The sequence below is a fragment of the Dromaius novaehollandiae genome, chromosome 12, assembly GCF_036370855.1.
Source record: "Dromaius novaehollandiae isolate bDroNov1 chromosome 12, bDroNov1.hap1, whole genome shotgun sequence".
Classification (NCBI taxonomy): domain Eukaryota; kingdom Metazoa; phylum Chordata; class Aves; order Casuariiformes; family Dromaiidae; genus Dromaius; species Dromaius novaehollandiae.
In genome coordinates, this window is record NC_088109.1 from 25,186,968 (window position 1) to 25,763,683 (window position 576,716).

Below are 576,716 nucleotides of genomic sequence, written 5' to 3' on the forward strand. Positions count from 1 at the left end.
GCCTGAATACCCCTATTAGACATCTCGAGATGAACAAGAGCCTTGAAGGAAACACTGGCAGGTTATGCAAGCTTTTCCCAAAACAGAGCTGGCTACGCTGAAGAAATAAAATGAGCTACATTGAAAGAATTGGGAATGCGGCCTTTGATCCCCTCTGTCAGTTAAATCCATATGAGGACCAGGGCAACTTTCACTGTAGCAATTTTCTTTATGTTGTTTAGTAGACAGTGTTTATTGCCCCTTCTAAATGGAACTGATGCAGGTGCAAAATCAGCTTGTGGCTCCTAAGGAGGAATTTCTGTACTGTTTTCCCAATCTCTTTCAGAGCTTTTGTGGTTCTGGTTACTCAGCCAGGTTTTCACAGGTTATTTTGGTGACAGCTGCTACTTCAGAGAAGGAAACGAGCCTCTGTCAGCTGGTAGAGTCAACTCTGACTGTTGTTGCAAGGCATTCTGCTGCTTACTCAGATTGCTCCTCTCAGGTGATGGTATTTTGGACCTTTGAGAATTTTAAAGAGAATAGCTCTTAGAAGGAGCTATGTAAGAATATTGAAGAAAAACAGGAAAGTGTGATACCTTCCTGCATATCTGCCCAGATGCAATGCACTTCAGTTCCTTCCATCTCGGGACTGCAGATGAGTAGAGATTACATTCGGTGGGAAGGAAGAGAGAAAAAAATGCAATTTGTTGTGTTTAACCAGTCCTATGCTTTAAGAAGCTGACTTTAGAGTTGGACCTCTGTCCTTTTAATTGACCGGTTTTCTTTAGTATCGCAAGTGTAAATGAGAGCACTAGAAAACACTCAAGTAGCCTAAGCCAAATCTAATTGAATGTTGAGTGGGAGAAATGAGAGGAGGGAGACAGGAGAGCAGGATATGGCATAGAAATGCATGATCTCACAAAAATAAATGGACTTTCATTATTATTGTTATTATTTTTACTATTTTTACTACTCTTGATAAACAGGGTAGACTTACTCATTTTCCTGAAGCAAAGAGTTTAAGGCTGTTTGGGATACCAAAAATTCTCTTGCCTTGCTTTGTAAATATCTTGGATTTTTTCCTTGTTTGAGAACTTGCTGCCCAAACAACACATGAGCTTTCATTGCAATGAATTCACTCCTTGTAGAAGTGAAAATCTGCAGGTTTTGGATTTGCAAAGATGTCTGGTTGTGGTTTTGTTAGATGAAAACTGAAAATAACTTTATTTAGATTATGCTGCTGCATGATGCACATTTTTGTTGGTGTGAAGTAGTATTCTGGCCTGTGACTCAGCCTGCCCAGCAGCTGTGCTATACCTCATTTGCTAGAAACTGCATCATCCGTATATGTATTTAGTGACACACTGCATGGTAATTTTTCCGCTTAAAATATCTGTTGTCTAATTGCAGTTAATAGTGATTCTTAATCTTGCTAATCACTGTAAATCATGCTCTGCCAACCAGCCTTTCTTTCAATGGCAATAAGGCTTTTTTTCTCCTTGCAAGGTGCATGCAGTTTATTATAATAGAAATGTCTCAAGTATTAAGATTTATTAGTGTGGGCTATAGAAGTTCATGTGGCTGTAGATGAAAGCAACATGCTGGGTGGTTTAAAAAAAATCTGAACAGAAAAGTCATAGAGCCTGTAAAACACTTTATTAATGCTAATGGTAGTCAGTAGAACTTTAATTTTATGCCTAAACTAAGGTGGCTAAACATAAGACCTTTAATTAAAACTACTAGAAGCCTGTAATGTTGCTGACATACTGTCTGACAGGTGCAATTTCACCTCTAAGCAATTAGCATTTCAAGCACAGCATTTTGGCATCTATGCAGTCCTCCTGTAGATGTCTAATCTTTTAAGACTTTTCATATCAAATGCTTTTGATTTCATGGCTAATCAGTTGGTCAGATCATCAGATTCTATTACTGTCTAAATTTGGTTAAATTAGGTTTACAAGTTTGCATTAAATATAGGTATATTTAAGGATCTCCAGATTATTCTAATCAAAATACTAAGCCACTATCAAATTCTTACAGGATTTAGAATTTGAATGCTATCTATCTGCCTGAATATTTTTTACTTGTGTATAAGTATTGGTACTGTAGTTGGTTTTGAGGTTTCAGCTTAATTCCCATGAAGTAGAAAACCTTTTTGTTTAAAGGAAATAGTTAATTTGCACACTTTGCAGAATGCAAATTTACTGCTTAGCCTTAGGAAGATGATTAGAAAGAATTAAAAGTCACCAAAAATAGATTCTTTGAGGCCATGATGATAAATGCTAACAAGTATTGGGACTTATAAAAAGAAGGCTAAAGCTTATTTTTGATGATTACAAATGCAGCATTTTATGTATGTATTTAGTGTGCATCATGGATATTGCAGATTATTGGTTGAGGAAAAAATCTGTAAATGCTGCATTCTCACTCTTTGTACTAATACATAGCACACTAGACTTCAGTTACTGTGTTTCCAATCTTGTTGTGTGTTCTTCCAGCCAGCCATGTTAACAGATATCTGCTGATACTGGTTACGTCGCCAGCTCAGACGTGACTGCCTCCTCAGCATCATACTGTGCCATTATGTCCCTGTCTTTTCATCCTGTTGTCTGTAAGTAGCTGCTAACTACAACCTGCTTTCATTCCCTTATGTTCCTCTTTCACACTTGTTAAATAACAACTGCATGTTGAAACCAAGTAATCATGAAAAACTATATTAGTCTCTCCATCCGACATGTCACTGTAGAAGGAAATTTGTAATAAAGAATTAACATCTAATTTTAAGTCTTCTACACTGTAATTTGCATATATAATTGTGTTATTAACTACTTAGCGTAGTAGTGAAAGAGACATATCGGCGTATTTCACAGGTTGTTATCTAACTGTGCAGCATCATTTAAAAGATTAGAATGATGTCGCTTATAACAAGTGGTGTTATTCGTGGCAGCTCATTGTTAGCATGCCTAGAGGTAGTCCACGGAAGTCCTCCAGTATTATGTGCATACTGTATTATCCAGGGTTATCAGCTGGCATCAGGGACCTGTGGTATGGGACAGTGTAGAGTCATATAGCAATAGAAAGTCCCAGTTAATCTAAAGTGACTTGGCAGACAGAGTACTCTTCCTGTGATGAAAAGGAGCAATGAGGCACCTGTTTTCCTGTTACAGAACCTGCTGAATGCACCCGAGGCAAAATTTATTGTCTATGAAGTCTTTGTCATGGATCATGCTTGAAAAACCCGTGAGAACACCCTTATTTGCATCTTGCGGGGACCCAAGAGACATCCCACCAGCTTATTAAAGCTGTTGCAGGATCCTTAAGGCTATATGTGGATTTTTATGGAGAAGCCCCTGCCTGGAGCACTTTGAGTTCACCAGATAGTGTTCCATAAGGCTATATGGCAAGGTCCCATATCACTGTGTTAAATATTTCATGTGTCTAATGTACCTCTTCAAAACCTCTGTGGCATGTTGGTACTCTGTGAGCAGCCTAGCCCAGAGCGGTCAGGGATGTGGACATGTGAGGACGCTGGTTTGACATGCCTTCGATGGCATAGTTCTTGGTAGTATCTTTAAAAGCAATGTGAAGTACCACAGAAAGCTTATGGTTCCCATATCCTCTCCCACCTTGAAGACAGACTGTACTTCCTGCAAACTGATTCTCTAAGGAGCAAGGAAATAAATGTGTGTTTCTGGGGTCCCAGATCAACTCGTTAATTTAACCCAGTGAAGGGGAGAACGGGGAGCTCACATTTGTGAGCTTGAATGTTGCTGTTATGGTCAGCCCCCCAAAAAAATATAATCACGAAGATGTTTCTGAAACATGTAGGAAAAGTGAATAAACTGGTAAAATCACAGTTGTCTTCTGCATGTCTGAAAAGTAGAAAAAGGTTAGATTTTATATTGCGAGCTACTGTTTTCCTTGCTATAAGGAGGCGATTCTGGTTCCTTCAGACAAGAGCTGCATTCCAACCCATCCCTTTACCTTTCTGTGAGTTTGTTTTACTCTTTTCTACTCTTTGGATTTGCTTGTTCCTGCACACTCCTGCTTGTGTACCCAAATACGTTCTTCTTTAGTCTGGTTTGCTTTTGGCAAATGTTTTTGTTCGCTGCATAAATAACCAGAGATACGGAAACTTACTGTGAATCTTACGTTGGAGATGCGATTGCCCTGCCTAGGGGAGGTAATAAGGATTGACAGGGGCACTGACATTTTGGTTAATTTGTCTTCAGGAGCCTCAGTCATTACAAACTTGACCTGTGTTAAATACGATTTTTCATGATTCATGAAGAGGTTGGGGAGAGGGAGATGCTGATACAGGAAAGTTTCCAGAAGGTTAGCAGCTGACAGCCCTTTCCATTGAACATTGACTTAATCTATCGACTAGTCTGTCGATGACTGCTGAAACTTTGACTTCCCTAGTATTTGAAATGTGGGATGAATGGATTGTATTACCAAAACTGAGAGTTTTCAAAGACCGTATGCAAGAAGATACGATCTGAGTTGTGAAGGACTATCACTGCTTAGAAGATGAGTGTATAGGACTGAAAGACTTTGTTCTCTATTTTTGGCTTGTAATTAGTGGTTCTGTTTTGGAGTTTTTCTCTGGCGTCCTTATAGTCTTGTCACTTCATCTTCAGGCACATTTCTGTTGACTTCAGTCAGCCTGAGTATCTGCTCTTGAAACTCGCATTAATATGTGAATGCACAGTTATAAAGTCTGTCCCCCCTCACTATTTCCCTCTTTTTTTGTCACCTCAACATGCGGAGAACAGATTTTAAAGATGTATAAACCTTGAAAAGTCGATGTGAATGCTTTCGGAGCAAAACCTTCACTTTTTCATCTTTGTATTTAATTTCTTCCTAAATTTGTAGTTTTTTTCCTCTTAGTTTCTTTATTCTACTTTTTTCACACCTTCAAATATAAGTAGGATAAGATATATTTTGGGGTGAGTTGCTACTGCATTTAGATGTTATAAACATCTTTGTGTTCATTATCACCTTTTTAGTTTATGATAAATTTCTCAATCCTTGAAAACTAAGAGAAAAAGAAGTCTTGAGGGATCTTTCAGAGTAGGCTTTTTATGTGTTTTCAGCTATTTACAGAATTTCTAGATGTCCAGTTAAAGAAAACAGCTGTATATTTTAAACACTGTCACTGAAGTATGCTCTTTAAGATCAGATGTGAATTTTGAGAGCTTTTGAAGGAAAGGGACGTCCAGTTCCATTGTATTTAAATTCTGACATAGATTTTTACAGTCTTTTCCTGGAAATGAAGTACAAGTGATCAAATGTATTTGGAGATTGACTGCTTTACAAGATAGACCTAAAGATTCCTGTATAGTGGGTAAAATTCTGTTCCTCTGATGAAATAAGCTGCCCTGTTTAGCTAAAGATTTTTCTCAGTTCCAAATGTCCACTTACTATTCACTCAAACCACCTAGTCAGTCCTTTTATTTGAATGGACAAAAATCAATACAAATGAATGCTAATTTTTTAAAATATGCTAGTCAGTAGTTTGCACCAACTTATTCTTGACTTAAATTACAAATCTTTCTACTAAATTTTCAGAAGCATACAATTGTCTTTTAAAATAGTTTTTAATTTGGAACTGCCCATATTTTTATCCAATTTTGAATACATCAGTTAGGCAGTCAGACAACATCACTATGTTTTATTAAATGTTCTGGCTTCAAATGGTGCTTCCCTGGAAAACCAAATCGGTAAGTCAGAACAGATGACACACTGTCACCCGCCATCACTATAACAGTGATTGCACTGGTCCAAAACCCAGGGGCAAGAGGGAGTGTAATCTCAGACTCTAATTGCAGTAAGAAGAGGTGCAAATGAATTGCACCCTTCTTAGGTGATCTGAAACTTCAGTTAGTACAGTAGAGTATTTCTCTTTGGAGAAGAATCCCTCCCTCCCTCCCCCCCACCCCCAACAGAACGAAACAAAAACTTGCAACTGAGGTAGAGATTGTGTGGGTTTTCTGGGAAAAAAGTCAGATATGCTGATAGTCCACTGCAGGAGTTCTGAATCAGGTTTTCATCAGTACTTAGAAATACTGCACGATAATTAACTTCTTATGTACAGGTTCCAAGTCACAAGACCAGACATTTCATAAATAAGATAAAGGCATGACAATTTGTTTTTCAAATTTAACTCTATTTTTATAGGATTTACACGTGCCCAAGCGAATACTTAAAAATGTAGCTTAAGATATCAAGTTCCTAATTTTTAGAAAATGTCTCTATGTACTTTCCTAATTTTAATTCGTTATTTCAGTAAATGCTGTTTCATATTACTTATTTCCCCTGTGGGAAGAATCCTCAGAAGGTAATCTTAAATGTTACTTTGCACCTCTGGGAGTGGTCTTGTTTTTCTGCTGGGAAGTGTTAAAGCCATTCCATTTGTGTCAGTGCAATTTTTTTCTGCAAATTACATGATTTATAATTCATGATAATTCTGATCCTTTGAAGGTGTGAATAAATGAAGAATTAATCAAAAGTGTAATTGTTAACATTCTGGTCCATAGCAAAACTCCTGCTTGACTCGGAGGAGGTCAGAATGCTTTAGTATATCATTAATAGACTAGTTGTATAACAAATTGCAAATACTGACATGCCATGTCTCTGGGAAACAGTCAGAAATTTATGGGTATCCATTTGATGCTTAGATTTACTCAGTCCAGTTGGAAATGGCAGAAAGTAGCCTGGCAATATATTTGTGACAATGTATTTGTCTCCAGCTCAGAAAAAGCGTTTGAGATTCACAAAATTGAATCATTGATTTTACTTAATTGTAACAGCTAAGAATAGCAATGATGTGCTTTAGCTACATCATTGTACAGCGGTTATTTTTAATAGCGCATCTTTGAAAACTCCCAGGTGGGGGGAATTATGGATATCAAGGCTGAGTGTTTTTATTTGGGAGGGGAGTGTCTAAATGACTGCTATACTCATGACAGATTCTGTTTGTTTTTAAGAGTAAGGTGATGACCTGAATCTCAAGATTTGTAGTCATTGTTACTTTAATGAGGTATTAGTACCTTCCAGATGAAGGAATGGATTAGAAATGAGTTAACTAACTCTTAGACATGATTTCTTTGTCTGTACTAGATACAGATTTCATGTCTTCACCAGCCTATTTAATTTGCTTTCAGTAGTAGTTATTTATTTATTATTTCCTTGGAGAATTTCTCCATTAATGAGCAAATTAAGATTTCTAGCTTCATACTGTTAAGAGCCTCTGACTTCGTGTGAACTGGCTTGTGAACATGTTTAGCCCTGATGTCTCTTTAGTTGGGTGTGTGGTTTCTGTTTACGTACCTTTTACTGGGAGGGGGAAAAAAAAAGCAACATACTTTAAGAATTTAATTTTATTAGATATGTAAATAGTTTTGCAAGTTCATTCTCTCCTTCAACATCCATTTTTATACTGCATAGAGGTACATATGATGTCCATTTTGGGATGCTTAAGCTGACATACCTTATGTTTGTCACAGGTACAACAACTCACTTGGTGAGTTACAGAAATACATTGAGAACTGTAGAAGAGATGTGAGGAAATGTCTGTCTAGGCTGATTTGGTGAGGAGAGGGAAGGGATGTTTGGAAAAATGAGGATGAGTCTATGAAGGCAAATTGAACAGTTCCTGTATCTATACTTGATCTGCCAGTGATGGCCTCCTCTTTGTTTTTCCTTTTTCTTCCCTGTATGTTTTTTGAAATGCTTACTGTTGCTTGTCAAGCTGATCCCGGCAAGTCCAACCCCTTGGACCACTTCACACCATGTTGCATCAGCCAGCCATACAGTGGTGCTGAGGTTGATCACTATTACCATGTGACTCGCTGGAGTGCAGCGTATGTCAGCTGGGAAACAAAAAGGGAAATCTGTTTAAGTGCAGAGAAGACAAGCCTGTGTCTGCTTCTAAAATTAAGAAGAATGAGTTAAAGCTATATCAAATGTGGATGCATGAAAGGAGTTAAGTTGGGGAGACTTCTGCAAAGAAAGATGTACTCCTTTTATTTTTGGAAGTACCTTGGAGCTCTTACAAGGCTGATGGCGGTAAATTTCTTGGGATCAAATGTAATTTGTTTTAAAGGCTTAAAACCAATTATGGTTTTGTTTGAGCAAGGTGTACAGAGTTAGAGACACTGAATATTCTTCCATTGGCTCTATTAGGAACAGAACTGGGTAGATGCTGAGCACTTTGGAAATCCTTTCTGTAGTCCATCTTGATATTTGGAAATGCAGGGCTTTTTTATTCATCTTGTGATTCTGTTTTATTAGCCTTTAATAAGGCTCTTTAATAACTTCTCTGACACTGCAAAATAAATTTTGTAAGTTAGATCTGTTAAAGAGATCTGTTGAAGTGTTTTCAATTATACATTGCACAGATCCTAATGGTTCATTGTTCTATTCCTCTGCATGCTTACATCTTCTAATAAATCATGAGAGCTGACGTGTCCTGATTCAGATACTGTGTTATTTCTAAGGATGGATAATGCAGAAGGGTTACTAAAAAGGGAATAGTATAGATTTTATCTTTAGCCAGCGTGCCATTAAAAGAGTGTGGATCTGACCATTCTGAAAAATCCAAATCACTTTAGTATGTAGTGCTGAAATTCTTTAATGTATCTTCTGTAATGCAGAACAATCTAGTTTCAGAGTAACAGGCCTTGAAAAACAGAGCTGTTTCTTATATTCATCTAACTTAAATTTGACTCTGAAATGTTTTTGGAAAGGATTGTAATTGTCAGATACTAGATGAATCCTACATGTCTTCTTACCATGTTTTTCTTTTAGATCCTCGAGTATCATTTACAGAATTGCACTATTTAGTCCCCAAATATATTAATTCCTACTAGCAGTAAAAAAAAAAAAATCATAATGAACTCATGCTCTGTTTTATCAGAGCTATCAGTTTATAGTTTTATCAGAGCTATCAGTTTATAGGAATTCCTGAAAGGCAAGAAATTAGAAGCCTCTCTTAAAAATCAGGATGGATGTATGTAGCCCCAGTCTGAATAGCAGCGGGTGGGGAAAGAGTGGCCACTTGGGCTGCATCAACAAAACATATATAAGTGTATGCTGAGCAGGCTGGTATTAATGTGGCAGTGAAGCCTTTTTGTAGTCTACCTCTATGCTAAATCTGTGCCTGGAATGCAGGGGTATTTTTGTGTTTGAAATACATTCTCTTAATGTTTTTCTTTTATATATATTTTTAAAGATAAGTTCTTTTGACTCCTCTCCATTACAGATGGGAATAATTCACTAGTAGTCCTTAGGTTTCAATATTTGACATGCAAATAGACATGATTATTTGTAAAGCACTTCTGTTCTTCAGTCCAATAACTCCTGTAGCATTTGCTGCAAAGCCTGCAGAAATAAGTTAAACACTTAACACTGTCAAAATTAAAATTTTATATGCATATTCTGTTAAGAATAAACGTTCAGCAAACTGACAAACCTACGAGACAGCCCGAAGCTTGATCCTGTTAAGATACAAACTGAGGACAGGGCTTGAAGTGAGAAGAAAACAAATATATAAGGCAGCTTTCTTAGAAAATTGAAACAGGTAGTGGACAAAAGGGTTAAAGATGCTGAGGAAAAAGACATGCAGGGATGCAAGAGGAAAAAACCAAAAAAAATGGACTAAATTTATGATGGATATTTATGAAGGATATTTTCTACTATGTGAGGATAGCCTTCAAGGGACCAAAAAAGAAAAAAGTTGAATCTGTCAAAGAAGTTATTCACTGCAAATTATTCACTCAGATTTAATGGATAAAGATTTTTTTTATATATATTAAGTAGAAAGTATATTACTTTAGCTTTTAAAAGTATCTCTCTCTTATGGAAATTAATACAGAAATAAGTTCTGAATGGAAAATAGTTATGTTTCAAGAAAATTATGTTATGAGAGTAATGGTAATGCCAATAAATCTTCTAGTTGGTTTGCATCAATCTGGCTGCAGTTTAGCTAATAGGCAAAGTTCCTATTGGCCTAACGTCAGGGGTGAGAAAGAGAAATGAACTGGCATTTTACTTGAGAAAATGTCAGAGAACTACCTTGACTGCAAACCACCCAAGAAGAATTAATTTTGCCTTACTTAAGATAGTGTTTTCATGTTCAATTAGCTTCTGTAAGATTAAGATAATTCTATAGTACTGATTGAGATGAAGGGTCTGGCACAGAGTTAGTGTTCTTCTGGCATGGAACCAGCGTTCATGTGGAGGTTTGCATCTGCAGGTGCTCCAAAACCCTCCATGAAACTGCCTTGAGTTTAGGTAAATTATGTATGACTTTCTGCCCTGATAGTTTAATTCCCTATTTTGGAAGGTGGGGGCAGGAATAGCATTTACATTTTGACTTTAAATGTCTATTTTTTTTCTCATGTTTATTTTTGATTTCCATGTAATGTCCATGTAGGTACCAATGGCACACATTTCACATGATAGTATCACACCAGTTTTTCACATAATAGTAATATTTTATTCTTCTTTATTTATTCACTGTATTGCATACCGAAAAGTTTAAGAAAAATTGCCTAATTACCATGAAAGTCTAATTTCCTCCCAGTATTTCCTCTTCAAGGACGCTTTTTGATTCTGTCTCTTTGGAAAGCAGCACAGTGTGGAAAGCAGCACAGCGAAACAGTAGCAAGTCTGTAGAGACATGCAGTGATGCTGTGGACCTGACATCCACCCCATGTGCTTTGGACTAGCTCCTGCCTGGCCCTGTGGAACGAATGCCTATTGGCAGGAACTCATCAGATGTGCTCCTAGTGTCCGTCTTCCAGTTTAGCTTCATCCAGTGGCAACCTGCTTCGTGCACTGAGACTGCTCCATGGTGTGAGTCAAAGTGTGGTAAACAGGGATGGTCAGGAAATTGTCTTCAAAAGTAACTGCTGAGCTGAACTAAAATACTAATGCAGATACACCCACTGTTCTGCATGTACTTTCTTTATTTTTATTCCTTTTTTCATTTGTATGTCCTCCCTGGGCCCTGTCTCTTTTCCTACACATCAATACCCCCCAGGCAAACAAAAATTAAGAAACTGATCACTTCTGTGATATTGCTGATTTTACGCTGTGTGTTTTTAATGCTTAGATTTATGGATTAGTCATTTCGCTCCTCGTTATCACAGAATCATAGAGTAATTCAGGTTGGAAGGGCCGACAGGATGTCATCTAGTCCAGCCTCCTGCTCGGAGGAAGGTTGACACTGAATTCAATCCAGGTTGCTTAGGGCGTGGTCCAGTAGGGTCTAAACCTCCAAGGATGGAGACTTTGTAACCACACTGGGTAACATGTTCCAGTGCTTAATGATCCCCATAATGAGCATTGTTTGTTTTGTTTTTGCTTTTGTATATGCAGTTGGAACCTCCATTGTTTCAATTTACAGCCATTGTCTCTTTTTATCCCTTTGTAGCACCTCAGTAAAAAGCTTAGCTGTGTCATGACTTCCTCTTAGGTAGTGGAAGACAGTATTAGGTCCACCGCCAACCCCTTCTCTTCTCCAGATTAAGCAAGCCCAGTTCCCTCAGCCTCAGGTGCGCCAGACCCCCTGTGTTGGTGGCCTTCCAGACTTGAACAGGTTTATCAACAATTTTCTTGCACTGGGGATCCCATAGCTGGACAGAGTGTTCCTGATGTGGTCTAATGGGTATTAAATAAGGGGAATTATACTTCCTATCATGTACTGGATACACTCTTGTAATATGCAGCTCAGGATGCTGTTTGCTTTGGCTGCTGCTTGGACATGTGCTGACTCATGTTATGTTTCTGGAAGCCTATGGCACACTTTGTATACCATGACAAGGGCTTTATGGAGTCTGATCTTCCTACTGTATAACTTTTGGAAGGACTAGGATACATTTTTTAGAGGGATCCTTTCTATAAATAATGTTGGAATTGTTCGTGTTGAGTGGTTGGAAAATGTACGTGCATACATTCCTCACCTACTTCTACTGTAAAAAGAAGCAAGCTAAAGTAGGACAGCGCTCCCATTTGCGTGACAAAGACAATCCAACAGAAAATGACTTAATCTCCTCTCAAGACACTGACAGCAAATGAGAGTGCAAAATGTTGCAAATGGAACTTCTTCTCACTACAAACTTGGCTTTGATTTTCTGTAATTCTCCCTGGAAGATGTAAGCATTGTCTTTGTGAGGGCGTCTGGACTCCTGGGTTAGTCTGTCAGTTTCAAAAGGCGAGCGATACATGTCTCTTATTCCTCTCTATTTGTAGGCCAAATGTACCATGCTACCGTTTCCTGATTTATCATAATGTGGATTGATTTTCTGCCCCCCCCATCCCCTTTGTCTTTTTTTCCCCCCTAATCTGGAAATTACTGCAAAGCTATTTGTCATCTGCTGGTCCCTTTAGCTGAGAGACACTGGCAGTAAATCTCATTCCTCATTCTTACTTCTGCAGGTAAGTGCTGCCGCTAGCCTGCTGCCACAAATGGCCAACTGGGCTTGCTTAGGCACTTTGTTAAATGTAATTGACAGGCTTTTTGTGTGTGTCTTTTCTGCCAAATAAAGCTTTCCCTGAGTGTTCCATATGCTTCAAAACAGAGTCAAACCTCAGTTTAGGATTTGGTATGGTCTGCATGTCAGAGTTCTGTGATCATATGTTATTAAAGCAATAGATTCCTTTAAGAGCTTAATGTAGCCCTTCATAGTTTGCAGTTTTTTTTGGGTCACTTTCTATTCTTTGAGTGATGATGTGCAGGAAATGTTTATCCAGCTGTTTTCTAGCTCCATGTGCTCATGTTCTGTGCCTTGGATGTGTGTTGTGTATGACTAAAATTACTGCCAGCTGTCCTCTTTCCTGCTAGTTGTTTATGCAGTCCTATGGGGCTTATGTGTCACAAAACACCGACAACTGTAAGCAGTTGTGTGTGTTCCCTGAGACGCCTGATGGAGCATCCCATAGGGCTGCAGAAGTGTTGATGGGAGAACACAAACCTGATCCATAGCTCATTGGAGTCAGGGGAAATAGTCCTATTGATTGTGCAGAAGTGGAAACCCTCCTGAGTGAGTAATTTGATGTGTAATTGCATGCTCTATTAGAGAAGGCATGTCATACAAAATCTGTTAACTTCTTTCATTTGTTTATGTAGGTTTATATGCATTTGCTTCCCAACACAAGTTTTTTGCTTGTGGATGGTGCATTTGGACAGTTAAAAAGAAAAAACAAAATAAAACCAGCAAGAGTTTGAAAACATGATAGTACACTTCCTCCTTCCCCCATGTTCTGGAGGAGAAAAGAGGTGTTTTACTCCTGAAGGTTCAGATGGTTTCAAAGCAGAAAATGTTCCTGAAAGCTACAGGGCCTGCACAGAGAACTGGTGGCACTGGCATGCCACCACCCCGCACGTCTTAGTCATAGGGAGGGACTGAGTGATAAAGGCAGTCGTATTCGCACTGCGTAAGGAATTAGCTGAACATTTCTAAGGCGGAAATGTGGGCAATCAGTATAAACCTGTGGAAGGTGGATCTTTGCATCCATATAACTCTCCTTACCAAGCTGGTAGTACACTTCATGTCAGCTGTCGTTTCTAAATGACACTTGAATGTAATTTCACATAACACTCTGCAGCAGTCTATGCTGGTTAGGTCAGAGATAGGAATCACACCAAAGTCTTTCGTCAGAAGGACGAATTGCAACCACTTGTACATCTGTCAGGTGTAACAAGCCTGCTTTTCTGCACCAGCGGATCTTGCACTGGCGCTGCTGAGTTCCATCAGGTCCTTCGGGTACGAATGCAGTAACGGTGCAAGATCTGCTGGTGCAGACAAGCAGGCTTGTTACACCTGACAGATGTGTACCCTCAGTTAAAGGTATCTAGATGCTTTGTGGCACTCAGACTCTCGCTGAACTTTGGCTTCATGCAGATCGCTTGATTGCCTGATCCACTAAGTAAGTTGCCCTTCAGTAAGCTCACGTGCCCCTTGGTTCTGTGGTTTTATAGCTCAGATATGAGAGTAGATCTGATGCACAGATGATGCTTTCCAGAATGCATTTATCCAGATAAACAGTTGGGGAGTAAAATACCAAATTTACTCAAATACTTTAAGCATGATTAGGTCATATTGCTAGGAAACTTACTCTAGGACAGCTGATGGCAATAATTTGTTCAACAGTTTTTCGTATTGCTGCATTGTTCTTTGACTACAAGGCTATATGTTTAGAGAAGCATGATCAACATCAGGATGGTTTGCTTTCTGTCTTAATCTGTGTAGTAGGAGAAACTCTTCAGTCAGAGTTGCTCCCGGGAAACTAGGCACTGATGAAATACTTGTGTTACGTAGTCCCATCATAAACATGTAAGGAAGCCATGACTTAAGACTCAGACTTCTCATCAGTGAATTCTGCTGCACTGGGAAGCTTTGAGTATCATTTTTCATTTGCAAACTCTATATCTCCATTAGTGGGTCATTCAGCACACAGGAGATGGCACGTAGATTAAAGCAATTGGAGTCTATATCTACACTATATGCAGAATAGGGCTTTCTTCAGACTAAATTCAGTGTGTTCCCAGGGCCAAACTGTGCATGTCCTTCAAAGCTGTCTGAAGGACCAACAGGTGGTTGGGATCGTATGTACTTGGAGCTTATATATTGCATATGGTCCAAACCAATCTCCCCACCCCACCACTACCACCACTTTTGGACACTAAAGTAGATTCAACCTCTACAGGTGACATTGGGATGCAACTGTCAAAAGAGGAAGCAGCAGAATACTGTAAGGGCTGTTGGAGTGATAGGTTGGGATTTCCTATGGACAGATTAAAATCCTAGTTTTTAATATGACAGCTCACAGTATTAATAAGATGTATGGGAGGAATTCACCTGTATATCTTAACTAAGAGAGATACTGAAAAGCGTTTTTCCACACACAGGTTATGTGGCAATACCAATTTGCACATTGTGTGGGCTTTTGCCAACCTACTACTTATTGTGCACATGTGGAACTTTTGTGATCAGCCCTTGGGGATTTTCAGCCACATGTAAGATAGGGGCTCATAAAAAGATAGTATGAGGGAATTGGGTCTTCAGCTAATGTTCTGTAAGCGTATTTTCATGCTGTTATCCCACATCCAGGTTCTTTGTTCCATTTTTGTTGTTGTTGTTGTGACCTTAGAGTGTTGGTGGCATGGAGACTTGCTGCAGTGCATACTTAATCAGCACTGGAATGGTCCTGAATAATCCCACTCTTCATATGGGATTTAAGGTTTGGTGATGCGATGGTTATAAGGACATTGGCATAGTGATTCTTATGATAATTATCACTAGCCTGGTTCTCATATGTAAGTAATATCCAAGTCTGTGCTTATTTTAAGTCTTCATTTTCTCATATCTTGATGAGAACTCTGGCTCACTAAGCCAGGTTTCTCTCTTACGGTCTACTAACGTAGTGACTTGTGCTTTGAATCCTAGAGGACTGATTTGTGTTCCATCTGCAGCCTCCTGGTGTAGAGACACCATGCCTTGCTAATCACCAGAATTAAATACTGATACAGGGCTGAGTCTGCCAATATGCTATCACTTCATATTTCTCTCTTAATTTTAGACTAGAAGTGGATATATATCATCTCCCAAAATTGAATTATTCAGCAGCACAGCTCATGAATCTTAGCAGTGTGCACAATATCGTGCACGCTCTATGCTACCATCTAAGAAATGTCTTAGCATTGTGTAATAGGCAATTTAGGAAAATATACTTTGATCAGATATCTTTATGTTGCTGAGCAGAGAGTGAATACAGAAGAAAAATGCTTTTTTACCACAAGAATTGGGTATCTTTCAAGAAGCATTTAAATGATTCATGGGAATTTTCTGCAGATTTCTAATTAAAACTAATTAGAATCATTCTATTTTATCACACGTGATTTACCTCTCAACAGTCTCATTCTTTATAAGAAGACATTTTTGTATGGATATTTTTGCCCTGTAATTAATGTAGATTTAAAAAAATATTTGTTTTAACTTTCTGTGGGTGAGGTTAAAAAAAAGTGCTTTTCCCCCTCCACAGTGATTTAGGACTCTATTTCCAGAAAAGCATTCAACTTGGTTAAAGGTTAGAATCTTTAAAGCTTTTCATATGAATCACTGGGGTATCCCTGTATTCCTCAAGGTATCTATTTTTATATTTGCCTCTTGTGACATTATTTTTGTTAAAACTAGGTTGAGCTAATAACCTCCCTAAAGCAAGCTAATTTGCTGTGCAGTACACTTTGACACGTTTTTATTAGTAAAAGCTACACTTCAGGTTTATTTGTGCATATATTTTTGTCCTATTTCAAATACAGGTTTGCATGCTTGGTTGCCACTTCAGTGGTTGAGTTATTTTCTGAATCTATTTGGATATGTAATCCTGGCATGGAGGCTATGTTTGGAACTTGGGAAAATGTGGAAAAGATGGTTCTGTCTGTCAGCAGAGCAGTTGCCTGATGGACAGGGCTGTTGTCCCTGCCTCGTGTTTTGTTTTCCCTGTGTTAGAAGATCTGCAGACTGTGTGTGTGTGTGGGGGGGGTTAAGTGCTGAGATCCTGCAGTTCCTCTTCATAGGAAGACCTAGCCGCTCTGGAGGTCTCTGCAGAAATGTTGGAGGCTGGCAGCCCAGAGTTTGTCCCAGAGCTGTGGACTGCCAAGGGGGTCTGGAGGCCTTTGGGGACCGCGTGGCTCTGAGCTGCCTTGCTTGTCCCCTCTGAGTCCTGGCAGCCCCAGAGCGAATGGACTGAGCTCTGTTGTAGCAGTCCAGAGATGCGTGCGCAGCAGTCAGCCGCATGCAGTCTGTGTTCAGGGCTTCTAGGAAGGCACAGTTAGTACTTTCCCAACCCAGATGCCAACCTGACTTATTTTTTGAACAAAATGAGAATCAGAACAATAAAAAAACAGGAAAGCAGTGGAAAAAAATGTATTTGCCCTGCCTCAAGAATGCTAGAGATGCAATTAGGTTAAACTGAGTTAAACTCTTCGTATAGTTTAACTCATGTTCTTGCCAGTTAAACCCTGCTGTCCCAGACTCTTCACTCTAGTTTCTAGGGGGAACTGTACTAGTCCTTTTCGTTCCTGTGTTATTGTGTCCACTTTTATGTAGTGGTGTCTCAATCAGGACTTGACTGCATTTCAGGGACTGAGACAGATGAAAAGTAGGTTAAACTGAGTTAAACTCTTCGTATAGTTTAACTCATGTTCTTGCCAGTTAAACCCTGCTGTCCCAGACTCTTCACTCTAGTTTCTAGGGGGAACTGTACTAGTCATTTTCGTTCCTGTGTTAGTGTGTCCACTTTTATGTAGTGGTGTCTCAATCAGGACTTGACTGCATTTCAGGGACTGAGACAGATGAAAAGTAGGTTGTAATTTTTCAGTATAAAAACCTATGTCTTAGCTATTGTGATTTTTTTTTTTAATATAACTATAATATTATCACGGATTAAATTTCTTTTTTAAAGATGCAGCTTATTTTCTTTACTCCTGGAGCTTAATATTTGCAATTTTTTTCTCTTTGTGAGTGTTTCACAAACATTATTAATCTCCTCAAGTAATTAGTTCATAATTATATGTGATATTTTCAATAACTGTTTGCAAATTAGGTGCTAGCATAGCATTCTTCCGTCCAGTCTTCTCAGAATACTAAAGAAAAAAAAATTATGAAAAGCTATAAAAAGAAAGGGAAAAGTTTCTTCTTTATATACAGCACTTTGACTAGTAAATCTAGGACTGCCTATTAAAGAAATAATTTCACTGTTCAATTAAAAGATGTTTTAATTGCTTTTTTCTTTAATGAAGGTATATGGTTATTGCATCCCTTAAATTGCACTCAGTAAATATGTATTTCTTCGTAGTGTGTATGACCCTGAATGAAATAAGTACTTCAACATGTTGAAGTAAGGGAACGATCTTAGTGGTATAGCGAGCTATTACAGAAGCTGTCTTCTGAGAGTGTTCTTTGGTGCCACATCAAGGGGGCAATTGCCTGATGAAGAAAGCACTGTATAGAAAATAAAAACAAATGTGCCATGGCGTTCTCACCAAGATAACTCTCTAGGCATCTGCAGGCGGAGGGGTCACCTGTAGGAGGATTGGGCAGCATTCCAGCACTAGCTCTTCAAAGCACTGGTTTGTTGGGATTGGCTTAAATCAAATACAGGCAAGGGCAGCTAAATTGCCAGAGGAAGCGATAAGCAATTAACTCCAAGGGCACTAATAGCTGTAGTTGAACTACTCCACAGGCACCAGTCAACGGACAGTTTTGGTGTTACTGTTTTTAATTGGTAAATACTCTCTAGGAGTTTAGTAGTAGCCTGAATCCTTAAGCTTGCTTAACTTCTGCTAAACTCTCATAAATCCATTTAATTCATTTATTTGTACCATACTCTTCTTGGTAATATATGGGGAGTTGCAGTAGTTTAGGTCTGTCTTGTGCTTATAAAATAATGGTTGCTCAGTCAAAGATAGAAAATCATGTTGCATGTGACTTGCATCTCAGATCAAAGAGCAAATTATAAATACTGTTCCCGAACAATTGGTGAGCTGGCCCTGATTGTTCATTTAAAAAGACAGAGCTTTCTATTAAAATTGTATAGATCCATTTTATTATGTGTATTGTAATCTTAATGAGTTAACTCGAGTTAAGTTTGGGTTAAGGTTTACGATGATCTCCTGCATGCTTGCATGCAACTGTCGTAACTGTTACCGGTCTTTGTACTGGGCTGGTCAGCCATATACCTACATAGGATGGGACAGTGTTTACAGTGCCAAGATGGTATGTGAGTGCCCTGTGTTAGTGCAGAATGTTAGGGGATAGAGAAGATTTTATCTGTAGATGAATGAAGGTGCATTGAAGTCAGTTATGCTGTAGGGTTTTGAATTCCTGTTGAGAATGACTTAGCAAGGTAGGAAACCTCACCTTGGGCTTGACTTATCAGGAGTAGATAGAAGGAGCTTTGTCACTTTTCAGATATTAGGAGCAAGCTAATCAGCTCAGTGAATGGAGCTGCAAGTATCATAGCCGGCAGGCACCTCAGCAAGCTGTATATGGACAGCAGTCACACAAAGGGCAGTGAACAAGGGAATTAAGGCGAGGAACACATAGTGAGAGCAAGCAGGCCTCAGATTTTGTACCAGTGCCTGCCCACAGCAGGAGAGCAGCTGGCAGAGAAGCTGGCCAAGGAAGAGCCCGGTAGGCTTTCACACCTGAACAAGCCAAGCTGGCTGAGTGCCTGGCTGGTAGGAAGGTGGCCAGTTTCCTAGCAGTAGTGCAGACCTTGAATCTGGGGTCAGCAAACTTGGCAGAGGGAGCAAGGAAGGGTATGCAGTAGTCCTCATGATCAGTAACATCCATAGGCAAACTTGTGTATTTTTAATTGTAGGAAGGGTTTGAAAAATTCAAATGTAATACTACTTCTTATTGTTATTTGAATTGCAGAATATTTTATCTGTGAGAGCCTAATGGTTGCAAATACAGCTGCTTGAAAGATTTTTCTAGGATGTTTTACATATGCATGCACACTTTCTCATGTAAATATGTCATTGCCCAGCATGCTAATTCACTGCCAAGCATTCTTTCAAGGCTTCTTGGGTTAACCGCATTTGAGAGAATCTGAATACTCTGTGTAGAGCCAAGCAACGTTGCTGGAGTTCCTCAAAGCCTGAAAAAACAGTCTGCAGAATGATAGCTTACGTGACTATTTAACCTTTTACTGGAGAAAGGAGGTTTTCTGGGTATGGCAGGAATGTTTTAAGTTTTTTTTTTTTATTAGCATATAAAATGTGTCAGAAATACACTAAAAGTTAAGCTTTGTATCAAAATACTAAGATTTACAGTATAGTTCATTTTATAGAGAATCCTCACTTCACAAAGTCAAGTTCTGTACAGATGCTGTGAGCAACGTCAACAATACCAACAGCAGCCTGGAAGCTGACGTACTTTTATTTTGAGAAGCATGCATGTAAACTCTTCTAATCTAATACAGTGAGCCAAACTCTCAGTAAAACTTGTGAAACTAGTCTATACTGTTTTTTCCCCCTAATTTTGTGTTTTTTAATTGTTAAGATACAATGTGATAGATAATTTCACCACTTGTAAAGGTTGGTTTCATTTTTAGCTTGTTTCTTTCTTACTTTTTAAATGCAAAGTTTAACGCCACCAAACAAGGAAGTGTTTTGAAATAGGATCTTCAAATTGATAGTTGCCTTGAGGATATAGGGTTGAATTCTGTAAGGGTTCCTTCAACTGCATTGTACTTCTGAGGGGTTTTGGTAATTTTTTTCCATCACATTCATCAGTTATCTAGACATCAGCATGTTCTTCTACAAACAGTTGCAAGTGCGAAATAACAGAATTAAAAGCTAATTTTTAAATTCATCTCATGACATAAAAATCGTTATGTTCCAGATTTTTCAGCTTTTCTCTTGTTTTAGATTTTTATCAGTGTGTTTAATTTGTTTAGAACTGTTATAAAACTGAAAGGATGGGAAGCAAAAAAGGAGGGAACAATAAAAGAAGGGAAGGTTCTTAGGGACTTCATTGCAGGTTGAGCCTGAACTTTGCTTTTTTTCTGCAGTATTCCAGTGATACTTTCATTTTATTTCTGAAAACAATGGCATTTCCAAAAGCTTTTGAAAGAAGATCTGCTTCTTGTATTGTATGTCTATGCTGATTGTACAGCAAGACAACTTAGCATTTAAGGGTACAGGGATCTGAGACAGAATGGGAATACTTATGTTGAGTAGAAAGACATTACGCTTCTCATAGGGGATTAGGCAAATAGGATATTACCTTTACTGAAAGTGGGTAAAAGTATCAAAATTTAGCCGTGTTGCCCCTTTTCATTGCTATCTCTGTACAGTAGGAGAGATGCATACCTGAGTCTCCCCTTTTGTAATAAGTACTTCCCGTAGAGAATAAAATGCACTTCACATACAGCACATCCTGCATTTAATGTCATGTTGAATACTGTGCTTTCTGGGACAAAAGTGGAATTTCACAAATATGTGTTTTTCCCAATGTAAGAACCATAAAGACCAATCCCACTGAACTGACCAACAGTTATCTAGTTTCATTGCTAGCAATGAAGTTGTTTGATTATTAAGATTATTCAAGAGTAATAACTGCTATTGATAAGTTAAAAAAAAATTCTTTGCAGAAAGTCAAATAGAACAAAACTGAGCAATGTTGTGAGTTTCTTGCAAACTGTAAACTCTGCTTTTTTTCATGATCAACTTATCAGTTGTACAGTTGAGCAGTTGAGCTAAAAATTAAAAAGGCTAGATCCAGAACATCGTTATATATTTTTATTAAGATCAGATGGGTGGAAAATTCCCTTGAGCACTATATTAACTGCCTGCCATTCATGAGATGGCAGTTGATAATGTTCTTGATGGACTTTTCTATCCATCTGTTAGTCCATCTATCCAATATTCCCTGGTTTAGGGAACATTTTAAACTTCAAACAGCATAGTTAAGTGCCAGAAATATTTTGTAATATTTATAGATTATACTAGATCACATTTGAGAACATTTCCTGTGATTCATCAAGACTTATCTTGATTTGTATCATTTATTAAGAATGTATCTTAATGCGTTATATGTATCTTACGTAGCTGTACTGTTTGATGCTCAATGTTCTGATGAGACAATTTGAAATAAAACTATGATATATTTCATTACTGACTGATTATCACACACAAATTCATGAACATCTTAAAGTACAGATTTTACTTCAGCATATTGCATTACTGTGGGAAGAAATGATTTTGGTGTTTTCAGACAAGGAAAATGAAGAGAAAGCTTCAGCAATTAGCCTGCCTCTTCACTAGCTTGTATTTGGCTTTGGGTGACCAGGGATTCTGCATGCTCAGAGGAAAAGCTATTAATCTGGTTGACAAGTAAAACAGCCATCCCACTAAAGAGAGAACACTTAATGGATTTGGGGGATGTGATCTTTATTTTTCCCTTATTTCCTGTTGTCTTATCTATACTTGATTGGGAAAAGTGCCTTGAAAAAATAGAGCTTCATAACTTAGATTGGATTGCTCTTGGCTCCAGCACAGTTAAGACGTGCATCCTTTAGGAAAGAATGTGTTTTGCAACTCCCCTGTGTATTAAACAAATAAATATAAAAGGATTAACACCAGCTTATATAGTTACCAAGGAGTTAAAGCGTTACTTACAGCACTAAAAGGGATGTGGAGATTTAGTGCTGCTGTGCAATACACTAAATAATACCTAATTAACTCATAAAACATGTTGAGACTTGGTACACCAGCCATTCCGTCTGTGTAGAGCTGCCCCCTGTTAGCAGTACTGTAATTCTACCTACTGTGCTTGTGATAAGGCTTTGTAGGCACTTTCAGAGAAAATGCTCAGTGGTGCAGCATACTTTATGAAGATACTTACCTAAACCAGAGCTGGACTAATTTTAAAGCATGTTATAAGGTCATAAATAAGAATGATTATAAATCCAAGTGTCTGTTCTCCATGAAAAGGCTCTTAAACAAGGAATGGGAGTGGATGAGGGAGAGAGCGGTAAACAACTCAGTTGCTAGTGTCCACTTGAGATTTGCAATATAAATTAATTTATTTGGGGATTATTTAGACAGCACAGTGACATTTGCTGTGGCTATTCCTAAGAAAGCTGTTTAAGATGTTTGGAAATTTTTGATGGTCTTCTAAAATATTTTCATGATTTGGACAACATCACAGCAAATTGACGACTTCCCCTGACTTAGTAACATCTGTCTGCAGTTACTGTAGTAACTGCAGAAAGTATTTCATTGGAAAGTTTATGTAGCTACTTTGACTGTGTTTATTAGCTATTTTTAGTGAGACAGCAGGATAAGGGACCTGTATTTTAGTCTATTTATTACCCCCAGTGATGTGTCTCCTTTTCCTTCCTGCTATGCCACTAATCTTCTCTTGGCTTCTCATTTGCTCACAGGCTTTGCCATGCGACAGTTTGGTGCATCGTTCTTGGTTCATGTGCCTCTCCACAGGTTACTTTTACCCTTCTTTCTAGTACGTATGTTCCTTTTTCCAAGGACCTGAGCTGCCGTATTTTGCTAGTCTTGCCGGTGGTCTAGAAAAAGGTTTTGTTTTCTTTCTGCTAAGTAACCTTAGCCATCAGTTGAAGTGGTTGTATAGACTCCTTTTCTCTTTTTCCTGCTGCATCTACAAGCACCTTGACATCTTGGCAATGAAAAGTTTGGAGAATGTATCATTTCTTGGAAAAGTGCAGGTTAGATGACAGTCTGCACTCTGCAAGCAAACAGGAAGTACTAAACACTCATGTTTCACAGGTTTTACTTTACGAAACTCCACTTAGATGGAAAAAAAGTGCTTGAATTATTTGGATGTAATTTTGAAATCGTAGATGAGTACACTTGGCCTCCATTTGAATGTGTCATGCAAACAATATGGTCTGCTCTGCAGAATAAAATAATGATGGAGGGTGTTTTAGCTTCAGATAAGAGAAGCTGATTAATCACAGTAATAAAGGGATTAATTACCTAACTGGAGGTTGTTTTGTTCAGTCAGCTGTGACCGCTGGTATGAACTCATTATTCTTTTGTGCATAAATGTAAATACTCTCTTGTTGTCAGATAATCCTAAAATGTTATTTGTGATGGCAAATTTTACTTAGGGCCTGCGAAAAGTTTCACAGAAGTGTTGAGTTCATGGCTTTCAAAGTATTACGCACGTTTGTTGTTGAGTAGAAGTTGTGAAAATTTGTTTTTTAGTGTAGAATTTCAAGATGGTTTATTCCCTGTCTGAGTACAGGGTAGATGGTCCGGGCAACCCCCTGATATTCCTTTAAGCCCTGTATTTCTATGATTCTATAAACTTATCTCCACTTAAAGAAAAGGAAAAAATCCTCTATGGGAGCAATGTGTGAAGCTGTGGGGGGAGATCCCAGCTTTAGAGGTACTCGCAGGGAGGGGCAGTCAGACTTTCTCGGGAGTCCACGGTTTGCTCAAGACTTCATGACTCTGTGAAGTTCTGCATTGTGCCTATTTTTCTCTATGGGGTTTCTGATCTTGTTAATGTGGTATCTAAGCGTATCATTAAGAAAGTAATTTACTAATGTACCTGCAGTATCGTAGCTATCCTTACAGTACCCTTGCAAGTTACAGGAAAAGTTAACTTCATTCTACTGTTGGGAAAGCTATAAAGGGCAGATCAAAAAAGGATTTTTGCCACTGGGAAATATCTGAGTTTCCATTCGTTATGTGAAAGTCTTGGTGTCCAGAATAAGTTCCAGTTCCTATTCTAGATATGTGGAAGTTACTGCTACACTAGCTAGGACCTATTTTGTAGTCCTACAAGACTAAGAACATGTAAAAGTGTGTTGTTGGCCGTGCTAGTTGCTGGGCAATCTTTGTTCCCTCCTTGTTTCGAGAGAAAGGAGGCTCTATATAAAGGAATCATACTGCACTCACATAGTGTAGTTTTACAGTTTTGGAAAACAATGGAAATACTATCAGTGTATTAAATTATTTTGTGGTCACACCATCATAGGAAATAGGATTGTCAGGACCCTTTAGAAATTATCTAGTTTATTTAATCCTGTGTTTTATGGACCTCTGGTACTTCCCAGGCATTGGTCTTGAAAAATTAGTAAGCTGACTAGGAACAGATCCACATATACAGTTGTTAATTCTGTATGTTGACTTTGGGGCCATTAAAGTTAGAAGCTGGCACTAGATAGCTACTGCAGCCTAATTAAAATGTTTGTAACTGAAACAGTAGAAGTGCAGTTAGATAAAATAGATTATTTCACAAATGTATTTAATTATGCCTCTCTCCCCCAATCATTAAGCTGTGGCTTTTCTTCCTCCCCTCCCTCCCCCCCCCCAAACAATAGGCAGGTGAATTCATTAAAAACTTATTCTAATATACCTTCTTGCTCTGATTACACTGATAAATATTCCTGAGTAATGATTGTATAGCTTGTTCTTACACACCTGCACTCCTCCAGTGATGGACTTTAACCCTTGCTAAACAGTCTCTTTTGGAGCTTGAATCTTCGTACTGCTGTAATACTCTCCACGGTGCGTAGTCTGTGGATGCGGAGAGCTGTGTATGCACTTGAGTTTTCCTGCAGCCTTTTACTACGTGACACCTACAAAACACGTGGCTGGAGGCTGTTCGGAGATGTTTTAGCCACAGCATTGGTGATGACCACAGAACTTTGAATTCAGGGTTTGAACTGGGTTTGGGTTTGCAGTTACAGATTTGGCCTCTAGATCTGAAGTTGCCAGTTTGAACTTCTACCAGTATCATGGGCATTTTCATGGTGAGACTAGGTGCATAAAACTTCAGCTGTCAAAGCCACAGACAGGTTAAATGATTGCAAACAAATTTCAAAATACTGAAAAGGAGTAAATGGCAGATTTAGCATGACCTCAGATGGAGCAGCTGAAAAGTTTGAATCCTTTTTTCTTTCAGAGAATAAAAACTTGGTGAAATTGCCCAAAACAAATAATAATGAAGATGTATATAGTGGAACTCTTTTCTAAACATGAATTTTAAAAAAGGTGATACCTAAACCTTTGAAATAGATGTCTCAATTCCTTTTTTCACAATTTTGTTCATATGATTAAAATAGTATGAAAGTAGTCTGAATTATGGCAGATAAGCATCTCATTTGAAAATCTTTCAAAGTTATATTATAGGAAGCATACAGATAATTTTAAAATGAAAAAAATATATTTTTCTTGAAGAGACTCTTATGTCTATATGTAATTGTATAGCTTCCTGTTACTGACTTCTTGATCGCTCAGTAGCTCGGTTTTGAGACTTCTTTGGTATGTTTAGTGCATTTGCTGTGCTATTAAGGCATTCTTCAGTCAAATTAACCCGCTGTTTTCCAGTTTAACCATCTGGTTTATTATTAAGTGTGGGAGTGGGAACATATCCCCATTTCACTTGTTTATGTATATATTCTTAAGCAAACCAAAGCAGAGAGGAGGTAGTACATTTTTATTATATCAGGAAAAAGCAGAAGAGGTGGGTGCCTTGCCTAACAAAACACTGCCATTTCCTGCAAACTTCGTCTTTCCATAACTTTGGACTATCACAGCCCCAAGAGCGCAACTGCTGCATAAGTTTTTGTGTTCTTGTACAATATCAAGTTAGTTACTAAAGAAACTCAGGTTGTTATGGAATTCTGTTTTCTCTTAAAAATATATACTGCTTTCATTTGCAGGTTTCTCTTTACTTCCAAAACAGATGTTGTATAGCTGAGTCATCAGTGGAAAGAAAGGCTAGAGAGTGGGAGAGGAGCTGTAGCTTTCTTTACCTGCAGGAGAAGATAAAACATGTTTGTTTATCCTTCATACTTTGTGGACATAATGGACCAATTCTTCTTATACTTGGCATTTTGCATTAGCTGATTTAGTGAAGATTCTGTCCTGAGTTTTCTGGTACAAGGTGGGACACTGGACTAGTGGTTTGATTTTTAGAAGATGATGGCTACGAATATTTAAACTCCTTTTCTACTGTTTTTCCAGTCCCTGTGGAGTGTCTTAATTTTAAGTGGCAATAACCCGTTTCTTTCAGTGTGGCATGGAGGTGCCTGTTCATCTGTGACAGGGTCCGCTGCCGCTGTCTGGCCCTTCTTTACTTGCTCACATAAAATGCTTTTCAAAAGAAAAAGGAAATGTAGTTCCTTGCAAATTATTTCCTGAACAGTTGATTATTGATCATCAGAGATGACCAATCTGCAAGAGATTTCATTTTGAAATTTTTGAGTATTGTATTTGAGTATACTTTAAGTTAATTTATTTTGAAAGGCACCTAGAGGTATTAGTAGTTATAACACTACATGAGAACTGGAATTAATAAAGAGTAATGGAAAAATCCATGTAGAGGTTAAGGAAGATCAGGTTTTTAAAAAAAAAAATCCTGTGTGGATTCATTGAAAAGAAGCCTAGAACTGATATCAAAAATCTTTGCTGGTTCAGGCAGCATTGAATTGAAAAATTAGTCTCTGTATTTAAGGAAAACTAAAAGTTGAAATTAAATGGACTAAAATGCCTCAGTTGTTTAAAGTTATTCCCTGCCTGACTGTGTGCAAAGTCGTAACAGGAAAATGGGCTTTAATTCAAAATGAAGCCAAAAAAACAGCAAAGCAACTGAAGATGACTGTAAAATTATGAGGTGGTTGGAGGCATGGATTAATCTGGCAGCAGAAAAAATAATCATGTTAGCACAAGGGGCAGCTAAATATAGTGCAGAATTTGAGGCTGCCCTCCAATTGGTTAGCTTATTGAACGAATTTCAAATCTATTCCATTTTCAGGAATTACTCCAAGTAGATAAAAGAGTTTATGGATTGTGGATTTACAAGTAGCCTAATGCAGAATTATTACCATGGATGAGAGTTCGCTGGCCATTCCTTATGGTGCACAACACCGGGTTGTCTTTGGATAGAAGCATGCATATGGCTGTAGAAGCAAAGTCAAGGGCATTGCTGTGCAGAAATGACGTCTAGTGGTTTTTCCCACTCCAGTAGGGCAATTATCTAGTAAATTTTAAAGTGGCCCAAGTTCTGATCAGTTAAAATCATCTACTTTGAAATTGAATGAAAAAGGAACAAACCATTTAAAAATTGAAGCTATTTATCTATGACATTTAATTAGTGTAAAGGGATTTCTCTTGATCCATGAAAACTCCAGTTCAGCATAAATGTAGTTAAACCTCATCAACGATAAGGACATCCATCGGCTTACATAGCTTTGTTTGTATTATTGCAAGGTTATCCTCAGATATAACAAAGGCTATTCATAAATTCCTTTTAAAAGCTTCTTTTTTTGAGAGAGAGAGAGAGAGGATATTATATAATTCCAAGCTCAAAATCGGGGTATGATAACAACTCTGTATCTCACATACCAAGCTTTCAATCATTTTATCACAGATACAGATGTCAATAAACTAAAAATAAGAATAGCTTTTCCCCAGAAACAATATAGATAAGTGAGGGTGACTGAGAAGGTGTTAAGAGTAATTTAGAGAGGAAAGCAGATCTGGTAGATGTTTTCAGTTTTGTTATCCTTTATAGGAAAAAGCACATGAGAAACCATATGTTAAAAATAATTTTGAATAATTCAGTAAGCTGATTCTTCTAGCTCTTATTTGTCTGCCTCAGAGAAGAAGTCGAATACTTTGTCAGTCACATGGGAGCTTGTATTAAAGAGCTCCTGTAAGTGTCTGAGAAACCTGCTACTGAGAAAGCAGAAGTTCAGTTCAGCTCCTATTAAAGAGAATGCAAAGGTTTTTTTCTTCAGTGATAGATTACAGCTATTTCTGAGCAATATTTCTGTATGCTGGATTTGTATGCCATGCATTTTCTTTCATTAAGAAGTATTTATTGTCCCTGAGCTCTGTGTAGGTCCTGGGGTTCTCCACTCTGATATAAGCATCATTTCTCATTTGACTGTTGATTCTAAGTATCTCTGTACAGGCTTAGTCTTTCTGAGCACACCATGCTTATCAAAGGCCTGCAGCAGTTTCATAAGTTTCTCAAGCACTAGTTTTGGTAGTAGTTTCTCTCACCTCTTTTTTCTTTTTTTTTTCTCCTCCTCCTTTCTTTTGCTCACTGACATACTAAAAAAGATAATTTCCTTAACTTTATCCCTCATAGCCTTCTCTTGGTATAAACTCAACTGTTGCTTTACAGCTAGAACCTGGCTCTCTGTTAGGGAGATAAAATTATTCCCAATGATCCCAGTTGATTTGTGAGGCCAGGTAGTTGTATGTATAGGTGCCATTTTGTTTCCCTGTAAACCAGAGTCTCTCCTGTGGTCAGATTTGCCAGAATGATGTTTTCTCTGCCATTTCCTAGGTAGTGACCTGGGAAGGCTCCATGTTTCTGAAACCAGGCTGGCATGCTGTTTACCTGGGGCAGGCATCGCGGTGGGGCAGCCCTGGGTTTCTCTGTGCTTTGTGTGTGTTGCTACTTGGACCTGGTTTTGTCAGAGTCTCTCTTTGAGGTTTTAAAATGCCTGTATTAATGCTGTATGTTAAAGAAAGGCCTGTTTTTATTTAACTGTAATTGTATTTCTCCTATGTTGCCTGTTACGCTTCCTTTGTTTTCTAATAGTCAGTTCCAGTGCAGAGAGTTCTGGTTAGTGCTGGAAACCATGTTACTCACTTGTTTACTTTTTGGGTTTTTTTGGTATATTTTATCATCTCTATTTCTTCTTTACTTGTGCGACAGATTCTGCTTGTATTTGGCATATGCGTGGAGAATAATAGTAACTGGATACTGGACTGAGCAACATCATCATGTTTTCAAGATGCAAATTTTTAAAATTATGCTTTTTGTGAAGTAGGTTAAATGCAAGTCTCAATGAATTTAGTGCTCTGCTTGTATGCTGCACAGTGCAGGAAAATACAGCTAATTATGTTTTCATTATGCGAACTAGACTTTTTAGGAGGCTAAACTGTTTGACTTGGAAGAGACAAGCTCTTGTCTCATCAGGCCATACTATGAGATACTGAGTTGTTACCTCTTTCGGGGGGGGGGGGAGGGAAATGGTACTCGCAAAATGTGATACATAGTTTAAGCAAACTCAGTGACATTTGCAAAGGTTTTCATTAGCCCATGACCTGTTTTCTTATTGACATCTGTGCCTTTCAGGCTTGGTTATTCAGTGAAACTTTCTGCTTTTTTTTTTTCTTTTCTTTTTAAATAGTAAAAAGCTTTGTTTACATGCTTGAGCTTTTATTACATGATTGATCATTTCGCAGGAAGAAGAAACTTTTTTGGACCTCTACCAATTTATGTTATATTTAAATTTGATCTTGTAAGGCACTTTTCTTCTGAAATTCTGTCTACTTGAATTCAAACAACCACTCTGGAAATAGTCTATATTACCAAAAAGTGAATCCAAACACTATTTTTATGTTTGTTTATTGGAGCCTGAGGACTAGCTAGTTGTAGCTACTGTATCTTAAAATTGCAATATGATAAGTTTGATGTCTAATAGTCATAGAATAAATATAAATTTTGGAAATGCATGAATTCTGACATAGGAGGAAATAAACTTCAATTGTACTTTTACTGCGGTGATACAAATTGAAATATTGCTGGATTTTGAAGTAGTATTGGTAAGTGAGATACAACTGATGTGAAAACAAGCCCTCAAATTTCTTTAATGGGCCACAGGAATTATTATAGACATGGCAGAAAATGAGGGCAAAAGGACATCAACATGCAGGTTTCAGTGGTGGCAGTTGTGACTCAAGAAGCGGGCTTCACTATGCATTTGTATTCAGAACAGGTTGGTCAGCTAAAGAGAAGAAAAAGTTGTTCTACAAACCAATGTATATTACTCAGTACTCTAGTTTTCCAGGTCCACTGAAACTTTGCTAATGAGGAATTAAGAACTAAGCAGCCCGTGGAACTAGGGAAATTTTGATTTATGCCTGAGGAGGAGTGGGTCAAAAATCTCAGTCTGAATGTAAGGTTGAAATGTGAAACATCACATTTAGTGTCCATCACTGCAGACCCTTGATAATTCTTCAGGAAGATGCCTGTTAATACTTTCACTGTTCCTTGGAATTCATTAGTAAGAAAGGAGAAATTATAAATCCTTTGGGGGGAAAACAAAAACAAAATAGGTTTCATGGCCTGAATCAATGAGCAGCATTACTAGATTAGTGTTTCAAGAATGAGATTATCTTATGGCTAATGTTAATTTGCACAAAATGACATTAAAGTGCATTTTGGGACAAGTGGAACTTCAGTATAATTTAACCAAGCAAGTTTCCTTGGATTTTAATAGGAATTATATAAGGCCTCGGGCACTTTTGTATTCATACATGATTTAAGAATTGTTAAGATAGATTACCACACTTACACACACTGGTAATAAAGGTGTAGAAGCACCCAACTGAAGAGAGTAATCTTCTGTTACACACAGACTTCTGCAATTGATTTCTGGTTATAGATCATACTAGAATTCTGTTTATGCAGTAGCTGCAGATGTTAGAGGATAATATCTTATATTCATGGATAATTATTACCAAAACTAAATATTATAATCTGTTTAAAAACAGGTATGTTCCATAAAGCAGAAACTTAATGCTTGATGGAATTTAGAGGGAAAAAAAAAGAATATTTTTAGAGGAAATTTAGAGGAAAAAAAAGAATATTTTGGGGAGACTTGAATAGAGTCCTCTCTTGATCATGCAGAGGTCAGACCCATCGGATACTGCCTTAGCATTACTTCAGAAAGATGCAGCAAAGTGCTCTTGGCAAGAGAGCGAGCTGGAGCCGGAGCTGGGTGTCAGCACTTCCAGGCCAATGTTTTGGAATATTCGTTTGCTCTGGGCATTACTGTATGCCTAGTCCATCTTGATACTTTAGTATAGCTGCAGAATGACACTCTAATGATGCTCTTTTTCATATTGGATTATTTTTTAAAGGCAGATACTGTGCATTCATCTGACCTTATGGCAAAACGGAGGGGTGGCCTGGGGCTCTTGTAGGATAGGCGGTCCTGGCCGACGGCCTGGCCCCTTGCAGCACTGCATACCTTCTCCCCTGCATTTCTGGGTGTCTTTTAAAAAATAGCAACAGGGGAAGGAATTTTCCTCTACTGTATCCTGTGGTTGGTGGGGAGGTGTTTGCTTCATGGCTGCCTGCTCAGGAGGTGTTACAGAACAGAGGGCTTCTACCTGCTCTATTTCAGGAATGAAGGGAAAAAGGGATTGGGGTGTGTGTGTGTATTTACCTGTATCCGTTTGCAGTAATAATAGCAAAACTCCGCATAACAGCTGCACAAGTTCTTATGTAAGCTTGTGTAGAAACCTGGAATAGTTACTGTAGTCAGTTCCTTTCAATGTTGCTGTGGTAGCAAATGTTTTTTTTTCTTCAAAAGCAATAATCTATGGCAGCTGAAAATGGATAAAGAGTTAACAGGCAAATCTGTGCTCCTATACCAAGAATTTATTATTATTTTAATTTCCTTTATATAGTGACCTAACAATGGCAATTCAGAAGCAATTGATCAATGATTCTAGTATACTTGCTTTTGAAATGTAGCCAAGATAAAGGCTGCAGTGCCCTGTTGTGACAACAAAAAGTAATTTAGGTCAGGGCAACTCTGTTAATATGGTTCAGTTTATTTACATTGCTCTGATTCTCTTGCTGCAGATGACTACTGAAATAGTAGCAACTGTTTTTAGAAATGCTCAGTGTGGAAGCATTTTCACAAATCTGACAATGCATTATAAACAGGAGCTCAAAATGTTCTTGCAGCATTTCTCATTGCCACATACCAACTGTATGTAGTATGTCAACTGGATTGTTCCTCCAGCACTGCCTTCTGCTCCCAGTCCTTCAGAAACCAACAGGACTCCATGCGCAAATTGCAATAGAAAAGCTAGGGTGAGCTGAAGAAGTATGGGAGTGATAAAGTTATACCTATATTTCTGAATATACTTGCAAAAGATTGGCCTTTCCTTCTACAGCAAACAGATCCTGTTAGCTGGCTGAGTGGCTAATAATATACTCCTGTTTATAAAAAATAGCATACTCTGTGTATCTGTCTGTCCCTAAGTGGTTGCTGAAAATCAGATCATAGAATCATCTTGTTAGAATTTCATTCTCGACCATTTTTGCTTTGTTTTATGTGAATCTGCATTTCTTTAGATGGCACAATACAGAGAAAAATGACTTTTTTTTTTAGTTCTACCTCTGTAAAATCAGTAATATTTGAAACTATTTTTCTTATTTTTACTTTACATTTGCTTAAGTAGGCACTGATAATAATAAGACTGTATTTCATTATTTCTATTCAAAATCCTAATGTTTGAATATGTTCATAATGAAAAAATACGTTTTTCCTGAAAGAACATGTAAAGTACTACATTATTATATTTGTATTTCAAAGCAAAATATTTTCTTGAAATACATCACTTCATGTTGTTAATCTGCCTGGCTCAATTCTGCTTGCTGTGGGCTCTTGTTTCCCATATTGCGCGAAGACTAGGAATCAGCATGTTGTGAAGCAGCAGTGTGAAAGAACCTTAGTAGCCTAAATGACACTACTTCAAACATCCACGGCTTTGGATGATTGCACTAGCTGAATCACCATATTTCTTCAGGTTTCCCAGCTTGATATGGTACTGGCTTGCAAATACTTACTAATGTGAGTAATTTTGTGTGCGACTTCAATGTGTGTATGTGCATTTCTTTTACATACTTAAATATTTAGTAAAAGCTTAATTGTTTAAATGAATCAAATCCTGCAGATGTTTTAGTTGCTTTGGAAAGATGCATCGCACCATGCTTATAGGTAATGCTGCTGAGGAAGAAGCTGAATCGTGTGTATGATATACATTAATCAGGTTTCAACAGTGTTGTTATAGTCTGGAGGTTTTGTGTGTCAGTAGGTGTCAGCATTCAGTTACTGTGTAATTGAACAGCGTGATTGAATACTCATGGCAACACGCCTATAGAATTAATGCCAAGTACTCTACAGACTGTGCTTTAGGATGTGGTTATTCCACCAGAAGTTTCTGGATACACAAAGGGGAAAGAAATACTTAAAACTCTATTCACTCTCCAAAAATCTAATTTTCATCACTAAATAACACTATGCTACTTCACACTTATTTGATAGCACATAATACAAACATAAGCACTTATCTATGCAAACTCTTGTGCTGACATCAGTACGGTTGCTCTCTCCACAACGCGAGGCTTTGGCTGTCGTGTCTAAAGATCTGATTATCTAGATCTATTGCTCCTTTCCCTTGAAAAGCAGGGGATAAATCTTTGTTTGCACCTCCTTTCTGACCATGTTACAACCCTAGTTTGCTTTGCAGGTCTGTGAATATTGTTTAGCGTTTGATTAACTGAATAGGTTAAGTGTGATGTCTGCCATTGTGGCTGCCTGGCTTTGGGGATATTGCAATCTAAGTAGCTGCAGGGTAGTAAGACTGTTTTAGAGGGGCTTTTGGAGGGTTTTTTTGACCGTAGGGAAGCACACATGTTAGCTGGCAAAGTGGAGTGGTAGGACCATCATTCTTCTTAATGGCTGCAACTTATTTTCAGGAAAGGTGTTCTGAGGAAGAGGAACTGATTGGCTTTTCCTTAATGCATGGCTTCAGTTTTGGCCCGTTCTTATAAGGAAATCATATGATGACATAATATACCTAAAAATGACTCATAGATTGTAATTGGAGTACCACTGAAAAATAAAATTAGGTGTAGAAGGAAGCTCTTTTGTATAAAAAAACCATACAATGTGATTTGGGGTTTTAAAAAGTATGATGGTTGTTAATACTCTTAAATGAATGTCCTGATTCTGTGTGTGGGTGTGTAACTGTAGGCGACCAGTCACTGGTAAATGATCCGTTGTGAACCACGGCCGCCTCTCCATGTGGATCACAGTTCATTGGACCTGATTAACTTGCTATGTGTAATTGGCTTTGTGAAGAACTAAGATCCAGTTTGCTTTCTGTATGGTTATTTTTATATATCTGTGGTAATACTGTTTACTCCAGTAAAAGCAGAAACTTAAGTTGAAATAAAAAGGCTCAGATATGCTTACGTCTTCTGTTTCTTCCCTGCTGGTATCTCTCTTTTCCTATCCATAGCAACTGCTGACAGAGTTGAAACAGGAAGAAGTAATATTTCTTTTTTCACAGACCTAATGTGCAAATGTCATTGGATTTGTAAACCTGAAGGGGGCTTGCTTGCCTCACCAGACTTGCAATTTTAGGAGACATTTTGTCTCAGCTGCAAAATGCAACTGTAAGAAAAATGTGTTATATTCTCGGAGTCCAACTCCAAAGAGCCCAGAAGACGACGGACAGTGGTGGCTTGGTTCTGTGTTGGTATTAGGAGCAGATTAATTCTTGCATCAGGTAGCAGCTATGCCTGAGGCAATGTCTCTCAGGCTTTATAGTTTAGCATTTCAGTCAATTACAGATCTTTCTGTATCTTGTCGCAGAGAAGGTTCCTGGATTGGGAATCATGCCTCATTGGGAATTATGCCTCATTTTGAGTGGTAAAGTGGCCTCACAGGCTGAGAAATCCCAGCCTTGAGGGATTATCCAAAGTCTATGAGTGACCCTTGCTAATGCAGCCCCTTTTCTGCTGGGCTTGGGGAGGTGGGCACTGGAGCCATCTTTGCTTTCTCTGCAGCTGTTGAGGGCTGCCCTTGGCACTGTACAGCTGGGCTCTGCTCTTTCATCCTGCTTCTTAAAACATCACTGTCTGGTAGTGTGCCTCCTTTTTTGACCGTACCTTTGATGTTGGGAATGTGGTATGTCCTAGTATGCGATGTGCTGCATCGATACAAGAATGCCAGGTGTCCCTTGCTGCATTGCTTCATCTCTGTCAGCCTCGGTTTCTCCACCTGTAATTGAGAGGTCATATAATTCCTTTGAAAGGTTGTTTACATCTAAAGGGGAAAAGCATTGTTAATCATGCAGTAGTGGTGATGATGCTATAGGAATTTTTATTATTTTTACTGTTTTAAAATATGAAGGAAAAAATAATTACCAATTATTCATCAGGTGTTCCTTTTAACCATCATACTGCAAGAATATAGCTAACACTGGCATCTAATCTCCTTGTAGGCTTTTGTGAAAAATGCAGGATTATTTCCTTCCTTTTACCCATTCGCTTGCTACTAGCTCATTTTACCTTGCTGTTTCTCTAAAGAAAGCCAGTTCAGCTTCATGACTCCGTCCTGGCCGAGACATTCATTCCTCCTCAGGAGTCTCTGTTCTGTGTTCCTCAGTAGCTCAGTATTATATTCTAACTCCAAAATAATGATTTCATTTAAAACACTAAGACTTTCTCATCCTACAGCTTTAAAATATGCTACATTTTGCTTTGCTGCTGTCTGCATTCAGCAGCCTAATGCAAGCAGAACTGAATCAGAAACATTCATATTACAAAGTGTTGTGTTTTAATGGAATCATTATTCTTAGGATGGAACATAATAGTGTAATATCTTGTAGCATCCGGTCTGTTCAATTGAATTCTCTCTCATTCTTAAATACTCGCAGAGGAAGAGGAGAGCATCTTTTTGTCAGTGTAGAAATGGAAATGGTACAAGATACTGACATTTGTCAAATTCAAGATGCTTTATGTTACAGTTTAGGTAAGTACAGCTGTGAAACGCTTATAATGAGTGTGATGGAATCATTTAGTAATTTCCTCTCCTAGCACTCAGCTGTTTGTGCCATGATATGGTTGCAAATAATGACAAACACATCTTCAGAACCGCTCATGAATATGTAAACCTAGGCAAAGGCAATAACATGAGGATGCGTTGAAGACCACTGGCCATATGGCCACGATTCAAAGAAAAAAACCCATAATCCAAAAGTGTGGGTAGAGAAAAAGTGATCAAAAAGTGTTTGAAGATGTTTTTTGTTTTGGGATCCACTAGTAGTTGGGAGAAAATCTACTGTATTCTGAGCATTTGGGCTTTTCCTCTGCAGAAGTCTCATAGGGTAGAAAGGAGCGTGTGGCCAGAGCATTGACCTCAAGGATAGCTTTGTTCCTAATAAAGTTCTGATGCCGCTACTCTTAGTTTTTAGGTTGGGGCAGCTGGTAAGGCCAGCAAGGCAACTATGTGAAGTGTGAGGTGTCCTGTGGATTCAGTCGGAGGCTGGTTTGGTTTCTGCATCAGCATGTCGATCTTTCTGTGCTTCTAAGGGGGAGTGAAAGATTTTCCTGGGAGGCTCTTCAGCCGTGTCTTCTGAGGAAGTGATGTATTTAGCTACCATTAATTCTTTACTAATTCTTAGTAAAAAGCTACCTATCTGCAGATTTGGCAAATGCTTTGTGATAGATTGTCTAGTCTAAAACAAATGTAAAAAATCATATGAACATTAAAAATCAGAATCTTTGAAAGAAATTGCATTTTAGCTTTTGGATTATAAAATATTTTCAGTCCCGAACGAAGTTGTTATATTTATGCATTTGTTTTGGAATTACAACTGAAAAAGCATTTTTTTCCCTTCATCCTCCATTTTCCTACTGTGAGAATTATGAAAGGTGCAAGGTTATGTACAGGCTGTGTGCTTCTTGCAAAGTAATACTTAATTGGATTTATCTTCCCTTACAGTGGCGGATTACATTTTTGAGAATGATAATTGCTAATTTTCAAGTTACTAGCAAATGAAAGTATGTACTACCTATCATCATCTTCATAGAACTAGATAGAAAAGTTAGTGCATATTCTGGAGATAATTTGTAACCCAAGAAGCATTACAGAAGTATCTCCTAGTGACATTACTCTGGTGGCATTGCAGTTCTTCACCTAACATACTTTTAAAATGTATCACTTCTATAATATGCTAGCAGGGTCCAAAGAAAAACAAACTGAGAACCTGCATTTGACCCAGAGCTGACATGAATTCTCCTGCACCATAGTATGTTGGCTCTATTGATACATGTTCTCTTTGCTTCCTTCCTCCTGTGTTTTGTTGATGTGCATTTTTGTGCCTGTGGTAATCTGGCATAAATTGTGATGGTCACTAAGGCCAGTACTTCTACATTGTTACTTAATTCTCTTTTCCTCCTTTACATATGCAGTTTACCAACATATACTGATTTGTTTTCCTGGCACCCCACTTACACTTCACTTTTCTTTATCAGATGATTTACTGCTTCCAGACAGAAGATGAATAGTTTGCACTTTGTACTTTTAAATCAAAACAGAATGGAAAAGACTGGTTTAATCATATTTTATTCCAACCCCACTTATCTCTATCACCTATTGCTTAGCCCTGTCAGGAGTGATATGTCTGCAGTATCCTATCTTTGGTGTTTGCTTGCCACAGGATCACAGGTTTTGCTTATTCACTATTCCAGCTTTGTTTTACGACAAAAAATTGCTCTCTGAGCTCTTAAAAGAGCTCTCTGAGCGGTTCATCTATGATTCTGATGACTTAAACCATGGGATAGAGTTTAATCAGGAAAAGCAGTTAAATAATAGCTTATATTTCCATTTAAGCCTGGTCATATTTTGAACCTGAGTTATAATCACTATTAGGTCTCAGTTCAACAGGGTGTTTATACATACTCTTAACATTAAACATATATGTAGCAGGAAGGCTTGAAATATATTTTACCTGAAGGAGATGGTATATTTGGACTAACATTTATTTTGGTGTATGATCATATACCTTGTTCAATCTGGGTCTGAATGCAAAGAGCAGCATATGTGCATGCGTGTGCATATATATATACATACACACACACACACACACACACACACAAACATACATACTGGACTTTGAATTTCATGGTTGCAGCTTCATGAATAAATCCACCCTAATGTTTTGGCTCATACATCTGGTAACAAGTGATCTGTTACTTTCATGGTCAAAAATACAACATTAAAACTATCGCAGTGTAGCTTGACAATACAAAATATTTTAGAACTATCTTCAAAATTCTTCAGGGTGAAAAAAATGGATTTCAAATTGAAATCTAATGAGTAAATTTCTCATCACCATTATTACTATATTTGTGCTTCTTGTGAAGAAATCAAAATAGCAATATTCTCATTCACTTGTGGAATTAAATGGAGAGAAATAGACATTTATTTTATTTCAGTAAAGCCTTTAGTCTTGCAGACCAAAAATACTCAAAAGAAAATAAGCTGCAGCCATGATATTCAAATGTATACAAAAATAAGGAAAACCAATAAAACAGTGTTTTTATGATAGTTGTATAAGAGTTTCATACTTCAAGTTCAGACTATACTGGATAAAGTACTTTTTCTGTGGGTTTTTTTTAATTATTATTATCATATAAACTGAGAAGGAAAAAACACATGGGATTTCAAAAGTAATCCTTGTCAGCAAAAGCTTTGACTGCTCTAGTTTGTGTCCTATAGATGCGAGGTTGCATCTTCTTCCTTCAGAACCAAGCGCGCGACACGTCGGGCGTGGCAGGGCTGAGCAGGGGGCTGCAGGACGCTGAATCGCGGCAAGTTTTCTCCAGGTAGCTATGTCACAAGCCTACTTGGGAAGTACACGTTTGGGCTCGCTTTAAGCCAGTGTTTAAAAATGTGTGTATATACATGGTGCTTCAATTCACTCTTCACCAAAAGAAAATCTCTGGCAGGCGGACTGCAACACAATGTTTCTTCGTTCCCTCTTTCTTGAGCTGTATTTGAAGTGACATGATGTGGGTAGAAGAGCTGACCTTTAAATGGAGTTTTGTTTTCAACCTAAAAGCATACTGGAACTTTTTGCTCTGCTATACTGAGCTACTTTTAGTGATAAAGCAATTAAAGATATCCTTTATTTGATAAGCTGGAGAGCGCCATTAATGTAATTTTCATTCTACTGTTTGCCTTTTGCCAGAAGACATAATGAGTTAATAGTGGCCTGAGCAGTACTGTTTATGGCTGTGTACAGTTTCTTCAGTTTCTTTCACTGCAGTGTAGCCCTAAAGTAGTTCTATGGGTTTGTGATTTGTTTGCTATTTTATTGCTTGTGAATCAAACAATAAAATAGGTTATGTGTTCAGGTTCTATGTTATCATTTAATCCTGTGGTTCCCCCTTAGTGGACTATGCTCAATTGAATTACAGCTTTTACAGGCGACAGTTAAAACCAGGCTGTAGCAAGGCTTTTCAAAGTTATGTGATGTACTATTTTTTTCACTTTAATAATAATATTTTAATAGCTTTCTCCACAATCCAGTTAAAAAATCACTTTTTTATTTTGACCACTCATCATGTTATTATGTAGCACTTCCTTTGCAGCAGTCAAAGGAAATTATTTAGTTCAAAATACTGTATTATTGAGATAAAATGCAACTTTGAATTCAGTCAGGCTAATTGAATTATTGGCCACCTCAGACTGTGAGCTATTGTGTCGATCAGCATGGAAGTGATTCATGCTGAACAGTCACAGGATAGCTGGAGAGACTGGCTGAAGGATGTATATCCTTTGACCAGCTAAAACTAATTTTAACCAATAAGAGTAAAAATGCATTTGTTTTAAAAGTCTTGGCTTGCCCAATCAATAAATCCCACACGCACCTCCTTTTTTCCCCCCCACTGTTAAGCAGTATTTAATTGAAACTTGTTTTTCATGTCATGGTGATCACTCAAGCCCTAACCTGATGTTCTGGTCACATGTGGCATTACTTTCTTATGCTTCACTACTCATAAATGTAATTAGTGAAATCTCAAGCTTTTCCTTCTACAAAAATAAGTCAAAATGTTGTAATATGTCTCTAGCAATCCATTGTAACGTTTGTGAAAAGTGCCATGGGATATTTAGAGACAGCGGCTCCCAATCCTCGTTTGTAAGCAGGTGCTTGTAGTAAGAAGCAGTCCGGAGGTTCAGCTGTCAAAAGCTCAAGCCTCTTTCCTCAGGAGAAAGAAGCAGCTGAGATTGACACTTTTGGTTCAGGAGATGCTGAGGCTGTCTTGTGGTTGTCTTTGTCATACAGCAAATCGTAGGATTCATTGTTGTTTTGTGCTTAGTGTCTTTGGAAATAATAGAAGAATTATGGGAATATTAGTTATGAAATGATAGTTCTGAGTATAACTCCAGTTTCTTCTAGAACATACTTACGGAATATATGGAAATCATTTTTGGTTTTAAGGCCCAAATTGTCTTATTAGATTGTTGCTTTTGAGTGAAGGAATGGATTGACATTGATCTTTTTTTCCTTTTCCTTCATTGATATCCAAGCTTTTTGTGTCAGTTTGATCTGATAGAAAATGAGATTAATCTTTATCATTTTTAGACCACTTGACAGTTCAGTGTCTTTGACATGTAGGGAAAAATTTCACACACTCCCCCTGTTTCTACCCTGTTTAACATTTTCTTTTTCCCGCATTTATCCTAAATGCAATACAAACTTGACTCCAAAGTGAGCAAGTCCTGATTAAGGTGTGTAAAGCTTTAATAAATATAGTAATTAAATTACCCGTGTTGGATTTCTAGTTGAGGCAACATGTATGTGACTTCCAGCTAGCTCATACTTGTCTTACGAGAAAAGTTCACATCACTATTAAATGCTGTTCTGAGAATTTCTACTAGAATAGCTGCTCCCAGGTGTTCTCAGGACTATTTGAAAGCGTGGTGCCTAACGCTGTTAACTTCTGGTGCCCAGCAGCTATACCTTTTTGATGGCAAAAGGGGAAGAAAAAAATCTGAGCTCCTCAGAACAGATGTCTTTCACACAGGCAGTGAGTGAGTACCAGATGGGAAATGTGTGAAGGGCCTCACATTTAGAGTTTTTAGTAGATCCAAAATTTTCTGTTTTGAATCCCTCACTGCCAATAGTGAGAGGATAGTTACACTACAGACTTTTTAAGTTCATTGTATTCTGGCTATTTTAAAGTCACTGGGTTTCCTGGTGAAAAATGGCCTCTAAGCACTCTTGTTACATTTGTTTTTATGAGCTTCAGAGGACCAGATTGAAGGTTATGCCCACTTGCTGAATGCTGACTCGCTTCTCCTTGCTACTTGCTTCATTCCAAAACACTTGGAAAGGGTCAAGACAAGCCTACGTAGGCATGTAGGTGTGAGAGAGACAGGGAAAAGTAAAACCTTTCTCTGTGTCCAAACCTCTGTGTTGCCTTTTAACCATTAATAAGAACACATGGTTCCAAAATAGGAATAAACTCAAGCTGAAGTTGTACATGTGATTGTACTTTGATAACTCTGCAACAGGGTATGCAGGATCAGTCACTATTTCCCGTCACTGAGTAATGAACCAATTGCCAAATTTGAAACTGATCCTGGATATTAAATGCCACCAAATATTTGAGATTCACTTGTTCAAATCCAGAGGACAGTTGTTCAGATCCAGAAGATTGATTCAATCTCTAATGCGTAGCAGTATATGTGCTCTGTAATGCACTAGAGATTAAAGCAATGACAGTGTTGCCATTGATTTCACAGGGCTGAGATTTCATCTTACACACTTCTTAATGGAAAATGGCATGGTCCTTAGATTTCAAATGCATAGGGAAGTGATTTGGGAACAAAATTTTCCTTTGCTTGTTTGTAAAAGTGATTTGTAAGTAGCACTGATGAATACGACCAGGAAATATTTTGCAGTCTGAAAATGATGTAATTATTCCATTTTCTGCTATCTATGAATGAACATGTCAAATGTAGGCAGCAATATACAGATATACCCTCAGTCTGTTATTGTCCAATAACATTCAGTACGTTGCCCCTGAAATTTAAATATGTTCAGACTGGTCTTACATCTCCAGTGAAGTTATTCTGTAATGTATATGCGATTTACTACTATCTGTATTACTACTTTTACCTACATTATTAAGACTCTGCTACCTGTAATATTTTCATTGCCTGTCTTTCTCTCTTTAATATGAATGTATTCCATCTTGAATTTCTCCCTGTGAATTTAGAAGTAGAAGTGAAGTCTAAATGTAAATCTGGGAGCATTCCTGTATATGAAGAAAACCTCTAATAATTACCCATGTGAAAAATATGTGTTGGAAACCAAAGGGTTACTTACACGCGTGCACAGTGAGAGAGCGTGTGGGCGTGCGAGCATGCAGGCTGGAGTGGGTGTGCAAGCATGGGAAGTGTGTGTTGAGCCAAACTTGTGAGGTCTAACCCGTTTCGCTGTTGGATGCTTCTCTTGGTACAAGTCAATTGTGTTGTAACATGTCATGGCAGTATGCTGGCTAGTAATTGCTTTATGACTAGCGTAAGTAAATCAGACTGGGTGTCTGTAGTGAGGAGAAAAAAGCAGAAATAAATTCTAGTAATAACTTTACTGAGGATCCAGTAGTGAATAATTTACAGATTAATGATCGTAGATAGTCTTTGAAAGTAGCAGTTTTAAAGGAGTGTGTATACCCTTCAAATACCCCGCTTTTTATTCCATGGCTATTTTTCCCATAAAAATATTCTCTAGTCTGTCCCTGTCATTGGTTCACGGCTATTTGCAAATCACATTTGAAAACTTACTTCTTCAGTGGTTGTATCTTCTAATTTCTTTTTTCCTCTGCCATTATTTTAACTTTATAACTGTATTATATAACTTTGTAAATCATTCTGGGAAATAAATTCTGTGAATTACATTATGTAGAACAAAGGTATATTGTGCTGAATTGTATAAGTAATTTATCTATAAATTCTTGGTACAACACTCCTCAAGCAGGTCAGGTACCAGGCAAGAGCAAATGTTGAGTAAAACCATTCCTCAGTGGAAAACGGACTCGACCAGAGTGGCCGTTTGGCTCTATCTGGATCAGATGGATTATTCTGGCTGTCATGGAACGTGAGTAAAGCTTTTGTCTTCAGAATGACAAACCAGTGTATGCTGTACACCAGGTCTCTGAACTGAGGGCTGACAGTGTTTAATCAAAGTGATAAACAAGGGTGATAGTATCTTTTCAAGAGCACATAGTGGCTGCAGTGTGCAGTAGAGGTAAATTTTAGGCAATATTTACTGCCAGTTGTAAATGAGCTCTCATTTGAGCTTGTTCATAGTCTTTTCTGTACTGTATGATCTGTGAGTACTTTGGAAATTAGGCCTTGTTTGTATGCCGTGTTCACAGAAAACTGCACATCACGCAGTTAGCATAGCCTGCTATACGTTGAGTCATATGGTATTTGGGTTAGTTCCTGTTGAATGATTTATTAATCAGTGCTATGTAAATTTCCAGTACTGCAGCTGAATGTGCAAATACTGTTCTGTTTGGGGGTTTTGGGGGGGGTAAATGTAAACACATGAATTTGACAAGTTACCATTGACATGCATTTACTTAAATTGCAAGGCCAATTATATGTTTAATCTGATTGATAATGTCTTTGTAATTACAGTAGGGAAGAGTTATTGATTGAAAAAGTTCATAGCAATACTTTCCTAATCATTTTATGGGTAGTTTGGAAAATGAAAAAAATTAAATAATCACTTCTATACGTTTTTTCTTTCAGAACTTAGTCATTAAGACTATCGTTCAAGAAAGTACTATTAATTTAAATGAGCATGGTCTATATATTTTTGAGAAATGGCCTCTCTTCATCTTAACGTAACTAAATACTCCTTAATTTCTGGCAGTCAGTGTACTGCTAACTCAGAGCCGAGGGGGAGGATGGAAAAGGCCTGTTTAGAGCCTGACCCAGGTAGTGCTGTGCCAGAGGATTGACTTTGCTTATGTTAAAAGTATTCATGTTTAAACTTTCTCAAAATGCTGTTGTTCCTTTCTGTCTTATTATTCTTTTTGCTTGGCTTTCACAGCATTACTGTTAAGCTCAGGTCATTAAGTGTTATAAATACTTAGGAATACTAATGTATTTGAGGCTTACTCATGTCATAAGATATTGAAACTTTTTCTCCAGTGTTTTTTTTTTTTCCTCATAATTTCTCTCTTTTCCAAAAATTTAAGTTTAAATACTTTAGATTTTTTTTTTCTGGCTAGTATGTTATTCTAAATTAGATAAAGCACCTGAGAGGCTTTTGTTTACTATGCGAGCAATTTCTCCATTTCACTTTGTCACAATTAGCATTCTTACTGGGCAGTTCAGCTGCGAATTGCAAAGTCTGTGAGTGGGGGAAGATGCTTGTACAAAGCAGCGTAGGTTGGCTGAGGATGTGAGCAGAGGTCCGCTTCCCTCCCTCCTCCTAGGCCCCTGCCCTGGGTGCGGAGGCATGGAGCGGGCAAAGGGGTCTGCACGAGCTCCATGCAGCTGCGTGGGAGAAGAAGCTATGTTTCTCCTAGGAAAATTGTTCCTAATAGAAAACTGAATTCAAGTGATTTCTTCTGTGGTGTTCATTGGAAACGCAAATGCAACTTTTTCACCTTGTTGTTTTTTTGTTGTTGTTGTTGAACCCCAAGCCATTACAACTCTTTTAATCAGAAATTAAAGCTTTCCATTAAAAATGCTAGACTTTCTGACCATCGCACATATCTTGGGTGTATGGATACGTGTAGTTAGGTTTGTCTCTTTGAAAAAGCATGTGACACTTTTGAGTGTATTTTGTATGTTGATAGAAAAATATCTATGCTAGCCCCTTTAATTATGAAGGCAGAGGGAAGGAACTTACAGATGACTGTATGCTTGCCTGCCAAGCAGGCTGCTTTATGTGGGAAAAATTAACTACATTCAGCACTTACGACGATGCAGTCATTCCAGAATTTCATCCTGATATCTCACTGACAAGTAAGAAATTGCTACAGAAAACTGAGTACTATACGTTGGCTCAACTAAATAATGTTTACAATTTTTCTCAGTTTGGCTTGGCTTTTATGGGTTCGATATTGGTCCATTTGAACAGGAGAAAGGAGATAAGTCTATTCGTAAGAAGATACAGATGAAGGCTGCATGGGTTTAATAAAAACATGGCCACACTGAACTGGACCAAAGGCCTATTTTGCTCATTAGTCTGTCTCTAGCAATGACTGCTGTATAGCGATAGGCTTTTCCAAGCTGCAGCAATTTGCAGCTCTGGGATTTCCCAGTCCTTCAACCTTCCTTTTAATGTTCGGTTAGTTACAGAACAAACCATTTTTATTTCCCCTATTCGTGCACCTTGATCTTGACCTAGAAAGACAATTATTTAAAATTCCGAGGACCAGTTAATCTTTGACTTCTTCATGGGAGACAGAACAAATCGGATGTTCTCGTAACGTAGATGTCTATCTTGTAGAAAATGGTCTGAGATCAGAAGGTTACAGGTGAATGAGGAGCCAATAAAGGTTTATGGAACTATTTCTGCAGTCGTGAGGTATCTGTTGAACGGAGGTCGATTTCTTGGAAAACGGCTTTGGAGATTTCATTTGTGTTGTGGCTTCTTCTCAGTCTTCATTATGGACCATCTTACATGCAAATTTGAGTCAGCCTTGTGGGTGAACGTGAGTTTACATCTGGACTTGATGTTAATCTGTGTCATAAAGCATTGCATGTGGAAGGATTTTTTTTTCCCTTTTGTGATAGTCTGGTTCTGTGCTAGTCTGTGATGACACCAGTGAATTACAGAAGAAATTTTCAGTGGATTAGTTCTTCTTTGATGGATGAGTGCTCTTTTTTTTTCCATCATAGACCAGACTGAAGGATGTATTTGATCACCAGGAATTAATTACCAAAGACGGAAAGGTAGATTCATTTTAAAAGCAGATGGTTCTTAACATTCACAGCAAACTGGCAGCAAGTCAGTTTGCCTCAAACTGTGTGGACTTCTATCAATACCAGCTGAGTAACAAATGAAAATAAATAATGGAAAGAAAATTACATTAATTGTTTTTCCGAGAGAATAAAATGGCTTTGTCTTACCAGTCGTCAAAGGAAAGAAGACAAAGAGGGTAAAGTTTTGGGATTTATTCCTGGGTCTGCATGGTTTTCTGATTTACATGCTACGTTGCATCTGTTCATCAAATCAAAGTCATTTCTGTAGGGAATAATGAAAGCTAGTAGACTATAGAGCAGAATTTACCAACAGCCATTGTTTCTGTCCAAGGCAAAAACATTTAGATCAACAAAACGTATATGAGATGGGACATTAGAGAATATAATGATCTAATACTTGGGTGGTTATGGAAATCATATTCAGTCTAAAATAATGCCAGGCATTTAATAAGTGTGCTACTTACTCTCTGCTCTAAGGGCTTATGTTGATATGCTTTGATAGGTGTTGGATAAAACCCTGAGCGCACTGCATTCAAACATAAGTTTGAGTCTTTCAGGGCTTTCACTTAAAAATTCATTAAGAAATAACCATTCTAGGCAGAGCTCTGACCACCTGGTGAGTTGGCTATCAACCCTTTCAGAAATAGGATTTAAAGGCTTTCATGTGTTTGCAAACCAACCACTCTTGAAATGTGTGAACTCTCCTTCTCTCCCCCTTCCATCCCACCTTATGCATAGAAATACCAGAGGGTTAATCCTAGAAAATACTCATAGGTTTTGAATAGTTGCTTCATAACTATTTTTACTGTAAAAAGCAGCCTAATGGATTAATGCACCTGATTTATAATGTGATACATATAAAATATTTACAGAAAGCTGCTTGTGAATATCATAGGAAACAGAGAAATCTAAACTTCAGTGTTTTTTATAGGTGTGTAAGATGATGGGTCATTCTTTTGAAATCATCCTCAAAACATAGATAAGTTATAATACTATTAAATTCATTTCAGAATGAAATAATCTTCCGTATAACCTTTTGATAATTAACTTAAATGCAGTACTGCTTCGCAGAAGAAATAAAGCTGCTTTGAAACATAGCAGCAGCAGCATCTGGTGTTACTGTGTGCATTATTTTGAATCATGCACAATTATAAATTATACAACCACATGGAGAAGCATGTTGATGGATCCCAGCATGTTAAACTGGTTTCTGCTATGAAATGTGTCCATTACAGTATTAAAGCAAGTTCTAAATGAACTTAAATGTGCTAAATGAACTTAAATGTACTATCATTGCTATTATTAAATGTTATTACTCCTGATAACTGCACTGAATTGGCTGTTGAAATTGGTGCCACGTTTCTCAGTTTGACTTCTGCTAGGTAGGCTGCAGCGTGGTGGCGCAACTTCCAGGAATATTCCCTGACAGAGTTTGTTCACATTGATGGACATCTTTAGCACAATTATTAATTCATAAGCTACATTAGTGACACAGTTCCTGAAAATCTAGCTTGGTGGCTTCCCTTAAATTCTGTATTATTCTTTTATTAATATAAAAGGCTTTGTTTCATTTTGGTTTGATTTTTAATCTGCCCATATCTGTATAAGGTTTTGTGTGCTCATGGACATGTTTGACTGTACAGTCTCTTTTGGCCTTGATCTTCAGATTACATTGAAGTCTCTGAAATATCTACCTATAAAAATGGAAGGCCACAATTGGTATTAGTCACTTCCAGATGAGTTCTGTACCTTTTCCACGTCCGTAATACCCTTTTACTGTGGGAATTTAATTCCGAATCTCAGTCAGCATCCGGTCAAAACTCTGCCTGTCCTTTTCCCAATTCATGTACTAAATTTCTGGCTATGACTAATGTTTTCTGGTTTCTGTTCATGGTCACTTCATCTCAAAATACTTGCTATAGGCAGGAGGGTAGTTTTTGTTTTAGGGTGCAGTTCTTCCTAATTGGTAAAATGTCGGCTTTTGTTGAATTAAGTCCCAGTCTTTCTGCAGATACAACAGAGGTAAAAATCCTGTCTGGGCTGAATGCCAGTTAGGTGCTACGCTTAAGTAATAAACACTGTTATGTTGCTAATAAACACAACTCATGTTCACAGATATACAGAATGCTTAAATGTTAAGTGGAATTAATTAAAATCTGGAAGAGGTTCTGTCACATGCAAAGATACAATAATGTATAATTGCATGTGCTTTCAGTACTGTAATTATTTCACTTTCTTTCAGAATTTGGTATTTACCTTAACTCACCATAGGGAAAATACTGTTAAAGCTGCGACAGTTTTGCATAAGCAAATATTTTCCCCTTAAAATAATACCAATTGAACCAAATAATATGATATATAGAGCCATACTGTTAGTATAGAAGTTTTCTTTATATAAAGTATATAGAAAAGATGGTGATGTTGACTGATAATCATGTATGCTGCTGGAGGGTTTTTTGTTGGTTGGTTTTTTTACATATCCAGTTGGTGTATATTTAGATTCACATTAAATTTGTAGTTTAAAATTCTGTATCCTGTTCTTCACAGTGGATCCCTAATATGATTTTATGCATGTTTCTCGCTCTCAAATTCTGATTATTCTAATGGCTGTTTCCTGACTTACCTTCATTTTCTCAACATGGTTTATAAAATACAGGTAAGACTTGACTTAAGTCTTACTAACACACTATACATGAAGGAGTATTTATACTCATTCTTAAGTATTCTTAACCCTCTCTTGTCTTTCCTTCTGTCAGTATAGTTCGTATCAATCCTCTGAGCCATAGCATCACTGAACATTTCAAGATGAGTTGCTCATCAGGTATGATCCCAAAAGGTCCTCTACAAGTACAGAAAAGTATTATTTATCCTTAACGACATGGAGACAGAGCTAATGTTTGGTTCAGGTACCTAAATTGGCTACAAACATACTGCAAACTGCAGGCTTTAAAAATGCTTTACTGTGTCATCTCTGTCGTATACCAGTGTCACAGAGGTTTCAAAGGGAGGAGAAGAGGGCAAGACTTACCTTTTTATGTTTCCTTGCCTTTTCGACTGTCGAGTGTGTGCGTTCCATTTCTGTCAAGCATCCTGACAGGTGTTCTTGCTGCAGTCTTTCACAGATAGTTTTGAACACCTGTGCAGCGTTGGCCTGCTAGTGTTTTCCTTTTAAGCTGTAGACTTAATTGGGATCCGTGTAGACATTTGTTTAGTTTGTTGTATTGCACAGCAGCAGAACAGAGTATTCCCTCCCATGGATGTAGACTCAGGAGAGGACTTCAGGGCGGAAAGCTCTGTGAAGACCTTGCCAATCACAAAGTCTCTCCCCCTCCTTTTTTGAGGGCAGAGGAGAGTTTCATGGAATCATTGTCATCTGTATGCTTCTACACTGGCATTAATCAAGCTTTTCTGCCAGGTAACTCCTCCCCATGGTCCCCTCTTAAAGAGAATTTTCTAGTTCAGAGGCTCTGCAGAATTCTAATGCATCTCAACTATCTCGTCCTGTGAGACCCCTGAGCCTGCAAGGAGTTTATTGCTGAAAGTCCCTGGATCTGTAATTATAGTGAAGCTCTGCGTGATGTGGGTATCTGTCCTGGTGGAATTCCTTGCAAGGATTGGAAGGGAGTGAATGTCTGTCTGTCTGTCTGTCTGTGTCTCTCTCCTTTTTTTTTTTTTTTTTTTTTTTTTTTTTTTTTTTTTTTTTTAAACTTCATCTGCCCTATAGATTAAACCCCTCATGCACAAGCAAAGATGTGTGCTTTCTTTTCTCTTTTTTTCCTTCCTCCTTTCTCTAGCTAGTATTTTAATGAAGAGCCTTTCATTCTTCAGGACTAGTAATTTTGGTCAAGATGCAATTTACTGGAATAGCCATATATCTCACAGCAGGTGCTTTTTGGAGAGCTTTCCCAAAGTGCTATTAACACACACAGGCCTGAATATCTACTTACTCCAAGGTCCTGGTCGTCTTGTCAGAAAAGGTGACTCACTTGAAATTTAGATGGACAGATGGACTTGCTTGTATTTAGAAATGCAGTCATGGCTTTCTATTGGAGATGATTATTAAGAAAAAAAAGAATGTATAAAAATGCAAATTTTGGAATAGATCATTTTTCTGTACAGCGTAGAAAACTGCTAATAAGAAAGTAATTGGACAGCATAGAGTTAACAAATGCTGAAGCAGCGAAATAGAGGGCTGAAGATAGAGAATAACAGTGCAAATCTGAGGAAACAAGACAGAAAAAAGGGAAAAATTAATACAAACCTGGCTTTCTGTAGAAGAGATAAGAGGAGGCCATTCTTCATGTCTGCCTGTAGTACAGAGAAAATAGCATGTGAAAACTGAGAAGTGCGTACAGTCTACCAGCATATACGTGAACAGACGTCCAAAGGGAAAGGCCTGTTTGAGCAGGGATTCCAGCAGTAATCGTTCCTGCTCTTGGGGAAGAATGGATGTGGCAGTTTTGCAAGTAAGCTGTGTTAGGAAAAAGTGCAGTTGCATACAGATGCCTGTGCATGTAAGTACCAGATCTGAACAGGAATTAATCTTGCTGTCTCCGAAATATTGCCCAACCCATAGTGCAGATAAGATATGCATAGAATTTACTAGAAGAAGTTAATTTTTTTTTCCTGAAAGAGATGATTCCATGTGGACCCATCCGAACATCCTGTGGCTCCTATGGGAATTACCAAGGTTGTCTAAACTGATGAGATACGCTGGGGCTGTTTGCTGCATGAGAGCATAAAGCACTGGTGCGCTGTTTAGAAAATGACGTACGCTGTAGGTAACGCTGTCTCCTAAAATCCTTGGTAGCCCTTCCATTTGTGAATGGTTGAAGCCTATAAGGAGGGCTTTGAGATGATGACACAGAGGCCATGTGATATGATTTCCCTGCCCCTGCTAGTTCTTATTACTTGTAAATGTGCCATCCTCTGTCTTCCTTTGTTTTAGCAGTACTTTTTGCAGTCTAGTTTAAACTAATTTGCAGGAAATATTTTAATTCTCTTCTATAAGTTAAATTTTTCTGCTTAAAATTTTGAAAGCTTGACTATAGTTGTTAGTCTTATTGTTTATTTCTAACTGATGAAACAAAGATGTTCCAAACAAGCGCCTGTGAAACAGAAGGTTTAATTTTGGGTGATCTATTTTACTCAACAAAAGCTTAACAAGTAGCTTTAAGAATCAAGTAGCTTTGAAGATCATGTTATCAGATAACTATTTTGTTAGAACTAGAACGTAGAATTGTTTAATTAACATATTCTGTATGTTCAGCACCTTAGGATGTTTTCCTTTTCCAGCTCAAGAAATCAGCACACCTCTAGGCAGGCTATAAATTATAAAATATCACCATCAGCGCTGAGTATCTCAACATCTTGAGTGGGTATTTACTCAAAAAAAGAAAAAGAAAAGAAAAAAGGATGACGACAAATAAGAATTTGCTTTACCGCTTTCTTAGAATTTGCTTTCTTCAAAGGCAGCTAATTTATTGGGATGAATATTTGTAGACACAGCAAACAATGAAGAATATCTATGGAAAGTGAATTTTAAACTCAAACATGAATAGTAATGCTGGAAAACTGAATCTATGAGTTTTCTTATCCATGAAAATACCACAAATACTGCAATGCAACTTAAACATCCGTAGGTCCAGCAAAATCGAACCCCTCTGTGAAATGGGATAATGAGTATTGGCATTTAACTGCTCATAAACTGTCAATGCCATTTTATGTAGATGAGTAATTATGTGCAGGTAGTTGCTGGCAAATCATATATTTAATAACTTTTAGATGACCTGAAAATTTGAAGAGGGGAAAAGATTGCTCATGTTACTGAATGGTAATCGAATTCATTATTTGTTATTATTTCACTCAAATAGTAACTAGTTTGTTATTATTTCACTCACAGCTTCTATGGCTGGCCGTATTTATCCCACCTAACTGTGCTAATTTAAAATAATTGTTTTGACCTAGTAGGAATAGATTTCCTGCTCATGTGGTAGCTTCTTCTAAACTGTACAAAGAAATAAGCTGTTGAAATGTCATAGATGCTGTTGGACCAGAAAAAGAGCACAGTCTGAAAAGGTGGCTAGAGAGGGGAGAGTTGGTGTGTGAGTTGGAGAGTGTGTTAGATTTGAGTGAAGAAAGGGAAAATGGATTGGTAACAGCTAAAGCAGCTGTTATTGGAAGTGTGTTTTTTTTGTTTTTTTTTTTTTTTGAAACTACCAGATGCCTTTGGGAGTTAGAATGAGGTTACAGGGATGATAAAATGGATGCATTTGGTCAGAGAAAATGTAATGCCTGTCTCCATCCACCTTGGCCCCTGCCACTGACAAACAATTTAGCTCCCAGAAAGAGATTTTTTTTCCTGACAACTTTGAGGATTTGTCTGTCTGATTTTTTTGACAAAGTCAGGATCAATGTTCCACCAGACTTGCTTATGTCTTATAGCCTTCTCAGGGGACTTGTGTTGCATCTATCAAGGTGGATGAATTCTTTTTGTAGATAAGCAACCAAAACTTTAGACAACATTTTTTCCTTAGCAAAAATAACTGCATCAGAGCCTTCTGTTCCAGTAGGGCTGGCTAGAATTCAAAAGCTTGTCATAGATTATCCAATATTTTGAATAGTTCTTGGTAAATAGAAAGTCTCTTAAAATTTTATTGACCTCTACAGAAGTAATGAGTGTCTTCTGTTAATTTAATTTCTCTTTCTGTCGCCTACTATAAAGTGTTGAGTCTTGGTTATTAGTTCTGTGACCTTCTTTATTATGGTTAGAGTGAAGTCATCTGTTTTGTCTCTGATGTATTACCCAGACCTCTTCATTTCTTTCTTCTTTTTTTGTAGGATGGCTTTTATTTAGAGTCATGGAATAACAGGGTGGGAGGGCCTTGTGGAGGTCATCTGGTCCAAGCCTCTGCTCGGAGCAGGGCCAGCTTTGACGTTGGATGTGCTGGGTTAGGTTAGGTTTCTTACGGCCTTATGCGTTTGGGTTGTGAGTACCTCCAAGACTGCGCTGCCTCTTCCAGGGTTTGACTGTCTTCACTTTAAAAATTCAACAGATCACAAAATTCCCACTCTCAGAATATCCTGGCTCTCTGCTAGGTGCTGTTTTAGGGATGGCAGCTCCTGAATCCCAGCCCTCAAACCCCACGAATACAATTAAAAAGCATGTATTTTTAGTCTTTCCATTTTGTCCAAGCATTATGAGTTTGAAAGACAACTATTTTCAGAATTTATGAACTCTGTTTGTAATTCAGAGCTGTTCATTTAATTATATCTGCCTGGCTTTGTAGGAGCTAGGAGCTTAAAGACATCTGTTTCCTTGATGTGATACCATCACCTTCCCCCAGGATGCTTTACCTGGTAATAGGATTTTATTCCATTTCTCTCGTGTGACCCGCTGCTTAAAGTGTGTAGAGACTTCAGTAAATGAGTGATGCATGTCATAACTCCCCAGATTGTTTTAAATTCTAGTTGCTTATCCTGCAGTAATGCCAGAAGGCCAAGAAGTGGTGTGTGAGTTCTCTTGCACGAAGAACGCTGTGTGTACAGTGGTGCAAGCTGCTTAGCTTGCACTGGGATTGAAGCATGCAAAGAAAGGCAGTGGAAGGACTGGAGGAGTGAACAATGAGTATACACTCACACTGGCTTGCAGAGCACTTATACATTGTTGATACGTTGTTACTGCTATATTGTTTTTATAATTTAAATAAGTACAGATAAATACTTACGATTCTCATTTGTAGTTTTATTCTAGGAATTGTTATATTGAACTAGCACCTTTGCATATGTGGTCTTCAGAAGGGCTTTGAATAAAAGACTGCAGCAGCTTTCCGAACTGATCCAGGAACTTATTGCTGTAATTCCCCATTCATATGCTTGAAGGATCAATATCATTATTGTTAATGGGAGTTGTGTGCATGACTCAGGACGAAAGCAGCTGCCTGTTGCTGAATCACATTCAGTCACAACTGTTTCATTACTGTATTCTTACAGCATATTCTCAGCTAAGTGTGGGTATACAGGGCACAGGCATGTTATATGAATTATGAATGACACATAATATGAATTATGGTGACATATGCTACATTTAAGTGTCAGGCTGTTTCCACAAACTCTATTTAGAATTCCACTTTATTTTTAGTATGGGAAACAATGCAGCCAAAGGTCAGTGAAAAAATCCTTTTATACAGTTGTATGTGTTTCTCACTTTTTTAATATAATTTATTTTTTAGGATATTCAAAGGTATTTAGATGCCCAAAAGTATAGATGAATGTGTCCTGAGATTCAGGCTTGCAGCCTTATGTTTTGTATCTTTGTATATTTTATATGTTTTGAAATACATACCAATATTTTGACAGTCTGGCTCTTAAACATAATATTGCAATTTAAAACATGTGGTCTGACTTTAATAGATGTACAGTGTAGGTAAAGATGTATTTACCTTGTAAATGCATTTCCACTTGTTGGATATACATGGTGATCTTGGTTCACCAGAGTGCCTAAAAGAAAACTGTAATAATCAGCTGTGTAAAAGTGATTTTATAGTACAAATTGGCTTGCTGGGACTGAGAGAGCATTTTGATTGTTGTTTTCTCAGTGGAATAGATTGATGTGACATCTGAAATGACAGTCAGGAATAGATTCTGAACTGCCACCTTCATCTCTTAATTAGAGTAGGTAATTCTTCCGAACAAAATATGGTTATCATCGAGTTTACTCTGTCCCACTGAGATTAAAGAGTGCTTGAATTTCACTTTTTTTGGTCCCAAGAGTGGGATAATCCCTATAATTACATCATATTATCCATTGTTACTCATATATCATCTCTAGTGATACTGGGATCTTCTGCAGATCACTTTGAATATATTAAAGAGCCTTGCCAATACACTTCTCATTCAACAGCTGAAGGTTACTCTAGTGGAAGTTACTTTGTGTGATACAAAGTTCCTGTCATGGTAGTAGCGTAATCCTACTGTACTACTGGAAGGCAAGTACGTGGTCCATTTGTTGCTCATCAACTGAATGGCCGCGGACCTGGCACGTGAAGTTCACAGAGATGCGTGACACCTCCATGTGTCGTGTGACATCTCAGAACAGTGGGGCAATAAAAATAATGTGTCCATGTCAAAAGAGAGCAGCTATCACTAGGGTTGTCCTTGTGCACACAACTTAAATGTCATCTGCATATGTGGAGAATAATACGGGCGAGAGGGTTAAAAATGGTATGCCTGGACAGGAGGACAAATAGGAAGTCAGCTGTGTTGTATGTGTATGGGAGGCTTGCTCAAGGCTGGTTGTGTATTGTACGACTTGTATGGTTCTGGAAAGAGCTCTACCAAAGAAAAGGTAGAGCAAGGCTCTTGAGGACTGATACTAACAAGTGTGCCCCTTAAAAACAATTAAAATAAATTTAAATTTTTTGATGGCTTCTTTTTCACACTGCAGTCTTGAGCTCTATATACCTTGGGATAAAATGTAAATTGATTTCTATTTTATTAAATCTGTAAGTCATCAGAAAACACATGTGATTGCAGTTTTTGGCCCCCTCTGCCATTCTTCTGAAATGTATTACTCAAAAGGCTTTATTTCAGTCATACATAGAGTTGACTGCTTGTTTTAAAACAGTGATGATTCTTGGACTTAGCAATGTGGTTATTCTCCTTACTCCTCCTGCAGTCTATAAGGCGCTAATGTAGTCTTACATCTGTGTCTTCCTGTATGTTTGGCATCTATTATAAAGTCTTACTGATGATTAAATAAATTGCAAAATGTGGATTTATTGGCCACCAAGTTTAAGTGATTAGGGACAGATCTTCGGCTGGTGTCATTCCAGCAAATGTGACTCTTTTCCAGCCTGCACCAAGCTGAAGATCCATTCTGGAATTTCGTAGTTTAAGTGTTTGTATTTTGGCTGGTTCAACAGTGAATGCTGCTTTTTTTGCACACATCAGAGGACCAAGAGGGTGGGGATAAATGGATTTTAGTTATTACAGGAAAACCAGGGAGAGGATGATTAAAAACAAGCTTTAAAGCTCTGTTTTATTTCCGCTAACAGACTTCTATATGGTTTTCGGAGTGAAGACTAGAATGTGTCGTTTCTGTTAGGAATTTCTGAGGAGTAGTATTCCCTACCAAAATCAGCAAGTTCTTGTCACAAATGGCATCCCAGTGGCTTACGTGAATTTCCCACGATTGACTGAAAATATTAAACCCATTATATGCTAGTGAATTGATAACAGGTTAAAAAAAATCAATTATCTTCATTGCCACTATGAAAACAATAGGAGATAGAGAGGTTGAATGACTTTCGAAAGGTTCAGAGGTACATTTTGGGTTGGAAGTGGCAGAATGGGAACAGCTCCGAATTTGTCTCCAGGTTCCATCCCGATGTCCCAGATCGCAGGGTTCCTCCAGCCAGTCCTCCATCGTGCATTCAGTCTGTACATCCATTAGCATCTAGGGAGTAGGTGTCAACCAGCTTGTCCTGGGCAGCTGTCACCAAAGTGTGTAGGCATTTACTTTGGCTTTGTGTTGTAAACTTGCTTTCTTTCAAGGATGTCGGTATGCATCTTCCTAAGCCTGGAGAGGAATCGCTCTTCACAGAGTGATGACAATGTATGAAAAGCACACTCTGATAGTAAATCTACTCCCTACAACTATGTCTTTGCACAGTGAAATTGGACTTCACTTGTAATTTATTCTGTATATGCATTAAAAATCCTCTTCTGACATCTGATTTAAATGTTACTAGTAAGTGGGAAAATTGCTGGAAGAATGAACGTTACAGAAATTAGCGCAAGGGCTTCGGAGCAGAACAGAAAGATGCAGAAAGCAGAGTGGAGGGGACTTGTCCACGATCCTAGTGTTTTTTCTAGTGGTATCATGAAGGACGTATACGTATAGCGTCAATGTGCATAGCATATAGAATTATTTTTCAAGTACTTTCAAGTACTGGTATCTTTTACAGGGCAGGTTAGGAGATTAAATGTGAATCCTCTTTAGCCACCCTGAGGATCATAGCTTTGAGGGGAATTCTTTAGTTTCGCTAAACCTATTATCAAATGCCAAATAAATGAGCTAGAAAGTTGTCAGAAAAGACTGTGATGACCATTTAGGAGGGTGGTTTTCAGGGTAACATAAAGAAGCTTTGTGATGTATCCTGCTTAAAGGGAGAGGCCATAGCATGCCATTCTCCACAAAACTGTCAGAAAATCTACTTCTGAGAATGTAACAATTGAAACAAATGATGTACTGGGATTGAAATGATCTCCACTCAGTTCTCAGTGTGTGGAAAAATGCCTGCTGCTCCTCGCAATGCCTTCCTGGCTGTTACGATCAAACAGGTAGAGCAAATCTGCTGCACGAGAACTGCTGGGGAAGCCACAGCTGCTGCAGCTGTGCTGCCCGCTCTCTGCCATTTTACAGGGTTGAGGTACTGAGTGTTCGTACCTGCTGCAGGATGGTTGCAAATGAAACAGTCTGACTGCTACAGAAAGGGAAAAATTAGCACTTTATGCCTGGTTGTCTGCAGAGCTTATCTGCGTCCATTGATAATACGCACACTGGTTTGGGTGAAACTTACCGTTCACAGAGGAAAGAGAAGGTAACGTTAGAAAAAAGTTTGATCTGTGCTAGCAAATAAGCAAGACTCTGGGCTAGAAGTTTGGCAGTAGATGTGCAGCCTCCAAATGCAGTCTTTAAGTAAGCTAAACCTATTAAAATAAACGGGATACAAGTCTGTTACTATAACATGTGTTTGAGGATCCCATGTAGCTCTTACGCAGGTACAGCTTTCATACTGTTCGTTCTTCAGCAGTGTCTTGTCATAGTCACCCCTCCCCGAGCTGCCCTGGATTCAGTCCTGTTGTCACGTATGCCATTAACATTAATGGGGTCTGGGGCCAGAAACGAACTTCATCCTTGGTCTGCAGTTCTTTTGTGCTGGTTTAATTTTCAAACTAAGCATTGTTGCAGAAAGCCTTTGTAAGCATTCCCAGTGCAAGGAGAATGCCAGAGATGAAACAAAAACTGGGAGACGGGTTAGTTACGGGAGGAAGGGGTTTTGAATGCTTTGCGGTTATTCTGCAGCGGCATAGCAACCCCTGGAAATGTCACAGCCAAGATGCTGCTGAAAGCATTGCAAGGGTTGCGCTCAGCTGCGTTCAGGAGTAAACTGACCCATCTGGGGTGGAGTGGACACAAATCATCTACAGCAGGAAGGATAGTTATGGTGTAGGAACCTGAATTTCAGAGAGCTAGTGTGTTTTATTAATCATCCTTATATTAGAAGGAAGATACAGATACCACAGATTACTATAATTAAGAAAATGTTAAAATAACCAGTTACTCCTTCTGGAATTAGGCTTGCTGCTTTTGAAACCTCATTAGATAAGAATCTAAGTCACAGGGAGTATATACATAGTCTCAGCTACATAGTTCAAAGAGTTCTGTCAAAAATGGGAGGCCCAAAAATTTGACCTACCTTTCTTTCCGTTTCAAATTTCCAGGGAGTTATTAAAATTTAAAGATACCTCTAAGGAGCTTTCCAGAAAACTGTTAAAATGTAGGACATACTGTACCAGCAGGTTACAAACTGAAACAACTTTCATGCAATATATTGTGCTGCAAAGCAATTTTGTTCTAAGTATTTTAAGCATTTCGGTTAAGAAAAATACTGATAATAATAATCAGCATTTTGGTAGGAAGGGATTAGATTATCTCTATAGTTACTAGTGCTAGAGCTGCAACTAGAATTAAAGTTTTAAAGTACATATTACATACCAGATTTTTAATAATAGTATACTAATGGCCCATTTTTTCATACACCAAAAACCTTTTTTTAAGGATAGGCTATAGAAGAGCTTGCAAGCTGTGAAGAAGCTTTCTGTATTTAAAGCTCCTTGTGTACTTCACTGTTTTGGCACCTAACTCAGTGCAGGTTTTGGCTATTCTAGGTTTAGATTTTAAACCAAGCAAGTTGAAATAGCACAGGGTCATCAAGCAGAGACAAAATACTGCTGTCGTGTTTTGTGTTTTTTTTTTTTTTTTTTTCTTTTTGAGGTAAGCGCCACACAATAAACAGATAAGAGGAGTGTATTTTGCTACCCTACCAAACTTTTACATTAGGGGCTGGAGGATGGGGTTTGGTCTTGTGCATTTTTTGGGGGAGGGTGTTTTTTAACCAACCGATCTCAGAGCATCGCTGGGGTGGTTTCATTATCCCCATTTTGCAGATGGTTCAGGAAACAAGGAGCTTTGCTCAATGTTACTCAGCAGTTTGATAACACAGCTAGAAAGTAGGCCCAGGTAAAATGAATATCCTACTCTGGGATTATTTGATAAGAGCGCTAATAATTACTGGGTAAATGGCTCTTGCAAGATTTTGAGGAAGCTACTGTATGTCAGTGTCTCTCCTAAAAAGTACTTTTTGTCTACCTTAATAAAATCGTATGAAGCATAAAGGGGGTGAATGCTTAAATATGGGTGAGTTGCTTCAGTATTCTGATGATAGCAGAAAGTATCTTTTTCAAAGCTACAATCTTTATTTCCTTCTTATGTTCTCATGAAGCAAAATTGTAGTAACTGTTATTGAATAATAATTGAATAGTATTTGAATCATGTTAACAGTAAATTGTTGTATGTTTTCTAGGATTTGAGTAAAGAAGCGATGGCAATGACTGTGCTTAAAAGTTTAATATGACCTTAAAAAAAAAAAAAAAAAGGAGGATATGGGAGAAGAACAAAAATAGGTAAAATATTTGAAAAGTATTAAGGATTTCATTTTAACAACATTCCTATTCTTTCCCTCTCCCCATCTGTAGAATTTTTAATAAGAACCACCATCTATGTAATTTTAAAAATAATAAAAGCTGTCTTTTTTTGTGAAGAAAGAAAATCAGCTGAAATAGGGAGGTTGCTCTTACAGCTAAACAAGCATGGACAAAAGGTGTGAAAAAGAGCACCAAAGGAACATTTCCCTTTGATGCTGGGCTTGTAGCATCCAGGTACGTCTCTGTGATTTCTGGGGCTGGTCTGAGGCAGTGCAGAGCACTGCTTCCGCTTGGTCTCTGCTTTTGTGGTTGTAAGGGCATTGCTGAAACTCCATCTTCATCAGCAGAGATAGCTTTTGCCCTGTACAAAGGCAGGAAAGATACTGTACAGAAATAGAAAAATGAAAATAAAAGAATAAAATACGAGGGAAGAAAGTAGGAGCCCATGTCTTCCACTCAGGCCCTCTTCAGTACTTAAAGTTAGTAAAGGTGATGATGCAAGGACATTAAATAAAGCTCAGTTTCTTATTTATTTTATATTAAAAGCTTGTGTTTGATAGTATTTGTTTTAATTTTTCTGTTTGGATAGGGGTTTAAACCTGATGTTGACTGAACTAGCCTTGCCTTAAAATCTGGTAGACTCTACTAGCGTTTGGATAGTTGTTTGCTGAGCTTTTGCTACCCTCTCAAACCAGCAAGATTACATTACGTTGCATGTGCTCCAACACTTTATCTGCAGGAAATAACCACAAATTGTTTTTGTCATTATGGCATTTCATGTTCAAATTCACTTAATTACAATATGGGTTTGTTTTTACTGAGGTGATGGAGATTATGCCTTTTTTCCCCACAATTAAAAATTAAAAATGTTTCCTTGTAATTAGCATGACTGATTCGTAACTTAATTGTACCAGGCGCCTTTTGATTACCGTGGTTTGGCCAGATGTTTCATGAGGCATAATGAGATATCCTTTCTCTACGATTAGATTATTTTACTACGTTGGAACTTAATACTAATTCGATATTTAGTAAAATATTAGCCATGGAAAGCCATCAGCTTCTGGAGTGCAAGGAAATGGGAAAGGGAGGCAGATGCAGCATGCCAGGCGCCGTGCTGGGCTCTGCGCAGGCTGCAGGCAATTAATGGCAGCGTTTGGAGCTGCTGCTTTGCTGGGGAGCTCCAATGTGAAAGCTGGCGTACCACACCTAAGGCTAGGGGAAGCCTGGTGTCCTGTGATTTCTTTTATACTCTGCCCCTAAGAGTCTCCAGGAGGTGACTGAATAGCTGATGTGGCGCAGCGTTAGGCAGAAAGGGGTGGGAATTGTTCTGCAGGTTTTCCGTGGGACAGCTCAGTTAATCTTGCCTGGTGGGGTTGCAAAGAGGCTAGTTGCCACTGAATTGGTGTACTTGTTTGTATTTTGAGAGTTTGCTGGTTGTGGTTCCTCAGATTTGTTAGGAAAATTCAGTTAATGTTCCTCTTTCTCTCTTGTCTTGCTGTGAAAATTATTTGGGAAAAAATTTCCCCCCCATTTCTGTCAAACTAAAGCATAGTAAAAGAAATAATAATGAAAAAAAGGATTATAACATGATCTTTTGAAGTTTTAGGTAAGACATATAAAAGTGATAGTCTTTGCCTTACTGTACTAGCCACATTTTCTAGACTGTACTTTCTACACTGTGTTTGAATAGAAAACAAAAAATAGTGTCATCATCTGCACGCAGTTCTATTACTAAATTGTCAGAACATCGTCGCGTTTCTGGCAGCAGTGATTCAACTCCATTTCCACCTCCGCATGGATCAGCAGTGACCTTGACATCCTTGGTCAGTGCTCACGGAGAGATTGCTTGGCAGGCGCAGGTGCCAAGCTGTGGAATATAATTTTCTGACAATGTATGGTATCTGGGTGTGTAATTGGCTTCCTGACTGTCCCTGCACAGCTATAGGGGCTTTTCCAAAGTCTCTCAGCTAGTAGTTTTTAATGACCAGGAAACCACAAACCATCTGTTTGTAGAAAATTGTGGAACTGTACAACTGGTGCTGCTTTTATACATTTATATACTCCTCTCAAAAATGTTTTAAGCAAGAGCCATTATCTAATTTTTAAAATAGACTGTCATGCAAAGAGGAGCTTTTTAATTAGTGGCAAAGGTGGAATCATTAACATGCAAGAGAACCCTAAAAGCCAAAATTGCGTAAGCCAAGTTTAAAAGTAAAATCTCTAGCCCCCACAGGCATTTCAAGCTAAATCATGTCCCTGGAGATGAAATGATGCAGGAAAGTAATGGATTTTAAAGATCTGCTCTGCTCTCCTTTGCACTTGCTGCTTTGTCCATTACTGCCTGGGCAGCTGCCCATTTGGCCATTACCGCCTTGCCCCCGTGTAGGTGTGCAGGAAGGCATTATGTGTGTAGGTAGAGCTTTGGCTCGGTTTCCTAAATACGCTATCCAGCACAGCTGTGGCAGCACAGAGAGCAAAATAGGATGCAGCTGAAAATGTCCTGGAGCAAGTGTGGTGACTCATCCTCAGGAAGGAACTGCGAGGGCAGCACAGGCACATGCCTTTTCCGCAGAGAGTGTTGAGACTCACCGTTTTGTCGTCAGAGATCAGGCCTTCAAGTGCAGTAGGTAAGTAGTTACTATTTTCAAGAAGGAAAAGAGTAAGAGGCAAAAAGTAGCCTGACACAAAATCACGCTGCTGCTCTAGGGAGTGTTCACCAGGATGGCTGCTGGGACCAGTTAGGTATCTGCCTAAACCCTGTTTCTGTTGAAAGTGTGGCCTGCTCTGGAGAAAACTTGCTTCTCCAAAGGAGAAACTCTTGTAATTAAAGATGGTTCAGGATGTACGTGCCAGAAGTGTGAATGGCCTGTGACAATTGCTGCAGCCTCTGGCTAGCCTGTGTGTCTCTGTGGAGATGCTGTGAGCAGAAAAGAAATTTGGAGTGAGTCTTTTCTGGGAAAGGTGGGATCTTTCCCTGGAGAATGAGGTGGCTCCTGCAGGCAGCAGGAGATGGAGCTGGATGCTGCCTGTCTGCAAGGGGCAGCATGGGTGCCCGGTGCCGCCTTTGGGGACATCCACGCTGCGGCAAGTGTAGCATGGATCCAGATGGATCCAAACCCAGCAGCTCAGCATTTTTATCTGCCTCTGCAAATTCAGTCCGTCTTTCTACTGTTTCACTTCTCCTTCCCTAGCATGGAGTAATGAGCAGGGCCTTGCATTTTTCTCTGACCTTCTAACCGCTTAAGCCAGCCTTTGTCCCCCAACCCAGTTTAGGAACTAGGGGGTGTGTGGGGGGGAACAAAACCCAGCATAGTTCTTAAAGAAATCCTCAGTTTTCACTGTGGAGGGAAGGCAGTAGTGGAACATACTCATATTCAGCAGAAATATATTCACAAGCTGTTGAAAAGGAAGTGAATGGTGAAATGTAATAGTCTTCTGAAGACAGTAAGTTATGCAGAGGAGTAAAGCTGATAATGAACCTGGATCCGGAGTACTGTGCTGTTCTGCTACACACCCATCTCAAAAAGCTTGTAATATAACTGGAAAAGGTTCCGGGGTGGGGAAAGCTTGACTGTGACTTGCTCTGTGCTTTTCACTCTCTCCAGCATCCTTGTTGACTACCATTTTAAACAAGATCATGGGCTAGCTGACCTGACCCAATATGGCCATTTTTATGTTAAAATTAATTTTAGGGCATGTTTCTGGTAGGTGGGGAGGGCTTGATGTTACTCGCTGCTTTTGCGTAGGACCTTGCACAGTCGGGCTCTTACGGTTGGCTTTGCCTGTTGTTCAGCTGCTTGTGCGTAAGCGTCTCGCTTGCCGCTTCGATGCACGCCTGCTTGTCTTGGGGGGGTTTGGACTGCATGGGAGACGTGCCCGTCTTTTATTACTCCAGTTTAGTGAGGTCAGAAATGCATGAGTCACAGAACTGGATAAAACTTAATGCTGAATGAAATTTATGTCTGTCAGTACATGGAACTCTCCTTTGCTAATGTTTTATTAATTATAGAAGGTTTTCAAAAGATATTTTGAAGTCTTGTAGTTGATATATAGGACAAGTTGAGAACAGAGAACGTTACACTGATAATGTCTCTTCACAGAGGTATTTAATGATAAGATAATAATGAATGTTGCAGATTTTGCTGTTCTTTCCTCTTCAAGCAGAGTGTAATATTCTTCACTTTTTTTTATTTTGAAGTTTTAATAGTTTATTTCCCTCAAATCATGAATTATGATCAGCAAAATACTGATCATAATTGCAATTTTGGACTCTAGGCAATAGGAAGGCTTAATACTCTGCAAGATCTTTTGTGTAATATTTTCAATAGCAACAGTGGGGTTTTGATAATAAATCAAGGCTTGGTATAATATTCATTAGAATCTGTAAAACAACAAAATGAAACAAATGCAGAGTGCTTATTGAGCAGAGCTGGAGCATCTTCTGTCTTGTTTTGGCAGTTATTTTCTCATATTCAAACTTAAAATGTGAGCTCCTGTTATCTCATTGAATAACAGACATGGTTAAATAAAAAAAAAATGGTTACAGTTTCAAAGACATTAATGAGAAATATTCCTATCTGCTTCTCGTTGCCAGTGACAGTCTTAAAAGGGTGGAATATTGATGAATACTAGTGAGTGTATACATTAATTTAGCAGCAAATTAAGTCTGGAACATGCAAACAATGGTTTATTTCTAAGTTTCATACATTTTGAACGGTTAGTAATTAGTTTTCTTAATCAAGGACCTGCAGTAATACAGTTACATGCTCAAAATCTGTATCCTGTTTGTTTTTTTTTTTTTTTTTGTCAGTAGCAACATGTGGAGGTCCAGACCGCTCCTGAGGACTGAAACTAGTACCTAATGAGGAAACTGGCATTTTATTGTTTGATGGTTTTCTTGTTGTTCTGGAACTAATTCTTAATCTTTCATGATCGTTTTATAGGTTAAATCGTGCAGTAGTGCTTGCTTCATTTTTAGGATAATCTGTAAATGAAAATAAACTCTGGCTCCAGCTACTAAGGCTTGATTATGTGAGCAGTCAATGAATTTGTACCTAATCCAATAGGCATTGGTGCTGTATACACTTTTTTTCTCTGTCACACTGTGCAAGTTACGTGTGGAAATATTAATCTGTTTATGAATTCCTTTAACCAGCGGGGGCAGCAGGGGTGTCCAGTGTCTCGAGGACACCCTGCAGGTGCCCCAGGCTCCAGTTTTTTGAGCTATGGACTCTCGGGGGTTGCCTATAACAGTAGCATCGGTTTTCTGCTGTACACTTCTCACTGAAGATGTCTGCCCATTGCAGATCAACAGATAAAAATGTAGTGAGACAAGGCAGATACATTTTTAAGTATGGTTGTTATTTTAGGTACAGGAAAATTCATCGTAAAAAGGTGCAGCTGTATCTGTACGGCTGTGTTCAGTGGTCCACGTCTGAAATGAAGTCATGGTAATGTTCTTTCTCTTCAGGGCTAGCAGTTACGCAAACTCAAGTTTTACCTGAGTAGGGGCTAGGATTTTGTGTTTAGCTCAAACCATTTAATGGAAAGTGCTGTATTTTGATGGGAAGAAGAAGAAAAGCAAAAACAAGAAAGCTTTCATCCCAAGCATCTTATTTCAGTGCTGTATCTTTTCATACATACTAAAAGTCATTTTATTCCTGCCAATCTTGTTTTGTTTAAAACCTGTTTATGTTTAGAATCCAGTGAAAAAAAGAAAAATCAGATTCAATAATTGCTTATACTTTTAGTAGTTCTTCTTTACTTGCCAGAGAGCCAGAGCTGACAGATTAACCAATTGCACAAAACTGAAGGCAACACTACAGTCATTGTAGAGCTGGATTAGTTTGGAGTATCCTTGTTGTGTTTTGTACAGTGAATAACTAGTGTTCAGCAAACCTGTTGCGGATTCTTTCTCCTTTTCCTTCTCTTCTTTTTCTTTCTGGCGGTAAAAGGAACACACTTAGACATTTATTTACCTGTCAAAACAGAGGAAATCCTTCTAAAAGAAAAATTATGTCCTCCTAAACTATTCCAGGACGTGAAAGAAGATGCCCTGGATTCCCTGTTTGCCTGGCACTCTTGAGGCCTTTTGGGTAGCCAAATTCCTGGTGTGGAGGGCAGAAGGCTCCTTGCGGCTGGGGCCATTGCAGTCTAGTAATTTTTTTTCCAAAGGGTAAAACTAAAATATACTTGGTGAATTGCTAAATACTATTAGTGAATTATAACTAATAGCTGATTTTAGTATTAAGCTTAGAATTTCTGAAGGCTATTATGGGAAAATACAGTGCATTAAAGCTGGCAGTTACAGCTTTCTGGCATTTGTTTTTATACAGCGAACTGTAGAGACAGACTACTCTCTCGTATGTGTAGATACACACATTCTAAGTATCTTCTTGTATTCAAAGGATGTTGTAGGACAAAAGATATTCTGGCCTTGATCCTGTGGAAATCAGTGCCCAAGGAGAGAAAAAACAAAACAAAACAGTACTGAGCGGTTAGTAAAGGTAGCAGATTACGTTCTTTGTGGAAAAGTTAAGTATAACTGTGCATTACATAACTGCGCAGCTTCCAGGTCACACTGGGTTGCAGTTGGATGGTTCATACTGTGAGAACAGCAAGCCTGTATGTCTTGAATTCCTCTGAAAAAAATACTCCTCCCTACCTCCTCCTTTCCTCCCAGGATACAGATAAGATGAGAATAAGTTCATGGTACTTTACTCTACAGAAAAATAGTCATATTCTAGCCCAACAGCAGGCAATTTAATAATTAAGAAGTATTTATGGCACAGTCATGAGTAAGTAAGAGCATGTACAGGTCATGTGGAAGGCATGCTGAAAGCTACATTTAAATTCATTTGATCTGATACTGGTCTCTGCAGGCCATTCCTCTTGTGCCATGAGATACAGCTGGAAGGATGTTCTGATTTATGGCAAGTCTGAGTGGACACGAAGGCCTGAACTCACACCTAATGACTGATACAGAGGGATGGCAACTTGCCCACACCTACTTGCATGTAATAATAGTGTTTTTTTCAACCGCTTGCTTCAGTGGAGATTGAGTTAATTGAAGTTGTTTTTTTGCGTGCTACTAAAGGATCATTTCGATCTTTGATCTGAATTTTTTTAAACTGTAACTTGTATTCTATGGTTCCATTAATATGCCAGGTCTTTGAGACTGGCACTTAACTTGGCAATGTGCTAATGGAATTTGCCACTGACACAACATCTGGGGAGGTATTGCCAGTACAGAGGAGGTTTGGTTTATAGAAAGAATTAGATAGAAGAAATAGGCTGGGAGGACTGCAATAATGAAAGTAAGATCAATAATAATACAAAACACAAGATTATGCACTTTGGGATGTAGAAATAAAACAAATTCTGCCATAACGGGAAAATGACAGTTGGAGATGGTGGAGGAGGAGATGGATTTGGGTATACCAGTTGTTTGTTGCTTATAAATCAGAATATATTTGTGCAGTTCTGCAAATGATTGCATGTAGAATGCTGTTTCCAATTCTGGTGACGATTCTTCAAGATAAATTTTAGTTGGGGCAGGTATAGAGAGAGGCTACAGGTACCAGTCAGAGGACTGGCAAACCGATCTCTGAGGAGGATCCTAAAAGGAGGCAGTTAAAGTAGCCTAGCAAATCAAAGCTTGAGAACGTGTTGGTTTGTTGTCTACAGATGGATTGGGATGAAATACAGAAGGCAACAACAAAATGAAGCATGCAGTCAGATTAACATAAATTTGTCTTGAGTGAGTTAAGATCAAAATGCATTGAAGGAGTGAGGATCTGGAAGCACTGTTTTGTGGGAACAGGCCATACAACAAACCTCACCAGTGTGCACGTGGAGACAACCAGCCGACAAATGAAATCATGTGTTGTGGTTGCCTGCGATAACGATGGGTTCAGTGAATCAGGCAAGAGGCTGCTTTCAGTCATATGCTCTATATCAGTTTTCAAGCTAGGTTGTACTTCTGAAAGGGCTGTCATGCAGTTTTTGAGGTTAACAGTGTTGCAGACCTTCCATCTGTCTACCTGTCTCTTCCCTTTGTTAGCAGAGTAGGTGGTTCACCAATTAGGGGAGGTGTGATTTGTTCTCTCCAAAATGAATAAAAAGCAGATAAGAGAAGATTTAATAAAAAACCTTAAGAAAGTGTCTTTAGGAGCTGCGGAGCTGCAGGGGGAAGGCAATGTACTGATAATTTGGTTTGTCTATTTATCTGTATGATGCATTTACACTAGCAATGTAGCCAAGTCCCTAGTGAGAACTTCAGACAGCCTCTGAGCGCTGTTTTGAGGTTGTGAGAGCTGTCATGTTCCCAGAGCTCCGAGGAAATCAAGAAGGCGCTGACCGATAATAGCTTGGTGAATGAGAAGAAATTTTTAAAAATTCCCTTCTGAATCTTTATAAGATTAGAGCTACCCCTAAAGTGATCCATACCTACAACTAAATCTTCAATTTTCTTTTCAGCATGTAATTTCAGAGCAGTCTGATTGCTTTTCCACAGCATTTTGAGCATGCTGTACAAGAAAGAAGAAAATTATTGACAATTAGCTGAACGCTCCAGTCTTTGCTCAAGTAGAACCCCACTGCCTTCGCTGGGAACATTTCCCACAATTGATTCAAATTTTTGTTCCATTCATTTTTTTGGAAAAGAGCTGTATTAAGCCCACTATGGGGCATTAATACAATGCCAGAGAAAAAGATCTTTGTACGTTTGTTATTGGATGCACTCGGGAAATATTTCTAGAGAATATGGTGTTTTGATAAGAATATATGTCACATCTGTGAATACATGTGATTAAAGCAGGACTTACTACCAGTAATGATCTGGAGAGTCAGAGATAAGAAAAATGTCCTATAGATAATTGAGAAGACCATCTCATTTGAAGGATTTAGCTTTTACAGTGCTGTGGTTTTGGGTTTGTTTTTTTGGAGTAAATTTCAATGTATGATGCAAATAAAACACTGAATGAACCAGCACTTCTCATTCTAACCAAGAATATTATGAAGTGAAGGAGTAATGAAATACACCTGGATAAAATGATGGGTCTTTTCTTTATTAGTGCATGGCAAGACCCACAAGGAATACCTTGGCATACTGATGTATAAGTACTAGAGGAACATTTCCTCTGAGTGATAGCTTCTCAGATCCTGACGTACAACTTGTTTCTTGGATGCCTTCCTCCCACCCCCACCATCCGAGGATTTCAGTAGGTTAGAGAAGTCCCTTTGCTGATAACCTAAAGACTGAGGAAATATCTAACCCCCACAGGAAAGGTGTAGATGATCCTTTACAGGTGTCTAATAAGAAGCAGCTTTGGCGTCCTACATGTTGGACATGGCTAGGAGGGCTTGGAGGGGGGCTCCTACGTGTCTGGAGTAGGGTTTGTTCGTCTTGGGAATTGTCTCTAAGGTTGTACCCTACCTAGGTAAATGAAACATGCTTCATTTTTCAGCATTGGCCCATACTTTGTCCTGCCCACAACGTCCGTCTTGGGAAGGAGGCTCTGCCTACCTGCTGCAAAAAAGCCAACGCTAGACAAAGGCAGAAGTGAGTTTTGGTGCCGCAGTGACCAAGGGCTGAGAGGCGGTCAGTGAGGTGACATCGGCCATGTAAGAGGAGGCCGGAGGGCTGGCCGAGAGCCAGTTACACGCTCCCACTCCTGTTGTGGGCAGAGGGCGGCAGCCGAGGCCCTTTGGGCTGGCTGCCCCTTTCCTGCCGGCTGCCTCTCCCAGCTCCTCCTGCTGTGGCTGGGGTGCCTGCTGGGTGGAGCGGGCAGGGAGGCCGGCCAGGGCTTTCTTGCTGCCCCAGTGCTGAGCGGCCTCGGCTGCTACTGACATTCCTCTGCTGACTGCCAGCCCTGAGAGAGAGACAGGAAAATGGACGTGTTCGTGTTTTTCCCTGCCCCGCTCTGTAGAGCAGTCAGGTTGAATGAGGTCCTGCGTGAGCCCCTGAGGCAGGTAACTCAACCCCATCATTATATAACAGAGTATCAACCAGCAGGGTAGGTGTTATTTAAATTACTTTGGCTGTGGATATATTTGTGTGAGCTGTTAATGTGGGAGATAAAGAATTGGAGGAAAGTTTTGGGGAGGTAAATCACATATTGATTCATTCTTGATGCTTTGATAATCTGTCAGCTGCTGTGTGAGTTCCTGTGAAAACTAGAGACAGAAACATCTGTGTTTTCAAAGCTAATGGCACTGGCCAAGACAGATGTTTGGGTTTTTTGGAATGACACCCAGCAGTCTCTGACAGTTGTGCCATAGCAGAGATTTCGCTCCCACGTCAGTTGGCACGGATTGTGAATACGTTGATGCTGAACCTGTTCTTAGGCGTGCCTGATTAATTCTGTTGCTCTCTGCCGTTGGACAGTAGCACTTTTCTTTGTTCTTGCGCTTTATTACCATTCCTCATCCCTCCAGGCATTTCTCCACAGTATATTTTTCATGACTCTTACAGCAGAATGTCATTTTTCTCTTCCACCTGCCTCTCCTTGTGCCGTGACGCCAAGTTTCACCCTGCCGTGGTGGCCGTGCTGTGCTGCTGCAGAGCAGGGTGCTCCTCTCTTTGCTCTGGGATCAGAGCAGCGGTAGGGGACAGAATTGTAATGTGTTGCATGAGTAAAGCTCACCTGCGTGAACTGGTCGTTGGCTGAGGCCTTCGGGAACAAGCATGTCCTTAGGACGACTTTTCTTCTCCACGAAAGAGGATTCAAGTGCTCACAGGCTGGGGTGCCATAACACATAGGTTTGGTGATACTGTAGGGGCAGCAGCAAAGCTATTTGTGGTACCTAAATGTCAGAAAAGATATATTCTAAACACAATCTCTAGTTAAGAATGGTTTATTACAGTAGAAACTTCAATGTTTTTGAGTAAATCTGGGCCAAAAAAAATGCAAGTTCTTGGTTCTGACTTGTCTTTCTGCCTGACAATAGAAGAATGAACTATTTTCTTTGTCTTTGACATTCCTGCAAGACTGTTGGCTTGTTCCTGCTAGTTAAAATACATTTGCCTTTTTATTAGCTCAAACTAAGAGGAACAAATTCTTTCTCTGATGCAAAGAGCTACTTGCAGACAGACATCAGGATTTAGATACTAATGTTTTGGCGCAGCTCTAAGGCCCATGTTCTTTTCTCTCTTTACTTTGACATGAATGACAGGAAGGTTGACATGGCCGTGGCTTAAAGATCGGGACCACGAATTTGACAAATGTTGCAGCCTCACATGATTTTACTTCCATGAATAATCTTGTTCAACAGTACCCGCCCTGAGGAGGAGGAGGCTGACCTGCAGAGCTCTTCTAAAAGACACTCTGATAACTCATGTTTTTTCACTTTAGCAGTACTATTTGTTTGTGTGCTTGACATTTGTCCTATAGTTTTGTGCCACCTACTGCAGCTCCTTCTGATGGAATCACTGCTTCCATTATTATTTCTCTGTTCCCTGACTTCTTCCTGTGAACTGGAAATTCTCTTCGTTCTTGTTTGTTATTGATGAGATCGTCCGTAGGTCTGAACTGGTATGACATACCTGAAACTGCAGTTTGATGTATTGGAAGACAAATACATATAAGGGGGTAGTTTAAGGGTTTTTTTTCCCCTGTACTTACACAGTGTTGTAATATCTGTAATACATTCTTGATGCATTACAGTTCATTGTAATTGCATTACAGTACATGGACATCTCTCATGGAAATGTGTTAGAGTAAAGTAAAGCAAATAATAAGTCCTTTTGAAAATACTCAGCTGTGCTCCCCCCCCCAAAAACCCTCCGTTGTAGATGCAATAACTTTCTTTTCAATTAATATCTCAACATTTCCAAAAGTTTGAAAACTTTTTTCTTATTTAAATTCTTCTTGAGAAGGGAAGCAGGCATTTTTCAGATCTAGTGAATGAAAATGCGTGCTTGTCAGTGAAGGAATTCCTTTCGCTGCTGCCTGCCTTGAATGCTTTCATTTGGGAAGCTGGGTAGCAAGGGAAGGAACCTCCCTGGGCTTGGAAGCCATTCTCCAGAAGCATCAGGTGATGTTCTCTTCTTAGGATGATTACACTACATGGGCTTCCCCCCCCCCCCCCCCCCCCCCCCGCAATGTGATAGGAAAATTAGGTATCAGCTAATTTAGTAGCTGTTAAATCACCATTCCCTATATTTTTTCAAGTCCTTTTTCCTCATTGTGTACTGCAGCTGTTAACTGCATTATGGATCATTTTCCTTCAAGGACCAAACAAGAGACCTGATGAATACAGAAAATGGCAATGAGAAGTGCCTGAACTATTATTTCCGTGAAACACTGTGATGTTTCAGGCTTCAATTTTTCTTTTTTTTCTTTCTTCCTTCCTCTGTGGAAATTTAAAACTTTGGATATTAAACAAACATACAGTTAACTATAGCCCTGTGCAAGGGTCCTGGTTGTCTTCTCTTTTACATCTATATATTCTGGGAAAAAAGCTATGGAAATAACAGCCTACAACAGCAAAATAATAATTACATGACTGTTGTGTGGATAGGAGTGTCTTTGAACACAATTATGCCTGTGTGGTTCACATCTTTTTTGAGAAGGGCATGACAGTTTTAAGGAATAAGAATGCTCCCAGTTAGGACTTCAGTTAAGTAGAGGTAAAATATATTTGTTTAAAAAACCTTAAATAGCAGTGCCGAATTTGGTCATTAGAGGAGGTGAGTAGAGTTACCTCCAGCTGTATCTTACTCAAGAGCTTTTTGAGGGCATTAAATGCTTTTGAAGATAGGCTTCTACTGGACACATGACAAAATTGTTCTTTTGAAGCCTGTAAACAGATTGTTACTGCCTGTGTATTTTTGTGGCCGGCTTATTGAAAATAGATCTTCATTCTTAGAATTAAGTGGTTAGATGCAGCACTGTCACAAAAGAGGAATACGCTCCCCAGCACATTTCATGGTGCTTGTAAACAGAATTAAATAACAGTATCTCTGATGTTTTTACCTTTATGGCAAATACATTTTCTCCTTAAGATACAATAGGAAAGCTTATGGAAACTTTTATGCGACTCCTGGTATCTTATAATTGGTTGGATTTAGGTTATCTAGTGAGTTTCAGCTGTATTTTTCATACTTTGTTAGCTCTGAATTTTGCTGTGGAACTTCCAAGCTGCGTACCTGCAGAGAGAGAAGGGCCGACATCGCAGCTGTTCCAGGCTTTCCTCAAAACTGAAGTCCATGCAGTTTTGAAGGTGAGGTTGGGTGCATTTGCATGGAGGTTGAGGAAAGCTGGGAAGCTTTTGTTCCTGTCCAGCTGGCCATCTTCCCTGTTCAGCGGAGGCTCCCTCAGGAGCTTCTCTGAAGACTTCTGAAGCATCCGTGTGCTTTCGGGTAAGAGGGAGCAGCTGGAGTAGCTTGACCTTAGAGTCTTGACTGTTGATTAATACAGCTGTCCAAGCAAACTAATCTCAGATTTATTTCTTTGTCTGAGGGAATACGAATGGGAGGGTCAGTTCATAACTGCTTCCAACTTCCCATGCAGCTTTACCTAGGACAAAAATACTTCTTTTTGCTTACACCATTGTTATCACTCTGATAATTTCAAAGATACGGAATTATAAAACTGATTGCTTCCATGATTTAGCCGCATTTCTACTGAATGATTTATAAACCTGTGTGACAATGAGACCCTTCTCAAGTAAAGGGGTTTTCCAAATGAATTTTCCTCAGTTGCATAGGTCATAGTCCTCAGTTCGCCTCTTTTGTCTGCCATTTGCTATGGCTGTTAAACATCTTTAAAATTAAAGTGTGATTGTTCAGAGACCACTTCATAGAACATTATATGCCATTTGCCACTGTTTTTTCCTTTATGTGTCACACTAGGCAAGAGAAACTGCTGAGTTTGACCTAGCAATGGAAAATTCATTATGAATAATTGTTGATTAGATAGGAAAGTGAATTACATAAAAGATCGGAAGCATCTAATTGTCTTCACCATGGACATGGGACGAGTGTGCAGCTCGCAGTGTCACTGATGGCACTGAGATCACTTATAGATCTCTTGCTAATACAGATAAACAAATATGGGATACATTGTAGAATATTTCACTGTTATTAAGATGCATATTTCCTCTGTTCAGCATTTAGAAGAGGAATGAATTAATGACAAGCTATAACTGTAAATAGGAAATGTAGTTGTGGTAATTAAGGATTGGTGTTTTGCTGCGGAGGAAGATGGGACTTTGACTATGTGGAGAAGCAGTTTTAGATCACTTACCTGATATTTTCCTTTTTCAAGTTGATCACTGATGTTACTGGTGTAATGGCTGATGTCTTATTCGCAGTTCAGGTAAAGCACAAAGGCAAGATAGGCACTGGAGCGTATTTCCCCAAAGGGGGTCAGTTTGTGCTGAAATACTTGTTTGTACCGGGTGTTTGTACCTTCTCAGGGACTGAGAGATGGGAATGATAGGAAACTGTAGTTGCCAGTGTCCCTTTTTCTTACAGTAATGAAACACCAAAATAATATCACTAGCCTCAGCTGTTTCATTAGCAGTATTATCAAGTACAGATGTTGGGCTTGCTTTGATCACACTAACGTATATACAGGATGGTGTTACGCTATTTGAGGGAAGTGAAACCATGAGAAAGTAGCAATGTGGGAAATGATTTTGTTATTTAGAGAAGGAAGAAGAAATGAAAAAGAAGAAAAATAAATTGATTTTCTATGCCCTTAGGTAGCTTTTCTACCAAAATCAACCATTCAGGAAGTAATGATGAGAGATACTATGACCTGGAAGAGAGGCCATGGCCTCTTAGGGTAACTAGTGCTTGAAAATGGGGAAAAAAGGACAATCAGTAAAAGAGTCGAAATGTCAAGAAAATAAAGATACCTTTTAAAGTATGGGCACTTTAGAGTTAATAGAAAAGACAGAATGTTCTGCTGAAGCTACTGTGCAAGGTTAAACCTGTACATATTTCTCTCCCCCCAAAGTGTGCTTTCTCCAAGCCCCATTAACCATTTTGCTGAACATTACAATCATTACTCTTCTGCCAGGTTATATCACATTTTTCAACCTTTTAGGTACAGGCCTTAGAATTATTGATCCAATGAATCATACTGACTTTGGTGCTGGCTGCTGCTGAGACACTTCTGTGGAAACCAGAAAGTTGGCTAAGTATCAGACACATTTTTCTGAATATTCCTTAAGAGCAGAAGGATCCAAAGAAGTAAGCCAATAATAGGGATTTTTCCACATGGAAGCAGCAGCAGCAGCACATCTCTTTGAAACTTCTGTGATGCTGTATGATGTTTAAGGCACCTAATGGCAATGATGCACACTTTAAAAAAAAAAAAAAAAAAAAAAAAGGGGGGGGTGTAGACAGGTGTTGGTGCCCCCCCCCCCCCCGCCAAAGCTTGGGAGTACCAGAAGGCCAAGCTATTTGTGTGGACAAGTGATTTTGATTGAGCTACAGAAAAACGTATTCCTCAGTATAATACTGCCATAACTGGTAGTGGCCACATGTGTAACTCCATTTGGGGTTTTAAATTTTTGTCTTGTGATCAGCATTATGGTACTTTAGAGAATGGGCCAAGAGTTTATCCACCACACAAATTATTAGTAAAATTTGCAATCTAGAATAAACATGCAGCCAGATATGATGTTCTCTCAGATCATGTCGATATTTACTGAACATGGCCAGTAAAGAACTGAAATTAGGTCTTTCAGAAGAAACACTGCAAAATCACTGAAGCAATCAGAAGGGATTGGAGTTATATATATAAAAAGAAAAATCCTTCCTGATATTTGTAAGCTAATTATACAGAGTTTTTTATAAACTTTGGGTTCAGTAAGAGGCATGACAATATTGTAAGTATAAATGAAGTAATCTGAAGATAATAAAGATTACCAAGTCTGTGCTAAGTCTTTGAGGTGAAATTTAGGAATGAATAGTTTAATCCTGGAAAACTCAGCTCTGATGCACTCAGCTCAAATTGCACCTAGATGTATATAGGAAAAAATTGCCTAGGAATTTTGTTCAGGGGCAGGTCTAAGAATGGAATCTATTTATTAGGTAGGGACTAAAAAGAGAACTTGAATCCTATTTTTGCAGCCAAGTATTGTTTTTATTTTCATTGTTTCAGTGTCTGTAGGAGCCTGTAGAGGTTACAGCCCTATAGTATCCATGCTTTGTAAGGGCAGTAAAAAACACTTAGTGCTCAGAAAAAGCTAAAAATTAAGTAGCAAGTAGGAAAAAGCACAGATGCTACCTTCATTGCTCATATTTCAAGGGAGTGCAGGCAACTTTTAACAGAGTTAGGAACTGGATGTCCTGAGGCTCAGGCTGATGCTTGAACACTGAGGTTTCTTTTTCCTCTGTCTTGAGTAGCTCACATTTGGCTTTTTGTTGTACTTAGACTCCTTAAAACGGCCAGAGGAATCCTGTGCTTCCTCCCAGGCTCCCAAATGTTACATTATATCAGCCCTAAACAGGAATATGGGAATATTCCCCAAATAATATGAATGAGATACAATAGTTTTATTAGGTGAATTATAATGATCTTTAAAAAAACACCAAATAAACTCATTAATTTTATGCATTTTTTTCTTCTGCGTTTACAGAATTAAATGCATAATTCATGTGCTTAGCAGCTCCCATCATTAAACTCAGATTACAAAACTGTGTAGGGGCATCAAATTTACTACAAAATACATTGTCAATGAACTTAAAGATGACATTGTAACATATCTGAGCTGCTTTCTGTAGAGTTCAAAAGGAATGGGCTGTATGATTTATTTTGTGGAAAAATATTTGGATAGAATATTTAACAATATTTGTCAACTGTTTTGTTTTTAGGAATAAAGAGGTTGAAATAGTGGAGTTTGGCATGAAACTAACTTTTCTTTAGCAAACCAAATAAAAAGAAGAATGCTGTGATAATTCTGCTGCAGCGTTCCAGAATAATTAGACCGTAATGACTGCTGGAGAGATTTCTCTGTCATTTCAAACACTGGTTGGAACAATGGAAAGCTACAAGTTTTTCTTGTGAATTTATTATCTAGAAGGAAATGACTAATACATTTGCAGAAATTTAAATATATAAAATACATAGCACTAATAGGTAACAATTAATTAGTTTTTTAGCTGAGGCCAGGCTAAACTATAATTCGGATTTAAGTCTGTTGTGGAGTATGAGCAGGTCTGGCAGACCTCGGGGGTGGTAACCTCCAGCAAAAGAGGGTTTTACCCACGTCCACTGACACAAGTGCTGTTGATTTTCTGTCTGTAAGTGCAGTGCTACCGTAGAAGTAGTAGACCACTGATGAAATCCAGATCTCGATCTATACCAGCTGAATCAGTCAGTGCTCTCCCTAGTTCTGCCTGGATCCCGCGGCACAGGGGATCGAGTCTGGGCTCTCCGCTGTGTGGCAGGGTGGCAGTCGGACCTGACTGCGTGCTGCCGGGAATTCTTGTTACAGAATTGATCTTTTCCTGGCGGTGAGGTGGATGCCACAACCAGTGCACATGCAGGCCTCAGTTTATAAAACCGATTCTCCCGTATTACTGTTGTTTTTTTTAGGCAGGTAAGTGAAGAAATGCTAGATGCTGTGATCTTCCTGTTTTTTGGAAGTAAGGATGCTTCTAAAGAAGTAGGGAGTCCTTTCCTTTGCTGCCCAAAGACTGATTGCTGCTGCGGAGCTGAGGGGAGGGAGCTGCCGCCTCTTGGGTCCGTGCGGGTTGGTGTCGCGGGGCCGTAGGTCTGTCCGGGACTGCTCTGAGCGTCCCCTGCCCGGTGCCTGTAACGAGGCTGGCAGGAAGGCGACTGGGGGAGCCCCATCCCCTGTGGGACTGGGGGGCACGGAATTGCCTGGGCTTGTGCTCTTACCGAGCCTTTTTTTACTTACAGTATCTTCTTGTCTGAGGGTAAACTTGCTACCAGTGTTTCTGATTTATTTCATTATAATATCTGTTTATAGCACATGAGCTTCATTGTATAGTAACGACAAGGATAAATTTTGGCCCCTTATTTTTCATAACCACTTGCTAGCTGTATATCATCAGTTTTCTTCTCATTTAGATACTTGCCTCTACTTGGGGAAAAATAAAAATATCCCAGTTGTCTAGGTAATAAAGCTGCTAACCCAAATCCTGAAGTATGTTTTACAGTGGAATTCGATTGTGTTAATTTTTCATGTGTTAAGAGAGAACATGCTTGCTCTCCCTGGGAAATGTTTGCTTTTATGTTTTGCTGGCTTTTTTTAAACATCCACAACTTCTGGACATATGGTAGATCGCCATTTTTCACAAGGAGACAGCAACATCCTAGCATTTCCCAGCCACGTTCGCTCGAAAATTATACAGTATAATTTAGTAGGACTTGAAGCTGTACAGCTAACACTTGAAACAGATTTCAGGCAGTGTGAATCAGAATTTTAACAGATCAGATATATGCATACGTCATTGCAAGCCTGGTGTGAATACTTGGAAAAAGAATGGGGAACACCGGATATATTTAGAGTGATGCGAATGAGAGAAGCTCCTGCAGTGAGTTTTGGGAAGCCTCAGTTAAGAGGGTGTTTGCGTGCGGAGTGCGAGCGAGCAGCGGCGCGGGTACCACGGGCCTCGGGCTGTGCCGTGTCAGCCAGGGACGGCGCTGGCGGCAGCGGGCTGGAGAGCACATTTCCGGCAGTGGCGGCAGCGCGTGTTTGGTTGCAGGTGGTGCGGCACTGGGGCCGTTTCTGGTGGTCATCGCTGGCCCTGGTAAGGGCCGTTATGAGCTGGGGGTGCCCCAGCAGCGGGGGCGAGCTGCTCCTGTCCCATCACTGCGAGTGGCCTGGCTCGCGGTGCTCCTGCGTCCTGCAGGGGTGTCGCAGAGGGGACCTTCAGCGCTCATGTTTTGAAAACAAGCCCTGCACGTTTTCACACAGATTTCGGGTACCTTGCGCTGCAGAAATTTGAGCTGCATAAATGCTCTCACCGATATCCACGTGCAGTCTCTTTTCTGGTTTGTTAAACTGCGTTTTCTGTTAGCCGTGGTTGGCCAAAGCATGCCATGGGGATCAGCTCTGACCTCTCTTCCTCACTTTCCAAATTTTGGCTGCCCAGTGAAATAATGGATTTTGCTATGCTGTTTCAGTTGCAAAAACTATAAATATGTATCTTGGATCTCACCAGTTCCCACATTTCCTGAAATTCTCTTGGCCCTTTGGGAACAAAGTGTGAGGGATCAGTGAAATGGTCGTCGTGGATACCCCTGCAGAAAATAGTGTTGCTCCAGGCAACACGAATTTTCCCTTCTCCTCACCTCCCCATGCCTTTCCTTTCCCAGTAAGCATACATAAATTGACTGACTAAATATAAATAATAAAAATAAACAAAATTAAGAACACGGAAATTGAAGAGAGATTCAGATAAGTTTGAAATTATCCTGTTGCACAAGAATGAGAAATTATCCACTCAGTTCTTCTGTGACATTGTTCTTCAGCTGCAGTTGTTGGGAGATAGCAGCACTTGTTAACATACAAACAAAGGGAGACTAATGAAAGTGTTTTAATCTGTCAGTCAGCTATTCAGAGTGGAAGCCCCATGTGGGGATGGTCATGCTAGGTGTCTTTGGAGACTGGAAATTAGTGAAGCAGTGGTGTAATCAGAATATTCGTATTTATTTACATGTCTTTGCAACTTACTGTGTGCATAATTTTGTAGGATGTTGATTTGGTTTCAGGTTTTGTTTGCTGTGCCTTGGACAGTTTAAAGAACTTTAGGACTATTTACATGGCCTAACTTGATAGATATCTAAATTAGGCGGCTCCACTCCTTAAGCTGCCTGTATAGTTCAGATTCAAAAGATCTACTGGAAAGTTATTCAAGGAACCTTATTTAGGGTCCTGTTCTGCTAATCTGAAATCCTTTCTGACAATGCAAACTTCTGTTTTCATGTGATGTGACTTCTGATGAGAATCCAGCTCTTACAGCTTTCAAACTGTGGCAGATATTTGTGGTAACTGGGCAGCTCCACTTAGTTTTCTATTAGGACAGAACCATAAGGACAAAATCTCCTTTGGAAACTGTAAAGTTGATAGGGCATCCTTCACACTGTGAGTATTGTAATCAGATAACAAGAATCTTTTAGCTGGGTAGCAGACAATAAACATTTTATTAGGATTTGACAGGTGGAATGAGATTTGTCTCAGGTCTCATAGGTAATGAGATCTCTGATACATGGAGTCACCTCAGCAACATCCTACCACGTGCTGTCGTTCATAGAGTCACATAAAATCGTTCTGCAGTAGAGCTGGGCCTTCCTGTCCCTTGCTGTCGCATGCGCACGTTGCAGAATACCTGCCTGCAGTTGGCCGGACAGGGGAGATGCATCTTAACTCGCTGAAATAAACTTGCCTGAAGACCAAAGTAAAAAGAAAGGCTAGAGGTGAGCAGGATGGCTCTGTACCTGCCTGTTGAATAGTCTGTATTTGTACCATGGAAACTGGTTAGGTGGGTTGTTCATGTGACAACTCTGCAGTCTAGGTATTTCTGAAAGTATATTCTTTTTAATGTGGGAAGAAATGTTGCCTCTCGTTTGCTGTAAACACGGCAAGAGGAAAGATGGGAAGAAGATATGGACGACTAAAGAGCTTTAAAGCAAAGGTGTGATTCTAGATTGGAGACAATTTTCGGCTGTAAAAATTGACAGTCAGTGGAGTTTGTTAGGTGAGAGAAGTTATTCTCACCCATGTGCTCGTAACAGAGAAAAAGGGTTCATGGAGGAAGACAAAAATTAGGTTACATCAATTGTATTTAGGTTCTGCAATAGTGTTTAGAAAGATGAAATACCTTTCACTACATTTATTTTCCTGTCTAACCATTTTACCAAAAAATACACCAACTGTCCCAAATACCCACATGGCTGTAAATAAATTGGTGATAGAAGGAGTCTCTGGATAAAACTTTGGATAACACCTCTGACACATGTGGAGAGAAAGAATTGGCTGAAACTATTGAAAATACACAGCACAGTAAAGGTTTCTTACCAAAAGAAAAGACCAGCTAGCAGTCCTATTATTGATAGACCATGCCTGTGAAATAACACTATATTAATTTCAAGTAGTTGTATGTCAGACTTTGTACTTGATGTCAGAGGAACCAACAGTAATCGCTTTTTCATTGCTATGATTTCCTATACGCATAACGATATAGCACGTAGTATAGAACTTTTAATTAAGAAAAGCTAACTTTTGTAAGCACTTCTTATTCCTATCAGTCTTGTTCCTTTATCATTTGTCCTTTTGTGTTGCCCAAAAAAATCTTAAATTGTGGCATCAAAAGGCCAAATAATAACATTTTACCCAGAGGAACATGCTGTACTTACATAAAGGAAGATATTTTTCTTTTACTGAAATGAATCCTTAAAAAACATGTTCTGAAATAGGTGGAGGAAAAAAGGACAAAAAATAGAAGAAAATGTCCATACTAAGAATATAGATTTTATTCATGCTTTGTCTATACAGCACCTGAAGTCCTTGTGCTGCTTGTGCTACTGCTTGTAGTAAATTATGTATCACCTCTTTTCTGGCTCTTTCTATTATCATTTTCTCTGTTATCTATTCTCCCCCACACACCTTCCTTCCTCTTCATAAAATGTTACAAAAGAGAAAATTACTGAGTTTGAGGATCAGATGAGAAGAAAATTATGCACTTCCTATCCATATGACCAGGCTTTGCTTGAGGTAGTGTCTATTGTGGGTGAGTGGAATAACTATGGAGCCTCTAATAGATTCAGCTCAGTGAATTGTTTTGGATGAATAGTAAATACTGTGCCAGTCATTCTGAGCTTATTTGCAGATATTGGGTCAATTAATCTGAATGGTTCTGGATATAAGAGAAAATTTCCAGGAAAAGATCCCACAAAACTACAGGGGAATTGGTTGTCTGTGTTAATGTCTATCGGAAAAGTTTGAATTCGGGAGAGCGCTGTAAGCATTCAGCTGTTCATCAGTCTGATAAAGTCTGCTTGGGGCCTCTCTTCTTGGGAAGAGACTGGGAAATTCTTCTCTATCTAGGTAGTATTCCCTTAAAACACTGCTGTTCCCTCAGCTCTTCTCTTAGCGTGTATATAGGTAAATGTAGAAGCATAGTCATTCATACCCACATAAATTGTTCATGCAATTGTCAGCAATTAAAAAATTGCACCAGCAAATTTTCAAATGGTGTCTAAGGCCCTCTGAGGAATCGAGCCCATAGTATGATATGTTAGCTGCCTGACACCTTCCCCCCTCCTTCCCAGATGGAGTGGTGAAGCACTTCTGAAAGATGAAACCTCAATTATTAATCAAAAGACAAGCTATATAGAGGCAGGCACACAAGCAGCACTTTATCACATGCATTTTTTTTTTGGTAAATGCTACTGCACATTGGTGATGCTCACCCCCACCCATCCCAAAGCCTTTCAGGAATCATCAGTGAAAGTTTGTTGTCTGAACACTTGCTCAAACACACAGTAGTATAAATACTACGCTAAAAAAATACACGGTTCTTAACTTTCACTTCAAGTCCCATGCTAAAATAAAAATGAAAAGGTGAAGAAAGCAACTGGAAGAAATGCCAAGAAGTAGGATGTTATTGCAGCCATTTGTGGGGATTATACTGATTAACTCCATAAGGTCGCCGGCATTGGACCTCCTCATTTATTTTCATGATCCTTTGCTGTTTCACAAGGTGGTCTTGGAGTCTTTCTCTCTTCTCTGCGTGTGTGCGTGTACATTTTACATCTAAGAAATGAAAAGAAGCATGTAATTATTTCCTGTTCTTTATAGAGAAACAATAAATGTTGTGCAGGAGTTTCAGTCTGAATTGACACTTTGGTGAAGCGGTTAGGGAGGCAGGCAGCCTCGCGGAGCTGGGGAGCTCGTGCTCCGAGCTTCGTGCCTGCGGTGAGATGCCGCAGAGCCATCAGGGAGAGCGACTGTCATGCTGCTCCCTGAGTCAAGAAACTTGCATAGCATTTCAAATACATTCATTAAAATGCATATAATGGTGATAGAGCTAGGGTGCGTTTCAGTCTGTCCCCCCCCCCCGTGGTAAAATAAAGGAGGGTTATTGTTTCTGACCCTGCTGTGTGCTAGTGTAGTGTGAAAACCCCATTTATTGAGAAATAGGTTGCCTGGTGAGTTCTAGGGCTTGAATTTACTCTCAAATAGCACGAAGCACACTATGGATTTCCTACAGGATTTAGAACTAGAAGGGTTAAGAGCGAATTATGTTGTTTTAATGAAATGCTACCTTCAGATTATGTAACTTCATTGACAAGTCTTAGAATGTACTTTACATTCAGTTTTTGCCCTTGGTAGCAGTCTGGGCTGTATCTCGTTAGAAGTGGAACTGAAAAAACCCCCTGTATCCTCAGTGGAAACACCCACCTTAGTGCAGCATAATCATATTGCGGTTTATGTAGGTATGTGTTGCCTACAGTCTGTCTCCAAGGCAGAAGAGACCTTAGTATGGTTCAGCCAGGAAATGCGTGGTTATCTGTGTAGGGAATAGGTCCGCTTGCAGTGGTATGGATCCCAAAGCCACCTGGAAATTTCCTTTCACAGAAAATTTCATACACATCTTGTTTTCAAATTAGAACAGCTCTTGTGTGGGAAGAAGCAATAATGTTATTATGTATTAACTATTGTTATTTCCTTTTAAAAGAAAAACCCAGCGATACATACAAATTACTTTCAGCTGCTAGTGACTTTTTTGCTTGACCGATGTTTGTGGTCAGCTCTGACAAAGTAGATTGTTGGTATCATTAAAGCCTAAATGACAAGGCTCAAGGGAAGCAAGATTAATAAAAGTCACTTTACAGAGAATTCACCTCCCCAGATGAGCAATTTTATTTTCACAAATGTCTTGAAAGAACCCAATATTTCGGTTAGACTTGCGCAAGGAAAGTTTGGTTATAAAGCCCTGCTGTTTGGTTAAAAAACCCAAGCACTAGTCCAGCATTGGATTAGTTGGATTGTAGCCCACCAAGGGGTGGCATTGGGAGGGCAGCCTGGCCCGGCATGTGCCACGTGTGCTCTGCAGGGCCGCCCCGCCGTGCTGTGCCAAGCTGAGCCGAAGCCAGGCGGATGCTCGCCGCCTGCACAGAAGGCGCTTGGGAGGCCCTGTTTAATAGTGCCACCTGCCGACGCCTACCTTGACAGTGCTCCAAAAGCCGCTTTCGAAAACCTCCAAATCTTAGCCCAAATACTTCACCCTGGGAAGGAGGGGAAGGAGACCGCTGGCCAGCTGTGTGCAGGATGTCTGTTCAGAGGAGCCGCGTGCCGGAACTGGGCTTGTGCTGCGGTTAGGAGACCTCGGAGGACTTCTCCCTTGGGTGCAGCCTTCACGTACCGTGTGAGCGAGAAGGCGATTGCCCTCTTCATGGTCTCCATGGAGTTATTAGGATATGGGCTGTGCAGGTACTTCTTCACAGGCTATGTGTTGAAGTAAAGTTAACTTTCCTGGGAGATTTTCTTTGCAACTGCAGTTGAGAGGAAAAGTATGTGAGAGCAAACATGGTTTATAGAAAAACTACTGATTATGAAGTCAGAAAGAAGATTGGTTGATCTGTGCTTTTACTTGCAGCTTTCTACAGATGGCTTTGTTCCATGCGCTTCTTGTTCAGTGCCCTGTATCTTTCCTCACTTTTAATATTGCAATGTCCCTGATATCGCATGAAGGCAAGATCTCGGTAACACTGATCTAGAAGACAGATTTTTTTCTTTTTCTTAATCGAGAGTGCTTTTGTTCATGTTCCGAAGGGATGTTTCACAAGCAGCAGACACTCGGGTTATTTCCATTAGTGGTACGTGGCTGTAGATTCTGGTTCTGGGTGGCATCCCTATGATTTTCACTTCAGACATGCAAGCAGGAGTGCTGTCAGCTTTGGTCATCTCCTCTTTCACCACCATTTGCAGTAGTTGGTGAGTATTTCTGATGATACAGTGTGATCGTGGCCACAACACTGCACAGTCCTCCTACTTAGGTCTGTGTCTTCCCTGCTTAACTTCAGTGTTTGGGGTACTGCAGACTTTATTTCCTTCTTGGGAGTATTCAAAGAATGAAGAGAGGCAACCTCTCCATCAAGAAGAGAAGCTATTATAAAAAAGGGAGGGGGGAGAAAACATTCTGGAAATCTGCTTTTACTATCAAAACAAAGCATCTTGCATTGTGTAATGGGATTTATCTTCTGAAACGGGAAAAATATTTTGTGTTGTAAAGAAACAGCCATTTTCTCGTAAACTCTGTGAGATGCGAATTTGTGTGTGTGTCAAAATAGGTTGTCTTGCTGGAGTTCCCTGCCGGCGTGCGCTGCGTGGCACTGCGGCCAGCCACCTGCTCTTGCGTCCAGGTTAGTTCTTGGTTCGCATGGAATTCTAGTGCTTTTTCCTAACTCAAGATAGGAAAAGTATTTGCATGTTGTCAAAAACAATGCACAGAAGTCTTCCTGAGAGTCGCACTGTTTACTGCACCATTTAGGGAGGAGGGGAAAGAAGGAAGGTGCATCACGAGCTACTGGTGGAACACATAAGGGGCTCTATTTGTTATTTCTACAGACTATTTTAGTAGAGGCAGAATACTTCCAGAAACACTGGGGAATGAGTATTGGGGGGAATAAGGCAGGTATTTGCCAGGAGCTGTTAGTATTCCCGTGAAACAGGTACACAGTGTCATTGCAGCTGCTCCAGGCTAATCCGCCGAGTCTCTTGGAGCACAACTGGAACTTCAAGAAAGCAGCGGTGCGGGGGCACTTGGTCCACGCTGAAGGGATTGCTTGCTGCGGGCTGCTCTAATATGCTGGAGAAAAGAGACAGGAGTACATAGCCGTCAGAACAAGAGTAAATTATTTCTTGTTGCTGTTAGCGCCGGCAGCGTTGCATTAAACATGACTCCTCACTGAGCAGAGCCACAGCAGAATGAAGATCCTTTGCCTCGTTCAGGTCTATTCTTCTTGTCAGCGCGATACCGCCTGATAGCAACCTCTGCTTTTCTCGGGAGAGCGGTAGTCTTCTGCCCTTCGCGTCAATGTTCGCTAACTGGTACTAGCGTTATGAATATGCACAGGAAATAAGGACTCGCTGTTGCATTGTGGCGTGGAGAGTCTTAAACCCTGGGATTTTGACCTCATTTTTGTTGGTGTGTGCGTGTATTTGACAGGATGCATGTAACTGCCATACTGCATCTGGAGGTGCTGCTTAAAATGATCTAGCTGGACCTGTTAGATAAGTCTGCGGGGTTGCACTGTTCTTGGATTGGTAGTTTGTGGTTCATGTGTACGCTTCTCTACGTTTCATGTTCTCAGCCAAAGAGAAAATGCACGCGACTTGGTTTTATTGTGTGTTCACATTCCCTATATTTTCTTAGGTAACTGAAAAATTTCTGAAGTCTTTTTTACATAAGATTAAGTACTCCAGAACTGTAGGAGGCAAATTAGTGGATGACACTAAACATATCATTTCCAATAAGTTCAGTTTCTAAGCCTCACATTATGTTTTTCTGGTTTGAAATAGGTGCAGTTTGGAGTTCAGAGGCTAATGGAGGACAAGAGGTGGTGTAGCGTAATTGTCACACTTTTGTTCTATTACGGTGGAATTTTAAACAACTCGCCCACACATGTAAAGTTTGCTGAGCTTTTTCATGTTTTATGTCTTGAGTTCAGCACCAGTCAGGCTGGATGGAAAATAATACAGAGAGCTGACTTCGTTACTTGCACCTTGGAAGCAACTTGACAGTATTTAGAAAAATGCTTAACATTCACCAATTTCCCTGGTTCCTCCTTTCCCTTAGGAGTACACTGAAGCCGGATCTATTTGTCTCGCTCCTATCGAGCAGTGCAGTGTACCCAGCAGTGGCTTGGGGCCGCAGCACTTCGCGGCAGCGTGATTCATGGGATCGATAATTCTAGGGCTGTACCTGAAAGGATGGGGAAATGCGATGTGACCTACTAGATGAGTAATGGCTGTTGTGTGTGGCATAATGACTCGGGTACGTTTTGTGTCAACAGATAAAACCTCCTGAGCACAACCAAATTACAAAGATCCTTTTATTTATTTATTTCTTTATTTTTTTATCTGTGCTTTAAAGTTGACCTTCTTCTCAGTGCTCTCTAGTAAATACAGTCTGGCTCTACAGGAACAAATTGGAGAGTGTGTTTAAGCTATGATTTATTTAGGTATTATCTTGCCTCCTTCAGACAGAAGTTTGTATTGATTGGTTCATTAACTTATTCAAAAGCTTCTATCATTTTCATTTTGACTTGGATCCCTCAAAATATCTGTCCATGGGTAACCTTAAATTCAGAGTGGTCTTGTTGACTTCCTGCCTTTGCCTACAAATGGCACTCAGCTCAGTGGTTTTCCTAGGCTCACACAATAAATCAGCATCTTGCTGAACTAGCTTTCTAGCTGAGGTGCAGATTTGATGGAACTGATTAACACTTCTTGGTTTTTGTTGTTTTTTTTATTTTGTTTTTTTGCCCTGAAGGGGCGCAGAACTGACAGTTTTATGCATTTTAAGTGTACTTTCAATGATGCAGAAGGAGATCACATGAATGGAAGAAGACTATATACTGAATGCTTTACCCCTTTCACGTTAGCACTAGACTGGACCGCTTTGTGTCTTGTGCCCTGGGTGGGATGCAAAACTGAGAACTTGGCCTCTGAGTTTGTGCGATGCCTGGCAAGACCAGCGCGCGGAACGGCATCGCTCGGAAAGCTGCCCGTGGCTGGGGCGGCAGGGACCCGTCGCACGGGTGGGCTAGCAGCTCCCGGGCTCGCTGGTGCTCTCGCTGGCCCTGTCAGTCTTACTGCATTTTGCACATCTTCAACAGAAGTTGAAGGTACTCTCTTGTAAGGGTAAGAAAAATAGAGAACAGCAAGTTAGCGCTGTTTTTTTGAAACCCGTAACTTGGCGGGGTTTTGGAGAGGCTGTTGGTTGGTTGAGTCTCTTATAGAGCCGTGGGTTTCCTCAAAAAAATCTTGGACCCTGCTCGTCAGGCAAGTCGTGCCCTGGGACTCTGGGAGCCTCATGAAGTGGAGCCTGGCACTCCACTTTCCGTGTGCAGGATTATAACAGGACATTGATTTCTCAGGCCCCCTGCTCCTGCTGTACTTCCTGGCCACACAGTTTTCAGGATCAGACCCTAAATCTGACACTGGAGAACCCTGACCTGCTTTATGTCCCTAAATAACAGAATTCCTTTTATATAACGGAAAATGTAATATTTGTAATATTACAATTTATTATATATTATGAAAGAGCAACTGTTGGCCTTTTACTATGACAGATTTTTGTTTTATTTACTAAATTTGTTGCTGGATTAAGCTGGCACTTGCCTCTCAAATCATTCTGAGGGTTTCTTTTTTGGCATGGTGTGCATTAACATGTGTGTATTCTTTGTGGCTACAGTTCGAACAAATGTTTTGAAATGATGACAGAGAAAATTACTTTTCTTGCCTACATTAACAAGTAGGTGTCATGTATTTTAATTACTGTGACCAAGTTACAGTTACAGCTGATAAACATATGGGGATTAAACTGCAAAAGGAGTGGAACGTTTACATTTTCTAAAGGAAATGCCACGAAGATGAATAGAAAAGGCGGGGGACAAAACGATGCATAACTTATTCATTATTAATAACCGCAATACTTTGCGTTTACTGTATAGCACATTCCGTGATCTCAAAGAACTTTAGAAAGCTCTACTCTATAAATAAGTTATGTCCTTGTGATGAACAGCCATGTCCTAAGATCAACATAAGCACCAAGATACTAAGGACTACATGTACAAGTGCACATATAAAATGTGCCCACAATGACCTGTATAAGAGCTTGACTTAATACGCACGTGTGCCTCTGTCGTCAGGAATAGTATCATATCCACGTACTGCAGGATCACAACACCATTATAATTGTCTTATCTGGTGACAAGCATAACTGTATAATTGAAACAAAACAGGTGTTTTAGAAAAGTGTCTCTTTTTTCTTAAAAAAAAAAAAAAAGAAAAGAAAAAAAAGGAAAAAAAAAGGAAAAAAGAAAACAAGAACAACTCTGAGCTCTATGGGACTTCCCAGAAAAACTTGGGAAGCTTGTATAGATCCCTCTTACCGGCCCAAAATTGCTGCTGCCAGTCGCTACCAGAAATGGTAATTGTTTCTCCCGAGATGATGCATGCAGTCTTCATGTTTGCAGACTCATTCGGAGGAAGGTTTTCTGTCTTACTTGAACAAGGCTTGATGGAACAGTTGCCTTGCTATGAACATGTAACCAAAGAAGAATACATTGAAGCCAAATATTGAGCAGTTTCCCAGTGGCTTTTAAAATTTGCATATATTGATGAATTTATACTATCCTTTAAAATCTGCCAAGAGCTGTGCTTCTGCATCTTTATTGCATTACTGCCGAAGTTTGTTTTGGTATGGAGACGTGGATGTCCAGCAGTGCATTGCAACTGGGAAAAGAGAAATTCTGTGACCAGCTGCAAAGACAGGTCAGTTATGTTTCAGTCCTGTGAACGGTGGGCTAACGTATTGATCCAGAGGGACAACGTTTGCCATATCATTGGTGCTGGAGTTTTTTGCCTGAAGAAACAAGAGTTGGCCCCAGACCAAAACTCTATGATTAAATTCGCCTTGATCTTTGAGGAGATTCTTAGCTTGCTTTAGCAACTTCTGCTCCTTGGAGGTTAAAATAGAAGAGGGTAGGCTTACCGGTTGGCATTGGTTGCCATAATCTGTAGCAATCTCAGCGGTTTTATGGCACCTTATAAAAGCTGAGGATCTAACTGCCTGAAATACTCACTGTTTGTCATAAGAAGTCTGTGATCCCTCTGAGGTATTTCTCATATGCTAGCGTGAATATCACCTGGTGGAGATGTACCCTAATTTTTCTTCATAATGTAATGCTCTTGTAAGAGAATGTCAAAACAGTATTTGTTTAGAGATTTCTCTTAGTTACTGCAGTATTAAAATGTGTCTTTTTAAGAGCATATCCCATTTCACAGTTCTAATAGAAAAACAGCAATATCAATTTGCATGGTGATACAGAGTTCTGTATCTTTAAGGACTTTTTTTAGCCAGGCAATCTTGAAAATTTGCTGCCCATCATTGAAGGACTTTCAAAATTGGGAGTAGATTGGTCACATGGAGATTTTTACAATTTTATGTACTTCCCGTACTTTTGAAAGGCTTTGGCTTTGGCCGCAGATAGTTCTGCAGTGCTTCACAGGTGAGATTTAGTGACTTGAGGCTGGCCATCAGGCTTGCGGACTGCCCACACCTCCTCTTCCACAGTGGTTTTGCTCTGTTCAGTATGCTTTAAGGACCTGAACAGAATATTGATAGATTGCATTTTTTCCTGGAATTTGTCTCACTGTAATGTTGTCTCAAGCAGTACTTTGATATAGTGCAGGTCACTGACATTTTATTTACATTTCAGTCCTGTTTTTTAAAAAAAAAATTATGGATTCTAGTGTTATCAGTAATGGTGGATATTCTGCAAGCAAAACTTTGTGTGCGTTGTTAAAGTTGTGGTCGCATGTGCTTGATCCTAATAGAAAAACAGTAGCACAGTGAAGTCAGCACTTGTTAAATGAGCTTTAACCAATTAAGTTATTGTGCCTGAATTTTGTCATTTGTAAAATGGGGAAAAAACCAGCTTCCTCTGTTGGCCATTTAAATAAATCTATACATGTCAAACACTGGTTCACATAGGATAGCTGCGGTTTGAAAGTTGGAGGTAGGCTGGCACTTGGCTTTCGTGTGTATCCACAGGACTTCGGCTGACCTCCAAACTCAGGAGGCAAACTGGCAGCTCAGAGTGGTGCTGACTTCTGGTCTCTTCTGCATTGTGTCTGTGTGTACTTAGAAAAGACAAAATTAAGGTATTATTAAGATCTTAAAGATTGGCATTTTTTTGCAGCTTGTAACTTTTGTGAGTGGTGTTTTATCTGACAAGAAAATCAACAGCATACCAGTTACTTTCTTAGGCACACTCAGTATCAAGGGAAAAGTTCACTGCAGATACCAAAGATTTTCTTTCTCAGTAATAAACACAGAACCTTCCAGCCATGCCTTTTTGCTGTTAACACGAATAAAGGTTAATTGTCACAATTTTATGTTTCCCTTTGTAATTAAGAGTTGAGCCTTCAGTGCTTTTTGCTGCAGTTGCTGACAATCGAAGTTAGTCTCTTTAATCATTGCAAAAAAAAAAAAAAAAAGTATGCACTCTAGAAGAGATTGCATTTTAAATACATTGGTTTTCTGTATTTGGAAGTTTGTCTACACCTATTTGGAGAATATTTTAAGGAATATAGATTTTAAGATTAGCAGTTTGAATTTTGGTTTAACTGAGAGTTGGCCCTGCCTTATTCATGCATAGAAAACTCAGTCAAGGCTACATTAATGGAGTAAATGAGGGCTACATTAATGAAATAAATAGGACTTTTCTCGAAATATCACAGCTGGTCACTGTAATAGGAGAAAAGATGGGAGTGGGTCTGGGGAAAATTACACCACTTCAGATGGTGTGGGTTAGTTAGCAGAGTAAGCAAGAAATTTTCACAAAATAGCAAGTGGTCTTACGCCTTGGTTGTTGGGCATCTTGCTCTGCGTCTGCTCTCTGAAACTTATGTGAATCTTTCAGGCAGTTGCTTCACTGCCCGTACCGAGGCACGGGGCTCTTCTGCCCCGCGCACGGCACGCCGCGCTTCTCCTCCCTGGGCCTCCTGAGGTTTCTGCTGGCCCCGGCCACATGGTCAGGACCAGGAAAGGCCCTTCCAGGCATGGTGGATTGCAAGATCTCTCCAAGTACCGCAGAATCTTATTTTGGGTTTTGGAGATGCCTACGTAAATCCCTCTGGCTGGCCATAGGTGTAGCACTTCTTTTGACCTGCAGCATTTTAACCAAAATAGCCCGAATAGTGTCAGTAGGAGTGTCCAAGCAGGCGCCCCGGGTGTGCCGGCATAGCAGTGCACACTGCGGCAGGAGACATAATGTGCCCAGACAGCTTCATGTTGGACGTACGGTTGAAAAAATGTGTGCAATTACGTCATTTGTGTGTAATGCACCTGTTGCTCGACTATATGAGAAATGAACTAGTGTAGTAAGAAGTACCGGAGTGCTTTCTTCTAAGAGTTGAAGAGAACTAGCGAAATAGGTGGATGAGTCTCAAGATTTTCTCTCTGAACACGTTGTCCATCTCATCTTCTAGGTGTAATCTGGAACGTACTCTCAAAACAGGCTTGTAATTCAGAATTAATTATATTAACCACTGTGACAAACAGTCATTAATGAAGACCGGTTTGCAGCCAGGGAGGGAGAGGGCAGCCGTACTGTGGGGCAGGGAGTCGTCCCCAGCGTGGCCGCTCGAATACCACCGCTGGGGCAAGGGTCTCGGACGTATCCACAAGCAGGCAGCTGCTGAACTGTTTACCATACAGCGACACTTTCCGTTCTAGCACTGAAGGTATTTTTACTGGAAAAACAGTAAAAATAGACTTTTAGTCTCATTTGTCTACTCTATGTTTAGGCATTTTCTATTTTTTTGCTGCATTTTTTTCATTTTATTTTTGCTTTATTTTCTTCAATAGAGAACACTTAGAAGTCCCAGCAGGCTCTGGCAAGCTTTTGTGGCAATTTGCACATCTTATGTAGAAAGAGGAATTTTGTGCTCCTACAAAAGTATTCAGGTAATACTGGTTTTCAGTACTGGCTGCCCTTAAGATAGTTTTCAGTTGGCTTTACAACGATACAATATTGCCGTAGTATTCCCATCTTTACCACACTGTTCCTACCGTAAATAACACTTCCATCATCATCTGGTTTCCAACAGCAAAATTGAGTTTCAAATGTAACCACAATATTAAAGTTTTGCCTATTCTAATAGGTCTATAACACACCGTGTACATCAGTGGGAATTTGAGGTACAGTTACGAAAGGAAACATTTAGATTACATTTCTAGGCAAAAAGAGTGTACAAATAGCAAGATTTATCTGCCCACCCAAGAGCGTGCCCCGGAGAGCGGTCAGCAGCCCGGACGCTTCTCCCGCTGGGAATGTTCTGCAGCTCAGCCGAAGGAAACCTGTCAGGGAGCAGCCCTGAACCGACAGCTGACTAGCTTCAATTCAGTACATTCCTTTTAATTTCTAGATTTGTTTACTCCTGCCTTCTTTTGACAATGGAAGAGTTTAATACTAGATGTATTCCTAAAGTGATTCTTCTCTAAATGTTATTCAAGTAATCTGTAGTCTAAGGAATGCAACAGATATGAATTGTGGTTCCTAGCATTAGAATACCAGAACAAATTATTAGCATATAAAAACTGATTTGATCTATTCAGATAAGTTACTGTGAAAGATGATACCCAACACAGTGCACCTATCTTGAATCATAAAACTTGTCAAAGATACCAAAACTTCATTACTTTAGAAGATTCATGTAGCAACACTGCAACACTTGATTTAGGTCTGAACAGCCTTTTATAATTCTTGCAGGCATACAAGCTTTGCAGAAAATTTATTTAAATACAGAAAAAATAATTTAAGAAGCCAAAACAGCCTTTTTTGCTAATCAGATTAGATAGAAATTCTGTCAAACCACTCTAAGGATTGACTTTTTCATTTTTCTTCCTGTAATTGTAAACGACAACAAATCTTTCCACAGATGAGTTAATTCCTTAAACATAACAGTTATTTATTAACAAAGCGAAGCATGTTTTCTTGATGTCAAATTTTAACCCCCCCCACCCAAAGCCACTGAGCACTTCATGATTGCCTCCTCCTTACCTCTGCCGTCTTAGGGATTCCTGTGCAGCCTGTACCTTTCATAGCTCTTTCTTTCACCCGAGTTAGGGCTTGGAGAAAGGGTTGCTGGGTAGGTGACAGGCTGATTTCATAGGTTTCTCCAGCCACCCTGGGAACCTAACACAGCTTGTGACCCTCTTAGAGATGAATAGTGAAAATGTTCAGAAGAGCCCATTGAAATATTGGCAACGCTTCACTGCATTTGTGTTTTTTTTTTAACCTTTGCCAGGTTACCATAACCGCCATGCATTAGTGCAGCTAGCGGTGATGGTAACGTGAATGAGAACCGCGGCTCCTCCGCGCTCTCCGGTGACTTGTTTCTCTTTTTCTGTACTATTTCAGGGGTTTCTGTAGTACATTGTTCTCATTTTTCATGCAAGGGGAATAAAAGTCACACACTTCCATCCTCCTGGCCTGTTGCTAGGTAGCTGAGAGCACAACAGAAAAATGGGGAAAAGATCATTCATCTGGATGGACAGAAACAAACACCGTGTATTTTATCTCTGACGAAAAATGACCTTCCAAATGATGCAGCAATAAGTCCAGTATTGACCTTCATTTAAAAGTTTAACATCTGCTGATATCTTCCAATAGTAATGAAGAACTGTTGAGATCCATCCCAACTGATAGCATTCGATACCGCTCGCTCGCCACAGCGAGCTGCGCCTTTCGCTCGGGGCCCATGTTGCTCTTGGGAGCCATCAAAGGCCATCGACAGCGATCGCTCTCCAAAGTGAGTGGCATCGATGCCTGTCCACTTCCAGGCCTATCGATAGGGGTATCGATGCCTATCAGCAGGGATGGATCTCGACAGTTCCTGATACTGTTGGCCCCTGGTGCGATGGATCCCTGTGAGTAGGTCTGGCAATGCACGGGGCTGGCGGCCGCTGGAGTTGGAGAGGGATCGCTGCGTAGTGAGAGGGATGGATGGGTGTGGATGTGGTGCCCTGGCGAGAGGTCGGGACGTGGATCCTCGTGACGGCGCGCTGGCCTGAAAAACGGTCAGTGTCGATAGTCGGCGTCGCCTCCCGAGAGCAACAAAGGCCCCTAGAGCGAAAGCTATGCGTGCCTGCGGAGAAGGAGCGGTTTGGGGACCTATCGATAGGGTTCGCTATCGATATATCGATAGCGAACCCTATCGATAGGCCTGGAATTGGACAGGCATCGATGCCGCTCGCTTTGGAGAGCGATCGCTGTCGATGGGCTTTGATGGCTCCCAAGAGCAACATGGGCCCCCCAGCAAAAGGCGCAGCTGGGTGTCGCGAGCGAGAGGTATCGAAGGCTATCGGCAGGGATGGATCTCGACAGTTCCTGATACTGTTGGCCCCTGGTGCGATGGATCCCTGTGAGTAGGTCTGGCAATGCACAGGGCTGGCGGCCGCTGGAGTTGGAGAGGGATCCCTGCGTAGTGAGAGGGATGGATGGGTGTGGATGTGGTGCCCTGGCGAGAGGTCGGGACGTGGATCCTCGTGACGGCGCGCTGGGCTGAAAAACGGTCAGTGTCGATAGTCGGCGTCGCCTCCCGAGAGCAACAAAGGCCCCTAGAGCGAAAGCTATGCGTGCCTGCGGAGAAGGAGCGGTTTGGGGACCTATCGATAGGGTTCGCTATCGATATATCGATAGCGAACCCTATCGATAGGCCTGGAATTGGACAGGCATCGATGCCGCTGACTTTGGAGAGCGATCGCTGTTGATGGGCTTTGATGGCTCCCAAGAGCAAGAGCAGCCCCCGAGTGAAAGGTGCAGCTGGGTGTCGCGAGCGAGAGGTGTCGAAGGCTATCGGCAGGGATGGATCTCGACAGTTCCTGATACTGTTGGCCCCTGGTGCGATGGATCCCTGTGAGTAGGTCTGGCAATGCACGGGGCTGGCGGCCGCTGGAGAACGGAGAGGGATCCCTGCGTAGTGAGAGGGATGGATGGGTGTGGATGTGGTGCCCTGGCGAGAGGTCGGGACGTGGATCCTCGTGACGGCCCGCTGGGCTGAAAAACGGTCAGTGTCGATAGTCGGCGTCGCCTCCCGAGAGCAACAAAGGCCCCTAGAGCGAAAGCTATGCGTGCCTGCGGAGAAGGAGCGGTTTGGGGACCTATCGATAGGGTTCGCTATCGATATATCGATAGCGAACCCTATCGATAGGCCTGGAATTGGACAGGCATTGATGCCGCTCGCTTTGGAGAGCGATCGATGTCGATGGGCTTTGATGGCTCCCAAGAGCAACATGGGCCCCCCAGCAAAAGGCGCAGCTGGGTGTCGCGAGCGAGAGGTATCGAAGGCTATCGGCAGGGATGGATCTCGACAGTTCCTGACACCTGTTGGCCCCTGGTGCGATGGATCCCTGTGAGTAGGTCTGGCAATGCACGGGGCTGGCGGCCGCTGGAGTTGGAGAGGGATCCCTGCGTAGTGAGAGGGATGGATGGGTGTGGATGTGGTGCCCTGGCGAGAGGTCGGGACGTGGATCCTCGTGACGGCCCGCTGGGCTGAAAAACGGTCAGTGTCGATAGTCGGCGTCGCCTCCCGAGAGCAACAAAGGCCCCTAGAGCGAAAGCTATGCGTGCCTGCGGAGAAGGAGCGGTTTGGGGACCTATCGATAGGGTTTGCTATCGATATATCGATAGCGAACCCTATCGATAGGCCTGGAATTGGACAGGCATCGATGCCGCTCGCTTTGGAGAGCGATCGCTGTCGTTGGGCTTTGATGGCTCCCAAGAGCAACATGGGCCCCAGAGCGAAAGCTATGCGTGCCTGCGGAGATGGAGCGGTTTGGGGACCTATCGATAGGGTTCGCTATCGATATATCGATAGCGAACCCTATCGATAGGCCTGGAATTGGACAGGCATCGATCCCGCTCACTTTGGAGAGCGATCGCTGTCGATGGGCTTTGATGGCTCCCAAGAGCAACATGGGCCCCCCAGCAAAAGGCGCAGCTGGGTGTCGCGAGCGAGAGGTATCGAAGGCTATCGGCAGGGATGGATCTCGACAGTTCCTGACACCTGTTGGCCCCTGGTGCGATGGATCCCTGTGAGTAGGTCTGGCAATGCACAGGGCTGGCGGCCTCTCGAGATGGAGAGGGATCCCTGCGTAGTGAGAGGGATGGATGGGTGTGGATGTGGTGCCCTGGCGAGAGGTCGGGACGTGGATCCTCGTGACGGCGCGCTGGCCTGAAAAACGGTCAGTGTCGATAGTCGGCGTCGCCTCCCGAGAGCAACAAAGGCCCCTAGAGCGAAAGCTATGCGTGCCTGCGGAGAAGGAGCGGTTTGGGGACCTATCGATAGGGTTCGCTATCGATATATCGATAGCGAACCCTATCGATAGGCCTGGAATTGGACAGGCATCGATGCCGCTCGCTTTGGAGAGCGATCGCTGTCGATGGGCTTTGATGGCTCCCAAGAGCAACATGGGCCCCCCAGCAAAAGGCGCAGCTGGGTGTCGCGAGCGAGAGGTATCGAAGGCTATCGGCAGGGATGGATCTCGACAGTTCCTGACACCTGTTGGCCCCTGGTGCGATGGATCCCTGTGAGTAGGTCTGGCAATGCACAGGGCTGGCGGCCTCTCGAGATGGAGAGGGATCGCTGCGTAGTGAGAGGGATGGATGGGTGTGGATGTGGTGCCCTGGCGAGAGGTCGGGACGTGGATCCTCGTGACGGCCCGCTGGGCTGAAAAACGGTCAGTGTCGATAGTCGGCGTCGCCTCCCGAGAGCAACAAAGGCCCCTAGAGCGAAAGCTATGCGTGCCTGCGGAGAAGGAGCGGTTTGGGGACCTATCGATAGGGTTTGCTATCGATATATCGATAGCGAACCCTATCGATAGGCCTGGAATTGGACAGGCATTGATGCCGCTCGCTTTGGAGAGCGATCGCTGTCGATGGGCTTTGATGGCTCCCAAGAGCAACATGGGCCCCCCAGCAAAAGGCGCAACTGGGTGTCGCGAGCGAGAGGTATCGAAGGCTATCGGCAGGGATGGATCTCGACAGTTCCTGACACCTGTTGGCCCCTGGTGCGATGGATCCCTGTGAGTAGGTCTGGCAATGCACGGGGCTGGCGGCCGCTGGAGTTGGAGAGGGATCCCTGCGTAGTGAGAGGGATGGATGGGTGTGGATGTGGTGCCCTGGCGAGAGGTCGGGACGTGGATCCTCGTGACGGCCCGCTGGGCTGAAAAACGGTCAGTGTCGATAGTCGGCGTCGCCTCCCGAGAGCAACAAAGGCCCCTAGAGCGAAAGCTATGCGTGCCTGCGGAGAAGGAGCGGTTTGGGGACCTATCGATAGGGTTTGCTATCGATATATCGATAGCGAACCCTATCGATAGGCCTGGAATTGGACAGGCATTGATGCCGCTCGCTTTGGAGAGCGATCGCTGTCGTTGGGCTTTGATGGCTCCCAAGAGCAACATGGGCCCCAGAGCGAAAGCTATGCGTGCCTGCGGAGATGGAGCGGTTTGGGGACCTATCGATAGGGTTCGCTATCGATATATCGATAGCGAACCCTATCGATAGGCCTGGAATTGGACAGGCATCGATCCCGCTCACTTTGGAGAGCGATCGCTGTCGATGGGCTTTGATGGCTCCCAAGAGCAACATGGGCCCCCCAGCAAAAGGCGCAGCTGGGTGTCGCGAGCGAGAGGTATCGAAGGCTATCGGCAGGGATGGATCTCGACAGTTCCTGACACCTGTTGGCCCCTGGTGCGATGGATCCCTGTGAGTAGGTCTGGCAATGCACAGGGCTGGCGGCCTCTCGAGATGGAGAGGGATCGCTGCGTAGTGAGAGGGATGGATGGGTGTGGATGTGGTGCCCTGGCGAGAGGTCGGGACGTGGATCCTCGTGACGGCCCGCTGGGCTGAAAAACGGTCAGTGTCGATAGTCGGCGTCGCCTCCCGAGAGCAACAAAGGCCCCTAGAGCGAAAGCTATGCGTGCCTGCGGAGAAGGAGCGGTTTGGGGACCTATCGATAGGGTTTGCTATCGATATATCGATAGCGAACCCTATCGATAGGCCTGGAATTGGACAGGCATCGATGCCGCTCACTTTGGAGAGCGATCGCTGTTGATGGGCTTTGATGGCTCCCAAGAGCAAGAGCAGCCCCCGAGTGAAAGGCGCAGCTGGGTGTCGCGAGCGAGAGGTATCGAAGGCTATCGGCAGGGATGGATCTCGACAGTTCCTGACACCTGTTGGCCCCTGGTGCGATGGATCCCTGTGAGTAGGTCTGGCAATGCACGGGGCTGGTGGCCGCTGGAGAATGGAGAGGGATCCCTGCGTAGTGAGAGGGATGGATGGGTGTGGATGTGGTGCCCTGGCGAGAGGTCGGGACGTGGATCCTCGTGACGGCCCGCTGGGCTGAAAAACGGTCAGTGTCGATAGTCGGCGTCACCTATCCAGGTCAATAGTGAAAGTATTCACCGGGGGGAATTGGGTAGGCCAGCATCTATTTCCAGATGAGTTTGTAATTGATTTAATGTCTGTATAAAAGTGTATTCATGGCTGTACCCAAACACCTTATTCTTTTCACAACTATTAGCTCAGAAAAACATTGTGTAAAGGAAGCAAATATTATCAGGAAGATCAGTTTTCTTTCTGAGTAAGTGTATTCATGTAGCTCTTCTCTGGAGATAAATTGCTATGGATATAGTCTTGCAGTACATTGATGGCATCAGATGGCTAACACGTGCTTCTCTGCTGTGTGGAATACAAAGGGGTTCTTTCCTGATCACGCTGCCTGTTTGCACTGTTTTGTTGCAGTTGTTGCAACACTGAGTAGGTTTTTTCTTCACCAATTTCTGTTTCCATGATGACGGGAATGCAGAGGGGACTTTTTCCCCTCTCGTAGCCTTTCTTTTCAGAAAGCTGCTAGCCTTTAGGATCACAGATGAGCAGTGGAAGATAGGAGTTGCAAGGTTAAATGTAAAAAATAAAACGAAGGTTGAATGTAAAAAATAAAAGGAAAATGAACTTGAAAATCTAATGACTTTTAAGTGAATGTCATCGTTTTATATTCCTGATCGAGACTGAATTCTTTGAATCGGCTGAAACGCATGCACTTGGCTGGAAGTACAGTCAGACTGCCAGAGCGCTGGAGGGCTCGAGCGCAGTGTTTCTTCCCATGGACTTGATTTCTCTCCCTCTCTGCTGGGCAGGCCTGTCGGTGATGGTCCTTAGGGGTCTCCAGGGCTCCTCTGGAGCAGTCCGTCCCCAGCTGGAGACCGTGCCTGTTCTCCCCTGGATGACAGGATTTTTGAGTCTAACCCTTTGTTTTATGGGTATGTGAAACAGAGCTTTCTGTTTTGGCTGAGAAGTTACGGTGATTGTGGGATAATTTATTTAAGCTTATCTAAGCATCACTACTTGTACTTTGAAATGAAGCATCCCTCATCTTTTAAACAAATAATACACCACCCACTACTGTATGACTAGGCGAAAGGGACAGATGTTATATTACAGTGCAAATCGGACAGGGTTTAAGTAGTGCAATACAAAGGGCAACAGCAGCATAAGGATGCATCAGCAGTTATGAAGAGTGTGTTTATTGTAGCTGTAAAAACATGAAGAATTACTTATTTCATACCTTCTGAGGATATTAAAGGATGCCAGAAGACTGATAATTTTATTAGGAATTAATTCTCTTAGCCCCTCAGTATGTTGAGTTGCCCCTTTTTGCAGAAAGGACACAAAAATGAAAGAGTAGGGACCTTTCCCTTTCCCAAGCCTGTTTGGGGAATCAGAAAAAAGTGTGTGAGAGATCCTGGCTGCTTCTCGTCAAACAGCAAACCATTGCTGCATTTCTGAAAAAGAATGATTGAAGCAGAAATTAAGGATTGCAAATGGATTAGAAATAGTGAAAGATTGCATTTTAGAAAGTGTGAAACTGTTTAAAAAAGGGGGGGGGGGTTCAAGGTGGGATTTTTTTTGCTCTCCTGCAAAATTACTGAAGGTTAAGATAACTTCCAGAAATTCAGGGAAAACTGAGAATGTGCCTAAAAATACGTGAAAGCGTGGAGATACTGGAAGCAACTCATTTTGTTCCTAATTCACAGTTATTTAGCTTTTGACAATGATGTGTCAGTGTACAAGCTTAGGGAATCTCCGAAGAGTGCATTTCATATCAAGTGCAAAGGATGCTCTAAGGTTTGGCATCCCCCTTTTTGGGGCTGCCTTGAAGTTTTATGGTTTACGTGGCAGAGAATTTGTCTTGTAGTTACTCGTGCTTTTGGGCAAGTGTTGCAGTTCCACACTTAAGGCAAGCCATGCAATACAGTAAATTGGTTTTTGGTTTGCTCTACCTCAATAATTGCAACTAATAGAAGCAAATAGCTAATATTTTCTGGTGGGATGACCTTGGGAGCAGGAGACCAGCTAGTTGTGTCTTCCTCCAGGAAAGGAAGCTAGAGGAATTACTGCCTAGTAGTAATAATACAACAACAACACCAGCTGTAATTCCCCACTCTTACTTCAGTGACACCTTAACACTAGCACGAAGAAGACAAGTCATTTATCAAGTATAATTTCTTAGAATCAGTGTGTGTGTAGAGCAAAGTAGGGAAAAAATGAGCAGATAGATTTGTCTTTCCGGGCATACAGAACTTTTTCTCATCCTAACCATTAAGGAACTAACATACAATTTTCCCATTTTGGTAACTTGTGCTTGCTTAGGTCAAATCTGGATTTGGGCTAATACGATTTGCTGCATGTTCCCGTTTTGATCTTTAAGGCCCTCTGAGGTGCGAGTTTTTGTGCAGCTGCCTACACTTTCTAAGGAGGGAATTGAATCCATGAATTTCTGCGGCTCTGAGGTTCTTGTGCATCCCCAAACTACCTTCTCTGGATTTGAGTTTGACCTGGTTTTCTGGGAAAGGAAGGTTCGTGTGGTACCCTTAGACACACTGAGCTTTTCCATCTATTTCAATCAGTATAAAATCAGCTAGATTTTTACAGGGGGAGAGAAATCTCAGAGATAACTAAGTAGTAAAACACTTAGAAAAAAGAAGTTGGTTAAAGGAGAGAGATGTCGTAAAGAGAAGCAGGCAGAATTTGTGCGTTTGGAAACCAGCATAGCCCAGAAACCAACGTGCGAATAATCCTGGGTGTCAGATAGTGGCTTTTGCCATGTGGGAGCATCAGAAAGCACTTAAGACCTGAACTCTCATGTGCAATTAGGTTTTGTTAATCCTGGTATTTATGGAACAACTTGTTATAGCCTTGATTCTGTAGAAAAAACAAGCAGTGGAGGAAGACCAATGATGGGAAGATATGGACATATATGCTATAAGAAATAGCACATGAGAAAGAAGTGAGAGTTACTGGCTGACTTCTGAGTGACAAAAGGAGGTAATTGTTGATAAAAGAGTAATTCTGGCCAAAAATGAAATGAACTTGGTGACTGTGTGTCCAACAAAGGAGAATATGAGCCAAATGACAGAAACGTACGTTGATTTGCCTGGAGAGGAAAGCAATGAAAAGCTGGCAGCAGCGAGAGCGGTGCCGGAATGGGCCGGGCAGGCACTGCAGCGCCTGGAGAGCGGCACGGCGGCAAGGCCAGGACAAGCAGTCTGCGGATACTAAACACAGCTGTAATAAAGATCAGTGGGTAACCTTTAGCAGTTATATGTAAAAAATCTTGACAAACAGAATGAAAAGCTGGTGTGACACAGTGACATCCAAAAGAAAGGTTTGCATGGTCCAGAAAGCTGCAGGTCTGCAAGCTACACTTTCACTGTAGTAAAAGTACTTAAATAGGTATTGGGAAAACAAGGTATGGAGAGAAGAGATAATAAGGAAAGAATAGCCATAAAAAGTATAGGAGGAAAGTTTAGCCTTAAAAAAAAAATTCTGTGATTATAACCTCTCAGAGGATCCCACTGCAGGCTGGGATTTTTGCTGAGTCCTGCTGGGCTGAACGTAGCAAAAGGGAATAAGTATGACATGAGATCTGTGCTCTTGCTTTCCAGGATTTTTCCTCAGGGACTCACTGTAGATCCAAACCATATCCGTTCGTATCCTGCAGCATGTGCGGCAGCCTGCTCTTCCTCCTTGGCTGCCCTGGGCTCTTTCTCTTTCTTACGCTTGCATAAAGCCCTTTCTGTGCAGAAGGCAGGAGAACACTGAAGGGCTACTGACAGGACCTCCTGGTTATCCCTGGTGATGTGAGAAAAGTATGACCTTAGGTGGTAGAAATACTGAAAGGGAAAATGATAAAACGGAGGAATGAAGGAAAATGAGAACATCCTGACTCACTCTGGGCTTGTGTTCCATAGTATTAATCTAAATGATAATGTGAAGTAGCAAAGGAGTGAAGGAAGGTGTTTTTGTGGACTTGGACTTGATCCCAGGCTTGTATGTGATGGGCACTAGGGAGCTGCTCTTATTCAGGAGGGAAGGATTAACATAAAAGGCATGAAAGTAAGAAAAAAACCCTGTGTAAACAAATGACTTTTGCTGCAGAGTAATTAGATAAGAGGTTCACAACATATATATTGCAGAGGTTTAGTTACCTAATTGCTCGGTAGATATGTGTATGTATATATTTATATGTGCAAGTTATGGATGTTGCTGCATGTGGTTGTCTTTTAGTATGCAGTATATCTTTGAAATGGCTGATAAGACTGTAAGATGACTGTCACTAGTTAGAAATGCCTTTGAAATAGTGGTCTTGCTGTTTAATGGAGCATTTCACAAACAAATAGAAGTTAGTCAAAACCTTAGAGGGCAGAATAATCTGACCTTTCCGAATCTGAAGACAACTGTAAGTGCTGGAGAGAAAACCAGGACTGGTAAATGCATTTTTTCCTTTAAATCTTGATCTTCTTAAAGCCGATCCATCAAAGAAAGCCGTGGTCATGTGGTCCAAAGTGATCAAGTTACCGAGGCTGTATGAGTGACTCTGCATCGCCTAAGTTGCAGTGCGTAGCTACACTTGTATCCGTTGCCTGTTCCAGTTGTGAAGTGCCTTAGTTTAAATCACCGTGAAGACAAGTTTGGCTTTCAGTAAGTCATTTTATCTTTCTTTATAATGCTTTGAAGGAGGAAATTTTGCTTCTTATGTAACTCCTGAGAGCTGTTATTTACAGCAGCCAGCAGCCTAACGCATGAATGCGGTACTGAAGGACACTGCTTACAAGATGTACCTTTTGTGGAATCGTAAACATGCTAGCTGTCTCTGCTGAGCAGCCTGGGCTTTCAGAGGAGCCGAGGAAATCAGTCACCCAGCTTTCCACAGAAAGTAAATGAACAGTGGGCATCAGAAAGATCATTTTCCCACGGCTGAATAAGTCTTGGCCTATGGGGAGGTGTCGTCATTGCATGCTGTGACCACCGCCTGAAAAGAAGGACCTTCTCCTCCTTCATGGAGTTTACAACAGTTTTACTCTGAAGCTGAAGTAGCTACGTGTCACACTTTTCCTTTCTAGTTTGAAGTGTAAATCTCTTAGGATCCTATGAGGCCTCTTGATGTTCTACTTGAGACACTGTTACCGCTGGGATATTTTTGGCCTTCAGAATCTCATATAAAATCTGCAGAGCGGACGGGCTGGACCAGTGGGTGGGGAAGGCAGTACGTTGTTTCGGGACTCCTTGTTCGTTCATCGTTAGGTACGAAGCACAGACGGGTCTGCGGTGGAAGTGGCCTGACCCACTCCTAGGCAGAGAGCTAATCTCACTTGAAGAGGGTCAAACTAAACTTGCAAAAGATATAAACTAACCTTTAATTGGCTAATCAGAAGTTTCTCCTCTGGGTGTGCTGTTCTGCAGTGATTCATCCTGGGGTTTCTGGGTTTGGCCACTTTCCAAGTTAAGCAAATGGAATAAATTCATTTAGCAGTAGTTGTGCAGGTAACTCGGTTCTGGCGCTGAACAGCATGCTGTTTGTCACCTCTTCTCTCTTTCTCCCTGAAGAAACACAAGATTTTCACCTTCACCAAATTCTGTCTATTAAAATCTGAAGGTGGATGATCACATGAGTGAATTCAGGTCCTACAACTAAAAAATAAATGTCTCGTGCTATGTGGAAGCCAGTTGATGACCTTGCACACCCAGGTTCCCTGGTGATTCACAGGTTTTATTTTTTGCTAAGTACAAAAGCATGTTCTCTGGCAAATGCTGCTTTACTAAAGGTGAAAACGAATAAAACAAGCCCACAGAACACTGAGGGGAGGGTTAGGTCTTTTCGCAGTTACCGCTATTTATAACATAAAGCAGCTGAAGTGTGGTGAGCTCTGTGGAGAAATGCATGTGTTTCCCCATGCTGTACTGAGCTAAATTTTTCTGAGTTAACTTCTCTGTGTTAACAACTGTACTTTAGCCTGTATTTTCAGGAGGGAAATTTTCCATAGCCCTGCATATCAGTATGGTCTCTTTAAATGATTGGCCTCCCAGGGAGGACATTTGGCTCCATAAAAAATTCACTGAGAATTGATATATTGCATTTTTTATTTGAAAATTTGTGATGAGATTGCAAAGTTTGAATATTCATATGAGAGTAATGACTTTTCAGCATTCATTAATCTGAGTCAATAATGAACCGCAATTAAAACTGAGTGATAATTTGAAACAAGTAACAAGTAATTTGTTTGATTATTTATCTCATCCTCTCTTTTATTAAATATCCATGAACAGTTTAATTGACCTTCCTGAATTTTTCATTTACTACTCAAAGATTTTTTTGGTACCTGGCTTGCAGGCACTTCATGTTTGATACCAGAAATGTGTCGGGTTTGACCGGCCCTGCGGGTCAGCGAGCCGTGGGGCAAGGCGAGCCTGCCGGAGGCCTGGGGCAGCCTGCTCGCCGTCCTCCTGTCCCTCCTGCCTGCTGGCAGGCTTTCCCGGGCTTTAACCCGCGTTTTCCTTGCTGCAGTTTCTGTGTATTTCATGGCTGATAGGCCAAAAACCCAAAGAGCAGATTATTCCTTTCCTCGTCACTGCCGTCTTTTGTGTATTTCAAGTCTGTAAGTTCTTTTCTCAATCATTTTTGTTTTCCAGCTTAACTCCCTAGCTTTGCACAATCCTTCCTGTTGGTGATGTTTTCTAGACCTGGGATCTCTCCTCTTGTCCCCTTTAGACTACCTCCATTTAGTCCAAACCTTTCCTAACGTACAGTGTGTAAAACAGAACGTATTTCTCCAGTGAGACCTTATTAGGACTGAATGCAGTGGAAGGATTATTTCACGTTCCTGGACAGCCACACTTCGGTTTATCCGTTCCAGCGTGATGTCTATCTTTTCTCGAGCAGTTGTCCCCAGCTCCCTGTCCCAGACCTGTTGTGTCACCTAGGCGGTTGTGCCCGGCCTGTAATTACGCGGCTGGTTGTTTCTGCCTGAGTGTAGTATCTTGTACTGTCTCTCCTGAATAACATTTTTCTGAAGATTATTTCTGCAATTTGTCAAGACCTTTTTGAATTTTCATTTCAATATTACTCTCTTGTGCTTGCAGTCCCTCCCTGCGCAGTGTTATCAGGAAATTTAACAAGCGTGCTCCTTCTTTCATCACTGAAGTCATTAATGAAAAATTAATAATACTGAGCTCAAGACAGGTCTCTCTGAAACTCTGCGTGATTCATGCTTTTGTTTTAAATAGACCCGTTTTCTGACTGTGAGGGTTTGCTAGCAAGCTTGGTAGCCTGCGAATGCTTCACCCAATGCAACGTTAATAGCTAAGACTTAAGCCAAGCCGTATCTGCTTTATGTGCCGTAGAAGGAAATGGATTTGGCATGGTACAACTTGACAAATGCTGCTGCTCACGCCTTTGGTGTCTTGGTGTTGTGACAGGAGACTGCTTGAGTACTTCTGTGTGAAGGGATGCTGGTGACCTGGGCCAGGGACACTGGTGACCTGGACCATGGAGCACCAGCTGCTTCTCCGTGAGGCTGGGCCACGCAGTCACTTTGTTTCCTTATCTTTCCTCCTTTTGTGTTCTCAGGTGATGGTCACAATTCTGATACTGCTTCAGACGGTCCCTTAAGTATGCTCTAAAATAAAGCTCTGACTTAGCTAGGGACAGTCTTCCCTCTTTGTTACAGTGTTGTGCCGACCATCTGCTCTCAGTTGGCCTTTTCGTGAAGACTGAAGCAAAGAAACCTCACTAAACGCTCAGCTTCCTTGGTTTGCAACTTTTCCATTCCTTGTCTGGTCTTCCTTTAGTGCTAACGTACTTACAGCATGGTGTCTCGTTAACTGCACCGTCCGTTGTCCCCTGACCCCTCTGATTTCACTGTAGCATTGCTCAGGACTCTTGTGTGATGAGACAGTTTCTGACTTTAAAGGCTGGAGCTCAGACCGTGCACTGGGATTCCTGCACTTTCTGGCTTCCACGTTAAATCAGCGTAGAACATAAAATCAGTTTTCACGTTTCAGTGATGCCCCTCATTGAAAATTGAGCATGGTACCGGCCCCTGCACCGCTGACCACAAGTTGAGCTCACAGGGAGTTGCAATCAATGAACAGAAGATAAAAAGCAGTACGTGGAAGTGTTGAGACTGTGCATTTTTTTCCGTCTAATAATATGCAATTTGTTTAAATTACATATTTTTGAAGTTCCCCTCTCCTGACTTGCTCTATTCTTAGTACATTGCCTAGATTATTTCTTCGTCTTTAGAGTTCTCTATGGATTTCCTTTTATTGTCCCAGGTCTACGTGTAATTGTTCTCTGTCCTTGATCCTTTTAAAATAGCTACTGCAGCAAGTTTCACCTTTACAAGTATGCGACCTCAAAGGCATGTGAAAAATCCTTTTCGGTTATATTAGACAGCTTGTAAACAGATTTCCAAATTATTCCAGCTATATGTAAACACACAAGGGTCTGAAAAAAAGTAGCTGTAGTCGTAGAGATATTGATCGATAGAGAGTTCTGATTTGAATTCACTGGTCGTATGGCAATTTATGTAATAAGGGTGGAGAACATTATATCAATGTTGCAAATTCCAGTGTTGCTACTTCATTTTTGCTCTCACACTAGAGATCCAAGAAATAAAGAAAACTCAGATTAACAATGCTAAATAAAATCAACACCAGGAGGAACTTGATTGGGCATGCTGACTTTTTTTTCAGTTTTCTAGCAGCTTGAAACCAAATCCTATTCTGAACTGGCCATTGATATTGTTTTCTTATTATCGTGTGCTAACCTGTGATTTACTGTAGCGGGCAAGCTGTTCTTTGCTGATGTAATAAATCCCAACCTTCCTCATTTTCTCCTGAAGCATCTAAAATTTGATAAGCTTTACCAGATCCTAGTATTTTTAGCCTGCGTAAGATACTAGAAGAAAATAAATGCATACTCTGTTGGTTCTGTGATGCAAAATGGCTGAACTTCAGCAGAAGTCTTGAAGTTGGAATTTATTTAAATTCTCGGAAACCAAAGAGCAGAAACCTTTGCTGCAGAATACAGCTTTTTTGTTACCGTTGTTGTTACATGGAAGTGTGAGCTGCTGGGGCTGTGTAAAGCCAGCCCTTCAGGTAACGGATCCCTGCAAGCATTTCTGGGTTGTACTGAGCAAGTGCAGTGCATCATAATTTGCTTTCCGTGTCCAACTGGAGAAACCAGTTTCTTGCAGGAAGCCAAGATGGAGCAGTCAGATATTCCTTGCAGTGTTCCTGCAGTGTGAGCTTTTGTATTGGCTTGTTGCAAGAAAAATGCAGAGTGAACAGAACAGGCAAAGACCAACATTGTTCATACTGGTTTTACTAAATTAAGTGGAGAAAACTGACAACTGCTGTCATTTCCCTTGCATGAGGCAACTCCTGGTAGTACTTACATATGTGCATTTTAATATATCCATATGCTGGATGGCAGGGAAGACCGAGCTGAGGGTAAGCAGCGCTCGGTCGGATGCTCAGCGCTCTCCTGTCCGGGAGTCGCTGTGGCTGCTGCCTGCCCTTCCCCCTCCGTGGTGGCCTCTGCGTGTTCCTCCTCAGCAGAAAACGTTCCCGATCTTCCAGTCCAAAGAGTGCTGGAGCAGGATGACTGGAAAAGATGAGGAACGGGAGCCTGAAGTTTTATTTTTAAACTGAAGTTTCTGCAAGAGGTCTTTGCTTTTAGGAATGCAGGTTTCCAGCCAGTTGCAGCTTTTTCTAGCTCTCTCTTTGCACCTCTTCTGTTGAAGACAAAGACCCCCAAGACTTGGTCAGGGATCTCTGACCCCTGCGGGCAGGTTGCTACAGGCAGACCACTGTTCAAGATGACTGGATTTTCCTGAGATGCTTGTTTTGACTGTAAAATCAGGCCTGGAGTTTTCATAACTGCAACTGGTGGACTACAAACTTCTGCAAAAAGTAAGCAGCCTTTAAGAGGTTGGCAGAGGGAGGAATCCACAGAGAAAACAGATTGTGCTTTTTAAGCAAGCCTATTTTTTGACAAGAGAACTGAAATATAAAGCCAATTAAAATGCCAAGCAATTTAAAAAACATAGTCTTAACAGAGAAAATATGCCTTTAAAACAAAATGGTGCAAGTAAGAAAATCTTGATAGTTGACAACAGCTAACAGCAGCCTATAAATAAGGTGGGGATTTTTCTTCTTCCTATCCATTGCTTCAAGCAGTCACTCAAAAAATTTAACTTCCAGTTCAGCAAGTAAAGAGTTTAAGGTCTGTCTTTGGTGGTGAGGACAAACTCTGCAGTGCAAGCGTGCATGCATCAATACATCCTATTTTCTGATACTTAAACTGAGAAGTGAAAAAAGAGGATGGTCTAAAGGTGAGTATGATAAAATTGTAGAAGCTGCTGATTCCATTCAAAGTTTATGATCCAAAGATGAATTTTTTTAATTGGCAAGATTTCCGATAACAGTTGTATTGAGCTTTCAGAGAGCTGGAAGCCCCTCCGGATTGCACCCTGGCCTGCGTGGTGGGGTTGGTTCACGGCTGCCTTGCATCTCTTGAGAAGTCAGTAATCTGTGACTGGTTTTGAGGGAACTCATTTGGGGTCAGGAGGAAAAATCAGTTTTCCTCCTCTTCCTTGTTGCAGTCTTTGGGAGACGCATAAGGGTAATGTGGAGCTTTCTGTCTTCCTTGCAGCAGCCCCGGAAGGTGCGGCGGTGAGTATCGAACCCGTGCTGGGAGGCGAGGCGCATTTTAGTGCTGGACAAACATTACGGTGTCCCCACAGCGGGAGTGCTTCTGTTTTGTCACCTGCCCTTCTCACCTGAGAAAAATCAAGACCCGTGAGCATTTTTACTTACTGAATTGGAAACTTAAATTGTGTTGAGCCATTGCTTGAAGTAGTGGTAAAAATCATTGAAAAAGTAGTTTCCTTAATTCACACAAGCTGGAATGGCTCATTCTCTGCTACCCTCAACGGTGATCGTCTGTCAGGATGTTTTTTCTCCTGAAGGTCAATTAAAAAACTCACCTTTTTTGATTTTAATTTTCTACGATATTGGAAAAGCTAAATAGTATTTTAGCTCCAAAATCGTATTTAAAATCTTTTGGCAGGCATGTAAAGCTTCCTTATATACCGTTGTTACAGGGCCTGGTTTTTATCATGTTTATGCGGTTGGAGTGCTTCCATTTAAAGGCATATTCTTCAGGTTCATGTGCTATAAGGAAAAACAGAATGAGATTTGTTTGCTTGTTTCCTTCACTGAAAATGTTTTTACTGAACTGTTCAACTACACTTGTTGGGTTTTACCTTGACACTTCAATTTGGAGGCAATTTAAGATGTTCTGACTGAAATTTTTGAAATAAAACTCCTAGTGTGTAGCAGAAACAAGGCATAGATTTTTCTCTTCTCATTCTTGACCCATTATCAGAGTGTTTTTTTTTTTTTTTAATCTGCCACTTCGGAAACCTTGTGTTGTTTCCCTCTGTAGATATTTTAACAGCTCATTTTGGTCTTACTGGCTTTGCTGTGTCACGGTTCATGTCTTTTTTGACATGAAGCTATCAAGTTCTTCCATTTACTGTTCACATTTTACCCTTGCTTACAAATGAGGTTTAGAGAAGCTAAAACCTTTCTACATCAGAGGTCTTAGTCATTTGAATAGCGTTGCCTTTTGCATTTTCTAATTGCTGATGCATGGTTTCAGTCGAAAGACTATATATATCTTTGTAAAATGCTTTCAAGAATGACAACTTTAAATGGATACTCTAAAACAAAATTTGCAACAAATACATCAGTTTGGATTTCACAGAATTAAAATTTCTGTGTAAGGAAAATACTCTGAAATACTTGTGTTTCTCTTCTCCCCAATATTTTCTGTCTTAAAACTTATGGCACTGGTGCCAGCCCGTGTGTGGTGTTTGTGTACTCTTTGTGTCCAAGGTCTGCGTCTCCGTGCCTTAGGTTAACTGCATCCACGCGAAATACCAGCCCAGGGTTAGCGACAAAAATACCTGCTTGTCTCTTCCTCTTTTAAACCAGCCAAGGTTTGAACAGGGGAGGAAACGAGGTGTCTCAGGATGATCCTGCCAGCTCAGTTATGTCCTCAGGACAGCACAGAGAAACCTGAGGTGTCACTGTCTGCATCAATATCTCTGCAGGTGTGTGCGCAGTTACCTGGTACTTTCCATCAAATTCTCATAGGCTTGATTTTAAAATGTGACAGGAGCATGTTTTCTCTGTCTTTGCACAAATAAATATAGCTGGAAGGGATACGTGGAGAAGAATTGCGCTCCCTCTCTGAGCGATGCGCTGTGACATGGGGTTCGAGGAAATTTAACACGTTGTCACTTCAGTAGTTGACAAAGTGAGTCATGGAGCAGAGGTCCCAGGTGCCCTTGTTCGCGTGGGCTGTGGGTGCCCTTCGCAGGCGTGGAAGCGTTTGGTAAGCGCCCTGCCATGGCGTGCTGGCGAGGAGTGCAGCTTACGGGGAATATTTTGCCTAAGCAATTTAGCACGATGCTCTGCATCAGTAAACACCATCTTTATTTTTGAACGAGGCCAGGTCTGTGTTAGTTTGGAGGAAAACAACTCACAGGAGGAGGTTGTGGTTGTGAATGGTGCCCTGAACTGTACGTGTGCATTAGAAACCCGCACGGCTGAGCCGGCGCTCTGCTCCGGTTCACGTTGGCCACGAGAGTTTGTTTGGCGCGTGCAGAGCTCAGCCGCGGATGTGGGTACATAAGGCAAACTCTGAAGGAAGCACATCTAGTATTTACAACTTGAAGAGGTTGAGGTTCCTATTTCATATTTGAAAATGAAGGACGGACATTTGTTTGTTTTTTTTTATCTTTGAATTTTAAGCCTCTTTCCGCACAGAAAAGTGAGGGAGAAGAATAAGAGACAAAAATGTTTGAAATACAAGCTATTCTTTGAAGCTTTTACAATATTTTGAAGCTTTTCCCTACAGCTGTGTATTCCATGCACTTAATGTCTGTTTTATGCTTTGATATATTTTGTAATTATTTTTCATCCTTAATTTGATTTTCTTTTTATAACATTTTTCAGAAAAATAGTGGATGACAAAGACGACGAGCGTGCATCAGATAATCCCTATCTGACTAAGATGAGTTGTTTTAATTACGTACACGTACATACCGTGCCATAAATCTGCTTAAAGGTTTTATGGATTTCGGAGGCAATACTATGGAAAAATAACTTTCCAAAGGATTCCAAGTGTTAGTTCAAATAGGCTTGCTTTTTGCACAGCGTATACTTTATGTTTTTCCCTGTCCAAGTGAACAGTTTGCCATTCAGTTAAGTGGTGCAGTATCAAGCCACCGTATGGGAAGGAGCTCAGGAAGCTGCAGGGATTGTGGTTGTCCCTGAGGTGTTTCCCGTAAAATCCCGGCTGCAACACATTTACTTGGAGCAGGATAGGAGAGGTCAGGCCCGATGGTGAGTGTTTGCTTTCGCCTGGCCCTCCCGGCACCACCGCCAGCCGGGGGCAGGAGTCCCGCGCTGCCGGCCTCCCCGCAGCACGGCCTTCCCAGCCGATCCCTCGCCCTCCGGCTCCGGCACCGTTCTCACTCACTGCCCGCGGCCGTGCAAGGAGCCGCGCTCTCCCATTAGGGGGGAAATAATTCTCTTACCCTGAATTGTGGGTATTATGGGCATAGCCTCTTTCCCATTTCTTCTTGCGCTACGGTTACGTGAAGAGGCTGTTTTCTGGCAGGTTGTTGTATTTGATTATCGTGTTTGTGTATGGCTGGCTGTTATTTCACTACTGATAAGTTTTTGCTGAGCAGTAGATGCTGCTGGGTGTGCAGGCACTGCTCTGCTCCGGCAGTCCTGCAGCAGGACGGGTGTGCAGTGGCGTTTCTCAGTGTTCTCTAGTATAACTTACTTATATGGTACCTGGCTGTGGGTAATATATTTCTTTTATTCCCTGGCAATTCTGAATTGCTAAGGGAAAAAATAAAGCTTTGTTTAAACCAAAAATGATGGAATATTTTCATTCCCTCTCAGACTCTATGAAATACTCAATTTGACCCCAAATTAGATATTCCATTTTAGTTGCTAAGTAATTTACTGCTGTTTTTTAGCATAAAATAGCATGTCAAAATGAAATATTCAAAACAAAATATTTTGATGAAAAGGAAATGTTATTTAAGCACTTTTGAAAATAAAAACAATTAAGACAGCTTGGTGAAATGGAGGAATCCTTGTGCAGCATTTTGACCAGCCTGAACCTGCGCTTTGCACAGGGAAAAGGTACGTCCCAGGTAACTGCCAGGGGTGTATTTATTGTGTTGGCCTGTGGGGAGAGCCAGCTGGGGAGAGTTAGCCCCAGTTCGTTCTTCATTTATCGTCACATATTCCTGTCTTTCCCCTCTTAGGGTGAGCTTGCTGGCTTCCTCTCTGCGTGCTAGTTTTGATCCTTATTTTCCGACTTTTCAGCAGAAACTTCTCCCCTTTGTGATGGGAGTGAATACATTTGTGCTACTTCATTTATTACAGGGACTCTGGCATCGTCTCCCAGCTGCTCCAAATTAAAACAACCCTTTTTTGTTGGCTATGGATCTTTATGCAGCTGACTAATAAGGACTGCTGTGGGCATGGGAAGCCCAATTTTGTCAATGCAATTTTTTGAAGGCACAGTCATTAAAATTGCATCAACTTCTGCTTTTGCTGGTAGTTGAGAGCTAGGACAGGGAGGAGGCTGGAGTAAGAGAAGATATTCCCACAGGCCCAAGGTGCCATTTAAATAATCCATTTTATCCCTGCGCTGCTGTCCACCAACACACCAGATGCAAAACAGAATAAAAAATAGGACTGCTTATATATTTAGTTCAGTATGATCATTAACTGGTATATTAATATTTGTCATGCTCTAACATGTCACTATGTAGTCTACATATTTTAGACCAATTGATGGCCTTTAAAAGGAGTTAATAATCTTATTTTTCAGTGGGATAGGTATTTTAATCTTTTCTTTATATGTCCTTTTAGAACTATTTTTATTATTTAAAGCTCAACTCTGTGTGCTTTAGTGTGAGAATCTCATTCAATCTCATTTTTATATCTGTGATATAAATCTTTGATCTTTATTTTAGCTTTGTCCGTAAAGGAACCACTAAGGCAAACGCTAAAGATGTCTCTGATTTTCAGTTGTTAAAGCTGAGATCGGATGTTTCATGCTATTCAGTGTGAGGTAGTGTTTCTCCAGCCTAATTTTCACATTTTAAGAATGAAACCCAACAAAATGCCGCTATGGATTTGTTTGGTGCCGTGAACGGCGCTGCGATGGTTCCCCACCGCTGAAGGAGCGAGCACCCTTCGCCCCCGCCCGCACGGGTCCTCACGGGGATGCTTTCTGCTGACCACGTTTTCAGGCACAGATTGCTTCTCATTTTGCTTCGTTATTTTATTCTGGGAAGTGTAATCAGTCCCGAGAGAGAGAGAGAGAACTGCAGGAGAAGAGTGGAGAACCGGCCGGGGCCGTGGAGCGCGTGGCCCGTCCCCGGCACGTGGGGAGGGCAGCCGGTGGCCTGAGGAGCGCAGGGTCCTTTCAAAGGCCAACAGGGTTTTAACTGAGCTAAGGGCCTCCGAGAAGAAATAAATTTGGCAGTGAAAGCATAGTACTTAGGTTATTCTCAAGTACTCTTGAGATATAAAAACGTTCCTGTGGGAGTTCTTGGCTCAGAGGAGAGGCTGGGAGAGAAGAGCTCAGCAGCTTTTAATGTAGCGTCCTGCTGCTTTATTTTGTGTGCAGTGCTGGTGATGGCTCGAAGAGGAAGGGTTGGCCTAAATTTGTGTCTAACCGTTTAATTATGCTTTCATGCAAGGACCAGAGACAGGTTTTCTTGTGGGTTGGTCCGTTTTGACCAAAGGCTGGTAAGGTAGTTTGGGAGCTTGTACAGCGTGTAAGATGCAAAAAAAAGCCTTAAATGCAAAGAAAACTGGGAAGGTGCATCATGGAGCAGTGTGCATTACACAGAAGGAGGTTGTCCTTTCAGTCCTGTTGAGGCTTTTGCGTTGCTCCGGAGATGCAGAGCTGCTGAAAACCTCCAAGCACCCATTGGAACGGCCCAGGCAGGCGCTGGGCCCTGTGCTGCCCCGGGCCTGGTGGCCCGCGCGGTCCCTGCCCGCCCTCCGGCCCGGCGCTTAGCTTGGAAATGCCAGGTTTTTAAATTTCCTTCTTTCTTTCATTCTTTTTTTCTAAGATGGGTAAGTTAGATCAGCCAGACTTGAGGAAAGGATTTGCAGGTGTGAGTTTTGAGTCGTAAGCAGTGTTTCCTTCGGGGATTTGGCTGTGAGGGGAGACGAAGTTTGCCTTTCCTCCAGCTGCTCGCGCCTGAGCCGCCGCCGTCGCGTGGGCTGGGCGGGTGAAGCTGTGTCTGGGGCTGGGCCGTAACCCCCGTCACTTGCGGGCTCCGACCGCGGGGGGATACAGTAAAACGCCTTGGCCAGCATTTGTGGATTTTGCTCAGAAAAGACGTTTTTAGAGAGAGATTGTTATTTTCCTCTTTGTAGCCTCCTAAGTAGCAGCTGTCCAGTGTAAGCCTTTGAAATAAACTAAGTATATTTTGCATGTGTGTTTTTTCTATCCTTGAAAAAACAAATAAAGTTAAGGACTACTGTTTGTTTTGGTTCAATTTCCTACAGGCCGTCCCGAAAGAAATGAAAACCCATCACAAAGAAGAGAAAGATGATGAAAGCCTCCGGATCCTTCTTCCAAAGTGGCATGGATGAAGTTGTCTTCACTTCTGATACCTGCAGAAGACCAACCTCCAGAAGAATCTGAAGTGCCAAGCTTCGTCTGTGTGTTGGTGTCAGTGCAGGTAAGTGTCACGCTTTTTTAAAGAATAGTGTTTGCTATTTTTAAAGAGAAGGCAAAGGTGTATGGGGGGGCACTAGGGCTTGGAAGAGATCTTAATAGAAACTTAATGCTGGTCTGTTATCCCTTTAGGGTGAGGAACAAGTACAAATTGTTATCTCATGCCATAAATGGGTATAAATATGCTGACAGGATAATTGCATTAAGATTTATAAAACGGTATCTCATCTCTGCAGGTAAAAATTACAAATTTACTCTGGCCACCTCACTAAGAAACAGCACAGTACAAGAGGTCTATAGATACGTGAAGGTGATCCCGTTATTATAGGCTTGTTTCGTATTTTCTGTTTTCTCAGCTGAAGTTACAGATGTGTGAGTACAGGCGTGCGATTGCTCCCCGAGTGCAGAGGCCAGGAACTGCTGAACTTTTGGCCGTATCTTTCACAGAAGCCAAAAGTCAGGCCTCCAGGGTAAAGGAGGGGAAACATGTTTGATTTCAGCATAAATGTAGATTTATAGGAGGTGGCAATTTCATAACGTTTATGCAAATTTCACCAAGATAGAAAATCTGTTGGAAAATGGACGCTTTGGCGTCAGCTCAAAAGGGATGTTAACGTATAGATCCTTAGTGCACTGCACTGTTTGCCAACAAAGGCAAATCTAGGAGAGATTCATTTTCTGTCAAGCTTGCAGTGTTATAGTAATGCTGACACAAAATGCTAGTGTGATAGTAATGCTGATTTTATCCTGTTGCAAGGAAACAAGTCATTTAGTTGGAGACATGTTAATCCTTCTGGCTTTCTTTTGCACTGCTAATGATCCTATGGTTACATTTTCTTTCCTTTTTTTTTTTTTAGCTGTATATTTATTTCAAACTATATATAATATATAGAAGAAGTAAGAATTATGTAAACCATTACACAGATGTCAGTATATATGCTATAGTATAAGCATGTTGAAATAAGTCAGTGTGTAGTTAGTATGAGGTAATGCCAGTTTTCTCTATTAGATAATGAAGTTACTGGGTATATGCTTGTGTGGAAAACATGAAATTCAAGATAGAGTTTATATAGACAGAGAAGCTAGGACTGGGCGATTTGGTGTCATGGTAACACAGAAAGGCATGCTGTATATAAATATCTGAACATCACAGTATTCACTTTCTTCCAGGATATGCTGCTTACAACTTTGTAATGACCTCAGTCCAAAACTAGGCTGGATGCCAACATTTCTCTTCGCAGAAAGGACATTCTATCTGGCAGCTAACATTTGTAAAATGAGTTAATGGTAGAGCTTTGTTCGTTAAAGAGGAGAGGTAAAAAAATGAATGTAGAGAATTGCTTCTAATTTACGATTATCTGCTATCTTCTATTAACTTTCATCACCATCATCAAATATTTAGGAACACCTAAGTCAGATCTTGCTAATGGTGGGTAATTATATTTTGTGCGTGCTGTGGTAGGTCACAGGATGCTTCTGCTTAGCCTCAGTTTTTGCTGTGGGAGGAAGGGGAGCAGCTGGGGCACCGGCTCCCGGGGCTTCGGCAAGTCCCTCTGCGGTGACGGGGCTCCCTGGGACGGTGGCCGCCAGCCCGGCCTCAGCTGCGCCCACGATTCACAGTGAGAAAGGGTGAACGTAAAAAATTTCTGCGTCGAGGAGTGGTGGTGGTGAGGGTTGTGTTGGCATGTCTTGTGGGACGAATCCTGATTTTTGAAGGGGAAAATGTGACCCATGTGGGGCCGGATGGCTGCGGGACGGCACCCCACAGCAGGTGGCTTGCAGGGGTCGTCCCTCTGCCTTGTGGGCAAACACTTCTCAAAAAATTCAGTGAAAATGGAATTTCTTTTAACTGTTAGATTTCATACCTCACTGCTGTTTTCTTCCTTCGTTACTGTTGACAGCTGCTAGCTAAATAATACTATTAGGTACTAGTTTAAAACCTGATTTATGAACGCTTTTGTGAACAAAATCATTGTGATTCAAATTCTTTAGTCATTTTACTGGCATATGTTTAGACAGTTTGGACATGAAAACATTTTTAGCAGTAATGATTTTTAAATCAAAAACAATATTGAAATACTTGAATGTTATTGTCATTATTTTATATACATAGTTTTTCCTCTGATCTTACATTCCACCAACAAAAGGTATTAAGTATATATATTTTTTCTTTTTTTGAAGAAACATAAGTGTTTTGTGGAAGAAAGACTCTTACGTGTATACTGTAGGTGAATTGAGACCCATGTGGCTAAATGTCAGTACTTAGGAGATTACAGGGAGAAAAATAACAATGCCATTCACTCTAACAAAGCTCTACCATGTTTTTAGCTGTAAACTTAATGCAGTGATAGAATATGTTTAGATTTTATGTTAGACCTTTAAAAAATGGTTGAATAGTGAGTCTTACCAAATGCATAAAGTCATCTGGAATTGATCCTCCAAAGATTTAATCCTTTGGTCTGGCACGCTATCAAGGCCAATGAAGTCGTGGCCTGTTCTTACTCTGTTTTCAAAACTCCTCCAGGTTAGAGTTGAAGGCAGTGATATAAGCAAGAATAGATCGTCTCAAAAGTAGTGGGTTTTCTTGTTTCCAGATTCTGCAAAATTTATTTTAAAAGTTTTAAAAATTGTTTAGCTTGAAATTATTTGCCAGAAAGTGGTGATTTTTTAGGAATCTGTTGTAGACATTGAATGCAAGCTTTTTTTGAATTCAGATTTTACATCTATTTTGTATTTTACTTCGATCAGCACTCACTAAGTTTCTCTGTGGCATCCTAAAAGATGTCTTACCTTCTGCTTGGTCCTTGTTGCAAGGCTTAGATTTTCTTGTCTGTATTCATATTGTGAATGAACTGATGGAAAGAGCCTGTATATTTTAATTGCTTAAATAGAATCAATATGAGGCTTATTAGGAGATGTTTAGCACTAGTTGTCTCCTACAAGGTTCATAGATCATTTTCATTTGATAGATGTTTCTATTGCTCAGTAAAAAAAAAAAAAAAAAAAATGTTTGAGACATAACTATGCAGAAGTGTGAAGAACTAATTCCTACTGTGATAAAATAGTTATGTAAATGAGATAGGAATGATTTATCTGAAAGATTACTGAGGAACAGCATCATTTGACAGTATCAGATAATGAATCCATATTCCTTCATCACCAATATGGTGCCGTGGCCCCCAATATTTGAATACGGAGAATGGGATTTACTGGTTCCTATAGGGATTTTACATCTACTATAAATAGATGTCACAGATATTATTTTGCAGTTAGATTTGCCATTGTGCAGTATGAGCAAATTTCTGGCTTTCCTAGCAAAGCTCACCGATTTGAGACTTAAAGGTCAGTACAAAAAAAAAAGTCAGAAATGCTATACTTAATATAAATATAATCAGTTTATAAATGTAACATAATATACTCAAAATAGCTAAATTAATTTGAGAGTTAATTTATGTGAATTTGTATATACACACTGAAGAATGTGAGTATATTTAGTAAAAATGTTGTATTTGGAGTATTTAAAAGCACATGCTTCAGACCTCAGGAAAAGATTTTGAGTGAAGTGGCCCATTCCTACAGTTTGACTGTTTTCTGTGATCCCTCCTTTATTTCTCTCGCCGCCTTTTCTCATGGATGTATTTTGCTCTTCCCGAAGCTGCAGTATTCAGAGCAGCAGCAGCCGGTCCGTTCCTCGCTGTGCCTGGTCGTATCTGGGAATCTTTCTCTCATCTGTCTGCCCATCACGGGAGATTTTACTCTTGTTCTCTAAATGTTACCTGGACTCATATAAATTACTCTATAGAATCTGCTTCCTTCTGGGGTTTTGTAACATGGAAAGCGAGATGAGGAGCTAGCGGACGTGCTCCTTCTGAGCTTTTCAGGGCTCCGGTTCTTCCGTTACCGCTACCCCGAGGAGTTCAGCCGTGGGCACGACCTCCTCTGTACAACGACAGGATACGATAGTACGTAAACGTTCTTCAGCAGTGTTTTTATGAGATGTCAGTAGAAACAAAATGTAATGCCCAGCTGTCATTAGTCTATATTGAAGAATATTTATTCTCTAAGTATATTCAGTGTATGTGTGGCTGTGACTGAAGACTGTGGGGAAAAAGAGAAACAATAAAGCCCTGAAAGCTGTCAGAGGAGGTAATCACATAAACGCACTGCTGTGCTAATCCTGCTCCATTTAAAAGCTAGAGAGGACCTCAGTGAAGGTTAAAATCTAAAATTACAGTTGGAGAATACAGTGTTTCTGTACTTCAGGATGAGAAGCAAGTGCTAACCTCTGTCTCAGGGGCAGTCTTCCAAATCACTCAGACCTGGAGTTGCATCCTAATACACATAAATTGGTGATGAATGGAGGAAGGGCTTGTTGCAATGTAGTCCGCATGCCGACACTCTAGGAAGCCTATGTTAGCTTCGGAGATGGGGCGGCATGCCCTTACTTTAAGATTATTTCCCAGCCCCCTGCTATGATATCTCAGAAACTCCATAGCAAGTCTACGAGATGGTAGTTCACCCACTGTTGTGCCTCATTTCTGTGCCATGATGCGGCTGGGGGAAGCATCCGAGACGCGGAGCGAGTTCACAGCACGCACAGGCACAAAACCTTTGCTAACCGGTGGTTTGGTAGCAGCAGCGTAGGAGCAGGTAGCAGGACCTTTATGGCAACTGTGAGTACACAAGAAGGGACTGTCTTGGGAAATCGGGGAAGCAGGATTAAAATTCAGGTTGGCAATGCAATCTGAAAGCCTAACTTAAATGAACGGTGCATTTCCAGCAAGTGATGTCCTTTCTTGAGTATTCGGGGAATACAGAAGCTGCCTTCCTTTTTATGGCTCTGATATTTAGCAAGCGTTCTTTCAAGGGAAGAGTTTTCAGTAATAGTTACCTAGCAATAATTTGCAAACAGAGAAGCCTGTATATTTATATACAGTGATTTGAAACTGAACCTTGATCATAGGTGAAACTTATTTCACAATTCAAGTGTAATATTTTTGGCTCTCCTGTGAGAGCAAAAGCAGTGCTATTGTTATGTTCTCAGCTGCAATCGTTAAGAAATTTGTAGTTTTTCAGCTGGCTTTTAATTTTAATTGTAGCACAGGCAACAGCTGCTTACAAGTACAGAAACCTTTGTTTAAGCAAAGGGGACAGGTATACAGATAAAGTCCTGTAGTCATTATTTGTGTAGCCAACAATAAACTAATATGAAAATCAGTAAGGAAGCGTATATGACTGAAAGAGAAGCTCATCTAAAAGATTCAAGGAAACTTTGGTGTCTAACGTTTGCCCTGTGACATTGCCTATTTTGCAGGATCACTTGTCCCAGCCAAGTGTTCATGTCCCTTTAGACTTCCACATCTTGCTGAACAAAAATGGAATGGAAAAGGCCTTGAGTTTGACCTTCTTTCCCTTTGGCCCATCCGTCTTTTCCCGAAAGATGAAGCAATGCTCACTTTGTTCCTTCCGGATAAGGACAGGAGTCCCGAGTGCCGACGCTGGCGAGGAGCAGCAAACGGTCCTTGGGATGGGGAGGGCCCGGTGCCCTCCCCTGCTCTGTCGTTAGTGGTGTTCTCGTTGCTGCGCTGATACCGGAGCTAATGCTGTGCGAGGAAGCGGCAGTCTGGTGAAAGGACAGCCAGATGGCAGCAGCAGCAATGTCTAAGGCTGGAAAGATGTGTAATCTTTTCGGAGCGTATCCCCGCAGGCTGCAGTGGTGATCCTGGCACGCGGCCTCCATTCCAAAACCCACAGAATCGGGTAAAACTTCCCTGCCTGCTCAGGCTATTAGGAAGCATGTTAATGCAGGTGAAGCATTTGACTACCACATGTATAAACATCGAAGGACAGGTAATAAATCACAACTAGATTTGTAAATAAATAGAATAGGCAATAAAGACACAGCCAACGCATGTCGTATCTTATTCAGTAATTCATTAAACATCAGCCCTGGAGTGGCACTGGCGTGTATCCCGCAGGCAGACTCAAAGGGAAGATTAGATTAGGCTGCAGCTTTCTATTTGGAGTTTCTTAAGGAAAACTTAATTTCAGATATTATAGTAAAATAATTGGTTTAATTAGTTAAAACTTTCCAACTGTATAGGAAAGGAAATTGCATGATTTTTCATTTTGTACTCGCAGCGTTCCTAAGATAGTCTGAGAGAGCTGAGAAGATAGTCCTTAGAGATTTTCTTTCTTTTTTTTTTTTTTTCTTTTTTAGATTTTAATGCAAAAATACTTTTTTCTGTCAAAAATTACCTAATAAAGAACAAGTCTCCATAGTAAGTATGTGCCGGCTCTGATTTACTTTGCAGACTGCTTTTTATGTGAAACAAGGTGGATGGAATAAATTGGAAGTAATAGGATAGAGTGTGGAATGAAAAAAAAAGTACTTTGGACTAAGTATTTAGCGCCTTCAGCCTGCTAGGCTCATGAGCTTGTGTCGTGCATCTTCTGCAGAGTTATCAGCTGGCTCTTGGCTGGGAGAATTGTTGCAATGATCATGCAATAAAAGGCACAGAAATACTTGACCTTTAAGGCCCTATGATACATTGTAGCACAGCTAACAAGAGGGCTAAAAAAATGTTCCTTTCTTCACTTCTAGGCTGTGAGAATTTGTCCTGAGATCTGAGATGTTTGCATTGGAAGCCTACAATAGCCTTTTTTTTCCACTATGTAAATAGAGTCTAAGATAAAACTGTTAGTTTTATAAGCAGATTTGCATTCTTTTTCAGTTGGTTTTTTCTTTTTCTTTTTTTTTTTTAAGGTGGATGAAGTTTAATGTTTGATGTTTTAGGTATCTTGCAAAATTCAGAATTTATTTCTAGAGCAAAATTGTTACTGTCTCTCTGGTTAAAAAAAGAGAACTTCTGTTACCTGAACACTGGAAATGTCTGTGAATCCTCCACATCAGATGACCCAACCTCCTCAACCTGCATCAGTAATTTCCCCTTTTTCTTTGTCTTCCCTTCTCGCTCAGCACAGCGACGCGGTTTCTGTTCCGCGGCTGAGGTCTCTCTGCCGTGGTCTCACCTCGTGTTGCGGCGTCGCTCTGCATGTTCCCCTTCAGCCGGCGGTGCTGGCCGCGCTGGTCCTGCGCCGGGGCATCCGCCTGTGCTGTAACACCAGACACAGGTGTTGCTGCGGTGGTCTCTGGTGCCTGCCTGGGAAAGCTGTGGTTTCCAGGTGCTGTTTCCTGACCTTGTGCTTAGGTACCGACGTTCCTGCAGAGGCAATCGGCCCTAGACTGTGCCAGCAGAAGGCAGATGGACGGACCCAGACCAGGTGTTTGGAATTCTGACTTAGGGCTAATTTAAATAAAATCCTTGGGACTCGACTAGAGAGCGAGAGAGTTCTTCTCTTTAGAAAGCTTAACAGGCAATAATTTAGTAAAGCTCTCCTCATTTATGTAATGTTAAAGTATGTGGAATATTCCCCACCAGGGTCTCAGAAAAAGTCATTTCCAGTGATGTTGCTCATCAAGCGTCGTCGGAGAGAAAGGAGAGAAATACAGTCTTCCAGAGTAGTTTCCCAGGATTCCTGTAGTGAGATAAAAAAGTGTGCATAATGATGATTTTTTCTCAATAAATAAATAAATAAAGCTAAAAAGGAGATACCATTTTGAAAGGGCCTTCAGGCTAAACTTCTGTGAAAGGGGGACTGGGTGGCGGTGTTCCCCGAGTGATCGGAGGGCGCGGGCAGTGCTTCTCCTCGCAGCCCTGCCGGCTCCGGCAGCGTGGCGCTCCAGGGAGCCGGCCCGCGCTGAGCTCCCTCGTTGCCCCATCGGAGCATCTAGCGTGTGCGCGTTTGGCTTTTTAAATGTCCGCTGTTGTTAATGGGTAGATTATCCCATGTGGCTTCAGAGGTGCCGTGCGTTTTAGAGTGCTGCTGATCTGTGTGAATATTTGGTAAAGCACTTACATACTTCTTCTGAAAGTGCTTTTGGGAGGAGGCATATAGTCTGAATGCATGTGGACTGTCTCTTTGCAAGGAATTCTGTTGCGTTTGTTTCCATAATCTTTCTTCTTATTATTATTTTATATGCTTTGAGGTCAAAATACATTTTCCTGACTTGCATCTATATCTGTTTGCTAGGGAATGAAGGGATTTCACATAGCAAGATTTGATTTCATGAAGCAATTGACCATCCAAAATGCAAAACCTGTATCACTGTAAAGCATTGTATTTATATAAAGCTTTTGATGCTCCATCTGGTTCACACACAGCACACTTCCTGGGCAAGCAGGCATTTTGTATATATTTTATAGGCAAGAAAAATGACTGAGAGAAGGTGAGAGCTGTGCAGATGGCCATCAAGAAAATCAATGGCAGAGTCATGATTAAAAGCCAAAGTCAATCGACCCGCTCCGTCCAACCACTGCTGCTGTACTCCGCTGACTGCCTAATCTTAATCAGAACATCTTGCTCTCTTATTGTGTAAGCAATGTAAATATGTCTTACAGCTTTTAGGCATATAGGGCTTACTGATATCTTCTATTCTTCAATTTTGTTATTTACTGCAAATAGTGCACTCTGCTGTAAAAACAAACATAAAAACAAAGGCAGTATGTGCTCAGCTTAAGATGTTTTGCAAATATATATGAGGTAAGAAAACCCATAAAAGCTTTTGAGGCCAGTGGATTTTTCCCCTTCCCATCCATCTGTCATAAAATCTCCTAGCAGATAGGATATGCTGCAAACTCGGAGGTAAAGATAATGTACTCTTTGTTGCTGTTTGTGAACTCTCTTGCATACCAACAGTAACACAAGTGTTGTGGACATCGTGGAAGAAGTGAGCTTTTTAGCAGCTTGTGTGTTGTATGTAGTGTTTGATAAATAGCTACCTCCTGTTTCTAGTGATACAGAAAGTACTACCAATGGTTAGGTGCTGTACTTGAGGGGATGAGTAACCAAAATAGCTTGTGTTTTAGAAGAAAGATTCTATCAAAAGCAAAGTAGAGGAGTCACTTGCTGCTGGTGTTTATCTCAAGGCAAATATAAGTTGAAATCAAACTGGCAGAACCATGTCATGTAGATAGTTTTTTCAGAAAGTCCACAGCCTGATAACTGTGAAAGCAGAAAATCTATTTTTCTTGTATTTAAATGTTAATGGAACCTATTGAGCTGCTCGTAAGAGGTCTCTGTCAAGTGATGGATGCGGTATGATCTCGGTCCCACACTGAATTACATGATGTAAACAGCGATGCAGTATTGTTTTTCTTCCAAATTGTCGTGTGGTTATTTTGTTCTTTCCTACTCTTGTTTTTTTTTTAAGCAAGACCTCAATGATTATGCAACATATTTGAAACTCTGGGAAGTGTTTTAAGAAACTAAATATGTTTGAAACATAATTTCATAAGACCAAAGGTCTTGTCCCACTTTGATAAACCTCGTAGCAATAAGAAAATTTATTTTACCTGCAGATGCTGCTGTTCTTATTCAGAAGTGCCACAGGAATTGATTTTCTGGGGGTGGGGGAGGTGTTTAAAAATTCCCAAATCCCACATGCGGTGCATACAGATAGAAAAAGGGAGAAAGAGTAGTTATAAAAGCACTCCTTAAGACTCAATACTGAAGTTTAGGAGAATGTCGCAAAGGTTTGCAGAGCGTCTTAATATGATCAGTTACACTGCAGAGGTACTGGATACAAAAAGTGAGAGAGTATTTTAAATGTTCACTGTAGAAAACTAGTGCTTTGACTATAGAAGGGGAGAAAGTTCAGCTAAACATTCAGTAGTTTAATTTCACAATAATTATAGCATTCAATGTGACGACTATGGTTAACTTCTGAGAACAGGCACTCACTGCTAACAGTCACTGTGCCATCTTCTCTCAGATCTCAGGATGATACTGCAGAGCTTTCTCTGGACCTGGACAAGTTCTTTCAAGCTCAGAGGCGCTGGGCCTCAGAACAAATAAGTGCTAGTTTGTGAGCGTTGGGAATCAGGACCCTATGGTGACGTTACGTTTAAAGCATAGTGTTAATAAGTCCGATTGGAAATAGTTTGGTTATAGCATGGAGAAAAATCCCATCAGAATCATTAGTTGCTGTGGTCTTCAGATCTCTTATCTACGTAGACTTTCCATTTGTGTCATTGTGGCAGATGCAACAGTAGTCCTGCCGTACAGTCTGCTTTGCTTTTAAGCCTGACAGCCTTTATATTGAAGATACAGATCTTGAAAGGGGCTTCAATTATCCCTCTTGCACAAAAGAAAGAGGAGAAGACCCACAGCAAGACAGATGCTTTCCTGCCTCCTGAAGCAGGGGAATAGCACAACCTTAACTCAGTTCTCTGCTAGTCCTGGTTCTGGTTTTCCGCTTAGGAAGGGATCAAAGGACAATGCAGTCCACTGTCTTTATATATCTCAGAACAAGTCAGAAATGTATTTCATTGCTCTGTTGGCAGGTGGCCACGTTTTGACAGCCTTAGGCATCCTCTCGGCGTGGAGGCAGCAGCCTAGCGACTGCCCCCGTGGCAGCTGGGGAAGAAGTCCTTTCGTAAAAGCCCAGGAGGTGCAAGTTTGTGCTTCTGCAGTTTGGGTTCCCGTGCCGGGGAGATGTCACATCTGTGCAGCTAAACAGGTGGCTCCGTGTCTTTGCGTCTGCCCGAGGATTAGCCACAGTCACTATTCAGAAAGATGCTAGATTGCAGCTTAACTTCAGTATTATTATAACTAGCTTTTATACAGAATTTCTGTTTTTGAGAATTAGCAACAGGAGTTGTTGTTTTAAGATACATTTCATTCTTTTTTTGTGAGAAATTGAAAAGAACTAATAATTTCAAACTAATAATTTCAAACCCATGGCTCTTTTAGGTAATGCGCCTTGGAATGCAGTGCCTGACGTTAAAGGGCCTCTTAGTCTGCGCTAACAGCGTTCTTTGAATTATCGCGTAACAATAGGAAGTATAAATTGGATGATAAATAGTGATTCATTCTCAATAAATTTCATAGGGCCTTTCTTTTCTTAATTCGACTCTTGGAATTTTCATTTAATACATAAATTCTATGGTCTGATCAGTCTCCAATTTGTACTTTCTTATCTAGCAGATTTTATTATGTGGAAGTAAAATTGCAATACTTCTAGTTGCTTTTTTTTATTGAGATGATGGAGGACAGCTCAGCATGAAGAAAATTAACCTGTTTCACATGATTTCAGTTTTGCTTTTTTGGTTCATCTTGTATTTATTACATAAATTCTAGAAAAGAGCTGAAACAATATGGAAAGAGAGAAAGATTAAAGTAAACATTGATTTTTATAGTATAATAATTTATCGTACCAGACTAGTAAGTGGCATCACATGAGAACTTCACCATCCATTTATCATGTGTTGATAGCCTGATACCTGAATTTTAACAATACTGCTCACTTTCATATAATAAAAGAGCAACATTCCATTAAAAACAATGGATTTTAGGAGTTTGTTTCGACTGTAAATATCAATACTTGTAGTCTGTGAATTAATATGCTAAGTAGCAATCTATGAATGACTTATTCTAGCAGCTATAAAAAAAAATTAAACACTGACATTTTTCAACTTTAAAATGACATCTTCCTCTTTCCAGAAGACAAGGTTTATGAATACTTTTAATTATGTCCACCATAAAAAGTTTACATACTAAGAGACAGTTCCTGAACTAAAATAAATCAGTTTAACTCCACAGATGGCAATAAGGAGATAGCAATTTACGCTAAAAGGTGCTGATGAGAGTTGTCTTGAACTGTAGTTTGCTGGCATAATAGCTTCAGGCTAATCGCATACACTTCCAGTAGTTAAAATGTGGTTATTGCCAGGGAAATGAATGTGTAAAAACAGCCTTTAAGCTTCCATGTTTGTTGTCAACTGTCCCATCTCCAGGACGTCCCAGTTCATTTTGGTCAGCTTATAGGTCCCATCTGAGTCTGGCGACGGCACCTCTTCCAGCTGGACTTCACGTAACGTCGAGTCGAATCCTCTCTGCTTCTCATCTCAACTTTATCTGGTTTAGGAAGTGCTATGAAGCAGAATAAAAAATGTAACGTTGCCTAGCTGTCTGACTTCACCGTGCTGCCTGTAATAAAACCTGGTTTGTCAGTGAAATAAATAAGTATGTTTCAAATATGCAAAGCATACTTATGGTTTACACTTACAGTTCTACATATTGTTTAGTGAAATCCACTTTAAATAAGGTGAATGCCAAGAATTTGCAGCCTGTGGGTGTTTTGGGTAGTAAGGTTTTGAACGCCTGGACTTTGGCAGAGCGTTGTTGGGACGTGCGTGCCTGCGGGTTCGGTGCTCGGTGTGAGGTGCTGAGCTCGAGCCATCGCGGGCTGCCTTGCTGCTGTGTTTCGCGGTGGGGATGTTTGCTTGGAGTGGGGCTGTTTTGTTTTTGTTTCATTTTTAATCTGTAGACATAACGCTGAAAGGAAGCACATCACAATATTGTAGGTCTTTAAGTCCTATAAGGAATTCTTTCCCTTGATCGTTTTGGTCACTTGCTTTCACAGAAAGTCTCCTAAGTTGCAGCAGCATTGAAACAGCCTTTCCCAGGAGCAGCTCCTGCATAAGTGCTTATACTTCTAAATAAAAAGTAACGCACAAAAAAAAGTGGTTGCTCCAAATCCGCTGTTATGTTTCCGGCACCTGAAGTACTCCCTAAATGTATTCAGTTGTTTCAGCAGCAGTAAACAATAGTCTTAAGCTATTGAGTTAGTTCTAATGAAAATACTGACCGGAGAAAATATACTCATGGTTTCCACAGACAGCCTATAGCAGAGTCATTAATGATGCACAGTAAAACCAGATGAAAGTCGCTCACAGCAGCAGCTCCGCGTCGGCTGATGGCCTCGTTGCGCTCCTGGTAGTCGGAGCCCGAATAAGGAGGAGCGTGGGCAGGTACGGGGCAGCACAGGGCCCCCTGCAAAGCATGCAGCACTGGATGTTTCCGAGGTCAGGCTTTATAGTGTTTACTAAGGGGGGGGAAAAAGTGATACTAAATGGCCATTTAATAGACTAGTTTGGAGTGCGGTCTGGGTCTAAAATGCTTTTTAACTTGTTAGCCTGAATCCTAAGTCCTTCCTGCTCTTCTCTCTGCAACATACATAGAGGCCTCTGATGACTGAAGACTCTGAAAAGGCTTCGTCTTCTGGTTTTGCAGCTTCAAGGCCCCATACAAAGAGGGACATGGAAAGTATAAATTGTGGATAATGGGACAATAATGGAAAATAAGTTAACTGTTGGGGTGAATTCTGTTTATATTCACAATTTCAATGGAATTGCAATACAAGCAATGATTTTGCTTTTGCTGTGTGGGTTTTTTTTTTGTTCATTTTATGCTAGGTTACAGGGATTTGATGGTAAGCCTTTAAACATTTTTGTTGTAAAGTTTGATCTCTGTGTTTGTACTTCTATTATCACAGATCATTTAGAACTGAGAAGGGGAACTGAAATTTAAAAACAAATTGCAGTTTGTTTTTTCAGTGACTGGAACATTTAACGGCTCCATTTTTAGTAAGAAATAATGACTTGCTTTATTAAGAGACTATTTAAAATGCTCTTAAGGTAGCTCTTGAGTGTCTTGACACAACTGATAAATCAGCAGCCTCAGAAATGAGTCTCACCCGGTGATGTATTACAATATGTTCTGTATTGCAGTGCGTGTTAGATGTTGCTTGTACACTTGTGCGTTAGATGTGGAGGAAGAGACAGAATCTGTTTTCAAAGCTGTTTCTAACATACGATCATCATTACCCCCTGAAAACCTGCCAGGGTTTGTCTTTGAAGTGCAAGGTTGGTTTGTGTGGCTGTAGATGGTCTCTGATAGGTTGCAGCTAGTTTTTATGGCATTTTTCTCTTTTGGTGCTGTAAATGAATTATGTATACATCCAAAAGTAATTAGCAGAGAGGTGGTTGTTCAGCTGAATTTTAAACTAATTAAACTGACCTAATTCCTGTCAAAAATAATTAGGATAAGAACTGTACTCCCTCAGCAGCTCTTTCAAGATGGAAAGCTGGGCACTGGAGTTGCCGATGCCGAGGGGGCTCTGCGCGGGCAGCGGGGAGCTGTGGTTCGCTGTCCCTCTGCAGCCTGCCTGACCGACTGCTACCTAAACCGTGTGTGCTCTGCGAGTCCAGAATCAGAAAGCTCGTTTTTTTGTTAAGTAAAAGATGCATTTTTAGTCCTATGCATTAACTTCATGCCTTCAGAACGTAGCCAGATCCCTGCTGTAATTAATGGGAGTCTTTCCAGTGCAACAAGAATTTGCTTTAATACATTCATGCCCATTAAACGTCGACTCTGCTTTCATCTCCTCAAAGCGGGCGGCTGCTGCGTGCCCCGGCGTCGGGAGCGCTGGTGCGGGTTTTACGAGGGCACGCGGCGGAGGGGGCGCGAGGAGCCGGTGCTGGAGCCGGGCTTGCTGGGGGGCCGCGGCCTCTGGTCGCCTGCGTGTTTTCCGTGACCCCTCCTGGGATTCGTCCCCCCAGGGAAAGCCCTTCCCCGTCTTTGTAAGAAGAGCAGTTTGATTAGGGGCTTTCCCAATAGACCTAACTATGAGTTTTCGCTAAAGCTCTGCCCAAGACAGTGTTTGACAAAAAGCTGTGTCTTGCTTCAGAACATAGTTTTGAGCTGAAATTAGTAAACTCATCTGATTTTTTGATCAGACCTATAGGACTAGCTCAAGCTAGTCCGCTTCATGAGAAATACACAAGCACTTCACTGCTTTTGCCTTTAGAGAACCGATTCACCCTAGTTAAGTTATTTTTAAAAAAAGAAAAAAGAAACAGAAGTGCAGAAATGGCTGGTCTGTCCCAGGCACGATGCCGCACGCCGGCGTGCCAGTCTCTTCTGCTCGCAGCAACCGTGAGCGTTACGTAATGCTGTACCTCCGTTGCCCGTGGACCTTGTTATTCAGAATATCAAAGGAGCATTTTGAGTGATTTTGTTAGAGATACATCAGACTGTCTAACAGTTTGGTGGCATCAATAATTCCCTATTAAGCCCTCTACACCCATTAAGGTTTGTGCTGTTACTTTTTTCTCTAAGTTAGTTTCTAGGCAACCAGTAAGGACTGAATCGCATTAAGCTATTAATTCAGGCCTGCAAGGCAGCCCGAGCTGCTTCAGCACGCTCGCTCCTCTCGTGCAAGTTTCCTTGTGAAACCCTCTTACTGGTTTAATGTGCACTGGTGCCCAGTCCAGGGAACGGATTTTAAAATTGCAGTGCCCGTACTTGATTTTTGTTTTTCCTTTGTTTTTTAATGCTTGCTGGTATGGTTGCTTTTTGATTTAATTAAGTAAAGGTCTGTGAGGAGTGGCTTTGCTGTTAGTCGCCATAAATGTGTACTAATATCTGCCACTGTTCTTCAACATTACATAATATATCGGCACATATTAAAATCTGAACTGGGACAACTCTTGTGATTTCCTCATGGGACACAGGTTACAAAATGGGTTATGAAGAAAATTGATCTTGTAGGATGTGTCTGCCTTTCTGCAGCGGGAAGGTGCGCTCTCCCTCCTCGGCCGTCACCGTGGCCTCTCCAAATTTTGCTGTAGAATCATCTCAGTCTCCTTGATGAGAGCAGTTTTCCATCGTGGCGTCTGGGCGCAGCATGAAGGTATTTTTACCAGCTGGTAAAAATAAATAGCTGGATATTTATGACTTTCTTATTTTCTAGTATAGTATGGTATCGCCATTTGAAGATCTGCAAATGAAATTAGAGGTCCCCAAAAGAAAATATCCCGATTATTTGAAAGTTAAGAAGGATACCTTTGCATGTGAGGGAAAAAAGAATTTAAAGATCAATAGAAGAGTTTTTACTACTCTGAACTTTGACATGAACTATCTATCATGTGGTGTCAACGTACCAGTACTAATCTTGGTATATATGCTGGCCAAAGAAAAATTCCTTCTGGCAATAGTACTTTGCAAAGAAAATTATGAAATATTAAGTTATATAAGTATTAGTCTTAAAAAAAAGTCAAAATCCTTTTTAACGACAGAAAGCTTTATATCAGAACAAGAAAATTATTTTTGTAATTTGAGTACAAACAGGCAGACATTAGGTCAAAGATTCTTTTTAAGGGAACATATGTATTGTGAATGCAGTTTATTAATACCTGTATGGAAGGTGGATGTACATTAATAATGCCAAAATAGAGAAGCAGTAATGAGATGTAACCACCCTGAGCGTGACGTGACGATCATTTGCAGATATTAAAAAGGAGTTATTTCTGTGTTATGCTCCATCGCTAAAAGAATTTAGCGTTGGCGAATGCAGCGAGACTGGCAGCTCGGTAATAAACTTCTCTGTTTATTCCCAGAAGAAGGTCAGCGAGGCTGGGCTTGCCATCTTTCCTCCATGACTTAGTTGAAAAGAGATACCTAAAAGAAGGATAGATATTTTGGAATGAAATTGCAGTAATGTCTAATGAGTGTAATTTGTGAGTTAAGAAACCCAACCTGCATGCGGCGTGAAGTAGCATATCCTTAATCCAAAGGCCATTATCCTGTGCACAGCCCGTACTCGTTGCGGCCAGGCTCGGATCCGGCTGCAGTCCGTGAGAGGCCGTGTGTTGGCATCGGTGAGCTGGGGAGGTCCGTGATGCTTGGGGAAGCTGCGCTGGTGATTTCTCGTAAGGCTGGTCCTGGAATTAGAATAATCAGTCTCAAACAGAAGAATTTGCCCTTATACACTGCAAAAAACCCTGTAATAAGTATAACATTGTATGAGACTGAAAACAAAACACAAAGACAAATGCCATTTCAGGTAAAGATCCCTTGGCTTTTACAGAATAGTTTTGCTCAGATGGGATTTTGAAAATTATGATTTTTTTTTAATTTAAAAATAAGCTATGGTTTTGAGCTGTTTTCAGTTTCTGTTTTTTAGAGATCTGTAATGAGTCTGAATCATAGAGGTGACAAACTCAGATCACCAAACATAATCGTGTCTTCATAAAGCTTCACTTGAAAACCAAAATAATTAAAAGGTCTGCTGTTTGAGAGGGGTGCATATAATATATGCTGTTCCCTGTTGTAAGAAGCCCTGAGAGCTTCTATAGCTAAATAGGATTTCTGTACCTCATTGGTTGCTCGGATGTCTAGGAACAGTTATAATCACCCTGCTAAATGTCCCCCCCACACACATTTATCACTGGAGCGATAAGTTTGTTCTCATCCTGAGGGTCTGTGGTTCTATCAGTATATCCAAAAAAGATTATGGCCAACATGTTGAATTTAATCATGTTCTCTGTTTCTGGGACATATTTTATTAAACATTTTCATCACTTTCAACTGCACATTCATACCTCAGCAGATTTATATCTGTAATTAAGGGAATTGTTATTTACCAGCAGAAAAAAGGCTGGTAAAAAGACACCTTTCAGCAACGTAATTCAAACGCCATGAATTATTACCAAGATCAGATTAATAGTATAGTTATTTCTTTTGCTACAGGTTAAGAATGTGTTTCATGTCAAAAACCTTTGGAAATTGTTCAGAACTACCGGGCAATAACTATTTGTGATTGTCCAGTTAAATAAAAGCAGATGTATATGGGAAGAAAGCGATCCAAGACCTGCATTCAGTAATGAGATATTTTTATTTAACAAAGTCTCTAGCAGATGGTGTTTCTAAATTTTGACTATTAGACCTGTTTTTGCAAGAGGCCTCCACACAGTGTGATGTATTGCAGCTGAAATTTTGCATTTAAGCTATCGCGAGGAGCTGAATTGCATTGCCGCTCCTGATTGCACTAAGACAGCAGCTGCCGTTGGTGACCTGCCGAGCAGGTGTTTGCGTGACGGCCCTCGTGTCTGCAGCTCCTGCCACCCGAATTACCTGTCCTGCGCAGGTGGCTCCTCTAAAAGTCATGTCTGTTACTGATATCTGGAAGGTGTGGGTTGTTTGAAAAAATTAGCTATTTATTGTGTATATTTTGTAAAATGAATCTTCTTGTATCATCCCAGTTCAGTGTCTTAGTCAGCGTCATATGAAACTATCTTACAGTTACAGGAAAATCTGTTCTCAGCACCACCACCTTCATCAGCCCGTTTTGTAATCTCACGAAAGGAAAGGTCAGTAGTTTAGAAGGATGTGTTTTCCATAAATCCATGTTGGCTTGGCGTTAAGCAGCAGACAGTGGTGATGCCATTCATTAATCAAGTCTTTGTCAACAATCTTCTTCTTCCCTGGGGACAATGGACTGGAAGAGACACCCGGAGTCACCAAATCCAGTAGCTCAGGTGCCAGCGTAGCACAAAGTTTATCAAACTTCTCTCTTCTTTTTTTACCTAGTTGTCTCTTCCTCCATTGCTCTGGTAGGAAGGCTGGGTCATCTGGTGGTTAGAAACTTTCCATCCTCTCACCTCAATTAGGCAAAGCTGATTTATACTCATTTGTTTAGTGGTGACATTGTCCTTTATTTTGCATGTTACCTCTTCTCTGTGGTCGCTTTTGTTGAACTATTCCAACTCTTTGGTCCGCCTTTGTAGCAGACTCTATTTTCTGTGATAAATAGTGGCAAGATGTTTCCTTTGTTCCATTCCTGCAGACCTTTTTCAGTATGAGACGTGTTCCTCGCCTTCAGTTGTTTTATGAATACATATGTGGACTACTTTTGTAGTTTAATCAGTTTTCTCTGTAAGCAAAGTGAGGTGGGGTTTATGTGAGGTGCAGTGCAAGTGTCTAGATTGAGGGTGCCTGCGTACATGCAGTTCAAGAGAGTAACTTTGGGGAAACGTCAGCTGGGGTTAACGGAAGAAGAGAAATTTGAATTCAGTTGTGTTTTAGTAACTTCAGATTGGTTTTGAATCGTATTTACATGCTTTTCCATTTCTCATATGTTTGCAGGTTTTATTGCTATAGTTCTAAGTGTCTTGGAGATTAGTGAATTAGCGGGTATGTTATTGCTGTACAGAAGATGAACTGCGTTAGAAAGAAATGAGGCTGTTCCCCAGAGTCCTGCACAGGAAATCTGCGGAAAGCCTGGAACTGCCACCGGGGCTCAGGAGGCCCAGAATAACGCGGTAAAGTATGGCATTACTGGCCAGGAACTGGCAACACGAATCTCAGCTGGAGTTTTAAAACTCAATTAGCATGAAGTGTGCTGACTGCAATAGGTACATTTTAGGCAGAGTGCTCCCTGCTTCTCGTGGAGACCCAGGGGCTTTGCAGCTCTCTCCGTGTTGCTTCCAGTGGCTGCTAGATGTGAGAGTTTTGTGCAGTTTCAGATTGACAATGAAAGCGAGAAATCATTTAACACAGAGATAACGACAGCATCAGCAAGAGCTGGATTGATGGAAATGCTCAAAGCTGGCGGTGGTTTTAGAGTAATTGTTTTTGTTGAGGGTTGTATCCTTTCTATGAATGCTTTTTGAAGTATGCGTTTCAGGGCAAGGCAAGGGTTCTTGCAGGGTACACTGGATAAGAAATTGCATGGGAACTGTACCCTTAAACTGAAAGTAGGATGTGAAGCAGTAAAAATAGGACTGTTGTCCTAAAGTCTTTAGATCTGAAATTAAAGGTTTGCCTTTGTGAGTAATCATAAAATGATTTTATCATAGCAGTTTCATTTGAGTATGTTTTTACTTCTAAGTTCACCACAGCGGAGGTTAAATGATAGCCACTCGTTGTCCATTAAATAACCTTGAATAACGCAGCTGCCACACTTCTTGTTGTGGCTGTTGGCTTTCCAGCATTTGTCTTTCTGCAGGGCAAAGGTTGAGGTAAAACAGGTCTTTCCCCCTAAGGATTGTACCATTGGCCATTTTATTCTTCTCCTGATTTTTAGACTGTGTTCGTTAGACATAAAAAATATCTTATTGATATAGAAATGGAAGATGAACTCCAGAATACCTTGGTCTAGTGAATTCGAGCCTGGTTCTAGTAGGAATTAAGCAGGAGAAGTTTCAAGTAATTTATGTTGGAAACGCCTTCATAACTTTCACTTCATAAAAACAGGGGGAGATATAAAATGATAATAAAAATACGTATTTTGGAAATGGACATTCTCTCTCCTGGCAATAAAAAGCAAAGGTAATTTTCTCTGTTTCAAAAAGATTGTTAATAGCTACTGTGATTTCAAACGATGCCGCTTTAAGGCTCAACACGTCTTAATCTTGTCAACGGTAAAACATCCCTTTGATCCCAAGTTGATGCTCCACAGGTTTGGTCAGAACTCGTGTTTAGAGTTAACGTCTCTTGGTGAAAAGGAGCTCAGGCAAACTGCTGCGGTTTCCCCCAAAGGAGAGGCGTTTCCCGTGGGTCCCTGCCCCGTGCGCGTCCGTCGCTGGGGCTGCAGCATGTTCCTAGTGCTGGACGGCTCAAGCCGTATGCAGACTGCAAGCTTTCTGCTGGCTTCGTGAAGCAGAGTCGTCCCCGAGGTTGAAGCTTTGGCCTGTTGAAATCAATGACGCCAGCTGGCTGCCTGTGTTGCTATGGGGCTTCCTTATGTAATATGCTTGCGATTGAAATACTGGCATGAAAATGTAGTAGTTGAGAAGGAAATACAAGAAGAAACACAAGAGTTTTCCTCCCTTCCCCTTCCCATTTGTAAGGAAAATGGGCACAAGGGGTTGTCAGCCCAAGCTAATGGAGGTTGACTTTGGTGAGTTTTGGATCATACCTTTTGTGGACATTAAGCCGCACGCTTCCCATTAGCACTAGGGAAGTGGCACATTTCATTCCTCACCTCTATTTTTGAGAAAGTGCGTTTTAAACTAAGCTTAGCTCCACTAACGCATGAGGAAATCAGTTTGCATCAAAAGGGAACTATTAAACTTGCTCCATGGGTAAAATAGTGTGATTCCAACTACCCCAGGGTATTTTTTTCTTACTAATCTACCTACAAATGTGAGTATCCCTTAGTGCTGGTGTCACCTCTTCTGTCAGTTCCCCTCTGTTTTTGATGGAGATAGTGTCTATGCAATCTTTACTGACCTCCTGAACAACCTGGTAACATCAGAAGTTGCCAAGAGGGAGAAAACAGCTCTAAAACCTTTTGGAAACCTTTTCTGACTCAGGAGAGGGTCAGAAGTAGTAGTAGTAGTGTACTGTGCAACATTTTAAACACTGTCAAATGTAAACCTATTTTAAAACTACTTTGCTTTATAAGTTTTCTCCTATTTTTTCCCCTGTCTGTCTTCTACTCGCTCCTTTTTTTTCTCCCAAACCCTATTTTTTCTGTTTATTCCAGAAAGAGAATGAGAAGTAAAGTGACTGGACAAGAAAAATTGAATACCCAAGTATGAGAAGACTTTTTTTTTTTGTTTAGGGCACTAGTTTTTCTTCACTTTTGTGGCAGAGCTAGAAATTGAGTCCACATTGTTAGTCTCTAGATAGTGCTCTTTAACACTCATCAGCTGTCCTTGCAATTAAATTAACTGTCTGAAATTAGCATACGTTCCAGCATCGTTCTTTTAATTTCATCTCCTGTTCTCTAAGCTGAATTGCCTTTAATAAATCCTATTTTTATAAAGCTTTTATTCTTGTCTGCTAATGCCAATCTTGAGCCACCATTTATATGTGTTCTAAAATTGTCAATTTAATTTACCCGGACTTATACCCTAAGTTAATGGAGAAAACAGACAAGGAATACAAGAAAACTTCTGAACGTTGCAGATAATGCAGGAGCAGTGTCAGTGAAGGTAATTAAAGAGAAAGAAGAAAAACTCTCCTATTTTAATTCAAGAATAAATGATGGGGAAACTAGTACTTCTGCATGAAGAATATTTTATTTTCCAATAGTAAAAGCTTGTTTGTATCTGGGTCAAGAGGAAAAAAAGTTCCAAAAATTAAGCAACACTTTGAGGTTTGGATTTGTACATGTGAGTGAGGCCCAGTAAGAAATACTGAATTGGCATATGGTGCAAATGTTGTTGGTTTTATTTTTTTTTAATGGAGTGGTGAGTTTGTATTTGATTTTTTTTCTTTCTTTTTCCCCCCAAATACTTGCGAGCACCTTGTGTTCTCGTCACCTTGTAACCTTACAAGAACCTGGTGTTGTGGTTCTTGAAATACCTACCTCAGTTCTTCATCTTTTATTAGCAGGATTAATATGCATAAATATTTGCTGAAGGGAATTTATGACCTACAGGTTATATATACAAAGAGATTTGAGAGGCATCCTGTCTTTCAAAGGGAGCACAGTAATATGCTGTAATAAAGCGCAGAAGAAATCGTGCAGACCCAAAGAAGAGGAGTAGGGGAAGCTCTTACCTCCACGTTGGATACGTCTGGTGGAATGCTGAGCTCTGTAGTTCTAGATCCTTTTATTAGGAATTAATTAGTTTTCATAAAGTCAGTCACATTGGAATTATATTTTGCACCCGAGGAAATAAGAATCTAGCAGTTCCTTACAGAATTTTTTGTTTAAAATCAAAAAGTCATTTTATTAGCTTTAAGAATTTGGGGATTTGAAATACCATTATGGGTGGAAAAATAAGAAGGAAAGTTTAAAAAGGACTGAAGTGTTTTCCTCTGTACACGGGTATTAGAGGTATGACTGCAGCAAAGGCTGATGTGAGGAGAAGCGAGCCTGGAGTCCCTGCTCTGAGGTTTGCAATCGCCCATTGCTCCCGTACCTTACGTTTTTTCTGGGGTTTCTTAAACGTCCAGTCCCTGGCAGCCTGCGAGTCCAGCGGACTCAGGGTGGAGACATCCGTTTCCCAGCTCACGGGAGATTCGCAGTCCTCCGGCGCTGCCGCCGGGTGCCGCGTGCCCGGGAAGATGCTTTGAGTTTAACACGTCCTTATCTTCTGGCCAAAACCCTCGTCTACAAATTCCACTAGGAAGCTGAGCTCCCCTGCATGTGGGTCGGAAGAAGTGCTCGTACTCAAACTGCAGAAAGTGGAAGATCTAGATCGTGTGTTTCTAATAATACCAAATGACTGGAAAAAACCTGTTTTTAATGGACCTTCTGGAGAAATAGAGCAGATGTCTGCACAAATGATATTCTTTTCAATATGGGTAAAATGTCTCAAAGTGTCTCCTGCTCCTGCGTGTCTGACACTGTCTTCCAAACTGACGTGTGCCTTGTTTCGCCTGCTATCAGCCTTTGCTGCAGTGGTAACTTGCTTGTGTGAGGGGTCTTGGTCTGTGTTGCTAGCAGGGTCTGATGCTGTCTCCCGTGGTGGGATTGCTTGGCTTTATGTTTGTAATTTTGCAGCTATGGAAGTTTGGGAACGGCTCTTAATTTTTGGAAGAACTTACTTAAGTAACCGTTTAAACAGATGACGATACACTGCAACAGCATGACTTCCTATGGTGTTGTATGTGCATGTGGTAGAAATTACTTACCTGAAGAATTCAAAATCCCCAAAGAAAATCTGCACCTTAATTTTGATTGAGTTTGGTTGGCGTATGAGACAAAGATCATGTGATTAGTCCATAGATTGTATTTTTCAAAGGTCCAGCTTTTTAAAGATACTCAGTGTTTCCCACCTGATGGTAAGGAGTATGGGTAAGGTACAGGGATTTTTGAAAGCACCTACATGTCCTCATTCCACTGTTTTGGAATGGATCTGTGTGCGTTATTAATCCAATCCAGTGCTTAGCTGCATGCATTAACCTCTTTCAGAGCTCCCAGCGAAGCCTTCCTGCCTTCCCACCCAGAGCTGTAAGATCAGATCTTCAGTCTAACACCGATCACACACTTTCCTATTGTTCCCCATTTTTTATTTTTTTAAAATCCTTCTCCTGTTTGGTTATTGCATATCATGCAGCCCCTCTCAGTTCCTCGGGAGCGTCTCAGCTCGGCTTCTCGCCGGGCCTTAGCTGGACGCTGTGCAGCGGAAGGGCTCTGGGGTGACCTGTTGTCACCAATGACCAGTCTCCTGTCTCGCCTCCGGTGCGGAGAGGGGCAGCTCCAGCCCCGGCCCTTGCTCTCGAGACGGCCTCGGCTTGGCACCTTCGGGCTACTCTGCTCTCCCACGCAAGCTGCCTTTTTCACTCTGGTATCACATCCTATTAAATGATCCGTCCTCAAAGTGCTTGCAAGAGATCTATACTGTGAATAAGAACCCGAATTTCACTCAGCTCCTTGCAATCTCTGCCTGGAAACCCAGCCCTTTAATGCGCCACTGCCATTGTCATTTTAAAGGAGAGGTTGGGAGGGAAACGGCTTAAGATGTTTCAAAAATACCAGTAATACCAGTCTGAGATTTCATCCCATTTTGTACTCTCCGTGCTTGTGTGGAGGCTCTTAAAAAACTCAGCTCCAATTTTTTTCCATTCATGAAGCTGTCTTGTGAATATAAAAGCTGATACTGTTCCTTTATTTTTCTTCTCCCCATTTTCTGAATTTATTTTATGTCATCTCCTTTAGAGGAAAAAAAATGCAACTTCTCTCACTTAGCATCCTTTGGGACAGCCACTGTAGATGAAGAGCAAGCAATCAACATGTCAGGATAAAATTAGATTGCCACAGAGTACAAGGTTTGATCCAATATTTATATTAGATTTGTTTTTCAGCTGTGCACGTCACAAAATAATACTTTTTTAAGTTGTTCAGCATGAAACAGTTCTAAGCATGCAAAGCTTTATGTGTGTATAGAGGTTGGGAAAACGAGTTTTACGAGTATATAGGTATTTTGCACTATTATCTCAACATTTATTTATATGTAGAAGTAAGCAGTTGAAACAAGAGCTGACATTTTTGCTGTGTTTTCACGCCTCACAGTCGTGTCGTATGCATGTTGGGTATTTAGCGGGGTCTGAGCTAAGAGCGCGTGTGCCTGCGGCAGTGTTTCCATTGGGAGCAGGAGTACATTCCTTCACACGTCTCCCAGCTGTCTCCACTCACCGTGCTTTGGTTTACGTTGCAGAGGCGCTTTGGGGTGAACAGAGTGGATTCATTCTGGTTGAATAACATGGGTGATGGACGGGCTGCAGGGGCAAGTCTAACACATCTGTGCTGGCGTTTGGTCCAGGTTGTAGCTAGCCCAAAGTAAAATCTGAATCATGTACAACGTGGTTGTTGGGTCCTCAAGCAGGATCTTCACTCTACAGACAGGTCTCCTTGTACCACGCTACCCGCTGTCGCAGGCAAAGCCGGTGGAGGGAGCTCCAGCGAGCGCGGTGGCTGCCCAGCAGCTGTGTTGCAGTTTGCACATAACACATCTACGTTTTGCCTTTTTTTCCCCAACAAAATGCTGTAATAATTTAAAGAAATAATAATAATGTCTTCCTTTTTATTGTAAAAATAGTAAAAAATATTTAAAATTTTCAAAAAGTTGTGCTTTGGGTCACAAGAATTTTTTTGTTAACCTGAAGCACCTTAAAAAAAAAAAAAAAACTGCATTGGAATTTGGAAAATGACGGTTATGTGCAGACAGCACAGAGTCTGTGCATGCCGTAGGAAATAAATCAGCAGCCTTTTCGGATTGTTTGTACATCCGATTCTGCTGGGCTTCGAGTGAATGGTGGCTGTCGCGTGGGAGGAGTCCCCGGCACCGCCGAGCCGTGCGGGTCGTCAGAGGGGGGCCGACCCCACGCTGTGCTGTGGGCGCGCTGGGGCCAGCGGGCTGGGGCCGAGTCAGACCTTCAACCGGCCAAGCTTGGTTTAGCCGCACTGATGGTGGCAAAGGCACGGATTTGAACTAGCTGAGAAGAAAATCCCTTTTCTCTTGGGTGTAAAAATACTGCTAAACACATTTTAACGCACAAGTCTGTACACGCATGTGCGCGCTCGCTCATTCGCTCACTCCGTCTCCTTTTGTAGCACTTGTGGCTCGGTTCATTTTCTGTTTAAGGGATTTTGGTTCTGGTTTTACTTGGATTCAGGATTCAGACTATGAGACTGTGCAAGAACGGCCTCTGTCCTTGCATTATTTAATTCGTCAGACCTACTCTCAGTGCTCTGTCAATAGCTCTCAAATTAATGGTGCAAACTTTTAAATTAATGAGTTTTCATCGACTTCAGTGGAAGTAGATCAGCTTCTAGATTGTCAGCCCATCCAGCCATCCAAATCAGCAGTTAATACAAAAGTAGTTCACCTACTTTTATGCACCAGTCTAGCACCTTGGAGTGCGTAGTTTGAAGCCGTGTCATCCTGATCTCATTAAATTAGCTGTATCTGTCCTGTTGCTCCTGATAGAAAGATTTTTAATAATGGAAGTTTTGGGTTTGTTCTGCAGTAACGGCAAGTTATTTTAGGTTCCTTTCTATACCAATCTGGCTGAAGCAGCCTGTCCAAAAAGCTTTTATTAGCCTAGGATTTCCTGAGACACGAAATTTAGCGCCTGTGTTTTCCCAGTTGTCAAGTGAGATTTGAAAAATCTCATTTCAGTAATCAAGGTAACGAAGCATCCCAAACAAAAATAAAACACTGGAACAAATCGTAGGTGATGAAAACCTTTCAAGTTACCGTAAGAAATTTTTTCTATAGAAAATGCAGTAAGTCTTGGAGATGGCATGGTCTGAAACAGCTCGGCTTTCACTCGTGATGTGGGAAGCTCAATATTTGAGGCTCCGTTACGAGCAGGGCCTGAAGCACATCTTGGTTTTTGAAAGGTGCTTTCCAGCGGCTGTCGTAGCTGGTTGCCGGGCCCTAGGAGAGGCAGAGAGCAGGGACGGGGAAGGAGGCTTTTCTCCTGCGGTGGATCTCTGCAGCGTCACAGCAATGAAAATTGCCTTGGGAACGGATCTCCCTGGCTTTTCCTTTTTGTCTTCCTGACCCGGACCAAAACCCTGCATCTTCAGACCAAATCTGTGGTATGAGCAAGCGCCGTGGGGAGGCTTCGCCTTCCACTCGTTTGCTCGTTGGCAGAGGAGCTGTTACAGCCAGTTTCTTCATCCTTCCAACCCTGTGCAGCGATATTACACCAATCTAAATATACTTTAAAGTACCTACAGGGCATAACTCCCTCTCTGCCGAAGCAAATTTAGGTTGGGGGCTTTCGGCGATTTAGCATGCTGAGGAGTGACCCAGATGCTAACTTCTGTTGAGATTAACGTCAGGATTTAGTGACCCACGGGGTGAGTATTGACAGGGGTGAGGCGAAGGAGAAGATTCACTTCCAAGGGGAGCAAAATAGGACATAAAATAGTTATGATTAAGTGTCCTAAAAGGAAAAAAACATCATAAATGTCTGATACTAGATCTATCAAAGTAAATGCATAAAAACGAAGGTCTGTAACTTCAAGCCATGTTAGTAGAAATGAATCTGCTGTCGTTAGCTGAAGAGGCCATAGCATCAATCGTAACATCGTATTTTGCCTGAGTTTCCTTATCGTTGGATACAGAGATGAAATGTTGCGTAGGTAGATTGTCCTACAGAAGGAAACAGGAGCAAAATTAAGAGGTAAATAAAATGGATGGGGAAAAAGTCTGCATTCTTATAAAAAGTGCACAGCCTTGGAGAGCTTCCCCTCCCTCAGAAAAGTGATTTCTGAAGAACACTCCCGATTTGTGTTAGAAAACATTCCCCAAAATCCTGCGGCTCCCTTTCCGTAGCCCCTGAAGGTGGGAGCAGTTGACAGCGTCACGTAAGACTCCTGCCATTTGATTCGTTTTATGCTTAACCTGTGTTCTCAGCAGTTTGTGATCAAGGTTTGTTAGGACTCGTTAGCAGGCGTGCCAGCCGTGACGGTGTTGGACGTCCCGGCACCTTGGTTCGAGGGAATTCAGCTGAAATAACTCGTTGCACAGAACTGGTTAAGAGCGTCTGGGAAGGTAGTGGCTCGCTGCTGACTCTGGTCCGGTGTGTTACGGAGGTGGGTCTGTTCCACGGGCCCCAGGGATGAGCTGCTTGTTCCTATGAAATAGAGGCTTTTGCAACTATTTAAAGAAAAAAGAAATTATTAAATAACATGCATGACTTCCTTTTTTTGCTAAGCCACTTTTTAATTAAATAAAAATAAGTGAATACCAAAAAAGAGACAGTTTTAAGTTCAGGGGGGTATGAGAGTGAAAATGGTGCGTTTGGTTGTGACTCTGTTCGTGAGGTTTTCATTCCGACGCGAGCGGCCTGGTGGGCTTAGAGACGCCGGGAAGGAGTTTACAAATAAAACCCTTCCGACCCTTATTTTATAAAGTCATCCGTGATCTAATCCGTGTGCAGTTATGTACATCCTGTTATCAAAAAAAAGTAATTAATTTCTGGGCAACAACTACAAAACTATCTAGCATTCATTTCACTTGAAGATTATTTTTCTTGACCTCTAGCCAATATAATCTTATTCACTTCTGGGTGGAAGGAAGAGACGCTGATTATATAAATTCGTGTCTTCATTACATGTGTGAAAACTGCAAAATGGCTCGCTCACCCCCGGGGGCTTCTGCAGGCTGCCAGCTGCCGCGGGCCCGGCCCCTGTGCGGCTGGGGCTTCCTGCGCCCGGCTCTGCCAGCTGCAGCGCGGCACGTGCGGGAGCTGCGCTTTGCACGGGCTGAGGGCTGTGGAGAGTCTTCAAATCCTTAAAAATAAGATTATGGAAAGTAAAAAAAAAAAAAAAAAAAAAAAAAATTCTCAAAGTGGGCACCTAAGATCTATGGTGCCCTTACGTTAGTGATGCGCAGCCTGGTGACCAGTGGCCTCCTGCAAACAGGGACGATAACGCCACTTTGCCTGTGGAAATGAATTACCACTTTGAAGCGCTCAGACACTGTAGTGATGATTAAGACAGAAGAACCCAGGAAAAAGTTATTAATTCTGACTCAGAGCGTGCGTGGAGTGCTGCGGGGTGGGAATCTTGGGGACACACGCTGGAGGCTGAGGATAAAGCAGCGTATTGAATAACCGCTGATTAAGTGAGCGCTGTCTATTCTACGGGGTGAATGAGGTAGGGGCTCTGCAGAAAATAAAATAATGTTTGATCATTTAATTAGAGACTACGTCATAACATATGTGCAGGATGGGCTGAAAAAGCAATCATGATTCTGGCATTTTGAATGGCTGATTTTGCATGCTTAATGTTTCTTTTTAAGTAGGCGTTGTGTATTTTTAAGGGAAATACTAAAACAGAAGGCTGGAAGGAGGAGGAGGATGTCTGCAACTTCAACGCAAGGAATATGCAAGGAAAATGCTCTCTCGTCTTCTCTCCTCTTTCGGTACGTCTCTGCCTCCTGTTTTGACCCCTGTCCTGTGGATAATTTTCTGTTCTTCCAACCTCCATTACAGACTTTGTCCCTCCAGTCTTGCACTTCGCCTTCCCTCTGTTTCAGCCCGTCTTGGGGCTGCTCTGCCATCGGTCTCAGCAGTCCCCTGCAGCAGTGCAGGAGCGGAGCGTGGTTCCCACCGTGGTTTGTGCCGGCGGGTCTGCCCCGCACCGTCGGGCTCCCGCGGGCACCAGGGCAGGTCTTGTGCTCATGCTTCTCACTGGTGCTGCGGGTCCCGGTGCTCTGATCTGCGCTGGGGATGCGGCGTTCACTGAGAATGGTGGAGACTTGGAAGCTTTACGTGCAGGTCTCTTCTGAAGGAGACCACATGTATTTTAATTAGGGAGTCAGTATAAATTTCACCATTAGAGGTATTTTTTCAGAGCTACTCTTCTCAGAAATAGGTGAAATGTTTTTTGCCCAAACTCTTTTGAAAAATTCAGTCAAATACTCTCAAAGTATTTTTGCCTGCTTGCTCGAGGTTTGGCCAAGTTGAAACGGGGTTCTGATGATTGGGAAGAAGAAACCTCTGAGCGTCGTCGGGAGCTATTCTGTCACCCTAGCCCATAATTTTAATGCTACCGTGTCCCTTAGAAGACGCGAAGTGCTGCAGACAGCTGGGGAGGAAGGGTCCTGTCTGTCCCTGGGTGGATCCGTTTATCGTCTGACATTACAAACTGTTATTGTTTAGAGAAAAAAATCTTATTCAATTATGGTGAATGTACAATTCCTTCATTTTCCTTCAGCAGTTGAGGAGATTTTTCAAGCACTAAATGAATCAAAATTTCCTTAGCAAATCACAAACCAAGATAATAGTTTTGAAAAAAAAAGTTATTGTTCTCTGTCGATGGCAGTGATTTTAAAGATTTGGCTCCAGTGCCCATCTAATATATCTGCCTATCTGAGATACTTGTATCTCAGAGGAACAGTTTTAAAGCGTCTCCTGTATAATTGATTGATTTATTCCTCTGAAATGCTTGGATGGCTTTCAAAGCAACGGGACGTGTATTGATGTGATGGGGGGGGCAGGGTGGGGGAAGTGTTTCACGTCGTCTGGGGGAAAAACGCCTCCGGTCTTCTCCTGCGGTGGAGAGCTGCCTGGATGCGTGGACTAGAGAGGTCCTGTGTAGAAAGTGTGACTTGTTCGGAGTGGACCCCAAACTCATCCTCAGGAGTCGCAACGCCTTCTTCCCCCCCCCCCCCCCCACCTTTTTGTAGATCATGGTTTTGATTTAAACAGGAAATTTGATCTAGAAAGGCGCAGATGCCAAAAGTGAAAGAAGACAAAAAATGTATTCATTTCAAAAAGTCATTAATTTCAGTCACTTGGCACTATGAAGGATTGTATCCAGTTCTTGCCTTGTGCCTCCTTCTTTTAGACATGTGCTATATGGATGGGATCATTTTATAACATTCTGTTTTCCCCAAAAAATTTTGTTTGGCTGTAAAACCGAGTGCCTGTATTTAGAAAAATTTTGATTTAATTTTAGTTGTTTCTGAAACTGTCTTCTGAGCGGATGCAGTTGTGGTTTGAAAAACCAAAGAAATCTAAATAAAGAGCCTGAGACTTTAAGTTTTTGAAAATGCTTTGCCCGGTTGTCCTGCAGGTTCTCTATATCAGCCTGGTGGTGCTTTAGGTAAGTGGCCCATATTCATCAAAATAATTGAAAATTCACTGCATAAACTTATGGTGTGACTTTTTTTGTTTTTTTATTAGTATTATCAAAAATTATGTTTCCAAGTATGTTAAGATCTTAAAATGAAAGATATGATATATCATAGTGTGAGGTACTATAAAAACGAGAGCCTTTGCTGTTACTGCACATTGATGGCTTCTGTTATCACTGATCTTTCAGCGATGAGTCTAGTTCCATAATGCATATGAGTTGTGAAAGGTTTATAACTTGGTAGTAAGTAGCTGGAGCTCTTTTGCAGGCTTGATGAGTGCGTATCTGTTCTTACGCCAACGCATGTTACTCTTCATCCGCAGAATGAGGATGCACATGAAAATTTATTGATGGATTTAGTTACTTAGGGCTAAATGTCCTGTGCTCCAGTATATAGGTACGTAGGCGTACGACAGCAAATGAGGATTGTACTGTTACATCTAGTGCGTAAAAGAGTAGATGAAGGCTCCAACCCCTGAATTTGGTCTGTGTTCTGGTGGTTTATTGAGCATCTGTCAGCTCTGCTCCTGGTCCAAGGAAGGTCTCCCCGTGACGCGAGTGTTTATGCTGCGTGCAACGTGTGGTCCATCCTGTGTCTGACATCTGCCAGCACCGCGGTGACCTGCTTTGGAAGAAGCAGAGAGGCAGATATGCAGGAAACCTTTTGTGAAGGGCTTGGGCTAATCACCACATGTAGTAGATTGGCCTCAACTCAGAGCATAAGGTTTCTTGTTCCTTCAAGAGCCGTTTTCAAGCGTTATCAGCCTGTGTGTAGGAAGCAGGACCCAGGAGATGACTGAAAATGAAAAATAACTTGATACGTGTAAATCTGTTAATCTTCTCAAGCATCAGAAAAGATAAATGTTTCTCTCTAGACAGTAGTTGAGGTCAGCTCTTCCAGCTAAACTGCTGTGTCCACTCATTTTTATATGTGATCACAACATGTTGCAACACAGAAGTAGGCCCAGATACTTAGTGTTTTAGCACAAAGTATTCGTTGACTTTTTTTGTTGTCGTTGTAGACTTGGGAACAATCCATAGCACTTATTTTATGTTTTTTTAAATTTGATATTGCATCTTATATAATGTAAGGTCCAGCAAGAAGCCCAAAGCTGTTAAATCCTTCAAGACAGTTTGCTCTTTTCGCCTTCTCCCTGCAAGCCAGAGCCACGCTGTCACTGTTGCTTTGTAAACAGCTACTCTAAAACACTGAGTTAAGGATCAGAGAATATTTTACTGGCCTCTGCTCCAAAAATTCATTGTTTTCTGAATGCCAGATAAGCAGGAGATCTGGCTGCTCTCCCAACACTGACTTCACCCAACAAATTAATTGCTTGTACCATGTCCATTACAGTTGTTCAAAATGACCTCCAACTGTTCATGGTAGCGTCATGCTACATTACCAAATTTAAAATATTGTTTTATTTCTCTTTTCTGGTATTTTATAGCTCTTTGTTTAGCTTCCACTGGTCTGTTGTAACATGATTTTCTGTGCACTCTGCCAGTTGCCCACATAAAAGCAATGCTAATGTTTAATTATACAGTATCTTTGAAAGTGGATGTGGGTAAGATCCTCATGTGATAGAGACTGTGTAGTTTCACTGAAGGATGCCAGCTGTGGTTTCTTTTTGGCAATGTCTTTGCTCATCCAGTAGCAATTTGGCTGAATCCACACTCTTGTTTGACAGGCAAGTAAGAAAATGTTTTTGGATATGCTTTTGGATGTATTTAGCCACTGACTGTTTACTTCTAAACAAATTCTCCTGCTACAGAAGATCAGGCTATGATTTTCTTTTTTTCTCTAAAATTAAGTCCAGCACTATTTAATACCGGCTTTGTCCACATCTGCCTTTATATGAAAATTTCCACTTTCTTGGAATTTGATATAGTACAGGAATGACTATGAAGTGAAATGCAAATGGAGCATTGAAAAGACTTTCCCACTAGTAGAAAAATAGAAATATGCTTCTGTCAGTATTCCCATTAAAGACATAAAATGTTGTTCTGTTGTTTTACTGTAATAATATTGCTTTCTGAGAGTCATTTCAGATTAGAGATACAACTTTAACATGATCGTGTGTTGTAATTCTGAAGTCTCACTGATGGATTTAAGAGTGGGCGAGTCTAGTTTTGAGTGGACATAATCCAATTTTTGCTTAGGAACTGCTTGTTGAATCCCTTTAGCATGTAGCTGTTTTGATGGCTTGTAAGTGATGAGAAGATCTTTTTAGTTCCAGCGGGGTCTGGACTGATGTGCAATGCGGGATCTGCAGCCCAGCGCTGCTACGTTCAGTTTTGTGTTTCGTGAGCGTTGTCTCACCTCCAGGTGTTCAGCAATCCAGAGTGAAATGCTTCTTCCAAGTGAAATACATGGCTGTGACAGATGCGCAGGTTGCTATGTTTAGTTTCTCGACTGAGAGGACCAGATTGAATGTAGGTAGTTGGCTGTACATAGTAGATGGAGATCAGGTACGGTAAAGGTGAGATTACTAATTATTGGAAGAAGTAACCTTAAAAAGCGGGAAATGAAACGCTGAGATTTTTTGGGGGCTGTGTGCATTCACACTGTGGGACGTGTTACCGCGTGAAGTCACTGAAGCCAAGCACTTAGCTAGAGTGGAAGACAGGCATTTTTATGGATATCAAGAATATCCAGAGTAATGATTAAATATATCAATTTTGGTAATGTAATTGGAATAATTTTTCATGCTTCAGGGCTTAAACCAATTTCTATATGAGAGAGCAGGATGAGACTTATGGCAGGAACAGATTAAAGACATCTGCGTAGTGCAGAGCTCTCGCCCTTTCTTCTGCAGTGTCTGCTGCCAGTGCGAGACGAGATAGGGGCTAGGACGGACCCTGGTCTGCCTTGATCAAGTACGTGACTTTCCGTGTTCCCTTGGGGCATCTACACTGGAATACATGGACTAAGGTTTAGGTAGCCAGGTTGTGAGGAAGAGGAGCAGGAAGCAGACAGCAGATGGGTTTTCTGTGATTTCAGGAGGACAAACGTGCTTAGTGTAAATGCAGATTTGACCCATTGCCCCCCACTACCATAAAAAGCTCTCCAAAGCTTTCAAAATCATGAGGTAGCTTCCTGCAAAATAACGAGATTTATTAGAAAAATTACTGCTGTTTATATTCTTTCTGAGTCTTGAGCACTTAAGGCAAGCTTGAGTCATGCTTGCGAACTCTTCTCCACAACCGCTAGAGTTAGATTTTCTTTTTATAATAAATAAAGATTCTCGAAGAGGAGCTTGAAGTGAGCAAGATGTAAATAAGTGTTGACGTACTTGCACTTAACTGTGCAAATACGGATACAAAAGGGAGATGGCGGCTGAGGCTACCAACCAGGAGTTGGGAGGGTAATCACCAAACCGAGCAGCAGCTGAACTGATGGAGTTCAGGTGTGCGTGGGCATCAGCGCGTGGTAAACGGGCACTGGCGCAGCTGCGGTTTGGCTGTGAGGGGCTGGAAGAGGAGCGGGTGTCTGAACCTGTGGGAGAAGCAGCAACCAAGTCACCGGTGTCGGTGTGAAATTGCCTCCGACACGCGTGTGCCTCGTCCTCTCAACGGCCTGAGGAGGCTGGTTGCGCCTCTGCCCCTGCTGACACCTTGGGCCGGTTGCCTCGGCGTCAGGCTGAGCCGTGTTTTTGCAGCTTGCAGACAGAAGCAGAGCAGGGGAGAAATCCCGCACGTGAGTTCTCTGTCCTCAGGAGGAGGATGGGGGGGGGGGGGGCTCGCTGGGGAAGAACGGCTCTGCTTTTACGCGGTGACGAATCGTTAAGGAACAAGCCCTGAGCGGCGGCATGGGCTGGGTCACAGTACCCAAATTACCATGAGGAAACTTCTCACCGTGTCCAGGGAACAAGCTGAATTTTGGTCCCAAGCCCCAAAATTATAATCGGTAGAGAACTTCTGTTGTTGTATGCGCTTGTGTCCTAGCCCTGCCGCAAAATAGTCGGACCTGCTACGTCTGTCCAGTTTTGTCACTGCTCTCCAAACGCCCTCTTGGGCTGAGGACTGCGTTTGCCTTCTCCGATTTTGGGGGTATTGAACACCACCAGTTTGGATGCCTTGGTCATAGTAATTCCTGTCACGCACAAGTGGACACAGAAAACAATAGTTAAAGGGGAAAGAAAAAATGGTGAAAAATAGGATAAGGATACAATTTATAAAATACAAAGATTTTAAGACATAAAAATGCCTTAATAATTTTGGAAGATGGGTCACAACACCCTAGGCTGCTCCTCCTCGGTCAAGAGCTGACCAGCAAAACCCCTCATTCGTGTCTGCTAGGCCAGTGTGCTGCGGCGTTTCGGTGTTATGGGATAAAATTTGGCTAGGTTTAAAAAAAGATTAAAAAAAAAAAAAAATCGGCGTTGCGTTACTGTGGCTTCGCTAAGTGTGCTGAAGTCAAGCGACGGCAGTGGCGCTCGGATCGCGCGCAGCGTTGAGTCCTGGCACCTTTCGCTGGGCGCACGTCGGGTGCTCGTGGCCCAGCACGGGTTGGGCCGGGTGACGGAGAGCGGCTGTCCTTGGCGTGGTGGTGGTGTGGGACGGTTGTCTCCAGAAGCCGTGCCTGGTCTTGCATGGATTCGCTGGTCAGGAGGAGACGGCGACAGGTGTTGTCCGCTTGGGTGCTGCGGTTTGGGGAGGAGGGGAGCGAGCATAGGGTGATCCAGCCTCCTTTAGATCCTGGTGCACAGAACCAAAATGGATCTGAGCATGTTAAACTGGGCGAGATCAGCTGGGTTACTTGGGCTTTGAGAGTCGGGGGTGCATCCACGCTCCTCCTCCTGGCCCCGCTGGTCTCCACCTCAGTGGCACGGAGGAGACCTCGTTTGTGGAAATCGGGATTGCTCTTTCTGATGTGTTTGTTTTAACGTGCAACACCGGCAGCAAGTCCTTCAGGAGCGGGGGTCGTGCCCCGCGCTGTCGCTGCCTCCCCGGGCGGTGCTGCCGGGGCTTCGGGCAGGCAGGGCCGGGCGGCACCCGAGCAGCGCTGCGGCTCCGCGCCCCGCGGAGGTGGCGGGGCCGGGCCCTGGGGGCGGGGCGGGGCCGCAGCCCGCGGCCGAGCCCGGGGTCGCGGAGCGGCGCTGCCCGGTGCGGCGCGGAGCCCCGGGCGGCGGCGGCGCGGCGGCGGCGCGTCCCTGCGTAATGCCGGCGCGCGGGCTGCGCCGGGCGGGAGCGGAGGAGGGGGGGGGAGCGCGGGAGGCGGAGAGGAGCCGGGCGACCATTTAAAGCGGTAGGAGCCGCGCGGCTCCCCAGTGCTGCGCTGCCGGGCTGCGCGGCGGAGGCAGCCGCAGCGCGGGCGGGCGGGCGGGCGGCGCTCCCCCCCCCCCCCCCGCCGCCCCCATGGAGGCGCGGGGGCGCCGCGGCAGGACCATGCCGCGCCTGGGCCGGCTGCTGCGGCTCCTGACTTTGGTGAAGTTGCCCTGCTGCCTGCTGGAGCTGCTGCTGGCGGAGGCGGCGCGGGGGCAGGAGATGTACGCGCCGCACTCCATCCGCCTGGAGGGGGACATCACCCTGGGCGGCCTCTTCCCCGTGCACGCCAAGGGCCCCCCGGGCGTGCCGTGCGGGGACATCAAGAAGGAGAACGGCATCCACAGGCTGGAGGCGATGCTCTACGCGCTGGACCAGATCAACGGCGACCCGGAGCTGCTGCCCAACGTCACGCTGGGTGCTCGCATCCTGGACACTTGCTCCCGCGACACCTACGCCCTGGAGCAGTCGCTCACCTTCGTGCAGGCGCTCATCCAGAAGGACACCTCCGACGTGAGGTGCACCAACGGCGAGCCGCCCGTCTTCGTCAAGCCGGAGAAAGTGGTCGGCGTGATCGGGGCGTCGGGAAGTTCCGTGTCCATTATGGTGGCCAACATCCTCCGGCTCTTCCAGGTAGGGCTCCGCTCTGCGCGGGCTGCCCTGCCCTGCCGTGCCACGCCGGGGAGCAGCGGCTCCGCGGCTCTCGGCTCCCTTCCTGTCCCTTCGGGGGTTCATCCCCCGCCTCCCCGGCATCTCGTTTCCCCCCCGCTCTGTTTCGGCGTCCCCCGCTCTCCCCCTCTGCGCGGTGCGGGGGCAGCGGCCGCGGTGGTGCCGCCGCCGCCACCAGATGCATCGCGCCGCGGAGTTCCTGCCTTCTAATCCGCGTCTCCGCCGAGCGGCGGGGGGGCAGCAGCTGGTGGTTATTCCTGCGTGGTCTTTCTCCCCCCTGGGGGCGGGGAGATCCCCCTCCTCCCCCGGCTGGAAACTTGCGGGGTTTTCGCAGGAAATCCACTCTGGTGTCAGCTGTCACCAGCTGTCACCGCTGCTCCGTGTTCCCATCTGGCTGTCACGGGCAAGGCAGCCGCGCGACGCCTCCTCTCCCATCCCTGCCCTCCGCGCTGCCCGGGTGGACGCGGTCCTGCCCGCTTCCTGCAAAAACACTCAGGATCGCGCTTTGTTTTTCTTACTCTCATCCCCCCCACAGGGAATTAAAATGCAACTTGTGCCGCTCCTCGGTTCGGCGGCATGCTGAATCCGTAGCAGGCTGCGCTGCCTTAGCATGCGGCGCCGGTACCGAGACGCTGCCCGCGAGGCGGCGGCGCTGCGTGTGCGTGCGTGCGCGCCCGGCACCGCTCGGTGCACCGCGCTCCTCCGGCTCGAGACCGCCGGCGTTACCAGCACCCCTGCCGGCACCGGCAGCCGGCTGGGCTCGCGTTCCCAAGCGGAGAGCTGGGGGAGGCGAGCGGCGCTGAAGTTCCCGTCAAGTCCTGCTTCGGCAAACGCTGCTTTGCTGCGGGCTCCGAGCAGCCGGGGGCTGCGATCAGCCCGGCTTGCAGGCTGCGATCGCGTTCGGAAGCAGGTCGTGGGTGCTGGGCGCTGTGCGCCGAGACCTCGTTCAGCAGCAAATCCTGGGCGCGCCGAACCTCGCGTGTAGCAAAATGATACCTGCAAGATCTGTGGTGGTGGTGGTGGTGTTACGTAATGGGGTTCACAGAAAACACGACGTTTTGGGAGCTTTCTGCATGTGGAGGTAGTCACATACATGTAAACGTTTTAACATATTGTGGCTAAGCATCCGTTCAAAATGCTTTTTAACCAGATCATCCCGAAAGCAGAAACTGGTACACACTGAGAGAGGCTTTAACACATATGTATTTTACAGCGTGGCTCTGCCTTCTTTAAGCAGATTTTTCATGCAGTAAAGCTGGTCCCTCTCCTCTGTCAAAACACAATTCAGAATGTGGCTCAGCCAGAGAGAAATAAGAAAGAAAGAGGCAGGGGAAGAACTGGACCTGGTCAGCAGCTCTGTACGGTTGTGGGGGGTGAGAAGGTATAAGTTACCAGAAGGAGAAAAAAAACTTGTTAACCTGCACGTTCTCGAATGCGTTAGCTTCTGCAGGCAGCATGTTTCGGCACCTCACCATTGGTTTTCTGACCTCAGCGGTGCTGTAAGGCGTGGATGAGCGGTTCTTGAACGTTTGCTTTTATGCAATGGGCGCAAACCGGCTTTTCCCTAAGACGATGTAGATGAAAACTCTTCCCTTCTATCTGCTGAGGCCAACGCAAGGAAACGTTACACATTAGTGTTTACATTTTTTAACAGTATATTGGAAGAGAACTGAAGTACTTTATCATTAATGCATGGAAAATCCATGTACAAGCTGTGCAGAGCAGGGGGGTTCGTCAGCCGGCCGATGAGGCTCGCGAGTGCCGCTCCCTTGGGTGGGTAGGATTCAGGCTGTTCACCTCGCTCTCTGCATGAGGAGCTGGAATAGCTCTGTGCGCTGCACCTGCCTGCTCCCAATATAGCACAGAGATTTGGGAGTATCTTCAACTAGTGCCAGCGGGTGTATCAGCAGGGTAGGACTGTGCTGAAGTCTTCTGAATTTCAATTCGTCTGTGCAAGTACTGTTTGAAGTTTTGTAGAAGCTTCCTTCTGGTGAAAAATGCAGGGTCTGCACTGGGCTGTTAGGCTTTTCCTTTTTCCTGGGTGATTAAAGGAGAAGTGCCTCCACGTCTCTCCGCGCATCCCTGAATTGCACCTCCAGTGTAACATACCGGCAGTGGTCGGGGGGTGAGGGTTGTGCCTGGAGTGCGGGGAGCGGTGCTGCAAGGCCCGACGTGAGCACGGCTCCCGCTGCGGTGGAAGGACGCTGTTCCCGGCGTGGGGTGCCCGTGGCTCACGTGCTCGTCCTCGTGGAGGGAAGGTGTCAGAGGTGTACTGGATTCCTGCGATAGCCAGAACGGGCCAGTACTGCATCTTTGAGTCTCATAGGATATGTCAAGGTGTTTGAGATGGACACAGGAGCTGCAGATGAGGGCAGCAGATGCTGCCGAGACCAAGTCCTCGAGCATTTCTCTTGCAAAATTTCAACCAGGGAGAGATGCAAGCAAGCTCCTCTGCACAAGCACAGGATTTGGAGGAGGAGGAAGGAATTTAAATCTGAGTTCAGTACTGCTACAGAGTTTGTGTGTGACCTGAGGTGAGTTGCTGCAGTTAAAAAGTTCAAAAACATCCCAGCAGAGCACCTAAATCCCTGCTCAGGAGCAGTCTGGACTCCAAGGCTAAGACTTGAGCGCTGCCTGATGTGTGACTCGTGTTTGAGAACGGCTCAGCAACCTTGGCCGGGCTTGGCCATGGCTGACTGCGGGAGGGCTCGAGCTCACGCCTCTGGCTGGGTGCTTTATTTTTGCACCTCCCTGTTATTTAATTTCATCATCTTCCAAAGTAAAGGTACAGTGCTGCTCAGGGGTAGGAGTGCCCTCGAAGGAGCTCGCGTGGGGCAGCTGTCTCGCCGCTGCAGACAGGAGCTTTGGCTGCTGGGAGCATTCTGCGGGTCTCCCTGTGCCCCGTGCAGCGGTGGCACCGCCGCTCCCCGTCTGTCAGCCTTGGCCCATCTGAAGCAGTAAGATTAGCGACTTGCAGCTGTTTGAGTCGTGAACTCGAGCGGATTTTCCATTGAAGATGTGGTTGCCCTAAAATACGGAGATTTCTGTAGGAGAGGTTAGGTTTGCTTTTCCGTGTAGAAGGTGATGCCCTTTCACAGATTTTGCTCAGAGCCTGCAGACCACAGCTGGAGGATGGCTGTTAAGCAGTAATATAATATGTGTGGTGGACCGTGTAGGTATAAACACGTAAATGTTCAAGTGTGTCAAGTATACTGATTTCTTCAAAATAAAATTCTGTTAGCAAATGCCAATACATAGTATGCAGATTGTAGATGAAGTCTTTTCTAAAAATAAAACAGAAACAATTTGGAAAGCTGTGTCCAAATGCAAGAGGGATTTCAAGACAGTATGTTTTTTAGACCACTAGTGTCACATTTAAAAAATATTACTACTTCCTTCGCAATGTCATAGTTTTCCTTAAAAATTAAACTCCACGAAATTCAGTAACTATGCTGAAAAAACTGCCTAGTGGTTTATCCCTTTCATAGGTTTTGTGAGTCAAACCATGCAGCATGAGGAGTATCAGCACGCTGATTTTTTTTTTTTTTTTCTTTCATATACTGGAAGACTCATTTTTGTCCTCCGTTAAAACTCTGCAGACTTCTCATTGCAAGCTCTAGTGATGGATGCTTCAGGTGTCTGTCCCCAGCGGATGCACTTTCGGGTAGTCAGTCAACAGCCAGTCTTTCGCTGGATGCACAGCGAAACCAGGGTGCCTTGCAGACAGCCACAGGCACAGGGACGCATCTCCGGTGCGGAGGTCGGAGGCGAGTAAGCAGGGCGAGGAGAAGAGGTCTGGTAAGCTGTGCGCTGCTTTTTCCTTAGAAAAGTGTGTGCACTTGCCAGGAAGCCTGAGCTAGGCTGTGCTCTGCCAAGCCAGCACTGGCCGCCTGCGTCGATAGTCCATGGATGAGGTACAGCGCTGGAGATGCTGGGATGGGTGTTGCTGGTGGTTATGGCTCTCTCAGCTTCTGACTTGTGGGAATTAAACCTGGCTCTCAGCAGCCATCAGTCCCTTTTCCTGTTCCATCTGCAGAATAAGGACTGTATGAGGCTCAGTTTACAGACTGTGATTCTGTGATTTCAAGAGATGCTTCGTGTTTGTTTTTTTAAGTGAATTTTATGCTGCTCACGTGATGTGTTTCCGTAAACTCCTTCACCCTATAGCAAAAGCATTTGCAAATGACTTGTTCTTCTAGCTCGCTCTCTTTCTCCCCGTCTCCCTCTCTCGTTTGTTTGCGTGCTTGGAAGTTTCTTGCAGGGAATAAGTGAAATAGGCCCTGCGGTCTCCATTTGTGTAGGGTTTGGTTGCAAAGCCAGAGGTTTGTGTTTAGATAGCTCCTGCCAAACTCAGATGGACAAGATGATGCTAAATGGTCAATGTAGCATACTGCAGTGCCCCTTCCATGGGGGAGCTATGGGTTGTCTTTGCTACTCGGGGCCTAACATACAATTTAATCAATATTTTTTTGTGGGGTAATATAATATTTTTGAACTCATCAGTTTATTGCATTTTCCTCTTTTAATTTTTAGTAAGACAATGCAGGTTTTAGTAAATGGAGCAATGATATATCTTTAAAAGCTATTTCAGCTTTCAGCTGGATTCATATAGAGAGTTTTACAAAAAGCTGAAAGCAGGAAACAGAGTAAACATTAATTCTTCGCCGCTTCTCTTGCATTTCTCAGCAAGCTTTAGTTTTTCTCGGTCTCTAAATATTTGTCCTCGTCGTTACTGATGCACCCGGTACGTTCCAGCAGGCTGATCCACGCAGTTTTACTGTGTTGTTGTTAATACGCTGCTGCATTTAATATATGTGGAATCTTATTTCCTCTGCATCAACCAAAAGTAAAGGAAAATCCATGCTTCAGAGAGTCTGAATGCTTACCTGCGGGGTCACATTCACAGCACCCCCAGCCTCCCATTAGTATGTTTTATGGAACACAGTATTTTGGAGTAAAATTTATTTTCTTGACAAGGCAAAGAAGTTCAGTATTATCAATAATCTCGGTTCTTTATCTGTTTTCAAGTATCTCTCTGTAGGCTTCAGGTAGAAGAGTGTAAAGGGTCACTGGAAGCAGACAGGTCCTGCCAGGAGAGGATGGTTGCTCGTGAAGAGCGGCAGAGAAGGTGGAGAGGGCTTACGGGAGGAGAGGGCCAGCAGGCCGTGGGGCTGGCGTGGGGCAGCGCGTGCGGCCGTGGAGCGCGTCAGCCTGCCTGCTGCAAGCGTGTGTTCAGCACGTACGGGTGTGTGAGTCCCAGTTCATTCTCCGGATGGAAATGAGGTGACCTCTTTGGACTGACAAATGGAGGGATCATTTCAGAGCATTAATTTATGTGAAAGAAATACTGATCTAGTTTTGAATCTCATAAAGCTAATACTGTAAAACTACATGTACTGTATTCTGTATTTTATTCCATTAAATGGGTTTTGCTTGGAGGCATTAAAACCATCCAGCGTAATGCTCTGTATCGTAATATCAGATGTTATTTCTGTTTATAGGGATGTTCACATTAATCTCAATGAATGACAATGGTGACTGTCCCAGACGTAGGACTATGATGAATTTTATCATAACATTGGAAGATGTGAAGCATGTAATTAAGGCCATTTGGGTAGCGTGGTATCCAGTACAGTCAGATCATCAGTGTGGTGGAGTGGGGATCCAGGCAAAAAAATGCTGAGGAAAAACAAGCATTTCTCAAAGCCTTGCTTGCTACTAAGGATTCACGAGGTCCTGTAAAACGCCCTGCTGCGGGCAATGGAGGTGTTCCAGGTCGTCATCAGTTTAGCAGAACGTGAAGCCTGGTCCTGTTGTGGACCGTGAAAATTTGGTGGCGGCTGCCGTGACCCGGTTTTTCCGTAACTGGGGGGCTGCTGAGGGTGCTGGAGCTCGCGTGGAGCTGGGCGTCAAGGCTGACGTGTGCTGCGCTTTGTCACGCCAGACTGTCTGGGCAGAGCGGCCCTGCGAGGCCGGCGATGCTGCGTGGGGCCGCGGGGGGCATGTTGGGGGCCTCACTCGCCCTCCAGAGGGTTCAGCGCATCCAGGGATAAGATGTGACAATGGATGTTACTTTTCCAGACAAACCTAAACTCCAGGAGTATTGCCCAACTTCCCTGACATGTAATTTAGCTTGTACTTGGGTAAGCGATGCTTTTGCTGTGTCGTTTTGGGGTGTTCTGAGGAAGCCATCAGCGTGCCGTATCAATGTGCGCGTTGCAAAGTGTACATCCTCTTAGTCCTTGGCTGAAGCGTGGGCCAAGGCCATACTTTGGGGTATTTTTGAATGAACTTGGCAAGCGTGTCATAAAGCCACAAAGTGCTCCTGATTCGAGATTGCCTTTCTCCTCGTGTCGCGGTCACGTGAAGCACTTGGACTCCAGACCTCTCATTCAGCGGGAAGGGAACGCAGACTTAGGAGACCCGGGTTTCTAATCCACCGCCGTGCGTGATGCGGCAGGGACGAATCCTTCTCGCACGGAGGGCACCTCGAAAGCTCTGCCCGTGTTGGAAGGATGCCCGACCTGCGCGTGAGCGGGTGGCTGGCAGGAGCAGCGCCGCAAGTTGCACGGTTTCTCTTTGTTTGGGTGGTGGTTCTGCTCCGTCTTTAAGAGCACGTGTGTGTGTATGTAGTATGTAGGTTTTATATGTATTTTTATATATATATGGATGTATGTATGCGTATACATAAAATCTTTTTATAGACGTTCGTATTTTAAACATATGTAAACATAAGTCTCTTAATGCTTTGTTTGGGGATGCTGTTTGCCAGGGAAGCGGGAGAGCGGCCGCTGGCACCAGGCCACCGTGGCGAGGGCGGGATGGAGCGTGCCCCCGCTCCGTCCACCCTCGCTGCTGCCAGGAATTGCTCCGTGGTGCCGCTCTGGAGGACTCCTGCCTCTGAAAATGCACGCTGCCAGTAAGGCAGCTGTAAAAAATGAAAGAAGACGCTATATTTAAGATAGCAGGAATGGGACAGTTTGTGTTAAAGTTAGACTAATGCTGGTCTGACCTTTTCAGAAGCCTTATAAAAGATACAACAAGAAATAGCCACTGTTTTGAACCGATTGTAGATGTATGTTAAAGCAAGGTGTCTTGGTTTTGTCCGAGGCTTCGAGCACGCTCTCCATGCCGGCATGCCTGCTGGGCCGTGCGCTGCCGTGGTGGCGATGCCCAGAAGCAGCTGGGGCTGAGCTCCGTGTCGGTGCTGTGCGGGTCGGTGCCAGGCAGCGACACCAGCGTGTCCCGGGGATGCCGTGGCAGCGGGGTGACACAGCCGAGCGACCGGCACGGGCCTGCTCGCGTTTGCCCAAGGGCAGCCCCTTGCGCGAGCAGCTTCACTGCTCCCGGTTCAAAAGCCGGGTTGTCTGGCGGCGGCTTTGGCGAGGTCCCCGTGCTGTCTCGCCTGCTGTAGGTACGCCCTCAGATCTCGCCCTTACAGCTTTACAAATGCTTTTGGCTTTTCATTTGTGGGTATAACACTTGCTGACAAAGCCAAAACCTTGAGCTGTAGTTGTCCTGAAAAATGACTGTGATCCAAGTTCTTCTCAGACGGGCTGGTCTAAATCCGTGTCTGCACTTCCCTCTTTGGAGACTTCACGCTTTTACTGCTGATGGCAGGATTTAAAGAAGGAGCCGGTGCCAGGCTGCCTGCCGGCTCCGAGCGCGGAGTGGTGCGAGCCTGGTGGAGCGGCTGGGAGTCTCTCTTGGCAGCACTGCAGGGTCGATGTGATCCGGAGGATAAGCTGGACTGTGTTTTGTCTTTAAACACTGCTTGTCACTGGGAACACAGAAAAGTTGATTGCAGTGTTGTTGCAGATATTTTCCAGGGTTAGCTGGAAAAGTCATCCTTTCTGTTCAGGGCTTCTGTATCTGAAATGTTGTTTATGGTGTAGAAGTGAACATAGATCCCTGTGTGGGATTTTCACAGCAGCTGTTTATTGCTATCCTGCACAGAGGCACTAAACCTAAGTTTTCTTAGAAGATTGCAACTAAATACGTAGCACTGTAAATCCAAAGACTGGAGAGGATGGATGCAAACTTGTCTTGCTGCACTTTTCCAGCGTTTTCCCTGGAGGCCCTGGCGGTAGATGATCGCGCGGCAGTGGCAGGCGGGGAGGAGGTTGACCTGATTCACTTGGACAGTTTCAAGCTTCGCGGTGTCCTGGTACCCGGCGGCCGCCCGCAGTCAGCGCAGGCACCAGCGCCTGTTGGCAAGGCAGCTGGCTGTCGAAACGGGGTGCTTTGGTCCTCAGCCTGGGTGTTCGGAGCTCCTGGGCCTCCTCGCTGCCCTGTCTGGGCCTTTCCCCGCGGCATAGGTCCTCGCCTTGGCTCCTGCCCCCTTTCTCTGTGTTGCTCTTCGTTCTCCTTATTCGTTGTGGATCACTGGTCTGAGATGGGATCAGTATAGCTAGACTGTTCCTAGCAGATGTTTAGCTGACTTGCATTTATAAACTTCCAGTGAAGGATATTCTAAAAACCCCATCAAAGACTCTTTTTCTCCCCTTGATAACCAGCTTTTATCTTCTTTGCTGGGAGTTTTTCTGGTTTCTTTTTGACTGTTGTGCTTCACAGCATGCTGTGAGACTTAAGTGCAAGCCAAGAGGCAATAGGTATCCTCTCGAAGCAAGATTTTTGCGGTTCCTTCCGTTCCAGAAGTTAGGTACAGAAAATAGGCTTTCTGGAGTGCTTTAGGGACCGCGCTCCGTGCCCAGCAAGCACACGCTCAGCCGGCCCTCGGGAAACCCCGTCTCCATGTGATCAGGCCCTCGGTGTTAGCCTGCATTTCGGGATGAGCAGCTATTTTCAATCCTGTCTCATTTCAGCTATGCGTTTCCCGTCTAGATTTCCTCTCTGTTAAATAAATATTTTCCACTGAAAATTTTCCAAATGAAGACAATAATAAAATCCAGATTGGTTCTAGCCCGGTCTTTGGTGGGCTCTAGAGAGGACAGAGGGGCTGACTGTGGCTGGAAGCACCTACACCAGCATCCGCTAGCATCAAAATGCTCCGGTTCGGACCTCGATGCCTCCCAGGTTTGTGCTCTCTGCTGCCATTTTATAGCGTTTGCTTGGAATAACAGTCTGCAAGCTCACATGTGGGAGGTTTTCTAATAAATTTATTATTTCATAAATATTTTATTAACGGTAATTATGCATTCATCAGAATCAAGATTTGTTTCAATGCCATTAAATTCAGCCTCATAATTATATGCATGGTATTTTTGCACGCAGTGCAAACTCAGTGCAGTTCCTTTGTAAATGTATTGCAGCGCTTAGTGACACGGGAGTAGTTTACATCTTTTCAGGATTTTCGTCTCTAGATATTAGCATATTCAATCTACCAAAAAGAATGGGATGCCAGGAAGTTTTTTTGAATGGAAATGGAGGGTTTGGGCCTTAGGACATGCAGCAGGCTCCTGTCTGTAGCCCGAACAGCAGCCGGGCCCCTGAACGCAGACTCGGGGATCCGGCGCAGGTCGCGAGCTGCAGGGATGCTGTGTAAACCTGCTACAAGCATCATCAGCCTGGTGTTTTCAGTCATGATGTCAGACAGCACTAATGTTTAATCCCACTAACACAAGGCTCCATTTAATATTAAAAATTGCTTAATCATGACCTGCTTGTGCTTTTGCCACTTAAAGCTGGAGTTCTTGTTGGCTTGCATTAAACACCGAGAAGAGGTACAAAAGAGTATTCGCTAATTTAAAAATGAACCAAAAAATGATGTTTTTTCTGGAATGAACTGGGCTGATGATAGATGTCGATAGATATCTAATGTTTATCTTGAATTGTGACCTTGTATCCTGGATATCCCAATAGTTAATTTTCATATTAAAAAAAAGTAAACTCATGGAATTCCAGGTATCAACCTAAATCTTGTAAATCTCAAGGACAAGGAAAGGGGCTTAGTATTCCTTGATTCCTGCTTTACATTCTCCACTGATTCACCAATCTCCAGCCTTTAATACTGGAATTTTCTTGGACACTCCGGGCCGTCACCCCCCTCTCATGCTGCGGCACCCATGGGGGCTGTGTCCAGAGTTTGCTGCTGCTCTCCTTGGTGCTTTGGAGTTTAAAGCTTACATTTCTGCTGATACAGCTAGAACAAGGCACGTGGCCTCCTCGTCTTCCAGTCATTCCCTCTCTGTCTAAAACGTGCTTGCTAAGACCTCTATCTAGAGTATTATTAATGTTACCTTCGTCATTTCCTTACCCACCTCCTGTTGTCTCTTGTGTGACGTGCAAGTTTCATACCCTTACCCTCAAGAGTAACCTCGCGGCTTGTCCCCTCCCCTGTCTTTCCTCATCTTTATCATTTTGCGCCCTTCCCCTTCCCCCCTTTTCTTCTATGCTGCTTTTGGAGTTGGTTTTAACTCTGGTTCCCAGCTGCTTCGGTGCATGGATGTGCTCAGCACACGGTAGTTTCTCATGAAATGCATAATAAAGAGATTAAAATGAAACAGCAGGATACAGGTTAACCTCATGAATAGCTGAAGACTAATAAATTTTGTTATCTTGAATCTAACTGCAGGTTATAAGAGCCTAGAGAGCTTCACCAGCAGTTCTGGTTCTGCTAGTGCCTTGCTGCTCTGCGGACGAGAGCAGGCACCCGCCGTTGCCTCCTTCCGTGCCGATTCCATTGGGATGGAATCCTGTTAGGTGGGTTTGAAACCAAATCCCCTCTAAGGAAACACAGCAGGCTTCTGATCAAAACTTACAGGGAAACTGTCAAATTTGAGTGGAAGTTGTTTTTATAGGAATAAAAGCAAGCACCAATAGAGATGTTTTCATAATTTTTAAACAAGGTAGTTTTCCTGTAGTACGTGGACACCCAAGTTTGCAGTGCATAAGTGATGCTGACCGTAAAAATTAATTAAGTGGCATTGCTGCATTTTTGTAGTGTTTCTGTCTGACAGCAGCGCGTGAAATACCAGCGTATTACCACTGTGAAGGAAGTTGTCTTTTTAAGACGATTTTTGATGATGTGCGCACCACTATCAGAGTGAAGGATTTTCCAAGGTAGGAAAGCATGTTCAGATGTCTCATTCCCTAGTAACTTCAAGGCAATTGAGAGCTGTAGGCCTGTTTGAATACTTGACAGTGTTTCCCACGGCATAGTGCTCGTTTCACAGGTAAGGTGATTTGTGTATTATATGAGGTCTTTTAAGTTGACACCAAAAATTAATTTTCCGTCTGCCTCTAGCAGCCATGACAGTGTCGGCCCTCAGGGAGCTGCAACTTGTTTTTACTTTGTTAGGTAAATTGGACATACAGAAATGGAGAAATAACTTGATTTCTTCCAACATTGTGGAAGATCTCCAGGAATGTTGTAAAATTAGTTCTCTAGCACATAGAGCTGTGAGAGCAGCGGAGGACTGCTCTGCAGGGAAGCGCGGCAGAGGTACTGACGTCCATTTGAAGGTAGCTTTCAATCTTGAAGCATTTTTTTGTGATATGGTAAACCGTGAAGGGCATTAAATCCATGAAGCGATGAATGAAATCACAAATACAATTTTTTCCCACCTGTGATAAATGCATTTTGATAGAGAAGCAGATCATCATTAAAAAAAAACAAAAAAACCCAAGCCCAGTGCTTATTTTCTCAGAAGGAATCTTCTTATATTTCATAAGAAAATAAATACCTCCAAGCACAAAAATGCTGAGGAATGCGGATGATAACCCTTGTATAATATTTCCTGCTTGAGATAAGCAAAACATCTACTGTTCTGTTTAAGAAATCCATCTGCTAGTGAGCTAAGAATTGCTTATTAAAATGTGCATTATATTGCTATGGTTATGATAAATGCATATATGGGAAATAAATCCCGTATTTGTTTCTGAGTGTGAATCTATGTTCTTCTGTAACCAGGCACTTTATATTTAAATGTGTAATGGCTCTTTCCTGATTATGATAACTCAGGAGCTGATCCCTGCCCCAGCCTGTTAGCAGCACACAGTGAAAATGCCACGTGCAGAACTGGAGCAAGGCCTTCAGCTGTGGTGCTATAGCCTGTCTTTGAAGCAGATTTGGGGTATTACTCTTTGGGTAGTAGGATATGTTTGCACGTTAGTAAGGAAGTAAATGCAACAGTAAAATAGCTAGGGTATGTAATACATTTAAACTATGAAAGAAGTTGGAACAGTTTATCAAAAATATTAACTATTCCATAGTACAGACTAGCATATTTTACCTTTACACAGCAAACTATTCTTATTATGTGTTTTTTTTTACCTGGTGGTTTATCTATACATATTGCTGTGTTTTTCCTTTTGCTGCTTTCTGAAATTGAATTTTTTAGCAATAGATGGGCGTGCTGCTCCCTCTTTCCCTCCCTCGCTGCTCCTCTCTCAGCTCCTAAGCAGTCTGGAAAATTGGTCTGACAGTTGATCCTAATCTCCAGGGTGAATTTGAGATAGGATGCTGTGTAGTTCATGGAAGGAAGTTTTTTTCGCATGCCATTATAAAGGTATCATTGACATAACTAGACTAGCACACTGTTCTTTCTGTCTTTCATACTGGTTTTGCAGAGCACATTAAATCCGATCACTTAAATTATAATAAATGCAGCACATATTAAAAACAAAAATAATAAGGTATGGTTTAAACAGAGAGCTAGGAGAGAACACGATCTTTCTCCATTTAATTGTGTTTGTACTGTTCATGAATCTTGTTGTCACATTTGTTGACTGAGATTTTTTGGGGGAATGTGTTCCGTAAAGGCAAATTAGAAATGCCAGTTACTTAATGAAATAAAATTGCACTGAGGTTTGTGCCGCTTTGCTTCTCCGTCTTGTGCTTTGCCTTATACCTGGTCTCCTGGAAGTTCCTCTGTAGAATTAGAGTTTGCTAAGAAACAAAACGGAGCTGGGTCGGTTGTGGGTTTGACTGTGACGGTTCTGGTAGGACAACGGCAATGCGCGGCGTGGCAGCGAAAGGCGAGGGGTTGCGGAAGCTGGCAAGCAGGAATAGAAAGTACGTTTTCAGTTCGTCCAAATTTCATTTTAGTCCAGTCTATGTCTGAAAACCAAATCATTACATTGAATATTACTGTAAAATTTAATAAGGCGTGTTGCTGTTAGGTGGTGATGGTATTTTGGACAGTGTTTCAATGGTGAAAATTAAAGTTGAAAGGAATTACTTGGACCCTATGTGTGTATCTTAGCCATCCTTCTTCTTCACCTGTGCTCTTTGAATAAATTATCCTTCTATGATCCGTGTTTGCAGGGTCAGTTCCTTACTTTGCTTTGGGGCGGCTAAACGTGCGGTGGCTGCGGGTGGCCGGACACCAGGTGGACGGTGTGGACGATGCTCTGCACCTCCAGTGCGGGGAGCGTTTTCTGGCGATCCGCAGTGTCCCCTTCTGCCCCGGGATGGCTGGGGCCGTCACTGGCCTGGTGACGCTGCCTGAAACCTCTAGCGTGCCTTACGCTGCGTGTGGCCTTTAAGGAGAGCGTCCACGTGCTCAGTAAGTTACCCTGGGTATTTATTGCGGGGAAGGGACATGCTCTGGTTGAATTACAGCGTGTCATTGCACAGAATGAAACACTCTCATGAGCTGCAGCAATTTTAAAAATAGAAACCAGGGAGAAAATGGACTGGAAGGTACATAGCACTCGGGTGGATGGAGCTCGGTGGAGTTACCTTCAGCCGGGGAGCGAAGCTGCTCCTCGTACCATGCTGATCCACCTCTCCTTACAGAACTGGTTTCTGATTGTGAAACCAGTTTGGCCTGGATAGTATCTGACTGGACAAACCAATACCTGACCTGGCTGGCCAGGCTCGCGGAGGAGCGCTGGGTGTGAGCCTAGGGATGCAGCAGGCCTGGTGTCCACGTGCTCTTCCGCAGCCCGGGGGACCCCTCCGGTGCCCAGGGACCAGCCGGGCAGCTGCCCGGTTTCTCCTGTGCGAAGGAAGTCCCCCGGGGCCGGTTAGACGGCTTTCGAGGCCGCTTTGTGCGGAAGAAGAGGTGCACGGCAGAGCACCGGTGGCCTGGGTCTGCGGCGCGTCTCGTCGGGGAAGGTCTGTCTGCATTTCCTGGCACTCCCATTTGAAGAAGCCCTCTGGAGCCTTTCAAACTTGGCAAGTTTATTGTCAAAAAAGGAAAAAAAGGAAAAAATAATGTGTTCTCTCGAGGTGTTGTTTTCCCCTTGGTCTCTCCCCGCTCTCATATAAATTAAGTGAAATGCAGACAGTTGGGATCTGGTTTCCTTCACAGCTGGCACGGTGCAGTGTGTGCTGTTAAACCTGAATTCTCTGACAGATGCAAAGCCCACCAAGCGCTCTGGGTTCTTTTTAAAGGGATACTGTTCATCTTAATTTCAGGCATCACTGATTCAAGAAAAATATTTGGAGGACATTGTTTGTCTATTTTTGACTTAAAAAATATACCCTGTCATAGAAATCAGGGTGTAACTCAACAGATTTGGTGCGCAGTATATACAATTCTTCAGCACCAGGATTGTCTTCTTATGTACCTGTGTCTGTAGACCTCTCCAGTGAGGCTTTGACCTCAGTGGGGCTTTTAACTGCCAGTACAATACTAAAAACATAAAAATTGTTGTAGTGAAAGTGCGTAAACAGCCCTGGGTTCTTGGTGGGACTGTCAGCCAGCAGGATTACAGAGATCGGCGTTGCCCGGGGCTCTTCATCCTCTTCGCAGGTGAACCAGCGGGCCACCCGTACGTAACCAGCTCAGCGCTTCCTTCCACAGTTTGGAAGGAGAGAAACCCTGCCAACAGTCTAATGGACCAATAAAGTGAAATTTCTTCTGATGCAGAAGAGACTGCTGTCCACTTTCCACATGGATTAGCCTCTGGCTGCCAGAGTCGCCAACTGTTCAGCGTAATGGCTTTGGAGAACCTCGGCTGATGTGGAGGATAATGAGGATACGTTTGTGTATGTTGGGATTAAATATTAATACCATTTTTGTTTTTGGTCCGATGTGTATCTGCTGGTATCGTTGGCGGTTTGAACTTTATAATAGAAGGAAAGTCTGGTGGTGACTCGAGCCAGGAGACTGCGGCTGCCTCTGGCTCTCCCTTCTGCTCCCGTAGGTCTGCCCGGACAGGGGCTTTGTTTTTTCCTTTTTGTAAGAAACTTTTAACCTACTGAGAAGCAGACAAGGAACGAACCCCGTCGGTGAGGCGCTGGGCAAAGGCGTGTTGGGGCTGCCGTTACACCGCAGAGCCATTTCTGCCTCGGCTGATCCTGCGCCGGAGGCTCACCTGGGGAGGAAGCGAAGGCGAGCTGTGGGGCAGGACGTCGCGGGTCCCCTCCCTGGCCTGCACGGGGACTCGACTCTTTTTCTAGGCAGTGCAGATGGAGTCAATGGTGTCACTGGCGTCTATGTGAGCAACCTTATCCCGGAGGTGCTGGAAGCAAACCCTTGCTTTTGCAGCCTCACAAATGCCGGTGCTGGAGCTGTGGGAGGACGTGGTCCAGCCCGCGCTGAGGTCGGCCTGGGCTGCCGAGTGCTGCGCGCCGTGGAAGGCGAGCCGCAGGTCTTAGCGGTGCGGGGGTGAGCTCTGAGAGGAGGCAGATGTATGCTAATCTTGTTTAGGCCTTAGCTTTGCCTTAAAATGAGCTTCTCAGGTTAATTAGTTGGTTTTTTTCCCCCACTTTGCATTTTGTCTTTCTGTATCTCTAAATGAGTTTTTAAATTCTCACTTTGTTGCCGAGGTCACTGTGGGCAGTAGCGGTGACGCCTTTGCTGGTAGTGTGGCTACGCAGGAGCGTCTGTACGGTCCTGAGGAGCCGGGAGCGATGCCATGGAGAAAGCGACTGGTGGAGCTAACCAGAGAAAATGAGAAACGTGACCATTGGCTTCTCTTAAGATGTGATCACACTCTCTGGGGTTTGAGGACTTGGGGGGTTTGTGCTATTGGGTACAAAAGGCCCCTCCCCAGTCATAAAACTTCAGCATTTTAAAGAAAAAATTGTAAATGTCAGCCTAAAGGGCTGCAAAACATTATGAAGATCTGACACAATTATTTCAGTGTAAGCTTGGATCCTCATGTTAACTCATGGCTGCGGGAGCGAGGAGTCTTAGAAAGAAATCCTGCAAGTGCAATGGCAAAGCCGATAGCGCTGAGAACAGTGATGCTCAGAAATGTGCTGTAATATATTCAGCCCATTTCTCATGACTTTCTCCAGTACAGGAAAGAGCCTAAACTTCAAAAAAAAATCTGCTTATAAGCAGTAGTTAAATTTTAGTTCACTTGATTCTGGTTCTTTGATGACTGAAGAAATGCATATTAAAGAGGTCTCGGACTCTCCAATTTAAAAATGCTCACCAGTACAAAAATGATTGAAACGTGATTAAAATCTTGTATGGTAGAAAACTTTGATCATATGGTATATTAAATAGAACATACAAGGATAATTCACATGCACTCAGTTCCCAGCCATGTTCTCTACTGTGGCGCCATGTGATCTAGTGCTCTGTCCTCTTCCCTTCCTCCTGTCCTCTTCCCTTCCTCCTGTCCTCTTCCCTTCCTCCTGTTCATGATCTCACTTGTATTTGCTTCACTAATCCAGCTCTTCTGGTGGTTATTCTACCTGATCCTCTTCAAATAGTTGGCATCCCCTCAGTGCAATAATTCCTCTCTGGCATTATAATGATAATGTATTGATGAGAAAATGCAAAGATTTAGAATTAAATTGAGTAAGATTAGAACTAACCCTAATTAATACATGTTACTGTTTCTTATGACAGTTTATCTGCTCTTAATTAATGTTGTTAAAACCACATTATAGGTACGTGATTATAGATGCATTTTAAAGGAGCAGTGAGATGTTGAGTAGCTGTCATGATCCAACAGAAGGTGTGCTTGGATGGCGACAGGGAAAAGGTGGCTACCAACGCTGCTTGTCCTCTGCACCGCAGGAGTCGGAGGCGATGCCTGCCGGCCGCGGGTGACCTCTCTGCCTCCGGATTAAATGGAAATTGGACCGAGCAGCCTAGTGCATCTTCTTCCATTTTGCCAGTTCTTATTGACTCCTGTAATTGCCCTAATGAGACACTGTGCTTTAGCTGTCTAGTCTCTTCCACCCACTGTTTTTTCTATCTTTCCTGAAAGTCTATTTTTTACATGGACTGTTCTCGTGCGCCGTTCTTTACGTTAACACTTATAAAACGACAGTTCTTCTATATCTTTTTTTAACGTTCTCTGGGGAATGATGCTTCAAACAGGGAAATTGTATGTTTCGTTATCAAAAAGGTTTCAGGCTTTATCAGAGTCTTTTTGTTACAGTTGTCATGGAGGTTTTTATTATTATTGTTAAATTGAATAATAGGGAGGAACCTGTTCTTAAGTCTTTGTACAAGAACTAAAATTTAAATCCAGATAAATCTGCTCTGTTTGTAAAAATGATTTTTAAGGTTAACTGCATTTAGTTACAGTCACTGGAAGTGCAGTTTTGTGACTTTATATGAATTAGGTAGCAAGTTTTTTATGTAACTGTAATAAGGGAGGATCAAACCCAGCTTTTAAATGTAGTTTGAGTATCTGGCGGTTGTTTTCCAGGAACTGTTGTTTGTAGGTAATCAGCAGAAACCCTCCCTCAAACCCGGGGCTTGCTAGGGCTGCCCTGGCGCGGATGGAGTCTCAGCGGGGACGTGGAAAGAGCGGTTCCTAGAGGACCCAAAGCTGGTTTTTTCTTTGCAGTAAGTTCAGAACACTTTGTTTGGGGTGGCAGGACACAGCTGTGGGCGAAGAAGAAGTTTGCCGCGCGAAGCAGCTGGAGGCTGGAGCGGTGCTGATGGTCTCCAAGAAGGCCGAGGGCTGGTGGCACAAGCAGCGCACGTTCCCCTAAACCGCGGCAGTGGCGTGAGCCAAATAGCTGCAGTCTGCTCACCTGTGACATTTCCCTGGCGAATGTAGAAACTGGTATTGCAGCATGAGCACTTCCAGGGTGGAGCAGGGACAACCAACCTCTGCGTCTGGGTGGCCGTGAAGGTGCAGAGGGCCTTGGCCGGCGGGGCTGAGAGTGGCAGGCCGGGCTGCTTGTGTTTGGAGCCGGTAGCCTCACCTCTACGTAAATACGCTGGGCGTTGGCAGGTTCCTTCAAGTATCGTGAAACTAGAAAATTCACTCTGCTGGGGACTGGGTGCTCATTATTATTCTACATGTACTGAAGTATTACTCATAGGCCGTCAGAGATCTATGGGACGGCAGCAGCTCCTGGTTTCTTGGGGCCTCGGCTGAGCCTGCCTAAGTGACAGCTTGAAAGCTGCCGTGTGGGTCTGAGCGAGCTCTGGCTGCTAGGGGTAACCGCGGCAAAAAGCCGGCACAGGACGGGTGCGAAGTGCAGCCTTTTGGAAATTTGGGTCAAATCCAGCAAATAGCTTTGAAATAGTTTTGTCTGGGAAAAAATGAAGAGGAGTAGTTTAAAGAAAATCATTTCAGCATATTCAGGGTACCCTGGACTTTAGGGAGCTCCTGTTTCAGAGAAAGCATGAAATGTAAATACTTTATATAATGTTTGCTGTGACCATCATACTCATTGTGCCTGTGAGATGCATCACTTTTTCCTTCGGATGCTGAAATTTGTTGACAAGCAGAAATAAGAAGAGTCCCACAGGACTGTTGATTTTATGCTGTGAGAACTTCCCTTGTAATTACCACAGTAAGGCAAATTGCAGAAGGCATTTTAAAATAACACGTTTAAATACTGACCTTTTTCAAAGGCTTTGATGAAAGATGTGAAAAGTTGGAATTCATTATAATATTTCTAATTTCCTGACATTAAAATAGGGAAGACTTTCTCAATGTGCATCTTCTCAAATAGTCATCATCAAATGTCCTAGTTTAACAAAGGTCCCTCGACTCTATGCATGCCAATGAACTTCACTATTGAATTCATAAATCAGTGCTCATATATGCCCTACAAAAGGAAGGGATCTCTTTCTGTGTATACGTTGCTGTCATACAATTCATTACTGTGGTATAAATGCTTGAATGAGTTTGATCTAAAGGTGCATAAATACATTTAAATGGATTTAAAATTAGCACTATTAAAATAACTACACAAATCCCCAAAGAGAATTTTGGGGCAAAATTAAATTCAGGGCACACACAAGGTATAAAAGACTCAGTGTATATATATATGCTTTCAGCATTGCCATTATTTGTTTTTAATTTAAAGTCATAAGAAAACATGGAAATAATTCTTACAGTGGTTTCTGAGACCATAGGGAAGGTAAGCAAAAACAGTCGAATGCCATTTACTGCGGAAAAAAATTCTGCTTTTGTGGCAGTTTGTTTATTTTTCTGTGGGTGGGGTTGTTTGGAGGGTTTATCGCAGATTTTGAAGACCCCAGCCACGAACCTTTCTTCACGGCTTTGTTTAAATATGCAGGAGACCGTCCCTGCTCTAAAGACCTCACCATCTACGCAGGAAAAAACAAAGGGCTGGGGAAGGATGCGTTATCTCCCTCCTGCAGATGGAGGATGGAGAGGCATAGCAGATGAAGGGAGTCGCCTGTGATCCTGTAAGACAATCTGCGAGGGAACTGGGTACTGAACTTAGATAACGTAAACCCCTGTGAGAGCCGTGGCCACACAGTCATCCGTCTCTGTACGGAGAGTCGGGAGGAATTTAGTGTTCTCTGGTGAGACGTTGGGTCTTTTCCTGCTCGCTCGCTTCTGGGGCTCAGCATTCACGCGCCGTTTCCTTGGCATCCATCACGCTGTTGCGATCATTTCTAAGGCAGAAGTCTTCCTTTTGGAGAAGTAGTCACTTGTGACAACTCGGTTTTGTTTTGCCAGTGTCTCAGGATTTCTTGTTGCCAGACAGATGGTTGTATTGACTGTAAACCAGGTGGTAATAAGTATGAACAGTGGAAGAAAAGGATAGTTCTTAAATACCTGTTGTTTATTTACTGTTAAAAATTAGCTATAAAATGGAATGGGTCAAAATATCAGCACAGAACAAAGTTAATAGCATTCCCTTGGGAAAAGAAAAGGAGAAAAAAGAAAAAGTCCTGCCCCAGGGTAGGGGCAGAGCGTTGGCAAGGAGGAGGCAGGACTGGAGCAGCTGGGAGAAGGGAGGTGAGTGGAGGGACGGGATCAGCCCGGAGAAGGAGGAGGAGGATGAGAGGGGAGAGGAGGTGGCTAGCGCAGGCTGTATGGGGGAAAAGTGGCAGAAGATGATCAGCTAAAGAAAGATGAACAGCAGTTTTGATAACAAATGCATTTTTTATCAGATGATCAATAATCCTGACAGACATGAGGTAATTGCTGTTGTTACAAGAAGATGAATATTTGCAGACACTGTAATGTGCTGCATTTATAAGATACATTTTTCTAAAGGCAAATCAGAAGATCAGCTCAGGAAAAAAGGTCTCTCTGGTTTCCCTCCCCAGAGGTATTTCCAGGGTTCTTGAAACAAAAGGTCGAAAGTTCCCAAAGAAAATTCTTCTTTTAAGAAAGTGCTTTACCCGCAGGTGCCTGGTGACTGCTGCTGAGGAATGGAGTACGTTACGCAAGTTGAGCCGGTTGGAAAGCTCGGAGCCCGGTCGCGGAAAAACGCCCTAGTGCAGCGACGGGTCTGCGGCCCAGCTTCCCGGCGGTAATTCCCGCCCGGCATCTGGTGTCTCTTCAGACCCCGCAAATCGCGTGTGTTATTGAATATAACATAGAATAGGCAGAAGAAACTTGATTCTGCCTTGAATAGGCAGAAGAAACCTTTTTATTCAGTACAGTATTCATGCTTTTGCAGACGGTTGGGTAATTTTGCTAAGGCCTTAGTCTGGGACTGAGGAATTGAGCAGAGGTTTTAGCATTAATGATTCTGAGTTTGTAGCAGAAATCTCCTGACTGGCAACAAAAATTTGGGTTCTGGTTCTTTTTTTTAGAGGCATATGAAGTGATCACAGCCACCTTAGAGAGAGAAGGGCCTCCCTGGAGAGGAATAAAAGGGGCGCTTTGGACTCTTGCTATGAATTTTCTAGACAGGATGACTTTAAATGCATTTTTTTCATAATGCATAACTTTATTTGTTTAAAAAAAGACTTCATTATTACATTCAGGTTTTCTGTGCAAGTAAACATGAATTATTTTGCTAGCTGAAGTGCCTTGACAGTCACCCATAAATAAGATAAAATGACTCAAAAGTACAGTTGATCAAAAATGATGCATTATGGTTTTTCCTCCAAGGGAGGCCATTGAATTCAGGGTTGTATGAAGCCATGCATTTCCCACTCATCCACCAAAGCCTTCCTCCTTCAGAACTACATTTCATATTAATATCTGTGTATTCTGGAAATGATGCAATAACTCAGATAAATCTACACTCATTCAGTTAAATAAAAATGAATTGTGTGTGCCATGCAGTGAATATCCAGCGTATTGAGAGGAGCGTATTGAGAGAGATACGTGTCCCCGTGTACAGGGGGAAGGGAGGGAGTTTGATCCTTACAGGTTTGGGAGATTTTTCATCTTCAAAGTCAGTTTGATTCAGTTTTTATTGGAAAACACTCGTTTTTGTTTAAGCCATGGTATGAGGTCATTGTTTCCCAGAATATTCATTTTTTTAGCAAGACAGTAGGGAACTTAAGCGACCTTTGGTCCCATTTGCTCTTGGATGCATCATCTTTTCGGTTGTAACAGAGGGAAAAATGAGGCCAATGATCCGTTCTGCTTATCAGAGGCATAATGTTGGTATATGCTGGTAGGTGATTTAAGCAGGACTTCATGTGCCTGTAAAAGATTTTTAGCTCCTTTCTTTTAAGTTGCTAAAAGTGAAGTCTTTAACTGTTGCGTATGAAGCCTTTCACTGTAGCCTCTGAGGTATTTACTTCTAATTTTTTTTTCATTAAACGGGACATGTTGTGCGCAATGGGCTTGTGCTTGCCTGTGTCCATCAACGGGAGGTGGGCTTTTGTTGAACTGGCAGCTTTCAGAGACTGCCCCAGCTTTTATGTATTTTTCCCAGCAAAATTTTTGGCTGAACTGTCTTGAGAGTGCACTTGCAAATAAATTGTCTTTAAGATTAAGTCATTTAAAAATTGCAAATGAGTTTCACACGGAAACAGCAAATTCGCAGCGTGGATGGGAGTAGCTGCTGCCGCGGCGATGCCAAGCCAATGAGTGTTGCCCTCTCTGCTGTCTGCTCTGTTTTTCTTTCCCGATTGCTTTGCTCTGCCCCCGCCGTTGTCCGGGAGTCCTTGAGGCAGGGAATTAGCATCAAGGGGCTTTTGACAAAATCAGGTATGCAGTTTTAAGTAGATTATGAAATGTTTGCTGTAAAATTGGAGTTTAATAAATGGATCAAACTTATTCCAGTTCAGAGAGCTAATGCAGGCACATCCCTGCCCAGAGCGCACAACATAAATGCCATTTAACCTATATGTTACTGGTGCGAAGACAGATGTATTGAAATTAATGTGATGTATGACCTATATAGTTACACAGGGTGGAAGTAATAAGAAATAAACAAGAAGATGAGACCGCATTAGAGCAAATCCTATTTTTATCCTGTTTTTACTGCCTACCGAATACTAATGTGCAAATCAAAGGAACGTACTTGAAAGTGTTTCAAAAAAGCATCTATGTTAGAGAGTAGCAGAGGAGAAAAAGGCTCGTCATTAAACAATACAAAAGATCAAGGTGATCTTTACATGTGGTAAGGGAAAATGGGGAGCCAAAGACTGCAGTGAAGTATTTCTGTCCTGAAGTGAGGAGCAAACGCTTCTCGCTGCGATTGCAAGTGCAGAACAGTTATTTTTCTGCTGTGCAGGCAGAGGCCTCAAGCTGACTCTTGGGGCGTGCTGGTTGGCACTGAAATATGTATTTACCAAAGTTTTTGAGCTGTATTTTAAAACAGAGAATGAAAGAGAAATAAGTATCGAGGTAGCGGGGGATTCTTAAAAACCCATTGTAATGCTGAAATGCAATGGGGTATGTGTTTGTAACCGTATTATTAGTTCTTCCTTTCCAAATGTGGTAGGAAATCTATGCTTCTCAGAAGGAAGCTATGAAAATGCTTTCCCGCATCATGCTGCCTTTTTGGCCTAGAAGGTCACAACAGGGCAATATATGGACCAAAGTCCTTTCAGAAGTTTGGCTTGTGCAGCTTGTGCAGGTGGTATTTACCTAGGAGCAAAGATCTGGGAGTACGGGTGACTTTCAGAGGCCACGTTGTGATAGAAAATGAATGCTGACTTAATATTAGACATTACTTGACTGGATTTTAATATGAATTTGGAGACTGATGAAGATGGGAAATAGAGGCAAATTAAATCAGTTGTATACTGTCTTGCATACATCATGTGTGTCTGCAAGCTTACTTAAGGATGAAAGCGCTCTAATGAGTTGGAAATGAGAATGAAGGAATTTGTTCAAAGGTGAAGCCAACCTGAATTCCACTTGGTTAGACTGGGGTATTATCAGAGGGATACGCACTCATATATAACAGACTGTGTGTGTGTGTAAAACAGGAGACAAGCTTGGATTTTTCATGTCCAGAATGGGGTAAAGAGAGGGAAACTGAACCAAACTAATCAAATTCAAGAGTTACCTCTACCACAATAGCAAAATCTACTACTAGGACTCAGCTGTTAGGCTGGCTTCTTTCGTAATCTAAAACTGTAATCTTAGAGAAAGCGGGAAAATGATTGCTAAAAAGGAACAGTCGTAGTATTACTGAGGGTATTGTTATGGAACTAAAGTTTCAGAGGCCTAAAGAGAGGGGAAAAAAGATTAATGATGCTTTTTTAATGTTTTTACCTACCTAGGATGCTGGGTTTTGAGAAACAAGTAGCTGAGTACCTTAATAAAGAGTTTTAACGAAAGAGGTATTTTCAGTAAAAGCAATGGATCGGAAATGTCATGACCTGCAGATAATGGTAGGACAAAATCTGACACACAGTGAAGCTAATGATTCCAGGGTGGACCTCGCACAAGAAAGGTAGCAGTAAGAGTCTCACCAAATATTGCAAGCGTAGAGAAGCACCTTCTTAGGAGATAGTAATTATTCTGTTGAGTTGAATAGTCTCGCGGGCCTGTAGTATATAATTTACTGATTGCTCTTGTTCCAAGGGAGAGAAAAGTTAAAAAGCTAATTCTAGTGTTCCCACATTCTTTCATTTCCCAGATTTCTGTGCCGGTGAGACTTGGGCATTATGGTTTCCGTTCCAACTCTGACATGTGCCCCCCTCACATGAGCCCAACCCTGTGGCTCTTTTTCCCTTCTTATTTTCCTCAGCAAACTAGTCCTGGACTTTGCTCCTTTTTCTTCTTTTTCCTTCCTTGCTCAGATACGTGCACTTGGCTGAGCCTCCCGTGCAGGCCCGGTGCCCATGCTTGCTTTCCAAATGCCATAGCCGTGCTGCTGCCCCTGGTTTTAGTCACCCTTTCTCCCCAGCAGTCCGTTTAGATAAGGGAAGACTACTAAAGTGTTGTCACTTAAGGTTATCTTTTAATCCACTGTGAAGAAGAATATGGCCAAAAGCATATATGTTTTCTAGAGACTTCAGGCTTTTCTGGCTTCACAAGAAGACGACAGTTTTCTTTGTGTACAAATAACCTCCACTGCAAGATTTTGCAAATCTCTCAGGTTTCAAAGCAAACTGCGCTAGTCTAAAATTATGCCATTAAATATCAATTATCATAAATCATCACAAGATGCTGTTCAGATTAAATATGCTCCTACTGGGTCCTTCTGTCTGGAAATATAACCAAGTGAAGAAATACTAAAATGAAATGATTGAGATATTTCAAGTTTTCTCTGTGGTTTTGAGAACTGTGTAGGATTTGTTTGGGGTTTTTTTTGTTTTTTAAGTGTTAACCTGTTGTCTTGGGTATGTTTATTGTGACTGTTTACATTAAAATGCACCTTGCAAACTTTATTGGATGAAATGTTCTCATCTGAAGATCTGCTGTCGCATGTTCTTACATACATATCCCTTTGAATTCAGAGATGGCCACGTTTTAGTTGGGACAGCTTCAGATTCTGTATTCAGTTCACCCGATTTTGTGCCACACAGACTGAAGGAAATAAGTTAAAATTGGCTCAGATGGTTAAAGCTGCATTAACTCTTTGTGTAGCAGTCTCCTTCAGAATTGACCAATTTGGTTTAGTTTAGTTTGCTTCAGAAGTGGATTAAGCCTACTTTAGCCTTATTCTTGGTAAACATTCCTACACAAGGCTGAATTGAGGTGGATTCATTTCTAAATTCATAGAATTAGTTACTTTGAGTTAATTATAGCCATGTGGGCAAGTCCTGGACAGTTTTGATGTCTTCCAGATTACAGCAGAAAACTGCTGATATGATTTTTTTTCTCTTTGCCAAACAGTGCTAATGTCTTAAAATGTGAAAGATGGAAATTGCGTAAGAGAGGTGAAGGGGAACAAAAGGAGGAGACATTAATCTTTCTCTTATGGTGACTGTTTCACCCATCTCTAGTAGTAGAAATAGTGATGAATTTATGTAATGTTTTCCAACCAATTTCTGGGTCATTTCTCCAATTTCTTTTGAAAATGACTTAGTATTATTTAATCTGTTTTTACAGCTACACAAATCAGAAATTATGATTCCCCTAAAGCAGAGCTGGGCACAGATCCCAGGTTGCTGGACTTCTCAGCTTGTGCTAACCGCTAGACCACAGTGCCTCCTACAATAATGCACTTTTCGGCTGGCGTAATGTGCTACTTGGGACCTTTCCTGCGCTTCGGGGAAGCGTAGGAGCTGTACTCATAAGCTATATGGACATCTTTACAGTAGCGCTATCTAGTAATTGAGGTATTGCTCATAATCTTGATTAAACTGACTGCCACAGTCCATTTTTTCATCTCTGTTAAATTCGCTTACTAGAGAAGTGGGATACCATCAGACAATTCCTCCATTAGACCTCAGCTTCGCTTCTTCATTTTCTGTAAAACAGGGAAAATTGTGACTGCCTTCCCCCCCCCCCCTTTTTTTTCCCCTGCCTTGCAGTCTCGTGATGACAAGACGTACTGTAGCTCAGGGGGGTTGTATTTTTACAAAATCTCCTACGTGTGTACTGTAGAAGGTGATACTTACACAGCTAGTCAAAAGTCACTAGTTCGTCTTAAGTGTAACTAGTCTTCAGAAGGAGGTAGGGTGAAATGTAATGCATCTTAATATTTAAGAGGATGTGGGTGTTTGTAGATGTTGCTACAGAGTTTGCACCTGAATTTTGCCGATCCCTGCTTGGAGAACGTGGGAGTAGTTGTCCTTTCGTTCTCCTGAGTCCTGGCCATGCGTGCCAGCTAAGGGACTGTGCGGCCGGCTACCGGCTCTCCCAGCACGCAACGTTATTAGAAGGAAAGAATTGCAGTGAGTAGTGATTTCTTTTAGCGCTTTTAGCACCCTCTTTCTGGTTTTGTTGCCTTGTTTAAATATCAAGCGCACAATCCAGATGCTGCGTTGTGGAATCCTGTAGCAACATCTGCCACTTTGGCAGGCTTCGCAGGCAGTTGTGTCGATGATTTTTGAGCAGATTGGGTTTCGCAATGGCTGATTTAATCTATTGGGCACTATTTTTCTCACTGACTCATCTTTGAATAACTTTGTGCCAATTTGAGTTGATTGTAAACTCCTATACAGCCCATAGAAACAAATCTGTGCTTGTAGTGAAACAGGGCATCTACCTAAGAAATACACGTGCTATTCATACCCTGCAACATATATTTTTGCAATTCCTTGATTACACGTGTACATTTGATTAAAAGTAATTTCCAAGACAAATGTTACTCAGTGATTAAAAAGCTACAACAAAGATTAAAAAAAAAGAAAACTGCCTATTCTTTTTTATTACTAACACACTAATAACACAGTACGGTATGTTATTTGGAAGACATAAACCTCTGATGTTCAACAGACTTCCACGGTGAAGGTAACACTGTTTTGGCTTTAAGTGGGAGCAAGATTCAGACTTTACATTGGGCTACAAAAAGAAGCCAACTGGACCTCTTTGGCTTGAATTGGACTGTAGTTTTATAGTCTTTATTTTGCATTAGTAGTTTACTGTTGTTTTGCAGTAGAGCTGCCAATCTGCCTTAGAAAACAAGTAAGTGGTCCTGTGTTCCTGAATTTGCATCTGTATCACTACCTTCCTTTTAAACAACCTTTTAAACAGATAGGAAAGGGTAGGTGCTTGATGAGTGAAGTCTAAGACTTGGCTGAAGTCAGTGAGCCTATATCAGACCTAAGGCTCTGATCCAGATGCCACTGAAGCCAGTAGAGTGTCAGATCCTCTGCTGGACTTTGGTTCACGATCTCATAATCTGTTACCATAACAAAATATGGACACCGAGAACTGATATTGTCTGAATAGTGGGGTTACATTTTTTGTGACCAGCACCCCTGCTCCTGAGTGACCGTTCCACTGCCTGATGTTGCATTCTGCGTGCAAACTCTTGGCAGCCTTTCGATAACGACAGGTAACTGGAAAGGAAAGTGTGATGGAAAACATAATAGATAAATCAGCTGAATAAAAGGAGGACATACTTGAGTACGTTTCACTTAGATAAGACCTTTAATGAGAGGCATAGTTTGTATTGGTTTGAGTAAGTTTGTAGTGAAGAAGGTTCTTTCACCCTTCGTAGTCGTTTGTTGATTAATTCATTGATAAATTGTTCTAGAGGCTGTTACCTTCCGGAGGTGATGCTGCAGGAAAATAATATGACTCCTTGATCCCAAGATGGCACAGCGCCTTATTGAAGTATATCCAAACTAATACTGGGAGGTTTGTGAACAGATCGCTTTCTGCTTTAATGATATTTGAGGTGTGTTAGTGCATTTGCGCTTTGCATGTGAATTTAATCTTATCAGCTCTCAGGGGCTTTTGGAAATCGATGGAAATTGCACGTATTTGCTGTGGAGCCTCGTGGTGCTGGTCTTGGCAGGTCAGTGGTCTCGAGCACATTCCTGGCGTATTCATGCCAACCCTCCGAGGAACGCCTTTCTGTTAACGGAGGGCAATATAGACACAGCTTTTCTCTTGCTGTTGCCCTGCAAAAGAATTTTTCTTTTTTTTCCCAAGGCAAGACTTACCTTTTTCTCTCAGCTTGTGTTTGAGTTATTTCACACTGAGGCATCCTTTCTTTTCAGTGAAGCCATAAGTTTTATGAACTTCTGCTGTGGATGATGTAGAGTATCGCAGCTAAATTATCTTCTTTCCCAAGGTATATGGTAAAGCAGAGTTCATCCAATTTTGTGATGCATCCCTGCTTTTTCACAGTCTATGAGAGATTTATGTCAAAAGACTTATTTGGTGAAATCTGCTGATTAAGAGCTTTATGCTGCTCAACAGGGTCAGAGTAGATAAGTGTAGTATCTCATGCAACTCTGTTCCTTCTGGCCTTAATCTTTACAGTCTTGTTTTGCATGGTCTTTGGCATTTCTGTGTGGGTGAATCCATTTCTGGAAGTTAATGCATTTGCTAAGTATGATAAAGGCGCAGCTTTCTGATGTCTGATAAGATGTCACAGAAACACAACTGGATGCCTTTTTCATCTCATTTAAACTTACATATATGAGTGTTTGGTCTCACAACCACTTAAGATTAGTAAGAACTTCTGTCTCAGTAGTATCCTTTGGTTCTCTCTTATGATCAAGCCCATGACTGATGTTATACAGATGCTGGCTGATTTGCAATATTGTCTGAAGGAAAGAGGAGTTGCAGAACATGATCTGCAAGCATTCATGGGTGTATACTCACTGATTTTATTTTTTGTTCCCTTTTTCACATTTGTGTAGATGACTTAAAAAACTAGGATGTGTATCTTGCTTGCTGTAAATGTAAATATAAATCCTCATCAGCAACTGTGTAATCCGGCAATGATCTCTCTTAAATTGAAACAAATAATAAATTTTGTGAATAGAACGGCGGATTGATGGTGTCATCCTCGCAGGCAGTTTATATATAAAGAGTTTTATATTGACTATGCAAATTGACTTCGAAATAACACCAGAAGGGAGCAAAAGATAAAAGAGCTGTTAAACCTACATGTGAATACTTGCAAATGAGCTTCCCAGGCCTGCGAGCAGTCTCCTCAAGCACCGTGCTCTCTGCCAGGCAGTAGCCTGGTCCTAGAGACAGTGGTGCCAGTGAAGAGTATCGGAGCAGGTACGTGGTGTTTCCTCTTCTGCTCGGGCAGTTAGCAAAATCTCAGGAGCTTACAGAGACGATTTCATTAAGATGGCATATAGGTTAGTTATGTCCTTAATGCAATGCTTATTTATACAAAATGTCCAGAAAGTCCTCCTCAGCTCGTAGAAACAAGCACAGGCTAAAGGAAGCAATTTGTTCCCAAACAGTCCCTCTTCTCGACGCATTCGTGCTTGCAAATGCGTCTGGGTTTCTGTAACCTGCAGATGAAAGCATTTCGATGAAAGCATTTGATCACGCCTCTGCGTCTAAGCAGTATTTGGTACAAATGTTGGTTTGACCATGATTGGTAGTTGACTTGGGATCCAGCGCTCACTGCATGTATTAACCTGTCTCAGCACAGTATCAATCACTCTGTTTTGTTCAAAATCTTGCTTATGGTTGAAAAACAAATGATATAGCATAAAATGCACGTGGTTGGTCCCCTGATGATCCTTCAAGTAAATTAATCTGAAAAATAACGAAAAATATTTGGGGGAGGGAAAAAAAATAAAACATGCCTATCCCAAAGCACATTTTAGGGAGTCTTCCTCAGCACAGGCAACAAAAATAAAGCTCCACCCTTTCCTCTTTTTACAAGCAAAGCAGCATCAAAGAAGAGGAGAAATTGTCGACATAATTACAGACAGCAGTGACACGCTCCTCCTCGAGCAGTTACAGGAGTTTTGCATTTGGGAGCACGGTGCTGCTGAGGATTTGCGTGTGTCTGTGTGCGTGCAGTTCTTGCTGCTCCTGCGTTTTTAGCTGGCAGGTCCGTGGCATGAGGTGAGGAAGAGTGCTCTTGGTATTGGCAGGAAGGATTAATCCTTTCATTACTTGAAGGGCCCCACTGAGCCTGACCTGAAATCCTTGCCAGGCGGGGATCCTCCGTGGCCGACAAACTCAAACGAATTGTTAGTTTGGGCAGGAGCAGAGCACACTGTAAATGACGTCAAAGTGAATATTGAGAATTACAGAGCTCCTGAGTGTTGAAATCTTATGTATTATTATGTTGTATGGTTAAATGTTAGATTTTTATTGGACTGGAACTTCTTTGATTGCTGCGGTGCTGTATCAGGAGACCTGTTCTGCATTATTAGCATGCTGTTTAAGAATGAAGTCTCTGATGTGTAGTGGCAGGTCACCAATATTAAGGAACTGGAATATGCGACATGTCTTTTCTAAATTACTTTCTGTGTTTGCACGGCTGGTCTGGCTCGGCGGGGCTGGGAGCCCCGAGCGGTGCTGGGGAGCGAGCAGCCCCTCCGCCCCGGGAGCTGCCTGCCGCAGGGCTCTCGCCAAGCCCCTCTCGGCTGCTTTATTCTTAATGGGACTGAGGCAGTGCTTAATTAGGGGAGCAGAAGGTTCCTTTTTTGCTGCCGAGCCTTGTCGGGAGCCGTGTTTGGGGCGCCTGTCGCGGCCCCGCATTTGTGCCAGTTCCGACTGCAGCGTAATTCTGAAATGTGCCGGGACCTGGCGCTGAAATGAGAGCAGTCGCTGCCTGAGCGTTGCTCATCAATCCCCGAGCGTGTATCCAGGTACTCACCACTGATTACGCTCTCCCGCGAGCGGGGATGTTTTACCATCACGTTACATTACTGTCTGCGGGCGCTCGGCCTCGGCTGGTGCCTCCAGGGCGGTTATGCAACGCGCGCTCTGCGCCCGCCCCGCGTCGCGGTCCAGGCAAAGCCCTTGCAGGGGGCTGAGCGCCTCCCTCCCGCGCTGCGCTCGGGGTACGTCCTCGCAGTTTGGGTCTCCTGAACCTCTGGCTACCTTCCTGCCCGCTTGACTCTCTCCCTCGCCGTCCGTCCGGAGACAGCGGGTGCCCTGGAGCGCGCCGCGGCTGCCCAGGTCCCCCCTTCCCCTGCCGCCGCCGTGTCCGAGACGCTGGAGGTGTCTTCAGCATCCCAAGAAATCGTAGTACAGCTCGGCATCCAGAGCGCGTCCCGGGCCCGATTCTGGCACTGCTGACATGCATCAGTGTGTTGCAGCAGTCATCCTTCTGCAGTCGGCAGGATTGTTTGTGGAGTTAGCTGCTGCTCGGAGTAAATTAGTTATGAAATCTGGCCTGATATTATCAAAGAGGGTATTTCCAAGTCATATTTATAGATTCACAAGTGTTACGTGGTTACACGTGCCGGTCTGCAGCTCCCGGCCTCCAGAACTGCAGTGACTGCGGTGGTAAACGCCAGGCACGCGAAGTAGAAAATCTGCAGGTAAACGAAGATTCGGTAATATACAGGTGACTTTTCAATAGGCCCTTTTATATGTTGGAAATGTGCTAGTAATGCTGTGATTGAAATGTCCCCCGGAAAAAAAACTAGCTGTAATGGGAGAGAAATTACATGGTTAGGCCTTCTTTGCTTGCCATGTTTCTGCAGTGCCTAGCAGCAGGGTTTTACTTACTTCAGTGGTATTTTTGCTGCCCTCCTCTTTTTCGTGTGGAGAGCTCTTAGCCGAAAACAGAAGTGCCAGTGAGGGGCTAGGTCACTTTACCTAAAGCAAGTAAATCACATGCTAGATCTTTGTTTCTTAGATGTTTTCAGTAGAAGCAGCATAATTAATCAGTCCCAGCAGAATGACTGAAAGGCAATTTTCTAAGCTTATTAGCTGGAATAGATCCGGTGGGACATGCTTCCGGAAGTAAAATATTTAAAAACTCTGTGATTTTAGGTGAGAATGTCACACGAAACATGGTAATATTTCTACCCTTAGTCCCACATCCGCCTACAAAATACAGATGTACGTGCATACTCATCTGTCAGCTGGCATGTTCTTGCTTATGGAAAGGGTGATGATTTGACATCAGACCATATAATTTCTGCACTAAATGCGTTAGAAACCTCTAGCATTCTTCATAACTCTCCCTCTCTTTTTTATTCTTTCTCTGAATTTGTCTAATGTTAAATTTCACTTCAGTATATTGAAAGTTTACCAAACTGGACATTACGTGAGATAGAGTATGTGCTACTGCTTGGTAAATACGATGTGATTTCAGCTGATACTTGGAAAAGCAGAACGGAGAGTGGAGTTGCAAGTAGGAGTGATCACAGCATTTGACAGTAATTCTGCATGGTTGTACAACCTGCAGAGGACAGTGGTGTTGCCGGGCTGCTAGTCCACGCGAAGAGAAAAAGAAGAGTTGGCAATTAAAATACTTAACTGGCAAAGGCCTAAAATATGGAGGAAAACTGAATGGCTGTGGGAAAAATAAAAGTTAATGGAAAGTAATTTGGCAGTTTAATCTGGAAGTTGGCAGAAATCCAAGCGGATAATAATTTGATTTCAGCTGCTTTTGTGTACTTAGTAATTCAGATACCCTGCAGAAAGTTGCACCAAGCCCAGCTGGCTGAAGGCAGAGCTGGCTGCTGCTGTCCCGAGCTGTTCTCCTGAGCTGGTCAGTACAGGGTGGGCGAAGGGCCATTGCCTCAAGCAGATCTTCAAGATGACAAACTAAGGTTTGGTGGAATTTGTGCTGATGCACTGAGGGAAAGCCGTGGTTTCCTGGGACATTTGGTTTCCTGTCATCTTCTTGTTGTAATGACTTTCAGCTTATGCAGTCCAAGTATGTGTCTCCTCCCCTCATCTTTGTATTTCTAACGCAATTTGTTAGAGCCGCTGTGACGGTTGTGCAGGCATCATCTCTCCCTGTGTCAGTGGTACCCCCGTTGAGCTAATGAGAAAAATCTGACCTAGCACTCAGCATTTCTACATACAACTCCAACTTAATGAAACTGTTAGCTACTTGTGTGCATTCTGAATACGCTAAATTCTCTCACGGTGTAATTTAATTACTAGTACGCACTCTCTTTGTCCTTTCTTCAAGTTCTTGTCAGTATTCATGTTCAAAAGCTTGTTTTTTGGCAGCATGGCTTTGCCATCGTGATCCCTTTAAACCTTTACTTCTTATGCAGATTTCCTCATGCACAATCTGCCGGTCCCCAGTTGATCAGCGTGTCGCGTTGTGTCCATCCTGCAAACTGTTCAGCTAAACCTCGCTGCTCTGTTCTTTCACTGCGGCTTGTTGAGATGTCACTCTTTCCTGTAGAGAAACATCAGGGTGGAACAACAGTAATGAAGAAAAATACCACATTTACGTACAAATTAACTTGCCTTTTAAAAGTAGTCTTCAAGTACTGCTACACTTAAGGTTCTTCCCCAGTCATTTCAAGGGTTTCTTTATAATGTGTGTGCAGTTTATGGCTAGATTTATTTTCCTAATGTTATTGTGCACCATAAAGAGTCATGTAGGCATGGATTCCAAAGATGACAATTTTTTTAAAAATTGGAGGTTAATACTTAGCTTCTAATGAAGGATTTTAAAATGTAAGTTATCAAAAGTCCTCCCAAATGAGGATGCGACCTATATTCTTGAATCAGTACCTGCGGGACGTTCAAAAATGCTGTGGAAACATCTGGTTCGACTAACAGCAGCAGCTACTGGTGAACCTTGGGCGGTTTTGAAGATGGACAAACATCTCATGATGTGTTTGAATGCCAGTGCTCCGATTAAGGAAGCTCAGCTGTAACTTAAAAGAGCCATGAGCTGTTCTCGGTGGACATTGCTCTACCTACCTAGGAAAAGACAAGATGCTACTTCTGGACATATGGCTAAGAAAGCCTTGGATGTTCCTAATTATTTATTAAATATTTTATGGCTCCCTCTGTATGTCTGTCCAGTCTTTCCTCTAATGTCATTAGCAAGATTAAGTGGGGAGGGAACTTCAAGAAATATAGTTTTTCCCTTCTAATGCACTTCTTCATGCTTTGTAGGCCCTGCTCACATTTCTGATTTCCCTGGCATCAGATTTCCTTTCATAATGGTGAGTAATACTCTGTAGTGAGGGAAATAGGGCTGTTGATATCAGAAAATGAAGTGTTGGGGTAAAATGTGAACCCTATTGTAATGTATTACCAGTGTTACCTAATTAGTGTAACTTACTGCAAACTTTAACTGCCTCAAACGCACTGCTGTCAGAAGAGTCCCAAATCAGTGCTTATCTCGATAGTAAACTTATTTAATATACCAGGGACTCCTGAAGTTTGTATGTGTGACTCACCCTTCCATCTAATTGGAATTTGGAGCATAAGTCTTTAAATTTCTTAGTTTTAACTGTGCTTTGTCATCCATGCTATCAGATTTAAAGATTGGAAAAGGCTTTTATGCAAGTATTTAATTTCTGAGGGAAAAGAGTTGCAGATTTCAGCAACTAATTACTCCAGTTGGCTTAAATTAATATCAGGAAGATCTGCTTTTATGAGAGTAGCAGTGGAAATAAATTACTTGCACCATTTCCGAAGTAGAATGCTTTTTTCCTGAGAGCTCGGGGTAATGCTTGTGCAGCTCGGGAAAGTGCAGTCATTTTACTCTCTAAGATTCCAACTTCTGAACCAAGAAAGAGGAAAAGTAACGTTGCCTTCCTCTTGGATCTAAAGATTAAACCTTCATTTAGGACCTGAAGCAGTTCTTCCAGAATGTAGGACTGTGAAAAAGCTCCCAGTAAGTAGCTTAACCTTTAATTCTGGATGGAGAGACGATACCAGTAACTTGTGATCAAAGTTGCTCCTAGTCTTTCAGGGATGTATTTACCAATCTCTCCTTAAACCAGTCATGGAGTTTCTATATACTGTATTTCTTCAGAATTAAAATATCTATCCCACTTTTTGTAAACCTGAATTTTTAGCTGATGGCCCCACCTCCACCAAGTGAACTTGAAATTTTGGGAAGATACCTTCCTTGTCCTGAGAAGCCAATGCTCCTAGCAGAAGAGTCCTTCCCTGATGTCTAATGCTGCTAAGCAGCAGGCTGGTGGTATCGGTAACCTAGGTTAACAAGGAATTAAAATGAATGCTTCCAACAGTTGGTTGACTTGTAGCTGCTGCCAACAATCCAGCAATTACTGTAAACGTAATAAATCAATTCCGTGAGGAAATACAGGAAAGTTTAATTGGCAGTAAGCACCTGATTTCCCCAGATTTCAGGGAATGTGAAATAATAATAAAAAAAGTGGACTGAGGGGCTGAAAGTGCACACACAACCCAGAGAACTTCTTTTGTGTTTGACATGAAAATCTACCCTTTATTTTGCATTTTTAGGGATGTTTCTTTAAACTCACGTTGCAGGGCCCTGTAACTCGCAATAAGCCTTCGGAAGGCAATTCAGTTAATGAGAAGGGAAGGTGGAGGCAACCCATTTTCTGTCAACCTTAATAGCTAGAAAATAAGACTCACGAATGTCTAATTTTACAATTTTTTTCCTCTGAGGAAGTCTTTGATTAATTTTAAAGACCACCTGTCCTTCCCCCCTTTATTCTCAGCAGGCAGTTTCTACCAGGTTCTTTTTATTTTTGATGTGTTTTGTCTTTTGTTCACTGGTGAATTGGGCTAGAGAGAGAAAGATTCAGCCTCAGCCACCCTCGTAGGCTGTCAGGCTCTGCTCGCACATGCCACTTGGCAGAGAATTTCTGTCCTGCAGAAAGTGCAGTTGATATGCAGGGCTCCCTCCTAAAGGAGTGGCAAAACCCGTCTATTTCCACTTAGGTTATCGGGCTCTTAGATGTTCATCACCTTGTAGGATTGGTATGGTCAGGACTAGAGATACGCTGTTTTAATTAAGATCTTGAAGAGAATTTCCTTCTCAGGGTGATCAGGAACAGCTTCCCATTGGTAAATCCACATTGGGGGACCATTCACCTTCTTGTCCTCCGTGTGTCAGGAAATGGTCTTCAGGAGGATTTGCTCCATAACCTTACCAGGGCTCAGGTGAGGCTGCCCAGCCTGTAAATCCCCAGGTTCTCCTCCTCGCCCTTTTTGAAGGTGGGCATGACCTGTGTCTTCTTCCAGGCATTGAGGCCCTCGCCAGTCGCTGCAGTGTTTCTGTGCTGAGTGCTAATGGAAATTATGACTTACTCTTTCCTTTAAGCAATCGGGATTTTCAGTACCCTGATAATGCAAGAATACAGTTATTTCCAAGCCTAATTATTATGTCATTCAGATTTAAACTGCTTCATTATCTATTGCAGTTATCAGCCATAATTTGCTGTTGGAGAAGTACATTTCTGAGATTAACTCTAGAGAAAAACAAATAAATTTAATTACTATCAAAACTATTGGGATATGAGCAAGTTTGTTTATTTTTGCATCATTGTTAGATCTGGAGTATCTCTCTCCAAGAGAATTTCACTGATGCGTACAAATCCTTAGCTTTTATTGAAAATTAAATATACTTAAATTTTGGTCCAGTTTGAATGTTGTTGGGCAGTGAGACCCAACAGTGGCCTCATTCTCTTCTTGTTGAATTACATCTTGGCATCAGTGTAGCCAAGTACTTAAACAACTGGACTATAGGTTAAGCAAGACTTAAGTAAGGCTTCATACTAATGGAGACTTTCCTCCAACTTGGTATTTATATTGAGCCCTTTCAGTGATAGGGAAAGACAGGTGAGCCTGTGAACGAAGAGAAAGACACGTTGCACTTTCAAATTTAGTCCTTGATATTGGGAAGACTTACTCAACCCTTCTGTTGTAAAACTTAGCACTATCACATATGTTTGCAGATCTGTAACCTGCTAGCCTAAGCCACAAAATCCGAAACAGATAGTGCTAAAACTGTCTGTCATGCAGCACGTAATGATGTGTCTCCAAAGTTCTTGCACAAGATATCATTATTCTGTGGTGATTAGTCAAAAAGATACACTGTGAAAAAATATTTTACTGTTATATCAAGAAAACTATGAAGTCTAATGTAAATTATCTATGTGAGATCATTGGGGAAAAAAGGGATAGTTAATTATCTTTTTGAAAGAAATTCATCAAAGCCCATTTTATTGGGCTTCTCTCTTTGATTTCCCTTTTTAACCAAACTAAATTTTCAACCTGTAATTTCAATGTTGTAGAAAAATCTCAGATTCTTCTTGTGACTGAGAGTAATAGAAAGCAAGAAACTTATAGGAGCACTTTATAGATTGTGGAAAAATAAGGAACAATGCTCTCCACATTGTCCTTGAACCAGAGCCCGGGACACCAAGTCGCAGTGCGGTGTCCTCCCTGGGCTCCCGGCCCGTCTTTGCCTGGGCGCAGTTCTCGGGATTCTGTTTCCGTGTCCCTCCTCCTTGGGCTTGCTCCTGAGATTGCTCTAATTCTGCTCTCTTGCAATGCGAGAGGCTTCTGAATGAAACTAAAATGAGAAAAAGTGTGCAGGTTTATTACAGCAATGAATTGCAGCTCAGAGCCCTGATACATGCCTGCCATTTTCATTCCTCACTATACCAGGAGACAGATGTTAGCTGACCTGACTTCACTGGAATAAATAGAGCTACACTCCAACTCCAAGCAAGGAGAGCGCCCTGGGTTGCTAGTTAAATTATAAAATTATGTTTCTGTGACTTACGTTAGTAGGCAGAAAGATATTGTTTAAAATCCAAAGCATCAAGAAAGTGAATCTGAAATTGCTTATGAACTTCCAGTCTATTTAAAAAAAAGTTGGGTGAAGACAAAGCAGGAAGGAAAGCTAGTAATACAAAATTCATATTTTTCAGAATTTATTTAATACAGGTTTTTATAGCCTATGGACTAATTAATTTAAGGACTTTGAGAAGTTCTGTACCGAAAGCACATTTAAGGTCAAGAGCTGCAAACGCACAAAGCTACATCATTTCACTGTCTTAACCTGTGTCTATTGACTGAGCATGGCCATCACGACAGACAAGTGCGTGTGAAGACATTGTGGATATTCTGTCACCATTTGTCTTCAGCTTGTCATGCTCAAGGGTTTTGACTCGCATTTTTTACATGCACAGTCTCTTATTAGTTTAGATCTTAGTACATCGCAAGTAACGTTAAGGAATTTAGCAAACCATATGTTTCTGAGCCATATACGGAACATATATTTTATTAGTTCATTTGTTACTGATCATTATCTGTTGGGTTTCAGCTACGTACAGTTGTTGATCAATCAAGTCTCTAATAGCTTAGTGATTCTGTTATTTGGTAATTTGCTTGATCAGTTTGCTTTGCTTTCTGTACGAGAGAGAAAGTCGCTAAGAAATTTTGAAATGGGAGCCATTAGCTGACGTTTGTGAGAGAGGTATTGTTTTAAATCACATTGATTCGCTTAGGGTATCATTAGGCTGGATATATGCCCCATTAAAACTTGACAATAGAAAAATAGTCTCTGATGTGCCAAAACCACGGTTCTGGCAGTCTTTCGCGTCGGAGTTTGTGGGGTTGGTTCTGCAGCTGAGGAGCTGGGATTTGTCCCTGGCAGGAGGCAGCAGGAACACAAGCCAGTCCCCTGCAAGTGCTGTTAAGTCATGTAGATGCTCGTGGCAACTTGTGTGACGGAAATCAGATGAGCTGTCTGATCAAATATTTTTGCAAATACTTTCTGAGAGAGAAAAAATTTTTTATACTTTTAAATCGGGGGAAAGCCAGGTGAAGCAGTTGTAAGAAATCAACCACAGAAGACAAAGCAAAAGATGCATCTCTTAAAGGAAAAATTTGCAGGTGAGGATGTTTCTGATCCAAAAATCAAAAAGAGTAAGAACCCGTTCTTCCTCCTAACTAGCAGGCTGTATGAGAGCCAGGGAACCTCAGAAATCATTGTATTCTTCCTGGCTGTTCTGGTTCTTGAAATGCTCGCTGATGAATCAGAGATTATTTTTTGTCCATCCTGAGTTCCTTGCACTGGGGACATCCATACTGATGATATACTGTCACATAATTTTTCCCAGTTGTCAAGTGCTTGAGGCAACAGTCATAGATTCATCCAGTACATCATTCTCTGTAACCTGGAAGGCCAGAAAGTTATATAGACAGATAGCCAGCATGGAAAAGGCTGAATGGTCACTTCCCACTTCCACTTTATGGGTCAGGTCTTCATTCCATCAGCTGCCAACTACCCTGCATGTATGTGTAGGGTTTGTGTATTTTTTAAGTCTGGCTGGCCATTTGTTTGAGCTGGCTGAATATTCCGAGCTCTGAAACTCCTCCTTGCTTTAAGCAAAGTTACGCTGTGTATTTGAAATTAACAAAGTGAAAACAAAAAAAAATGTATTATTATATGTTAATATAATATGTATATTATATTATGTTAATATAATATGTGTATTATATGTTAAAGGTTTATGGATGTCTCTGTTCAACAGCTAATGATGCATGTTGTAGTTCAAATCCAGGAACATTTACTTATCGCATGCAAGAAAGCGGCTCTGATTTAAAACTAAATGGAAGCAATGCAGCTTTTGTTATTTTTGTCATCTCTACTAAGCCAAGCCACTTCAGTTTTGGATGGTGTATTTAAATGCCAGCAGTTGTAATTTTAGTGACTCCACATTTCAATCAATAGCAAACCAATATAGCAAGAAAGTATTTTCAAGTTTTTGGTGTTATCTTTTGTATGATCACAGCAGTCATTCAAGGATCCTTGGCGGCTCTCTGAAGAACAGATGTATTTGCTGAAGTGTCTTCTGTTAAATCTCAGCTCAGAGAAGTTAGTTTTCTTCTACAGAACTTTCCCTCTGAATCATATATTTTTCTATGTGCATGTGTATGGTGGGTGCTGTAAACCATTGTCTGTTGGATTTCAGTATGGAGGTAGCTACATTTTTTTAATTTGGGGGGAAATGACTTGTACAAATTAATTTCCTTATGTCTTGCATTGAAGCTATTTAGTGTTGGCAAAGCACTTTGAGATCTCTCAGCTGAAGAGAATGCTAGATATAAAATGCATTATTGCTCACTTTTATAAATTACAGAAATATAAAGTACTACTCTGAGAGAGAGAATATTTTAAAATACTAGATTTATTGAAAATTGGTGTGTGTCCTACTAATAAGTCAATTCTAGCAATGAAGTCAGTAGGCCAAATACCTGTTTGTGTTACTGTTATTGCAGTCTGAGTATTTTATGACTGGATGTTAAATAGATCTGCATTTCCTGGGAAAGCAATCTCCATGTGTCTAAGATGAACTATAGCACTTCTTCTTTCTAGGATTATGAACAGCTCTCCGAAGTTAAGAAAGTTTTTTTGTTGCTAATAACATGAATGAAATGGACCCAGACATAAGCGTTTAGAAGGTGTCTGTCTGCTCTGGGTAAAATCTGTTCATTGAAATGAAAATGTTCCAGTCCAGGCCTGCATTAGTTAGATCCTCTTTTTCTTTCCTCCTCCCTTTTCTGTCTTTTTCCTGCTGAATCTGTCATGAATCGGTCTTGTTAAATAAATCTCCGTCCGCCGAAGGAGCAGTGCTGCTGTGCCCGGCCACTGTCCGTGGTGCCGCGGCCCGGCCTTGCCGGCCCCGCTCACCAGCCCTTTTGGAGGCTTGGCACCTTTTTATCACATGGGACAGTTTGAAAACCGGCTTTCAATGTGATCAGGCAATTTTGTGAGAAGAATTTTAGCCAGGTGATTTTCCCTTTGGTCAGTATCTTTCTAATTATTCCCCTAATGCTGGCGTTACCCCGAAGAGTTACATCATCGAGCACACAAAATACTCCTTTTGTAGAATTTCAAATTGGATGTAATTTGGATAGTCCTCTTTTGAAAAATAATTTTCAAAAGATCTTTATTGGTTTAGAATAATGTTAGGGAAAACTTACTTCTCTCTTTCCAGAATTGCTTGCTTACACTAGTGGAGGCAGTCCACTCCGATTGTCTCCTGTAGTGAATACTCTGAAATGGCTTGTATTGCTACATGCGATCAAAGACGAGAAGGTAAAGAGCTGGACAGAGAGATGGGCTTTTTTCTCTTTCTTTCTTTCCCTAGAAGCTAGCTAGAAGCCATTGCAGTACTAGGGCATATTACTAATTTAGTTATTATTTGTTATTAGAGGATTTCAGAGGACTAGCTGATTTCCTAACTAATCGAAAGGACTAAGAGTTGTCCTGATTCTTCCTCTGGCGGTCAGGCAGTTGTGTCTGTTGCAGCCAAAGATTGCGTTGGAAAATGAAGACTGCAGGACATGAGGATCGAGTCCTCAGGAAGGCCGGCGGTAGCTGTTGTATAATATGTTCTGATCTCATGCATTTCAAAAGTCCATGTGTCACTTCTGTTTATTTTCAATGCCTGTTGTTTCCACACAGAATTAATATGCATATCATGCTTTAGGTTTCATGAAGTATTTCTGCTTCCCCTTTCTTTGAACTTTTTCGTGAAAGTACTTGCTAAGTCAGCTGTATGTTGTGTTTGGTTTTGAAATCACTCTTGTTTGCAAAATGTCAAGGAAGACAGTCTTGGATTATCCTGAGCTTGTTGAAATGTTTATTATTTAAACTTTATATTTAGTATATAATCTTCCCTTAAAAGAATCAACTTTGATGATGCTTCGGGGTAACTAGACCAATTTTCTGTTATTCATCCAAAAGCAAAATAATTGTTCATCAGTGAAACTGAGCAAAATTATTTGAGGCCCACTCAGAAAATTTCTGATCCTTCTTGCAAGTAGAGAAGCTGAGAGTTTGGACAGAAGTAGATGGTTCTGGTTGCATGTTGGCACATTTCAGCAGGGGCTTCAGGACCCTCCTCTCCGGAGGAGAAAGCGTTTTGAACCCCGGTGCGGGTTCTGACTCTTGAAAGTGCTGCTTATAAACCGATGGTCTTCGCTGTACTGTGGGCTGTAATTTCCTGGGAGCGTTTCATTCAAGTTTTCCGTTAATGACCATGATAAATGAACCATGTTATCATCAGGATGCGGGAGGCAAGGGGGGCAAGACCACCAGGAGCTAGGACTGTCAATTTATGCGCTGAAATCAGTGAAGTCACACTAATTAATCCTGGCCAAAGATCAGACCCTGGGACCTGGATTTTTCTGCATTAACCCCTAGTGTATACACCTCTGCCAAATAAGAGATTTTTATTGCCCTATGAAATGGGCATTTGCCCTGATTTAAAACATGACTAAATCAAAGAGATAGCATAAATGCTCGGAGAATGTTACACTCTGAGATCTTCCTCAGGAAACGGAGATGCCCTGCGAACATCTGTAGGACAGTTTTGGTGGGTAACTGAGGGCTGTTCCTTTGTGGGGAGGTTGTGGGCAAAGCATTGAGGGAAGGATGGATAACCTGAGTCAGTGGTAGCATTTTGTACAGAATAACTGTAAATGAATGCATCCTCAGCAGCTTTTACCTATGCCAACACATTCAAGAGCCGTTAAGCTGTCCTAAATCAAGATGTGTTGAGCATCGGTGCTCTTTTGTGCCCTCCTAGCTTGTCACTGGAGGAGCGGTGCTTGAGTCTGCTGCTGAAAAAAGGTTTGCCACTACTTGTGACAGAGACGCAATACAGCTGTGTCTCTGTCTCTGATACCTTTCTGGGGTCTATTACCAGATCGCTTCAGCTAAATCTGTGGTAGGGCTTCTGTAATTTATTTCTGAAGCAGAGCTGGCTCTGCAGTCTGCAGATTGGGAATGGAAAGGTGATGAAGGCCAGGCCTGATGATTGGACTTAATGACCACACAAGCTGAAGAGCAGCAGAGAATTAGGTCTTCTGGGAATCCAATTGTATTAGAAAACCTAATGTGAAGTTTGAAGAATTGCTATCTGAACCATGTTGCTAAGAGGAGAAGAAGGATGGAAGAGTATTTTCTGGGACTTGCATTAAAAGCCACTTCTTTTAAAGCTATCAGTGACTTTTGCACCAGCTGCTGTAATGTTCCAGTTGTGTTTGTGTCGTATATTTTTATAGTATTTTGTCTCATGATAAACTCCTCATATTCATGAAGTACGTGCACTTCCAGAGTGCCAAGAGCTCATTTCTGAAGATGTCAGACCTCTCCTGTTACTGACTAACGGGGAGCCAGGGTTGAGGAACACGAGTGTCAGCTCCCCTCGCACAAGGAGTCACGTGTGCCATCTTGGCACTCCTCCTTACTCCCTGCCAGCTCCGAAAGAGGGAGCCCAGAGGTAAATTCAGACTGGGTGTCCAGAAACATGGACTGGTAATATTAACCCAAAGCCTCTCTGGGCCCTATTTTGTTGCATAAGATTTTCGTACTAATACATTTATAAGAGAGTTCAGGCTGTGAAAGGATAGGAATGGCTAGAAAGCGAAGAGTAACATATTTGTTCAGATGCATACTTTGATTTGTAAGCTATTTATGTGCTACTTATTTGATTTCCTTTTTTCATCATTTCTCCAAGCTCAGCTTTTGTGCTCAGCCTTTGGTTAAGAAGCCTGCAACCACAAAGAGGGCTGTGCACGAAACGATGTCTGACTGTATGTCATAAAACGTGGCTTAGCAAGCCACCTTCAACGGGGGCTCATCCTTCAATGTGTCCGAGGTTGTGATGTGAAAAGTCTTACTGTAGGGCTTGCTGCGTGAGCAGGGGAACAGGAACAGACAGGAATGGAGGAGGACTTGTCTAGCTAGCTGTATGCCTGCAGGACTTTAATGTGCACTCCTGAAGACAGTGGGTTTTTTTTTTTATTGACTTAACTAGGAGCAGACCAGGTTTTCACATATATTTGGTTTTGTAATGGCATTTCCTGAGACACGTAAAGGGTTTCCACCTGGAGACATAACTTGTAATGACCTTTGGCAGCTGCTGTTACTAAGCTGATGCTGAAACAGTAAAATGAAATTTATTGCATATTTAATTGGAACTTCTCTGCTGTTGTCCATCTGCTAATAAATTGGTCTTCAGCTTAAAAAAATAACAGTAAAATGGTTCTCTTGTAGAACCAGTTACTGCTGGCAGTAGTTGTAGGCTGTATATTTGACTAACAGGAGTTGAAGCCGTGTCTGGAGTGACTAGATTTTCCTGGCAGTGTTTGTTGCCCACCTCGGCAGTGGACTGCTGGTGAGAAAAAGGGTATAGAGAGGTTAAAATACAGGGACTGTTTGGGATCCAGTGAATCCCTGTAACTGCTCTGTTCTTCGGGAAAATGAAGCTGAAGCTGTGCTTGCTGTGCCGTGCACAGACGTGGCTGGGGAAAGCGAGGACCCTGTGAGCAAAGCGGTTGGGCTTTCGTGTGCTGCTGCTCGGGGTTTGAGCGCTGTTCCCCGTCCTCCTGTGCGAATGCCCGTCTTTCACCGCAGCTCGCTGTTGGTCCAGATTCAAGCTGCTTGAATCTGTTTGTTTAAACTGCATTGTTGAACGAGCCCTTGATGTCATGTTGTCCTTCTCAGATGGATGAGGATCTTCTCTATTACTGCTGCTCCCAAACAATAGCCCACGCTCTGCGGGGAGGAGGACAGTCCCCGAGGAACGCGCTACTTATTACAGACAATGGCAGGGAGAGGGAACCGCCGAGAACAGCGATCATTCATCGCGCTGACAGAGCTGCTCTTGTTTGGAAACTACAGTACATCCTTGCACTGAAGGCTTTGTCATCTACAAGAATAATGTTTTTGAACCCCCAGAAAAAGAAACAATTACCGCAGAATACGTATTATACACACACTTAAGCAGCCCCGAAGGCATTCCTTGGCAAAATAAACAAAAGCTAAAATTTAGCAGTAGTGCTGCTTCTGTAGAAGCAGAAAGTCACACGGCCTTCCCTTCACAATAGCCTTGAGGACAGGAATAAAGCAGGCTTGGCAGCCCGCCCGCTGGAGGCCCTCGGAGCTGTAAGGATGTCGGCGGTGCGTGTGGGCGTGCACGCATGGATGCAGAAGAGGAGGGGATGCGTGCCGATGGGGACTGATGCACCCAGAGTTGGTTGCTCTTGCTTTTGAAGGGTCACTGTGGCCATCTGTCTGGGCTGAACGTCTTTGCCAACCTCTTTCTTTTTTGTCTTTTAACCTCTTTTGTTTTTCTCCTCTATTTCAAGGAGCTGGTGGTGGTTTTCCGAGCTCACGGAGCGTCCCTGCATGCGCTTGTGCCGAGTGGTGGTGGGAGCTGGATGCGGCCGGCGCGCAGCTGCCCAGTGCCCCTAGCACTGGAGCTACAGCCTGAACTTCTGTTTCGAGAGACAAATGCTCCTAATTTCAGACAGGAGTTAGGAGCTGAGTCCATATCCGAAAGTGATTTAGGGCTGAGGGAACAAGAAATTACTGTTGCTAGAGGGGCAGTTAACCACTCTGCTTTTCCATCACAAAAGTCAGAACCCAAAACCTTCAAACCCGTTGCCCTGTGTTTTAGCACTCATTTGTGTTCAGAAACATCACTTAGAGACACATGAACATAGACAAGGTCAGGGATTTTTTCCTTCTCATGCTCAAAGTTGTTTCTGTAAAGGTTTTTGGTCGAAATCCCAGGACTCCAAGTAGACCGAGGCGTGCAGGAGGGTGCAGATGCTAAGGCATGCGTTCTGTTCGTGACATTAATCTTTAAAGCCCTTTCCTTGTATCTTGGAGAGGTTTTCTCTGTATTATTAATGAGTGCAAGGTGAACATATATTTAAAATAATAGCAGGAATGCTTTCCAGCCCTGAATTAAATTTAGTGGAAGCTGCTTTATCTTGGAGCGCAGTTCAGTGGTATTTATATCACAGAAGCAGAACACCGATCGCTGCCTCTGCTCTCCTTGCTCAGCCAGAGCACTCCACGAGCAGGCTCAGGCACTGCCAGCTCGCGCAGGGGAAGGTTTTGCGTGTGGCCGCAGTGCTGCCGTGGTTGTCCGGCATCCAACAGCGTATAAACCCATGCTTAATTTGGGTTATATGCTTGCAGTAAGCTGTATTTATCTTTGCTATATCAGGGCAAAATATGCAAAATTACACTTGAAACCGTGCTGACTCCTTTCCTTGTGAGCACGGTGCAGGCTTTCCTGGCGGGGTGGCGGTGGCACAAGAGAGCCCCGGGCAGGCGCTGTGCCGCCGGGGACCCGGCCTTGCCCTGGCGCTGGGCATGGGCTGGCAGCCGCCCCGCCGTCCGCGGGGCCCGGCGCATCCTTGCTGCGCGGATCCTTGCCGTCGCGTGAAGAACAGGCTGTCGTGATACTGCGGCTGGAGAAACGAGCTGCATTTTGAGACTTTTGCGTCCCTCTGTTGCTGCAAGGGCAGGGTGTCCCGCGCTAGGTGGTAGCTTCCCACCATCTTTTCTGAAATTCAGTGTCTCTGTAGTCGCAAAACGAGGAAAGGAGTAATTACGATAGAGTGAGGGGGTTAGTTTAGTTTATCCTTTTGCGAATTTTTTGTCTTTTTGGAAGCAGCTGCGCAGCAATAACCACAGATAGCTTCAGCAGTCATGTGGTGACTTTTACAGTGAAATATCTAAAGAATTGGACAGTGCTGTGCTGTGCTTGTGTGGCCGGTGAGAGCCCCTCCAGGCAGTCAGCTCCGAGGTGAGAAGTGATCCCGAGCTCTGTGCATCCCTCAGTTGCAGTCGCTTCACGTGTCATTGCGGGACATCCCGTCCATTCCCTGTTGGAGCGCGGCTTCTGCATCGCGTTTTGTTTGCAGCTCTGGATTAAGCGTTGCCGGGAGCGTGGGATGTGAAGCTGGGGCTCTCGTGGTCTAGTTCCGTGTGTCAGCTGAGGATAGATTACTAAATGAGTCACTAACATCTGAAAAAGGTGAATTTCTGACTCTTGATCTTACCCTTCTCTTCCATCTGAGGGATAGAAAAAACGTTGCAGAACAGGCTGGGCTTCATCTAATTGAAAAACATTTGCTCTCACTGCCTCAGGAGTTTACTCCAGAGTCTTAACCGCATGAAACATTCAGACCCGATGAGCTATACCGGGTATCCGGGAGCCTACTACGATTGCTCTGCTGAAGTCAGCTGTCTTCAGGTTGGAAAATTTGCACCAATCTTGCCCTGTGATTCATCGGTTTAAATCAATTTTCAAAGGAACATCTGCAAGAATTAAAGGATTATAAGAAGGAATGAGTAATTTTTCTCAGTCTTTTGTTGGTATGCCGAGACCAGGGTGGACGGTTTGCTCCCCGACAGTCGGCAGCTCTCCTCGCTAGCAGGCTGGGTGAAATCCTTCGTGTTTCTGCCAAGGGATTACAGGGCTCTCCGGGGAATTAGCACGGACCCCAAGGGAAGCTGCTGCAGGCGGCTGCCTGGAGGAGGATTTACGAGGCTCTGGTCAAGGAAGTTTCGGGAAAGATGTGCAGCGGCGCCTTGTGTTTGTGCAGATTTCCCGAGGCTCCTGTTGGAAAGTAAAAAAAGATGACGTAAATGTAATAGGTAGTTTCTGTGTCGGAATCACGTGAAAGACACAGTAATGCTAATACTGTGGAGTTCAAATTTAGGAGTGGTGCCATGCCCTGCAAGAAATTTCTACAGCAAACTGTAACTGTTAGTTAAGGCCATCTATAAGCTGAGCTCAAAGGAGAACGCAGACGCTTGTCCAGTGGGCAGCTGGCCCAAGTGCATTAACTGTATGGCAGAAGGAGGAACATCTCCTTCATGAGAAGGTATTTTCAAAGGAGGCTTTGATATATGAATAAAAACTAAAAGAGTTTGAAAAAAAATGAGCAGATATGAAAGAAGAGAAATAAACAGTGAGCAAAACCCAGAAACAAGCAGAAACAGGTTAAGCAGGCCTGGTGCCATTGATAATACGCATGCAGCAAGTGTCCGGCCAGCTGCTGGTGCCGTGGCCTCGCTGGGCGGCTGTAGGAACAACTCCTTCCAGGGCAATGCTATTGCACTGTCAGGAACACACAACAGCCCTGATCGGCATCAGACTTGCGGTGAGATTTATAGCTCCAAGCAAAGGAGACGACAGCTGTAGGAAAGTCCACAGGCTGACTTTATTACTTGTCCACATAACGGGTAAAAACAACTGAGAGAGGGAAAAACCAGAACACGAGAAAAGAGGGTGCAGGCTGGAGAGATGCGGTGCGGCAGCAGCCTTGCCGGCAGGACCAGGGCAGGAGAGCGCAGAAGGCCCGGGAGCAGTCGCGGAATGAACTGTGCGCGCTGAGCGGGCAGGGAAAATGGTGCTAAATTATTAATTTGAAAAGTTGGATGGATATGGCTGTGCTCAAATGACTTGTTTTTGCCAGTAAGGAAATACACTCCTAATAGTTTCCTAACAGTTTCCCAGCAGTCTTGTTAATTTGATTTGTCTGGAGAGAGGCAAGAAATGGATAATCTGGAAACCTTTGAAATGGACTGAGATGGGTTCTGCGCTCGAAATGATCTGCCATCAGAGTCGGCGCGGTAAAAGCTTCCATGGACATTTGCCATTGCGCGGAGAGATGCACGAAGCGCCGTTTGCCGAGTTCATAGTGACGCTTTCCAGACGCTTGAATTTATCTGCAGCACTTTCAGATTTGCCTCTCTCCAGCCCGGGGCCGTGCCGAGGGGGTCCCGCTGCGCGGCTGCACTGTGCGAGCCCTCGGCCGGCGGTGGCCCGGAGCAGGCTTGATGCTGGCCCTGGCGCGCGGGGTGGCTGCGCTGGGGCCGGGGGCTGTGCGGGGCTTCGGCACCTGCCCGCACGAGGGAGCAGGGGAGTTGAGCAGCTGCAGTACCCGGAGCTGCGAGAGCCCCTTCGTAACGTGGAAACAGCTCTGCCAAGCAGTTAGAGGATCTGCTAGTGTCCCGGCCTGCAGAAGTACGATTTAAGAGTTTTTTACGAGTTGTAGGAAAAAGAAAGATTGCATCGTAGACCGCTAACATTGAATTTGGGACCCTTTACCTTGATTTACGGTAGAGCCAACCTTATTTCTGTGGTTTCATTGCCATCTTTGATGTCCAGGGGCAGCGATGAGAAGAGTGTATAAAGCTTTAAAGGAAGGCAGGAGTACAGCGAGGTGTGCACGTTTGGCTCCGTTTTGCTTCGAAACTGGTGGTAATGATTTCCGAGGGCGCTGCGATTGCGAGCAGGACTGCGCGGAGGGCGCGGGCAGGCGCCGGGCTGGGCAGTGCTCTCGCTGGGGCGGCTGGGCTCGGGCAGGAGCAGCTCTGCTGCGCCCGTGCCGGGTGTTGACAAGTTTAGGACTTTCAGCATATTTAGAAAACCTGCACGTTGAGGAGCACTCTCTGTGCAAAAAGTGTTTTTTCGCCTGTGCCGCAGCGAGCCTTGTGCTGTTGCAGGGGAGAGGTCCCTTTGCTTGCTCTAAGTTATTGGAAGAGGCCGCGGCATCGGCATCGTGCCTCCAGCCGCCCCGTGGAGCGGTGTGCGCCATCGCCCCGGAAGTGCTTGCTCCTTAAATTCAAGGTAACGCTGAAAATAGAGGAAGGGCTTCTGCCACGAAGACATTTCTCTGATGAGGCTGATACTTGCTGAAATCCGCTGTGAAGTACATTTACATTTAGTTGAGGGAAGGAGAGAGGATACTGGTGTTGCCTGTGTGGTTGATAAGGCTGCATCTGCTTTAATTTGGAAAGAAAGCCTTTTCCAAGCTACAGATGTGTTTGACAGCATCTGAATGATAATAACTTGGTACCCTAAGAATAAAATAGTTCAAATGTGGGGGGAAAAAGTTGCTAGGGTAAAACAGAGCAGGGCGACCATCAGGCTGGAGCGCGAGGCCGGTGCGCGGTGACCGCTGGCTGCGGAGGGCTCGCGCGGCCGCAGAGGCCGGGGCTTTGCATAGTGGCACGCTTTAAATGGCTTCCGTTGCAGTAATGGATATTGAGATAAAACTCTATTTATGTGTTAGAGGAGCTGTGAAAAACCAGCTTTCTGGAGGAAAAATCACATTCAAGTTCATGTTATTGCTTTTTATGGAGAAAGAAGTCCATAAACCTAGATGTGTTCCTTGAGACAGCGGCAGCTTTGGGCCACTTCTTGTTTGGTCTGATGCGGATCAAGGGATGCTGCTTGGAGGAAAGTTGAGGCTGGCAGAAACGAACCTGCTTGGGATGGTGCTGGTGGCGGAGCTGCTCCGCCGGGGCTGGCGGGCAGGGCTGGGCTGCGGTGGGCTGCTGACCTGTCCCGTGCCTCGCTCGCTCGCCCGCCTACTCGGGTGCTCCTAAACCTGGAGGTGCTCTCAGATCTGCTGCTGTTGCTTTGTTGTTAGAGTAATGCCTTTTTTGCATTTTTTTTCTTTTTAGTAAAGGTTTGCATTTTCAGGATTCACTTAGCAATGGTGAAAACTAAAGGCTTATCCTTTTTTTAAAACAAAACTCATTTTTGTGCAGAATCCCAGGACTGTAGCAATAGGGCCTTTAAGAAAATTGCCAGATACTGCAGTCCGAATGCTGAATTTCTACCAGCCAAATGCAGGTGGTAATGCCCTTCCTGCCAGCATGGTTAACGCTGGCGAGAAGCGGGCCCCGAGGGGCGTGGGAGCGCTGTGGGCCCCGGGGAGCGCTCTGTCTCACCGCAGGGTCGGATCCTTCTGAAGCTCCTGAATTCATGGAGCTTCCCCTTATACCCTAATGGATGTTCCTTGGATGCTTGAGATGTGATACAGGATGTATTTCAGTCCTTTCACAAGCTTTGGGAAAGATGCAGGCTCCCTGCAGAAAAGAAATAGAAAAATAAGGATAGGGACATTCCAGCTGAATATGTTGTTTTTACTAAAAACAGATACAGGATTTTTGCACATCTATAGTGTGAATTGCAATCTATTATAAGGACTGAAGGCAATAAAATACTGATGGTAATCACCGTGTGTAAATTCCCTCCCTTAATTTTGTGCGTAATGGGCAATATAAAGCAGTACCAATTATCCTGTATTCGCCATTTGCAGAGGTAGCACTAAAGATAATGCCAGTGTTCCTCATTGCAAATTCTATTATCTCTAAAAAGAAACAGTTAATTAACCCCATAAAACCATTAGTAGGTCGTTCTCAGTATTTAAGAGACATCTGGGCTCTGGGAGAGATGCTTCTGCCGGAGGAGCCAGCAAGCTGAGCACCAGGTTGCCAAGAGGAGGAACCTTCTCCTGGGCAAGGGGCAAAGTAAATAGTGAGTTAGCAGTCGGTGTTAGGTATGAAGATGTTCTTGAAAGGCGTTGTTGGGGCCAGCGGCTTCAAGAAGTGAAACACGACACAGTTGTGTGATAATACGTGCGCATCCATTGCGATACGCTGTACTGCAGTAAATCGCCTTGCAAGTTGACGCCCCTTCCAAGTAACGTATTCTTCCTACAGAATAATGTCTTTGAGTCAACCTATATGATATAAGCGCCACGTGGTTATGTTTCCGACAGTCTGGGGTGGAGTGTGAAAGGCTGTCATGCTTAGTCACTCAACAGAGAAGTGTTATGTTCAATATAACTTTCTTTTTTTAAAAAAAGAAGTAATTTTATCCCATGGGTTAATCTACATCAAGCAACCAAACAAGAGGGTTTTGTTACTATTTATTTGGCAAGGAATAGAACTTTCCAGGTAATAACTCTGCCAAAACAAAGAAAGCCAAACTGTAATGTAAAAAATGAACAGGGCAATGCTGATTTTATGAGCAAAATGGAGATAGCGGACCATATATGTTTCTTTGAGAGTATACTCTTTAAGTAAGATGCTGGAAGAAATTAATTTGCTAACCAGATAAAGAGAGTAATGTGTGGCACGTTTCAACTTCTCTTTTCCTGGCTTTCTCCAGAATCAATTGGATTCCGCCTGCTGATGCCTCCTTAATTCCCAGAGGTTTCCGAGCGGATCAGACCTGTCATTCAGAAGTTATTACGGGCCATCCAAAATACCAGGTGCAGTTTCTCCAGATTAGGGAATCATTGAAGGCTGATTTGACTTAAACTTTTGTAGCAGAAAATGATCTTTTCTAATGGGATTTAAAAACTTATTGTAGTTAATGATATGTAGGGAAATATTATCGATTTCTGTAAAACTGAATAGACATTATAAATCTGTAAGTGAATCTTCTAGCTTGCGCAGCACCCACTCTCTTCTGAAGAATCGACGCCTGTCGGATTTTAGAGTAATATTGCAAAGTTTTTATCAATCACATCCCTTTCAACCTTTCAGTTTTTACACTTAATACTGTGCTTTTCGTGCGGTGACTTCAGCAGCCGGGCCCGGCTCAGAAGCCGCTCAGTAGCATTTCCTCGCCTTCTGTATTCTCTTCAAATGTTTCTTTTTTTTTGCCTTCAGGGCACTGCCCGATTTAGCTTTGGCCCGTCCTCGGCTGCTGCCCGCTCTGCGTTGCCCCTCTGCCCCCGCCGCTGGGTCGGGGCGGGTCTGGCTGTCGCCCTTGCTCGCAGGGTGCCGGGCGCGCCAAGGCTAGGCACGCGTGAGCCAAGGTTTTCCGGTTTGCTGGACCTCGGTCTGAAATGATGAGTAATTACTGAAAGTCACAGAGAGAGAGTATTTGTATCACAGATTTACATACCTCTACGTGAAGCAGCTGGGTGACGAGAGGAGGAAAAGAGGCAGTGACCAGAGCAGGAGAATAACTGTCGGGTCAGCACAAGGCTTGCTCTTGTTGTACCTTCCTGTTTTCCACCAGTCTGCACAGAGAAGTACCGGGAGTAGAGCTCCGAGTAGGACTCACTGATCCTATCCATCTGCTCCGTGTTATTATAAAACTCTTCCTCCTACACAGGGAGGAGAAAAAAAATGATAAAGGACTCAGGAAGGGAAAGATGAGCGTGAGCATCTGGCGGGCCTGGGGAGGCAGGTCGGTGCTCTTGGTGCTTGTCTTGCTTACCTGCGCCTGTTGTGCAAACACCGCAGCACGGAGAAGGTGAGCTCTCGTGTTGGCCGCTCTGTGTGTTGAGCCTCTCTGAAGAGAAGGACTAATTAATCACGTTGGAGAGCGGCAGCGCACTTAGGCCGTGGTTGCCGCGAAGCCTGCGAGGTGCGGCGTGGCGAGGCGCTGCTCCTCGGTCGCTCCCCCGGCCGCGGCACGGAGCGTGCGGTGCCCCGCGGGAGCAGCGCTGGCCCGAGGCTCCCCGTCATGCCCCAAAGGCACGCGGTTTTCAGATCATCCACAAAGGACAGTTAGCGATAACGGAATTCGTAGTGAAGCCAGGCGTCCCAACTCCAATAACTTAATGACGGCCAGGACGTTCCCTGGCTGACATGGTGGACGTTAGGCTTTGGACACGAGTATCTTAGTCTTTTAAGTATCGCTTCTAATATCTCATGTAAGCAAAATGTTTCTTAGTTTTTTCTCTGATGCGCACGTAATAATACTAATGATCTTTTCATTTCATCAGTTTGGGGATTTTTTCAGATAGTAAATCCTCTGGTGTCTGTAATGTGATTTTATTGATCTTTTCAGAGTTTCTAACACAGTGGGGACTCACTGAGCTGTAGGTATCATCCTATTTTTATCAGCAATAATAACATTGTGTGTTTATTGATGAGTTGCCTTTCGTAGCCAGACTGGAGATAACTTACGCTAGGTTTCTGGGAGAATTTTGACATTATTTTGGCTTGCATCTATTGACTTTGTGTTTATAATGTTGTTGTGTATATTCTATTAATTTTATGTTGAAAGAACCCTTTAAAATTAAAATAAGATTCTGAAAAGGGTTATCTCAAGCAGTGGAAAAAAGAAAGACTGTTACCAAAAACATTAGCCATCTGGATGTTTCTGCTCTACCACCTGAGTGCATTTTATACGGCGTATGCATCAGAGAAAGACTCTCTCTCTGTCTTTCCCACCTTCAAGATGATGGTGAGAAGCTTTTTGCTTAGATCCAATGCTTATTTTACTGCATGAAGCATAGAAATAAATTATTATTTTAATATTCATGCTTCAGATGCTCTGTATCTTACAATCTTGAAGAAAATGCGCATGTAGGAGAAGGAGTGAGTTGTATTCAGCGTACTGGTAGAATGTCTATGGCGTGAAAAGCATATGGAAATCTACAGGGTAGGTCACATTTTCCACTTAGATGATTCTCGGTGCATGCTTTTCTCTCTGATTGAACGTCAGGAGGAACAGAAAGCGGTACAGAGGAATGGCTGGAAGGACGGGGCTGGCCCGGCTCTGGGGTGGCAGCGGAGGAGCGCTGGGGCAGCAGGAGGTGGCAGGTGAGGAAGGCACCGTGGCCTGCTGTGGGGGATCGAGGGACTGGGCGTGATCTTCTTTTTCCTGTTCTTGTTTGTGCTTTTATACTGCAAAGTTGGCCCGGTAATGTTTTTGACCGCTTTAGGTCTTCAGAAGGTATTTCTTCAGTCTCGAGAGAGAGGTGACGGTGCGGGTGTGCAAGTGTGTCCCGCTGCACGTGGACAGCTGTGCAGAGCAGGTACCTGTTCGCTGCGGGGCCGTAGCGTGCCGGCGGCACTCCTCCCTTCCTCCCTGGCGTTGCATTTCTCCTCTTCAGTCTCTCTACTAGTCTGTCTCCATAAGTTGTTTCTCAGGGCTCCTGCAAAACCGAGAGCAATTAACACCTCCAGAAATCATTGCTATTACTCCCCAGCTTTATTGGTGCAGGGGCTGCATGGAGAGGCCACCTTCTTCTCGGTCCAAATAGTGATTAATCATCCGCTTCCTATTGCTCGTAACTTGTCTAGCCACCTGACCAGCAAGGAGTAAATAGGTCACGTCAGCAGATCCCACTGTGCGATGTAAGCTGGCATAACCTGATGCATTCGGGTGCATGAGTCACCCTGCATCAGCAGCGTCTGAAAGGCCGTAGCGCAGTGCGCGGCACCGGAGGCCGAGCGGTAGCTGTCCTGCTAATGCCGGGTCCTGCCTGCGCCTTGGCAGGGCCCTGTGGTCGGTGGAGCTGGAAGTATCAGCTGATAGTCCAGCAGGCCTCTGGTGCTGGAAAAAAATGTAGTCAGCTGCACGCTGTTTGTCTTCACGCTCACAGCTCGCTCACAGGTGATCAAAGCGTGGAATAAAACTAAAATATCCCAAGTGTAAAACCACGCTTTTCTTTATGAGCTGGGAATGTGGAAGCTGAGATTTAGGGCATCCTGGGTCGGGTTTCAGCATGGGCAAGACCCAGGAGTCAGTCCATATCTACTGGATTAAAAAGCATATAGTTCAAGTGAAGTTATAAAAAGCATACTTTCAAGTTTCCAGACCTGGATATCCCCCTTATCTTACTTATTCCAAAAATATTTTCATTTTAACTGGCAAGAATGTATATCGGCTGTGACAGAAGTTGGCACAATGCGGAGTGGGAAATCCAGCCTGTGATTCTCTGAAGCACTGGTGAAGCATGATTCAGGTTTATCAGAAGCCCTGTCATTGCAGGGATCCCTCACGACGGAGATGTTTAATGGCTTTACTAGCGGGTAATTATGAGAAATTCTTAAAAGTTAAAATGATACTTACGTTATAATGGTATTAAATGTGTATCCGTGTTCTTCTGAGGACACAAGTGAGGGAGGTTTTGTGGAGAGAGAATCTCTTTTGTGAAGCCATATACATAGGAGACATTGCCTCCTCTGTGAAGCAGACTCAGGTTTTAACTTTCCGCATCATGTTGTCTAGAAGATAAAGAATCGTTTGTCTGGCACTGGGTCAGCAAACTCTGCTTCACTGTGCTGTACATAAACACTTGCTCTTAGCAGGATTACGAATATACATTATATTATGCAAATTTCAGGGAAAAACACTGTCCCTGCATGCATGGTCTGAAGAGCAGTGGAATATTAGCTGATATTAGTGGGTCTGGCACAAGCCTGGACGTGGTCGATACACAAAACGGCTTTGGAAAAAGAGGGCGCCGAGACATCTTTTTCTTCTGTTTTAATTAGGAGCAAGAAACCCAATCTGTCAATTTTAATGTGTCAGGTTTCCTAAGATAGACTCAGTGCAGGGGTAGCAGTCACGGTTGTCTTTGGACAACTGTCTGAATGCGTTGGCTGCCTGCTTCAGTCAATCACGAAGTTGAGCGGAGGTTCTCAACTTGCGAATGTGCAGGAGCAGGGGACGGCAGCGGGGTTACGTCCCTGTCAGATCAGAGAGCCCAGGACACTGATAAGCCATCAAGTCAGTAAAGCCCATTTGAAATGGAGTCACTTCAAATGAATGGAAATTAATGGAAATGGATAATGGAAATCATTGACTTCAACAGAGATATAATGTATTTAGTTTACATGTGTCTTAATGGAAATTGATGATCATCATTCTGAATTTAATGGAATTCCTGCAGGCTTATTGGAATGTAATAGAAAATAATATTCCGTAATTGAAAATCAATTCAGATAAATCCTATTAATAATTAACATTCCTATCTCAGAACTGTCTAACATGTATAATTTAGTGCAGGGGGGAAGAACCGCATCTGACGGTGAGGTGAAATCTGCTCCGGGTTTCTCAGGTGTGCAGTCTGCTGGGAGAACAGAGCTGACCTGCCCTTCCCTCGAGGGAGGGCGAACCATCCCCTCTGGGTGTGAACCGAATCCACGCTGTAGTCACTGACTCTCTGAGAGTTTTTTCCCAGTTATTCTTGGAGTCACCTGTGACTTTTTGCCCTACAATATTAAGCAAAATAGTATGGCCCCAGATCTGAAATTTCCCGTGAGATATGTTCTACCTCAGTGCTTAACATCAACAGCATTTGAACTTGGACTGAATAACCTGAATTAAACGTGGATTTAAATTGAAGCATAGGTCAAGGTACCCCTTTCCCCCCTCATTCTGCAAAAATAGTGCCACTACTGTCAGGCAGTCTCTTGCTACCTCACATGTCCAGGTCTGTCCATCTTTTAATCTTTCTAGGGAAAACGAAGGATCCAGATACCTGTTGCAGGTGACGGGAGAGACAAGGTCCTAAAACACGCCGGGCGAGCTGCACCCCAGGAGCACCTGGTTTCCCGTTGCGTGTTTCCATTGCCTTGCTCACGTACGGGTGTCTGCACTGCGCAGGTCGGGCATTACGCAGGATAAAGGCTGCTCCCATTCCCAGATCCGTATTTCTGCATCTCCTAACAGCTGTTTTGAGTGTTTAGAACAATTTGTTTTCTCTGGAGACGTGAAAGTGGTAACGTGCATCGCATGCTTTCCTCTTCATCCTGGAAGAGGGAAGAGAGCGATGCAGTATTCATTACCTCGGTGTCCGTACGGGTTTGTTAAAGGGAGACTTCTGCTAGCAGTTGTGTTGCATTGTAAACTTCCTGGGAAAAGCCTTTCTGTCCCTGTGCCATGTCAGATACCGTGCCATGAGACCTGCCTTTGCCCTTGATTCCTGAATATTGTTGTAAGGAATATTATAAAAATAACACCAAATCCTTCAACTTTGCACAAGCTAGAGGATGTTTATGCTTTTCAGATAATATGGGTGGGGCAGAAGCAGCATCTCGTAGTCCGGATTGAAAACATGGTGCGATTTGGAGCCTTGTGCAAAGTCCCGGGATGCCCCGGCAGTTTGCTTCGCACGGCGAGAGCAGCAGCACTTAGGGGCTTGGGCTGCTGATTTCCCAGTTCGGTGAAGAACTGCGTTCCCCGAGAGAGTGGCAGGACGAAACACGTTTCAGGTGATAAGTGATGGCACTGTGTTGCACGTATTTTAATTGAGGCCCTTTTTCTTTCGGGAGACTTGTGCCTTAGCAGCGTTTAACAGTACAAGCACCCATTTTCTATTTCATTTTCAAACTACCAATTCTAAATAATTCAAAAATAATTCCCCTGAATGCAACTTTTGTCAGTTTTTACAATGAGATTATTAAGCAAAGTATCACTTCAACAGTAGCTCCCTTCCTAATTGTACATTCAATTCCACTGAAGTCCTCCTTTCTTTTTAATTACTCTTTGACATTTGATCTTCACAATTTTATGGCTACCAGTCATTGGGGGTTTTTTCCTGTTTCCTGCATTAAACTGATACACTGAATTGCTTCTCTCTTAGAAATGTCATGAGTTCTTCACTTGCGGAATGGTTATAGAGCAAAATCTCTCTGCTTTTGCACTTTGGCTTGGGAGGGAAGTGCTCAAACGCCGCGTGGAGGTCGCGTCGGTGCCCTTCATCCACCGCGTGTGGATAACTCTTGGTCCTTCTGAACAGGAGCTTGCTTCCCCTCATTTAGGCTGTTTTACTCGAGGGAAGAAATACTAATCCTGGGCTTCTGGCTGGCAGGGCTCTGTTTCTGGGTTGCTTGTGTTTCCCGGTGGTAGCAGGTATTAGCGTTTATAGATGGGGAGAAGGGCTAACTATGATCATCGTTTTACTTCGTGAATTCTGACTTTCTCGGGAGAAAAACGGGTCTGGTTCAAACCTGACTGCAGCGTATGAAACTGTCATCACTCGTTGCAGCGGGCTCTGCTTCAGCAGGCAGTTTGTTCTGGCCGCGGTCCATGGAGGCACTCCGAGGTGCAGGCACCTTGCTCTGGGCGCCAGAGCCGGCGAGGACTCGGGCGTTCGGCAGCTCAGCGTCGCCAGACCTGAGCCGCGGCCTCTGGGTGCGAGCGGCCAGGCCTCGCCTGCGGCGGGCAGCGGCACGGTCTGGTTTCGGGGTGCTGGGTGTCATTGTGCAGAGCACCCTTCTCCCGCAGATGCGGTGCAGGCGCTCGCCCGCGGGTGAGTCCCCGGCCCGCTGCCCTCGCCGGTGCTGCGCCCTGCGGGGTCGCACCCAGAGGTGGCCTCTGCACTGGGTGGTAGCAGAGGAGGGTTTTTGGACATACAGTTTTAGTCGTTGGTACCTAAATGGCACCAGAGGTTTTTTTTTAAAGAACTGAGCCTAGGGTTTAATTTGAGTCTGCTATTGAGCTTACCGACGTCAGGGAATTATTTATGAGTTCAGAGTTAAATGTTTCTTGTGGATCTCCAGCCAGACACTTCACACGTCTCCTTCAAGTTGCAAGTGACGACTGACATTAATTTCAGCATGGAATTTCAGGAAGTTCTGCTTAATGCACCTTATTTATTTAAAAGCAACTAACTAGCCAGTGAAAAGTACTCTTTGATTAGCATGAAGAAGGATATGGTTTGAATCGATGGGATAATTCAAAGTTTCCTGTGCCAGCTGATGTGGGTAATTCTGTCAATCTGAAAAGTGTGCTCTGTTTTGTATAGTTGTACTACTTCGGAGGCACCCAGGCGTTGGAGAGAGTATCCGTGCGCACGCGCGTGCTGGATACGATCGGTGTAAGCGAGCGCTGGGTGGAGGACCCTGGAGGTGGGACACCGTCAAGCGCTGGAGGAGGCAACAAGCTCGCTACAGACTAGCATCCGTATGACATCTCTTTAAATGCTTATCTGAACATGTAGAGTATAGCACTCTGAGTGGAAAACTGCCATTCCCTGAAAAGCAGGGGGAAAAAGAGAATAATTGAAATAAAAGCTTAGCATCTGCTTTGAAATATTCACCACAGTGAAAGAAAGAAAGTAGCTGCAGAAACTTCAGAGGGAAATGGTTCAGTAGGAAGTTTCGAAGACTGTAGTAGATGGCGAAGTTATGGACTTCTTTCCCCCGCGGATGCTGTTGGGTAGCTGGGTATTATATCATTGCTTATTACTTCTCTGTGGTGCAATGTGACTGCATATGGTTGTACGCAGGTCCTTCAGCCCACACGAGTATTTTCAGGTCTTTGCACCCACACTGGTATTTTCTACAGTAAGTGGGGGGAGAGCAGTGAGTTCTCGGAGTATCTCCTGATCCTCTACGTATTTACCAAGTTTATGAGGATGATCTGTGAAAAATACACATTTCTCCACTGCCTTTCATCTTGAGTCATCACTTCCACCGACAGTGCAGGCAGGAGTCTGGAGTTATTAGTCTCTTAAGATCGTTTCTCAGTGGTAGAAACAATAACCCGAGAGGCAGAAATAAACCTGCGACAATTAAATGAAGGCAGCTCCTCTCCTCCCTGCCATACAACTGCTTCTTACAAGAGAACGAAATAATCTGCAAAAGCAAATAAAAATATATCAAGCATGGTTGTTGCTAGAGTTTGGGAAGTATCAGCTAGCGCAGTCCCTATAGCAGTTGTGTGAAGTATTAATATTCCCATGCGAAGAAGATGACTCTTCCCTGGGGAGGCTCTGACTCACTGGAGGCAGCATGTGAGACCTATGGTGACAGCTGAAAAGATCCTGGGTTTCAGTCTGTATTTAGGCTGAACCTTCTCTTCCAGTTATCCTAATTGGAGCAGAGAAGCTGTTCCTGGTTTCTCTTCATTTGATGAAATCTAGAAGCACAATTTATGTTTCAAAAGCTGAAGTTTTGAGGAATGTCACAGGATGGTGTCTAGTATTTAAATGCGTGCATTACATATTTGAAAAGTGCCTCGGATAATTATAGAGGGATAGATGGGGCCTGCTGTAATAGAAATTTTAAAAGGAATTAACTCAGAGCATCACGAAAACACAGACCTTGTGCGCCTGCGTATCTCTCGCTATCCATGGCAAGGATATCATGTTCTGTGTCATTTTTTTAAACAAATCAGTGCCTCAGGCAAGGAGTACAGTAGAAAGCAAATTGATTTAATTCTAAGTGAACTGTTTTTTTATAGGGGTTTTATGTATATATTTTCTGACAAAGCAGCACTTAGATGAAAAGCACCATTTCAGATTCTGTTCTTTCGCTGAAGTGGATTCAGGTAAAGAAAAACCTTCTTTATCAAGAGAGTTAGCGAGAGCTTTTCCTCTCTAAGTTGGGGCTGCGTGTGTATAACAATAATAATGCTACATTGGAGTGATGTTCCTTCGGTGGGGAAAATAAGATATTTCCCTATGTACAGTATAATTTTGTTACGTGTGAGCTATGACCCGGACCCAAGCGGCCGTAATCCCAGGCGAGGCGGTTCCCGAGCCGACGGGACGTGGTTTCCGTGCCAGGGCCCGGCAGCGAGGAGGAGCTGCCGCCGTCGCCCCGCGCCGGGCTGCCGCGTGCTGCGAGCGGTGCCGTGCCCTGGCGCGTTCCCGCTGCTCCCCCCAGCGTCACCGTGCCTTGGGGGCGGCAGGAAGGAGGACCCTGAGCCTTGGCTTTCTTACTGGAGGATCTTATGTCCTTTAAGTGCTGCTGATGGGACCTTTCCGCTCGTGATCAGAAGTACGGGGTGATGAGCGAGCGTGGCGGTCTGTTCCCTCGCGGCAGAGGCAGCTGCTGCAGCCGGGAGGCGGCATTTTGAGTGCTGACACCGATGAGGCGAAGCAGGACGGAAAACCATCCCGGGAGATAAATGTAGGGGAAAAAAGGTCTTTTGGAGACGCTTCCTCTGAAGTGCATCCGTTTGCTGAAATGGAGTCAGCCAGGAGAAACTTGTGATCCAAGTGTGTGTGCGAAGGCAGTGCGAGAGCAATGGGAGATGAACCGCGGTGGGAACCGCGGGAGAGGGCAGAGGAAGAGCTCAGAAATTGGACAAAACCAGCAAAGCAAAGAACCAGGTAAATAAAACCATGAAACATGCAGCTACCACAGGGAAAAAGGGGACGCTGGCATGAGTTTGGGGGAGAGGCAGGACGGACAGCTCTCGCCTTACTAAATGAAAGGAGCCACATATAAGTAGCCTGCACAAAAACTACAAATATCCATGTACAAGGTTAAAAAAAAGAAAAAGTAACTGCAAATGAGCAGCGTTGACAAGATAGGTGCGAGTGAACCGCAGGGTGTCAGCATGGATGGAGCGGGGTGGTACAGCGAGGAGGCAGGGGGAAACCACGGGGATCATCTCCTCTCTCAAAGGACCAGCGTTTCTGAAAGAGGAGGAGCTCGGAGGAGGATCCCCGCCTGCTGAGCGGTGCCGAAACACTGGTGAGGCCGAGTCGGCATCGCGTCCTCCCGGGAGCCGCGTGCCGCGAGGGGAGGTGTGCGGGGGGAGTCGGCGGCAGACGTGGACTGCGGGGTTCGGCGGCTGGAGCGCAAGGAGCACGCGGGTCAGGGCGGCGTTTGCAGGCCGGCAGCCCGTTTGTGCCCGTGCACCACGCGCCCGGGCAGGCGGGGCGAGCGCCCAGCTTTGCAGACAGCCACGACGTGTAAAAGCCTGTTAAAACATTCACAGTGTTTTACTTCTGACACTGTTGCATGAAGTGATCAAGTGTCGTATTGTGGTACAGCCCGTGGGGTGCAGCTAGCTCACCCCATTTTTCAATTTAACCTTGCAGTATATGTTGATACGTAGTTATTCCTTTGATCAGGTCCCTCATCACGTAAGTTTTGCTGTGGTGTTAGGCAATTACGTTGAGTCTTATGTTACCACAGCAGAACTTGGAGAAGTTGCTATTAAAAATGGAATAAACCAGCTGGATGGACATGACGTCCTGGGAGAAGGCCGGCGTGCCTGCCACCGCCGCGGGGACCGCCGCTCCGCTTCGGGCCGCTGCCAGCTTCAGGGTCCGGCAGTTCCTGGCGAAACCGCCGTTGCCGGAGCGTTTCCACGGGGCGGCGAGGGCCCGCTGCCCGCCGAGTCCCACCGCGACACGGAGCCCGGACCCAAGGCTGCAGCAGCCAGTCCTCCGTCAGTGCCCATCCTCCCCGGCGTGCCGGCGCGTGGACGCGGCCTCCCGGATTTAAAATAATAACTCACATGTTCTTTCTGCACAGCTATAAAAGGTATTATTAGGAAAGGGTAGGTCAGGAATACTCAAGTTTTATGCTGTGTAACTTTTCTGCCATGGAAGTATTTAAATTGCATTTTGTTGCCTGTGATGAGTCTGCGACCCTGCAAGACACCGCTCTCCCGAGCTCGGCTCTCGGCATATTAAAAAAGCTCTGCCGCAGGTTCATATATTTCCATCTTCTCTGAGTCGCTAGGCAGGCAGTGGCAGGCACGGCAGCTAAGTGGGGAAGAAATCAGCTATTTATTTATTCCCTGCACCCTGCACACTCCGGTAGGAACATCGCTGCCGAGGATGCAGTCAGAGTGACTGGAGCTGAATCTAATAATGGCTCCGGTGATTTTATTAGCTAACTTTTTCCTTGATGATGGAGAAAAATGTGTGATTCTTCGCTGACAGAGTTTTATGTGATAACACCATCATAATGCCTTCACCTCCTCCGTGTGCCCCCAGGTTTCCAGCATCGCATACGGCCTGTGGGATGGGTTTAGCACTTGTTTAGGAGGGGTGCTCCTCTGCTAAGCCTCTTCCCGCACCGCTTCTGCTGCTCGTCGGAAAATGACAGTGATACTGGCTGTCTCTGCGGCTGATCCATGAAAGCAGCAATGCAAAACGGTATCATTTTCTCAGCAATGTGCTTATTGATTGCTGCGTGTTGCAAGAGGATTAGAGAGCGCATGGGTGAGCGTGCTGGAAGGGAGGGCAGGAGGCACGGCCAGGCTCCCTCCCCGCACCGGGGAGAAACCTTCCTCCTCCTCGTCCGCAGCAGGAGCTGAGGGGTTTCTTACTTCACGCTCATCCAAGAGATCTCGTTAGGGATGAATGTGTCCTGCGTCTTGTAGTGTATAACCCTCTTATTTGCACTTTTAAAATTCAAATTAGTCATTCTTGAATATTTTCAAGCAGACTGATGAGTCATCAGCAGTTGAACTGGTTAAAGCTTTTTGGAAAAAATGTACTTGTTGAAAAATAATTTCAAAATACGTTTTTTACAACATAATTATCATGTTGGATATATTTTCCCTTTTTGTAGAAAATGCCGTGCCTTTCTAAAGCAGTCCGATCTTCTTTGAAAACCATACAAACAAGTCATCAAAAGAGATATGAAAACCAGTGGCCAAAAATCTTAAGGGTTTTTTTGTTTTGTAGATGAAAAATGTTCATAACAGTTCATCATTTTTTTCTATTGAAAAAAGGTATCCTGGGAAATGAAATCGGGGGAGAGTGAAAATTAAGAAAACCTTTTGGTCAGGTGTTTTGTAATTAAAATAACACATTTGCATGGACGTACTTAGGGGTATTCATTATACTGGGAGTATATGGACGTGTCCAGGAGCTCTGCCCATACACACTGTAATTCAGAAAATCACCCTTATCCACTTAAGCGTATATGGTACCGTGTTTCGGAGCGTCTGCCTACGTGAGTTACCTCGCGCTGGGTTAGTGGAGCTTCTTCCCCAGCTTCCTTGCGCCTGGCGGGACCAGGAATGGGTTTGCAGCTTTTTGGTTACGATTAACCCGGCAGCTGTAAAGCTTGTGTTTGGGAAACTTCCTATATCTCTTTCTTCCTTTGCATGGGTAGCTATTGATTTCAGGCTGAATAATATTTTTAAGAAGGATTCAATGGGGATAATAAAACAGGAAGGAGCTTTGCTGTGATATATCAACCTATAATCTGTAAATCAATGAAAAACTTTATTTAATGGTTTGAAACCTAAATGGATTCAATCTAATTAACTCTGTAAGCTATAAAAGATATTTATGAGAATTAAATTTTAATACGTGTTCCCTGAAGGTAAGACAAAGCTGCTTCTTTCTTAACCAAAGATTGCATCTCCTGCTTGTTTCCACCCCTCTCCAAAGGGAGCTCGGCGGGAGGAGGAGCGGAGCCGAGCACTTTCTCAGACCCCGGCCGTCCTTTTCCCCGTGGGAATTACAGGGCTCTCAGGGCAAAGGTTCGTGCTGTTTCTTTTGTAAACGAGATCCTGACTTTTGAGGCAAATACGTTGAAATATGTGCATCTTCGCTGTGAGGTGCCCGCGTAGCCGCCTCCTGCGACGCTGCCCATCTCCGTGGCGTCAGGGAGGCGCTGCCCCTCGGGGAGCTGAGCGCTGCTGGTTTTCGGAGCCCGCCGCGAGCCGTTAGGCCCGTCTTGTCTTTGTGTCGCGTTGTGGCTTCAGGCCTCACTGTATCGTGAGGTAGATAATACTGGTAAGCACGTGTGTTTGTATAATAAGCATACTTAATGTATTTATTGTTTCTTCAGTATACAGTCAAGCGTCTGTTCTCAGCTGTGACATAACTTATCCTTTGAAGGAGGTTTGGATGGGTTCATTCTGAATCAATGCGCAAATAGCCAAAATCTTGGTTACATTAATGCCAAAGCATTTTCAACGTTTCACCTTTCAGAAACACAGCAGCCCATGTAAAACTGAGCAAATAAGCTCTGCTGTCATGGACGTCGAGGTCTGTTATTTATTGTATTTGCCTGATACCAGCTGCACTCTTGGGTAGCTGCCTTTGCAGACAAAATTACATTTCATGTCTTAAAAACACAGTGTGTGATCCTCTTTCTAAATGGTTTCTTATTCTTTATCTTCTTCTGTTTTCTTTTCCTAAATGCCAGTTTTTCCACCCTTAGGCAGGACATACATGTATGCGCCATGGAAGCTCCCCTTGTTCCCGTTTTGCCGCTGCAGGGTAGCTGCTCCGCAGGAGGTTTTTCAGGGCGCTGCTTTTGCTTTGGGAACAGTTGGATCAGTTTCCTTAATTAAGAAAAGTCTTTAGTGTCTTAGGGTCTGCAGTGTTGTGGAAACGCACTCGGCAGTTTCACTTTCCCAGGGACAACGTGCTGCATCGTCACCGATGGCCTCCTTCGAAGAGCCGTGGCTGGGCTGGGAATGGTGGCACAAACCTCTGCTTTAGGAGGGAGACTTGAAAGAATTTTGCCTCGGTAGAGAGACCGTTGTCTTCTGGAATTCGGAGTTTCAGTGGAAAATGGAACGGGGGCTATTAATGCCGTTCAAATACAGTTTGCTGTGTGATCTTGGCAAGTGGCCTATTGTGTCTGTGCTTTGGTTCTCCATTCAGAATAGCAGCGTGAATTGATAAAAATACAAGATAAATGCATTAAAAGGGCTGTGCAGTACAGTGGTATGTGGTAATGAAACCCTTATAGGGTCTCTGAGATGAACTCGAAGAGGTGACCTTTACATATGCTCAGTGTCTTTCAAGATGATAAAAAGAATACTTGGATATAATGTGGTAATGGAAATAACATATACTTATCTGAACTTACTTATGTTTTAATACCAATCTTCTGTTTTGGCACCAACTTTACTCTCTGTTGGGAGGTACCGTAAGTGAGGAGCGTTGTGGAGGAGCTTCCAACCCAAAACCAAGCAACGTTACTGAACCTGGTTGAAATTACAAGTGTAAGTTGTTCTGTTGCAATACAAACATTGGCCCAGGACTAAAGGTGGTCAAGCAGCGAATAATCTGTTTTGTCAGACATTTCAGACCAGTAGGAACATGCGGGTCCCAGCGGGGCTCTGTCGGACAGGAGACGGCCCTCTCCGGGGCTGCCTGCGTGACGCCTGGGCACCGTCTGGCTCTGCGGGCCCTGCAGAACGAGCACCAGCCCTGAGCTATCCGTGGTGACTGCTGCCGCGTGGCCCAGGTGAACTGGCCGAAGACAAACCAGGCAAAACCTTCCCCAGTCTTCCGCTTACCTAACCAGCTATTCAAATTTAGTGTCTTTCACGTTTTCTCATGCGTGCGATACAGGAATAAGGCATGTATTTATCGAGAGCTGGAGTAGCGCTGGCGTGAGCCGCTCTACAGGGTAGGCACAAGTGAACTCCTGTCCTTTCCAAATCAGCTTCAGTGAAAAACACCTCACGTCAGTGTAAAACTGAGCATTGTGCGTAAGCATTTGTGCCTGGTGCCTTAATTTTTCCATTACGCGGCATCCTTGTTGATAAACGAAGGCTCATGATGGCGGTGCTGCTTCAAGGGAGAAAAACAATTACTGGCTGCTATAAAGCTCTGCAGAGGTCAGAAACGCCGTAGAGGTTGGTCTCCTGTTTTCAGCTGGCCATTTCACGGTGTCTGGCTCACTGTAGTAATTTTCTGTGAGGTTAAATGCAGCTAGAGAAGACCTGTATCTAGTTTGCCTGTCAGAGAACAGAATTAGTTGTCCTTTACTAAGCGCGGAGAACTCTATGAGATAGAGATAAAAAATGAGGAAAATGCTGAAGGAGGAAAAACAACATTGCATCACTTTGCAGGGAAAAGAAAAATAGATCAGAAATCCTTCTGGATTCATGAATCCAGCCCCTTCACCCGTGTCAGAACCTGTTGCACGTGCTCTGCTGCTCTGGACTTTCTGCTTAGTCCACCACCGAGCTATGGTTACCATGGACTGCTCGTCTGCTGGATGCCGTGTGAGTGTGGGGTAAAATCAGTTTTCAGCATTCACACAATTAGACAGGGTCTCAGAGTTTTACCTTCTTAAGTCTATTTTTCTCCTTCTCCGCTCTTTCCCTCTTCTCCGCTCTTTCCCTCTTCTCCTCTCTTTCTCGTGATGGTCTGCTTTGAAAACATACATGCTAATACATAATATCCTTTTCCTAATTGTTAAGACATTGAGTTTCTTGGGCTGAACACCTTTTCCACGACTGTCAGGGTGCTTCACAGCCACTTTCACTTCTGGGTTTTTGTTCCTTGTTTGAAGCATCGTCTGAAGTGTTCAGCTGGGGGAAACGCGCCGTTCTTCGCATGTCTCTGAGCTCTCCTAGCTGAATCACATATCTGGGTTTTTCACCTCAGGTTGCTTTTGGATTTTCTTTGAGTTTTGCAATTAAATATACATCAAAAGACTCTTTGTATTCTGACATACCGTAAAGTTGGTATGCTCCATGGGCTTCGCTTTCCCTGGTGCAGCTGGAGGAGGCAAGCCACTGGTTTTGTAAACAGATTACGCTGGTCTCTCTGTGTGCATTACGTTATAAATGCTCTGGGGCAGGGAGGGTATTTTGTCGTGTGCTCTTCGGCCTCGGCGATGAGGGGGCCGGGCAGTGCCCAGCCGTGGGGCGCGCCGAGGGCTGTCCGAGACCCGTGCCCGCGGTGGGAGCTCTGGGCAGGGAGCCATGCGCTCAGCTCCTCAGGAGAGAAAAGCCACCTAATTCATGCCGTTTGCTCATGTTTCGTGGGGTGGTTAGTGCCGTGCGTTAAGCCAGAGCGCAGTGCACATCGCAGTCGTGACCTAAGTTTGTGGACAGCAAAAGCTCACGTTCACCTTCTTTATATTGAAACCATAATGCCTTATGATAGACATCAGCTCACTTTCGTTTCCATTTCCTGAGGAAAATGAGACACCAATCGAGGCCTCTTCCCGTCCCGGGGTGTCTCTGCATTTTTCACGGCGTTTAGCCCGTGCCGCAGCAGACAGGCGGTGGTACCACCGCACGACAAGCCTGCGCCGGCGTCAGGCATGTAGACTGACGCCTTTGACCACTTAATTCGCTATGAATAAAGTCTCTGCCTGGGATGGGCTCTGTGTGTGTCCTTTTACTCCTTTCACAAACGCATCAGATTAGCTTCTTTCTTGCCTCGAGGTGGAACACTCGGGGATTGTTGTCTCTCAGCGTGTCGCGCCAGCGCTAAATATGTTTTTCTCCCCGCGCTAGTCAAAGCGTGCTCCGTCGTGCAGGCAAGGAGCACTTCCACGCTGCGCCGTGCAAAGAAGGGAGTCTGTGCTGAAACCTGCCGTCTGGTTCGTTGTAATTAACCCGTCCTTTATGGTCTTTATACCCACCGTGTATTTTGTTTTAAGTGGCTTTTTTTTGTTTAAAGAATGCAGTTTGGTGATAAGTAGATTGTTCTCATTTTCTCCTAATGATACAGTGTAATAATATTGTTATATTTGCTTTCTCATTTACTCAACATCATTTTGAAATCAGATCTGAAAACATTGTTTTCCTTGCCTTCGAACCTTTATTTTTCTTTCCCTTTGATACTTTGTTTTTATTAACTGTATCATTTAATTACGTGTAAGGCATTTTCAGATAGAATTTCTGTGAAAGAGATTTTTTTTAGTACAGCTTTGTACTGTAAATGCAATACGACTTTTTTGTTCTCGAAGCTTAATTCAGTATTTAAACGCACAATGCCTCATTCACCCATCTCGCACAATTAGCTGCTGCACGCAGCGTCAGATTTTACAAGATAGGCATCGCTGCCCCTCGGGCGTTGCTGCTGCTCGGGTAATGGAAGTGCTTCTCCGTTCTTGGCTCGCTTCTCGCGGCGTAGACGGAGCCGGCTGGGCGCAGGTTTCCGCGGGACGGATTAGCTGTGCCTGGCTGTTGGCGCTGTGAAGTGACAGCGTTGTGGCACATGTGCCCGATTGCACGTTTTAGTGTTTGCTGAAGTTGGTGACTAGGAAAGATGGCAAATGAATGGCGCTGGGAGGAGCGTGTGAAATCCCGGATAAACTTCTGGGCCGTTCCTGGGAAAGACGTTTGGAGGCACGCGTGCAGCAAAGCAGTGCCGAGCGGTGCTGGTCCTGCCGCTGCTCTGCTCGAAGGGGCATCATCTCCTCCCCTGTCGCGTTCGAGGTGCAGGCTGAAACTAGCTGCAGGGTAAGCTCAGCGTCATGGGTGTTTAAAGTTCGGGGGTTACAGAATTAATTTTTGTGTGTACTTGAAAAATCAGCAGTGCCTGAAAAAACTTAGAATAAGGTTGGCTATGTGGTTGTAGGTCTGCATTTAAAAATGGGAAGGTTTATTAGTTTGATTTATATTTATTACGGCATTAGAAGATGCTAGATCCACGCTACACTACACCCTAATTGTAAACAGGAGCCAGTTTTGAAGCTCTGTTTTGAATTATAGATGTAATGTCTTGCTGATGACAGGCATAAAATGCCCTCATCACGAAGATGAAGAGGAGAAAATGGAGTTGGTTAAATAAATATGTGGCGTAGATACTGAGTAGGTAGTTGTGAACACAGAGCTGGAAGTCTGCGTGATCAGCGCCTATGGCACTTAAATATTGGTGGGTATCCATATCCTTCACACCAGCTACTTCAGAGGCGGCTAAAGATCCGCAAATCCACGGGTCCTTGGGGATCAACGTAGCCGCAGTGGGAAGCGTGACTAGGTGCGGCATGGAGCCGAGGCAGGAGGAGAGCCGCAGAGTCCCGCCAGCCGCAACCTGGGGATAGCTGGAAACAGTGAAACCCTTTTCTCTTCGTCTGCTCGCGGCTGCCCCCAGGCCCCGTTTCCAGGGCCCCGGGAGACAGACGGCCGGGAAAGCCCCATGGGCATGGAGGGTCCACTCGCCCGGTGGCCACTGTGGCCGTGTGTTAGTGGAAGTGATGGAGGAGAAGGTAATGTAGCTACAGGCAGCTGGGAACTGTGAAAAGGGAGGTGGTGGCAGCAGATAATTAGGGAAGGTGTGGTTTTGTTTGCAGGGCAGCAAGGATATGGCGCGGATTTGGAGTGAGTCCTCCTGGATCCATGGAGAAAATGAGAAGCTGCAAGTGAGCTGTGGGCCTTGCTCTGACTCTGTGCTTTAAACCTGCCAAAATAGCGTTGTAGCCCTGACACCGGTGCGCGCTTTCCTCAGTACGTCTTAATGAGTGCTAAGGACTGAGTAGTTTCAGGTATTCCTGTGCAGAAGAGCGAGCAGGGAAGTCTGACAGCTCCCTTCTTTTCGAGCAGTGCAAAAGGTGGAAAAGACATTGTTTAAAGCATCTGTTTCAGTATTTCTGAAGCTGTTGCTGGATCCATTCCAGATGAATCTAAATTGGGAGGTGTTGCAAATGCCAGATGGAGCAGGGATATGTAACAGAGAAACAGTAAAGGGTTGGAAGTGTAGGCAACATCTTCAGAGCTAAACCCAAAGAAATAAAAGCTAAGCAGGCCTTGGGGAAGGATCCCAAGCCCTGGTCCTCAGTGGGAAGGAGAAGCACAAAAGGAACAGTGACAAAAGATGCGGTGGTAAAAGTTACAGTTACAGAGCAGGTCACAACATTTTCAGGTTTTTTTTTTTTTTTTTTTTTTGGCCTAAATATGGCTGTTTTACTGTTGTTGAACACTTTGATTGTATTTTGCACTATCAGTTCTGCTGAAGCTTTGATGAACAGGAAGAGGGAGAAACAAATTCTCCGGGACTCGAGCCGCTCGCTCCAGCGCTTCTCCTGCTGCTCCGACCATTGGGCTGGCAGCCGACCCTGGAACTGGTATTTGGTTATGGTTCCTGTCTGCGTGAGTTCGGGCGTGATTCCTTTGCGTAGCTCCCGCTCCTGCCGCCTCCCGCCGCGCTTGCACCGCGCCACCTCGTTCGGCGCCGACGTCCTTTCAATTTCGTGTGGCGTAAGTGATACCTGGGAAAGGCACTTCAGAAAAAAAGGGAAGCAGCTGAAGGGTACGGCAGAGTTCATTGCAGAGGGGTCTGTGCACGTTACCACGTCTGTTTGGTTTTGAAATGACCCTTTGCAGTGTTTTTTGCTCCCTTCTGGCCTGTGTGTGTATTTGCCATGCCGTTATTTCATTAAATTATTAGCGCAGAGGAGGAGAAAGGCCTGTGTGAGCAGCTGAATTACACCGCTGATTTGCTTTTGATGCTTCCCAGTCTGGTACAGAAGCACCTTTGGCAAAGGACCCGAGTAACTAGGTCAGGACTCGGCGCAGTCAGGCGCTGGGTGCGAAGGGCTGTTCGGAGGTTTCTCCTTCTGCGCTTGTCTCGCGGCGGAGGCGAGAGCCGGCCGGGCTGGAGGGCCCCTCCGGGGACCGGCACCGCCTGCGCTACTGCCGGGCTTCCGCGCTCTTTCGTCTGGTCCTGAATTTCGGATTTACGGGTGTCTGTGTATACTTTGCGTTTACCCCGGTTCAGTGTGGTATGGCAGGTGCAATTCGCAGCAGTGATGTATACTCTGAAAATAAGGTTTCCATTTATTCAAAATGTACAAAATGGTCCTGTCAGCTCTGCTCCCCAGTACCTGTTTTGGGGAGCATCTGGGGGCAGCAGTATCCAAGAGGATAAGAATAGTGCATGGAAATTTTTAAGATGATGGCTAGGGCAATAGATAAATCTGATTTTTAGCAAGTACTCTCGGGTTAAATTAAAGGCTTCAATTGCATACTTGAGTGTGCATCACGGTAGAGTTTGGCTCTGGTTCAATATTCAGCCTGGATGAAAGTCATTAAAAGTAATTATCTCTAGGAACAATTTTCCTGAGGCTCTTCAATTTTCAGTGAGTGTGTGTCCTTTCTGGGGGGGGAAAAAAAACCCTCCTGAAATATACCGAGACTTTTTTTCACCCGGGTAATTATCATCTGCTCAATTCCTCTTTGCTGGCTTCATCACAGAAATCCTAGCGTTGTAGGGACTGTGTTTTTATTTTTGCTTGAGATTATGTGTGATACTGCGGCCGGTGTCTGCACCTAGTGTGTCAGTACCGGCAAGGGAATAAAAGCGTGGTGATGCCGACAGTGATGGCAAAGCTCTGCATCGTGGCTGCGTTTACAGAAAATCACAAGCCTCGGGACGGGCTGGCACGCTGCTTTGCGCCCGTCGGCAAGGGTCAGACGCGCCGGGCGGGTTTCGGCGGCAGGCGCGAGGCGCCTGCGATGGGCGCGCGCGGCTGGGCTCCCTCCCAGGCAGTGCCGCGCCGCTGGTGGGGTCTGGCCGGCAGGTGGAGGCAGAGCAGAAACGCTGGTGCGGCCCCGCGCCGCTCGCAGCAACAGCCTCTCCCTCCTGGGGCCCCAGCGCCGTGCGCGGCTCCAGCACGGTGCGCGGCTCCAGCACGGTGCGCGGCTCCAGCACGGTGCACAGCTCCAGCACAGTGCGGGGCTCCAGCACAGTGCGTGGCGCCTGGGGGCTTCGCACCTGCTCCGTGGAGCAAAAAACCCATACGTAGACCCTACACTTTGCTTTGCTATTTATTAAATTGAGCTGCTGCTTTCCCGACATGTGAAAGATCTTTGTGGAGCCTCTGGCACAGTGCGAAGTACATAGGTCCAGTTTTTAGTCCAACCTCCTGTACTAAAGCACGTTCGCAGTGTCAAGACCAAACATAGTTGCTTAAGACCCTGCAACATGTCCTTGGAAGCAGGTTTTGGTGCACAGCACCTCACGGGCCAGGAGCTAGCACTGGCGCGCCGGCCTCAGGAGCCCTGCCGAGTGCAAGGGCAAGGAGGCCTGGGGCGCTGGCCTGCCCCACTGCCGGCCGGGCGCAGCGGCCCAGGGCCACACGGGCTGCCCCACAGCCACGGCACGGCTGCGATGGCCCGGCGTGCACCGGGGGCTGCTCTCGTGCCAGGGGGCCCGTCGGACCTGGAAGAGCATCTCTGTCGCACGTCCTTACTGCATGTCAGCTGGAGGTTGAAATTTGCTTGCTTTGTTCTGAGTTAAATTTTTGTCGCTCTTGGACGTGTATCTCAGGTACTCGGTGATGTCTCCCAGCTCTGTGAATCTCATACGCAAGGTACTTGTATAGCTTCTAGTCATTTGAATCATGGTAGTCAGCTGTGAAGCTACAGTCGTCTTCAGCCTGTGAACCAAAGTGATAATTTACAGTTGTTCTGAATCGGTATGATTTGGTAGTGCAGTCTAAGCGTATGTTATGGTGGTTTTTTCCATGAAATAGGCTGATTTCTCCGTACTTTCAGTAGGTATCAGCCTTGCAATTCCCACGTATTGGCAGTGTTTGCAGTGAGGGGAAAAACCTTACGAAGGACATAAATGCATAAACAGACTGCTATGTGCATAATAAAAGTGCACTTAGGCTTTAACGTGTCATATAATTGATTGGCCATTTCATACACTGAAATCTCTCTGAGATCAGACACTTGGGAGGGAAGTATCAGCGTGAACTCTAGAAAGGGAACAGAAGTCCCAAGCCAGGACTCTGCTCGTTGGCTTAATGAGTCTCCTTCAGCCGTGGCGCAGTGCTGAACGCGCTGTGCACTAGGATTTAGGAACAGGAGACGGCAAACTGCTCTGCATCCACTGCCTGCCAGAGGAACCTCGGTGTGTGTTTTATAACGGGAAGAAGAGTCTACATAAATAATGTTTAGAGTAAAGAGCCAGCTTAGCTGATGGGCACAAGCGGAAAGGCAGTGGCCCTTGCTGTTAAAGCCGGAATAAAACAGCAGGTCCTGGATCTTAGCAGTCTCATTAACGGCTATAAAGGTATCTTTATAAACTGCATGGGAAATTTTTACCTAGCGAATGATGAAGAGTTATTTATTCTTAAAATATTTGCACATACTTGTTTGTATTTCTTACAGTCTTTGAAAAATGTTTCTAACCTTCTTAATGTAAAGTAAGGTGCGACCGAGTTCTCCTGACAGCAGTTCTCGCTCTGAGTAAAAATGATCTTCGTATCAATCCTCGGTTTATGAATTGTAATAGGGCTGCCGTAACAGTGGTAATTGGTGGAATTAGTTTGGATGGTCGCATTAATATTTATGCATTCCTGCAACAGCACTGAGCTAATTAGTATCTTTCCCTTTGCTGTTCTGGTGGTAAAATGGGATGGAATAAATCCGTGAGGTTAAATTTGCTATCGGATCTGCTCAGATGGGTGAGACACAGAGCGTTTTCGGGGATACTTGCTGAAGCTGCATTGTTCTGGAAATAAATACTGCCGGTTCATTCAGGGCTAAGCGAGGTTGTCAGTGGGAGCCCTGCGAGTTCAGGGCTATCAAGCAGGATATGAAAGTTTGCTTCTGGGGAAACATAAATCATGTTGTTCGCTGTAATTACTCCGCAGTAAGCTGGCTAGAGCGGCCGCGAGTCTGCGGAGAATCCTCCTCCGCCTTGTCCTCAAAACAGGGTAGGTGGCATAAAGATGGTGCCATCCTTCATTTCTCGGCTCCTGGAAGATACCAGCGAAAGATCTGGAAATTGTGGAAGATTTTCCTCCCTGTTTTCCTGAGTTTTGCAGTAACATTTTTTTTCCTTTTAATTGAGAGCTGTAAAATGAACATAATGAAGTCCCTTCCGTCCTTAGTGGAGGAGCAGAAAGGGGACATGTGCACCTCTGTGTCCCGGTGACGTGCGGTAGGTGGGAGTCCTCCCCGCATGCCGGTCGGGCCGCGGGAGCCGTCCCTGCGGCAGGTCCTTGGCGGGGGAAGCACCGTCCTGTCTGTCTCCTCGGCGTTCCTGCACCCGTCCGGTGTCTCACCTGCCTTCGAGAGGCTGTCAGGAGGGACAGAAACTCTTCGAGTGACCTGCAAGACTCTCGCCATCTTACTGAAAAAAGAAAAAACTGTTGAGAGGGATGGAGAAAGAGCAAATGTGGATAATACACCCGTCTGGTCCTCCAGCTTGGGGAGAAACAGGGAACACTCGAGCAGGGGGGGACATGATTCAGAGACCACTGGTGTCTTCTGCGATACAATGTGCTCTGCCAGGCACCTTTTGTTAGATAATTAAATTGATTTGCAGCTTCCCTGTCGCTTCCATACTTGGAGGAATAGATAGCGAGAAGCACTACCACCTTACCGGGTGGGCACTGTGCCGGCATCCCGCGGCAGGCCAGCTCCAGAGTTTGCAGCACCGAGGGTGCCGTTACTGCTTTCCTTGCGCCTGGGTCTCTGCGCTGGTTAATGAAAGCTCTCCCTGGGATTGCTGCTCGCTGCTGGGTACAGCCCCGAGGGGAGCTCCCGCGGCCGGCCCGGGCCGCAGCGCCGAGCCCCGCGGTGCAGGAGCGGCCGCGAGCTTCTGCAGCTGCACGCACGCTTCTGCTCCTGTATCTCCTTTGCTCAGCCACTTTTGCAAGCAAATGAATAAATAAAATAAAGCCGTATGAATCAAGGATTTCTCCTGAGAGCCTGAAAGGAAGAAATAAAGAAGAAATGTTATTAGTTCTGTTTTTAAAGACTTGAGAGATGCTTGGATACCATGGTGATGGAGACAATGCAAGTACCTAGATAGATATAAGTCTCCTGTATGTCCGGAATAATGTAAATGGAGCGGGACAGTATGGAAGTGGTAAGTATTTCTGTTTATCCAGTTTCCCTTCAGCTTTGTGTTATTAAACATGGTGATTTCCAAGCTGTCAGCACGGATGTTAAAATCTTCTGCCGTTGCAGCTGTGAGGGGCCATGAAGTAGCTCCGGCCCCCGGAGCTGCTTCTGAGCTTGGTGACGGGGACTGCAGTAATTAGCAGCGAGTCTGCGGATCTTGATGAAGTACGCCCAAGGGGCTCGTTGCTTTGCGCTGGTCTTTTACCCTCTGGAGGAATAAATAACTGGAGGGAAGGGAATTGAAAAAAGTGATGAAGAAGAAGGAGATAAAACCTGTGTGCTTGTTTCAGAAGCCGGCACCTAGGAATCCCAGAGACGGCTGTAAGTTTTGAGTGTGAAGAGGCTGCATGGAGAAAAGCTGCTGGCATCCTGATAAAAAGGCTGTTGTGCCACCGAGTCAAAGCAGGAGCTGCAACAAAAGAACAGAAGTCATACGGAAAAAATGTTCCCATTTGTATTTGTCACTCAGGTTTTATTATGCTTTATCACAAACAGAAGGAAGAGAGTGCCAGGCACAGCGTGCTGCTTTTCTGGAGAAACTTATATTGTGAACACTGGAATTTAGCACACGTGTGGATACTTTTTTAATTCAAAAATCTCAAAATACATTGCAGTGGCAGATAACGATCCCAGCCCCTGCCCCTGTTTTAAGGAATGGGGGCTGCGAAGCCCAGTCCGTTGTTGCGCTGAGCTCAAAACCCTGTGATGGCTTTAGGCTTCGTTAAACACGGGTCAGGGAGCTTGTGTCTATGCTGCCCATCGCCGCCGTCAAAACAAGCTCTTTCTTCTTCATGCAGACCTCCTGGCTCTGCTTAATTTGTTCTAGTGATAGCTGAGGAAGACCTGTTACATTCAGTTGTTCAGAATAATCTGACACCCAACATTTTGCCTTTAAGTTTCTTTTAAAAATATCCATTCAACAAGAAGTAAAAACCACTGTGATTTTAGTGTATGAATTGTACAAGCATGAGTGTGAAGTGATCTCCAAAATCATGATGCCCATTTTAATGATAAATACAGATGCATGATTATTTGCAGAGTACCATTCACTGCAGTGTTAGTTGTGTGGACCAGATCTTCAAGCTGGGTAAAGTGGTGTAGCCCTAGTGAAGCCAGTGGCAATTTTCATCAGCTGAGGATGTGATTCCATATGTGCAATTTTTATTCTGTAAAAGGGAAAATATATGGGATCAAATCATTCCTTCTCACTAGCAGTGTTTGATCTGTGCCGCCCTGGTTTGGTTTGGGCCATGACATCTCTTGATTCTGCTACCTCAGTTTTGTTCCAGCCATAAGATGGAGGGACGTAGTTGGTCTTCACTGAGTGGGATTTTCTGGTGTTTACAGTCCAATTCACAGATAGCAGCTGGCAGAGTTACGTATTTATGTTTTACACCAGAGCGGAGTAGATTGCCCTTGGAATGAGCAGCAGTTGTCCTTTTCTGAAGGCTCCCAGCACGAGAACCAGCGTTACAGCGTGGATTTGGAAACCGCGGCCGCAGAGGTGAGCGCTGCCGACTCCCTGAGCACTCGGCAGGTTCACATGCCTCTGTTGGACTGTCCTTGTTTTCCAAGTCCTGCTTATTTTTGAACACCAGTTCACTGAAGATGTACAGCAGGGAAGAGTAGGCAGGTACTCTTACCTTGGTGTCAGCTGCCTGGTGTGGTTGAGTCGTGTAAACCTACCACCTCTGTGTAAACAGCAGTCCTTAAAATGATAAAGTACAAATGTAGGTAGGTAATTTTATCAAAATTAGGTGAAAAAACACACTTTAGTTTAGATGCAGATGACTTTATGATAAAGCTATCACCAAAGTCTCTGTGCAGTCCGGCTCTGGCAGCTTTTGCCCGGCTGGCATGGGACACACCACCCGAGGCATGCCTTGGAGCAGCCTGAAGAAACAAGAAGTTTTGCCTTCAAGATCCTCAGGATTTGATCTGGCAAAGTACTTAAATCTGGGTCTTAACTTTGAATACAAGATTAGTTCATTTATGTCAGGTGCTTCCAGAAAATAAACAGGTTTCTGTGCTTTGTTGGATTGGTGCTTAGCACCTTGCAGAATCAAGCCCTGAAAAAGGTGAGTGCAAAGGCTTCCAGCCCTAGCACATTTTTTAAGCATTTTTTTCTTCTCTTGTGTTCAAAAAAAAAGAAAAAAAAGGAAAGATACACTGTTTTATAGACCAGGGATCTTGAAATGTTTAGTGCTTTCCAGAAACATGTTCTTTACCTTTTATCTTTGGGGCTGCTCAGGGTCCCAGCGATCTCTTTCATCTTGACAAGGCTTGCTTGCCCTGTGTACGGATCACCTGAAAAATATTATGCAAAACTTCAAGACATAATTGACAGCAAGCTCCTTACAACTGAAAATGAGTCAAACATGAAAAAAAAAAAGTTTACAAAAATACAAGACTGCCCAGGAAGCCCATTAGCAGCTTGATCCCTGAGAGCTTAAAGCCAGCTTGTAGACACAGCGATGAACCAGCCAAACAGGGGTCCCGAAAGGCAGAGAAGTGCCAAGCAGAGCCCAAGTTGTCATTTTGTGGAAGAAAAATAAGTTCCAAGTTCTGTCACGTGGGCCCCACAGTTGCCAGTTGATTCCTGTTCCCAGAGTCCGCTAGTCTCTTCTGCTAGAAGAGGTGAATTAGCAGAGAGGTCTGTTTTGAAACTATTTTAATGTCTGATTAAAAGTGGCTTCGCTGGCACTTGTTTCTCTTCTCCTTTCATTTCAAAGTACAAACAAACCTAACTGTGTGCAGCTATGACAGTATATGGTAGTTCAAGTATACTGTAACAGTTTTGGTATCAGGAGAGAAAACAAAACAGGCCTAATTTGCTTTAGGCCTTTGCACTACTTGCAAATTTTGCACTTTGCATAGATATGTTCTTTGATTAATGATTGAGTGTAATATCTCCTGTATTGATTTACTGACAGCAATTTACACCAAAGCTGCAGAAATGGTGCTTCAAAAGGACACTTGGTAGGGAACTGTGATCCTTCGTTAACGGCTGGAAATGATGTTAATGGTGGACTAACACTGACCTGTGCAGGAAAGGTAGGAGCAAGGCAGGCAAGGAGCAAGAGAGCTTGTTTCAGTGACGGTGAATATTGCTATATGTTACTTAAGGTGAATTTCACTACAGAAATGAATAAGCATTTTCCTGAGGGGGGAGATATATTCTGTACTGTTTTGTCTGTCCAGGCACCTACCGTGTTTGTCCTCTGTGTGATTTTATAGGAATGCCTGAAGTTGCTGCGGGAGAAATGTTTCTGCTTGAATACCTTGATGCCCTAGATTTTATGTGTGACCTTCTTTTAAACAGATGCTCAAAGTGGTTGAAAGTTCATATTTGGCCCAAAGAAAAACGTATTTAATAGGGCTAGTGATAAAAGTAATCACATGAAGAACAGAGGAGATTTTCTGTGTTTTTCCATAAACCTGCAGGTGACTTGGTTTTTCAGCATTCCTTTGACTCCAAAACTTAATTCCTGCCTTTGATGCGTTGCCACGGTAGAGAGGAGGAAGAGAATTATGTTTATTCCATCACCCAGTTTTTCATCAGCCAAACACGTAAAGACTTAGAGGAGCTGGAGCCGGGACGTCCTGCTGATGCGCAGGTTGAGCGTGAGCAGGAGGTTTAGAGAGGAGCCGGAGGGGGCTGTATTGCAAATGAGAATGTTGCAAAGTGCTTTTCCCTCGGAGGTGAAACAGAAGCTAGTGAGTTATACTTCCCCAGGAGAAAGAGTGCAGAATAAATAAATAAACAGATAGCTAGGAAGAGCAATGAATAAGAGGACGTTGAAGAGAATTCTGTTGGATCACAAAAGCAAATCTGAGCCCAGCGGCTGCAGCTAACTGCCCTGACAGCGAGGGCCCTTCCGTGCTGCTTCATGGCCAGCTGATGCCCTGGGGCCCTCAGCAAGATTTGGGTATCTCTGTGGGTCCGAGACTGCAGCGTCTGGGCAAACTGCGCCTTGAGCCGAGGCTTCCCGGGCTCTCCGGCCCTTGGCTCTGCTGCCGACGGCTTTGCCAAGTCCTGGCACCGAGTTCGGTGAGCGGGGAAAAACTGATCCTTCCTCTCTTTCTGTTTTGGTGATATTATTTAGTGTTTTTAAAAGACTGTATGGTCCAGCCCGTGCTGCTTTTTCTTATGTTTCTTGTTGCATAGATCTCACTGCAGGTGCTTTTTTCCCTTTGCATTTGGCTTTCTGCAATGCGAGGGAAGGAGGTGGAGGCCTCTCTGGTGTGGTTGCCATTAGGGTGCTGAAAGACAGAGCTGGTAGAGACCTTTTTTTAAAGAAAGAATTATTCTGTAGCTCGTTGCTTTTGCATGTTTCTAATAATGTGGCCCTTAGAAAGCAATTTGGATTAATTAGAACGTCCGGGCACTTTGGCGATAAAGACACGTCTCGTAATTATCCAGTGTCCAGAATAATCTATCGAGCTTGTGAAGTTTAAGTCTGAAAATTATTCTCCCACAAGTATTTGTCTTTCTAGCTGTATTTCTGTTATTAAATTTGTTTTCCCACAAGTTAGATAAGAAGAAATGTAATTATTTAGCTGGCAAGCTTAATGGTGAGTTGAAGAAAACCAGTGAAGGTAAAAGTGAGATTGCCTTGTCCTTTTCCTGTAATAATATATAAATATTTTTATATATGTAAAATTACATGCTGATGATGCACTATTTAAAAGGCTAGAGATGAAATATAAGGAAATAAAAGGTGTAGATACTCATTAAAACTTCATTATGTCCAATAATTCTTGTATGTGTAGTATAAGAAATGTCAGACACAGATTTCTCATGTAATTACAGTCCACTTTCACTTCCATCTCTTCTTGCTGCATTTCCTCGTTCTCCTTTACGGCAAAAGTCTTTGTCCTGAAGGACCTTGTTAGGTTTGCTGTACTCAAAGGACACAACAGGTGTTTTTACTCATGATAACGTTTATTTTAGAATAAGCAAAACATGAAATCAGAAGCAAAGTGACTGTAAACAAATAGTCTCGCTGGTGCAATTCGTCCCCATGCAGCGGCTCAGCCCGGTGTCCCTGCAGAAGTGCCTCTGAACTTTCCAAATGAACATGAAATGCTCTCTACAGCTGCCTTATTTCAAAGGCGTATTTTTTTGACCTTGTAAGCAGATGAAGGAGAAGCAGAAAATTCCTTATTGTCCGTAAGATCATCTATTCTATCCATGCCTCGCTCTTCTGCTTCTGTCACAGTCCTCATCCGTAGAGGTTAAGCAGGTGATGTCTTGGATTTAAGGCTGAAGGAAACAGCTGGAAACGCTCGTTGGTTTGTGGAAGCAGGCAAGCAGGCATCGCTGGCTGTTGTTCACGCCGTGAGTGAAGCACCACGGGGAAGCTCTTATGAGGAGGCAGAGTGACTGTGTTTGCTGTGGAGATGGATGTTTTGGTTGTGCGTCAGTTGAAAGGCTGCAGTGGAAGGAGCGGCTGTCGAAGCCGGAGGTCGGGCGGCTCCGGGAATCGTGAGCCCCCAACGGTGGCTGGGCTCTGGAGAGGGGGCTGGTCTGGAGATGGCAAGCGTAAGGAGACACGATCCAGAGAGCTGTCTTGTGAGGCCAACAGCGAGTGTTTGCTTAAGGCCAAGGGTGGTGGTGTCAGGGGCCAAAGAGGAGGAAGAGCAGGTGGGACAACACCGCCGAAGCCTGGAGATGATGGTTTCCCAAGGAGAGGTTTGTGGTCCCCGTGATCGGAGCAGGTTTCCTGGTACAGCCCGCATCGGCTGGGGGTGGAAAGCTCCGGTTCACCATGAGCCTGTCTTTCAGAAAAACACCCAGCCTAGCTTTAATGTTTTAAGGTGATGGGAAATGGCTGAGATTATCCATTCTTCGTTTTTTCCTGTTGAAGTGCAGCAGTGAAAGCTTGCTTGACACCAGCGTGTTTCACCTGGTTCTGTGTCAGCGCTCTGAAATGTCTCATTTCTGTGAAAGGGCTGTGGAAAGCTCAGCTGGGAGCTGTGTGGGGGAGCGGGGGGTGCTTGTTGGGCATGGCCTGAGCTGGACACGCGAAGCTTTCAGCGCAGGTGACTGCACGGCGCTCGCAGCTCCCGTCTCATCATCCGTCTCCACTGATACAGTTCTCTTACTAGTGTTAATGGGAGCTAAGTACGCCTATCAACATGAAACTGAGTACCTTGTGCCCATTAATTCCTTCATCCACTCCTTTTTTTGAACACAAAATTCACTAATGCAAATGTGAAATGCAGTAAAAAATTTAATGAGACAAACTTGCTTATAGCTTGAAGCACCCTGAGAGCACCGGGTCGGGCACCCAGGCTTCCTCCTCCAGCCAGGGTGACTACGGTGCAGTGCCTTCTGCAGAGAGCTGGGCCGAATCCACCCACAACACATACAGCACTTCATAGTACGTGATACAGACCAGTGCTTAAGCACTAGTTAATTTGAACTTATTTTCATGTGTATTTAAACAGTTGATATGTAAGGGATGGCACCTTGTTTGAAGTAATAGTATAAACAGGCTTAATTGTAAGCACATGCTTAGGTCCTCTGAGGGAGATTTTTCATTACAAGTAATACCTAATTTAAATTTTTATTTGTAATTTCTCTGCTTTATAAATGCAGTTCAGACTACATTCCTTGGGATGTCTTTGTATATGCATTGTAAAAATGTATCAGATAATTCTCTTACTTTTTTAGTTCATAGGTCAAGATAAGTCATGGCTATAGTTTTTGTATTTCACTTGTCTGTAGGAAAACACTTACATTATATTCATCTTGTTATGGGTTAACAGCAATTTTTTCTCTAGTACAGATGTCACTGCTGCAGCAGATGGTTTAATAGAGAGCTTGGTAACTTTTAATAGATAGCCACAAGTAATTTATCAAGGATCTTGTTACACAGAGGCAAACTCAAGTATCCTAGACTGATGCTTTAGCACTAGTGAGCACATCCAAATAAAAGGTATTTAAGTACTAGTCTTAAATGGAGATTTTCTTCAGATACTGAAATGTACATTGAGAACGTATTTACATTGCAGCTTTGCTAAAACTGTGTACAGGAATGTCCTTCTAACCACACTATTTAAAAGGGATATGAGATAAAAATACATAGTTATGTTCTCCCCCCCAAGTATTTTTTATTTACTGTAGAAAACACAGTTCTTGGCCATATATACTGTATGCCCTGAAACTCAGTGTATCTTAGATGCTTTGAAATGCTCTTCTGTATTTCATAATGGAAATTATTAGGCAATATCTATAGGAAAAATGGGAATTAAAGAGTTAGATTTTATCCTTGAGTTCATTTAGGCCGTATCTTGTCTCTAGGAGTTGTGAACGTCAATATATGGCAGGAAGGAAAACTTCACACTGTACGTGCAGACACAGGATAATCCGTTCCGTATATTCAATCTCATCCTGATTTCTAACACTGGGAATTAGGTATTTGTATAATAATAATATTCAGAACGTTAATCAGTAGCTGTGACATGTTTTCTTATTCCTCTTATGCCGGTGCGCGACGCCCCGTGACGGCACCGACTGTTCCGTTTTGCCCAGTCGCGTGTCTGAGCACCACACATGTTTGAGGGCCCTTCGGTCCAAAGCGAATTTATGCTACTTGACATCACTGGAAATACTTTCAGAAGCAATGCTGTTGCCATAAGTAAAGACTGATGTTTTGGTGCAGTGGGATATTTAGCTTTGGTCACATACTAGTTTTAGTTATGTAGTCTTGAGTTCATCTTTTCTAATTGTAGCTACTTAACCGTTGTTTCACCCTGGGCATCATCTGTGGTCACTGTAGAGAGGCACTTCTGGGACAGAAGGAAACACAGTAAAAACACTGTTGAAGCATGAAGGTATAAATTACCAAAAAATGAAGCAAGAGATTAAGACCTTACACATAATCTTTTCAACCCATAATTTTGCTATTGGCTCTACCTTGTAATAATGCACTGATCAAAAATAAAATGGTCCAGCTTAGACAAAGATGTTCAGAAACAGAACAGAACTTAGGAATTACATTTTTAGGGGCTCTATCACTTGCGTACATGACCTGCTTGGCCTCCTAAAGGACGAATAGTCTATGTACTGCTGAGCACCAAGACAGGCCTGATAATGCTCTTTTGCCCTTGATGTGTCCTCAGCACTGCTGGCGTTCACTGAACATCGCCGATGTTTCTGGCATCGGTGGGTTCCTCAATGCTAGCAGCACTTGTAACACTGCTGATTAGATCTGCTAAGAACTGAATTATATGTTAAAAATGCCGACAGGAGCTTGTCTATGATAGTTGCTTCTGCTTTAGCAAAGTGGTGCAAATAAAGACTTGGAATAGTTTGGATGTTACAGCTGGGCCTTGGGCAGGTGCATCAGGACGTGCACAGTTTTGCCATGGACAGTCAGCTATCCGAAATGAGTTACTGCTCCCTGAAAAGCAACTTACTATGCTCAAATCAGTCTTCTAAAGATGATACTGCAAGTATTTCTGTCTACACTGTGTGACAGTAACATCAGATCAGAGTCAAAATACCACATCCGTGTCTTAAAAAAGTAGTTTTCTGTAGTATTCTGACACATTTTTAAATGCAAAGGTACTTGTAATATTATATGGAAGGAAATCAAGAAGTGAACTCCAGAAACCCTCTTTATAACGCTGCTTTACCGAGCTGATACCCTTGTGGTTTTTGGATGATCTAGGGGAGGGGAGCTAGTGGGGCAGAGGGGACTCCCACTCTGGAAGTCTCTGCTAAAATTAAGGCCGGTTGGAGGCTGTTTGGACTCTTGGAGTTTGGACTCTTGGAGTTTGGACTCTTAATTGTGCGATATCTGACCAGGGAAAATGATTCACAGAACTTCAGTTTTGCTTATCATGATATTCAGTTGCTTGCCAAAACTTTTGTCTTTGCAATGAAATTGCAAATAAACTCTTAGTATAGATAAATTCATATTGACAGATTTTAGATGTGGTATAGTTTAAAGATAAGAAGACCGTAGGTTTTATTCCCCTTGACTGCAAGACACTTTGCTAAATTGCAAATTCAGGAACAAGTATTCAAACCATAACCTTATTTTCCACAACGTAAGCATGGACACTCATCTAGAAATGCAGTTACGAGGTATGCTTAAATACTAACTGGTCAGCTTTCATTTAGACTAATAACTAAGCTTTGAAGGATGTGTTTCATATGATACCACATTCTCATTTGTTTCCACTGTAGTGGGTTTGTGTGTGTCTATTTTTGTGCATTACTTTCAGAAAATTCTGTTATGCTACTGAGCTTCTCTGTATTTTAGCCTATCTGATAAGTAAGTCTTTACTGTTATCTTTGTGAGGCCACTTTTAAAATCAGTGATATTTATACTTGCTGATTAAAAGCTTGTAAAAAGATGCACAGACAATAAAATGTTCATTTATGTTTGCAATGAGTGGAGCAATATGTACACATAAATAGAATATAAAAGCTAGTTTGCTGTGTTTGTGTTCTGGTTCTGATTTATTTTCCAAATAATTGGGATTTCTGAGTCTATATATGGATGTGTGAGTTCCAATCACTGCAAGCATATTTACGCTTATATATATATATATAGTACATATAATTGCACTTCTCTGTTCATAGTGTCTGATTTTTCAGTTTTTGAAATGCAGAAATTAGTGCATGGGAATGGTGTATGTAAAAGGAGAAGATAATATATCTACTTCTTTCTGTCACGCTCCGTAACTGAGTTTGGACATGTACTTACTCTGGTTCTCTGTTCGGCAGCTCTTTGAATGGTTGAAATACCCCTTTTGAGAATGCCTTGATATAAATCTTCATACTGTGGGAAGTGAGTTTCAGTCCTCAAGGAATTATTTTTCAGAATCTAGCATATTAAGAGATGTGTGTTAAGAATGTGTAACTACCAGAAATGCCGTATTTCTTATTTTGCTTGATTGTGCAAGGCATGGAAAATCTAGGTGTTAGGCTCTTCATCCAAATTTGAACCTACGTAAGATACTATCCTTTCCCATCCCCATGCACCTGATGGTTTAGACAAACATTAGTCTTATTCTTAGGAATCTGGTAGAAATACAGTTGCATTTTTAACACAAGTTGTTTACATATAGTTGTTCTATATATATTTAATGGACAGACCTAGGTTTCTTACTGTGAAATATCATTGCCTGTTTTATCTGCTGGATATATCACTCATGCATTTCTTAGGCTTTGATAGATGTAAACAACCAGAAAAGTACATTTGATCTTGGCACAAATTCAAAGAATACAGAATGCACCTCTTCTAAGCTTTCTCGTTCTGCCTTTCTCATATGATATCTAATTGCATTTTAGACATTGAGGTATGTCGTGGAGTGAAAGGCAGAATATGTGTATATGCTGTTTTGTAGACTGAACTGGAATCACAACACGAAGGTTGAGAAGAGTGTCGCTGCATAAGCAGCTTTGTTGTACCGTGTGATTGCAGAAATGTAGCTATTAGAAAGGTTACAGGGTCCCCGTATTCCCATCAACTTCTGTGAGTTGAGCTAAAAATTGGCTTGAAGTATTCATTTGTAATGGACAGGATCCTCTGCTGCTTTGTTAAGATTTCCGATGAGCTGCAGCGCGGTGCCATCCATTACTTTAATGCTGCTCTCAAGCTTTCCTTCCATCAGCGCTGGAGTTAAAATACGAAGAGCTGTGCATTCTTGCGTTGCAGCGGGTGAGCAATCACCGCTGATGGTTTAACTGATGTATCCTAGGAGGAATATCTTGGTTAATATTATAAAATCAATGAATATGCACTAGCATATATAGATGTGTGGTGCTGGTCATAACTCACCCGTAAGATCTACAAATCAATGAAGCCCCATTGCCCGGCTCGTTTGTGTGCAGGCCGGCTCGAGTTCTGTGTCATAATTAACAATTTAAATGTTTCATTTCAAAACATTAAGTTCTGAAGTTTCATAATAGTACATGTTCTTTTTATCTCTATTATCAATAATACATCTTATGTAGCAGATAAATAGTTTTGTTTGCAGGTGGGAGCTGTGCGAGTTCCCACCCAGCAGCATGTGGGCTGCGGTGCGGCGGGGAGGAAGGCTGGAGCCCGCCGTCCCTCACGCAGACCCCGGGGCCCGGCCCCGCTGCGATCCGGGATGCCCACGGGTACCTCGGCGCCGCCCCGACCCGGGTGGAGACGCAAGGCTGGAGTTGGGCTCGCGGTGGGCCGGCGGCGTCGGCACGGCACGCAGAGCCTGGCCCGGCCCCAGGTCTGTGCAGACGCCCGCCCTGGGCACCACAGGAAACCGCTGGTTAAATACTGTTAATCAAATCAAACTACAAAAAAAACCAATATAAATTAAAATATAATATAAATAAAAGTTAATCTTCCTTTTTAGAAGTGATCTCAAGAGTGCATAAGCACAGCTTTATGCTCAAAGAGGAATTTGCACACACACACCAGGTAACTGCATCTAAACATCTTTTTCCATTTCGCTGTGAATTCATATACTAATTTCCTCTCATTTTGTAATTTTGAAAGTGGATATGAGAGGAGTGCTTTGAAAAATGTTCCAAAAGTATAACTGAAAAAGCTGAAGATTCAGACTGTAACAGTAGGCCCTGCAACCTCAAATAACACCTACAAACAATCAGAACCTGCTTTTTGTGTTCCTGATGTGCTATAACATAACAGCGGATCCCACTGAAATGTTCAAGAATATGACATGCCTTTTGATAAATACAGGAATATATTTTTGCCTCCTAAAGGAGTAGTCTTAAATATGTATGAACCTTTTGCATCCAAGCTACAATATGGATTTTTTTTTTATTACTTAATTCCCTCAAGGACACAAAGTGAAAGAACAGTTTAATTCCATTTAGGTGTCTGTTATTCTTAAAACAATGTGCAGTATTGACAGTGGTGTTTAAATTCTCTTCTGTCTTCCTCAAAGATAATGTATTTTTGTAGTAGCCGTACAGTGGAAACTGTTTTGTTGCACAGGTTTGAATAATTGTCCTTAAGGTATCAGAACGTGTTCGAATTGGTTCATGGACCCAGCTCGAAGGGTTGAATTATGAAGAATGCTGTATGCCTGTGAAAAGAAATTATTAGACTGTTAAATACAATAGAGGCATTTGCTGGAACTGGAGATTTCGGAACATTTACCAGAGCAGATCATATCAATATCCCAGCTCCGTTCCTTTGTTAGCTTCTCTGTTTGCGGCCGGTTCTTGGTTGGGTCTTTGGTGGCTTCCTCATTCACATGAAGGTCATGTAGGTGGGCCTGACTTGAGGAGGAAAATGCGGAGTTCAAGCCTGTAATGTGTAGTATCCATTTCATTCTGGTACCAAGTCCTGCCAGATAACAGGCAGCATGTCTGATGCCACTTACTGCTTCCCTAAAAAGAGCAGCAGTTTATCGATCCAAGGGTTTTTACGGTGTTTTATGGCAATGTTCAAGAGCCAGGACTAGCTAATTGGTCAGAAGGAAACAGGTAAAGGTGACTACAGTTACAAAAAAATGGGAGAATGTTGCCCTGAAAGGAAAGCAGCGTCATGGAGGAGATTTTTTTTAATTCCATTTTTATGAGTGTGGGAAGGGAGCCTGTAAATTCATTATAAATTGATTCACAGTACAGGAATTTGTAGGTTTTAGCCACTTGGAGTATATTTAGTAAGACATGGTAATCTGTCTTGATGTGCCACTGTTCGCTAATGTACAGACCAGACAACTGGAAACATTAAGGATGAATATTTAAATTGAAGATTCTCAATCCAGCGCGAGCAAGCTTGCAGGGACAGATGTGCATCCTTATTTGTTAGAAGCACGGTTGTATTTACAGCCTTAATAAGAGAGAAGATACTTACTTTTATGCTAATACTAATTTTCATAAACATTGTTGATTCTGCTTTCAAGTCGGATATCCAAGTATCTCTCAGTGCTTAAAAGTTCTGGGTTTGGTCATTTACTGTTTTGCGGACACAAAAGCCTGTGCATAAGCTTGCATCTAGTGCTCTCGAGTAGAGCTGCTTCTAGGAGGGTTCATTGAGATGAAATATCCCTGTTTGTGAACAGCTGTCATTTTGCTTTGTGTTTATATTTTTTTTGTCCTTCTGCTTTCTTTCTGAGTTGATAAAAGGCTCCCATGAGCTATGTGGACAGTACTAATTGCTGTAGTTATTGTCTCCTTAATTGCTACAATTATTTTTTCTAGAATAATTCATAATAACAGTACTTTCTCATTCCTGAAAAGGAAGCAGAGGAGACCTTAAAGATACTGAAAATATTCCCAGCTTGCCATTTTGGGGGATGTCTTTGATTTTGGTGCCATGACAATTACGCTAGGGGTGAAGCTTGATTTACGTGCCTGGCAATGGGCTCTTTCTTGCACTCTTTTCAGGTTTCTGCTGAATTTAAAAACAGTTTCATTGGATTAGAAGGCCAGTGGCACTTAGAGTTTGCATTTGAGAAAAACCACGGTAGCAACGGAGGTGTTTGTTCGGTAGTGGAGCGCATCCACTGTAACACTGGGAATCAGGGAGCTGCTAATTTTGGCAAAGGTCTCATTAACCAGAATCATTGCTCCTGAAATACTGAGGTACACTAGGTTGTTACGTTATTTCAGGACGGTTAATTGTCAGGATATCAGATCGGTGGCGTATCGCTGTCCCGTAACAGCGCTATTAAAGTCTATGACTGCACCTTTCAATTACAGCAAGTCCTTTAGCAGGCCTCGCCTTTCCCTCTTAATTTCCACTCAACAGTCTGCGTGGATCTTCTGGTGTTTATTCGTTATGTATGGAAGTTGAAGAACATACTGCAGAGCAAGACAGTTCGGTGAAATGAAATTACAGATGAAAGAAATTACCTTCTCCCTTGGGAGTCCGTTACCCCTCCTGACACTGCTTTACTCTGCTGTCACTGTGTCACTCTGGAGTTATGTGATGCCAAGAGGTCCTACAGCAGTGCCGCTGTCCTTGATGATGTGTCAAGCACACCTATAGCCCTGCAGAAACAGGGAATTTTGCCATCCTGCTTAGAAACTCCCACCAAAAAAAAAAAAAAGAAAAGAAAAGAAAAGCTTAGATGAGGTTTGGGAGCTCTGAATTATGTTCTCGGTTGAAGATGGTGAGTGCTTTTGAAAATCTCTCTTTTAAAATGCTTTGAAAAAAGGGATTTACTATGTTTGATTGACATGTTAATAGTCATTTTGGTCTATAACGTCACATAGAGTGGTGAGATAGGAGGAATGGTCCAGCTTGTATATAGACAAAATGCATCTATGTTAATCATTTACTGGGCTCATTTTCTTAGTGTTTCTTTTGTTACCTTGTTGTTTCTGGTTTATGAAACGGTCCCCTCCTCCAGGCTCGGCTTCCCGTTGTATTTGTTCTTGTTTATATTTCTGTACCGTATGAAATATCTATCCAATTCCCGTGTAGGTGATTGTGTTGGTCTCTAATACATCATTAGGAATTCACCGCGGGATAAAATAGGAGAGGTGGTGATGTGAGCAAACAGGGCCTTGTTTGAACACCAGTAGCTTTAGTAATTGGTAAACAGAGGGAGAGAAACTGAGGTGAACTGTAAATAGATTAATGTTTTTGGAAATTTTCTGTTATACAAATGCCCTTTTAAAATGCGCTACTTTTGTTCACTACTTATAATTATTTGCTCTTGCAGTTTAACTTTTGAATACACCACAGTTTGCCATACTTAAACAGCTTATACAATATGGTGGAGCTGTACAGATGCGTTTTTTATTGCTTTGAAAACTGAATTACAGGAGAACTTTTTTTTAATTGTTTTGCCTCATTTTTTAATTGTCAACTTTTGATTCTTGAGTGTAAAAGTCACCTGGATATGTTGTACTTCTGGAATTTCATGATAGAACGTAATAGGGTGGGATTATCAAAGTGCTTTAGTAGGATTTCTTCTTATCGTTATCTAAGACTGTAAGGAATATTATGCCCTAGTTTTTTAAGAGCCCTAGAGTGAGAATTGCGGTAATACTTGTTTTCCTACGCACTTTTCAGAACAGGATCGCTGGAATAGGACACGTTGCTGGATTGGCAGCTGCTGAAAATACACCCAGAGCTGCCAGTGCAGCCGTGCTTAGCTGGTGCGAGGTGCGAGCCGCGGCGGCAGCGCCCGTGCGCTTGCGGAGTCCCGCATGTTCTGCGAGTCCGATGAGGTGGCAAATTGGGGGGATGAGGATCTGCATTCAGCCCTGGTGGAAATCAGTGGAAAGGTGCATTCCTCCTCTCTGTGCAAGCTTGGAGTCGTAATCCCATCTTCCTTTGTATCGCTCATAAATTTTTTCTTCCTGTTAAGGAAAAAGTGAAAATGAAGAAAACGTAGAGGAGCTTTGCCCGGAGAAAACAGCTAGTTAGAAACTTCAAATAATTTTAATTCAAGGCAATAAAAACAATTACATGCAGTTCACGGGACATTGAAGCTGTTTGTTATGCAATTTGAGATGTAAATGGGGAACAAAGAATAGTTGTACTAACTGATGATTAAATCCTGACATGAGAAATTTCTACATGAATAAAATCTGAGACCTAAACAGATTCAGGATTGTTAGTCATCCATCAGCTCACATCAAGGAGTTTTGCAGCCGAGTGCAAAGTCTTCAGGCATCTTATTTTTGTAAATTTAAGTTATTGGCAGGATTTTGCGATTTGTGTAGACTGACACTGCACTGCCAAATCAGATGGGTTCAAGAGGCTTTATCAGAAGAGGGTATTTTTTCTTCCATTGTCAGAAAATCATATTAATAAAACCTAATAGAAGTTGAAAGTAAAATTGCAGCAAACTGTGAACTTAATATTACCCTGGTGGGAGCTCATTAATATCTCAACAGGTATACTCCTGCATTATCTCAATTGCACACGATCCTTAGGGAAATTGCCTTTTCTGAAGTTTTCTGACAACTGTCCTCCGGTGAGTGGGTTCAGGTGCACCGTTTTATTAATCCTTTAATAGGTTACTGAGGAGAAGATAGCATAACTCCGTCACATTTAAAGTGGCGCAGTAGTAATAATTATTTACGTGGCTCCGCTGATTTGCCAGGCTCTTCGCAGAGTGGGCGCAGTGGTGGGCAGAGCCTGGGAGGAGGCAGGGTGCCGGTGCAGGGGGTGGGAGAGGGAGCCCAGGGCTGCCGCGGCCTTGGCGCGAGCTGCCGTCGCTGCCCGTGCCGGAGCCCTGCGTCTTTCCAGGGCAGCTGGGCAGCTCTTCCGCCTGTTTTGCCTGAGGAGCAGGGTCTGCTGAACCCAGAGCATCAGGATGAGGCGTAAGGAGACGATGCAGAGGAGGTCTGAGCTGGAATAAGGTGCTTTGAAAGAGCAGACGTACTTTCTGCACAGGCAGTGGCTGTAGTGACCCTGGTGGATAGCGGAGGCAAAACGCAGGTGAGACGTCTGTTCAGATGGACGTCTGCTGCCCTAAAAGATCGATTCTTGGTGTATTCAACACGGCCGTGTATTGGGAGAAAGGTGGGTAGTGTACAGGTTTTCCCCTAGAGCAGCCCCCCACGAAACTCATCCAGTTTGTCTTTCCGTTGCTTTTTACTCTGAAATTTCTAGTTCCAGACCTGATGTTGGAAGCCGTTTAACGTGGCTTAGCAGACCATCAGAAACACGTTTTGCTTCTCGGTAGATTCTCTGTTGTGCCTTTTAGTGCACCTGCTCGCAGAACGGACCCCGCTTTTCCAGTGAGTCAACCAAGTGTGATGGAGGGATCCAGAGAGAGCTTTCCATTAACAGGAGAAAATGAAATAAATGAAGAATAATGTTCAATGTTAAAAATAAATTACATTAATTAATCCCTGACAAATGCAATGTTCCCATTAATCCTTCACTCTTAGTGTCATCAGAACATCAGCTAGGCAAACAACACGTACCGCTCTGGAGTGTTGGGCTTGCCATGGCCTTGTAAAGAAAAAGGCTGCCTGCAAAAAAATCCACCTCTCATTTACTGAAACGGGAGTGTCCCTCCGAAAACCGCACGTACGGCCTTGCCGTGTTACGCTGCTAAAGGCTGACGTGTCTGTCTGCCGGCGTCTTCTCCGGACCCCGGGAGACGGGAGCGCGGGTCGGACAGGCGCTGGCGGCCGCGCAGCAGAGCGTGGGCAGCAGAGCCGTGGGCTGGTCTCCCTCCCCGCGTCGGTGTGTCGGGGCCGGGGGGGGTTTATCCCCTGTGCTTTATGGATCACAACTCTCCTGCCAAAATGTTAGAGCCGTTTGGAAAGGGGAATGTAATTCCCTGAAGCTTTGGATGTTTCAGATGTGTCTCAGAGTAGAAGGTAGAAAAATGTGATGGAGCAGAGTGCTTGCTTCTTTAAACTGAAGTTTTGAATCTGAGATGATCGAATAGGAAGTACCAGATTATAGAAACATGAAAGAAAAATAAAAAATTTAGAAGAGACAGGAAATATTTAGCTGGTTAATTAAAAATATATATATTCAGTGCTGTGATGAAGCTTTCTCCATAACAAATCTGTTCAAAATTAGCTCCGATTTAACTTTTTTCCCTGGAAAATTGAAAATTGTCTTTTGTGTGATATTTACTCATGAAATTATGGGACTAAAACTGAGAGGGACTTTAAATCATGTTTCAAAATATATTATGTAGCAAAAAAAAAAAAAAAAATTAAAAGGAGTCTGTTTATTTTCCAAGACTGAGGCGTTTCATCCCTGCTTTGAAGAGTGCAGAGTGAGGATCCTCGGAGTCTGCCCATCTGATGCATAGCAAGCAGACCCGAGCTCGCGCTGCGTCCAGGCTGCGCAGGGCAGAGGGCAGCTTGGCCGTTGCCAGCTGATGGCTTCCGTTCCTGAGCCTGGACTGTGTCAGCAGTTTCCAAAACCAGAACAGAAAGAAAACTGGCAGCACTTGGTATTGCTGGGAGCACGCTGAGGAGGCGTGTTAGGAGCAGGACTGTGTTTAAGGTTGTCTTTACTGACCAGGCATCGTAAACAGGAGACTTCCGTTTGCAGGACTGAGGGTTCAGCGGGTTTTTTGAATGCTGAATGTGGGTTTTAAAAACTGTGATCAGGGCAAATCTCCTTCTGTCCAAAGAAAAACTGCTATTATTACAAATCCAGCTCTTTGCATTCTTGATATTCCACAGTATGGAGATGAAATTACAGTGTCTGATATTGAGAATACACTTCTTGATGCATGTACCTGGTTCCGTGTCATCCCATTCCCAGACTGGGATATATTTTAGTTTGTAACGCAGATGTGCCCGAAGCCCCCCAAAGGACTCATCCACGAGAGTGGAGAAGAGGTGGTTATTAGAGGTTCAGCTATTTAAGTGCGGTTTCACGTGGACGGCTTTGCTAAGGCCTTATCTGCAGCCGTGAAACCGCGATCCGCGGTGCCTGCGTCCCGCGCTGCGTCCGTGGCCCTGCAGGAGCGGTGGTGGTTGCGTGCGCGGCCGCTCCGTGCGAGCTGGGAGGGCGGCAGCCGGGGGGAAAGAGCCCCTGGGACGCACCAGCACGTGCTCAAGGGAGATAAACCAAGGGGATGGGTTTAACCCACCTCCCTGCCTGTCCTTGCGTGGTGAGACTGTCTTGTTTTTTGTTTTCAAGGGGACTTTACAGTTCACAGGAGCTGAAGGTGCGTGTTTGTAGGCGTAATCGGTGGGCAGCGATCAGTACGTTGCAGCAGGGTGTGTTGTCTGTCGGTTGTCAGTCTGATTAGGAGTTAACATGCTGTTGTGTTTTTCAAACTAAAGTCACTCTGTAAAAACAAAATAATAACCAAGAGGAGCATATGGTATAAAGTACAGGAGATAGTTTCCATTTGAGTCTGTGGGACGCTCATCCACGTCCAAGGGGAATAGATCTGAGTGTCAGAAAGAAGAAATGCTGTATTGTTTCAGCTGCTGCAAACAGATGTTCGGTGCGGATGTCTGGGATGCTGCCCGCGTGTGGAGGAAGAAGTACGGGAAGGGAACAGGTCTTCCCTAGGTGTCTATAAGATACTCTGGCATATTGGACAGAGTTAAACTGTAATGGTTGCAGTAAATATTGTATCTATTTAATTATTTTTTCCTGATATCCAAATAAAATCTTACTAAAATTCTTTTCTTCATACATACCACTTCACATTGCTTTTAGATAACCTGTAAGAAACATTAGTAAAAAAAAGCCATGGATGCTTTTAATACTGCAAGTGATTGCAATACCTGGAAGTGTTTTATGGACAGAGAAAAACGGCTTAAAAACCAAGAAGTGTCCTAAGTAATGTAAGTGCTGGAGCAAATTCCATAGACAAGTTGCTTTTTGTGAAGGTGCGGAATAGGGTCCTTTTGATTTTTACCTAAAGAAGCAGTTGTTGGCCCTGTGGGATGCAAACACTCGTCTACAGATAAAATGCATATTACATCTCCTCTTCTACTTATAATTTAAAAAACCCAGCACACTGCTATCTCAGTATGGTTCAGTATGTGGGGGCTGTATGTTGTATACTGGATGCTTGGCTAATTAATAATGGATAAACAGCACCCATAACATCAGCCTGGTTAACTGTTCTACTTAATATAATGCCATCAAATGAATAGACAAATTAAGCTGATATGCAACTGAGCAAGCTCTTTTAACTGCATTTTACAAATGGGAAGAGAACTATCCTAAAATGTCAGTAATTATTTATTAAACAGTGACTGTAGACCCAGACAAATTAGGAATTTCAATTATTTTTGAAGGCCACCGTGTCATAGTGGTCAACATCACGCTGTGTTCTTCCCATCAGCCTGAATTTTAACTATTTAAATTTTCTGTGACTCTAACATTGGAAGGTCTTGCTGGCAGCATGCTGTCCACAAGCCACAGATGTAAAATAGGTCTGGCAAGGCTTTGTAGATGACTGCTGTCTTACATTAAAAGCCGACAGCATCCCAGCTTTCTGCATGATTAGCCGTGTCTTTTTGACATGAGTCTTTTAAAACATGGGATGGATCTGCCAAACGAGTGACACAGCACATCCGAAAGACTGTTCCAAGTAGTGGTGGCTTCAATTTGCTAACATACGTAATGGTAGCCTTAACACCAGCTAAAAGTTAAGCGTTTATTTCGGTTTAATAATTCCTAACAGCTAGGAGTGATGCTACGCCAGGGACCTGATTCAGCAAAGTCACTGTGCACCGGGATCCCACTGGTGCGGGGAGGGTTGCGATCCAGGGCCATAAACCCTGTTTGGCTCTGGGCCATGTTGAATGAAGCTGGACAGATCTTAAATAAGTCATGTACTTCGTTGTGTTTTATACTAGAACAGTAGATATTACTTTTAAAGATAGGAACATTTCTCAGCAGTTTTAGGGGTATTTACTAATTTCATATGCTTTAGGTAAGTTCACTTATCTGCTGGGTCTTCAGCATCATTTTTGCTTTACGGATTGAGTTTTGTTCTGCTGTAGGACTTGTTACTGCAGATAGCGTGCGTTCTCTGGAAATGGGGCGTTTGCTCTCCCGTCCTCCTGACCTCTGTGGGATCGAAGGTGCTCAGCGCTGTGCAGTGTTGAGCCCAAGGAAATGTAATGTTGTGTCTTCGGAGAAGGCTGGAAGAGCTATAATAAATATGTATAGGAATGCTATGTAGAGACACAATATGAGAATATTGAAGATGCCTGTATCGAGGCATGAAACGCTGACCTTTCCAGAATCTAGATCATTTAAAATATATTATCACGCTTGTGAATATTACAAGTCCTTTTTCATCCTCCGTGGCATCTCAAATGAGAATTATGGAAGGTTCCTTAAATTAAGGAACAGTCCCAGACTGTTACCCAAAAAATCGCACGATGTATTTGGGGATTAAAGAACTGTCAGCTGATAACTGCTTGGGGGCCTTTGCTATCGAGGAGGAAGGAACCCTCAACAATATTTTAGCCTTTCCATTAACCGTCAATCTCCATCACAGTCTGCAGTGAGAAGAAAAAGCAATAGCTGGTGCGTCATGGACAGATAGCAGTTTAGGACAGAGCTGACTAATGCTCCAAGTGACCTGGTTGTGTTTCTTCTAAGGACAGAGATTTCCATGCTTAGCAATCTTCATTACTGGTCTTCATCCAAAAGAATCAAGAATAAACATCCTTTTGTTTAAACCTGGAGTTACAAGTTAATGTTTCAGAACCTCCTCCAGAAACTGATGGAAGCTCTTTGTGGCACCATCAAGGACCCTGTAGATTGAGCCTCTGTTAAGTTCAGGATCCCAGGTGATCTGATGCTGGTAAAACCAGAATACCAATGAAAAGGACATAGCAAGAAAAAAATGGTTTGTATATGCTGTATTTGATTAAGATTGCCTGAAAGGGAGATATCACAGGAGTACAATATGTAAAGTTGTTTTAAATTGACTGTTGGCTTTTTGTATAAATTTGCCCTTGAAAAGATTGTGTCTTTGACTCCTACGTTGTAAAGGAACATGATAGAGAACCACAGACGGGCGTGAGGAAGACAAACTGAGATTCAGCTAAAGCTAACTGCTTTAGCTAACTGCTGCAAGAAGTACAATGAGTGTATGAATATGTATATTTATCAGAAATTACTTTTTTCTACAGATTCCACAAATCAGTTATGCCTCAACTGCACCAGAGTTGAGTGATGACAGGCGCTACGATTTCTTCTCGCGTGTGGTTCCTCCAGATTCCTTCCAAGCGCAAGCAATGGTGGACATTGTAAAAGCTTTGGGATGGAATTATGTATCCACTTTGGCATCTGAAGGGAATTATGGCGAAAAAGGAGTCGAGTCCTTCATGCAAATTTCCAGAGAGGCAGGTAGGCAATGCCCACCCTTCCTCCAGAAAATGCTGTTATCTTGTACCAACTGTTGTATTATTTTTCTAGAACATATATATGATTATAAAGTTGCTCCAATTCTTTGCAGTTGCTTTGTAATGGCTCCTAGATACTCATGCCTAAACTGCTTATCGAGTTTTAGAGAGTTTGAAACCTTAGTGGTATTCAATCATTTCTGGAGAATATAGAAAATACTGAGTCTTCTCAAGCTCCTGGTATTCCACTGAACAGCATTATATTATGTTGACATGGGTAGAAGTCAGATTTTAAATAATGAGCTTTTATCTCTCCACAGCTAGAAATTATTTGAAGACTCCTTGTTATTAGACATTGACTTGTGTCACGCTGTTGTTCACCTTTCAAATTGCTGCCTGATTTTATATAGGTTTTCTTTAGCATTTCTGTTGGCCAGTTCAGTTGAAACAATTCATACTCGAAGGCTCAGAGATAACAGGCAAACAGCTTCGGTCACAAAGATATGCTGGGCAGTACGGTGCGAGGCGTATCAGCCATTTGGTGCTAGGTGATTCACATTTTTCTCTTTACTTAAATGTTTTATTTAGTGCTATCCCAAGAAGGCCCAACATTAAAAATTAATATTTTCAGTGTTGGACGATGTTGCTTGTCTGTTAGTAATGTTCCAAAGAGCACAGGGAAATGCAGTGTCTTGCATTGGGTCAGTCTTATGTGTTGAACCATCACAGGTTTGTCGACAGAGATCCCTAATTCTACACTTTGTTTTCTTGTTAAAATAGAAAACAGAGCAGGCTGGCCGTGGAGGTGTGGCTGCTTTGTCAGTATTGCATAGCAGTCCCCTCCGTGTGTTCCGGTTCTTACGCTGCTAACTCACTCTTCAGGGTAAAGTAGCTCTAAATTTCCCCGGAGACACTGGAACGTAGGAGGACTTTGGATGGCACTTCAGGGAATACAGATATAAATCCATGACAAGCTAATTTGCAATCCAGAATCATTAAGGTTTGTAAATTGAAATATTGGAAATTGATTCTTTTGCTAGTGAGGAAAAATAATCAGAAGATGTCATTCATCCAAGCCCATCTCCATAAATGTACAATATGTCCTGACATGTTACAGAGAAGCATGAACACATCCTCATTTTATAAGAATAAGCTCTCTTGTATTCTGCAAATGGAATTCGTGGATCTACCAGCCTGTAGCTGTTCTGGCATCATGTCGAATATAAATGGCATAACTCAAACTATAATTCACTTACTGAATTACATAATTCACTAGCCAAATTAATAAGTGCCTATCAGTCTGAAATGAAAGAACCGGCATGGGACAGACGTTTCTTTGAAGCAGCCACCTGAGGTTTCCATTTTCTCTGTTGTTACAAAACCGGTCCCACAGCACGTACTGTGCTTTTGCAAATCGTCTGCGTGATCTGCGAGGTGGCGTGTGTCAGCTTGCTCCCAAACTGCCAGGGAGTAGCTGACTGTGCCTCACGTGTCAGCGTAATCCAAGAAGTGGGAAAGGAGGAAGGCTGCACTTAGAGCAAGGGGCTTTAGGAAGGAAAATCTGGAATTGTTTCATTATGTTGATATTACAGAAGGAACCTGTATTTGCATAAATTTTTCTGTTCGTTTGAATGCATATTTATGTGGTATTAAAGAAAATGCTGTTGGATTTAATACCACAGGAAGTGACAAAATGCCAGTATTCATTATAATTTTAAATTAACTTTATTTGCAAATATCCACTGTTGCAAAATGAGACAAGAAACATGTTTGCATGTCAAGGACAAATTCTAGCTGGATAATACTGTATCATTTTATAAACTTTCTGTAGAATTAAATTAATGGTAGGAGTTCTCCACGTAGTCAACATATAATTCGACGTGCTTTGTGAAAACCAGCATGAAACCAGCAGAGCGCCCTGCTCGAGCAGCTTTGCCCGCGGGGTGATGCAGGTCGCTGGTACAAAACGGAGACGCTCGCGGGAGAGGGCGGAGCGTTCCCGCGCCCCGCGGCCTGGCCTGTGCGGACGCTCACGCCGCGCGATCTGCAGCGCTGCTCTGATGCAGCACCGCGGCGTTTTCTTCTCGAGGTCGCGCTGCACTTTGTCTGCGTTAGGCAGATGAAGCCCGGGTGTGGTTTGGAGGGGGGCTGGCACCTGGCTGTTGTTCAAAATATTCGATTAACCAGACTGTTGGGTGATTACTGCAATATCGGCGGAGCCTGTAATGAGCCTTCCACAGCAGCCACAAACAGCTTTCATTTTTCTGACTCACGGTTGTAGCGTGGTTTGTAGCTGCTCGATCTGTCTATTTAAAAACATTGAAGTGGTCAAGAGCTGTCTCTCTAATCAGGAACGAAAGGATGGAAGGCTTCACAAAACAGAAGTATTACCAAAGTCAATGCACTTAAAGTATTAAATATATTTAAATGGGGCCAAATACACGTGGTCTGACTGAGGTGTGTAATATAAAAATATCTTCAGAAAAACAGCCAAGCAGGGCAGCGTGTGTTGTGCTGTCGTAATAACAAAGTGACCGTGAGGAAAAGGAGGGAGAAGGATTGCAGTATCGATGCCGATGCTGCTGGGTGAGTAGATTAACGTTGCGCTTAGGGGGGCCAGCCACAACTCACACTAATTAGAAAACTCGTGCCAGGAGCAACAAAAACGCAACAACAGCGGGAGGAAGTTTTTCCTTAGTCAAAAGATACTGTTTTTCTGAAAATTAGTGAGGTTAAAAGGATTATCAATCCTTCCTATCCCAGAAGGCATACCGAGAGGATTCTGTAGTAAAATCGAGAGGATGGAGGACAGGAGAATCGCTTATGTAATAAAATAGACTTTACCCCATTTTCCAGTGAGCTACAACATTCAGTATTCATCAGGAGCACTTGGGTTATGTTTAAAGAGTTGTCCACTTAGGTCTTGTGATTTGGTCTTGCTCACAAGTTGGATGCTGTATGCACTGAAACAGTTGCCTGCTCAGATCAAATGTCAGCACCCAGAAAGCTGCAGTTAGAAACATAAAAGACTTTGCAGGAAAACAATGTGTATGCAGACAGGTTTGTAATTCGTGTGCTCTCAAACTCAGGAACCCAGTATGCAGATAAATAACTAAAAAGTAGTGGCAGAATAATCCCTGTAGCCTGGTGAAAGTACGTGAATGAAGCATGTGCATACATAGCTCCAGCCTTTTTTTAGTCCTGTCTTCTTCGTGCTGCCTGGGCAGCGACATGAAGCTGCAACTTGCTGTTTGAGATTTTTCCTGGCTTTAGGGATTTCGGAGCTGGCCTGACTCCTGCCCAGGTGACCTTCTTTTAACTGCCAGAAGAATCAAGCTGAGGAGCGGAGTTGGGCGGGATGTCAAAGCAGAGGTCGATATGTTAGTTCTTAAGTATGCCGTCCTTGAGGATTTATACTCCTCTGCCAGGAACAGGAACAGCCCTGGAGCGGAGTAATTAGTTGAAGTTTGAACGTACTGGAAATAAGCAGTCATCATTAGCTCTCGCACAGTTGCCCTGTGTCTTGTAATCAGTGTATTTTAGCAGAAAAGAAGATTTAGTCCGTAGGTACTAACACCAATTTATTATCTTTGGCCTCAAATCTGTGGCAAGCTAATTATCCTAAAGTCAGTGTTTTATCCAAACTTGTTTCTATTTAAGCCATGATCTTAGGAATTGTAAGGGTGAGTAGAAAAAGCTATCCATGCTTAGCTTTTAAATATGCTTTTAGTATATAAAGACTTTGCCTGATCCTTTCAGTTAATAAGTCTTTGCAAAGTGACTTTTATTAGGAGTACTTCAAGTGAGTTTGAATATGTCATTGTGACGGGAGATGAAGATTTGAAACGTGCTCTGCAGTCTGTGGGATTAATAAATTAGGGGAATGCTCTAATTATGGAAAATCTAAAGGACAATTTCAGATTATTAATGAAACTACTGAATACTTGAATTTCAAAGATTACTTCATCTTTGATTTTTTAAGAGATTAATCTGTACCAGAAGGTTAATTGCTGTCTGTAAGAAATATGTATATCGAAGTCGTTAGCAAAAGACCACTTGGATGCCTCCTACCAGATAAATGAAGGATCCAGCATGCATTTATTCATCTTTTTCTCTCCAGAAACTGCCCAGTTTCACAGATAAGTACAGTGGCTGCTTCTTAGCTTGTGAAGACTTCTGTGCTTAGGCAGCAGGCTGTAGTACACAGTGTAGGAAACGCTGCAAAGCTGTACTTCTCTCACCTTCACCTCTTTCTTCTGCCTTTCCACATCTCCTTTGTCCAAAATGCCGTCTCAGGAGTAAGTATCTACCCTTAGCAAAACTGATTGTGAGCGGAGTTGTGTGTGTTTGCACGAACTAGACCTACTCTGTTGTACGGAGTAGTGTGTCTGCTCCATGCTTTGCTCCGGTCCTGTAGTATCGTAATCTATAAACTAAGTGTCATTTTAGACGATGTCGTTCTCAACCGTTTGGAAGGACTGGAGAAAAGAATTATGGAAAAGCATGTCTTCTTTCTCTGTGCGTTAGATAAAGACATGGGAAAAAGTATTTAAGCTCTTCTTGTACTAGTGTGCTGATATGATTATTATATCCGCTGAAGTTTCTACTAAAGAGTTTTAGTTGAGGTGTCATATTTGTGAAAAGGTTATCATCACCCTGACAGAATGAAAAAGCAGAATAAACTTTAATCCACTTTAACATAGGAGGCACAACACTTGCAGCAATCTCTTTATCTTCTTTTTGCCTTTTTCTGCTGAAATAATACATTCCTGCAAAAAAGACTTGTTTGACATACCCATTTCTTTAATTCTTCTGTTTTCATGATTTTAAAGTGCTGTGCAGACGTCTGCTAAGGAAGCTTCAAAACGTCTGTATTCAGTGAGGAAGGCCTAGATACACAAGTTGCAGGGGCTGAAGTTGTTCAGAGGCAGAAGAAACTTAGCAAAAAGCTGTCCCTGTCAGGCAAGGAGGAGACCTGAGATTTTGAATCCTCCCCTTAGCCTAATAAATGGAAAACATTTCCAGCAGTGATGCTGAACAGTATTTTTTTTCTGTCCCTCAGTTTAAGCTTGAATTTCTTTTTTAACTTGTTTCCAGCTTTATATTTGCCAGTGAAAAAACATACGTATACACACATGCATGCACAGCCCCCCACACACACTTGACATACACCACTGTTACACCTCACAGATTTCAGGTGACACCACACCTAAAATTAGATGAACTCCTATTTTGCGTATCATTATAATCTGTGCATTAATTAGTATAAACCTAATGTGTTGGTCTCTGTGCAGAATTAGGTGCATACAGTTAGGTGCCTCTTTTAGAAATTATTTTCTGTGGGTGAGTTATCTGTGGAAAAGACTGTTTTAAACAGTTTTAGGTGTCTTTGGCCACCTAAATGTGAAAATACGGCATTTTTTCCTGAAGCCTTATCGGTTGTTTTGATCTCTGACTTGTGTTTCTGAAAAGATCTGAATCTTCTGATCCATGATCTGAATCATCTCATGATGCTTTCTGTAAAACCTCAGTGTAGCATACTGTAACGTGATGTTCTGCTTCAGTACTCACCTACCATGGAAGCTGACACTGGTAAAAGCCAAGAACTACTAAATCATCCCTCGGTGAATCACACAGCATTTTGGTAGGCTCCTGTAGGTCTGTGCAACTGCCTACCGTGATCCTAAATCTGCATTTTTGTAGTAGAACTGAGCTTGATTTTTATGCTGTCGGTTGGGAATTCCACTACCACAAGTCACTGCTGGATAACATGAGAGAGTGAAATCATTGCTATGGGGAGGGTTGTACAAACTATCAGTATTTTAACAATGGAGAGGAGAGGAGTATTATGTCTGTATAACTCAAATAGAGTACTGATCCTATTGCCAAATAGCAATTTCTGCCTTTTTTTTTTTTTTTAACATTTTGAGGTTAATAAAACATATCTTTTTTCTTAATCCATTGAAGTCTTGCTGAATATTTTTAGAGTACTTACTACAATCATTTTATAATAAATCTCTAGGTTAAAAGAAGCCCAGAAGTAAGAAAGGAAGGTAAAAGTAGTTATTGACTTCACCTAGTTATTCTGGTGAAGTCATGGAGGTGAAATCTCAATCCCACTGATAGGAGCGGGACAATGATTTCCCAGCAGTCAGCTCTGATGGCAAATAGTGCTTTGGTTATAATAATAAACCATAAATGGAGTTTATTACTGGAGCTTTGAACAACCGTCTGTCAATAGATGATACCATACATCCTCCAGTGATGCCTGAGAATGAGACACGAGTGGTTGCTACTCTTTGTTACAGATAACAAAACCCAACTTTTAACAGTGTTACTATACAGATATTCATTTGAATAATGGATTGTTTTGGAATGAGATGGACTAAGATGGAGACTAAGATTGGACTGTCTATCATGATGACTGTTAATTTATTTAGCTGAAAAAAAAATGTTGTTTTTCCAGCCATGCTCATTGGATCTGCCTGTGCCATAACCAAAGGGACAGAATCCTTCTATAGCATTTCAGCTAGAGCAAACTGTTGGGCTTAGGTGTTCACAAATGGGTCTATGAATGTGCTTTAGAAATGCAGGCCCTAAGCCGCCCCAGGGCAGCTAGACATACTCAAACACGTGCTCAGCATGTACATAAGGTGCTGTTACTTAAGCAGCTCTAAACAGGGTCGTGGGCCCTACTGCTTTTATGGAGTTTGAGTTTTATGGAGTTTTCACTGGGAATTACTGGTCCCACACACCAGTGCCTTCGAAACTCTTCTGCCTGCTGGCAGCACTGACCGTCCTCGACCAGGCTCTAAAGGAGAGAGCTTCAGCAGCTTGCTCCCTCGGGGGTGCCAGTCCCGAGGCTCCTGCGGAGTCGGTGTTGTTGGACGCAGGGCCTAGCCTCCCCTGCGGGAAGGAGAGCGCTGTCCGAAGGGTGCAGTGTGGCCAGGGTGCAGGGACTGCTTGCTGCTCGCGAGTGTGGTGAGTATCGCTCTAGAAAGAGCAGCACTGCTGGACTGCAGGTAATGCAGAAGCCGCAAGGTGCATATGCATGACTAGACTGGCAAGTACCTTCCTTTTTGTGTCTTTGCCTTTGATAGTGTTAAATGATTGGCATCTTTTCATTTTCTGGTGAGGCAGTACTCTGGATCAAATGCCGTAAAATAAATATATAAAACTGATGGAATATAGTTTATATCTAAACACTTACAACGGATTCCATTTTTCTTTACTTTTGATTTTCTCAAACATTTGTGCAACTGTCCTTTTTGGTGTTCAGTGATGTTATGTTAAATATGAAAACACTAATACTTTCCATCCTATGTTTTGTCAAATAATAAATGTTTTGTCATTTCAGAAAAAAAGTCATTGAGAAAAATTGCTTTCTGAAGTTCTACCAACTTACGTGTTGTCTGCTGCAGTCTGTCATGTTTAATAGTTTTCACATGGCAAGAAATATTTATATCCTGTTCTTTGCTGGTAATAAGACAAAGGCAAAGTCTTTACTGAGATCTTTTTATTGTTGGTTTTAGAGATATAAAAGCAATAGTAGTATTATTTCTAGAATATTCAGCATTCCCAAATGAAATCTTGTCACATTCATGCAGAACACTGAAGATCCTGTTTGTCCTAGAAACTAGTGAAAATGCTTTATATCTCCTTGGCTGACAGTATAACTTACGTTAATGGAGATTCATTTTACACCTTGCCAATAGAACTAAAAATAGGTTACAGTAGGGTTTTATTTTAACTGTACCTGATCTACTAGAAGATGCATTGGACTTTATTCTCAAGGGTGTTCTGGATTATATTAGACTTTAATAGCATACTTCTGATTGTGGAAAAGAATAAGCAGCATACAGAACAAAAGCATAGCTTTGCAAAGTAAATCTGTTACTTTTTGTGCATCTTTAGGCTTTGGTCTATCCTGTTGTGGCTTTTTTGCATAACTGAGGTGAGAAGTCATGTCATTTAGGGAAGCAAACGAGTGACGTGGTTAAGATGATGGTTGAACTTCTGACTTCATGGTGACATTGGGTGAAACACATTAGGTGCCTGGCTTAGATAGCGGTGAAAATCCCTCTAGAAACCTGTCAGTATTTCTAGGTTATCAAAACACTGTGAATGCAGGCTTCATTTCTTTGGCTAGGTGTCTTCCTACCTGGGTACATAATCGGTGGTCTAAGCTAGTTGGCTCCGTTCCCTCTGCAGAATGAAGGGCTGTGAGACCTGAATTGCCTGTTTGAAACATCTGTTTCTCCCTCTGGATGACACAGGGAGTGTAGGCACCTAATTAGAAGTGCACGATTTAAGAATTCTAATTCAAACAAATGAATCCAAGCATGGGTATGTGTATGATATATGTATTTTCCTGTCTTTTGTCATCATTTGAAGATAAATCTATGGTGTAGGTTTACAGGCTTATGATCTTATTCCGGAAAGCACTGAAGTTGATGGGAATTAAGAGCGCATGGTTTAGATACTTACCTCATAACACTCCAGCATCAGAAGCCTGTCTAACTGAATAGGGGTATAATTCTGTGATGCGGCTAGCGGAGGTCTGAGCAATTCTTGCTTCTCAAATAGACTCATGAAAAATCAATAAAACAGAGTTTGGGGAGAAGGCAGGAGGTAAAGATATTATATGATGATTATCTTAGTGCCTGCTTATATGAAGTTTTAGGCCAGTTCCATGCTGATACATGCAGAAACTTGCACTCTGTCCTCTTGATTGATCTCATACATCTGGTTTCTTGGCTAAAAAGAATTTAAGTAGAATTGGATAGTTGTAACAGACTTTTGTTGCAGTTACAGCATTAGTGGCTTTAATGATAAATATCTGCCTTGTTATGGCACTTACTGAACATTTGGAGATTACTTTTCAAGGAACAGAATAAAATTGGAATAGAAAATTCTTGTTACTAAACAAATAGCTGTCTGCATCCTTTTTAAAAATGTGACCGCAAATTTAATATAATGTTCCTTTCATGGTTATGTGATATGTATCCTGTGGGTCAGTTGCAAATAAGTGATTGGTTAAGTCTTTGCTACTATACATCAGACAAATATATTATTGCACCTTAATTTTCACCAGTGAAGTTGGACACAATCGTGAAATGTTTTCGTAGTTTGCTGTGTGCATGTCCCATGACACAGAAGTCGGGAGGGTGGTTTAATGCAGATTCAGTAAATTATTCATCCCAATCCTAGTGTCCTTCATCTGCTGTTTGGAAGGTGTTCTGCATCTTAAGGGTAGTATGTGTCCGTTGAGGAAGACACCAGCATGGAGCAGAAACAGAGAAGCACGAGCGTTCGCAGGTGTTTGTTCTGCATCCATCTTTTTCAGGGAAGAATAGAAGCTTACAGAAAACTGTGGTAGAGATGTTAGGGAAAGGGACAAAAAAGTATGTCACTTTGCGTAGGGAAGTGTGAGGAGAAGCTCATACTGAAGTACAAAAGCTGATACTGTTTTGGGGAGGGGCAGAAGTAAGGGGAAGGGCAGAGAATTCAGATTTACGGGGCTATAAAAGGAAGGAAAAGGTCTGTGGAAATGGAGTATGAGTATTAGAGGAAGGAGAGATGGAAAGCCATAAAATGGAATTTGATAGAAGTGGCTGGAGTTGGAAAGATTGAGTCAAGGCAGGAGAAGTCTGTGAATAAGGAAGACTTGCCATAGAGAGCGGGTTAGAAAATGACATTTTTCACCAAAAAATTAGTGATTTCTGAAACAAAATGGACTTTGAATGTGAAGACTAAAAACTTCTGGAAGGTGAGACAGAAATTCTTTCCAAAGTCCATTCTTTCCGCCAGGGGACAGTGAAACCAGGCTTCCTAGGCTAGTGGATCTGAGTGCCTTTGCTCTTCACTAGGCCTTTTTTCTGCCTCCCAGTCTACCTGAGGGAGAAACGGAGATTCAGAAACCCGGCTCCTGCTTACTCCAGCACTGTAGAGTGCCTGTTCGTCTGTACCGTGTGAAGTGTCTTGTCAGTTTTCCTGAAGGAATAAAATGAATTTCACAAAAATCTTCTGCAGGGGAGGTCCAGGTGCTGTCATTTTGACTTTCCCAATGGCAAATCAGAATATTTGAGTTACACTGAGCTTTTCCCGTGGGGTATGTCTGTTTTACAAAATAGGATGACTTTGTCGATACATCACTCTGGACCATCTCTAAATGCAGTTCTGCATCTTAGGGTAATATATAATCAATTGCAGTAAGGTATTCCAGTTTCTGGTTTTGAAATCCTGCATCCCAGGAGGAAATACAAAATATTGCCTCATCTTATACCTTCCGTACTTCACAGGCTCTTTTCACTTTGTGATAAAGCAAAGAACAGCATTCATAGCCATGGGGGAGCAGCAGCACATAAATAATTCTAAGATGCATCTTCTGTGAAGCACCTTTCCTGCCTTCTTTATTCCTTCTCCCTCCTCAGACAACAGAGAATGACAAACGTCCCAAACCCTTCATGCTCTTGGAAGGTGGCATTCATGCATTGCTAGCAGTCTCACTGGCATACTGAAAATATTCCCTGAGCATTACTGACTGGGCTCCTGAGCTATTGAAGCCCTCCTCATTCCAACTTCCTTGTGTAAAAAAAAAAAAGGTCAGCAAGAGGAAAAAGTCACTCTAACCTCGTATATGCGCACCACTTTGCAAAATCACAGTGGCTATGTCATAAATTATGATCCAAGGCATTTTTGCTTTTTTCTTACATGTTCTTAAAGCTATTTATCATGACAGTGTTTGAAATACCTGGGCTTTTTGCTCTAGTGCAGGGCTGTATATTCAACTAGATACCTTAGCTGAAAACACAAACAGTAATATTGTATTTTAAGTGGTTTACACATACAGCCAGGCCATGGAGAAGATATATATACACAATTTATATAGCAGACAGTTCTGTTTCCTTTCCTGTTGGTGTTTCCAGAATCATGGCTTTTGAACCTAGAAGGCATCAGGACTTTATCTAGCTTGATCTTATAATGGAGACTAATGAAATTATTTTAACAGTTTGCCAGTTTTTGTTACTAAAACAAAAATCTAATAATGGCAGCCCCCCTCCCTCTTTCCAGGCAGACGCTGCAGTTGATCCTGTGTCTTGTGATGCTGCAGGTGTTTGAACCAGGCAGAAGCTTCCCTCGGAAATCACGGGAGGAGATCACCATGCATGGATCACGGTGCTCTCAGGAGTCACTGCGCCCATCATTCTCGGCCTATGGTTAACCCAAAGTTGGTAACAAAGGAAATTTTTTCATTACCAGAAAAAGACTTAACATGTTTTTCATTATGTAAGCAAGGAGATGAAATAGATTAAACTTTGGGTAATAGAAAGGCAACTCAAGCATGCTGATGCTCATTTGAAATTTGGATTGGATTTTATCCTAGCACTGGGTAGTGCGATAGATACTTAAGACGTCTCCTTACTAATGATAAATGGCAGTGCTTTGCTAGATTGCTGTCTGTTTGATAGAGCCCAAGTATGACAAAGAGATCAGGCATCTGTATTCCAGATTTGTTTTTAAAGATGTTCTGCTTAAGGTGAGACACATACATTGTCTTTGCAGCCTGTTAAATGTGTATCACTTACAGGAGAATCTGTTGCAGGGTGGATCCATGAGGGGCTCAGTCTCCTTTCCTGAGCGAGCTTTCTTTCTTTAGGCAAATGGAGTCTGATGTAGGATTTAAAAGAGCAGATAAATAGCAACTCAGAGCTTTTCACACTGTTCAGCAGACCTCATATGAGTCTGGTAGCAGCTCTGATTGTTTCCCCTGTTCTTAACTTGAGCTTTGGTGCATCAATATGTCTTGGTGCTATTTTGTGAGTCAGTGTGTCATGTTCTTATGGTGATTCTGCTGTGTGAGCCATGGAAGTGAAAACTGCAAGGTAAGACATATTGTTGACACAGGACCTGCCAGTAAAACTAGCGATTTAGGGCAGTGATGTTCTTTCTGAGCCTGAGTAATACATTACAACTCTAACCCCATTGAAGCAGAAACTTCTAGCAGTGTGTGTATTTTAATTAAATTCACTGCTGATAAACATATTGCTGATAGAGGCACAGCTCTCAAAATAAACCCTATCTTGAGCCCAGGTTGCTGTTTTGGCACAAGTACATTCCTGCTAATGTCCCAGTTCTGGAATTAGAAAGGAAGAGGCCCTCTGTGAAAATTAAAAAATAAAGGGCTTCCAGGCAGCTGCCTTACAGTTGAAGATTTTATCGAGATGCAAAAGTCTGGTGATCACTATCTCAGCTTGCAATCAGGAAGAACTCTCTTTAAACACTGGTTAAATGCAAATTATAATTTAATTCCCTAAATGTATTTTTGTCTCCCCTTAATTTCACTAATCCATATGTCTAATCCCCCCTTTAATTAACTTTAATTTTATTCCGTATCTGCATGTTGTTCCTTTTCTAGCCTAATATTTTTTACTCAAAATACTTTGTTCTTTCTTGGCAGATTCCCCTAGGGCCTTCCTTTGGGCTCAAACCTGGGCTGTCTGTTCATGAACCCCCTAAAGATATCACTAAAATTCAACCTGAGGAGAGCAGACAGAAGCTAGGATCACTCTTGCCTTTCTGGCTGTGCTACCAGCTTCACAGATTTGCCAGCTTCTGCTTGGAGTATCTGTTTGCTGCTGCATTAACCTAGAGGCCAACTGGGTCTTATTTTGCTAATTCTTCCAGTCTTGGAAGTGTCAAAAGTAGCTTTTTTTGGTTGGTGAAATTCTAGCTTTGATGTAAAATGATGTCTCCTCTACCTAAAACCCTGCATTTCCCCATCAAAGGTATTAGTGTATCTGTAAAAAGGCCATTTCAAAGCTAGTGTGACCAAACCTCTTGCGACTTGGCTATACTCAGAGGTGTGATTATTTCTAATGATTCTGCTTCCTCCAGACCAGTTAGATGAAGGCCCATGTTGAACTGCGTTGATCAGAGCTTTGTAGGGGAGATGTCTTCATGTTAAGTTCTACACTGGCAAGTCAGGAAGCTGACTGTGAGCTTGGTATGTAGCCGTTCAAGATGTGGCAGCTTTTCTGCTTAAAAAATGAAGGATTTTACTTATATGAAAGATCATGTTTTAAGAAGAGTGCAGGATGCAGATGTGAAACAGCAGGAAGCTTTTTTGACAGCTTTCCCTTGACTTTTCATTGCTTTTTATATATTTCTTTTAAAGCCAATTTTATATCAAGGCAAAAGAAAGTCTAGACAGACTGTCTAAAAACATTTACTAGCTAATTAAGATTATACTGCTGATATATCACTGTTGGATAACCTGTGGACTGTGGGTAAGAAATGGCCTTCATTTTTGCAGCATCTGCCTTTTGTCAGGCTTGCTTTTATTATTCCTTGGGATTGCTTTTTTTCATATCTGAGTATTTCAATATCAGAAACAAATCACACTTGTAATCTCATGTTTGGACATCTAACTCTATAGAGAGGAACCTAAGTGTCTTGATTTTGCCAAGGTACTGAGCATTCGCGGTTTCCGTTAAAATCAGTTGGAGCTGCAGTTTCTCTGCACCTATGGAAATCAATCCAGCCTTAAATAGCTGTGTCACAACGTTTTGGACTCAACGTTCTTGTAAGGCATGGGACTGACCCCTGAAAAACGAGGCTCTGTAGCTGTAGTTCAGCAGCCTGGTGAGGTGTCTTATCTCAGAGAAAATCCCAGAAGGGATCATGCTACTGAAGATTGATACTATTTCCTTTGATAAATAAGTGCTCTCTAAGCCTGCTGGTTTGTCAGAGTGTTTATCTGGGGGTTGGAATGAGGCGTATTTTCTTTGGCCACTTGTTTATTAAAATTGGTCTCATTTTGCCAGCTCAAATCAAGCGATAAGAACAGTGTCCTGTGTGACCCCCCCCACCCAGGAGGAGTTTGAACTTGGGTATTCCCAGGTTCGCGTTTCTATTGCTTTTTAGTAGATCTCTAAGCGAGTTCATTTCTTATGTTCTTTGTTTTTATGAAAGCACAGCACATTCATTACAGACAGAACTCCTCTATCTCAATCCTCCAATTGCTGTAATCAAATAACTTTTATTTATTAACATCAGGAGGGAAGACAGAAGCATCATCACAAAATTGCAGCTAAAGTATATAGTACCCAAGCTGTTCCTTGAAATAAACATCTTTTGAAAAATCTCTACAGAAGCACTCAGAAAGCATAGCCCCTTTCTAGGTTCTTCACACTTAGATGCCCTATAATGCCACCATTCTGTAAGATGCACTAAAAAAGCAATTAGCACTTTTGAGTGCTTTGCAAAATTTTATTAGTTTTCTGCCTCTTGAGGCTCTTGCAAATAATGCGGTTTCACTAAAGATTTCTTTGATGCAGTATTTTTCTGTCTTCTTCAGTAATAAATAAGAGAGATGAAGTTACAGTGCAGTCAATCCTGCAATTTTACAGTTCTACTTCCTGAAAATTTCAAAACTCATTAAAAGTACCACCTCTTTTTAAAGCAACACTGTACTCTTTCTCTGTTTTACTCTCCCTGTCCTTTTCCCGCATTTGCGTTACTCCCAAAGAAAACCTAAATTAAGGGCAGCAGATACCCAAGAAAGTCGTTCTTTTAACTTGAGAACAAATACATCTTCTGGCCTTCTTAGTCAATTCCTCAGATTTCACAGGGAAATAGGGAAAAGGCATTGTCAAAGTAGGGAGGAAAAAAAAAGGGTCAGAACAGTTGCTTACACTAAGCGATAGACTACACAATTACTATAGCTTGGAACCATGCCGGAACTCTGTATTATAGAAATTGTGTTTTGGAGAAGGGCAAATCTTTTTTGCTCCGGGGCAAATAATCTGCTGAAGGGCTGTATTTGTGCAAGCACTTTGGTGATGCTGAGCTGAAAAGCCCATAGCTGAGGGCCACGGAAGCTGGCCCGGAGCCAAACGAATGTGTTGGAGTACATTTGAATCTATCAGTCAGGTTATGAATTGCTCTGTTAATATTTATGAGCTGCACAAGTAACCTATTGACCACTGATTGCCTCCTGGCTGCCTCCACGGAGGCGGCAGTTGAGAGCGCGCTGTTCCTCGTTAGCCCCTGCGGAGCACCGAGCGCGTCCTTGACTTCCGCTAGGCACCGGGTGACACTTGCCTCCAAAGCTTAAGAGCCCAGATTTGCCCCTCATTAATGCTGAGCAGAGTGTTGTTTGCCATTAAAGCAAGTCAGTGAGAGGAAACAGAATCTGGCCGTGGATAATGTAAAGACTGAATCGAAGCATAACCATCTTACTGATTTTTGGCTGAATATATTTTATTCTGAGTTATGGAAATGTTTGTCTTCAGCTTCTGAGCATTCCCTGCTTCAGCAAGTGTACTATTCTCAACTGAACACCCCACAGCTATGATATAACTGTATTCATTTTCAGCATATGCAGCTCTTTTCCATGCTTCTCAGGTCTACACTGCACATAAACAAAACAAGATAAAATCATATTCTGTAGTTTTTGTTTGATTTTCTGCAGAAATTTCAATGATCTCTCTAGCATGAAAAATAAAATACATTCCTTTTAGCATTGTTCAAATTCAAACAGGTTTCAAAGCAAAACCTGTGCAGTTCTTGTCATCTTCAAAAAGCACTTTTTAAAGCAGAATGCTCTTGGATAAGCTTTAGTGTCATCCTTTTTCTTAAAAAGAAGCTAGGAATCATAAACATTAAAGATGAGAAAGATGTAATTTGGATGTCATTAGTACTTAAGCTGCTTTTCTCTTTAGTATATGATTGTGAACAGGTGTATTAGCATCTGGTTTTGAATATGGGATTTTTCCTGCCCCATCCTGTATCAAAAATGGTTGCTTATTTGCAGATATGTCCCTTGCTCATCTGAACATTTCGGTGTCATTATGAATTGCTCTCCCTCCAGGATGTGCTCTCTCTGTCTCTCTCTTTTTTAACTAGTTGATCTATATACACCATGTTGCTTGTGATGGTAAATCCGTATAAGGAAATCCTTCCCTAGCTGAGGTCTTGATCCTGTTACCGGCAGTGTGCATACGGATGACTGCATCTACATGCTGTCAGTTGCAAGGTTGTGACCATAACTGCCAAAAGCAAGAGCGCTAGCAAGTCTGCATATGGAAATGAAACATCGACTTGGACACTAGACTGCTTAACCCACCATCATACCTAAATACAGAAATGGCTGATACCACTTTTGCAGCTCCACTGGGTCAGGGGCTGGCTGAGTGATATTGACCGGAGTCTTCAGATTCCCTCTATGGGATTTGCTTCCAATTTAACTTTTAATTGTAGGTAGAAAGCATATAATTACATAGATTTACAGCTTCACTTCCTCTCTTTCTTGCCTCTGACTACAGAAGTAAAATCTTGTCCAGAAATGAATTACATTATTGTGTAACTTTAAGAGTATCACTGCAACATAATACATTATAGATATATATATGTTGGCATTACTGCAGGAGACCCCTAAATGTGTTTGTTTTGTGGCACAGAAATGACAGCTGTGTTTCACAAATGATGCATATCTCAGCTTTTTCTGCAATACAACAGTGATGTGGAATAGAGAGAAAAAGTAAAAAATTCACACTTTTGCCTATGTATGTTTATTACAGATACAAAGATGGTTACCAGTTTCTTTTTAAAGGTTAACAGGTGCCTTTCATCTGTAGACTTGTTTATTGTGGTATGGAATTTCATTATGTGCTGAACTATAGAAAAGAGTATTACTAGGGAATTAATCTAGCAAAAGTCTGGTTGACGGCTCAAAATATGCAAATAACAGTCATACAAAGGAAACCAAAGATCTGGAGACAGGATCAGGAAAGTGCAAAATCTTAAATATTCAAAGGCGAAGTATATGACAATGACACGATCAGACAAAGAGTCACATTATTTTAACTAAGAGCCGTATTTAGAACAGCCTGAGAGAACATTTTCTGGGTAGCTAAATCTGCCTAAGTGAGAAAAAATGAATTACCCTCTCAACTTTTGCTTTTCATGACCAAATGTATGGGCTTGGGGGAATGGTTTTAGAACAAAGATCAGCATTGTCATTACATCAATATGACTTACTGTAAGGTCTTGGGCACTGTGACTGAAGATGGAAAGGTTGCCAGGCTAAATTAATTAGAGGAAAAACATGAAGAGTAATTGGTAATAAGGGCTCATAGATGTGGTCATTGGTATTCTAGCAAGTAAAGAAGTGTGGCATTGTCAAAGCATATATCATACTTGGCAAAAAACAACTTCCAGCTCCATGAATAACCTTTGAATTATAATAAAGATAGCTTTCAGATTGAAGTGTATCTTGGATCTTTGAAGTAATAATTTTCCATTTGCAAATTGCAGCAGCTGACACCAAGTCAATAAAGGTCATGTATCTTCATCTCTCAGTGATTAGTAGAAAACAGAAAAGTAGCTTACCTGTCTTCCACAGATGTATAAGTTTTTTAGCCTTTTATATATAGAATTTTCCTTAAAAAGGAAAACTAATTACATTGCCAAGTTTAGCATCCCCCATGGTTGAGCCTGACACTGTCCCAGCTACACCTGTGACCACAGCACTCCAGCAAGAACCACTGAAATGTAAAAGAGCAAATTCTGTATTTTCCATGCTGTGGTTACAGGTGTGTTTATGACATGCCATCATACCATGCAAAGTCTTGACAGCAGGACTTCAGTTGTCATCAGACCTCCCTGTTGAGTTGTAGCTCCTAGTTTCCTATGTGATTTTGAAGGCAAGAAGAAGCCAAATATTTTGTTTAAAAAAAATAATTGTTAGGGTTGAGCAGATTTTGTGGGGATGGGGTTGAGTGGGGAGACTGACCGTGTTGCAGGCCAGCGCTTAACTTAATCCTGGAAGTTACATACTACTATGTTTGTATATAAAGAGGTGTGCAGGGCCATTTACATGCAAAAAATTAAGGTCAGCTTCTGCTCTTGAGATCACCAATAATAAATCTGTCATACCTTGTTAATAAGTCTTGTGTCCATTGCACATAGAATCTGGCATACAATCAGCGCTTTAAAATTTCAGTTGATTGTGGCAAAATACCAAAAGGAAATAGATTACTTAGGAGGATGAAGAATGAGATGATAACTTTAAAGTACAAAGCTATGAGTCTGACCGCATTTTACATAGTGTAGTGCATGGTATTACTTTCCATCACTCTTTCCAGGCACATTTTCTTTGAATACTTTAGAGAGTATTTTAGGAGGTGAGGAAACATCATCAGAGACGATACCTTACCTGCCAAAATGAGATAACATGGAGGCACTTGAGGAAGAAGGGTATGTGTAATTTGGGACTTCCCCTCTTTGCCGGAGAGATGATGGGGCCAGTCTGAAAAGAGAAGAGAAAGAAAGCTTGAAGCAAAAGCGAATTGGAAATGAAGCACTAAAAAGATTGATTTAGTCAGTGAGGGAGGTTATTTAATGATGGCCTTTCAGTTTAACAGGAGGGGTTGGAGAGGATTAATGCTGACTCAAGTAGTAATGGGCCCTCTTCCGCATCATTTCCAGATCATTATTTATAGGCATTTGCCACTCCGTGTTTCTCTTTGGCTTCTTGTTCCTATTTGAACTATAACCTACAGCACAGCCATTGATCTCATGATCACTTTTGCTGTGAATGTAATTCATTCCATTACAGTGCCTGCTCTCCTCCAGTCAATAGAAACATATATTCTTGTATTTAATATGCTGAATATCCTTCAGGAAGCCCAAATGTTTCTCAGAATTGATTCAAATAAATAAGTCTACTGAGATTACGAATAACAATTCAAAAGGCTTCATTAGTGACTTTTGGGAATAGTAATCTTATTTGCATACTTGTGAGGAATTACAGCAGATAAAAACCAACATCTGAAGTCAGTTCTCTGTTTTACATAGCTACTACTAATTTTTATATAAACACTACCTACGTGGAAGAAAGAGCAATTTCTTCTCTTCCACTCACACACATATTTTTTTAATATCCTTTCAAGCATAAGGAGGAAAAAATTTATATAATTTAAGTCAAAGTGATTTTTTTTTTCACCATTTAAATGATCAGTGCACCATTTTGCACTGTCTTCAGCCTGGAATACCAAACTGTGTTCACTTTTGGTTCCCGAGCTCTGGCATCATACCGTGTAAAACTGTATATACATATATGCGTATAAATACATATATACACAACCTCTTTCATGACTTAATGTGTCTTTTCCTCTGTGATGTAAATGGGTACTATTATCTCTGTATTAGAGACGGAGAAGTAACACATAGAGGAGTTAAATGGCTTTCTCAGGATCTCACTAAGAGAATCTAGCAGATAAAGAACTTGAATATAGCCACTCTTGAATTTTTCTAAACTGCAATAGTATCAGCCGTAAAAACTTTAAGCTTGTAAGTTTAAGGTAAGAAATACATTACTGAAGCAGCTGTATTGTAAAAAATTGCAGAAACATATGTATACGACCAAATCTGGTAATGATAGCTTAAACATTATAGGAACTTGTTTTTGAGTTGCTGTGGCAGGATTTAGCAACATGCAGCTGTCTGAGCGAGGTTGAGCTGTGGTAGCACTGTTGTCATTGCATGGGCTAGCTCTCCTTCGCATAGATGCATTCTTTTACCAGTTAAATCATTCTTATTGTAAGCATTCAAGGAATCATACTTTCCACAAAGATAAAACAAGAAAGTACATTGGATACAAAAAGGAACTGGTCAAATGTGGAAATATGAACAGAAAAAAAAAGCACAAATAAAACCAATGAAAAAATGATTTTTTCATGCACCTGTTATTTCTCCAAAGTTCTCGTATTTAGTCTCTTCCTTTTACAACCGAATCTTCCATCTCAATTGATCCAAATCTTCTGTGTCCATTAAAAACATTCACTGCCAAATGCCGACACTGGGAGTAACGTGCTGATGAAAAAAGGATAAATGTGTGATTGCTATTTATAAATAATACTTGTTTTATATGTAAACATTTTAGTGATCAAATATCACAAAAGAAACATGGTAGTTTGTCTGAACTGCCTAAATAGGGCGCTTGTATTGCAGCTTGTACTGTGAGAGCTAGACTGCATTTGATGGGTGAATGGCAGCCCCAAGGAAAGCGAGGCAGGAGAGTATCAGGTTAACTTAAAATTCGTTCTTCAGTGACAGGGGAAAGGGGGTTCAAGTCCCAGTAGTCTGTGTGCCTTGAGGGCCATGGAGGAGGAGGAGGAGCTGGTGGGCTGCCAGCCTGTCTGCACGTCCTGCGCAGTGCGGGCCTGTGGCTGCGGCACGGCTCGGAGAGCTGCCTCCACCTTCCCTGAGCCCACAGGGCGCAGCCAGCTTTCGACCATGACGGATGCAGGAACACAGTAAACAGCCAAGAAAGTTGGCGCTTAGGAGAACACATAGCGTAAGCTTTAAAATCAATGTCTGATTCATTGTTACAACACATCAGACAGGCTATTATTGAAAAACTGAAACTCCAGACAGCATTAGGCATTGGGAAAAGCGACCAGACTCATTACATGGGACGTGCAGCCTGGAAATAGAGTGGTACTGTTTGAGAAAAATGCACCTGTATACAACCGAAGGGAATTTTGTGGCATAGAGGCAGGATGCAAGACTGGAGAAGGGTAAATCCTGCCAGGCTCCCCACTGATCGCTGGAATATCTATGAGTGTCATGTCCGATCATTCATAAAATGCTTGTTAGGGAGCCTAGGAATGGGGAAATCCATGGAAATAATAGTATTTCTGTCCTCACTTCCTGCATACTGACAGGAGTCCCTGTGCTCTAGGATAGAAGCAAGCCCGGTCAGCGTAGAGAATGTGTGTGAGGATTCAGTAATCTTCCCCAGAAAAGTACGTGGTGAGCATGTTGAGAGAGGGCAGTATAGTTAAACTTGATGTAGAGAGCAGCTCAGTATTGCCGATAAAAGAATTAATCTCATTTTTGTCTAAATGTATTTTTTATTCCACCTTACAACCATCCTCTGTTACTTTCAAGTTAGTGGTAAGGCTGATTAAATCGCAAAGCAAACTTTTAAATGAAAGGATCCATATCTGGCTACACTCATTATCAGTTCCAAGGAATTAAATTTACCATAAATGATTTACTCTAAAACAAATCAAATAGGTATTGGAAAGACAGAGGGCAGAACAGCCATACAGATTACATCTTGACAGAAGGAAGTAGGGTCATCAGAGAAGAACTTTCTTTCCAACAGATTGCTAATTTGCACAGTGAATGTAAGACTGTGAATGTTTGTGCTTACCTTAAATACTGTGCAAGAAAGTTTTAAGTAGCCAAGAATGCGATGCGTATCTGGAAGAATTAGAAATGCTAATCTGTGTAAGCCATTTCATGACAGATTGTTGTTATGTGAGACACTAATTCTTAGGTTTAAGCTGTAGAGATTGCTGTTCCCCTCTTCAAATTTATGTATTCATTATTTCTTCAGGGATGTGTTAAGGCAAATAAAAACCTCTAGAAATTCACCTTTGCTCTAGTTGAACACAGACATAAATAAAAAAAGCAGGGTGGCAGCAATCCTAAGCAAGCGAAGGTTAAAAATGATGCACAGCTAGCCTGCTTTGACACACAGTGTGCACTTCCCGACTTCCACTTTCCCATTTTCCCCAACATTTGTGTGTGTGTGTTTGTTTATATAGATAGGTATGTGTGTGTTTATGTAGGTATATATACATACAGTTTTATGATGCATCTTGAAGATCGGCCTCTTCAACCTGATCCCTGCATATGTGTATCTTAAACCTCACAGATGAATAGCATAATCACACTGGATTTGCACCTGGCCTCAGAAGTGAGTGCAAAGGTGAGACTCTGTTATTCCTACATATTTATTTGTGGGTCTGTGGTGTTGGCGTTGAGGGAGAGAGATCAGGGATACCTGAATAATCCCAGTTAGTTGCACCATGCTGTGAAATAAAATGCTATCGTTTGGCCCTTGTTAAGCTCCTTAGTTGGAAGAAGGACTGCAGAGGCAAGCAGTGGCCGTTTTTGCCTTCCTGCAGTTTTACATACAAAAGCCCCAAAGCCTATGTTTTTCTGTGTGAATAATTCATGAAGGAAAAATGGTGCCTTTTGCCGAGCTCTGTCTGTTCATCTCATTGCTTCGTGCAGGTGGATGCCAGCGCAGCCTCGGCAGTGGGGAGGCTGTGGAGGCACCAGCGGTAGGATTGGAAGTGTCATCTGCTCAGGTTTGAAACAAACGTGGTCAGATAGGAAGAGAGATGTAGAGAAATTGAGTGCCTCTGGACATAAAAGGGAGCAGGTTGAGTAGATGCTTGTTACTATACTGTCTGCACCGATTGGTTTGGTATGTGAAATCTTTAGAAACAAGCTGCTGAGTAAGGGTGCATGTGAGCAGTAAGAATATATTGTTACTCTATAAAAATTATATACCCACTGGCCTAACTCATGTGCAGACCACCACATTAGTGCAGTCTGCTGCCTGGCAGGCTTCCTGGAACAGATGTTATCCTTATGTTTAAAATAATAATTAAAAACATAAAAAAGGCAACTCCCCCAACCTCTACTTCATTATTTTTAAAATAATGTGCTGCATGTTGTTCAGAACATCCTTGGGCTTACTCCAGTCAGTATGTGGGAACAACAATAGCGTTATGGTTAAAAATGCAACACTGGGAAAAAAACGGATGTTGATTCTGTAGCTCTGCCGCAGATTAAATTCATGGCTTTGGCCAGTTTTTGTGGAATATTCCAAAGCTCATTGAGCTCAAAAGAAGTCAGTGAAATTCTTCACCGTGCTGTTTTAACGTCCCTCCTAGTAAAATAAGAGTAATGTAAGTTCACTTCACATGTAGGCTGCTGGAAATGTTGTCAGTGGATGGCTTTGAGATTACCGTGAAAGAACTGTAAAATTGTTACTAGTTTGTGACTATACAGGCCAGTATAAAACTGCCATGCTGTAATATGCACTAATCCTTGTCTTGCCTTGTGTTTCAGGACATATCCATATGGCTGTTTGACTTGTACTTTAAAGTATATCATTTTCACTGCAAGTTAATTTTTCAGTCCAAATGAAATGAATGTGGAACTTTATTTTGTCTCAACGCCTGTTGGTGAAAATGAGTTTAGATTTGCTCTGGATGATCTTGAATTTTAAATTAACCTGAAGGAAGGAAAACTCAAGGCATGCTTTTTACTGAAAAGAAGATGTGAGATTTGTTCAGAAAACTGCTTATTCGGTTAGGTAAAGTCATGTCTCCTGTATGTAGGTCATCATGATGTGTTTTGGTTTTGGAAAAAAAACTAGCCAAATTAACTGTATTGGCGATGTACTTAATCTATGAATTTGCATTAATTTTAATTTTAATTCATATTTTTAACTTTTAATTCACATCCCAGTGGCCAAGGGCTTGGTGAGAGGGGTTGTTTGTTTTTTTTAATCTATGTTTTGAGCCCAGGAAAAAGGACAAGGAGATGTTTTCTGGTACAAGGACTTTCAGGACTCCCTAGATAGGCTTAATTGCACTCTTATTTTTGTGAAGTCTCTGGAAGATTCTTTCAAGGGGAATCCTAAATTCTCACCTCGCATGGGTGGGCCACATGCTGAGCTTCTTTCCGCTGCCCTGATTTTGTAGGGGTTTTTCTCTCGTGTGCTCTATGAAAAGAGTTTGAATTAGTACAAAGGAAAAAGAAGGGCAAAGGAGGGTGGCTTGTGGTATTTATTAAAATTAGCTAGCTTCTTCTTTCATCTCATACTATATTTGTGTGTTCATGTGTGATTACCAATTAACAGAAACAAATAACTCTGCCAAAACAATTTTAATAATGATTTAAATTTTTAAAAAGTAATTAAAAAAACTTAGGACTCAAAAAAATTATTTTCACATGTGAAAGCTCGTTAACACTTTCTGGAGTCAAACTTGCGATAAAAACGACAGTGAAGGAAAATCCCCTCGGGGTGGGGCTCCCTCTAACTGCCACTAACTGCCAGTCAGGGCAGGGCGGGGCTCCCTCTAACTGCCACTAACTGCCAGTCGGGGTGGGGCGGGGCTCCCTCTAACTGCCCCTAACTGCCAGTCAGGGTGGGGTGGGGCGGGGCTCCCTCTAACTGCCCCTAACTGCCAGTCAGGGTGGGGCGGGGCCCCCTCTAACTGCCACTAACTGCCAGTCAGGGCAGGGTGGGGCGGGGCTCCCTCTAACTGCCCCTAACTGCCAGTCAGGGTGGGGCGGGGCTCCCTCTAACTGCCCCTAACTGCCAGTCAGGGTGGGGCGGGGCTCCCTCTAACTGCCCCTAACTGCCAGTCAGGGTGGGGCGGGGTGGGGCTCCCTCTAACTGCCCCTAACTGCCAGTCAGGGTGGGGCGGGGCTCCCTCTAACTGCCACTAACTGCCAGTCAGGGCAGGGCGGGGCTCCCTCTAACTGCCACTAACTGCCAGTCGGGGTGGGGCGGGGCTCCCTCTAACTGCCCCTAACTGCCAGTCAGGGTGGGGCGGGGCTCCCTCTAACTGCCACTAACTGCCAGTCAGGGTGGGGTGGGGCGGGGCTCCCTCTAACTGCCCCTAACTGCCAGTCAGGGTGGGGTGGGGCGGGGCTCCCTCTAACTGCCACTAACTGCCAGTCAGGGTGGGGCGGGGCCCCCTCTAACTGCCCCTAACTGCCAGTCAGGGTGGGGTGGGGCTCCCTCTAACTGCCACTAACTGCCAGTCAGGGTGGGGCGGGGCGGGGCTCCCTCTAACTGCCAGTCAGGGTGGGGTGGGGCGGGGCTCCCTCTAACTGCCCCTAACTGCCAGTAAGGGTGGGGCGGGGCTCCCTCTAACTGCCACTAACTGCCAGTCAGGGCAGGGCGGGGCTCCCTCTAACTGCCCCTAACTGCCAGTCAGGGCGGGGTGGGGTGGGGCTCCCTCTAACTGCCACTAACTGCCAGTCAGGGTGGGGCGGGGCTCCCTCTAACTGCCCCTAACTGCCAGTCAGGGTGGGGTGGGGCTCCCTCTAACTGCCACTAACTGCCAGTCAGGGTGGGGCGGGGCTCCCTCTAACTGCCCCTAACTGCCAGTCAGGGTGGGGTGGGGCTCCCTCTAACTGCCCCTAACTGCCAGTCAGGGTGGGGCGGGGCTCCCTCTAACTGCCCCTAACTGCCAGTCAGGGCGGGGTGGGGCGGGGCCCCCTCTAACTGCCACTAACTGCCAGTCAGGGTGGGGCGGGGCTCCCTCTAACTGCCCCTAACTGCCAGTCAGGGTGGGGTGGGGCTCCCTCTAACTGCCACTAACTGCCAGTCAGGGTGGGGCAGAGCTCCCTCTAACTGCCACTAACTGCCAGTCAGGGCGGGGTGGGGCGGGGCTCCCTCTAACTGCCCCTAACTGCCAGTCAGGGTGGGGCGGGGCTCCCTCTAACTGCCACTAACTGCCAGTCAGGGTAGGGCGGGGCTCCCTCTAACTGCCCCTAACTGCCAGTCAGGGCAGGGTGGGGCGGGGCTCCCTCTAACTGCCCCTAACTGCCAGTCAGGGTGGGGCGGGGCTCCCTCTAACTGCCCCTAACTGCCAGTCAGGGTAGGGTGGGGCTCCCTCTAACTGCCCCTAACTGCCAGTCAGGGTGGGGCGGGGCTCCCTCTAACTGCCACTAACTGCCAGTCAGGGTGGGGCGGGGCCCCCTCTAACTGCCCCTAACTGCCAGTCAGGGTGGGGCGGGGCTCCCTCTAACTGCCACTAACTGCCAGTCAGGGTGGGGCGGGGCCCCCTCTAGCTGCCACTAACTGCCAGTCAGGGCGGGGTGGGGCGGGGCTCCCTCTAACTGCCCCTAACTGCCAGTCAGGGTAGGGCGGGGCTCCCTGTAACTGCCCCTAACTGCCAGTCAGGGTGGGGTGGGGCTCCCTCTAACTGCCCCTAACTGCCAGTCAGGGTGGGGCGGGGCTCCCTCTAACTGCCACTAACTGCCAGTCAGGGTGGGGCGGGGCCCCCTCTAGCTGCCACTAACTGCCAGTCAGGGCGGGGTGGGGCGGGGCTCCCTCTAACTGCCCCTAACTGCCAGTCAGGGTAGGGCGGGGCTCCCTGTAACTGCCCCTAACTGCCAGTCAGGGTGGGGTGGGGCTCCCTCTAACTGCCCCTAACTGCCAGTCAGGGTGGGGCGGGGCTCCCTCTAACTGCCCCTAACTGCCAGTCAGGGTGGGGCGGGGCTCCCTCTAACTGCCCCTAACTGCCAGTCAGGGTGGGGTGGGGTGGGGCTCCCTCTAACTGCCCCTAACTGCCAGTCAGGGTGGGGCGGGGCTCCCTCTAACTGCCCCTAACTGCCAGTCAGGGTGGGGTGGGGTGGGGCTCCCTGTAACTGCCCCCAGCTGCCCCTCAGGATGGGGCTCCCTCTAACCACCCCCTAACCGCTCCTCAGGGCAGGGCAGGGTTCTAGAGTGCTCCTTAGGGCAGTTCCCCGTGGTTTGGGGCGTTTTGCCCTTTTCCCGTCACCCCTTTGGAAACCTGCGTGGACGTCATTAGGCTTTTGCAGCAGTATTTGAAATCTGAAATGCTTGGCTCTTACCTGGAAGAAAAGAAGTTCCTTAACCTGTAAGCTTTTTTTTTTTTTTTTTTTTTTTTTAATGTTTATGTAACTTTATAGCTTTACATAATCATCTTCTGGCTGGTATTAGTCATACTGACAGAATACTAAAAATATTTGCTTATGGGAATTTCTGCTCAGTTTTGAGTCAACATTTGATTTACAGAATTTTGCTTTAGTTACTTCTTTAATAAAGATAAACAAGATTATCGACAGGAACAAATACTTTCTCTTTAAGCATTAGAAGAAAGGTTGGAAAATACTAAGGTAAGGAAACTGAGATAAACAGAGATGGATTAAAGTTTTTGTCTTAAAATACTGAGGTAAGGAAACTGAGATAAACAGAGATGGATTAAAGTTTTTGTCTTAAAATACTGAGGTAAGGAAACTGAGATGAACAGAGATGGATTAAAGTTTCTGTATTATAATAGGTGCGCGTATTATTTTGGCAAATATCCTGTTTCGATTGTTTGTTTTTAAGTTGATTTATCTTCTTTGGCTTCTCTCTTCACAAATAATAGAGTGTTTGAATAATAACAGGCAGTATTTTTCTCCTGTTCTTTTAATTCTTTGATTCTGCTCAGCCGTATTTTGATATTTGTTGCCATTGTGTGCATCCACAGTGATGAAACAGTTTTATTGGCTCCAGTCACACGACTTGTAACAAATCATAAAATATGCACATCACCGGTTTTTGAACTCTTCAGTAGTTTGTTCTTCAGGGTTTGTTTTGCTGTTGTGTTTTCTCTCTCTGGTATTCAGTCTCGTGGCCAGTTTTTATTTTTCTTGTTTGTTTGAGAAAAGCTTTTTACTTAATGCCTATAAACACATAAGCTTTTGAACTTACAAAATACAGATTGAATCATGAGGTGAATATCAGTAATTGTGGATGCAAACAAAGTGCTGAAAAACAGGAAGGGGCTTTGGGCTCATCGTTCTGATCTAGTGTTTGCAATTCTATAGCTTTATTTACTGTGACATTTTAATCTTTTTTTTTTCTGCTGTTGGAGTGTGGATGCTGTGGAAGGGATGCCCACTCCTGGAGCCGTCCTGGGGGGACTCCCCAGTGGCTTGGCACAGGCAGATGTACTTCTCTGTGGTGCGTTTTGCTATTCCCTCAAGCAGAAAAATGATCGCAGAGGTCTTGCTCTCTCTGAAGGGCTGAGCAGTCCTGAACAGCCCCTTCCTTCATGATCCTGCTCCAGTGCTCCTGTTTTTTCCACTCTTAAAACAGAAAGATCATTTTAAGGCTTACGTATGAACATGGATCGCCTTCATATTTGCAGGTTATTTAGAGGGTGCTTTGTTCTAACAAAATATAGGCAATAAGCTAATGTGAAGGGATGATGCCATGTGCTTGAGAAATAACATGCTTCTGATTGCATTTGCAAGGCTTAAAAGGGATATAAATAATGAGGGTGGTCACCTGGTGCACCCAGGTGCAAAGGATGTACTTATTACTAGTCTCTCGCTAGCCTTGCTTCTACAATTTCAAACAATTTTGTGGTAGTACCTTGTTCTCCTACTGGAGCTGCAGGATCCCATTTACCCCTTGCTTTGCTCGTTCACAGCCTCTGTGTGTATATGAGACGCTTCACAGATGTGCTTCATTTATCTACTCCTCTCTTGCCAAAGAAGAGACCTTACCATGTTCTCTTCAATATGATGTACCACACACAGGTTTTGTAGGAATAATGTAGCAAAGTAGAGGCATGAAAATGACTGCTTTGCAAATAGCATATTCTAAGATTGCCAGGAGAATTATTTGTTAGTCTTTTGCACCTTTTTTTCCCAGATTTAATTCAGCTAAGCTAACCAAGGTTTTTCTTACTATGAATTGAGATTTAAAATGTGGATCTGAAAGCAATTGCTCCACTGTTTGTGAAATGGCAGACAGGTGAGGCTGCTGTGAAAATTTAGGGAAAAGAGGGAGTGAGAGAGCAAGAAAGGAGCATAAGAGGTCTGTTGTTTTTCAGGGTTAATTTATGACAATTAGAGGGTAATAAAATAATAGGAAAAAAGTTTGAAATTATTTTGATGCATCTCTCTTCCTGTCTTACCATGTTTTGTTTCTTGAGCTACATTGGTAAATATTGACAGAGAAGGAAAGAGGTCTGTCTCCTCCTCCCCTGAGGTCAGAATGGCTGTCTCTGTATCAGATTTCTTCAGTATCATGTTGGTGTAAAATAGTATGAAACAATAAGATCAACTATGCCTCAATAGGGGATAATAAACCTATTTTTAATTGTTGTGTGCCTCTCTTGGAAAAAAAAATTGAACCATGAGTTTGTCTTACAAATTGGACAAGTCTGCAACATTTGTTCAAATTTGATTAAAATGGAATTTATAGCTTATGAGAGCCATGGTAACTAAGCAAATTATATACAATTTCATTTATATTCTACTCTATACAACAAATATTATATAAGTCAATTAGGATCTAGGTTTGTTATCACAAGTGACTGCTGCTGAGCTAAAATCAAAGGAAAATAAAAGAAACCTTGAATACAATTATCATAGGTACTGGCTCCATGTTTAATCCAGAAACGGTTCTTTAGGCCCTGTTCAGCTCTATGCTTTCCTCTCCTCACTTCCAGTCTCGATCTGCTAAAGAAAGGATGGTGGTAAAAATACCAATTTAGTTCACCTGAAACAAATATGTGTTAAGTATAAAAATAGCTCATTACCATATACTACTAATTTACAGGAAGTTTAGTGTGGGTTTTTTTTTTTATGATTAATGAGATTCTCTCTCATATTTTGCCTCAGTGGCTGGGATTGGAAGTCCTTTGAAGCCTTTGGAAAATGATCTGCCTTTTCTGAAACTGATTAAGGGCTTGGAGATGTGATCGAGTTGTGAAAGGAGCAGCTACCTGCTTGCTTTGGAATCAGTGGACAAAGTTGATGATAAACAGTTTTAGGAGATGCTGTGATGAAAATAGGATTTTTAGGGATTTTATGGAAAAGGTGGGGTAGCTAGTTTGCCATATAACGTATGCTAACACCTGATAAAATGAGTTATTTTATTTGAAGAAAAAATAAGAAAAAGATTGAAACATTAAAAGAGTAATCAAAAGTTGTTAGAACTTTCAGCATATTTTGTTTTGAATTTAGTAAGTGCTTTGAGGGTCTACCACCACTCTACTTTGTCTGCATAGTTTGTTCTTGTGACAAGAGAAAATGGTCTTTATTGTTGTGTCCTTTGTGCTTTGGGCACTAGGGAATCGTTCAGCTGGTAGTGCATCGGGTCCTGCATAAGTACAGAAACAGGATTAAAGTGTTTCTAGAACTGGATTTCACATACAAATGTTGAGAATATTTAACAGAATCAGTTTTATCCAAACTGGGGAACAAAAAACTTTGGAACTTGAAGTACTGTGTTTTATTTATAAAGACAGATTCCTATAAGTTAATCAGTGCAGATATTGTTCTTCCTTACATGAATATTTTTCATGTTAAAGTAGCCATTTAATAAAAAGTTTCCGTAATGAAAAGGAAACATGTTGATAAAAATAATATAGAAAAGCTTCATTCTGTAGAATGTTACGAGATCAGTCTATTTGCAAAGCCATGATGATGGGATTATTTATTCTTTGTATTTCCTATACAAACTGTGTAAAAGTACATGATGGGGAAAAAGAAAATGCAGCTGGGATTCTCCTGAAAGATCTAGTCTGCGTTTGCACTGTCTTTAACTACATCATGAACAGAAATTAATGGCAGTGAACTATTGAGACAACTCAAGTGTTCAAATACTTTTGCCTCAGACTGTTATTATTGGAGAAATATGATGGAAAGAATTTCCAGATTTTTTGGAACATATAGGTTAGTTCTGTGCTGTGCTAAACTATTAGGAAATAATAGGTTGCACTGTCAAAATTAACTCAACTTTATATTAACTGAATTCTATTTTTGGATAGGACATATTGGGAAATATGCAAGACAAAAGTATTACATAAAAATATCTCTTTGACTCTCGGTGTTTTTCAAAACTTTTTGGAGACTCTCTATATAGGACAAGTACTGAGTACTTACTGTGCAAGGCATCCAGTAGAGCCTTTTATCTTCTTTCATAGAAGGCATCAAATCCCATCAGAGCTCTATTGTACATGTGCACAAGCCTTTACTGGTTACACTTTTACACGTATACTTATATGAAGTTAATAGACAACTTTCTTTGGATCCAGTATGTCTGTGGCTTCCTTGTATTTTCAGTGTTGCTTGGAAAAGAGACATGAGAATTTGATCCATGTGCTTATTATTTTAGGAAAGTATTTTAACAAAATGTTTTCAATAATAATATTTTGAGGTTTCAAAACACCATGACTCTGATAAATTTAACACTCCTTATGTTAAATCCTTATCCGTGATGAGAGAGATACTGTACCATTTACTTTAGTTTAATAAGGAGCCAACTTAGATGAAACACACAGTGTCTAAATGAGATGTTTATTAGTCGATGGAGAGATACAGAAATGTACAAAGAGCAATTCAGAACACCTAAATAAGACATCTCAAGTTAGGCCGTCTGGTTTCCTTTTTCTTTCACCTTTCATTGTCTTCTGTTCCTGTTGGGCTGCGTCTCCTGGCAAGGTCTGAGCTTGGCCTCTTCAAAGACACGGGTGGAAGCTTCTCAATGTCTTTTTGGAATGTTTTTCTAACTGCTTTCTAGTTCTTTTTCAACATGCCAGGCACTCCAAGCACAATCAGCCAAAATTTCAAGAAGGCAAGAACATAGCTCTTTAATGAAGTAGTAAATATGTCTGTTTTCTTGTTTCTATTGTGCTTGATCCAATTGGTCTTTTCATTTTAAGGAAAATACTGTTTGGACTACTACAGCAAATTCTGAATAAACGGCTTTTGCATTAATCAACAGATTCCACTTGTATTTGGATTTTAACCACATTTGCAAACTGATTGCTGCCTCATTTTTCCTTCATCCTGAATACTATTTTTTAAGTTCTCTTCAAATTTGGAAAAAGAAGGTTCTTAGAATAGATGGAAACTTGCATCAAATGCCAGTTTGTGTAGTATGATCTATTCTTCTTATCCTAAATGTAGGTCTGTATTAGTTGTTCATGCAAAATAGTCAGTCCTATCTGAAGAGACATTAAACTCTCCTGTAAGGACTAAAACATGACATAAAAGGCTCCTATTTTAAACAAAAATGTTTTACTAATATGTCATGATTATGCAGTGAGACTTAAGGTAGAGGTTTCTAATGAGCACCAAGTTACTGTGGAATAGCATCAACCTTTTTTATTTTTCTTTTGAGGCATCTACTGGTGCCGAAGTTGTCAAGCTGAAGTAATTACAGTGCTGGGATGTTAGCTGCAGCTGGACTCAACATTATATCCTAACGTAGTCCTTCAGGCATTGTTAACTTGAACAATGTGGTGACTCATGAAGTTTCACTAGCCTCTCTGGAAAACCCAACCGACTCTTGTTTTTAGGATAACTGTGACTGATGAGTATAAATATTTATGACAAATTTAATGACAGCCTAAATGTTTGAATTACCTTACTTAAAATGTCACCTCTTGAGTTTTAATGGCATAGCCCATATTAAAGAGCCTTTGTTGTCTACAAGGTGCTCTGCATCATTCTTTCTCAGTAAACAACCGATAACCTTCACTGATACACAGATTTGAGGAATTGGTTTGGCTCCACTGATCACATCTCTAAATACCTAATTGCTGAACAAATGTTGTGACCAGAACCAGATTTCTGTAATCTCATAAATCTTCATAAAATGATCTCTACGTAAAAGCAGCTTCTGTTAGGGCAGCTAAATAAGTATGTATGCAAAAGCAATATAAACTTTTGTGAGGGAATTATCATGGCCTTGATTTTTGAAAGCTTTCTTCTCTTGTTCTGTATGTCTGACAGACTTCTTACTGAGTTGTTTGAGATGAACGAGGTCTCTTTTACTGACATGTCCAAGCTCAATTTTGAAGTAGAACTTAAAAATTACATCTCACTGTGGTCTCATTACATTTCACATGTTAAAGGAACTTAGCCTTTTGTTTGCTCAGGTCTGTGTGCAGTACTGTTAGCATAGCCTCATTTGTTCTGCTTTTTCTTGCTCATACTTCTGAGACTGATGCATCTCTCTCTGCCTGTACCACATAGGAGACCACTTGGTTTATGTGTAATTTCAATCTGTGCGTAAGTCTTACTGCACTGGGTCCAGAACTCTAGTTTTGAGAGTGAGTTGGACAGATCAGGAGGTTCAGAGTTGTATGTATTGAGCAATTTATAAGAAAATAATTAGGGAGCGTTGTTCATATGGAAGCATTTCTTTGCAGTGCTCTCAGTGGGAGCACATGCATCGGCTAGGAGTCAGCATCCTTTTCTTGTAAACCAAGACACCAGGCCAGGCAGTGCACCCTTCCCAGTCTACTGCTGTGCATTCAGTCACAGCTACATAAATTTGATTATTTTTATACTTGTTGGCAGCCTAATGAGCCTAATTCTGTGCAGTTCCTGTTCCTTTCTCCGTAATGTTTTTTTATGTAGATTTAACTCTTGACTTCAGCATTGTTCATTCTGATTTACCATGGAAACAGGTGATCCCCGAGTTATGTCTCTACTACATCTAAAGTTGGAACTGACTGACAGGGTTTGAACTGGCCGGATCAATCACCACTTCAAGATGAGTGGGGAAATTTAGTGAGAAATTTTGGTATCTTGCTGTCTAATTTTGATTTCTAATTCTGCAAAATGAAATAAGACAAAGACAGAAAATTTGTTGAAAATACAGTGTGGCTAAGATGAAGTCCTCCCATGAAATAAATAGACATAAGTGGCTATCCATAGTAAAAGTGAATAAAGTTAGTTTAACTAATAAAATCATTCCAGTAGCACTTGAATGTCTCCTGGGGGTCATTCTTAGCTGTTAGCAGGAGGGCTGCAATTTCAGTTTAGATCATGCTGCAGCTGGCAGACAAAAATCCAAAGGCATTCAGTAGAATTTGGAAGAGGTAGTCAGTGCCACTGATTTTTTTTTTAACCTTTTTACCGTGAAGAACGCATGATAAGTTAAATGTGACTGTACGCTAACCATTCAGGCACCAAGTTAGAGTGGAACCGGAGACCTGCAGTAAGTGGGAGTTTGTTTTATACTTAATTTATTACTAAAAAAGCTTTTACGGATTTATCCAAGGAAATTATTTTTGTCAGATGTAAGAATGGGGAAGACATTTTGCAGCAGTGAATTTTGCAGTGATGGCAGAAATATACTACTGTCAGTACTAACTGTCTTTCTTTTCTTTTATTTCCCCTTGGTGTGGTAGTAGTAAAATGCAAATGCTGAATTTCTGAAAGTAAAGCTCCCATTTGTGTTGCTAGCTTTACTTTTACTGTAGCAGCTTACTGCAGTTGTTGCTTCTAAGCACTTAGAGGTAGTACATCTAGTTGAGTTACAGCAAAGAGAACAAAGATTGATGGCAGGCTGGTTTAATGCAGCTCTTACCAACAATTTGCAGAGATTAGGAGGTTGTTTTGTTGGACATATATCATTGGGAGCTTGGGGACTGCTTTCTGAAGTCATCTTGAATTGGCAAGTAACAGATAGCTTTCTCTGATAGCCCTTTTATGTGCAGGTACAGCTAAATGAAAATCAACCACAAAGGGAAATGAGTCTGTTTTTTTGAATTTCTTTAGCATTGCATTTCATGCATCACTGCTTTCCAGGTGATACAAGGCAGACAAAGCTAGAACAATGTGAGGGGTACAGCTGGGCAGTCCAGAGGGGCCTCTTTGCCAGTCCTTAAACCAAGTGTGAGGGCTTGAGAAGAAACACACACATTGATGCAGTTTTCAACAGAAATTCATTGCATCTGGCTTCTACAAATGTACTAGGAAAACTCTTTGGGCATTATTTTTATCAAAGATAACTTTCATTTGAAAGGATTATGATTTGTTGGGATGTTTACAGGAACAGTGTGAAAGGCAACAAATGAACCATGAGTTACTAATGAGATATAATCTGGCTAAAAAAGTATTGATTTGTACATGTTTTTGCCAGACCAACTTCAGAGCCAAACCTCGAGCAAGGTTGCTTTGTTTTTTCTTCTCCTGAAAATTGATATTCCCTCTTATTTTGTGTTCCTGTCTAGTTTTTATAGGAATTTGGAACTATTCTGAATGCCTTGTTGAAAAAAATGCATCAAACAATCTGTTTTCAAGGAGATATTGTATCATCTGTTCTTTGAAATCTGAGGGTATTAGCAAATATCAAACACACTCAGAAGGTAGAACTAATACAGAAAAATTACCAAGTATGCATAAAAGCTGTGATCTCTTTGCTTAGTGAAGTTGCAAAATGGAATGCATTTCAACAGTGACTACTTTTGTTTGCCGGCTACCAGCAGTTGCCAGCGTATGGAGCTGATCTGCACTGAAAGAAATGTGGTTTGTTACCTTGTTCCTTCTATTTCTGCATTTCTCCATGTTTGTTTTTGTTCCCATGTCTTTTCTTTTGGAGTGTGCCAACATATTCACTGAGATATATAGAAAATCTCCTGTAGATTTAACTGTGCACCATCCATGACAGCCTGTAAAGTTACTGGGCTTTCTTACCAGTGCCCAGCACAGTGAAGCCTCCTGCACTCCTGCAGACCTTCTGTGGTACTAATGATTAATAATAGCAATATATGTGAGCTGACTTATTTATGTGAGACTGGTTACCTGTTTCACTGAGCATTACTCAGGAGTTGTTTTTTTGAGTAGATGAAAGTGGGATGTAGGCAACTCCCACCTGGGTCTAGAGAATAATTAACTTCTAAAGTCACAGGTGTCGTCTGGTTATTTGGAGGAGCTGCAATCATATTTCAACTAGTGTCAAATGGCTCTAATTTCATCTGGGCTTTGGATAAAAATGCTGGGGAAATTTGAGTTTCTACCACAGAAAGTGCTCAGAATCTCAGCTTCGTCTGCAAGACAATCAGCAGAGGTCTTAACAGCCGTGGCCTGGTTTGAACTGAGGTGCTCAAAGGGTGAGTCTGTGATAGCAGTTTTCTTCAGCTCAGGAATGCCCAAGTTATAGGCAAGGATTTCATTTTACTTCTGCCCCATGAATGCATGCAAGAAAACAGTCTTCCCCCCGCGTTTCTTAGTGGGTATGGACAAGATATGTTCCTTGGTTTTAAGTTTTGTACATGCTTTAGAATAAGTATTGCAAGAGAGAGGTGCCATACAAACCGCAGTTACTTCTGCATCTTGTCATTAGATGTTTAATATGCAAGTGCAGCTCTCTGCTCTGTTTTAGGTGTTAGTGATGTCTTCAGCTGTTGCAGGGGAAACAGAACACTGAACTCCATATTTTGGTAGGTAAAAAAACATTTCAGTTTCTCTTTAAACCATGGGTGAAATGCTACTGTTAACATAAAATAAATCCCACCTAAAATAATAAAAAACACATCTGTAACTCATGTAAGATTGCAGTAAACTGTGCATTTATGTCTAATTTTGCATGTTGACTGCTTGCTCTGTAGCAATTACTTCAGGGAGATTATACCCCTCCCCCAAATTGTTGTCACATTTTCTTGCTTGAATAGGCCAGTATGATGTGCAAATTGATTGCGGATGGATCAACTAATTTTTAAAAGCACACTTTCAGGAAAAATGTATCTCTCCATAGTAATATGGAAATCAGCTAATCTGTTTTTCAGTAACAATTGTTTCCTGCTGCGTTTTCATGAAGTTTCACGTTTGTGGATTTCAAATGAAAATGACAACTTGCAGGGCTGAGTCTTTTTTAAATTCACTGTGGAGATATTGCACAGACCCATTGCCCACCACTGCATTTTGCTGCAGTGTGAAGAACCCCTGTATGTAGACAAGAGGGAGAAGTGGGAAACCCCACCAAGGGTTTGCCAGTGTGTTTCAAAATGAGTTGTTTCGGCAATCTGTCTCTCCTTAGAATTTAGTAGAAAGTCACAGATGCTGTTAACACACCTGGACAGAAGCAGGAAATGGTACTTACTTGCACAGCTGTCTTGAACTTGGCTCTGGATTGTGGCTAGGACTCTGTTTCTCCCTTAAAGCTACTTGGGTTTTGGATAAGAGGTGTTAAAAATCGTATAACCTAGTTTTATCCAAGTAAAGGATGTAGATCAGTCTGTGTGGCCATTAAGTGAATTGAAAGAAAAAGGAAACTGAAAAAACTGATGTTTGCAATCATTTAATTTGTGACCTACTTTTGATATATAAAGTTTATCATTTTCCCTTTCCTCTCAATTAGAAATGATGAAATATGAAAAAAAAAGTCTGTCTTTTTGTATGGATGAATTGATTACCTGATTAACTGATTAGATGGTCCCTGGACTTTCTGATGTTTTCTGAACACTTAGTCTGTCTGACATGCACTGTTATCGAAATTTTCTTGTTGCTGTTTGCTGTTGATTGATTTTTCTCTAGTGTCAGCTGTGCGTGCAGCTCCTCTGCAGGGGAGGAGCTTTCCTAGCAGTGCTTGAGAAAAGAGGAGGTCAGCCTTAAAAGAGCATTTAAAAAAAAAAAAAAAAAGTACATATATGTCAGAGCAAAATCTCAGGAATAAGAGTAATTCAGAGTGATTACAAAGTCTGTTATTTGAAAGAAAGTAAGATTAAAAATCCTTTGGCGCCTTCTAAAATTACACTAAAGAAAAGACTTACTAATGGCTAAATCTGTGTAGACAGTCATTGCATTAGCTGATTTCCAAGTCTGCACTCTGTTAGATTTTTCACTCTTCTGAGATGGGATGCAGATCACAAAAATGGACTCTGTTTTTATTCTTTATGCTCTTTTAGCTTTTTGAAAACTATCAGCTGAGAAGCTGAGCCTTTGCACCTTTCTCCAAACAGTGTGTCTGCCAGGAGCTTAATGTATATACCATGCCTTGGTACCAGGAGTGGAGATAGCTTAGTATTTAGTAGTAGTATTTTTTAGCAATGAAAGTGTATCATGGTTGTTGCATTAAGGAAAATGGATCTGCTGGTTTAGAACCAGGGAGAAAGACTGATATGGCAATCCAGCTTGTAATGCACATGATCACCTCAGATGTCTGAATGTAGAAACAAGATACAGCTGTAGAGAAGAAGAGATGGTCTTTTTCCTGCAAGTCTGGGTGCCCAACTGAGTGGCCCAGGAGGCTCTCTTGAAGCTCTGGAGTGCAGCCTGTGACTTTTCTACATGTGTAGAGGAAATCATGCCACACAATTGTGAGATTTAATTCTACTCTGTTAATGCAGTAGATATAAATTCTAGATTTTGTAGCTGGATATTTGAATTAAATGCGTTGACCTGTTCTAGAGTAACTGGGATACAAATGTGGCCCAGTGCTGAATAGCAAATGTTTCAAGGGATGGTGGCATAAAAACCTCATGGTAACAACTATTCAAAACTACCCATGATGGGATTTGTAACCTGAAGTGCTCATCTTATACCATGAAGCATGACGAGTCCTTAAACATTTTATCTTAGCATAAAAATGTAATTCTCCTCAAAGTGAAGAGGTGTCACATGCCAGAGGTAAAGTGGTGTATTAATAAAGGTAACAAAAAAGTAAAACACAGTTTTACTCCAAAAACTATCTTCTAAAAGCTAGTTATCTCTCAGAGAGCTCTAGATGAAAGATTTTTATTTGTTCTCCCATTTTGTTTTATGGGAACATTTTGCATGAAGGAGGGCTGGTTTTATGCATAAAGAGTAACTCTATTTCCAAGAAGTTATTTCTGCGTACTTGAACCATTGTTTTTTAAAGTTTGCAGACGGTATTTATGTCTTTTTTAGGGAAAAGGGAGGGGGAAAAAAACACAGTAAAACAGCTACTACACTGACTAGAAAGTTATGTGCAAGAGAAAGTACCCCATTCCTAATGTCATATGTCAGAATCAGTTTGGATTTCCAAAGCAATCAGGATCTTGAAGTTTTCAGTCCTGCAGTTCTGTGGGCCTTGTTGCACTCTGGCTGAGTGAGTGTGATTGAATTGCACCCTTCCTGGCATGGCATTTAGCGTTTTTTTTTTTTTTTTTTTTTTTTTTTTTTTTTTTTTTTTTTTTTTAATTACATCTGTCTTTCATGGTTACATTCCCCTACCCATCTCACCCCTCCCTTTTGAGTTTCCAATTATTCTTTTTAATTTATCTCCTTTCAAGCTATTTAAGCTCCCTTTCTAGCTAACAAAGAAAGGAGGAAACTGCAGAAAAACAGGCACACGAAGAAGGAAAAATACGTTCGAATCATTTTGTTCCATAATGGAAAACATTTCTCAGCAATTCTTGGTTTAATTCATCCCTACCTCATTTTTGTGTTGACCTTTTGGGGATCCTTAAGGCAAAAGCATTGTCTAATGGTTTTATCCTCATATTATACTGAAATTTTATCCTATTAGAATTTTTTTTTTTAAGGGAAAGCATGCTTGAGGATAATAGATTAAAGATGCCAAGCTAATTGTAGGGAGGCAGTGGTAGGAGAATTCAGGGAAGGATTCTAGGAAGTCCAGTTGGAATGTCTCCCTAATGAGACAATGCAAGATAAAAATGTTCAGCTGTCTGTGATAATTTCCCTGATAAAGATAAGCCTAGTAAATAGTATTCCTGATGGACAGAGTGGAAATTAGCTGTTTAAAGGTCTTATATTTGAAAAGGTTTTCTAGATTAATTAATTTAAAAAAATCATCTTTTCACCCTGCCGAAACCATGTGCTAAGTAATACTTTGATTAGAAAGTGTGAGAAGAAATCAGATAGTGTATCATGTTTTTCCTCTTTCATATATTATTTGTAGTCTATCAGATAGAAAAGGAAACTGCAGTTGATGTGAAATCTTGAGCAATGAGGTTGTATTGTATAATGTAATATTGTTTGAGTTATGAGTACATTCCTGCTTTTTCTGTTGTCATCTTGTTCTCTGCTGGTGGATGCCTGTTTTTGGAGGGCAGAAGGAAAGTACCATAAGAATGTGTTCTCAGCTAGTCACACAATATCTCACCTTAAATCCTTTCCAGTTCATTTTCTGTGTAGGCATTTTGTCATAAAGCCCTGTACCGTGCTGCATTTTGCCTCTCTCATCATCATCATCATCATCATCATCATCACAGGATTATACAGGCAGTTTTGTGAAGTTTATAATTAGATGGAAAGTCCAGTTTTTATTTTGATCTGAATTTAAAAACAGAGGCTTACTAATTATGACTTTGCCAGTTAGTTACTGTTGTTTAGTATTGTGCTAGACGTGCTCAGAACTTTTGTGCAAAACATTTATTGGTCTAAAAGAAGTACCTACACAAAAGATTTATTTTGAATCCCTTCCCTTTAGGCTATATGCTAACAGTTGCAAGTCCCCACATTGGTGTGCCTTCTTTTAGAACCAAAAAAATCCTCCAACTATTCTGCTTCTTTGCCCTTCAGAATTTTAAGAAAAGGAACAGTCTCCAGCAATCTAGAACATGTTATCTGAAGTAGAGAGCTAGTAGCTGAGATTTAAAGGTTTTTGTATTTTAAATGCTGACATGAAAGGCCATAGGTATGCAAATAGCAGTAGCATTTTAAACAGTATCCCTGTTCTTACACTATTTATCTTCTGAAAGTGTATTTCCAATATCATCAGTTTACATGTAAGACACTTTAAGTGGCTTGTGTTTTGAGTTTGAATACTATGATAAACAGCAATATTCTTCTTTAATGAACTTGAATGAAGATGTTGAGGACATTTTAAAAGTGAGATTGATGAAGCTTTAAAACATGTTTTTATCAGAGGATATTAAGAGATATGAGACTGAATGTTGGAGTATGATATCCTTTTTTGCTGCTATGTTTTACTAGCCTGAAGTGAATCATTTGAACCGTCATTTTAAGAATTCCATTTATTTATTTAAAAGGAAATAAACATATGAAGCATATTCTGATGGAGTGGCGATTCTGAAAGGTGGAAGATGACTTACAAACCAGTGTAGAGGATTTGACCTCTTGTATTCTTTCCCTGTCTAACACTACATTACATCAAATTCATGAGAGTATCTTATACTTTATAGTGGGATGGGGGAGATTATGATGTTCAGGTTCAGAAATGGGATTCTAAATGTTTGGTTTTCTTCACCTGTTTTCAGCAGCATCTCTGTGCTTTTCAGCAATGAAAGCGGTACTGTGCCCTCAGCTCCTTCACAAGAACTGTCTTAAAAAGAAAGCCTTTATGTTTATTTAAAAATCTATGGGAACCTTCATTATATAGTTGAGATGTGGCTTTTTTTTTCTTTAACTACATCATCCTCTGCTAAAAAAGCTCAGTGCCTTGAAATATAGATTACATTAATATTCTCTAAATCCAGTCAGAGGACATGAAAATCTTTGAACTCTTCATTTGCTGCATAAAGCATATAGTACATCATGTTTCGAAACTACTGAGTAAAGTTCAAATAAAGATAATACAATGAAACAGCTTTTTTTCCTAAGAGTCTGTGGGGAGGGAAGGGCTAGAATGTCAATGAACCTGAGAGATCACAAGGCATTTTAAAAACATGGGGTATTTGGGAATTATTTCCTTGACTTTGTCAAGGAAAGGATATTGCTTTGGGAGTGGATGATGACAGATACTTAACAGTACACAGTAACACCAGGCTCTAAACCGAATGATCTGGGCTTAATAGCCTGCTTATAGCCATGTAGTTCTTACCTGTTCAAGCAGTAGAGAACATATAGACCATATTGGGTTATCCTCACATGCCTGTAACAAGAAAATGTGGTCGTCTTTGTAGTCCGCTACAAATTCTCCTACCCCTCCCCCCCCAGAAAGAAAGGAAATTGTCATCATTCCTCATTTAATTTGTCTGTTTGTTAATTGATTCAGATCTGTCCATCTCCCAGGAGGCATCACGGCTGGCCTGGCTGCCTGGCAGATGCTTCTTCCAGTCTGTATGATGGGGCAAACACAAATCCCAACTCTTGTTACATTCAGTGAAAGTCACTTGATGGACTCCTTTCTTGCCATGGTCATGTTGTTTAGGAGGAATAATTTTTAATTTAATATTAGCTTGGTATAGACTCACAGAAAACTTGGAAACAGTTTTAATTTCATCATTATTTATCACTTAACTTTCCTGCTATACTAAACTCCTTATGGAGAAGGCCTTAAGAGGACACATACTTGAAGGGTAGTAGGCAGAAGGAATGGTTATGTAAGCAGTCTTTGGCTTTGGGTTTTTTTTCTTCTTCCCTGATATATTAGGAAGATAGATACAGTACTTAATGTGAATATGGTGACTATTTAGACCTTAGACTCAACATTTCAATTTAGCTTTGGCTTATTTGTGAGGCTTAAAGGCTTATTTGTTGTTATAGACCTTATTTGTGATGATGAATGTGACTCTTAAAAGGAGATGAGGGTCACCATTTTTCAGATACCTGAGTAGCAGAGATCTACAAGGGACCTTTCCCTGGTAATTCAGTATCTCAAACTTGTATCCCTTACCTCTAAAAAAAATTCTTCTCTTTCTAAGAAGAAAATATCAGAACTCTGTGAATTTTTCTCACGTTATTCCTAGGCTGTGATGGTCACTTTATTTGATGCAGGTTTGTGCAGCTGCAAAAAAGGGGCAGCTGGTGCTTCTTTTGTGTGCAGCGGTGTCCATGCAATGGCACAGGAAGCTGGGACAACAGCACTCCCTGCCTGAGCTCTGCCTTCAGTATTAAAGACAAGGGAGAAAGGAGAGGTCGCTGCCAGAGCATTGCCCTGATCCAAATCACGGTGTAGTTGCATGCTGGTGCGGTGGTGATGCCTGAAGTGAGTGGCCAGGGTAGGTGGGAGTAGCAGCAGAGATTTATCCTGGCTTAATACAATTGTGTACTTGTGGTTTCAGCCCCTGGGTTGCCAAGTGCTGGGATTCCTTTACAGATCTTCCACAGTTCACTGTCTGTAGAGGGATATAAATACATCCACGTTTTCTAGAATGTGCTAAAGGATGAGGATGTGACATGGAGAAATACAAATGTGCCAGCAGACATGTAAATAACCAGGTGAAATGCTGGAATACTTTTTTCTTGTAGAACATGACTGTGTAATTTTTAATAAAAGAGCTCAGAATCATACATTACTGTTTTAATATTTAGAAAGACAGAGGTGTCTAATGGTAATGACGTTAATCCTAACAAAAAGTATGTGTAAATCAGTTATCATACTGAAATAATTTTAAAAAGGGTCCACAAAAAACATTAGGTCTCCTAGGCAGTAAAAATTTTATAACAACAATAAAAAAACAAATCTTGAATGAAAGACTGGAGAAACTCCTCCAAATTTGCTTCCAGGAATTGTAAATCAATTATAGGATTTACATATGCTACTTTTTCAGCCAGAATTTTCCTTATCTATCAGCTTATTTTAGTATTTTGTGAATAGTACTGCTAATTAAAGTTTCTCATCAAAATGGTTTTAACACAAATCTTTTTCTGGCGTAACAGAAACCAAGCTTTAAAAGCTTTAGTGAAACATTTATTTAGAACAGCACTTCTGTATCCTTTTATCACTATAAGCAAGCCTGAAGAAATCACTTGTTGCTAGATCCCATGATGTTCCTTTGAAAAATGCATAAGGAGAGTTCCTTTACACCTCTCCCCAGGTGTTTTTAGGTGGATTCAGAGCTCTTAAAACCTTCTTTCTGGAAGTTGTCAGAAAGGAACCTTTTAAGCTAATCACAGAAATAAACGGGGAAGATGTCCAGTAACACCCTGCCAGTTGCTTTTGATCACAATGTAGAGAAGACTTCTTCACTGGAGGTTTTGCACCCATCTTATCTCTGGCTTCTTTGAAAAGAAGGCGATTCTTCCATACCTAAAGGATTGTACTATAATTTTCTGGGTGTTTAGGATGGATATAAGTTGCTCTTACAGTCATTGGTAAGCCCCTTTAGTGCCGGAGTGGTATGAAGAGAGCCTTGTACATCTCCTCATACCTGTACCCCTCCAGGCAGCAGCTGAGACTTGACCACAAACTTCTGGCACAGATTGTTGTTCCCAGGTGACAGCAGCTTTCGGTCATTATTCGAGGTGGTTAGGAAATTACCATATAAATGATATTTCACTGAAAACAAAAGCAGACAAATAATGCTGTGGTAAATATTTTTCAAGGGATTTTAATAAGTGCCTGGATTTCAGTTAGGCAGATGAAAGGTTTTGTTTCGTATTATAAATTACCTGTGTGTCCCAAATACTCTCCAAGCAGGAGAAATCAACAGCTTAATGATTACTTTCACATTTTCTGCATTCCCCAAAAGGAGGAACTTTTTTGGGGGGGCTTTTCATCCTACATGTTGAGGATGAGTTCAAGAGAGGATTCCCAATTCCACGATGTAAAATGAGGGCTGGGTCTGGTTCTCACAGTGTGTGAAAAGTGCATTTTTTTTATTGATCCATATCTGATACTTGCAAACTGTTAGGCTGCCCTTAGTGCTCTTTTTTTTGTTAGCATCATTTCTCTTCAGCAATATATAGGTTTGATTTTTAAATTGCATCTCCACATGATAATCACCTGGCCTTTAAGTTCCCACTTTTCAATAGCAGCTTCTTCATTAATATTTGAAGCATATGATTTTTTGCTTGTTATCAGCAATATCCCAGGAGACAGCAAGAAAGGCTGTGTAGGAGGGCATTTTAAAAGCTTATCTTTAAAACCGTGGTGTTTTGTGATTTAAGAATTAAATATGGATTAACAAATGGAGAACTGACACTGTCTGGGGAATCAAAATTGGATATGGGGGGGGAAGAGCATGACTCAACAAAGTGCTTTATCACAATAAACTGAAGCTATGGGTGCAAATACACTACTTGAGTGAAATGGAACTAGTCAAACTAGTCAAAATATTTGACAGTCAGATATTACGTAAGTAACTGCAGTCAACTTAATTAAAAACATTTATTTTCCCAAAATAACAAGTCTGTAGAACAATTGGAACCAAACAGATAAAACAAGATTTTTCTGAAATTATGTGCGCATATATATATATATATATATATATATATATATATATATTCTTTTTTTTACAGAGGGCATTGCATTGTTCTGATAAAGGCATGTGAAAATATGATGATTGACTTCTTTTAAAAGGAGTTACTTCCTTCGAAACTCCCCCTTCCCCCTTCTGGATGCCAGGCAAGACTCCATTCATGGGCAGCAGCTGCAGAGCCTTTTCCTGCACTGTGAACATTCAGGGGAAATGCTCCAGTGATGACAGCTGCCTTCAACAACTGTTCACCCTACCATGAGGGTTAAGGGCACATATACAGATTTTGCTTGGCATTTGCTAGCAACTGTGGAATTTTTTAGAACAATGCAGGAAAGTCTCAGTGACTTTAGTGCCACCAAGATTGAGTAAGGAGGAGCTCAGGAGCTGCTCCAGGTGCACGGTATGATGGTGCGTTGCTAGCTTCAGAGGAGGCATCTGAGAAAGTTACCTAAACCCTGCTTGTGCGAGGTGTGGCAGAAAGAGCAAAATTTAGATTCAAATTGTTTCTATGCTTTTATCATGGGAAGACAGCAAATTTGTTTATAGGACAATGCCTTACATGCCTGATAACTGTGCAAAAGCACTGCATTTTGATATAGATAGCACAGGAGTTATGTTCAAAACCTATCACTAGTCAAATGTTGCTCATGCAAAAAAGGAGGTGTATTCTGGCACAGTCAAATGCCTGAATCTGTGTCTGTATATGGTCTGTCAGAGACAAAGAAGTTGCCACCACTGCTGTGTACACATCATCTGCTTGCTGTAATCACGGTGTCTGAACAAACTCTTTCTGCAACCTTTTCTAAAGAAGCAAAAAAGGTATGAGAATGAATGTCAGCGCAGTACTGCTCGTGAACAATTACCAGTAAGTTTCTAGCCCTAAGGCCTTTTGGGCTGTAGTATCTCTCATAATTGCGACTGCTACTGCCTTATGTTACATTTTATCCAAGACAGGTATCTCCATTATCTGTAAAGCAAGCTGATGTAATTTATTTGGTAGTGACCTGTGCTTTGCTGAGGTAGCAACTCTTATCCTCAATTTATCCATCTAAGTAATCCCAGCCCTACCCTGCAGATCACAGCCCTGCTTTGAGCAGCTGTAGAAATGACAACAACAAATTCGAATAGGTTGTCCATACTATGTAAGGGTGAGACACTATTACTTTCTAGATGGCAAACTGCCTATAGGGTTGTATTTATGAGTGATATTTAAAGACACGAGTTGTGCAGTCTCAATATCCAAAGATTTGGTATGCTGAAAAGCTACCCTACTGTTAAAATGAGAGTCCCTTTTCCAAATATATAAAAATCATTATATATTCCTCTATGAGTGACAGGAAGATTTGATATGGTTAGGAAATGGCTATAATGACTTACCTTGATTGTAATGTACGAAGTTTGAAAAATATATATAAATACTATACCACAGAAATATGAGCCAAGAAATAAACTGATATGTGTCAGTTTCAAGAAATAGATTTTTAAATAGAAAATTCAATGCTCTCTGTTCGCATAGCTTTGATAGTAAAGCAGCTTGTCTGTGGCGTTAGCGCAATCTGTAATAGGCATGAAATACTAGAGAGAAATTTAATAATATTGGTGAGCTGTCTCTTCAGTCATTGTTTTTGAATCCATCTGATCAAATTCTTCCAATATGTCAAAATATTGCTAAGATTGGTTAATTTAAAACCTTTGAAGCTGAGAGGAAAATCTGAAATTAATTTTCAATGTTAATTTCTCCTACACATGTTGCAACAGTTTGTCAAATATAGGAAGCTTTTGTCATCTTTTGGTCACAAATGAGCTAAAAATAAAGAAAGTAGGTGTTTTATGTGAAGTAAAAGTTAACATCTGTTTTCTTAGAAACTGTATCGATTTATTGGGTTTTAATTTATTTATTAGTCAGAGCATCATTTAAATTCCTTCATACAAGTAATAAGCCTAACAATTTCAAGAAAAAAATATATTGCCCCTTATCAGCTGTTATAGGTTAAAGATGTTCAAACTTTAATACCTACCAGCTAGTCCTCTGGCTGGATGAGACAGTATAGAGGGAGAGGATCAAACTGTATCGCTTGCTTTCTCTTGCCTGGCAAAAGCATGAAAAAAACTAATCGATTCCAAGAGCTTTTCTCATCTTTCCTGAATGGTGAAAAAAGGCTGCAAACTAAATGGTCTGGTTTAAGACCTATGATAGTTAATGAAAAGGTTCCCATTGGCTTACCAGATCTTGAATGCATGCATCTTCAGGTGCAATTACCTTGGAGGGGATTCATCTCGTAAATGAAAATCCGTAAATTCTAGGTTCTACATGTAAGTGAAGTGCTTATGTTGTCAGACTCTCCTTACAGCCAGCAGAGATCTAGTGAATACATTCAGTGGAATCTCAAAAAACTGTTCATTTGACCAATTTAAGTGTCTACTTCAGAGTAAGCTCCATAGTTCTCTATCAGTTTGGAAACTTTTGATTCACATGTAGATGTCAAAATCCAGGTGTCTACATCAGTGAGCTGAATTACCACCCCTGCTCCAAAATCAAACCATAAGGCTGGAGTTTTGTGGCAGTCCTGTGGCTTTGCTGATAACAAGTGCATATCAGAAAAGTCTGCTACAAACTATATTAAGGTCACTATTTGAGTTACGACAAACTTTTATCTGAGAGTTTGATGAATATGTATGTATTCAAACATTTCAGGGATTAGAACACTTCTGCAGTGCAAAGGCCTACAAAGGCAGGGCTTGCCTTCCAACCTAGGTCCTTTATGTTCACTTAGCAGCAGCACTCAAACTTGCAGCCACTGCTTTAGTTTATGGTATTCATATGAACTGCTGCAGCAGGTCAGAGCAAACGTGCATCTGGTTCAATATCCTATAGGCCACTGGTTAGTGCTAATAAAGACTGCCCAAATGGAGTATAGCAGTGCAAACCTATAGTGATACTTTTGCAGACAGCATCCTGTCTTCTACCTTGCATTAATCTCTGTCTGTTTAGTGAATCTGTGTAAGATCGTGGCACTTGCTGTGTCCTCTGGAGGAGCACTCCACAGCCGAAGTGCGTGTCTGTGGAAAAACACCTGCTTGTGTTTAGTGCTGTCTCTTTGTCTCCAGTTTTGTGTTTTAGAGAGAAAGTGAACAAACATTCCCTGTTCACTTCTGCATGCCAAGCATGATTTAATAGTCAGCTACTATCTTCTCTTCTCTTCAGCCATGCTGTTTCCAGGCTGAAGAGTCCCTGTCATGTGGCAGATCCCTGTGCAGCAGCGGATCTGTGCCTTAGACTACCCTTCTGCGGGCAGGCTGGTGCCTTTGTGTACTTTCTTCCCTTCAAGTTTTACTGCTTGGTACACACTTAAAGTTTTGGCCAGTGTAAAAGGTCCCAGAGTATTCATGACCGTGTATGGCTGACTTTCACCACTTGGTTTGCTCTGAGAAACCTCTCCTAATCATAGTCCCCAAAGCATTTAGCATATTTTTGTTCTGTAACTGATATAACTGCAGATGTTTTACCTGCGACAGAACACTGCTAGGATGAAATCTATGCTGCCTTCCAAGAACTTGCTCCAAACTTCTGTGCTTTTTATAATGTTTTGTTACAGAAACCCATTAAATTGAACTGATTATCCTCAGGCAGTATATGGGTGGTGTTTTTTTGCAATGCTGCTATGATGACTTTATTGAACTATATTGCATTTTTAGTAGTCATTTGAGAGAGGGTTATTAAAAGACAATATTGTACATTCAGAACATTACTCCATTGTAGAGGAGATGAGGATTACGAGAAAGAGCAAAAGAGAGACCAAGGACTCTTAGGAAGTTTTGTTTCTGTTTTTTAATTCCCTTCTCCAAGGGATGGAAATATATGCTATTTAAATTATTTTTTTTAAACTGAATTTACAAGGTTTTGTGTTCCAGAAAGCAGTGGGCACTTTTACTTGTCTGCAGTAGTGAGCTTGCATGTAAATCTTTGAGAGAAAATAGACTACGGCAAGATACTGACCAGAAACCCAGGCAGGACCTAATGGGATAAAGATCTTTTGATATTTCTAGTCAGTCTAGCTGTCATGTGCCCATCCCGTCTCTAGAGATGGTTTGATTTTGAGACTTTGCAGAATGCTGTATTTATATAAGCTTTTTAAAAAAAGTGTGTGTGCATCAGATCTTTATTTACTTTCACCAAAATGCTGTGAATATAAACGTAACAAATTGCCAATTTGCTAATGACACTTCATGAAATTCTCTGTCGATAAAATTAGACCACGTGTACTTTGTTCTGTTATGATCCCCTTATGGTAGGGACCTACGATTCTAGAGAACTTCAGGATTAGCACCATATGAAAAGAATTACTTAGAGCCTCAGTTAAACTTGGACACTGGGAAGCAAAATAGTATATGCTAATTAGAGAACAGTTCCCTAGGAGGAGCTTTGGGAAGCATGCAGAGAGCAGACCTTCATCCCATTTGTTGTACATAGGAGTAATGAGCAAATCTCTTCTGTCTTGGTTTGGCTAAGATGCAAGGAATTGGAAGTTAAACAACAAGTTATGGAAGCTACATTTCTTTTCTTTTTCAAGAAGTAGAAATACCTTTCCTTTCTGCTTCCTCTAACCCTCTATGCCCCGTGTCCTGCTGTCTTGTTTTTTTTTTTGTTTTCCTGCCAAAATGTTAGATGATATTTCTAGCAAAGATAGGTGAATGCCAGATTCTGTTTGCTTTTGGATGCTTATCTTTGTAGTTCTCTCTTCTGGTCCTATGCCTTGCTTTTTTTGTCCTCACTAACACAAAGCCCAGAAGTTCCTATCATTCTGTTTTCATGTACCCTATATATTGCAGAGGCTTTGCAAGCCAGACACCTGTTTCATGAATGATTTTTTCATGTGGTAAATGCAGGTGTCTTCTGTGGTGGAAAAATGAGAAAACAGGATTCCTTCCAAAAGTATACTTAAAAGAATTCTAATCCTCCCTCCCTTCCCACCTAGATTTGTCATTTTGTGATTGCTATTCTCTGGATTTCTCATTCTTTGAAGAATTGACAAGTCTTTACTTGCCCTAAGAGATACATAACAACCAGGAAAATACCATTAACTGAGAGAAGGCTAAAATACTATGTTACCTCTCCAAGAAAAAATGAATTAGGAACACGGGAGCACTCCAAATTGTAGTTAGAAAAGCTTTGTCATTAGAGATCATTTTGTGCTTGCAATTTATAATGATTCACTAGCCAGAGGTGGCATCATTATTACTAGGGGGGGGGAATATCCCGGCAAGAGCGGCACAGCACTAAGCAGGCTCCTAAATTACAGTGTGGAGTTCCAAGAGGCAGTTCAGACAAATAAAACCATGTCATAGAGCATGCAACTCCTTAGTGTATGTGAAGGTTGCAGGAAATTGCTTTTTGCAAGGGAGCCAAGTCAGCCTTGGAAGCTATTGTTTGTGAGCAGTGTTGCAGTCAGGCGTTTTAGGAAGCAAACAAATAACTGGAGATTAGAAATGGGTGAGACTAGCTGCTCACTGCCCACATTTACTGTGTGCTGGGAGGTGAGAAGCATCTAGCCTGGGAGTTTTTATGACAGGTAACATGTCTGTTTTTCATTTGCCTTCATGGCACAGAATCTCAGATATATAAATTCAGATTTTGAATGTATGTATCTTAATCTTAACACTTATTACAGGAAAATAGAAAATGTTTTAATGGTTTGTTTGTGCCTTAGTTCACTGAAACTCAATCGCCTTTTAAATTTGAATCTTGTGGTTACTTGCTTTTTAGGAAGGTAACATTCCTGGGTTAGCCTCTCTTTTGGGTTCTGGTACAATGTGCAACTGGATGTATTCAAGATCTATTTACCCACTTGGAGCTCTTTGGAGCCAGAAGCTTTACACATAGCATTAGAAATGCTATTGTAAATGACTGTTTTGTTTTGGTTTTGCTGCAAATTTCAGTTTAGGACTTCAAATTTGCCAATTTTGAGGATTTATGAACCAGCTGCAAGATTGAGATACTCAAGTGATGTTTTGTGTTGAGCATAGTTCTAATTTGTTTCACTGTTTGGCTGTACATTATGCTTTTAAACATGGTATTTTTGGTAGTTTCTGTTTCTTACCGCAGCCAGAGATCTTAACGCCTACAGTTGTTCCTAAAGGAACTGTGTTTTATGAACTGTTCTGACGCTATTTCAAAGAACTTTGCCTTTACTATTTTTATGCACAGCACAGTAGAGCTGGTCTTAGTCTGATTATATCGGACTCCTGAAAGACAGGGGGAAGACCGCATTATTTTTGGATTTGCGCCATGCTAGATTATACATTGTTTTGCAATCATTGTTCATCCAGTGAATCGGCAGATGCGCCCAGGACTTCTTTTCAGATCTTTAGTTACATTCCTTTCAGTGTAAGCCTGATGTCTGAATTTGGAGTCCCTCCTTTCTATTTGGTAATAGGCATTTCTTATTAGAAAGAGATATATGGCAATATTTGAAAAACGAAGATATTTAGGCAGAAATCTAATTGTTCAGACTCCAGCCCTGGGTCAGCATCCAGAGCTACTTTGGCATAGAGACGGTCTCGTTTTCCAGGTTTTTACAGGGCATTCTTGATCTTAGCTGGGTCATTTAAGCACTATTATAATAAAAGTTGTAACAATAAGAGTGTTTTAAATGTTTGAAGCAGAAGTGGAACATTTATTTTATATTGCTTTTTTCTGAAGGGTTACACTCTATGGCTCAAATACACGTTTTGTAGTACAGATTTTGGGAAGCCAATATATCGTCAGTCCCTTCTAGTGCAAGTATTTAAACTGAGTCTGTTCTCAACTACTTTGGAGCATTGCAGAGTGAGTAAATGAGAGTTCTTGAGCGCAGATGGCTGTTGATATAATAGGATATGAGACATTGCAAGAATTTTCCTTGTTTTATTTATTTTCTATCCAGCAAGCAGAACTTTTCTAAATCTTTCATAAGGATGATCTTATACCATTCTTAAAATTTAATTTAGTCTTGCAGTCTTGATTTTTGTATATTGCTAGAGTTTAATTGTCATAAAAAAGGACAGTTTTTGAGGTGACAACATACTAGGAATGTCGTTAAATAGCCAGCAAATCTATGGTACAAAAGAATTAAGTATTAATGAATAATGTACTACAAATATTAGTCTTTTGTACCAGTTTAAGTCTTCTGTTTGGTTATGATGAAACATGAAAATAAACAAGCTTAGTGAAAACGAAATCTTAAAATGATTCAGCAGAATCTCTTTGTATAGAAAGCTTCTAAATTAGGCTTGTTGAATATCCACAAGGATGCCTTCTCTTGCATAAATTGTCGCAGTTTCATGTTTTAATTTTGTCTTATTATGGGTGCACATTTTATTTTTACAATTGAATTCTGATACTGTGGAGACTTAATTTAAATTCTAGCCAGTCTGTACACCAGTGCAGCTGTAAACTTCTTTTAATGCTATATCCAAAAACTTCTTCATAACTCTTCATAATGAGGATATTAACTATTTCAAGTGAAGAAACAAAAGCCTGATCTGTAGCCTCTTAAATCTTTAGAACTTTGATTTTGGACATAAAGACCTAATTGTCATTTCTGAATCTCTCTACAAGTCAGTTTGTTTGATTTAAAGATCTTTTTTCTTGAGAATTCTGCATACTCTGACCCTTTTATTTCCTTTAAATGTGATAATTTAGTATTCCAGAATTTTTCATTTTATATATCTGTATTTGTTCTGGGTAGAGCTGCTGATGAGTTACACCCACAAATGCAGCCAGAATCAGGTCTAGATTGTTTTTTCTGGATAAAATGCCTGGATTTATCTTAATTGTTTGAGTCAGAATAAGTTTCTTTTCATTCATGGCTGGCCAGAATGCCAGGAACATTTCTAACTCTGAGCTAATTTTAATAGAAAAAAGTTTCTGTGTATCTTATATGCCAAAGTTGGTGTTACGGAATGGACTGTTGTGCAAGTGATGCATCAGCTTTTGGCTGTGTGTTACTGTTTTAAATAGAAGATGGATCAGTAGTAAATTAAAACCTTTGCTGTTGGATGACTGTTTGAGAGCTTATACATGAAGTGTACTGATGGACGCAGGCCAGTTCTTAGCGAACTTTCTCTCTCACAGCAATCCTCATCACTTGCTAGGGACAAGGCAAAGTTTAGAGTTCAGTAATATGGTTAGAATTTCTTGTGCTTACGTGGTTTATGGTGAACTTACAGGTCTGGGACTGGACATTTTCCTAAACTAGATTAACTTATTGAAATTCATATTACTTTCTGCACTTGGCGATTAGAAGTCAGTCCTGTAAAATGGGCATTGTTTCTTCCACTGTCAATATCCAAATGAAGGACTTTCAACAATGACTAGTGATTTGGGGGCATACTGGATATTTTGCATGCCCAACTTCCTGTCATTTAAAGGGTTTTGGAATATCTAGAAAGCAACCTTACTGATTCCTTGAAATCTAGTTCTCCCAACAGGAATCTCCAGAGTAGATCTTGGGGCATGCTTCCTTAGTGGCATGCAGAATTTGGCAGAGGTGATGTCTGTCCTCTAGGACAACTTTTACCAACATGTGTCACTGGAGACAAGCACTTCCTTTGGTTTGTTTATTTTTCATGTAATAGTTTCCAAGGAACCAGGTATTAACACAGCCTGAGCCGACCTGGCATGGAGATCTTGGTATGCAGAGGAGAGATGCTAAGGAAATAATTAAATAGGGAAGCCATGGAAGAGAGCGTTTTTTCACTGCTTTTTTTGTGTTCTCTCTTGTCCTGATAGTGTTTCCCTCAATGCATTTTGGAGAAAGAAGAGCAGTGAGGGATGGTATTGTGCACTGGGTTTTTCACTGATTCATGGAGGAAGGTGGCATGAAGATTACAGACAGGAGGTTTCAGCCTGGAGGAGCATGGGAATGGCCTTGGCTGATCAGATGATGTGTGACACACATCAGACCTCAGATTTTTTTGCTTTTCTTTTTCAAAGCAAACAGGCCTGTGAGTTTACTGAAAAGTGTCATGTCAGCTGGAAGAGGGAAGGGAGGAGGAAGTGGGTACAGGGATTCAGGGCTTGCAGCTGGGATGTCTGGCGTGCCTGAAGCAGCTGTTTGTGTCTTTGTGAAATAGCCTGGAATTGCTGTAAAATCCTATTGCAAGCTGGGCCAAGCATTACCAGTTAATTTGGCTGTATTGGACACTGTGGACATAGGTATATGCCATGCCGGGGGAGCGTCTTCAGCAGACCAAATGGTGGCTGCAGTGGTGAAGACGTGCGACCACACTGATGGGGAGAGGAGTGCCCTGAGTGGGCTGAGAACCTGCCAGTCTGTTCCCACTGCTTTGGGCCCAAAAATCAGTCTTGAGAGAGCGTGCACACATGCCTGTGGGCTAGGGAAGTTTTGATGGAAGTCTGTGAACAAGCTGTCTACAGCAGGAAGGAGAGAAAGTATATCTTTCCAGATTGCTTTGAAGAAAAGAGTGTCCCAGTAGAAACTATTGAAGTTTTTTTCTTTTTTCTTTTTTTGTTTTTGCTTTAAAACAATAAATGAGAATTCCCACATATCCCAATGCACATATACCAAAGAATCACTTTAAAATCTCTTCTTCACACACAGCCTCATAACTTTCTTTCTTTCTGTAAAACAAACATGTGAGTTACGTATTAACTTTTCAGTGATTGTTTTTAGAAAATATTGTGGGTTTTGTGTCAACTGTTTGAATAACTCTTTTAATGGTAACAAGCTGTCTGGAAAAAAACTTGCAAGCTTGGTTATATTTCAAGAATATGAAGTAATTTTTATTGTTGTGGTTCCTTTAGGATGTAATTCAGCTTTTTTCGTGGAAATATCCTGAATGGTGGTATGAAAGTCTTCACATAGGGAGAATACTGATTTCTTTAAACTCAGTCTTCAGGATTACTGCCACTGATTCCTCTTCCTTTTTAGTACAAAATATCTCTTCCATAGTATATACAAAATTTAAAAGTAAAAGTCATTGTAGCTAGTAAGTTTTAAATGCAGAATATATAAATACATGCCAAAACTCAGCAGTGTCATATGTGATAAACAGTACAACAAAACCAAAAATTTACTATATGCCTTTTATGTTTATTATATCCTCTTACCAAATAATTCCTTCCTCCTTGGGCAATCCCAAACTTGCCCCAAGCTGTTTCACTTACTCTTACGTGGGGTTTACTTTTTGTTAGTTTAATTTCATAAAGCTTTCACTGCAGCGCTTCACTGAGTGTGTCCTGCCTATGAGTAGCAAAGGTACCACCTCATTTGCATGAGGAAGTTGACAGTTTTCTTTCAGGAACTCCTCAGTGCTTGAGGAGTTAATATTTCTGTTGTCTAGATTAAAAGATCCAGATAGAATCTGTACTTTAGCTGACCTTTTCCTGCCCTTCCCAATTCACCTTGCCAAACCCCACAATTTTAGGATGTTTTCTGTTTGTATAGGCTATATTTAGAGTTTTTTGCAGCTTTTGGTGTGCAGTGAGAGCTCAAGTCCTGTGGGTGGAGGAGCAGCCATGTTGTGCCAAGCTGGGCCATGCCAAGCCATGCTGTGATGTGCCATGCCAAGGTGCAGTGCACTGCCAATGGCTGGGAGTCTGGGGCAGGCTGGCCTCAAGTAGTGAATAAAAAAAAGAAGAAAAGATTTGAGGCAAGTATGTGAACTGTACTTAGCCACAGTGAGCTTGTTATGATGCGTGACTGCTCCTTGATACCTCGGGATTCCCCTGCATGAAGAAGAGCCCACACAGTTCAACTCACGTGCCTGCGTTGGAGGTGGACGCAGCCTGGCACATTCAGTAAGGCGAGCAGGGCATGTCCAGGGGCGTTGACATCCAGAGGCGTTCAAAGTGCTTCCCACAGCTGTGCGCAGTGAGCAGACTTCCCTGGGGACACGCATGTGGTGAAGATGAGTCTGTTGTGGACAGTCGCTCCTTCTAACAGAGCCTCCAACCTGTTTTAAAGACAAAACAGCACAAAAACACCCCATCTTCTCTCCCCCTGCCTGGCAGTGGCCCAGCCCAGGCACCATGGCCCTGCTCTTTCTGGGTGCTGTGCAGGCGCCGTGCTCCTCGAAGGGTCCCGCAGAGCCTGCAGGGTGCCAAGGGAAGCGTCGCAGAAACACACGTGCTGCAGAAGCAGAGCTGCACCCTGTGCAGCGAAAGGAAGCCATGGACAAGGGGGCTGAGAGCAGGGAACGTGCGCGGGACTCGGGGGGGCAGAGAGGCTCAAACAGTTGCAGCTGCCTCTGTTGTTTGGTACAAAACTCAACAAATGTCAGGCCTTGTAATTACTCTGATATCAGACTTGTAAGCATGATAAATCCATGGGGGGGGGGGGGGAAGTCTTTAAAAGCAATCAGCTGTTTTTTTTCAGGAGGAAGCCATATGAGCCCATTGCTTCATGTTTTGTTCAAATTCTAATAAACATCCAGGAGGCAGCTTTCAACAGCTGCTAATTTTAAAGTAGCATATTAATCAAATTAATTGAGAGTTCCTTTTAATAATTAGAAACAGCAAAGATAACTTTCTGAAGCAATGTTTTGAATATTACTGAAAGTGATTCTACCAAGAAGAGTATCTTTATAGAGAAATCATCTGAAAAAAATAATAAATTGTCTCTTTTGCTACCTGATAATTCAATTAAGCAGAGATAAGAAAAATAGCTCTTGGAGAATTTCAGGGAACCAGAATAATACACTTAGTGTTGTACCAGAATCAAAATACCACATAATCATGGGTATCCATGGATACTGAAGCAACACTTTGATTACTAGATACATCCATTACCCTTAAATACCAGAGTTAGGTGTTTAATGCCCCGAACAGTTTAATGCATGACTGCTTGAACTTGCACAAAGAATTCTCCTGAGGTTTGCCTTTCAGAGGCACAGCACATAATCTGTCAGCAGGGGAAAGGAAGGCAGTTGTGATTTTTTAAGACTTTCTTCTTCCAAATTCTGGTGTACTTTGCAACTGCTGCCACACAGATGGCTTGATTTGACTGTCTGTCCTCAAGCTGCCTGTAAACTGAAGCACTGCGTGATATGGCCCAATCTCCATCCCACTTTGATGACATATGAGTAGGATTCCCGTGAAAAAAGTCTTTTTATAACTATTTATAGTGCTTGTGCTGTTAGGACACATTCCTCTCTGAATGGATCTTTATGTTGTTACTTTGCTGTACTAGACCTTTTATCACAGCAAGGTTAGTTATTTCATGGCATAGGACCAATCATGAGGTTGAAGTCACAATTTCTGCACAGCAGTTCTGACTTCTTTATTTGTTTGCAGAGCAGGATTGGGAACCATAGAAAAAAGTCTGCCTTCTGTAGAAGCTGCTAAAGCTGCTGGAGGCATCTCAGGAGAGGGGTATGTGGGGCTTCTGAGATGTGTGTGTGGTTCGAACAGGGCCTGTGTCCACCAGCCTGGCGTTTTTCCTTTTCATTGGCTGAAAGAATCCAGTCCTCTTTGCTAATGCTGCTAATGAAAAAAATATTTTTTTTTATTTAGAAGAAAAGAAAGGAAAGGTTCTCCAGTATGATAGTGGATCTGAATTCTGTAGTAGGAAAGAAGTAAAACATGTATTTTTTTTTTTAAGTGCTTTGATAATAAGCTTCTAGAGTATGATTAAAAATGATTTTATAATGGTGGCTCTACTGCTTTTTAGGCCGTGGACATCTCAACAGGCAGGTGCCATCGAATTCTTATTCTGGTGCTCCCTTCCTTCTCTGGCGTGCTGTGGTGTGGGGCTTGGTGCTGGCGTTTGCACTGTCTGTACAATTTTGAGTAGTTTTGTATAGTAAAAATGCCACGTGATTCAAGAGGTTGAAGTCTGCAAAAATGTGAGGAGATATTTTTGCCGCTTTTTTTCACCTTTTGCAAAGATTACTCTGTTCTTGCTAGTTTATTTTTCCGTTTTTTTGTATTCACGAAAATCTCTTATATAATCAGATCAAAATCAACTTATTTGAATGTCTCAGTACAAGTTTTCATAGTGAAACATTTTTTTGAGGCGAATGAGAATCTGACATATGTAGTCTTATGGTAAGGGGGAAAATAGGAAAGCCTTCATCCTGTACTGTCAGGTAAAGCATGGGTTTAGTTCTTCGTTCCTGAAAGTAAATGAGCAAACTGAAGTCTTGCTATAAGCCATTCTGCTAAAAGTAAAAGGAGGAAACTAAGAAGCAGATGTTGTGTCATTCCAGTTGTTGCACAAGTGGTCTTTTTATCTCTGTTAGCTTGATAATCTTGTTTTTCTCACTAGGCCCAAACTTCTGATCACCGTTTACCAATCATTCTTTCATTTAGCGTCAATAGTGTTATATTCTATTCCAAATTGAATAGCAATTGTCTGTAAAAATGGACAAAAATTCCTGGCAAATACTAATTTGGAGGGAAAATGTGATTTCCCGCTTCCTAAATCCATTTGTGAATTGAGACCAAATGAATTCTGTAGTTCTGGTTGGAAAGAGCATGGGAGAGAACATGAGCAAGGGCTGTAGGTTGCAGTCCCATCCCATTGGTCTCAATAGCTTAGGTATCGCAATGTCCATGCTGGAGAGTTCAGATCCACTGTTGTACGGGAGAACCGTTTACCTTCTGTGTATGGTAGGTTTGGTCTCTTTTTAGGCACTGTTTATTATGACTGAGGAGCAGTATCATCTATTTCAGTTTGGGATGGAAGAGCTCTCTGAGAAGAGTATAGGGAGGGCGCTGCAGAATATCGGTAGGTGGTGGCTGAGTCAGGACACTGAGAAGTCTGGGATACACATTCAACACCCCTCCGGCAAAAGAGAGACCTGAACTTGGGTCTCACATTTTTGGATGAATATTTTAGTCGCTAGGTGAGAGGGAGAAACCAGAATCTCCTGTTCTGTGAATGTGGCTTCTCATTTCCTTCCTTGTACTAATACCAAACAATGACTATCTCCATTTCAAATTAAATTAAATTTTTTGTTTCAGAGAAAATGAATTGTGTGGCCTTTCGTAAGAGAAAAAAATCAGTTTGATCTGTAACTCTTCACTTTGGCAGCCAAATAAAAAAAATCAGGTGTTCGTACATCTCTAATTGCCAACAGCCTGAGCAATGCTTTCAGATTAAATTTCCCCTGTATCCAGCCTCACTTAGTTAATTAAAACTCCTGCAGCAGAATGTGAGAAAGCAGTGGCCATCCTAAGGATCAAAGTGAAACTAAAGAAAGTTCTTTTTGCACAAGGATTAACTAGAAATGACATTTCTCGGCAAAGTCTGCTAAAATGAGTCTCATTAGTGACTTAATGCAGTTCAGAAGAATCTTCCACTGGAAATTAAATTTGGGAAAAATTGTGCTAAATGTTTCCAAATAAGGTCTCCATGTTTTAGTACTCCTTTTAAGGATCTCTTGAGAAATGCTTATTCAGTAACTTGCATTTCCTTCTGGTAGTGCTAGAGCTATTATCTGCCTCTGCTAACCTCAGACCTGTTGGATTAGGGCACATCTCTTCCACAACCATGAGCACACACTGGAGTAAGTGATGTGGCTTGCATATACACTCGGCTGCCTGAGGCCTCTCAATGCAGTTCCAGGGGTGGGTAGGAGACCCGTCTGTAGACAGCTCGGCTGGTTGGGAACAGCCTTTGGCAGAGTTTTGGAGCGTATCAGATGTATCGCTGGACCTGCCCTGTGCTGCCACCATCGTGGTGCCATCAGACCTGAGACAGGAGCTGTGAAACAGGCTGCTGTTGTGAGTGCTACATACTGCCAGGTGTTAGGGATCGTGGATTAATCATGCACAGCCCCAGAGTATGACTTGGCCAGCTCTGTTCACTAGCCGGGTGAGTGATCAGGCTTTTAAATACTCTTCCGAATACAGCCAAGATTGTTCCAGGTTGCAGTGTAGCCCATCACCTACCCATAGCCTTGCAAGCACGGTTTGAATTTTAAAATTCCTTTTCATAGTAGTAATTGTTTGTCTGTGTTCACGCAGCCTTCCAGGTTGTTAGAATAGGCTGGAGCTGCCAGGCCTATCCCATTCAGGCACCCGGGACTCAACATCCAGCATTTGAGATGTTTTCTCTTACGCAGTCACTTCCCATTACTTCCTGACAGAGAGTTCAGCTCAGATGCCAGTTTTGGAAGAGCTGTCATGCAGTTGCTTTTTGAATAGGGATTCCCATCCCACATTTAAGATAGCTGGCTAATTAGTATTTGTGTTAGCGGGGGCTGAAAGACAAATGATTGCTCATCCTCCCAGCTTTCCACTTGCGTGTGTCTCTAAAGACTAAAGGCACTTACTGCTGAAGGAAGTGCCTGATGGTTCCTTTTGTCCTTCCTCTTAGATGACATTAGCTCCAGTGGTTGACTGTGAGGGTACACAGGATGCCTGTGATGTTCTAGCAAGTCCAGTAATCGCAGTGAATCCAGTATCTCAGGTATGAAAACACCTAGAATAGAGAACATATGGATAAGCACCTTGAAAAGCCTCAGCTTTTCAAAAAGCTTACACCTGAATATTTGGACTTACTGATAATGAGGCAAGTTGGGAATGAACAAATCATGTAGTTTTTTCATATTATATGTAATATATTCATTGAGGTCACATCTGACTTGAAAAATACTTGATTACATTCGGTATCTATTTGAATAACGGAAGAAAAGCATCCATGACTTGAATGACAACTGATCAGTTACCCAATCAGTTTAAGCTGAAGTTTCACCTGTGCTACTGAAAATCTGCTACCTCTGGACCCTCTCCTCTCCTCCTGCTCACACTTGAGAGCTGGTCACCAAGAGCTTCCACCCCAGCCTGCATCTCCTGGTGTAGAACATCACGTGACAAATCACGACAGCCCTTCAAGTTTTTCACCAGACGGGGAATAAAGGCCCAACTTTGCTTTTCATTTTATTTGTTTGCCAAAAAAATTTGGAGATGCTGATAATTTTGGTTGAAATGTTAGCATTTATGTGTTTTCTCCAAGTACTGCCAGTGGCTTGTAATGTGGGGAATTTTAATGACTGGAATAATTCAAAACAATTGGGTCAGTCTGCCAAAGTGGCACAAACCATTGGGAAAACTAGAAGCTATAAAAGCAAATAATTTCAAGTTATTGTTTCAGGAAATGGTTTGCTGTGTTGTCTTATCCTTTTCATAGATTATTGTGCTGTTTTAATGGCTTACTTTTTGGACAAAGGCGCATCTGGAAAGATTGAACCTACCAGGTCTGCTCCTGGTGTTGCATTCACAAACTTTGTTATTGCAGAAGTGCTTGCTGGCAGCAGAGAAGGCTTAAAAAGATGCCAATGTTAGAAATATATACATAGCCTAGAAGAGAAAAGATACTGTTTCAAGAGTAGAATGGTACAGAATTGACCTCTTTAGTCATTATTGTTGTCATCACTCTTCATATAATTATTTCTGTGAATTTCTCAAACTTTGTCTTTAAAGTAGCTAAGTATTTGCCTCTTCTGCTCTCCTGCTCCCATTTCCTAACATAAGCAGAAGTATTTTAACTTAAGAACTCAGTTATAAGAAAATTCAAACTAGCCAGCTTCTGGAGCGCAAGAATTTCTGAGAGGTAAAGGAGAAGAGTTTTTCTGCTCCTCAGATTTAGTTATGCTGTTTTCCCCAAGACCATTGCAGTTGTTCCAATAAAATTTGGAAAGGACACTGATAACATTAGCTACTATCCTGCTCTTTGACTGACTTTGTAAACTATCCAAATATCCAAGACAATGTGTCACTTCTAGCAAAGTCCACAAGCCCTTTTAGATAACAGACCAGAGAAGATCCATTTATATAAATTTCCTGAATATACAGAAAACTGGGAGTGGTTTCCTGAAGATCATTTTGTATAAATGTTGTATCTGACTGTTGAGATGATAGGCACATACAGCACAGATGAAACCACTAACCTTGCCTTCCTTTTAATGCAGAGACTTTGATGAGTGCAGCTGCTTGTTCTCGTGAGGGATAGAGCTATTCAGTATATTTGAGTCATTTTGTTAGCTACCAACATGTGCCAACATTTGTGGAAATAATCAGAAACCAGGTTCAGTCCTGGTCGTCTTAACTCTGGTTAATGGATGGTGTTCTTTAACTACAAGCTTTGTCAATATCTCTGGAGAAGAAAAAGAAATATGCGTTAATTTTATTAACTGGAGCTATTCTCCAAGCTGATGTATTCCTATAATTTCTATTGACGCTACTGAGAGACTCAGTATGCATCAAAGGAAGAATGAATTGTGTCTCTTGAACACTTCCATGAAGTTTTCCATTTTGTATTTTGAGGATGCCATTAGTGCTAGAAAGAATCAAAGTCTTAATGATGCAGCTGTGTGCTCATGTACAGAGAGAGAGGGGCCATGTTTGAGCTTTGAGAACACTACATTTCTCTTTCTCCAAGCATAATGGAAGAGCAGGCATCAGCTGCCTGGCTTGCAAATATTGTGTGTTAGGCAGAACAAGGTAAGGAAACATTGTCTGCTTGCAGAGTTGCTTGAGTGCTGTATCTCAAAAATACTGTAGTTCAAATCTTGTATATGTCTCCTGTACCTTTATCTTTATAACAGGCTTTGCATTTGGTGGCAGAATTTCAATTATTTACCTGCTCTCATCATTCACTAGAGAGAAATAGTGTAACAAACAATGGGAACCTCTTTCTAACCAATTGATAAAAATCATAGTACTCTTAATGAAGGCAACCCACAAGATGACTCAGAGGCTCCTTGATGCCGCCTCCTTTACGCACAGTCAGGGCTGTTTGCATGCAGAGAAGCTGCAGCAGAATCAGTTTGATGCCAGAGCTCAAAGACTCCCATTAATTGCTATAGCAGTTTGTAGCTACTTAGAGCATTTGCCAGTTCCCCAGTCAGTCAAGGGTAATATATTACTGCAGAAATCCTATGACAAAATCCTTAATTTGCAAGTTTCACATTTTCACTGCTTAATTCCCTTGGAAGTTTTTACCTCAGGAGCACTGTGAATTAACTTGACAATTTAAATAACTGTGCACATGTATTTCCTCTGTAATAAGAATGCAAGATGAGAACATGAGAGTTAAACTTACTCTGTGTATGTCATCTGGACAATATATGCCCAGTTCCTTGGGTATCTATTATTGTTAAGCAATGAAAAATGGTATGTGCCTCTGCCTGTAATGCAATCCTCCTCAGAGGCTGAAACACTTTTGAACAAGCTTATAGGCTTGAAGGTAAACAAACTCATGTGACTCATATACATCTGGTGACAGGGATCAGTCACCTTAACTTTTCCATAACAGCTTTTAGTCTGTTGTCACATGCTGCTGGGTGTGGACTTGAACAAAAGTAAAGCAGATAAAGAAAATGATGCACATTGACCCTTTGGCTGACTGAGAACAAATATTAGTCAATTTGTAATAATGTCACTTTCCTGGAAGAGACACCAGCAATTTAAAATCTGAATATTCGCCAACACATCTAAATTATATCATCTGGGTCATGGTCCTGTTGCATCTTTCTCTCTGCCTTTTTTGTTTACCCTCGATATGCTCTATATTGCCCTAGTGGTTTCTATTCCTAATGCTGCTTCAGAGATTGCTTTTCTAATGCCGAACTCGTCCTTTGGCTAGCCCTCATCTTCTCACACTTAAAGGTGTCTTTATTCAAGGGTCTTCACAGTCTACCCTTTCCCTTCCTTGTGTCCACTCAGCACTGAGAAATTCACTCCCCTCTGCCCCACAGTCAATCCTTTGTGTTGGGTTAGCAAATAGTTTCCTCCCACCTACTAAATTTTCAATAAAAAACAGTTTCCTGTTTTCCCCTGAATGGTGCTCACCCTTTGGAGAGGCTTCCCCCGAAAATCTGCAGTCTTCATTGTTCTCATGCACATCTTTCCTCCGGGTTTCCCTTGCAGTTGAGCCTGCAAAAAAATGGCAGCAGTACGGCTGCTGTTTTATTGAAACTACTGATGCTACAGTAATGTAAATGTATTTGTGGTTTGGCCACTGATATTTGCCATTTATTCATAATTCCTGTGTACCTTTAACAGAGATGGCGCGCAGGTTAACAAGATACCACATCAACTGCTCCATTTGGGAAAGCTGTGTCACTACCTCTGGCTATAAGTACAAATCTCAATTTACCTTCGGCAGTCACATTAGCACAGTGTCTGTGGCACAAAAAGGAACAGAAATGTGGATCCCCCAATTCGAAACTGTTTCTTTCCTGTACCCTGTTCCCTGGATCCTCTTTCATTTAATAAATCCTGGGAAATAAGATGATTTTAACTTGTACATTGCAAGAGAGGTTTTTTTCCTCACTCTTGGGAAGGTCTGGCCACAACTGTCTTTCTGTCCAAAGATGCTCAGTACAGTTCTAATCATTATCAGCTATAATAAGATTTTTGAATCTTCCTTCCAGGCAATAGAGATCGTCTGATCCACACGATAGGTATATTTGTTGTCAGGATAAGTTGCTGAAAGAGCAGACTTCCTAACTATTTTTTTCAAGCACTTTAATATTAATTGTGCCATACACCATTTAATACTGATTTTTTTAACAATAGTTTTACCGTAACAATGTATCATCTGGTCTAGGGTTTTTTTGTTTGTTTTTGTTTTTCCCTAGATACATGCGTATACTCTTAACTATAGAAATTACTGCCGTGGATTTCAGGTCTCAGGTCCCATTGTTCTGTTTCTCTGTGCTCACCCCTTGTAATAATCTGCAGATTACAGCACCATGTGTATTTTCTTTATGATGGAGCCTTGATAGCTAGGAAAATGCAATTATAAGCATTCTTATTTCCTGATTTGAAAGTTCTTAAAGTTAGTTTCTGGTACAGTTCTCTGAAATCACAAGATGTTCAGGAATATTGCTCTGGGTCCCTATCAGCTGGTTTCTGGTCTTCGGAATTGCTTCCCTGATCCTCTCAGGAGCGAGGCCCACTTTTTCAGAGTGAGAGTTATGATGGATTGCAAAGGATGTTTGCGGTAGCTTTAGAAGTATCTAAGTAATGGTTCCATCCAGCACGCAAAAACTCTTTGGTCTTGACATTATAAAATATATCTTTTCCTATCCTGCGTGTCAACATGGGAGCTTCTTGAAAGGATACCGTAGCAGGAACATGTATATTTTCAAGTGACAAATCTGGCACTTTGCAATAGTCTGCTCCCTTTTTCTTTTTTCTCAATGAATTCTCCAAAGTTCCCAAGCCCTTATTTAACAGGAGAAATAGGAGTGTCTCATGGGAGATTCAAAGTAGCTTAGCTTGGCTTGATGGAGTGCCAGAGAAGGCGGTGGTACTTTAAAGTAGCAGCTAATAACTTTAAATTCTCCTTAGGCATGCCAGCACAGAGAGATTTTTCTCCTGAGGAGCAAAAGGAGTGAGAAGAGAGGCTGGTTTTCAATCTGAAAGCACTCAGTGGCAAATAAGAGACATACAAATTGCTTTCCCCTCTATTTTCTGTTGGTGCCTCTCTGCCGTTTAATGCCCTGTCTTTGGGGGACAGTGGTGAGGGACTCAAAACCAGAGCTGGCTGGGGGGGTCATGTGCTTTTACCCAAAGGGTAATCTGCACCAAACAGGGTATTTCAGGGAAGTTGGATAACTCTGTTCATGAATTGGAGTTGATTTCATCTAATTTTGACTGGGGAAAATAACAACATAGAGCATTTTAGACACATTTAAATGTTCCGAACACATTAGCAATGGGCATTTCTTTGCTCATTTTGAAATGAAGTTTATGTTTAAAAATCATTATTATTTTCAAAGAAAAAAGTTGGAAAAGGTTATAATAGTTGTAAAACAAAATGAAACATGTGAGTCAGAGAAAATCTTGGGGATTATTTTTCTGTTTTATCTTTTCTCAGCCTTTCCTTTTCTCCAATTTATTTTTTCCTACAGAAACTATTGTTTTCTTCTCCACAGTTTTTGGATCACCTAGCACCAATAGACCTGACCTGCTACCAGGCAACCTCTGTGTCAGCTTCTCTACATCTAAAATAAGGAATAATGATACTGACCTACTTTGTAAAGTGCTTAAAGGTCTGCTGATGGGACATGCTGTAGGAGAGCGATCTTTTGCAATGTTAAAACCATGCACTTGTTCTTTACAAATGTTCAGTGGTTTTCCTCTAGGTGTTCATATGTCTGTTTTGCTGTATTTTAGGAAGATTTTGTCCTTTGCCAGATTACAGGTGCTGATGGTGTATGCGCTGCCTACTCTAGAAATCCTTTACCACAGAGCACCTTTTCTGTTTCCTCATTCAACTGTACTTTTCAATCTCTATTTTTAAAGCATATCTGTGAATATCTCCTTTGTTCTGCTGTCTTTTAATTAACTCATCCCCACTGCTGTTTTTATTATGCATCTCTAATACTTAATTAACACACTGTGCAGTATAGTGAAGCAAGAAGTTAGTATCTGAGATGCCATAAAAGATGAGTTTATCGCTGAGAAACAAAATAATAAAAGCAGAAGTGTCTTCATCTTCCTACAATGACAAGGAGAATGTTACTGCTGATACGATCTTTTTAAACATTTTTTTCCTAAAACAAACTAAATGTATGTTTTGTACATAATATACAAAATATGCTAAAACTGCATAATTCTGTGGCATGGATGTATTTATCACTATTACTGTATTTATACTGCTTTTTTAATATTACCTGTGTGCTTATGAGAAGTATAGTTCACAGACATTTACTTTATCTTGAGGTCTCACTTGCTTGGGCAGCTCCACCCCATTCCGAGACGGACACTTGAATGAGTCAGGATTTTCATGAACAATCTTTGGTTTGCAAATATTTCGGTTTCAACTCCTGCACTGTTCCTATTTCAGATAAGTTGTTCCTATTTCAGTGGAAACATTTTCTCTCAATATCCTTCAACTGGCAACATTAAAAAGAATCCCAGCTCTTCACCAAGATAGTTCGTCTAATGTGTTGTCCACATCCTTTGCCTTTCAGCTTGTTTTTTTTATTATTTTTTTTAACTTATTTCAGTCAGTTTAAACTTGTTCAGTTTTTAGCCCACTGCTGTCTGGTTTGTTTATTTTTTCTTTTCTATGATGCTATTTTTGCCCATCTGTTTAATCGGTGACCCTATCCAGCCATGCATATTGTATGTATCCCGATGAGTGCTCTATGCTTCCCAAAAGGAAAATTAATTGTAAGAATGCCTCCAGAGGCCTAGCATGAAGATTAACTGCTCCATAAGGATGGTAATCAGATTTGAGAGTTTTCTTCCTCCTAGGCTCCCCTTCCAATTCATGTTTATTTCCCACTGTCTTTCCTTTGCTTATTGTTTACAGACTTCTTTTCTTCTTTCTTAAACAGGTGGGCTCTGCATTGCTCAGTCCCTGAAAATCCCACAGGATCGCAAAGACAAGACCATCGACTTTGATAAAATTATCAAGCAGCTTCTAGAAACTCCCAATGCCAGGGCCATCGTTATTTTTGCCAATGATGAGGACATAAAGTAAGGATGACTGAGGGAATTAATTCATTTGTGCTTGGTAGCTATACAGAAAAGAGAAAGCGAGTAAGAATACAGATAAGACATGGAAATATCTGTTGGTGAAAACATTGTGGGAACATGGAGTCACAGCAGCTGGGAAAGGGAGCGCTGAGCAAGGTCTGAACGATTTTCCTGTGATTACAAACAACGTCATAAGATTACTTGTGCATTTGATGGCAGACCTGACCTTACCTCTCAGAGACGACGTGCCCCTCTCTTCATACTAATAATACTATGCATTATTCATTAATACAGGCAGTTTTATGGCAAATGATGGTTACTAGTGGTAAAATGGCTTGGATGCTCAAGGTTAAACTGCACAAATCAGATACCCTTTGCTCTTAATACAAATAATATCTTAAAACTGTGTGACACTCATTTCTTACTTGCCTTTGTTACATCTTTTCTGTCTGTAACTTTTAAATTAGCTTAAAGTTTTGATTTGTATATTCCTGAGTGGCTCAGTTGCACAGAACAATACTAACAAGAAGTTAGGATAAAGTGTTGGTAAAGTCAATGGCAACATTTTAAGTTTTAGATTCTAGGATAGAAATCCTATAATCAGGATTTCATTCTTAGTATACAGAGTGAATTTAACAAAAGAGTCAATCTGTGCTGCATGGATCACGACACTATCTATTGTGAAATTTTTGGGCTCTGTTAGTTACAAGAATATGCCATTTCTGTTCATTCTGCAGTCTTGCAACACAGTATTTTTACTAAACAATTAAATACTTCAGTTAACTTCATTTGTGAACAACATGTTCTTTTCCACAGGCAAATCCTTGCAGCCGCTAAAAGGGCCGATCAAGTTGGTCATTTTCTGTGGGTGGGCTCAGACACTTGGGGCTCCAAAGTGAGTCCGTTAATTCAGCAAGAAGATGTTGCTGAGGGAGCAATCACCATTCTGCCCAAGAGAGCAACCATAGAGGGTAAGAGCTCTTTCTGATTGTCTTTCTGTCACAGCTTCTCACCTTTTTTTCCTGTTTCATGAAACGAAACTCCAGTGGTGCAAACTTGATTGCCCGTACATTTTGTCATATCTTATGTGAATAAATATGTATAGACATGGTAAGATACAATGAGTATAAAATAAATTAAGTAAGTCTTCATCCCCTGAGATTTTCCTAAATGTATTCCTGATCTGAAAGCTGTATGTTATTTCCAAGGTTGAAAACCTACTAGCAGTTATTTATTAAAAGCATGATTTCAGAGCTTATATTAAGCTTTCGTAACAGCACAAGGCCCTTACCACCTGAAAGTAAAATAAAATGATCTTACGTATATTATGTTATGTATATCAGAAGGATAGGAGGAAAAAATCTGTTGCAATTTACATGTCACTTCTTATTCAGTGGTCGTTTCCAACTGAAGAAGTAAAAATTCATTTTCAGATGAGTAGTGTCCCTATATTTAAACTTAGTTTAATTTGTATTTCAGATCAAGCACCACATATATATGTTACTCATGTCGTTCATAATATATGCATTCATACATACACAGGTATATAAAAATTTAGGGACGCTTTATTTTCTTTACATAACTTCTTTCTTTTTCAGCATTTCTTTTTTTCCCCCAAAGTCTTTATTTTCTGATCCTTCTTCAATTTGTTATCCCCTTTGCCTGCATAGGTGCTTAACAGTCCAGATGGCTTCCTCCAGGGCAAACCAAACCTGCTGATTAGAATCTGTGTTCTCCTTTCATATGAAAGGAAAAATTTTTTATAAGGGAGACAAAAGTGATGAAAAAGATCTCTTCTGCTAGTATATGGCTTTGTGTTCCTCATCTGTCAGGCTGAGTCTCCACAGAGTCTTTGGAACATGTTTCATGTGTTAAAATAAGCTCTGGTGTCTTCACTCACAGGAAGACCAAATATTTGCATTCCTTTTTACTGTGTTTACACTACTACCTCATTAATTATTCTTCTCAGAACTATAATATGCTTCATCCTTTTGTATTTTGAAATCGTGGGCCATTTTTGCATGTTACTTTTCCATAATAGCATAAAGTTGATAGACAATTAAGTGATCTTTTCTGGAAAAACAGGTTATTTTAATTATCCTTTCATACTGTCTGTGTTTGTTCTTGAGTGTTTCTGACCTAGAAACTAAAGGTCTGCCAGCAATGCGCACCCGCAAATAAAAATTTTCCAAGTTTACTTGTTTTAGATTATATTCCTTGTATATTACACACTAAACACATTAGACATAATGGGAAATATGTAACTTATTTTTGGAGACAGTTCCTTACAGAATGAAAGGGTTCAGGTGTAGAAGGTCTGTTAACAGATCCAAACATCAGCAAATTCAGTGCCTCTGCAAGGAAAAAAATGTTTCCATCGAGCTCACAGGTAACTTCTTCAGAATATGAAATTAGGCAATTGCCTAGAAGTTGGTTAGTTGCATTTTGTACTTGTAGTTACGTAGATTGCATGACTACTTGAGTTTGTGATGTTTAAATTATATTTTGCCTATATATGTATTTGTGTTCATTCTTCAAGAACTGGTGCCGTATGGGCAGATACATATTTTGAGGTCCATGAGTTGCGTGTTATTCTCTGAAAGGGAAAAATACTCAGCAAAAAAAAAAAAGGTACTTGGTATTGAGGGAGAGGCAAAGCAAAAATTTCCTAGAATAACAGTTACAATGTCAATAGCAAATGCTCCCTGAATGCTTTGTAACCACTCAGAAAGGTTCAGGCTGGTTCTTACCTTTTTCAATCCTGTTCATCCATCCCTAATTACCATCTGTATTTGCCATCTGTTTAGTCCTATTACGAGAAAGAGTAAAGAGATGGTTAAGAACGCAGAGCAAATTTCTGTTCTCCTGCACAGTAATTTTCATAGTCCTTCACAGACAGAATTCTGAGCGCTATCCTAGTAACTGTTTCTCTTTGTAGGAAGTGTTTTTCCAGAACTACACATTTCTCCTTTCAGATGGATTCCATTTCTAGTTCATCCATTATGAGAAATGTTTAGTGAAATCTGTTACTTACAGGAAGTAAGTAATCCTTAGGTATTAGCATTTTCTTGCCTGGTGAAGCTGTTATCTGTTTGGATTGTCTGTCTGTCTTGCGTTTAGGCTGATGCATTTTTTTTCCTGTTGTTGTAATTTCATTTGGCTATGAATCTGAGAGAACTGGAAACAGACATCTTAATGTCATTGTTTTATCATCGAGCAATGAACATCTGCTTCCTAAAATTTACTAATGCATTTCTTTTGATGAATACATAAAATAAATGAAATAAGAAGCCTTGATTTTTTTCCCTGTAAATTGATGGAAACAAACTAAATTAGTAAAATGGAACTCAATTTGCCCTAAAGGAACATATCTTGAGCAGTATCATAGTCTGGCACAGTCTCCTCTTTATTGTAGTGCTCTGCAACAAGGCTGCAGTCTGCCCCTACAGCTCATAGGCTCCAGTTCAAGAAAAAAATTAAGCACCAACTTAATTCCCGCTGAGCCTGGTGAGACTTAAGTGTTGAACTAAAATACCTGCTTCTGTAGGGATGAATAAGGGGGTTACCCTTATTTTGCTCCTCAGGAGCATCTTAATTTTATTTCTTATTTTTTGTCACTATGTTAAGTAGTACTTATAATATATTAGATAAAGTTTCCTAACAAACTTCATTGGAAACGCAGAGCTCTGTAGCTTCTTTTTCTAAAAGTGTTGCTGATGATGGAAGAATACTATGCCTTAATTTTAAACATGTGATCCTGCTAGCCTCTCCTTGCACTTCAGGGGAAAAATTCTAGTCTAATAAGCCAGGAGGTGTTAAGTTTCATTGAAAATTAATGTGCCAGCATATTGAAATGTATATAGTACACTTCAGATTATCAAACGTTTAAAGTCTGTAAATCTATCATTCACATAAATCATAAACTGAAATGGAAAACAAATATCCAGGAAAAAAAAAATTCAAGTAACACTTCTCCAAATCATGGCTCTTCTGTTCTAAACACAGGCTTTAAATGCAGATGTGTTGGTATGTGCACACTCGTCTACACATATGTGACTTGAAGTGCATTCCTTATTTTTCGTAGCAGTGGGTATCCTAGTAGCCTGTGACTCCACAGGGAGTTTAAAGCATTTGGTTTCTTGTAGAATCGGGCCCCAGATATTAGGTTACTTGTCTTGATACTGGATGTCACTCTTGGGACAAAACTTTCTTTGCATTAGTCCCATGGAGTGATTTGGGAAATCATTACATGAACCGAATTCATTCGTCTTAAGTCAGTCTTAATATAGCCCAATTGTGTTTGATGTAATTATGCTGTATAAAGTTGCATCTTATTTGCATAATTGCAGCAGACAGTGAGCCAGAGGAAGTGCACACTTAAATAGTAATCACTTCATAAAAACTTGTGTTGGAAACAGGCTCCATAGGCAACTTCAACCGACTATCGGCTGAGCTGAAAGGCTTTCCAAGGTTTGTAAGGAAAAAGGCAGAGGTATTTATCTTCAGAACAACCATTGTGGCAGAATACTGTATTCTGGTTATTGTTACTTTGAATTCTTCCAAAAAAAGGGTTGTGATGATGTGTCCTCAGGCTAACAGTAGGTTACTAAAACAGCTACCCAGTCCCGAAACTCAGTGTACGCTCACAGGAGCGAACACAGTGTATTATGTTGTGTTACAATACTGCAAGTACTAGTGCTTATGGAAGTAAGATTTTTCTAGTCAGGTGCCTTATGTTAGTCCTTTACTCAGAGTATGCACTTGTAACCTTGCTGTAAAAAGGTCTGATGTAATCACAGAGTGCGTATTAGTGCCAGAAGGTGAGAAAAATCAGACAGTTTAAACAAGAGAAAAAGATGCATTTTCTAATTAATATTTGAATGAGGTATATTCCTATCATTATTATTTTCATTTTACAGTAATATAAAAATGATGAACATCATCTGCTCTGCATGCCTTTGACATTAATTAAAATACCACCACAACAAGAAAAATGCAGAAAAAACTCCTGCTCTGCAATCCTTTTGGTTGATTTTTACCCACTGCTACTTCATTCCCCAGATATCCTTATTCTTCTTCAGCCACCTGAACAAAGAGACAAACCTTGTGCATTGGGGAAATTCCTATATGAATTTTTCATTAGGAACAGAAAGAATCCTGTGCTACTCTAGGGAAAGGCACAATTCAATAAAGAGGAGCCAAGGTGAAGCACAGGAAGGGTTCAGGTGAGCAAAACCAGGATATTTTGAAGCAACAATGTGATCAGGATCATGGTAAAGATGGGAGATGTTGAGGCAAATACAGAAAATCTCCAAAATTTCAGGTGCCACAGGGAAGGTTGAAGCTGTGTGAGAAATCGAAAGAAAGATTGAGATTTCAAAAAGCAAGTGTTTTATTCTTGCAGCTTAGATGGACTACGTGCCTTTGGACTAGCAAATTACTGTACATATGAAGTCCTAGAAGCATTGTAGACCATTCAGTATAGCAAGAAATACAACATGGAAATGAATGCACCATGGATTCCTGTAGGTCATAACTTCAGTTCAGCAATGGAGTTCCACTAAATCATGGCTGGGATGAATAACTTCAAGCCTATTTCTTGTAGATTTAAATGAACTTCTTCCACAGTAATCTTTTTCATCACAAACCGACCTTCAAGAACTCTGCTGCCACTTTAGCTCTTCATTTTTCAGTAGATTTAATAAACTTCAGAGCATTTCCTTCTCTTGTTAATTCGATTTGGGTATACTAGTGATATACTTTTTAACTGCCTGGGGTAGCTTTCTTCATTACACCATATGCATATATATAGGAGTTACTTGGATGACCCTCTGATTAAAGGCAGTAACACTACTGGTCCTGACATCACTTTAAGTTCTCCCTAGCAGGTAGTTTTAAAGTCATGAGTTTCTAAATTCTGTCCCTGGAGAAAAAGCAGTTCTTTTTGCCAGTGATAAGAAAGTATCTGTGGCATGAGGGAAGGAAAGATCTGATCCTTTTAGGATAGATTTATGCAGTACTTGCTCATTAAATATGGAAAGTGATCAGATAATATATCTACAGAAGATATTCAAGCCCAAGGAATAGTGTTCAGGTAGATAGATGGTCTTGGGTTTCGAGATGGTGGTCCCCCCCTTCTTTTTTCCTTTCCCACCATTTCTTTTAGCCTAAGCAATTTCCACACTTCAGTTTTTAAATTTGCTTATACCAGTCCCAAGTATCTATCCATGTTATAAATGATACTTTAAAATCCTTCAGGAGTATGACAGGAGATGCCACTCATAATAGGTGGAACAGTAAAACTTAGGATTTTAATTGGACTGTGTGGAATTTTAGGGAAGAGAGAGTGGAGCTGAGAGGTGATTTTGTGGCTAGAGCTCTACATCACAATCCAGCAATACTTCTTTAGCAAAGGCAGTGTCACAGCTGAAATGAGGAAATAAGCAGAGCAGCTTTATTTCTGCAGAAATGCCCTTATCCTGCAGCTCCAAGATTTGTCCTTTCAGCCTTAACCGCATCCAGACATTGAGTGAGGCATTTTGGGCTTGGCTGGGGATCATCAGACAATGGCATCTCTGCTTTTCCTTCCAGCCTCAAACCTTCCTGTCCAAGCTTTTGCATAGGAAGAGCTAACAGGTACTCTGTTACGCGTGATGTGGTGTAGTAAAAACTATTATTTTCAAGAGACTAGTGATCTTTCATGCTGCTTTTTATTTATCTGCTCTGATAAACAGTGAGGCTCATAGGAGCTTGAGAAAACACTGAGCACTTTCTCTTTAAGACTTATAATTGGCAGTTCAGAAGTCATGTAAAACTAGATATACCTAAGGATTTCTGAAAATCACAGCTATATTTTTAAGTAGTCTAGCGCTACTGTTAAATTCACTAGGTTTTGCAAATGCCTTTAAGAACTCTTGCAAGGTTTCAAAACTAAAGGTATATAACTTTGATGAATTAAGTGTCTGTGTAGTCACATATTTCTTAGAAACTTCTTTCTCTTTAATTTGAACCGATGCCGATGGATATCGATGCCTACCAATAGGCACCATTAGCAGCCGATCTCGCGAGGCACGCAGAGCTTTCGGTGTGTGGGCCATGTTGCTCTTGGGAGGCCCCGAGGCCTCTCAGCATTGACCGTTTTGGGGATCGAAGGACCTTCCAGGGCATTGATTTCCATAGGCATCAGGCGGGAATGGCACACAGAGGTAGCGAGCCCTCTCGCTCTGCGTCAAAAGCTGTCGATCTCGACAACTCCGTAGCCGGGGCAGGCCTTGATATCAAGAGGTCTGCATAACTGTCGATACTTATCGGTAGCTGTCGATCTCGACGGGCATTTTAGCCTTTGGGTTGGGGCCGATGCTGTTCTTGTTAGGCATCCAAGGAGTCTCGCCATCGATACCTCTCGATATCGAGGGGCATTGAAGCCTGTCCAATTCCTAAGTCCTCGTTTCTATATTTCTTTGCCAATTTTCTGTCAGAAAATTGTCTAATTGGGCTGCTTCATTGTATTTCACCTAGTTGTTATCATCCATTCTAATAGCTTAGCACCTTCGGCTATCTCGTTCTTTGTTTAATTTTCTTTTTCTTTTAAAATAGTCTTTCCCATTTTTCTTCCTTATGTGATCTTTTTCTTACTTATGTGTGTCTTTTCATGGACACCAGCTGACACTGAAATAAAGGCCAGGAGTGGAAGAGATACAAGAGGAGAAACGCAGAGGCTAATACATATTGCAGTAGTAATTATTTTGAATGTCTGACAAAATACTTTGCCAGTAGTGAAAAAATAGCATTTATGGTCTCAAGTCAGAATTTAAGATCAATGATTCAATTCCAGGGAACTGAAAACATGGATGTGACCTAGATTTGCAATCTTGTGAAATTCTCAGCTGTGAGGTTAAAGGATGGCTCAAATTCAGCCTAAGTAAGTGCATAATTATTTAAAAAAGAGAAGTGTTGCCAATGCTGTCCTTGTAGTTTTCCGTTGTCTCTTTATTTGTTCCATCTCCAAAGAAATGATGAATCAAGTTTTTAATGTTCTCTTTTTATTTCCAGTAAGAGTTGTTTTTTTTTTTTTTTTTTTTTTTTTTTGCTTGTTTGGGCATGTTACATCTGGAAAAAAACAATAAAGGTATAGCAGTTTATGGAAAGTGAGAATGAAAGTGTATCTCACCACTTGTTTTCTCTGGATCATCTATTTTAGATTTCTAAACTCTTCTTTTTAATGTGCTTTTGTGTGAAGAGACAAGAATCAAACTATCAAGATATTTGTACTTTCCTGATTGTCTTATGATTAAGAGGACAAGTACAGTAAAGAGTTTAATTAAAAGTGAGAAATTTAAAAATCAACAGTAAGAACCTCAACCTTTTCTCCTATTAAAAAGAAGGTAATATTTTAAAATAATTTCAAATAGATACCTGAATCCTCTTTAGAAAACTAAGTTCTAACAGGACTGCAAGTGGGAAGATCCATAAGTGTGCTTTTTTAATTTTTTTTTTTTTTTTTAACAGGGACAAAAAGCTACTTCATAGATACTGGGCCTTCACAATTTAGTCTTTAGCTCATGAAATAGAGTAAGCTTAAATTTAAAAATATATACGAAGGGGTCCAGATGTAAGTTAGTAGCACGTTGTTTAGTGGTTCTCAAACATTTTACTTTCACATCCCTAGTCCAGCAAAGCAGAATAGCTCAGGGTTAATTTTTCTCTGTTTCAGAGATGATATTGAATTTTATCCGATACAAATAAAATACAGGAATGGTATTCTGTAACTAGCTATAGCTGCTGCTATCTCAGTGTCCTTTTATCTCCCTCTCTGAACAGAACAGAAGACTGCCTTATATCTCATAATAATATTTGTAAAATAATCAGTGTGGAACTCTTTATTTACCATCTTGTTATGAGTCATTTACAGGGCTCTGTCATTAGGTTCTCAAGCTCTTTGTCTGTACCCCTGGGGCCTCAGACTGTGCTTTTAAGAAAGTAGGTGAGATGGAAAGATGTAGCTTTGGGGGTTGTTTTGTTCCAGGCTGCTGTGCTGTTGTGCTAGTCCTGCCGTGAGAGGCTGTGATGCCGCCGGGGGCTGCCCGAGTGTGGGAATTTGTGCAGCCTACATATAGCAGTGGCTGTAAACTCTAAATGCCAGAGGGGAAACAGGGAAACAAATCATAAGAGAAAAGTCTTAGGAGAAATAGCACAGACAATCTCTCCATAATTTTACTCGTTCTTTCTATTACCTCCTCTGAATTTTCCTATCATCCCCTTGCTACCACCCATTTGATTTGATTTTTCTTTCTGTACTGCCAAAAAGGCTCTAACATAGGCAGATTTAGTCTCATTTGGCCTCTTCATTTTGGCTGTTTTGAGAACACTGAGACCAGTAAAGAAATCTTCCCTTTCCCCAGTACCATCAACTGAACAGGAGCTGGGAAGGTGGTCCCTGCAAGGGAGTCCAGGATACTACGCACAAGGGTTTTAGTCTTCTGGTTTCTGGGGCTTTAAATAATACGATTAAAAGCAACAGCAGTCTGGAAATGCACTTGAAGTTCTGCTCAAAGTCCTTTTCATGTCAGTAGTTTGAAAGAGTGACTCATTTTTGGACACTATCTTACAAGTAAAGTTTGTATGAGGGATAATATATATAAATACTTGTTTATTTGCATCTTTTCCCCTCGAGTAGATGATATTTACCAGCTTCGGAATTAAAATGCTTAAGAGTATTTTGTGCTCATATTTATTAAGTAAGTAAATGCAGAAATCATCTTTTAAGATACATGTTTGTTCATCCAGTACATTTTGTTAAAAAGATCCTTTCAAGTGCCCCTTCCTGTCCCTTATAGAAAACATGTAAGTTGTCCAAGGACAGGTGAAGGAAGTACCTTTTGCTCTTCTCTATCAATCACACAATGTTTATAGTCATTCTGCCTGCAGATCTCTTGGGAATATATCCTTCCCAATGCTGACAAAGCCATTAATTGAATTTAAATTAATATTGTAGTTACCTGGCAATCCAAGACACCCTTGCAGCTGTGAAAAGCTTATTGCATATCGATTTAAGCATGTTGAAAAGTCACGCTGGGAGTTAAGATCTGCTTGGATTTCTCCGTGCTTAGCATGGAATTTCATTTCCTCCTGCCCACGTTCATATGGGCTCCGTCACGATTGCGGTAGCGCAGCGTGTGCAGTGAAGGCAGCCCAGGCAAGCGTCCGCATGTGGCCAGGCCGTGGGCTTGGTTGAGCACTACCGATGCATGCACCCTTCATAGGGGATGTTTAGTAAGCCAAGTGTCATGTGATGCTTCTTTTTATATGTTCTTTCATGCTCTGCCAGTTTGAAGCTTCCTCATGAAAAGTGCAGTGCAATTAAATGTTGGCTTAAATACCATTCTGCAGTGATACAGTCTCCTGAGATTGATAGATATGGTAATGCTGTTGAGGTTCAGCCAAACAGGGCCTATTCTCTAATTGTAGAAAGATACTGTATATTCACTGTGGTGTTTCAGTAGCAATGCAGTGCTTAACTTTGAAAGGTTGAAAAGAAGGCTTTGGGGAGAGGTTTAGTAAGTTCAAAGAGCCAGTAGCTTAAGGGGAGCATTATTTTTTAATATGCAGATATAGTAAAGTTAAGCAACGTAGTTTTAGAAAGTTTCAAATTAATGTAATTTTTGTAGTTTCCTTTTAACTTAAGTCATTGAAGCTTTCTTTTCTTTTGTTTACGATTCCTTGTAACTGTTAGTCACTCAGAAATAAAATGTTAAATGTGATCTTTATACTGCTATAGACTCAAAGCAAATGCCCCCTGGAACTCTGAACCTGTGGTTCCATAAGGAACATGTTCAAAGAACCCACATACTGTTGCAGCTCAAAACGTAAACTTCTAGATAGTTGACTGAGACATAATAATTATAGAATAGTATTTTGCTAAACATTACACATCTGGCTGTTTTTTGGTGATCAGTCATTGAGGTTCTTTTTGGTTTTCTTTGTGTTTGAAGATGTGGTCTTTTTAGAACCTTAGAGAGAGTTACCTGCCTTTCTCAACACAAAACACAATTTGTACCAGAAACAGCATTAGCGAGAAATTTTATCTCAAATGGAATTTGAACCAGGACATTTTCAAAGGGCATTACATCTTCATAATAAAGAAATTTGATAGGAAGTTTAATTGGACCACAGACAACCAGTGTAAAATTAAAATTCAGGGTGCTTTCTCTTTGGTCCATTGAAATAAAAGACCTGGCTTGCTCCTAATAGAGGTACTTCTCTGATTTGAGCCATCTGTTACTCATTCTGTGGATATATGCATCTCTCTCTACATATTTCTGTATTCTGTGTATTGCTCCTAGGGCTTGTGTGGGCAATCGCATTGGTGTTCATGTTTAACTGTTATTTCAGGACACTGGAGATTGGTGGTGGTTTTGAGAGAGATGTGTTCCCCCCCCCCCCCCCAATGTTTGACACAGTAAGAAGGCATAATCTGTAGGTTAAAAATATTTAGCTGTTGATCACTGTTCAGATATATAGTCACTGGTCTTTGTTTTGAATTATCCATCTTCTAAACAGCAGTATTCCTCTCAATGATCTAATCCTGAAGTTGTCTGTTGGACGTGGTTGGGCAGAGCATTTCCATCCAGAAATGAGGAACGTTATGTTTAGGAAGCAGACTATTGTTATGTGCCAGCTCCTGATCGGCATGTGAGGTGGTAAGAAACTCCAAGTATTCCTCTGAAGGTTTGCTCTGCACAGAAGGTGTTAACAGGTATACTAGGTTAGAGAGGGTTCGCAGGGAAGTGTTTCTTCCTCCACCCTGGAGACAGCCATATGTTACTTTTCCAGCATTTTTGCAAGGAAGCAGAGCCAAAGGTGGCTTAGGCTGGCAACCGAACTTTCCATGACTGAGAAACATGTTGAGTAACATGCAAATAGCACATCAGGAAGCACATGAAGGCGGCAATGACTGTATTCTATAGGTATGAAGCCTCCAAAACATATCCTTAGGAAATCATAATGTTTTCTAATGCTGTTAGTCTTTGCTTTTGTTACCGCTCAGAGTCGCAAGACTCATTTATTTGATAGGAATTCATTTTCTGTTTGTTTGTAAAATTGGCAGGATTTGCAGAATCTACAATCTATCTAGGAAGTTTTAACAATCAAAAGTTCCCCTCATTCTTTGTCCCCAGGGAAGACTGTTAGATAATACCAAAAAGTAAAGAAGAATCCTGATTACGTGGAAAAAGACTTTTCACAAGTCTCATGAGCTAAAAGCTCCACAAGAATTTGGTGCTGCATTGTTGCATGTCAGTCTCTGTGGAAAGCTGGGTTAGCTTTTGTATGCAATGCAGTCCTCTAGGTCTGGCAATAAGCAATGCTCAGTTAGACCTTTCATATTGGAGCTTGATTTGAATTTTCAAGAGTATCTTTTTGAGATTGAATGTTTTGGGGTGATGAAACTCAGTGGATCTTTCCTGACCCTACAGGAATGAAACTTCTGGGCTTCTGAAGCAGAGCTTGGTCTTGGAGAGTTACAGAAAGAATGTTTTGGTTTGTCATTCTTTTTAGGCATAGATATACTAGAAAGGGAAGTCAAGAAAGGATTTTATCACCTTCTCCCACTCCCTTAGAGAAAAACTGGCACCGATACCGTACCAGATGCATTACCCGCACTGTGTTTGACTCCTTGACTTGATCCACCAAGCTTAGGGAGCTGAAGCGATGTTACAGTACTGTGCTAGAAGCAGAAGAGCTATCATTGCTGGAACAGAGGAGGGGAATTAAGGGGTGGGAAGGCAGAGGGGTAAGGTGTTCCTGTAGCTGCCCAAAGCTTTGCATTACATCTGTGCTTGTCGCTGTCAGGGGTGGAGAGGGAGAGGAAAGAGCTCCCCTCTGCCGTTTGCTGGTGAATTGCATCTGGCCTGATATTTGTTACACTATTAATTAAGATTTTAACACATTTTTCTACTTCACAAGAAGCCTGTTAGCAGGGTACTCATTTTGCCATTCACATTTCACATATTCTTCATGTCTTATTCTTCACATAAAGAGGCTAGGATTTGCAGGAGCTTTCTCAAATAAACTGTTTCTATTTTAGATAAAAATATCCATGAATGGTCCCAAATACCTAGTTTAAAAAATACAATTCAGCAGGAGGGATGGAGACCACGGATTGTTGCTAATGAAAAAGGTTACTTTTCATCTCTGATGTACTGCTTTGGCTGAGGTTAGTAACAGAAAGGAGTTTATTTAATACAATACGTAACATAGATATGTCCAGTCCACTGCCTGGTGGAATACGCATAGCTGCTGCAAAATAGGCAATCAAAAATAACACTTAGTTGAGCAGAAGGACTGATGGTTTCTTGTAATGTTTGGTCACATTTGTAAGAAATCTGGGCTCAAGAAAGAACTCTGAGTAAGGACTTTGGGAGTATGTCCATAGATACTAGGTGACTGTTTATTTTCCTCTGCAATTATTACAGTATTTTAATTTGTGAAGCTTCAGACTCTGAAATTGGGGGCAGTAAAACACAGAATACAAATACAATCTGGTTGTGCCATAAGGTGATGGAAGAAATAAAAGGTTCAGTCATTAGTCTTTTCTACAAGGGTTATTTTTTGCAACAAGAAATTAAAATAACATTAATATATTAGAAATTAAAATGAAAGAAACAAGACTCCCCTGCCATCTGCTACGTAACTACCAGTGTAGCCCATTGGCGGAGCATCTGTGCAGGGAGAGGAAGAAGCCAAGAAGGAAAGGGTCTCCTGGTTGCGGAGCTGGGCAGGGCCTTCTCATTGTAGCCACTGAAAACAGCACTGCTTCTATGCTTGTATGCAGTTCATACAGGTCATGACCCAAGACAGGTTCCTGTTTGGTGGCAAAGAAGAGGTGAGGCACGTTAAACATACATTCCCATTGGAACCTCAGGGCATCCAAAAGACTTACTTCATTATTTGTTACATTTCATTAGATCAATCTGTGCTGTTAATGACCTGTCTCCCACACCTAGCTATCTGGTAGATAAAAGGGCAAGTAGGTATTTATAGGTGTTCAAGTGCTCATCAGTTCTGCTCCTCTAAGAAGCTGCACATGCATTTTTAGAAATGTGGTTTAAATTCTCATGTGTAGTTCATTCATATGTGTTAGATCCTCTACCAAGATAACATTGTCTAATATATTTATAGTAACACATTATTTCCACTCTGCTATGTTTAAATTCGTGCATCTCAACATTTCTCTCTCTCTCTTTTTTTTTTTTTTAATCTTTTGTTATCAGCTATTCTATTGTACTTTACAAAATTGTAGTAGATCCTAATTTGTTTGTTATTTGTTCTACTGCTTAGGGTTCAGTTTTTCTCTGGCTGTGAAAGGTATTGAGAGCAAAAGTTACTAAATTATCACAAGAATTTTTTTCTTATTTCTGAGTATGTGACTGGAAGTTAAAAAGATTCTCTCTCTAGGCCACTTAAAATTAGGATCTAAAGTCTTCCATGACTCACTCATTCTCTTTATTAGCAAGCCTGCAAAGAAATACTACTTCACGCTCTCTCAAGTAAGGCAAAATGGGGGGAAAAAAAAAAAAAAGGTTCAGCTTTGTACTAGAACAAAACACAAATATGACGTGCATGTTTGCAAGTGAACAAACGAATATGCTCACATTAAATGTTAAAGGTATTTTCACAGGCATTACATTTATTAGCTTTGGTATCTTCCTGCATGAGCAAGCAGATGTTGATTACTTAATTCTTGATGTGGGTATCTGGAGCATCCTGGGAAAGACCTCTGAGGGCTCCAGCATTCCTTCTCCACAATTTCTGAGCTCCTGGACTGTTAACACATTAACTGTAAGGGTCTGCACACAGATGTGTTTTAACTTGAGTTGTGTGTTTCCAAAACAGGCTTGGCTTAATTAGGTAAGATGGATTGAGAGAGTAAAATATATGTGCTAATTTTAGAAGGTAGACAGATTTGAAAATGTTTTTTTTCCCCTTTTTAGTTTGCCTTGGTAATGTTAGAATGCTTATAGGCTTTTGAAAGTAATAGATTGGGAACTAATACACTTAATTTCCTTAAAGATGATACAATGAATGTTAAAGTGCCCACTTCACTCATACTGGGTTTGCAGCTGTCCTTCAGGAATATGTTTTCATTTTGTTGAATGACTGTGACAACACTCTAGTGATCAAAGAAAACAATATAATTTAGGAAAAAAATCTTGAAATTTAGAAAATTTAGAAACAGTGAATCCTGAAAAGAATCCGTTGTCACCTACTTCTTAACAGTCTCAAACCAGTGTTAAAATTAGGGGAAGTAAAAGTCTAGAAACAGAAAGCACGGACTTCATCTCTTAGATTTCAGTGGATGCTAATCCCCATCTCTGACGTTTCAGCTGATGTTGGTTCACATTTCTTTCTGTTGCTCCCTGCCAGTCTTCTCTCTCTCACTCTCTTCAAAACGCAGCAACTCTAGCAACTTCTTTGGTCGTTCTGGTAAATTGTAGCCTTCTTTACTAAAAGGTATGCAGTGCATTGCGGAGCGTCTCTCCTTGAAAGCGGTGTGTGTTACAGCTAGCTTCACTAAGGAAGTCTTTGTAGGTCTCCTGCAGGTCTTGGCTAAGCCCTGTGTGTGCTGGGAGATACATAATCACCCTGATAATGCTGCTTAATAGTTCTGCTTTTCTCGCTCACTCTCTGTTCCTCTGATAGTCCTGTATGTCACTGCAGATTATTGCTGTGCTGTCAAATTAACTTGGTTTGGGTGAGCACCAGTCTCTTGGCCTGTTCCAAACCCAGCTGCTTTGTATCCAGCTCCCCTACTGGCTGTGCCAAGGAGGCTTTCCCTTGAGTGGCAACTCTGTTCTTAAAAATAGTCAAAAGCCATTATTCTCTATTTACCATGCATATGTATTTGCTGTTAAATGGGCCAAGAGCTCCCATATAAGACTGCAGTCAAGCTACAGTCAGGCAAAGCTTTTTATATCTCTAGTCTTTCCTCCCAGTCAGCTAAGGTAGGAGAGTTATACACAATTAATAATGTGATTAATCATGTAAGAATTTAAAAAAGAATGGCCAGGAAACTAAAGGTTTCTACTAATCCAATATACAAAAATGCAGAAAACAAAGCCAAAGAAAATTAAACAAACTGTCCTACTGCTCTTTGCAACTCTGCTTATAGTTCAGCAATAGCTTGTTATACATGTTCCTGATATATTTTACCTTCCCAGAAAATAATGGTTAGAATTTGTAAGAATGAAGCAGAAAGGAAGTGATCTCAAACTGATTATTACTACTGAAAGTAGAGTGATGTAATTGCTTGTGAATAAAGATTAAACTTAACTAGAGTCAGTATTCAGCTATTACACTGATGATTTACACCTGTAGTGCATAGACTTAATATATTCTTCTCCACAAGTGCAGTATCAAAGCCTTTAAAACCTCTTCACACTCAAAAGAGTAAGTTAGGGTCTCAGCTTGCTTCTACTTACGGTATGTGCATAAGCATCTGTGACAGTGGAAGCTCTTATCAGGTATTTCTTAAGTGAAACTAAGCTTTTCTTTCCCTTTCTAATTTTTTTCTTGGTATTTACAGTGGTTAACAGTCTAAGTTGCTTTCAATTACCCTTTTAATGAGCAATTGCTTTCAGTCTTTGTTTTCAAATCTTGTCTGTATTTCTCAGTTTAATGACCATTTCATATAGTCAGAATTTCCAAAGAAGAATATTTTAGAATCTATTTGAAGTTAGTGATATCTGGAAATTATTGAAATCCCTTCTGGTCTGCAGTGTAGGTCTGCTGTGTCCTCCACTTCATCTTTGTTACTAAAGATACTTGCATGGAAACAGACTATTTGTTCTTTGGATTTATCCCTTAGTTTTTAATACTTACAACTTGCTGAGAGTTACAGCCTGCTGCTGTAAAAAGGAATCAAGGAGAACAGGAAAATGATTGGGGTATTATGGAAATAAAGATGTTGAGACCTTTTTTTGTTGTGTTAATATAGATAGTAATACACAACTGAGGCATCAAGTTAAAGGAAAACAAAATCCTAAAGCTGACTATGGTGTAGCTGCATCTAAAGAGACCATTTGAGTAATAGCTAGCCAGGAGGCATGTACTAGCTACTTTGTGCACAGAAATGACTAAAGGCCCTCATAAATTTACATTATTTGTGACTAGAAATGGCTTCTAAAATTTTCCAGCTATAATAAGCAGTTACTTAAGTCAGAAACTAAGTAGCGAAATAGCCTCTTTACAAAGTTTTTCTGGAGATTTAGTAGCTTTATTGAAAGAAAGATAGGAAGAAATAAAGGCAGGTTAGTTAAGACTGTATTTTTGTGCCTAACTGATAGCGTGGGTTTTAAGTGTAATGTAGTGGCATGCAACTTATGGAGCTTATTGACACTATGCAAATGGTAGATGTAAACCGGAGCACTTCAAGAGAATTTTGCCTTGGTGCTGTTTTACTGAAGATTATTATATTTCAGATATTTATGTTTTATCTCATACTCTGTAAATTTTTGCATGTCTTTAGTGAGTTACAAGCAGTTTACTTACACAGGGCCAAGTACAAAGTTTAATACAATAGTACAGCAGCTTTAATTTGTGGAATTAAATTGGTGTGCTTTATGTAAAATCTGCAAATCTAAATCACACCTTAAGTCATTCTTTAATGTCTCCTTAGAATTTAAATTATGTTTCTATCTTTGGCAATTATTTAAAATGCTGATGTGTCAATCCCCAAGGAGAGAATACTTGTCTCAAGTATTACCACTTGAAATTTTGGGAAGCCACACAGATGTTCATCTGCTCATTATGGAAATAATGTATTTAGTTAATGTGTTGGTATGAAGAGAGGGGAATACAAATTATCTTGCAACTGGAGAGCCGTTTAAAAGTTTACTTATGTTTAGAGTGCTTTATTCATCTCTGCTAAGACATTTCTGACTAGGGGGGGTCCTCTGAACCTCCGTTACGTTTGAAAATCTCTCCACAGGTTCCTTCATATGCCCAACTCTTGTAAAGGCTGCGTTGTCCCATTTCCCAGAAGCTCTTCTCTTGCTCAGCTTCTGGCCAGCGAGAGAGAAATGGGATTCAGTGTCACTCCATCAGCCAGAAGAGTTATTGTTAAATATTTATCTTCTCAGAGGTCTGTGTGCGGCTCATTAGAGACAAGGCTGTCAAGTGCAGTCATCTGCCTTGCCGGCTTCTTGGGTTTGGATCAGAAATACAGAACAAATGAGAGAATCTGAGCCAAGAACTGGGAATAGGTACTTGTCTGATAATTTTTCATGTTGCACAGGCAGGCCTAGCCAGTATCATATACTGGACATTGAATCTAGGGGGAGATAACCCTACGAAAAGGGGGAGGGGGGGGGATTGGATTTCCTAATAGCAGAGGTGATCAGAGGATGAAGTATGGATGCTTAGAGGATATTCTGTTCCTGAAATATTTAGATCAAAATGAGGAAGGCTTTTTTTTTTCCCTAAAAGATGTACTGTATTTCAGTTGCAAATAATTGGGGTCTGTGTAGGAGTTACTGGATAGATTGCTGTGGCCTGGCTGATGGAGGAATGACTTTCATGTGCCCTTCTGGCCTCAGAAGCAGAAATCTGTGTTGTTCTCATATTTGTCTTCACATATATGAGCCTGACTGCTTGTTTTTGATAGTAACTTGTAGTTTGGCATGATTAATGTGCACAGTTGGAGTGAAAACTGAAACTTTTCATTAGCAGTATCAGGTGAGAAGGCTGTACAGAGGGAGGAGAAGAACAGTAATTATATTACACTGTCTTTCATCCTTCCATCCCATAGCTGGGTAGCATTATTAAAGCCTGTTTACAATTAGGAAGGTGATTGTGAAAAATCAGGGAGCTTTCTTTTTTTCTTTTTTCTTTTCTTTTTTTTTTTTTAAGATTGTGAGTAATATTTTCTTAGAGATATTATCTCAAGAGGAGTTTGAAAACAAGATAGTATATGTATTAGTTTAAAACAATGAGACATGACTTTCTTGTGCACCATCCAATACGATCCCTGCCTGGATGCCCACGATTGTGCCTCTATAGATATTGGCTCTACCTGACTGCAGTTCACAGCTCGTGCTTGCAAATGTCTACCGCGTATGCTCTTTCAATGATTTTCTGCAGAAAGAAGAGGCATTATGTTAAGTAGGAATTTGAAAGAACATTGTTACTTTCATCTAGCCAGTGTTACCATGTCAACAGTGACACCTATCAATGTCTGTTTTAGTGCCTGTGTGTGTGTTTAAGTGTGGGTCTGTGTGCATGCATATAAATTTTAGGATACACTAATATGTTTACACATGCTGTAAATTTTCCTGTTGACATGGTAACACTTTAGATATGCACACACATAAAAACACATGCAGAGAGAGACGATATGAACTCTCTATTCAAGGAATTAAATGCATTATAAATATATTTGAAAACCAGTGAATTCTGTAGTTTAGGGCCCGGGCTGTGGCTGACCCATGAGGGTGGTGAGGGAAGAAACAACTCGGCTGTGCTCTTCTCTTCCTCTCTTACTGCAGCACGGAAGTCCGTCGCAGCCTCTCATGGTATGTATCTTGCATTATTCTCCCACTTCCACTGCAGGCAGGAGAAGGATGGGCTTTGATTTCTTTTCATATTTTGTTTGCTGAGAAGGTATATCAATGCAACTGAGCATTTTCGTAAATTGATTTTAAGTGTGCGGATCAGAATGGCACAGCTGGGGGGCTGGGCATTTACCATTACTGTAGTTATTTATGACTGCCAAACTCAGATCTAAGTCATGTGTCACAGAATGATGGAAAATTACCTTCTGTGTGGCATTCCTGTCACTCCTGTTCTTACTGCTTCTGCCAAATTAGAGCACGTGTACAGTGTTAGTGCTTAGTTTCATCTTTTGGATGGTTACAGAACCCTTTAGAAGGCTGTGCTGCTTAACCCCAGTCTTCCTTGGTGCAGTGCTAGAATGAGTGGCTGCAGCCTCTTCTTAGTGGGTTCTTCCACTTCTTTTATTTTTGCTTGTTAATTATGTGTGCTGACTATTTTTTTGATCTGTTGATCATATTTAAGGGTTACTCTGATTGTTGTATCACAAAATAGAGGGATCTCTGTATTTTATGCTAAAGTTAAATTATGCATGCAGAGCTGACTTGAGTTTAAGTGCTTTTAAGGATATGCAATGGACACTATCTGCTGCTGCTACCAGAGGAAAGAAAAACTTTCACATGTTCTGCAGTTAGACCTTCTGTATCTTTCTGATTTTACTGTTCCACATTATTAAAATGAAATAGGACATCTGTGGAACAGCTTCTTCCATTTTGAAAGAGATGGGAAGGAAGAACCTAGAAAACTGATGGGAACAACATATCAATGCATACAAAGATATTCAGTTAAACAGTTACTTTTAAGTGAAGAAAAACAGTTGTGGTAAATGAAAAATTGAAAGAACAGTGAAATATTTGGGGTATTATTAACAGGAAGACAGTGACCTGCATTCCGACCTATGGGTCTGATTTGCCACTGCTTTGCTGCGGTTTACATGGGTGAGCCGTTGTTTAACTCCACTTTATTTTTTTCTGCTGCCAAGTGAGATTAATACAGAAATTAATCTATCTTTCAGTATCAGAGAACAATAGCAAGAAGACTGGATACAAAAGCATAAGAGACAAAGAAGGGGATTAACTAGTTGATATGCTTTTCACTTGTTTGCAGGTATGAGGAAAAGACTGCTTCATGGATAAAGTGCTGGCAAGACAAATGTCACACTTCCTGTACTAGGCAGCAGGAAGGGATGAGTTACTGGGAGAGGCATTCTGCTTCTCCATGTATTTTTAAAGCTGTTCTGTTTGGCCTGGTTCTGGTGACAGTCTTTTTCAGTAAATGCAGATACTAGCAAGAGTAGGTTTGTAAGAGCAGCGTTTCACCCTTGGCTGGGACTGTGCATAGTGCGCTTCATAAAACAGTTATTCATTCCAGGAACAGGAGTCATTTGAATGAGAAGGGAAGTATTCGCTCAAAGGAGAGCACAGTATGCATTAAACAGTCCAGGTGACTTATATTAGTGTCAGTGTAAAATGTCCCTGTGTGCTTTAAAATGCAAAGATCTTATGCATTATAAAGTCTGTAGTTGTTAGGGGAAGAGGAGCACAAGCTGTGGTTGTCTTCTGCCCTGTAACAACTCTCTTGATGCTCTGGTGCTGGGTTTAGTTTTTTTCTTGTTTATGAATAAAACAGTTGTTCCCTGTTGATCAGCCTCTTGCTCTGATAAGAGGACCCACCTACCTGGAGGCACCAAAGGACCACGTCGGCAAGAAAAACGTCAGGCGCCAGGGGCTCAGGACTCGCTCTTTATTTTGTGTGTGCGTGTCCGTGTGTCCCCAGTGCCTGTTACAGCAGGCATCTGATTCTCGGTTGGGGCCTGTAGCTGGTATGACAATAAAAATAACAAATAGCAGAAATAAATTTAGGTTTCTCTGTTAACTTCTTGCATTGGTATAAATGGGAGCTCTGTGGAAGTAAGAAGTGCCTGAGGTCCATAAAATGTAGAATAATGAATAATAATATACTTGTATATTAACCTTACTGTTACAGCGCTGTCTAGATGCTACCGAGGTCATGGCCTCACTGTCATAGCAGCTGTATAATTTTATAAAAAATGATAATAATGATACTTAGCCAGTTGCTTCTACAGTAAAGCTTTATAGCTTAAATCTCAGATTTGCCCTAAGCATGACAAGCAGAATTTCTTTGTACATGCTTTATGTATTGTATATCAAAAACATGTGAAACATGTGACATGAACAAAAATAACCTTTTTAAATGTTCCTTTCAGCAAATACTAAAAAAGAGAACAAATGTAAAGCATATTTATGGCATGAAAGAAATTATAAAAAAAATCACTCAATAGTATGGCCTTTTTATTGGGTAAGGAGGTCAAGAAAGTATCTGTAAACTATCTTAACAGTTCCATAAAACTACGTGGTGTATGGCATAGGCAACATCATAAAATTGGAAAAAATACTTGGTGCCTCTAAAATTGATCTTATCATTCCACATCTAATGCTTTTATCCTAGATTTAATGTCACTAAATTAAACTATTTTGGCTTGAAGGCTAAAGATTTTCAGAGTAGCTTTCAATTCACTTGGCGTCAGTACTCATAGTAAGTGATGATTTAGTATCTGGGTAAATAAAATTTGTATAACTATCGATCATATCTGTTGACATACTTTGGATAAAATAGAGAACATAAAAACAGTACTCATGTAAAATTGGGTCAGTATGTTATGTTTGCTCACAAACCACATTGCCTGAGAATGAAAACACTTTAGGCACAAAAGAAATATAGTGGGTCAACAACTTTGTCTTTGAATTAGGCTTCATTATTTTCCTGATTAAATTCCTACCAGCCCTGTAAGTTACTGCTGACACATGAAATAAATGTTTCATAGTGTATATTAACAGTATTATATACAAGAATTGATATGGAACTCTTATTTAGAAATATCTGGTTCATTCATGCCATTAAAATCTTAGCATTGTGGAGCTAATGAACCCACCTGTGTCTTTAAACAGGAAGCTGCAGAGACTGCATTCTGCTGTTTTGGAAATTTAATTTGGCCACTGTTTGTTTCAGAGGAACCAGTTGAATGCTGGCTGAGGCATTTTCATCTTTCTTTTCCTAAAGAATTGCTTAGTTTTCTGCCCATGTCCTTTTTGCCCACGGGTGCCTGGGGCCAGCAGGAAGGCTGCTGAGGAGGGCAGGGCCAGGCAGCAGTTTGGGGGGACCATCTGGCCTTGCACGACACCTTGCCGTCACTGCCTGGCGCGCTCCCCCTGAGAAGCGCCTCAGCTGTGAGCCTGCCTTTTTCTCCATAGTACAGCTGACCATGGAAATCTGCATCGTTAGCTTTGGAACCTTGTTTATCCTCTAAAGCACGTATAATTCCCTTGGCCGTCTCTGCCAAAGAAGCTGAATGTTATGCTTTCAGGCAAAAAATATGGGCAACATGTAACATCAGATGGAAGGAAAGATGTGAGATTAATGTTAGAGATAAATCATTTGGGTTTTTTTTGGTTTAAAAAGCAGCCACAAGTCAGAGGGCCTCATTTTCCAGTTGAGAATCAAGCTGTTGTTCTAAACATGTCAGGTTTTTGGGAGGATTGTGGCATTTCTTTTTCTTTCTTAGTTAATGGCATATACTGCTTTCTGGAAGACATAAGAAATATTTCTGAAAACTGATGGGAAGGTTGGAGCGCTATGAATGTTTCCTGAGGCAATGTTGCATGTCGTATTAGGAGGTTGTCGGGTGTTGACTGGTGTTCATTTTGACTTTGGGTGACTGATCATAAACAATTAGCACGGACTAAAATACCTAGATAGCTCTGTACATTACGTACAGAGTGAATTCCAGCTGACAGGGGATGAGACTTAGGCTTCTATCTTCCTCAGATGTTAATTTGAGTCACCTAAGAGGTGCTGAAATTTTTTATCACGATCAAAATTAATTGTGATTCTGTATAAGTGATTGTTGATAGCTGTTGCGTCATTATAGAATCAACTGCTTAAAAATAGGCAATATAGCCAAAATTAAACTTTTTTTTTTTTAAAGCAGTGTACTGAACTAGCGCAACAGTGATGAAATGTGTGCTCTGAATCACACTTTGTCTTGTTTCAGGAAAGCCTTAGTCTTGTACACACTCAAAGAGGAGCTTAGGAAGGCGTCACGAGTACCACTGTTGAAGCATGGGAACGGGCAGAGGTACTTGGGCTTTGTGGCAGTGGAGCCAAGTGAGAGTCTGTCCTTCCCCTCATCTGGGGATCACCGGTCATCCTTAGTGCTTCTGAACCTTTTTTTCTCTTTCTTCCTCGTTATCTCTCCCCAGCCCCCTTTTTCTTAAAGTCTGTTTCTTTGCCATGTAGTTAATTTACATATTAATCCCCCTGGGTGTAAAATAAATGAACCCATTAGATTGTATCATCTATGTGTAGAAATAATGATTTAATCAAATCACAGAGGTGTAAAGTAATAACAGATTTAATTTCATTATTAGAATCTCATAAAATAACTCTCTCTCTTAGAGGTATTTGCTGAAAAAAGTAATTTTCTTAAGTATGTTACATGGAGAACATTCAGAAGTTACTAAAATGTGCCATACATGTGTAATACTTGGCCATGTACAAAAGTAAGAAGTGATTATTCATACTTTTATGTGTAAGCACTCTGCTTCTTTACTTGGGTCATCTAATTCCCTGAGTCGCTGAACCCAAAACTGTTACTCTTATGTTTAACATGCTTGGAAGTTGTCTCATTGGCTTCAGTTCAAAAAGATCAAGCTGAAGCATAGGCTTAAGTCTGTCCTTATTACAGAGAACTCATTTGCCTGTATTTCAATTTTAATATGATTTTAAAATCACATTAATTAAAAAAAAAACTGTCTAAAATTAGGTAGGTAATTAAGATGTCCCTCTGAGACAAAACTGTTGGTTTTGCTGGAATCATTTGTGTTTGCAGGACAGCTTCTCAATGCTTGGGAAGTATGGACATGGTGCTGACTGATAGACATTTAAGACAGAAAACTTTCTTCCCCCCAAACAAACATCTTTTGTATATTTTTGAGGCAGTTAAAAGCATTGGCTTTTTCCAAGAGTTAGCAAATTACGGGTTAGTTGGAAACTGATGAAAAATTTCCTGATATTGGATTCAGCATTAATCCGTCAGAGATTTGAGAAGTTCCTTTGCTCTTACAGAAATCTGGAAAAATAATGCATGTATTTTATAGTATATAACTACATATTTTTGTCACCTGTAATCCATAACTGAAAAAATGGTGCAGAAGCTCCTGTTTGCAGATACTTTGTCATTTGCCTGTTCTGAGAAGGAATTCCCCACCACCACAAACCACTTCCCGGGGTCTTGGAAAACTCGTGTCTTACAATGTGTTTCGGGAGGCTTTGTGCCACTCTGGTCCTGGCAAGGTGTGCGTGCTTTCAGGCATCACTACTGAGATGCAGCCACGTCTGCAGTGGATGAATTCATGTGCCTAGGAAGGATCGGTCCCCTGGCTAGAGGCCTGCGTGCTGCAATAAATTATGCAAAGCCAAAAGAGCTCTTGGAAGGACCAGGCAATACTGTGGGGAGAAGGGGAGGAAGAGATGGAATTAGCAACGAAATATGGAGTTCATAAAGCAATTACAGCGTCTCTGCTCTGTGTGATAGCTGTATCATTGGTAGTTCCCACATGAAGAAACTCAGTCCCTTTCATCTAGTTAGCAAAAGCAAGTGTGCTGGTAGTGTAATGTGTGAGATGCTGAAGTGATAAAAAGGACAGAGATGTCGGACACAGGGAGGGTGAGAATGACAGCTCAGCTCTCTAGTCTGATTGCCTGGTACAGTTCTATAGCAAAAGGCTTTCTACCGAAAACGGAGGTAGAAGTGAGCCTGTGCTCACCAGCTCATGAGTTTGTGATGTGAAGGTTGTATGAGACCAGCTTACAAAAATGGAGAATTTCCGCAGTCATTGGGAGTATGATCTTTGAGTAGGAAAAAGGATCAGAGTTGCCTGATTACATTTGAAACCATTCATATCCAACAAGCTGAAGAAAAAATTAATACTTTGTGTTCATATGACAAGTTTTCATCACATGTAAATTGAAGAAGAAGTTGTCGATTGTTATTAGTGGCAAAGATGAACACCTATTATAGTCATGGCTGTTAAAGCTTATATGATATAAATCCTTGCACATTATTTTGCAATAATTAACACGGCACAAATCTTTGCACAGTACCAGCCTAACCTTATGATTAGTGTTCAAAATACAATAATACTGAAGTATGTAATTACTTTACTGTACAGTCTGTTCTTTAAAAGGAATTTAAATCCTGAAACTCATCATGTGATTCCTGGTGTTTGATTATAGTCCACTGACATAGTTGGTTGCAAGGCAGCAGTACTGCCACACTGACAAATAATCAGCAAATGCTTCTATGGACTGAGTATTTGGGTTTCGCTTTATTTATTAGCTGTGCATCTAATGTAAAGTTTAGAAACAGTAAGATTTTTAAATTGTTCATATTTCTATTTAATTGAATGATATCTCTCACCTCTAGTTCGTGGACTTTTTTTTTAAGTTGCTTTAAAGTACATTTAGCACAATTACCCCTCCAAAAATAACTGTCGAAAAACATTCAATGGTAGCAATTAACTGTTGGCTCAAATCACAGAACTCTTTCCCCTCACTCAGCCGTGGCTGTGGGGGGCCTTCCTTGGTCGCAGGTATGTAGGGAAGGAGGACAGTTCACAAAGGTGATGCCTTCTAAAGACCTTCTCCAGGTTTTTGGCCATGTGATGGCAGTAGTCCTATAACCTGCAATGCAGCCAGCTTTGTTCCAACTATGTCGGAAACAGGATAGGTGCACTGTACTTCTATCCAGGGGCAAATTAGTAAAAATTTGGCCTGCTGCTTAACTCCATCCCTCTGTCAGTCAGTCATTTGCCTGCTTGTCTTGATCAATAGAAAATAATGATAAAAAATGTAAACTCTAAGAGGATTGTATACTCCCTCTTGAGAATGCTGAGGAATCATTAAAAAGATCAATAGAAATGTTATTTTTTGCTATTAACTCTATAAAGGTTTAGAGTAATTCTTATGGAATTCTATTACAGCTTTATCAAGACTTACTGATTTTATCTTATTATGTTATATAACACTTTTTCCAGAGGTCAGTTAGTTTGGCACATTGGTAAAGTATATTTTTTCCTCTTTCTGCCATATATATTGCAGATCTTATGACTGAATATCTCCTTAGAAATACTCTCTTAATCACGAGTAATACAAATAGGCTTACAGGAAATCATTTTTAACTAAAATTAACCATATTTTATAAATTTTCTTCTAACACATGAGTATTTTGCTACTGATTTGAAGCTTACGAAGCACAGGAGTTTTGTCCTTTCTATAGACAGCAGGAAGAAACATTTGTAAGAGTCACTAATTTGTGAGAGTGAAGAAGTAACGGGAGAGCAGAAGGGTCACATGTGTGTTGAGTGAAAATACAATCTACCGGCGTGAATGTAATTTGCACTTCCACTCTCTTCAAGTATAAAAATCTCCATTTCCCTCTGTCTCCAGAAAACATCCTGTTGATCATAAGCGCAATCTGGGATTTTCTAAGTTGTCCTTTTTAGCGTCATACAGTTTTTGCCAGAACTTCTGTCTAGAAAGACCCGAGGCTCTGGCAGTCTGGCTGGGAAGAGCCAACCTTGCTAAGTTTCGCGTCCCCCCCCCCAGGTACCACAGGCGGCGACTGACGTAGCTGCCTCTCTCAGCCAAGGGAGCACGTCTGGGCCATGAGCCAAATCCTTTTCAGCCAGACAGCGGTGGTAAGCGCTGGACACATGGGGAGCTGTGAGCACAGCTCCGGCGCCTTTGAGAGGTGGCAGGGATGTGCATCCCTCTCCTTCCATGGCTGCACATTTATACTAGAACGGCTGTGGCAGGAGAGTCTTACCAAATGATTTCCTGAAATGTGAGAAGCCTGGGTTAAGAACCTGCCTTGTCCTAAATTCAGCAGGAAAGTGATCTGGGGTTTCTGTCATTGCAAGTGGGTGCTTTTCCTGCAGGTTCTTGTGGTTTTGCTGTCTTTGAGATGGGAAATAAAAGCATGCTTGGAAATGCCAGTGTTGTCTGGGAAATGTAATCTATGTTTTCCAGCAACTCTGAACTGGTAATAAAGTAACTGTAGCTGTTCACTCTATTTTTAACAGCTAAGTGTATGGCTACCAAATGAAGTGAGATTTGGCTCAGTACTGCCTTTTGTTCCCAAAACAACCCATTGAGCTTTAAGATAATAAATATTGCACAAACATAGTTATTATGTATTTTAAAAAAATGGTATGTCACCTTAGACTTCAAGTTAAATCAGAAACTTTAGTATGTAGCAAAAAGCTGTGCACCAGTGTTAAAGGATGGACAGCCATAGTCAGTATATGGATTTGATTTGCATATCCAGGGTAGAAATAGTGCTTCAATACACAACTCAAGTTTCCTCTTGTCCTGTTTTGGTGTTCTGCTTGCAGGCTTTCATGATTTGGTGCAGGCAGTTACTTCAAGTACTGGCTACCAAATGGACAGCAAGACATTCAGTTGGTATAGCATTTTTAGTGTTTTGTAATCATCCTGAAGCATCCTGATGTGTTTGCCACAGAAGAGATCCATGCATATTTTTTAGTGTGGTTGCAAGGTAAAATTGAATTTGCTTTCAGGCTGTTTCTGAAAAACACCAATATTTCTTTTGGTAGCTTGATTTTTGGGTTCAATATACATAATGTTGTATGAGCAGTGGGCTTTGGATATGTATTATTAAGCAGTGAGTTCAGAATTAGGAAATACGTATATTGCAGTTGGGTCAATAATACACAAAATTAATATAGGGAGAAGGGTCCACCCCACTCCTAATCTTCTTTCTTGTTTGAAGACATCTATTTGCATGCTCTCTATTTTTATCCCATACTTGAGGGATTGCTGTACTAGTTTAATGAAGCCATATGTTTTTCCTCGGACTCCTTTTCATTGTGCAGAGTGCCAGATTGAGCTAATTTACCCACCTATTTTATTGAGAGAAATTGTTGGCCATGGTACTAGGAACCTCCTTATCTCTTCCTCAATGGAATTTGTATTTTCTGTAATTTCTAACTGTGAAATCACAAGAAACCATGTGATTATACAGTATACAGAAGAGTTTTAGCTCACTGTTTTCCTGTTTACTCTCTTTTGCAATCCTAGAGCAAGTTGTAAACTCAAGTAAAGGGACAAAACAGAAATTCTGAGATTATCATCCTCAGTCATCACTGAGGATGCAAAAGAGTGAAACTCCTTAGGATGCCAGCTAATTCACCTCTGAGCCTCTCAGTGTGCAGCCAGCATTTTTGAAATCCTTTTTTAGTGATCTGCTTTTTACCGGCTTCAGATTTGCATAGTATGACTACTTGAACAACCTGCTTAATAAAAGGCAAAACTGCCTCCTGCAACCTGAATCTTGAAAAGTGACTGCAATTCTGGAAAGTTACTTTAAAAACACTGAATCTAAACTGACTTCATAACCAAAAGCTCTGATGCTACTAATTGCTGGCTGAGGGCAGGTGACTAGAAGGACTTCAGAAGACTACAGACCACTGCAGTAACAGTGGTGAATACCCTGCTGTTCGAGCATACTAATTATAATATTGCTCTTCTGAAGAGCACCCTTACTACTTAGTGACTCAGATGTGAGTACAGTGGCTTTTAACAATAATGTACCAATATATCACATTTCTTACAGAAGCACTTAAAGGTGTAGCTATAGGTTAATGCACTGAGCAATGGACGAAGACGGCTGGGAGGGTCTAATTGTGGTGCTGACTTTTCCACTGATTTATGAAAACTTAAGAAGGAAAATTGTCTAGTTCATTCCTTAGATTTCTGAGCCAGTAAAGCAAGAATAATACTGTTGACCAGGAATAACTAATAAAAGTGTTTTTCCTTGAAATTGACAAAATTATACAATAAACCCATGACTACTGCAAATTTTATATGTTGTTTGTGTGTGTATATATACAGTTCTTGTACTCTATGTACTGTATGTATACATGGTACACACATGCGTGTGTGTGTGTATATATATATATACATATATATATATATATATGTAACGGCACTGAAAAGGGAAAGTAAAAGGGGAAAAGCTCTGCAGTAGCATGAAGAGATACCATGGAAGCACTTAAGAAAAGAAATTATCCTTTTAAAATTGGAGGATGCATGACAGCATTGCTTGAGTAGGAATGTGTCCATTTTGAGGTTAGTATCCCTGCTCTAGCATGGGATTAGAATGACTATAAGGGGTTATACCTGCATCTGAAGGGTGGTATCTTCACTTCAGTGTTCCCCCTTGCAAAATGCTGTGACACTGATGGTTTAATGTTTATAAAAATGCAGAATGGTGTTATGTGAACACCATCCCCATATTCTTCATCATTTCCTTCCTCGTGGTTTTGGGCTTCTCTCATGTAAGTGTTGAGGCAGTATTATCTTGCTTAGCCTGTAAAATTAAACTGGCATTTCAGACTCAGGAGTCTATAACCTGGCTAAAGGAGCGGCACTACGGAACTGGAACAGCGACTGTCCGTTTTTCTGGTACCTCTGATGCAAAGGTGACAAACCTCTTCCATATTATGTGCCAGAAGAACTTGCCTGTGTCACACCGTGGACTGAAAACATTCCCCGTGTCAGGTGCTTGGCGAAAGATTTCAGCGCGTAATAGTTGTCCTTTCTCTTATCTTCTCCCCCTCCTTTTCTTAGTGCATGCAACAGCTTGTTTTCCGAGGGTGTAATGGGGGCGTGGGGTGAAGGGCTGCAGGTGCTGCAGGTTCCCAGGCCGGAGCCGTGATGTGGCATTGCTGTGCGTTCCCCTCCCTCCTTGGAAGCCCCTGTCACCGACGCAGGGGTTGAGAAAGGAAATGCCATGGACTCAGGTAGGTTTTAATTACATTCGCCTTTCAGCTCAAATTTGAAGTTAGCTCGCAGTGTATTGACCTGTTGAATTATTTTATTCTCATTTTGTTTAACTTCTTTCTGAATAGAATACAGAATATAGCTTCTGTTGGCTATATAAAGGAAAAAAAAAAGACTTAGTGGATGACTGTGTGCATATGCAATAATATATTTATTCCCATGCAAATCATTTCTTTGCCAAACAGACCAGCAAAACCAAAAAAATACTGGGATAGCAATAAAATAAAAATCTGGATTGAAGCAAGATTTCATTTATTGGCCAGGCAGCTGTGAGCCTGAGGCACGGTGCACCATTTAGCTTGGCAGGAGGTTTCTAATCCTGCAATGCATGACTTGTTTTGCGAGCACAGTGATCTCTGCTAGTTGTTGCCCTCTCAAGCTGCATGAAGACCCCTGCGTGTGCCAGGAGCAGCGACACCCAGCTGGCGGTGTCTGAGCCTCTGACCCTCCCTGGCATTCGCCTGTGCCTCTTTTCATGTCACACTCTCACATGAGTTTTCTCCATTACACGAATAAAGGTCAAATTTCTGACATCATGCTGGTACTTGGGTTATATATCTCTTGATTTGCAGGTATTTGCCTTTGCAAAGGTTTTTCAGGCTCTAAAGGAGTTATCTCAACTCTGAAAGAAGATATGCGATAGAGTAGTTAAATACAGCAAAGATGAAGCAGTATTTCCCAGTGTAATTAGTAATGAGATGTTCCTTTAGCCTAAAATGATATATATTGGGAATGTAAACATTTGTTTCAGAGCTCTCCGTTCTACTGTGAGAAGAATCCGTTAAAATAAAGCATGACCTTTGAAGGGGTATTGTCTCTCATGTTAAAGGATTATTTTGCTTGTTTAAAACTAGAGAATTTGAAAACTTGATAGGGAAAAATCCCTAAACCATGGCAGATGTGATTCCTTTTCAGAAGTTAATGAACTGTTAAATTTTATAGTTCAATATGAATTCTTTTTATTCTTCCCCCCATTATTGAGCCTTTGAACATACTTTTTCTTTCTTTAATAACAATGTACATATAGGTAATGTACATATAGGTACAGTTATATATTTCTGCTAAAAAAGTCACCAAGTGAAAGAAACTTCTTCTGGCCAGTTAGTGAGGTGCTAAAGAGACTGAATACAAGAAAGAGCCGTGTGAAAATTATGAGACTCATTGACACTACACAGCTATTTGATAGGTATCATGCAGTTTCCTACAGAGAACAGAAGTCTGTGTAGTTTTGAAATGAAAGAAGCCTTAGACAGAAGCTTCAGATGTCTTTATTAAACTTCAACTGGGCTTTTAAATTTTTTTTCCCATGCTTTTAATAATGGAGTTGTGTTGTATGTTGCTTTACTCTTAGACTGCTGAAAGCCGTTTGTGACTGCACTGGTTCCATAACAAACTGAATCTCACAAATCTAAGCTAGGAAACTTTTTAATTTTTTTTCCCCCTCTTTAGAATGCCTAATCCAAGAATCTGGTGAGTAGCAATGATTTGCAGTTGCCTCTTGGAAGTTTTGCTCTCTGAATGTATCTACACCTGTGTGAAAGCAAATGAAGAGGAAAACACATAATAGAAGAAGAAAAAGTTGTGTTGTGTGGCCAACGCAGTGAGATGAAACTGCACTCTTGGTGGGGGCCTGGAAAGATTAATTATAAAATTACCATTGTATCGAGCTCAGTCTAATACCAGCTGCACGATACCATTTATCTGCATTCTTTATCAGTATATATCTAATCCACACTTACTGCTTATAATACTTTCTTTTTAATATTTATCTCTGTTCTACAGATATTTTACTTAGTTTTATAGCTCACAGTTAGTAGCAGAGTGATTTACTTGTAAGGTGGAGTTCATAAGCTAAGACACAGCTGATTTCCTTCCTTTCTGTAGTCCTCCCTTGTGGATAGATACATAATGGTGTGCTGTGCATTGCAGAAGATACAACCAGCCTATTTATTTTTCATGTTGTGGGAGTTCCTGTAAAGCATGAGCTGGGCTTCAGGTTTTTACTTGTCTCCTTTTCTAGGGTTTGATGCCTATTTTACCTCGCGTACCCTGGAGAACAACAGAAGGAACGTGTGGTTTGCAGAGTACTGGGAGGAGAACTTCAACTGCAAGTTAACGATCAGTGGATCAAAAAAGGAAGACACAGATCGTAAATGCACAGGTAACTTCTTTCACTTCACCCTTCTCATGCTACTCTACGTGGACTGCATAGCTGATGCAAGGAAGCTTGGTTGGAGACGGATTGAAAAAATAAATTGAATTTTGGTAGGTTGTAGAGAAAATGGAACAGCAGCATAAGCTTTACAGGGCAAGAGCAGTAGATGGGGAGAGACAAAAATACATTCTTTTATTTCTTCTCTTTATGCCTGTCCATCCAGCAGGAAAATCAGTATTTTTCATGGGGCCTAGAAGTATTTTTATTTGAGTATAGGGTGACTTTGGGGAGGTCTTTGTTTATTTTAAATAGAGTATATCTTCACAACTTTTATCTTATTGCCTGTGTGAAAATCATGAAGTGGCTGCCTACTGTGTTAAAGCACTATCTGCTTACGATTCAGAAGAATGATTGTATACTAAGTATGTGCTTTTGAATTTAATTTTTTGGGGAAATGCTCCTATAGGAATGTATCATCACAAAATTAAATGTTTTAATTTTAGATGACATAAAATTGTTGATCAGATTTTTGTTCTCATTAATGTTATTTAAAAAATGGGAGTTAAATACATTCTTGCTGCCTCTACGTAGTAATACAGAAAACCCAACGTCTGCCTTTGTAACCATGACCTTTTGTAGCGTCTTGTTCGAGCTTCATTATTTTCTGGTGACTACCAGATTCACTCCTCTTTACCTCTTATGAGCTATCTCTTACCATTCTAAAATATATTCGAAGTATAATATTTTCCAGGCAATTCTGTTTCTGATCACGTGCAGATTCAGGGAACTTGTTTTAGTTAGAACTGCCACAGTAACAGTGGCAGTGATTTCATAATGATTTGTGGCTTCTCTTCTTCCTCAAGATAGCACATTTCTTAACCTAACTGGGGATGTTTAGAGGTTGATAAACCATTCATAAGTATTATTCTTCTGCTGAACTGAGTCTGGATAATAGTTTTCAATGATATTCTCAGAGTAGACTAGGAACTATTGCATGGTCTGCCTGCAAATGCTACAGGGTCATCCAGCTATGCTGAGAAGCCAGTGCTAACGGTGGCTGGAATGCACCCAGAGATGTCTCAGCTAAGAAGCTGACGGCAAATTCTTGATTGAAACAACTGAATCTTCAAGAATGCTTTTGATTTTGAAAATGTTAGTTTTTTTAATGAGTTATGAACTTAGCAGCACCACTATCCTCATGATGCAGCGTGATACAGTTCATTGGACTAAAGTACCTGTTTTGAAAAGAAATGATGTGAGGCACACGTATTCCTGGAGCTACTCAGGCATGGGCCTGACCAAGTGCTATCAAATGATCAATAGAAACAATAGAAGCATTGCCAGTTTATCTTATGATGAATTAAGGTGTTAGACTGAGGGGATCTTGTCTACAAAAAGTATTTCTAAAGCGCAAAAATTTAGGGAGTCTGTCCTCAGACTGCTGATCCCATAGTGAGCCTTGATTTGAAGCATAAACATCCTTAGTATGTTGAACTGGAATATTTGCTCAGGGCTTAAAATGCAGTGCATGATTTTCAGCCAGAAAGTAAGTTTAACCACATTTTTGCTAATAATTTCATCCATTTTAAAGTTGCAAGTCTGGGAATAAAAGCAGCAGTTCATTGTACTAATAAGAGTGACAGACTGATGCAGATTGAGATGGCTCAATTAGCTTGAGTCGTGCATTGATAAAAACACTCCTACATTTCCCAAAGGGCTCCCCAAGCTTTATAATTACATTCCTTAGAAATAGGCAGGCAGTTTCCTGTCTCCATGATTTGTGTAGAGCTAGCTTTGACATTAAAAATGGCCAACTGTATTACAGACTTTTCACAGAAGGTTTTCTTTAGGGTTTGCATGGACTTACAAATCATGTTAGTTATCTGATATCTCCTGTATGAGATAAGTAAAGCTGTTTGATTATTAAGATAGTAAAGGCATAAGATATCCTTGCCCCTGCCACTCCCCTTTTCATAGCAGTAGCTTAAAGCGTTGTGCTGAATAATTGTGCTGGATTTTGATCAAAGGAAATGAGTTCATAGCACAATATATTTCACTTTGGTTGAAACTTTACATGGTCTGCTTTTGGTTTCAATTCCTGGAGGGCAGTGGGAGTGTTGTGCATAGGAACAGTGCAGTTACAGGTGGGAATATGTTGCCAGTAAATGTGGCATTTGGAAACTCCCTCTGAAGGTTGGAATTTGACCAGCAATCACTAAAATATCTTTAAGACAATTTCAAAAATGTCTGCTGCCCTTATTGTTTATGCCTTTATCTTATTACAAAAGAGGGTGAATCACTTGCCATCTGTACTTTGTGATGTGAACACAGAAGTGGCATTCTGCCTTCCCTCAGCATAGGTTCAGCAGAAATATTTATTTTTGATGGCTAACTGTTGAACTGAAGTATCACGTTATAGCTAGATATTGCACCAAGTGACATGCACTGACCTCAGACCTCTGCCTTTCCTCTTATACAAACTGAAATAAATTGTGCATCAGAAAAAGCATTAATGTTGAATTATATTGTCAGTATGAGAGTCTTAATGTCCCACTGATGTAATAATATTATGAACTGATGTAATAATATTATGAAGGATCATCATTATTCTTTTAAAATCTGATTGATAATTTGTAACGCAGTCAGGTACTGGGCTATAGGCCATCAGTTTGACAGGAATGAAGTTGCAGTGTGCTAGTGTGAGACGTGGGAAGCTCATTTGCCTCTGTTGAAGCTGTTGCATTGAATGATTCCCTGTTCGTTGGGACAGTTGGGGGATGGAGAGAGGCTGGACGCCTGGTAATTCCCTGGCTTAATTGTGAGGGTTGCCACCTGCAAAGAGGGAGAGCGGGGTTTCAGTTCCTGCACCAGCACTATTCTAAAATTGAAATTTTGGGGCTTGCTTGAGAGTTCTGTAGCCAGAATATTGTTCTTTACGCTTTTTTCCTCTGAAGGTTAAAATAAAATTGAAAATATACCATTTTTCTATCAAATTCTGTAAGTTTGGGGGGGGGTAGGCGAGCGCTGACTTTGGTGTTATTCGTGTAAAAAATGTGAAGTGGATTCAAGCTTGTTTTTCCTGAGCCTGCAGTGTGCAGGAGGATGTTCTTGCTGGCGATGCCAGCCTGTCGAGCTCCCCGGCCTCTTCTCGTGGGCCTTCCTGCTGTAGGAGCTCGTGGTCGTCCTTGGCAGGCTTTCCAGCCTACCTCCTGCGTTGGCACTAGCCTGGTAGCACTGCCCATTTGATTGCCACCCAACAGTCATTGGGTAGCTGCCTGTCACTGTAGGGGTCCTCTGAAGGTTTTAAGAGGTCTGTGGTCAATTGTCAGCCGTGTTGAATCATCTGGTGGCCAGGAAGTGTTGGGTCTGAGCCTTGAAGGACGCTAGCCCAGTGCCCTGCCTTCAGCGCCGGGGGCGGTGGGCGTCACTTTGACAGGCGTACAGGAGCTCCCTTCCCCAGCGCTTGGCAGTTCAGCCTGCAGAAAAGCCACTTATCCTGAGTGCAAAAGGAAGCAGATTTCACTTTGACACAGAATAGTGTTGCCAAGACTAGAATGCATCCAAACACTATTTAAATCTTTGTAGCAGTCATCGAGAATACACCATATTATTCTCTCCCTCCTCCTTCTGAGACTTGGCCATCATAAAATCTCAGTTGTATGTTACTTTTAAAGAACAGAAGATATTATTTGGCTGTTACTCATCTGGTCAGCTGTCAGCCATAAATTTGGTATTAATTTCATTTCTGGAAAAGAGCTTTAAGTTTTACTCCTTCTTTTAGGTTTCCTGTAAATTTTGATCAAGAAGGGAAGTGTCTCCAAGAACACTCTGGTGGACAACTTAACTTTTAATATGACAACTTTTTAAAATAGTTGCCCAGGCAGAGCTTTTAAATTAATGTCATTTGTATTTATTTAAGCTTGAAAAATTTGCCCTGATCATGATGGATTTAAATGTAGAATGAGAAAACAAAAATACCTTTACCCTACCCCACCTTGTTTCTAGACAGAATTTAATACAACTTATCACTGTAATTAGTAATTCTCTTACTAGTGGTCGACTGACTTTATCATGGTTCAGGGCATGATCCAATGCTGCTAAATTGTACTCCTACCAAGGACACCTATATTAATGTGCAGATAATTTCTGCTGGGATACAAGCCATTTCAAAGTACGTATGCACACACATAACAGGAACAGCCAAGTCTGTTGTTGTTCCCCAAAGAGGGGGAATCAGTTCTTTATACAATGAATGGCATTGTGTGGTATCTTCAGTCAAATGCTGCCTTCTGTGCTTGCCCAGACCCTGGCACTGCTGCTTCGACCCATGAGGTGCACTGTCATTTGTTTTCAAGGATACTTCAGCAAACTCTGTGGAGAATCTAACGTAATCACTGAAACAGCACAATATTAAAAAACATTGTTTTTTAGGGAGTTAATTGCTGCATGACTTCTTGTTGTTTACATTTATGAATATTAGATGTACTCACCTGTAACAGGTTATGTCAGGTTAGCACGTATTTTGAAAAAAACAGTTTGAAGTATCATGTTCTAGTAAAAATGTTTTTATAGACAAGAATTAACATAAGAAAGTAATTATCTTCGTATAGACGAATAATACACTCTTAATAGCTGTGATTCTGCAGGGAACCATGCTAGCTGAATTCTCCACTTGCGTAGTATTCCTCACAGAAATAGGCCTGTGTTTTGATTATGAGCTCGACTGAAGCTTTTTCATTAAACTAATACACAGGCTACTAATATTTGTAGTGCTCTTAGATTTCTCAATGGAGTTAGAATTAGCAGTTGATAAAACAGGTTTTTTTGTGTAGATGTGTCATGAACTGGATTGACCATAATTTTCGAAGCGATTATTAAAATAAAATATGCACTGGTAATATCAGTAATACTCCATTGCATCCAAACTCTGCCTTTGTGCAGACAGCTCTGCTGTGCCTACAGGTTGCTTTGCTAATGACAAGCATTGGTGTATGGGCCACTCGGGTGCTAGCTGTGAGTGTGTGCTGCCTGGTGATTCATACTGTCTGCTAATTTGGAACTGAAGCCCAAAATACCCTCGTTGGCCAAATTCAGTGACTGAATTATGAATGACAGCAGATTGGATAGCTTCAGCTGCATTTTGATCTGTCCTGAACGCAGCAGGAAATAAAAACATATAGCAATTAAGAAATATTATACATAAAGAAGCAACTAGTTTCCACACTTAACTCTGGATACTGGTGATGAGCTTTTTATTTGCTTTCTGTAAATAGGCTGTAGTTTATTACTGAGAATGTTCATGGAAATGGTTAATTTTTAAATGAAGATTTCAGAATATTCTTCAGCTCTAAATTTGTAAACACAGTCATTTGTATGGTATTTAACATCAGTGGAAGTTATAATAGCAGTGTCTTCATGTGTGAAATATTTCCTTCTACATCAGAAGCACCTGTGCTCATGGGAGGCATAAAGAGGTGTTCCCAAAAGAGAAATGCAAGTACTCAAATGCACGGAGGTATCCACTATACAGAGAAAGACTGCGTCTTTATGGACTGCCTCCTTTGCGTGCAATACTGACTGAAAAGGAAATTGCAATGCTTGACTGTTTTCACTTATTAAACATAGTTTTTAATTCAGATGGCTTTACACATGAGGAGACTTAATGAAGTGATAGGCGCGTGATGTCACCTTGGATGTCATCTATCAGAATGTAGATTACTCAGAGCTTTTCTAATTATCTGCCGGTGTAATCAGTCTGAAGATGATGGCTCAAGCAATGAGTTGCTCTAAAGAAAACGTTGGGAGAAAGCTCCTTACAAGCTGAAGTGACAGAAATTAGCAAAAGGGTTTGCAAAAGAGTGAGCATTTTGCTTATAATTTAAATTGGAGTAGAAAAAATGTTGTGAAGACCCAGATATACCTTCCTGCTCAGTTTATTGGCTTTTGAGGAGTGTCGATAGAAGGAATAGACTGAGGACTCCTGTGTATTTGGTTTCCTCATGCGTACTGCATTGATAAGTGTCCCCTACAGCGTTATTTAATCAAATTCATGCGCTGTGCAGATTGGGAGGTGAACTTCCAAATTAGACTATGCTGTGGAATCTCTGAGTTGGGGCCTTTGTCTGAAAGGCCACGGCAGGGCCATGCTCATATGGAAAAATGAAAGAAAAAGATAGAGTAAGGTGTAGGGCCACTGTGAAGTGACTTACTCTGCCAGCAGGATTTTACTGAGCAAAGCTCAGAAAACCTGAATGAATTTTCAAATGTAAGGAGCATCAAGAAAAGCCATTCTGAGACCTGAGTTTATCTCACTTAACTTTAGATCCTAGCATACTGGTCCAAATTACCTTAAAAGAGGCACCTATCTCATTGTCCTTTGACTACCTAAGGTGTCTAATGCTTAGTTTAAATCAGATATGCAACCATCAGGCACCAGCAATTAGGTGAGCACTTCTGACGTACAGAGTAATGCTTTTTTCGAAGTGATTTTACACACACACACACACACACACACACACACACACACACACACACACACACACACACACACACACACACACACACGAACGACACTTGCTTCTGAAGTTGTGGAGAGAACAACTAGTGTTCTGAAGTGTGTCAGAAACTTCATACAGGACTGGAGAGTGTCCTACCTTGTATCCCAGTGCACTTCAGATAGAACGGTTGTTTATGGAGGGAGGAAAAGGTCAGATTTCCATCTAATAAAGAAAAGTAGCAAAGCAGTAGTTGTCTTACATATTTGTATTTGACAATGAAGTTATGCACCACGTGTCATGCATCTCTCAGAATTTCCTCTAGCTGGTTTTGTATGGGGGGGATTTATCCTCTGAAAAGAAAGATGCAATACATAGTACTCAGGGCTACAGTTGATCTGAATTTTCTCAAAATAATTTATGATTTTGAACTTCTGACCCAAATCCTCATGAGAAATACACTATGTATTGAAAATGCTGGAAGTTCAAGTCTAGATAGCCAAGCTTTGGCAAATCACCCTAAATGTGACACTGCATAGTGGCTCATGACCATGGAAATGGAGGGGTGGGGGAAGAAAACCCAGATAATTTGGAAAACCATTTAATTGTCTGTGGCTTGGTTTGAAATGATGTTGGCTGTGTTTTTTAAGGATAAGGAAGCTAATAACAATATCACTTCCTTCTTCTCTAGCAGTCAAGATGGCTTGTACTATGAAGCCATATGTTAGAGAGAAAAATAATGAGAAACAAAAGATGTAACAAATAGTAGAGCCTGAGGATATCAGATTATTATTTATAATTTGACTACAAGTGATCGTAGTGCATTAGTAGATTAGCAAAGTGCAATTTACTATAGAAAGAAAAACAGTTTTCAAAATGCTATCAAAATTTCCCATCTCAGGAAAAAAACAAGTTGTCTGAGATGTTCCAAGCAACTTAATGACATATGGCCAATATCTAAAGCATTTTTTTAAACAGTTGCCAGGAGCCATGGTGTGCATGATTCACTTTTTATGAGAACAGCTTTATGATATTCATTAGAATGAAAATCTATTGGACTTCAGGGTGTCTGAAGACCTGAACGGTTAACATTGGCATATAAATCATGTCAGGAAGAGGGGCTAAATTTAGACTGATTCCTACTGACAGTGTATGAGGGCTGTGAGTGCAGAAAGTGCCCCCTTCCAGAGCCTCTCAAGGTTCAGGCTGGCAGCTTTGTACAAATAAATGTGTCCCATCTCTGGGATGCAAGGGCAAAATCTGGTCTCCTTTGTAGAGCTACCTCCTGTCTATGGACAGCAATGAAGGGAACGTGTGGATGTGTTCTGGGTTCTCCCCAGCACCATCCTGCCTTTAGTGATGATGTTTGTGCTGATAAAACGGACATTGCTGTGTCCAGGCCCTAGGGCAAGCAGCAAGAACTGTGCAGAAAAAACAGGTTTGGGAGGGTCCGTACCAACTGTGATACATTTTTCTGCAGTTGCAGTTTGAAAAACGTTGTCCCTTGTTGAGGGAGAGTATGCTTTAATGTTTGTTTAAAATGAGAGGAAAGTTTGCAATAAGTTCAATCAAATGGCCATTTCTGAAATTTTGAAAGGGAACGTAAGAGATGGCTGAACTGAGGCTTAAATGCTCACTGATACTTATCTACCAATAGTAACACAATAGAATTATACCAAACACAAATGCAGAACCGTAAGAGAAGTCCCCATTGCTAATATACAACCAAATATAAATAGAAAATATGCTAACTGCAAAAGGTTACTGAAGTAAGCAGGGCAATGACCAGGGTCACAGTCATGCCACATTGACTGTCAGAGCTGTTTTATGATACAGTAAAGGCTACCTTAACTGTGAAGTCTCCAAAACAATCAACTAAAGTAATATTCTATAGCTTTAACTGAACTAAAGAGGCCTTATGTGAAGAATATATTCCAAGATCACACAGAGGTTGAGCAGTTCAGTCAGCTCAGCTTAATTATCAGTCAATTTTCTGTGTATCAAGATGATTTTTTCTGTTGCTATGCTTCATAAAGGTGGGATGAGCCTTATTATCTCTGTGTGTAACATAAGGGACAAGCTGATTTACTTGCAAGTGCTGTGACTGAGTGGCTAAGACTTCAGAGGTCCAGGTTCTGTTGCCAACATTTTTACTTTTTTTTTTTCCTACAAAATATGTTTAAAATAATACAGTAGTCAGCAGCATTTTTTTTTCCAAATCTTGACCAGTGGTATTAGATCTTTCTATCTGTCCAAGTCCTGATAGTGCCCTCCGGCATCATCTTCTATAATAAATCCTGTTTACGCACTAGTCATAAACTGTAGCCTGGTCCTAAACAGTGGTTAGTCAAGGTGCTGGCATCCAGAAGTACTTAACAGTAAAGCCTGGTGGTTTGGGGTCCTATTTATAAATCGTGAAGTAATTTGCAGTGGATCACATTCTCTGCTTGGATACTCTTTCCCAGCTGCCACCGAGCACGGCAGGAGTTACATGTCCGTATCTCAGAGTGCATTTTGGCCCAGGGTGTGTTACATGATTGACGACTTGAGAGGCAGCAAGAAAGCTCTTGGCTAGAAAATTTTAAAAAGATTTCTCTGTGCATTTTTCTCCTTGAAGGTCTGAGGTGTGAACTGAGGCTCTGTGTGTTTATGCACGTGTGTGCAAAGTATATAAAATTTCAGTGCATAGAGTGTAAGAAGTAACATTAATCTTCTTTTGCTTGCCCTGCAAGCTACGAATAAGGTTAAAGGACAGCCCAAGATGGGAAATTTGTCTTCTCAGTTACATCCCATGCTCTGATACAGGTAAATAAGTGCTCTAGGTAGTTGTTTTTCTGCTTTCTTAGTGTGGCCTGCCCCTTCTGTTTCTCTCTCGCTCTGTCTCATCTTCCTTTTGCTCCATTCTCAGCACTGCTACATAATAGTTTCTTGGCAGTGAGTGGCTGATCTATATTTTTGTAATTTGATTCCGTTGATAGCTTTTGCTTTCTTTTTCTTTCAGATGGTGATTTTCTTTCATGTTGTACATGATTGTTATTATAGGCTCCCTCACAAAATGTGATGTTTGAGGGGAAAACAAACAACATGCATCTCATGAGTGAAACAATATACTCTCCAGTAAGCTGCTTCTTACCAAGTCCAGTTCATCTTTGGGTGGCTCCTTTGACTGCTCTGGGCAAATACAGAAGCAGCTGCACCTCAGATATGTTAACACTTACATAAGGATGCATGGTTAGCCAATATTTGAGTTGAAATTGAAACCTAGGATTTCAAGGTCTTTGTTCTCCTGTTAGACTTCATTATGTCTTATTTTGTAAATACTCCGTCAAACTTTAATCTGCCTAAACATACCAACACTAACACCTGTGAGAAAGAAGGGTCAACTTTTTTTTAAAGAAAAATGTGATGTGGACAAATTTAGGAACAAATGAATGATGTTATGTGCTAGTTTGCAAGTTGACTGGCTATGTGCAACTCTTTCTAAACAAAGTATTTTCCATATAATATCAAATTGTCCAAGTCTGCCCTGTAGCTTAATGACCTGTATACATTCATTTCAGAAAGTTAATCTCCTTTAGCATTTCAGTGCTTCAAAAATATATACCTGAAATTCCTAAAAGAACCCTGCAGTGGTTGATTCAACCAACATACAACCAGCCTTGAAGAGTTTATTCTTAAGGTAAACCAGTTTCATGGATTTCTAAACTCTGTTACCTTTCTGAAATATATTTCTTTGCATTGCTTATGTTTCTAGATTGCCAAGATGATTTGCGAACAAAGCCCCTGTGGTTCAATGAATGTCTCCTTGCTGTTTACATACATACATACCTTCCTCTATTCGCAAGCTGCATTTTTACCCAAGTGCCAATATAAACGTGGCTCCAGTTTAGGCCTTCTGATATTTAAAAAGTGTTTCTTCTTTACATTTTCTTGATCACTGACTTCACTGGCAATTACTGCTACTTCATTTGCAAGTTTGCAAGTTAAAGCTGTTTAGTGTCTGTGATTTACAAAGCTGTGTTGGTAGCATGGTGTCAACTTTTTGTGACTAGTATTTCAGCATTGAAGTATAAGTGGCACCTACTACGGATGCTTTATTAGAAATGCTGAATGCACAGAATATATCTAAGATAAGAAAATGAGGTCAATTTTCTAACCTAAAGTCTATTCTATCAGACACACATTCACACCTGAGAGCAGAAAGTATTACAGTGGGTTATCTCAATGATTGAGAATAAAGCATGATCTGACAAAGGAAAGTGGATAGAGCTTCAAAAAACTCATTGCATCAAGGCAGATACAGCTTCAAAAGCTCATTGCATCAAGATTTTCTGTCAGCTATTCTGGAATGGGGCTTGGACAGGTTTCCTAATATGAGATGCTACGGCTCCTATGATCCTGAGCTTATTCCCCATTACTTCTAAGGTTTAGCCTGCTTTCAGACGTGAACTAGCCAATTTTAAGATATAGATAGGATATAGAAAGATGAGCATCACTTAAAGCATGTAAAATTAAATCTTTCGTTAGTATTATGAATTATTATGATCCTTACTGTGAGGTATTGTTACTAGTGCTATTGGAATAACAAAGCCTTGGTAGAAATTTCTGCTGCACTGTGCTCTTCTTGGTTTTAACTTTAATACTGATTTGTGAAGACCGGTACAGGACTACATTGTAAGGCACTGTGAAAGCCTGATGCCCTAAGTTTGATTAAAGAGTATTAGCTGTGTAGGTATGGGTAAAGCTGACTGTGTCTGCTTTCTAATGATTTCAGTGGGATTACTAGTGCCAATAAGAGTACAGCTGTATCTCTATATCTATTATTGAAAAATGTCTGACAGTGCGTCCAGTTGTGTGCCAATTTAACTAACAAACTTTTTAGTTACGAAAGGCATTCTTGTCTGTTATTATAGAACAGTCAGTCTGATTTCTGTATTTGTCTTGCAGTATAAGTTACTGCTCTTTATTAGAACCACAGGAGGCTGTAGAGCTCCTTTGATACTGAAGATTACAGAGGACATTAAGCAGAAGTTTACTTAATTGTTATAAAGATGGCACAAATGGCTTGCACCTGCATCAGGGAAGGGTTTGCTCTTTGTTTCCTGAGGCTGCGTTGCTACCTTGATGAACTTTAGACTGGCATCTTGTCCTAGCCCAGAAAGATGTTTTTGTTTGGTTAGCAGTGGAAATCTGAAAGTTCATGTACTTTCCCTAAGAAAACCCATGGGTAGTGGTTTGATGGTTTTGAGATAAAGGCTTTTGTCTGTAATAAGATCTTCTGATTTAGAATGGGCTGGATAGAAGACTGTAGCTACGTAGTTCTATTACTGGATTTTGTATTTCTTTGTAAAAAGATAATACATGGATTATATTGTAAAGAGGCCTGATAGTTACAGCCCCCGTGTTTGAATTACGGTATTTACTCCAGCATATTGTTAGTTTTTCTCAAGCTCTAGCATTCAGCTACATTCAGATAAAGAGCTTATTTGAAGAAGCCTTCAGATTTTACACCTCTTCTGTGTATAGTAGTGTCTATTTCATGAGTGAATTTCAGACAAGTGATATCTCTGAGATTATTGCGGAGAGCCCTGGATGTGCGTGCTCCTCTCTGAAACGGGGATCAGTGTTACCCCTTGCTCTGTGCATGTGCTGGGAAGCCAAGAGTGCAGCGGGAGCGGTTGCGCAGGCTGAGCTCTCTACATTGTGTGTGTAGCTGATGGGACTTCCAGTGTCGTCATGAAACAGCATCTGTAGGCATTTAAATGGTTATAGACTAGTAATTGTAGCTGTTATATCATTCATGTTTCTTTGTTCGCAGGCTTTGGGTATTGAATGCTGCTAAATATGCTATAGATGTATGAAAAGTATATATTTTTCTGTCAGTACGTAACCAGCTGCTGACTTCTTATTTGTACAAATAATAGCTTGTTGTTTGATACTGTGAGCATTCTGCAATTTTTAAATTAAATCTCTTGTTAATGATGACTATCCACAAGTTCCCAACAGTATTGTTATTGAATTCCTTTGAAGATGTGTTTAATCCTTCAGTATTTGAACTAATGTCTGGAATTCATCTAACGTAAGCACCAGTGAAGTGGGTTTTTGATGTTTGTCCATTGTATGAATTATATGTCAAAAAAATCATACTTGGAACATTTTTTACACTTCATATCATATCCCCCTACAATATGTGAAGATCAGTGATTAATCCAGAAGAATAAACTGAAAAAGAGAAGTCAAGAAGCTGCACCGTGAAAAAACAATGTTGCCAGCTCCTGTCTCATACACAGAGGCATGAAGTGTTGCCATTATGTAGAGGCAGAAAGTATGACCAGGAATTCTTCAACTTGCATTTCATTTCTGTGTCATATGAAGGAGGTCATACAAGAGGACTTCTTCCTCTGTGTATTCTGACTGCTCTGGGTTTGGGGTTCTTTTTTCCTCTGTTCTTTGTTGCAATATTTTCCTCTTCTGAAGTTTTGCCTGAAGCAAGAAAACTAGCTACTCAGTCTCTTAGGAATCATGATGATGAGCACTTGAGACTCTAGTAGGAAGTCAGGTTAAATTATGTGTCATCACCTTCAAATAGATCTTTTGGAAGCAAAAATGCTCATGTCAATAAATTGCTTTTGTGTTTCTTCCTTCCCCTGACATCCCAAGGTACTCCATTTCAAATCCATGGAACAAAAGTGCGTTCTCTTGAAATCACTTTGTGTGCGTACGTCTCGGGTGTCAGCTACTTCATTGATGAAGAAAGTAATGTTATTGCATGGCTCCTCTGAGATCACCAAGTTTAAAAAAAAAGAGAGAAAAAAGAAAAAGAAAGCAACTGGTAAAAAACAGGAGCATGAAAGAAAGAATAACAGATTTCCAAATCTCAGTGCAAGTGGGGTTTATGTTTCCCTGTGTTTCTTAGTCTTTTGATAGTGTGGAGAGTTGTATGGTTTCTTACCGTACCTGGACCTTGAGTTCATCTGTTGGTTCTTCCTCTTTCTTACACGAAGCTTTGCTGTCCCGAGATCCTCCAGTGATGTCCCAGTACTGTTTAGCTGTGGGTTCAAGAGAGCCCATTGCCAGGAGGCACACAAAGTGCAATGTGGAAGCTACCAGCTTATCTGTAATGGTCTAATGACCTCTGTGGGTTTCCTTCTCTTCCAGGAATAGATTAGAATAACTGAATTTGTATGCACCCATATACACACAAGCTATTCCTGGAGTATGTGGTGTAACAGTCTGCTTGCTTTTTTTCAGCCAAAACCAAGAGGGTAAAATATTTGTCAAACTAATGCTGAAGTTGGAGTTAAAATTATGCCCATTGCTTAGTTTTACACCAGCTGAAGAATGGACTTGGGGTCCGATTTACTGCTCACTGGGTTACTGCGATGTTAGTTTGATGTAAACTGGGGGAACACTAAGTTCAGTCAGGCCCAATTATTTGGATGTTTTAATGTTGAAGTCTGAAGACTATTTTTGACATATGTAGAATGTGGCAGTTGTCTTGTGGATTTTTTGCTAGTTCAAATTTGGGCCAAACTTCTGATCACAATAAGAATAAGTCCCCTTCAGAAACTAATTCATCCTTATATTAATATGTATTCTTGTTTTCTTTGATTGTGCAAATAAATTCATGCAAGCCTTTTGGGTGGATAGTTAAAATTGGCTCTGTATCTGGACTTTACTGTACAAAAAAACTGAATGTCTATTTTCACTAGAGGAAAAAATTCTCATCACTAGAAATTATATTAAGTTTTTTCAAGTCTTTATTTTATTATTTCTTATTTTCTTATCTTGACATTGTTAACACAGGTCTTGGTTTTTTAAGTGGATTTTGCTCAGGTTTCTTTCACAGATATCTTTGCTGCTAAAAGTTTTCTCTTTGCTGTGTTCACGGCCAGCTATGCTTCTGGAACTTAGTGTGCCTAATCAGTATTGTTTGTGTCCAGAATTTCAATTCCAAATTCACTTCCCTGGGCATGCATTTCTGTTGCATTGTTAATTTGGTTATGTAGCTGAGCTAAAACCACTTGAAAGCATTTTCCTTGCCAGGGTCTAGAAGTGTAATATGGTCTGTAATCAATGAGAGGAGACTGAAATAATAAAAAGGACATGAAGGTGAATCTTCAAAATCTGGAAGCTCTCTCACCCTGCTGAAACAGTTTCAAATTAGGATTTCAATGTTTCCAGTGTAGCTGAGATTTAAAACGGGGGTGCTGGGGAGGGAATGGTAGAGGGTATCTTAGACGCAATATGTAGGTTGCATGGATCTGACTCAAGTGATGCAGTTTGGTAATTACTGAGGGAAGCAAAGAAGGGGGGAAAGTGCAGTAATTAAAGACATATATATATAGGGGAATTATATTTTTGGTTATTTCCAAGCAAATGATTTTTGTGGATATGCTTAGACATTTTCTGTGCTCGTAGACTTTTTATAGGAGGTTGGTGATTTCTTTGATTGTATTTATTTGTAATTCTAGTCCACCATCTCTCCACTCAGAGAAGAGAAGAAGGATTGATTGAGACTAATGTGTATTTGATGATGTAGATCAATTACCTTTTTGGGACATGTGTCTAATCTTTCAATGAATAAAAAAGAAAAAACATGCTACTTTAGCACAGAAATTATGGAAAGTGGGATTTTTCCTAGGGCATGTTGATTTGTAACAGACCATAAATTGAAGTTACTGGGTATTAACTATTTTAATAGCAAATGAAGCCTCATTGTTGGACTGTATGCAGTGTGTATACACATACATCTGTCTATATATATGTGTGTATGCATGTGTATGTTTGTATAAGCAGCTGACATCACAAGAATTGTGCAGTCTTTCCAGGTGAAGTAGAGTTAAGGGTAGGGGCAGAGGTAAGACATGAGCAGAACTTGCTGCCAGTTGTCCGGACCTCTTTTTGCTGAGTTTGGCCTGTGGGAGGGAGCTTCAGCTACAGTATGTCTTTCTCTTACAAGCGGAAAAGACTTGAAAAGCTTTGCTTATACGCTGGCTACAAAATGATCTTCAGACTGATTTAGAGTGCCTTGAGGGACATCTCTGCTGAGAAGGCCTTAGCTGCCCTTTCATGATAGTTTTCTGAAAACTTAGTACTGCATTGGAAGGATGAATCTGGTTTTAGATAATTAATAGATTCTGGTCTTGTGCTGGTAATGCTCTAGTTCATTGGTACAGGAGGGAAAGATGCAAATGTTTGACTTGAGGAGCAACAGGAAAATGGGCTTTTTTCTTCTGCTAAAATCATGAGTTCTCACACATTCCTTAACAATTTGATTTCCTTTCCTTACTGGTTTCAATCAGCAATTTGAATTCACTGTGCCCTATTTCAGATAAATGATTTTTTTCTGCCTTGTATCCTCCAACTGAATATATATTTACTTTGATTGAAGATCTCTGAAATATTTGCAAGGAGCGATTTCTGAAGGCCGGTTTCTCGGAGCTCCTCACAGTGCGCAGACCTTTAGGTACTGTGGAAAGACAGTCAAGACTGGTCTGAGGTTAGAAGAAAGTGTCACACTGTAAATGGAACAAGTGGACTGTGGTGTTGCCACCCTTAGAAAATAATAGATTACACTTCTGCTGCCTTCCTCAAAGCATCTCAGAACACTTAACAAACAGTAATTACGTTTCACAAAACCCTGGTGAGATAGGTAAGTATAATCACACATTTTGCAGCTGGACAGATTGAATCATGCAGGTGTTACGTGCCCGAAGTAAAACAAGAAGTCTGTGGGCAATTTCAGAATAAAAATCAAGGGCTCCTAATTCTTAACCCGTTACGCCTTGCTTTACTCTCTGAAAAGCTTATTCTGTTTGCTGCTTAATTGCAGAGGCCCCCAGTTGCCTGCTTGCACGACGACAAAAATGAGCAAGCCGCCTTACTGCCTGTTTTTACAGTCATTACCAGACTGCTTTTTCATCTTGAATCTGAGAGAGAGAGAATATTTAAGGCACTAGTCTATTGTTTAAAATACTTAGATTCACTTTTCTGTGACACTGCTCTTGAGTTAGTTTAGGATCTTTGTGGTTTAATTTCTGTGTTCCAGTTTTCCATCTGTATAATACTTTTCCTTTCTCAGACACTTTATGTCTTGGCCTGTTAGATAAGATCTCTGAGGCAGAGGATTTGCAGTTTCTAACATGCTGGGTGCAACAGTAATAAAGGAATGATTTTCAAAGCACTGCTTTCCCCTGGTTGCAGTTCAGATGACATTAAGGGTTTGGATTCTTCTAAATTCTCCACTGCTAGAATATTTTAAAGGCAGTCAGTGGATTCAGAAGGACATTTGAATCTCGGCAGGTACGGGAGAAGGGGGGTGCATAGTTAATGCAAACGTACTGAGCTTCCTGAGGTTACATTAATAGTAGGCATGTTGGCTGAATTCTCTTGAGCGCTGCTTAGGTTGCATCTGAAGTGCTGCTTTCTTCCCTCAATCTGGCTATGGCTTTCAATTAGAGACTGGGATTTGAAACAGAACAAAGCATCAGACTTTAAAATACCAGCTGTGCTTTATTTTAAATGCTTTCTTCACTCAAGGACATACTTTGTGAGCATATAGAGCCTGGTGTTTTTTGTACTTTCTCTGAAATGGTCCTTGTAGATTATAGTTCCAAGTTTGTGATTACAATAGGATTTGTCTTTTGGGATTATGGTAAATAACTTGCAAGAATAAGGGTTGATGATTCTACCATCAAGAAAGAAGGATTTTTTTTTTTTTGATTAGTAAAACCATAACTCAAAACTTTGCATTGTATTGACTAAAATATGCATTTCTTTAAATGTGCTCAAAGAGGATTAATTTGTATTTGATATCAGGAAAATACTGTTCCTTATTGTCCTGTGTGTGTGTATGTGTGTTTGTTTTTAATGTGCAGGACAGGAGAGAATTGGCAAAGATTCCCATTATGAGCAAGAAGGGAAAGTTCAGTTTGTGATTGATGCTGTCTATGCCATGGCTCATGCCCTCCATCACATGAACAAGGACCTTTGTGCGGATTACTCAGGCGTCTGCCCGGAGATGGAGCAAGCAGGAGGCAAAAAGTTGTTGAAGTACATACGCAGTGTTAACTTCAACGGTGAGCTGAAAGACTATTTTATCAGTAGCATTTTGACCCCTGTAGGTTTTTTTTTAATTGAATTTTACTTAATACATTTTTTCATTTAATTCAGGTTGAGGTTTTTTTTATTGTTTCACTAGAGTTTGTGGCAGAAGACCATATTTATTTAGTATCTGTTTGAAAGCATGGTGTTGCTTTACTTGAAGTAGATGTTTTGTAAAACGTTTCAGTCTTGCAGGACCCCAGGTAGCGCAAAGCAAATAGGCTGCTACTGTGGAAAGACTGAAATTGCTGCCGCTATTTTAGAATGCTTTTCAGAAGCCTGTGATTTCCTATAGAAGACGTAGACAGTTGGGTGAAATCTTCAGCTTGTCTCTGATTAAATATGCCTATTTAAGCCCCAGAAGTTTGTTAGCCTCACACATCTTCTTTCTTCTTTATTCACATTGTTTCCTTTACTCGAAGAAAACTAACTGGATGAAATTCTAGTACCGTTAACCCAACTGAGCTTCGTGTTCAACCAAGGGAGAGGACAGCTAAAGGGACAAGTTTATTTGCAGAGTCAGAACTATGTGATTTAGACCAACTGGTTACTTCAACTTTCCTTCTTCCAGTTAGACTTTAGAGATGTGGAAGTAAAAATACAAAACCTCCTTGGAATGAGGATGGGAGAATTTTTCTATTCAGCCGCTTATTGTATATGCGTTAATGCTTCCACTGATCCGAAGTGTGGCAGTGATAGTTACAATACCAGCCCTCCCTTTCATACAGTTCAATGGCTTCCACTTATTTTCCTCTGTGTTACACTGTATGAATCAAGCCTAAATACTGGCAGAATTTCCTTGCCTTTGTATGTTTTACTGAAACTTTATTGGCTTCATTAATATCTGTGGAGGAGATTCACCTGAGCCCAGGCCGAGTCACTAGAGCAGATTACTCGTAGCAGGTAACGTTACAAGCAATCTAATGTTATTTCCCCTTCATAAACCTTGTTAATGTAGGTAATGTAGGGGCTCAATGCTCTGCTATAGCTCTCTGTAAGACACAGATCCTGGATTTAACTGGAGGCCAGAAGTTAGACCTCCAAATCCATAGTTAGAACAGATTTTCAAAAGTAATGAGAATGTCCTTTGGAAATGGCTGAGGTAGCCACAGATGTCGATCCCTGTGGAACACAAGCTCGCGCAGACGTCACCTGCTCTGGGGATGACGCAGAGAGGCCTCCAGAGCAGCCGCAGGGGACGTCGTGGCCTGAGGCCACGGGCCTCCCTGGGTGGGCAGTGGAGGGGCACTGTGCATCAGAGATGGGCAGACACGCAGCACAGATCATGACTGTGACACAGCAGCTTACGTTCTGCTACAGCTGCTTCAGCACCTAAATACACATATGAATGTTTGGGTTTAGGTTCCTGAATTTTGAAAATTTTGGCCCCATCCTCTGGGATTCTTGCTGCAATTTACTAATAAATGTTTTTATTAATAAAGTAAAAAAAAAAACCACATAAATAGGAACAGAGGGATTTTAAGGTAGGAACAAAGCTGGTCTTTCATGGTCAGGTTTAGTCGTTTGTGCCAGGGATGTTTTTCCTTTCCGTATAAATTGTTTTATGAATGGCAATTACAGGAGATTTTTATTTCTCCCCTTGAAGCAAATGGTGTTAACTACATCCTTCAAGATGAATAATCTGAGAAAGTCTGGAGAGTTCTACTTTCCTCATTTTGGAAGGTGACTATAAAAAAAAAAAGTTAAAGGACAAAGATTAAATAGAAGCACAGTATTCATATACAGCATTGTACTTCGGCCATTTTAGTACTTGAGGACAGCTCCAACAGTATCATCTCTAGACAGCTTTTGCATATAAGGAGAATGAACGGTCATTCTATTGTTTTATTAGAGCTGAGAAATAATTTATGAGAAAATAGGTGCCCAGCTAATTTCGCATACTGTTCAGCTCCCAGAACTGGTTTGCAGTGACTTTGGTTTCCTTATTTGTGTTTCCTTGGTCAGCATTTTAACAGATGATTTTTTTTCTTCATTTGCGATTTACACGGCCATATGGTGTTTTTCTTTGGTTGTATACATGTGACTCATGGCCAGCCCAGGGGCTTGAAGAAGTGGTTTGCTTTTTAGCAGGAGAGGGAGAATGATGGCAAAACTGATACCGTTCTAAACCTTTTTATTTTCTTTCGGCTATTCAGTAGTGGCCTTTCCCATGGGAAAAGAAGAAATCTCTGTGAACGTGTTATCCAGGGGCAGAGTTTAGCTTTTTTGTCACATTCATGGGGTGTAATTGTGCATGTGTTTGCATATCCAGGCTCAGCGCTGCGCTGTGATCCTTCTGGGGCTCGTTCCTGGTGCTGTGGAGGGATGCTCTGGTAGACCTGCTTCTTTTCAGTTTTATGCTATATAAAAGTGCAGTGATCTCAAATGCTCTTTTTATTATCACAGGCAGGCTTATGACTTTCGAGGAAGAGAACTAGATGTCTTGTTCAGCTGTCTCTCTGATAGGATTTTGGCAGCCATGCCTCCCTGCTAGGCCAGCCTGTGTCCCAGCGTTAACGTGTCTCACTTGCTGTGCGTGATACTGCAGCATCTGATTACACATTGTGTTGGCATTAATACAAGAAACCACACCAACTAACAAAAAACAAGGTTATTCAACACGAAGAAGCAGGAACAATCAAGTAAATTCTCAGAATTGTTGTGGAGCAGTTCAGTCTCCCCTGTGATGCAACCTAAACAGCTGCCGTGTAATTCACCCAATAGACGAGGCCAGGCTGATAAATCACAGGGATGAGGCAATAGGAGAAGTAGCGTGAGAGGTTTTTTGCTGGTCTGTGTGGTGTATTTCTGTTGTTTTAAAGCCCCTGGGCTTGTGGAACACAAGTGCTGTTACCCAAGCCTTCCTTGGCCATTGCATTGCCACTCCAGGGGTGGCAGAGAAGTATGCTTCCGGGCTTAATTTTCCCTTCTCTGGGTCACTGGTACAGCAATGCAACTCTGTCTCATCAAGGTGAGGGCTTGGAAACCAACATGTGGCTACCCATCATTAAAATTCTGTTCTTCCAGTCTTGTTTCTGTTTTTACTGCAGATTTAGTCAGTAGAACAGTGCAAATGCTTTGTCCAAACTCTGACCCTGCCAGAGAGGAAAAATACATCCCATTTTCAAGCATCCTGAGATCTTTGTATGTAATAGATCTCCTTGTAATACGCAGTTGAAATCATCCTGTCTGTACGTGCTTCTGGAGTCTTTTCTTCCTTGCAAAGATGATGACATTCATAAAGAAAGGTGTTTTAATGAAGAGAGTCTGGATTTGTACTAGCAATTCATTGTGATTTGGGTGTTGTCTTACTATCCTAAGAGCAGAAATCTCTAAAAATACAGAAAACTTAAAACCCCGAGTGTTCATGCAGTGAGATTCTGAAACTCTCACAATGCAAAATGATTGTATTTTTCCACAGCAAAAAGCAAAAAGATTGTTTTCATGTGACCCTTTCAGGTTCTCAAGCTGCAGTAGATGTGAAGTGAGTAATAAAGAAACACCTTAGCTAGTTACACCTATCTAGCACCCTATCCTTTTCCTGTTAATTCAGTTCTCATCTTGTGGTGAAGACAGAAATCAATTAGATTGTGTCTTTTTTTTTAAGTGCATTTTGCAGGTGAAACGTTGTGTATTATCTGTGTCCGTGTAGTAAGAGGATACTTAGATTCTTGTTGGGAACTGCAGATGAATTCAAATTTTGTAACCTCCAAATGATCAAGAAGCTACAGACTAGAGGCTGATACTCAGTTTCTGAAGTGCCTGATGGGGCTGTAGCAAAATTCTTATGAATTGTAGCAGAAGAAAAAATAAATCCTAAATTGTTAAAAAAAATTAACCAGATGTTTTAATAATTATAGGATCAAGAAGTCTAATAATTATTACTAAAAGATTTATGAAAATACTACTTCTTTGTAATGAGGTTTTTATATATTACTTTTTATTATTTTCATGAGTGCACAAGGAAACTGGAACTGCAAGAACAGAGTGAAATGCTGTAACAATTTCAAGCAGGACTGAAAGACTTAAGGTCCTGACAGACAGATAGTATAGAGGAAGCACCAAACCATGCGCCAGAGCCCACACAGAGGTTAAAGAAGTTTCGCACTTTACTAAGCAGATCCTTTGCTGGGAGTCCGATTACTTCATCTTCAAAGTCAGGAAACTGGAAGCTCCTGCTTGACTTGTGACCTCAGATTGTCGCAGTTCTTTATATTCCTGCAGATATTAATCTTCCCTGTAGATCACAGACTTTTCACAAATATTTTTTCTATATAATTTTAAAGCAGAATGAAGATATATCTGAAAACAGCAACAGGTGCTTACTATTAACTGTCAAGTGTTCCTATCCATGCATAATGTAGGCGTCCCAAGGAGCTGTGTGCTTAGAGGCCTGCAGAAGTGGTGCCGCACGTAAGGTCGCCTTCTGCAGCATTGTGGTGGAGCCTGCAGCCCTGGAACATCCAAGTACATCCACTGCTGTTAAGGATTATTTTAAATGTCAGTGTTTAAAAGCTGTCTACAAGGAGTTACACAAAGAAAAAATGAGCAGTGACCTACAAAGAGTTTCACTGCTTCTGCAAAACACAGAAACAGCACAGCACATTTCTGAGTGATAGATCCTGATATGTTATTTAGGCCTTTTCTGTATACAGCATACCCCATAATAGCACCTATTTCTTATATTGGTCTTCTTTGTATTGACCCTTTTGCACACCTCTCCTGACATGGCGCTGGGTGTTTGTCAACACTGAATTCATATCGGCACCACGTGCAGACAGGCAAATAGCCCATTTTGCTTTCCCAGCTGTGAAATCAATAGCAGCCGTGTTGGAGCAGCCGTGGTTTGGCCGGGAAGATTTCTGGGGGACGTTTCAGATGGGTCATGAAGGTGACCCAAGTGTGCTGTTAGTTGCTTCCCTTTCTTCTGTCTGTCGATGAGCTGGGGGTAGCAGAATTTGTCTCAGCTCCTTTGAGTTTGGCAGGGCCCTGACAATGGCAGCAGTTTCAAGTCTGCCTCCTAACCTGAAAACATGATCACTTGTTCATGTCCATGTTGGGGTTTTGCCAGGACCTAGGGAATCCACAAATGTTGATGTTGCATTTTGGGGGCCTCACTTGAGCTTCTACACTTTGAACTGTGTTCTTTTATGTCAGCTCTGACAAAGCCATGCTCAACTAATAATATATGCCCTCTTAAAAGTCATGATTAGCTAAATCCCATTTGTGCCGACTTTCAGAAGGAGCCTAGGAGTTATAGCCGTTCCATCTTACTCACTTTAAGTGTTTTCACTGTAAATGTATTCTGGCTACATTAATCTGTAATGACAATTAAATATCTGCCTAGTGCTCATAGAGAGCTAGTGAGGAGAGATGTCAGTGGAAGATTTTCTGTACCAGTCTTTGAACTTAATCTGTATCTGATCTCAGAAGGATTGTAGAATAGACAAAAAACAATTTACCAGGGCTAAAATGGAAACTGCTAATTCACTCCTTCAAGTCTTCTTTCACTCGCTGGAATTCAGTGAAGAATGGGAATTGTGGAGAAAACCGTAATCTTAAAGTTCAGTGCTACTACAGGAGAGATTTTTCATTGCTTTGGGGAAAAGAAAGTTACACGGTAGGAGGAAGCTTTGAATATAGAAATACTGGAGCATTGTCATAATCTTCAATCTTGACACAATATTACTCTATCCTGCTGAAACCTGTTTTAATATATGTTGAAATAAATGTCATCCTTGAAGTTTTTACCTAGAGCTCTGAGAAAATACAACATTGCTTTGAATTCTCACTTAAGAAAGGGTTCGCTATTGCTGTGGAAATTAAAATGCAGATTTTCTGGTCAGAACTTTCCTGTCTAAAGAATCATCTGTAATGTAGTTCAGTTATCAGCGTGCTTCCAATCTGTGGACTTACTTAGCCCTGAGGAGAACCAGTTATGTGGGGTGTATTTGGGTGTGCTGGAGGTGTCACCTCCTGTCCATCAGCGGTGAAGGGTGGCAGATCCTAATCCTGAACTGGTCCTGACTGAAATATTTTTCAGTCTGTTTTAGTGTCGTAGAGGCTAAATAAGGGAGCATGCAAGGAATAGTCTTCCTGTAGTTTACTCTGTTCTTTTCCATCTCAACTGCATGCTGATTACTAGAATAAGAACATACTGTGGAGGAGGAAGCTATTTCTGGATGCCAGTCAAGATTCACTAGACCTGGGCTGACTTCTGACAGCAGTATCTCTCAGAAGCAGATGGAACATTTTCTGGGGAAAAAAATCATTTAGAGGCTCCATTCACAGGGCTGATTTTCACTAAAGAACTCCCTAAGGAAAGAAAGATGGGGAGGAAGGCTGGAGGGCAGAAAGAAAAGCCTTCTGCTGTTTCTTGCTGCGTGCAAGGCTAGAGTGAAGTAAGGCTAATCTAGTTTTGCTTCATTTTATTTTCAGTCAGTGGATTTGGGTAGTGATCATTAATCACAGAAAGAGGGCTAGGATTATGCCAGTGTCCTAGTGTGTTTATTTTAAATGGCTGGGCTGATAGATGGCCATTGCCTGAAACATTGCCCATCTGAAAGCTCTCAACTGTGACTAAATAAATAAAACAGATACTGTAAAGCTTTGGCTTTTTTTGTTTGGTTGGATTTTTGTCTTGTTTCCTTCCTCAGGCAGTGCTGGCACTCCAGTGATGTTTAATAAAAATGGTGACGCACCAGGGCGCTATGACATCTTTCAGTACCATACAACAAACACCAGCACTCCAGGCTACCGGCTCGTTGGCCAGTGGACAGATGACCTTCAGCTCAATGTGAGTCCATTTTATTCTTTGCTTGCTCTTCTTTATCAGGGACAATAACTAAATGTTTTTTGTCAACCTGCAAGAATTAATACATGGAGCTCTACTATTTCTTCACAGCTAACAATATATTTTTTATAGAATCTTCTTTTATTCCATCTTACCAGCTCTTTTCTCTATGCTGAGTATCCAAGTTCTTCAGACTAACAGAAACATCAGATGATTATGCAGATTTTACTGCTTTTGCATGTCTGAAGTTGTTAGTTGCCAACTAGGAAAATGAGCCACTAATGCATTGTTGTTTGAAACCAATGGGCTTTTTTTTTTTTTTTTTTAGATGGTCTTCAGTTTTTCTGGTTTTAGGAAAGCTGAAATTAAATGGTTTTTTTGTGTCATTCACTTTTCCTGTATTATTTTTATACATGCAGCAAAGATAGCCATATGAATGAGATGGTCCTTTTGTAAGCGTGTAAGAACAGAGGATCAAAGACCCCCAAAATAATTTGTTGTTGCCCAGGTGAAAAAAACAAACGTGACCAGTAGCAGAGAAAGCTAGAAACTCTTTTTGCAACTTCATCCAGACAAGGATGTTCTGTGATAGGTCCCTAGCTTAGGTCTCTGGAGATCTGCGGTCACTCTTTGGCCCTGGCACAGGCTTCCTGCTTGATTTTGTGCAAGTCGCTTGGGCCTTGAATGCATGGAGGAGAGGTGCCAGTTTAACCTTAGGGTTATTTGACTCTTTGTAGATGCTGTTATTAAAGCACAAAGGCCATATTTTCGGTTCAGTTTAACTGTTTTTCAGCAGCAGAACCTGCATAAAATCAAGGTATTTCTAAAGTGAAATGACAGTTGCTACAGAAGGGTTTTCCTTTTCGGTTAAAATTCATATGTGAGATTATACTAGAGGAGCTTGCTAGGAGGTCAAGAATTCATTGGCTGTGTTACTTTCTGGTGCAAGAAGTTCCCTGTTCAATGTTGTCTAAAGGAAAGACATCCTTGAGTGTATTATGGCTCTTTCCCTGCCTGTGCATCTGGATTTCCTTTGGAAGGAAACCAGGAAGGGAAAAAGAAGGACTGGTGTGACCATGGTCCAATTATGCCACTCAGTCAAGAGATGACCAGGATGTACCTGGCGTAGCAACTGTAACTTGTGCTTCAGTTTTTTGTATATAAACACTGCATAACAGTTCTTGCTCTCATAGAATGAAATCTATTAATCATTGGGAAGTCTGAGTTACTAATCAAGCTATATAGCTAGTATTCAAGCTATATACTACTTAGGTAGATCAAAATGTTATAATTTGAGGTGTAACAGAATCCAGAACGCTTTCTTCTGCTGCTTTTAATGTATTTGTGTCTTTTGTTAAATGAAATAATTAATGTGGTTTACCAAGGTCCGGTTTTCAAGACTGAACACAATATTTTGCTTTTAAATTCTGACTCGTTTTGATTTGTTGTATGCTATTTCAGTGTTTTTCCACTTGTGATGTTCTGTTTAAGGCAAACTGCTATATTAACTTGCAATTTACAATTCTTTTAGCAAAAATATTAATATTTCATTAAGTAAATTCTACGTTACAGAAACTACTCTTTCTGATTCATTAAAATTTAAAACTAAATTAATGGAGCTTGATTTGTATTCCTGTTGTTGTGTTAAATGTCTCCATAAAAAGCACACTCTCCTCACCCTCATATCCTCCCGCGCCTGCAGTGTTATATCAGTAGTTGAGATTGTCACAGTAACTTCCCTTCTATGCACTTATCGGTCTTAATTTCTCGCCAGAATCCACACAGGGATTAGCATAATTAAGATAGTCCACATACATATTTTCTTACAAAAATAAAGTAGTGGAGTTTAGAGAAGCCAATGTTTCCTACAATAGCCAATCAAAATAATAGATACTGTTAAATATCTCCCAAGAAAGACTGCCATAGATCCTATGTTTTCTTCATTAATTATTGTTGGAGATAACACTTTAGGAGATATTTCTCCAGTTCTCATTTCTTTAATACTGACATAAGATGGAAAAAAAAAAAAAAAAAAAAAAAAACACCCCAATGAGATAGGGTGGTTTGGTGAGAGACTGCTAATTTTAACTTAGAAAATGCTGAGGGGGTACTCCATTTTACAAGAGACTTGTCATCTTGGGCAGATCTCTCTTAGTTCTGTGTGTTTGAATTTCCTCAGTTACAAAAGACAAAAGTTGTACTGCACTATCATGCAGTCTTACACTCCAGATCTCAAAGATGGTAGGTAATTAAGTGCCAAAGGCTGTCATAGGTAAGTAAAATATTTGTTTCCTCCTCCTCTTTATCATCATCTTCATGCAAAGAATGAGCAAGGACATGTATTTCCATGGAAGTACTGCTGTTAGATCTGTAGTCAGTCTAGTCTCACAGTGGTATACTTTATCTTCCCATTTACATTTTAGAGTGTGAGGCAGAAGTATGGGGGACAGGCAGCTTGATATATTTCAGATATTTATATATTATGGACACTTTCTTCTGTATTTTTAAAGTAAAATCAGGAGTTAGTTCTTTTTTCATTTCTTCTTCTATTGTATGAGACACTTACTGGCTAGACGAAAGAGATCTTTAACAATATACATTCACAGTCTTAAAAATGGCCGTATCACTTTGTTTTCTTTTTCTCATCACCAGCTTATAAACCTGGTTTTATGAAATGTCTGAGACTACGTCAGCATATTTGTCTCAATCCTGATTGCTTCTCCACATCTTTGTATCTATCGCCTTTGCTTTTTTGTGCCTGGCAGAAATGTTCAGTAAAGGCAGATGATTTTATTTTGTGCACATACAGGACCAGATTCTGATCTCCTTTTAACAAGTTTGTGTGTGAAGTGTCTCCCCTGAGTGGAGTTGACTGGATTTACATTTCTGTTTCTGAGGTCGGAATTTGGTCAATTACCAACAAAATATTTTGTGACTTTTCACTGAACATAATGCAGTTTTTACGTAAGGCCAGTATAATCAATGAATTTTCTTTTGCTTGCCTGATCTCATGCAACCTAATACAGCTATGCCTAGCACTCAAGGCGTGATTTAGTGACAATTCTGGCTGTATTTTGTAGATATCTACGCAAGGATAAAATGAGCAGATGTCTAATTTTCAATGGTTTGGCCAGTATTCCACTAAAAAAATGCTGCAGTGCTTTGTTCTCTCTGCAGTGAAGTTCTGATTACAAGAATATCCATCCACCTCCCATAGGAGGTCATGGAAGAGCACGTTCTGCCCCTCTGTTTTATGAAGATTATGTAAAGCTCTGTCCAGCCCTTTCTGGCACCCTGCATGCAGATTTAGCATGCAATATTTATGCTTTGCTTCCTGCTACAATTTGAAATGCTTTGCCCTGAATTCAGGATCAGAAGTTTGGCCAGCTGCATCCTCACTGAAATCCAGTATCTTGACCCGCAGAGCCTGCCTAATAGCAAAGATAGTGCTCATTCAATTAGACAATAAAACTGTTAACCACAGTAATACTAGCATCTGAAACCAGGTCTGTATTTTACTGTGCCAATATTGAGGGGGACACTCACGTATTAAAGGCAGTCACATCATTCGAAGGAGAAAGAAATACATTGTCCATACTTAGCTTTAAATCGATCAGAAATATAGTCGATTAAAGCAGCATTTTGGAATGTCAGTGCACTTACTGAGCTACAGAAGATGCTTTCAGTGTATGTTACCAAGGACTATGGTTTTTATATTTTAATGCATTAAAAATACGGTGATTTAAACTCATAAGTTCAAGCTGCATGCCTGTAGATTGTCTGCTCCTTTAAAAGAAGAGGAGAGAAAAGCAAATAGTAAGAAAGCCTGTGTTGGTTCTTTCTCAGAAGTATTGTTCTATTGAACTGGTGTATATTTTTAGATTACAGTGGTAATCATACAGTTTAACTTTCACTTCAGATTTTTATTACTTGCCTCAAAGATGCATACACATTTTTCCCATACTTGAAAGCAGTCACACTTGTTAAAATACAACATCAGAACAGCAGTTTTTCATGAGATTATTCATTAAGTCTCAGGCTACCTATGTATTTACGTTCTTTTGGCCATAAGATTATCCGTTATTATGGCTGTTGTTTGATGGTGTGTTTTAGAAGCAAGACATGCTAATGGCGAAAGGAGCGAATTTACCATGAGTAAAGGGAGGTGTGTCACTGTACCAGATGGTTTTTGTTTGGTTTGCTTTTCAGCTGAGTAATATTTTGGTTTTTACGATAGTTAGACCACTAACACTTGTGCTGTTCAAGCAATAGGAAGATGGTTCTGTGGGTAAAGCATGAAGATGGAGTGGCCAAAAGATACAGGTTCTGTTTCCATCTCTTCAGTTTCTCTTTGACTTTTAGAAAGATAATTAAGTCTCAGTGCTCTGGTTTACCCCGTCTATGCCATAGATACAATAACAATGGATACCTTCTTGACATATGTGCCCTTATTTCTTAGTCTTTGTGAAGCACTTTGAGGTCTATCAATAGAAGGCACTATAGATATGCAAGGAACTGGCTGACCAGCTCTGTTATGTGCCTGACTTCTATGAATGCAGCTTCCAATGCTTTGAAGTGCCTGAAAAAGACAGAAACCTCTGTCTCCCGGAGGAACTGATATGCTCGAAGGAGCAAGAAATGGATCATTCTTAGAGGAACTGGAGGTTCTCATGGAAAGTTTGGTGATACTTCTCTCCCTCTCTATACAGTTAACTCAGCAGTCCTAGGTTTATGATGTTTTCACATCCAAACCTCTGCAAATATCCTTGAACTATCAAAACCCCAAAATAAAAAAAATCCCTGTGATATTGTTGAATCTTAGTTTTCCAAGGAATTGTCTTCTGCATGCCTTCTCCCAGCAGCTTTCCCATTATGTTTCCTGTGAGTCCACAGTTTCCCAGCGGTGCCTCAACTCCCTCCCACATCCCTATATAATCTGCTGTGCAAGTGACAGCCGTATTGTGGCTGTCTTTGAGTTATACATATGCCAACTGGCCAGCTAGCTGGCCAAACAGAAAGGATGAGAGAGGTGCTCAGGGTGGGTGGATCTCTTCTAGCCATCCATCGTTTTTTACTAATCCTACGGACTCATGCTTCAGAAATCCCTCTGTTTCTCCCAATTATGTTTCAAATTGGCCATCAAGTTCAAAAGTTAACAGGAAGGAAGTTATTACAGATGGATGAGCAGGCAGTGCATGCATATGTTCCTCTTCCTTCAAGTTTTGCTCTAAAAAATATGGCAAAATGTAGCAATCCCCAACAATTCTGCAGAAAGCACAGGTAAGGAAAACCTGTCTTGCTGTTAGGAATTATTGTTCAAAATGGGATGAGCACACAAGTGTTTCCCAGTAAGTAGACTGTTACTGGATTTGGACAAGCAGGCATACTAATTCAATCTCTTGTATCATTGAAGTGAATGGCAGACTTCCATTTGACAGAAAAGCAAGAATTTTTGCCTTTCTTCCATTTCTGTCCTGCTTTCCTATTTCATACTGACAAACATCTTGGAGTCAGTAAACATCCCAGGGTCATGCTGTTTAAAGTTTTCCCTCTGATAAGTGACTTAGTCTTGTTTGACTTTGTCTTGGTTCGGATGTGCCACCACCATTGAGGATGAACCTTGAATAAGCGGGAGAGAACAGTGTAGAAGGAATTTTGGCTGTTGCATAAAGGCACTAACATGCTTTCTGTGATCTAATAACAAGTAAATTGTTGGGGTACTGAGATCCCGTGCGATGGAATCGAGGACTGACTATCGAGAATCAAGCTCTCTGTGAGGGAAGGGTGCCTGCCTTCATTTTGTGGCCCAGTGCCCAACTAAGCTGTGGTTTTAATGTTGTAACATTCCTTCTGCAGCTTGCACAGCCCTATGGCAGGTGTGACTTTCTGCTTCACCTTCAAGTTTGTGTTGATGAGTACCAAAATGGTTACAAGAGACCTGTTTCTTTGTCATTACAGAATATCTTCCTAGAGCAGGAACATTTTTTTCAGTTTGATCACTAATTAGTGCTGTACTGCTGGCCTGTTAGAGTCTTTATAGGTTGCATTATTTTGTTTTAAATGCATTGGCATCTCCAACTTGTCAAGGGTGCTCTTTCAGCTCACTGTTATAGCTTCGGAAGGTGCCACTGGGCACTCGGGTGCTGATCAGACTCAGCAGCACATTTTCAGAATGGCTGAAGAAGGTACATCCTGGACTGATAAAAAGCAGCGCTGGAATACATGATGTTCTGCCCGTTGAACTGTAGAGATTTCAGGTAGCTCTTACTTGAAACATCTTTCATTTCCAAAGCAGCAGACAGGGTTAAATGTGAGCTCCAGATAAAATTTAAATGTCTCCCTAATTAATTTGTTTATAAACAGAAACAATTACATACTAAAGATGTGCAAACCCACTGTGTGCAGAGAGAAACAAAAAAATCTGTATTGTTTTAGATACGTGCCCCTGAATTGTAAATTGTTGAGTAACATTAAGAAATGTGCAGCTTGATACGTGACTGCTGGTTATACGGAGTCCTTTGCATGCAGAATTCAGAACCCTGGCTGCCTAGGAATTCCTTAGTCTTTTTATACTTTCCTCCGGCAATAAATGACATATTAGTGCAGTCTTTCTAAACAAGTGCTTAGAAGATTAATAGTATTGATAATTATCAATATGATTCCCTAAACATATATATTACATAGATCTAACTCTGTCTATAAATTCTGGTTCACATTATATACAGTGCTAAGAAAACCGCTGCGTGTTGGTTAGTAAACGCCGTCCTCTTTGGGGAAATAGCTATGTTATTTTCTTCTACGTAGGTTCAGTTCAGTGTTTTAGAGGAACAGGAGGATGAAAAGAAGTCTTGCTTTATAGAATATGATATTCATAGACCTCAGAGTCTCCCTGGTCTTAGAAAAAATAGTCACTGCTTAGGGCTTAATGGTCAGCTTCTTACCTACAAAGAAAAATGGCAAGGAAGAAACTGGGAGCCACCTCTGACACTGCAGAGAGAGAGGCAGATTTCAAAGGAAGTGGCTGCCAGAGAGAACAATGTGACTTGTATACTGCAATTCTTCCCCCCTCCCCCATAAAAATATAAAATAGCTTTGTAATCATCTGTGCAGTTTATGCAAATGCTTTGCCGTTCAACACCTATCGCATCTATTTGTGCTCTGAGTAATCTATTTAAATGCTGTAAACATCTCTGTTACAGATTTTGGAAGTAAATGTTACAAATAGCAGGCTAATAAAAAGAGTAATTAAACATCTAACATTTCTGGTAAGAGATCTATATTTACCTGACATTTTGGGTAAGATATTCAGAAAGACAATTAGATCCAAGGAACTGATTTACTCAGTGAAGTTTGATGCTGAACAGTATTCTGCCAACAGATGGTAGTTTTCTGAAATAATTTGTTCAGATTTATTTCTGTCCATTGTTCTCTGTTTTTTTCTCGGGGGTGGAACATGTTAAGAGCAGAAGGATTTTTCAGAATATTTTACAGCAAAGGTTAAATCTTTCTGGAGCATATGCCAGTTTAAAATTTTGAAAGCTTGTGATTTCACCGATTTGCACCAGTGTGCAAAAAGGCACATATCTGGCCAATTAGAAGTTTTTTCTTCACATAGGGAAACATGAGATAATTTCAAGACAATGATCATAGGCTAGTTGCACTTTTAAAGGAATGTATTTGACCTACTATTTTGAACTGTTTTGTCTGAAATTTAAAACCAGTAACTTGACATATGCCAACCTAGAAACTTTCAGCTTAAACGATTTCACTTAGTAAAGTTGTAAGAAACTGAAAGCAAGTATTGATAGCGTTACCAGTTCTAGCTCCAAAACACATGTAATATATAGTTACACAACACCTGTTGGAAGTGTATATATATGTGTGTGTTTGTGTGCATATGTATGCGTGTGTCTATGGATAGATGTATATACATGCACAGACCTTTGTAATGTCAAATCCTTATGGTTCGTGTTGGTTTGCAACATCTGAGAGAGCTTAAAATCATTTAAAGGTTGCATCAAGATGAATAAAAAGTGATACCAATTTACTTTCCCATTTCAGTTACTGTCACATAAATTGGCCCTTGTAGTGTCATTTCACATTCCTGTTACAGACTGTAATGAGTAGCTGATATTAAGATAATACATTTATATTACAACCTTGAGACTGAAATCTTGTAAGATGGTAGGTTGACAGGAGGTATGCATTATTCAGGTGTTAGACAGGCTCATTAAATAAATTCAGCAAATGGGGTCAGGATGTTATTTAAAATTGAGATTTTAAGTATTGAGTATGATTAGTATGTTTTGTTTTCATATGTCACTGCAGTATCTTAAGCTTTTAGCTGATGCAGCCAGTTGTTGAAAATTATCACAGTTTACATTTTTAATGAAATCAGCTAAATCCTTAGATTTAATTAACTGTACATGACAGTATATTGACGTATATGGAGATGCAATTGTGTCCAAAAATAACCAGGTTTATGATAAAAGGAAAAAAAATATGGATCATTTTAGCCATTGATGCATCATCTGTGTTTTCTGAAAGTAACTTAATCTGGGCTGTTCTTTCCCGTGGAAATATTACTCATTCTCTGCAGTTTCTGGTGAACTGAAACTGCCTCTGACTGACCCTAGACTGAGACTATGTTCCGTAACACCTAAATGAAATGACATTCCTTGTTTTCCCAGGGAGTAATTTGGAAATGTCCCTGTGTCCAAAATAGCTAGTTTTATGATACATTAAAAAAAAAAAAAAAAAATCTGGACTCATTCTTCAGCCATTTACACCTGATTTAGCTGAGATAAACCTCTTCAGGCTTTTCTCCCCCATGGCACTTTTACTCTAACTCTGTAGCTTCTGTTTTCCTGGACTCTAATTCTAACCCTGAGCCAAAGCTGAGACTGGATTCAGTGGCACCCAGAGGAATGATACTTTATTTTCTCACATGATGGCCTCATGACTACTGTCGTAATCTGACTTTGGCCTCTTCTCCCACTTAAATTTCCTATCTCCTACTTTAATAAACCTTAGCCCTTATGCTAATGCTAACAGTGGGCTGAGTCTAGGCACGTGGGAGCACTAGGAAACCTTTCTCCTTCAGAAACATGGTAACTGCTGTCCTGAGTTTACCTTGGGGGGTGCTTGCTTATATCAGTCTTAGTGCCATTCCACAATTTCTAGTTTATTGAGCTGTGGCCCTAGCCTGAGACCAGATTTCATGGCACCTGAACGAATGACCATCCCTGTTTTTTCCCTGGTGTAACCTAGCAGTGACAGTCCTTATCTACCTTTTCCCCTTAGTGATGCCGGGCGGAGACCAGGCTCAAGCTGGTCTCCTTGAGATACTGGGTAGATGGCTTGCCAAGGGCACCCGGAAAAGGAGGTGCCAGTTGCCCTTTGTGTGCTAGCTAATGACTGGAGCACAAGTGTGTGGGTGGCTCAGGGGTGCTGTCTTCAGGGATTCAAACCCAGCAGTGTAAGACAGTGTCTCAACTATGGGGTAGATATCGGGAGGACCTGCTCCCTTCAGCAGTGCAGGTTTGCTCTGTAGCCAGGAATGAAAGCTTCGTGGGGCCAAGAGGAGAGCAACCAACTGTGCAACCAAGCGGTCACATCAGTGAGCAGCCTTGCATTGAGGTTCTTTCTGTCTTCCTGCTTACCAGTGTCACAGCAAATAGTCATTGGAAAAAATGAGAAATGGTCTCACTTTTGTGGTCACAGGTGGCTAGCTTTATGGGAGTTATTTCACAGAATGTAGACTGCTAAATGCAGAGTCCTTGCAGAAAGATCTGCAGTCTGTTTTCAAAGTTCTTTGGTATTCTTCGGCACTTGTGAATGCATTCTTCATTAGGCCCTCAGCCAAATTGTGTGCAATCAGTCAAAAATTTAAAGGTGAATAAGTACATCAGTGTATTACTAAAATTCCTCCTAATTACATATTTGGGTTTAGCAAGTTACCATGCCCAACATGTCAATGGCTATAATGTATACATTAATAATAAATGTTGTTTATTTTGTTCTGTCATTAGATTCTGTAATCTTTCCTTGCTCATGTCAACCCTGACTGGCATGAACACCTTTAATTATCTTGACTTGCAGAATTAATTTTCTCTCAGCCAACTGGAAGAGAATTTTTCAAACCACTGGCCCGCTGAATGACCATATGCTAATTCCTTAGTCCTCGATCATGTGTCTAAAACGTATACTAATAGGCAGCAGGACTAAAATCACGCAAGTCCTGCTTGCATGCTGTGGTTACAGTCTGACTTGGTAAGTTCTCTTGGAATAAAACTGATGCAGATTGCAGTACTACAGACATTTTTGATGCATTCAGTTTATAAACTACTGCAGTAAATAATTTTTTTGCCAGATAAGGGCAAAGCCTCAAAATACATGACAGTAACTGTGTGAACCATGCAGCAGTTGTGCTGTATCGCAGAAGAGACCCAAACAATTTATTCTATATAGTCAATAAGTGCAGATAATCGCATTAGTACCTGGGTTTTCTTAATAAAAAATCTCAGCTAATGCATATTGTAAGCCAGAGAGTGTTATAAGTGTTTCAGAATTTCCTTCAACATATTTCCTTCAACCTATTTGTGCCAGACATTTTTCATGTAATGGCACATTAAACCAGAAAATCTTGGGAGTAGCACGATGTTGAATAGATTAACATCCAGATATGTATAACAGAAAACCGAGGATTGGTCTCTATCACGTTACCAAGTAGTTTTAATGTATCCTGCTGCAGCTAAGTTACTGATCTAGTAGTCCTGTGTAATTGTCCCAAAGCAAGATATGATATGAGGTGAATCAGAAATCCTGCCAGGGTGTCATTTTTTGTTATGAAGAGAATAATTTAAAGAGAGAATTCTAGCTGTAGGAGGCTTTGATATGGCTTGGTGTGAATAGTGTAAGAGAATGTAGAAGGACAAATGCATCCTCCCTTCAGTCACCTACATCGGTAGAATTAGAAAATAATTCACAAAGAGAGAAACATCGGAGCAGTGTAGATGCATTTCCTGTCTGTTACTTGCCATACCTGAAAATCCTAAAAGCTGTATTTCTTACAAAGAAGAGTTGTTCAGTAAGTTGAGCTTTCTGTGTAGATGTTTTGCTGTATAGTTAAAGCTCACACCTCACTCGGAAAACTGGCTCAGACTTCGGATTAAAGATGCGAAAGTTGTTTCCTCTTTGTTATTGACCCATTTTGCCTAGCTGGTAACATATACTGTATGAGCTGTACTACCGTAGGCAATGCAAGGTGAGTTAAGCTGTATCAGCTTTTGGCAGCTCTGACCATCGTTACAGTTTTTGTGGAGGTCTAAGAATGTCACAGGGTGAAATGTTTGTAGGGATATAAATACTAAAGGAGAATCAGACTGAGAGTTAAAAAAAATTACGTAGCAGAAGACATATGACTTCATAATTTGCCTCATCTTGCGTTATTCTCTTAAATATCCATGAACCTGTAGGCAGTCAGACTTATGCTCTGAGAATGAGTAACATAAGAAATAGAAGGTCAAAAAATAAGTAACTTATGTTTTTAAAATCGGTGATGATTCTTCTCCTACACATCACTTCTTAAATCCTTTTTTGCAAGTCTAACATATATTTGTCAGCAAATATATTCAAGAGCAAATACTTTACAGGGATTTTTACAGATAACAGATTTGGCTGCTTTTGGCAGGGGTAATAATGTCGCTTTGTGTTTTATTGAGGGTGTGATACTCTTTTTTAATACCCCAAAATTCAGAAATGCTTTTCAGTGACAGATGCTTGTTGTGTTAGGAAAAGTTCATCCAGCTGCATAAAGAAAAATACTATGTGTGTGAAAAAAAGCTGTTTTTCTGCTCACCTAGCACCTACTCTACAGCGGTTTTGTGAGTAGATAGATGAATACGAGAATACACCCAAGAATGGCTGAACATTTGGGATTTTGCAAATACCTGTCATGAAATCAAGTAGAAAACTGTTTTCCAGTTTGGTCAACTGTGGTCTTATGGGACTTGTGCTGGGTGCAAATGTCTCTAAAGAGATTTACTCTGGCTTCATTTTACTTTAGTTAAACATATTTTTAAAATTGGTAATAACTGCTCTGCAGGGAAACTCGCAGCGTATCTAGCAGGTCCATTTTTGTGTCTGATACCTTTCAGCTCCTCCAAGACTGCAGGAACAATCCCAGCCCTCCCAACCCCAAACCACTCCGTTCTGCACCCAAAGCGGCGCTGGGCGCAGGAGCCTGCCTCCCACTGTCTTTCACTATTCCTGCGGGCTCACGCCTTCCTGATAACACTTTGTCTGCACCAACATCAGCTGTAGCTTTGCTGTAGATTTTAAATGAATCAAATTTTTCCCTTCTTTCTCACTCCCTGTTCCAGTTCAGCAGGACCCACCCCTAACATCAGTTATAAAGGTGCAGCATCAGTTACCTCGTAGCTTCAATTTAAGTGGCTTTATTCACTTTTAATGTAACCAGCAAATGAGGGGTTCTTTTTGACTGGAAAATCTTTAATGACAGAGGGTTGCCATAGCAGTTTATCTGTTTGTGTCTCATCCTTGCTCTGGCAAGGGAAGTTTGACAGAAAATATTATCCTTATTTTAAGTCCTTGAATTGCAGGCAGAAGGTACGATGACACAGGAACAGTAGTGATTAGCACAGTAAACACTGGTAAGCCAAGGTTGGATGCTAGTAAAAGATAATGTGTCTGAAAATGAGAATCTAAGAAGTATCAGCAAAATAGAGTGATTAGATTTCTGCTTCTAGATCAGAAGTATCAGCAAAATAGAGTGATTAGATTTCCGCTTCTAGATCAAACACATTTGGGTTTCCTCTTTTTCTTTGCAAAATATATGTACTTTTTTGGCCTAGATGGGCAGCACCCCCATGGAGGTTCATGTCTGAGAAGACTCAGCTGCATAGCAGCAGACTCCTTGCTGCCCAGCGAGAAGCAGCATGGCAGCGGGGAAGGTCGAGGTGGTGGTAGGGAGATTTCCGTGCAGTTTTGGGAAGTGCTCAGAATTGTTCGCTGTCCCAGTATTTTGTTGCTAGTGATAAGAAAGTGAGTGCACATAAAATCCTGTCAAAATATACTTTTTTTCCTACATATTTTGTTCAGCAGTGAAGATTTGTGGGTTTTTTATTCTTCATGGCATTGACAAAGAAGAGAGAGATTCTGGAACATAAAAACTCCCAATACAGCAGAGAAAATGACAGTACAGGGAAAACACATTCACTCTTGTTTTGCTTTGTTTTTTTCCCTGCAGTTTTCTTTGTGAATAGTATCTACAGGCTATCACATGGGGATTGGCATCAGAAGCTGCAGCTACGGGGCGCCCCTTCATTAAAAGGTGAAAGATGCTTTTTGCAGAATATCTCAGTGGTTTGGAAAGGACAGGGGCTCAACACTCTCTGTCTGTTCTAAGGCTCTTGAAACAGTTCCAGAGATATACTTGGAGGTTTAAATACAGTTAAACCTGCTGCATGCAATGGATGCCTTTACTCTGTCTTTCATCACAAATCCATATGCTGCATCTGACTGAGGTAATTACTAGATAAATCCTGTGTACCCAGAGGGCCATGGAGGGAGCGGGCAAGCTTGGACTCCAACCCCTTTGGTTCAGCTCCCCAAACTTTAGCTCTGATGGCTCTGGGGAAGGGAAGGGCCCGTTTGCTTTGTCCCCAGCCTGACGCCAGCAGGCAGCCTTTGCCCGGTTGCTGAACCAGCGTCACGTATCCACCAGCACATCCCTGCACCTGGCCAGCTCGGGGGGCCAAGGGCGAGAGGGGCGAGATGGGGCGCTGGGGGAAAGGGCTCGCGGCAGCGCCTGCGCTGGGGTGGCATGCTGCGCCGTGGCAAAGGGCAGAGCCTGGGCCCTGGCTGTGTGCTCCTGCCTCTTCCTTGTGCGAGCACTCATTTGAGCTTGCTACCTACTAGTTTAAGGAACAAAGCCAGCAGAAAAAAAACACTGTCAAAGTGTGTGTAGGTTCTTGTCGTTTGCGCTGCCTGGACCAGCCCCGGTGCAAGGGAGGAGGGGAGCGTGGCTGGGCAGGGGCCGCCGGCCGGGAGGTGGGCTGGCGCGCTCCGGCGCACGGGCTGCGTGGCTTCGCGCGGTAGCCTTCGTAGCCGAAACCTCACCAGCGCTCGCTTTGGTCCCGTCAGGCACTGATGTTCGTTGAGGCCTTTGGGCGTTAGCGCAACACGAGTACCGAGGGTACGGCTGGTTGCCTTGTTCCCAGCGCATGGCGTGCCGTTGTGCTCTGCTGGGGTTACACGTCAGCTAGCGCGCTGCTCCTCTGCGTGGGGAGGTGCGGTGTGGGACGGCACGTATCTATGGGATGGTTCAGCCCAATTAAGGGAGCAGACATCTGTTATCTTTCTTGCTTGACATCTCCTTTTCTATATACATTATCTTTCCTCTTGAAATATGCCTGGTGTGATGGACAGTGTGTGTTTAACATCTTTATCACTGTGAGCCGTGAGCAACGTACATTGCCCTCTGAAAGGTCAGGACGCAGCTGGAGGTGCGTGAGGGCCTGGCTCCTGGTCAGTCCCGCGGCCGGGGAACCGGGGTGAAAGCGTGTGATCTGAGCTGCGAGGCAGGGGAAGGGCGCTTGGCTGAGCTGTTCTGACAAAACATGCCAGAGGGCTGCAGACAAACAATGCTTCATAACGTAAAGAGCAAAAGTACTTTGTTATTGTGCTTGTACAAAGAGAAAGCCTGAAATTGAGTATTTTGTGTTGAGATTTTCATTCCTAGAGAATTTAGGCGTGCTTTCCATGTGTAAGCTCTGGAGGTGAGACTAGTGAGCAGAATTACAGATGTGTGGACTGAGCTGTCACTTGGTAAGATTCGAGTTCGGCTGATCCTCAGCAGGTGTACCTTGACGTTCTCCAGTGGCGTTAGCAGCACTGTGGCAGTTAACAGCAGCTGAAGGCTTGCTCTTTTGTCTGTTTTTATTTATCAAGTTTGCATGTAAAATATTTTAAGGTATTGTATTAACAGGTACAGGAGCTATTGACTTCATGCTATTTTTGTAGGCATAAAACACAATCCAGCTGTGTTTTGTAAAATGAAATTTTGAAACCGTAGAGATACAAGTGCCAAGGATATTAGAACAGAACTTATGATGATGGCATAATACTGTTCTTGTTTTCTTTAAAGGGAAAAAGAAATTCCTTAAAGGGTATTTAAAAAGCTTTGCACACATCAGCACCATGTGAACAATCCTTAGTGTTTCCAACAATTAAGCAAAGCGTAATGGTTCCCAGCAGACTCCATGCATTGAGTGGGTCAAAAATAATCATTTTTAAGATGTCCCTGAGTACTGACTTGCATAGAAAATTGAAGTGGTTTGCGGCAAAACTATTACATTGGATCTGTAGCATTTTAATGTGTCTCAGGCTTATCATTCGCATGATAGGAATTAATGGCCACAAGTAAACAGCTGTAAAGTGTCTTTAGTGTGCTCTTAAAATTTGAGGGGGAGACTTTATTTGCTTTGTTTTCCTTTTTTCATTTGTTTTTCTTCTTCCACTGATCTTAAAATGTACTGTTTATTTGGAAATGCTGCATGAAATGATGCCCACAAGACAACCTTGTTTGCTTATTAATTATGCCTTTTAATGACATGGAAGATACGTATATGACCACTAAATGTAGTACCTGAATATCCAGCTCCTATTGGTATCTAGAAATTTTACCTATAATTAGATGCTTTGGGAGTAGATCAAAAATATTGTTTGCATATTCCATGTTCCTGCTTGCAGGTCTTTCAGGCGCTGGCTCGTGAAGGTATATAGAGTACAGATTTGGTGATGCTGATTGTCCATTCAACTTTAAGACCTCAAAATGTGCTGTAATGTTTCAGCACACCAGGGACCTTGCCACAGATCAGCATGCCTGACGTAAGCTAGTAAGTTAAGTTGAGGACAGAATTGCCCCTGAAATCCCTTCCAGTTCTGGGGCGTAGACACCTCTCTCAGGCAGCAGGAAGAGACATCTTATGCTCAGACTGTGGCTTAAAATCTGGTCCCCAAAAGAAGGTACTTAAACCTTTTTCTAAAGCAAAAGTTGCACCCTTTTTCCTTTAAACAGTGAAACTGTAAAAGGTGGTACAGCCTTTTCTCCTCTGTCACTATTACATGGAATTTTAGAGGTCTGGGCTCCTTCAGCCTGGGAGCTTTACTCATGGTTCTCCCTCACCGATGGAAGGCAACCAAATCCTTCTCCCGCCTTCCCGTGTGATGGCCTGGGCACTGGCCGTTGGCTGTGGGAGGGAGGAAAGGGAGAGGGACAGCGCAAGGGGATGCTCTCCACGTTGTTAGCAAGGACACGACCCTACTCCTGGGAAGGACTTGGGAAAGAAGATTCACTGCACTGGAAGGAAAGTGTGTGAGTGGGGGGTATGTCTTGCAAAAATAAAATACGTAGGACACTTGATTGGAGGGAATAAGTTATCAATTCCAATCTCTGTTTTGCTTTGGAAAGAGGTGGAAGTGGATAGTGAAGAAAAAAAGGCAAGATGTTATGTTATTACTGCTTTAGTATACAAAAAAATATGGTGAGGAGTAAAATTCCTTAGCTTTGCAAGGTTAATGTAATAACAAAACAAAACTGAATTTATTTGCAGTATTTCAGTGGAAATTCAACAAACATCGTCGTTTTAGGGAGGGTGGGATTGGAGGGCCGGTATATTTAGATACTAAATACATGGAATGATCTTCATTTTCAGCCTGTGTTACGGGGTTTTTTAACATGCTTTTTTAGTCTAACTGCTGGAATGTGCCAATTCCGTCTGCCTTTCAGAGCATAGACCAAATCAGTATCTTATCTTACACAGCTTTCAAAGTAATAGTGGCTTCTAATGTTCATCTTCATCCAACTTCCCTTTTAATAACTGTCATGAGCAACAGAATTTTCCTTTTCCTTTCCCTGTGCTGTATCAGTGAGACATGACTGCAGTGCTGATGGAAGAGTATCCTTAGATGAAGTATAATTAAAGTGCAGTCAGCCAACCCTACTTTTCTGTGCATCAACTGTAGTTGTCTTATGGACTGCTTGACTGAGTGTAACTTGAGCCAGATAATTTAACAGTTTTAGTAATGTTACAGCATCCCATTAGGTCCTAGAGAAATCAGGTGCTGAGTTTCACTGAGAATTTTATATTTCTTTCCTCGTGTTTCCCTGGCCTGCGTGTCATTATGCCATGGAAACTAGATATGATGGGAAGGTCACTGTACCATTGATGTTGATCCTTTAGAAGGAGAAAACCAAGACCAAATTATTTGACTAGCAAATACTGGTCTTTGAATCAATTTGGGAATTAGTATGATAAATAGGCTAAAGCTTTTTGAGTTGGCAGGCACTTCAGGATAAATGCTATCCAAATTACACACATGCCATTTGGTACATCTCTAGTTATTACCCTTTCCATTTTGAAAGTAGTGTATCAGATTTGGCAGACATATTCATTTTTCACAACCATAAATAGCAGAAAAAGAAGTTGTTAGCTCATAAGCAGAGATAAATAAACATAAAGGGCTAATCCTTTTCTCAAAGCCTGGCCCAACTCATGGCTGTACCACGAGAAATAACTCAGAAAAGAAGTTTCAGGAGAAAATCAGAACTCCTGGATTCTGCTTCTAGATGTGTTGCTGCCATGCAATCTTGCTATTCAGGACTTGAACTTGCAAATTACTGACCATTACAGACATGTCAGAAATGAGCATTTAATTTCAGCTGTTCACTTAAATACACGAGCAATCTCACTGACCTAATGTTGATGTAGTTTTTAGCTGCTTTGGTAGCTCTCATTGAGAGTTTCTTACGATCCTGTACAATTAATCCCTTTAGTCTTGGTTCTCTAGGATATGCACTAAGCATGTACGTAACTTCAAATGTGTAGGGCATTCTGTTACAGTCAGTGGTCACAGACTGAAAATTACGTATGCTGCTGACTTCGATCTTTTAGCTCACTGTGCCAAGTTTTGTTATACTGGATGTAGTTTCCTTCTTCCTACTTAGCAGGTACTACTGCATTTGTATGCTACTTTGAGATCTTTGGATGGAAAACAGTGTGGGAGTTGGCTAGACCATTTTAGCCTTCTCTATTAAGAGTCATGCGTAAAGTAGCCTTAGCTGATGGTTTATTGTATACATTACGACATTTAGGTTTCTTATTCCAGCTGCAATGTGGCTATATTTGAAATGAGATATATGCTAACATGTCCAACCACCTTAAAATACACTAGAAAATCAAGTTCTGAAATAACTTTGAATAAGAACTTCATTAAGGCTTGTTCCCGCAGAAAGTAAAATATTGAACATTTTTTCTTATATGAGTATGTAACTGGGCCACCTCACTTTGAAAGGAAATCTTTGATCTTTTTCCTCTGTTTCGTATCACAGCGTAAACGAATCCTGTTGCGATCAGACCACTTGTGCTGTGAAGTTTGGTATTTGATGTGTTCAGGATGGTTGAGGACACAACTCAGTAGTGCTTCGTCTGTCTGGTAACAGATGCTGAGTGCTGCGTGGGTCGAGAGAGGCCCACTCTTGAGTTGCGTGCAATGGTCAGCGAGAGGCAGGCACCGTGACCTGTCGTCGTTACGAAGGCGTAGGTTCCTCATTACAGCCTCTGTTCTCATTCATCAAAGGTGCCAGGTTTTGTTGTTTCAGCTGTAATTCATCTGAGATCATGACACTAAGGCACAAGCTATCTCATGCCAAAACACATAAAATGCTTAAGGGGTGTCCAGACTACCATTTCTGTAGGTCTGCTTTCATTGTCCCAATTAGTAGCCAGAAGAGCTGTAAATTACTCCTTTAATTAAGCAAAATTTAAGCACAAAATCCTGTTATATATGACTGAAGAAACACCAGGAGTTGGCAAAATGCAGCCTGTGAATCAGTGGGACAGATAGAAGTTCTTCCAGGTGGCAGTCTATGGCTTACAAATTCTGCCAGCGACACTTGCCCTGAGCTTGGCTGATTTCCTTAACTATTCTGTTCATATTCCCGTTTATTAAAGAAACATGGTTTTTTTAAAAGGTCTTGCTATTGTTTAATTGACTGTTTTACCTAAATTTCTGTGAATATACTTAGGCATATCTGCTCTAAATACTTCTGAGTGAAAACTCTAACTGCTACTCCGAGTTTGTGCAGTTGTTAATCAGGAAGAAGTGTACTCACTTCTTTACAGGAATATTAGCTATGTCAAGACTTTGGTATTTTTGACCCACATCCTACAATTAGTTTTTCTAAGAAGTATCTGACTGGCAGATCAACCATTTTAAAGGAGTAAAATGACCTCTCATAGTTAGTGTGCTGTGGTAGTGTTTGCATGTCCTTCTAACAGCAAATGCTGTATGACTGTCTAACGTGGCTCCTGGTTTTGAGGTTCAATGCAGTAATGTAACAAGGCTGATGTTAATGAAGATCAATTCAGTTTGGTGAATTACTGAGTGCTGTTCAGCCACTGGGACTGGGTTTTTAGCCAGAAATACGATAATAGCTGAATCTCCCTTCAGAGAAGTTTGAGATGAGTCTCAACGTTTTGTGGTGTGTTGCTCTCTTCCAGCATATTGGACTGATGTTTATGGGGGTATGGCTGACAGTATGGACAAAGTACTGGGATATAAGATTGGAAATGTGCACGTACAGTGCTTTAGCTACTCCGTCCATCTAGATGACTACCAGTGAATTCATTCTTAACCAACTGAAAGGTGTGAGTGTTTTGAAAACGTGTTAACCTGCCCCCCATTTGCTGCATGGCGTGCGAGCATCTGGGTTGGAGTAGCCGATGTTCAGTAAATCCATACCCTCGCTATAACTCGCTGGTGCTCGGTTGTTACAGCTGGCGTTCGGGCTGCTGTGAAAGAAGGCTGTTGTAGCACTGACTAGTAAAACATGCCGGATGCTTTTAGTTCTCAGTCACTGCAAATCTTTAATCACTGATCCTTCATCTGAACAGATATCTCTCTGAGATTTTTTTTTTTTTTAATATCTGCAAAAATATTGCTAAAACTACTTACCTGATCCTGAGATTGAATGTCGAAATAACCACATTGTTTTTCCAATCAATGTTTAATAATGCTGCCAAAGTGATGTTTTGAATCAAGAATGTGCACAGATGCGTTATGGCAAGGTGTTGTCTTTGACTGTGACCCTTAAAAGCTCAGCTTTTAAGCTCCTTTTGAGCTCAGTCCTCATTAGGCTCAGCTAAAGGACTTTGAAGAATTATGCTTTCCTTACGCTCAGTAGAGACTTCCTTCCTGCAAGTCCTGTGGAGCATCCTGGCAAGCATAGTCAGGCCTAAAGTTAAGCTGCTTAAGGGGCCTGGTGGAAATGGGACAACTGAGCTGGGAAGAACTGAAACTTCCTGGGAGTGGAGTAAGGCCCCTGATAAATAGCATTTGTGGGGCTTGAAACCTGACATTGGGATAAGAAAATTCAAAGGATGAAGATGAGAATTGTTTGTGCTTACACAATTCCAGACTCTCACCGTTCTGCCACTGTCTGGAAATCTCTCTGAATACCCTCTGTCTTAGCTTTTTTGAGTATGGTGCTGCATCGTATCATTGCTATCAGTTATGCCTTGTTTTAAATCCTAGGAATGTACATGTGCACCTTCTTAAAAGGGGATTGAAGTTGCCGAATGAATGCCTGAGAAGCTATTAGATACTAAAATTAAACTGCCTTATGCATTACGGAGATAGATTTTTTTTGATGGGAGAAAATAGTTAATGAGTATGTAATTAAACACTGTCAGGATGCATCTGCTGGGGATAAGCTAAGGCTATCTTGTGTTTTCACTCCTTAGCTTTTCAGCTTCAGTGAAAGATATTCCTGTGCCTAATGTTTGTTAGGGAATATATACACATTAAAGGCATTTTTCTATGTGTGACTATCCATTGCAAGGTAAGGTTCAGTGATTTTCTCAAGATGCAGGATACTTGGTTAAATATTATTCCAGTTTCAGTAATAGGCACTCTCAGCCAGATTATTTGTCTGTGGTCCACGCAGTATGGACCAGTAGCAGAGATAAAAAGAGAATCTTGTTTCTCCTAATCCCTGCACCACATTTGTTAAATCTGCTGCTGCTCCCTTCTGCCCCCCCCGCCCCATATTTTTTTTAATGTTAGCTACATATTGGTAAACTTTTTCTGATACCTGTTTTTTGGGATAACATGAAGGTAAGCTGCTGGTGATTTCAAGGTGATCTATAGTGTAATTAAACAGGAATCTGTCATTCCTCACTGAAGCAAAGCTCCAGTTGAAATCAGTGGGAATGTTACTTGATTAAGGCGTTCAGGGTTGGTCTCATAGTGAGCTGTCATTTTCTCTGTATGAGGCTGAAATCTGATGTGTAAATATCCTCTTAATGCAGTGCAATAGGTTTTCTTTCTCTTCAAACAACGGAGGCTTTAGAGCTCTTCAATAGAAAGGAAAAAATATCAGATAATTGATGTGTTGCACAGGTTTGTAGTACACTAGGTTGTGGCAGGAATTAAGGAAAGAACATCTGAGAGCAGATTTTCCCCTAAACACTTCTCCTGTTTGTTGAGGGGAAAAAAATGACTGCAGCAGAATGAACAGTGATGGACAACAAGGGTTGGTTTTATTAATTTTCAAATGAATACATTACATTCTGAAATTAAACCCAGCATGTAAGAATGTGGAGTATTGCTCTCCACATGGGAGATACTATTTTCTGCATGTAAAATATAAGGGCACTATACGCTTAGCATATTTTGTGAAGTGTAGAAGATGACTATTAGATTGGATTTTGTTTTGACAAATTTGACAATGAGATGTACTGGGAATGAAATGGTAGGTGTACCGCAAAGGGCAGCACCATAAACCACAACGAACCCTCCGTCATGCAGAGTGCTTGGCTAGGGGCTGACTGCAGTGGCTCTGTAATTCTGTGCCACTTACTTAAGGACCAAATATTCTCTTAATTTCCTCTATTTTCAGAAGATAGTTTTGCTCTAACATATCAACTTAAATATATATATGAATTGTGTATTAAAAATGCACATTTGGAAGTGTATGCTCTTTTTTAATTAAAAGAACAGAAAATTATGTGGGGGCTGCAGGAAGAATACTGAAGTGCTGAGATGCATGTTGCATCCACTTCTATTACTGGGAAGACAGCGCAAAGCTGTAGTCAGATATAAAAGCACTGAAATAGTTAATTTACATTTTTATTGTGCATCAGCAAAAATATATGATAATAAGCATTTTCTCAAAAACATTAAACATTTTTCTTACATAAGTGTTGTGCTAAAAATGCCCTTGGTTGAATGTAGAACAAATAGCCTTTGCATCTCATTAAAGACACTATTAGAAGTGCTCAGTGCAACTTACCTCTGGTGTTCTTAAAGCAGGTAAGATTGGTGGAAAATGACAACAAGTATTAAACTAAGGAAAAAGTAAGATCAGGAAAGGAGAGAGAAGAGTGAATCAAGTTATATGTAGGTTAAGAACTACCTATTTTGAGAGATCACCCAAAAGGACTTACAGTGTACAAACAGAAGTGATGTTTTCAGTTGATGTTTAAATCAGAATTAATTTAACATACTGAATAAACTGTGATTCAGATGCTGTGCAGGTTTCTATACCTGTACCCAAATACTAATTGTCCTATAGGTTTCAAGAACTAGTTCCAGTGGAATTTTTAACCATGTTAGGTAATATATAGCTGAAAACTCATGGCAAAAAAGAGCGAGGCAGGTGGGAACCTCTCAGTTGCATCTGAAGATATTACTTCCTAGGGAAGCAGTCACCATTGCAAGATAGAAGCAAGTATCATTCGCTTTTCTGAGCAGAGGAAAAGTTCCCTGTCTTCCGATTCTCTCTTCTTTCGCAGCAGTTGTTCTTTAGTATTTTTTTGTGCATTTCTCTATCTCAGTACAGGTATACCTCAGAGATATTGCGGCTTCGGATCCAGACCACCGCAATAAAGCGCATATCGCAATAAAGCAAGTCACACGAATTTTCTGGTTTCCCGGTGCATGTAAAAGTTATGTTTACACTATACTGTAGTCTGTTAAGTGTGCAATAGCATTATGTCTAAAAAAACAATTTACATACCTTAATTAAGAAATACTTTATTGCTAAAAAATGCTAGCCATCATCTGAGCCTTCAGCGAGTTGTAGTCTTTTTGCTGATGGAGGGCCTTTCCTCGAAGTCGATGGCTGCTGACTGATCAGGGTGGTGGTTGCTGAAGGTTGAGGTGGCTGTGGCAATTTCTTAAAATAAGGCTACAGTGAAGTTTGCCACATTGACTCTTCCTTTCAAGAAGGATTTCTCTGTAGCATGTGATGCTACTTGATAGCGTTTTACCCACGATAGAACTTTCAAAATTGGAGTCAGTCCTCTCAAAGTCTGCCACTGCTTTATCAGCTAAGTTTATGTAATATTCTAAATCCTTTGTTGTCCTTTCAATAATGTTCACAGCATCTTCACCAGGAGCAGAGTCCATCTCAAGAAACCACTTTCTTTGCTCCTCCATAAGAAGCAGCTCCTCATCCGTTAAAGTTTTATCATGAGATTGCAGCAATTCAGTCACATCTTCAAGCTCCACTTCTGATTCTAGTTCTCTTGCTATTTCCACCACGTCTGCAGTTACTTCCTCCACTGAAGTCTTGAACCCCTCAAAGTCATCCGTGAGGGTTGGAATCAGCTTCTTCCAAACTCCTATTGATGTTGATATTTTGACTTCCTCCCATGAATCATGAATGCTCTTAATGGCATCTAGAATGGTGAATCCTCTCCAGAAGGTTTTCAATTTACTTTGCCCAGCTCCATCAGAGGAATCACTATCTATGGCAGCTATAGCCTTATGAAATGTACTTCTTAAATAATAAGACTTGAAAGTTGAAATTACTCCTTGATCCATGGGCTGCAGAATGGATGTTGTGTTAGCAGGCATGAAAACAATATTAATCTCGTTGTACATCTCCATCAGAGCTCTCGGGTGACCAGGTGCATTGTCAGTGAGCAGTAATATTTTGAAAAGAATCTTTTTTTTCTGAGCAGTAGGTCTCAACAGTGGGCTTAAAATATTCAGTAAACCATGTTGTAAACAGATGTGCTGTCATCCAAGCTTTGTTGTTCCATTTATACGGCACAGGCAGAGCAGATTTAGCATAATTCTTAAGGGCCCTAGGATTTTCGGACTGGTAAATGAGCATTGGCTTCAGCTTAAAGTCACCAGCTGCATTAGCCCGTAACAAGTGAGTCAGCCTGTCCTTTGAAGTGTTGAAGCCAGGCATTGACTTCTCTCTAGCTATGAAAGTCCTAAATGGCATCATCTTCCAAAATGAGGCTGCTTCGTCTACACTGAAAATCTGTTGTTCAGTGTAGCCACCTTCATCAGTTATCTTAGCTAGATCTTCTGGATAATTTGCTGCAGCTTCTACATCAGCACTTGCTGCTTCACCTTGCACTTCTGTGTTACGGAGACAGCTTCTTTCCTTAACCAACCAACCTTAACCTTAACCAACTTTTCCTATGCACCAACCTCTGCTAGCTTCAAACTTTTCTTCTGCAGCTTCCTCCCCTCTCTCAGCCCTCACAGAATTGAAGAGAGTTAGGGCCTTGCTCTGGTTTAGGCTTTGGCTTTAGGGAATGTTGTGGCTGGTTTGATCTGGTATCCAGACCACTAAAACTTTCTCCATATCAGCAATAAGGCTGTTTCGCTTTCTTATCATTTGTGTGTTCACTGGAGTGGCACTTTTAATTTCCTTCAAGAACGTTTCCTTTGCATTCACAACTTGGCTGTTCGGCGCAGAGGCCTTGCTTTCAGCCTGTCTCGGCTTTCCACATGCCTTCCTCACTAGGCTTAGTCATTGCTAGCTTTTGATTTAAAGTGAGAGACGTGTGACTTCCTTTCACTTGAACACTTAGAGGCCATTGTAGGGTTATTAATTGGCCTAATTAATTGTAGGGTTATTAATTGGCCTAATTTCAATATTGTTGTGTCTCAGGGAATAGGGAGACCTGACGAGAGGGAGAGAGACGGGGGAGCGGCCGGTCGATGGAGAAGTCAGAACACACACATCTATCAATTAAGTTCACTGTCTTACATGGGCGCAGTTTGTGGTGCCCTGAAACAATTACAATAGTAACATCAAGGATCACTGATCACAGATCACCATAACAGAAAAAACAGTAATGAAAAAGTTTGAAATATTGCGACAGTTACCAAAACGTGACGCAGAGACACAAAGTGAGCACATGCTGTTGAAAAAATGGCACCGACAGGCTTGCTCAATGCAGGGTTGCCACAAACCTTCAATCTGTAAAGACCACAATATCTGCGAAGCACAATAAAACGAGATGTGCCTGTATATGTAATGTACCTTGGAAATAAAATACAGCAATGGGTCTGGATGAGGTCACAGGCCTCTCGCGTGCTTTGGCTGACTTTGGCTGTTTGGGGAGCATCCTTCTTTCTCCAGAGCCACATCACCAGCTCAGGAAAGCCAAAGGCAGCAGAGGCCTGCATGTTGATCAATATGCTAAAGAAAGACTTAAAATTCAGGAGGTTTTATGCAGAGTTCCTGAGTAAGTGGCAAGATGTTAAAATGAAATTGAAACTTTCTTGCAGCAGAAAAATACAGATTAAAAAAACTCTGATATTTCCATTGAAAGCTCCACCATTTACACTGTAAAATATTAATATCCCAGAAGGTACAAGGAATAATAATAATAATAAAAGAGCAAGTCTCAGGGCCAGTCTAACACCCTAGTATCATCTCACAAAGCTGTGGAGAGTGCCACACTTCTCATCCTAGCAGCTTCCACATTGTTTTGGCACCAGAGTAAACCTGTAAGCTAGTCCTGAGTCCTGTGAAAGCCCTAAGGAAACTCCTCTTCTGTATGTGTTTATACAGCATGTAGCATTGCAGGGGCCCTGCCCACAGCTGGGTTTCTGAGGAACTGTCACAGGATAAGTGAGAGGAAAAGAGGAAGAAATTGGAGCAATGCAGTTTCTGGATGAGACTGATCCTGGAATCATTCAGGGCACGTTGTTCCTGAAAGGCTTATTAATAATTATCTGAATCATCAAGTGTGAGGAGTAGGGGCTGGGCATTACAGGAACGTTGTCAAGATTTCTTGATAGCACTTCTGATTTGTTCTGACACAAAAAAATTGCAGGTTTTTTAGATGGAAGATTTTGAGAACCAATGAGCTTCCCATTACCTTGGATTTGAACGTTGTGATTTCCTGGTTATGTCTTTTCTTTATGGACATGTCAGTGTCTCTTTCAGTGGCAGTCACTTTAACATTGGAACACAACCAAAAAAAGCAGCAGTAGGAGAAACCAGAACTAAATACATACATACAGATACATACATACAGATATATATATATATAGGGGCATTTAATGTCTGTTTACAAAGAAAATAGATCAGAAGGCTTTAACATTGTCAGTACAACAGAGTAGGAAAATGTAGGCGATTTTACTGTTCCTTCTAATGTTACTTTCTTTAGAAGTGTCCCAAGATAACTAAGAATATTTACTACCACAATACATGTCTCCTGTAGGGTCGGGATGGAGGTAAACTACAATTTCTCTCTCTGGCGGCATAACGGACAAGTCATTTAAGATCTGTACAGCGCAACAGAGGGCATGAGTGCTCCCTTTCATGCAGCGGGACAGAGGGAGGGTTAGAGATAGAGGAGAAATGAGCTCCCTCAGCCAAGAGCAGGAAATAAATATTGCAGAGTAGTGGTGTTTTCATTCAAAACAGTAGAGGTGCTGGCTAATAAGAAAGAAAGAAGAAAATCCTCACTCGAACATTAAAGTTTCTCAGGAAATCAAGGGAGGGAAAGTTCCTGTGGAATTGCATTCAGAGTACGGGGAAGAAAAAAGATGATGTGATGCAGTGGTTAGCTTCAGAATTCATGATCAGATTGCTGATGCTCTAATCAGTATTCCCTGGAATAAATAATGGTGCCTGGGGCTCTACTGGTGCCCGCTGGAGCTTTCTCATAGCAAAAAATGTTCTTAAGGAAACTGAGGATCAGTTTGGATAGGGTATCTTGTTTCTGTTGTATGTGCTGTCCTGAAAATGTTATAACTCTGAGCTGTTTGTAATCAAGTAGTTGTTAGTCACCATCCAAAATCATTGAGATTTTTCGCCTCCATCATTTTTCTGGCCTCCAGGTTCTTATTAAGGCCTTTCATTCAATCCCGATGAGGCTGTGAAGTTAAAATAAGTTACAGTATGTGATAAAAACACCTTAGCTGCAATACATGGGCAATTTATTGGAGTAGATTTGCATCTTTATCTGGTAGATTGGCTTATCTCTGTAGTTATCTATTTAAGGGATTTCAGTTGATATTTTGTAGAAGGCTTTATTGACTATGTGTTATTGACATATTCTTAGCTTAAAACCGTTATCGTTTTAAAGACCTGGATTTAGAAACTAATTACAAGACATTAATACCTAAGCCATAAGAGAGAGGTAAGTCATGCAAATATTGCTATCTGTGAAGTTGAATATACAAAAATTGTTTGAATTGCTGACTTAGTAAGTAGAGTCTAAAAGCAATATGTGAGGTAGCAATAAATCTGAGAGCAATCCTTAGCAATTGTTGTCTAATATGTCCATGAAATTAATGGCACAGTTGTTATGAAAGTCATAGGGACAGTGGTATTTTTTTTCTGTGTAGGTTAATTATCACTAATGTAATTATTTTTGTACTGATTTTTATTTTAATCAAACATTGCATGAAACAATTTAGTTCAGAACAAATAGCTTATTATAGGAACGTTTGTGATGGGCGGAAAAAAAGCAATGATGTTTAAATTATACACATATATTGAGTTACTTTATTCATTAAAATGAACAATTACATTTGGCTGTTTGAGAGAGACTAAGCATTTCTTCTTAATGTTTATTCTGTAGTGAACATAATTAGAATTTATATGAGAAATGGATCCCGTAGTTCTAGCCTGAAGCATTTATGGACTGGGCAATATGCAGAAGTTGAGAGAGCTTGGGGAAAAAAGTTACAATCAACCCATAACCAAAAAGGATCTTTGCCTTGGGGAGAAAATAAGTCATGAGAAATATAGGCATGTGGATGGAGAAAGCACCGAACAAGAGCCCTAGAACACAGAATTCAATCCCAGCCCACAGATTTCCTGTGTGACCTTGTGCAAGCCATTGGGTCTCTCTTGCTTTGGTTTTGGCCCCTCACCAAAAACTACATGAGCGCTAGCTTGATCACCATAACTAGTTCTAACTGCTGTGGTCCCACACAAGCAGAGAGGCAGTCTTTCAAGCAGCAAGGGCCCAAACCAATTTGCAGCCTTATTTATTAAAATTAGCATCTTGAAATGAACCCAGAGAACAAAATAATAAGTAATATAGACCAGCAGTGTAATGTGCAGCCTGCGAGAAGGAGCAGAGTCTCTGCACCACATCCCAAGAGGCGTTTGGGACAGTGCTGGTCACCAGGCTGGGCCCCGGTGTGCAGGGAGCAAGGGAGGAAGAGGAAGGGAGGCTGACAGGGAGGCTGGCAGGAGAAGCATGCCGGTCGCCCTCTCCCTAGATACCAGCAGCAAGGGGAATGAAAGCAGAAAGTGCTGAAAGCAGAAGTGCTGGCAGCTCTACGAAACGGCTGTCGGTGGGAAGTCAGCGGCTAACCTAACCGCGCAAAAGGGTTTCCACAGTTCTGAACTGGCCGTGGAGGTACTTCTGAGAATTTACAGAGAGCAAAGTATTTTAATATATGCATTTTTATAACTGTTGTCTCTTTTATGACTGTGGTATTGGTAGTACCCATGCCTAACTCTGCCTACAGATTAAAAGAAGAGAGAGAAGATTGAACATAGAAACCTGTGTATGCAGGGTATCTGGAGTTGATGACAATGTGCAGTTTTAAATGGAAGCTAGTTGCTAAAACCACCTCAGTGCAACAGTACTCATAGAGATAGCTCATGTGCCGGGGGGGGTTCAGGGCTCCTGGAAAGCCTCCCTTTGTAGATAGGTTAATGAATGTGTTGTCACTCTCTGAAATGCATCACTGGCGTGTTTAGCGTGGTACATTTGGAGTTGACTTTTGTTCATCGCTCTCCCATTACAATGAAGTACTGGAGTGGAAGAATAAAAAAAATTGAAACTCTAGTGAGAGATTGTTATTCAAATTTACAGTTGTACCATCATGAAGTTTTCACATGTAGTTATAGAGGGGTTTTTTTGGCCATACAGTTCTACATATTTGGATTTATGGCTGTAAACATCTACATGTTTCAACTGACTGAATAGGAAAGGATTGGTATTTCCAGTTTGTATCTTCTCCAGTGGCTTATACAAAATATGATGCAGTCTGACCCAAAGACACAAAATTTTAGTTCAAATTAAAATTCAAATATTTGTGAGTCGAGGAAAAAGAACCAGCCCGGATGGAGAGTTCATAGGTGTTTCTTTTTCTTTTTTTCTCTCTGAAGAGAGAGGAGCGAGGAGCGTTTTCCTTGCCCAGGAAATGTCAGACTCCCTGCCTGTTCCCAAGCCGATTCGGCTCCACGGGAGGGATTGTCTGGACCAAGCTCTTCACTACCCCCAAACCATTCCAGGACACAGGGAGGCCGGGCGCAAAGAGTATTATTTCTGTGTGTTTTAGAGAATCTATCATAAATGCCTGAATTAAAGTAGATAAAATTATCAAAGAAATACCTCTAGATCATAAGTGCGGGAGAAATCAGGTGATAAGATCAGCTTCAGCTTTCTCAAAATAAACGCATCCTCCTACGCATACTTGCACCAGACACAACCCTTTGTTACAGTGAAGTAATTCGTGTGTCGAAGATGCATCAGATACTTCTTGTGCCAGTACTTAGTGCTTCAGAGTACTGTGGGGGAGAAGAGTACGTTTCATTAGAGCGAGCGTTCTCTGAGCAATATTATGTATTTTCTCATCTTTAATCTCCAGTTATTTTCTATCCATTTCGTGTTTTTTTCTCTCCACATTTTCCTTTGTACTCTGGTAGCAAGGCAAAAATGGCTGAGGCATAGTGGATCCAAGTATCACGGGATCACAGAATGAGCTTGGTTGGACGGGACCCCTGGAGGATGCTGCTCCAATGCCCCTACTCAGAGCAGGGCCAGCTTTGAAGTCTTTTCTTTTTTTTTTCTTTTTTTTTTTTTTAAATCGGTTATTTTGAGTGTCCTGAAATGAACTGTTTTTTTCCATTTATCAGCTCAGTTTATTTAGTGGGTGAACTACAATAGCTGAGGAGTAACAGAGGAGCTCAGTGTGACCCAGAGTACTACTGTGGTCAAGTGCATAGTCCAAGATGCGAAATTGTTGTATAGCTGTAAATATAGTGTGTCTAACTATATATACTGTATTTGGTGTTTGTTTAAAAAAAAAAAACACTCCTAATCCTTTGTGTGCTATTTCTACATATTATTGAAATTGAAGGTTATACATAAAAAAGCAACATTGATATTAATTGCAAGAGTTCTTTATCATGTTTTATAAAATTACTTATTTATTGCTTTCTAAACTAGAAAATTAGTATTTTTGGAGTTGCTTTTTGATTATGCAGTGTGTTTATTATATTTACTTATACATGTTATATTTCTATAATTATATAGTACTCCTTCTCCATGGATCTCAGAGAGTTTTCAGAGGCCTTTGTTATAAATATTATTAAAATGATCTCCAGTTTACAGATGAGGAAACTGAGGAAAAAAATACATGAAATGCCCTGTCCAAGTTGATCAAACCAGCTAGTGGCAGAGTCAACAGAAGAACCTAAATCTTCCAAATACTGGATCTGTTCTTCCTCCCGTTACTCGTGTCATCTGTCATCTGTATTTTTAATAAATGCAGTTTCATTACTAAATCCTGGTGGGTATGGCTGGTTCTACATTAAAACAAGTGTATTGGAAATCATCATCCACAAAACCATTTTTACTTCTGCCAATTACCTGCTTTAGAAATAGGATGGATAATATGCATAAAGCTTATACTTGTCATGGCAGACTGCTGCTCTGCATTTTATATCTCCACGTGTTGCTCAGCCTTTCACACCACTCGTTTGCCATCAGCGACAGCCTGGCGGGGAGCGGGAGCACACCGGAGCTGGCAGCGGTGTGACCGTGTCTCATTAAGAAGGAAACCTAGAAGCCACTCTTGCAAGTCGTTCCACTGCTCCACTGCGTCACAGGCTCCTGCTGAAAGGGGATCAGCACCGGGCCCAAAAAGCTGGCAAATTACAAAGATAAAGACGCTTCTTTGTGACAATGAAATGAAAGGCACTTCATCTGAATAAAACATGGGTCCGGTGCTTGCCAATACTCGGTGAATTGCATTCTTGGACGTGTAAAAACCCCTATTTCTTACATTTCTTTTGAGAATTGTAACACCGTTAGTTGAAACAGGGGCAGAAGGACCCGTAAGCTCTTGCTCTAACATGCAAACGGAGGAGGAACAGATGTAGGGGAAGAAGAGTTTTTCAAGTCACATATTTGTAAATCATAAGGCTCTTCAATATGACAGATTATGTTGAGTTTTAACCAATTGCATTAAATTATTACTAAATGAACATTCCAGCTCACCTGCTTTTTTTTAAGTAACAGCAGAAGCAAAGTCCAGAAGTAGATGTTTCCAAATGAACTGTTTGAAAAATACTGCCTTTTATCTGAACCCTAACAATCCCTTGACTTGCTAAAATTAGATTGTGGTGAACTAAATGCTCTGCTATTTTGTTTTTATTGAAGATCCTCTTACAGAAATTTTGGAAAAAAGTTATTCCTGCTATTTTATCAGGATTTCGTGGTCCTGATCCTGAAACTCTGAACTCAGCAAAAACTTTAAGTAAGCAGTTTCCAATTTGCAGTCACTGAAAATACTGGAAAAAGTCATTAAATATAAGCAGATTTAGATTTAAATAAAGGCAAGAAATGGCTGAATATAACAATTCCTTGTCAGAATAGAAATCTTTTTCAGATTCAAGTTTTCAAAAGTTAAGTTATTTCAAGGAAACTGCAGCAAAACACAGATTTTTATTGCTTTTGTTGGCATTTCTTAAAGGAGTTAGGAAACAATGATTTATTTAAAGACAAAAAAAGTCTCAGAAACATTCTTTTCGTTGTGGGGAAAGTGTCTTTAGTTTGAATCTGCTTCCAGTCTCGCTGCGCCAGGCTTCTGTGCCAGGTGGCTTATCTGACAGGCAGTTTTTCATTATTAATTTTCTAGCCAGAAGCAACGGAACAGTAGCAAATCTTTGAGGCAAATGATATAGAGTTATCATGGTGTATTCCCAGTAGAGCTGAAAAAGGACTTTCCATAATTTTGCCTGATCTTCTGTTTATCTCTTTACACACAGTATCTGTAAAGAATAAGATACCTTTAGGCTGTCCAACCGTCAGGCATGGAATAGTTCTGAGAATATGGAGATTCACCCTTTTCTAGTTATAATGGTGGGGGAGGGGACATATGATAGCACATTGATGATTCTGTGAGTCTTTGAGATACTGGCATGCAGACTGGTGAGAATCCCTTCGTTACTGCAGACTCGGTTGAAATACGTATAGTTAGGATGCTTTTCTTATTTCATATCAATACATGCTGTAAAAATTACATCGAATGTGTTATATAAAAGAGTTACAATAAAAATGAGAGGCTCCAAACTGCATTGATGTGTCTGACACTTTCTCATTGTACCAACCCAGGTGAGTTATAATTATCACGTCTCAGTCTACTTCTTTTTAAAGGGGCATAATACAAATCAGTGAATAAGGAGACGAAAGAGGTAAACTGTCGCTCAGTAGATTTCTTAAGGAATTTTAATGAAACTTTCACATCCTTTTTTAATGGGAACCTGAATCTGTGCTTGTTTCAGTTAGAAATCTCAGCCCTATTCCAATTTGCTCACCATCTTTTTGGTTCTGTTTCTTGCTAAACTAGTTTGTCATGCCTCTTTAGCAAGTAAATACTCGAGCTTTCTTGCAAATAACAGACAATGTAGGAATTCAACTTAAAGTTTGTAAAGGACTTGCCACTGTTTATCAGTTGGAACAGTGACAGTCAGGTTTAGAAATGGATTTCCTGGCTCCTTGTGCATGCTCATTCAGTAAGACCTAACCACTGTTTATCATTACAATTAACTAAGTATTTGTATTCTCATTTGTCATCAATATTCCTTCGGCTTCTGTAAGTTACATACCTTCAGCTCAGCAGAGTGTGAAAGAAGAGTTCATGGACCTTTTTTCCTTTCTGTATAAGTTGTGAATATTGAAGGTTAATGAAGTTTCTCAGGCAGTGGCAGACCTTCAGAATATCTGTTATCGAGGGATTATTTTTGTAACACGCAGCAGAGTCTCTTGATGGTGTAGTATTTGGAACAGTGTGTGGCTTTGGGTTTCTTTTCTAGTACATGAAATGAAGTTGACACAGGCCCTATTTTGAATTAAATTAGGAAAGTGCAACCTAATCCTTCAATTGAAGACCTGCAAATCCCAGTCTTCCTCTATACATTAATAATCACTAACAGCTGATTCAAGAAGCTCATCTTAGAATTTCTTAGTTGTGTAACGAAGATAGTGGCGCTTGCAAGCATTTAAGTAACCTAAAATACTGTCTGAAATGTTGCTCCGAATAATACCTTTTCACATATATCCCAGTAGATCAGGTTATATGTTTGGAAAAGGCACACGTGCAGAGAGCAATTAGTCAGAGCACTCTGAAATTCTGCTGTGCAGCTGAGTTGGAATTTGGTGCAGTAAGTTGACGCTGGGAACGTTAGAGCCTTTTGAGTAGTTCTAGTTAGACTCTTTGAAGGGGTCTCCAATTTTGAACCTCCCTTGTTCTTGAAAACTTTGTGCACAGGCAGAAAGCGGCTTTAGTTTAGAATACTTTGAAAGTATTTGAGAGTCTAATTTTCTGCAGCATTTAGGGAAACTTCATCCACATTCTCGAGAGTTTAGGATTCTTAAAACTATAGAACAAATGAGACATTCCATTTATTTAATGTAATCACTTTTGATTTGCATTCCCAGAAGCATGTGTGGTATTTCAAAAGCAGAATAAAATGTGACTTTGAAATGCAATATTATCTAATCATTATATTATCATTGAGAAATATTTTCTATGTACTTCATATTTCTTACATGGCTCATAATGTTGGAGATCTTGCCATTTTCTCATTGGTTCCATGCCCTGTGTAAGACACATTTCCATCTCCTTTAAAATATTAACTTGGTCGTTAGCATTTCCAAGAAGTGAGAACTCTGTTGATCTGGTTTCAGTTAGAAGCCCCAAGCTCTGGATACCTGGAAAGTAGCGTTGTGACTGTAACTCCTGCCTTCCCTTAAGCCATTACAGTGTTCTTACTAATTTTCATGAAGCAAGAAGGTGGTTTTACAGGTATTTGCTCTAATGCAGTGTATTACCAGAATTCACAACTAATAAAAATGAAAATTACAGCAGTAAATAGAGTCATGCATGTATAATTCCACAGGAAGACCCTGGCATCTGCAGTTCTTGGAAATGCGCAACATACTGTGCGTGAAGCTTCCTGTTCACTTTATTTCTGTCATAGGTTCAGTCCCCTCCCGGTGTCAGACACTGATGTCTAAATAACCAGCCTCTTTCTGTTTCAAATTTCTTGTAGATTGAGGAAATGCAGTGGGGTAAAGGAGTGCGTGAAATCCCGTCCTCAGTCTGCAGTCTGCCTTGCAAACCAGGAGAGAGGAAGAAGATGGTCAAAGGGATGCCTTGCTGTTGGCACTGTGAGCTCTGCGACGGGTACCAGTACCAAGCTGATGAGGTGACTTGTTTGCTCTGCTCCTATAACGAGCGACCCAATGAGAACCGGACTGGCTGCCGTTCAATACCCATTGTCAAGCTGGAGTGGCATTCTCCGTGGGCCGTGATACCAGTCTTTTTGGCTATGCTTGGAATTATTGCCACCATTTTTGTAATGGCAACGTTCATTCGATATAATGACACTCCCATTGTCCGGGCTTCCGGAAGGGAACTCAGCTATGTCCTATTAACAGGAATATTTCTTTGTTACATAATTACTTTCCTGATGATTGCCAAACCAAATGTTGCAGTATGCTCCTTCCGGCGTATCTTCTTGGGCTTGGGGATGTGCATCAGCTATGCAGCCCTTTTAACTAAAACAAACCGCATCTACCGCATATTTGAACAGGGCAAAAAATCAGTGACAGCACCTAGGCTTATAAGCCCAACATCACAGCTGGCAATCACATCGAGTTTAATATCTGTTCAGCTTCTAGGTGTCTTTGTTTGGTTTGCAGTTGATCCACCCAACATCATCATAGATTATGATGAGCAGAAAACTATGAACCCTGATCAAGCCAGAGGAGTTCTCAAATGTGACATTACGGATCTACAAATCATTTGTTCCTTGGGGTATAGCATTCTTCTAATGGTTACATGTACTGTGTATGCCATCAAGACTCGGGGTGTCCCAGAGAATTTTAACGAAGCTAAACCCATTGGATTCACTATGTACACTACCTGTATAGTATGGCTTGCCTTCATTCCAATATTTTTTGGCACTGCCCAGTCAGCTGAAAAGGTAGGTGAAAATGAGCAAATGTGCATCTGATATATCAGGATTTATTGCAGTTATAAATTATGCACTAAAGTTTAAGCAGATTTAAAAATGAGCTATCCAGTTAAACTCATTACTGAGATGTGCAATATATAGCAATACTTTCCTTTTCCAGTTAGCTGGTGGGCTAGTCATTTTATAAACTGGCAAATGATCAGTAGCAGTCAGATGAGCCATTAGTTTTATTGTTGCATCCATTTCAGTAGTATCAAATCAAAATGGGAATTAGCTGTCATACCACCCAAAGAGACATCTCTTAACTAAATCATTTTGATCAGAAGATAAAAGCTATGAGTCTGTCAAAAAGTACTCTTGTAGATGTCTGTGCTTCTGGAGTTCAGCTCTGAGGGCAGTGAGTAGTTGTCTGATGAGTGCTCTGCTTCACAAATAGCAGCCTCAGGGCATATTTGCACCGCAGGGTAAATAGTCTGTCATGAGCTCCAGATGCTGAGGCTAGACTGACACTACTATCTGCACTAGTTGGGCAGATAAATTAGCTCAGGTAGACTTACCCTAGCTCATGGCATGGGTATAGCCAGAGCCCTGGAGTGAAATGCTAAATTGCCTGTCTTCATAAGTCACTTGTATTTAAGCCAATGGAGTTCCTTTACTAAAAGCCCGTCCAAAATGTTATAAATATACTACTTAAGAAGAAGCACCCAAACATTGGGATCTAATCCGTTGTTTGGGTTATTACAAAAATGAATTATTCTAAAGTGATCTCAGACTCATTTAAAAAATTCCCATTGGCCTTGAGAGGCTTTGGATGTGGCTCAACGTGACTTTTCATTTTTAACTTTTTGTTACGAAGCTTGCATGCACTTAACTTGCAGTTCCATCCATGGACACACTGTGCGGCATAGGAGAGGAACTGGACGGCTTAGGAAAATATGCCCCAACAAGCAAAGCAAAGACATGCATATGAAGAGATGCAGAGAGTGGTCAACTTTGGGCTTTGCTGCCAATAGAGATCAGTTTTAAATTGCTCTTTGTTAATTTAAAAGTACAGGATAAATCAGATCAGCTCTGCAGAAGCTGGTAGAACTGTTCCGGTTATCTGGGATCCTGATCCAGTGTTTTGCAGTTGATGCTGTTAATGGTTTAGACACAAACATTCGCAGCCTTGCTTTTTCCTTGCATAAAATAACAAGGAGAAAGTTACTCCCTTCTTCCCATGATATTTAGTAGTGGGGATGATGGCCCTGGAGAAGGAAGGCAAAAAAACAACGAAAGGACAGTATGATTCATTTTCCAAAACATTGTCCAAAGCTCTGTTGGCAAGAGAAAATCTTTTCAGACTTGCACTTAAAAAGGGGGACTTTCAGTTGCTCTGTGCATTTTGAATAAACAGGATTCAAGAGGTGAAAAATTGACCAACTATTGCAATGTGCAGGGATAAACCAAATTCTGATTAACTAAGCATTACGCCTTTGGTTGCCTCGTGTGTCTTAGGCCCTTTCTGCACTTCCCTGTTGTTGCCAAAGTAGCTCCAACTGATGCTTGGTGATACAGATCTGATTTTACTCTTCTCTGAATCATGTTTGGTGATAGCTGTGATTTCAAAGTGGTTTGGCAAATACCTGGAGAAATGGAAATACTAGGCTGTACTGAGTTATTCTCAAAACATTGTGCCCTCCCCAGTCATGACCCTGTCTTCTTAAAAGAGCATGGAAACAAGCCATGTCTACACTGAGCAGTAATCATCCAAAGCAGGGTATGGATTTAGCATTTTAAATGCTTTTTACCAGCTCTCTAAATGAACACACTTACTGTACTCTAAGACCTGGACGTAGCCAGTCAGAGCTCCTCCTTAATCCATGTGTTTGGCCTTTTGTGTTGACTAGGCAATTCTGAAGGCATGCAGCCAGCCAAAAGGAAGCAACAGAAATGTGTACTTGTGCACAATCTAGACAGAAAAGCAAGGTAACTTACTTCACTTCAAATGTTTTCACAGAGATTTTGCATGGATTAAGTAGTGTACTGTCAGTTATCCTCACTTACTGTACCCAAACTTCCTTGTGCTGGAAGAGCTTTGGCTTCTTGCTCCTTTTCTCCCTGTATCTTCGTTTAACACTTATCTTTAACATAAGACTAGGGCAAGCTCACTAGTATGGGTACAATGATACCATTTTTTGAATGACTGAGGAAATTTCAGCTCCCAGCTAACATTACTCATTTTGTACCATGATAGCAGGGATGTCACTTGCAAATTTGTACATGCTAAAGTCCTGGATTATTGAACTAAAATCTCAGTAAGACAAACATTGTTCACACAGCTCCATACTTTGGCTACATGTCTTTTTCGTAAGAATTTTATTCTTCATAATTCAAGAGGTTTGTCATGCAGAGATTTGCAATTTGTTTCAGCCTCAGTTTACTGGTGGAAGAAGTGATACCCCAGTAGAAGTATGTGAGAGGTTATGTATAGGAGAGGTTATGGATGTGTGTGGTTTCTCAAATATTGTCTCACCTCTGTTTTCAGGCAGTCACTACATCCCTAAAGGGAAATAATTTCAACAGGAAAAGTCTCACAGGGCTGCCAAATCTCACAAATATTTCAAATCCTTCAGCCCTCCCTGTCGAGGGAGAGATAAGAAGTAGCATAAGCAGCTTTGAACACAGTAGGGTCCCTTTGTAACTTCGTTCCGATGCAGCAAGTACAATGTAGTGCTGGTGGTGTTTGCCTGGGAATGCTGTGGGTCTGCGGGTGGCAAAGATCAAGTGTCGATTTAAATTGTTGCCTGCAAAGGTTTGACCAGATAATAGAAAGATCCAAATAATCTCAAAGGCTGCTGCCGGAACTGAAAATCATTTAGTAGTCGGTTTTAGATATCCCCATATTCATAGAGCTAAATTAACTAGTACTTCTTTGAAAGCGTGAGATGCTTGTACAAATTGATATACTACATCAAAAGGGACGGTAACTAACTTAGTCTCAGACAGGGCACAGAAGAGGGTACTAGGAAAAGCGGGTAATCTTTTACTTTCTGTGCTTAAAGCAAGCCTGCCTTGTCAGCCGATGGGAGAATGCCCTTCGCTGCTTGGGAAGGCACGGCTGTGCGGGTCCTCCTCGAGTACTGCTAGGGCTTCTCTGTGATTCCTTATACTGAGGCTCCTTTTTTCTGTCCAACAAACAATGCAGCATGATCATACTTGTGCCACATGCATACATGCAAAATAGCTGAATATAGTTATGTATTCCCCAACAGATGGTCTGTCCGGCTCCTATCGCCTGTAGTCATTCCCTGATACAGGCTGTAATGTACAAGCAGTAAGATGTGCCAAATTTGAATGCTGTACCTATGGATTTGTTGGGGTTTTTTTCCCCCCTCCAGAAAAACCTTCTTGTCTACAGAGATCAATCTGCAGTAGCTTTAGTTCTTTGTTTTATTTTCTCTCTCCTTTCTTTTTTTGAATTGTACTTTTTTGTGATTGCTAGTGATTTCCTGCTGGATATTTTCTCTGGAAAAGATTATGTGGAAGCTTAGCCACACAGGTCTTAACCAGAATGGAAATTGCATCTGCTGAAAATCTCATGCAACACAATCTTTTAAACTGAGAAATGGTGCTATATATAATGTTGTGATTTTCATTGTATGGACTTATTTTATCTTAGCAATAAATACAAGCATAATGTCATTTGGTAGGAAGCATACTGAGAATACGTCTCTTGTTCGGTGAAGAAAATAACTTGGAAAAAAGAAACAGAATAAAAGTATGTTGCAGGTAATTCATCAAAGGAAAATAACTGAAGCAGTAGTGTTTGCAACAGCCTGGAGGGAGGTGCTGTGGGTTTGAGGAGGGCCAGATATCAAAGAGCTTGTGGTATAGGACAGAGCTAGAAAAATTCAGCCTGTATGTGTGGTGGCCCCTGAAGAGCGTTGGTTCCTGGCCTTTTCACAGCTTGAAGTTAGTCAGACAATTTCTTTGCCTGCTAGTTAAAAAACTCGAAAAGCGCATGGTCACTTGCAATTCCTAGGCTTGGTTTGATGCTGTAGCATGTTATCTCTAGTGGCTGGGGTGTATACTTGCACTTAGGAGGTTGTACCGTTCCTTGGCTTTCTTTGGCTGTGATGCGGCTTTCACGTGTCCATTTTGCCATACCTGTGAAGCTCTGTCACTGTCTGGGGGCTGCTTTGGTATTTTTCTATAACTGCTAGGGTATGTTCTAAAACACTGCGGTACCTTTTGCTCAGCAGCTGTGACGCAGTACCAGGGCCTGGAATCATAGCACGTCTTTGCTCAGAGATCATTCCTTGGAGATACATTTGGTAGAAAGCCACTAAATCTGGAGGCAGCTGGTTCCTGCTGAGAAGAGCGGGTCACTTCCCGGTGAGCTCTGGGCAGCGTTGATGAGGCCGGCTGCCCTTGGCGGCGGCGCCCGCGGTGGCGAGAGGTCTCCGGGGCGGGAGAGCTGGCGGCGTTCGCTCCCTGCCCGCAGCCGACAAGGGGCCTTGGTGTTGCTCAGCCTGTTAACCTGCACCTTGGAGAGGGACTGCACAGATGAAACGCCGGCTTAACTCTTCTGGTGTAATTGTTTTTGACAACAAAACTATTTTAAATTCTCAGTGGATGCGTGGGTATCTTCTCAGAAACAAAGTGGCCTCAAAGAACTGTTAAGCCAATTACAGGAGTCATAGTTTCATGCTGGAGTCAATACGAAGTGGCACTTGAAAAGAGCACAGACTGCTCGGTAAGGTCAGGTGAAGCACAACTAAATCAATAAGCCAAATCGAGTCCAAATATTAGAGTACAAAAGTAAAGGGATAGGAAGGAATGCAAGATGCTTGTGTAAGAACATGCTCCTCCAGAAGCTTCTGGTTTTCACTCTGCCTGTGCCGAGAGCTCTGCCCCGGATCATAATTATTCCCTGGCAATTTGCTGTTTATTTGTTGATCAGTTTTTACTTTGGTTATGTCTTTCTGATTTTCGCTCAGAATCTCCCGTGTGTCCGGTGGCGATGAGTGAGCGTGTACAGCACGTGGCATTGCCAGGCCTGAGTAGCGCCAGGGTCTGCAGGGGCGACCTGGGGCTGGCTGGGCGAGGCGGCGGCGGCTCTGCTCCCGGCCGGGCAGCGTCCCCGCGTAGGGCACGACGTCCTTCAGAGGGAGGTTTGGTTCTCTGGCAGTGCATTCATGTTCAAACAGTGTTTCAGAAGATGTATTTCAGATTAACACGGTTTCCCAAAGTCACACCTCTCCAGTTCTCTCTGTTTCGGTTATGTTCCTTTTGCAGATGTGGTTGTGCAGAGAAGCAGCAGGAAAAACATGTGGTACCGTCTAACACAGCTTGGAAATACTTACCAATTCAGAGCTGACACTAGCAGTTTGCTTTTTTATTATTTCTGTCTCTTAATGTAAATATTTTTAAAACTTACACCTCTGAGGATTATGTGAGGCAACACTTTTGTATTAAAAGCAAAGAAAAATGAAGCAAAGAGTGGGGAAAAGCATCTGTAGTTAAATCATTGTGATAGGTAGAGGTCTTAAAAAATTGTTTTGCTTTTTCTGCATCTAAAAAAGCGTCAATTTATTGTTAGGAAAAACAACACTTTCCAATACTTTTTATTACTTTTTTTTACGTTTTTGCTTTTTAGTATATTATTGTTATAGTTCTGATTAAGAAAAGATAGCCAAGACTGGCAGACAGAAATGTACCTCCCGAACCTATGCGTGACATCCCCAGTCGATGCATTCAGAAGCAATACTAACAGAAATTCTTCATTGTTACCTGACCAAAGCGACCCAAGCTCTCCCCAGTACGTACGCCCGAAGCAGCTTGTTCTTTTGCCTGTGGTTGTCGGGGGGAGGAGCGGTTTTGTGGAGAGGGGCTGGCTGAACTGGGGGCTCCGTTGGCACTGAGTGCCCAGCATGATGAGGGGCCCCCTTGTGCCTAGTCCAGGACAGAGTCAGGTTAAAGGAATGAATTTTGTTTTGTTTTGGGGGTTTTTTGAGTGAGATCTCTGTGCCAACGTTTGCCCCATTGTAAATTGGCAATTGTAAAAGATTGACATGTGTTTCACTGGAGACTTTCAGAGCAGATGGAGCACCTCCTTGGTGCTTCCTCAAAGATCACAGTCAGAAGAGTCTCTTTGCAGTCTAGTGGCTCAGCCTAGCTAAGCAGCAGTCTTCCCAGGTGAATGCTGCCTTCATTTCCTTCTCCTTGTTTGCAGGAAAACCTCCTAAGAAAGTAGCTGAGATAAATAGCCTATCCCATATTTAAAGTTGGTTTTTGGATATGGTTTTGGATAAAAAGTAAGTTCTGGATAAAGTAAGTTTTTGGATGTGGTTTTGGATATTTTTCAGTTTGGACAGGAAGGGTGCAGTGAGAGACTGCAGAAATGCTGAATTTCAGCACGCCGTTGGCATTCTAAGCAGGATAGTGGTGCAGGAGGAATCGTTTGTTTGTTTGTTTTTAATAGTCTCATTTGGTTTTTTTCCCTATCACTGTCTTCCTCCTTTCTTCTCATGATGTTCAGCTTTGATTATCAAGGCTTTGTGAAATCACAAATTTTCTTCTCCTGTGGTTTAGTATTACCATATATATGTGTATATATAAATATATATATATAGTTGCTTAAATTAAATTCCCTGAATCTCTAGAATGTAATACTGAAAAATTAGATCCTCTTAACAGCAAACCTGAATATTCATCTGCTTTTTGTAGCAGACATGCCAGAATCCACTTGGGCCCTTAAGGTTCCCGGAAATACAATGCTGCCTTGCATCACTACACAAGAACATTTGGCACTTTATTCGGCAGGCTTGCACGACTTACTAGTATGTACAGATACATGGCTTCCTGTGGCTGTGCTCTTAATGTTTTGAAGAAGGAATGCAGTTTGGAAACTTGCCGGATCTGTAACTTAGATTAAAAGGAATCATTGTCTCCCCAAGTTTGAAGTCCATATCTGCACTCTTTAACTATGTACAGATGTAGTTGGGCATGTTAAATATTCCCCTAAGAACTTATTTTCTCAGATTATATCATTGAAATAATATGCAGGGATATGTCATCATTATATTTTTATGTTTCATGGAGATTTTATTGCCCACTAGCTATGATTACTTTTATTTAGTAAATGCTAAGACTAAAATAATAAATTTCTGCTTATGTCTACAACCCAGTAATAACTGTCAACATACTCCTGAATATATTATCCAAATGAGATTTTTTTCTTAAAGTATTTTGAGTATTTCTTAAAGTGAAGTTGTAATTATGACTCTAAATGAGTGGCGATGGCTTCTCTGCCAGTATAGTATGGTCTTTCTGCTTGAGAGTTTTATTTTAATCTCAAAATGAAGAGAAATGGGGACACATTAACCATAGGTTCTTCATTTTCCATCAACTTGCTTTTCCTTCCAGACTGCATGAACCTCTGCTGGTTTTTTTCATTACAATACAGCCTCTATGAAATCTGAAGTCCTAAATCCTATCTATTTTTCCACCTTCCTTCCTATTTCTCTATTATATTTTTAAATGCCCATTTTATTCAAATCAATAAGCAGGGTAAGTCAGGTATATTTGGCAGCAATATTTTTACTTATTGTGTTGAATGTTACATAAATACTATAATTTGAAGACACACGCAAAGTGGATGCTTATTCAGATTAAATAACGCCACATTAATGTGATAGCCCTTCAGTACATATTGTATTTTTTGGTGAAACTAAGTTATCCTTCAGTTCTCTGTAACACAAATACTGATTAACCAGGTAGGACACACATTTATTTTCTCCCCCAGGAACACTTGAAATGACAGTTGCTATAGCAACTATACATATGTGGATTTTGGAGTTATGAGGATTTTAATGCAACGTTTGTTGGAGTTGTATTGTAGGATGGCTGAGAAAATCAGTCTTTGAAGCTCATATATAATGTGAGTATGAATCTACCATAATTTGGAGCACATAGAAGGACAATTGTGAATTGTAGCTTTCCTTAAAAAAGTGTAATTTACAACCCTTTGAAATGAATAGCTTTAAATAATGGTAATGATTTACTCTTTATATTCCCTTGCATTTCAAAACACAAATGAAGACCGGTTATAATAGTAGTAGCTGCATAAAACTCTTTAACCAAAAATATTCATTTCTCTCATCGTTATTCAGTTCATCTGCTGCTACATTATGTTTTCAGTAGCTATTAGGGATCTGTGTGTTCAGATACTGAAGTTCATAATTTTATTCAGCCTCAAGATTGTATCTCTGAAGAAATCGTGGAAGGGGATGGTCTGACCCTTGGAGTGGTTCTGAGACAAGCCTGGACAGCAAGGCATCTGTACTTCGTTTCAGTCAGGGCCCTCCAGCCTGGAGGCGCTCTCAGAGAAGACTGTGCTATAAATTCCACTTTTGTGGCGTTCGGGGCTATTTGCAATGAGAACCTAGTGGTTCATTTTCATTAAGAGAAAATTAAGTGTTCTTTGAAGTGTACAAATGAAGAACTAACCCGTGGCTTTTTCTTTTTTTGGTGATAGCCTTTATGACAACAGCAATCCTGGTGTCCTGTATTTTATCAGGAATAAGACCACTATTTTAAAAGTATATGAAAAACACTTGTGAATACCTTTAAGAGACTATAGAGTTTCAAGGAGTTAAATTTTATAGACACACTCAAAAATCTTAAATGTGCAGCTTTTTGGTAAAGGATACCAATAATATTTATTTCGTTACTTTTGGCATGCATTTTTCTTTCATCAGGAAGGGGATTCTGTTATGACTGAAAAAATAGCAAAAAAGGCATGTGATGACGTGTCACTGATGCCAATAATTTAACCCTCAAAAAAATCAGGATTTACATATATATCATTGAAGCAGTAAGCATGGCAGGAGTTTTGAGTTCTGGGGTCATTGATCTTTTCCCACACACTGCTTCTCTCTCACCAGTGTTTTCGTGGGAGGTTTCTTTCCTAAACGGATACTTGTAGACCCACCACTTACTGAATATAGCTGACTTGTGGCCTTTAGCAGCTGCTTTTAAGAACTCCTACAGGAGAGCGGAAGTCATGAAAAATATAATATTACTGACTGGATTGCTTCAAAGTGTTTATTTAATACTTCAGTGCTGCAGCTCCTCTCCGGCTGCAGTTTAGATGGCCTCATCAGCTGTACCTGCCCACGTTTCCCTCGCTGGTAAATAGGTTACTCTAAATCACATAAAAAGGCAGAAGGGAAGCACAATGATAGCAGCATCAACTCAGACACTTAGGGTTTCTGCAGATTTAGACTACTGCTCTGATTAAAACAAAAAAAGGTCTTGTTTTCATCTGCAGCAAATGCAGAAGCAGGCTGCCTTGTTGAGCTTCCCTGCACCAGAACTCCTCTGTTAAACGTAGGGGTGAATGGGGTAAAGGAGACCTTACCTTCCACTGCAGCGGTGGGAGATACGTGCCTTAATACACTTCTTTTGAACAAAATACTTTGCTAAATATTGGCTACCTATACTCAACCTGAGCAGACAGTCTGAGTACAATAAATTATCAATGTGTAGCGCATAATCTGTGAAGATCAACAAGTTGAGAGAAGACTCAGGATCTTATGTTCCTGCCAAGATGCTGCCTTATTCCTGCGTCTGGCAGAACTAGAAGCAATAACACCATGCCGGGCTGCCGAGCATGACTCTGCCAGGTCTCATTTTGGGATGGTAAAAGAGAATGGGCAATGTCTCACAACGCACCAACTGCTGGTTGCTGTCTTCTTTGATGGCTGTGTTCTAAAATACACATGCAGCGAAGAGACTGTGAGAAAAGTCGAGTTACTGAGTGTACTGCAATTAGTGAATGCACATTTCACCACTCCGTAGCTTTATGTGTATAAGCTTTTACCCAGACATGCTAAAAATCAGAAAATCCTGCATAATAGGATATACTGTACCCTACCACTTGGCTTATGAGGAAAGAAGGTGATTAGTTGGTAATTCTGTTTGAAATTAGTGGGAATGCCTTAGGGCTCACAAAGAGGAGGTCAAATGAAAGCCCAGATAGGAAAAGTTGTTAGACTGGTTGATGCCAAAAGAGGATAAAAGATTAGACACCCCCGCTGTCCTGCTCTCTCTCCTCCCTGGCTGAGCTCATGAGTGACTGAGGGCCCACTGCTCGCGTTGCTGATGCAAAGGCTGTTGTGCCACGACGCTGTGTCTGCTCCCGTGGAGGATGGGTGCAACTCTCATTAGCAGGAGATGGATCGGGTGAAGCCTGTTCGGTTCTAAGATTCATGTGGAGATACATGATGGAAGATAAATAGATTTATTTCTTGTGATTGTTGTATTTTTAAAACCTGAAACTATTTTACTTTGTGGCTATGCAGGATGCGCCCGAGGCAGCAGTTCTAGAAAAGACAGGCCGTTTTGTAGTTTTATTGGCTGGTCTTGAGCTTTAAATGCATCTTTCCTCTTGTCACAGAAGAGCTGTGCGTGTGAAGTGAAGAGCGTGGCTGGATTTTTTCTTTCTGTACAGTTGCCGATGCCCCTGATGTGTCAGATTGTATCCCATCCTGTGTACAAATTAGCCCGGGCACTGCATTTTCTGTCATTAGCAGAGTCACTGAGGTGCAGTCCTTGTCAGTATGGGCGTAAGCCGCGGTGCCGAATCCAGGCCGAAGCGCGTCCGGCTTGCTTAGCCCTGTCTGTGTCAGGACTCTGGCGGGGGCGGCGATGGCCTAATCCCTTAGCTGTGTGAGCTACTTATCCCTTCCTTGCAAAATATTCAGAAGAAATGTTGCAGTGCACCAAGCACAGTCCTTTTGCCTCATTTGCAGTCTATGCTTTTGTTCTGCTTTCTCTAACATTAAAAGGTGGATGTAAAACACATCTCATTCATAACAAATCACTACCTGCTGTGCAAAATTCTCCTGGAGGGTGTGATAGAGGGATGACCCCGACGGATGCTAGCCTCATCACGTCCTGCAGCCCCGGAAGGTACTCGGGCCCGACGAAGATGACAGCACCAAAATAACTTCTCTAATGGAGACTTCAGCTGTGAAACTCTCGCAAGCAAGTGAGCTGTTCCCTCTGCCGAGCGCGCGGCCTCACCAGCTGACGCGCCCCTAAGGCATGCGCCATGCGCCGGGGGAGCTGGGGCTGTCCTGTGGGCAACAGCACCTGACTCCGTTGCTCTGTGAAGCCTAATGCTATTTCATTTACACTAGTGGGGTGGCATTCTTATAAACTGGATTTGACAAACAGTATTTCAAAAGCACTTTGAGTCACTTGCGTAAAGTACTAAATATTTCCTTAAGTTTCACTATGCTGTGAAGTAATGCTAAAATGGTAAATTAATACATGTTGCCACGAAACTTCTTGTAGTTGCATTTCTACGTCGGGTGGAAAACGAGAAGTGGTGGGAAAATATCTCTGTATGTTTAAATTTGTTTTAAAAGCTTTAATTTATGCTTATTTCTGGAGCTATATAGTGACTTGGGTTTTTACCCACCACTTATTTATATAATATACAGCCAGGTAAAGGTCTGAATGTTTCAGAAATGAATACAGCAATAAAGGTAATAACAGTTCCTTGCACGCAGAGGAAACCTAAAGCATTTGACAGATGGATTTATAAACGACAAGTTAGAAGCATTGTATAAGCTATTATGTAGCAATTTTAACAGCACTCAGAAATATAGTTTAAGGCAGGCAGCTGTAGTTAATTCTCTGTGTGTTCTCAGACTGTAGTCATCACTGGCGTATGCTGAGTGCCTTCCAGGATTGTATTAACCACATTAATAATGGCATTATCAAGTGGAGAAGCTTGGGAAATTTAAAGTGGGCGGAAAATGACCACCCAGGATTTGGCCAGGATATAGGAGTCGACACCTCTACTCTTCATAAAGGCAGCTTTAATGACTGGAAGAGTAAAGGACTCAGGGAATTTTGGTGATGAATATATCCAAAAGGGCACAGCATGCCCACGGCGCTGTGTCATGTTCCCATCAGGACTCTCCCAAAAGAGGGAGTTATTCTACCTTAGGGAATGAACAAGTTTCTGCAGCACCTAATCCTTTCCTGGAGATCTCCCATCCAAGCATAGGCTGGATCTGACTGTGTTTAGCACCTTTTAGGTTCAGATAAGCTTGTAAAATACTGCAGGACTGGTAAAACTGTGGGTCTACGTTGCCTGTTTTTTCAAGGCAGGTATTTAAAGCTAGATAATAGAAAAAGTTCATACTCTGGGTGAAATAAGAGATGATTAGAGTAATTAGATCCTCCTGAGAAGACCATAAATTAATGGCAATTACGATTCTTGAAACAACAGAAGCATAAGGTACATCTACCACTGATCTGTTTCATCACATTTGCTGCATTGTAATGTGCCTTTAATGTTAATATGTACTTCTGTAGTGAAGTCTAATTGAAAACACTGAGCAGGCAGAGCCCAGGGCCACAATCATGCTCCGCATAATTATCCAAGGAGTAGGGTGTACGTTTCCCAGGGAGAGGTGCCACCAGCCGTTAGCGAGGTACGAGCAGTGCAGGCCTTGCATTCGTTGCAGTCACAGTAATAGCCTGCCAGGAATTTATAGGTGAATGCTTAAAGATAATTAACAATCAATTCATTTTGTGAAATTTTCAATAATTGAAACAGGTATCTCCAGAATGAAGCAATAATACTACATTTAAATTTGTCTGTGGCTGTCTGCTAACAGAGATGTATTCATTTAAGCAGAAATTACTTCAAGTTAGCAACCCCAAGGTAGTTCTGCAGTCACTGAGGGATTCTTTGAAGCCTGCAAGCACGCTGCTTTGATGTCTGATGTAGGAAGTAAGGGATCTTTTCACTGTGATAATCCTAGCCATTTCCATTCGCCTCTGTATTGAGAGAGAAAAAATCTGATCTGGAACATGGAAAAATAAATGGAACCCAGAAAGGAGTGTGCATTGTAAAGGGGGAAAAAATCTGTGTTGTGAGTCAGATTCTAGGCAGAGTCACCGTTGTCCCGTTTTGCCTTGGCGAAAGGCAGGACAGCCTGGGGGCACAACGCTACAGGTGTGCCAAATTCTGGTTTATTTTGTGGTTTCCCTTTTTGGACCACTGAAGCAGTCCAAAAACATATGACTGAAAATGCCCCCTCTTTTACAAAGAGAATCTCCAGGTCTGTGAGGATGTGTCACCGCAGGATGTGCTGGTGTAGGTACCATCTTGGGAGGGAGGAAAAGGATGTTCTGGGGCAAAACTGTGAGAGTTTTTCATAGGCATCTGGGGAGAAGTGTTCTTCCATGCCACCGGCATAGCCTAGAGCAGCTCAACGGCTGCAATAAGTCATCTCAAAATGCACAGCTCCTAGCTTGGCTGCCTCTCGTGTGCTCGGAAGAGTTTGAGTTTGAATTTGTTTGTGCTTGGAAGAGTTTCCAGCTCCGTTCAGTTTTGTTTGGTGGACATTGCACCATCTTGCGCATTTACAGTAGCACTAAAATCATTTCAAAAACATACTAAGGAAGAGGGAGTAAGAAATTTATCTTCACTGTGATTTCTGGTGCATATTTAAATGCCTCTGGCTAAAAAGCAACACAATTTTAAAAGGGAAGAATGTGTAGGTGTTTAATGCATAGTGTTGACATGTACATTTTTGCTTCCCCTTTTTAGAAAATGTGTAAGTGCCAGAAGACTTTTACATGTGAAAAGCATTCTCTGCATATGCATGTAACAGTGTTACGTAACAGTTTCTATCTGCAGTATAAGCTGACAACACCCTAGCCTGACATAATTGCAGTTCCATTGAGTCTAGAAGAGTAATTGCTTTGTTGATTAAACTTTTTTCTTTGCTTGCATTTTGATATCTTTGCAATGTCAAACTCACTTGAACTGACAACATAATTTCTCCAGCAGAGCTGTTGCATCGGCCATGCAACTGCTGTTTGGTGTCAGTGGAGGATTCTTTCCATCTTGCTGTATTTTGATACTACCAACATAAAAATCTTAGTCTGACAAAACCCATTTACATGAATAGCATTTGTGAATAATGTGAATAATCACAAATGCTGTAAGGTAGCTACACATATATGAATAAGTGGTAACTGTATAATTACAAAACAGCTCTTCAAAGTTAGCTTATAGGGCAGGAATCATGAAACTATTGTATTCGGTCAGAAAAAAGGAGGGGTATGTTTGTTTGGATGCCTATAGATGTAGTTTTGTTTTGTCTTAATGTATTTCAATGATTATTTTGAATTTCTGGTGTATGTGAGACTTGAGGTACCTGCATTACAAAGTTGTTGTAATTTCCTTGTAGTGCTGATATATTCCTACAACCTTGGTTTTCTTCTGGTGCATATTTTTTCTGAGAATTCTGTTTTAGGGATTTAGGTAGGATGATTCAGGACTGTGTGAAAAGGTCAGTTCCCTGTGCCATATTGTACAGCATTTTTCAACAACAGTTGGCCAAAGAACGGTCTGTTCTACTCGATGTGTGCTATATATAGTGCAGTTTGATTTTTGTTGTGGTAAACCTCCATTCCCATTAATGCACGCACCTTTGTTTGAACAAGAGTTAATCATCTTTTCAGAAAAATCCTGTAGAACGTGGCTTACATTACAAGCCAAATGCTAGGAACTAAAGTGTCGTTTGTGAGAGCAGATCCTAACCAGCAGATCCTGAACCCCATGGGTATTGTAGAAACATAATAATGTTATTTTGAGTGAGAAATAATGGCTGCTGATTCTGAGCTCATCCAGGAACAAAAAGAGAGCCATGAAGAGCTTATTCAATACAATGTAAGTTATGCAGATGTTTCTCAATTTTCTTGCTGAACTTTTATGCGGGAGTCAGGGTTTCAATTGATCAAACCATTTCAACAGGAAGAATGGGTCCTTAAGTACTTTTGTCACTGCATATGAATGGGTTATGAGAGCAGTCAGAGAAGGGGACTAAATCAAGTACCCTCGTCAGTCAGACGCAGAAGCAGCTCCTTTTGTTGCCCTTACTTGGGTCACGCGTTCATAGCTCAATTTTTCTTCTGTTCATTTTAGAATAAACAGAAACCAAATGGAAGCTGAAAACAAACCTGCTAGGCCAGCTGTACAGGGAGCCTGTGGCAAGAGCGAGTCAAAAGCAGCTTTCCCATTGCTTCGGTAGGAGGGAGCCTGTGGGGCGGGCACCAGGGAGAAGCGATGTGGGACGGTGTGTTGTGGGAACCATATTGCCCCTGCGCGAAACGGTGTGGAACAGAGAGAATCCCAGGATTTGGAGCTAGGAATTCAACCATCATTTTACCCAAGAGAGTAAGACAGAAGTTATTTTTCTAAAAAAAAGGTAAAAATTTGCTCGCATCCAAAGTTGTGGGAACTGTAGTGTCACTGGTAATGAAATCCCGCCCTGCTTGCAGAGCAAAACCTTTGTTGATCGTGAAGATTGTTGCAGGTTGTTGTGAGTAAAATCGTCTAACACAAAAATGTCAGGTCTTTTGTGCATACCAGTGAGCTAAATATAGCTGGATTTGCAGAGAGGAAGAAAAGCTTTTCTTGAAGGTACATTTTCAGTCTAGTGAGGCCACTTTAATGCAAAGCAAAAATAGCTTTCATTATATGGAAGAACTGCCTGCAAAAATATTGACCGGAAGGATTTATTTGTTGTTTAAAATGGTTTAAACAGCTATGTAGTAATAATAAACGTAAAAATTATCATGCTCTGGTCAAAGCAATTGCCTTGTAATCTGTCTTTGAGATATAAAGTTGGCAGAAGGTTACAAAGATGATACAAGAAGTTCTCATAGGCTAAAGTGAAAATTGTGTGTTGCAAGTGGACCCTCTCAAATGTGATTATGGGCATGTTTATTCTTCTGCATTTTGAAATAATGGCTTTTTTTAAATTTTTCCTTCCTATCTGTGTATGCACTCATCAAAAACGTTGGTGAAGCTCCTCCTTCGTCATCCAGGAGACCTGTCCGGTTCTCCTGGCAGAGCTGGTTGTGTCGTGCCCATGCGGAGTATTTCCCTCGCTGCTGGGGGCCTGCCGTGGCGGGGAGGAGTGCCGCGGGCTGATGGCCGGGCCACGGGCCGTGGGCTGGTGGCCGGGCCACGCACAAGCAGAGGTCCGGTGCCTGGGTGCAGCTGGCGTCCGAGGGCAGTTTGAAGGTTTCTGTGACAGAGGCTGTATCTGTTCTGTGGACCTGTGGCTGTCTGTACGTCCTGGGTAGCGTTAGAAATCCATCATGTCGTTTATGCTACAGACGGCTGTTGTCAGGGGATCGATAGCCTCCAAAGAATGAAAAGCCTCGCAAGGAGAAGGAGGTTTGTCTGCAATTGCTAACACAGAGCTGCCCACAAGCGTGTACAGGAAGGGCTGTTTCAGATGAATAGGCTAAGAGAGAAAAAATTGGGAGAGGAAGGGGAGCCTAGGGGAAGGATCAGAGAGAGATGATTTTCTACCTTTTTTTCTGCTGCGAAGGCAGGGCTCCCGCTGGGGGAGCGCTCTGCTTGGCACGTCTGGAGCAAGCCGAGCGATGCGGCAGCCGTGGCTCTGCTTCGGTCTGCGGCCGTGACAGACCTGCGAGGGCTTGGGGCTGTGCGGGGCCCCGCGTCGCAGCTCTGCTCCCGCTGCAGGGCCCTGCGCGACAGGCGCAGTGCCTCGTCTGCCTGGGGAGGAAAGCAAAAAAGGAAGGCTTTCGGAAGGATGCTGGTTGTTCCGGTCTTGCTACTGCTAACGTGCCTGTCGTCGTATCCTCTCAGCAACAGGGAGACTAAAGACCCGTATGTTTATCTGAACAAAAAACATTCAGTTTTCTAAATTGATTACTGGGGGCAGGGAAGGAGGAGACTGCAACTGGAAATGTAGCCCCCACGCTCTCCTGATAAAAGGGCTGCTCTGCGGGAAAGGCTGCCTCGCCGGGCAGGAGTTTCCCAGCCACATCGCTGCTGCTGAGGGTTGGCCGGGGTGGTGCGGGAGAACCTGGTTGACCTCTTTAATTATCAAGGTTTTGTGAAGGGTTTTGCAGCTTTGGCACTTCTCAGTTAATGATGTCAGGCACTTCAGCAACAGATGATTCAATCTCCATTGGCATTTGGCCTTTGGATCACTGAAGTATCTGTGGTGACAGAACCCAGAGTGGGGGAATAAGGTGAAACTCGTATTTACAAAGAACATGTTTTTTGCTCGGCTCTAGCCATCTTTCTTACGCTACTAATTGCCCATTAAATGGGATCCATTCAGCCATTAACCGCCTTCTGCTACAGTAGGGAAACCTGCGCTTTAACCCATATCCATGTCCCTAATCATATAGTTTCACTGATTAAGTAATGCTCATGTTGTGTTTGTAAAAACTGGGAAGAATGTATGTATTAAACTGAATGTATTAAGTATTCATAAGATCTTCACTGGACTTAAGGTTAGAGGGAGGGATATTTATTTAAGGAAATGCAGAGGGAGTAGGAGGATAAAATATTAGATGAACAATATGTTATCATCTTTCTCTTATTCCATGTGATTTACGTTTACCACATCAGAGCAAGCTGTAAAGTTTGATGGAGATAATTAAATATAATTTGAAGACAAGATAGCTCTTTTTTAGTAGAAAAGCAGATCCTACTAACAAACTTAGCTAGCGCAAATAATTCACCAGTAAGGCGAAGAGGAAAATGCATTTAAAAGCTTAAGCATTAGATTGCGTTCGATGCTGCTAACAGAAGGGAATGCAGATCAGTTAGTGTAAGCGAGGTGGTCAGCGCTTGCACATGATGGCAGATGGTGAGCGAGCACAGTGAAAAGTGGTATTAGGTACTAGGTTTATATTTATCCTGGTACTTTAATTGGAGGGCTGGAGAATTTTTAAGTGGAAAGATCAAGTGATTTGATTTTGCAGAACTTCAAAATGCAGTGTAGTTTTAGCTTGTTTTATTGACTGGAAAATGAAATCTGGTGAAGATTCAAGATAAGAAAGGAAGGTCAGGCCCTCTGAATAGCCTGTTTATAATTGTTCTGCTGTACTTCGGCGCTGGCCCTTGCCTTGCGAGCGCAGAGCAGAGCACTGACATTCAAACACAGCGTTAGTACAAGGAGAGATTTAGTCTGACTTGAAACTGAGCAAGAACTTGTTTGGGAGGAAATAAATACATCTTCTGGATGTGTGCCCAGGTAGTCTCTGCAGAGCACAGAGGGTTGCTCAGTGCCCAGCGCTGTGTTACTGTGACTCAAGAAGGTAATAAGCAGAAGACAACCATTATTAAAGTAAACTTCCCTCTGGGAGAAGAAATGTCTCGATTTGGTTGCAATCATACACACAGAAAAAATCCTTCTTTTGATGCTTTTTTTCTCTTGAGGCCGAGGGGTTACATTCACTGACATAGGGTATAGCGTTTCACAAATTCAGCCTTGTATTTACAAGCTTCCTTGTGGCTTCCTCATGCAGCGATAAGGGACCTGCTGTATACTTAGCATTTATTTGTTGATACATAATAAGGGATAGAAGAAAGTAAATAAATCTCAGTTAGGTAGAAAAGCAGGTATGCTGTGCATCGTTATGAAGACAGCAATATATTTTTATCCTGCCAAAAATATATTTAATAAGGTATAGAATAGGGGTGTGAGTAACTTTTGTCAGTTCATGGATTAGTTAAACGTGAGCTGACTTGGCTTGCCACTCGCATTTTCTTACCCCTTAATATTCCAGATTGCTTTCTGTAAAATACCCCAAATGAAACTGCAGATAAGAAGCTCTAAATAATTCATAGCTATTTGTAGTGTTATCTCTGAGGCATGATGCATAGGAGGTAATTTCTGAGTTAACTCGGAGCTGGTAACAAGAAATTGTGACCTGTCATATGGTAATACAGGATGCAGTATCACCTAGTAAGAATGTACTGGAAAATAGTTTGGACATTACTGTAAATTGCCTCCAGAGCGTCAGGTTTCAGACAGAGATTTTGTTTATTCTTACAGTAAAGTAAATGCAGTTTGGTAATTGGGAGAGGAAGTGCCTTCTCAATGTTCCACATCGGGGTTCATGCGCATGGGTATCTGCTGACCATACGCCAGTGTGAGGGACCTGGAATGACTGGAATTTGGCGGGTCCTAAAATGATAGACTTCTTATAATTAAATCTCATTTAAATGAGCACCTAAATCATTTTATATTCTGGGATTACTCATTCCCAATTTAACATAACAATGAATGCCCATCTGCATGTCACAGAACCTCAAGGATTGCCTAAGCTACAAAGCAAGCTTACGCCGGTTTATGAATTATGATAGATTTAGCAGTTTCCATGGCTACAGTTTGTTCTAATTGTGATGCATTAGTAGCAACAAGAATTGGATGGCTCAAATCATTTAGTTAATTAAATGCAAACTTGGACAGTTCTAAAGGAATAATAGATAAAATTAACACCTACGAGCAAACACCTGTAAAATGTGAATAATTTGTCTTAAAAATTACAAAGCATTTACGTATTCTTGACATGTCTTTCATAGCCTTACATGTTTTACTGTGGGAATGTTCTATAATTTATTTTAAACTACTTGCTGAGATGAAGAATGACGGTGCTGATCAATGAAACATGTTCCATGGTTCAAGCCAATAAAACGTGTTAGACTTTAGCTGGGGGGAAGTGTGACTTACAGCAATTATACTAGATGATGAATCCGCAGTTCCCCGACTAACACATTTAGGTACTGAAAATAGGGATTTATAATGGAAAAGGCTGACACAAACCTTACTGTAATGTCACAAATACATTCTAACATCAGAGGAAGCCAAATCTTGTTTTCAGAAAGGAAAATGCTGAAGTTTGCTGGCAGAATTTAAGAGTTATACCTGAGGTAAAGGATCCGGGTTCATCATAATTGCAGAAACACTTGGCAGGAGCTATGGTCAGTAATGGTTCGAGGACAAAACCTGCATGGGGACTTTGTCTGCTACCCACATCCAGTATCTGCAGATCCATGGGGGTTTTTGAGGGCAGGAGGATTTCAGTTTACTGCTAGCACTGTTAAAGTAATAAACTTTGAACTTGGAGCTAGTGAGGAATAAGATGGTTGGAGAACAAGTGTATCAAAAGAGAATGAAAACAAAAATACTCAGACCTTGCCGTGTAATTTTCTGCCACTGAGTAACACCGAATTGGTTTCACTGCAAAATGAGCACTTGCATCCTAGGGAGCAGTGGAAACTTTTCTCCTAGTGAAAGGAGATTATGCCAAGAAGTCCTTTAGTTTAGGGCTGCTCACTGAGGCTTGCAAAGAGAATAGCGCAAACACAGCTCTTTCAGGCTGCTTTTTGCCCTAGTCTCATCCTGCGGTGCACTGTATTGTCTGTAGATGCTTTTGAGAAATTAGACTCCATCAAAATAGTGATGTATCCTGGCACAACTAATGGAAAACTTTTAGCTTTTTTTAATAGGAGGCATTCTTCTTTCTTTATTTTGCTATGGTTTGAATTCCCAGTGACAGCTGGTCAGGAATGCAGGTTTTGCTGCCACTACTAACTCTCATGAGTCCAACCGTTCTTCTGTGCATCGCTAAAACACCCTCTGCATTTATGCTTGAGAAAGTAAAAACAGTTTCATGCAAATGAAGTAGTAGTAAACAAATCTGAATGCAGTAAATATAACGGATTGGCTAGAATTACAGTATGATCTTTATTCTTTAATACACTTTAGATCACAAAATATTCAAACTGCACTGTCACATACGCTCTCTATGCAGCACTGAGATAACATTGTTAAGCAGAAAGGACACTATCAGCAATAACAATTTTGGTTCAAAGTAGCAAAAGCAATATGTAAATGCTCTGCTTTAAATAATAATTACATTATAATTTTAAAAGTCATTGAAAAGCTGGCTTGCTTTATATGTCTATCAGTGCTTTTTAATAACCGATAGGAGGAGGGTTAGCCTTTTTCTTCCCTCCTCCTTTGCTGACACCAGTTTTCACTTTGAGTTCTCCTGAAGGTCTCCAAGCAGAATTAGATCACGCTTTGTATGCAAATATATGGAATATATTCTCAATATAGACCTCAGTCAAACTTCATTGACATTGACAGAAAAATTCCCACTGACTGTTTTTGAGTTTATAGCAGGGCCACAGTGGTAGAGAAGACTTGTGATGACCATAATTAGCATTGAAAGGGACTGTGCTGTTGAGATAGTCCAGTTCTCTGATATAACAGAAGAGCAAAAGAATTTTTTCTGTGATTGATCTTCGGTTTTGTGCACCAGCTGCTCTTACATAGAAGAATATTTAGTTGCTTTACCAACAGGCACGAAAGCTTTAGGTTTGAGTATCTGAGCTAGTGCTGAATGTTAGCTGGATCTCCACTGAAAGTGGAGGAGGATCTCCACCATGGCAGTGCTTACAGGCTTTCTCCTTATTTTCTCCGAACTTTGTTTTTTACTCCAGAAGAAGGATGTCTTCAGCATGGGGAGACAGGTGAAACTAAATGCTGTCACAGGTTTTCTTTTCATAAGTACTGAACACTAGCACTTCCCTTGGTCTGACAGACCTAGTCTAAGAAATTTTACTTAAATTCTTAAACTAGTGATGAGAGAGGTTTGCTTTAACTAGCTTTCAGCCTGAGATAAAGAATCTAAAAATTGAAAAATAAATGGATTGACATCTTTTTTTTTTCTTGTTTTTGAAGAATTAAGTAGCACCATTTATCCGAAATGGTTACAAAGGGAAATTCCAGACTTCTAGACAGCTTTTGCAGGTGAATATGTCTAAGTTTCCTTTAAAATTATTTTATTATGCATGAAGATTTATGAAGGTCCTACATAGTATCTTTAGTTCCCTGGTCTACTTGCCCATCTGTACATTTTTAGGGTTTTTTCAAGTTGCAGGTCACAACTGACAACTAGCCTTCACTGGAGATTCACTGTTGCTTAGTTCTCCATGTGATATAAATAGAATTGTTTTGAAATCATTTGACCTGTGTTTATTTTCTGTTCTAGAATGCATTAATAATTTAAGCAAAAATCTTGAAATATCTTTGCCTATGTTGTCTCAGCAACTATTTGGTGAAGAAAATTGTTACTGTGGTAAGGCCTTGTCCGGTCTCCACTGTTATGAGTAATATTTGTTCCCTGATATATTTCTAGCAAGTTCAGGGTCTCTTAATGGTAACATTTTTATTGCTTTGGCTTCTTACCAGATTCCCAGCATTTCTTTAATTGCAGGATTTTTACAACTTCCTCAAATATTCTCTTGAAAACTGAAGATAGAAGTTTGGGATTTTGGTAACTGTAGCTATCTTGTTATCTGAAAAGAGTCACTTCATGATCACACCTTCTTAACTACCAAAATCTGGGGTGAGGATTTGAATTTACCCTGTTCTTTCCAGGAGTTTCTGTTTTGGGTAACGTTACTTTGCTCTTCCCTAGAGTCCTTGCGAGGTGGCTGTTCTCCATGCAGGTTCCAGTTTCGTATGTGCAGTGAGATATCAGTGTTGCTTGAGAAGGGTACATAGAGCTGTGCATTGCATACGCATAAGGTTGCAGAGATAAAGTTGCTGCAGTCAGAATATCATCGCTTTATTTTGCTCAAAATTTCAAACTGAGCATTGAGGGGTTTTCTTTTCCTTTGGCATTAAATTATTCAGTAGCTGAAGTGAGTAAAATTAAAGATTTCTAGACTAGTGATGTTTGGAATATAAGAAGGATAGCGAAATCTGTTTCATTTGAACTCTAATCTCTGGTCATGTATAAAATGAATAAAATGCAATAAGTGTGGAGAAATATGATTTATAACAGCAGCTGGAGTCTGGCACTGAATACCCTAAAATGCCAAGATTGTATGTCAGTCAATTTAGCAGTGCAGTGGTGAAGGCAAAGAATGAAATGAAGGCTCTCTCCAATGATGTAATCTTTCGAAAAAATGACAGATGAAGAATTATTTCTAGCTCAAAACAGCTAAGTGCTCAGAAAGAGAGATGGAAAAGCCATTATTTTAATAGTAGAAGTTGGGGAAATACATTACTTTTGTTGCACTTTGTATTTGTCTCTTTTAGTAATGTCTAACTTATTTTATAGCTATTACAGCAAACAAGAATGTCAGGCAAGGGATATTAGACAGTTCTGAGGATTGATAATGGGATTTCTGAGCTATTCACTTCTTTCTGTGCTTGAAATACAGCCAAACTCAGCTGTGACTGAAATTGTTACCACCTGAAAACCCTTTAGTGGTACAAATGAAATGACTTGGTGAGTCCCAGGACACTTCTCAAGTGGACAAACATCCACATTGGATAAAAGCACATCACAGCTGAAATCTCTGGTGGCAAATTTCATCTGGTTCATAAATTCTTCCGTCAGCTCACAGACATGTAATGAGAACAGGAGTAAAACACAGGAAGCAGTACGCTCCCCTGTTTAGCACCCGTAATGGCGCTGTAGCTATTGCCGTTGTTAACACTGCCTCCTGCGACGGAGGGCCCCGTCCGTGCTCCCGCTCGGCTGTGGGCAGCAGCCCAGCCGCTGTCTCCGGCAGCCGGACAGCGGAGTTGGCCCTGCGCTACCCGGAGGCCTGCCGGAGGATGCCGTTCCTGCGGGCCCGGCTGCAGGCGTTGCTCTGGAGATGGCTGCATTGCAGTGCTGTACGTCCGGGCACAAACATCACGAGCAGGTGAATGCAAAAGGGCAAAGATCTTCATCTTCCTCAGTGGTGGAGATGCATGAACCTTGGTTCAAATATTACTGTCCTTGCAAGAGGATAATTTTGCTGGCACATGCTTCTATGCCAGCTTGCTACTTCAGAGAAACAACTAAATTTGTAAATCCTTGTAATGTCACAAGGTGCAGTCAGTTCACAAAACAACTGTGTTGCAGTCACAAACTCACAACAAGCTTTTGTTGACTGAAGACAAGTTGATCACTGTTTATTTCTTAGATGAGTAATTCCTAAATGATTCTACATAGTTCACGGGCATGTTTATTGTCTCTGCAACTGATACAGAAGTACAAACAGCTCTTTTTCCAGAGGATGTAGAATCCCTATGTATATATTCTGCATAAACTATTTGACTTTTGGGGATTTTCTTTGAAACTGCTTCAATTTCTCTTTTAGCCGTTTTATGCCCTATGACAGTAGCAACATGCTTTTGCATCACTGCTGTGTCCAATTATCTGAAAAATTTAATTTCCTTCTAGATAAGCTCATAGAATTTCTCTCAAAGGATGGAGAGACAAAATTCCTCCTCCTTTTGCATCTGCATCATAACCCTCAGAGCAAGTGCTTTAACGTTTGGTTTTTGAATTATCATGCAATTTATGGATGTAATCCGTAAATATGTATTTTTTCTGAAGTATGCAGATTTCTTGCATAAAGAAGTTCCTATTACACCGGAGCAAACTGTATAAAATATTTTGCTCAAAAGAGTTAAATTATGCTTAAAATATATACATTTACTTCATCTTTGTTCTGCATGTTCTTCCTTTTCTTTCTTAGGGCTGTGAAATCCAAGCTGAAAAACAAGCTGTGTTGGGTGCTCTGATTTAGAAGATGAGAATTTACGTTGGCCATGTCAGTGTGACATTAGAAGGAACAGTTCTTACAGTGCAGGCAGAGGGAATTGAAAATGAGTCCTTTCGGACCTGTTTGCTGCTGTACTGTCTGCTGTTGCATTTGGCCTCGGCAGGTGGTAATCTTTCAGAATATGACCCCAATTTCCCCTTTGGTATGCTAAGCCTCCTGCTGTAAGAAACATATTGAAACATAATTCATCACACCCATTACCTGCATAACTATGCTGTATAATGTTGTCATCGCCAGGCTAGTCACCGCAAGGAGCAGGAATCATGAGGGTGTTTATAAGCATGTCTAAGGGTTTCCCAGTGTTACCACACTCTCGCTCTCCCCCAGCGTGATACCTGTGTATTCTGGTTGGCCATGTTTTACCATGTTGTAAAGGGCCAATATGGTCCCACCTGGAGGTAAAAGCAAATTTTGTGAGAAGTGGAATTTCGCAGCTAGGGGTATGTTCTTCTCCCAGACTTCTCTACTTTGTGATGTGACTTAGAGCAGCTTTCCAGGATGTCACAGACTGTCCTCAGGTGGCCAGAAATACCAGCTCCGATATCAAAGCTTTCTGTTGTATTTGCTAAACATCAGCATTTCTTTGGGTGACAGCGAAGTCTGTGTTTTTAAAACAGCAGTGATTGCCATCCAGTTCTCCTTTAATGTTTGCAGCGTGTGCGAGAGATCCTGAAAACGATTGTGGTGGTGCTCGGGTCTGCACGAAGGCAGCTCTTCTCATGTCCCTGAGCTGGGCGTGAGATTCATGTCTGCTTGTGGAGGACATGCTGGAGAGGGGAAGGAGATGGAGACCAGCTGAAGGGAGATGGTGAGGTGTCCAAGGGCAAGATCCCTGGGGGAGCAGAGACCAGAGCGTTGGATGTGAATATGGGGGCTTCACAACAGAAGAATTAAGGTGACCGTGAGGTGTTTACACTTTCATGTTGAAATGTTGTTTATAATGACTTGATTTGGGCCCTGAGGTGAGAGGAACTTGGGACAATGGTGCTGACACCTTCAGATGAATCGGTTCTTTGATTTGACTTGAGCAGAGGTGAGGGGTACTCAGTGACCATGAAGTCAGGACAGCTGAATTTTAGAAGCACGCTGCTTTGACTTGGCAAGTCAGTCTTTTAGACTCCTGTATTTCAGTCACTCTCATTTTGTTGCTATGAATATTGACAATACAGCTTCAGCCGGTTGCTGATTGCTTTCCGCTAGCAGATGAAAGACTGCCACTGCTGCGTAGCGGCTCAGAGCAAGCATCGGTGAGAACCCCTGTGTGAGCTGTTCAAGCAGTGTGCCCAAGCAAAGACCGCTGCCTTCCAGCGGTGGCTCGCTCCATGGGCAAAATTCCTAACAGCTCTCCAGGTAGAACAGAAAGATCATCTTCACCTCTCCCCAGGCGGTTTTTGAGTGCCAGGACGGAGGCCATATCCTCAGCTACAGTGACCTGCATTGCCTTGGCGGAGCTGGCAGAGGCGCGTGTTTTGGCGCAGGCGGAGCGGTGGCCTGGCAGGCAGCCGGGGGCACGGCACGGCACGGCACACGGCAGCGGCTTGGTCTGCACGCCCTTCGGCTGCGGCGTTGCGTGCCTATGGCGGCCGGGCCAGGGTGGGGCGGCCGGCACCGGGCTGCCCCCAGCCCCCGTCCACCAGGCGCAGGCCATTCAGTGCTCCCGCGGCAACGGGGCAAACCCGAATTTCAACCCATCTGCTCCCAGAAGTAGGACAGCATTGAGTAAGAGGGAACAGTTACTTATAGTCCTCAAAGTCAGCATTTAAACTGTAATTCCTAGACCAAGTAGCCTGTGCGTTTACTTGTCCAGGACACCTGAAAGTTGTCATTAAAGGTAATAGTTACTGTTAACAGCAGCTCCACCTTTGATCAGGAGAGCGAGCTGTGGAAACCCACCTGATGGATCAGCGCGGTGCTGTGTATAACAGGCAAGGCTTGGCTGGTTTCCTGGAGAGATCAGTGGCATCTCTTGCTTTCCACCTCGGTGGCAGGGATTCTTCATATCTGAGTCTTTTCTCAACTCCCACCTCATTTGTTTAACAAGAATAATAGTTGTCTGCAGTTAAATACATGAAAGAAACTCACGTAGGCACCTGGTGCTTTTGTGATGATCTGTTTTATTTATTGTTTTTGTATTTGATCTAGAACTCTTAATTTGTTTTGTAAGGATGACTGCAGAGATCATACCTATAAAAATACACACAAGAGTCTGTTATATTTATTCATTTTATTATTTGCAAGGAAAAAGACCCTACAGTGAATATGTTGGAGGGAAAAGTTGTCTTAAACTGCCCTAACAAAAATTAATTTTCCTCAAATCTTTGCGAAGAGCGTCACATGCAAGCAAGCTTAAAACGCTTCTTAAAAAAAAAAAGGAAAATGGTTCTCCCAGACGGGGTGAGAAGGATTTTTTCTATGCTTACCTAATTCTCCCTTGCTGTCCAAGACTTTCACCCCTGTTGGGATGTCCCGAGTAGTGGCACGGGTGTCTGGTTTGATTGCATCTCCTCTCGTCACTGTTAGCTGTCCCCACAAGAGGAATATCTATTGCTCCTGCTGCAGGATTTCAGCGTTGTACTGCTCTGAACTCCAGTTCAGTGAGGGCCAGCAGATAGTTGATGACCTCTTGAAAGAGTGAGATATGGTTGTTATTACTGTGTATAAAAGAACAGTAATTTGGGGAGCTACTTTCCAAACTTTAATCTTCTTTCCTTTCATATCTCTGAAAGAATTGTGAGGTTACTCTGTCGTTTCCTGCTGTTGCTGTGGAACTGTTTTGTTTTTCCATTACACTGAAATATACCCACAAACTTAACCCACAGTATTTTTCTGATCTACCAGATACAATATTGTGAGAATTTCCAAGGGACACTAACTTAATAGACCAGCTATTTTCTCTGATAAAAACCATCCAACCTCAGGTCTGCTGCGGCTGGCCAGTAGAATAGTTCCTGTTGGACACACAAATCTCCATTTTGAGCAGCAGAAAGGCATACTTTTTTAGTTCAAAAATCAGCTCACAAAGAGAAATAAACGCTTACCTCATCACCTACTAATTCTGCTTTGAGCCATTTGATATCTGTTTAATTGCCTTAACCAGAAGTGTGTCACACACGTCTGTGCAGTGCGCATAGATGTGTCAGATACAAGCAGATACAATAGACCTGAGCACGTGAGCGAGGCGTCCGGGCAAGAGCGGCGTTTCAGGTGGATTCGGTAAGACCTGACACCTTCTGATCTGAGACTTGCTTTGGATATCGCAATCCATGAGGTCAGGAAAAAACAAAGTCTTGATTTATCCCACTTAATTTCTGGACTTCCTAAGACAATGTACAAATATAATTTCACGAAAAGGGGAGTCTTTAGAGAAACAAGCAGGTCTTTGGGGGGAGATTTATTACAGAGGGGTCCCATCCCAGAACTGCTGTGTGCATACCGTGCTGTGGGGCTGCGCATGTGCCGCGAACCCTCCTCGCAGGCGCCGCAAGTCGTGCCGGGTGGCCGGGGCGTCCCGCACGCCCCTCGGCTCTGGGCCCCGCGGCGGGGGCGGCTCGGGCCTCGGCCCTGGGCGCGCAGCGGGTTTGTGGTGCCTGTGCACCTCCGTACGCAGCCCGCTGCCGTCAGCTTGCAAAACGACCGACTGGTGAAGGGAAATTTGCTGAAACTGAAATCCCATCATTTCCCTCAGTGTCACCTTTCGTGTAATTACTGAGCACAGAATTTATAATTAAATGGTGTGACTGATTCTGTGACTTTCCCATAGATATTTCACAAAGGCTATTTGCATGCCTTCCTATTTTGTACAGTAATAACTGCAATCATCGTAACTACTATGATTTGTTTATCAAATGTCCCCTGGGTAGCATCTGCTGTCATTTATAAAACTCAGCGAGCAGCACAGTATACATGCTGTTGTCAGTCTCCCGTTGCTGTTCGGGTGTGCTGCTGACCCGCGAGCAGCGCTCACCCCCGCGGGGAACCCGCTGGTCTCCCCCCCCCGGAGCGCCGCCGACCCGCAGAACAGCACCGCTAGGCGCAGCCTTTCGTTGCTTGCAAATCCCGCCGTGCTGAGCGGTTTCTCCTGCACCGCAGTGCCTCCTTCCCCCAGCACAGTAATACGCTAATAATTCTGCCCTAAGATTCAAGAGTATTATAAAGAATATTGTTTTAATTGTGATGTTGCAAGATTCTGTAAAAGTCTTACAAAAAAATAAGTACTTTATCTTCACAACAGGGGTCAATGTGTATAGTTATTAAGCAATGGAGTTAGCAGATTGAAAAGTGAGGAGGAAAGAGCATGTTAAACATGCATCATCCGCAGCACTGGATGAAGCGGGAGCTCTCAGGGATGCATGTGTGTGATGGCGTAGTTACCGGCTGCAGCGTAACGCTCACGTACCAAGGGGCCAAATTAAAGCAGCACTGGCAGCCGTGATTGGCACTGGGGCATTCGCTTGCTGGACTTGGCAGCCACACTAGGATTCCTGCAGTGGCTGTTGTAAGCGTGAGGGGTGTGTGCATGGTGGCCTCTGCATGCATTTCTTCTCTAGAAAATACCTGAGTGCTGTGACGAACTGCTGACATACCTGTGCATTACACTAACACCGTTAGGAGTGGTCCGGCTAGAAGAGTGGTGAGTGGTGAAGTCACTCCTCCTCGTCTATTAAATGCCCTCCTGCAACTGCAGATCTGTCTTCTGGATCATTTGCCAGATGTTTTCCACTTTTGTCTAAAAATGCGATGTTCCTGAAAACGAACCAGGGGACCGCTGGAGCCTGGGGTCCGCTGTCCGTTGTTTTTTTTCAAAATCACGTTCGCTTGCTGAAAGACAGGGCAGCTGCTTTCCCTGAGCGCTGCCAAACCCTTCTCCTCTCGGGAAAGAGCTTTGTTTTTTCAGACTGCTCTGTTCTCCGAAGGGTGCTGCTAAATGACAGCTTTAGCAGATTATAAAGCTTAAAAGGCTGGCGATGGAGGCAGGGGGTCGGGAAGCCGTCAGGAGATAAGCGTCGGGGCGGTGTGGTATTACTGCAGCTGAACTGGTCCCGGCCCGGGGAAGAAGGCGAACGTATGTCCGCAGCCATGGGAGCCAGCGGCAGGCGCCCGAGACGGGCTGGGCTGTTGGAAAGTCTCAGTGGGACATGAAAAGAGGATTACTGAGCCGGGACAGTAAAGAGAGCTGACAGGATTGCTTCATACGTATGTTTTATATTTCTCAGGCAGCGAGAGCCTACAATCCTTGTGAAACGCCATGGTTGCCTGAGTAAAGCTGCAGCTGCCTGACACTCCCATAGATCAAGCTGTCTGAAGAAACAAGGACAGCACTTGCTGTTACAGCCGGGCGTGCTTTTGGACACGGCTGCGGTGGGTGCTGCCGAAGGAGGGGCTCGACGGGGTGCCCGCGGGCCCTGCCTGCCCCCCCAGGCAGGCGCAGGCTCGGGAGTGGGTGCCGGGGGGCCGCCGCCAGCTGCGCTGCCCGTCCCCTCGAATCCATGTGCCTTTTGGGTGCTTGGCAGCTCCGGATTTCTACACACTGGAATTTGCCCCGAGACCTAGCAGTGGGCCCCGGTGATAGCAGCTAGTTTTGCTCAGTGTGAAGTGCCCTGTAGTAGCTGGGGTAACAAGCGGCCAACACATTTTTGGATGCAGAAGGCAGTGGTACTTTCAAAACAAAGCTGAGTTGAAATCAAAAGACAAGAAACACAGGATTCTCTGAAAAAAGATATTTTCCTCCATTTTTATTTGCCTTTAATGCTGCAATGACTTTAGTGGATGGGGGCATTAGACACTAAAATGTCTGGTACATTTATAGTCAAGGGTTTTTGCTTTCCATGGTTTTGCAGCCATGTAATATAGTGGGAGCCAATTTTAATTTTTATTAAAAATATTTCTCATCCTTATATTTGCGTAACATAATGTAAGGAATGCAATGAAATCTTCAGATGACCTGAAAGAGTCTTCTGGGAGATCTATGAGCTGTCTGCTTGATATGTAAGAACATTTGTTTTAATTCCCATGCAAAAATGAGATAAATTAGTTTGTGATAACGCAAGCCCAAAAATATCTCAAGTTACCAATTTATTTCCATATTATAAAATAACACAATTCACTGCATGATTAAAAAGCTGAATTAGATAAAAGGAGCAGTTGCCCCTGATTAGACTATGAATGCAAAGCATTAGCCTACAAAAAGTATTTCTAACTCATAAAAAGACTTTTATAAGAAATTCTGCTATAACTTCAGTTTTTGAGCCTGAGCAGCTGGAGATCTGTCCACTGGTTTAGAGAAGAGTGAAGGGCCTGAGCCGGGAGTACTTTACTTCTGAGAGCCATCCTAGCTCATGCAGAATCCTCCAGTGATGTTGTTTGTGCTGTAAAACTTGCTAGTTTTTAGATGTTTGTATTCAGGATCAGTCTAATTTTCTCTCAAGGTTTTTTAAGGCAATTTTCATCATTTGCATGAGTAAAGCAAGAATCTGGAAAACATGGGTATCTAAAATTCAAATGGAAATCCTTTATGTAAAATACGTGATAAAATCTAGGTGCCTTTGCATGTGAATGATATCCTTAGGGCTTGGCTTTCTCTGATGCACTGCTTCAAAGTTGGATGCATTTCTAATGGCAGTGTAGTATGTTTAACACTAAGTTAAAATTTTTCAAAATTTGGAGCCTGATTTTGCCATTCCTGTTTCATATGAACAGTCCATTATTTGCCAGCAGTAGCGATGCAAACACATATAAAACATATGATAATAATGGGTCTGGTTTACAGCCTAGTACTAACTAGATGCTAGGCCAGGTTAGCTGCGCTTTCCCGTCAGAACGATGCTCCGAAGCAGCGGGCACGTGCAGAGCACCTTCCTCAGTCGCTGCTGTGGAGCTGAAGGTTTCGCTGTCTGCAGGTAACTTCAGCCAGTTTCAAAGGCGGCACCCGGCCGGCAGCCCGTCCCGAGCGCTCCCCGGCACAGCGCGGCTGGCAAGCAGGCGCTTCGGCCGAGGGCATTTTTGGGGACAGGCACTTGTCGGAAAGCCGTATCACGCCGCAAGGCGGTGGAGACCAGCTGTAACTAGCATTTCCCCGGCCGCAAGGCTCTCCCGTGAGCTGGGCCCAGCTGGGCACGAAGGAGCCGCCATGGAGCTCCTTCCAGGAGCAGGAAATTATTCCAACGGCCAGATCGAGCAATCGGGAAACCTGTAATGAAAGTCCCTAAATTCATTTCGCTTGACATGATCTTTCCTGGTGCCATAAGAAGATGCATTCTGTGCATTTGTAAGACAAGCAATCGGGGGGCGGGGGAGGGTAGCAAGGCAGGATTTAGCGAACTGATGCTGTTGGTGAGGATGACAGTGCTGGGTCAGGTGTCACCTCTGCCTGTGGAGACCTGAACCCCATCTGCCTGGCAAGAAATCTGAGTGTCCGGCTGTATATTCTGAGTTAGTCTTTGAGAGCGAGACATGCGAGTGAGAGCGGCCATCCAGGACGGCTCGGATTGTGCTTATGGCAGAGCAAATGCAGCTTCAAACCGCCGTGGCAGTGGCCTTGCAGAGACCACAGTGGCATTATTTTGAGAGAGTTTTGCTTTTTACTGGAAATGTTTAGCTCAATCCCAATTGTCGTTCATGTCAAGTTAGAGCATCTCTTACTAAAATCTGCATCTTAATTTCTTAATTTGATCTCAGATTTGGAAACTACCAGGTTTCACTAGCCATTGATAAAAAGCATGCATGAATTATTAGACTTCCATTGTAAGTTAAATCTTTTCCTTTGTATTTTAAGCCACCAATTTGCATTCATCTAAAACGCTTTCAGAGAGTTTATCAGAGAATTGAAATAAGAAATGAAACAGTTTCATGTAAACTGTGTTTTTATGTCTGACTGGTAAAGCCACAAAGCAGAGATAAAATCCATAAAACTAAGGTTCTGCATAATAAACATATCTATTAGTTTCCCTTATCTTTGCGAAGCTCCCATTTGTCATGAGCAGCATTGTGTGTCACTCATCTTGTCTTGTTCTACAGAAGCGCTTTTCTCACTGTGCTTTTGTCTCCCATCTCCGTTTGCAAGGTAGGGGGAACTTCGCTGGCGTTGTGCTGCAAAAGACCCTCTTGACTATGTAGTGATTTAACCTTCCACCCCTTTAGTAGCAGAGGGAAATGAAAGTTAATACCTATGTGCCTCTAGATAGAAATGTTACTAGCACGCTGTACTGTGGGTCAGGCAGGTGGTTTGCAGCCTTTGCAATCCCAGCAGCACCGGTTTAAGTGGAGGATTTGGGGTCGATCTTCTCCGGTGCGAGTCAGCTCTGGTGCTGGGACATGAGCAGAGGAAGAGTGAGGTGCTCCGCGGCTCGGACGGCTCCTTTCGCACACGGCACTCCCGCAGCAGACGGCTAGGTCCCAGCGCGCTGCCGCCCAGCCACAAAAGCCACTGCTGCCGACCAGCCACGCTCACGAAATGGCCCGCATGCGAGAGAGCGAGGAGGTCTGCAGCGAGGCCGGCACCTGTATACCCCCACCAATAACAACCTTTTAACGGGAAGAGCAGCGCCAGCCCTGCTGCCAAACCAGGGCTCAACCGCTGTGCTGACGGAGGGGAGGCAGTGCCACCCCGTCACGCTCTCGTTTTCCCTGTGAGCCGCGGGAGGCACAGGCCAGCGGAGCTGACTGCTTTCGCCCGGTAGTAAATTCAGGCCTGGTTAGGAATGAGGAACTGGGAGAAATGGTAGCTTGCTGCCAGGCAGCTCGTACTGTGTCACCCGAAACACCCCTATCCCGAGCAGCGGACTGGAGAGCGCTGAACGGCTCCAGCGGTGGATTTTTGCCTTAAATGATAGTATGGGCAAAACCACAAGCTCATCAAATTTAGTTACCATGCTTCTCCGCAAGAGGATACGGCCCTAATGGGCATCATGCGTCATACACCAGGGGAGCTGTGAACATAAGGATCCCGTTTTTTCCTTCGTGTCTAAAATCTAGACTTGTTCTTATCTTCTGCTTCTGAAAAGAAAACATCAGTGTCACATAGCAAAATAATCCACTGTGTTCCGAAATTCAGGAAATGCCATGCCTATTGAATAAATACTTTCCTATTTGAGGATCCATTTGAAAAATTCTTGCAACATAATGCTTTTTACCTTAAAATAGCCTTACCGTGCCTTACCTAAAAACCTTACCTTAAAATACATCTTTCCTTCTGCTTTTCTAAGATTTTTTCACCGCTGTCAAATGCACTGTGTCTATGGCAACCATCTGCTCCTCCTCGTATCGTGATGATGTGCGGTTACATTGCGTAACTCGCGTCTCTGTTATAATTCCTGTGGGGAGCGGTTGCTTTAGTTGCAGAAACAGAAAGTAGATTTGGATGGGGAAGATTCATATTCAAACATTTCTATTTGTGAAGTGTAAACTAATAAGCCATTAAACAGTTTCTGTCTTTAGCTTCTTTTCTTTTTTCTTTTTTCTTTCTTCTTTCTTTTCTTTCTTTCTCCTTTTTTTATCTTTTTCTTTTTATCTTTTTTTCTTTTTGCTGTGGTCCAAATTCCCTCTTAAGCTATAATGGTTTTTATGTTCTCTAGAAAAGTGAGTGAAAATATTACCATGCATTTTTACCATGCTTATGGCTACTTGAATAGACTTTCTGTGAGTTACAGTCCTTTGAGGTAGCTTTTTGACAAAATATCACTTTAAAATCCTGATATGCTATGTATGTACAAAGGAACTCTTCACTAACACAGCTCTTTTCTAACCTTTTAGGAATGTAGATTTCATTCAGTAATACTGCTTGTTATATATTCAGTTTTAGCTATGGAGCTTGTATATATATACAGAGAGAATTCATATTAAAGCCATGTTAGAGCTTCATCCTTCTTGGACTAAAGCAGAAGCTCTGCAGCCATTATCTTTGCTAGCTTTCTTCTGAATTATTAGCAGAGCAATGTGTGGTCTGAATACAGGGCTGAGAACTAGACCTGATACAATGTCATTTGTCATTTTTGCAGTCCATGGCATTTTCCTGGCCTGCAGAGGTGTTGTGTACCTGCAGCTCCTATAACTACTGTAGGAGCTCTTTATAAAATAGAAATAATGATTAGCTTATTTAACCAAGATAAAAGTTGGTATTCATTTACAAACATTTTGAAGATAAAGATGGTGTCTTCCTGTTTATCCTTCAGCCCTTACATGTCATATATTTCATTTCCAGTTTTTAAAGAGCTATTAAGTTTATTCAATAAATATTTGAATCAGTGCTATTTATGTCAGTGCAGTGCAAGTGACTCCCATTGAGTTACAGGCAATTTACGCGAGCATTACTGAAAGGAGAATCAGCTCCAAAGAAACAAATGCCTTGTAAACTGTCTTCTCTTTTAAATGTCCTTGTACAGTATAAGATAAATACACATAGTGCTTATGTACACAGAGATAAAGGTATAGAGAATATGTATATTTTGCAATAACATTCAACTGTGAATAACTAGCTAAATAGTGACTCTGCAGGGAAGAAAAGGGGATAACAGTACTACATGACTGCAAAAAATAAGCATGTTTAACAGAAGTGCTATGAGATAAATTCAGAAATTAATCCTGTAGCACTGAGGCCTTCAGTAGGGTGCTGTGGTTGGTTTAGAGCCTCACATTTCAGTGGGGCGGTGGGGTGGGTCAGCCGTAGCCTCCGGCGTAGAGCAGGAAGAAGGTTCCGCGGTGTTTCCAGTGACTGCCGTCGGGAGAAATGGCCCGGTTCTCCCTCAGACGGAGGGGAAGCATGGTCACTCTTTGAATACATAAAAAATGGGAAGGAGCGGAAAGGTAATGGCTTGTTCTCTGGGAGAGGACAGGCCCAGCTCCGCCCCAGCCAGGAGGCCCAGACTGAACATTATGGAGACCTGAGTGCTCTGGAGGAGGTGGCCTAGGAAGTGGTCAGACCTCTCCCAGAGGGCGGTTTTAAGATGGGGTGGACAAAGTTATCTGTCAGCTCTGGTGTACAGCTACACCGGGTGACCCCTCAAGCTCCCTTCCAGCCTTAAATTGAGTGATTTGGCCCAGCATATTTTTTCATGAGATGATTGGTTATACCTTCATGTCCTGAATTTTGCAAAATTTCTGATATCTGTCATTTACTTCTGATGAAGAGTAAACAGAAACTGAGAAAGCACTTTATTTTCTGGTTGTGTTGTGTGCACCTTTATAGAGACCAGTCTATGACAAGCATGTTTTCTATGTTTCTCATAAAGCATTTTATTGCTTCTAGTAGTCCTCTTACTCAGTATAATAGCAACTGCTATGTAGATAGAACTAGCAGGTCTGGAAACATTTATAATTTTATAAATACAGGAATTTGGACAAATGTGGGCAAAGTCAGCATTTTACACTGGCATTATATTTATTTATGGGGTTTCTCTGTCAGAAATTCAGGCTGATTAGCACTGATTAGGAGGAAATAGTGCTTCAAAGGAATCACCCACAATGTGTAATCATTTCCCTGTATGCATGGACTTACCATCTTTGAAGAGGAGCCGTAGAGATGTTGTGCCCTTTAGCTTGCTCACACCAGTATCGCGCTGTCTCTGTGCCTTTTAACTTAGGACGATCCTCGTAAGTCATGAGAATCGTTCTATTTCATCTATCAGGTGTGTTCTCTGTAAAAATAACAAAAAAAAAAAGAAGGGCTTTTCTTTCACTCTGTATTTGCAGAGTATGTTTTAAAAGCTTCGTGGGTTCTTTGAATTCTCATCTCATGGTAGTAGTTATTCTCTGACTTGCATATATACTATTTGTTATAATAAGCACAGCTGAATGTCAGCAGCATACAAATCATTGTGCATTCTCTGCATGGTTATTTCAACGACTTGTAGAGAATTGAAGTATAGAAAAAACAAACAAACAAACAAAAACCTTCCTGGAATTAAAAAAAGATAGGTACGTTTTTTAAAAAAAAACTAATCCATATTATTATATTTTTAGTGTTCCTCTTCTGTAATTTACAGTAGACCTGATACCAGCATTGTTGAAATCCAAAGCTGATCTTCACTCTTTAGATAAATAAAGTGGAGCTATACTGTAAGAGTGCCACAGAAATCATATCAGTAAGAACACTGGAAGTTCCTAGGATTGAGCTTTTGAAGTGGCCGTTGGTATCACAAATAACTGATGGATATTGGCACTCACAGTAGTTTGCAGTGGAAAGGCTCATGTATCTTTGCTTGCAAAGTCAGTAAAAATGGTTTTAAATGGTTAACAAGGCTAGCATACAGCATTGTGGCCACAAGTCAAAATACCAGTATGAATGCCGAGAAACACTGATGGGTCAAAAAAATCCCAGTCTGGTGCTATTGAGTTTGATGCAGTAATGCTGCCAAACCTCTTTGCGCCCCAGGAGGACGGGCCAGCTGTGCTGGCTGGGTTTGGCTGCTGGTTTCTCTCTGCTTTGCTCTTTCTGATGCATTTTGCAAAGTGCAATGCTCTGTTGCCTACTTGTTTAGCCCATCTCAGTTAGTTTGGTTATATTTAATGCTTTGTCTTTAAATACTACAACCTGTTTCCCAGTCATTTTATTTGTAATAGTGTCTCATGTGTTATGTCTCCTAGCTCTACATACAAACTACCACACTTACAATATCCATGAACTTAAGTGCTTCAGTGGCCCTGGGGATGCTTTACATGCCGAAAGTGTACATCATCATCTTCCATCCTGAACTAAATGTCCAGAAACGGAAACGCAGCTTCAAGGCTGTGGTAACAGCAGCGACCATGTCGTCACGGCTTTCGCACAAACCTAGTGACAGGCCCAATGGCGAAGCAAAAACAGAACTTTGTGAAAACGTAGATCCAAACAGTAAGTACTTCTAAACCTATTCATTGGGTGTTTGTGTGTTTTGGAAACACTGACCAGTATTTGACTTTTAGGGTCTTAATACTATCTGACCTCCTCAGTTAAAGATTTTTGATGTGTCTCATAATTCTTTTTAAATTCTCTATTTTCTCCTCACTTTTTTGAGATGCACCAGTTGCAGCAACTTCTCACAAAATGTCTGATAGCTGTAAGTAACTCCTCCTCCTCTCCCTCCTCTGTGAATAAGGGAGCAGCAGCATCCTTGAGTTCAACCCCATCAGTCTGAACTTACTCCCTGATGTGTCAAAATCTAACCTGTGGCATTTCCAGGATGAGCAACGGGGACAGGTACCAAAGTCATTGTTAGGGATCACATGGTATTCCCTTTCCTGCCTGGGTTAACCTGAGTCACAGCTATGACTTTAGCAGAGTTTCTTTGCATAAATCTCACAAACCTTGAAGATTCCTGTTTAAGCATTTTATCCAGTCCTGTAAAAGTTAATGCCGATCTTGCCATTGATTTAAAGGGAAAAAAGATCAAAAAGATGCTTCCAATTTCCTTAATGTGCATAGCATGGTATATTGTAGCACAAAATTACACACTAAGGCCATCAAATTCGATTTGCATATGTATCTGGAAGGAGTTGAGGAAGGAGACAGCTGCACAACTTTGTAGCATATTGGAAAGGTTTAGGCATGTCTGCAGTTTTTACAAAAACCAAATCTGAATGTGGAGAAATGCCCTTTCCTTGCCCATGTTCCATTCATCCATTTGCTGCTGAAGTCCCTGCCACTTCTTGTCTATTAAACTGCTGCCTGAATATCTGCCTCAAAGCAGAGACTCTGCTGTCAAAGCAAAGCGGAAACAGCCAGCAAATCACTGACACAGCACTTTTCCTCCCTTTATTCACCCATGGAGTATTTTTCTGTGATGTCTTATCATGCAGGTATAGAAAATATATCCTAAATGGAAAAACAGAATTTGTCTTGAGAAATTACAAACTACCTTATTAAAAATGAATGACAGAATTTCAAGACTGCAAGGAAATGTTTCTAATAAATAAAGGGTCATACTCTGCCAGCTCTGATCATTATGAACAGAACCATCACTCCAAAAGGAAATCAATGTATTTCCTGGGCCAGGATATTACCCAGCAAGAATGAGAGTTGCAGAATCTCCTGCTAAGTCAAATTTCTGCTAGGTAATATAGGGCACTGTAAGAAATCCATTCCATTAGCTCTTGTTTCTAAATCTGCTCCTTGCTGTGATCGTTGCTACTGCTGAGATCTACTCCTTCAGTGCAGGAGCTGCTACAAGTCCTAGAGGTGTCTCGGGAGGACTGCTAACTCGTAGCGCCAAGTCTAAAAAGGCCTTTGAGGATGGAGGGAGAGAAAGAAGGAGGAACAAATGGAGGGGAGGAGGGAATGGGATTTGGAAAGACAATTAGGAGAGGGAATGTGAGTGTGTGTAGCTGAACTGCATTTTCCTAATTCCTGTTCTAGTCAAAAGGGTTGGAATTAGTTTCTCCTCCAGAAAAACTGAAATCTAAAAATTTCCACTCAAAGTTATGAACAGCAAGAACAACATAAAAGTTTTGACGCTGAAATGCTTAGTGTAAAAATATAGGTGTTGCCTTGTGGGAATTACAGTTTGGGGGTTTCATAATCTTAGTTTGCCTTTGTGGTCTCATTCTCCTGTGCTGCATTTTAGTGCTGTTTTGAGACTTCTGAAAATCCTTTTTTTTTTTTTAATTTCCAAAGAACAGTCATGTTTTTCTTTGAAAAGGAGATACTTTTATTAAAAAAGAAAGTCAGTTAAAAAGCCAAATTTTTTATAAAACTTTTTTTTTTTTTTTTTTGTCCAGGGCTATATACTAGGATGCACTTTTAAGAGTCGGTAAAAGAAGTAAGAGACAAAATCCCCCTAGTTGCCATGATGTATGGGTTTCTGCTTTACAATCTAGTCCTCAGTCCTGGTTTTGTTAGCACTGATTTAAACCTAGTGTAAACTGCCCTGGGAGTGAAACCCTCAGAACTTTGCAATTAATGTAAACGAAGGGAAAATGTTTTCTGTAAATTCTTTTGCTTACGTGTCAGCTTCTAAAGCATGTAAGTACGTTTGTTAAATGTAGCTAGTCAGGAAATTCGTAATAGTATTAATTTATATGTCTTTCCCCAAGACTTTCTTTGATTTTCTTTTGTATTTCCTGGTGATGCTTCTGTTAATGGCTTGCTCAGATACTGAAGACTGAAGTTGCCATTTCTACTGAAAACATGCAAATATTTCATATCTCATAAGAACAGATTTATGTTGAGCCACCAGCATGGGATTCACGTACCTCCAAACATTGGGGAATCTTGTGTTTAAGCCTAAATTTCTGGTCCATCCTACTTCAATGCCCTGTGCCCAGGATCAAAGGCAAAATGTGGATGGTTTTACAGAAAAAGTAGCCTGAACAAAACCTCCATGTTATAGTATTAACTTCAAAAAGAATACCTAATGAACTGAAAATTTTCCTGTAAAACTAGAAGGCCTATAAATTACTTCCGTGGCCTCTTAAGAGCATGTGATACTCTACCATGATACTGAGCATGATGTGAAAAGCTCTGCGCACACAAGGCTCTTGGGATTTGCAGGAATTTGCAGAAAGGTACTGAGAACTTGGGCAAGCTGGGCTCAGGTGCTGAGGTCTAAAAGTGAATATAAAAGGTGAAACTGGACTAACGTGGGAGGAAAACCATTTGAAATGCAGTCACCTTATATCCCACCCATTGGGAGGACTAGGCAGTCGCTGTGCTACAGATTTTGATTTAGGATATATTGGAAGTGAGAAATTTCACAAGTTGAGCTCCCCTGCCATGACCGGAGAGAGGTTTCATGCTGAATGGAATATATTAAGGCCAAACTTTTCTATCTAAAATTATGTTACTTCTGACAATTCCGTTAATCATTCCAGTTTGCCATCTGGTATGTGCATGCTTTTACTCATTCAGCAGCTTTTTTCTGCTAATACATGTTTGCATCTAAAATGTTTTGCAGCAGATTAAGATGAGCAGAATTTGGTGCCCAGCAGCTTACTTCTTTGTAACAAGTTCATTCTTCTTTCACGTGTCTTTGGTTGAATTTCACACTATTTGAAAAGACACTTCTCATCAAGTTTCAAGTTGAACAGATAGCGAGTGCCTCTCCTGTTCGGTAGTGTGTTTGTTTCTGCTGCAAGAGCAGAGTGTCAGACTTTGAGAAAAACATTTGAACCTCCAACCCATACTTAACTTATATTGAAGATTTACATGTAATTACTCCTTCTCCTTAGCAACTTGCTGTAATTTATGGCTTTACCAAACACAGCAACAGCAAAATCAACATCTCAGTTGTTTGGTAACGAGGAGGTTGTGCTTCTCGCAGGCTGGGCGTAGCAGGCCTTACTGTGAGGGCATTTGCTTTTCAAGCATTTCATTCCTTAAGAACCCTTGAGGAGCAAAGCAGCCTGTATTATCATGCATCAAAGTGATGCCAACACCATCTCCTTTCTTAGCATTTTTCAGTGTCTTCTTCCTATAGCAGTTTTCATGGTGAAAAGGTGCACTAACACGCTAGATGACTGAACAAGGTCTGCAGGGTTTGCTCAGAGGGCGTCACTGACGGGCGAGGGGGTGGTCCAGGAGGACTCGAAGGTGTTACCTCGGCCAGCAGCCGGGTTCCCTCCTGCTGAAATGTGGCCATGCACTGGCTTTCTTATCCTGCATTTGCCAGCCGAAGTTTGCTGTGCGCGACTTTTCTGTTGCTCTCAAAGGCACATACTTCGAGCACATAGTTTGCAGGGTTTCTGGGGAGCTTGGGAGCTACTCGCCTGGAAAGAGGCTTCCATCATGCGAAGATGCTTAGGACTGTTTGGGGCTCAGCAGCGTAGGGAGAGCTGGTCTTCCAGTGTTCCCATTATCAGTCTCCTGGGAGAAGTCTCATGATTTGTGAGAATGGCTGTAGTCAGGTTTACTCACGTTTTTTCTTTTCTCTGCTATCGTGAGGGAAAGGTCTGAGATAAGAGTTCTGTGGAATAGCCCATTAGTATATAACAGTGAGTAGGAGGTGTGAGCATCTCTATAACCAAGACCACATGCGTTAAGCAAGGTGAGCAACACCAGGTGGTGAGGAAGAAAGCTCACAGAAGGGGACTGGTTTCCCCGTGGAGGCTAGCTGAGATAGTCTCATTTGTTGAGAAGGGGTGAAAGAATGGTGTCACTACATACTAGCCAGAAATCTAATCAGGTCTGATTTTCAGTAGGGTTGTGAGTCTGCTTTCCTTTATATTGAAGTACTGTTAGCATGAATGGATCCAAAATGAAGGCCCCTGTCAGTGGACTTGTCTGTCTCAGAACAGCAAGAGAATAAGAGGAGAGTGTCGATCCTCATTTATCTCCATGTGTTGTGAATATACATTGACTTTGTGGATTCCCATCCGTAAGCTGTAAATAGTGTATATGAAATGAAAACATCTCACATCGCAGCAAGACTTGCACACACTGCTATGCAAATGCTACTGTGCCGTGCTCTGTTGGTTTTGTCTGTTCATTCATGTTGATTCTCCGCATCGTGGACATGACATTGCGTATTTCATCTTTCTGAGAAAAAACTAAAATGGTTGCCGATGATGCCGAGGAAGCTGAGAGTGACTGCATGGATGAGGAAGGGACTGAGCAGTCTTAAATTAAAGCCAAAATGTTCCAGAGCTTGGTCAGGGGAGGCAAAAAGGAATTCACCCAGACCCCCTCATTTGTGAGCAGCTGCTCCTATGTTCAGAGGTACCTGAACTTCTGTGAACTGGTTCATTTATTTCTAGCCCAAACTTAATTTCATATATTGCCATGTTCTAAGCTTTCCACTGTAACACTTTTAATCTGAGCTCTTCAGTTGGATTAATGTCATGGCCCCATTGACAGGGCAAAACTTGAAGAGTTTATTGTGAACAGACATATTATACATACCAATGTATTTACTTTTCCTGTAGACTGCATACCACCAGTAAGAAAGAGTGTTCAAAAATCTGTTACTTGGTACACTATTCCACCTACAGTATAGCTTTTGCCTGCTTTCCAAAAAGGTAAGGAAAAATCTAGCTTTTTATTACTTTATACTTAAATAATAATAATGATTCTGTATCTCTATAAATAAATGAGGAATGTACATTCGTTCACCTATGTTAAAACAAGGATCTCCCCTAAAAATTGTTCACACATCCATTATCTGCGTTTACATTCGAAGGGCCTGCTTTGCAGAGGGAGAGCCCAGGACACCGGTGGTTTTAGCGTGCATGCTCTGCCACTGGACAGGCCTCGGGTGGTCCTCCGGTTCTGCCAGTGGAGGTGCAGCAGAATAAAGCTTTGACGATGTAGATATTTGATAACAATTTAAAAAGGAACAAATAAATCATCAAAAGTTAATTATGGCAATCAGATGTAACAACTAACAGAATGCTTTCTGAGTCATTTCTAGCGGCAGTACAACCAGGGTTGCCTGGCAGCATAAGAATAATGCAGCGCTGACCTGTGAGCAATCTTCTTCACTCTAAAATTATAAAGTGCTCAAAAAATAATTTCCAATTTATGTTTTTCACTGTAGGTGATCCCAGTGACCATTCCTGAATAATCACTAGTGAACAATTTTTGAGGGCTGGCTTTTCCTAAGTGTTATTGCTGCCTACATGGTGATCTTGTGAGTTATTCTCGTATTTGTGACCTCATCAGCCAGGAATTGCTGTTTCTCTAGTGAAATCAGGGAAATGAGAATGCATTTGATATTGGAGGCAAAAAAACCTAACAGACATTAAGAAGTATTTCTCATATGTGCCGTTGTGTGTGTGTGTGTGTGTCTGTCTGTCCGTCTGTCCCCATACCGCTTTGATCGCTTCTTTGAGACTTTGCCCGTGTAAGAAAGATACTGTCACTGTGGAACTGTGCAGTCGGTGCTAGAAGGAATTACCGTAGTAGGCATAGAGCCTTCAAAAACATTGTTTATCTGCTCCCTAATAGGTGAGAACTTATATCAGCACAGGTAGGAATGTTGCTTGAATTGAGTCTTGGAGTCAAAAGTAAAAAAATACTAATATCCTTAGCTGGTGTAAATTGCCACAGCTGCAGTTTCAATTCAACTTGACTTGTTGTGAAGTCGTCAAATTGCTTCTTACTGTATTTGAATCATTCCCGTTATTATAACTTACACAGCTCAAGCAGAAAGCCTTATTAAAGGTATGAAGCTCTATATGAACATCAGAATGGCCTGACTGACTTACCAGAGGGCCAGAGTCAGCAAGGTTCACAGTGGCTGGTACTGAAGGGATTATAACAAAGTAGTTGGAGAGGAGAAGAGGCCACTCAAAGTATCATTGCAAATCAGATGTGAAAGAGTAAAGGGCAACTATGTGAAGATGAAATTGCTAAAGGAAAGAGATTAGAAGAACAGGAGGAAGTGAAATAGAAGAAACTGTAAATCTCAGGAGAAATCACTTTTTTTTTCTTTAAAATTAAAAAAGGTTTAAAAAGTATCAGGTGATCACAGATTTCTAAAAGCATATTTTTCCGAGTAACATTCTTGTATAATGTAAGGAATTGGTATCTGCAAAGGCACACACTTAATTTTGTCATCCAAGTTCTATAAAACATATTGGCCGTTCAGATGCTTTAGGCAGATTTTAAAATTTGGGCCACTCAAAGCAAAGAAAAATGCTATGGATGAGGATAATTTGGGCCTGTGATGGTTTTGGCCACTCTAGCGTTGTTCTGCACCAGGTCGTCTTTTCCATTTCTCAGCCATTAGTGTTTCTTTTCCAGCTGTGCTGATTGCTGTAGCTGTGGTTGTTACATTTTGATTTGTTCTTTCAGGAGTCAAAAAGAAAAAAAAGCAAGAAAAAATCTACTATATTAAAGGGAAGGCAACGATACCAGGAAAACATTAACTTAGTTGTAAATCGACATTTGTTTTGCTAGTAACAGATTTGTATTTAGGTATGAAAGCAGTACTTAAACTGTTACTTGACTATATCATTTTCTGCTATGTGATGCATGGAAAGATGCATTTATAATGCTTTTAAATTGTTTCCTGAGAGTGCCAAATAGGATGTCTTTACTGTTGAGACTGATGAAAATACAATGCTTGATACCTCTATGTGGTATCTGGGTCAAGGAAAAAATTGTCCATCGCCAGAATAAGGTGAAGATATACCAAGTATTTTTGTAGAGCTTCTGCCCTGCAGAAGTATCTCATCTGCTGCACTTTTCTCCTCATCCATCTCTAAGCCGTATGCTTACAGGTCGGGAGGAAAAGATGCTCCAGTGACCAAGCGCTTTTGGTATTTGGAAGACCTGGGTTCAGCGCCTCCGGCTTTCCAAGCCTCTGCGTGCGACACGGCAAGTGCTGCTGTGCCCGTGCTCCCTCTGTGCCGACCGCTCCTGCCGCGCCGGCAGCGGCTGCGAGGTGCTCGTGGATCGCAGACGGGCCGCGGAGCCCGGGGGAGGCAGTGCCGCTGCGCTGGGGACCCGTGGAGGCCATGCGCGAGCCCGGCGCCCGCCACGCTCACGCTTTGTGCTGCGGCCAGGCACTCTGCAAAGCCAGCGCAGAGGGCTGGCCTTGCTTCCTTTGGCGTGTCCATTCAGCACGCCGGAGTTACTGGGCACATTGCTATGTGTATATATGTAATAAACCATTTGATAGGGATTTGCTTCAGTGTAAGAGGGAGAAAGAAAATTGTGACTTGGTTATTTGTTTGCTCAGGGAAGGACCCGAGTGGATCCCCTGAGCCTGCTGGGCTCTGAAGTCCATCGTAACATTTATAAAAGCTGCCAAGGAGTAACTGGAGTGTCCCCCTGGTTTTTTGGTCGGCTGATTGTTACTGGGCATTTTTTATTTTTATTTTGGTTGCTTTTTGCAACAAGATTGTACCTGTCGTCCTTCAGCTCTTGCAGTCGTTAGCATGGACAGTGGTGTGAAACACGGCGAGTCAGGAGCACCCTTTGCCGCATGCCCGTCTTTCCACTGCGCGCCGCCTTCACCGGGGCCGGGTGCCCCGCAGGTTTAATCACGTGGCACCGCACCGGGCCCCTTTCCTTGAAGACGCAAAGTCGATTGATATTAGCTGAGGTTCTGGCCTCCAATTTTCCAGCAGGCCCTTTCACCGTAGCTGTGCGTGGCAGTGATCAGCTGTGAGGGGCGAAGGACACGAAGGAAGGCTGCTGTCAGCAACGCAGAGATGTTTTCTGAACGTGGCACCGCGGCCCGCTCGGCGATCCCCCGGCTTTGCTTTCCTCCTGGGTTCACTGCAGATTTCCCTCTCGCCCATCTTGTGCGCTGCTTTGGGCGAGAAGGAGGTCTCCAGTACTAACTGAACTAATTGGGCAATGCCCGTCATTGCATCTCTCTGCGAGGGCGGCTTTGTTTCTGTAGAGGCACTGAAGAGCTGGGAGGGCCGGCTTTCACAAAGCGGGCCGAGTGCCACCAGCGAGGCTCTTAAACGGTCCTGGGCGTACTGGAGTGACAGTGGCTCAGCCGTAATCCCAGGCAGGGTCTCTTGCTTCCTGAGGCTTGGGCACAGTGTGCTGCTTCCAAGAGATTTTCAGCTGTTTTACAAGTCATTTTTTGCGAAATCTGTATGCAGAAGAATTTCTGTGGTGATTGCAAAATGGTACCAAACGAATCCGTGGTGTGTGCTGTGGGAGGTGGATCGTCCGAGTTACCCCGTCGGTGGTTGGACCAAGGCTTTTCCAGGCCTCTCTCCTTTCGGAGCACGACCTGCGGCGGCCCTGGGCAGCCCAGGCTCCCCCTGCTCCATCCTGCCGAATCCTCGCTGGGGACTTGACAGCTCTTTGAAGGATTAGGTCCAAATCGTGTGATCTTCTGTAGCTTGTCATGCCTGCGAGTATGTGGTGCAGAATAATTATTTTCTGAATTGAAGCCTCATTTTCGTTTTAAATCTGGCTAGTTTCATCCTGAGAAACAGTGCTCTGTGTTTAACCTCACTTGAAGGATTTTCTATTCAGTGGAGGCTGCTAAGAAATGCAGTCAAAATTGATAAGTGAAAAACTTTGACAGGCCTTCACTGCATCTATTTTTATTCTGGAACAGCTTACTGAAAAACTAAGCATTTTTCATAAATTTCTTCTAACAATGATGGGCTTGTTTTAAAAGTACTACACACAGATGCATCCAAATGCCAACAACATCCCAAGTTAGTCCCTAACATTTATTTTCTTGTTTCCCAAGATGCGCTTTAATTGTGTGTGCGCACAGCTCTGGGCCAGTGAGCCTTCTCGCTCTGCGCGCGGCCCTCGCCGTGCTCCCCCGCACGTAGAGGGGAACGAAGCGCTGGCTGCGCCTGCCTTCCCGGGAGCCGGGCTTGCGTCCCGTCGGTAGCGTTGCAGGGACATTTTCAGCCAGCAGTTTTCTCAGCTCGTCGTGGGATGAACCCCGTGAGTCGTCGGAGCCCCGGAGCACCCGCGCCTCCGCGCCGTGGCGGGCAGGGTCGGGGCGGCGACGTCGTGCGTCGCCCTCCTGCGCTCGTGGTGCGAGACCGCCGAGGTGCGACAACGCTGGGGCTGCTTCCAGGAAGAGTCTGTCCGGAAAACTCGACCCGGAGTACGGATTTCACAGGATGACAGAAGGGCACGAACAGAAAATGTGTGCTCAAATTCACGTCCTTCTTTAGGAGCTCTTTCATTCCCAAGTGTTTTCCATGCTCCCTGCTTAGACACTCGGCTTGTGGCGAGCAGCACGTCCTCCCTGTTTCCTCCAGGTTTAGGGAACGAGAGTGCTTGGAGCTGCCTGTAAGTTGGTCCCAGGGTTGGAAGTTGGCTAAGGACGTTCCTGTACAGTAGGTCGGTTTTACATTTTGTTTTCAGCTACTGTTTACTGCAGAACCTCAGCATTTTTCCTATGGTTCTCAACTGATACTAAAGCTGCTATTTAAAGTTGTTTTGCACATGGTAAGAAGGACTAAGCAATACCTGGAAAACCTAGGGGACATCCATTTTCATTGTTTCTTTTTTCATATACCATCTGTGTTACTAAATGGTTGTCTTGGAGGAAATAAAACAAGATTTGAGGGTGCTGGCTGGAAGGGCTGATGCGGTTACTGTGGCGCATAGCGGGCAAGATTGACGCACCTACATCATGGATCTGTAAGCGCTCCTGAGCTCTGCGGTGCAACGGCGGCTTGTTAGTTCACTGAAAGATAGGACTTGATGCTTCTTGCCTCATATGTTTTATCCTGGTACCTACAGGACTATTGCACAGTCCTAAATGATACAGTTTGTAAGGCTAGTGAAGCTCTCTCTTAAAAGAGAGAAATACTGGAAGACTTACTTTGTTTCCTTTAGGAGGGCTATAGAAATACTGCTGACCATTCACTGGGCAGTACTTAAAATTTGAGCAAAAATGTGTTTGCAAAGGACTATATTGTCTTTTCTACTAGTAAGGTTTAAAATGTTTTTAGTATTACTGATTCCTGCCCCAAATGTTAACTCTTATTTTTGCATATTTTTGGATAACATGGTTTAATAAAACAGATTTGCAGCTGTTGTGCCGCACTATAGACCATAGGTGCATTTTTTTATTTTCCATTTTCTACAGTTCAAAGGTGATTTCTCTCCCTCTTCTTGTAATTGCCATGTACGTATTTCCTGAGCTGCTTCTCAAGTGCACACTAATCAATCTCAAGTTCTTTTTATAATTTTGACCTGCTTCAGAAGCATCTCTGATGTGCATACATTGATCAAGAGATGTGAACAGGTCTCTTCGATGCAGAATTAAGAGGTTTGCACTCCAGTACTTTTGCAAATTTCAGCTGGAAACTGTATTTATTCCAGAAATCACTTACGCAGTGGCACATATTTTGAAAGCAACAGCCCAGCAACATTTGATGAGATTGCAGAGTGTTTAATATTGTACACGCTAAGATGTATCCATAATGAGAGTGGTTTCCACAAATTTTGCACTGGGATAAATTTGCTTGTTTGGTATTCACTTATTTATTTTTTTAAACTAAGTACTTATACAGATCCAACCTCTAAAGTAGATGAAGATACACAATATTCTGATTTACTATCTTAGTCGTCCTTTTTAGGTGATAAAGGCCTGCAGGATGTGTTCAATTTACACTGAAGTGTAAATACGTTAGTTTCTACCCCCAAACATAGACTGTCGCCCTCAGTAAGGATGCCCCAGTGTAGGTAAGTTGGTAGGTTTTTTGTTTGTTTGTTTTTTTCTTAGTGTTTAGACAGATACAAAAGGAAGGGTGCCAGGCAGGGCTAAAAAGCCTTAAGTCCAATATGCTGGAAAGAAAATACAATTTTGTGGACTCTGAAGAGTGATGAGTGAAAGTTAAATGAGGGACTTTTGTTCTCAGAACGTGATTCCTCTTTCCCTTCTGTGATTCACATTTGCACTTTCAGTTTGCATTTTAATTTCTACCAGTTTCTCAAGGTCTCAATATCCATTTGAATCAGTGTTTTCTTTCAGGTTTTATTCATCCATGACAGCATCCTCTTGCCCAGCAGCCAAGCAAGTGCCAGAGATTATTCTTTCTCCAGCCATCTTTTGAGTGATGCACGTGGTTTTGCAGTTATTCTCCTAGCTAATGCAAGGTTAGGCTTCTCCTGTGATATGTCAAGCTTTGAAGGGTTTCCATCACAGTGCATATATGCTTCTCAAGCCATCACAGGGTATTGTATGGCTGACAGGAGTGTGTGTTGCTTAAAGCTTTAATTTAAAACCTCTCATAAATAAGTCAGTTGCAAATATTGCTGAAATGAGGCCTAAAGTTAGGTCAGGTGAAGCCAAGTCTGACTGTTAAGCACAGCTGGACTCCAGTTGCTTATGATTTTTTTTTTTAAAGTAATATTATAGGACAAAGAAATTTTGTTGGAAAAATTGTGTGTGCGCCAATAACCAGTCAGTAAATACCATAAGACCCTCTAGAACTTGCAGTCTCTAGACACAACGTGGTTCTTGTGGAGTGTCTGGTAGGTTCCCTGTTACTTAAATGTTTTGGGATTGGGTTTCTGTCTTTTTATATTTCAAAATAACTAATACTGATGGTGCACGTTAATACATTCACATAATTGCATGCTCTCAATTATTTTCACAGACTGTCTTACCTCTTTCATGATTTATGTGCTTTAAGACTTGTAAATATGCAGGAAAATGGCAGATTTTTTTCTTTTGTTCAAATCTGAAATTCTTTATGCATTTAAATGATGATCTAATAGTGTGAGATTTGAGCAATGCTAATTAAAATTCACTATTATTGACTATAAATGTAAAGAGCTTTGGATATTAAAATCTAGCTAGCTTAATATATGTCTTTGAGACAGTAATAATACTAGTATTACTTTTTTGTTCCATTGTTTTCTGTGTATTTTCTGTTTTCGGAGGAGGATTTCTTTTTGCCCCCTAGGAAATCTGGAGGAAGAGTGAACTGTAAATCTTGCATACACTGTATACCTCATGGACTAGACCTGCTCTTGCTTTTTTGCCTAATAAACTCTTGGTAGTGCTGAGTTATCCCTTTGACTAATTTATCAGTCCTTACATCCTCTCAGGGAGAATTTGCCACATTCATAAATTGTAATATCAGTGAAAAGACAAAGACTTTGGGCTCTCTTGTCTTCCATATATTTATAATTAATCTTTTTCTCCTGAGCAGAGTTAATGTCACCTTGACAGGACTAACTTTATACTGTTCTCATGTGGTCTCTTCGTTTAGTCTCTTAGATGCACTCTCATCCTCGTAGATGTTAATGAGATGACTCAGATAACATGTTGTAGGATTGTCAAATAAGACTTGACAATCTCATCTTAATTTCACTGAGTCACAGGAATAGCCTCAGACTAGGGTGCTGGAATATTTGAAGGCAATTTTTTTTCTCCTCTACACTTGCGTTAGGAAGTATTGCCATTTGTATTTTGCAGCTTGCAGCATGTGTGCTCTTTTAGTTGTAATTGCTACTAACAACAAAAGTTCCCCCAAGTGTAGCCGTGTTTTCTAAACTCTGGCGCAAAAGCTGACTAGATATAAAAAAAGACTCTTCCAACCCTGGTAAAGATTTATGAACTCAGATGCACGGTGCTGTCTTGCCATAGAAGGTGAAAGTCAGAACAGTATCTAGAGAAAAGATTTTAAGAGAGTAACTAATGGCATTTAAGTCAAAGACTGAAGGAAGCGTACTGTAGAAAGAAAGCTAAATTTGAGATTTCCTGATTTAGAGTCTTTGCGGATTTTCTTGATTTGTTCACAGTTTGTGATTTAGAGTGCTGGAAGGGTTTTTTTCAGCCATTTTAGTTTGTCTCTGGTTAACCAGTTAATTGAATTTATTAATTAAGTCTTTTGTTTATGATCAAGGAGGTTTGCTTATGGTAAAACTTACTACTTCTCACTTCCAAAATGTTTTCCTAACATTTAGATCCCCATTCAGAAGTTGACTTGAATGGAATGATGTGAATGAGACATATCCCGAATCAGACTCCAAAATATCTATGATATGGAAATGGTGGTAACTCATTTTATCACTGGTGAAAATGAATGTTCTCCAGGCTCATCTTTTTCAGGGGCCTGTGAATGTTTAGCCAGAAATGTTACACTTTCAGAGGTGGCAGTCCCCTCCGGATCATTTTCTGGCTGCTATTAGGAAGATCACTAGAAAAGTGAGTAAGGTCTGAGGACATATTTTCTTTCCCAGGTGACTCCGGCAGAGTTACAGAACAGTTAATAGGACAGTAGGAAGATGCAGTGGTTTCTCAGTGTTCTCCCACATCTCCTGACCGTTCCCCCAGCCCTGGCAATGCCAGCAGCTCTTCTGGGCTGACGTAACGCAGGTGGCGTCAGGCCGGTGGTACCAGGGAGGGAGTCCTCTGCTTGCACATACCCTTCCACCCAGTTCTGTCCAACAACAGCCAATAACGAATGTCTCGAGAGGCAGATTTTATTTTTCGTTCATCAAGCAACATTTAATTTTTCCTTTTTTATTTATTAAAAAAAAGCTCCTTAAAAATTGCGGGCTGAATTAAAACAACTATGAAGAAGCACTGTTTCTGTTCCTGTGAAACGGTTTTACAGACATCAGATCCATAACAGCTGTCACGTATTGGAGGAGGTAAAGGGTAGTGAAATGAATTCAGTTATTTTAAGGACATCTAACATCTGGTGTAAATGTGAATACCTTACATTTGCAATGAAAAACTATATAGATGATAAGGTTAGGTGCAGAACCTGTATTAAATGAGTGACTTAAATTTTTTTCCCTCAGATATAAAAGGTCTCTTCATATCTGTCACTGAAGTAACAGGATTAAACAAATGTGGTAGTGAAGTTCAGTCAACAACAAACCCAGAAGCATGTGTGATGTGGGAACGCTCACTCTCTTTTTCCCTGCAGAGACCTGAATCCTGGCTCTCTGGAGACACGTTTTGAAATGTCTGTGGGCCGGGCACAAAGCTGAGGCTCAGGCCTCGGCTTACTGAAACCATCCGGGGGAAGCAGGGAGGGAGGAAGGGATCTTCTTGTGCGTTACATCCCGATATGGCTCACCCGTGTGGGATTTCTGCTTAGCTCGCTGCCTAAAAAAGAAATTCCAGCCCTTCTGTTTGGGAGGATGGGAGGTATCCAGAATCCTCCTCCTGTTACAGATGTAGCCCTGGATAAAAACTGAGCTTTTGCAAAGTCGCGCCCGCCTGAGAAGAGAGCAGAGTCCTCTACCCGTGGCTGACAGCGAGCGCGTGATGCACATGAAGTGCACTCGCCACGCGGCCCCGCGCGCAGGGAGCAGAGCCCCGTCCCAGCGCCCTGCACCCCCCCGGGGGCCGCGCGGGCTGGGGGCTGCGGCTTCCTTCTCGCGGCACTGACAGCCTCCATGGGTGTCAGCCACCGTGCAAGCCTCGGGTTACACCCTGGGAAGTACTCTAATGACCCAGGCTATGCTTTCGGTCCTTACGGTTTTGTTTCTGTTTATGTTGCGAACAATTAATCACTTCAATTCAATGTCAGATTTGCTATATCATTTCACGACATAAACGAACCATAATCCAGGCGCTGCCGAGGTAAGGTTCGGCACGTCTCTGTATCATGCTCAGACTTTAACTCTCTGAAATGGTCAGTGATGCTCCCACTTATTATAAATAAAACTGGTGTTTGTGAACACAAGCTTGACCCAAAGCTTGCCAGATGACTTGAAAGGTAGCCTGAAGAACACTTCAGATAATCTCTTTGACTTGCCTGTTTAATTAGTCAGCAGTAAGAAATAGATTGAAGAAATGAAATTAATTTCATATTAACTCTCAGGCATCCTATTGATACCTGACAGGCTCAGAACTGTATCTGAACAGAGAAGGAAAGGAGGAATTTGGGAGTGTGGCAGATCCTGAGACCTCCCTGCTGCAGCTTCAGTGACGTTTCAAAAGCTGAAAAATTGTAGCGCAGCTCTGATGGCATCTCCATCAACTGCTCCAGCTTGGGTGAACTTTTAGCAGTGTGCCAGCAATAGCTGCAAAAGCCGTGATGGCTCAGGGCAGAGTTCCAGCTAGCCCAGTGCAGCGTCTTTTGTGTCTTTCTCTTAGATTAATGATACCACTTTAAGACTGTTAGAAGCCTGTCTGTAGTGGAACAACTCACGCTTAAAAGCAAGCAGGTACGGAAGTGTTTCACAGTTAGGAAAAACCAGTTGCATTGGGTTCGTTGAGAGAAACCATTTGTTGTTCACAAACCAACTGAAAATTTAATAAGGAAGTTCCATAAAACTAATAATAGTAGTAATGGAGTAAACAGTTCAGGAAAACCAAAAATAAGCAATATTGCAGGTGAACAAAGTTCTCAAAATAAAGACGTGAATCCATTCAGTTTTCCATGTGCACATGATTTCAAGCACAAAGAAAACTGTTAAAATGTTTTGTAGATACGAATACAAAAGAAAAAAATCTATGGTACAATATCATGGTGTGTTCAACTGTGGTATAGTCAGCAGGATTAGAAAAGAAATAATAGCTGCCACAGAATGAAATACATGCTAGCAACTGCACATCAGTTGTATCCAGCCTTACATGATAGCTCTAGTTCCTGTGGTCAAGGAACTGGTATTACAAGTATTTTGTTTGGTTCCATAATGCAAGTGTCATAATGTTATACAAGCTGGTTCCTGCACAGAGTTGTGCATTTTTGGTAATTTTACCCAAGTCTTGAGATATTTTGTCTTTGCTGTGAGAAATAAACCGATGCAAAAGCTGAGAGTAGCGCTTGGAAATGATTGTGCTGATGAACAAAAGGAACATATGAGTTAAAAAGAGTGTGAGATACTGCTGAACACTCATTTGTCAGTGACAGAAGATAATACTGTAAAATGAGATAGACATTATTTAACGTTGACACAGATAGCAAATACAGATGATATTTGTGCAGCAGGAGCCTGCCTGGCTCGTCGTTTTGTTTGTTTTTTGCATCAGTAAGCAGCACCAAATCAGAAAAAAAAAATGGCACGTAAGAAATTGGTCTTTCTCACTGTTTCTCTCTTCCTGCGAATATGCACCATTTTCACACTGGCACCTCTGGAACATGTCATTGCTTTTTTCTTTGTTGGCTTCAGGAAAGAAAATGTGTGTGTTTTTCCAGTGATCTATGCTGATACATTAAAGAGGAGAGCATCCTTTTATTCATGAAAGCAGTTATTTGGACTTTTGGGTGAGTTTGTTGATTCTGAATCCTCTGTCTGACGGTAAGAAAAAAAAGACACATTTTTATTTTCCAGCCACAGTACACAAAAAAAAAGGAAGAGAATTAGGTTAATGGCTAAATATATGTAAATGCCGCTGAAACACAACTGAAATACATAAAAGAAGGGTGTTCCAGTCCCTGGATTTGATACTTTATTCAGTTACTCCTCTGTTAACTCAGAGCATTGAGCCTTACCTGAGCAAAGTCTGGCATTTTATCCAGTGAGCTATCGCTTCTTGCTGTTCAGTGGAAAAAGAAAAAAATTAGTTGCCATAGTTACACCACTTGTCATGATGCTTATCATGGCTGTGCAGTAAAGAGCCTTATATTGAATCAATACTTTTACTAATATTAAATATTAAATGTTTTCAAAAATATCTGAAATCAAGGCTTTCTGCAAACAAATAAAATTTTTATTGCAGCAAAACTGTAATGTTTAACCATGCAGGTCAAGATGCAGTTTTGTTAGATGTGCTGTAATACAGAATATACACCACGATTAAATTTTCCAGTGAATTTAGCCTCATTGCACTTCATGAACATTCTTGATTTTTTTCTAAGATGTTTGTTACTTGCAACTCTTTGCCAAAAAGTCTGAGCTGACAAACTTCCAGAAAAGGGAGGAAACGTCCTTGTATGCTCTCAGTGGTATGGTGGTGCTTTTGCTCTGTGTGAGAGCAAATGGCTTGTGGCTGGACTGTCACTGTGCTGCTCCGATCCCTGTTTATCCGATGCCACAACCAGGGTACTGACTTGGGGATGCCGGGCAGCCCTAAGAGGTCCTTTGGGCATCCTGACCAGGGTCTCTGTGAGCGCGCACGTGCCGCTGGCCTCCCCGCCGGCCTCGGCACCCCGGCATGCTGCGGGGTGGGCGCCTCTGCCCTGCCCCGCGTAGCTGAGGTCTCTCCTGTATCGTCACAGCTTCCCATCAGCCCCGTCACACCAGCTCTGCTTTTAGGAGCCTCTGATTTGTACTGCTGCACTAGGAAGAAATGTGGTTTACTAAGGAAATTACTTGTCAAAAGTTGGGACCCAGTTTCTTCTGGGGCTGAGCTGACCCAAAGATAGGAGCTGCTGCCATTGGGGCAGGTGTGTGTTTTGCCATGGTACCTACGGCATCAGGGAGATGCAGCAGATGCAGCAGTGAATTTTGGTACAGTTTGTACAGTGCAGGCAGGTCGCAGTGCTGTCATGGCTCAGACCCCCTTGTACCCTCTGCTTCACGGGGAACAGTCAGTCACTGCCACAGGAATGAGGCAACGTGTGAGATGCCTCCATAAAACCTGTGTTAAGTATACCTTCGTATCACGTGTGTATCAAGCTAAAGAACGTGTCTTCAGAAGAGTGGAGGTACCAGATAAAAATCAGTTAGCCCCTGGATTGTTCAGTGTTTGTTCGGTCTTTTCTATGGTTACGTTTCTTGGAAAGAACAACGTGGCACAATGTGTGACATTTACTGTTATTTAAAATAGAACCACGACCTGTTTCTCTAACAAGGGAGGCTTCATTAAACAACCATTTTGTGAGATGTCACTCTTTCCCCGTTGCCGGGTTTCGCTGTCATGCACCTCAGATGACGAGTTTCTTAGTCTGCTCAGAGGTTTGACTGCTGGCTTGAATGGACGGTTTATTGACTGGGAGATTGCCTTAAGCCTAAATGCAATTTCTGCAGATGTTTTGTCTCCAAATGTCATCTTGGTTTCAGTTTTCTGTTGCAAAATAGTGTAATCTCCAGCCTTGGAGAAATATGAATCCAACTCTGACTTTGTGACTGCCTTAGCTGTTTAGTTACAATGGTCTAACTGGTTTGGGTCCAGGTTCTAGGAAGCCTTTTGTTTCTTTTTGGCACTACACACAGATATATCCACTGTATTCAAGGGACTGTTTGGAGGATAGTGTACTAGTAGGTAACAGAAAAACTGGAAAAACCACATTAATGGAACTACTTGTAATTCATTAAAAGAATAAACAGAAAATACCCTGGTACACTGACTTAGTATGAAACCAGTAACTGAATATGGTTTAAAAAAAAAAAAAGGCCAAGTGTTGTTCCGTCCTATATTCCTGTTGAGTGGCAACTGCAGAGCCTTTTTGTTTCCTTGATTTTGTTAAGTATGATGATCAGTTACAGAAATATTTTCAATTCTTAGATCACTGAATGGATAAACTAGTTAGACATGTAGAGCTGTATTTATTAAGTGTGGGTATAAACCCACAAATAAAACCATTACTGTGCATAGTCACTTTTATAACCTTATCTTTAATTGTACATCTGCTTGGGTCAAAAACAGGGACAGAGATTTGCACTTACAGGTGCCAAGGTATTGATACGGTAGGGACTGACTGAAGAAGAGTGCTATTTGGGCAGGGTGTCAGAAATGCATCATAATTTTTTTGAAAAGGTTCCATTAGTGTGATACTCAGTAGATGGCTACAAGGGAATAATACATTATGGGATTCAGAGAAGAGTGATGGAGTGATACGCACACGGCTAGAAAGCTTCATTTATGCTTAAGGAAGGGAAGTTAATGCGTGCCGCAGTGCACGGCGGCAGGGAGAAGGCCACGGCGGGAGGGAGGGCATGTCACATGCAGCAAGAAAACTGAAAGGTGCCGTAGCGCAAGCCAGTGAAGTGCAGTCAGGAGACAAAGCTGAGAAGAAAGGAGGTAGAGAGGAAGCGTTTTCTTACAGCACTAACTTCAGGACTCCTTTGGGACATTTTAGAAGATGACTCAGGTCATAGTTTCAATCCTATTTCATAAAAATTGTTTCCACACTTGGCTTAAAGTTCTCAGCACAGCCCTGCTTTTCAGGTAAGATAACCAAAGTACTAGTAACTAATTTATTTATTATTAATACATTAATTAAAACTTTGTTTTAAGCAGGTGAAAATAACTTGCCACTGTTTCTTATCTTTCCAGTCAACAGCATTCAAATTGGAACATTTTAAATATAGTTAAGACCAGTCTGTTTTCTGTACTCTTGGCTCTAATTAAGGAGTAATGTGAATTGGTCTTGTTTCTTTCCTGCCATAATCACATAAAGATTTGGAATCACATTTCCTAAGATCCTGTGCTCTTTCCTTGCGATGCGATGGTGCTGTTGTGCTCTGCCAGCTGCGGTGAAGTACGGTGGATGTAGTTAATATGACAGTTGACACAGTGACTTTGCTGTTCCCTAGGAATCTCTCAAAGCAAAGCGCTCCTTGCTTGCTCCTTATTGGCATGTTGTCTAGCCTGATCCTTTAGCTGCAGCTCACAACTAGCTGTTTGACTCTTCTTCATGCAAGGTCTTCTTTAAGTCTCTCTGCAATCTTTCATTTGCTGGAAGCACTGGTAAGACTTTCTGCTACTTTTTCTTTGTTCCCAGTGACATGCCCAGTGTTGTAGTTGCTTTCAAAATACACCTGACCCAGCAGCTTTTATCTGCAAAGCAGACAAGTAGGAGATAGGAGAAAGATGCAGCCAACATGGTCGAGGTGCTTTGTTGGTTTTAGTTCTTTGTTTAGGAGGGTAACACTAGTCCCCTCCTATCCCAGCCTTATTACCTGACTCAAAATTGCAATCCTGCAGGCATCTCTCAGGCTAAACCAAGTTGCTCAACCTTTCTTTTCCAGGCCGTAAATGGTGTGTGTCTTGCTCTGACCGTGCGTGTCTTGCTCTGTTCTTTGTCTGACTCAAAGTCACATTTTCCTGTAATGGCTCAGATGGGAAAAGTAATTTTGACAACAATCTTTGAATTTGTCTCTGAAGGCACCTACTTTAATAATACCTTGCAAAGTAGTCAAATGTGTGGCTGATAAAAATTATCTTTTAGCATGCTCCTTAAGAGACTGAAAGCAGTGTCTGTCAGTGGAGGTAGTTTTGATCATGTTTACAGCTGCTTAGCAAAAATAGTTTATTGATTCTGGCAGAACTATCAGCATAAGCACTTCAGAGGCTGAGAAATGAATGACACGCTTTTTTGTTTGTTTAGGGAGACCTATCACTTTCATTGGTGAATATTGATGAATGATGATACTATCTTGCCATTGCAAAGGGGCAACGTGTCGTATATCCCATCTATGTTTTGTTTTTAGAGCTCGTAGGAGTTAATAAGGGTGTAAATCTTCATAATACCATTCAGAAGAGCGAATTTCCTCTGACACTCAGTTTTACCCTCCCATAAGCATGCCTCCCATCAGAGGTTATTTTATTTTGGCCATGTTCCTCAATCATGTGTTTTGACCAGGAACGGAGTCTAGTCCCGGAGACTCTGGGTCATTTTTAGCTGTAGACGGAGCCTGGGGAACCGAGGGGAAGGAGTGTACAGTTTGGTACAGCAGAACGTGGGAATAGCGCAATAAAGACAAAAGGACGTCCCGTTTCCAATTGGAAAAATGCTATAGAAATACTGTAAGAAACCAATACCATTCCATAGTAATTTTATACTATATTGTAAATTTTTATTGCAAGACTTACTGACTGTTGAAATCAGCAGGTGTTTTGCCTTTGACTCTAGTCAAGGATTTCAACCACAGAATGCAATGACACCTTTTCTATAGAGCTGGAACCTAAGAATACAGTTCACCATTAAACTGTCTTAAAAATCGATAGTCTGAATTTGTGTTACATTCTCTAGGATTTTTCCTTGCTTGTTTTTAAGAAGTCAGATTAAATTTGCTATCCACAAGACAAAGTTTATTCTTTTTCTAAAGAGGAGTATGTTGTGTGCAGTTGTGCATACTGACTTCGCAGAATAATCTCTGTATCTTGTGACTGACCTGTGGAATAAGTCCACAGGGGTGGAAAACTAAGATGATACTACACGTCTGTGTTGTTTGTTGTGTATGTGGCCAAAAAAACCTCCCCAAAACCCGCTCCCCCGAGTCCCTCTCCCCAAAAATGCACCAACACAGACATGTTGGGTCATATTATTTACAAAATATATAATTCAGAAGTAGCAACATTTGAGCTACTGAATCCTACTGTTGCCAAATTTGGGTACCTGATGGTTCCTCTAAATCCCAATTCTTAGGATTTACTTATATAAAAATCTTAATATTCATTTATGAGCAAAAAGATCATTTCTAGTGCTTGATTGTTAGTGTCATGACTTATGTTCTGGAGTGTGTTGAGTTGGCAGGGCTGACCGGTGCAGTACATCCAAATGTGGTCTAAATCACCAATAAAAAATTGCTCACTTGACAAAATAGAGGAAAGGAGAATTCTGAAACTAACAGAGGAGAATGCCATGAAATGAAGCTCACAATTCAGTCACCGCAAATACACATACAGACAGGCAGATGTGGTTTATTATTTATTTCATGCTAGTATTTATAAGCTTTTATCTATTTAACTGTGATAAAGTTGTCATTTTTCTCCTTGCTCCCTAGGAAGACATTTATTAAATTGATAGAAAGATTCATTAGAAATTATTAATTAAATATTTCCTGCAAAACTCATGCCCACATGTAGTATATAGCAAGAGGTTTCCTACAAAGTTTGGTAACCACAGTGCAATGACTTGACTTTAATGGATATCCATTTAAAAAAAGAAAAAAGAAAAAAGTACAGCCCCCCAACCCCATCTCCTGGACATTGCTAAACCATTTGTAATAATGCATTCAAATATAATGAAATAAATTCCCTCACGGTAAAAGCTGATGTCTATTTTGTGCTATATATGGATTATAATTTTTTGTAGGTATTTTATAAATTATTGGAAAACTCTGAGCCTGCTTATGCTCTGCTGAGTCTTTAACCTCATCAATTAGTTGTCTGTACAATCAGAAAGAATCAGTCAGGTGCATGTCCTAGATGGCATATAATTATGTATATATTCAATAAAAATGGTATGCAGTCCACTCACATATGGAAAAGATATCAACAATCACTTAGTAGGTACAAGGTGTTACACCAAAACAAAACAAAACAAAAAAAGATAGTCTATTTGCAAGGGCTTTGCTCATTGTTTTCTGTAAAAATATTAACTTATTCCTCTCTCTTCCCTTCGGATTGCGTATTTTAGCAGAATTAAAATAACCACTGGACTTCTTAGTTTTTAAACTGATTCAGCAATTCTTGTTGCCAGAACTATCTAGTTCCCACTTTTTCCTCTACCTTTTCTGCCTCTTTTGACCCGCTCTGCTGTGGGTTTAGGGTGCTCAGTATGACGGGCAGCCTGTCCTTTCGTGGATTCATTGTGTGAAAGCCTGCTTCACTGAAATTGGGTATTTTTCTACTGACTTGAAATGAAGTTGGAAATTTCCAGCTTTGTACTGTAGTGGAAACATCCGTCTAACACAGTTGCTATCCCTGTGTTGTCTGAGCTTAGAGCCTCTTCAGCCCCCATTATAAATGTAGGATTTTATGCCATCATGTCTCTCACTTAAATTCCTGCCTAGGGAATGCTTGTGGAGGGTCCACAGTCATTTGAGGGTCCTCAACATTTGATCTAGGTTGTCCAGCAGTCGCTGAGAGCGCCCAGCAAAGCTACCGATACAGATAATGGAGCTCACCTAACTGTGCTGCCTTTTTTGTTGTTGTTTTTTAATTGGTGTGGCCAAACGTGCATCGGATTTTAATGCTAGCTGTAAAAATGTAATGGTTGATTTGACAGAGACTTCAGTGAACCAGGATTCCCCCTCCAGATATCACTATTGACAAAAAGTTCAACAGCATATTGGTCTCAATCTAATACCTTTGCAGAATGACAAAGCAAATATATATTTTATCGACTCAAACCCTAACAAACTATCTTCAGCTATAAGAATGTCATGTAGCTGCCATTTTGACATGAGCTAATTTTCTATTATTGTGCTGTTATCTTACCCAAGACCTGTCTTTTTTTTCCTATTAGATATATTCTCTGTTCTCACAAAAAGTGCATGGTGAAAAAATTTGAAGAAAAACATACACCTCTGGTAGTAGCTGCTACTTTAAAGCCTTGTAAGCTAAAAATGGACTTTTGTTTAAAGAAAAACCTAGTGCAAATCCTAGCGTAGCCTGGGGAACTGGCAAGGTCATACTCCTGCTTCCTGTTAAAGCCTTGGGGGAACTTCAAAGCAATGCTAGTTAAAAGAACCCATTATACTGGATATTTGTAATTGTTACTTATGGCCCTGGCACTGCTCTATACAACATTTTGCTAGTCCCATGTGTATAAAGCTCACTTCAAGTGTGGTTATATAATTCACTTCACTAGTTATGCAGTCTGAGTTTGCTTAGGGGTTGTATAGTAGGGTAAACACCCATTTCTAAAAGGGATAATAATAATGAGTCTTAGAGGTAAAATATGAATGTGAAAAATTTAGAAGTGCTATATGTTTGTGTAAAGTGAGAGATAGCATACTTTAGGTGGAAATGTATATGCAACATTTACACAATGCCACTGTGTGCAATATATTTGCATGCATGTACATACAGACAATTATTTTCATAATCTGAAGTTTCATTATCAGTTGCATTCTGAAAAAACACATGTGAACCAGGTGAACCCACATTATCAAATGTACATAAAGCAGCACTGAAGTGCAAGATTTCTTTGGTTATTTTTCTGATTGTGCTCTGTTGACATTAATAACCTACTCTCAGATATCTAGGCATTAGTATTCACCTTACGATTTCCCTCTGAGACAGGAGCTTATAAACATTATTCCAAATCTACAGGTGAGGAACAAAGAGCTCTGAGTGACATTCAAGTCAGTAGAGTTAAGCCAACAAAGACTCTGGCTTTGTCCTTCTCAATTGTTGGGGGTAGGATTGAGTTTTTTTCTTTTGTAGCATTTGTCATTTTTGTGACATCTGGTTAACTTCTGATCCTAAGGACTACATTATGTGTTTAAACCAGGTAAATTTATCCATATGGCACAACCCAACTTGTGATAATTTCAGCCAGCTTTTGGATTTTCCTGTTCATTTTCCATTTCATTAGATAAACTTTGCAGTATTAAATTACATGTTTGTGTATCTTGCTAGCAGCAACAGGTAAATTACGACTGTGGGATAGTTTAAAAAGCTACTGCCACTAAGTAGTTTATTTCTGCTCCCCAAATAAAGGTGGATATGATTCTGCATATTCTTCATCCATTTCAGCGGGTAGTCAGGCAAGTTACCTTAAGCAGTGGGAGTGGGCCTGACATGGACTTGCAGGTGGATTCTGCAGCATTAATGTAGGCTCAGTGTTGAAGTTAACTGTACTGACGTGGACACAGTCTGCATTTTGAAGGCGGCATACAGGAATAAGCCTGAAGGATGTACAGCACAATACATAAATGCATCTTTGGCAAGTAAAGTTTTAAGTGGCTTTAGTTACAGCAGTTTCTTTGGAGCAAGGTGTTGACCAGAATTTCATGTTACTGACCTGATTTGAGCCCAAGAAAGTTAGCTGTGTGGTTGCCAGGCCCAGTTGCTAAACTGAGACAGTGCTCCCAAAGTCCACAGTGGTGATGCTCTGTCTGCTTGTTTGTGTGGCGAGAACAGGGCACAGGGAGATGATGGTCTTTCCTTCTCTCTGCTTTGCATAAATCAGTACAGACTCTGCAGCAAATCAGTGTCTGTAAACATAATTGTACTTTGTTGCAAAGTTTCTAAATGCACAGAAGCTGAAAATGAGGCATTCATATTGTGAAAATTGCAAAGAAAATAACTTGAATATATGGTCTCCCCCTTTATAATTTTTAAAGCGAGGCAAATTTTTCTTTCTAAATTTATCCAATGAGCTAGGTTTGGGTTTTTTTTTTTCAATTAAAATCTGCAGGACATTTTTATTACTGTTACTCACCTACCAGCTATTCGTAATTAGTTGGAAGAGCTCAACTTCAGAAACCTAACCCCATGAATTTTTTTGTGAACTGTTTGCTTTCTATATGTGATACTTTCATCTTCCTACTTCATAAACATTTTTTCTCCCCCCCTGCTAACAGGAATCTCGCAGATAACATGCTCTCTGTTAAATAGCAGGAGTAGCTCAGCTGCATGCAAAAACTTCTCCGTGGAAGCTTGACTTTTCCAGGGAGAGATGGTTGATGTGGGCAATTTTTTAAGCTGCAGTTTGTGAACATCTTTTCCCACTACGCTTTGAATTCTTCCATGATACCAGCCGATCTAATGAATCTCAGCTAACCTAAAACAAATGGCATAATGACACTTTAGCAATTGTTTGGTTGCAAAATTCATCTTTTTGAGAGTATCCAAAGGATATATTCAAATAACCTTGGCAGATTTTTACAGATATTTCTAATACATGCTGCATTTTATTATTTTGGTGGTAATCGCCTGGTAACCTACAGCAGTTCAGTTTAAATGAATAAAACTGAATACAAGATTTTAGATTAGCGCTGCAGAAAAAAACCTCTATTACATTTTGAAAAACACAAAACCCCAAACAGGTGCAAGTCCTTCAGCGGCTGCCTGTCAGAGCTGAATGAGAGAGGAGAATATCATCATCTCCCACCCAGTGCTGAAGTTCATTGCTGTCGACTCAAGCTGCGAAGGCAAATATCAGTTTAGCATATAAGCAGATTTTAATGTTGTCTTTACAGAAGGATCTTAGATGAATGTCTCCAAAATTGGTTGAATCCCAACGAGACAAAGAAACACCTAGAAAATGGCCATTTGAGAGCTGTAAACGTCACAGAAGCCTAATGAGTGCTTTCATTTCAGCAGGTGGGCTCTACAGATGACACGAGCAGCATGGTAATGGGAAGCAGCGTGGCAATGGAGTCCTGCCATAATGTGAAACACTAAATGAATGCTACAGGTCAGCATTGCAGTGCCTACTCTGAACACTGTGGTTTTGTTGCTGACCGCTGAGGAAATCCTGGCAGATGAATCAAGGCAGGGCACAACCAGCACTCAGAAAGTAATCACTACAGTGTGAAGTGAAATCTGGCTTATTTTTACTCCAGACAAACTGCAGCTTTTAAAATCTTTTCTTCTTCAGGCAACAGACCGTTTTTTTCTTAGTTGAGCAACACAAGTGTGAATGTCTCCCTCCTTCCCAGGGAAGCATGTTTGCTGTAAGGAACTCCAACATACAGAACAGGCTCTGCTAAGTCCATGCCATGCCGTGCCCAGGCACAGAGCAAAGGTGGATTAGCCATGGGCTGATGTAGGGTTGTTCTACAACAGGCATTGGAACAAAGTTACAGTTCAGACAAGCTTGGTCCTATTTCAACTGCAGCAGTTGCTTTCATCTAACTGAAGGACAAAATTTGATTGCGTAACTTCATTTCAGCACTAGTGCCTCTGGAAACTTGGCAGAGTTCGGCCTGATCACAGATTGTGGTATCTCAGCCTTGCAGAGGGCTTCCGACATCTGTGATGAGAACACAGTTGCAGTCTAGCCATGGGGGTGGGGGTGCTTGAAGAACCGCTGGCAGCCCTGCGGATAGCTGTCTATTCATTAGGAAAGTAAATTAAGAAAATACAGTGCCTGTGAAAAGCTGATGCCCTCATAAATTGAACCCACAGGTTAGAACAGAGGTGTGCAAACTTTGTTAAGTTGCTTCAGGAATGACCCTGAAAGCCCAGGCTAAAGTTTTGGAAGGAGCAATACAACATGCATACAAGCTTTGGTTTTGTGTTGCCTAAACCTGTTGGAGAAAGAATTGCTTACAGGATGATAAAAATGACTAAGCTTTCCTTAGCCTTCAGCTGGTGACTTTTCATTGGACTGGAGTAACCTGATCATGTTTTAGAAAGATGAATCAGAAGTCTCAATGAACCAGCTTCAGACCTCCTGTAACGACGGTTCTGGAGCAGACCTGAGCTGGCGACCTTGACATGAAAGGGATGTGTAGGAGGCTGAGTTATTCAGGCTCTAGTTGGTACTCACGTGGCACCGTCTTGTTTGTGGTCCTAACGCCACAGTAGGTAACTGAATGTCTAACAGAGTGATATGGAAAAACTCCTTTATATTACAAGCAACAAATGTCAACAATGCAAATGTATCTTGACTCATATAATTCACACAAAAAGGTAATAGCTGCTAGGCAACTCAGGCTTTTCCTTTTTTTATGCCATTTTAGTTCCTTCTTGGCTTTATGCTCCATGCCTGTAGCTACTTAATTTGATCTTATCTGCAGTGACAATTTAGGGGCCTGTACCCTGGATACGAGTTCACACGAAATGTACAAATTGTCACACACACGGGAAAAAAAATTTGGGTTTGGAACCTTTGAAACTGAAATAAAGAACTTGGGTTTGTTCTTCTGCCACAGTGGAATTCTCAAGCTCTTGCTCTAACATCGTAATTCCATTAGCTTCCTCACCCTCTCCCCTCACCCTCCTGTCGCACTCTGATAGCATTTCGTGAATTAAATACACTGTTCACAGAGTCCTGCTCTTGTAGAGAATCAGTCTGACTCAAGCCTCTATATATTTTTTATAGTGCTGTAACATACAGAATGTCCTTCACCAAAATCTGACCTCACGTTTCATATATATTATTTAGTTAAAATTACTAACAGGGCAGAGTGGGCGGAGAGAGGCGAGGCAATTGCAAAAGGGGCCTATATGAAATCAGTAGTATTAATGTACAATACCTAATTGAATTAGGGAAAACTTTTTTTAAGGGAAATATTTGCCTCTCTCCCAAAGAGATTGTGACAAGGTGGGGGTTTCCACACGTTGTGAATTCCTCTTAGATAACACCTCATTGGAGAAGTTCCTTGCCACCGTCAGGGATTTGATGCTGCCCCAGCCCCCATGGTGATGACAGCTTTAAGGAAGGAACTACTCTGGATTCCCAAAAGAATCTACCTCAGCAGCGCTCTCTTTGGGTTCATTATTTCCAGAGAATCCCTTATAAAAGCCCTTGTGCTTACCAGGATTGTATGGTAAGATCACTGTTACTGCTGAACAAAATTAAGAAAGAAAACCAATTTAGCGGAGCAAAGGATTAAAAGCCTATTACAGAATTTGAAACATAAAAAAGGTAAAACAAACATAACTTTCACTACCCACTTCCATTCTAATTTTGATTTTTCTAGCACTTTATGGAGATTACAGGTAGTGTATTAGTAATACATACCATAATACAATGTGTCACAAGAACAGTTGAAGAAATATTAGTGATGACTGCATAAATCTATACAGTACCATTACCTAATTGTTTTTCTATTAAATTCTCTCTCTCTCTCTCTCCCCCCGGCATTCCATATAACATGCTCCTTCAATCTTTCATCTGGCCCATTCTGGTTTCCCCTCCACCAGGTACTTCAGTAATTCCTAAGGAAAACCAGTCCAATTATCCCAGCTAGAGAATCTAGTCATGCACATCAGAATATGGTCTGCACACACAAAAAATATCTACCGTAACATCCATTCTTCTTTCTTAATGTGCTCCTATCACTATACCACAGTTCAGCAAAGCTTTTAAGCAGGACTGAGAGTTATTTCTATGTTCAACTCAGTGCTTTGTGTACTTAAATAATATGCTATATATTTAACAGAAGCACTTTCCAATTTACGCTAGAGGAGCTTTTGTGGTAAACAGATGCCTTATAGCTTAAGTATAGTGCTCACGCAAGGAGGTAGTCTGCTGTAATTCAGACTTTCTCCTTGTCCTATGGCAAAGCACAGTCTCAGTTGGCCCCAGCTTCTCCTAAATGTGATAACGTGCTCGTGAAAATATGCATCTTCCTCTTGAGACCAGTGAGAAGGCTGTGCATTGGACAGGGGCTGATTTAGTACTGCAGGACTTACAAACGATATAGGGATGATCAGAGAACTTTATTCAGCTTCTTCATTCTTCAGTCAGTGCTTATACGTGAATATTGTTTGTCTTAGAAGTTAGTTCAATTACAGTCACTGTTGTATTTTTGGTGACTGAGTTTTGGTTTGATAAAATTGCAAAAATAAAAAGTCATTCTTACAGCATTTATCATTTAAGCAGGACAGTATCCTCTAGCTACCATGTCTACGGAGCCTGAGCATATGGATTTTGTGTATTGCAGTCTGCCTGTCAAGAACTGGAGAGCCAAAGGAAATGAAACTACAGCACGACACGTGAATTATCACTCATTCTAGTGCAGTGTTCGGGTGAAGAACGGCAAGATGTGTTCAACAACAACAACAACAAAAAAGGCTGTTCTCTCCTTTGAACTTGTCATCAGGTTGCTGTCACGCCATTTATATACCAGATAAATTAGTAATCAGGAAAAAAAAAAAGCAATCTCTTTAGCACCTTCTCACTCCCTGTTGTAATCTGTGATCTGCTGACAAACCTCTCAGGCGACTAGAACAACATTTCTATTTATGGTTGTGTTCAGTGCTGAATTGCTAATTGCTGCTGTTTTACTGAGACTGACAAGGAAATATGACAGCTAAAGATGATATAATTTACGAGATGAGAAGGCTATAAAGCAATTATGAAGGAACACACTTTTTACTAATGTTGTATTTGTAATTTAATATATTCATACTCTATTATTAAAACATGAAGGTCTGTGTGCTGATCTGCATAAAAGCCATTCAGTTCAGGCTCCAGTTCAAAAGCAAGCAAGTATCCACAGGCGCACACATACACACGCACATGCAAAAAAAAAAGAAAAAAGATTTTTTTTTTTTATACAACTGTAGGCATTTATATACTAGACATTTATATACCAGATACACTGCCACTATACGATGGTAGTAAGCGCAACAGGACAGATACGAAAATGTAACAGTCTATTTAAATACAAAAGTTAAAAATTTTATTACTCTGTAGGTTTCATTCCATTTGTAGGTTTTGGACAAGCATGTAGAAGCATTTAGGACTCTTTCTTTCATCTCTTGCTCATATACATTCCCCAGTTAGAGGCAACAGAGCTCTGACTTTCAGGTATGGAGCTGTGGGAGGAGCCATGCATATCCATTTCTCTTTCAGATAAGAATTTGAATTAGAATGTAATAATCGGCCACAGTTTTGCGTAGCGTGAATCTGATACAGGCTTTTAAGCAGAAATTAGTAAAACAAAAGAGAGGAGGTAAGAATAATCTGCCACACTGAATGCAAAAGCAAGAAGGAGCACAAGTTCCAGATTCATAGCCATCATGATGTCAATTCTTGCTCAGTGCTGGAAATAATAAGATCATGTTTCATACATTTGATAGCTTGAGATGCCTGTAGGCTGTAATAAAATTCATCTTTTGCACAGTAAATCTTTCTCTTTAAGCTTGGAAGAGGTTACAAACGTGCATAAAATTGAAGTGAAAGTGATTAAATCTCACTCTGAGTAAGTATTGACAGATCTGCCATGCTTTTGGATACTGCGAGAGCTGCTTCTTTGTGGCCCATGCTCAAGATAATGAAAACCAGTCAAGTGATGAAACATATATCCAAAGAGGATTTTTGCCTCTGCGTATTTGTTTTTAATATGTTGTTAGAACAGGAGATGCAGTTATTTCCAATCCTGTTAACCTGCTTCTGCCAGGGGACAGTTGTAGAATATCACTGCCCTCTACAGGTTGTCATGCAAGTGATCTAATGTTTGAAAAAGAAATGGTTTAAATTAATTGCTGTGTTTAAAAGAAATACTGCTTATTTTCTATGCTGTCGTCATTTCTGTAACTTAAAATTAACATGAGCAAATCCTCACGGTTAGGTTACCTCAATGTGGGCTGTATGAGGGTATCTTGAAACTAATGCTGTTATCTTGCAAGTGAGAAGGATGGATATCACTTCATGGAAGAAAGGGAAAAGGTACGGTACGGAACTGATGACAGCTCGTATCTCATGTGGACTTGTTGGTTGTCAGTACGTTATACACAGTCAAATCCTTAAAATTAACACCATGCTATGACGCTCCTGGATTTTGTGATGACTTAAGATGCCTTCTTTATGCTTCTGGCAGTCCAGCTGCTGGGACACTGAATGTCAGTCCTGGTTCAACTTCTTTTAGAAGGCACTGCTCTTGCCTTCTTGTTTATTGAAACTTCCTTTTCATTTTCAAATTGACACTAAATGTAATGCTCACAGAACTGGAAGACTAATAGCAGTGTCATCAAGCACAACAGAGCTTCCTCCCTTCTATCCAGTATTGTGTATTGGTAGTAATATGCTACAGCATTTTCATAATTCTGTGTATCCCTGATGCAGGTCTTCCTAATTTTTTTTGAAGTGTGGTAACCTAGACTGGTTTCCACCACAACATGGACAAAAAAGATTTCCATGCGAGTAGAACAAAGTTAAGGCAAAACTGTAATGGAGTTGGGGAATTCTGTGCTGCGCTAAGCTTGATAAATGCATAAATGAGTTTATGTGATGTGGCTATCTAAGACTGGACTTGCGCCTGGAATTTATTTCAAGTGCAGTGGTCCTGTCCGTATATATGAAATTATATTCTTCAGGTACTTCTCATTCTAACTTCTGCTATTAACATTATTGCTAGTCAGTACTTAGTGGTAAAGAGTCCTTTCCCTAAAAGCAAAATGTAAATCTTGTTAAATAGAAAGATCCATGTTTTTAAAGAAAGTTATGTATTGCTAATGTGTACTTCAACAACATATGTATTTGCAGCTATCCAGCATGCTTCCTTCCTATATGGTATTCTGTATTTAAAAATAGCTAGCAACCCATATTTATGACATGGTTTGTTTGTTCGTTCCTTTGCACTGACCTCAAGAAATAGGTATGGGTAATGGAAATGGGTATATCTGATACGTGTTTTTCGATACTAAAGGTATAGTCCAACATTTCAGAAACTGCATAGCAGATCCACAGCTATTGGCTCACCCCCAGCACGGCTAACTCAAGGGCCAGCTGGAGTTGAAGGCTTGTATAGTTACCTCTTTTCTTTTGCAACTGCAGCCTGTAGCTTGCTTGATTTTTGTTTGGGATAGGCACTCGCTGCATGCATACTGTCTGTCCTGTCCGTGTGCTGAAGTAGGCAACACTTCAATAATTACATTGCATCATATTATTTGAGACAGCAATGTATAGGGACAAAGGGGGTCAAATGATGGCAACACAGCTTCTGCAAAGCTAAATTTCCTAGCTTATAAGGATTTAGTTTTGCTTCGTAGCATTTTTTTATCTACACAGAAGGATAAAAATTGACATATGTGTATTAATTAACATGTATATATTGTTTGCACAGAGGACAATCTGTACTCACTGTTGGAAAGTCATCATCTATTAGCACTGACTGCAGCATAGTATATGAGATCTGTATCTATTCTCCATTTAAAGAACAGGGGAATGCACATTTATCATGGATTAAAGCACAGTAAATGTTGGTAATATTGATGCTTCATTAGCAATTTCCATTTTCATGTAAATTAATTTGAGAAAAATCCAGTCCATACCTGCCTTCTGGTGCTAATTGCCCAATGATAATGACAAGCTAAGACTCAACAGTAATTCATTACGTAGTAGTCTGTCTCCCTCCTGAAGTCTTCAAATCAAGACTGAAGCCCTTCTGGATGGTAAAGTTGAGCGAAGCTCCAAGTTACTAGAGTTGATGCAGGGATAAAGCTGTGAAATGCACCACTTAGACAGTAAGAGACACGATCTCTTCTGGCCTAACAGTCTTTAGAACCTAGGGAAGAGCCTCCTTCCTCTCCTAAAATAACCATGAAGCTTTTATTGATCATTGTATCTAAATTATGGATGATGCTTTTGTCAACTGCATCATTCTGCTAAAATAGAGCAGTGCCAAAGATAACTTTATTGTCTATGACTCAAATGTTTGGCTTCCATCTCTTCACAGAGAGGTTACAGAAGTACAAGCTATCAAAACTTTTCCTTAGTTGAATTCACTTGGCATGGGTGTTTCATTGTCTTACTGCAAAAATGAAAAATGACTCCCTGTGGTTGAATTTGTGCGAAAACTCATCAAAGCAAAATCTCAGGTTTGTTGAAGGGCAGAGTGAAACCGCTGTAAGCATTAGATGGGTTGACATTATATGGACCAACAGTGATTATCAAAATCTCCTCCTCTTCTATATGAACTCTGTACTGCTATTTATATCACAACATAATACATGCAGTTACTTTGTAACATGTTTCATGACTATACATTTTTTCCAGCTACATTTTAACTCTCTTCAGCATTTAATAGCATACCTTGGTCTATTGAATACTTGCAGTGCAGCCTTGAAGGATAATGAGTTTTAGCTTCCCATGTGTTGAACATCTTCATGTCTCAGAGAAGTTAACACCAATTGAAGAAAACCAGCATTTTGTAGGACTGGACCTTGATTGAACAGACAGCTCTGATGCTTATATAGAACATGGTAAAGCAGCTAAACAGGGTTTCAGAATAATAATATGAAGTCATGAAGTTACACAGGAGGTTCTTAAATAAAAACCTTGAAAATACCTAGGACTAAAATTATTTGTCAGTAAAAAAGATAATGAACACTGTGAAAAACATTTATATTTGATTGCATTCTTACACATTATACTCTCAAAATACTCTGTGCTGTTGGTAGAAAACCTTATTTAAACAAGTATTTCTGAAAAATATGCCACATGAAAATTAATAGTGGTCTCTGATTAATAGTACTTTCTGACTGATCCAAGGAAAAATACACACAAGCTTTGGGGAGCAAAGTTAGGTGAGCTGGTCTCTGAAGGAGTCATGAAACATTCTAAAATTCACTTCACAACGCCTCTCATTTGAGCTCATAAAACAGTAGGTAAGACAAAAAAGAGCAGAAGATTTTCAGCATCCCAGAAAAATCAGCCCTGTGCCATTCTCTTATCTTCCAAATGTAAATTTTATTGGGGTATGCTTTGAGGCTCAGGTTTATTTACATATTCAGTTATTCTGTGTACGGTTGGTTGTAATTCACATTAATGTGTTTTGTTGAATCCAAGTTACTCAAAAAAAATGCCAAATAAGAAGAGTTAATAACAGCAGTGCTGGCAATTTTAACCTTTTGGGTATAACCACTAGCTTAAACTGATCTCATGATAACTGATTATTTCAAGAATATTGGATTTTATTCTTTGCTAAAAGAGCATACATACTTCGTACATGTACTTTTCTTTTAAGAAAAGTAGATAATTAATAGAAAAAGGCCTTTTGTGTATTGATTGGAAAACAATTCAAGATAAAATCTCATGAGTCCAATATATATACTTTATTCTACTTGCTGAATTCACATATAAATGGTATTTTTGTTACTGCTGCATAATAGGGAATATGTTACCAGTTGAGATGTCCCTGAATTGTCAGTGTTGCCAAGGTGTTGCACAATGTTCTGCGTTGTATTCAGCTCCAAGTATTTACAGTGTTTGCTGACAGAAGTGTGTAGCATCGTTCATATAGCAGTTACTGACCGGCTTTATTTATTTATGTTTGCAATCATCAGATATAAATTGATGGTCATAAATAGGAAAGCTGGTACCTTGATTGCCAGATTGAAAAATTCTCAGAAGTCATAAAACTTGAATAAGAATCATTTTTTTATTCCTGAGAAAACCAAATTTACCCATGAGATTTAAGAAGTTGGAGAGAGTATCACTGCTTTAAAAAAAGTCTTAATAGAATTGAGTCACAATGTCTCAGCAGTGAAGACATACAGACTGAAAGACTATGAAAAATCAATCTATGGTAATTTTGTTTATAGTATAGCTAGACTTGGAGACACCACTTCAGTTGATCTAATAGTCTGCCTAGATTAGTAAGCACATGCCTTCCAAAGGGAAGAACAGACTGCTAAAAATATCCGTGCAGAGGAGTTACCATCTGGTCACTGACTTTAAGGTGGCTTTCCTCAGTGTTGCTTTCACAAATCAAGGACTAGGAGCAAGCCTTTTCAAAGAGGGTTTTAAGTGACTAGTTTTGTGACTGTTCTCTTGTTTTCTTTCAGGCCCTGCTGCAAAAAAGAAGTACGTCAGTTATAACAACCTGGTTATCTAGTCCATTTTGTCAGGTGGAGCTGAGGAAGGATGAAGCCTTTCATCCATTCAGTCACCCGAACTGGCACAGATCTCTTCCTGACCTGCAAGGTATCTGTGGCAGGAGGAGTGAAGGCCAGGCAGTCATTGTGGAGAGGAACGTCAGAGGATCCAAGTGTTCTGAGCAGCTGCTATATGAGATATCCTTCATTATTCTTGGCTTAATAAGTCACTGGCACTGCCATTAGGCTGTGACCTTGGACCTTCTCTATGTATGGGAGTTACAATACCTGAGTACCCAGCTCTGATACACGAGGACCCAGCTCCTTATGGGTGAACTGCATTTAGCAACAATGACTTTAAAGGGGCTAATTCTGTCTTTATATGTACTTCCAGACTGCAAGTTTTTGAACTTTCTGTACAGTTCGTGAGGATTTTTGCATATTGCCATCCATGTTGTTTCGAGTTCACTGTTTGTTTTTTGAATGCACAGTTTCATTGAGGCCCTATTCTCTCAGACTTAGCACATAAAAAAAACCCTAAGGATTTAAAAGACGTATGTACATGACCTGTATGACTACTATTGTATCACTGCAATCCATACACATTTTTTTTTAATTAAAAAAAAGAATTTAAAGACCAAAAACTGTGCTGGCGAAGTTAGCCCTCCACCCCCCCCTTTCACAACTTGATGGGCTGCAGAGGAAGCAGAAAGGATTTTTGCTGAGTTTAGTAGAGGTCTTGATATTTGGAATGCATGCCAGTAATGTATTTTATGGTACATGTTAATAATTTATGTTTGATATTTGTATTTGTGTTCTATTTCGTTATTTTATTTAAGATATATGACTATTTTGCAATAATTTCAATAATTCTTATGGTATTTGGAAGAAAGAATATGGCTTTTACATGTCTTGAGGTTTTTCTCTGTTGATGCCCCAACATGATTGACCAGTGTGATAAGGACTTAAAAAAGCATGTATGTTTTATACTGTTTGTAATAAGTAATTTCGTTAATCTTGCTGCTTATGTGCCAATTTAGTGAAAACAATCTTTGCCGCTAACTCCTCCCTTCCTTTCCATTCTCTCGATCCTGTGATATTATCCAAGAATGTATCAATAAAAGATTTTGGTTAACTTTTTTTTATTTACTCCAATAAATATATTTTTTTAGTTGTTCCCTTTCCCCTCCCCCCTTGTGACTAAAGTTTATTTCATTAAGTTCTCAGATATGGAACTCTAAAAAATTAAATGACAGAGAGACAGGCCTTTTCTTTATCAGAAGGACCTGAAGCCCTGGTTTGTAAAAATACGTCTTCTTTAGTGTGCATCAGACTGGACCTGAAAACTGAAGCTGTCCATATGGCAAACATAAGCTGCAAGTGCTCATTCCTGACAGCTGTCAAGGCCTCTACCAGCTCCAGGGATTTCAGAGGAATGCAGACCGGGTGTTCAGCTCTACCATATAAAGGCTGGGACACAAGTTGACACTGCAGCACATGGAAAACAGGGAGGGAACATTAAGTTGAGAGAAAGCTGACGTGTAAGGGCTAAGCTGCCTCTCTTCAACTCCCATGGCCCAACAAGCAGCCAACCCTGAGTGGCCTCCTTTCTTTAACAAGAGCTGTGTCGAGTGCTGATGGCCATATCAAAACGGAAGTTGAAACCCCTTCAAGAATGATTGTTCTATATCTGAATACGTCCTTTCTTACCAAGCACTATTAAATAATTTTTTCATTTCAGGTTGATAAAACTTTACAAAATTTGCCTAGTTTCTTGCTTGCCGTGAAGTCATTTTGGTCAGCTACATTTGAGTAACTGGAAACAGTCTGTTGGAAACAGCTGATCACATTTTGGTAGTAATTGCAAAACCCTTTTCTGTGTGTGTATGTGTCTTGATCACCAGAGCCTCCAGCCCTCTATCGTAGAAACAGGAAAAAACAGACAGCAGTTATCTGTGCCCTTGAATCGATCAGTGACCTGTGCTGGCTATAAGCACACTTTTGCCTTCAGCAAAGAGACAGCTTTATAAAGTAAGCCCCACTGAGGTAACACACAGTGCAGGTTTTGTCAGAACAGACACTGCAAAAGTGGTTCTGGCAACCGTACCAGTGAAGAAAATGCTTCCATCGTCTCTGAGACTTTTTTGTTGTTATTGTTATCGCAGAGCTGCACAGATTACGCTTATTATTGACCCTTTCAAAAACCAAGACTACATGCTAAAACAAAGTGCTGAACTTCATTCTCAGTGAGAGATTTCAGCAAATTTGGTAACTGCTATAAGCTACTTCAAGAAAAACAAAAAAAGCCCTTTTAAGCACTGAGATCTGGAACAAAAGCTAGCTTACAGTTACACAGACAGCTTTGGTGTCCATGTTGACTGTCTCCAAAGCTGTCTTGAACTGTAGAATCTTCTCTATGACTTTGAAGGTAGTATTTTCAAAAGCCCACCAAAACACAATTAAATGAACACCTAATTAAAGTCAATCTACGACGCAATTTTGAGTGAGCTGGGGAAAAGGAAAAAAAAAAAAACCCTTATACAAGAAGCAAGAGGAAACTCATTCAAATTGCAGTACAGCACCCAGAAGAAGATGTCACACCTGCATGCTGCCTTTGGCATAGTAACAACATTTTGGGTGCAATGTGACGATTACTTTTGAAAGTATTTAGCCTCCCATTTTCTCTAGACAACTTGATCAATTATACTGATGAAGTTAATCAGCATCAAAAGAAAATCTGACAGCTGCAACATGGGCCACTGTGCATAGTGATGAAGACCTCTGTATCAGACCTTGATTGACTCTTTATGCATATAAGCATATGGACTGGATAGATGTGAGGTCTTTTCATTGTTGTTGCAAGCTTCATACATATAATAATGAATTACAGAAGACAAAAGATGAATTTCTATGCAGATAAAGGCTCTGTTAGCAAGAAATGAACATCAGCCCAACAATAAGGCAGAAAGGCTCTACCATACTATCTTTTCTTTTTACACTATCCACAGACACAAGGACAGACGGACCCATTGGCCTAAATAAATGGTGCCATCAAACAGTGATTCTTGCTCAAATTAAAACTTGCCTAGTGCTCCTCAGGCTCCTCCCCCAACACAAGTGGACAGCCCAGCTCCAAAAACAAATGAAGAGGCTATACAAGCTATCAGCCAGCATGCCATTAGCTGATACTTGCCAAAAAAATACATATATATTGCTGGCAAGCTACCACACTTTCAACATGCTCTGAGAGACTCCCTCATCAGAGAAACGTATACTGGGCGTCAGCGGTGATGCATCCTGCTATTTAAAAGAAAAAGTACCTCATTGGTCCCTGAGGCCCTAAAAACAAGGGCACTAGTGTACACCCCCAGGCCAACTGCCACTTTCCCAAATGGGAGCCTCTTGCCCTGCACAGCCTCGGGCCGGTACGCAGCACATTCACAGGGCCGCTCAGCGATACTGCCGTGGCCTTGACTTCAGCAGGGCTTCGGCATTACCAGGTGCACCACCATAATGGGTTATGAGTGCAACCCCCCCCCCCCCCCGACCCCCAGTTTTGAACTTGGAAATAGATGCTGAACTCAAATCTTTGTATTATTCAATGGAAGAAATACATCAAGCTGTGAAAGGACTGCTATTACAATTAGTAAATGTGTAAAATTTTACTTCAGGTGCAGCTTGGCTGCAACAATGTCCTGAAAACAAACACAGACCAAGTTTTTTCCGCAGTGAGGAGAAGAGGTGTTCTGCTGGGTTGGTGCGGGTTTGTTTTTTGGTTTTTTTGTTTTTTGTTTTTTTTTTTTGGTGGGTGTGGAGAATATAAGGAGGCATTGATGTTGCTTGGTTGGGAGGGTTGGGCTTTTTTCTTAATTATAGTTCTTCTCCCAGCTCATAGTGCATTATCTTGAACAGAGACTAAAACATAAGCATTTTACTTCTGAGAGAGAGTCAGTCTAAAATGATTTATCCATCCTGAATGGCTTTCTAGTTTCATCACTGCCTGAAAAAAATATGCAAGTTAAAGAAGAGTGAAAAGCCTGCAAAGATTTTCATGTATCAAAGTACTACATGGAATATGCTCGCTCTCATTTGCTTCATTCACTATCTTCCAGCACCAGATCACTGGTGAAGCCTGTACAGTCAAGGTCATCTGGCTGCAATTCCCCTTCTGGGGCAAATGAAAGTGCAACACGTCTTCCTTCCCCACGCACACAGTAGCATATTAAAGGAGGCACGCATTTACATACATATATGAATTACCTATCTAAAACGATATAATAGTATTTATGAATAGCTATATATGTAAATACATGAGCACTTTTATATTACATACATATATATATATATAAAAATTTATAATCAATATAAAATCTTGCCTGATGATGTATTTATGGATGAATACTGGTATTTAATAATATAAATGCATTTATAAAGTTCTGAATCATCTATAGATGTGTATTAAAACTCCAAAGTGACTCATTAAAGAGGTTAGCAAAGGCACTGACTGTTCTATTAGCTTATACATGGTGAGGACATTGTATTGCAGATTTTTTTTTTTTTTTTAATTCCACACGCCGCGCCATGCTATTACACCCACACAGCACATTTTTCAGACTAAACCATGAGCACTTAGTTCCATGTGAAGTCTTTTATTTTTACAACCTGAGGTATTTAGCATCAGTGCAATGTTACTTTTGTTTTCTTAACAGCTTCATCCTATAGCCATTTCACTACACACTGGCATTATACTACTATTTTTGGTCCCTGTCAATGTATTATTACATCCGTGAACAGAAAATATACAGATATAGCTGGCCATTTTCATAAAAGACTGTACTTTTTTGTGTCATGTAAAAGACAGCTGTTGATGATGTACCAGAACATGAGTAAGAAGGACTTAGTTTGGGGAACAGAAGCTGGTCTTTCTCTGACAGGCTGGGTAGGAAAAATTTATTTTTCCTCCTATTTTTCCTTGGTTTTCAACCTTCTAAATTTGATAATAGCAGCAATTGGTTTTTTCCCCTACACGTCAACCTTGACTTTATGGCAGTAGGTGCTGCAATAACCATAGGCTTCAGGCCATACAAAGCAGACAGTCGTTAGAGACAAGTATACCTAGAGCACAAGGTCTGTGCTTTGAGAACCTGCACCTCAGTGGAAAGCTGTTCAGATGCACTCTCACAAGGGATTCAGCCACCAGAGTCGGAGGAATAACGTCCCTAGGTATTGCTGACATGCTGTGTCCATGTACCACGTAAGAGCTGAAAGTGGTGGTTTGAGCATGGCTCCTGCAGGGCACAGAGAATTACTCTGCAATGGAAGCCGACTGGAAGGCACTGCAGATGATAGGCAAACACACACTCACGCGCGGGCTGGCGTGCAATCACTAGCAGTCAAGTGAATAAATTTATTTTTTGCACTTATGTGTCATTGTTATGAGCATATTGTGACAAATGCCTAGGTGATTATAGTAGGAGCAAATGCAGAAGAATGGGAGTGGGGTTTTTTGGTGGCATGTATTATTTAGTCTGAATTCTACCATAATTGTTTTAGTATGCTAATGCCAAGTTTATTGTTCATAAATATCATTGCAGAATTAAGCTTTCTGGGCATTCGATATGATATATTATGACAATTATTTAGGCTGAGTCAGAGCTTAGTCTTCATTTGTGACATTAATTGCCTTTATATATAATTAAATGTGCTACAATGCTTCCACATACAGAATTTGTGCATCCATGAAAAGTGCTAATCAAAGGTATTTATTAATTTCTGAGAGAATTCTTTTGTAAAGGCTTTGATATAGTAGGATGTCATTTGGTAAACAGTCGTTTTTAATAAGATGCTTAACAAAATACTTCGATAATTACTATTTCTGCTACATGCTTAAGTAGTAGTATTTACAACAAATTAATACAAACTAAGGGGTAAAACACTGGTGCCACTGACCTCAGTGACTGTTTTACCTTTGATTCTAACAGAGCCAGAATCCCACCATCAAGTTATCTTTGTCCCTTCACAAAACTGTAATACAAAAAAACCAGATTTTGAGTACGTATGTTAGAGGCTCTATAAGTTAGTGAAGCCTGAGTCCAATAAAACTTGCACTATGCACTGTGGGCTTGTTCTTGTTAAATCATTCACCTTCAGTCCACACTTCAGAGGCAATGGCTTTGAACCTACATCTCCCACATTCTGGGATAGAAAATGTAATTCCCTATTTTAAGCTCTCCAGTCATAACAGCTTCATTAAATATTAACTGAGCAAATGGGAGGGGTGAAAGAGTAAGTGTATTTGAACCTGTCATTTTAGTATCTTAAGAACACATTTGTGAGATTCAAGTGTTTGCTGAGTTTCCTGAAAGGGGCGGCATGTTGGTTCTCTCACATCTTGGTTATCTGATAAACAGAAGCTACATTTTTACTCCTTCTAAAATTTTGGGGAAGGCCATGCTCTGTGAATGCTTCCTAATCGCTAAGGCATTAAATTCTTAGCAATTACATGGCAAAAATGATGGAATCTAAGTGGATTTCCCATATCTGATGGCTCTTACTTCTCAGCCACAGACCCATGCCTCTGTTCTCTACTAGTTAATACACTGTGTACAGTGGAGGAACTTTAGTGGAGCAGACTGTATTGCCAATGGAGGTTCACCACTTGAAATACGTTTAGACTTCAAACCCCACCAGTTCAGTAGGTGCCAAGTGGTGACTTTAGGTATTACAATTACAGACATAGGACCTGTTTCGTGAGAAATAGGGCCTGAGATCCTGCAGAGCAGTGTGAGTTTACCATCACTTCAGCATTTCCCACCGGCTCGCCCCCTGCTCAGCACGCTAATGTCTGCAAGTTTCACACATCCACTCGTCCCACGCCTAGGAGACACTCAGCTGGGTGCCTAACAGGGAGTCAAATTCTGGTAGGCAGGGAGGCATCACATCAGCTGCATGTCCTTCGGCGCACTTAACCCTTTGCCTTGCAGTCTGTAGCTGCCAAAGACTTTCTGGAGTGTGCACAGAGATCTTGGTTTAGTACATATTAACATAGCTACATTTCTTTTCCTTACCACCTTCACTAAAAATGTCTATGTAATCCACACACTCCATTTTGCCTTGTTTGCTTTTAACTTCAGTCAGTAATTTTCTGAAAAGGCCGTTTTGTTGTGTGTCTAGCAACCATTTAAAAAATCTAGCATTCGGAAATGTGTCTGCAGTAGCAATGTGTCATAACAATCATACAAGTTATTTTTACCTATAGCACGGTTAGTTAACCAGAGAGCTCCGGAGGGAGAAGTGGCCATACTGTATTAATTAGAATTGTTTACCTATGACTTGGCTCACATTTATTTTACAAGATTTCTACTTGCTCCTCACTGACTTGGAATAGCCACTTAATTTTGCATTTGCATCAGCTTTTATTTTCAATAACTGTTTTTTTTTTTTTCCCAAGCAGTTAAATATAATTTTACTGCATGGTATTAGAAGAGTTATCTTACTTTTTTCCCTTAAGAATGAGCTTAACTACATTTTTTCTTCCTATTTTTTTTTTTTTTTAGTGCCTATGGTGTACTTGGTAACATGTAATGCACAAAAATAAAAATAAAAATATTCCCTGCATAGAAAATAGACTTCATAGGAAACAGTCTCAGCCTGCTCTTCTGATTCCTACAGGAACTCACTTAAAAGAACTAGACTGTATTTTGCACCACTTAGAAGTTCTCATGTGCAGCGTATGTCAATAACTTTAACCCTCTCTTGGTCATCAGGACAAAGAAAAAAGGTCTTAAAAATGTGAGGTAACCTAAGGAAACAGGCTTCAAAATAAAATTTGTACTGGGTATAAATAGCAGAAGCTATGTTAAAAACCTTCCAGCTGGCCATACCTTTCAGCCTCTGCAGCCACAGGAATGCGTAACAGTGATGTAGCAGAAGCAGAGTGGCGATGGCTGTGAAATGAAGGAATCCAACTGCTGGAGAGGAACGACGGGGCGCGTGCAGAGCAGTGAGGGGAGAGGGGCACACAGGAAACAGAGCTTGCATTATTATTCTACTTGAATAACAGAAGAATATGCAATAATTTATTTTCAATTATTAATACTTTGCTGTTGATGAATATCTCATCAGTCTTTTATCTCTCTCTTTGCCTCCTCTGTCCCTCTCCACCCTGTGTCTCTTTATTAGCACAATGCTCACATAATCCATAACATTCATGAAACAAAAGGCCAGATTCTGTTTCTTCATCTTCCTCCTTCAGAGCCAAACTTTTCTTTGGGGGTTAGGAAACCAGAAAATACAGAAAGTACATGGTCCTGTAATCACTTCCAGACCATACAATGTGGATGTAAGAAAATCTGACCAATAGATATAGGTTAAAAAAAAGATGTTATTTTTTATTCGGCACATACACAAGTGATGTAATGAGGTAAGGGATACGAAAGACTAGATTTTTGGACATCAGGGAACAGATGGCTGAAAAGGGTAATAATCTCCATGCAGTAGTTCCTGCATATTCTCTAAATATTATAAAGCAATATAATGAAGTTAAAATTTGACATTTTTAGCAAGGACACAAAAAAACTGTGCTTCAAATTCCTCAGAATGCAACCACTCAGATGTATATTCATTCTGAAGTATTTTGATTTGAAGGAACTAAGCTAATCAAGAAGTGTTCTGTATATGCCAATGCAAAGCAACATGAGGTCTGAATTTGACATGCTTAACCCTGACTGGAGTATTTAAAATAGGAAAAAACAAGACACAGAGAGGTGACGGTCAACTGGTTTGTTTTTCTGAGTGAACTGCTAACAGTTCCCTCATATACAGGCAGAAAAGATGCTTTGTACCTTCATGGATTAAGACCAGCTTTTCCATGGGCATTGCTCTAGCAGGTTAGTCAGCTATGTAAGCCAGACATTAGAAAAAACAGTTTCTTCCTCCCTCCCCCAACAACGTTCCAACCTAAAAAATCTATCAATGCCAAATCAATTCAGGCTCCGCTATACTTCTGGCTAAAAACTCTTAAAACACTGTGGCATACAAAACAGGGTTTCTGTAGTGTCTCCTCTGTTTTTGTTTATTCATTTTACATCTTTCATTTTGAATCTTAAGCAGACCAGCTTTATTCAAAGGAGGACAGGGGAATCATATCGAAATCCCAGTTTTCCTAAGAGGAAGCAACTGCTTCCCTATCAAATCTTGTTAGAATATCATATGGATAGTCAACAATATGCGTGTGCAAATGTGGTGTGATGGTTCTGTTCACATCATGTGAAACCACTGTAGCCACCAGTATCAGTTCTTTTAGAATCTCAACTCACTTGCTTGGCATGGGTCGTATTGCTACTGTACTATTAATACATTATCAAATAGCAGTTTTACAAAGCTGGTTTTGACCCTGGGATTCCCTTGTGCCATAGCCAAGGGCACTGCCCCAGGCGTACTCCACAAATACAGACAGAATGAGCAAAAAAGAAGTGCAGGAGTTACAAGGTACATCTGAGCCCTGGTTATGTAGTTAAGAAGTGTTAAAACTACAGAAGAGAGTAAAGAAGGAAGGAAAGTATCTTGTCCCCTTTGGCAACTGTAGGTCAGATGATATCCTCCCTTCTGGAAGAGAATTCACAGAGTGGAATCCAAAATTCTACAACGATAATTGCAGAAGAACCACAGAAAAACTACATGAGAAGAAGAGCTTCTGCTCCTTTCTGCCTATGGAAAACAAAATTCTGCTCTTCAAACCTGGTAACTTCCTATATTTGACACTGTCATTTCCTTTCTAATGGACTGCACAGTAGGAACCACAGACAAAAATGGAATAGAAAGGCCATGTCATTTGTAGCCAATTGTCTTTACAGTATAGTTCAGACACAGAGTCAGAATGATTCTAACCATGGCAAAAGAAAAAGGCAAACCACCACCCAGAAGAAACAGGATTTAAGAGCATTTTAGACTAAATAATCAGAGTATTCAGGCTTATCTGGAAGAGTACCAAGCAAGAACTGCAAACCAGGTGTAAATTTAAAGGTTGGTACCAAAGTTTTTCTAACAGTTAAGTCAATTAGTAGGGAGAAGAAGTAGTGAAATCCTGGGCATATTGACTTGTTTCACTGATTAGTGAAAAAGATTTCATGAGAAAAGAAATTTGGAATGGGACTCTTGTCTACATTTTCTGTCAGAAAAATGGCTTCTGCCCTCACCCCACACTCTTAACTGATCTTTCTTTGATGACTAATTCCTTATGTGGGTATAACTCTGAACAGCTAGAAGCTAAAGGGAAAGACGGCCAAGAGGAGGAACAGGAAGCAAAAGACTGGTCAGCACAGGCAAAATGAACGATCCACTTCTTTCTCTGGGTACACACTACAAATTACTAGTTGTTGTTAAGCTAGAAGCTTAGTTAGTTACAATATCAGTGATTACTTGCACTAGTTCCATAACCTGAAAACGAAGCTGGTATTTTTAGTGTAGATAAATCTGCTATGGAAGTCAAACAGCCTGTGAAATTAGTTTTACTAAAAACACAACTAACGCGAGCTTACAGAATGTCTCCGTTTTGCTTTGAGGTTTTTTGGGGGGGGGGTGGGGGCTGAGAAATAGGCAAAGACACAAAAGACCACATAAAAAGCATGCAACATCTATCTAAGAATCATTTACCCATCTTGGGAGCTGGAGATCCATGATTTTCAGGCTTATGACTTAAATAGTTTTGTCTTCTTTAGTACCTTAAATACACAGAGGTATCTTAAATTCTGGCACCCACTCTCCTATACCTTAACCATTAAGTGTGTAACATAAAGGATGATATACCTCCATACACAACCCCTCCTTTATTTAACAGGATGCTGATATAAAAGTCTGGCCTTTCAAAATAATTCAGAAAAAAAGAATCTATACCCCTTTTTACCTGGATTAATATACTCATTTTATTAATTCTGCAGGTTGGAAAACCATATACTGAATATTAATGATTGTGATTCTACCCTGACGTTATTCAAAGCTAAAATGGTAAAATGGTATTTACTTCTAGTCAGTGTGAATTTTTCTTTTGCAAGTATGGATCATTTATTTTAGCCCACTGTGGGAACTCTGTCATATAAGAATTTGGGATGAGGGAATGAAGAAAGAGAGGTAGTGAACACTAAGTATCTGAATACTAAAGTGTTGCTTTACTCTGATAAGATGATGGAGAAACAAACAATGCTGCTTCATTTTGCACTGATCTATTGTTGTAACAGCAATGTAAAATTAAGTATATCAGATACCAATTTCACCACACTAAACTAACTTAGAGAAAACTTGAAAAGGAAACCATTTATTGCCCATTCTGAAATCTGAGCTTAGTGGACACTTTGATTTCAGACTGTTCAACTACACAAGGAAACACATACTTTTTGTTCTTTCCATGGGATATTTGGCTCCTCCACGATAGTTAGCTCATATCTGCAGCATTTGATTAGATTACTGTAACCATCCTGTCAAGTTTTATTTTTCATTTGGGCAGGTGTTCATTGTTTCAGCTCCAAAGTGTCAGGTTCAGTTCTTGCTGATGAAAATACATAAAGACTGTTGTTAAGCAGAGATTCTACTTCTCTTTCATCTCTGTTGATGCTGCTGTCATACTCCAAAATTTATTAAAATCTTTTTTAATGTCAGGGACAAAACAAAAATTGGGTATATTTGTATGATTTTCTGTCATTAAAAAAATGGAATTGTGGCTGTGTTTTCCTTAAACCTTTCAGATTTGTAAGAAAAGTCTCCAATCGCACAGCATAAAAAAAAAGAACTAATTATTGCATCTAACTATAGTGGTGTAACTCTAGTTAGGAACACTCTGCAGACTTCCTACCTATCACTGTGACAGGTGAACGCGAAGATAATCAATCTATCTGAGGAGTAGTTGTGACAGTCTCCAGAGAAAGGGGTGCATTTCCTAAAATGTGCCTCAGAAGCATATCTCATCTGTGGGAGGTAGAGAAAGAGTTACCTTCTCCCCAAATTAATCAACAATAGATTAAGTCTTCATTAAAAACTGGGGGGGGGGGGGGGGTTACGTTGCAGCTTCTTTTATAGATTTTTTTACAAGTTGAGTCAATTTGTTGAATGTGTGTAAGTCAAAGAGGAAAAGAGGAACCCTTTAGGGTATGTGTGGGTAGTGCTTAGTGAAGTATAAATTTATGTACTGCAATCCCATACAGAAAAGCATAAACACCCCTTTTTGCCCACAGCTAGATGACTCAGTGTTAACTTCTGTTTATGAAATTTTAAGATAGAAGGATCTTGAAGAAGCTTACAAACTAATTTTTATTAATAGAATACAACAGAACAATAGAAAGTATGGAAGCCAACTTCCCTGTTTAAAATGCCCCGATTTTATTAGGGACTTACTTACCATTCTAACAACGGGATGCAGCACATGCCTAAAGGCTACTCTCAAAATAACAGTGTGTAAGTGTTGTGTAATTGCTCTCTGATCATCTAGTTCAGATCATTTAACTATGCTGCTCTATTAAAAAGTAGGCTTATTTTAAGGACTATTCCATTCACACTATTGCCAAATTAAAAAAATACAAAATATACTTGTACGTTATCTTTCATTTAAAAATATTAGAAAAGAAGTAACTTACTGAAATAACTCACCAAGATGTAACTTCTTGTTCCGGTTTCTTCTTCAGCAGTGAAATTAACTGTATATGTAATTTATCTCATAGTACTTATACAATGTAAACATGTGAACTGTCGATGCTATTCGGTCAGCCAATGGGTTTTCTTGGCAGCCGATTTTTCTGAACCCATTAGCTGGTATGAAAATCTTTAGTTAACCTAATCTTACTACTCCGTCCACCATCCAAAGTGTCTACTCTGTCTTGTGGACTTCAGCAGATCTTAGTTCTTACTTCCACCCCTCGCCCAAAGAAAAGTTTCAACAAATTTTTTCTTCTTTTTTGCACTTGATGCATAGAAAATGATTAAGGCCATCTCCTTGGCCTCTTTACAATTCATATACATATAACTATGTTCTACCAAACAACCATTTTCTTCCCTGATTTTAAGCTGTTTTTAGGGGTAAATCTTGACATCACGCAACTACAAAAAAAAAAAAAATCCACTGATGCCAGTGGGGTTTCAATTACTTTTCATTTAGTCTGAATCATGAAATTTCTTTCTTATAGTACATTGACTGATAAGAAGTCCTATAAAGCTGATAACAGACAATTTTTGAATTATTATTCAGTATGGGAAAGGTCTTAAAATATGGCCCAAATAATGTGGCCCAAGACTTAGTATGCCTGGTGATACTCACAAAGGTTTTACAAAATCTACAGGGCTCAGGAATACATGTGGCTGATCAGGGTAGCTTCAAGCACCTCTGCTCAGGAAAAGATCTGAGCCTAGCAAGTGCGTGAGGAGAGACACTCTCTCTCAAGAGGCCTCAGCCATGGGAAAAGCCTCCACACTCACTCCTCCTTAGACACTAGGGAGCCACAAAGCCAGAGGAAACCGGTATCCAGTGTTCCAAAGTCACATTATTATTTTATCCTGCATGATTTTTCTGTCAGTCATAACAAATAAATATAGAAGATATACATAAACATTTTTTTCTATTTTAACAAATAAACTTCTTTTTTAAACACTGGCTAATTCATTTCCTGTAAGTGTGACAAGATAAGCAGTCTTATTGAGACAAATTGAGACATTCCGTTTTCTAGGTACATCTCAGAACTGTCTTGGGAGGCAAGACATACCTGAGATGTTCCTGTAAAACTGAGTATCTCAATTTAAGATCAGCTCTTACTCTTTAATTCTTCCTATCTAGAAGTCCCAATGCGAACTGGAGATTTTTGACTGAAATCTCACTGATTCCCTGGCATTTGAATGAATCTCAAGTGAGGAATCAGAATTCTCAATGCAACACAGACACATTACGTAACCCTTGTGTTAAACACAAGCACTACTTCAAATGCTTTTGTAAGTGAAGCAAACTGGCCTGTGCAAAACCAAAAGGATTGTGGACAGGCATAGTAGGCAAGGTTCCTCTAAACCACCACAAAAAATTTCTGTGCATTACATGTGTAACTTGAAATTATAATTTTTTAGAGAGTCTTACCTAATAATGAAATGCTCTGCCTAAATGCTTAGGTTCCAGAAACTTGAGGTTCTGTTAACTTTAAATTACATCATCCTTGAACTTTTAGTTTACCAGGTGGAGAGATCTGTTACACCTTTTTGACTGAAGTGGCTAGAACCTCAGCATTAGAAGATAAATTGGTGATGAAGACATGCGCCTGAAGAAACCCATTTACTTAGAAAGAATATGCAATTTCTCTTTCCAAGAATGTGCAATTTTGCTAGACATAAGAAGAATCAAAAAAGGGGGGGACTGTTTCCTTGCTCAGAACTCCAAGCCACATTTTGGCCCTCATTTTCAAGTTTTCTGAAGGGCCAGACTACCACTGTTTCTGCAGACTATTACTTCTGCTGTCCTGTCTCCTTGTTTAGGGAGGTTCGCTGCTTGCTGGGTGCTTGGATCCTGGACGCTGGGTAAAGGCGGCCAAGGCTTGTCTGGCCCTCGGACTTTTGCACCCTGCTACTCTTTCATGTGGACAGACAATGTTTACACCTTAGTCCTACTTCCTACACATTTTAAGAGAGGTTTTAGTATGCTCAGTAATATGCAGTGCCCAGAACCACAATGACAGAATGCTGTTCCCTTCTACCTGCCAAAATAACGTTTAAGCAATAGGCTTTGTTTGGTTTTATTGGAAGCTTACTGTCCCTGCCAAAGATTTATTAAATCTAGCAAATGACAGCAGTTATTTCTGTAAGTCACAAGCTTTTATCTTGTTGTTAGGTTTTAAACAGCATCTCACACAACGATGAACATCACGTACATTTCAATGAGATCCTTCAAGGAAGAAATTCAGTTAATCCATGATGAATATATCTCAATCTATTGCTTTTTTAATTTATAGAAATGATTGTCTCCTACTATATTCAAACATAAGGTAAGAGGCTTGCTCTCACTTTTCAGCTGGCATAATCCTGTATCTATTCTTTCACATGTGGCCTTGGAACAATTAAATTGTAGTGCATGTGCCTTTCGCCGTGGCTAGAAAAGCAAGCTGAATTCGTTTTATGGATCACTGGCCATCACAAGCCAGGCAGCAGAGCATTTCAGAGACAAAGGGGAAGTATCTCTGGCTCTCTTCATGTCTTCTGGTTGTTGCTTCCATGCTCCTTTTGGGTTCCCATCACTACCAAAATCAGTATCTCGATTTACCTGTAGCTGGGCAAGTTAATGTGCTGAGTACATTAATCATATGGGAATAATGGACCTATATACAAGAAAGAAAAGGGCAACAAGAATGGCTACAGACAGTACAGTCTGGTAAGACACATCTGCAGTGCTGTGCCCACTGCTGGACTTCCCAGTACAAGACAGACATGGATATGCAAAAGTCCAGCAAAGGGCCATGATGATGACTAAGGCATTGCAGCATCTGACATATGATGAGAGGCTGAGGGAGCTGGAACTGTTTACTCTTGAGCAGAGAAGGCTCAGGGTGATCTTATAAATGTGTATAAATATCTGACGGGAGGGTGTAAAGAAGAAGGAGACAGACTCTTTTCAGTGGTATCCAATGGAAAGACAAGAGGCAATGGGCACATGTGACATGTACCTCTAGCAGCAGGTTCTTAAACTCCCATATGGGGAGGGTGCAATGCTGAGAACCTACATGGATCTTCTGGTGAATTCCGGTGTTTATCCTTCTCTTAAGCACCTTTTTGCATGCTTGACTTCAACGGAATACAGCTCACTAATGCAGAGGAAAGAAGAGACATCCCATAGAGGGGGCTTTCTTGGGTTTGTACCTTCTCACACTAGATATCCAACAGTTCTGCTTCACTTAGGACCTTGCATAGATAGGGAAGTAAAAACAAATGGTAATCCTATAGCAATAATCAAATTTATTTGCTTTACATTATCAAAGAGAATGACCAAACTTTTCACAGAATAAATCACACTGCGCAATTTAAAGTTTTGTTTTACCTTTGCCCTTGTGTTTCTTCTTACTAATGAATGCTCTAGATTTCTTAAAAAATAAAACAGTTATTCAAGGAAAGCTAGAGCTAAGTTGGAACAAAATCCACTTTCAATGCACACTCCTTTTAAGTCATTTCCAGCTACACTGACTCCTCCTTCTCTCTCATTTTTACACCTGTCATTTTTACATTTTTCTCTTCTACCAACGTATCTACGTCTCTAGATCAGAAGATGAAATTAAGCAGATACAGCTGGTGAGCCAACCAAGGTGAAATCTTGAGTCTATCAAAGGCCTTATTATAACTTTCTATTTTTATCATACTACATTTTATTTTCCTCCCCCTGCATCTCCCTTTACCCTTTTGTCAGACACTGGACTGTATGAGGTACACAGTTGTTTTTTCTATATACAGCAGCCTTATAGGCGTATGTAGAATCTGTGTGTGTACATTATCTGGAGATAGCTATAGTTTACTCAGAAACAACACATTACATCACAAAATTATTGCAAAGCCTTGGCTGTCTCATTCTATTAAACAATGGCTTTCAAGGCAACTATCATTCTCAGCAGGTACTGTAAGGACCAGAGGACTTACAAAATGGCTTCCACTTTATACTTCATGACCTTCTGGGAGGAAACTGGAGAGAAATGCGAAAGAACTTCAGACAAGCCTAAAATATATATATGGAAGGAGGGGAAAACATGATAATAAGCACTACTTTGGTAATGAAAACTTCAGATTCATCAAGTGATTTAAAAATTCTTAAGTACAGTGATACACTTCAGCTAAAAACTATACTCCAATCTAAGGGGACAACCTCCTTTTTTATAGAGGTCTATTTTTGGAAATACCTATTTTGATTCTCTGCAGGAAAGTATTGATGCAAGAAGTAGTATGCAGTATTTCTAATGGATTAATTACAATCTGAAATGTACCTTTTCCTTTTCTCAAATATATGCCAGTGTCAATATGCCAATACTGAGCATTAGTAATCCTCATAATGGGGATCCATAGGCCCCATTCAGATGACAAGGCTTTCCACATCTGTGTGTTACCAATGACTTAGAACAACCTGTAAAGAAAGGACTGCAGTCTTGAGCTTACAGTCTTTAAATTTTTCAGGGTTTGGAGGTGATTAGCAATGGCATTTGCCTCAAAAGAGGGCTGTATCAAGCATACTTTCTTGGAGCAGCTTTGTATGGAGCCACTTATACCATAATATCTGCCTGCAGAAAGACACAGAAAACAAGAGGTAAACTTCAAGAGATTAACAAATTAATAATTTAGGAACAAACTTCCATTACTAATTCAGGAATAAATTTAGAAAAGAGACTTTGTTCAGAAATGTCTAAATTATTTTTCAGAACTGGTCTTTATCTTCTTATCTGAAGGATTCAAGAAATAAGACACAAACTGAGTAATGAAATAGTTCAGAACTACTGATTCCTTCCATTTAAAAAAGTGTTTACTTAGGATAAGCAAGAGTGACATACAAAATGAAGACACTAGAGGGCAAGGATGTATACCAATCTATTGAGAAGAGCACAAGATAGTGGCACAACATCTGGGATGAAGAGAAACGCTGGCCCTACAAACTTCATACTTCATCCTTGCTCCTGTGAGTTACACATACACACAGAGATGCATGTCACTTACTTAAATCCCGTTTCACCGCTGCCAAGGCAGTTCTGGTACTTTGCTGTCTTAATACTTTACTGCACTTTGGTATGTACATATACAAAGATCTGCCTGTGAGTATGTACAACCAGGGGCCCACGATGTGCTGTATGTATACATACAACACTAAGAGGTATGTATTACACAGAAAGCTGCACAGAAGCATGCTAATATTCTGAAGGCTAAAGTTTTGGAAGTGACAGACGGCTGGTTGTGCAAGCTTAATTTGGCTCCTTTGTGTATATGCAGTATTAGACACCCTTCAATTTCAATTACTGTTTTTTCCAAGACACTCTTGCAGGGCATTACTACTCACTTAGCAGCCTTTCCACATTTGTTTTATTCACATCATTCAGCATGAGCCCCAGGCCTTATTTGCTATAGCCAACTCAAACCCTTCTCTGAATATAAAATTACTAACTTCCTGTTGGGCATTTCAATGCTCTTTGTTCTAGTTTGGAATGTGTCATACACATCGGTGCATTTCTTTCAGAAGTCTCCTCTGAGGTAAGGCAGTATTACTGACCCATTTTTTCCTGCCTGAAAACTGAAGGCAGAAGGGGGAAAAAGAAGAGGTCATAAATGCTGGGAACATAATCTGTCCTGCCTAGTGTCCAAGTTCTTAGAAACACACAGCACTTCATAAGTTCAAAATTCAGCTTAGATTGTTTTTGGTTACGAGCACAATATTTAGCAATAATACAGGTGTGGATGATCGTCCAGCTATTCCCAACCTACAGTTGGGACCTACTATCTGCTCTAGGAATGGCTAGAATTCAGTCTCATTCCGATGTAACACTGCTTCTTTACTTCTCCTCTTTAAAGATATGCATGCACACACACACACATATGTATGTATGAATACGTGTGTGTGTAAATAATTATATGTATATAAATATAAAAAACAATTTTTTATATATATATATATATATATATATATATACATATATGCTCCCACATATATCATGCACAGTTAAAGTGGGCCAAGCAACACTTGAGGAGGCTCTGCCCTACTTGTCAGCTGTACTCCAGAGGGAAATCTGTTCCATCTTCACAGTCCAATCAGATGTACAACAGTATGGTTTCAGCCTTGCATCCCCAGGCAAGAAGGGTTCAGAGAAATCAATGCAGCACAGCTGATGCTCCCACTAAATCTTGCAGTGGTATGAATGCTTCCCTCCACTGAGCTTGTAGGACCTTACTCACATAAGCCAGACCTTAACATAGTTAGGTATGTTGGGCTGTAGTCTATGCATTCTTGTTGGAGGTTCAGTTCTGCCTCTACTGCAAAAGATCTGCCTGATTTAGCCCAGTAGGTTCTTTTATACAAGCAACAATTATCTTCATATGAAGAAAAAGACTTCTTCAACAAGAATCCTGAAATTGATTTGAAGGAATCCTTTTCTTTATAGAGCCAGAATTTCATTGCCTGTCTAAGACCTAGTCCATTATTTTAATGTCAAGGCTGCTAATAGTGACCAGTTCTTATGCCCACTCATAGACAGTATAAAAATAATAATCTCTTATTGCACTTCATTGTCAAAATGTAAGTGCGACGATAAGTAAAACAACAAAGTTCACTAGGTAGAATATGCGGTAAATTGTATTAATGCAAGTGAAGACATCTGGCAGAGGAATTTTAGATCTTCATTCCACTAGATCTTCCAGTCTGGACCTCTGGACCTGTCTAGATGAAGATTTCATTACCCTGGATTAATTCTGTTCTTTTCATGAAGTTCTGGGAGATGAAAAAGTACTGACAACCCAATGCAACAGTATCTGAAATACCATCACAACTTTTTTTTTCTCATTAAAATTGGTGTTTTAGAATTCAGAATCCACGGAGTCTCCCATGTTACTTCTCACAGCAGAAAGTTCAAATGTCAGTACCAGAAAGGAGAGAGTGTTGTTTTATGATAAAAAGCAATTCATAAGATGAATAGGCATCATAATTCTGACACAGAATCTTCACGCCCCTGGAAGACTGCAAAGAAAAAAGAAATGGCAAAAATATCTTTTCTCTCCTATAAATTTAAGTGGATTCTTCATGAGTGCTGTGCCCAGACTCATCATAAAAGAGGGCTGCACAAAAATAGATCTTTTCCTAGTCCAAGTAATGACCCACATGTAGCATTAAAAATAAGCAATTGGTACTGTGTGAGAAAATAAGCTGCTCTGTAAAATGCGCTAGGCACAAACTCAGACCCAGCAGATGAAATTCTAAGTAGTACAATCATACACATGCGCACACATGCCTTCTTTTATATAGACTTGTCTGATTAGTATACAGGGACAACCTTGAAATAACGGCTTCATACCTTGAAAAAGAGAACTTGTGTTATTATAATCATGGGTAGCCCACTGTTGTATAAATATTCACAGAAATGGAAATAAAAACATAGCCAAAAGTGAGAGGGGTTCATCGGTGGACCCTTGCCACAGTGGTGAAAGGGCTTTACTATAGATCTCTTCCAGCTTCTTCCAACCTATTGCTGCACTATAGGAAAGTGCTCACATTTCTTCAGCCTGCAGTTTCACTGCTTACACCGCCATTTTTTCATGCTACTAGCCTACACTACAGGAGCGTATTCCTCCTCCCTTTCATCAGAGTGAAGGGGAAATGGCCACAGCACATCATTCTCCAGCAATGAAAAGCTGACTTTTTCAGCTATTTAAAAATAACTGCGAATAATTGAGAGCAACCTTCTGCTGAAGTCTATCAAGGGAAACCAGTCCCACATGTAAATATCCCTACTAAAAACTAGGCACATATGCAGACTGAATCCAAGAGCTCATCTGCTCATATTTTTTCATGTTTCCTTAACTATCTGTACTTTATACTCAAATACTGGCAGGAAATCTGCAGCTAACTACATGTTTAAAACTTTCTAACAATCATTTTCATTTATCTGAAATTCAGACCACTGGCAGTTTTTGCTTCGAAGACAATACCACCATCTCCCAAGACGTTCAGTTCTTAGATTTAGAAGGCTATGGCTGAAACCATTGCTTCAGTCCTATATAATACCTTCTTAAGTTCCCAATTTCTATGAACTAATATGGATTCAAACAGACTTACTATGTAACCTGAGCCAAATTCTGCTTACAGAGATAACTATTATTCTGGGATGCAGCCAAAGGTTCCCTTTGGAGAGTTATTTTGTCCTAATGGCTAAAACAGAATGGAAAGTTAGGTTATTCAGTAGCTCAATCTGCTGCCACAAAGGGAAAGCTCTAAGTTGGGTACCTGGAATTTACTCAGCTCCTTGTTGAAAGAGCCAACACTGAATTGTGGTTTCCTAAATAAAGAATGTATGAATTGCACTAGTAAGCCCTTAGGTAGGCTAATTATAAGCTATTGAGATACCTGTGGATAAGGAAACAAGGGGATTAAGGCATACACGTTCCTCTAGTCAACAGATGTTTTACACATGAAAAAAACCACACGTATCTACTGAAGAATATGGGTTGCGGCGACTTTTGAAAATGCTGGATTCCTGTACCGAAGCGATATCAGAATATTTATATGTGTAAGAACATATGGACTATCTCCACAGCTGGTGTGAACTGGCATCACCCCTATTTAGACAACAAAAATACTCTGATATACACTTGTTTTGTCCCTTCAAATCTTTAATGTCTTGAGATCTCCACAGAAACTTTGGAAATATACATCATGCAAATACAGCTGCTTGATAGCTCTTCATTTTTTTATTAGAGTGCACTCATCCAAGCCCAAACTGGTGATTCAGCTAAGCTTTATTTTACTGAGTTTCTGGAGTTAAAGAGTTAGGAGGGACTAGAGTTAGGATTTCCAAATATGCAGAGGGGCTTCCACTCTCTTTGGGGGAGGGGGCACCAGCAATTGCACATGGAGGAGGGCCAGCTTTTCACTCACAATATCATGAAACGGAGGAGAAGAAACAGCCTGTATTTCTAAAAACTGATGTATGGCTTAAAAAAAAGGGATCAGAATCTGGAAGCCAGTCAAGGGTTCCAGTTAGTCTCTACATATAAGAGAGAGGAGGAAAGAACAGAGATCCATATCCCTTTGAACATTTCTGATCCTACAGCTAGGCCACAAGGGCTCAGTCCCAGATGCAACACAGGGCAACCAGAAGGCTTCCTTCTCTTGAGAAAACTGCTCATCACCCAAACAGGCCAATTAAGGCTCCTGGAATACAGGAATACATAGTAAGACTCTTTTTCCCTATGTGCACAGATATTAAACCTAGGGGAGAAAAACACAGCTGCACTATGCCCTACATTGCTCCTTCTAAGTAAAGTGAAATACTTCTCTACTCTCAATATAGTACTTTTCTAGAAAGCAAGCTGTATTAATGTGGGGGTGGTACTAATCCTTGGGTCTTTCATGTTGTGACAGCTTTAGCTTACTATTCCTTTGATATCTTTTCAGACATTATCAGAGCAACTTAATAAAGAATGTTGCTTTTTTCTAACATCCCCTGGGGAACCCTAGTTGGAAATGACAAGAATTTTAGAGACATGAACCAAGCAGCTGACATTTGTGAGGGCTGCCTACTGAGGCAACTGACTGCAACCCCCCCCCCCCCCAAGAAAACCACTGTGTAAAATGAAGACATATGCAAACGGTATGCCATACAAGTTCAAACCATCAATACATACAAAGTTCTGTTGTCATCAGATCTGAAGGTAACAATTTTCACAGCTGATGCTTTTCCATACATGTACAGGAAAAGGAAACGAGAAAGATCAAAGAGGCCACAAAGAGCCAAAAAGATGACCAGACGAGAAAGTAAATCCACTAAAAAAACAAAAAAGCTTCCCCTCACAAGGATGAAGTAAACAAAGAATTGCTTCTATCTGGTAAGAAAAGATAAATATTATATACATGAGGAAAAAAGATCTACAGAAAATTTTGACAGGAATTCTCTTGGAACTGAAATACAGGATTGAAAGCCACAGAAAAAAATAGTTTGGCCCAGCATGAAAAACTGCTGACATTGTGTAGCTGCAATCTCTCTTTGTAGGTGAAAAAGAAAATCATAGGGAAAGTAGCTAAATTCGTATTTGCCTAAATAAGTTTCAACACAGTGCCTAGGTAATATTCATTTTATACCTCATTTTTGAGGATTCAGATACACTAAAAATGCAATCCTCTTGCCTGTGTGATTTATCATGTAATTCGTAATTGCATGAGTAGGTTCTATTTTATATCAGATCACCAACCACACCTTCACAAAGGTCTGCCCAATAGATGACCTAACAAAACCAAAAGATCTTAGTATTCTTCATTTTAAAAACTAAATTTAAATGTGACAGGGCAACTCAAGCTGTTTACAGAAACCTTCTCAAGTTATTTCAGTTAAATAAATAAATAACCAAGCAGTACCAGTACCAGAGTTCCAGAGGCAGTCAGATCACTGAACTGGGGGAAATTCCCAATTATATACCCAAAACCACATTTTGTGAAATTATAAATCGGCTGTCGTCTCTTCTGCAGGTGCAGGGAGAATATTTTCTTTATTTCTGTTTGTTCAGTTGAATTCTATTCAATAGCTGGTTCATTCAAAGCAGAAAAACCAAGAAGGAGCCGAAAAAACAGAAAAACTTGCTTTCCTCTTCAATCTGAGAATAGAACTATGTAAAAGAGACTCAGAGCTATTAGCTGTAACGTCTTAAAGTAACTCAATAACCAGGAAGTATCACTTCAATTCACTAACTTTCGTCTGCATTTTTATTATTGAGTACAGAAGTAATTTTAAAAATGAAAAACATATTTTGTCAAGAACTTTCCTGATTTATTCAACGCATTTGAAGTAGTTTTACTGAAGTAGTAAATGAGTTTTAAAATGCTGACAATCTGGTTTTTTCCATTTGCATCCAAAAGCTGCCTGACACAAAGCATGAGCCAGAAAAGGTAATTAATCTATTAAATAAGAAATAGTCCTCTTCATTTTCTAGCACAATAAAAATGAATGTGAAGAACCAGAGTGCTGATATATTATATACGATCTTAAATAAGGACACAGTATACTTTTCTGGTTACCAGAAATCAGCATCAGACTTAGGGCAAGCAAGTATCAGCTTTGTGTAACAGATTAAGAGACTTCCGGTGTGGAAAACAATTCCCACCTTAGACACGTTAAAATCATGAACTTTGAGAAAACAAGGACTTGTTTTGTCTACAAAAATGCTAGGCAATAATTGTGTTAGAATGGCATTATATGTAACTGCACAGCATGTCTATAAAGGTTAATATCCACGTTTACAGCATTCCTTTTGCTGGAAGAAAACTAAATAACTTCTCTCACAATCACTTAAATTTGAAATGGAGAATGAGATGAAAAATAGGCTGTGGGAAAGAATCAAGCATTAGAAGATATATGGACAGGTGGACTGATAGAACGTTTTATCCAGCTGAGATTTCACACAGTGTGTTGAATGGCTGGTACATCTGGAACAGCCTGGGCATCTCAGTATTTTGTGCAAATCGTATTTTCTCATCATCTCTTCCTGATAACATTTTAAACACAAAATCAGAATCCTACCAAAAAAGATGGTCCTGAATATTACACTTGGGAGGCTGCTTGTTTAACTGAGTTAAACATTATCTCCTCTTTTTTTATTCTTTAGCAATGAGAAAAAGAAGACCACATGAAGAAACAATCTAATGAATCTCTCAGCGTTTTGAGAAGAATCTGGATTGCAAAGCCGAAAGACAGTAATAAGGCAAGTCACTGGACCCTAGGCTAGCATCTACTTGGTGCATGACCCTGCCACTCTGAAGAAATAGGCTGTCAAGTGATTTCAAGTGATACCTACTCTCCATAACATTTTTTTCTCTGTTTGATTAAAGTGGCATTAGAAAGAATGGTGTGTACTGACTACTGCCGTGTTTCTTTAATAATCGCTTCAATTGCTGAAATAGTTATCTGCACATCAGTTCTCACTACCATGAAGACAACCTAACACATTGTTTCCACCACACTACCCTGCTCAACACGACTAAAACTTCAAAGGTAACAACGCTTGCAATTCTCGTGTTGGCTCCTTTTATTTCAAATGAAACACTCTGGGTTTCATTCACATGAGGAAAACGTGCCACAAGGGAAATACCTAAAGTCCAAGACTTAAAAGTGTGTGAAACTCAAGGAGAAATGATTTTCCCTAAGTAGGCTCCTTCAAAGTTTTAGAGCTTTCCTTCATGATGCTACCCAGCAAAAGAAAAATGTAAACAGTAACTGGAATAAGAATCAAAAGCCAAGCACTACGTACTCCAAGCCTTCTCTACAACCAGGAAGAAAAGGTCAAATTCTGCAACTCGCTCTACATCTCTTCGAACTGCATGCTATCCCATGGCAATGCCAACTGTATTAAGATTGTTTTGTACTTTCATGCTTTAACTGTTAAACACATAGCATCTTGGCTGCTTGAACCTGTTTAGCCTACAGTTTTGTTATACAATGTATATAAACTGACATTTCTGACCTGCAGAATCTTGTGACAGAAACACAGTTTTGTACCAGATGGAGAAGGACAATGTAACTACTAGTATAATACCATACACCTGTTCATAGATCACATTTTAAATGCATAATGTATCATAAGTATTAGAGCTACAGGATAATTTATGAAGCTGTATCAGTATGTTCCACTTCTTAAAGAAACTGCAAGAAGTACAGAATCTGCCCTATATGTATACAAGGGAGAAGAACATATTGAGGAGAAAGCAGGAAGCAGGGATGGAGAACCCCAGCATCGGAAGGAGAAATTTAGTAGACAAAATCATTTAACTCAGTGACTAAATGATTAATTTACATTTTTTTGGTTATGATGCTTTTTTTGCTCAGATTTTTAAGCTTTTTCCTTCTTTTTTAACTTTTCTTAAATATTTATGTTATTATATTTTACTTAAGTGTTTAGTTTTATTAAAATCTATTTCACTGAAATAGAAGAGGAACTATTTTCTTTCTTCTATTTTTAATGAGTCAACACTTCTGTCTTTACAGCACAGGAGTGAAAATCAAGTCTGTCATCCTCTAAGGAATCTTTCAGAAAAACAACGGAGAATATGACTTGACAGTCTTGGTATTTGCCTCCTAAAACATCAACAGGTAAAATTAATTCAAACCTTCTCAATGCCTTGAGGCAGAAGTGGGCCACATCTCTGTTTCTTTTCTAGACTACCTTTACACTGGAAGATAAACAACAACATAAGAAATCAAAAATCATACTGAAATTTTAGATGAAGAACAGCGATTAATGCCTATATGCTGAATTTGCTGGGCTATGTACCAACATTAATTAATTGTTTAAAAGATATCTTAATTTCATTTTATTTTTTTCCCTTCCCTTCCCTCCTTCTGCTTCAGATGCTACATTCATTCCCTCTATATTGCTGAACTGAAGGTAGCAATTTATGCAGAAATATCAACCTGCCACACCAAGAGGTAGCTACTGCAGTGTCTTAGAGCAAGTGCATGAAGAAATCGTTGAACAAAATGGACCAGCAAGTTTATAGGCATTACACTGAGTAAAAGGAACAATCCTTGCTAGGTTGCAAGTGCTGCTTTCATCTAAACCTAAGTAATGCAAGGCGTAAAGCACAGATCTAATTAGCATAACCTTTTAAATGAATGAATAAGCTGCATACTTCAGTGAACCGCCGGCGGCGCACTATCTATTCACACTTTCCTAGACAGCTCATGTAACTTATTCTAAGGCTTTATTTAATCACAGGTTTTAGACCTATCTAAGGATTTCTACTATCTGTATCTATACAGGTAGACATACATTCACAAACACACACATGCAAACACTTTCAATTAATAAAATACACAAGCTTTACATAAACTCCACCAGAAGAGTAAGTAAAATGAATCTTGCTCTTATTCATTAAAAGTATTCCATAATAGTATTAATTCATCAGCCTCACAATCTTTGCTTACCCACTGTTATAATCATCACCTGTTCCAGATATTTCCTTAATATGCCATCAAAAGTCCAGCCTCTATTTCCTACGGCCCACTGTATCAGATTATCAAACCAGGTGAACGGTTGTGACCTCTGTATTTAAGCAGCTGTTTCAAGGGAACTATTTCATCTTTTTTGCATTCTGACTGGATGGCAGCCTAGCAGAAAAACTGTGGCAGCCCAAACAAGGGCTTTTTGAGCCCTAAAGCCCTATCTTCTATTTTTATGTCCTGTTCTATGTCAGATTAAGAACTCTGTTTTGTCAAAGGAAGAACTCTTACTAGATCACAATCCACACACTGGCATTACTCTCAAAACTCAGGAATTTTGCAACATCTGTGATTTCCTTGCCAGCAAAGCCTCACATGCTGGGATCCAGACATCATGTGGGAATCTGATTTTATTTGCAGGAGAAATTAAAGAAAGATTCCTTCTTGGTTCCTGTGCAGTTGGGTACAGATTTATTAAGCTTAGCAAGAGATTGCACATCAGCCAGAAAATGGACAGCAATTTCTGACAACATTTCAAAGACAAGAAGGGCAACATAAGCCCATGTGAAAATTAACTATGCAGAAATATTCTACCGACATGGGTCCAGGCTTTTTACTTCAAGAGGTCTTGTGTTAGGACACTTCACCAAAAAACAAGAGTATGATTAGAAACCTGATACCTTTACATACAAGAAAAGGAAGAAAATTGCAAAGGTACAGGATATTCCAGGCTGTCCACAAGGTTGGGCTACTTTGAATAAACAAAGCCTATCTCTGCTTTATTTAGGATGCATGTGTGTGTATGCAGACTGTACTGTTGAAGCCCTCACATTTTATTTCCTCTTTTGCGTAAGCAATGACTGTTTTGCATCAGTCTATTCAACAGCTAGTCATATCTTCCACTGGGAGTTCTTCAAAGTCCAGCCAGACTTGCTAAATAATCAGAGTCATTCAGAGAGGGGAAAAGTTTCAGTGAAAGAGTATTCTGCCACAGAAGGCCTGTGAAAGTGGCACTTGGAGGACACCTGACAGCCTGTTTCATCTAATATCCAGGCTGGCACATGTCAGAGTTGCCATAGCTTTCACTGGGAAAGTAGTCCCCACAACGCTTTCAAAGGAAACCAGGGTACGGAACAGAACATCAGTCTTATTTCTGAGTTATGCCCTGATGCAACATTAGGATGGAAACCGAGACTTCCATGGTGGGACTGTTCCAAGTGCAGTAAGATATACATAGACCAGGTAGGGCATCAAAGATAAGAACATAGAGTCATTTGTGCCACTGAAATCTCTTCAGCATAATAAAAAAAAAAACCAAATAGATACAGGCTTACTATTTTAAGTCTGCAAAAATACCTTCCCTGACCTCAAACAAAGAAAGATGATATACAAGTAACTTTTTATAATTCTATTAAATTATGAAATGTTTTCTGATATACACCCTAGCAGTTTCAAGTAAAAAATCTAATTCTGAGACTATTTTCTATCAAATAAAGTTAGAATAGAGTTCAGGCTGACATATTGCTACTTATTCTGTTCTGTGTACACTATCCCCTGTATATTTAAATGAGCAAGAAGTAACATTTTTATTCCTGACAGCTGTCATAGAGTTTAAGTACTATAATTATTTCTCTTTTAACATCAGGTGTTACACATATTATATGCAATTTCGTGGGCTCAGTTATCACTGCAGTCTGCCGCATGTAAGTGCAACTGCAATGTCAAAATGAAATAAAATACACCACATTTTTTTTTCAAAGAACTCAAGATGAATTAGCATGGAAATAATAAGTATATGGAAAAACCTCATTTTTTTTTAACAGAAATGGTTAAAATAACTGGTATATCAATGAACAATAAAGCAGGATACTGATTTTACAAAACTAAAAACAGTGACATGTCAGGATAAAGTACTGATTAGTCTTAACAGAGATAAGAAAACGTAAAGACCAGGATTTTAATAGTTCATATACGTCTTTTACACCACTTTCTGGTGCAAAACTTTGAAGAATAGAATATGTGAGAAGTCTGACCTGAGTAAATCCTACTCCAGATAGTAATGGGGTCAGCAGAGGCATCAGTCACCAAATCCTTCAGAATAATTTGGAACTATCATGCTGCCCCTACATTTACAGATAGTTTCTGCACTGCCTACTCTTGACCCACTAAACCATTTCTTTTCTTCAGCTCTCTTAAATGCAAAAATAAAAAAAAAAAAAAAGAAAAAGGTGGCATGAAACCAGCACAGATGCTCACGTATTTCTATTTCAAATCTGCTCCTGGCTAGTGGCATTCAAAATGGTACTAGTGAATGGAGGGAATACCATACCTAAGAAGGACTAATCTCCATCTGCAGTTTTAACCACTTTGGATGAAAGATGATTTGAGGGTAGAAGAGGATTTTATTGAACAACAAAAGGGATAAACTCTGGGAACAGCAGGATAACTGTGTCCTTTCTGTCATCACATTAAACATCCTCCCATTTTGCATATACTTTTTGTATTGGGAAATACCGTTTAAGCGTTATCTTTGTCTTCCTTGATTTTCTTTCCATTCAGCCATCCTTTTCTCTTTTCTTACTATCTTTCCCAGTGAATGTTCCCACAGAAACACTTTCCTCCAGTGTCTATTAGTAGTTCTTTTTTTTGTCCAGCTTTCTTACCTAGCATTCTTCACTGTTCTCCCCCAAGTTCCAGTTTCTCTCCTTCAGCATCCCTTTCCTATCCGTGTTCAAAATGCCTCCCTTCTCCTCGAGAAGAAATCTTCCACACTGTATTCTTCCTAGAATCACTTGTGCAGTCTACTTTACCAACAGATTTACTTTGAAAAAGCTTTTCCTTCAACACAATGTAAATGGGTAAGTAAGGATAGCTTCCTTGAATTCTTATTCACACATGCAGGCTTCTTTTAATCTATTCATACATACTGACCAGCTCACATACAACCATTTACTTTCACTCCCACCCTCCCAGAAACCTACCCATTTGATCCCATCTCTTCTACCAACAACTCATCTGCACCTCCAGCTGCAATTCTGTGGTTTGCTTAGACCCTACCACTGAGAGCTGCTGCCATCCAGTCCAGTCTTCTGTCCTCAATATCCTGGCCATGACTTCACCGTGCTTGCACTTGCATGACTGCAAAATGATACGGATGTGAGTGCTGACCTGGCGCACTGCACAAGAGCGCTGCTGTCCAAAGGAAGGAGGTGAGCATGGAGAGCTGGGGTGGAAGAGTGGAGAGGAATACTACAGTACTGTCTTTTCAGGTGTCTACATTTAGCTCAGTGTAAACCCATAATGAAACTCAATCTTTCCTGCTTTCTTTGCTCTCTATTCTTTTCTCACACTATGCTGTATTGTGTTTGTTGCCTGCCCCCCGCTCCCAATTTCTTCTTTCATGGAGCTTCTTTCTGTGCCTCACATATACACACATATACATATATACATGTAAAAAATATAAATTCATGATCTTCCTATCTTTTCTGATCTCTCCAAGTAGACATTTTCCCTCCCCTTTTTTCTGTGCTGCTACTGAACAACTTTCTTTCTTTTCCAAAGGCCCTCACAGTCACTGTTTTGCCATTATTTGACAGAGATGCTTTGCTTCTCAAATGACTCTATTTATTGCATATGAAAAGTATTAAGAAATTAAACTGCACACATTTACTAATGTACTTTTAAATAGTTCAGATCTACCATAATTTACATATCAAGAATCTATCTAAAGGAATTCATCTTTATCTCTTGTCACTGAGTGCTGCAAAGGAATCTAAAATTTTGAATGGGTAGCAAGACTTGTTTCTCCTTATAATAAGATCTGCCTTCTCAGAAACAATACTTCACTGCCAGCTTCTCAGTAGCGCATATTCTTTCAGGCCCAGCACAGACAACAAATTGTGTTTGCTGAGCTAAAGGCAAAAGCTAGCATTGACCTGTACTACTGAAACTCTATGTGGAGAAATCACTGGCTTAACTGGCTTGTTTCTTTCAACACTCTTGTGGCTTCAAACCCATCTTTCCAGTCTTAGAGATTTCATTATAATTTCAACACTGTCTTCATATACTAACAGTATCTCAAGCGTGCATTTCACTTTTCTGTTTCTGCATGAGTACCAAAATCACGGCTGAGAAATCTAGTCATTTTAAACATATCATCTTTGGAGAAAAAAAGGTACAGTCTAAACCTGAGTTAGCTCCAAGAGTAACAACCAGGATTTAATATCCTACTGAAAGCAAGGTAATTTTCCATTTTCATGCAAGTTAGCAGGTCAAATTATAGAGTACAGAGAAATTTTGGATTAACTGCTCACTCATCTGGAAATTACATAAATTGTCTTATATCCACCTCATGGTCTCTAACTTGCTGACTCCCCTGAGATAATACACCTTTTGTATTTTTACAAGAAAAGGCCCTGGAAGACAGTGTTGGATACATGGAACTTGAATCTGTAAAGGCATGTTGTCCTCTACAAAGATACACAATGAATGTTGCTTCTCTTGCCTATGTTCTTTTTACTTAACCTCATAGGGACAAGACGTGGAGATTTACCGCAAACAATTAAATTCCTTGGCAATTCCTACTGTGTAATTAATACAAAACATGCTATTTTTACACAGGAGTGCTTACAAGTACTTTGGGAGCCTCAAGCCTCAAATATAAATTAGCAGGTGGCCTGTTAATGTATTTTTTCCCCTTCGCCATGATGATGGATTTTTTACTTCAGACATAAGACACTGTATGATAGAGACAAATATTGACAGAGAAGATAAAAAGGGATGTTATGATAACAGGCAAAAGGAAATGTTTATAAATCTATAGTTGGGAACAGATATCCTTCCCTGCTGTGAAATACTGATCCTCGCAAGAAAAAAAAAAACTTTCTTCAGTCTACTACATATATATATCTGTATTTTACATCTGCAGTAGAAATAACTAACATTTAAAAATCTTTTCTTGCTTGTTGATTCTTTACAAAACAAATGCAATCAACTCTGCACCGTCTGATCAAGGTAAAAGGGTTCAAAACTTAAAAATCACCTTGTACGCAAGGCCTGTGAATCCAATAAAATATAAAGGACCCATACACACTTCTCATTGGTATAGTTCTCGCTGAAGAGTATGGCCAGACTTAACTATCTGTAGCCAGATCAAAGAACGAAACTACACTGCTAATGAATTCAGGCTTTGCGCTCCTTACTGTCACTTCTCATTGCCTGATTATGTTTTTTCCATACTGATGGTCAGACAGTGTTTGGTGTAGGAACTACTCTCCGTCTCTTAAGAATTCCCTAAGGCTTTCCAATGGCTGGGTTTAGAATTAGATTGATAGAGATTTCTTAGATTAGATTTATTAGATTGATAGAGGTTTCTAGAATAGAGATTGATAGAGATAGATTGTATCAAAAGATAGTGTACAACCGAGGATCTAGCCCCTGAAATCCATCTTTCTCAAACAGAATGAAATCACACACACATACAGGCACGCAGAAAAGATACCTCTGGAGTGCAGGCCATTCTCCTAATAAGAGATTCACAGGCTTTAAGATTAAAAAAAGCCCTCAGAAAAAACAGTATATCAAGGTTTCTACCTTCCTTACTGAAAGCTAGAAGTACAAAGAAAATAAAGACGACATATTGGATGAGACTAAATCCACTACTTAAAAACCTTTAACTCTCCCTCTCTCTCAAATATATATTAATTACAATAAACTCTGTCGTGCCTGGGCCACAAACCATTAGAAAGTAAAGAGAGAGAATGCAGACTTCTTTCCTAGAGAGGGTCTACAGCATCATTTCAATTAGAGGCACTGTTTCACAGATGCTCAGAAGATCATGTGCCTAAAATCCCTGCATTAAGCTGCCTTCAGCAACATATATATCTCAGCTAACCAGGACTACTATCAAGTCCTGAACTCCATTCTTCAGGATAGAACCACTGAGACCCACCAAGAACCTATTTTTCAGTTTAAAATCTTTAACTAGTTGTTTACCCAATACCGGCTTGGAAACAATTTTATATTAAACTCCTGACAGTGATATTTCATACAGTCACTTCTGGTCTGTTTTTTTTTTTTTCCTGTTCCTGCTCAATGCTTTCTGTTTGAATTTTGCAAGCCTGAGTGATGCATGATGATCATCCACTTCAAACCTTTGCAAAGTTCTGTATGCAGTAAGAGTTACACATGCAATTACAGCAAAGAATTGCTACTCCTAGTCTTTACAACCGAACTTGTGGCAAGGCCCTGATCCATGTCCCTTGTGAAGTCCAGTGCCACTGGCAAAAGGGGATTTTTCTGAGCCCCATCTTCGATGCAAAAGGAGGTTAGTTCTGTCCTTCCACCCATATGTCAGGCTGGCAAAATATAGCCTGAAATAGAACTGTTTTCACTATGGTCGCACTGTATTTATTTTAGATGGGAACACTTAATAATTAAGTGGGAACACATATCCTGGGAACTTCCTGGTGGGAGTGGAGGTCAGGAGGGGAAATATGTGGGCATTTGGTGGTCTCATTATGAAAAAGTAGATCTACTATTGTGATTACGGACTACTATGACATCCTTACTCTCACAGTGAACAAATTTCAATGCCTTTCCAAAGATCAGGATGGTGTATCACAACAGCTCTGCTATTATTTTTTGAAAACACTGGGCCCAATGTTCATACTCAACGTTTAGTAAACATAAAGCATAACGGGAACTTCTTAGTAACTCTAGTGGAACAGTCTGCCAGTCTCTGTACCAGATAAAACCAAGTGATCTCAAATCTCCTTGCAGTTTTCTTCTGTAATCTATCACTAAAATGAAATTGTATCAGTTACCATATGAACATCTTTATCACAGGAACATCTGGGGCATCTCTCATATGAGGAAAGGCTGAGAGAGCTGGGCCTGTTTAGCCTGGAGAAAAGACGACTGAGAGAAGATCTTATCAACAAGTATCTTAAGGGAGGGTGTCAAAAGGATGGGGACAGGCTATTTTCAGTGGTGCCCAGTGACAGGATGAGAGGCAACGGGCACAAACTGAAACACAGGAAGGTCCGTCTGAACATGAGGAAAAACTTCCCTACTGTGAAGGGGACAGAGCACTGGACCAGGTTGCCCAGAGCGGTTGTGGAGTCTCCTTCTCTGGAGATACTCAAAACCTGTCTGGACGAGATCCTGTGCAACGTGCTGTAGGTGACCCTGCTTGAGCAGGGGTGTTGGCCTAGATGATCTCCAGAGATCCCTTCCAACCTCAACCACTCTGTGATTCTGTGATCTTGACCAGTAACCTGAAAATACTTCTACAGAAAGTAAATATAGTTCCATTCAAGCAAAAGTCTGCAACTCCTTCTGTGCTCTGTTGTGAATAAGGTGATATTCTGCTCACTCACCCACTTAGCAAAAGGTAACCTTTTCAATTTTCCTTTAGTGCATTGTTATTAAAAGTTATTTTTCCTGTCATAGTTTTTATGAATAAGTTGCTGAGTAGCACAGTGCTGTACAGACAAATATTAATGAATGTCTCTTTTTTGAAGCTACACACTACTATACTCTATTTTTATTCAAAAAATGTTTTATACCAGTATTCTACTCACATTTTACAATGAAGAAAATATGGATGCTGCCAAAGAAAAAAATGACATATTTCTGTTACTGTCTTGAAACTTTGGGTGTGTTGCTCACACACTTCCCCTTTAGCAAACTTAAGCAAGGAACATGCAACTTAAAACAAGGGAACATACATAAGAAAGGAAATTTATTATTGTTCTTTCAAACAGTGTGCCCAAGAAATCTCATCAGTACATAAAGATCTGAACAGCAGACTACCAGTATTCCACCAATGTACACTGTTGACTAGCACAAAACCCTCCCTCACAAAAGAAAACTTCAGCCCTTCAGTAACATCCTGATCCTAGTACCATCGACCATTTCAAATCTGCAGTAAGTGTAGATAAAAAAGACTGTCACATAACAGCAATTCTAGTAAAAACAACATAAAAGCTTTAACTATAGGAAAACATGAAGACTGCAGGAAGGTAACAGGAAATGACAAGAAATCAGCATAGTTCAAATACGAAAAAAAAGAAAGCATTATTCTGTATCCCAGAAAATTCCAAGACATTCCAAAATGAAAATTATACTCTTCGACATGTAGAAAACACACTGAAGGTAACTATTCTAACTGCATTTATGCATTGCACCTTTCCATTTCTAAAGTGACTGCTGCTGCAATTGACATATTATGAGACATAATGGATGTATCAGGAAGCATGCAGTATGTTCTCTCATCAGGACTTCACCTCCATTCTTGTTTTGACTTCCTCTCATCAAAACAGGACACTTAAGATTGAAAGGATGCTATATGATTTACTTTGTATCTGGAAAATCAGGCAGAATGGGCCTGAGACCTCGATTAGTTTGCTATTGTTTGTGATGATCTACGAAAATAAAAGCACACTGGGTTGAATCCTTTTTTCTTTGAAGTCAGTAACAAAACCACTACTGATTTCATCAGAGCCAGTTTTCATGCAAGGCCTTAAATAAGACTGTAAACAAGTACACAGACACTTCATCCAAAAAATCTCACACTGTATGTATATATGAAGACATATATACATTCATGCTTTTATGTTTAGTTTTATAAACAAAACTAGGATCTTCTATTGATCTATTTTCTGCTAATGTAAACAAGCACCTGGACTTTCACAGTGTTCACTTATTTAGAATTTTTACCACCAGATTTTCCTGTGTAAAATCTGAAACTGCAGTGATCTCTACTGACATCCAGATACAGGTGTAGTGTTGAAATACTCAAGCTAGTTTGTTTAAAGGGGGCTCAGTATCAGAAATAGTAGTTTATATGGCACTGTAAAACTCAGCATGGAGTAATTAATTCATTAGCTCTGGTATCTCTGCACTGCATTGCAGTCTGCAATATTGACACCTTGTGTCAGAACTTAAATATATCCAAAATATATAAATTAAAGGTTGAAAAATAATTTCCTCAACTTTTTTTGTTTTAAAACATTCTTAGGTCATGTCTGTTATCTCTAACTAAGCTTTGACACTATTTAAGAAAGTCTTGCAGTGAGCCAGGATGAGAATATTAATCCTTCAAAAATATTCTGAGTAATTTACATCTGCCAAGCAGGTGGCAAATGGCACAAACTAAAAAATCTGCAGCGGAGCAACTGCAGAAATGTCATTACAAAAAAAAAAAAAAAAACAACCTTGAACTAAGAAAAAAATACAATCTGCTAAATCACTCATCACATCTATACTGTCTTTTGACAGAATTCTCAAGCCCATCATCAAGACCAGACTGTGTAAGACTCTAGGCACCTCCGACATGCCCAGACAGGCTATCCGCAGCCAGCATGCAAGTCGCTTCCAAAGCTGCGCTGTGGAGAGACAGCACGTGTTACCTTGGAGAAAGGCACAGCCCAGAAACTGTTCATATTGTTCATACTTGCTGTAGCTGAAAGCTGAGCTAATGGATGGCCATCAGTAAGAAAAGTCAGTATTTTCTGTGAACAGTAGAAAGGCTGGCCTAAAATTTCAGAATAAAATATCACTCAAAAGAGCAAGGTAGATTCATTTTCATTCCTATTCACAACTGGATTACTGTTTGTAAAAAGGCTCTTCCTACTTAATAGTCACACCCACCTAAGCTCTTTGACAGAGAATAAAATTATTCAAGCAAAAGTTTCACTTGTGATCTCAGCAGCGGTGTGGACGTTTGCTGTCCCTCTCTCCCATTACCGAAACTTGCATGCATGAAAAGGAATTTACAAGGCATATGATCACATGGGCTTGACTGAATTTTAAGCAGATTTTTCAGACAGGTTTGCCTATTTAGTGGCATTTAAGTGCTTCAAACTGTGGCAGTTCCTACCTCCGACAAAAGCTGTAGCTTACTATTCCAGCTAACTGCTCTCTCTACTGTGGGTAATTGTCATCTACACAGTTCATTTCACATTGATTGCTTTGCCCATCACAAAAAAAATCAATTAAGTGTACTTAGACACAGTCAAAACATAAAATGAAGGCGAAATCAGATAATCAACAGGTTGTACCACAAACCAGGTACATACAGAAATTTACATAGCTTTACATGTGGCACCACCCTTTCATTTTGGCCACATCATTTCTATTTATTCTCATTATAGAAATAACAGCAGTATTAGATTTCATAAAATGACCTCTGCTTTAAGTATGCACTTTCCATCAAAATGTGAACCTAATAACAATGAATATTACACAGTAGTTTTACCTTGTGTAGCAGGTGTCTCATACTTCTAAGCAGCTAGTGCTTTTTATAATGAAAAATGTAAATACAATTGACACCAAAGCTAAGAGTTCAGTTTTGCAGTGTGGACACATCAGTTTATCCATAGATCTTGTTTTGACACAATGAAACGACACTTTAAAAGGTTAAAGTGTATACTGGGAACGTAAGTACACAAACACAGGCTATGCACACATAATATATATGACCTCATTTCAGTGTGTTTCCACTTATGCTTCCCATTTAAAGTAACATCAGCCTTTTGATCCAGTTGGAATTGCATCTTGCCAGTACCTCTTTCATACCTCAGAGAAGAACACTTCAAAGCTGTACCGATGGCTTTGTAGTTTGCAATAGTTGCAGGTGCAGACACTCTAGCCTGTATCAAGAGCTTGGATATGCAGCCTGTCAGAGTTGCATTATGACTTCCTTCTTATATTGCTTACACATTGCTTCAGATTTGTCTACCTTCCAGCTTTGTTTTAAAATTATTATTTAGAATTTACAAGCTTCAGCATACTCATTTTTCAAAAAGAAATACAACATACTACGACTTGGCCAGTGTCTCCTCGAAAAAACATTGCTTATGGCCCCACTAAAATCCACAGTTAAGCATGAGTAAGTATCAGAATGTGCATCCTGCATTTCACTGTGTAGACTGCCCTCCTTTGCCACAGCACAACCATGCTGAATTGCCTGACCCTCCTTTTTCTGCCTCTTTCTCACTACCATCTTCTACCACACATTTTCTCCTAACTGGTTTATTCCAATTTCCTCAACTCTTTTTCCTGTCCAGTATTTGCTTCTGGTTATTAGCGTTAGACCACCTAGCTTGTTAAAGATATGCCTATATTATACAATCCCTAAACTTTTGATGCAACCACACTTTTGTGAGGCTTTGGCCGTGTCCAGATTAAAAACTGGTGGAAAGTCTGAAATGACCGAAAACTGTTTAAAAATGTTAGTCACAAAACACACTGACAATGATAAAAGCATGATGCTTTTTGTACTGCTTTAAGTTGCTGAGACGTACTTCATTTATTAAGTAACTGTGTTTTTCACTGTTACTTGGGAAACGATCAGAAGCAAAAACGAGCTCCCCCTCCTCAAAATGAGAAGTAACAACCACAGCAGAAATACAAAACTTTGAAGATCCTGACAGCCAAAGTCCTTCCAGCAAAGAAACAACCTCTTCTTACAGATACCTCCATATTTTGGGGAGAAACATTTCAAAATACAGATCTCCCTTCAAAGACCTCCAGGACAGCAGTTTTGTGGAATCAAGCTGTAAGAGTGAAAACCAGTGTCTGTGGAACAGATTTACTAGAGACCTTCACGCTTTCCTATTTGTGTTTTTGAAAACTGCAATTGAAAAAATGGTAAACAGCAGTGAAAATATAAGAGTGAGAGGAAGCTCTGAAACAAGTAATCAGCTTAAATTAACTGAAATCTCAGACTGCAGGTTATTGCTTTCTTTAGCTTCTTCCAAATGTTTAAAATCGGAGATAGAGAGGTAGAAATGAAAGACTGGTAAGACTTGTCAGACCCTCAAAACAGGGACTCAACAGATGTGCTTACCTTGAACTATGGATTCATGAGTTTAAAGCTAAAGAGGTAAGCTAACCAGTCCCCTTATAACTGAGAACTACAGATCTCTAGTATGAATGTGAAGTAACTTATCATTTTTCTGTAAATGCACTCCCCTGCCCCTCCCCATCCCAAGGATCAGAAGATGGGAACATGGATGTATCATTATAGCTACTCTGTTAAAAGCATTCACCAGGTATAAATACCATAGTTCTCCAAACTGTCAGATTTATACATATTTTGCCTCTACTGCCATCTGTGCATCTGCCATTTCCAACATACACAACATTTAGCTATCCAATTTATTGTTCTCATCTGGCTTTTAAGTGTCTGTTTTAAGTTTGGGTCGGAAGTTCCCATTTTTTGTATGAATGTGATTTATGCAGAGACAACAGATTTAGAAAAGTCAGTATCGAATCCAGTGAATATGTCCTGTAACTTGGGAGCTAAGTCTCCCCAGGGTGTGTTTCAGTTACTCAATAGTAACTGGGATATGTATTAGCCTATTCTCCAGCGATGGTTAATACAGACTCTCAGTGAAGGCAATGAATACTCCCATGGTATGTAACCGACTTTGTGGGGAAAAAAAAAATGCTTCTGCTTCTACTGGGAATACAAAGCAGATGGTAATTATGTTTGCTCCTGCCATGCAAAAGCAAAGAATCTCTTTCACTGAACTAGTGTTGTCACAAAAAATAAGTAGCTGAACACATACTTGAAAGGACAGAGTTAATACCCTTTGGATTTAAATTGGTTTCTTTTTCACAAATATTTGTGCTATTTACTGCTCAACCTGCAGTAATAATACAGTGAATTATTTTGATTTCTTCAGAGTCCATTACTTGTCCATTAAGTGAGACATTATGGCTACTACTGAATTGCTGCTGCATCAAAAATTCATTTCTCCTACTAAGCTGCATTAAACCTTCTCTCCCAAACAAACCATGAACCATATGCTCCCCATATTGTGAGTTTCTTCTATAATACTCAGATACAAGATTAAGTACATCCTGCAGGTGCATTTATTTTCAAACAAACAATAAATACAGACTATAAGGAAACCTTGGGACCCCAAATAAAGTCGTTCAGTGATGTGTACAGTAAGCATAGTTAGGACTGGTTTTGTTTTCATCAAATATTCAACAGCTTATGAAAATTTAAAACGGAATAAAGACTGATGGAATACTTTTCCTAAGTGCAATATTAAACAGGTAGCCTTGAATTCTATGCTATGCATGGCATCCACATGCAAACCTTACCGGAATGCCTGGATTAGCAGTTCTCTGTCACTAGCACATGGAAGACTCTGAGACCGGAAGAACAAGTGCTGGTGGTGCATGAAGAGCAGGAGGAGGAAAGCTGTTCCTCCCCAACTCTTGCCAGCCACTAACTCTCATTAAAATGAAGCTGCGAAGTTGTGCTTATCACTTTCCCACTCTTATTTCACAATATAAAACTATTGTTTCAGTTGCTTCAAAGATGTGACCCTCAACACACCTACACAGATTTATCTCATGTTACCGAAGGGAGAGAACATATACAGAAGAAAACTGTTTTACTGATATAAGATCTATTACACAGTAAACCCTAGCTATTCTTAATTTGGAGAATGGATATATAAAATTAGCATGCAACTGAGATTCATGTTTAATTTCTGTATTTTACTCTGGGCCCTGTTGTTCCCTCACTCACTGATCCAAAGCCTGTATTACTAGGGATCATTCCACTAAGTCTGGTTACAAGCATTTCCTCTGAATGAGGAAATCTTTAAGTAGCACTGGGTCAGGATGAGAAACCCTCAAGTTGCACAATTAAATTGTTACTACTTGTCGACTCTCATTATAATGTTCCGAGGACTCAATATTTCCTATGTTACACTTACCAATCAATCAACTCAACTCCCTTACAGTGTGTAAGTTAAGGTTAAACATCCACTGATTGTTAACTGCTGTAATAAATGCCAAAATCTTCTGACCTTTGCTACTGACATTCATTTTCATGGCTGGTACGTGGCAGTATGCTCTCTTTACCACCCCATATCCATTACTGGTTCACATTCAGTTGTACTATAGCAGTCAATGGAAGGACAGACTCATACTGAAGAGTAGCCACCCTCACAACAGATGCCGCACTGCTAAAGGCATGAAATTGTAGCAATTTTCTTTGGTGAAACAGTTTTGAACGTTTATCAAAGAACTGCTCTTAGGTGTCAGCCACCAAACTGACAAACTAACTGCTGAATGTATGTAGAAACTGGAACTTTACAATGCTATGCGTATTTTTATTATCCACATGGATTACCCTTATCTCTAAAAATCTAGCTACATGGCTATATTTATTTGTGTGAGGACAACGAAAAATGTTAATACACCCATTAAGCACAGAACCAGCAAACTGAGCTAAATAATCCATTTCCTTACTGATTTGTTGCATCCCACACAGTGATTTGTGGGGTAGTTATACCGTCTGCTTTGCAAATCACTAAGCATACTTAAGAGCAAGATGATTCCCACCATTGTTTCTCCCAACATTATGAACATTATGAAGTTGAAGTTTTCTTTCCTTGCTACATGCAATCAGTTTAAAATACAAAAAGAATAAAGGAAAAATTTAAAATGTTAAATTGATTAATTTTATTATCTTTGCTGGTTGACCAAACGTATTTAAACTGCTTAGTATCAGGCTGTTATCTCTGTATTTGACATGTAATAATGTTCCATACACCACAGAACAATGGTCTATGGAATAATGCTCATAATGTTCAATACACATTGTTACTAACATCACCTGCCTCGGTATGTACAGTAAAAGCATGTGCTCCTGGACATTTTTCACATTATTACAAATACAGCATACAGACTTCCAGTATAGGTTATTTTCTCAATGGTTCTCATGTTAACAAGCTGGCTGCATTAGTTTGCTCAGCACCACCAAGCAGCGTGCAAATTACATTTCATCAAAGAAAACAAAAATTTGGGGGGGAGAGAAGCTGGAGTGACTACCTTGACTGTATACTATACATCTGTGTAGCAAGTTAAGTAAGTACTCCTGTCCTCCTTTCTATGCAAGTCTGCTTGGCACATCTTTACACGATTAAATAATTTCATATGAAAGTTCACACTGTATCTGTACAGCACACACAGTCATTAAGAATGCATATTAAATTGCTACACCCTCAGAAATGGTTTCCAAGTACTCTGCAGTGTTAAGGATTTTTTGGCAAAGGGCACACATGATGCTTATTTTTAGAGCAGCATCCTTCTATTTGCACAAACTGAAAAAAATTCTTTTCATTCATTACACATTTTATTTCGTTTTTTCAGCATGTGTGATGTGGAATAAAATCAAGTTTAGATAACTCTGATGATAAAATATTCAGAACTAATTATTTGAATAAACAGAATGACATTGAAATGTTGTAGTGAGCGTGTATAGGGAAAATGTGGCAAGGAACAGAGAAATTACACAGAAATTACTAGGTTAATGCTTCCCTACTGTAATTTAGTGTTGATTCAGTGCCGCATCTTTCCACCTTAGTCAAATTCTATCTGCACACTCCTACCTGGGAATTCAGTTGACTGGATTCTAAACAAATCAGTGCAACTCCATTTACTATTAGCTCAAGCATTTGAAAAATGCCTATTCACCTGCTCTATAGAGTTCGATCAAGTAACAATGCGCAATAACAAATAGTATATCCCCCCCACTCCACAGACAATGCATTCTGAGGGCAGGGGCTAAAACCTGGCTTTCTTCCTCCTCATCATCATACCCAGTTTAAGCCAACTTATCAGTGTAATTCTACAGTAGCTGTTATGATTATGGAATTATTCTGAATTTATGACAAACAGAAATAGTGGCACACCAGTCAAAAATTAGTTTCATTTGATATTTAAAAGAACACTGTCAACTAAATATTTACATTTGAGCCCAATTATACATCGTGATAAAAACAAATCAGTGACACATCTTTTCAGCAGAGACAATGTGACTGACCAGGAGCGATTTCTGCAGAAAATAAAATCTTGAATTTGGCTGTGGGACATCTAAAACAAAGCTTTAAAAGGGCAAAAAGAAACACCCTTCCAAACTCTCCTGATTTATTTAGCTTGTGTATTTGACCAGTTCAAGTTCATGACAAGAAACAGCAGTAGGGGAATCAGGAAATCAGAACACTCCGGCAGGTGAAGCATACTTAAAAAAAATCCAAACCATAACAAACGAATGCCTTGCTTAGATAACACACCAATTACAGTTCTTGAGAGGAGACCTGAGGAGTACTTTTTTAATGAAAGGACACACACACACACACAAACACACACACACAACCCTGTAAGCTAGTGGAAGGGAGACAGCCATGCTAGTAGTAGTGGGTGGTAATTCTAAGAAGTTCTTAATGACATTTAAGACTTGCTTTTAGCAGTACCACAGAACAAGAGTTAACTATAAACAATCAATGCTCCCAGAAGTATGATGACACCAATGAGTTCAGCTGAGAAACTAAAGTACGTACAAGATAAATAATTTTAAAGACTGTACCAGATCTCTTTCAAGCAGTAAACAGATGACATTAATTCTCCAGGGGTATTGCTGAATTTTTCTATACAGATAAAAAATAGAAATTACATCTCTAAGAGTATGCTCTGTTTGAGAACAGGCAATTAAAACTAGGCTGCAGTGTTTGATTTTCAATATCTCACTTAAATCTGGTAACAAAGTTCAACTAATGGTCTTGGAAAAGTTTTCTATAATTTAATGCTGCTTCAGTACAATACTTTTTATGACTTTTTCTACTGCAGAGGTTTTCTTCTTCCATTTGAAATTGGGCTATCTTATGGAAATATTATTTTGGTAAATGCAGGTAAAGCTGATGATATTATTGATCTCAGCTTTCAAGTCTGAGACAAATTTCTACATCAGTCTGGCTGTACAGAACAAAGATTTCCAATGTACTAAATTATTTAGAATAGCTGTTCTTAAACAGAGGCGTGAGAATGTCTCTGGGAAGGAACAGGATCATGGTGCCTTCCAGCTGACTACAGTAGAAGGGATGTTATCAGAAGTTGACAGAAACAGAAGAGTCTCCCCGAGTAAACACCGCTGGCCTTGAACTTGAGGCAAAGAGGCATGTGGCAGGGAAACGGAAGAGCACATCCTAAAATATACTCTAATGCAGGAGTTTATGGGGGAGGACATATTGAGAACTGCTTACGTAGGAGGGTTATGTATTTTTCCAGGATTAAATGTTCTTCATCTTTAAAGCACAAAATCCCCCACAAAACCTTTTACAATAAACACTGATTTTCTAACCCTTCTGTAGTGGATCATTCTGATAGTCACTCTCAACTTGGCCATCTTTGCAATCTTCATTTATAATGGTACTTGCTTCTTGGTATTCCTAATTTTAAGAAAAGTCCAGTTTTTCCATAAAAAAAGATCCTAGTTGGGTTTTAAGTCCCACAGCCAAATTCAAGATCTTATTTTCTGCAGAAATCGCTCCTGGTCAATCACATTGTCTCTGCTGAAAAGATGCATCACTGATTAGCCTGCTCTTAAAGTAGATGGATTTTTTTCCTGGACTTATGCACAATGAAAATGATCTCAGTTTCTGCTATTGTCAAGATGGTGCTTAATACTCAGTCTACGGTCATGCTGATTTGCACGTACTGTCCTTAAGTTGACTACTATTAATTTAGTGGGTCATTCTCACAAGGACTGCTTCCAGGTTCTAGTCCTTCCTCACAAAACATCACAAATTTTAGGGCTGACCTATACACTATACCTATAACCAACTTGCACCTATACCTATAACCACTACAAAAGAGACTTTTACCGTAGCTGGAATTTACAGAGCTGTTTCAAAGAAATTTGTTTCTGAAGTTTAAATTTTTCCTTGTTTTCGGAAATATTTTTGACCTATCAGTTAAAATATATACTAGTAGAATTTCTTAAGGATTATCTGTTCAATTTTCTGTTAATTCCTTTGCAAATATCTAATACTAAAAGAAACTTTTCCATATTCAGTTATAAATTGGATGGCATTTCCATGAAGACTCAATAATCTTTGATTATCCTTATTCTTCAATAAAACCTTGATTTATCTTTAATTTTATTAAGATTAACATTAATTTGAAGAGAATTTATCTTATCCTGGTCCCGAGTATGAGAAGGCTTTATTCTCCAATTTGACTCAATATCAAATGACTTTGACAGCTCACTGTAAACTTAATACTCTAACTCCAAATATTACAATAGTTTAGCACTTCTAAGAATTACTCTAGATATACTAGTAATATATGCAAGAATATGATTCATGAACATGAAGAGTAAGTATTGTAACATTCTTTTATGTAGTAGTGTGTAATTTGTACTTCACTGTTTATTTTTCCTCTACTAGCAAAAACGAAATTATACTTTCTGTAGAAATTTCAGCAATGCAATACAGCTTGTATTCAATTCAGTGTTCTGTGTATTATAAAAAATAGTTACAGCTACCATTCTTGTGCTTACAGAACAGCCATATAGTACATCTCTTCTAGTGAGTCTTTGTTTTTCATGAATGCAAGGAATACTTGATTTTGTTTATCTGGTCCTCAAATCTGGTAATCTACACACACCAAAAGAAAGGTACTAATTTACTTCCAGCTAGCAAAGAGATCTCTAAATTCAAGAATGTTCCTAGAGACAAGGAAATTTTGCTCCAGATAAATCTGAATTTTACCTACTGCTCTAAACCTTATTTAAGGATGGTTTATGACTAACATTATGAGTCTTAACAGCTGTTAATAAAATGTTTCATTTGCTGCTGTGGAGACGTTTAAACATCATTCACTTCAGTACATTTACAAAAATTTTAAAAATTCTCAGACTGGGATTACAGCTGTCTTGAGACTGATGCTAGACTGTATCACTTTTCAATTTTATCAACACATCACCGCTATTCATCTGGTGTCTCTCATACAACAATGGATGGAGACTCCACAGCTTCTCTGAGCAGCCTGATCCAGAACCACACTCAAAGTTTTTTCTTATGTTGAAATGGAATTTCCTGTACTGCAATCAGGAAAATCAAATATACCTGTATTTGCAATTCTGAGTTTATTTGAAAGTGGCTGTAATACCATTTCCTGAAGTCTAACAAAGCATGCAGTGAATCACTTGTCTTGGAAACTCACCTCAAAAGTTAGTCTTCCTTTCGGCTCAAATATCATGCATAGATTCTATGCAAAGAATCCTGTATGTTTAACCTCTCTCATCGTATGTAGTTTAGACCAGTTGTATTGCTGCATTTTAAAGAATCTGCAGTGAAAGAGAAAGCTGGCCCCAAACTGAGGCCACTAAAGTACTAATAAAAAATGAATGCTGAAACAGGTAATACAAGGGTCTGGGAAGAAAGCATTCCTGAGCACTGGCCAGGCTGAGCAGCTGGGGACAGGGTTGAACCCTGAAGCTGATACAAGTTTTCTAATAGTGACTCTCATCTAATCTAGCTCTTTCACTGCCACTGAAAAAAAAAAAAACAAAAAAAACAAAAAAAACTTTAGATCTGTAACTTCTTACTAAAATGATATTAAACTTACACATCAGTGAGGAAAACCTTTTACCTTCCAGATACCTGCTGTGCCAAAGCACTGAGGAAAGAAGAGGACAATTATGCCTGATCCTCTTAGATTCCTACACAGTTCCCAGTGAAACAATGAGAAAAGCTAGCACTTTCCTACAATGTTTGCTGTGTTCCCTGCCACTGAAGGAATGTAGAAAACCGATTTGGTAATCTAGGGCTACTTTGGAACAATCTCTTGAGACCTGTTGCCAGCTTTTTAAGGCTCATGGTTTTTAAACTGATGTCACTATTATTTTAAGCTTTTCTAAAAATTTTTGAACACTTAAGATATGTGATACATTAATCACAGAAACTTTCTTTTAAAATCCTATGTGCTTTTTAAAAATGCATTCTGGTTCCTTTTCACTGCTATTTAGTTTTTGAGGCTTCATGATGGTTTTGGATCATGTTTTCCACCACGTCTCTGCTATCAAAACGACCAGAATCTTATATGGTGAAATGTTCTCTTTCCCTAGATATACAGCAAGGAAGAAAAATTGTGAACAATTTCAATTTTTACTTCATTTGGGAACTGTGCATCAAGGACTTCTATAGTTAGGTCAAACATTTTTTGATTATTTCTACTTAGGGGGGAATTCTTATCAACCTCCCAGCTTCTCCTGATCCAGGTGTGGAGGTAAGGGAGTAGAAAGAAGGCGGTGTCTCTTCACTGTGCACTGCAGCTAGAACCAATAATCTGGGACTGTCCCCAGAACTTTTTTTGTTCATGACTGAGTCAACAGAGCATAACTTAGGTCATCCCAAGGCTACAAAAAGCTTCCAGCCTCCAAAGCCTTGTGGCTGCATATGTGTTTTCTACGATACCATGGCTATGATGTTTCACAATGTTTGGCAAAGGTATTTATGCATTGCGACTCTCCTCCCCCACATCGACAATAGTAACTATGCAGTAAATAACATCTGATGCGCTCTCTGCCATGCTAACTGGCAGACTCTGGATTAATGTAGGTCATAACACTGCTCACATTTTAAATTTTTCTTGGTAAAAGAAGACATCAAACTCTCCGAAGGAACAGAAGAAGGAAGTGTTATGAACAAATCTTCACTGGTGAACTCCAAGTTTGTTTGTGTGAAAGTCGTGTCTTCTTCTTGCACTCAAATACGGGTATGTACAATCCATGGCTAAAATAATAATGCCTAAATCTACAGATGCACAAGCTGAGGGAACATAAGACTATGCATGCAGTTTGGTGGACTTACTCTTTAGAAATACAGAGTAACTGACTCAATTCTTATTACCCTTTTCATGAAAGTATTTCATTTCCTTCAATGAAAATGTAAGCAATGTCTTCTACTTTACAGTTCCTTCAATTCATAAAGTTTCCACAATGATTTGCAATGTTTCTGCCATACCATGCTTTCAGCATAAACTAGAAGAAATACTTTATGCACTAAGAAGGCCAGAAGCCTGTACTTTAGCAGCGGAAATGTCTTTTTTGGATATACTCTTAGGGCTCTATTCTCCTGCAGCTGCTCTGCTCCTCCATTCCAACCTAGCAGCTGCCTCATTCCAGATAGCTGCACCGCCTATCTGCAGAGCCACTGTTGCTACAGCTTCTCCAAAACTATCCTTTCTGACAGGATGGAGACCCTCTAGAGCTGTGTAAAGCCAACAGAGTTCAAACCCTCTGCTCATGCCAACAGCTGCTAATTCATCCCATGACAGAATAATTACAACAGCTCTACTGCTTTTATAATATACCATAATCTCTGTTTAGGTCACCAGATATGTCACAGTTGCATTTTTCTGCATTGCAATCCAACTGTCTCTCAGAAAAATCTGACCCTGCTTGAAAGCTACAGAACACAGCAGCAGCTGAAAAAGAAATATCCAAAAGCCATACAGATGTTTTCCTATTCTGCCCAGAAGGGAGGTATCATTTTGTAAGTGTTTAAGATTAAGGCCCAGATCATTCTTCCATTTATAGGAGTGTACAGCAGCAGCAGCTTGTCAGTGGAATTTCAAGTCTGACTCTGTTGTGAACTGAGTACCACTACTGAAGTATTTACCAAGTAGTTATTGTACCGCACTGGGGAAAGAGGTCTGAGCTTGTTCCCAAAATTATAATCCATTGGCCCTTTAAGGGTTCTAGAACATAGTGAACCAAATCAGTAGCTGTTGTGCGGCACAGCATATTGGAATTGTTAGGGAGAAGTATATACCATTGCCTCTCCTTTCTTTTGATGTTTCTCAACCTGTTTTTGTATTAAAGGTTCAGCATAGTTAGAAACACTGATTTCAGACTATTCATTAACCAGTGCCTAAAACATCAAATGCAGTAGAAGAAATGGAACAAATACCACCACTTCCATGTAGGTAGACTACACCATTTAATCCTGTTATAGTTCATTGTAAAGGCTAACTTCTGTACAGAGATGTGATTCAGAAACTTACACTGATATAATCAAGAAACATCACTACATGTGCAAATCTAAGCTAAACTCCATTTATATTGACAGAAATTAAACTTTTACTCTTGCTGTGGATACAGGAAACTGAAATTCACATCGGAAAAACATCTAACATTTATTTTTGGCACTACTTTCAGAATTACTCAGCACAAGACATTTTTATGCTGTAGCTCCATTACATGAAAGTCAGGAATACCACCTTATCTCCAGTACTCTTCATTTACTCTGTGAATGTTTCACTGAGAATATGACATGATTTAGACCCCAGTGCTTAAAACACCCAATTTTCAGGAACAAATTCCACCTGTGAAAGTGGCTGCAGGGAGTTAGCACTGTGATTCTGTGAGTGAGTCATCAAATGTCTAAAACTCTTCAAAGCTCACTGCAAATTATTTCATTAACTGCTTTCAGATTGGAAACAGTCTCCCAGCAATGAGATACAATGAAGGGTAAAGCATGGATATTGTCAAAATAGAGTCTTACAATTATCAGAGTAAAATGATTTACAATATAACCAGTGGCACTACAAATGAGAGGTGCATCAAATTTTAAAAGAACTTAAAACCCTTCAGGCCTATCTCACACTTTTACTGTCAGCTGTGAGATGCCTGTGGTAAGTCTATACTGCCATTAGAAGAATCTCCGGCTTGCTGTCTGTGCACAAGCAAATACAATTCCAGAACTGCTGGATGGCATTCTCCAGAGCACATGGGGCTATTACGCTGTTAGCTTAATAGTAAGTACTTCATCAGCAACACCTAACCAGGCCGGGTCCACAAGCTTCGTGCAGATATCCCCAGGCTGCCTACAAAGTAACTAGGCGTATGGAAGACAGGTAAGCACGTGGTTTCTATCACAGGCTGTTTAGGTTATTTATCTTATTGTCATGGGATTTGATTTATATAGCTATATGGAATATATAGCAGTGTCTTCAAATTGATAAGCTATCAATTTTCTTTCATTCTGAGTAGTACAGAACCATTTCTTAGTTAACTGAGTCCAGTGACAGCATGGTGTCCTTATTAAATTCAAGTATTTCTTACATGTTTACACAAGTTGGAGAAGAGACTTATCTGTCTGCCAAGAAACCTTGTCTGAGAAGAGCACTTTGCCAAAGCAAGTCTTCTATTTCTGGTGCCTGGCCTTCTTTTGGGTCAGAGCTGACTGTGGATAAGGCAGCTGCACAGCACATGCTGCTCTGTTGCGTGACCCTGCACATGCACTGTATTGGGCACTGCTTGGTAGGGGAGACCTGCAGATCTTCCAACTATTCAAGGAAATCTGCCTCTAAGTATGTCTGATTAGGTACTTCCCAGTGTCTGGAAGACATATTCTCAGAGCTGTAACGTACAGAACAAGACTGCTGTTGACCTCTGTGCGGTATGGAAACTCAAGATTTTCAAAAAGAGAAATCCCAGGTGATTTAGTGGTTTGGGTCAAAGCACTCATTTACAGATTAAAGTATTTTTTTCTATTCTTTATACTATTCATCGCTTTCTAGCTTAGCCACTGAAAATTGTGTTTCACTTCTCTCCTGGTCTTCAGTCCTCAGGTCTTTTAAAGTGACTGTGGAACCTGAGGTAAATACAAACCATAGTAAGCCTTAAAAAAATTCCACCACAAATTATTAAATAAATTAGTGTTGCAGGCCAATTTAGCAAGGGTATTTTACATTTAATTTGTCTACCACAGCTATTGAATCTGCTGTTCAAGATCCCAGAGAGCTTCACCAAATACTCTTACCATCTTTTAAATTTTACAAGTAAGATATCTGGTTCTGACAGAAGCATCTAGGCTCAGTACGTTTTTTTTTTTTCCTTTGGTTAGTACACAGAAAGGCAAGCCTCATGCATTAGGAGCAGCTTTTGCCAGATTTAAGGCAAATGCAGGGCCTCCAAGCTCACTGCTCTAATAACAATTTATGCTGGTCTTGAAATCCCTAAGGTTATTTCATAGAAAATGTATTTTAAGATGTTTGGCTCAGAAATGACAAGATAACAGATGATACATATTCATTTTTTCCCTCAAGATGGTGATGAGGTGTAACAAAATAAAACAGTACTCTCAGCAGATATTCCCTCCCCCAAGTGTAAAAAGACTTGTGGTTTTATCTCACTGATACCACAAGAATTGTGCTGGCATTTACCTTGAGGGTGTATTTATGAAAGGGATTGTTTGCAACTGAAACTACATGGCATGAAACAAACTGATAATGGAACTTTCTTTTGAAGCTTATTCTGTTCTGGTGGCATTTTTCTTTTTTTTTTTTTTATAAGCTTCATGACAGCCAAGTAGTAATTTCCTTTCTTCATTTTAGCACAAACAACAGATTAGCATCACATCGTTTGCTTTGAGGTTTTGCTTTCTGCTTGCACAAGTATCTGTTGCCATTTGGTGTATTCCAAATAAATAATGTGGTCTTTCATTAAAAAAACAAACAAACAACAAAAAAACAACCCGGAAATATCTTTTTGGCATACAAGAATATTTTAGTAGCAGGTATCTTGAATATGGTATAAAGACACAAATGCACAGGTGAGTAACATGATTTGAGATCTGAATCACAAAAACCACAGACCAGAACTCTGTCTTCTGTAAAAGACGTAACACAGTCTTTGACACTGCAAACATAGTAATATACTGCAATCTCATACTCAAGAAAAATGAAACCTAAATTTGCAACATATATCACAAATTGTAAATTACTTGTTTTTTAAATACAAAATATAACTTCATAGAAAAAAACATGCTTAAAGGTTCCCCTTCTTCTTAACACCATAACTTCTAATTATTTTTTCATATTCTTATAAATATTTCTACTGCTAGAAACTTGAATGAAACATACTCCACGGTTGTTCCTCCCCCTTTTTCTCTTGCAAATCTCTTTAAAGGTAAAACTTTCTGTTCTTCCTCTTTTTCCCCCATCATGAAAAATGCAATCTTCACAAGTATCTATTCTAGTTTTTCCTAATACCTTCAAAGTGAACGCATCTTACGTGATTTTTATTTTCTCTAGCTTGTTCAGCATGCCATGTTGGACTTTGCATTCTCTTTATGGCTTTGATGTTTTCTCATGTCTCATTTTGAATTGGTATTGCTCTTATAAGATGTTATCTTTAATAGTGTCTTCTGCTTGAGGTTTTTCTGGACCATAGCCAACTCACTGAGAGTGCTCCAGGCTAATCTGAAGCGTGGCCAGCCCAGCCATACCGATGATAGCAGAATCTGTACATGCCTTCTAAAGTGGGCTCAAATGTAATTAAACTAACCACCAAACACGCGAGAAAGCTGCTGCTGTTAAGAATGACTGTTGGCTTAAAACCCTGCGTTTTAAACAAAATACTGAAAATACACTGCTTTTAGCATTAAGTCAAATGGATGACACACTTCATAAGATTTTATGAAAACACTGCCAATACAATGGCTTTGCAGAGTCAACGAAATGAGTGCATGACTGTTGAAGTGATTAAACATACTTGTCCTTAGTTAAAAGGCATTTGGCTTTGGTAACATGCAAGGTAGTGGGCAGATAAAACCAGAGAACACGAACAAGCAGAGAAAAGATTAATGCTAGCATAACGGAAAGACCAGGGATATGCAGCCCAGGGCTGGAAAAGCATCAGGAGACAAGGTGGAAAGGAGCTGTCTTTCGTTAATGGCATAAACTAAAACTGCAGTTTTCATGTGAAGTGCTCCTTCCTATTTAAGTCAAAATTCTGGTGGGAGAGTACTAACTTAGAACTGCAATCACAGATGTAATGCCATTAAGAGTGCAAGGATTACCTAATCCTTTTCTCTTGTATTGCTGCTTTTTGAATTTGGGGTGCAGTAATGCATAGCAGAAAGCAGTAAATAAACAATTTTCATCAGTAAATAAGAAACTATTTTGGAAAAACTCCTTCTGCGAGTAGTATACTTTGCTCCAGCATGAAAACTCAGCTTTTAGCAGTTTAGAACCTTTTCTCTGTACATTAGTGTGCAGTGGTTGTTAGCACTTAAAAGCAGTACTTCCAATGCTCTATCGAGGCATTCAGCTGATAGAATTTCGGCAGCTGATTTGCAAAATGGTATTTATCATTAAAGACACAACTCATGATAAATGAAAGTTTTTCTACTACCTTCACTGGGAACACAATTGAGCTCTAAATCAAACTGCTTGAGAACTCAAGTAAAACAATATCCCTATGATTGTGCAAGAAGTTAACATAGAAAAATACTGGAAGGTGTAAACAGCCGGTTATCCTTAGGTTCAACTTTGGTAAGTGCTTCCTTATTAAGGCCATTAAGACAAGCACAAATTCAGACTAGAAATTACTGTGACATAATAGAATGGTCTTCTTGCAGATAAAGCAAAAACCCAGTATTTTTAAGATGAATTTTACTGTAGTTATCTGTTATGGCTCCCTGAAAAAGAGTTCAGTGAGTAAAGAAGCCCTTCTTGAAATCCTTGTGTTCTTAAGGGCCAACTACATACAATTTCCCTGAGCACAAAAACACATCCACAGAAAAAACTCAACACTTCGATGTCAACCTAAATTGCTTAGCTAAGGCAATGCATAAAGCAGAAGAGAATAAGCCTAAGATGTGTGATGTACAGGGCCCCCCCCCCCCCCAAAAAAAAACGCCCTTCCAAAAATCTCCACCCTCACAACACATACATACATGAAAACCTTTGAATATGCAGTACCCTCTGAAGCAAAATTCTAGAGGGAATTATGATTCAAGTGCCTTTGCAGATGCTTTGTGGTTAAAATAAAAATTCTGAAGCAAAATTCTAGAGGGAATTATGATTCAAGTGCCTTTGCAGATGCTTTGTGGTTAAAATAAAAATGCAAGTTGTGATTCAAGTTTAGTCAGGCATTAGGTAATAACTTATAAAGCTTGAGCTAAAGGTGTTGATACACATGTGTATGAATCTTACACGATCCACTTTGTGCATCTCTGGAGTTATATTTACTTTTGGAAACACCTCTGCTTCTTCAGAGAGATACTGAAATTTTGGCAGGGAGTGTGATAAAGGCATTACTATGGTTCGTAACAAAAATGAATTGATCAGTAGAACAAAAAAGACACCGCCCACTGCAAGGGACAGCTCAGCCACCTGTTTTAAGCCTTGTGTATCTACTGTATTAACAGCAGCAAAACTTGCTTTTGGAAAAAAAAACCTCTCTCCTACACTGAGGGGTACATTTTGTAAGATTTTTATTAAAAAGTAATTTAGTTGGGTTTTAGCTTCTTCAGGTATGTGTAGAAATATAGAGCAAAAACCTCACTAACTTCTGATCAGTTACTATAGCAACATTAAGAAGTCACAAGCTCATTAGAATTTTTCTCAGGAAATTCACAAGGGGTTTAAAGTTTCTATTGTTTCTTTAAGGAAATGCTAAACAAATGGCATGAACCTGCTTCTTCTATGGAGAGGGAGAGGTTGGTTGCTGAATATGTAACATTTTGCAAATCATTTTGGGGTAACAGAAAAAGGAAAAATGTATGTGGCTATTTTTTCTTCAATTCATTCATTTTCCATACTTTAGACCTCAGTCTTTTGCTTATATTTTCTGTACATGAGAAGTAGTATGTACAGAAATCTTCACAGAATTGGAGCTTTAGACTGTAGGCAGCTGAGGGTGAGAAGTGTTTGTAAGCATACATACAGCACTAAGCATAAGAGCATTGATCTTGGCTTTGGTCTCCATGAGCTCCTGAAACACTAGCAATGTATTTTGCTTCTCTCAAATCAGCAGCAATAGTACAAATTCATCATAGCTGCTATTTTCTCCACAGATTAGTTTGGCTGAATCTCTGGTTGTACCTTTAAATCAATCTTAACAGTATAATCTAACATAATTCTTCATTTCAGTACAAAGAAAGCAAGTGATGATTCTGATATTCTTTAGTCTAGGACTGTCCAGTGTGTACTAAATTCACTTTCATAAACCTCTAAGATACAACAGTGCAAATAAATGATCGACTGGGTAGAAGTTCTAGTTGCTAAATGAAGAACTCTCTTCCCTGCTCTAAGTAACTATTGCCCAAGAATTTAAAGCTCATGTAGAATTTTAATTTTGACAGACCTAGAAAGTAATATTCCCTCCCTATTCCCAATGCAAGTTTAGTTCATGACACAAAACTGCAACCTTCCTTATGACTGGACAGGAGGTACATTTGGTCTGAAACAGGATTCTCAGATTAGATGGGGAAGAGGCCAGGGTCTTGATTCTGCAAGAGTGCTCAGATGTGCCATGAAGAAGCAAAGTATGTAGCAAAGGCAGCCTTGTGCACAAGGGAACTATGTGAGGTGAGAGGAATCCAAAGCACAAGCTCAGGCTGAGAGAGAAAATGGGCAAGTTTCACCTATTAAGGATCCAGTCATTCTCTCAGATGATTCAAGCACGTAACTCCAGGAGAGGATTCATGGCTGATGATCTTGAGTGGATCTTCTCCCTAGTAGCCAGGAGCTTCAGGTTGCCAGAAAACCTTTTTTTGATTTCAATGAAAACTGTTTCACTGACAATGCATCTCTCCCAACATACTGCATGGCAATAGGGTGCAGCACAGGTCTACGGACTGCAGAGCAAATGCAGTGTAGAGCAGGGGGGAAAAAAAAAAGTTCACCATCGCACTTCCGTAGCAGAAATATTTGCTGTCACCAGGACTACCAAATACTATACAGCAAGGTGACATTTATAAGGATAGGTGAGACCTTTTATTAGATCAACCAATGAAATTTTTTTTTTTGGGGGGGGGGGGGGGGGCACATACAAGCTCTTTTAAGCTTTTCTGTCCTAAACACCTGGACCTTCATAACCTTTTCAGTACCTTTGCAGTAATTCTGCAGGATTTTGTCTAACATTAGCAGTTTGTTCACAAAGTGAAACACATTGCTGCGCTGAGCAATTAAGCTTAAGAAAATTGACTGATCTTCAGACTGAACTCTTGGTATCAGCTGAGATACAGATTACTGACTTTTGATCAATAGCCATGATATAACTGAAAATGTGTTTTTACAGTTGAGTATGTTGTGTTCCAAATCCGCAAGATACTTTGGTGTTTTTGAGTGATATGAAATAAAATAAAGCAAATGAACCACCATCTGTATTTAGCTGTTTGATGTATGAGGTTATTTATTAAGTCCCAAAACAACTCATCAAAAACAGTTTTGGTGTTTTTTGCACACTAATACAAGATATATATGTGGAAAATAAAGCAAAAACTACTTTTAAAGCCCACCACAAAAAATATTCACGATTACTATAAAATAGCACATTTTAAAAGGAAGCTTTTAGTAATTTATTAAGTAGATAAAGAGATATTAAAAATGAACATTTCTCAATTTTATATGCCTTAAAATAGAGAGCTAAAGTGGGCTTTGTCTTCTGAAAAACCAAATAAAAATCAAGAGTGGGGATCACACAGCTTGATTCACAACAATGACAAGTAAAGCAACTAACATAGCCCGTGTGGATGGGACAGATGTATTTCATTCACAGAACTTTAACTTCAGGTATTTGGTGGGTGTCTTTTGATTGCACCTTCTTTTGAGGAACAGGTGTATTATACAGCATTCCTTAAGATCCAGTTCTCTAGGCATACAGACTGTGAGCCCGACCAGGCCAGACTACAGCCAGCATGTCCAGATCACCCTGGTTTACCCAGGAAGGTAAAGGGGAACAGATTACTCTGCACAATAGAGTCATACTGAGTCAAGACACCAGTCCATACTGCACCTCAGGCTGAATCACAGATTCTGGGATCATCACAGTAAACAAGGCAGTAGGTGAAGCTGGAAGTGAAGCTAAAAAATTAGTAGACTATTTTCTCATTCCCATTCTTTTGCAGGAAGGAAGGCTGGGTAAATGAGAAGCTCAAACAGAAGGAGGTGATTAATGCAAGGCCAAACCCCAGTGGTATTAGAGCAGTCACTATGGTAAAAAGAAAGAAAAAGGGAAATTGAGATCTGATGGTCAAAACAATTACTATTTAGCATAGTGCGAGGTGGCAGTAAAGTCATCTTCAAGTTCAAGCAAGCAGCTTGCTACGAAAATGGAAATACTACCGCATACAGTTGAAAAAACAAGTAGTCATAGGTAAACACAGATGAAGCTACTTTATCCTGGGAAATGCAGATGCAGCTCTGTCCCTCTCCACCTTTCCTATTGTACACTAGGATTATGAAGTGATTATAGCTCTAAGCTGGCAGATCACACCACAGTGAGCACCACCCAAAGCTATGCTCACAGTGATGCAAAGTGATGCCTTTTTCCTTGCAGGCTCCCAGTCCACCTAATCTGTGTGATACACTTTACCACACAGGAAGCATCTGCAAAAAAATGTGATTTTTTTCCTATCGAAAACAATCCCATTAGCTGAGCAGTACTAACTTTTCAGCTACTCAGAATGCCAGTGTTTTACAATGCGTGGCAATTTCAGTCAGACCTGCCTCTACAAGGAAAGTCCCTCTTCTGTGTTGCTGCAATATGAAAATGCTCAAACTGCCCCCTCCTGCTCTCAGTGTGTTTGAGTTTCTGTTGATCTTCTGTGTTAAGATCTGTGATCTCCTTTGTGTGTTCTGACACCAACATATGCAGACAGCGCAATTCTTTTTGTTAAGCTTTACATACTGAATCTACCTATGGAACAAGTAAAAGCCAAGTTTGACTTCAGAGAAGATAATTATCTTGATATTTGCAATACTGTTCTGAATAATGACCATGAACGTGAACATCATGTGATTCTAATTTTGCTGTTTCTCAAGGTTATCTGATCAAGCTGCCAGTCTCCTCAATCCAGGATCTGTGAGTCACTTTTAGTTTCAAAACATTCTCATGAACAATAAATATCCACAAATTAGACAGGAAAATGAGTCTAAGTATCCAACACCTTCAGTCACATTAGAAGAAAGATGTTTTGATTTTGGAGGATATGAGGGCACTTTCTTCTTCAATAGCACATAACAGGGTCAAAGATAAAATCATCTCTAAGTAGAAAAGAATTAAATCTAAACTTTGAGGTCAGTATCCTAAACTGGAAAAATAAAAATGGCTCACACTTTCCATTTATTATTCTTTACAGAAATTCACACTTTTATCACTTTCAGCTCAGCCTTCTTAATATATGGACTAGATACAGCTTGCATTTCTCATCCAAGTACTCAGAAAGGCTAGAAAGAGCTCTACTAGTATCAGATGTATAATTTACCATGAATAAATATTTCACTTAACGAGCTGCTGTAATACCCCACTAAATGTCCACTTTAAAGAAATGATTTCAAAATCTGTCTAGAAACAGAAGGTTGAATTCTCAGAATCCCTGCATCTTTCATGGGAATTTATACAAGCAGTAACAGGACAATTTATCATTGTTCTGACGTGGTAATACCTTACACCTATTCTGATCTGAAGTGCAGTGAAATGACAGTAAAGTAGTCAGCCTCACCACTAGACTAACAATTTCAAAGTGGCAGCACATTCTGACCAGTTCATGGGCCTAAGCACCTGTTATGTTTCAGCAGGGGTCTGATGACACTAAGATTTGCTATAGGGTTCATTAGAAGCATGCTAACCTACCCAAATTATTACAAGTTGTTACATTATAATCAGGGTGCATATATGAATACAGCTGTCTTTGAAAATTTATGCAAGTTGCAGGACACATAGATCACTGATATTTCAAGTGCTTTCGCACCCACGTACCTCCCAAACTTACGCTTGCTTTTAATGCACAGCTTGAAGAACACTCTTCCCCACCAAAGCAGGAATGGTGGCAGTGAGCAAGTAAGACAGGCCTTCGACTCTGTAGCCCAGTTCCTCCCCCCACCAGAACTGCAGGCAGAACTGCACCACCAGGGCACCTCATGGGCTGCCAGGGTTGTCACCTACTCTGCCTCAGCTTTCACTCCCCTTGAAACAGCCTTGAGGGTCCCAGAGTGCCCACCCCAGCCCACCTGCTTACGGAGGACTGATGCAGTGGCCTGACCTTGTATTGCTCTTTCTACTCCTCTGTTCACCCACCTTAGTTTTTTAGGTGCCTAATCAGGAAGTCTAAGCAATTTTTGGTGCCTAAGTCTCAGCTGCAAGCCTGCAAACTGATTAGCTGACAAATTTTAATACATATTGATCATCAACGTATGAAGTACACTGTGTCACTTGCTCCCCTCAGGAATACACTTGGAATGCAGATTCTAAAGACATGACAGTTTTTAATCTCAAGTTTTGTAGGCTCTACCCCCTTTTGGTCAGGCCTAGATACATCACTGTTTGGCATTGGAACTAGATGTGGAAAACAAACTCCTGACAGGTCACTGCTGCTCCTCTGATGGAAGGGCACACAGATTCTATGTAATTTTTAAAGAGGCAAAAAAGTCTACATAATCCTTTGATTCCCCAAAATGACCTACATTAGGGTTTATAAAGTGAAAACCATTTTAGTTATCACACTGAAAATTTCCTTTAGCAGGTCTTAATTATTTTTATCCCTTTGTAAGGCTCAAGTGCATAGGGTAAGGAGTTAGCCCTGCTCTATTCTAGAAGCGTAACACCCTACTCAGAAGGGTTCTTCTGAAAAGGATTTTATAGAACACTTGAAAACCAAGCTGGGTTGAGAGTTAGATCTATTAAATAGTTTCAGCCCTTCCAGCTAAGGAAAAAAAAGGAAAAACACCCACCCACCCACAACAACAAAAATCCTAATATACTTATGTTTCTTTGGGAAGAAGCTGGTATCATACAGGCAGCAAATGTATCATATGCAATACAGAAGTTGCTAATAGCAACTTGACCATAACCCTTTCTAAAGTAAGCAGTCACATGAAATCTAAACATGTAAGTAAGAAGTCCCTAATCAGGTCTAAATTAAGTAGTAGCTTAATGAGTTTCTCTTTCCTTCTCTATCCTCCTAGGAAATACTGCCTTAACAGCCTTTTCTTTGGTGCTGCTGACTTTTAATTTCTATACCATGGCTTTCTCTCCACCACTGATTTCCTGAACGACAAGTAAGGTATGAGCTTTATCCACAAACTTTCCTTACCTGTTCATCACATCTTGACATACACTGACCTGTGAAGTAGACTTATGGCACTTTTTTTCCAGGTGTCCTAATTACCTGGGGAACCAACATCTCATTTTCAAGAGTGGCCGAGATTATTTTTAGGACATTTGGACTTCCTAATGCAAGTCATTCAGGGAGGGCTCTACTCAAACACTGCTGTTATATAGTGACTAATTGCCCCCTTGTGCTAAGATAGTAAAACTCCTTGGTACTTTCAAAAAGCAAGATGAGGTTGTATATGCATCACAGCTGAAGTGAAATTCTGAGATATCAGTAGCAGATACAAAATTCAAGGATAATGAAGTTTAGCTTGCCTGAAGGACTGTTAATTGGAAGAAAAAACAGCTTGTGTGATTACACTGCAATAAGGATTTTTTTTAATTATGATTTCCAGTACTCAATACAACACAAACTAACATCACTCCTCAAAAGCAAAGGCAATTTACTGGCTAAAAGCCAAGTGTACTAATAACCACAAATCACAAATGAAGTTCCTTGTCCACACATCATAACTCCCTAATATGATAGGCTTTCTGAATATGAGAAAAAAAATCAAAAGTGTTTTTTAAGGTAAGAGACATGGTAGCTCACATATAGCAGTATGCAATTTAGAGTTACTATGGTAACTCTGGCCACTGTATCTTCTGCTCACCACCCTCACAGTTAATTAGTTGTAAGTATATTTTAAACACATTTCATCCACTGAGATGGTGTGACTTACTTACCCAATACCATTGACTCAGCACCAGTCTGACTTACCTTGCATATAGAGATGAAGTCTAAATTCATCGGGTTGAGACTACGGACACTGATCTCACAGATCAGCTCTACATCCTGCTGACTGCCAGCAGAACAAGCACCCACCAGTAGGTTCAGTACATCTCATTTAGGCCAACATTTGATGCAGGTGTTCGGAAACCAGCAGATCTCTACCCACTCCTGCAGAAAAGGAGAATGGCATTACAAGTCATCTATCCCCTAGCAGCAGACTGGCAGATCTGAAAGGAAATGGCTCAAACCTCTGACATACTCGCAGACCGTAACCTGTTTAATTAGTCTACAAATCCCACACTACCCTAGTATCTGAGCAATCCATAATCTTTAGAAAATTTATCTTCATCTCCCTGTGACATTATAAAATGGGGATTATGTTAAATCCGTGACAAGCAAATGCAAAACTAGCTAAAAGACATTTTCAAAATAGGATTTAAGTATCTGAGTAACTGTAGTAACAGTAGGTAACTGAGTGTTAGAAGGAATTTAAGAGCCTGCATTTCCCAGCTGCACCCCAAAAACAAATTGCCAGTTACTATACAGACGCTGAGGTGAGAAGTGCTGGATAACACCATGGATTTTTTTTTTAACCTGAAGTTGCTTGGGCATATCAGAAGATGTTTGTGGGCAAACAAACAAGTGTGCAACAACTTGACAAGTCATGGCAACTAGGAACCAAGCCCACACCTGAGACAACTCAAGATTTACAGTTTAGCTACTTTTAATCCGGGATTAGATAACTTTGATTCTTCACTTGTATCTACTTCTGTAGACCTGACTGCAGACGGGCAATTGCAGGCTGCTTGTCATGGGATACACAGATTAAGCCACAGATTAAAGGAGGACCAGAACCTCCTCCTACCTCCTTACTTTAAGTCATGGCAAAGTAATTCTTGTAGGGTTGTCTACAAAAGCACATCCTTTGTAAACATAAAGATGCAAAGACTTTCTGGAAATGATAGAGAGGCTTAAACTTTCCTCATTAACACTGACAGATGCAAAGAAAGCTGCAGCTGTAAGCTGCTGTTCTACCATGAAATTGAACATGCTTCCCTCCATTAAGATCAGGGTTGTATTTACTCAAAAGGACTCACAACACTTCTACTCTCTACCTGTGCCACAAGGCAGACAACAGCAGGCTGATAACCTCTGCAAAGTGGGAAGGAAAGAACACATGCAGATATTCCAACTACAATGGAGATAAATATCTGCTCCTAGCCTGTGCATGAGTGTGCCATGGCAGTGCTGCTGAACAGGAGGAGAGAGGTGTGTGTGTAGGATTATAAAGATGACAACACTTCCTAATCTACAGCTTGCAGCAGACATGTGAAAAATCCAAGGGCTTAGTTCTATATCTAAATCTGGAAATTGACCAGTGATCTAGGCTGTTTCATGATTTGCATTAGACAAACTACTTCCCTTGGGTTAGATTCAAACCTATTTATACATTATTAATTTCCTCTGAATTCATCCATCTCTGTTATTAAAGAGATATAAAAACCAAGGTTGGGAAAGAAAACTACCGAACAACAAGTTTAGAAATATAAAAAGGTTCAAAATATGTTCAGAGCTACACATATGATGATTTTCTGTATCGCTGTCTCTGGAAACACAGCAAACCCACAGAATGGACAAGGCATGAGGAAGCTTCATTCTCACTGCTGTTTTCATGTTGTGCTGCGACCAACAGCATCCTAATACAGAGTTTAAGGACATGTGCTGCCACACAGGAGTGCTACTGAATTTCACTGCTATTTGAAATTATCTCTAACCATTTCAGCTATGCAAAGGGTGGGGCAAAACTCATTCACAACATGCACTGAATACACCAAAATTCTGTGCCAGAATGATCACTGTGAGTCCTCTTGTGAGCAGAAAGCCAAAAGTATAATAATTTGCTTTTAAACCATATAGTCAGCAAACACTCTACCGCCTCAACGTGAAAGAATCCCATCAAGAATGCATCCGGGAGCTAGTTCTTTCGTTCACTTCCTTGGCATTACCATGTTACTGTGTGACTGTACTGGATCAAGGGGGACTGAACTCCCACTGAGACACTGCAAATGGATCCACTCTCCCTAGTTTCTCTCACTAATTCCAGTGGGAGAAAGACCAATTAAAAATGAGAAGCCTTAAATTAACCTTTCAGCTTTCTTATCTTTTATCATGATTTGCACTGCAATGCTGGGCAGGGACCCACTCATGATCAGGGATCCACAGTGCTAGCTCCTGTATAAACACAAGGTTAACAGACACTCCTTCACCTGGGAAGCTTGCCATGTTGTGCTACTCTAACAGAAAACAGGTGGCGAAACAAACGATGCAACAGTGAGAAGAGGCCCTTTCTCACACTACACACAGCTGAGAAACTACACAGGAGCCAACATCTCAGCTACTGTTAGACATCGATATTTGTAACGGTACACAAAAGCCTGCCACTCTGATCAACTGCCATCCTCTTTTTCTTCACATGTGCCCTTAAGCCACCCTGTGTAGTTAATTTGTACATGTAATGCAGCAGAGGCAGTTTAATCACAAACCTAATAATAAAGTTACTATTATAAATTAAGGCTGGAGAAGAAATATTGAGGTGCTCTAGTCTATATTCCCTGGCAATTTAGAACTGTTTTTTTCAATTTGGCAGAGAGTAAAGAAATAAATCCATCCAGCAATCTAATTTACAGCATACTTCAGGTTGAAAGATAATATGCAAACACCCAGTATTTGTCAAAAACAAAACAAAAACCCAGGGTCATCATCATCGCTGGACTCCAACGTAATCGCTCTCAGTGTTCTGCCCAGAAGACCTGAAGATGAGCTCTGTAAAAAGTTACAGTTAGAAGGGAGAAGTTGAAAACAAGATCACTCAGCTACTAATTCATTTTTCAAATAAAAGCATTGCAAGATCCTCCTGGACAGTCTCAAGAAGCCAACTGCTCCTCAACTCAGTGTTCATACTCTATGCCATCCTCCAGTAGCACGCAAAGCACTGAAATCTGGATCAAGTCTCAAGATACCAGGAAGAGAGGAGTCAGAGCAAAAGATGATACAAGTGGGTGCTGAGGATTTCCAGCAAGTCAGATCTGGAACAGAAAACAGTAAAGCAGAACAGGACAAAATCCTGATCCTACACTTTCCTCGCCCAAACTTCCCAAGCCCACAGAAGCAGTTCATTCTCAGCTGAGTGACACTTCAGCTTCCAGGTAACCTAACGGCTGCAATCAAAGGATATCCACGGACACAGTCAAAGGATAAACACTGCTGCCCCCCCCCCCCCCCCGCGACATTGTGCTTTCAAAGCTCGAAAAAAGTCTCAGTATGATGTTCTTTTCCATAAAGCGCCAAGAGCTAGCAAGCTAGCTCGTACATACCCCCCCATCCCCCCGTGCTTTTGTCTCCTTGCCTGCTTCTAACGGCCGCCGCCGTCTCTAACAGGCGCCGCCCGCCTCTAACCGCCGCCGTCTCTAACGGCCGCCGCCCGCCTCTAACCGCCGCCTCCTTCTGGAAGGTTCCGCGCGTGCCCGGGCGGCCGCGGCGCTCCTCGCCTGCGCTCTCCTTCCCGCGGCTGCGCAACGCGGCCTCGGGCAAACCCAAAATAGCGTGCTGCCGTTCTGGTCTTTCTGGTAACCCCGAATTCTTTAACGTGTTAAATAAAGAAAAAAAAAAAACAGATTATGGCGACATTTTCTCAGACGCACCTGCGCAGAGTTCATGGGTGACCATACATTTACGCTGTTCTATACAGCACCAGGCATCTCTTAAGTTTATTCAGATTGCACTGAAGATACTAAGAAGAGCCCTCTCTCTCCACAGTGCTGCACACCTGTCAGCCTGAAAAGCGATTCTTCTAAAAACACACTTAGGTTTAAAGCCCGGGCAGGAGGCGACGAGCGCGCGCTGCTTCGCAGCCGAGCGTGGGCTACTGTGCCTCGTCCCTACGAGCCCATGGATCGTGGCTGCAGCGGAAACACGGGGCGAAAACCATTGCAGTGTTACTGCATGCAAAAGGGAATTGTCTGAAAAAACACAAAAACCACAAAAATCTCCTTTTTATTGCTTAATGGTAAATTGGACGGCACGAGGGTTGTTTTATAAATACAGACGTACGAGGGCAGCCAAGAGGAACCACGTGTCGAGCCACCCCAGATGCGGTGCTAACACCGGAGCCACCGCAGCTCAGTACGGCTGCGCCCCCGGATCCCTGCCTCCTTCCGAAGCGCTGCCGGCTCGCTCCCACCCTGGCCAGTTTCGTGACGATAAGGATCCGCAAGCGTCGTCACCCATCCAGCGCCTCCCGTCTCGGGGTACCAGGAAGGAGAGGGAGCGCCACGTCTCCGCGAAGCAAGCAGAGGGACCGGCACACTGCACCTTTGCTGGGGTCACTGCTGCCGTGCCACCGCTCGCCGTGGACCTCTCACCGAACTAGCTGCATGTGCCGTCGTTCTGGGGACGCTTGGCTAACGGTTCTGGTTTATAATCTGGGAATCTGCGTTACGATGGGTGAGCTGGGTTTTGAGGGCCCTTCGGCATGCGACCAGCGGGTTTGCTATTTCCATCACTGTAACTCGGTGTCTCGTGTGTATTAATGAATGCATCATCACACCTCATCACACCCTGAAATAATCACTCGAGACAGCATGTCGGCCAATCGGCGGTGATTTTCTTTATGTTAGTATTAAAGGAATTGTCTTGTTTTATATCATGCTGTTATCTCTGATGAGGTGTGGGTGGGTGATCCTGCCCATGTGTGCCGGAGTTTCTACTTGAAGGGTTCCAGTAAACATTTGATTCTGGTAAATGTGTGTTGGCACATCATGACTCCCATTTTACAAATGAGGAACCCGAAGCAGAGAGAGAGAAAGTGACGTTCTGCTTAATTGAACGGGAAGTCTGTGTCAGGACTGGAAACTAAAACTACGTTTCTTGAGTTCCATCCCAGTGCTTCAGCCACCAGCTGTTTCTTCTCTGGCTACGAGACTGTTGCCAAGACAATCTGAATAATACATACTCAGATCAGTAGACATGCAAATAGCAGACCGTATTAGTGTGATTCTCTGCTTTTTCCACATTCCTTCATAATGATAAGACTCCACTGATCTTAGTAAAATTAAAGGCATAAAAGGTAATGAAAAGATGGAAAATTGGCCCACACATCTATGTGATCTGTATTAATACACTAAATAATAATAGCTATTAATAAATAATAGCTATGTGTCTACAACTCTTTTCTTCTAATAAGACACTTCACAAAGCTTAAGAATCCTGTAGCTGCCCTGAAATAGGTGAGCTCCATGCAGTGTAGAAGCTCACAGCAGGTCAGCTCTAGGACCAGAGTCCTGTCTGTTCTCCCTGTCTACTGTCACTTTACTTTTACCATTTACTTTTTCAGAGGGCCTAGCTTGACAATCCTGGTGCCTTCCCAATACAGTTTTTTCCATGAAAAATAGATAGAAATCATCATGTTGATATTAGTATTTTCCATACAAGGGTCATCTCTGGGTTGTATTTCCTAGTATGATTCATAACTTCCTCTATATGATTAAAATGTTCCTCTACACACAGCTTATCATTTTCAATATAAAAATATTTCATAATTACAAATTACAAAAAAAAAGACCGTAAACCAGAAAATTATTACTGGAGAATACAGCACGTACCTGATTAATTGTTTTCTGGTCACCATTTACAATGATCAAGATTTGAGAATTACATTTTATCGAGCTTATTCCTTCTATATTCCCACATAAAAGTTGAGTTTATCTTTTAATTGATCTACAGTCCATTTACATATAAATCTGGAAATCTGGCTTTGAGAAGACTGCTTTAAATAAGCCATAGAGAAGATACATTCTGTAGCAAGTTAAGAAAAGGATAAGTCTTAAAAAATAGTTTTAAAGTACACTTAAAGAAAAAAGAAAAGAATGATTATTGACCAATAATATATATCCATTATAATATATAATATATATAAAAAATATAATATATATCCTTTGTCATATAAAGAAAGGTAAGTTGCTTCTCCCATAGGTGGTGAGGCAGTCACAAGCATAAAGCAAAAGACACACTGTGATGTCCCATTTTTGTCAGGCACTGCTATTACAAGCGACTCTGCATTCAGGGTATATTGCCATTTATCCTTTAATTAATGAGATTTTTGTTTTTGGTTTACAGTTCTAGGAGGAATCAAATTATTAGTGAAGAAATATTTACTGGTGAAAGATAATACAGCTTTGTGCTACTTCCTCTGTATGCCTATTCTGTACACATTGCTGTTGAAATGAAATAAAACAAAAGAGGGATATGGAACAGCTGCTGAAGCTTATGAATAAGATATTTCATGGCAAGATACAATATACTTTTATGGCATAAAGTACAATAAAATTATGATTCATTGGTGATTAGTCAAGTCTAGGGAAGACACAGTGGTAATTTTAAAATGGAGCAAGTTATGTATTGAATGTAATTGGATTAGAGGAAGACAGTTGAGATGAAGAAAGCTTAAACTGATAAAATTCCACACTGAGATGTAAAAACACAAAAACACAGTTGACAGTGTTAAAGCTTTTTATTGTTTTCATTACTATACACTTTTCTTCCATTCTATTAGCATGTGAGTTACAGAGATAAAGACATCTTCACTAGATATCTGCTATGAGAGGTGGAGTGAGTGTGGGCCTTGGCAGGGGCGCTAGAAGAGAGTAGACAGTTTGGTAGAACTGGGAACACTGCAGAAGAAAAGCTGGGAAAAAAATAAAGGTTACAGTAACGTAAATTCACATTAGACTGTATTTTCTTCTCCAGGCACCATTAGTAGGTCATATTACTCATTTTGTCTGAGAAAAGAGTGACTAAAGCCTATGCAAAACCTTGAAATCTGTCCCACTAGTTTTCTTTGCTAGGGGCTGTGAAGTACTAGGCCAACCTTCCCCAGAGAGCTGAAGACTTGAAATATTGACCTTACATCTCAACTCTGGACTGTAGGAGAGTTTGAGAGGCATGCAGTAACTTGAACAGGAAGCCTGAAAAATGTATTTAAAGATATGGGAGGGGGTGAAGGAGGCCTTTTTTTCATATGAAGAGCTGCCTTTAAAACAATCAAATGCACTTTCAAAATCTGACGGTTCTGTGTTCCTAAAGATTAGCCCTGACCCCAGTGCTCTCTCCTGCATTCAGTGTTAACTATGAAAAGGCTTCACAGCTGAACCATGCACTGCAAAGCTTTTGGGTTTGCTATTTTATTTAGCAGAGGTCATTTGTTTCATTATTTTCATTTCAAAGATGCTCAATCAACCTACACCCACACGCACTTTCATTTCACACATTTAAATATTTATAATATTAAAATACTTGAACTGTTTTGAAACAGCTTGTTTGAAAACCACAGGATCCTTTTTCAATTTCACATAGATTTTTCTCACATCACATCCTCACTGAAATTACCAGGCCCAAGGCTTTGTAACCTTGACCCGTCATGACTAGTATTAGTCTCGGGGTGTTCGTTTGCTAAGCGTTACAGTAAGCGTCTTCAGCGCTGGCCAGTAATTGGCCATGGGCGGTTATATTCAGTCAGCTGGAAATCGAGATTCCATGGATTTGGTTACAAACTCTCATACGATTTTAAGAAGAAAAGCTGAACTGACACAGAAATCAAAGGCTTCCCAAGGACCACTGCATTGTAGCCCTCAGCTACATTACCTGCAGACTCACCCGAAATACAGATTCAAGTCAGCCACTGGCATTTGACATGAGGAGGCCTTGTCAGTCCAGCCGTGTGGTCCCTTCCCAACTTCAAGAGTTAGGGCAATAATCAACATGAGTGCCATTCTCAGACAAACCTACCTGCTCTCACTCAGCCGTGGCCTGACACCCCTTAGCGACATGCGATAGATCCTTTGACCCCAAAGCAGCTTCTAGCTGACTATCAGAGTTAATGCACTTCCCATGTTTTAGGATATGTGAAAAAAATTAAATGCTTGTTCAGTAGAAAGCACTTGCTACCTGTGTATTGAGTGAAGTTATCTAAATTACTTGGTGACATTGCAAAAATGTTTTATTCATAACTTGTTTAATGCCTGGCATTTGCTTTTCTTTTGGTACTTATTTAATATATATTTAATTTAACTTTTTTCAGAGTGTTAACATATTCTGTAATTATCTGAAGTACTTAAATGGTTTCCATGCTGTTAATATTTTCCTTTTTAGCTATTGAGGGTTAAGGTGCAGGTAACAAAGTAACTTGTTTAAAGGCACTGGACATCTCTCCCAAGTCTATGGTGAGAACCTCAACCACTAGCCAAACTTTTAATTCTTCAGTGCGCATAAGACAGAACAGGAGTAAAAGAACTCTGTCCTTTTACCTTCTACCAGCGCTGGCACTTGGAACCTACTTCTCTGGGATTTTTTATAACCCTGCACAGACGTATTTGAGATGAAACAAAAGGGGGAAGAGGACGTTTGCCATTCTGCAAATTCTGTCCCTGTAGCCGCTGGCGCAGTAAAGATGTATGAGTAACTCCAGCTACGATAATGACAGTTATGTGAATGTGGGAATGAAGGGACAGGATGACGGACTTCGTTCCAGCTTTTTTACTATCTTCTATATTTATTATTCATTACTTTTTTATTTTATGGAAGGACAGGTAAATCTATTCTACTACTGCTGATTTTTTTTAATAACTTCACAATTCTTGTGGCAGTTTTGTTGCTTCCAATGCTTGCTGGAACTATTTTTCTTAGGGATGAGAATTCAATGAGATATTAAAATGCTAAACACTTTCCTCCCAGCTAATGAGAAAAGACAGGGACAAGGGGTGCTTTTGTATGTGGGAGAGCCTGTAAGAATGTATGTTAATTGTAGTATCTACTGTAACCATAACGGTGACAGATCCTAGGAAAAAATGTATATGAAACTTTCAGAAAGGCAGGGGAAGAAAGCTATCTACAAGCTGAACAAACTGGACTTGCTGCACTCAGAATACTCATTTCTTGCGAGTACTCAATTCTGTGATTACGTTTGCTTGCTTTTCCTTATCATTCCACAATTTCAGATAAACGAAGTCTGGTGATGCAGGCACTGCAGTGACACACACGGTTGATTACGGAATTGAGATGTGCAATAGCTAATATAAACCACCAAGCAGTCCTATTTATTTATTTATTTTTAACCGAAGAAAGGAGAAACGCTACCAAGCTCAGAAAGAGCTTAATTAAAAGTTAATGAACTAAGTGTGAGGGATGAAGAAGGCCTGGAGGAGAGTGAGAGCAGCAAGAAATTAATTTACAAAGTTCTACAGTTTGGGAAGAGCCCAGAGAACCTGTAATAAGTCACTGTGGATAAAAGGGACAGGATATATCAAGGGAAGAAAACCTTACTGGAAAATGTAATGAAGTGCTCACTGATTCAGATCCCTCTATCCCTCTTGTGCACTAAAATTCCTCAGAACCATTCAGACAGCAATGACTATATTATAATCGTTTCAAACTGATCTAAATTATCTACCTTTTTAGCAAATTCTTTGCCTTCATTAGGATCTTATGCACATCCAAGCCCAGAGTTACATATTGGTGTGGATTCCCTTTCTATTAGCCACGGCAGGGAGGGCCAGCAACACATTAATCCAATTTTATCTTGGTGTAACTTTAATAAAGTAAGTGGAATTGCATGAGATAAAAATTGAGTAATCCAGGAATAAATCTGAACTCTCTTGTTTTCCTCTCATACACCTCTTATGTGTATGTCCAGACCTGCCCATGTATTCATTTTCTATCTTTGATTCAAAGTGCTCTTACTGCTTCGTATGTGGAAGAGAGAGATTTTCAGTAAATACATTTTACAAAAAGAATTAATTTCTTTCTTGAGCAAAGACACCTGCTAAGCAAATAATCACCTGCTATCAAATCAGGTAAAATTTCATGGAAAAATGTATATTCACACTATCAGGAAATCTCTGACTCATATTCTCAAATACCATCCTTTCCTCACAATCACTGTCAAAATAGATGTAATACTATTGTTATGGCAGTCTTGAACAGATGGTCTTTTTATTTTTTTTTTCCTTAGTAAATGCTCAGTGTTATGAGGACATGCTATGTACTCTAGCTTCCGTTGTGCAGGGTTCTGTGAAGACGTGTAAGGGAGAACGAATGATGTTGGGAGAATGTGATCTCTTCTTGTGTGTGATTAGAATTAATCACAGAGGGAAAATTGTGCTGTGGAAACCTGACACTTGGCACTATGTTGAGATGCCTCAGAGCTGCAATCACACAGCACTGCTGTTTGATCACTCATATGACAAAATTAAGCTAAGAATGTACCCTATCTGCACGTCACTGATTTGTCTTTTCTTCTCCAGAAAGCTGACCAACAGGATCCTGGACAAGTTCTACCAGTTACCATATGGATAAAACTGATTTCAGGTGATAGGGTAGCAATATAAAACATACACAAGGAATAAAAAGCAGCTTTCAGTTCTGATGAAGAGGCACACATTTATGCAAAATTCTTTTTTCTTTGAACTCAGGGAATTCAAAACTTGGTATTTTATTCCAGTGATTAATCTCCTGCTCTTTTAAGGCTGTGAATATATCTGGTTCAGCCTCCCACTTTTGGTTCTTGTTATGCCTGTGTACATTACATGAAAGATCTCTTAATACAATATCTATTTTTCCTGTGGATCATCCAAACATCTTCCAAAGGCAAAAACGTATTTTCGTTGCTCCTGCCTTATCTATTCTGTAATTAAACAGAGGATCTTTAGAGTTTTTTGATAAACCGATCTAACACCTTGCAATTCACTCAGTCTTCCTCACAATTTCAGGCTTGCCTGTGGAGGCTGTGAACATTTCTCTTCAGACAAATTTTACCATTGATGTCTATAAACTTTTCCACACGCCTAGTTCTTCCATTTCATATGCTGAGAATAGGTGAAGATATGCATATCCTTTCGGGACAGCTGAATACATTTGCTTGTGTTTTTGTGCTTTGCACTAGGTGAGTCCTTCATTTAAGTATCATTCAGAAGAAAGACAGAGCCACTAGACATTCATAGGCCTCTTTCCCAAATAGTGCACAACAAACTGTCATAGCATGAAATTACATCTAAATGTTTTTTAAAGGGCTGGTTATAAGGTGAAGGGATATTGCTTATTTAAGACCTGAACAAAAATGGATGACACATACAGGCTATTTGTACTGAATTACTCATTGTGGTTTGGCTTGGTGAGAGGGGTGGACAATATTTGTTTTTCTTTCTGCTGTCATTAAGTTTCTGTGCCATTATTTACTGGTTTGAAATACTGAGATTTCACCTCCATGTGCATGTCTTCATACAAAAAATTTCTCTTGCTATTCTGTTTGAATTCAAGTGAATTCAATTCTCTAGTATAACTATTCTAACATAAAGTATACAAATAACCATTATAGTTTTGATTAGGTAAATGTGTTCTACATATTCTTGGGAAGTTTAAAAAAAGAGTAAGTTAAGTTATTGACTACTTGGCTGAAACATCTATTTGTATTCTAAAGGATAAAAACAGCTTATTTCAGCTTCCACTTCACAGATAATAGTGTTCCCCTGTTTCCATTTTAATGTGTTACTATGGTTCTGTTTGTTGTTCCATAAAAGATATTGCCCTAAAAACAAAGATGACAATATTGAAATAGAAAGAAAAATCTCACCAGAAAAATGTGAGGTTTCATTACTTCAAAAGAGACCCAGATGAGTTGTTTAGAAAGCTTATCTGGTAATGAAAGCAAGGGGCAAATTTGTTATTTTCCAATAAAATCTGGAAAGCACACTTTGAAAATGAAATAAAAATTGAAGCTATTTAGTGTTTTGTATTTTTGGTAAGGGAGGGGAAATTAGTAAAGCACATTCTGAGTGATCAGGAAACACTGATAATTCTGTGTACAGATCTTACCTGGGACATGGTGTTTGTTACTCATAAAAGTGAAAATGGGTGCTGGGTTAAACAGGGAGCTACCAACTCAGCAGGGGAACTGTCTTATTTAAAATAGTTGCAGCATGTGCTTCAAATCCTATTGTGAAAGACAGGTATGTTCACTCCTGTAGGTGCACTCCAAGACAGCAGCAGCAGCTCTAAGAGATGGTCACTTAATAGAGTCATAGAGATGGCCACAGTGTTTCTTCATGATTAGTTTTGCTATTATCACACAGAAAAAAAGACCTTCTTCTCCCTATTGGCCTAGAAAATGTGCTGGCTGATTTGCAAGAATGAGTCATCTAAAAATTGAACTGAATCAGTAAGCCTCAGGCTTTTCCCAAAACTCACATATCTGAAAATGTAAAAAAACAAACAAACAAAAAATCCACACTCAAACCCCCAAACCGGAACAAATTCATTTGGAGTCGCTCTTCTAGGGTGCTGCTCTCCTGTCAGTTTTACATAGTGATCTCTCCAGATCCACGCCTGTGTGTGTACCTTTCCTCCAGCATGTAGGGAGGAAGGTTTACTGCACTTGCCAGCTTACATGGGGATGTGTTTATTTCCGTTGGTGTTTCTAATCTCCTCTTCATATGTCTACAATTATGTTTTAGAAGTAAATCTCTTTCCCATTTATTAACCCATGCATTACAATGCAGTTCAGCATGTAATTCTACATTTTGTGTAAGATATGTGATCAGTCATTTACCTGCTGAAATTTTCTATTATTATTACACAAATTACAGAAGAATCATTTTTTGTATAAGGTCCACTTTAAGGCTGTTTATGGTTTAGTTTATAAATGGAATTTGGTGACATACTGAATGATGTGCATACCTGGCCTAGTAGACCTCTGTATTCCATATTTCAGGCCCATTTATAAGTCCTCATTGTTACATACAGATACAATACTATATCTAGCACATTCAGCCCAAGTCATCCTCTGTTGTGTGCCTCTTGGTGGGCACATGTGCTTCCATAGTAATATATCTGGATGACCTAAAAAGTAAAGATTAATGTGAAAATGAACTCTCTCATGTTGTTTTCACCTTTCAGCTTCAATTCAATATGAGAAAAACAAAAGAATCAGCTAAGCCAACTAGTATGGATCCACCATAATTAAAAAGTACAGGAAAAAAAGAGCAAGTTAATCTAACAATCTAACATTTGACCTAAAACACAAGTCTTTGCTCATGTTTGGAATTCTTTGCTTATCATTAGCATTAAGGTTTAATATGTTCCCTGACAAGTAAAAGGATGGACAGTGCATTCTGTGTTACAAACAAACGTAACAGGGACTCTGAAAGGCAAGCTGGGCTTCCTTCTCGTAGGTTCATGCATCATCCTTCCTAGGAAAGGTTTTATACCCAGAACAAATGTGGCTTATTAAAGGAAGTCTGTATATGTAGAAATAAGAAATATGCAAACATATCTGTGACATTTTCACGTAACCACCATTTTTGCCAACTGTTATACCACACATAATTCTCTAATTCAGTCTGACCCAGTATTTTGTCTCTTGCTTGCAACCAAAGTGAAACAGATTTAGGGGCCTACCCCGCTCGTCATGAAGTGCTCTTGCCAACACTATGTTTGTGGAATTTGCAAACTCCACAGAATGAGTCTAAAAATACTGTAAGAACTCGTTATTTCCCTGCAAAACTCCTTATTTCCAAGCATAGCTTGCTCCTGTCTGAACTATATTGCGCATTGCTTTGATTGCAGAGGTGGCTGTGACATCTTCACTACATGATTCAAAGACAGATGCTGTAGGCAATTCAACTGACACCCAGTAGGTTCACTAAAGAGATTCATAAACATCAAGAGATCTTAAAATAAGGATGACCTTTACTTATGAATTGACAGAAGGGAAAAACAGCAGCTCAGGCATGTGTTCTCTGGCAGAGAGGGATTCATAAACGTAGTCCAGTTAAATTCAATTGGTTGTCAAAAGTAAAGAAATTCCTCACATGTAACTGCAGGATAGTAATCAACACAGAAATGCTGCACAAATGGCCCACTTTAAAATGAGGACCTCCTTGATCTTGCAAGTTTGACTGAAAGCAGAAGGGATTCAGTATTACAAAGCTGAAATGTCAGTTTGTGCATTGCCTAAAATAACATTAAAAAGAAAACAGATATTTTAATACTATTTCCAGTTTATTTTATGGGGAACAAGTCGGCCTTGCAAAATGTCCAGGGATAGCCTTGAAAATCTGCACAAGGATTAATTATGGCATAGAGAGATGTTGACAGAAATCAATTTTCTTTAATATCTTTTTGTTTCTAATCCTCCTTAGCTGGAATGAAGTTGGTGCTATTGATGGGCACACTGATGATGTTAATAGAGAGAGGAAAATGGAATGTGATCCTCAGGGCCCTGGGAAGGATGTGAAAGATTCTCTTAGGAAAAGAGAGGTAAAGTGATAAATATCTAAGTATCTACACAGCATGCCCTTATGATGTTTCTACAGAGAAAATTCATTAGACTCTATAATTAATTACATTATAATAGAACTAGGGCAGAGACTTAATTCTGACAGCCAACAAAACTTTAAATCCCTAAAGAATATTCTTCTAAATAATGGTCTAAACCAAGACTGAATTAAAATTCAAAAAGGAGCAGCAGAAAGAATAAGCTTCAGTAGGGGAGGTTTTGACATCCACTCTGAATAATACAGGATACCAAGTTCACTTACATCAAAAGTCTAAGTAAACATTTGAAGCAAACATCTTTTAGGAAAAACTGCGCAACACCTTTAAAGTAATGGGAGCAACATATTTTATTTATGAGGCCCAAGATTTTTAGAGAAATTTAAAATGTAGCTTAAATATATGGAATTAAAACAAACTTTCTTATCCTGGGCTACATTTTCAAGACCTAGTTCTGCAGTAATGTGTGTGTTGTTTTGCATACCTCCTTCTGGAAATCAAAGTAATACCTTGTATACCTTGTATAAGCCACCTCATACACTGGGAAACTAACTTTTGGGCTACAATGCAGAAAGGCAGTGAATTCACACACATAACATGCAGCCATGTGAACAAGTCCTGATTTTCCTCTGTCTGGCACTAAATACTAAAATTGTTAACAATCGTTAAAAGCAGGAACATTATAGCACTATAAAATCGGTCCTATAAAACTAGGTCTGGTAAAAGAGTTAAATTTAAAATTTTTCAGTTTTAAATGGGAAGAAAAGTTCCTCCAATATACCAGAGTAACAGCTAAAGGACTGTTTTGTGTTCAGATGTTTTGACTGGAATTGGAACGGTCATCTACTGTAGCTATACAGAACTCAAGGGAAAGAGTATCTTCAGAAATACATGTTCCTTGTTAGACATACATAGAGGAAAAAGGCTCCACTGATAGTCTGCAGAAGCGGTACTGCATGTTTAAACTTCGGAGGGAAAAAGTGCATAACACGTTCTCGGTTCCTTCTATGGACTCACCCCAGACAAATGACACGTACAGAACAAACACTCATAGAGAATTCCCTGAGTCCTGAAATGATTGTTTCAATTAGGTGATTTTAAATTGTGTTTTAGCCAAAGAGATAAACTTCCAGTAAGAAGTGAGCCGCTAGCAGATTTTTCATTCTGTAGGACCAATAAATAATAAATAAGTAATTATACAAGTAATCCTTTTAATGATTTCTTTTCCTAGCAGATATTAAAGGAAAGAAACATTGCATTTTGAGCAGTCCTCTGAAAAATTAGAGTCTCCTTTTTCTCTAAGGCTTCTGAAAATTTATTATAAAAATTAAAAAATTAGCTGAAACATCTCTTTAATCCACTAAAAAAATATAATCTCATCCTGATCAGTGATTTGTCAGTCCTACCATTTGGTATTTCTAACCCATTTGGTGATAGCCATCTGAATGGAACTGATAGGTGCGGGGGAGAGACGAGACAACCTGAGGTTCCAAGGGACACTTCTGCAGCAAGTGCCTGTTCTGTTGAATAGATGTTCAGATTTAAGTCAAGAGAGGGCCTAGCAGTTCAAGTCAGGATGGCAATTAATGTGAACTTGAGCTTTGAACCTGCGTGCTTGCACTTCCACCTAGAAATGTCCCCAGGCTTGTTCTGGGGACAGGTCAGGGCATTAGGGAAGAAGCAACCCAGAAGCAAGTAGGAAATTCATTAGCAGTAAGGGTGAGAGAGGCTCCTCCAGCTCACGACACAACTACTGAAGGGTCTTTTCCTTCACTTCAAGGATGCTTCGTAGGACCGTAACAACGGGCAGCCACCCAGACAATTCAGTCCCTCACTCTTTCCATGCCTGGGAACATACGTAAAGCGATTTGTCGCATCCTTGTATCTGCAGTGTAGGTTTCCTAGTGGGAACAGGTGAAGTCATCTAGAGTCCAACCCTGCTGCTTTAGCTAGTGGCTTCTAGGGAGCTGAATGACTATCAGCAAGGTCTGCTCTCAGAGGCAGGCCCTTCTGCCAGTTAGGCAAAGAAGTTTAATTAGAATGACCTCAAAATCTATTGCTGCAATGACGTACAGAGCTTGTAACACCCTGGATAAACCTTAAAACTGCATCCAGGTAGACATGCCTGAAAACCCTGGACAGGCAGTTGCTAAGGAAATGAGTGAGGGGTCTGTTTCTGGCCTGAGGGGTTGATGAGGAATAAGACATAAAAGCATTTTTACAGTGCTGCAGCAAGGCACGGTTCTTCCAAGTGTGTTTGTGAAGTGTGAGATAATATTTTCTTCAAAAAAAACCCAACAAAAATCCATCAGCTTTTCACTGAACCCCAAACTCTGGTTTGATGGAGTATCTGATTAAGTTGTTTGTGTGCTCTGGCAAAGAGCAAAAGAGCAGGGAAGGTGGACACCTTGGGATATAATTGAAATGAGATATGTCACTTTGAGTTCAGTGTCACTGAGCTCGTACTCCTTCCTGACTGGAAAAAGGCATTTATAAGGAGCATGGAACCTGGGCAAGGCACTACCGCCCTTTATTAATATTTGATTTTTCTCCATCTCCTATCGATTGCAGTGAGATGCCTGTCACCACGCTGAGTCACACAACAGCTTTGACATGCAATCTCCTTACAGAATTACATTGCGGGAGAGCCTGGAATTCAAACTAGACTTGTCAGATAGTTCCTACGCTACAGCCATTTGATGGCAAGCTCCTTAATAATTAATTTAATGCACAGGCAAGGTTGCATGTTGGAGCACAAGGTCTTTTACCTTTCTGCTCAGTTTATACACCTATTAACAGAGGAAGACTCACCGTTTAATGTACTGTTTTGGATTGGTTGTAAGAGGAATAAAAGTGTGTGAACCATGAAAAAAAAGACCACATCTTGCAAGCCAATTGAAAATATTTGATGTGTTAAAATGAATGAAAGAAGAGTTCTGCTTTTAGCAATGTTAATAGGTGCATAAACTGAGCAGAAACGTAGAAGAGATTTAGATGAAAGTGTCATGTTTTCTGTTAATATTCTGCCATCTATAGCTGAAGAGAAATAAATATGGATAAAACTAGGTATAATAGATGTCATACGTGCTCAATGCTGGCATTGCAAATGTCACACTGCAGATGAATTACCACCTTTTTATCAGATTGTGACTGTCCTTATGGATCAGCACATCTCCTCTATGAATGAAGCATTTCAAACTGTGTGTGCTTCTGCTCCCCTCTTTATATTAAAAATATTTTGAGGAAACTACTTGCCACAGGATTCTAAGCTCAAAATTTTTTAGGAAATCACACCTCCATCCTCCTTTCTTTGCCCATTCTCCCCCGTGCTTACTCCGTGACTTTCACAACTGTAGTCCAAACGGAAGTGTTCCCATCAGCAAACGCATCACGAGACGTGACTGATGCTGGGTGAGTTGAAATGTAAGCCTGCGCAGTGAGCTTTGACACTGCTCATTGCACTCACTCCTACTAAAACACTTTCCAGTGCAGGAAATGTATTACCTGAAAGGATCATTGTTGTAGCTGCATGTGTGTCTTAAATGTGGGTGTGTATGGCTGCGTGCGTACATATGTGTATGGCTTCATGGGTGCCCAGTACGGCAGTCTGTGCAGATGCCAATCTGTAAAACTCCTTAGAGGCTTGATCTCACACCCAAACTGATGATCTTAATACAAACTGACCGAAAGATAGATTCTATCTTTAAAATAATAATGCTAATAGTATTACAAACAAAATGGGGACCTCCTGCTGCCTATATAGTGTGGTGTTATGGCAGCTATTTATTTATTTATAGGTGCTTGAGTATATATATTTGTGCTTGAGCACTGCTTAAGGAGAGATGGCCCTCTGCTACGGTGGGAAAGACGGCCAGGTCACGTCCAGCTCACCGGCCTCCCTTCAGGCACCCTCCGACCACGGCTCTGGTGCTCCACGGGTGCGGAGGGAGCCGCGGCTTCCCTGGGGTTCCCCCCCCCGCAAGCACGGAGCAGCATTGCCCGCTCCCCTCCTTCCCCCGGAGCAAAACACAACGACAACGCGTAACCGGAGAGCCAGCGGGGCGAGAGGGATCCCGAGACCTGGAGCGGGGAGCAGACACTCCCACAGCGCAACCAACACAGAGAAGTCTGACATTCTCGGGATCTTCCAGCAACTGCTTATTTTTTGTTCATAGACGCATATACAGTGTAATAGCTATGCTAAGAAAAAAGTAGGAACATCACTTTCACTTGAAAATAGAGAGCAATAAGAAAACAGCTGAACAAATTTCAGATGAAACAGAAAATTATGAAGGTTTTTGTTGTTCGTTTACTGTTTGTTGGGGAAGAGAAATATTTACACTTCTACCGAGGATGATAAAAAGTATATCGTCCCCTAGGAGGGAAAGATGTATTTGTAAAATAAGTGCAGCAAAACTCAGTTCAAAGAGAAGCATTCCTATTTGGAAACAAATCCTCTATTAAGCTTCACGTGGCATGTTGGAGAGACCGAGCCTTTAAATCTGAAAGATTCTTTGTTGTTAAATCAAACAAAACTCACCTATATATTTATCCAACAGCAAGAGTTATATCAGTTCCTCCGAGATAATGTGTAGGCTAAAATTTAGTGTGGAAAACAACTATAAATCAAAGTAAAATAATTGGAAGCATGTGCCAGTATTGTGAGGGAGCCCTGCCTCCTCCATGGCCGAGTCAGTGTTCCTCCATTTGCTGCTGGGAGCTTTTCTCACCAGCGAGACAAGGCATCCCACTGCACAAATTGCCTCTCTCTAGACTAATAGAATGGTTTATATTTTATGTAAGTATACATAGCATGTTGTAAATACACTTTATATATGTATCTTAAGTTCATCTTAATTTGTATTATTTCATTTTATCTTAATTTTTATAAATACACATAATGTACATATAAAATATAAAATAAATAAATGTGTATATAATGTTAATTAACCCCCTTGATAACTTAAGGAATAACTTATATTCAGGCCTTGTGTGAACATCAAGATATTCATGAATTACAAACAGAGTCGAACTATGAACGGTAGGTCCATTTGATAAGGAAGTTTTCCAGGTTGCAGATACATGCAAAACTAAAGACTGGATTCAAGACTTAAGAAAAATTTTAAAAAATCCATGCCAGAAGGTTTTGTTTGCTTGCATGGTTGTTTTTCCGTACAGAAGTATTACCAGTATAAACTCACAGAAGAAACAGCTGTTTCATTCTCAATGTAGCATGGTCTTTTAGTAATCATGATATAACCTTCGGTTACTTCTCTCTCTATTACTGTAAACAGCTCATTTTATTATGCATTAAACATAGAAAGATTAGCTCCTGAGGATAGACCTAAAAGAGAAGGTAGAGTTAATTAGAATTTATTAAAACAAAAGCAGCTAAAAGATCTTCAAAGCAATTTTAGAAGACAGAAGAATAGAATTGCTCTGGGAATGAAAATCGAAATGAAAAACATAGACCATACATTAAGTATGATTTTTTTTTTACATTTGCAAATTGAAAGCCTAAAGCAAATGGACTGAGGAGATGCACTGAGTCCCGTTCGAAGCAGCCCTGCACAAACCAGCAGCTAACTGTGACATTTTAACAGACGGACTGTTACCGGACTGAACCACCCGACACTCCCATTCACTTCACTGATGCCCACCAAATGGTCAAAGTGCTATAAATACAAAAGGGTTATGTAGCTCTTCCGCATCCTTCTGCAAGGCCCAAACCTGCACAGAGAAGCCATGGGCTTAGACTAAACTAGATTTTGTGAGATGGATCCAAAAATATTTGTCTGTCATTTAAAATCTGTTTAAACATTTGGAGAAAGAGCAGAAGAGATTCGCATGGCTGAATACACTACAATACTGAAAAATATACATTTAAAATATAATAATCAGCAATAAAAAAGGTATACAGTTTTTCAGAGTTTTTGTTGTTGTTGTTGTTATCTACAATTTAGGAGTAATCAGCCTTCAAATGAATGTAAAACCTCCAAGTATGAAGTGAAACACACAGAAAAATAATGTTAAAAAAGATGACTTTGCAATTATATTGTGCCTTCCATCCAAGGTTGATATTGCATCTTCCATTACAGTGCTCAGGTAATCAGCAATCGTTTATAGATTGGAAGGCGGGGGGGGATCAGCGGGAGCAATGCAACAGCCCCTGCACGAACACGTGCACTGCCGCACCGGGACGTACCCAGGCGCTGTCTCACGCACCAGGCGCTGCCTCCGGCGTTTGCTCCGGGCTGCCCGTCGCGGGGTGGCTCAAGCGGCATCATACAGAGCCATGCAGCCCCGGGCTCCGCAGCTGCCCACCCCCACGGGGCCTGCACGCGCTGAAGGGCACAGCCAGCCTCTGCGGTCCCCCGTACCTCCTGGGGAACACGCCTCTCTCCTGGTGTCACTCACAGGCCTCGACCAGGGTCACACGCGAGCTCGGGCACTACGGGTGTGAAATCCCCACTCTAACGCAACTCCAAAGCGGACTCCAGCAACTGCGGGAGTTCATCCGAAGCCTCTTCACGCCTACAGTTTGTCAGCTCCCCAGATACTGCTACGGATGTAGCTGAGGAAGAAGAACCTGCAGGGGTTGATTTGATTTTTAAACAGTGCGGTCTAATCCTTGTAAGGAAGAGTTGGATATCTCGGTGCACAGAGGTAGCAACCGTGGGCTTGACTTACGTGTCCCCCCTCAGCGCGGTGCCCTCTCCGAGCCGCCCCGCTCGGGGGGTGGTGGCTGAGCAAGGCTGGCGCAGGCAAGGCCACCGCGTCGCTGGCAAAAGGCAAGACAGAGTCTGCGATCCCCAACGCTGGGCAGCAGTCCAGTAGGTCTTAATAATGTATATTAATTAAGAGTAAGGGGGAAGTTACACAATCCAGGCTTAAATTTCCTACTTCTGAAGGGAGAAAAAACTCTCTGAGTTCTCTATACCTTGACAGTTGGAAATTTCCATCGAAACCCCAAATTTTGCAACACCTGACTTTTGGGTTTCTTTAGAATCTCATTAGGAAGTGAATGAAATCTAACTTAATTTCCTTTTAGGCCTTTCTCTATATAATTGTTTAATGTGTGAAGGACATACCAACAAAGTAGAAGTAAAATGTTAAAATTAGAGAAGAGCACAGAAGTAAAAGAAATCTACTCTGCAAACTGCTGCAATCCATCTTTCTGCAATTAAGCACTAGTTAATGTGCAGGTGGCCAGGCCAAAATTAGCATAAAAGAAAATCATTTATTCTGTTTATATAATTTGTATGCATTTGTAATCAGTGAAATGGCAGAATACAGAACAGGCCTCCCTGCTGAGGTGCAATCTTTATTCTTTGTCAGAGATTAATCACTTACCTATAAAATAATAGAGACGCCCCCATTATGGGAAGACTGTCTATAAATGGAGTCACAGGCGAGTGTGTGTGTGTGTGCGTGTGTGTGCGCGCGCGTGTGTGTGTGTGTGCGCGTGTGTGTGTGTGTGCGCGTGTGTGTGTGCGCGCGTGTGTGTGTGCGCGCGTGTGTGTGTGTGCGCGCGTGTGTTTAATCGGGATTCTGGATTGGCCTAGAAGGGATACAACAGTATTACAGGTTACTGTAGGTTCTCTTTTGTTATCGGTTTCAAGATGGGAGCAGAGAGTGACAGACAACGCTCTTGTCAAGCTTATAACATCTGTCAATGCCTTTATTGCATAAAAAGTTCTATTACTGAAAAAGTATGTTACGAAACTTTTAGCTGGCTTTGGGCACTTCGGAAAGGAAACAGCAATGAAACACAAAGTTCCTGGATGCTAGCAGAAGGAAAAGTAACACCGCAGGAAAAAAAAAAAAAAAAAAAGAAAAAAAAGAAAGAAAGAAAAAAAAAAGCTTATATAAAGATGCAGATGCAGTAGAGGAAAGAAGAACAAATGGGTAGAAAAGAGAAAAAGAGCATGAGCTGAATATAATAAATGTTAATATTACTATCAAAGCCAATTACAGATTTTAGTGGAGGGCACTACATCTATTTTGGTTCTAACTCATGCTAAGAAGCCTATTTAAACATTTATATTTATGGAATTTGAGTCACCACTACGTTACTTCAGTTTTCTGCTGGTTTATCTTCATCAACTTAATTACATGCATTGTAACTGAATTGTGAATGTCTTAGTGAAGCAAAATGCAGCTAATACTGTGCTCAGTGCAAGCAAATTTGACTCCTGGATCCCGGAGAGCCTAACCACATTCAATTTATACTTTCAAGCGCTCTCAGAGCAATTCCCATATGAGTTTTTATCACAAATGGAACAACTGCAGAGCATGAGACTCTCCATAGAAAAGGGGAGAATAGATGGATAGGAAACACAGTGTTGTCAGCTCCTGAGACTTGTCATAGCTGGTACCCCTTGCGGAGGTGTGTCATACATTTAAGAACTTCAGCATTCCTGAAGAAAGTAAGTATGTTTCTGTTCCTGAAGGTTTTAGAGGAAAGCTTGAAAGGATGACTTAAGTGCAGACTAAAGGTTTAGAAAACAAAAAGTGGCAATTCAAAAGGCCCTCCAAAGTTTTCAGTATGGCAAATGAGTGAACGAACTTTGCGTCATTCCCTAATGCAAATGCAGAGGTATCTAGCATGTGGTCCAGTAATCAATGCTGTATCTTTAGGTTTAGCCCTGTAAGAATGATGCTTTGCTTATCCCTAATTCTATCTAAGGATCTCATGCAATCGATTTTAACTAAGCTTTTTAACACCAGACTGAGGTTAGCAAGTACAGGAAAAATTATCAAATAAAAAAAATTAGTAGTGTAGGAAGTGATGAGACATTTGCTTATCCAGTGCTGAAACTCAGCTGCCTCGCAGGGGGACAGGAGTAGCCACAAAAACTACACAGCCCTATAGAAAAAAGAGGCAAAGCAAAAGACCTTTTAAAAAGAAACTTCAGGGAAAACTGAATGAGACAGTGCTTCTGCTGGCCAGCTGGACTTTGGCCAGGATGCCAGGATTAACATCTTTAACATCCTGTGAAAAGTGCTGTGTGATTTTTAATTATAAGACACAGGTGAGACCTTGTTTTTAGGCTGCCCCCAGATGAGGGCACCTCCAGCAGCTGCTGAAGTTCCCGGTTTGCGTCAAGTGAAAAGGAACACAACGAATTTCACTGAATTACAGTATTACACGTGTGGGTCTTTCTCTGATACCAAGCAATGCGGCAGTCAACAGTTTGAAATATGCTGATCAAAAAGGGCAGAAAAGGACATTTTATAGTTCCTAATACGTGGAAATACTTGAATCTTGACGCATCCTGTGACCTGTGTCAGTTTGTATTCCTAGGACTCAAGGGATGTCCTGTTATAATTACGTAAGGGAGCTATAAACAAGCATCTGGAGAAATGAGGCTGCAAAGGTGCCATATGTATTTTTATAATCAGCAATGAAAAGCCGGTGAAGTGCTAGATTTTGATTGGAAGCTCTTAAAACCCAGCAGCCTTTTTTAGCAGTTTGTCTGCAGAGTGCCTACCACACCATTGAAGCTATATAAGTCATAATACAGTTGCTATCGATGGATATGTCTGCTTCAGCTCTCTTACCTCTACAGGACGTGTTCACCAGGGTTATTAGCACTCCTGCCATTGAGCAGACAGAACCACGTACACTCCAAATGTGTTGAGCATTATTGTAATGAGCAAAACTGGTTGCACCAGCCAGCAGTGCAGGAGGGCACAGCGTTACTGCTGAGCACAGGAATGGAGACCAAGGGCACTCAAAAGCACCTGCCCCAGGAAACGATACATCACATCACCCACATCACTCTTTATTGGCATCGCATGTCGCAAACAGTGAATACCAGTGATGGAAAAACTGTTTGCTCATGGCAGAGTTTGGCTCCCTCATAAAAAGGCAAACTGCTTTTGTTCATACTATGCCAGAGAGAGAAAGAGGGTGCAGAAGGGCCAGGCCTAATGACATGGAGACTCACTAAGAGAGCTGCTGAGCCACTGAGAAGTTTGGGTTATTTACTGTGCCTTCGCTTCTCCCCTTCGGATGTTTTCTTACCTATCATTTTGTTGTGCTAGGGTTCTTGTGAGCAAATATTCCTGTCTTACTTTTCTGTTTACTCCATTTACTATTTTTACTTTTTGAGTGTTTCTTGTATAAATGGGAGAAAAAGTTACTTTCTTTTGCTAGCAACTTTGTAGAAGAGGAACTAGAAAATGTGTGTGGCTTATAGGAAAGCACGTCATGACCTGTTTTTTCTTCATCTGTGAATTCTGATTCAGAGCCATTTCTGCAAACTTATCTTCAGTAAATTTCATTTACTTGCATAAATAGTCCATCTGAACTTGCACATCCACCAGAGCGCCCTGATCTCGCCAGTTTTACAAGTGTATCCGAGGAAGCACGAATGATGCTGGCGTCGTTCATCACAGGCTCAGGGGACCATGGCCAGTGTTCTGTCAACAAGTCTCTTCAGCCACAGTTCAGCCAACAGAGAAAGTATCTTCTATCCAAGACAGCAACAATACCACTATCTACAGATCCTTTTATCTATATTATACCTAAGCAAATATGCAAACATTTTGGGACAACAATTATTGTATCTAATCACCTAATATCATGACAACAATATGAAAATTGAGAAATTTAAAATTCTATCCTGATCATTGTTTTAACCATTCTAGTGTATTACTTTGCTCAACAGCAAGTTTTGATATTTGATGTAAATATTTAAAATGTGCACTGAAAGTGAGATGAAGTCCCACAGATTTTTATATAGTGATTTGAACTTAAAGTACTATTTGAATGATAAGTCAAACGTATTTAAAAAGACATAAAGAAAAAACAATATTTTCGTGATGATGCTTTCAAGCCATGTTGAATGAATGAAAAAGTTGCATCTCATGTATATGTCTCAGGACATGGAAGTGTGAACATATGTGGATGAAATCCTGCCAAAGTGAAGCTAAAAGCAGAACTTCCACTAACTTCAATGTGTAGGATTTCAACTGGAGGTCCCATCTGCTACGAATGTTCCTCACAGCAGCGATATGTGAAAGCATGTTAGACTGTATCGTAATGGTACAGATTCCAGCCTTTCTAATATCAATAAATCCATTTTACACTCTATTAGAGATGTAGCAATTAGGGAATGGGACCATTCCAAAACAAGCGAGCCCCTAAACCTAACCAAATCCCTAACTATATATAAGCACAGCACTGAAACTCCCAAAGAAGAACACTCCTCAGCTGTGCGGGATCTCTGGTTGATAGTTGTTCCTCATCAGCCCCCCGCCTCCCCATAGCCCTGATCCTGGTCCCACACAGAACGGTTTCTCTAAGGCATGGAGAAAAAGGGTGAGGAACTGGCACCTGCCGGTGCCTACACTCCGTTAGCCTCCCTCATCTCACAAAGTACTGCAGTGGTCCATCATCCACTGTCCCAACGTGTCCTAATCCTAATCCTAACTGTAGCCCTAGCCCATCTACATAAACCTAGAAGATATACTTAAAAAGTTACTGAGAAGCCTCAAAATCCTCTGATACCAGCCCTCAATTTTCTCCCTCAGTCCGCCAAAGCAGAACATGCATGTGGAATCTCTGGTGACTAGTTTTTCACACCCTAACCACGACCCAAACACAAATCCTGCAGAGAATCCCCAAATTACACTATAATACCAGCACTTAACAAAACTAGCTAAAGAACTACCTAGAAAAAACGAGCTCTCCTCCTCTGTCCTTCCCTGATCTCACAAAGTATCGCAGCACCCGTGTTTCCATAACGCCCCTTTGCTAAGCTCAGACCTCCACGGCAGCCTGACGCAAGGCTGACCGCCACGGAGCCCTGCTCCTGGGGCACCACGGTGGGCTGGAGGCCGCTGATAAGAGCCCGCACTCCTTCTCCTCCACCTTGCCCAATACCTCAGTCACGCAGGTCTCCGCTTACTCCTTGAGCTTGCAGAATACTAGTCATTCTGGCTCCTTAGTCCCACACTTCCTCACGCGAGCAGTAATTCCCAGTGCGTGCGAGGACAGGGGTTTCCAAACACGCCGCACTCCACAGGCAGGGAAACTCAGCTAGCGGGGACAATGCAATCGGGAGCTAAACGCCCATCTGAAAATGGATGAACGTTACTTTCTTAGTAACCTCCATTCCTATTAATCTTTGCTTTACCAAGTAATTATGCTGATTGAGGTGTTATGCAATCAGAAGCTGATCCTTATTCTAAGTATGACTTCTACAGTATAAATAAGGGGCATGATGTCTTGCAGTTATATTTATTTGTGTAAGACAGTAAAATTTAAAGGAGATTAAACCAAATACTATGTACTTTAGCTGTTTCAGGTCTTGCATCTGGGAATTAGTTCATCTTCCCACAATAATATATATAGCATTCAGATTTGTCCCTCATACTAAATGGGACATTCCATGTTGCAGATGCAATTAATCTACTAAAGGCAACACTGGTAAATAATTCTGATGGTGCCTGAACCTGTCAGCTAAGGATAAAAGGACCTAAATCAAAACTGGCTCAGCAAATGTTACACACGCTGAAGTCAACACTGGATCTGGTGCTAAAGGTCTGGATGTTCTGACTACATTTTTGTGTTTTCTTCACTATACATCGTTGAATTTTGTTTCAGGTGGGTGGAAGGAGGAGGCAGAGTTCAGTTTCTGCAGCTGATGACAGCAACGTTTTGCACCAGGGGCTGCCGCAGCCCAGGCGAGCGGCGGGTTCGCTGCTGGACGGCTGTGCAGGTCAGGCTGCCAGGAAACCCAGGCAAGGCCTTTGCCGTGGAGCTAAACAGCCCGCTGGGAATCGCAGCTTCCGTGTGAAACCCGAGCAGATGCGCTTGCTACAGCGACTCATGAACGGAGCTGAACGAGTGCACTGGGCTTTGCTAGCTCAGACACAGTCGCAGAACGCAGCTTACCAGAGACGCTGCTGCGCACGGCTGAACACGGCACGACCGGCTGGGAGCGATTATTCACCGGGAAGCCGTCTCGCCGTGACACCTAGAGCAGACCTCCTTCACCCACCCCTCAGCTCTCCCACTGCCGCGGATTTTCGTGGAACATGGCGATTAGGTCTCTCATAATTTGTTCCCCATCCCTTTCCTCTCTCCGCCTCTCCCCCTGCACCACGGCAAGGTTTTACCGCAAGAAAGTCAAATGAGGAGACGGAGGGTAGTTTCCCTCCACGGAAGGGAGCAGCATCCAGGAAAAGACAAATAAGTGCACAGAAGCAGGGAGGGAAACCTACAACACCTGAGGGGAGAAATACCTGTTCTCAGTTTCAATTGCTTTTCCTGCATCTCTCTACCGTTCGTGATCTCTGAACCTATTCTGAGCATCAGTTCATTGCACTAGTCCTGTAGTGTCGACGCAAGCTCTGTTACGGAAAAAGTTCAGACTAAGACCCAAAAGCAAAGATCCAATATTTTCCTCTGTATTTAGTATGTGCTGTGGGAAACGTGCCATGGAAAACTCCCACTTGCATATAGATTCCTGCAACAAAGTCCATTCATTGCTTTAGAGATGAGTAAGGAACAAGGGGAAGGTGCCATTAATTATACATGGAATTGGGGAGCTTAATTAAAGTTTTAAATTATTCATACACCTTTTATAAGAGAAAAAAAATCTTAATTTGGAAATTTGTTAAATGCCTACATAGAGCCAACAAAGAGAGTGAACATGAGAAACAAAGACAAATGCAACGACGACTCGCACTACTGACTTGAAACCTCATCAATAAAAGGGAAACTCCAGGGCAGAGCTCTTCCGAAAGTACATCAGACTAGACCCTGCTCGAGTGTGAACCACCGCAGCTTTCGCGATGTCAGTGGGGTGGCACAGGTTTGCCACAGGGAAGGTTTTCAGGCATTCGGTCTTCCGTAACTTAAAGCTCTTTTTCACATTCTGAACCAGCAGCAGCAGAACGTGATAACTAAAGATTAAGCCCATTTAAATAGACTCTGACTGTCAAGATCCTGATTCTAGAGGACACAGCTGAGAAGTACCAATTCTTTAAAAATCAGATTTTTCTACAGGAATGATTTTTGAAGGAGGAGAAAATTGGGAGTTATTTTCTAATCCATCTGATTGTATTCTTAACTCTAAAGATAAATAAGAGTAGATATAAATGTCTGTAATTATAACACCATCTCCTCTCACCAAACCCAGCTCAGAAGAAGAGATTGTACCAATCCATGTTTAATTATACAACATATTTTCCTGAATAATTAGGCCTATTTTTAATGGCTGACTTTCCTAATGTGTTCAAGCAGTTTAATGCTGGTGTTTAGTAGGTGTCAGGAGTAACTGCCTGTGTCTACACCTTCACTAGTCCAAAGCAAGTGAGCAAATGAGAGAGAATCTATACCTGGATGTCGACTCAGACTGCGCAGGAGTGGAGTCTAAAGCAGAACCAGCACAGCTGTGCTTCTGCACTGAAATACAAGACAGAAACAGCTACAAATTGCAGTTTCGGGGGTGGGGGGAGCAGTACAGGGTTTTGATCTGTAGTCATACATGTATATTCTAGCTGATTTATATTATCCTTCAGATGAGCACATCAGAGTTGAAATGATTAAAGACTACAGTCACCAAAATCACATCTGCTATGCTAAGCATGGATTTACCAGAGAACAGAAAAGTGCACTTCCCGCTCGTTAGTGTGATGGCCAGCATCGTGCACAACCTCCATCATCCATCCAGCTGCTAAATCCCGCTCTCCCGCACACATCAGGGCTGCGCCGACCCACGTGCTGCCCACTGGCCCCGTCCCTGCAATCAGAAACTGGGATCAAGGGAAATGTTCATCTCCTCCTCTCCTGCTTCTTGTCTTGTCGTCACTACCCAAATTTTACTGTCAAAATACAACCCACTTTTCCAAAAATCAGATAGATGGCAAATGATGATGATGTGAAGGCAAGGTAAGATATATCTTATAACAAGAAGAATTTTCTGTTTTCTTCAAATGTATGATCAACTGAATTCTCAGTGGTTTGGCTGGTTTTGTGGTAACAGGCCTATGCCTGCAGGAATGAACCAGAAATCCAAACTCTCCGCTGTGTAAATCGACACGAAAAGCGCATTCTCTGACACAGTGTGCCCACCTGGGGCAGCCGGGGCGTGCTCCATCACCTCTGCTTGGTTAGTGTCTGTCACTCTTCTAAAATGGAGCACGCTTAGCCTGGGAGTTCATTCCACGGTTTGGAGCCTGCCAACAGGGAGGGGACGTCTCCTGCAGAAGTGAGCTTTACCCTGAGGACAGAAAGTTCTGCTTTTCCTTAGATATAGAAGTGTCACCTGCAGCATCCATCTGGACATGTCAGGGAATGCCCGGACCCGGGCTGTTTTACTTCCTGAAGATAGGGACAAAGAGACATCTAAATACCTCTTAAAATCTGGTAATAAAACTGTGAACTGAGCTCACTGAACATCCTATGAGAAGGCCGGTGTGCATAAAGGCCGGAAGGCGGGCGAGGAGCCCACCGCGCGGCTGAGGAGACCTGAACCACCGCAGAGCAGACTGCTGCGGGTGCTGATCAACAGCCTTCACCTGGTAACCCCCCACGAGCACTTAAAGCACACACACAAGCTCAGCCTTACAAATCTTCAATTCAGCCTTGCTAGTGGGCTGAATATTTTTGTCATTGGCCATCTTATATTTCTTCCTGCAATATTTATTCTCACTTAAACTTGACAAGTATTCTGCTTGGGCAGAAATGGTTTAATAATTGGGCTTATAAATGGAAAGAACTAAATGCACTCTTACTCTCATATCTCTTAGCAACTTAATAACTGGAAATGACTGATGATCAGATCTGCCTGGAGATTGTGAGTATGGTTTCTGTCATTATAATCAGCCACAGAGCATTATTTAATAAGTCTAGTTTCTCCCGAGCACCGTAGATGGGCACACAGAGAGAGGGACAGCTCAAAACAGCTCCCCGGTGTCCCAGGCAGACCCCCAGCTCCCAGGTCCCGCCATGGGCTACGGCAGCGGCGGTGGGGAAATGCACAGCCCGTCCCAGGGCAGGGCTGGAGGCAGAGCGCTGTCCCCAGCCTGGCGAGAGCCGCTCGCTGCAGCTGCCCGGGAGGGACACGTGGGGACGGAGGAGAGGAGAGGCCCGACCTCCACTCACCACGGGCCCCGTGCCACGGCAGCTACGAGTGTTTCTGTCCATGGGGCTGTGCCTCTAAGCGAAGCACTTGCCTCTTCTGTGCAAGAGGAAACATGTACTAAAACAGCACAGGAGAGACTCTCACTGCCTATTTACTTCCCCGGGAGCTGGGTTTCCACAGGACTAGTTCAGACCTGCTCCTTGCACTCTGTCAACCTTTTAATATTTAATGAAGGTTGGGAACGATGAAGGTCACTCAAAAGCCTTGGCAGTGGACAACTAATGTCCAAAGACAGCTCCAAAGTGCTTAGAGCCCTCCTCCTAGACAGGTATTGACATCTCTTAGATTGTATTGACGTTTCATCCAGTACTTTCCTTTTTCAGAATAATGTAAAGGTTTTATCTGAAAGTTAACAAAATGCACCTCACTCTGCTAGGTAGCTAAACCCATAAATTTCAGTGAAATGCTGTGAAGTGAAAGCAGAGTGACCCCTAAAGTTTACACAGCTGATAAGAGATCTTTCTGTCATGTTTCTGCCATGTTCATACCTCAGCAAAACAGAGATTGTGAGAAACAGGGCTGCCGGTCACATTTTTCTTCAATAGAAGATAGAGAAAAAAATACTGTATCGAAAAGACACTAGATAACATGGTAACAGTAGAATCGGAGGGATGGCATTGCTCATCAGCAGATCTTGCTTGAACACTTGCATTTCACTGTGCACACGGTGTAATAGTGAGAATGCCCAAGTGCTAAAAAATCCCCACATTTGTAAAGCATCGCTGTGATGGAGCAATACTGGCGGGATATCGTACACTTGAGGTACACAGGAAAAAAATAACTGATTGTAGAGCTCAAGGCAGTAATAGCTCTATCTTCTTGATACTCAAATCTTCACTAGTAAAAGGTTAAAGATAAAAACAGAATATTCTTTCAGTATTAGTGGAAATGGAAATGTAATTTTATACTAGACAAACTAGCATGTAGGATGCTATAAATCTCAGTGCTCCCCCTTCCCCTGTATTTATCTGTTCTAGTACCTATTGCACCCATAATAAGGAACATCAGAAGCCCTACGGTAACTCTCAGCAGTACATTTTCAATACAATGTTTCGATGCACTATTAAAAGGAAAGTAAATGCAGTCATCAATGGAAAGCTAACTGGAATGGAGAATCCTTGATCCTTACCATATCCTGAAAAGTCAGAATGCTCCAGTTCTGTTCTCACTTTGAATTTACACTTGTGTCATTACTGACTCCTGATTTATCAAAATTCAAGATGATCATGTATCACTGTGTGAAAGCTTTTGAACCAGATTCCCAGGCTTGGCTGAGTGTCACTTAATACAGACCCACAGATACAGTGTACAGACGAAACTTCTGTTGCTCTCCAATTCTGTAATTGGTCATAAGAACATCCTTAACTTTTGGCACACATGAAAGCTAGTCCAAGTGTCAGCGACCGGAGCACACCCCTGGCAGCTGGTGTTGGCCACAGCACATTGCTGTCGCTTCTTCATCTGCTCTGGCAGTGGGGCTTATCCACCCTCACCAGAGAAATGGCACGGGCGGATCTCCAAGCAATGCATTTTCCTTTGGCCAGATCTGCTTCTGTGCTCCTTTTGTGTCCCTGAAAGTATTTCGGGGAGCCTTTAACAGCAGGGAAGCCTTCTTCACTCTTCCCTTTCAGAGCCGTATTAGATGCAATCATGCTCTATCTCTAATCCTCTCTTTGCTGTCTCTGCACAAATCTTAGTACTCAGGTTTCAGTATTGATCTTCTCTCAGTGCCATTTTTCCATTTACTTCCAGGTACATTTGTATCTCAGCCAAAGAGCTGCCTCTCAGACAGAGAGCCTCAGAAAAGCTCCATGAAGCTACACTCTCCCGTTAACCAGCACAATGTATTTATTTCTGCCAGAAGTGTCCTGTACTTGTATCTCTCATTAACAAGCACCAAGGGATATAAAATAAGTATGGAAAACCATACAGACGTATTTTCTCATGCTGTTTGTACAAAAGCTTCATTTTTCACCGTAAGTCATAGAAATGTTGGTTGGAAGGAACCTCTGGAGGTCATCTCATCCAACCTCCTGCTCAGAGCACAACTACCACCAATACTGCATCAGGGCAGCCACGACTTCATGCAGCTGGTGTTTTAGCCTGAGACAAATCTCAGCTCCTGGAGTGAAGCCTTGTGCTATCGCCAGGTTCCAGACTCTCCTGCATGGAGGTGGTTAGACCCAATGGTAAAAGCCTAAGTACTGGTGAATTGCTTCCTCGTGGAGGCACATGCTCTTCCTCCTCTCTACCCTTACGTCTGTCTTCTTCAGCCCCAGAAAAGAAATCATTAGCATCAGCAAGGCAGGTTATTGCCCTAGGAACATGAGGGATCAAATCCCAGGGGCTTAAAAGAAAAGCACCCCACTCACAACCTCTCCTCCTGGGGAAAATGAAAGGGAGTTGCCTCTCACCTTTGGGGGTGTCGGTGGATAGGAAGGAGAATAAAGGATTGCAGATCAATCAGTATAACTCCTCTTGCTGAAACAGATATCAAATCAATTATTTGTAGGTACCTGGATGATAAGGTGAGAAGCAGCAACCAGCTTGCCTTTGTGAAAAACAGATCACATCAAAACAATCTAATTTCATTTTATGAAAGGCTCACAGTTCTTGTAGAGATGGAGAAGTAGAAGCTTTGGCTTTAGTAAGGCTTTTGACAGTCTCTCATGACACTCCCCCAAGGAAACTAAGATCATGTGAAATGATCATGACTGAAATACCAGACAAATCTGAAGTGCTGGCTGCTAGTCAAAACACCTGAGCATGAATTATTGCACAGTAAAGTATGTCCTAAAGCCTATTACTGCAATTATAGCATCCTTTGCTTGTTGGGTGGGTTTCCACAGTGATTTCAGTGAGATTGCTTGAGGAGAAAGACAGTCAGATTAGTTCTTCTGAAGACTGAAGAACAGCAGCTTTGTTTCTACCTATAAATCTGATTTTCTTGGCTGTAGATGGCTTTAGAGAGCCTATCGGAAGACTCCAAGAACTTTAAAAACAGTGAAAATGGGATACAATTAAGCTTGACTTTCACATGTAAACCCAAAACCTACTGGCTGCTAAAATAACATATCTAAAGTTAAGCATATTTTTGAGCATATTTTGAGTAAAACTTTTCACATGTGCCTCCAGAATTGAGGCCCAAGTCCTTCTTTCCTATCCACTGGAATAAAAGGCTGTAAAAATTATGATTTTCAGTTCCTTAGGGTTCCTGCCACACTCAAGATCAGGAAACTTTGATTAATTTTTGGCACTATTAAATGCTGCTCAGTGTGCTGCAGTTCCTACTCCAAGTTCTGAAAATAGTGTAGTCTGATACAAAAGGTCACTACTCCCCAACCTCAGCTTTATAGGCAGGAAAACTGAGCTAAAGTCAGGTTCAGGGAGGGACCCATATCTGAATGGGGAACAGTTGTCAAAACGGAGAAAGTTTGTAGTTGTTGGTCTAACTATGAGGGATGACAACCAGGCTTCCACTTTCTTCCTCACATATCTACCACACATGCTAGAAGATATCCCATAACCTGAAGCTGAAGTTATTCTAGCGCATGAGTTTTTCCTATGGTTTCAATGAAAGGAAACATCCATCATTTATTTTTCGAGGACACCATTGAATTAGTTGGTAGACTGGGCTGCTTGAACAAGATGACGTTATTTCAAATGCATTATCCTGTAGCTTTTCCACATAATCCTCAGCCTTGTGCTAAATCTGC

The 576,716-nt window shown here is 41.2% G+C and overlaps 1 protein-coding gene across 5 annotated transcripts; it reads left to right on the forward strand.

Moving 5' to 3' along the window:
• The first annotated feature begins 151,897 nt into the window (after positions 1-151,897).
• GRM7 (glutamate metabotropic receptor 7) lies at positions 151,898-483,213 on the forward strand. Of its 5 annotated transcripts, none has more exons than XM_026099681.2 (11): positions 151,899-152,461; positions 249,404-249,620; positions 316,381-316,522; positions 317,339-317,493; positions 349,092-349,232; positions 366,601-366,801; positions 373,483-373,622; positions 408,274-409,209; positions 446,270-446,516; positions 451,520-451,612; positions 482,044-482,172. In XM_026099681.2, exons 1-10 carry the CDS (start codon positions 151,922-151,924, stop codon positions 451,588-451,590), a joined length of 2,790 nt encoding a protein of 929 aa, XP_025955466.2. In that variant the 5' UTR covers positions 151,899-151,921; the 3' UTR covers positions 451,591-451,612; positions 482,044-482,172. The 5 variants fall into 5 exon arrangements, with proteins under 5 accessions (XP_025955470.2, XP_025955469.2, XP_025955466.2 ...); XM_064519239.1 differs by lacking the exon at positions 151,899-152,461 and adding an exon at positions 186,392-186,441; XM_026099685.2 differs by lacking the exons at positions 451,520-451,612; positions 482,044-482,172 and adding an exon at positions 411,090-411,168 and having other exon boundaries at positions 151,898-152,461; positions 446,270-446,457.
• Positions 483,214-576,716: the final 93,503 nt, after the last annotated feature.

Bases quoted from the DNA above. Each gene is read 5' to 3' on its own strand.
- GRM7 (XM_026099681.2), top strand. From the start codon at position 151,922: ATGGAGGCGCGGGGGCGCCGCGGCAGGACCATGCCGCGCCTGGGCCGG. The intron at 366,802-373,482 runs GTGAGCTGAAAG...TTCCTTCCTCAG, and splicing joins ACGCAGTGTTAACTTCAACG to GCAGTGCTGGCACTCCAGTG. The intron at 446,517-451,519 runs GTAAGTACTTCT...CTTTTCCTGTAG, and splicing joins TGAAAACGTAGATCCAAACA to ACTGCATACCACCAGTAAGA.